Source organism: Balaenoptera ricei, chromosome 2 (assembly GCF_028023285.1).
Source record: "Balaenoptera ricei isolate mBalRic1 chromosome 2, mBalRic1.hap2, whole genome shotgun sequence".
Lineage (NCBI taxonomy): Eukaryota > Metazoa > Chordata > Mammalia > Artiodactyla > Balaenopteridae > Balaenoptera > Balaenoptera ricei.
Genome location: NC_082640.1, coordinates 30,480,963 through 30,981,672, shown reverse-complemented (window position 1 = coordinate 30,981,672; position 500,710 = coordinate 30,480,963). Strand labels below are relative to the sequence as shown.

At 45.3% G+C, this 500,710-nt stretch overlaps 5 protein-coding genes, 1 long non-coding RNA gene and 1 other non-coding gene across 20 annotated transcripts; 6 read left to right on the top strand and 1 right to left on the bottom strand.

Moving 5' to 3' along the window:
- Positions 1 to 40,885: 40,885 nt before the first annotated feature.
- LOC132359048 (uncharacterized) lies at positions 40,886 to 85,079 on the bottom strand. Its single transcript, XR_009500709.1, has 5 exons — positions 84,886 to 85,079; positions 67,486 to 67,645; positions 62,241 to 62,364; positions 44,897 to 45,016; positions 40,886 to 40,942 (listed from the first exon to the last, which is right to left on the bottom strand). It is a non-coding gene; the product is annotated as an uncharacterized LOC132359048 (long non-coding RNA).
- Positions 43,813 to 43,885, top strand: TRNAR-CCU (transfer RNA arginine (anticodon CCU)). The gene has a single exon. It is a non-coding gene; the product is annotated as a tRNA-Arg (tRNA).
- On the top strand, positions 84,808 to 135,570 carry TARS3 (threonyl-tRNA synthetase 3). 8 transcript variants are annotated; one of them, XM_059912286.1, is made up of 19 exons: positions 84,808 to 85,211; positions 86,184 to 86,246; positions 86,965 to 87,161; positions 93,725 to 93,848; positions 96,908 to 97,029; positions 98,629 to 98,746; positions 100,304 to 100,368; positions 103,052 to 103,130; positions 104,036 to 104,182; positions 104,996 to 105,094; positions 113,339 to 113,505; positions 115,171 to 115,333; positions 121,393 to 121,530; positions 123,738 to 123,815; positions 123,900 to 124,000; positions 130,591 to 130,695; positions 132,903 to 132,975; positions 133,605 to 133,719; positions 135,046 to 135,570. In XM_059912286.1, exons 1-19 carry the CDS (start codon positions 84,909 to 84,911, stop codon positions 135,192 to 135,194), a joined length of 2,406 nt encoding a protein of 801 aa, XP_059768269.1. In that variant the 5' UTR covers positions 84,808 to 84,908; the 3' UTR covers positions 135,195 to 135,570. The 8 variants fall into 8 exon arrangements, 2 of the variants coding, with proteins under 2 accessions (XP_059768269.1, XP_059768270.1); XR_009500707.1 differs by lacking the exons at positions 132,903 to 132,975; positions 133,605 to 133,719; positions 135,046 to 135,570 and adding exons at positions 128,936 to 129,070; positions 130,017 to 130,403 and having other exon boundaries at positions 130,591 to 130,645; XR_009500706.1 differs by lacking the exons at positions 132,903 to 132,975; positions 133,605 to 133,719; positions 135,046 to 135,570 and adding exons at positions 128,856 to 129,070; positions 130,051 to 130,403 and having other exon boundaries at positions 130,591 to 130,645.
- Positions 135,571 to 137,443: 1,873 nt separating this feature from the next.
- TM2D3 (TM2 domain containing 3) lies at positions 137,444 to 250,935 on the top strand. Of its 4 annotated transcripts, none has more exons than XM_059912278.1 (6): positions 137,444 to 137,550; positions 137,944 to 138,036; positions 139,541 to 139,698; positions 144,686 to 144,860; positions 146,638 to 146,713; positions 250,902 to 250,935. In XM_059912278.1, exons 1-6 carry the CDS (start codon positions 137,460 to 137,462, stop codon positions 250,918 to 250,920), a joined length of 612 nt encoding a protein of 203 aa, XP_059768261.1. In that variant the 5' UTR covers positions 137,444 to 137,459; the 3' UTR covers positions 250,921 to 250,935. The 4 variants fall into 4 exon arrangements, with proteins under 4 accessions (XP_059768261.1, XP_059768260.1, XP_059768258.1 ...); XM_059912277.1 differs by lacking the exon at positions 250,902 to 250,935 and adding an exon at positions 197,280 to 197,313; XM_059912275.1 differs by lacking the exon at positions 250,902 to 250,935 and adding an exon at positions 148,976 to 149,746.
- Positions 250,936 to 250,959: 24 nt separating this feature from the next.
- Positions 250,960 to 480,191, top strand: PCSK6 (proprotein convertase subtilisin/kexin type 6). Of its 4 annotated transcripts, none has more exons than XM_059912273.1 (22): positions 250,960 to 251,116; positions 335,677 to 335,781; positions 350,530 to 350,640; positions 351,157 to 351,300; positions 352,794 to 352,870; positions 355,124 to 355,212; positions 397,767 to 397,939; positions 402,013 to 402,225; positions 405,575 to 405,675; positions 409,685 to 409,788; positions 411,350 to 411,467; positions 422,286 to 422,474; positions 426,195 to 426,331; positions 457,176 to 457,355; positions 457,501 to 457,539; positions 463,035 to 463,137; positions 464,077 to 464,273; positions 466,083 to 466,170; positions 468,903 to 469,006; positions 473,113 to 473,242; positions 477,309 to 477,421; positions 478,804 to 480,191. In XM_059912273.1, the coding sequence occupies exons 2-22, from the start codon at positions 335,770 to 335,772 to the stop codon at positions 478,899 to 478,901; spliced, it is 2,520 nt and encodes an 839-aa protein (XP_059768256.1). In that variant the 5' UTR covers positions 250,960 to 251,116; positions 335,677 to 335,769; the 3' UTR covers positions 478,902 to 480,191. The 4 variants fall into 4 exon arrangements, with proteins under 4 accessions (XP_059768256.1, XP_059768254.1, XP_059768253.1 ...); XM_059912271.1 differs by lacking the exon at positions 250,960 to 251,116 and adding an exon at positions 288,012 to 288,302 and having other exon boundaries at positions 411,380 to 411,467; XM_059912270.1 differs by lacking the exon at positions 250,960 to 251,116 and adding an exon at positions 288,012 to 288,302.
- LOC132360797 (testis-specific Y-encoded protein 1-like) lies at positions 355,269 to 385,792 on the top strand. Its single transcript, XM_059915892.1, is given in 2 exon segments — positions 355,269 to 355,369; positions 384,964 to 385,792. Coding segments are annotated over 2 exon segments (930 nt in total).
- Positions 480,192 to 487,817: 7,626 nt separating the features above from the next.
- SNRPA1 (small nuclear ribonucleoprotein polypeptide A') lies at positions 487,818 to 500,393 on the top strand. Its single transcript, XM_059912269.1, has 9 exons — positions 487,818 to 487,963; positions 489,564 to 489,711; positions 490,704 to 490,782; positions 494,558 to 494,604; positions 495,249 to 495,351; positions 495,944 to 496,023; positions 496,433 to 496,508; positions 497,144 to 497,237; positions 500,175 to 500,393. The coding sequence occupies exons 1-9, from the start codon at positions 487,882 to 487,884 to the stop codon at positions 500,231 to 500,233; spliced, it is 768 nt and encodes a 255-aa protein (XP_059768252.1). The 5' UTR covers positions 487,818 to 487,881; the 3' UTR covers positions 500,234 to 500,393.
- The last annotated feature ends 317 nt before the right edge of the window (positions 500,394 to 500,710 follow it).

The following is a 500,710-nucleotide window of genomic DNA, read 5'->3' as shown; positions in this document are numbered from 1 at the left end:
ACTACAATGCATCCCTCCTGTACATCTACTTAAACACTTCATTTTCAAATTAATTAGCACACAGGAGAATTAGAAAAAAACAGTCTCCTTCTGGTTTAGGCTCTCAACATGATTTCACAGTCACTTTGGTAGAAAAACAGGTCTAAATCTATTTCACTTTTGTTTATTCAGAGGTTTTAGCTCTCACATAAAATGAGGAGTTGGCGGATCTTTCACACTGCAAATGTATATTCATACCTGGGAGAGGACCTTTTAAAAGGTACTGGGAGCAGTACTTTTAAAAGACATCAGGGCCTGTACTTATCTATTCACCATTTCTTAGATGTGCTCATCCTTTTGCATCACCTTGCTATACTGTTGTAAGGTATTTGATGAAAATACTGCACTGTACTCAAGGATTTAGATAACTGGAGGTTGAGGGGATCTATTCAGGATAACGAGGGATAAAAATAAATCTGGCAGAAGCACCGTCCAGAATGGCAGAAAAATCTGCTTCTCCATAAAAAGAGAGAGCTGGCTTAAATTGTCAAATCAACCTTTTCTGAACTCCAGAAATCAACCAAAGGCTTGCAACAACCCCAAGATTATTTTTCAAGAAAAATGATTGAATCTTGATAAGAACAGTGAGCCTTATGGGATTTTAACTTGCCCACTTCCCAACCCCTTCTACCCAGCTCTGTGGTAGCCTTGGAAACTAATAGCCTCATAATTACAATAGCTTTGAAACCCAGTAGACTAGCAGCCACTGGAAGGGAAGAATGGGTTTAGAGGTCCCCAAAAGCCCTATCCCCAGAGAACTGTCATTATTTGACCTGTTGGCAGCTCCGCTCACAAGGCTTGTCTTTATTTGATCTGCCTCAGAATTCACTCTGTGCAACCAGCCCTATCCTTAGGGCATTTGTCAAAAACAATCAGCAGCAGTTGTTGAACATCACAGCTGCCTTAGGTGGTGAAAGCAGTTGGGGCTAACAAGAGGTTAACCAAAAAAATGCAAGAATGGGGAATGAGAGTCCATAGGGTGCCTTGAAAGCTCTGACATATTCCTGGGAATCCAGAATGCCATGCACGGTGCAGGACTGTGCACACACTCAGGAAACACCTGAGAAGGCCCTAATCTCTCACTTCTGGTTGACTTCGAGGTTCAGTGCAAGCAGAAAGTGAAGGCTAAAGAAGAGTCATAACTTACCTACCAGAATATTGAAGGCATGCCCCAACACACACACAGCCTCTCAGCAAAGCCTAGGAGATTTACTGGTTCAAAACATTTAAGTAAACTTCTGTCCAGTAATTAGTTGACCACTAAACTACCGGATCAAGGACGTCAGTGGCCACACGTGACAACGAATACAGACTTTACAGAATTAGTCTGGAAAAGTCACTAGACAAACAACAACAATGAACCTTGGGGTAGGAGGAGGGATATTATTTCTAGAATGGCCACATTTTGTTATTCAAAATGTCCACACGTCAACAAAAAAAAATTACAGGACATGCAAAGCAACAGAAAAATACAGTCCATATATAGGGGAAAAAGTTGTTAATAGAAACTGTTCTTGAGGAAGCCCAGACATTGGACTTACTGGACAAAGACTTTAAATCAGCTATTATAAATATGTTCACTAAAGGAGACCATGTGCTAAGAATTAAGGAAAGTATGACAAGAATATCTCACCAAATAGATAATATCAATAAACAGAAATTTAAAAAAAATAGAAACCTGGAGTTTTGAAAAATACAATAACTGAAATTAAAAATTCAACAACATATTTGAACTGGCAGAGTAAGAGTCAGTGAACTCTAGTATAAATCAACTGAGTTTATCCAGTCTGGAATAGAAAGGAAAAAGAATGAAGAAAAACAAACAGATTGAGAGACCTATGAAAAACCATTAAACATACCAATATATGCATAAAGTCCCAAAGGAAAGGAGAGAGAGAAAGGACCCAAAGAATATTTGAAGAAATAATAACTAAAAACTTCCCAAATGTTGTGAAATATATTAATCTGCATTTAAGGACATTCAAGGAGTTCAAAGAACTCCAAGTAGAATATACTCAAAGCACTCCAGGGACTTCCCTGGTGGTACAATGGGTAAGACTCCACACTCCCAATGCAGGGGGCCCAGGTCCGAACCCTGGTCAGGGAACTAGATCCTGCATGCATGCCGCAACTAAGAAGCACGCATGCGGCAATTAAAAAGTCCGCATGCTGCAACTAAAAGATCCTGCGTGCCACAACCAAGACCTGGCACAGCCAAAACTAACTAAATAAATAAATAAAAATAAAATCTTTAAAAAAATACAGCAGTCCACACCTAGGCCAATAGTCAAACTGTTGAAAGCCAAAGACAATGAGAGAATCTTAAAGCAGCAAGAGAAAAGCAACTTATCACATATAAGGGATCCTCAATAAGATTAACATCTGACTTCTCATCAGAAATGGAGGTCAGAAGTCAGAATGAAGACATTTAAAGGGCTGAAAGAAAAAGACTATCATCTGAGAATTCTACATCCAGCAACAGTATACTTCAAAAATGAAGGAGAAATTAAGGCATTCCCAGATAAACTAAAACTGAGAAATCATGCCTAGCATACATGCACTTTAAGAAATACCAAAAGACTCCTTCAGGCTGAAATGAAGGATACTAAACAGTAACTTGAAGACACATGAAGAAATATAGAACATTGGTAAAAATAACTATCAAACTGAATATAAAAGAGAGTATAAAATATTTAAAATTTTTTAATTTTTAAAATATTTTAATTAAAAATATTTTTATTTGAAACTCTTTTATCTGATTTAAAAGACAAATACATAAAGCAACAATTATAAACTGTACTGATGGGCTTATAATGTGTGCATGTATATATACATATTTATGTATTTATATGTAATTTGAATGATAATAACAGCACAAAGAAGAAGGGAGAGAATGGGGCACTATTGGGGCCTAGTTTTGGTGTCCTACAGAAATTATATTAGTATTAATTTTACCTAGATTATTTTAAGTTAAGAAGTTAATTGTAATCCCCAAGACAACCATTAAAAAAACAACTTTTTAAAATATAGTAAAAGAAACAACAAGGAAATTAAAATACTACACTAGAAAATATATAGCAAAAAAGAAGGCAGTAATAGAGAAACAGAGGAACAAAAAGACATAAGATATGCAGAATACAAATAGCAAAATGGCAGCCATAAATCCTTCCCTATCAGTAATTTCATTAAATGTAAATATACTAAATATTCCAATCAAAAGACAGAGATTGACAGAATAGACATAAAAACATGATCCAACTATATGCTATCTACAAGAGACATACTTTAAAGTCACACATGGGTTGAAAGTAAAAGGATGGAAAGACATGTACCATGTAAAAAGAAAGATGAAGTGGCTATGCTAATATCAGACAAAATAGACTTTCAGAGATAAATTGTTCCTAGAAACAAAGAAAAACATTTTATACTGACAAAAGGGTCAGTCCATCAAGAAAACATAACATTTAAGAAACGCATTGCACATAACGGCTGAACCCCAAAATAGCGAAAACTGACAGAACTGAAGGGGAAAAGTAGACAATTCAACAATAATAATCAGAGATTTCAATATCCCCACTTTTCATAATGGGTAGAACAAGGCAGATGATCAACAAGGAAAAAGAAGTCTTGAACAATACCAAAGTCTTGAACAAACCCCAACTAGACCCAACACATTTGTGGATCATTTGCATCCAACACAGTAGAATACACATTATTTTCAAGTGCACATGGAACATTCTTCAGGATAAATCATATATCAGGCCACAAAACAAGCCCTCAATAAATTTAGAAGTATTGAAACAATACAAAGTATGTTCTCTAACCACAATGGAATTAAATCAGAAACCAGTTACAGAAGGAAATTTGGGGAATTCAAAAATATGTGAAAATTAAACAAAACACCCCTAAACCTAAATAACCAATGGAAAAAAGAAGAAATCATAAGAAAAATTAGAAAAAATTATGACTGGGGCAAAAAGCATAACATAGGACTTGGATGCAGTTAAAGCAGTGCTATGAAGGAAATTTATAATTGTGATCCCAATATTTTAAAAGATGAAAGAGTTAAAATATATAGCCTAACCTTCCACCTTAACAAATTAGAAAAGAAGAACACACTAAACCCAAAGCAAGCAGAAGGAAGGAAATAATAAATATTAGAGTGGAAGTAAACAAAATAGAGAATAGAAAAATAATAGAGAAAAATTAACAAAACCAAAAGTTGGTTCTTAGAAGAGATAATAAAATTGACAAACCTTTAGCTAGACACCAAGGCAAAAAGGGAGAAAACTCAAATTACTAAAATTTGGGATGAAAGAGAGGACATCACCACCAATCTTACAGGAATAAAAAGGATTTTAAGGGAATACTATGAGTAATTGTACGCCAACAAATTAAACAACCTAGATGAAATGGTAAAATTCCTAGAAAGACCAAACTGCTGAAACTGACTCAAGAACAAACAGAAAATGTGAATAGAACTATAACAAGTAAAAAGATTGAATTAAAAAACTTCCCACCATGCAAAGCCCAGGTCCAGGGGAAAGGGTTGATGTCAGTGTTGTTCACTGCTATATCTCTAGTCTCGAGAACAGGGTCTGGTATACAGTAGGCACTCAATAAATATTTGTTGAACTTGAGTGAAAGACTCCATGACTTTTCATAAAATGTATCATTTTCCTAACAAATGAGACAAACTACCTGTAGAGTTTTGCATGCAGTGTAGATAAACATTACAGCTGGAAAGCTGACATCGTTTTACAAAGTGAAAGAAATAAAAATGCGCTATTAGTTCTCAGAGGATAGCCAGTGCTTCAAAGGAAAATGAGGGGGCTGCTACAATGACACTGTGCAAGACCCACGGGAAATCTTCCAGCAAGCAAGTCGCTGGGGATTATAGCACCTATACCTGTTGCCCACATTCCTCTCAGACAGGGTCCTTCAAGTTGTTTTGACTACCACCTCCAGTAAGAAGCACATTAAAAAAAAATTTTTTTTTAATTTATTGAAGTATAGTTGATTTACAATGTTGTGTTGATTTCTGCTGTACAGCAAAGTGACTCAGTTATACATATATAAATATTGGTTTGGCCAAAAGTTTCGTTCTTCTTTTTTTCCGTAAGATGGCTCTAGTAGCACTTAGTTGTTTTTAACTTCATTCGAAACAATCTTGTTAGATTGTATGTGACAGCTGTCATATCAGCGTGTATTTAAAAAAGGACTTATCATATTTGATGAATTTTTGTGTAGCCATTTTAATATTGAAGATGGAAGGAAAAAAGCAACATTTTGGGCATATTATGCTTTATTATTTCAAGAAAGATAAAAATGCAACCAAAACACAAAAAAAGATTTGTGCAGTGTATGGAGAAGGTGTGTGACTGATCAAACGTGTCAAAAGTTAGTGTCATACAATCCATTTGATATTCTCCCCTCATCAAATGAACCTCATTTGTTTTTCCTGTAACTCCAAGTAGGTATAATACCATCTGGTGTTTTCCGCTTTTGACCCAAAACCACAGCTGGTTTCGTCTGAGTAATCAGGAGCTGGGAAGGGGCAGGCTCGGGAACGGGTTAGTGTCACAAGTCACTTGGTAATTTAAAAACCCCTTGGCTATAACACTTGCTCCCCGCAATAAAATATCCACTGTAGGATTCTGATAAAACTGTGTTATGTTAAACATCAGTAGTTGGAAGGTCAGGGTGTGAGTTTTATTGATGCCATGGCTGATATGAAGTATTACATTTCAAAAAGACAACCAGAGAGGCAGTTAAAGAAACATTTCTTGTATGCTCATTCTTTGCCTACCATTTCATACATGTTAACTTCCTCCTAAAAATAATCTGGGTGACTGTGGTACAAGTGACTAAAGATAATAATTGATCTATTTATCATCCATTTCATTCAGTCACTAATTGTTCAGTACGTACTATTTGCCAAGCATTGTGCTAGTTCCTATAGATTTAAATAAGAATTTTTAAATGTAGACATTCAGAGATAAAGATATATTGAAAGACTGTAATGGACAGCAGAAAACTGAGATGAGTAATCTGAAATCAACTTCCACAGACTAATAATCCTAGAAAGCCTACTGGAAAATTAATAGCAGAAACTGAGTTTGGACATTTTGTAATTCTCTTTTAGCCACACAAAATTAAATTAGAAATTCTCAGAAGACTCAGGCTTCTTCACTGTTAACATGAGATTTTGACACATACCAATTAGAAGTACAAGTTTCTTATATGGCATAATATAGAAATAAGGTGTCCTAGATTGTCAACTATTCTGATTGAAAGATAAAAAGTTTTAATAGGTTATAGCTGAGTGAGTGGCTCAAAATTCCATTAGAATATTCTAAGCTTTAGTGCAGAAGTTGACACAAGAGTCACAGAAAATGAAATTTAAAACCAAGACCTGGAGAGCGCTCATTAATTTAAGGGCAGGTCATTTTTTGAGAGGAAAAAATCATTGGATTGTCAAAAATTGAAATAGGTCAATTTCATCTGACTAATTGATACAGTTGGTCAAATCTTTGAAAGTCATGAATTTAGAAGCTGCTGATGCTGTGGTAGAGAAAATCTGCCTATAAGAAGGTGTTCAATCCAGAGCTGCTGGGGGTTCTATGCCCCTTGGGTTTCCAGTATGTTTCACTTGGAGCTCAGGCCACTGTCCTGAGCTTTTGACCTTGGAACATCAGTTGGTCTGACATGCTTGTTTCATCATTCATTAGTTGTATGAATAATTTATAATCTCTAAAACTCAGTGTACTCTTATGTAAGTGTGTTTAAATATAACCATTATGATGTCCTGTACATATTCTGTTAATTTTCTTAATGATGTTTGAAAGGCTTAAAAGGATTTTATCTACAAAATTTATAAGGCTGATTTAGTAGATTGACAAGAGTGGCTTAAATGCTTAGTAAGATTTTGTTTCTTACATTTGTAATCCTCTCTTGGTGTATTTGAAATGTTTGAGAGAGTCAATTGTGTTAAAATTGGACTTTGAAATAGCCAAGGGAATTTGATTAAAGTTAAATATCTAAATATGTTACATGTAGGAATTAACTGTAAAAGCACAAGTGAAAATGATTGTTCTTATTTTTGATTAAAATTATAAAATTTGTAAATGAAATAAAAGCTGTAAATGTTTAAGGAAAACAAGATTTTTACCTTCATAGCTATAATAATACAATATGAATTAAAACATGTTAATTAGAAGGATACCGTTCTGTGCACAAAAGCCCAACTAGGATAGTAAAAGCCCCAAACACAGAGTTAACCAATAACAGAAGTAGGAGTAAGCTGTGGGTGTGGGCTGTGGGTCAACCATTAGGGTACTTGAAGAAAGATCCTCATTCCTAGCAGTAGGGTCAGTGGGGCTCCACAAATAGGTTCCAAGTGAAAGGATGGAAAAAGGTATTCCATGCAAGTGGAAACTAAAACAGACAAGGGGTAGCTATACTTATATCAGACAAAATAGATTTTTAACTAAAAAGCCGTAACAAGAGACAAAGAAAGTCATTATATAATTATAAAGGATTCAGTGCATCAAGAGGATATAACAATTGTAAATATACACGTACCCAGCATTGGAGTACCTAAATATATTACGCAAATATTAGCAGATCTGAAGGGAGAAATAGACAACAATTCAATAATAATAGGTGACTTCAATACTCCACTCTGAACAATGGATAAAGCATTTAGACAGAAAATCAATAAGGAGACATTGGACTTGAACTATACTTTGATCAAATGAATCAACAGACAACTACAGAATATTCCATCCAACTACAGCAGAATATACATTCTTCTCAAGTACATAAGGAATATTCTCCAGGATAGATCACAGGAGAGGTCACAAAACAAGTCTTAGCAAATTTAAGAAGATTGAAATCATACCAAATATCTTTTCCAACTATAATAATGTGAAACTAGAAATCAATAACAAAAGGAAAATTGGAAAATTCGCAAGTATGTGGAAGTTAAACAATACACTCCTGAACAACCAGTGGGTCAAAGAAGAAATCAAAAAATATCTTGAGACAAATGAAAATGGAAACACAACATACTGAAACATGGGATCCAGCAAAAGCAGTTCTAAGAGGAAAATTTACATCAATAAAATTTACATTAAGGAAAAAGGATGATCTCAAATGAAATACCTAACTTTACACCTCAAAGAACTAGAAAAATAAGAAAAACTAAGCCTAAAGTTAACAGAAGGAAGGAAATAACAAAAATCAGAGCAGAAATAGAGACAAGAAAAATAATAGAAAAAAATCAAGGAAACCAAGAGCTGGGGTTTTTTTTGAAAAAAAAAAATTGGTAAACCTTTAGCTAGACTAAGAAAAAAGAGAATAACCCAGGTAAATAAAATCAGAAATGAAAGAGGCAACATTATAACCTGATACCACAAAAATACAAAAGATCAGAAGAGACTACACTGAACAAATATATACCAACAAATTGGATAACATAAAAGAAATGGAATAATTCACAGAAATATACAACCTACAAAGACTGAATCATGAGAAAATGGAAAACCTGAACAGACCAAAAATGAGTAAGGAGATTGAATCAGTTATTTAAAAACTCCCAACAAAGGAAAGTCCAGATGGTTTCACTGGTGAATTTTACCAAATATTTAAAGAAGAATTAACTCCAGTTCTTTTCAAACTCTTCCAAAACATTGAAGGGGAGGGAATGCTCCCAAATTTATTTTACGAGGCCTAGTAGCCTGATACCAAATATAGGTAAAGACACGACAAGAAAAAAAAATAGGCCAATATCCTTAATGAATATAGATGCAAAAATTCTCAACAAAGTACTAGCAAACTGAATTCAGCAGCACATTAAAAGGATCATACACCATGATCAAGTGGGAATTATCCCTGGAATGCAAAGATGGCTCAATATATGCAAATCAATAAATGTGATACATCACTTAATAGAATTAAAGATAAAAATCATAAGATCATCTCAATAGATGAAGAAAAAGCATTCTACAAAACTCAATATCCTTTCATGACAAAAACTCTCAATAAAATGGGTATAGAAGGAACCTACCTCAACATGATAAAGGCCATACATGACAAGCCTACAGCTAACATCATATTCAATGTTGAAAGGTTGATCAGGAACAAGAAAAAGGTGCCCACTCCCACCACTTCCATTTGAAATAATACTGTGACTCCTAGCCAGAGTAATTAGGCAAGAAAAAGAAGTAAAAGGCATCTGAGTTGGAAAGGAAGAATTTAAATTGTCTGTTTGTAGGTGACATGATTTTTTATATAGAAAATCCTAGAAACTCTACCAAAAAACCTGTTAGAACTAATCAACAAATTCAGTAAAGTTGTGGGATACAAAATTAGTGTACAAAAAGCCATAGCATTTCTATAGATTCATGCAACTCCTGTCAAGATTCCAATGGCATTTTAAAAACAGAAAAGAAAAAGTAATCCTAAAATTCATTTGGAATCACAAGACCCCAAATAGCCAAAGCAATCCTGAGAAATAAGAACGAAGTTGGAGGCATAACACTTCCTGATTTCAAACTATATTACAAAGCTATAGTAATTAAAAGAGTATAGTATTGGCATAGAAACAGACACATTAGACAAATGGAACAGAACTGAGAGCCCAGAAACAAACCTTCACATTTATAGTCAACTAATATTTGATAAGGGAGCCAAGAACACTCAGTAGAGAAAAGACAGTCTCTTCAATAAATGGTGCTGGGGAAATTGGATATGCACATGTAAGAGAATGACTGGACCCTTATATTACACCTTTCACCAAAATTAACTCAAAATCGATTAAAGACTTAATGTAAGACCTGAAACCATAAAACTCCAATGATTTTTTTGATATGTCACCTAAAGAACAAGCAACAAAAGCAAAAATAAACAAGTAGGACTACATTAAACTAAAAAGCTCTTCACAGCAAGAGAAACAAGCAACAAAATGAAAAGGCAACCTATGGAATGGGAGAAAATCTGTTCATCTATCTGATAAGGGGTTAATATCTAAAATATATGCAACTCAATAGCAAAAAAACAAATCATCCAATTAAAAAATGGGCAGAGGACTGGAGTAGACATTTTTTTTTCCAAAGAAGATATTCAAATGGACAGCAGGTATATGAAAAGGTGATCAACATCACTAATCATCAGGGGAATGCAAATCCAAACCACAATGAATTATCACCTCACGCGAAAAGAATGGTAATTATCAAGAAGACAAGAAACAACAAGTGTTGGTGAGGAGGTGGAGAAAAGGGAACACTTGTACATTGTTGGTGGGAATGTAAATTGGTGCAGCCACTACAGAAAACAGTGTGGACGTTCCTGAAGAAATTAGAAATGGAACTATAATATGATCCAGTAGTTCCACTTCTGGGTATATTCCTGAAGGAAATGAAATCATGATCTTGAAGAGAAATCTGCACTCCCATGTTCATGGCATCATTACTTATAATAGCCAAGACTTAGGAAACAACCTAAGTGTCCATTGATGGATGAATGGATAAAGATGTGTATATTTATATTTATACACACACACAAGGAAATTATTATTTCAGCCATGAGAAAGAAGGAAATTCTGCCATTTGTGACAATACAGATGGATCTGGAGGGCATTATGCTAAGTGAAATAAGTCAGACAAAGACAAATACTGTATAATTTCACTTATATGTGGAATAGAAAAAAACTAAACTCATAGAAACAGAGAGCATGGGACTTCCCTGGTGGTCCAGTGGTTAAGAATTTGCCTTCCAATGCAGGGGATGCAGGTTCGATCCCTGGTAGGGAAACTAAGATCCCACATGCCGCAGGGCAACTAGGCCTGTGCACCACAGCTACTGAGCATGAGAGCCACAACTAGAGAGCCCTCAGGCCACAATGAAAGATCCCGCATGCCACAACGAAGATCCCGAGTGCCACAACTAAAACCCGACGCAGGCAAAAATAAAATAAATAAATAAATAACTATTAAAAAAAGAAAGAGAGGGCTTCCCTGGTGGTGCGGTGGTTGGGAGTCTGCCTGCCAATGCAGGGGACACGGGTTTGAGCCCTGGTCTGGGAAGATTCCACATGCCGTGGGGCAACTGGGCCCGTGAGCCACAATTGCTGAGCCTGCACGTCTGGAGCCTGTGCTCCGCAACAAGAGAGGCCACGATGGTGAGAGGCCCACGCACCGCGATGAAGAGTGGCCCCCGCTTGCCGCAACTAGAGAAAGCCCTCGCACAGATACGAAGACCCAACACAGCCAAAAATAAAAATTAAAAAAAAAAAAAAAAAAAAAAAAAGAAAGAAAGAAACAGAACAATTTGGTGGTTACCAGAAGTGGGAGCTGGTGGGGGGAGAATGAGTGAAGGTGGTCAAAAGGTAACACTTCCAGTTATGAGATAAATTAGTTCTTGGGATATAATGTGCAGTATGGTGACTATAGTTAACAATACTGTATAGTATATTTGAAAGTTGCTAAGAGAGTAGACCTTAAAATTTCTCATCATGAGAAAAAAATTGTAACTATGTGAGGTGATGGATGTTAACTAAACTTATTGTAGTAATCATTTTGTAATATATACATATATCAAAGCATTGTGTTGTACACCTTAAACTTATACAATGTTATATGTCAATTATATCTCAATAAAACTGGGAGAAAAAGACATTTTTTCATTCACTTAATCCATATTTTCCTCTACATTCTTTAATATGCTTGTACCAGTTATTTAACATCCTTTTTTTTACCAACTCAAATAGCTAGGATATTTGTGGGTCTGTTTTATTATCCATTTTTTTCCCTTGATTTATCAGTCATGTCCTCTGCTTTTTCTTATGTCTCAAATTTTTGATTCTATGCTGGACATTGTGTATAAAATAACCATAGAGACTGAAGTTGGTATTTATTTTCTAAGGAGATGGTTCCCCATTTCCTCCATGAGACAGAGGGCTGAGAGGCTGAACACTTCAATCTGGTCAGGGATTGTGTGGTTTGGGCTACATAGGTTTGCTCTTGTGGGCTTTTGACCTCAGTCACTAGGGTTCTTTTATAGTCAATATCCAGCACACACAGTCATGGTTGCTCCTCCATACTGTATAATATTGATATTACATATTGTGCAACAACAGAGTCATTGGATAATGGATTTTACCATGTTTGTTTTGTTTTCTCTCTAAGCATATTTGCCATTAACTTTGAGACTATTTTTGTAAGTCTCTTGGAAATACAGTGACCTGTACCAGTTTTTGCAGAATGCAGTGATGATCTTTAGTTTTACTTCTCTTTTAGAGACACAATTTATCAAGTTTGTGCTGGAAAGCATTACTGGTTTTGTAAAACTTCCATTGCTTTAACAGACAGCAACTCACTGTACTCTCCTTGAAAATTACATAAAACATTGATGGATTGTGCCATTATTTGTCAAATTATATCATGGGGAATTATTGGAGGAATAGATTGCCAGTCCTCAAATCCTCAATTTTCAGAAATTCATCTTTGAACTTCCTATTCAATGGTTCATATATTTATTTATTTTGGACACTTATTTGAATTCTCTACACTGGCAGATATCTAGTCTGAATATATACTGATTTGTGTTCTAATTTACACTGGAGTCCTATTCACCATTTAACCTTACATTTTTTAAGGTATATGTATTTTCTATCTGAACACTACTTTTAAGCTTAATGAACATCCCTAAGCAATTGGTCCACTTGGAGAATCAAGGTTGTATTACAACACAATAATAATAATTAGAAAAACATTCAATGTAAAAATAGCATAGTTGAGAACCATAACTGAATGTTAATGAGACAAATTATCCAATGAAGAAATGTCAATAAAATAAACAAGGGATGCTTGTTTTGGGATACTGAACAGTCATCAGAGTAATCTTGTGATTCCTGCAACCTCATAGGAAGGAGAGAAAAATTGAAAGCCCTGCAGCAGAGTAATGGGTCCCACTCATCTTTAGGAACAGGGATAGAGCCTTGCTAATAGAGGAAACATTTTCTTCCAATCTGAGTTTAGATCCAAGTTTTCAAATTCATGGCCTAAGGGCTGTATTGGATCACAGACATCTTTGTTTGGCCTGCTTATTATTATTATTATTATTACTACTACTACTATTATTAGGCTGTGCCACATGGCTTGTGGGATCTTAGTTCCCCAACCAGGGATTGAACCCTCACCCTCAGCAGTGGAAGCACAGAGTCCTAACCACTGGACCGCCAGGGAATTCCCCACATTATTTTTTAAATTGGGAAATTTCATATAAATATCTGGCACTTCTGGAACAATCATTCCTTCAAGTCAACAGTTGGAGCTACTTAGATGTTGTTCTCAGATGGCACTTGCATCTCCAATTTGCTACAGTTGCCATCACTTCCTATTTTGAAACACTTGACTTGCTTTATGCTCTAACATTACCTGGCTGACTTCTGTAAGCATTTTTGTGACTGTTGACTACACCATTCCCAAAGGGGGGAAAAAATAGATCCTCTAGTAAAGGAGCTAAAGACCAGACTCCTGCTGATGGGAAGACTAGAAAAGAAACTCAAGGCCAGGATATCATAAAGCCTAGACTCTCTCTCGAGACTGCAGGACTCAGAAAGGCTGAAAGAGCTACACCTCTTCTTATGGAAGTGGATGGAGATTTCAATTTCTAGGGAGAGGAAAGTGGAATTTTGTATTGAAAGACTTGAAAAAAGGAGGTAATTACTTGCTCATTGGAGGCATAAATCTGACGGTGGATAAATCCCATTAGGACTAGATAGAGCCCCCAGTCAGATTACAAGTAATTTTTTTAAAAAAATTTCCAAACTTCAAAAATATGCTAATGACTATACTGTTTTTTTGTTTTTTGTTTTTCTTTCATTAAAGTAACATTTTTACAAAGGTTAAAAGGACCCTTAAGTCTAAGTCTAGGACCATAATCGCTGGGTCATGAGATGTGCACATCTCCAAAGTTTGATAGAAAGTTTCAAACTGTTCTTCATACACTCCCACTAGAGTGAACACACTGTTCTACAGCCAGCCAGTCCTTGATGGTGTCAGGCTCTGTACTTGGTGCCAACCTGATGATTATGAAATTATATCTTTTTGTGGTTTTAACTTGCATTTTCCTGATTATTAGTGGAATTGAACCTTATTTTCTCTTGTCTGAATTGTCTATTTGTCTCATAATTTTACTATTGTGTTGTCTCTTTCTTGTTTATATACATATATTCTGAATTAATCCCTTGAGGGTGATATGTGTTGCAAATGTTTTCTCCTAGTTTACACTGACTTTTCACTTTTAGTGTGCCTTTCACTGAGCAGTTTTATATTCTCATTTAGTTCAATCTATTAATCTTCCCTTTCATAGTTTTATAGTTTGTGCTTAGTTTTTGAAAAATCAAGAACTATTTTGGGGACTTCCCTGGTGGCGCAGTGGTTAAGAATCCACCTGCCAATGTAGGGGACATGGGTTCGAGCCCTGGTCCAGGAAGATTCCACAGGCAATGGAGCAACTAAGCCAGCCCATGTGCCACAACTACTGAGCCTGCGCTCTAGAGCCCACGAGCCACAACTACTGAGCCCACGTGCCAGAACTACTGAAGCCCACGTGCCTAGGGCCTGTGCTCCACAACAAGAGAAGCCACCACAATGAGAAGCCCACACACCGCAATGAAAAGTAGCCCCCACTCAACGCAACTAGAGAAAAGCCCACATGCCGCAACAAAGACCCAATGCAGCCAAAAGTAAATAAATAAATTTATATAAAAAGAAAAACCATTTTGGCAGTATTTCAACAGCTTTGCCTATAAGACACAATGTATTTTATATATACATATACAAATATGCCAAAATAACAACTCTGCCTAAATTATACAGCTCTAACTAGCTTTAAATATTGTAATTAAAAGTGTATTATTAAAATAAGCATGCCAGCCAATGGTTTAAAAAATAGTTTCACTCCAGTCTGGTATTTATTTAGCTCTTGAGCTACTGAAATCAGTGGCCGGAGTAAAGCAATTATCTGACGCTTGTGGGTGGCAACCTTGGAGAATCTTAGCCTCTTCTTCCATCCCATCCTATTTTTGTCCTTAATAGCAGATATTTACTTCAATTTTAGATTCTATTATTTTTTTATAATCATAATCTAAAAATGTTAAAATAGTACTAAATTTCATGTGGAATGAAACTTCAGATTCTCAGCAACTTATCTTTCTTAGTGATTCCTACTCTAGCCCCCAATATAATTATATAAACTCTTACATAACATAAACAGTTGTTTTTTATTTAGTATTATCTAAAAGGAAAAGGAAAGGGAAAAATAGAGCCCAAATTATCTATAACTGCCTCTGCCTTCTGAGGAAGGCAGCATAGTTTATATCAGTGAAGAGAGAAATCTCTCTATGGCTTTATTCTCCTGACATGGACCAGCGGGAGAGAGAGGAAGGTGTGAGACCCCAGTTCAGCGGAGCCTCTGGGTGTTCAGTGGAGTCCCAGAGCTGAGTTCTCCAAAGGAATGGACAGAGATTTGGGATGGAAGACAGAGAAGGAGGAAGAGGGGAAGAGGGGGCTATACATTTTGGTGGAAGGCTGGATCCTGAGCTGGCAGATATGGTCAAAGAATTATTTCAGTACACAAATTAGAGATTTGAGGTGACCCCACTCTCCCTGTTACCTTAGATTCTTCATCTAGTCTGCTCTATATATTGTGTGAACAATGCTTTTGAGGAAAGGAAGTCTATGTTTCATGTGATACAAGGTATAAAAGGAATAGCATATATGGATGGTGAGATTCTCTTCCGCTGAACTAATTCAGCTGTGGACGATGATCAGAACAAATAGGAACTGGGCTGCTTTGTGGTCCTCAAAGACATTAAGAAGGATCACCCACAGCAAGGGGCTCAGGCAGTTTTATTAGAATCTCCTGTCATCCGAGTTATACAAACTAAGGAGAAGAATGGGAAACATACAACAGTCACTCGTGCATTATAGTTCCAAAGTCCAGCCAGGCACCAGTGGCCAAAAAAAATATTCCTTAATTAGGGTCTATTTCTGCTCCCTGGAAGTGGTTCCCTGGTCATTACTTTCTGAGGCTCTCGAATTCATCCTCTGTGCTCATGGCTCTGCCTTCTTAATTGTCCTTCCTTTTCATTAGAAGCTTCTCTCTCCACCTGCTTCTTGCCTCCCCCAAATTGGGAGCCTACAGAGCTCTTTTCATTTTGAACTGTCTCTGCTCCTTTTAGTGAAAGCTGGTGCTGCTTTCACAAGTATAATTGTCTTTAAACTGTTCTAGGTTCCCTATGAATCTTATTGGGGATCACACCATGGCAAAATGAAATACATCCATAATTCTTTCTAAGATGGGCTTCTCTTTTCTTTGGGCCACATGGGAAGCAGCTGTGGGAAAATATGGCATTAATATTCTTAGAAGTCCAACTGTCTAGTTGAAAGGCTCTAGTAGGTGCTGCCTTAAGTCTTAATGGGGTTTTAACCAGGGATCTTACAGCCAAGCCCATGATTTAATCTTTACTCTGAGCCTATATCTTACTTTGAGAATGTTTTGCTGGCCAGAGAGGCTATCTTGAGCCCTCTATATTTCTTCTTTATCCTGCCTAAAAACTAAATACTTCCTTCTTTATTTAATCTCTCTCTTCTTGCATTTTATAAATGCAGCTAAAAGAAGCCAGTTGCACTTTCTTTTTTATAATATGTGCACTTATTTATTATTTTTTTTATTGAGGTATAATTGACATATAACATTAGCTTCATATGTACAACATAATTTGATATTTGTATATAGATATTTATATATATTGTAAAATGATCACCACAATAAGTCTAGTTAACACCCATTGCTATACATAGTTATATAATCTTTTTTCCTCATGATAAGAATTTTTAAGATCTTAGCAACTTTCAACTATACAATACACTATTATTAACTATGGTCACCATGCTGTACATTACACCCTCATGAAAGTTGTACCTTTTTATCCACTTCACCCATTTCTCCCACCCCCACCTCCCACCCTCTGTCAACGGTCAATCTGTTCTCTGTATCCATGAGCTTTTTTTTTTTAGATTCCGCATAAAAGTGAGATTACACAGCATTTGTCTTTCTCTGTTTGACTTATTTCACTTAGCGTAACACCCTCTAGGTCCATCCATGTTGGTGCAAAAGGCAAGATTTCCTTCTTTTTTGGTGGTTGAATAATATTCCATTGTGTATACAGACCACATTTTTTTTTAAACATCTTTATTGGAGTATAATTGCTTTACAATGTTGTGTTAGTTTCTGCTGTATAACAAAGTGAATCAGCTATATGTATACATATATCCCCATATCTCCTCCCTCTTGCATCTCCCTCCCACCCTCCCTATCCCACCCCTCCTATCCCACCCCTCTAGGTGGTCACAAAGCACTGTGCTGATCTCCCTGTGTATAGACCACATTTTGAAGTCCATTTACCCATTGATGGACACTTAGGTTGTTTTCATATCTTGGCTATTGCAAATAATGATGCAATGAACGTAGGGGTGCAGATATCTTTTCAAGTTAATGTTTTTGTTTTCTTCAGACAAATATCAAGAAATGGAATTGCTGGATCATATGGTAGTTCTAGTTTTAATATTTTCCGGCACCTCCATAACTGTTTTCCATAGTGGCTGCACCAATTTACATTCCTAACAACAGTGCACAAGTGTTCCCTTTTCTTCACATTCTCACCAACGCTTGTTATTTCTTGTCTTTTTGATGATAGCCAGTCTAACAGGTGTGTGGTGATATCTCATTGTGATTTTCATTTGCAATCCCCTGATGAGGAGTGATGTTGAGTACCTTTTCATGTACCTGTTGGCCCATCTGTATGTCTTCTTTGTAAAAAAATGTTTATTCAGATCCTCTGCCCACTTTTAAACCAGATTGTTTGTTTTTTTGCTACTGAATTGTATGAGTTCCTTATATATTTTGGATATTAATCCCTTATCAGATAGATAATTTGAAAATACTTTTTCCCACTCCTTAGGTTGCCTGCACTTTCAGTATTTTGCCTGGAAATCTCCTTATCCAGATCAGCAAGTTCATTAGCTGCAGTTTTCTATCTTCCATGATACGGTATGGCCAAAAATTCCACCAGGTGTAACACAGGTCACCCTTTTCTTGAGCCTCCAATAGCAATTTTCTCCCTGCTATTCCAGGCTTCCCTGACAGTTTTCTTGTTGCTCCTTTGGCCTCTGTTCCCCGTGTCAAAACTAATGATGTTACTGAACAAAAGTCTGTGCCCGACGCACAGTGAGGCCAAACAATACCAAAACGTGGGAATTTGGAGCAGAGAAAGGATTATTGCAGGGGCATGCAAGGAGACAGGTGGCTCATGCTTTAAAGACCCTGAACTCCCCGAAAGCTTTCAGCAAATCCCTTTTATACAATAGGTGAGAGAGGGATGTGGTTAGTTGTTACAAACTTCTTGGTGTCAGATCCTTTGTTCCTGAGGTTAGGTCATGGTCAGGTCACCATCTTCCTGTAAACCTCCACCAACACAAATGTTATTCTCTGTTCTGACAAGCAAGGGCAAGGTCCCAAGGCTCAACTTTCGCCCTCCGAGGTCCAGGCCTGGCTAAGAGGAGGGGGTCCCCGCGGGGGCCGGTTACCCTGCCCCGGAGCGCTCTTCCAACACCCAATCTGGGTCCTCCTACCAGTGCCCAGGCCTGGCTGAAGAGGCAGATCTCAGCTGACGGCGCCCTCAGGGCCAGGTCCCCAGACCCTGCCCAGCCATCATCACTGAGGGAGCCGGGCGCCCAGGACACAGCCAGCCCTCAGGCTTCTCATTTAAACTGGAGAGAATCAGTTGTATAGGATCCATAGGAATAAATGTGGTAGCAAATACCCATCGCGTTAATTCCCAGCTCACAGCAATTGCCCGTCTTAGAGAAAAGCCCCAGCCACACAGGTGGACCTGAAGTAACGATGTGCAGTGTCCTTGCAACTTAACCCTGACCTCTGGCCACCTCCTAGGGGTGGACAACCGATCTAACCTGTACCAAGTTTTGAAACTTGAACGGAGAGACGAAAGCTGGTTGAGCTGTTACCTTTTTTCTTTCTTGTCTTTATTGAATTTGTTACAATATTCCTCCTGTTTTATGTTTTTTGGCCGCGAGGCATATGGGATCTTAGCTCCCCAACCAGGGATCGAACCCACACCCCCTGCATTGGAAGGTGAAATCTTAACTACTAGTCCCTGAGCTGTTACCTTAACGGCCGTGTCCATATGCTCCAGTTGCCGAGGCCTCCACGGACTGCGGCCCATGGAGACCTTCACCTCCATTAGGTCTCGGAGGAAGGGATGGAGGAGAGGTTCGCCGCTGCTTCAAGGCCTGGGCCCAGCCATTGGGTGGCCATGGCAAGGGCTCTGGAGCTCTGCAGGACACAAGCCCCCAGCCTGTCCCCAGGCCCCCATCTCACCCACCAGCCCGAGGTCGGAGGGCCTGGAGGGCCCTGGGGAGAAGGCCATGGTCTGCCTCTCACTCTCTGCCACAAGGGCCACTGCCACGCTGACCATTGGCAGAGCAGGACCTCTATCAGCCGGGCTGCAGATCTCGCACTGAGGGTCTGGCGGTAACAGCCTTGCAGTAAAGGCTGTGCACCTGCCCTGCCCCTATTACAGATATCTTCAGTTTTTGTAATGGCAGCACCTTCCTCCCAGATACCAATTTCTGTTTCAGTTATCTGTTTCTGTGTAATAAACCAGCCCAGCATTTAGTAGCTTAAATCAATGTCAGTTTTATTGCTCACAATTCTGTCAGCTAGGAACTTGGGCAAGCGTTGGTGGGAGCAGCTGTCCTCGGCTCTGGTGGGGTCAGCTGGGGCAGATGAGGCTGGAAGAGCCCAGCTTCTGCCTGCTGGTGCTGACTGTCAGCCTGGGTTCCTTGGTTCTCCTCTGTGGGGCCTCTTATTATCCAGGCCCTCTTTCTGTCTAGGTGGCCTCTCCAAGAGGGTTGTCTAGATTTCTGTACATGGCCCTTGGCTTCCAAGAGGCAGAAACAGAATCTTCAAGGCCTCTAAAGGCCTAGGCCGAGAAGTCACACAGTGTAACTTGCACTACATCCCACTGGTCAGAGAGAAGTCACAGGCCCAGTTCAGATTCAAAGGAAGAAATTTCATTTCTTTGTTGGTAAAGTCACATGGCAGAAGGGCATACAGGATGGGACAGATTGCTGTGACCATCTTTAGAAACAACCTATCCCACAGATAGAAGGAAAAAGATCATGAACCCAAATGCTCTCTGAGGCCATTTCTATTCTGTATCCAGCAATAAACCTGATGTTCAAACTATCTCCTTAGCAAACTGGCTAATTAAGCCAAGGTAGGTCAGAAGGGAGTTAAGACAAAACTAATCGACGCAAGACTGCTTTCACGGGACTTCCCTGGTGGTCCAGTGGCTAAGACTCCGCGCTCCCAAAGCAGGGGGCCTGGGTTCAATCCCTGGTCAGGAACTAGATCCCACATGCCACAACTAAAGATCCTGCATGCCGCAACTAAAAAGAGATCTCACATGCCGCAATGAAGATCCCGTCTGCCTGCAACTAAGACCTGGCACAGCCAAATATTAATAAATAAATACATATTTTTAAAAAATGCCTTTAAAAAAAAAAGACTGCTTCTACAACATCCCTATCTGTATTTTCTTGGACATTTTGAGAGACAAGCCACCTCAGAGGGCGACCTGTCTCATTGTTGAACAACTCTAAAATCTAGAGCAGTCTTCCATTTGTGAGGCCGACACTGCCTTTCTGTGAGTCCTCCCAGGGTCAGAGATCTGCTGTCTGGAGCCAACTCCCTTCCAAATATGGCTTTCTTTCTTTTTTTTTTTTTTTTTTTGTAATTGTTCTTTTTTTTTAATTTAATTTTTATTTTACATTGGGACGGTATAGTTGATTTACAATGTTGTGTTAGTTTCCGGTGTACAGCAAAGTGATTCACTTATATATACATGTATCTATTCTTTTCCAGATTCTTTTCCCATCTAGGTTATTACAGAGTATTGAGTAGAGTTCCCTGTGCTATATAGTAGGTCCTTGTTGATTATCTATTTTATATATAGTAGTGTGTATATGTTAATCCCAAACTCCTACCAAATACGGCTTTCATTCAGATTTAGGTATTCTCAATTCAAGGCTCGACATCTCCCAACTTCTTTACTTGTCTGTCTCAAGTCATGATTTCCCAAACATGTGTTTGCCTGTATAACATATAACTCATAGTGTAAATTTTGCCCAGTTAGTGTGTTTAAGAAGAGAGGAAAGTAACAGATTATTAAAAGGTTTAAAATATCTGACAGTGCAAACAAATGGGCTGTTTACTGTAAGTGTCTGACACACCGGCCTGGCTTAAACTTCGGTTTGATCTTGTGGAAATACAGTGCTTGAAATTTATCTTGTCCCAACTTTTTCATAATTTATTCACTCTTAACCAAAATAATTATCTAACTGAACCATTTCTATAATTAGTATTCAGTGGGTGATACAAGTGGGGACCATTAATACACAAATTCTGAGAAAAGCTGAAGGTAAAGTTTACTGTTCTGTTACAACTGATGAAAAAAAAATTACCCAGATAAGACAAACTCTGCTTGATGCTTTTTGTGCCAAATGAAAAATAGGAGCCTGTATGACTGGTTGAAGAATCATTTCTCCCCATGGGTGGTGCTTATGTAAGATGCCTCAGACCCAAAATTAGGGTGAAGCTTTCTCTCGTCAGGGAAGGTGGCTGTTAAAAGATGAGAATAATGAAAAGCTATGACCAATAAAAAGACAGAGAACTTAATCACAGCCTTATCAGTCCCCAACCAGGGGTCACAAAAAGCCTTAATCACGTCCTATAGTATTAAGACAACAACCCTACATTTTCTTGACAACAATTTTTTGGTGCTAATATTTTGGTCTTTGCCTCCAAGTACTAGCCTCCTAATAAAGTCAGAAAGCTTTAAAAATGTATGTGTGTATGTGTGTTTGTTTTATAAATAGATATACATTTGAGGATATATGAAAGGAGCAAAGTATTTATCTCACCACACAGTTAAGGACTTTAAAAAATATTCACTGTTGTATGATGTCTTTTAAAACATTAAAATAAGCGGGACAGTTGCTTTGAATTTATGAAGAATAACACATATATAATTAATGACTTTCCTCTTCTGTCTGTATCATACTTGCTTAGTTTTTTTCAGGCTTAGTGAAAAGGCTTTAATATAGGAAAAATAATGTGTATATGTAATAATAAAGAAATAATGTGGACTATCAATGACATGAAAAATAGTCATTTACATACATTTTGTTTGAAGATATTTTCAGATATTTCCCTACATTCACCTTTCATATTTAGTGCATCAATGGCATGAGAAGATCTTCAAAATTAGGTAACTCAAATGTGTTCCAGTTGAACACAAAAAAGTGAGAAAAAATTAATTTTCCTAAATATATAATAGAGGGTAGAAGATTGTTGGAATTGCAGAAATCTTTTTCAAAATTGATTCTGAAACTAGTTAGTGGCGATGGTTGTACAACAATATGAATGGACTAAATACCTCTAAATCATACACTTTAAAATGACTAAAATAGTAAATTTTGCTATATGGATTTTACCATAATAAAAAAATGGTCTTTCCAAAAAAAGCCCCATAGTTCATCTAAATAGGCAAAGTAGATTTCTAGGAAGCTAAAATCTGAGATTTGAAGGAAAAAAAGAATAAACCTGGGTTTAATTTGCTGGGATTGCCCATCATTGTCTTTGTTAACAACCTGCTAAATATTTACAAACTTCTGGGCAAGTCTGAGGTCAGTCGGTATAATCAGCAAAGAAGTGAAGTGCACTTGGTCCCAGGCAGACTGGTACCCAGGGTGTCTTTGGATGTTTAATTGGTCTGAGTTCCCTGCTGAGACTGTTGCAGACAGGAGCAGGCAGGTTCAAGAGTTACTGTTGCTCAGCGTGTACAGCGGAGTCAGCTGATCGTGAACGGGGCTGGTACAAGTGGCCTTTTATGCTAGAGCCCTGCTGGCCGCCCAGAGGACAATCCCCCATTCATTTGTTTCTTTTGGATGCTCGTGGTCTTGGGGCCTTTTGGATTTTTATTGCTGCAGATGACAGAAAACAGGCGTGGGTGCATGTTATAGTAGGGTCTTCTCTACACTTGCAAAAATTCCTGGCTAGAAATAAAATAACAACAACAACAAATGGGAAAGGTGGACCACACCAGGCAGTGTAGCTCCTGAGAAAATGACTTTATCCAGAATTATCCTAAAATATAAGCTGGCTCAGCACGACTCCGGGCCTGGCCATGGACTATATTAAAGTGTCATACATACAGGTGGGCAACAGGCACATGAAAAAATGCTCAACATCGCTAATTATTAGAGACATGCAAATCAAAACTAAAATGAGGTATCACATCACACTGGTCAGAATGGCCATCCTCAAAAAGTCTACAAACAATAAATGCTGGAGAAGGTGTGGAGAAAATGGAACCCTCCTACATTATTGGTGGGAATGTAAATTGATACAGCCACTATGGAGAACAGTATGGAGGTTCCTTAAGAAACTAAAAATAGAACTACCATATGACCCAGCAATCCCACTCCTGGGCATATATCCAGAGAAAAGCATGGTTCAAAAAGACAGATGCACCTCAGTGTTCATAGGAGCATTATTTACAGTGCAAGACATGGAAGCAACCTAAATGTCTATCGACAGAGGAATCGATAAAGAAGAGGTGGTACATGTATAAAATGGAATACTACTCAGCCATAAAAAAGAATGAAATAATGCCATTTACAGCAACATGGATGGACCTAGAGATTATCATACTAAGTGAAGTAAGTCAGACTGACAGAGAAAAGAAAAAAAAAGAAAATGAAGATCTTTCCTGGAGGGCCTGGCAAACTTCTCAGCTTGCTCATTGACCTGAATAGGGTCTCATGCCCATTTCTGAACTGACTTAGGGCAATGAGTATGGGCCACCCTCTGACCAACCACCAGGTTGGAGGTGGAATCTACTTCCACTAAGGCACATGGGGTGGGGGTGGGGGGTCCCATGGTAGGGGTTGGGGGAAAAGAACTGCACAAAATCAGAGCTCTGTTAGGAAGGAGGAAGCAGTGAATGGGTGCTATGTATGCACAGAAGGTGCAGAAGGAGGAAGGTGTAGAACAGCATGTCCAGCATGTTGCCAGTTTTTATTAAAAAAAGAGGTGGGGGAAAGAGAGAGAGAAATATATTCATGTATGCAGAAAATATATTTGGAAGTGTAAATAAGAAACCGTTCAAGTGGCTGCCTCATGGGAAATAACCAGGTGTCTGGAGACAAGTTTACAAGAAGTAAAATTTTCACTCTACACTTATTTATACCTTTAAAATTTTGAACCACGTGAATATATTGCTGATTCAAAGAATAATTAATGAAATAAAATTAAAAATAAAAATGGACTTTCAGACTTCCCTGGCGGTCCAGTGGTTAAGACTCTGTGCTCCCAATGCAGGGGGCACGGGTTCGATCCCTGGTCGGGGAAGATCCCACATGCTGTGTGGCACGGCCAAAAAAAAAAAAAACCTGTTAAAAATAAAAATGGACTTTCAGAAGCAAGTGGGACTTGGGGACTCCAAATCTAGACCCTTTCAAGGACTTTGCTCCAGATTAAATGGACACTATGCTTACTTATTCACCCAAGCGCCCAATGGATAACTGGGCATGTATTGTTTGTGTCAAATAATCACACACACAGACACAGACACACACACACACACACACACTCACCAAACGTTAATTTTCAGAGGCAGTGCAGTCTGAGTTCATCCTTAGGAAGGAAGTGTTTCCCTAAGTTCTTCTCATGCGAGGATTGTTTTTGTGACTAGGCAGAGAGGCGACAGGCCTCTTCTTCCATTGCCAGCCTCTAAAGCGCTGATCCTCAACCAAGGGTGGTTTCACAGCCCTCACTAAGGGGCCTTTGACAATATCTAGGGGCCTCTTTGGTTGTCAGATCTTGGGGGTGCTACAGGTATAAAGTGGGGAGAAGACAAGGATATTGCTAAACATGCTAAAATGAACAGCACAGGCCCCCAACAAAAAATGATGGCCCCCAAAATGTCAATGGTGCCACTGTTGAGAAACCCAGCTCCAAGGCAGAAAGCACAAGAAAAGAGCCAACTCTCAATGGCCACGGTGTAAGAAAATACCTGTCTTTGTAATTGCCATTTGTCTTACTCCCAGATAAGAATTCTTACTAGAATGCTGCCACAATAAATGAAGCAATGTGGAAAGTTGTGATATCCAGGATTTAACGGAGTGGAGACACTAGTCTCCTAGTCAAAGTAGGTTGGCTCCATCCTGTGAATGGAACATGGTGCCCACTGAGCTTCTGTACCATGTTTTCCTTCAACAGCTCGCTGCTGAGAAGCAGTTGGAGGTTTTCTTTATACTAATGTTGCAATGATTGCTACCTATGTGCTAAGCATTCTTCTAGTCTGTATAAGTATACCTAACCTTCACAACAGTTCCATGAGCTGACTACATCATCTCCACCTCACAGATGAGGCTCAGGTAGGTAAGGTAACTTGTCACAGTCACACAGCTAGAAAGTTGCTGAGGTGACATCTGATCCCTGGCAGGCTGATTCCAGAGCCTGAGTGCCTAACTCACTGCTGTCCTGCTTTGGCACACTCAAACTATCCTACACCTCTGTGTACTCTTGTGAGAAGGAACATTGTCTTCCAAGAAGATTATTCTGACATATTGTCCAATGAATAATACATAGGAGTGACTGTTTCCCCTCATCCTCACCAACAGCAGGTATAATGCATTTTTAAAAACCTGTCACCCACCATTATTATTTCTATTTTTCATCTCCTACCTTAGAATGAAATTATGCATCTTTTCATGTGTTTATATTTGCACTTTGTATTTGTTTTTCTGTGAGATGCTTGCCTCTTTTTCTATTGGGATGTTTATTCTTTACTTTTCAGTAAAACTTTGTTTACTAGGAAGATGTAACCATTGATCATCGTGTATCACCAATATTTTGCCCAAATTTATCTTTTGTAGCTTTTATTGTACTTTTCTTTTTCTGTGCAAAGGAGCTTAATTTTTATGTCCTTGGATTTATCAATCTTTTCCTACTTGGCTTCTTGAGTCTGATGTCATCCTTGGAAGCTTCTTACCTATAAAGTATTATTTAAAATATTTACCCCTGTTTCCTTCTTACAGATTCTCATTGTAGAACTCTCATCTTTAATCCATCTGAAATTAGTACACTAAATTTGCATATGCATGCGTATTTTGACACAGTAAGAATCGCAAATAGATCATGTATATTCTTAACATAAAGCAGATTTCAGTTGAGGTCACTCTGTATTTTAAGATTTACAAAAAAATTGACCCAAATCCCCATTGCACACCTGGAGGGAAGCCCAAACCCCTTTCCAAGATTTCTGTGGGCCCCACAGTTTAGTCTGATTCTCTGCTCTGGCTGAATCACTGAGCTCCTTTGTTTCCCTCAATCCTCACCGTATTCTGCTCTCTGTTCCTTCAGCCAGATGAGAAACTCAACCTATCTTTTTTCTTTGGTAGAAAGCCCCTCACATGCAGATCTTTCTATAGGGTCGAGGTGGTGCCACACCAACCGTAAATTGAATAGTAAAGTTCTTTGGTCAACTCACACAGTTGGGAATTTCTAACTGGCATATTTCTCCAAGAGTCTCAGGATTCTACCCAGTTTGCTCAAACATATATACTATATTCTGCTTCCCTCCCATCTTTTTTTCTCCCTTCCCTGAACTTCTGCTTAGTTTTTGTGCCAAATAGTGTTACTATTTTCTTGCTGGGCATTCCAGGGCAAACCACTCCCTCAGGGCTTTGCCTTCCAATCAAAATATTTTTGAAAACAGAGAGACCATTCCATCATTAAACATACCTTGATACTATCTATTTAAAAATAAATTACTCTTTCTGCTACAGTATTTGAAAGTCTTTTCAAATAATGCAAATTTTTCAAATGGCTTCGTAGAATTAAGGTAATCGTAAGGCTTTCATTCTTAATTATTAATAAATGGAGTTCCTAAATCAAAGGATTTTTTCATTCTTAAATTAAGCCTTGCTTAGTAATACTGTGTGTTTCTTGTAATACATTTTCTTTAAGTATATGTTGGAGATTTGTAACTAAGTTCATAAGTAAGACTTTAAAATAGGGATGCTTTGTGAGTGTGCATATCTGTGTGAGAGCCACCTGCATCAGCTTTTAGAAGCCATAATGCAGTAACTTAGGAAATAAATTAGGAAGGCTCCCTTCCTCCTCTGTGCTTTAGAACAGTTTGAATGCCATTGGAGTCATCTTTTCCTAGAGTAGCTTTATTTATATAAAACAAAGTAGACTTCAGAAGAAAGAAAATTACCAGAGACAAAGAGGAAAAACACTTTTAACTATAGAGGAGCAACGATGAGAATTACATCTAACGTCTCAGAAACCATGTAAGCAAGAAGATACTGGAATGAAATATTTAAAGTACAGAAAGAAAAACAATACCAATCTAGAATTTCATATCCAGAAAAATTATCCTTCAAAAGTGAAGGAGGAAGAAAGACTTTCGCAGAAGAAAAAAAAATTGAGGTAATTTGTTGCCAGTAGACATGCTTTGCAAGAAATGTTAAAAAAAAGATCTTCAGAGATAAGGAAATTGATAGGTCAGAAACTTTGATCTACATAAAGAAAGAAAGGACATTATATATGTAAGCAAGCTACCAGATACACAGAAATAAAAACAGAGGGTTAGGTAAAATGAGGCCGTTAGATTGCTGACTCAGTGCTCTGGAAGTTACAATATGTCCTAGAACGCAACAGAGGAACATGTTCCAAATGAAGGAACAAGATAAAATCCCAGAAGAACTAAGTGAAATGGAGACAGGCAGTCTACCTGAGAAAGAGTTCAAGGTAATGATCATAAAGATGATCAAAGAACTCAAGAAAAAAACTCATGAACAGAGCGAGAAGTTAGAGGCTTTTAACAAAGAGTTAGAAAATATAAAGAGAGACAGTAAAAAACTCAGTAATTGCCCGGGGTTTGGGGGAAGAGGAGAGAGATTAATAGGTGGAGTACTGGACTTTTTAGGGTGGTGAAACTATTCTGTGTGATGCTGTAATGGTGCATACACAATATGAGTTTGTCAGAACATGTAGAACTGTACAAAACACAAAGAGTGAATGCTAATGTAAACTATGGACGTTACTTTTTTAAAAATGTTAAGTCCCTCCCCATTTAATAACTTTTTTTCTTCCAGTGTATTTTGTCTTGTATTAATATGCCACTCTGGCCCTCTTACAGTCGCTGTTTGCATGATATATCTTTCCCAACCTTTTACTTTCAACCTCTTTGAATCTAAAGTGGATCATAGTTGTTGTTGTTTTTTTTTAAATCCAGCCTGACAATCTCTGACTTTTGATTGGAGTGTTTAATCCATTCACATTTAATGTTTTTATTTATCTAGTTGGAACTATCTCTGCCATCTGGACATTTGTTTTCTATACAACTCTCTATGTTTTGTTCCTCTATTCCTCCTCTACTGCCTCTTTTGTAGTAAGTAGATATTTCCTTGTGTATCATTTTCATTCTTTTGCCAACTTTTGGACTGTTTTTGGTTTTAGTTATCTTCTTAGTAGTTGCTTTACATCTGAAGCAACTACTACTGAGGGGATTAGAATTGGTGTCAGGAGACCCGTCAGAGTTACCACGTGAATGCAAACTGCCGTCCACGCTCTCCTGCCTGCTGGAGCCACCAGCTTCTGGAAGCTGATCTGGATCACTCTTCCTCTCTGGGGATTGGTTTTGCCTTTCAGTCCCAATTTGGCCTGTTGCCCAAGTCCTGGACTTCAGGCTGAGCCTGATGGAACCAGACCTTTTGACCTGGCTCTTCTTGCAGTCACTGACTGTAATTCCAAGACTTTCTGATTTTTGAGCAGCTCTACTCGCCTGCCAGAAATCAGTAAGGAAGCTCCTTTATAGGTGCGGAAGCGGGGATCTGAATCAGATAATACTGAAAGGTTCTTTCTAATTCTTTTATTCCCCGATTGCCTTAAAATAGTATTGGAAACATTTCTCACCTTCTGCTGTTCCCACGCAACATCTCTTTGAATCTGGTATGAAACAAGGTATCTGTTGCGTGCTTTTAACACCTTTTTGCCTGAGTTCAGATAAACTATTACTGAAGTTGTAACCCTTTTTGTATTATGAAACTACAGAATATCTTAAATATGTTTCCTGATAGATCTAGGGCAGCAAATCCCCTCTGGATATTTTTCTCTGAAGTTACACTGAAAGAAAGAAACAGCTGTCAGGAGGATGCAGTCTAAACCATTAGATTGCTGACTCAGTGCTCTGGAAGTTACAATACATCCTAGAATGCAAGTCACTTGGCCTGACATTCAAGTACTCATTTTCTTTTTTTGAAAGTTAACGTAAATTCGTTGTGGGAGGTTGAAAAGAGGACAGGGGAATAACTGGAAAATGCAAATGCATGGGCCAGTAACAACCAGTATTCTAGCTGTACAGGCATGGTCAAACACACAGGTAATATGCAAAATATGATTCATGTCTAATTTATGATGCAGAAAGCCTTGTGTTAAAATGGTTCTCTTTACCCATTAAAGCTACTGAATTATATATTTCTTTGTTGCTTGGTCTTGTTTTCCCCTGAAAGACCCTATAAAACAGCTGTAATTAAAGCAGTATTTTACAAATACAAAACCAGTGCATTTTGTCCTTAAGCCATATTTCGTTTCAACCTCTGTCATCTCATCTTGAAGTAGAGTCAAGAGGCTTACTGCCCGGGGTAGAGAGCATGTATGTGCCCTCTTTCGCATGATGCTAGGCTTGAAATCCAGGCTTTGTGCATTTGGTCGATTCGCTGAATGGCCATTCAAATGGCCTAGACCTGACTTGGAACTTAAACCATCTCCTAAAGTGAAGAGAGAAGAGGGTCCTTTTATCTATCTCTGCTGGGCCTCAGGGCTTTCTTCAACCTGGTGCAAGGAAACTCTCACAGAAGAGATGTAAAGGGAAGCCCAGCTCCTCCCCTCTGAAAGATGGTGGTAGGAGAGAGCAAGAAGGGTCCGGCTACGTGGTCAGTCTGATGTTGGTGCCGAGTGGTCCTCACGAAGCTCCAGCAGGAAGGGGTGTAGAACGTACGGGCTCTGCAAGAGGCTACTGGGTGGGGTCCCCTGAGCTGACATGAAGGGGCCCAGCCTCCTGAAGAGCACAGAGCCCAGAGCTCAGCGAGAGAGTTTTCCAATCCCCATCAGCAAGGCCCTGAGCTGACAGCCGCCGGGCCACCCTGAGTCCTGGTGGTGGGGCGAGGCCAGGCTGCAGGGGCCCCGAAGGAGGTGCAGGGAAGATGCTGCAAGCTCTTGGAGGGGCTCAGCCAGCGAGATGGAAGAGAAGCTGGGTCCATTGGGGGCCATGACTCCCAGGTGGGAACCTGCAGGTCCCCCCAGGAATGAGCAGCCGCAGCCCTCAGCTCGGAAGCAAGCAGGGAGCCCAGTGCCCACACAGCCAGGAGTACCACCAGGACCCAGAGGAGGACCATCTCACAAGAGGACACTCGAACAGATGGAAACAGGGGAGGCTGGCCAGTGCCCAAGCAACGGATTACAGAATCAATTGCCTCTAAGCTTTAAACCTCATGGGCCACTTAGTTGGGTTCTGTTGGTTTGTTTGCTCTGTTTCCCTGCAAACAGGTACTTGAGGAAGGCAGGAAATCTGTGTAAACACAATGAGAAACAACATTTTCTCCACACATCCCAGCTGTGGCAAGTGTCGCTGAAGGTAGGTTATAGGTTGAAGGAAGCACATGTGAGTGCACACGCACTCACACTTGCTGTAACTCAGGAGCGGAGCTTAAGGGAGTGAGTGTGAGGAGCAGAGCAAAGCACACACAGCCCTCTCCGTGTGGCTCTCCTGCCCCGAGGTTCCTTCCAGGGCTCACAGCTGCCTTCCTGTAGGAGGAGTCCTGGACATCCTTGCTCACTCTCTTATACTGGGGCTTGCGGCACCTTTCCAGAAGAACGTCCACACACCATGTTTTTTCTTCTTTTTAAAACCACTTTACTGATGTATGACTGATTTACAAAAAGCTGTATATTTAATATATGCAAGTTGATGAGTTTGGAGATAGGTATGCATCTGTGAAAACATCACCACAACCAAGTCCTTAACTCCTCTTTGTTCTTTTTGTAAAATTTTTTCATTTTATACTGGACTGTAGTTGATTTACAATGTTGTGTTAACTTCAGGTGTAGAGCAAAGTGATTCACTTATACATATACATGTATCTATTCGTTTTCAAGTTCTTTTCCCATTTAGGTTATTACAGAATATTGAGCAGAGTTCCCCATACACCATTTTAAGAGAGGATTCACCAACACAGGAAGCTCCTGGTCCTTGAAGGCAAGTCAGCATCAGCGTGGCCAGTTCTCCTCCAGAGGAAGAAAGCCCTGCTGTGCTCAAGGCCCTGAACCACTGCCCGCTTCCAGCATTCCAGGAACCCTGTGTCAGGGAGCTGGTCAGCCACTCGAGAATCAGCATCTTCAAACACATGATTATGGGTGTTACACACACATGATTTTACTTCTGTAACTAATTTTTTGTTTGTTTGTTTGGATTTTTAGAAATTTCATGTAATGTCTGAAACATTTATATTAACATATTTCCATACAAATAACCCAATGAAAGTTTAGTATTAGTTGTTTTGTTTGTTTTTTTATACTGCAGGTTCTTATTAGGCATCAATTTTATACACATCAGTGTATACATGTCAATCCCAATCGCCCAATTCAGCACACCACCATCCCCACCTCACCGCAGTTTTCCCCCCTTGGTGTCCATATGTCCATTCTCTACATCTGTGTCTCAACTTCTGCCCTGCAAACTGGCTCATCTGTACCATTTTTCTAGGTTCCACACACATGCATTAATATACGATATTTGTTTTTCTCTTTCTGACTTACTTCACTCTGTATGACAGTCTCTAGATCCATCCACGTCTCAACAAATGACTCAATTTCGTTCCTTTTTATGGCTGAGTAATATTCCATTGTATATATGTACCACAACTTCTTTATCCATTCGTCTGTCGACGGGCATTTAGGTTGCTTCCATGACCTGGCTATTGTAAATAGTGCTGCAATGAACATTCGGGTGCATGTGTCTTTTTGAATTACGGTTTTCTCTGGGTATATGCCCAGTAGTGGGATTGCTGGGTCATATAGTAATTCTATTTTTAGTTTTTTGAGGAACCTCCATATTGTTCTCCATAGTGGCTGTATCAATTTACATTCCTACCAACAGTGCAAAAGGGTTCCCTTTTCTCCACACCCTCTCCAGCATTTGTTGTTTGTAGATTTTCTGATGATGCCCATTCTAACAGGAGTGAGGTGATACCTCATTGTAGTTTTGATTTGCATTTCTCTAATAATTAGTGATGTTGAGCATCTTTTCATGTGCTTCGTGGCCGTCTGTATGTCTTCTTTGGAGAAATGTCTATTTAGGTCTTCTGCCCATTTTTGGATTGGGGTGTTTGTTTCTTTGATATTGAGCTGAATGAGCTGTTTATATATTTTGGAGATTAATCCTTTGTCCGTTGATTCATTTGCAAATATTTTCTCCCATTCTGAGGGTTGTCTTTTCGTCTTGTTTATGGTTTCCTTTGCTGTGCAAAACTTTGAAGTTTCATTAGGTCCCATTTGTTTATTTTTGTTTTTATTTCCATTACTCTAGGAGGTGGATCAAAAAAGATCTTGCTGTGATTTATGTCAAAGAGTGTTCTTCCTATGTTTTCCTCTAAGAGTTTTATAGTGTGCAGTCTTATATTTAGGTCTCCAATCCATTTTGAGTTTATTTTTGTGTATGGTGTTAGGGAGTATTCTAATTTCATTCTTTTACATGTAGCTGTCCAGTTTTCCCAGCACCACTTATTGAAGAGACTGTCTTTTCTCCATTGTATATCTTTGCCTCCTTTGTCATAGATTAGTTGACCATAGGTGCGTGGGTTAATCTCTGGGCTTTCTATCTTGTTCCATTGATCTATGTTTCTGTTTTTGTGCCAGTACCATATTGTCTTGATTACTGTAGCTTTGTAGTATAGTCTGAAGTCAGGGAGTCTGATTCCTCCAGCTCCATTTTTTTGCCTCAAGACTGCTTTGGCTATTTGGGGTCTTTTGTGTCTCCATACAAATTTTAAGATGATTTGTTCTAGCTCCGTAAAAAATGCCATTGGTAATTTGATAGGGATTGCATTGAATCTGTAGATTGCTTTGGGTAGTATACTCATTTTCACAATGTTGATTCTTCCAATCCAAGAACATGGTATATCTCTCCATCTGTTGGTGTCATCTTTAATTTCTTTCATCAGTGTCTTATAGTTTTCTGCATACAGGTCTTTTGTCTCCCTAGGTAGGTTTATTCCTAGGTATTTTATTCTTTTTGTTGCAATGGTAAATGGGAGTGTTTCCTTAATTTCTCTTTCAGATTTTTCATCATTAGTGTATAGGAATGCAAGAGATTTCTGTGCATTAATTTTGTATCCTGCAACTTTACCATATTCATTAATTAGCTCTAGCAGTTTTCTGGTGGCAGTTTTAGGATTCTCTATGTATAGTATCATGTCATCTGCAAACAGTGACAGTTTTACTTCTTCTTTTCCAATTTGTATTCCTTTTATTTCTTTTTCTTCTCTGATTGCCGTGGCTAGGACTTCCAGAACTATGTTGAATAATAGTGGTGAGAGTGGACATCCTTGTCTCGTTCCTGATCTTAGAGGAAATGCTTTCAGTTTTTCACCATTGAGAATGATGTTTGCTGTGGGTTTGTCATATATGGCCTTTATTATGTTGAGGTAGGTTCCCTCTATGCCCACTTTCTGGAGAGTTTTTATCAGAAATGGGTGTTGAATTTTGTCAAAAGCTTTTTCTGCATCTACTGAGATGATCATATGGTTTTTATTCTTCAATTTGCTAATATGGTGTATCACATTGATTGATTTGCGTACATTGAAGAATCCTTGCATCCCTGGGATAAATCCCACTTGATCGTGGTGTATGATCCTTTTAATGTGTTGTTGGATTCTGTTTGCTAGTATTTTGTTGAGGATTTTTGCATCTGTATTCATCAGTGATATTGGTCTGTAATTTTCTTTTTTTGTAGTGTCTTTGTCTGGTTTTGGTATCAGGGTGATGGTGGCCTCATAGAATGAGTTTGGGAGTGTTCCTTCCTCTGCAATTTTTTGGAAGAGTTTGAGAAGGATGGGTGTTAGCTCTTCTCTAAATGTTTGATAGAATTCACCTGTGAAGCCATCTGGTCCTGGACTTTTGTTTGTTGGAAGATTTTTAATCACAGTTTCAATTTCATTACTTGTGATTGGTCTGTTCATATTTTCTGTTTCTTCCTGGTTCAGTCTTGGAAGGTTATACCTTTCTAAGAATTTGTCCATTTCTTCCAGGTTGTCCATTTTATTGGCATAAAGTTGCTTGTAGTAGTCTCTTAGGATGCTTTGTATTTCTGCAGTGTCTGTTGTAACTTCTCCTTTTTCATTTCTGATTTTATTGATTTGAGTCCTCTCCCTCTTTTTCTTGATGAGTCTGGCTAATGGCTTATCAATTTTGTTTATCTTCTCAAAGAACCAACTTTTAGTTTTATTGATCTTTGCTATTGTTTTCTTTGTTTCTATTTCATTTATTTCTGCTCTGATCTTTATGATTTCTTTCCTTCTGCTAACTTTGGGTTTTGTTTGTTCTTCTTTCTCTAGTTTCTTTAGGTGTAAGGTTAGATTGTTTACTTGAGATTTTTCTTGTTTCTTGAGGTAGGCTTGTATAGCTATAAACTTCCCTCTTAGAACCGCTTTTGCTGCATCCCATAGGTTTTGGGTCGTCGTGTTTTCATTGTCATTTGTCTCTAGGTATTTTTTTATTTCCTCTTTGATTTCTTCAGTGATCTCTTGGTTATTTAGTAACGTATTGTTTAGCCTCCATGTGTTTGTCTTTTTTACGTTTTTTTCCCTGTAATTCATTTCTAATCTCATAGCGTTGTGGTCAGAAAAGATGCTTGATATGATCTCAATTTTCTTAAATTTACTGAGGCTTGATTTGTGACCCAAGATGTGATCTATCCTGGAGAATGTTCCGTGCGCACTTGAGAAGAACGTGTAATCTGCTGTTTTTGGATGGAATGTCCTATATATAACAATTAAATCTATCTGGTCTATTGTGTCATTTAAAGCTTCTGTTTCCTTATTTATTTTCATTTTGGATGATCTGTCCATTGGTGTAAGTGAGGTGTTAAAGTCCCCCACTATTATTGTGTTACTGTCGATTTCCTCTTTTATAGCTGTTAGCAGTTGCCTTATGTATTGAGGTGCTCCTATGTTGGGTGCATATCTGTAACTAATTTTTATCAGATTAAGTGTTTACCCATCTTAGAGTTGTCAGAGCGTAGCAATGGGTGACAGAGTGTCTCCTTCAGGGCATCGCAATGCGGTGAGGGGGTCTTGGGCGGTCTCAACACAGTGAAATTGCTCCCCTGGGGAGCTGAAGATGTTTCCCATCTTCCTATCTTCCCGCAGACCACGCCAGGATGAACAAATCTTCTCCAGACTGAATCACACTGACCCTCCCAAACCCTTTCAGAAGTTTCCCAACTCTTGAACTTAATATGGAAGCTTGAAAAGCTACACATTATTTTCCCTTTATTGTATTGAATATACTTATCTCTGCATCCAGTATTTCATCTTTTTTTTTTTTTTTTTTTTTTTTTTACTAGTCTCTGAAACAACAGTTGTGAAGGCCTCTTTTCTACCACACTGTGTTGATTTGGGTTTTCCTTACCTTCAAAAATGTCTCACTGCATCATCCTTCTCTAACCCTGCCCTGTCACTCCTTTTTTCCCCTATTTTATTTCACTTATCTACATCTATTTTTATCTCAGCTCAGACACCAGAAGAATTTCTAATATGCTCATTTTAAAGTTTGACATTATCTGTTGGGATCGGAGGTCAGAATCTGTTTGACATTAGGAAAGCTTGCGATGGCCAGCAAATTGAGGACTGTGGGATTCTTCCTTTTGTGGAAGAAGAATGTGCTGGGAGGTTTTTTTGGTTTTGTTTTTGTTTTTTTGGTCGCACCATGCAACTTCTGGGATCCTAGTTTCCCAACCAGAGATCAAACCCCGGCCCCCTGCAGTGGAAGTGCAGAGTCCCAACCACTGGACCACTAGGGAATTCTCAAGAATGTGCTGGGAGTTTGATAGACCCTAAGCCCTGGAGTTGTTTGTGTTTGGAGTCGGGCACACTGGTCATAGCGCCATTTTTGGAGCAAGGTGACCCCAACAGTAGCACTGGAAAATGCCATCTCAAGGGGGACCCTGGACATTCCCTTTTCTGATTTTTCTTTCAGAATATCGATGGATCCAGACTCTGTAGGACTTCCTGAAGTCTTTTCTGTTGAGCTCATCCTCTGTTGAGCCACGACTCTATCAAATTATGGTACCACACATGGGCCTCTCTTCCCACTGGAAAATTCCAAAAGCAGCCAAAATTCTAAAAAGATAAGCTAAAACACATGGGAAAGGCCAACTGTTCCAAACTATAAATTAAAAAAGGTGTTCAAAGAACTGATTGGCTGAGGTCTCAGGCATGGGCCCAGCATCTGTCTCCACTGGGGTTTGTCAGGTATCTTCGAGGGGCTCTCTTGGCATTTTGGGTGGGACAATTCTTTGTTCAGAGCTATCGCACACATTATCAGACGGTTAGCATCCTGGGCCTTCAGGCACCAAGTAGAATTTCCATGTTATCATGGCAACCATGATGACCCCTACACATTTCCGAATGCCCCCTTGGAGGTGGTCTCTCCTCCAACTGAGATCCGTTAGCTCTGTCCTAAAGAGTATGAATGAATGATTTCAGAGCACTTTGTTTAGTTAGAATTTCATGTTTGTAATCAATTCTCTAGATCAAAAGCTACATTTTTAAACTTCCAGTGAGTTAGTAGGATGACCAGATCCAGCCAGAATCGTGCTAGTCTCCCGCTGTCAGCCCTTAGTTGTTTAGAGCTTTTCTGCGTGAAGTGTGTCCCCACAGGAGCAGCTCATTAGAGCTTGTTAGAAATGCAAAAGCTACTGGATTAAAAACTGTATTTTAGACAAGATTGCCACTGAATCCATATGCACTTTAAATTTTGAGATGCAGTGCTTTAGAGAATACCCTGGACAGTCTTGTGACAGCTCTTGTAGTTACACTTTTCCCCACTCAGTGGCACAAATGATTTCGATCCCAACCCCAAATGGTATTAAACGCTTCCCATTTGCACTTTGCCATTGTGATGGGAGCAGCAACGACTCTACCAAAGACCCACTGTGTTCCTCACTAGCTTGGGCTCCAACCACATCAACTAAGCTCTCTTATAATTGTGAGAAAGCCAGATTATCAGGTGATCTCAAATATTCCTCTTACCGTCTATCAGAGTTTTTTTCTTTCCCATTATGGTTTATCACAGGATATTGAATATAGTTCCCTGTGCTATACAGTAGGTTTTGTTGTTTATTTTACATACAGTAGTGTGTATCTGCTAATCCCCAACTCCCAATTTATCCCTCCCCTACCCCAGCAACCACAAGCCTGTTCTCTATGTCTGTGAGTCTGTTTCTGTTTTGTAAATAAGTTCATTTGTGTCATATTTTTAAATTTTTTATTTGTATTTATTTTTTTACAGATTAACTTTCAGACATTTTCTCAATTAAAAAAAATTTATTTATTTATTTACTTACTTACTTATTTTTGGCTGCATCAGGTCTTAGTTGCGGCATGCAGGATCTTTCCTTGCAGTGTGCAGGCTCTTCCTTGCAGCGCGTGAGCTTCTCTCTAGTTGTGGCATGTGGGCTCTCTAGTTGTGGCATGCGGGCTCCAGAGCGTGGGCTCTGTAGTTGTGGCATGCAGGCTTAGTTGCCCCATGGCATGTGAGATCTTAGTTCCCCGAGCAGGGATCGAACCCACGTCCCCTGCATTGGAAGGCAGATTCTCAACCACTCGACCACCAGGGAAGTCCCTGTGTCATATTTTAGATTCCACATATCAGTGATATCATATGATATTTGTCTTCTGCTGGCCATCTGTATGTCTTCCTTGGAGAAATGTCTATTTAGGTCTTCTGCCCATTTTTTTTTTTAACATCTTTATTGGAGTATAACTGCTTTACAATCGTGTGTTAGTTTCTGCTTTATAACAAAGTGAATCAGCTATACATATACATATATCCCCATATTTCCCCCCCCCCAAAAAAAAAATGGTTCTGAAGAACCTTGGGGCAGGACAGGAATAAAGACGCAGACGTAGAGAATGGACTTGAGGACACGGGGAGGAGGAAGGGTAACCTGGGACGAAGTGAGAGAGTGGCATGGACATATATACACTACCAAATGTAAAACAGATAGCTAGTGGGAAGCAGCCACATAGCACAGGGAGATCAGCTCAGTGCTTTGTGACCACCTAGAGGGGTGGGATAGGGAGGGTGGGAGGGAGACGCAAGAGGGAGGAGATATGGGGATATATGTATATGTATAGCTGCCCATTTTTTGATTGGGTTGTTTGGGTTTTTGTTTTGTTTTGTTTTGTGTTATTGAGTTGTGTGACCTGTTTGTATATTTTGCAAATTAATCCCTTGTTGGTAGCATCATTTGCAAATATTTTCTCCCATTCAGTAGGTTGTCTTTTCATTTTGTTTATGGTTTCCTTTGCTGTTCAAAAGCTTTTATGCTTAATTAGGTCCCATATGTTTATTTTTGCTTTTATTTCCATTACTCTAGGAGAGGGATTTAAAAAGATATTGCTGTGATTTACGCCGAACAGTGTTATTCTACCTATGTTTTCCAGTAGGTTAATTTCTTTTTTTTTTAACGCTATGATTTTTTTAAAATGTTAAAATCCATTTGTTTTATTTATTCTTTTATTTAATTTTTTATTTTATATTGGAGCATAGTTGATTAACAATGTTGTGTTAGTTTCAGGTGTACAGCAAAGTGATTCAGCTATGTATATATACATATATATATTTTTTTCAGATTCTTTTCCCATTTAGGTTATTACAGAACATTGAGCAGAGTTTCCTGTGCTATACAGTAGGTCCTTGTTGGTTATCTCTTTTAAATATAGTAGTGTGTACATGTCATTTCCTTTTGAGAGAGCTATGGAAGGGAATCTTCCTCACTTCCCTTGTTCATCCCTGTGTAGGGAAATGAAGATGACGTGACACTACCGGCATGGCCCTGGAGGAACTGGAGTGCTTGGATTAAGCCAATCCTGAAGGCTGTTCTACTGAAGTCCTTCCAGGTGTAGGACGGAGGGTCTAGTCGACTAGGTTAGAGTCAGGAAGCAGTGACATGGGAGCTATACGTGTAAATGTGAAGCCATTTCAAGTCCAACTCTGGTGTGGCTTGCAGGCTTTTGGTTTACAACAGTAAAATCATCTCTCTGATGTATAGTATGTTATGGTTTAAAAAGTAGTCTCACACTCAGGTCTTGCTTGAGAGTAACTGTGCAAGGCAAGGCCTATGCCCCACTGCACAAGTGAGGGAAGGAAAACACAGTGGGGGAAAGTGCTTGTCCAAGGCCACTCATCTTGTAAGAGGCAGAACTGGAATCTGACCTAAGTTTGCTTCTACATCAAGGTAGAAGCCTGACTCTCCTCCAAATCCCAGGCTGCTCAGATCAAGGCATTTGTACCCACAAACGTGTAATGAGGGCCCAGGCTGCCCTCCAGAGCGGCGGGACCAGGAATCTCTAGATGGTCAGCAAGTAGGAAAGGGCAGGAAAAGCCCCACTGGGATACAACTGCTGTCACTAAGGCTGCTGCCACCATGACAGTATGACCTCTAACATTTGACCCTGCCCAGGTCCTCAAGATTCAGTGGCCCAGGAGCCAACATGTAGCCTCCAGGCTCCACTAGGGCAGGAGAAAACGACCTGGTGCCCCTCATCTGATGGAAGATTCCCCAAGATGGACATTAGGGTGCTATGCTAGGGACCCCTAAATGGCAAAGTTTCCCCCAATCTCTAAGGCTCCTGCCATCTCCAAAACTCTGGTGGCAAATGCAATGAATAACCTTTAGTCACCTCCTTCCTCTGGAAAGTTTTCTTTCTTTCTTTTTTAATTAAGACTTCAATTAATTTAAAGAGAATTTAATCCAAAAGATGAGAGTAGAGTTGATGATGGGGTCAGGGAGCTGACCTCAATCAAAAGTTAGGAAAAAGATACATGTGAGCAATAACATCGTTGGATTCAAATTTAGTCCCAGAGCTACAACTGAGTCTGTGAGTGTGTCATTTGGACACATGCTATGTGTTGCACATACCCTTTTGTTTCTGCACGAGCCCAGGCACGCCACAGTGGTGTTGTTGCCTTTTCTTTTTAATCCTAGGTTTGTTTTTAGATCCTAAAGCACAAAACGGAATTCAAGAAGTGTGAATTTACTTGAACCAAACTGAAAAAAGGTTTTATCAGCCTCTGCAAAATGCGGCTGCAGAATTCTCAACAGTTTTAATTATAACACACTAAATAAATACAGTAAGCAACTCATTGCTCTGAGGTTGAAATCTCTATCTATTTTTATCTCCAAGCAGATAACAGACCAGAAGGGAAAGTTACGACATTGTGAGTAGATTATTGAATCTAAGCATCAACAACTTCTTTGACATTATTTTGTACTGCATGCTGAAGAAAATCATTTACCTGAAAATTTCTTCTAAAAAGTCTTGATTTTTTTTGCTTAGTCTGTTTACCATGATCAAATAGGATTTATATCAGGGAGGCAAGGATGGTTCAATATCTGCAAATCAATCAGTGTGATACACAACATTAACAAAAGGAAGGATAAAAATCACATGATTATCTCAACTGATGCACAAAAAGTATTGACAAAATTGAACATCCATTCATGAAAAAAACTCTCATCAAAGTTGGTATAAACTGTCACTATTTGCAGATGACATGATACACTATATAGAAAGTCTCCACCAAAAAAACTATTAGAACCAATCAATGAATTCAGTAAAGTTGCAGGATACAAGATTAATATACAGAAATCTGTTGCTTTTCTATACACTAATAATGAAATATCAGAAAGAGAAAGCAAGAAAACAATTCCTTTTAAAATTGCATCAGAGAATAAAATACCTAAGAATAAATTTAGCCAAGGAGGTAAAAGACCTATACTCTGAAAACTATAAGACATTGATGAAGGAAATTGAAGATGATACAAAGAAATGGAAAGATATTCTGTGTTCATGGACTGGAAGAATTAATATTGTTAAAATGTCCATACTACAAAAAACAATCTACAGATTTAAACCAATCCCTATCAAAATACCCATGACATTTTCCACAGAACTAGAACAAATAATCCTAAAATTTATATGGAACCACAAAACACCCCGAATTGCCAAAGCAATCTTGAGAAAAAAGAACAAAGCTTGGAGATGTCACGGTCCCTGACTTCAGACTATACTACAAAGCTACAGTAATCAAAACAATATAGTACTGGCACAAAAACAGACACATAGTTTAATGGAACAGAATAGAGAGCCCAGAAATAAACCTACACACTTATGATCAATTAACCTCTGATGAAGGAGGCAAGAATATACAATTAATGAAAAACATTCTCTTCAATAAGTGGTGCTGGGAAAACGAAACAGCTATATTTAAAAGAATGAAATTAGAACATTTTCTCACACCATATACAAAAATAAACTCAAAATGGATTAAAGATCTAAATGTAGCATCAGAAACCATAAAACTCCTAGAATAAAGCATAGGCAGAGCACTCCTTGACATAAATCAAAGCAATATTTTTTTTGGATCTGTCATCTAAGGCAAAGGAAACAAAAGCAAAACTAAACAATGGGACCTAAGTAAACTAAAAGCTTTTGCATAGCAAAGGAAACCAGAAACAAAATGAAAAGACAACCTACTGAATGAGAGAAAATATTTGCAAATGATATGACCAATAAGGGGTTAATATCCAAAATATACCAACAGTTTACACAACTCAATATCAAAAAAAACCAAAATTAAAGTTCTGAAAGAACTTTATTAAAAGAACCCAATTAAAAAATGGGCAGAAGACCTGACAAGACATTTTTCCAGAGAAGACATACAGATGGCCAACAGGCACAGGAAAAGATACTCAACATCACTAATCATCAGAGAAAAGCAAATCAAAACCACAATGAGATATCACCTCACATCTGTCAGAATGACTATCATCAAAAATACCACAAATAACAAATGTTGGTGAGGATGTGGAGAAACCCCTACACTGTTGGTGGGAATGTAAATTGTTGCAGCCACTATGGAAAACAGTATGGAGGTTCCTCAGAAAACTAAAAGGAGAACTACCATATGATCCAGCAATTCCACCTTGGGAATATATCAGAAGAAAATGAAAACACTAATTCAAAAAGATGCATGCATCCTAATGTTCATAGCAGCACTATTTATAATAGCCAAGATTTGGAACCAACCAACCTAAGTGTCTATCAACAGATGAATGGATAAAGAAGATGTGTCATATATATATATATATATATATATATATATATATATATATATATATATATACACACACACACACACATATATACATATATACTTACATATATATATATCAATCTACAATGGGATACTACTTGGCCATAAAAAAGAATGAAATTTGTAATTTTGCAGACTAGGATGGACCTGGAGTATATTATGCTTAGTGAAATAAGTCAGAGAAAGAGAATGCTATTACTTATATGTGGAATCTAAAAAATAAATGAATGTAACAAAACAGAAACAGACTCACAGATATAGAGAACAAACTAGTGGTTACCAGTGGGGAGAAGAAATAGGGGAGGGGCAAGGTAGAGGTAGGGGATTAAGAGTTATGAACTACTATGTATAAAATAAATAAACTACAAGGCTATATTGTATAGCACAGAGAATATAGCCAATATTTTATAATAACTTTAAATGGAGTATAATCTATAAAAATATTGAACCAGTATGTTGTACACTGAAATTAATATAGTGTTGTAAATCAATTATACTCCAGTACAAAAATGGTTAAGATGGTAAGTTTTTTCTTTTTGTCAGAGTATCTTTATTTATTATTTATTTTTAATTTATTTTATTGAAGTATAGTTGATTTACAATGTGTTAATTTCTGCTGTACAGCAAAGTGATTCAGTTATACATATATATACATTCTTTTTCATATTCTTTTCCACTATGGCTTATCACAGGATATTGAATATAGTTCACTGTGCTATACAGTAGGACCTTGTTGTTTACCCATTCTACATATAATAGTTTGCACCTGCTAATCCCAACCTCCCAATCCATCCCTCCCCACCCCCCTTGGCAAACATAAGTCTGTTTTCTATGTCTGTTGAGTTTGTTTCTGTTTTGTAAATATGTTCATTTGTATCATTTTGTTTTAGATTCCACATATAAGTGATATCATATGATATTTGTCTTTCTCTGTCTGACTTACTTCACTTAGTATGATAATCTCTAGGTCCATCCATGTTGCTGCAAATGGCATTATTTCATTATTTTTTATGGCTGAGTAGTATTCCATTGTATATACGTACCACATAAGATGGTAAATTTTATGTTATGTATATTTTTACAATAGAAAAATTGAAAACAGGGACGTCCCTGGTGGTCCAGTAGGTAAGACTCTGTGCTCCTAATGCAGGGGGCCCGGGTTTGATCCCTGGTCAGGGAACTTGATCCCACAAGCTGCAACTAAGAGCCAGCATGCTGCAACTAAAGATCCTGTCACAAACAAAAAACCCCATACTGCTCTGAAATAATTTTGAAGTGTAATTCTCCTCTTGACTTTCAGAAGAGCCCTTAGTGAGGGCAGAACTCTCCCTTTCTCACCTCTCCACAGTCGCCGGGGCCTTGGTGCTCAGGCCATGAAAATGAAGACCCCTCCAGTCACCACTGCAGCTGGGCTCTGCGGACAGTGGGGATCCAAGAACAGAGCGCCCTGGCGTGGTCAGGTGGGGCCTTGGTGAGGGCTGCAGGTTGAGGGAAGGCCCGGGGGGTTGCATACCTGCCCTTGGCCTCACTTCCCTGCTCTTCTCCTAGATGATTCTATCAGAAATGATTTGGGCCCAAGAATGGGCCTGTGATGCCAACTCTGGGCTGAATTCCTCCCCTGCATGTGGGCATCACATCGTAGACCCCGATCTTCCATAGCAGCGTAAGAAAGGGAGGGCAAAGCCGGGAGCAGAGAACAGACGTTGAGAGGTTCACTCACTTATTTTCAAAGCAGGCCATACTACCAATGAGGAAACAGGTGCACGGAGGTGAAGAGCCTTGCTGGAGACTGTGCTTCACCCCAGCTCTGTCTGACTCAAAGCTTTGAATTACATCATAATTTCCAAAAGAAAGGGTTAGGGAACCGTTGACCGTAACCACTTGCCTTGGCCAGGCATGATGATAACCGTTTGCCTGAGTTTTCTCACAATAGGACGTCCTGATAAAGAACTCAGTGCTGCCACCGGAAACAAACCGGGAGAATTCGGGAGGGGCCGAAAGGACGGAGGGAGAAGAAGATATGTCCAGAATCCTCCTCGCTGGAATCCATCTTGGCTGAGCCATGTGCGAGCCACCAGGAAGGACCCTGAGTCAGAGTGATTGGCCAGAGACAACCCGGAAACTAATCCCATCACCATAAAACCCTGAGACTGCGAGCCACGTGGGGAGCAGTACTCCTGGGCTCCCTTACCTGCTGCTCTCCGCCCAGGCGCCCCTTCCCAGTAAAGTCTCCTGCTTTATCAGCACGTGTGTCTCCTCGGACAATTCATTTCTGAGTGTTCGACAAGAGCCCACTCTTGGGTTCCCCTTCCTGCAACAAAAGGGTTGATCCTCACAATTACAATAAAATTAACAAGCGGCCTAAAGGACTTGTTTGGGAAATTCAGTCAAATGACTACATAACAAGTTTAACATCAAAGGCAGCCTCATTGCTTACATTATGTTTTACCATAAGCAGTTATTAAATCACTTAAAGATGTTTCAGGACTGAACGGGTTATTTCTCTATGATGCATTTCTAATGAAAGGAAACATGAACTATTATTATTCATTATAAAATGTAAAACAGGAGATTTCACAGCCAATCAAACCAGAGTTTAGAACTGGATCCTCTTGCACTTTCCCCCACATGTGTGTCAAAGCCGTTCCCTTCTGCAGGCTTCTGCTGGCCTCTGAGCGCCCTGGACCACCAGCTACGGGGTGCTGCCTGCCTGATCTGGCCAAGAACACACCAGGAACACGCCCCAGGGAGAGGCATCATCTTCCATGGAGCTGTTGAAAACACTGGGGCTTGTTGCCATGACTGCCTTCACCTACTCTAAGGATTTATCAAGTGAACAAAAACACATTAAAACCTCAGTGCTTGGCTTGGGGTTTTGAAGATCAGTGGCATCTGTTGTTGGGATAGATCCTTGGGGCTTTCCCAGCTCCTATTGATTGATTGATTAATTGATTGTGGTACGGATGCCCGAGGGCTCTGTGCGCAGCCCAGCTCTCTCTCTGTTGCTAATTCTCCCGCAGATCCTCGGCTGCAGCTCTGGTTCTTGCCTCTTCGTTCACACTATGTGGGACCTGAAACTTGTCTGTCCTGTGGCCCCAGAACCTTGACCGGGCAGCCTCTCCTGTCGGCTCCCAGGGAGGTTCGGCTGCCTTTTCTGATTGAGGGCTGCATGACTGAACCACACAAAGTTGCCCTTTCTGTTGGCTATTTTTGTCCTGCAAAAAGGAGAGTTTCACATCCTGCACTTTCATACTTCTGGAGGAGTAAACGACCTGCTTTTGTTGCCCAATTCAGGGAACAAATGGTTCCTTCGTCAAAGAACTTTTTTGAGCCAAACAATGCTTGTTTGATGCCTGTTTCCTCTTCAGTGACACATGTGGCACCATCACAGGAGGACCATATTCTCTCCTGCCTTCCTAGGGAGCTCCAGCCCTTTGTGCGACAAGTGCCCTTCCTCTAGGCAGCTCCACTGTGATGATCTTTTTCTGAGGGTGCAGTGACAAGAAAAACGTGAACTATTGTTCCTGTTCCCTTAAGTAATAAATTACAATTTCTTCCATTTTCTCTTTGGCTAAAAGCTTTACCCAACTTTAACCTTTCTTCTCCATTATGTAAATAGCAAAAAGAATGCGACGTGTCCACCCAAACTTAGACTGTTTGGAGCTGGAAACATCACTGACCTCTTTGTTTACTGTCTTAGAATCTTTGCAGCTGATAAATGTGTTTCTTCTTTCAAATGAACTGGAACAGATGAGTTCCCACAAAGCCTGGGTCTGAGCACGTGGTAGGAGAATGTGCAGCTTCTCCACGGCTGGTGCCGGCCCATCTCGTAGAAGCTCAGAGGCCCAGCTGGTCCCGGGAGAGGACCATGGTCAGCTCCGTATGAGAAATCTTACTGCCGGAAAGGGATTTGGGGTGCATCATATGAATATATACATACAATTATAAAATAAAAATAAAATAAGCAAAGAAATGGAGATGGAGGAAAATGAAGGTAGAAAGTTGAGGCCACGTTTTTCTTTTTGCCTATTCATATTTTGAGTTTTCTCACTTTCCTTATTGACTTGTAGGAGTTCCTTGTATATTCCAGGTCTGTGCTGTCCAGTGGGGTAGCCACTGGTCCCATGCGCCTGTTAGAATGACAATTAATTAAAATCCAGCTGCTCAGTCACACTGGCTGCATTTCAAGTGCTCATTAGCCGCCAGTGGCTCACGGCCAGCACAGACCTGGAACATTCCCATGAGTGCGACAAATCTTCTCAGACAGAGTGGTTCTATCTATGAACCCCTTGTCAATTTTATTCATTTCAAATCTTCTTCCAGATTATTGTTTTCTGCTAACTTTGACTATGACGACTTCACTGAACCACAGGTAGAGTTTTTAGATGGTCTTATCCCTCCTATTTTGCCCTGTCGTTGGTGCATTGAGGGTCTTGTTTGAATAGTCTCCTCCCTGAGGTCGCCAAGGCATTTCCTTTGACCTTTTTGCATCTGTTTTACGGTTTTACTTTTCCTATTTTTCTTTTAAATTTGTATTGGAGTGTAGTTGATTTACACTGCTGTGATAGTTTCAGGTGTACAGCAAAGTGAATCAGTTATACATATACACATATCTATTCTTTTTTAGATTCTTTTCCTATATAGGTCATTACAGAGTACTGAGTAGAGTTTCCTGTGCTGTACAGTAGATCCTTGTTGGTTACCTATTTTATATACAGTAGTGTGTATATGTCAATCCCAAACTCCCAATTTATCCCTCCCCCCCTTCCCCCCTGGTAATCATAAGTTCGTTTTCTACATGTGTGACTCTATTTCTGCTTTGTAAGTAAGTTCATTTGTACCCTTTTTTTTTTGATTCCACATATAAGCGATATCATATGATAATTTGTCTTTGACTTCACTCAGTATGACAATCTCTAGGTCCATCCATACTTTACCTATTAAAGTATTGAATCCAACAGGACTTTGCCTCCTTTACACAGTGGGAGGGAGGAATCCATTTACTGAGACAGGTTTCCCCAACGCTGCTGCAAACACATGGGTCTCTCCCCGCTGGTCTGGAGCACTGCTGCTCACCCGAGCCCGTCCCAGGCCTGCGTGTGGCTTGTGGGTCCGTGGCTCTCTCACGGGCTGCATCCACCTCTTTGCTTTTCCTCTGCTGGAGCACGCTGCCTTCTTGCTACGACTCCGTGGTGTGACTTCATGTGGGGGGTGTGCCCTGCAACCCCTAGTTCTTCTTTTGCCAAAGTGTCTTAGCCATTCATGGACCCTACCCATCTACATGCATTTTAAAATCCCTTTTGTGAGTTCCTCAAACATACATATCTATCTATCTATCTATCTAAAATCGGCAATACTAATGAAATACGCTCCTTTAATTTTAAAAGAGTGTATGTACGGGGCAAGCTCTGAAATCTCCTTTTGAACCTAAGAATGAAGCTGCAACTGTTAACAGTGATTAAAAATCCATTCCATGGAGTTTCAATGATTCTGGAGCACCTGTAAATGCTCATTTCCAAAGTGCTTTGCTTTGGGAGGCTCCTAATGAAGGCAGTGTGTTGCCATGGTAACAGTTACTTTTAGTTAGTACTTTTTATAGATTTAAGGGTTACACCTTGGAGTCTCTTCCTACAAATGAATAACTCTTAAGGCAGTGTGGTACTTCATTTAATGTAGATATTTAATGGCATAGAGTCGACTTGAAAGAACCAGAAATGGGAAATTTTCAGCCTTTGTATTTGATGTAGACACACATTGTTACCAGGGCTACAACATTTGCATCAATTTTTTTTTTTTCACAAAATAAAAGTTAATCTTTTTATCCAATGAAATGTATTAAATATGGATTTAATAAATTATGGCAGAAATATATATGTGTGTCAGGAGTTTGCCCAGATCACTGTTTTTTACCTTGGGGCAGAATCCCCAGTTACTGTTGGGAACCTGAAGACTTGAAGAACGGTGTCTCCTGACCTAATGGGGGGACGTCACAGGCGCCCAGGGAGGAGGGAGCTGGTGGGCCTGGGTTTGGATACTAGCTCTGCTCTTTACTGCCTGTGAAGGCTTGAGCTTCAGAAGATACGGTAACCCCCATCTTCTACTGCAGAGCATGTTCTGCAGAACATGATGACTGAAACAGATCCATGTCAAAAGTGCAGAGGGAAGGCAACAGAGAGTGGTCCTCGGGGGTGCCCGGCACCAGGGAACAGATTGGGCCCTCTGCTTCCATGCAGGGGCCACGGAGCACAGAGGCAAGGCCTCGGACAGGGGGCAAGGGCCTGGGCAGAGGGCCTGGGGCTGGTGGGGTGAGGATGGTCAGGACAACGGGGCGGCGATCAGAGGCCCCAGTGTAGGCGAGAGCTCTGTACTTTACACAGCAGCCAGCTCGGTGACCGGAGTGTGGCAGAGGGAAGACCTGGCAAAGCTAAGGGGCACAGAGAGGCTGGCACGAGGGCCGTGTGTGCCCTCAGCCCGAGGAGAGCAGGGGTGACCTTAGGCAGGGATCTGGGAGAGAGGTGACACTGCGAACCTCAGTCACCAAGAGGAGGCTCCTCTGGGCATGGAGAAGCAGAAGGAGTGGAAGGAGTCAGAGCTTATCCTGAAAACTTTGATCTTCTCTGATAAACAACTGTTTAAAGAACAGCGACGATCATAACAATATGTGGTGTATACACTGATATGTATAAAATTGATGACTGATTAAAAAAAAAACAATATGTGGTTTGAATATCTGACATTTGTCCTTTTAAAAAAAGTTTCAAAATGCATTTATGAGCATTATCTCATTTGGCTCCCACAAGATCTTTGTGAGCTAGAACAGGCAGACTTTACATCCTTGTCTAAAATAGGAAGAGACTGTTTCTAGAAAAGTAACAACCGCAATGAAGGCAAAACAATTTCCAGGCCTTATTCTGCCTCCAAAAAGAAAAAAAAAGAAAAAAAAGTGGCTTCTTTTGCCTCTGTGGTTCAACACCATGGCCAAGGTCAGTCTCATATCAGTTCTCTGGGAATCAGGAGGAAATTGCTGAAAAATGGACATGCCCAGGAGCGGTCCCTTAGACTTCTCTAGGACAGAGCTGATTGTCCAGATGACAGATCAGTTTATTGTGCAATGAAATGAAGTATACATGTCCTACAGGTGGTCAAAACAGGGTGCTTCCCAGTCTATGAGCTCTCCCACGACTCACATGGGTGTGGGCTGAGGTTTTGGGACACCTACTGGGAATACAACTCAGCCTATCATCTGGGTCCATGTGACCTCCATCCCAGCTGCCGTATTGTGGTCCCTGATATTTCCACTCCTCCAGTCCCCTAGGGAGTCAGGAGCTTCCCACACAGCCGCCAGTGACACCCACCTCCTGGTATTCATGACTTTGTGTGTATGGGCTGGACCAGCGACTTGATTTTAATGAACAAAATACAGCAGAGGTGATGGGGTGTCACTTATGAGAGGAGGTTATAAAAGACTGTGACTTCCCTCTTTTTCATATACTCTGTCTTTCTGACTCTCCTCACACATTTGCTCTGATAAAGTGGAGAAGGTCACATGGCAAGAAACTCTGGGCAACCTCCAACTGCCAGTAAAGAAGCCAGAGCCTCATCCTAACATCTCACAGGGAGCTGAATCCTGCCAACAACCATAGGAGTGAGCTGGAATTTGATTGTTCTCCTTTGGAAACTTCAGATGAGACCACAGCCCCAGCTGACACCTTGATTACAGCCTGTGAGAACCCCTGAGCTGTGTAACCCAGCTAAACTGTGCCCTGATTCCTGGCCCACAGAAACAATGAGATGATAACTGTGTTTTTTAAGCCACACACTTTGGGGTGATTTGGGGGTAATTTGTTTTGCAGCAACAGATAATTAATACACCTAGGTTCCAACACTTGGGGCTATCTTTGATCCTATCGATTACAATAAGGCACATAGAAGTTCTCCCGCCCTTTTCTCAAGGCCCCTAAATTTATACTTCTCTGGAATCTGAGGGAAGATATTGGGGAGGAAGATAATGCTTAGGAAGGAAAAGATCACTCCGTATCAGCCTCCAGACACTCTTTCCTCTGCTGGACAACCACTTCTCCAGCTTTTTGCCTTCCTTGCTATTCTGCCTTGGACTTTCTATGTTCCAAAACTTAGCTTGAGTCCAGACTGTCTTCTTCTTCATCCTTGACCTGGATTCCAACTCCAGAGCCTGATTGCTGGGGTTCTCAGCCTGACCTGGTCAGCAGATCTTTTATCACTGCTGCATTTGATGGTTGGTCTGTGGTGTTCTTGTCCTCGTCCGACACCCACACAGATCAAACCTCCTTAGCAGCCCTGCAGGATGGCCTGATTCCCGGCCCGGGCAGTACACCGACAGGCCCCCGACTAGCTCCCAGTGCCCAGCCCTGGTGCATGGCTCCCTGACTGCTCTGCTCAAGCTTTTCATATCACTGACCTTCGCAGCCCCGCTGCCTTACAAGGCTCACACAGTCTTTCAAAGGCCTGTGCCAAGTTCTGAGCTCCTTCCTCCTGTCTGTACAGGGGGGTGGGATGGGACTTACGGACGGGCCAGCTCTTCGGGGGAGATGTGAATGCAGCAGCTCCACGGAGAGTTTGGCACCAGGCCTGGCCACTCAGTGGCACTGCGGTGACTCACAAAGCAGTGGGGAGTGGGGTGTGGAGTCAGAACCAGCTCCCAGGCCCTCTCAGCAATGATGAAGCAGACCGTTGACTTGCAGCCATGAAAACGGAGTAAAAGTTCCTTTTTCTGGCCTCCAGGGATTGCCACAGATGGACGGATGCCAGGCCACCCGCCCAATCTGTCCTCCTCCTGAGCCCTCTGCTCCCGCCACTTTCTAGTCCAGAATTCTTTACTTTACAAAATATTTATTGGGACTTCCCTAGTGGTCCAGTGGTTAAGACTTCGCCTTCCAATGTAGGGGGTGTGGGTTTGATCCCTGGTCAGGGAACTAAGATCCCATATGCCTCACAGCCAAGAAACCAAAACATAAAACAGAAGCAATATTGTAACAAATTCAATAAAGACTTTAAAAATGGTCCACATCAAAAAAAAAAAATCTTTAAAAAAATAAAAATAAAGAATAAAAAAATAAAAAATATTTATTGAATGGGTGAACCCCACAGACATTATGTGAAGCAAAAGGATCTGAATACAAATGAGTAAATGCTGTGCACTTCCTTTAGATGGCATTTTAGAATAGGTGAAGTTCAGTAAGGTGAAAAAAAATCCTACTAGTTGCCTCTGGTTGGTGAGGGATTGCCTGACCAGAGATGTGAAGGAACTTTCTGGACAGATGGAGATGTTCTCTGTCACAGGGTTGGGGGCACCACAGGTGTATGCATTTGCCAAAATCGTACAGCCAGCTTTGTGGTTCTGTCACTAAGTCATTTTGATAGATGTAAATTTTACCTCCAAAAAACTAAAAAATAATATTATGTCAGGGCAGGGAGTGGGTGGGATTACAAAAGCAGCAGAAATGGCAGAATGTGGATAATTCCTGAAACTGGGTAACTGGTGCACAGAGGCTCATTACATTATTCTGTTTACTTTGTATATGCATAAACTTTTCCATAATAAGGCATTGAAAAATTATCTACTGAACACATATTCTGTATGAGACCCTAAGCTAAATGACACGGCACAGGCAGACAAGGCTGCAGATACAAAAAGTCAATTAAAGATGGAATTTTTACTTACAAACATTAAGTGCCTTGAAAGGGGGAAATGCGGAAAGAAATGCTGACCATTATTAATACCTTAAATTGTTATTCATTAATAACCCTTTAGTGTCGTTTATAATTTGCCACGGATATGTATGCTTAGGAGGAATACTAATGATACTCTCATCAGATCTATAGACAAAATTGCTCTGAGATATCTTGTTTCTTCCCACTTCTATACCTTTGTTTTTGCTATTTCCATGAATGCTTGCTTCCCTCTATCCCTCCAAACCTATGTAAATTCCACTCATGATTTAGCAGCACTACTCAAAACACGGGCCCAGGAAGATGCGGACCTTTTACCAGGGGTAAATCCACCTGCTGCTTCTTTCATCAAGATTGTCATGTTATGTTACCCTCATAAGAAGAAGGGCAGCAGAACTAAACGTTGTGCTGGGTGATGTAGTTGATTTACATTCTGATTCAAGCTGGATTCTTAGACCAGCAGCCAGTCCTGGGACTAACACTAGGGCAATGGTTCATTAGATTCACCTGGGGAGCATACAGGTCCACTAAAGCAGAATCTCTGTGTTGTGAGTTCTCCACGTGATTCCAATACACAGCCAGTGTGTGAACCAGTGATTCATGAACCGCATAAGTCACTTCCCCTCCAGGAGTTTCTCTGTGCCGGCTCTGGAAGAGTTTTCTTTTATCCAACACCCTCCACGTTGCTGACTTCCAATCTGCTGTCTAAGTGTCTGGGGCCTTGTACTGTTTCAAGCAATCATGCTTGGTTTCTTCAATAAGGATGTATGGATATGTGTTTTTGAGGGTAGGGACCATCTTTTACTTCTTTGTATCCCTCCCAACACTTGGCACCATGGGGCTCAGTAAACATTTGTTCAAAATGTTTTTTTAGAAAACGATCAAGTATTTCCTTATTAAAACTTGCCTGGGGATTTCCCTGGTGGTGCAATGGTTGAGAATCTGCCTGCCAATGCAGGGGACACGGGTTCGATCTCTGGTCTGGGAAGATCCCACATGCCGTGGAGCAACTAAGCCCGTGCACCACAACTACTGAGCCTGCCCTGTAGAGCCTGCAATCCACAACTACTGAGCCCGCATGCCGCAACTACTGAAGCCCACGCGCCTAGAGCCCATGCTCCGCAACAAGAGAAGCCACCGCAATGAGAAGCCCACACACTGCAACGAAGAGTAGCCCCTGCTTGCTGCAACTAGAGAAAACCCATGCATAGCAACGAAGACCCAACGCAGCCAAAAAAACCAAAAAAAAAAAACAAACAAATAAAAACTTGCCTGTATTCTTTAATTATATGTATATAAATAAATATAAATAAATATAAATATAAATATATATATATATATATATATATATATATATATATATATATATATATATATATAATTCCTATGGTCTGAATGCTTATGTCTCTCCCCGCAATTCTATGTTGAAATTCTAACCTGCAAGGTGAGGGTATTAGGAGGTAGAGCCTTAGGGAGGTGATTAGGTGCCCATATAAAAGGGACCCCAGAGAGCTTCCTCGTCCCTTCTCACATGAGGAGACAGAGAGAAAACAGCTATCTATGAATCAAGAAGCTCTCACCAGACACTGAATCTGCCGACACCTTGATCTTGGGCGTCCCAGTCTCCAGAACTGTGAGAAATAAATTTTTGTTTTTTATAAGCCACCTAGCTGAGGGTATTTTGTTATAACAAACCAAATGGATAAAGACATATAGATATCTATAAATAACTCAAGAATTCTTTCTCAAGGTATTGAACTAAATGATTAATTATTACTGGGACATGCTTTTTCATGAAGGAAATATAAAAAGAGATAAAATTTAAACATAACTTTTCAGTTATTTAATTTTGCAATATGCCAATTCAATGTATTTCCTATTTAAAAGATTCTGTCTATATTATTTTGCTATCCGTCCTCACGCAAACTATTTATATGCTGAGTTGTTTGCAGAGGAGAAATTTGTTCTAATGGAGTTACTGGGAGTTGAGGTAAACCGACTCAGGCTTTAGAGAACCATCGTTCTTACCAGTTGACCACAAATGAGAGGAACTATGTGTACCTATTACAGATCAACACCAGAATGATCTTCACACATAATGGTGCAGAATTTTTTTCCCAATGAAACATGGAAAAATGTAGCAGCCCAGAGTGAAGTTGCCTTCAAAAGCTCTCTGGAGTGAAACCACTGTGTTCTCCTGGGTGACAGAGCCCAGTTCTAGCGTCCATCAGAGAGGCTCCTAGGAACGGCTTCCATTAAACCAGAGCCTGGTTGCTTGTACCACACTGATAAAGACAAAATTCATCCTATCTACCAAAAACATTCTTGTCATACAAGACTTAGCAATGAAAATAAACAAAAGCTTTAGCTGTCAACTACAGATACCATGAAGAACGGTGAATTTCGGTTTTTGTTAATGCTCATTTGTCTTTGCTTTTAATTGCTTAGTTGGCTGCAAAAAGTGTTCACATTCCTTTACGATATTGTTTCACTTGAAGTTAATTGTGAAAGAAAAGAGAGAATTAATAGCACTTCTCAGAAGCCCACATGTTATTTAACCTAAAGAACTTTACGTCAGAGATTTCAGTATGAGTCAAAGGCCATCATTCCTTCATAATAGGGTGATTTAGCAAATTAAAATTAGGAGAGCAGTAGATAGTGCTGATGAGAATGGCAAAAACGCATTAAGAGTGATTCATTCCTTGAAGAAAAGAATCACTGTCAATGCCAATTTTAAACACTGTGAAATTTACTAACTATTGCAGAGCACCACCTAGTGGTGATGATATAGCTCCCCCCTCGTGTTAAAGGAGGACTGCACTTTACCTCAGCCTGAAATTGGCAAATCCACATCCACAGTGGATGACACACACCATGACTGTAAACTATCAAAAAGGTGAAAGGAGAAAGGCATCTTTTATCACTCAAAATTTGTTTAGGGTGATAAAGTGCATTAATATAGATAAGGTAAGCAAGTTCCAGTAGCTTATATGAAATTTTAAAATGTTCCAGGGTCTCAGACATGTCCAATATGGATTCTCAGTAAATTCTGTTTTAGGATATTGAGCAAGTACTGTGGTTACTTTTCTCACAATAATTACTGCAATCTGTCTTATCTGTCTTGAGTTATACCATAGAATATTGAGTACTGCTTTGTTTTTTTCTTACTCGAAACAAGTGTAATTTGTGCATTTCTTCAAGTGCAATCTGAAAATCAAACGCTTTTGACATGGTAGGTGTCACAATTATCTTTATTTAATGAGATTTATGGAGGGTGAAAAAATGTTTAAAGGGATATTTGCTTCTATGACAACTTGAGGGCATAGCTGAGAGTATTATGGGTAATTTGGACACTTTCTGATCAAATTCAGATATAACAAGGCACTTACACTTAGTTTACCAATATTTCTAATTATAAGCACATTTTCAGACATATAGGGCTCACTGTATTTTAAACATAGACAAGATTCAATGTGAATCTATCATTTTTCTCTTGCTTCAAGCCTTGTTCTATAAAAGAGCCATTGATTTGTTTGGCATGGGTAAACCTAATTTAATCTATTAGATGTCCTTCTCAACAATAAAGGGTCTGAAGAAAAAACTTAATGACTAGGCCTGAAATTATTTTTAAAATTCACAATGTTGTCTATTCTATTTTCCTTACTGACTTAACAAATCTTTAAACAACCTTCATGTGTATTATGGAGATATAACTTATACCATACAGTGATGTGATTTATTGAATGTGAGAGAAATTCTCACATTCAATCTTAATTTCCTTAAAAAGAAAAGACGAGAACAGGTTACAGTGTTTAAATAGTGAATGCTTTTGTAAAAGAGCGGCTAAGTGCAGTCTTTCTCACAACTACTCAACTTTGGTGACAGCATGAAAGCAGCCATAAACTTTATGCAAATGAGCAGATGTGCCCGTTTTCCAATAAAGTTTTTTTTTTAATTATTTATTTATTTATTATTTATGGCTGTGTTGGGTCTTCGTTTCTGTGCGAGGGCTTTCTCTAGTTGCAGCGAGTGGGGGCCACTCTTCATCGCGGCGTGCGGGCCTCTCACTATCGTGGCCTTGCTTGTTGCGGAGCACAGGCTCCAGACGCGCAGGCTCAGTAGTTGTGGCTCACGGGCCTAGTCGCTCCGTGGCATGTGGGATCTTCCCAGACCAGGGCTCGAACCCGTGTCCCCTGCATTGGCAGATTCTCAACCACTGCGCCACCAGGGAAGCCCTCCAATAAAGTTTTATTTACAAAAACAGGCTGCGGGTTGGATTTGGTCCACTGCCATACTTCACTAACCTTGATCTCTATCATCAGCAGGGAAATTGGTATTTTGCTGCATCTTATTAAACCTCTGTTCAATATTTTTTATTATTTATTTATTATAACAAATATTTATTGAGCACCTACTGTGCTCCAGGCACTGCTCTAGGAACTAGGGATACAGACGTGAACAAAATAAAATCTCTATCCTCACAGAGCTTGCATTCTACTGGGAGAAAACAAACGAACAAAGAAACAAAACATGCAATGCATCAGGGAGTGATAAGTGCTTGAAGAAAATAAGGCAGGATGAGGGATGGATAGTTCTAGAGGTGGGAGTGGCACAGTTCTAGAAGGAGGGCTAGGAAAGTCCTCCCCGAGAGGTACGAGAGGTACGTGAGGGTCAGAAAGAAGCCGCCCCACCCCTCTGCTGCGTAGGGTGGGTTGGCAGCTGTTCCAGGGAAGACAGGAGGGTGGAGTCCTGAGCCAGGAGGAGAACCAGCCAAAGGCTGATGAGCCTGCAGCCCTAGGGGAAGGAAGGGAGGTATCCAGGGGCCAGGGCCAGGGCCTCCAAGGCCATTTTGAGGAGCAAGGACTTTATCTTGGTGTCATGGAGGCCCCTAGGGGCCTTTAAGCCAGGCAGTGAAGTGACTGATTGACGCGTTTATAATGTGTCTCTCTTCGCTGTGGCACCATGGGCTGTGGGTCCGGGACCAAGCAGGGCAGGTTAGGAAGCCCCACAGCCTCCAGGTGCAGGTGGTTGGACTTGGCCGCGTGGTGAGGAGCAGTCAGATCCCGGGAACAGCTGGGGCTGGGACGTGGGATGAGGGGAAGGGAAGCCAGGGGGACCGTCCAAGGACTTTGGACAGAAGTGCCATTTGCTGAGCCCTAAGCAGTCGTGGGCTTGGCACTTGGCAGGGGCTGGTTCCCAGGTGCTTTGCTAGCATCGTTTGGGTCGCCTCTTAGGCTGGAGGCAGTGGATCGGACTGGGCTTCAGGGAGGAGATGCCAGTTGGGGAGTGATGGGTAGAGGCCCACAAAGTCATCAAGAGAGCCACCAGGACTGGGATCCCGCGGAGGAGCAGGAGGAGTGGGGAGGGAGGCGGGGAGCGCATCCTGGAACAGCTGAGGAGAAGGCCAGGGATGGAGGGATGCGGGGGGGGGGGGGGTCTCACCACAGCCTTTATGGGGGCGGCAGGGGGAGGGGGAGTGGGCTGCAGAGTAGGTTCAAGAGGAACCAGGGGGTGAGGAAGCCAAGCCGGGTGCGTGGAGACCCAGGCCCAGGATGGGCAAGCTTTCACCTCTGCTCACTGCAGGCCAAGCCGCGAGCTCCGTCCCAGGCTGTGCTGGGCTCTGAGAAGGAAAGGGTGGATGTAAAAGATTCCTTCTTGTGAGTGTGTGTGCCGGGGGGTCGGGAGGCAGGGGAGGTGTGAGGGGAAACAACCCATCTATTCTGATAAGCATGAAAATAGGGGCCAGAGTGTGTGGAAACAGAGCTGAGGGTCCCATCCCCGGGGAGGGTCCCATCCTGGCTGCCCAGGTGTGTTGCTGGACAGTGGAGGAAATTTTAGAGTGAGATTCCCAAGGGCCTAATCAACCAAAAAGTGTGGACCCCACACGGGTGGTTTGGCTGTTCCCAATCCACAGTGAGGCCTGGTGGGCAGAAGACCTTCCATCTGTAGGTGTAGGTGTTTCCTTCCATCGGTAGGTGTGCTAAGAAGCAGGCCGGCCAAGTCCTGGGGCTTGCATCCCGCACACACCCTGTGAAGGAGGAGTGCCAGGTCCTTGGAGGCCGTGGGGCTCTGGAAAGGGCACAGAACCAGGGGCCTGGAGCCAGTCCCTTCAGCCCTGAGCCTCAGCTCCTAAACCTGCCACTTGGGGATAATCGCACTCTGAGGTGTGGGGAGAGGAGCTAAGATAACACATGGAAAATGACTGTGCCCCGAGGGGGCTGTGGGTGTGTGACGAGAGTGTCCTCAGAACTCCGCAGGAGCATGCAGACCCACCCGAGAATTATGACCTGACACCCGAGGTGAGGCTCGTCCCAAATGAGTGAAATATTTAGGTATAGGACACGCCCAGCATTTCTTTCCTTTCATCCCTCATTGTCCCTTTTCAATGCATTTAATGACTGTAAACAGAAACACAATGTCAGCTGGGCTCCTCCCCGCCTCCGGCGGCCTCATCCAGATGCAGCCTGCCTGCTGCCTGTGTCTGGGATGCCATCTGGGCGTCCTCAGGACTGCTGCTGCCTTCTCATGGGTGGAGCCGCAGGTCCTGGATACTGTTGCCCTGGTGAATTCACAGTGCTGTGTGTGGGTAGCAGGGGAAGAATCTCTGATTTAGTCTCTGCTCTTAAACATTGAGGTTATCCCTGATGAGGCTTAAAGGGGCTTCCTCTCTCTTTCCTTGTCTTTTTCTTCAGTGTATGCGTCTGTGAGCAAGGAGTGTTCTTTTCTTGACAGGTGAATGAACAGAAAAAGGAGAAAAGCACACGCTTGCTGTGTCCAAGTCAATCCCCTCTCTCTAGCTCTTCACGGAAAGGAGAGAGAAACATCACTAAGCACACGGGGTACTTTTTCTGAAATCAGGTCCCAGTGCTGAGTGGGAGGACCCACTTCGAGGGCCTCCACTCCAGCCTGACTTCTGCGCAGTCCTGGGGTAGAGGTCCTGCTCCAGCCTCCTCTGCCGACAGTGAGCAGGAGGATGAGGGGAGAATGGTGACCCCACCGGGCACAGAGCAGGGCCTTCACCACGACCGCTGTGCAGCAGACGTACGCGTGGATGAAATGTCTTCTAACAGTTGGTGGAACCCAAGTTGATTTTGCTGCTAGTGTGGCAAAACTCAGACAGGAAAGACACTTTCCTCACCTCCTAATAAAATCACATAGTGCATCTCTAACTTATTCATTAATTCACAGAACCTGGATATAAATTTTGGGAGAGGAATTATCATATGACTGCCCTTCTCAAGAGGCATATTTAGGAGCTGGCCATACAGGTGCTTAATAATACCTACTGTCATCACTACTGTGATGAAATAACCTAATGAGGTGTATTTTTCACAGGACTCCATTCAACACGAGTATGAGATGATCAATGATTATTTTAGACCAGTGTTTCACAGATGCAGAAAAATCGACATATTATAGGTTGTTTTCTAACCCAAATAGGATTTAGGTTTATGCACTTTGCAGGTTAACCTAACAGACATAACTATTGTTCTAGAATGTAGAACATGTTTATCCAACATGTAGGGCCATTTTAACTCTTTAAATCATGGCAAGATACAGTCGGGAGTCTGCAGAAATTGTTAGCAATAAACAGTGAACACAGAGGGAGTGATGATAAAATGATAAACCAACACAGACAGAATGTCCAGTGATGGCCCAGCGGGGAAGGTTCTCGACATGCTCTCCAGCAGGGTTGGGGGTACCCAGTTTAGAATTTCAGGCTAGGAAAGGACAGTGAGGTCAGAGAGAAGACAAGCAATGCGCAAAAGGGAAGAACAGGTCAGGGGAGGCTGTTGAGAGCATAGGTCACGGCTCTGGAGAGAAGGGCCAATCTAGAGATATGGGTGGGGTCGGCCGCAACTTTTCCTCGGGAAATGGCTAAAGTCACGAGCTCAGTCTTCAGCTCAGAAGGGCCTGAGGCTGGGGGCAGGGGGAGATGCATCTAGACCACTCCAGGGCACGTCTCACCCCACGTGCACCTGTATCCACACAGACATGGCCCTGGGGAATGGAGGAAAAAGAGAAGGTGTTGACCCTCCCCAGGAATCAGGAAAATCCAAAGCCTTAGAAGCTCAAAGAAAGCAATTTTTTTGTGTGAACTTGTCTAGGCCGCGGTGCCCAGGTGTTTCGTCAAACACCAGTCTAGACGTGGCTGTAAGGATATTTCTTAGGTGTGATTAACATCTAAACCAGTGGACTTTGAGTAAAGCAGGTTACCCTTCCTAGTGTGGGTGAGCCTCACCCAATCACATGAATAAAGAATAAAGACAAAGGTTTCCTGAAATAGAAGGAATTCTCCTTAAGATTGCAACATAGAAACCTGCCAGGGTTTCCAGCCTGCTGCCCTGTGGAGTTCAGACTGAAGCCTCAACATCAAGTCTGATCTGGATTCCCACCCTGCCAGGGCTTGCCCTGTGGATTTTGGACTTGCCAGCTCCCACAAATGCACAAGCCAATTCCTTAATATAACTTTCTCTCTCTCTTTCTCCGTAGGGGTGTGTGTGTATCCTTTCTCCTTATTGAAAACAAGAAGTAGACGGGGAAAGAAACAAAAATCACCTCTTTGACAAACGCTGCAGGCACCTGTCACCCTGGGTCCTGTTCCGGGAAGGGCTGGGATGCCGGGGGGCCGGCCTTGGGCCTGCTGGACACAGCTGGGAGGACACTGCGCTCCCCACAGAGGGGGCTCACCTGCACGAGGAGCGCTCATCACAGGGAGCCCAAGCCCACCCAGGTCAGCTTCAGGGACCCCTGAGAGCTTTGCCCCAAGACTAAATGGGTTCTCCACACAGCCAGAAAAAGGATCAAAAGCAGGATGTATACTTTCCAAGTGAATAGACTATGATAATGAGGCCCCAAGTACATATTTAAGTTAATAAGCCCTATGAATGGAAAAATCGATTACATACGCTAATTAAATACATTAAAGGTTGGCCTGTGCACTTTTTCCACAATGCTTACTAATTATCACAATGTAGCTATTTATAAGCAAGCCATAAGCAAATTAAAGAAAACGGATGGTTTACATTTTTCATGCCTTTTGGAGGGGGAAGGATTTTGACTGGAGTAGAAACCGTTTTGACAGTTGCTTTCGGTTCTCGGTTTATTCAAATCCTTCCCATCAGAGTCTGTATCTGCAAGAAAGAGCCATGAAGGCTGAGCACAGTCCAAGTTTCACTGTAGCCCATAACATACATAACCTGTGAGCTGGAAAAGCAGACGAAGGCCACTCATATTAGAATACTTCCAGAACGTCCCATAAAAAGTTGAATATTCAGGGTTTTTTTGAGGGGGAAAGCATTAGAACACATTTTAGTGGATCACTGCACGATTTTTTTTTTTTTTTTTTTTGGCTGTGCTGTGTGGTTTGTGGGATCTCAGTTCCCTGACCAGGGATTGATCCCAGGCCACAGCAGTGAAAGCCCGGAATCCTAACCACTAGGCCACCAGGGAACTCCCCAATGCATCCAGGACATTCAGATGTTAGAATTTTACCACTGAAATGCAGAGTTATCCGGGAGGCTCTGAAAGTGCAGTTCGGGGCTCCAATAAGGAACAAAAGCCCGGGGGCAATTAGGAGCGTGCTTCCATGGCATCCAGGGTCTGAGATTCATGTGCTCTCCAAGAACCATTTTTCTACACCGTGGAACAACCCAAGAAGACACACAGTGGCCTGGGCACATCCTCTAAAATATGGGCATCAGCAAAACGATTTGTAAATGGTCAGGGGTCAGGGTGAAATCAGAGCTACGCAGGGAGGAAGAAAACGGAAAAGAAAAACATAGGACTTTTCAAAAGCTGGAAACACACACAGAATGTGAACATACTTGTTAAATAATTGAAGACTTTCTCGATCCTCAGTCTCAAGGACACTGCTAGGTTCGGGCTGAGTTCCAACCCTTGCTTTTTCCTCTGCGGCAGCTACATCTTGCAGGATCCTGTGGGTCTGCTCTGCATTGTAACATAAACAGGAATCACAGTTCTGGCAAGACGCTCTCCCACTTATCCCTGCCTTGCTTCCCTTTGCTAAAGTCATCTCTTGCTGGAGACGTGGCCGTTCCAATAGTGCAGAGAAGGGCAAACAGGATTCAGGCCACACTTTTCTAAACAAACACCCGTTAGTTCATTGAAATACGGATTATTGTAAGTCCTTCAATTGCTCCTTGGGGCTGGGAAGAAAGGGCCGTTTTTCAAAAGCCCATGTCGGTATTTTTCTGAGCACAGGGCTTTGGAGTAAATAAATACTCACATTCCTTGCAATATGTAAAAATGGGTTTCATGGAAACAGGGAAGAAGGAAAAGGAGGAGCCAGGATCCCTTTCAAATGTGGCTTCTCCTGAGCTGCTGACCCAGGACACCCACGGCCTGTGTGGGTTTGGGAGGCAGAGGCACGTGAGGCTCACCAGGAAAGCTCATCTTCTTCCTCTCTGGGACCTGACTGTGATTTGGGGCAGCAGCTTTACCGCACGCCCGATTCAAACGCTCTGAGACTTTGTTCCCTACAAGCCTCTTTGTCCCACCTCCCATCCGTCACAAGAAGCCATCTTCCCTACCAAAGAGCTGAGGCACCCAATTAAAACCCTCCGTGGGGCCCCTTCAGCATCCAAGGCCACCTGCCGACCCCTCTGCCCACCCCCGCCTGCACCGGCCCTCGCGCTCACGTGCTCCTCCTTTGTCATGTCCCCCTCGCCCTCCTGCTCCTGGAAGGCAGCCCGCATCCTCCCAGAGCACGCCCAGTGCTGGTCACATACCTGCCAGGTGCAGGCGTGTCGTGATCTGTGTGGCCACAAGGAATCGCATCGCGGTGGAAGAGCCCACCCAAGAACTGGGCTGAGGGAGAGGCTGACTCTGCTCACACTTACATGGTCCTTCCAGCTCTAGATCCCGCCTGCCCTCCCAGTGCATGAGGGTGGGAATAGGAGAAACGCAGTGCCCACCTTAAGGGGCCGTAGGGATGAGCCTCTCGCCCTGTGTGTGGGGTTCTCCCCCGTACTTAGGGGTGTCAGGCGCTCTTTTCATCTCTATGGGCACAAATGACCTGTTGTAACAACTAGTGCTTCCGCAAAGAACGTTAAAATGTGGACATAGGGACTTCCCTGGTGGTCCTGTGGTTAAGAATCCGCCTTCCAGTGCAGGGGACGCGGGTTCTATCCCTGGTCAGGGAACTAAGATCCCACATGCCGCGGGGCAGCTGAGCCTGCGCAACGCAACTACTGAGCCCAGGCGCCACAACTACAGAGCTCACATGTTCTGGAGCCCGTGTGCCTCAACTAGAGAGAAGCCCGCGTGCCGCAAAGAGCCCTCACGCTGCAATGAAAGATCCCACGTGCCACAGCTAAGATCTGATGCCGCCAATCAATCAATCAATCAATAAAATGCCGCCATAAAACATAGGACACTGTAGTGCTCCTGGGCCCCGAGATCTCATTAGCTGTTGATAGTGAAATACAGTAACTTCATGCCTCCACCTTTACACCAATTAGATCGTTTTACCTTTGCAGATGCTGTGAAGCATAACTGCTAACTTGGATCCTTTCCCGCGTGGTCACCCTGGGACATATTTGTTTATAGTATGTATGTCTAGTGATGGCAGCTGGCCTTGTGTGTATTCTAAGGACGGCAAGACCTCCTAGGCATTTACACAGGCTGATTCTACCCCCATACAGTGAGAGGAGATGGATTTCCTTCTGAAGGGAGGTGTCGTGATAGCCCATCATAAAGCAGCCCCTTCTGGGCACCTACAAAGGGTGAGCCCCATAGAGCACAGGGGGGTCACCCCATGCTGGAAGGAAGTGAACCTCTGCAAAGAACTTACAGAATAGCCCAGAATTATGACCTAGGGAATCACCTACAAAAGTTACTTTAAAACTCTAAATTCTGACTGTTGACATGAAATTCAGGTAGCAAAAGAAGTTGAACATTTTAGAATTTGATTTTTGAAAAATAATCTCTCCAGTTAAATTCTGATGTTATTGTTACATTTTTTTTTTTACAACTTTTAATTTTCAAAAAGTTGGGTAGAAGTTATAAATACAATACAGAGAGCTCCCATGTACCCTTCACTCTGCTTCCTCCAATGATAATGTTTTACATAATCCTAGTTATGTATTGAATAATGAATCAACCATTCAAACCAGAAAACTGATATTGGCACAGTACTAACCTATAGACGTTATTCAGATTGTACTAGTTTTTACATGCACTCATTTTTTTGTGGGTTTTTTGTGGTTCTTGTATAGTTCTATAAAATGTTGTCATCAGTACAGATTTGTGTAACCACCACCACAATCAGATTATTTTTTACAATTCAAATACCTCTATTTTTATTTTTGCTGAGGAACATGTTCAAATATGCAGAAAAGTATAGAAAATAATATAAGAAATATAAGAAATAGCCATGTTTCCAACTCTGTATTTAACAAGTGTTAACATTTTCATACATATGCTTCAGAATTTTTTTGTTACTTTTTAAATTTAAGTATAGTTGATTTACAATGTTGTGTTAGTTTCAGGTGTCCAGAAAAGTGATTCAGTTATATATATGTGTATATATATACACATATATATATTCTTTTTCAGATTATTTTCCTATATAGGTTATTACAAAGTATTGAGTATAGTTCCCTGTGCTATACCGAAGGTCCTTGTTAGTTATCTATTTTATATATAGTACTGTGTATCTGTTAATCCCAAACTCCTAAATTATCCCTCCACCCCCTTCCACCTTTGGTAACCATAAGTTTGTTTTCTATGCCTATGGGTCTATTTCTGTTTTGTAGATAAGTTCATTTGTATCTTTTTTTTCTTAGATTCCACAAATAAGTGATATAATATGATATTTTTCTTTCTCTGTCTGGCTTACTTCACTTAGTATGATAATCTCTAGGTCCATCCATGGTGCTGCAAATGGCATTATTTCATTCTTTTTAAAACTGAGTAATATTCCATTGTATATATGTACTGCATCTTCCTATTCATTCATCTGTTGATGGATACTTATGTTGCTTCCATGTCTTGGCTATGGTAAATAGTGCGGCAATGAACATTGGGGTACATGTATCTTTTCAAGTTATGGTTTTCTCTGGATATATGCCCAGGATATGCTTCAAAATTTTTTAAAGAATTAAAATGTTAAAGATACAACTAATCTCCACCTGATCCTTTTCCCTCTCCCTCTTCCTTTTCAGCCAAGGTTATTTCTTTACAAGAAAAAAATTAAGCAACAAATAAACAAAACTCACTGTGTAACTGACCCTTACCTAAAAAGTTAAATGATTACTGTAATAGATATTCAGGCTATTTTTGACTTATCAACATTTTAAATTACATTGTAAAAAATATTTACCAAAGGGGTTTTCTTTTTTTTACTGTATGATAGATATTTAATAGCAATAAAGGACTTGGCAATAAAAAATAAAGGACTGCATTGTTCTTGTTTACCACAGTACTGTATAAAGTTGTATAGAATCAATAAATGAATGGATGAACAAATACTCCTCTGATAAATTTATATTAATTACAACCTGAAATATGTATAATTATTTATATTACACGATAGCCTAAATAATGTATAAATAAGAAGCCATTTATAAATATCCACTTTCACCATCTTGACCTGGTCCATGGATGGACCATTTTACTGAACATTATAATTCACAACTATCTTAAAAACCAAGGATAATTTTTCCACTGAGACAAATCTTAACATAGATGTATCTATTGTAAAGCTGGGATTCTTATGGTTCAGGCAAATGAAGACCAACAACCAAACACTTTCTGCAATTCTCGAAGACTTGAGTGGTACACACGTACTCAGGCCACAGAATCACGATAGGGATCTCCTTCGTTTGCCTCTGTTCCCATAGTCCTACAACTGCCCCAGAACATCTGCTGTCACTGCTTTTCCCAAACCCGCCTCCTATGTCCGGCTCTGTGTTGCTTTTCTCTCTCACGCTCACCTTCCCTTCCCCCACTCTTCATTCCTTTAACGTACTGATATTGACGAACCCAAACCCTTTCTCTTTAGAAGGAAGGAGGTAGGGAAATCGGAACCAGCAATTACAGGGCTCTCTTTGGAAGGCTAGCAGATGAGAAACAGCTGAGGAGACTCCCATGCTAATTTTTGGAAATAACAGCTTTTTTTGAGATATAACATACGTACCATAAAATGCATCCTTTGAAAGAAATGCAATCCAGTGGGTTTTAGTATGTCATAGACATACTCAGTTTATCACCACTACCTAATTTCAGAACGTTTTCATCACCCCACAAAGAAACACTGTACCCAATAGAAGTCTCTCCCAATCCCCTTACCTCTAGCCCTGGGCAACCACGAATCTACTTTCTGTCTCAATGGATTTACCTATTCTGGACATTTCATATGAATGGAATCACACAATATGTGGCATTTCGTAACTGGCTTATTTCTTTTAGCATAAGGTTTTCAAGGTTCATCCATGTTGTAGCATGTTTCAGGCTTTCACTACTTTTTATGGCACAGTAATATTCCATTGCATGGATATACCACATTTTGTTTATCCATTCATCACTTGATGGACATTCGGGTCATTATTTCTTGGCTATTATGAATAATGCTGCTGTGAACATTCTCACACAGGTTTTTTCTGTGGACATGTTTTTATTTCTCTTGGGAGTATACCAAGCAGTGGAATCCTGGGTCATACGGTAACTCTTACATTTTGAGGAACCATGGCAATTTTTGTGCCTTTACCTATAAAATGAAAGCTCAGGCCAGCTTCTATTAACTGAAACTTAATCTATTAATAGTTTATGCCTTGCAATTAAAAGTCCTCATTAAAATCAGAAAGGCGCAAATCATTCTATGAGACAACTGAAGTCATCCCCTAGGCTGTGTTGTGTAAGGTTTTATGTGACACCATAAGCATTTACTTCTGTATCATGAGACTTTAGAGAGAAGTATTGGATCTTTTTATTAAAATAAAAATCAATGCTGCATTGGAGCGCATTCTTAAAGAGTGTGGTTGTAGTGCCAGATATTTTGATTAGACCATCATTAATCTTAACACTTCTCAGAGCAAACCATGTTCTTACCTTGAAGGTAAAGAAACAAGCAGGTGAGCAGGTAAGGGCAGAATTCCTCCAGATGAGAGCAAAAAGCACAGAAAGCCTTTGGCCCTTTGGAGCACAGCTTCAAGAAAAAAGAGTCCACTCTCTCCAAAGAGCCATCCCGGGAGAGGATCTGGTTGCACTCCTGCAAGGAGAACACACCGTCGTACACCAAGTGTGGGAGCACCCAGCTCACGTCCAAGTCCCTCAGGATCCTCTCTTTGTAACTCCTGGGGATCTCCGAGAGCTGCTCGGCCCTCCTCTCCTTTTCTCTCGGTGTCGTTGGCTCGCAGTGATAGAACCAAGACCCGGCCCCTGTCTCTGCTGTCCTGGCACGTGGAGGGCCCGGGAAAGGGCTCCCTCCCGGTCCAGGCAGCTCCACGGCCTCCGTGGGCAACATCCACACCGCACAGGCATCTGCAGGCCGACTCATCCCACCGTCTGGAGAGATTGCAGGTCTTCGGGGAGAGGGGGGGCCTCGGATTAAACCTGCAGTGCTGGCCGTCGTGGCCTAAGAGGATTGCCCTGCACCTGTGAGCCCCTTGCAGTGGTGAACTTGGGAAGATGAACAAGATGCAGCCTGGCTGAATCCCCTTCAGCTGAAATTCGTCCCCTGGTCCCCAAGTGAGCACTTCCCCAGGCGACCCCTGCATCCCCCCAAACGATTATTTTCAGCATCACAAACGTAACAGGCTCACGGTCTATACTGAAGGGTCTCCTTGTGACGCTGGAAGCTGTATCAGGACCCGACTACTCATCTCTCTGGCCTTCTCTCCCCTGTCGTTGGGGGTTGGACATGGCCTGACAGCCAGCCTGGCTGTGGACAAGCGGGGACTTTGCCAAAGCCAGCTGTTCAACAGAGCATTTTGGTTTTCCCAAACTGTCTGCTAAGTGCTGTTTCTTAGGGCATGGTTCTTTTTCTTTTAGAAATTGGCACACTTCTGTGTGATGGTTTGGTTAAATGATTCAGTCCCACAGATGACCCCCCTCCTCTGATCCAACCCCGATGTCCACTTAATGGAGTTATTGCCGGGTCAGGGGAGGCCTCTGCCACGAGCCATGCCTCACTACGCACCACACAGATGCAGGATGATTGCGCGTTCCGCCTGCTGGAGCTGCCAGGCCTGACTCACCTCAGGATGCTCCCCGGCTGCGTCTGCAGGTGACCTGTTCTTCTCTGGCCTGTCCCTCTCCCTCTGCCCATGAGACGGAAGCATAGCCTAGGGGTCTTTCTCCCACTATCATTACCATGTCTTCTCTCTAAAAGTCACCCTAGGATCATTCACCCAACAAGGACCTACTGTATAGCACTGGGAGCTCTACTGAATATTCTGTGATAACCTATATGGGAAAAAAATCTGAAAAAGAATGAATATAGGTATATGTATAACTGAATCACTTTGCTGTACACCTGAAACTCACACAACATTGTAAATCAACTACAATCCAATAAAATTAGAAAACAAAAAAAAAAAAAGCAGATCATTCGCAGGTGAAGAGAAATGATTCAAAGAAGCCCAATTTTTATAAACTGCTTTCCAGTTAGGAAATTGATGAAAAGATCTGCAATTCTCGTAATATTCTTGCCAGTTCCATTTATAGAAGCAATTATATATTTTTCTACAGTATCTGGGTGGAAGATTTGCTTTTCAGAAATCCAAACTCCCTTGGGGTGTTCTGGTGACGGTGCTTTTCCTGGCTTTGCTTCTGACCTCGTGTGTGACCTTGAGAAAATAATTCTCTGTCATCATACTTCTTTGTGTTAACCATGTATTTCTGATGTTTTGACATCTTGGCGCCTTGCTGACTCCGAAGAGATTGCCCCCGTCCCCGCCCCGCCCCCAGGACTGGCCCGTTCCTAGAGACAGCAAAGAACTCGCCTGCAAGCACAACTTTCGTAGGCAAGTCACCAATCCGGAGTTCACACCCCCAAACACCTCCTTTGTGGGGCCCTTACACTTGGGGCCACTCACTACCTGCCCTAATGACCCCAGGATCAGGTATCAGACAACTAGGGACAGCCCCTCTGTCCCACAGCCTGCTGAAAGTATTCAAACTAGCCCATCGTAAGCCTGCTTACCCTGCCTCACCTGTTCCTTCCTGCAGAAACCACGAGCCCCACACCTGCCTCCTGACGGACCCCTGGTGCTCCCCCATGTGCCCCTGCTTGGCACGGAGCCCCCCCTCCTCTTGAGAACTGTAAATGACAAACCATCTTTTCAGTGGTCGTGGTCTCCTGATCCGTTGGCCTCACCCTGCCTGAGTAACAATAAACTCGACACTTTAACACATCCATTGAAAAGTACAAATCTGGGGGCTTCCCTGGTGGCGCAGTGGTTGAGAATCTGCCTGCCAATGCAGGGGACACGGGTTCGAGCCCTGGTCTGGGAAGATCCCACATGCCGTGGAGCAACTGGGCCCGTGAGCCACAACTACTGAGCCTGCGCGTTTGGAGCCTGTGCTCCACCACAAGAGAGGCCGCGATAGTGAGAGGCCCGCGCACCGCGATGAGGAGTGGCCCCTGCTTGCCGCAACTAGAGAAAGCCCTTGCACAGAAACAAAGACCCAACACAGCCAAAAATAAATATTAAAAAATAAATAAATAAAAAGAGAAGGCAGCACTTTAAAAAAAAAAAAAAAGAAAGTACAAAGCTGGGGCTGAGCTGTGACAATGCTGTAAAGCACTTTGAGTGTTGTAAGAACTGGACTGGAGATCACAGAACCCCTAACCCTAACTACATTCTTCTGCACCAGCAGCAAAGATCATGTGCCCCACATTGAAACGTCTAAGGGAATTAGTGCCATCTTGTGGTATTTTTATAGTCTCTCAGGCCATTTCTTTTTCTTAACAGACTTTACTTTTTTAGAGCAGTTTTAGGTTCACAGCAAAGTTGAACAGGAAGTACAGAGAGTTCCCATATACCTCCTGCTCCCACACGCCCACAGCCTCCCCTATTATCAACACCTCCACCAGAGGGGTACATTTGTTACAATGACGAACCTACACTGACACATAATTATCACCCAGAGTCTACAGTTCACTGTTGGTGGTTTACATTCTGTGGGTTTGGACAAATGTGTATCCATCATTACTGCATCAGATGTAGTTCCACTGCCCTAAAATCCTCCGTGCTCCACCTAGTCATCCCTCCCTCCCCTCTAACATCTGGCACCCACTGATCATTTTCCTGCCTCCAAATTTTTGTCACAGGCCATTTCTACTCTAAGATTTTCTTTATTTTGTTGCCCACCTTGTGCTGAGCATGATACAAAATAATGGTGAGGAAGACAGACAACTTCCCTACCCAGAGAAAAGGTCCAGGTAGGGAGAGAGAAAAGCCAGGTAACAAATAAATAAAATAGTTACAATATTGTTGAAAAAGATGCTGAGGAAATGGGGATAGGGATACCTTAAATAGAGTGGAGAGGTGGCACACGAGCTAAAACTGCCAGGATGAAAAGAAGTCAGATGTTAAGAGTGGATGGAAGCTATGAGCAGGCAGAGACTCAGAATGCGTAAAATCCCAGAGCAGGAGAGCGTGGGAATCATTGGGCATCTGAGGGCTCCACGAACCAGCATGTGGGGTTGGACTGCGTGGGGTCAGGGAGCAATGTTGGAAAGGCCATCAGGAGGTCAATCTGGCCAGCCTGCTAGGTCCTGGTAAGAAATTTGAGGCTTCCCTGGTGGCACAGTGGTTAAGAATCCACCTGCCAATGCAGGGGACACGGGTTCAAGCCCTGGTCCGGGAAGATCCCACATGTCGCGGAGCAACTAAGCCCATGCACCACAGCTACTGAGCCTGCGCTCTACAGCCCGTGAGCCACAGCTACGGAGCCCACGTGCCACAATTACTGAAGCCCGTGCGCCTAGAGCCCGTGCTTCACAACAAGAGAAGCCACCACAATGAGAAGCCTGCGTGCAGCAACGAAGACCCAATGCAGCCAAAAATAAATAAATTTATTTAAAAAAAAAAAAGAAAGAAGTTGGATTTTCCTCCCCTTGCAGTAGAAAGCTCCTGAAGGCTTTACCTGGAGGAGAGATATCATCTGATGGAAGTTTTCAGAACTGGTGTTAATTTTCAGAAGCTTCACTTTTGAGGCTGATAACATTTTTTTACCCTTTGCTTTATCATTTGTTCTCTCTCCCTCTACAATACATTTTTCTGAACTATTTGGATGTAAGTTCTATACATCATGACCTTTGACCCCTAAATTCTTCAGCTTGCTTTTACTAAGAATGGAGATAATCACTTATATAACATTAGAACAATGACCAACCTCATACATTCACATTAATCCTTTTCTCTAATATTGCATTCCTATTCTACTTCTGTCTGGTTGATCTAATAATGTCCTTTATAGCTTTTTACCCCCCAGATCTGATCCAATCTGGGGTCAGATATTGCATTTACTTATCATGGCTTTTTAACCTCCTTTAATCTGGAACTACAAACTTTAATCTACAAACTTTATCTTTCACAATGTTGACATTTTTTAAGAAAACCATTCCTCCTCCCCCTCATGGCCATTTTGTTAATACTATGTTCCTCATTTTGTGTTTATCTGAGGTTTCCTTGTGATTATATCGGGGTTATGAATTAGGGGGGGTGCATGATGTCCACCTGTGCCTCATAGGTGATGTTAACTTTGATCACCCAGTCAAGGTACTGCATGATTTCTCAACCGTGTAATTAGTTTTTTTTCCCCTCTCCCTTGCAACTAATCAACAGTCTGTAGGGAGACACTTTGCAAACCTTAAAAGTATCCTGCTACTTCTCAGAAGGCTACCTAGATTGTTTTTGCCTGATCCAGTCTTTACTATGACAGTGGCAAAGGTATTTTTCAATTACACGTTTACTTCTGCATTTACCATTCAGCCCTCTTATCAGTATGAATTCCTATATTTTTCAATGGTTTATCATTCATTACTGTACTTAATTGTTTTTTGCTGTTCAAGCGGTCCCAAGTGTGGCCAGTGGGAGCCCTTCCAACCTGGTTCCTATGTCCTTGTGACATGTTTCCATCACTTTGAGGGTGGTGGTGAGCACATTACTTTCCAGCAAAACAAGGTCTCCAGGCTTGTCTTCAACCTACATGCTCCAGCCCTGGTACCAGCCGTTTCTCCCAGGAGCCCTGGTTCCTCATTTAGTGAGCAATGATATCAGCGGTCAAGACCTTGATGCTAGGTGTGCTCATTGCTGCTGAGTATATTTGCTTCTTGACACCTTCAGCATACAGCGTTAGGAAATATAGGCATGGATGTACAAAAACATATACACATGTACATATATGCATATGTTTAAGTACATGTGCACACAAACAAGCATATTCGCATACATTTTAACGAGTTCATGCTGATCCCTCAATTCCAATCTATCCTCATAGGGTTGTTTCCTGCTTTCTGGTATTCTGTATTCGTATTTTTCTTCTACATTGAGAACCCTAGTTCTCAATAACATCCAGACATTTACTCATGTGCTCCAGCCTATAATGCACCAAAAGTTGTTTCAGAATTCCTTTGCTCAGACCACTACAATAATCAAACCTTCTAAAAAGGGTTCAGTATTCATTTGAAATACTTCCCCCACCTCACTCAACCCTGGCTGAGACTGAGCATGTACAGTCATTCATTCTTTCTTCCCTCCCCCTTCTCTTTGGTTATGGCATTCATTTGAATTACAATCAAGTTCATTTGTTTCAAATTCCTTCCAATTTAAGCTTTCCCCCTTCTCATATCTATTGATTTAATTTCGGAATATGTAAAATATACACGTTCAGAAGTCAAAACTATACAAAGAGGTACACCCAGGAAAGTATGATTCCCTCTGCCACCACCCTAGTCCATCTTCCCAACCCTTGTAGACACCCAGCGCCATCCTTCTGTTCATCGTTCTTCTGCTTCTTTTTGCGATGATACACAGATATATGCATGTTTTTTTCCTATTTTGTCTTCTTTCTTACACAAAATGTAGCATACTGTATATGCACTATATATGCTCTTTTGAACTTTTTTTTTTAACTCTATAATATTTCCTGGGAATCACTCCAAATCAGTTCATAACACATGTTCATAAACATTTTACTAATTCTTTTTTAACAACTGCATAATACTTCATTGTGTTGTTGTAGCATAGTTTATTGAAACAATTATAAATAATTTTTGTTCAAACGCATTTAGTATTCTTGGTGGTGTATCCTCCAAATAAATTTATAGAAGTAAGATTTCTGAGCTGAAGGATAAACGCATATGTAATTTTATTAGATATTGTCATGATTCCTTCCATGGAGGTTCTATGATTCTGTATTCCCACCAGCAACGTATGAGAGGGCCTGTTTCTCCACAGGCTCACCTATAGTGAACTGTCAAACTTCTGAATTTTTTAAACCTGATGGGTAAGGATAGTATCTTAATAAAATTTGAATTTACATTTTTCTTATTAGTAGTAAAATTAAACATCTTTCATACGTTTAAGGGCCATTTTTCTATTTCTTTTTGTAGACTATGTCTTTTTCTCATTTTTCTGTGGGATTTTTGGTCTCTTTTGTTCTCAATTTTTAAAGTATTTATAAATTTGGGAGATTATTCCTTTACCTGCGATGTACTTGAAAATATTTTTTCCCAGCTTGTCATGTTTTTTGCCTTGCTGATAGTGACTTTTGCCATGTGAATTTTTAAATTTTTTAAGTAGTCAAATCTATCCATCCTTGTTCACTGATTTGCCTCTGGATGTTGAGCCATAGATAGAATGTCTTTGTCCACACCAAGGTTAAAGAGGAATTCACCTCTGTTTTCTTCCAGTATTTGTGTAGTTTCCATCTTTACATTTAGATCACTCATTCATCTTGAGTTCATTCTTGTGCCTGATGTAAGGAATGGGTCTAACTTCATCTTTTTCCTACTGGTGATTGAGCTGTCCTTACACCGTTTATTAGAATCCTCACACCATTTTTTTTAAAAAAGAAAAAGACTACATTTGCCCCAGTTATTTGTGATACCACCTTGATCATCTACTAGATTTTTATACTGGGTCTAATTCTGAAATTTCTGTTCTATTTGTAGATATGTCTGTTTACTCATGCTCCAGCACCATATTCTTTTTTTAAATAGAAGTATAGTTGATTTACAATGTTTCAGATGCACAGCGAAGTGATTCAGTTATATATGTATATATATCCTTTTTCAGATTCTTTTCCATTATAGGTTATTACAAGATATGGAGTGTAGTTCCCTATACTATACAGTAGGTCCTTGTTGTTTACCTATTTTATATATGGTCGTTTGTATCTGCTAATCCCAAGCTCCTAATTTATCCTTCCCCCACAACTTTCCCCTTTGGTAACCATAAGTTTGTTTTCTATGTCTGTGAGTTTATTTCTGTTTTGTAAATAAGTCGATTCCTATCATTTTTTAGATTCCACACATAAGTGATATCAGATGCTATTTGTCCATATTCTTAATTATAGAGCTTTTGTCCTATGTTTTAATATCCAGTAGGGCTGGCCTTACAGCTCTTTCTCTTCAGTGTTTTCCTAGCTATTACTATGTACTTACTTTCCCATGTGAACTTTAGGATCAACTTTTCTAGGTTCATAAAAAAGCTCTTTGGAATTTTTATTGGGATCATATTAAATTTCTAAGTACAGTAAGGAGGGCTGACCTCTAAAGGATGTTGAGGTGTCCTAACCAAGAACAAAGACATTATACCATCAGTTCAATTCTACCTCTGTGGCTTTCAGAAGTGTTTTAAGGTTTTCTTCATATAAGTTATGAATATTTCTTGTGGACTAGATTATGACATAAAGCTAGAGAGTTTATGTAGTCCTGGGGTAGGAATGTGAAGATATTGCTAGTCTTTCCAGCTGAAAGAAAACTGCTTTTGATGGCCTTTCATGAACAGGTGGAGAGAAAAAGGCATTAGCCTGACCAATAGCTGCATATAAGGTGGCAGGGATGATGTTGATACACTCCACCAATCATAGCATATCGGGAAGAGCAGCTGCAACTAAAGTCACCATCTAATTAAATGTATGATAATCCACTGTAGTTCCTCAACACATATCTGTCATGTACACAAGCAAAACAGGGGAGGTAAACGGAGGTGTGATGAGAATCTCCACACCTGCACTGTTCGATTCCTGGAGGGTGGTAGTCATCTCTGCAATTCCTCCAGGAATGCGGTGTTTGCTTTGGTTTACAATTTTTGAAGGTTGAGAAAATTCAAGTGGCTCCCACTTGGCCTTTCTTACTAGAATATCCTTAAGTCCGTGGGTCAAGGAACCACTGTGGGGATTCTGCCAGTTGCTGAATATGTCTATGCAAACTCTGCTTTCTGAAACCGGGCAAATAAGCAGAGTGTGGGTTTGGGGAACAGATGAGCTGGCTGTGAGATAGGTCCCAGACCAAACCTGGACACAATCCAAATGTCCAACAACAGATAAATGGATAAACGAATTGTGGTATAGGCGTACAATGGAATACTACTCAAGAGAAAGAAAGAAAGGGGCGGAGTCAAGATGGTGGACTAGAAGGACGAGGAGTTCCTGACTCCGCAAAACTAGGGCACCTACCAGGCACTGGGGGGGGGGGCATGGACACCTAAGGGGACAGGAGGAAACCTCAGCGACCGGGTAGGGTGTGGCAGGGGAGCGAAGGGGGAGGAGAAGTGGAGACAGGACAGGACTGGCACCCCTGAGGGGCAGCTGGGGGAGGGGAAGGGATCCCACGTCCAGAGGGGGAAAGAGGGGTACCGTTGGGAGGGCAGAGGATCAGAAGGGAGCATGGCCAGCATTTCCGCTGTCCACATGGGCCCCGGGGAGCCTGCTGAGACCCAGGCCTGATCCTCTGCCCACTGAGGCCCCCACCAGCTGCGTGGGTCCTGAGGGAGTGGGAGGGAGGGAGGGGGGAGGAAAAGTAAAGGCCAGACTGATGGGACCTGCACCCCTGAGGGGCAGCTGGGAGAGGGGAGGATTTCTCATACCCAGTGGGGCCCACCCATAGTTACGGGTTCAGCGGCGACGGCAGAGACACTTGGGAGGGCAGAGGAACAGAAAGGAGAGTGGCCAGTGCTTTTCCTGCCCACTTGGGCACTGGGGAGCCTCTTGGACTCCCAGGTCTAATCCCCAGTCCTCGGAGGCTCCATCCGGGAGCGCAGAACCCCACCCCCAACCCCCACCCAGGGCCCTACCTCTACAGGCAGCACTCAGAGACCCCCTCTGAGACCCCTCCAACTGCACTGGGCCTAAACCCTGCTCACACACCCTCACCTAAGGCCTTACCTCCAAACTCCAGAACCCCACACTCCCAGGCCCCGCCTCAGGCCGTGCTGCCTTTTCCCTGCCAGGCAGGTCCTGAGCATAGGCCCTGCCCCCACCCTAAACCCCACCCCCGCCTAAGCTCCGCCCCCCCACAGCCAAGGCCTTTAACGGCCTTTTTTTTTTTCTTCTTCTTCTTTTAGGGTGTGGTTCTGTTTTACCTTGTTGTTCATTCACTTATATTTTTATTTTTTCTAATAAATCTTTTATTTTTCTAATTTTATTTTATTCTTTGTACTTTGTTATTGTTCTCCTTTTGGCGTATTCCCTTTTTTCTTTCTTTCTTTTTTCTGTTGTGGTTCTGTTTTACCTTGTAGTTGTTTCAATTATATTTTTATTTTTCTTAATATATTTATATATATTTATTTATATTTATATGTAAATATATAAACATATATACAAATGTATATATTTATATATTTAAAATATATATTTATATATATTTTTTATATGTAATATATTTTTTATCTTTCTAATTTTATTTTATCTTTTATTCTTTGTTATTCTACTGCTCCTTTTTTTTTTCCTTTGCCATGCTGCACGCCTTGCAGAATCTTGGTTCCCAGGCCAGGAGTCAGGCTCCTGTAGTGGGAGCACTGAGTCCAAACTGCTGGACTAACAGAGAACCTCAGACCCCACGGAAAATTAATCAGAGTGAGGTCACCCAGAGGTCCTTATCTGGGCACCAAGACCCAGCTCTACCCAGCTGCCTGCAAACGCCAGTGCAGGATGCCTCAGGCCAAACAACCAGTAACACAGGAACACAACTCCACCCATCAAGAAAGTGAGACGACAAAAAAATACGTTACAGACGAAGGAGCAAGGTAAAAACCTACAAGACCAAATAAATGAAGAGGAAACAGGCAACCTATGTGAAAAAGAATTCAGAGTAATGATAGTAAAGATGATCCAAAATCTCGGAAACAGAATGGAGAAAATACAAGAAACGTTTAACAAGGACCTAGAAGAGCTAAAGAGCAAACAAACAGTGATGAACAACAAATAACTGAAATTAAAAATACTCCAGGGCTTCCCTGGTGGCGCAGTGGTTAAGAATCTGCCTGCCAATGTAGGGGACATGGGTTCGAGCTCTGGTCTGGGAAGATCCCACATGCCGCGGAGCAGCTAAGCCCGTGAGCCACAATTACTGAGCCTGCGTATCTGGAGCCTGTGCTCCGCAACGGGAGAGGCCGCGATAGTGAGAGGCCCGCGCACCGTGATGAAGAGTGGCCCCCGCTCGCCACAGCTGGAGAAAGCCCTTGCACAGAAACGAAGACCCAACACAGCCAAAAATTAATTAATTAATTTAAAAAAAATACTCCAGAAGGAATCAATAGTAGAATAACTGAGGCAGAAGAATGGATAAGTGAGCTGGAAGATAAAATGGTGGAAATAACTGCCGTGGAGCAGAATAAAGAAAAAAGAATGAAAAGAATTGAGGACAGTCTCAGAGACCTCTGGGACAATATTAAACACACCAACATTCGAATTATAGGAGTCCCAGAAGAAGAAGAGAAAGAGAAAGGGTCTGAGAAAATAATTGAAGACATTATAGTAAAAATCTTCCCTAATATGGGAAAGGAAATAGCCACCCAAGTCCAGGAAGCGCAGAGAGTCCCATACAGGATAAACCCTAGGAGAAACACACCAAGACACATATTAATCGAACTAACAAAAATTAAATTCAAAGAAAAACTATTCAAAGCAGCAAGGGAAAAACAACAAATAACATACAAGGGAATCCCCATAAGATTATCAGCTGATTTCTCAGCAGAAACTCTGCAGGCCAGGAGGGAGTGGCAGGATATATTTAAAGTGATGAAAGGGAAAAATCTACAACCAAGATTACTCTACCCAGCAAGGATCTCATTCAGATTCAATGGAGAAATCAAAAGCTTTACAGACAAGCAAACGCTATGAGAATTTAGCACCACCAAACCAGATTTACAACAAATGCTGAAGGACCTTCTCTAAGCAGGAAACACAAGAGAAGAAAAAGACCCACAAAAACAAGCCCAAACAATTAAGAAAATGGTAAGAGGAACATACATATTGATAATTACCTTGAATGTAAATGGATTAAATGCTCCAACCAAAAGACACAAACTGGCTGAATGGATACAAAAACAAGGCTCATATATATGCTGTCTACAAGAGACCCACTTCAGACCTAGGAACACATACAGACTGAAAGTGAGGGGATGGAAAAAGATATTCCATGCAAATGGAAATCACAAGAATGCTGGAGTAGCAATACTCATATCAGATAAAATAGACTTTAAAATAAAGACTGTGACAAGAGATAAGGAAGGACACTACATAATGATCAAGGTATCAAGCCAAGAAGAAAACATAACAATTATAAATATTTATGCACTCAAAATAGGAGCACCTCAATACATAAGGCAAATGCTAACAGCCATAAAAGGGGAAATCGACAGTAACACAATAATAGCGGGGGACTTTAACATCCCACTTACACCAATAGACAGATCATCCAGACAGAAATAAGGAAACACAAGCTTTAAATGACACAATAGACTAGAAAGACTTAATTGATATTTATAGGACATTCCACCCGAAAGCGGAAGAATACACTTTCTTCTCAAGTGCACATGGAAGGTTCTCCAGAATAGATCACACCTTGGGTCACAAATAAAGCTTGGAAAATTTAAGAAAATTGAAATCATATCAAGCATGTTTTCTGACCACAATGCTATGAGATTAGAAATCAATTACATGGAAAAAATTGTAAAAAACACAAACACATTGAGGTTAAACAGTGCACTGCTAAATAACCCACAGACCACTGAAGAAATCAAAGAAGAAATAAAAGAATACCTAGAAATGAATGACAATGAAAACACAACGATCCAAAACCTATGGGACGCAGCAAAAGCATTCTAAGAGGGAAGTTTATAGCAATACAAGCTCACCTCAAGAAACAAGAAAAATCTCAAACAATCTAACCTTACACCTAAAGCAACTAGAAGAAGAAGAACAAATAAAACCCAAAGTTCGTAGAAGGAAAGAAATCATAAAGATCAGAGCAGAAATAAATGAAATAGAAACGAAGAAAACAATAGCAAAGATCAATAAAACTAAAAGCTTGTTCTTTTATCTTTGAAAAGATAAACAAAACAGATAAACCTTTAGCCAGACTCATCAAGAAAAAGGGAGAGGACTCAAATCAATAAAATTAGAAATGAAAAATGAGAGATTACAACTGATACCACAGAAATACAAAGGATCATAAGAGACTACTACAAGCAACTATATGCCAATAAAATGGACAACCTGGAAGAAACGGACAAATTCTTGGAAAGGTACAACTTTCCAAGACCAAACCAGGAAGAATTAGAAAATATAAACAGACCAATCACAGGTAATGAAATTGAAACTGTAATTAAAAATCTTCCAACAAACAAAAGTGCAGGACCTGATGGCTTCACAGGCAAATTCTATCAAACATTTAGAGAAGAGTTAAAACCTACCCTTCTCAAACTCTTCCAAAAAATTTCAGAGGGAGGAACACTCCCAAACTCATTCTATGAGGCCACCATCACCCTGATACCAAAACCAGACAAAGATACCACAAAAAAAGAAAATTGCAGACCAATATCACTGATGAACATAGACGCAAAAAATCCTCCACAAAATACTAGCAAGTATAATCCAACAACACATTAAAGAGATCATACACCATGATCAAGTGGGATTTATCCTAGGGATGCAAAGATTCTTCAGTATACACAAATCAATCAATGTGATACACCATTTTAACAAATTGAAGAATAAAAACCATATGATCACCTCAATAGATGCAGAAAAGGCTTTTGACAAAATTCAACACCCATTTATGATAAAAACTCTCCAGAAAGTGGGCATAGAGGGAACCTACATCAACATAATAAAGTCCGTATATGACAAACTCACAGCAAACATCATTCTCAATGGTGAAAAACTGAAAGCATTTCCTCTAAAATCAGGAACAAGACAAGGATGTCCACTCTCACCACTCTTATTCAACATAGTATTGGAAGTCCTAGCCACGGCAATCAGAGAACAGAAAGAAATAAAAGGAATACAAATTGGAAAAGAAGAAGTAAAACTGTCACTGTTTGTGGATGACATGATACTATACATAGAAAATGCTAAACATGCCACTAGAAAACTACTAGAACTAATCAATGAATCTGGTAAGGTTGCAGGATACAAAATTAATGCACAGAAATCTCTTGCATTCCTATACACTAACAGTGAAAGATCAGAAAGAGAAATTAAGGAAACAATCCTTTTTACCATCGCAACAAAAAGAATAAAATACCTAGGAATAAACCTACCTAAGGAGGCAAAAGACCTGTACTCAGAAAACTATAAAACACTGATGAAAGAAATCAAAGATGACACAAACAGATGGAGAGATATACCATGCTCCTGGATTGGAAGAATCAATATTGTGAAAATGACTATACTACCCAAAGCAATCTATAGGTTCAGTGCAATCCCTATCACATTACCAATGGCATTTTTCACAGAACTAGAACAAAACCTTATACAATTTGTATGGAAACACAAAAGACCCTGAATATCCAAGGCAATCCTGAGAAAAAAAAAACGGAGCTGGAGGAATCAGGGTCCCTGACTTCAGACTATGCTACAAAGTTACAGTAATCAAGACAGTATGGTACTGGCATGAAAACAGAAATATAGGTCAATGGTACAGGATAGAAAGGCCAGAGATAAACCCATGCACCTATGGCCACCTAATCTATGACAAAGGAGGCAAGAATATACAATGGAGACAAGACAGTCTCTTCAATAAATGGTGCTGGGAAAACCAGACAACTACAAGTAAAAGAATGAAATTAGAATGCTACCTAACACCATTCACAAGAATAAACTCAAAATGGATTAAAGACCTAAATCTAAGATTGGACACTATAAAACTCTTAGAGGGAAACATAGGGAAAACACTCTTTGACGTAAATCACAGCAAGATCTTTTTTGACCCACCTCCTAGAGCAATGAAAACAAAATCAAAAATAAACAAATGGGACCTAATGAAACTTAAAAGTTTATGCACAGCAAAGGAAACCATAAACAAGACAAAAAGACAACCCACGGAATGGGAGAAAATATTGGTAAATGAAGCAACAGACAAAGGATTAATCTCCAAAATATATGAATAGCTCATGTAGCTCAATATCAAAAAAACAAACAACCCAATCAAAAAATGGGTGGAGGACCTAAATAGAAATTTCAGCAAAGAAGACATACAGATGGCCAAGAGGCACATGAAAAGATGCTCAACAGCACTAATTATTAGAGAAATGCAAATCAAAACTACAATGAGGTATCACCTCACACCGGTCAGAATGGCCATCATCAGAAAATCTACAAACAGTAAATACTGGAGAGGGTGCAGAGAAAAGGGAACCCTCTTGCACTGTTGGTGGGAATGTAAATTGATATAGCCACTATGGAGAACAGTATGGAGGTTCCTTGAAAAACTAAAAACTGAACTACCATGTGACCCAGCAATCCTACTACTGGGCATATACCCTGAGAAAACCATAATTCAAAAAGACACATGTACCCCAATGTTCACTGCAGCACTATTTACAATAGCCAGGACATGGAAACAACCTAAATGTCCACTGACAGATGAATGGATAAAGAAGATGTAGTACGTATATATAATGGAATATTACTCCGCCATAAAAAGAAATGAAATTGGGTCATTTGTAGAGATGTATATGGACCTAGAATCTGTCATACAGAGTGAAGTACGTCAGAAAGAGAAAAACAAATATCGTATATTAATGCATATATGTGGAATCTAGAAAAATGGTACAGATGAACCTATTTGCAGGGCAGGAATAGAGATGCAGATGTAGAGAATGGACATGTGGACACAGGGGAGGAAGGGGAGGGTGGGATGAATCGGGAGATTAGGTTTGACATAAATACACTACCATGTGTAAAATAGATAGCTAGTGGGAACCTGCTGTATAGCACAGGGATCTCAGCTCGGCGCTCTGTGATGGTCTAGTTGGGTGGGATGGGGTGGGGAGGGAGGTCCAAGAGGGAGGGGATGTGCATATGCATATGGCTGATTCACTTTGCTGTATGGCAGAAACTAACACAACATTGTAAAGCAATTATACTCCAATAAAAATAATGAAAAAAAAGAGAAAGAAAGAAGGAAAGAGGGGGGGGGGGAGGGAGAGAGGGAGGTGGAAAGAAGGAAGGAAAGAAAGAAGGAAGGAAGGAAGGAAAGAAAGAAGGAGAGAAAGAAAGAACTGATATACCCAACAACATGGGTAAATCTCAAAATTACTATGCTGAGCGTAAGAAGCCAAATAAAAGGAGTACATACCATATGATTCCTTTTATAGAAAACTCCAGAAAATGTAAACTAACCTATAGTGACAGAAAGCAGATCAGCGGTTTCCTGGGGGTTGGCGATGGATCCTAAGAGAGACAAATTACAAAGGCCACGGCATTTGACAGTGCGTAGGTCACGCCAGAACGGGAGGAGCAGAAATCAGATGGGGGGAAGTGGGGAAGAGAGTGGGAAGGCTGTGGAGCCTGTGAGTCTGTGTAACTCCGTCCAGAAGCTGGTCAGGGGAGGGAATAACAAAGACGCACTGGTATTAGTGTCATACTTATGGAACCTCCTCCTGGGAGCTGTGTGTGACTCCAATCAGCTCGCCCCCTCACCTCCTACAGAGGCATTCATCCACCTCTCCTCCTTCCTAACACCTGCCAACCTTTATTTTCCAGAGCATCTGTTCCCTTCCCAACTGCACCAGTCCAAACTAAGCTCTCCCATTTTGGAACCACGATGACAATCATGGCCTGTATCTCATCAGACTACCTGTCCAGTTAAACTTTACCGCAGTCGAAAGGCATCCTAGTGCTGAGCACATGAACATGCCTCGGATGGTCGAAGCTTAAACCTCAGCTGTGCCATGCAGTGATGGTGTGACCTTGAACACTTAGTTTCTCTGTTCTTCAGTTTTCCATCTATAAACGGCTATAACAATAGTGTCTCTCGCTGTAAGTATTAAAGGAGTTAATATCTGTGTAAAGAATTTAGAACAAGGTTTGCCACATTCTAAGCCCTAAGAATGTTAATAAAAACCAACTTGTGTTCCTACTACGGGAAGGTGTGTGTGCTCATGGTTATGAGGGATACAAAGACCTATGTGGCATTTGCCCTACCCTCGAGGAACTAGCAATTTCTTGCCATCAGATTTAAATTTTTGTAGTGATCTGCGCACCCTGGTGCAGCAACCTTTGCATTTGGGCAGCCTTGGCATGAGGCCAAAGAAGGTCAATTCTCAGTGGCCACTTTTTAGAACCCGGTGGCAAGTTAAAAGAATGGCAACTGCCAGGATTCACAAGAGGGAAAACAGGAGCCATTCTGGGAAGGGAGATGGTTTTGGACAATATGCATTTTGGCAACATACTCGTAGCTTTGAAGGCACAGTGAGCCTGTTTAGGGCCCACTCCACTCTCCAGGTCACTCTGCCTGTTTTGGCCCCCCAGCCCCGAAGCGTGTTCAACGTGGGTCCACCAGCCCCGCCTCAACCCGTCTCCTTGCCCCTCCCCGTCTCCCCCGCCCCCCGTTCCTACAGCCCTGCCCCTGCAGTGCACAGCCAGCCTCACCCCTCTCCTTTGCCCCGCCCTCTACAGTTCCAATAGCCCAGCCTCTGCAGTGCACAGCCGGCCCCACCCCTCCCCATCATCCCTCCCTACAGTTCCTATCGCTCAGTCTCTCCTCTTCACTCCGCCCCATACAATTCCTATAGCCCGCCCCTGCAGTGTAAGCCGGTCCCAGCCCTCCCCATCGCCCCGCCCCCTACAGTTCCTATAGCCCCGCCCCATATCTCCGCCCTCCTCAGCTCCTATCGTCCCGCCCCTACACTGCACAGCCAGCCCCGCCCCGCCGCGTCGCCCCTTTCCTCCCCACCCCCGCCTCCCGCCATTTATATAGCGTCGGCCCCGGCCCGACATCGCAGTGTGCCCCTTCTCAGGGGACAGTATCCAACGGGGCGCCAGTACCTGTGTGAGGCGAGGCGGACGCCATGGCGGCCGAGGCCCTGGCGGTGGATGCTGTGGCGTCGCGCCTGGCGCGGCAGGAGGAGGACATCCGCTGGCTGTGGACGGAGGTCCACCGCCTGAGGGACGAGCAGCTGAACGCGCCCGACCGCTGCCAGGCCGAGGGGCCGTGCCTCACGCGCGAGGTGGCGCAGCTGCGGGCCGAGAACCGCGAGCTGCGCCACCGCCTGTACCGCCTGCGGCTGTGCCTCGCGGAGGAGCTGAGCCACCAGGCGCGACGGGAGAGCGCCCTGCGGCAGGAGGCCGGGCGCGCGGCCGCGGGCGCGCAGGTACCGGGTGGGGGCCTGTCCACAGGGCGCGGCGGAGCTGGTGCGCCGAGAGCCCTGGGGCGGCAGGTGGGCGTGCGCGCGGCGGCAGGTGCGCTGCGGCTGCGGGGGGCGGGGCCTGCCCTCCCGGGCCCCTGCCCCGCGCTCTCACTCGGGCCGGGAATCCGCGACAGGCTGGACACGCCGGCGCCGCTGCGTTTCCAGCGATCGCCAGGCTGACCTAACGCTGTAATGTCTCAGCTCTTCCCGTAAATTGCTCGCCGCACATTTTCTTCAGTGACAGAAATAGCATTTTCCTGTCTTGGAAAAAAATGCTGCAGTGTTTAAAACTCACGCTTCTTTCCGTGGGCAGGAAGACCAACAGCTCCACGTAGAAACACTTCCCTTCCCCCTGGTGAATGGCTGGTCTGAGCTGTTTATGACAGGTGGTTTGGGGTGTTTAGTTGTTGCCTTGTTTTGGAGGTCTATCTTGAGATTTGCGTATTTAACATTGTCATTTGATAGCGTATTTTAATGTTTTGGTTCACTTACCTTCTTCTAACGTAATGCATTTCTAAGTTCTGAAGGCCTTCTCAGACTGTGGGTGTTCTCAGTCTTTGTACCAGCAGACTGTGGTGCTCCTGGGCAACACCTTCCTGTAACAGTGCATTTAAAGTCTCTGGCAGCAGCTATGCAACCAGTAATCCAGGGACATTATTTGTTTAAAATTTAGGGGGGAAAATTTTTAAAGGGCAAAATATATTAAGTGTACTTAGCAAGCATGTGTGAAAGTGCACATTCAGGAAGGACTGAACCCCAGAAAACGGCTTACCTGTTGAGGGTTGTAGGTAATGGTCGGTAGAGCCCCAGCCGTGAGCCTCTAAACATGGGACGCTTGCTGCCTGCTGGCCTGTCCCTCTCCTGCTTCGGGCTTCAGATATGTAGCTCTTTGTTGTCATTGGGATGAGTTGTTTATTATTTCCCTTTATTTCTCAGCCTCCTCCTAGTCAGAGCCAAGAAAAGGACATTAAAAAGAAGGAAAGCGGGCCTGACAGTGAGGTAAGTCATTGCTGTGGAAATAATATAAAATACTACCTATAATTTAAATATGCTTATGTAGTTAATTTCCCAGGGTTTTTAATTAAAACAGTTGCTGTAAATTACGACTTGGGCCACAGGAGTGTGTTTAAAATTTTGTTAGCCTTAGATACAAGGTGTCTTAACTTAGAGGTGAGCCAGCCCCATAGCTGTAAAGGGCTCCTTAGTCTATTTAAGTTGAGAAAGCAGAGCTCTTCTTTTGTGTTAAGGAAACCAGCTTCTTTGCTTTTTAAATATAAATCATTAAAACAACCAGAATTGATCAGGCACATCAACATTTGGTAGGAGCAGAGGAGGATTATGCTTGGCCTCAGGGAACCATCGGGTTAAGGAGTTCAGACAAACGGGAGAAACAACTAGAGAACAAAGTCAGATGGTGTATCAATAAGGGCTGAGTTGTGTGGCTCTGTGCACGAGCATGTTAAACCTGTGGAGAAGGGCGATGCCAGTGGGTGTGGTAGTTGGAAGAGGAGGGCTTTGCGCAGGACCCTGAGAGCTAGGAGGGAGTTAGACCCTGGGAGGGGAGTCTGCAGGGGGTGAGAGTGAAAGCAGAGCCATAGGGGCTGGTGGGGGCCGTGACCTGGGCCTGCTGAGAAGGGGTGGGGCTTACTTAGAGCTGAGCCTTTAGGAAAAAAGTGGACTGTGTCTGTTAACCCTACTGTATTCTAATGGTTTTCAGGTGAAGAATCCACCAAATTTTGTGAAGGAGAGATTGAAGCTTTTTGAAATACTGAAGAAAGATCATCAGCTCTTACTTGCCATTTATGAAAAAAAGGGGAATACAAGCAATGTGATCACAGTAAGAGTGGCTGATGGGACAACAGTGGAAGGGGAAGCTTGGAAAACAACACCTTACCAAGTGGCTGCTGAAATTAGGTAAACCATAGTGTGGAGCAGATAATCAGTACTGAGTGTTGGGCCAGAGCTTGGTGAAAATGTGTTCTTAGGGACTGCTAAAATATTCTTTTCTTACTCAGTTGAATAAATTAAATGTAATTAGGTAATTATTTCCCTCTTGCCTTCTAAAGGGGCCATTTAATAAGTAATTGAATATCAGAACACAATCTCTTTCTCTTTAAAGGGTCCAACTTTTAGAGTTCTAATAAAAATTTATAGTAGAGAAAAATGTATAATCCTTGACAGCCGACATTACATTGACCCGGTTCATCATCAAGTTATTTCCATGAGATTTTACAGGTCTTTTGTTGGACTTGACTCCAAGCCATTGTTCCACCAGTAAATAACTGTGGGTGGGTCTTTGGACCAATGTGGGCAGATCCCTCAAGCTTTCCAAGCCTGTTTTCTTACATCTTAAGTGGAAATAATAATACTTTTATCGTTTACCTTATGAGGTTGTAAAGATTAAATGAAATACTGTATATGAGAGATACTCTGAAAATGAAAGCAACTCTAGAAATGTACAAAAAGGCCTATTAATTATAGATTGAAGATGTATGTGTTAGAGCTATGATCAGCCCTGGAAGCTTTGACCTTCCTAGAAATTAGATACTTCAGTGAAGTTGTGTTGTTTTGACTAAAGTTAATTCCTGGCATTAAATAAAATTCTGTGGAAGCTGTAGCTCAAAACTGCCATGTAAATAAACTTCTTATTTAAAAAGAAAACTTTTCAACAATTAAAATCTTCAGATTTCCTTTAAAAAATATGGTTAAAATTGTATTTTTCATCCTATTATGTCATACACCCTAAAGGCCCCTTCCAACCTGTTCCTGTGCTTTCCAGGAGAGAGGAATAGATGTGCTGGGAATGGGCTTTGAGGCAAAAATAAGTTTATGTTTCCTTGTGGAGAGTCATTTGCATGTTGGCGGATTGAAGTCTGAGCCGTCCTGCACTGAAGAGACTGTCCAAGCTTGGGAAACAAGGTCATTTCATTATAGGACGTGTTCTCATTGTACAGTCAGTGACTTGCATTCCCACAGGTACCAGTTTAAAACCACCCTGGAGTTTAATGACAGAGGGGTTGCAGGAGTGTCTAAAAAGTAAAATTGTCCAAAACTAAAGCATGGGCAAAGCTATATCAGGCAAACCTGATAAGAAGAAAGCAGTGGTCTTAATGTTACCATCAGACAGCAGAATTTAGGGCTGGAATCATTGAATGGGAGACTGAGGCTTATTTTTAAAATAGAAAAACAGTGTAATTCCCAATTTGTCACGCACCTTTATGAGTTATATAACGTAGCATCAAACCAGAAATACAAAATTATAGGAACTCAAGAGTGGCAAACTTTAACATGCCTTTCTCAGTTTTTGATCAAATAACCCAAAATTAAGATTATATGGTCTGAATAATAACACTCTAATAAGGTAGGCTTTGTGGCTACTCCCTGATCTCTGTGCTGTGGCCCAGATGGTGCCTTCTCTCTTGGCACCTGTGGTCGTGCTTTCGGTTCCTCAGAATCTTAATAAAATACAGAAACACACAGTTAGCATTCTGTAAGCAAAGTGAAATCCGTTGTGAACTCAGTAAGCATTAAATGACAACAAGACAAAACAAAACTAGGAAATTAAAAAAACTTCAAAATACTCAGGTAAAAAGAAATAAAAACAAGTATTTTCAGAAATAAAAAGAGTAAAAAAGGAGTATTCTTAGAAAATACTTCTAATGAGGAGAATATATTTCAAAATCTATGTAATACATCTGAAGTGGTGATCAGGAACAGATTTATAGTGTTGAAGGCTTTTATTATTGAATAAGAAAAAATGAAATGACCAAGAATTCAACTCAGGAAGTTAGAAAAAGAACAGTTAAACAAGGAGGAAACTAAAAAAGTGAATTAGAGAAGAGTATTAACTGAAAAACTATTAAAATAAGTAAGGGTGCAGCAAGGTGTATGGTTATAAAAATAAAGTTAAAAATAATAGTTTTATTAAATTAAATGATACTGACTGTTCCCTTGGTTTCCTGAGACTTGATTGCATAGATGATTTTCCCTGCTCTGAGGGAGTGTCGGCCTTCCTGAGTGTAACATGTAAGGTACAAATCATTAAGGAAAAGACAGAGTCAAAAACACTTAGAAAAAATGGCTATGCGTAAAAATGACGCATAAAAAGGAGGAAAAGATAGTCTTAGAAATGCAAATTAAAGTAATTGTGTATTATCTATTGGTCTGTCAAAGATTTATGAATAATAGTTAATATTGATATGATTTTGGGGAAATGGCGCTGCTGGAGGGTGGATGCAGAGGCGCAGTCTCTTTCTTAAATGTGCAAACCCCAACCCTTGGATCCAGTCATTCTATACATAGCCATTTATCCCAAGGAAATACCCCAGCAGAAAAAATGAGCAAAGGACAGTTCATAGTAGTTCATTGAAGAGTAGTTCTCGGAATGTGGTCCCCAAACCAGCAGCATTAGCATCCCCTGGGAACTTGATGGAAGAGCAGATTCTCGGGCCCCATCCCACACTTCCTGAATCAGTTAGTCATCTGGGTTTCCAGGAGCCCCCAGGGGCTTCTGACTAAACTGCTGCAGGAAAGAGCCCCTAGAGATCATGGCTTAAATAAGGCAGACGCCACATTCTCCCCTGACAGACTCGTGGTGGCCAGGCTGGTGGGCGTCTCTGATCTAGGCAGTCCTTTATGGACCCAAGATCCCCACATCTTGTCGCTCTGCCGTCCCCTTAGGTAGGGTTTGTCCACGTCTAGGGGTGGAGGCTGGGTCACACCCATGGACCTGCTTGCAGGCAGGGGAAGAGCGGCTGGAGAGCAAGGGTGCTTTGAGGCCAAGACCCTGGAGCAGCACGTTTAATTCCCACCTACAGCCTGTTAGCTCACGCTTAGTCACACAGACACGCCGCCTGTAAGAGAATGGAAACGTAGCTCCTTCTGGCTGGCCACGTGTCCAGCCCAGGCACTCTCACCACAGGAGAGAGCAAGGATGGTCTTGGGGACAGCGTCCGCCGCAGCCTGCCGCTGGGACCTCCAGACACCTGTGAGCATCTGCCGTGCATCATCCCCCACACTCCCTCACTCTCCCGGCAAGACCACTCCAGGCCCTGTCAGCAGAAAGCCCAGGATTTTCAGGTGAAGCACACAACACCCCCACTGGCTGGCTGCTCGCGCTCTAGCAGCAGGTAAACTGATAGATGAGGCTGCCCACGCCACGTGTGTATAGTGGTGGGATAAACACAATCACGATTAAAGTGTCATTTGGAAAAAAGAGGAGTGATGCGGCAGACAGTGGTGCTCAGGAGCCCCCAGATCTTGTCTGCAGCCTGGCCGTGGGTGGGGCTCGGGTCAAACCGTCTGGCCACCCTTTGTCCTCTGGGAGCAGCTCTCTTGTCCACCGCCCTCTGTCGGCCCTGATTTTGCAATTTGGAGGGCTTGCCGTTGTCCCTCGCCCTCACTTGCCGCATCTGAAGTGCGGGCAGTTGTTCATCGTGGAGGCCGCGAGGTTTGCTGGTGCGGCTCAGGCTGGTGCACACGTGGGGCTCAGGGCTCCCGTGAGGATCGGTCGCGGGTACTTGTAAGCTGGGCTTGTAGTTTGTTTGGCAAAACAATTCCCTCAAGCAGTTAACCGTAGTAGCCTTCTAACTAGAAGCTTCTAATCAGTTTCCCATGAAAGTAACCATACTGAAGATTTCTCCTAGACAGAGACTTCTCACCCTTTTATTCCCTGGCCTTTGCCCTTTGCTTGTTCCTCTCTCCATCAGTTAAATGGGCTGAGATCAGACAAAACCCGAGGTTGGGGGCAGGCGGCTCCCTTACTCTGATCCTTGTAGTTGGACCAGCCTGTGTTGTCTGTCTCTGTGTGGCCTTTGAGAAGGGCTGTCAGTGCCTGTTCCTCCTGCTCTTTGGGACAGAAGATTGTTTCTGCATCTTGCACAGCCTCACACTTCTGAGCTCCCAGTCAGTTTGGCTTACAGGCCGTGTGTGGAGAGAGCCTCCCTCGCAAGGGGACAAATACCGTCTGAGCTTATCTTGGCCTGGTAGTATTTTGTTAAAAGCCACGAGAGTTACCCAGTGTATCCCAGCGTTTGCCTTTGTATAACCGTTTACTCATGTGCTACAGGCATCGTAAGCACATTATTTGCCTGCAAGTCTTAGGAGACACTTTGTTATGCTGTAACAGGGTTATTGGCTTTCCATGTCTGAGTATCTCTTTCTGTGTAACCCACCGCCCATCCGCTAAGCCAATGCCGGATGATTTGTTTTTGTTACTCACTTGCAGGCCCTTATTTCTGCGTTAGTTAAGACACAGGCTAAGCTGCTGCAACAGGCCACAGAAAACTTAGTGCCTTAAATACGACCAGAGCCTCTCTGACAGCAGTCTGGGGGTGCGGGGTCCAGGCTGGCAGGCAGCGCTTCTCCATACATTTATTTGGGGACCTAAATTCCTTCCATCTGGCTGTTGGGTGGTCTGGTACAGTGTTCCCTTGTCCGTATGGTCCAAAGGTCGTAGCATGTGTGCTCCATCTACAGAGGGCCGGATGGACAGTTGCCCTGCATGGTGTTAAGGCTGAGATCTGGCAGTGCTGGACACCGCTTCTGCCTCCACCTAAGCCACGTGGCTACCTCCTGCTGCAAGGACGGCCAGGCACTGACTGTAGAGGACAGAGAGAATGGGCTTGAGGAGCCCTTAGCAGCCTGGCACGGCCAGCAAAGGTGAAGATAAAATTCTACTCCACTGATAACAATCCTGAACGTGTATTAAGTTCTTATTATGAGTACACCTTACTTAATCCTTAGGATAAATATATGAGGAAGGTCCTGTAATTCCCACCTTGCTGATGAGGAAACCGAGGCTTAGAAAAGCTGAGTAAATTGTCCCGTGTTTAACCCCAGGTTGGCCTGACCCTAGAGTGTGTGCTGTTAACCACAGTGCTGTGCCCCTGCTCAAGTTACTCACAGAAATGCAAATGAAAACGTTACATTGTCAAGATGACACAATTTTGTACTCCTGAAGGTGAGAGCACAGAGAAAGGTATTTTGGGACCCTCTCCTGATAGGAAAATTTGGTAATATAGTCCAATTAAAGTCATTAAAAGTGCTTATCCCTTGACTCAGTAGTTTTACTTCTAGAATTTTTCCTGAGGAAAAATCAGGAACTGAGATGTATGTTCAAGAATGTCCATTGCAGCTTTATTTGTCATTGTCAAAATAAAACAAGAAAAACCAAAACCCACAAAGAAATAACCCAAATCCCAGCAATAGTGGGTTCATTAAGCAAATCTTAGTTCTACTGCAGCTGTCAAATAGCATGTTTTACAAGTCTATTTGCTGTTGGGGAAAATGTCATGGTTTATTGTTAAGTTTAAAAAATAGGTTATCATATAACATAAAGAGTAATACTATTAAAATTTTTACGTTGGTGTATGTATATATCCAAAAAATGGCAAGATGGACAGCAAATGTTAACAGTGATTTCTGGGTGACTGGATTGAGGGTGAATTTTTTTTTTGGCCGCGCATGTGGGATCATAGTTGCCCAACCCGGGATCGAACCTGTGCCCCCTGCGTTGGAAGCAGGAAGTCTTAACCACTAGACCGTCAGGGAAGTCCAGAGGGTGATTTTTTTTCTTTGTGCTTTTCTGTGCTTTATACGTCTCTTCTCTTAACATGTTATTTTTGTCAGTAATTTTCAAACAATAAATGTTAATGAAAAGACAGACACACACACACACACACACACACACACACACACACACAAAGGAAAAGGATCAACACCTCAGTAGAAAATAGGCGAAGGACATGGACAATTCATAAACGTAAACTGGCCAGTAAACATTTATAATCCAATAAATCAAATTAAAACAACCAACATCACATTGGCAAAGTTTGAAAAAATCAGGGTGCGTGGAAGTGGTACATTCAGACAATATTTATCAGCAGTCCTTCAGAGGCACATGCTCTTTGACCTAATAATTTTACTTCCAAAGGCCTATTCCCAGAAAAATCACCAAAGAACAAAGCCGCCTGTGCACGGATGTCTGTGCAGTGTACGCTCTGATAAGCACACAACGACCTGGTGTGCAGGAGGAGGCTTCCTTAATCAGTGTGGTCCTTCCAGAATGTTCTGGGAGTCTGTCTGATGGCATGGTTGTGAAGAAAATTATGTAGGCAACCATGTTTTTTTATGATGGGGTTGTGTACTTTGTGTGTGTGTGTGTGTGCTGTGTGAAGGAGGGGCGGGTATAGATAAAGACTGGAAAAACATGTGCCAGAATGTTATGAGTGGTGATCTCTGGGTGGTGAGATTTATATGATTTTTATTTTATTCTGTGCATTCTCTGTTTTCTGAGTTTTTACAGTGAATGTATCTTATTACTTTTGTACTTAAAATAAGTGTTACAAAATTTTTAAAAATCTATCCTATTAGTTTACATTTGTACTTTCCACTAAAGAAAGAAACCCTGGAAATCATTTTCATCTTTTGTTTTAGCCTGTGATGCGTTAACGTCCACGTGACTATTCTCTCACCAGTCAGGAGCTGGCGGAAAGCACAGTGATAGCCAAAGTGAATGGGGAGCTGTGGGACCTGGACCGTCCGCTGGAAGGGGACTCCACCCTAGAGCTGCTCATGTTTGAGGACAAGGAAGCCCAAGCTGTAAGTGTTTAAAGACCAACCCACCATACTTTGGCTATTTATGTTATCAATTATATTATGTAATTATGAAGCCACATACTGAAGTCAAGAATGATGGGTTTTGTGGCCTTCTACGGTTTAAAATGCATATGTTGGTGTTTAATAAATATAATATTAATAACACCATATTTAAAAGTGACTCAGAAAGAGCAATTTTTAAATGAAATACATAGCTTATATGTATTATTTTGTTTTTCTCACTTAAGATCTAACCCAAACAACTGTCACCTAACTATATGCCAACTGTTGCCCCAGAACTTGTGAACATGTATTGATTCCCTCAGTCAGCTGAACAGTATCTAAGCTGTTGGGTGCACGTGCCAGACCTTGTGGGGCGGCAGAGGCTCCTGCTACAGAGAGTTCACTGGTGGGAGGGGTGGTGAGCAAGGAAATAAACAACTAGACACTTTCGGGTGGTGTCAGCCTCCGGAGAAGTCAAGTAGGAGCAGCCATGGTAGCTGGCCCGGCAGTTACTTTTAACCCTCTCCTGAGGGCGGAATCCTGCCAAGACCTGAGCACTTTCCCACACTAGCTGGCTCTTGGTTGACCTGCGGACACTGCTCTTTAACAGACGCTTTAACAGTGGGCTGCTGCAGGCTTTCAGTCTGTCAGGTGTTTGGGTGGGGGGACGGGGGAGCTACCAAACTTAATGTTCCATGGAGGGGTTGGCCTCTTTGGAGTTCTTTCCCCCTGTGTTTAGTGACATCATGAAAGAGAAAACTTATTTATCATATTATCTTGGGGAATGTTTCTAGAGGGTCTCATCAGCCCACCCCTCTGCCTACCCTGATACTAACATGGCACCTGGTGTCACATTGCAGGGCTTCCAAAATACTTGTGGTTGTTTATGAAAATGAGAATGTTCCGTGCCAGGCACCAGCCCCAGCCCCTTGTGTACGTTATCTCCCTGAGTCTGCACTTACCTTTTCACACAGGTACCGTGTTAATAGTACACAGGCTCAGGATGGTTCAGTAACTTTTCCAAGCTCTTGATGCTTCTTTTAGTGTAATTTAGTAACAGAGACTTTTTTTGTTGTTCTTGGATTTTATTTTCCTGTTACTATGAACATATTAAGATTTTGAGCATAAACCCATTTATGAATATTTAATGCATATCCATGAAAAAGAAATCCTAGAAAAGCAAATCTAGAAAACTCAGATCTGCAAGATGATAAAATTAATGATTTTGTAAAGCATTTTTTACTTTACAGAAAAATTCGTCTCCTTTGTATAGCAAACTCTTAAACTTCTATTTTAAAAGATGCTTCTATTTACAAGACTTTTTAGTGCATGATGTAACATATGAAAGTAAATAGTCCCCACCCTCTAGGTAAATTCATGTCGAAAGTGACAGCAAGAATGTTCATGTAAAGTTGATAAATACGCGCACCAGAAACAAGGAGCATTTTATAAAATGGTAGAGCTTTCAAGTTTAAAATGTATCTAATAGATATTTCCTTTTGCAAGCATGCTGTCCAGCAGGAGAATGTATGTGGGTATTCATTCTGCTCTAAATCTTTGCCAAAGTCCCAGGAGCAGTCAGCGATGTGCTGCTGGGGCCTCATGCTCAGAAAGGATAGGTACTTATCTGAGGTGTAAACAAGGTACTTATCTGAGGTGTAAACAAAACCAGACGTATGTAAGAACCCAAGCTGCTAGTTCTGTGATGCACGATGTTTTAAATGTAAATTCAGTCATTTCTTTTCTGCTTAAAACCTTTTAATACATCCCACTGCATTAGAATAAAACTCAAATCCCTCTCCAAGGCCTGCATGGTCACTGGCCTGTTCTTACCTGTCAGCCTTCCTCAAGCTGCTGAGTGGTACATCCCCCCAACCCTAACCACGCTGTGAATACAGGGCCTTCGCTGTGATTCTTGATTACAGCACCCTGTTCATCTTCTTTTAAATACTCTTCTCGTCTTGCGATGATGCACTTAGAGGTTTGTTGCCTGCCCTCTCCCCCACTAGGCTGCAAACCGCACGAGGCCGGCGGCTCTCATTTCTTTCTCTCTTGTGTCTCCAGCACCTAACACAGTGTTTGGCTCAGGCAATTTCCAGGTGTGCACAATGCACCAAAGAAGGTACTTGGGCTGACGCTGGCAGCCAGCCTGCCATCCTGTACCATCCCAAGCAGAGGGCTCTGCCCCAAGGACTGACCCTCTAGGCCTGGTGCCGCGGGTCGGGATTGCACAGAGCCTGCTCAATCAGCTAACTCCCTCTACTCCGGTTTATTATCTCAGACAGCTTTCTAATTGCAATTTGCTTCCTATTTAATTAAGGAAAGTGCTGCCAGAGGACTCGATTGTCTTGTTCCTTTGGCATCTATATTTATTGATATTTGGTGACTGGTTAGTTTTAATGTATCCATAAACCATTGATTCCTTGGTAATTCAAAACCCAATCAACTTTCTGAACTTGTAGAGCTAATGACTGGCCCTTGGACTGCAGTGAATTGACTAATGTACACCCTGCCCAGGGGACCCCGGCAGCCAGCAGACAGTCCTCAGTGACCCCTCTGTCTTGAGTTATCTTTCAAACTTCCACAGCCACGTGCTATTCAGCACGTGAAGACTGCTGTGTAGACGCAGAATCTTGTTAACGTGAGCGATGTCATGAGCAGCCGCTGTGGCCTCGAATCTGACTCCGAGAGGCTGCCCGGAGGAGGAGGAGGAAGGGGGCCCATGCCCGGCACTCCCTGGCGTTCCTCTGTGCTGGGCCCGGACCTGCTCTGGGCGGCTGCTCTGCTTGGTGGTTAAGGCACAGAAGGAAGCGGTGCAGGAGCTGGGCTTCAGTGCCACACAGAGCAGCAGCTGCGTGTTAGAACCAAGCAGCCAGCTGCCGGGGGTTCCAGGGAGGGCTCAGGAAGCATCTCGCGTCAGCAGTCACCAGAGACTGATGCTGCCTTGTGTCCCAGTGTCTGTCCCCTTACACTGTATCCACGTGCTCGCTTGTCCTCTTGTCTGCCTGACGGCTTCCTGTGACCCGTGGTCGTGGCCGCGGCCTCTGTCCTGCCCGCAGGTGTACTGGCACTCCAGTGCCCACGTCCTCGGGGAAGCCCTGGAGCTCCGCTACGGGGGCCTCCTGTGCTGTGGGCCACCCACCGACTGCGGGTTCTACGACGACATGTTCCTCGAAGACAGGTAATGCCTCTGAGTGCATGTGTTTATAGTGGTTACACATTAGTGTAGTGTGAATACCTATTGCAGAATGTGATTATAGATTAGGTCACCATTTATGAACAGTATTATTTTTTATGAGTTTAGATTCAAGGGTAACTTCTCAAATTGTTTTCTTTCTTTTCTTGAGAAGGATGTGATATGCTATTTATGTAACCTGAGACTTGGCTAGGGCAAACTACTAATTCGGACCAGAGTTGTAGGGTTAATCCCTGGAGAGAACATAGTTCAGCTCTGCACCGTGACAGTCAAGGGCGCTGTCCACCCCTGCCACACAGGTCCCACAGCTGGTGCCAAAGGGGCTGGTTCGCAGAGGCCTCACGTTCCTCAAGTAGATCTGTGCTTGAAATCACGAGCAGCAGGCCCAGCCCCGGCCCACCTCCTTCTCCATATCCCTCGTCGCCCTTAAGGAAACCACCAGCTCTCAAACCAGAACCTGAGGGTCCTCCCAAGCCCACCCTGCTCCTTGCCACCCCCTACCCCGCCCCCTCAGTCACTCCATCCAGTTCTGCCAGTTTTATCCCCTAAGTAGTTCTCCCCCACCTTCTGCCTTAACATAGACCCCCATTGTCCTTGCCTGGACGACCGTGGTACATTTTCCCGCCATCTGCCACCTCCACACTGCCAAAGTGACCCGTCCCTAACCGAGCGCCCGGCACTCTGCAGCTCCTGCTCCCAGCCTGTGCAGCGTAGTCCCCTGTTTGGACACCCCCCCACCAGGAGTCATTCCGCAGGATGTGTTGACGCCTCCTGTGTGCTCCGGGCTTGGTGCTGCTGACTCCGCACTGAACAGATCAGCCTGTCCTCGTGGGCTCAGCAGTCTGGCTGGGGGAGACAGACATAGACAGACACACAGCTGTCTGCTGTCGGAGGTGACGAGGTGGTGAGGGCTGTGAAAGGAAGAGGAAGGTGGGGGCCTGAGCAGGCAGACGGTCAGCTGAGAGCTCAGTGACCTTGAAGCAAGAGTGGGGCGGAGGGAGGAAGGGAGCGAGCTCTGAGGCTGGTGGGGGAAGAACGTCCCAGGCCTCTGTGGGACAGCCCTGGGTTACGGTGTGTGCGGCTTGTTTGAGGAATGCAGGTGGCCCACAGGGCTGGAGGGGTGTGAGCACAGACAGGGGTTTCTGAGAGGAGCCGGGGCTGCCCAGCGGAGGCCGGCTGACCTGCAGTTCACGCTCTCAGAGCTTCCTCCCAGCCTGGATCTCCTGGTCTAGGGCAGGGGCATGGCGCATACTCCACACTACGCTTTTGAACAAAACCGTAAACGTGTGAAGAATGAGGAAGACTGCCCAGATGATCAGGCCCCGGAGGAGCTTGCGGTCCAGCTGGGGAGTGTCCAACGGGGCTATTCAGAGAACCGAGGGCAGTTCATCAGCTGACGCCTCCGTCTCCCTCTTTGAGAAGTAGGGTTACCTGCCGTGTGAAAGGATGACTGACCCTCTGAAGTCCTGGACAGTAAAGTACCATGTTCCTCGATGTAGAAGGCTAGTCAGCTGGTGACAAAGGCCACAGGTCTAAGGTCATGTCTGAGCAATCTGTGCTGATTCTCGCTGCTTTTCCCTGCAGGGCCGTGTCCAGCACAGAGCTGCCAGCGCTGGAGACCGCGTGCAAGGCCATCATCAAAGAGCAGCAGCCTTTCGAAAGGTTGGAAGTCAGCAAGGAGGCCCTGCTGGACCTGTTTAAGGTGATTTCGTGCCGGGAACGTGAACAATATTTAACACAGACGACTGGTTTTAACAAATAATTGGCCACTGCTCACCAAATTGTTCCCAACGGGTTGGTTGAATTTTTAATGCAGACATAGGTAGGTGAAGGGCCGGGTGAATAGTTTCATATGTGTGTTTTATGAATCTGATTAATTCTGAGTGTTGTTAGTACTCCGGCTATTGAATTCAGCAATATGTATAATACCATATAAAATTCTGGGTTTTCCTCTTTTGTTTGGGGTTTTCTGCTAATTTTTTTTTTCACATCTTTATTGGAGTAAAAATGCTTTACAATGTTGTGTTAGTTTCTACTGTACAACAAAGTGAATCAGCTATATGTATACATATATCCCCATATCCCCTCCCTCTTGAGCCTCCCTCCCACCCTCCCTATCCCACCCCTCTAGGTCATCACAAAGCACTGAGCTGATCTCCCTGTGCTATGCAGCAACTTCCCACTAGCCATCCATTTTACATTTGGTAGTGTATATATGTCCATGTCACTCTCTCACTTCATCCCAGCTTACCCCCTCCCTGTGCCCTCAAGACCATTCTCTACACCTGCGTCTTTATTCTTGCCCTACCACTAGGTTCATCAGTACCGCTTTTTAAAATTCCATATATAAGCGTTAGCATACAGTATTTGTTTTTCTCTTTCTGACTTACTTCACTCTGTATGACAGATTCTAGGTCCATCCACCTCACTACAAATAACTCAATTTCGTTCCTTTTTATGGCTGAGTAATATTCCATTGTATATATGTGCCACATCTTCTTTATCCATTCATTTGTTGATGGACATTTAGGTTGCTTCCATGTCCTGGCTATTGTAAATAGTGCTGCAGTGAACATTTTGGTACATGTATCTTTTTGAATTATGATTTTCTCTGGGTATATGCCCGGGAGTGGGATTGCTGGGCCATATGGTATTCTATTTTTAGTTTCTTAAGGAACCTCCATACTGTTCTCCATAGTGGCTTGTATCAATTTACATTCCCACCAACAGTGCAGGAGGGTTCCCTTTTTAAATTTTTACATGTCCTCAGAATTTTATTTACTTCATGTAGTTAAAATTGGAATCTTCGAGAACAGTGCTGTCCAATAATGAGATCCACAAATCTCAGCCACATATGTCATCTTAAATTTTCTGGTAGCCACCTTTTAACAGTAAAAGAAAGATGAAATTAATTTTTATAACATTTTATTTAACCCAATAAATCAAAAATATTGCTTCAACATGTAACCAACATAAAAAGTAATTAGTGAGCTATTTTATTTTCTTCTTTTCACATTATGCCTCTGAAATCCAGTGTTTTGCCCTTGTGGTGCACCTCATTTCAGATCAGTTGCATTTCAAATGCTCAGTAGGCTCCCGTCCTGGATGGCACAGCTCTGGGCTCTCAGCTCTTTGTATCCCCACAGTCTCAGCACCTAGAACATAGCAGACGCCCATTCAGTGTGTGTTGAAAAAAGTTAACATTTTTTCCCACTTAAACATTTTGTGTGATAATATGTAAATGTATTTTTCTTTGTAGTACAATAAATTTAAATGCCGCATCCTGAAGGAGAAGATTAACACGCCAACGACCACAGTTTACAGGTAAGATGTGTGTGAATTTTAAACACTGCTCAGTGGTACATCTGAAGGCATTAACAGTAGCAAGTGTGTCTTTGGTGGGTGGTCTATTTGTAAATTGGCATGGTTGGTATAGTACTACTGTAGGTGGGGACTCTGAAATGTTATCACCAAAGGGGAATTGTTATCTTCTCATTTGTATTTATCAGGATGGTACTAAAAACCCACATTCTGTGTTCTGGATGTTAGCTATAGCAGCCTCTTTCTCCCTGTGAGTAAGACTGTGTTCTCAGGGCCTCACATTTTGGGGGACTGTTAGGGAAAGGAATTCTGTTTGTCCTCCCACATTCTTATTGAGGGGCGGTGGGAGCTGTCATGGGCCATCTCCTCGGGCAGTGATTCTCTGCCTCTTACCATGCCCTCCACTGCTTGGGGTCCAAGAGCGTTACCCTCCAGGCATCAGCCGGACTCACAGTGAGACAAGAAGTGGTGGGAAGCAGAGGCCAGTGGGAGCCCCTACCCAAACCACTTAGTTTTGCTGGGCATTAGGCTCCCAACCCCTTTTACTGGCCACTTGTTCAGCTGCCTTGTGGGTACTGCTCGTCTCTGTTCCTGTGTGTCCTGCTCTCTGGCTGCCTGTAGCCTTCACGGTCCCATCGGAGAAGACCTGGTCCCTGTATAAGTACGACCACAAATATCCTCCACAGGGAACTTCCTTTCCACATTCAAGTACTATGGTTCTCTGACTTAATTGTACTGTGAGTAAAATTGTACCCCCTTTATGCACAGCTGTGCACAGTGCATTTCTTTTTTTAAAAAAATTAATTTTATTTATTTATTTATTTATTTATGGCTGCGTTGGGTCTTCATTGCTGCACGTGGGCTTTCTCTAGTTGCGGTGAGCAAGGGCTACTCTTCGTTGCCATGCGCGGGCTTCTCACTGTGGTGGCTGTTGCGGAGCACAGGCTCTAGGCACGTGGGCTTCAGTAGTTGTGGCACGCAAGCTCAGTAGGTGTGGCTCACGGGCTCTAGAGCGCAGGCTCAGTAGTTGTGGTGCACGGGCTTAGTTGCTCCATGGCGTGTGGGATCTTCCCGGACCAGGGCTCAAACCCATGTCCCCTGCATTGGCAGGTGGATTCCTAACCACTGCACCACCAGGGAGGTCCCCACACTGCGTTTCTTAAATGATAATATGAACACATGGCCGTTTTATGCTGAAGGTGGATACCATGCTTATCTTATTTTTGCTGCTCTCCAATGACCTGATAAGATTTTGTTATTTATTACCTCTAATACAAATAAGTGTCAGTATAATCATTTTAAAGTTTAAAAATAAATGAAGAAATTGAAAAGATATGCTAAGTTTTAAATTTCTGGCTTTTAATACTTGACATTTTGGGTCTTTTTTTCTAACTTAGGTTAACATTGATGCTTATTCTATCAATTGGAATGGCTTGTATTTAATTTTTTGAAAATAAACAGCTTTTTTTTCTATGGAATTATTTAAAGATTAGCTTATTAAAGTCTTTCATGCTAATCAGGCATTTTTTTCCATTTCTCTGAGCATTGACTTACAACCTCCATCTTGGACAGAGAACAATACATTAAAGCCTGGTCATTCAGAGAAATGATGTTTTCATGTTTAAAGCTTCATTGTACTTTGGTGAATAATCCAGTCCCTTTATGTATTCATTGTAATTTTTAACTTTTTAACCAGTGAACTTTAAAAATACTTAAAATTGGTTGGAATAGTTAAGGAACAACTTTCTTTCTTTACTAAATTTTCCTTAAATTGGTTGACGTTAAGTCACCTTAGACCCACATTATTGGTATCTTAACTCTGTTAATGTTTCTGTACTTGGAGAAAAGTCTGCGCTTGTTAGGGTTTGGTGGTCCCTTGTTCATTATAGGTGCAGGCGAGTCCCCAGCTGCAGCCCCGTGTGCTTTAATAGCGGTGTCGTCTCTGATCTAAACCTTTGCCTGAGATTTACGTTGTTAAGTCGGTATGCTGTTTTTCTAAACCAAGAGACAATTAGACATTTTGTCATGAAATCAGGGGGCCTAAAAACAAACAAACAAAAGCCCTTGAATTTATTTACTTTTTAAGTAGACTTTATTTTTTAGAGCCGTTTAGGTTCGCAGCAAAATTTAGAAGAAGATGCAGAGAGTTCCCATACACCCTTGCCCCCATATATGCACAACTTCCCCATGGTCAAGATTACCCACCAGAGGTGGGAAATGAGTTACAATCCATCTACACTGATGCTTATATCATGCTTCACTGTTGGTGTTGTGCGTTCTGTGGGTTTGGTGAAGTTTATTTTTAAAGTAAAATATCAACTTAACGCATTTTTTATAACTGTCATATAATTTTGGTTTTGAAAATTAGTGTAGAGCAGGGAAATGGCTATCTGATTTTAAGACAGTGAAGGTTTTCAGGAGCCTTAGGGTGTGACAATGAAAAGTGGTGTCTCTGTCTGCACAGTTTCTTTCCAATGATTCTGTGGCTTTTGAATGTGAGCCAAGGAGAGAAGGCTGGGATCTGAGACTAGGTGAATCGCCTCTTTCCTGCTCCTTAAATTAAAAATTAATTTAAATTAAGTTGTTCCTAAATTAAACATTGCCCCAAAACATAGAACATGGTTTCTAATGAATAGTCCCAAAAGCTATAACTGTGCCTGGGCATGTTTTAAATATTTCATTACAGGTGTGGTCCACTAGTTGACCTTTGTAAAGGCCCCCATGTAAGCCACACTGGAAAAATTAAAGCGATAAAAATTTTCAAGGTAAGGATTGATTTTTTTCTTAATATAGTAAACTTAAGATGAACTAGAAAAGACAGTAGTTCAATAATATCTTTTATAACCTGAACACCATGCCTCTTAGAAACACTACATTCATATTTAATTTTTATATGGGCTTCTAAAAATAATATAATTTTTTAGAATTTTGGTAATTAGAACATTATATGTAGCCTTTAATTGTTTATCATTTAACCTTACTATAAGTGTTACAGTACATTTCTTTTTCATCTATATTAAAATATTGTTCTGCATACTATTGTTTTCTTGAATTGCCCTAATGTGAACAAGAATGTTTATGTGCATGTGAGAATAACATACTGTAGGAAACGGAGAAAAAAAAGGGATAGAGTGGTATGATGCAGAAAACACGCTCTGGAATCAGGAGGCCTGAGACTGACATCACCGTCCTGCCCTTCCCAGGCCTTGGTTTTCTCACAGGTGGAGGAAGGGTGATGACAGTCAGCAAGGCTGGCCTTCATGTCCCCACACCTCTTCCTCCACTGCCTTCTCCTGGGTGATGCACTCGGTGCTTGGCCTTCCCTCATTTCCACACTTTCTTTCTTACTTTTCATCCCTAGAATCCACAGCAGACTGACTACATAATTTACTGATTAATGGTATAATTTGGGCTGGGAAGGTTTAGTTAGAAACAATTTAAGATTCCAAGTCTACAAAAACTCATCTTTAAGTAAGCTATGCTGATGTTAGGGTGAGGAATTGTGTACAGTCATCCCTTGGCATCCACGGGGCAGTGGTTCCAGGATACCCGGCTGATACCAAAGTCCACGGTAGCTCAGGCCCCTGGTATGAACCAACTGTACATGTTTCAGAGCAGTTTTATTTGTAACCAAGGGTTTGGTGTGTTTACCCAAATCTCTGATGTTTAGAATTCCTCAACATATTGGGAGGGTAACCCTGAAATGGAGACGCTGCAGAGGGTCTACGGGATATCCTTTCCTGATGACCAGATGATGACAGCCTGGGAGAAGCTGCAGGAGGAGGCCAAGACCCAGGATCACAGGAGGATTGGGAAGGTACGCCGCGCTGAGCGCTGCTGAGCTGGCCTGCGACCGTGTCTCAGAACTAGGGTGTCTTAAAACTAACATTTCTTCTTCTCCTCCTCTCCTGTCTTCTGTTTTGCTGGCGCTCATGGTTTGCTGCTGAGTTCTTTCACACTCCTACCCCAATGTCTTCTAACCTCTTTCCTTCTTGTATTTTTTATTAGATTTAAACAATTGCACCTTTCATTTTTATCATGATATAAAAATAACCTTTTTTAAAAAATTGTGTATACTTGATAATATACTTTGTATTTGGGAAGCAGAGCAGAAACAAAGAAGATCTGCAAGGAGGCAGACCTGGGTTTAACTCTCAGTCCTGCCATGTAGGAGCTGTTACATGACAGGCCAGGCACTTGCTGTGGAGCTCCATGTCCTCGGCTCTGCTGGGTAGTGTGCAAGGTGGCATGAGGACGGACACTGGGTGGTGGTGGCCGCCAGGGTGGGCTCTAAGCATGACGGCCATGCTGATGTCACGTCACTCAGAGCCCACCTCCAGCCATGTCTCCCCATGAGATCTGTACTCCAAAGTGCCGAGGAGGAAATCAGCAGTAAATACTAGGTGAAATAAAAGCCAAGTTCAAAGCTAAGTAACCATAAATATGAGTTGTAATTTTACATGTGCTGTTACATGTAGTTAGATTCAAGTACAGTACTGAGGGACTTTGGAATGTCAATATTAGAATCGGAAATAACTGAGTATATGTTTTATTCCTAGTGTATCATTTGTATACAGTAAATGTTATGCAACGACAGTGAAAATGACATGCAATTATTGTTTTCATCTAGGAACAAGAACTTTTCTTCTTCCATGATCTGAGTCCTGGAAGCTGTTTCTTTCTTCCCAGAGGAGCCTTTGTTTATAATACACTTACGGATTTCATACGAGTAAGTTAACTTTTAAAATATTCTATACTTATTCAACTCCATTTTACATTTTACTATTTTCTCTCATCGTAAAATGGCCAAGCATTTCCATTAATTTTATTTTAATAATACTAAGAATTTTGAACCTCAAAGAGAAATGCCACATTGTGCCTTCAGTTAAAAACATTAAAACAATTTGTATTTTTCCTAAATATTTACATTTATCCTTGGACTTCATTAAATGTACCTCTTGTCCATGTAAGTTTCTAGAGCACGTAGGATACTAAGATAAACTTCAGACCAAGTGTGGAACTCCCCCTGAGAGAAGGAAGGAGGAAGGGTTCTGTGTGGCACAGAATGCTAAACTGTGAAGTATCATTGCTTCTCAGGATGTGATCCCTGGACCACTGGTGCCCCCCGCCATTGTTTATTATGTGACTCCTGGGTGATTTGGCAGCTCCAGAGCAAAGAGTGAAAAAACAATTTTGTAAAATAGCTACTTGTACAATAGGACAAGTTCATAGAGTGGAAAGTCTTCATTAGGACTATGTAGATATTGTTCAGAGGTGACCCAGGCAGACTACTAGGATTACTTTTCCTTTCTGTACTTTCTGTGTCTTTCCTGTAATTAATAATTACCTAAAACTTTCATTTCCTCAGTTTTCTATGTGCCCATCACTAATTCATCCTAAACTTTCTATCAAAACTCTGAAACTCCTTGCAGTGTATTCTGATGATTCAGGTAATCTCTAAGTAAATTTTTTTTCTTCAAATTTGGTCCTCTCCCTCCAGAATTGACTTGCTAAGATTCTTGACAACTGATGTCTTAGGACTTCTTTTCGTCATTGCCCTGGCTACTCCCCTCCTGTCTTTCCTGTGCTGAGCCCCCTCTCCCCTGACCCATGTCTTCCTCTTCCTTGCTTGTCCCTCTCGTTGGGGGGACCACCTTCCGCAGTGCCTTCCTGAGAAGGTACGCGGCCTGTACTGGTTACTCTCTGACTTGCTTTCCTTCCTTCTCTTCTCGGCTGTGTGCCTGGAGGCTGACCTCTGTGGGCTGCATGCCTTCCACAGGGACTGGCCACTGCTTAGCCATGGGAGGAGATCAGAGAGCAGGGAGGTAAGACCTGAAGAGTCTTTGAAGGGTGTCAGACTTCACTTGGTGGTAATGGCCATCACAGCTGCTGTTTGGGGTGTGCTGTCTTTGCTGGAAAATCAGCACAGCCCCTGGCACCTTGAACTCCCTGGGTTGGAGGTGGAATGTGTGGAGAATAAATAGGATGCCTCTGTGGTGGCCTTAAAAGAATCTTTTATCTCTTATAGATGCAAGACAGACATGGCTGATGATCAGGCCCAAGGCCTGATCCTATGGGTTGCAGTACTGTACAGTCATTAATGTACGTAAGCCCAGTGGTCTCTTCCGCTGAGGTAAGGGCATTGGTGGGAAGGACGGGGGTCTCTGAGGCTTGGAAGGGGAATGGTTGGCAGACACAGATGAGGTGAAGAACTCTGAACCCCCAGATATCCGTGTCTGAGGAAATCGGCCTTTCCATGCAAAAAAGAAAAACCTCTCAGAGACTTTGCCTTCTCCTGGTTTTCTGGTACGCAGTCTTGCCTCTTTCCACAGCTGATTGTTTTCTATTCTATGCTGGATATTGTATGTAAACATACCTGCAGAGGCTTCGGGTGGTGTTTTCTCCCACTTGAGCAGTTACCCATCGCCTAGACGGAAGAAGAAGCCCTCAGTGCAGAGACTGAGCTCAGTCAGGGCTGGGCTTGCGTTTGTATGAGACACAGACTGCCCTTGTGTCCGGGGCCTGGCCCCCGGGGCTTCCAGCTGAGCGTCTGGTGGCTCTTTATGTCTTCAACCCCCAAAGGCTGGAGGAGAGTCAGCTGTGCCCTTTGTGTTTGAGTGCTGAGTAAAAGGTCTGCCAAGTCTCCTCTGGTTACCACATCAGCGCAGAAGCTCGTAACTCATCTCGGTGCAGAGGAGGCTTCTCAGGTGTAGAGTTCCCGTCAGTGTAAGACCTGTGGACTAAAGAGACAGGTTACCTGTGGGCCACCTCACTCCCCCCACCCCGCCACATTATAAAATGATGATGGAGGAGTAGGAGGCCGGGGACATTCCCACTCAGGAAGGAATGGGGGCAGAAGGAGGTGCTGGGGTCGGTGATCTGTCGAAACCCTGATTCCCACCCGTCTTCCCTGCTCCAAGGTCAGAAAACGCTTGTTATTCAGGACTCAGTTCTCTTCCCTCTGGGCCCTGGTTCCGAGTCAGCCTCCCTGCCTGTGTGGACCTCTGAGCAGCTTTCTCAATGTCCCCAGCCTGATTCCTTCTGTGAAGGTTGGGGTCCAGAGACCTCATTTCTTTTCGTGCTGTCTCTGTCCCTTTCAATCCCAGCTAGTACAGTTCCTTTAAGAGTGTGGGGGGCACTTTTACATACAGTGTTTATAATCAACGCTTAGATAAAAGCCATCCCTACGTCTCTTTCTGGGACAGATCCTTCCCTACCCAGGGCTGCCTGGGAGGCTGCTGGGAGATGACACTTAAAAATGTAAAAGCCTCATCTTTAACTGAGTGTACAAAGCGCAGTCCTAAGACTCTTAAAGCCCCATTGGGTACTCAGCTCATTCCGAGGTCTTTGCAAAGGGCAGACAGTCGCACCCTTAAGATTTTACCTTTGTCCTCAAGAGTCTTGTGACTCTTTTGCTGGGAGGGTCTGAGGGTGAGAAAGTTTTATTTTTGAATCCGGTAGGTCCTGCCACCTTTGTATTTCCTCTAAATTTGTCTCAGAAACGTATTAGTGCTCTCTCTAGTTTCTGTCTTCTTGTATTTTGTCACAGGCAGTTAGAAGTCGGCTGTCTCTTTCCACATTCTGCCCGGACACCCCCAGCTAAGTCTGTGAGTTCTTTGGGGACTCTTTCTATTTTCTGTGTTACCTGGGGTGACAGGGTTACCAAATCTCTGGCACCACCTAACAAGGGTCCTCTTTTCTTCAACTTCCAGTAACATTTTCCTTCCTATTAGTGTTCAGCTCCTCAGAGACAGTTTCTTTAAGGCCCCTCTAGCTCTGCCCACCACTTGGCCCTAAAGCCACAGCCCCCTGTTTTAGGGTTACTGGTGCAGCAGCACCCATGGCCAGTGCACATGCTGTCCTCGTTGTCTGTTCTATCGCAGCCTAGAAAACCGTCCTGAAACTGAGTAGCTTAAAACTGCTGATTAAAACTTATCTTTCATGGTTCCAAGTGTTAGGCTCATCGGGGTGGTTCTTGCATTAGGTCTCTTATGTTGTTGCAGGAAGGGGGACCCCTTCCAGAGCCCAAGAGCGGGCTCTTGGCTAACGCTTGGAAATGAATTGTCCGAGGAGACACACGTGCTGACAAAGCGGGAGACTTTATTGGTAAGGGGTGCCCGGGCAGAGAGCAGTAGGGTAAGGGAACCCAGGAGGACTGCTCTCCACGTGGCTCGAAGTCTCGGGTTTCATGGTGATGGGGTTAGTTTCAGGTTGTCTCTGGCCAATCATCTTGCTTGGCCCATATTTGGTGACTCAGGGTCCTTCCTGGTGGCGCGCGCATCTCTCAGCCAAGATGGATTCCAGCACGAGGGTTTCTGGGAGGTTGGCAGGACATATTATGGGCTGGCGTCTCCTCCCTTCTCCTTTCAGCCCCTCCCGAATTCTCCCCGTTAGTTTTCGGTGGCAGCACCGTGTTCTTTATCAGGACCTCCTGCTGTGAGACAACACAGGCAAGCGGTCATCATAGTGCCTGGCCAAGGTGGGCAGTTTCGGTCAGCGGTTCCCTAACAATATTACTGCATTCAGAGGGAGGCTACTGATTGAAATAAAAGTTACATTCATTAAAGTGGACAAATCTGAAGAATTTCACGTGTGCACGTCTACCAGCCACACTCAAATCAAGACCAAGAACCTTTCATCTTGTTGTGTGTCCTCTTGGGTCTCTTCCCGGTTGGTACCTGCCTCCCCTCCCCTCCCCTGAGATCATCTCTATGCTGATTTTGGTTACCATAGATAAATTACCCATGGTTTTAAACTTCATAACATGGAATCGTAGTATTCACTATTGTGTTTCTGGCTTCTTTTGTTCAACGTAATGTGTGAGATTCATCCAAGTTGTGTGTATTTTGATTTATCCCATTTTATGACTATAGTACAATCTGTTAATTTATTCTCCTGAGATGCACATGTAGGTTGTTTCCAGTTTGGGGCTATTACATATGAAGCTGCTGTGAACATTCTTGATCATGTCTTTGGTGCTCCCAAGAACCCACTTCTCTTGGGTATTTACTTGGGAGTAGAATTGCTAGGTCCTGGGGAAGTAATGACAAAGTTTTTAAGAAAATGCTGAACAGTTTTTATGTAGTTGAACCACTTACTACTCCTTCTAGGAATACATGATTATTTAATTCTTCTACACTGTTAAAAACAAAATTCAGCCAAATAAATTTGAAGAACTAATTGGCTTTATTCAGAAATTCAAGAATCAGCAGCAGTAGGAGGGGTTGTACGAAATGGAAGGTTTTTATAGGTAGAAGGAGGGGAGGGGGCGAGAAGGTGTTAGCAAATGAAAAGAAAGGATTATTTCAGGCAGGCTGTCTTCTACTGGGGGAGGAACAGCAGGGTCGGTCTTTCTCAGGCAGTTACGGTCTTTCTCAGGCAGTTACGTCACCAGTGCTGATCAGGACATTTCAGATGGGCTGTTGTAAAGGTCACATCTCTAGGGGGGATTGAAACTGTCTTGGTTTCCTGTCCTGGGGGTAAGTGACCCCGTTTGGGGCTTGTTATTTCTTTTTTAACACTTGGTATAATAGCATTATTTTGCATATCCCTGATGGATAGTGATGTTGAGAATCTTTTCATATGCTTATTGGCCACTTGGGTGTTCTCTTTTGTGAAGCTCCTGTTTAAATATTTTGCCCATTTAAAAGTTTGGGTTGTCTTTTTATTGTTGATTTGTAGGAATTTTTTTCTATATTCTGAATCTGAGTCCTTAGTTAAATATATGTAATAAGTATATTTTTTCAGTCTGTGGCTTCTTGATTTATTTTTTAATGATGTCTTTGGACCAACACTTTTTATGTTTATTAATGAAGTCCAGTTTACTTTTTTTCTTTTCTGCTTAGTGTTTTTCACGTCCTATTTAAGAAATCTTTGCCGACTTCAGAGTCATGAAACTGTTTTTCTTTGTTCTGTTTAAAAACTTGTTTGCTTTCACTCTTAAGGCTATGATTTACCTTGGATTCATTTTGCGGTTCTGTGCTTATCCAGTAACTTCAGTACCATTTATTACTGTAGCAGAATCTTTGTCCTAAACCAAATCATCACATATATATTTTTTCCGGGTATTTATTCTGTTCTTCTGGTCCCTTTGTTGTCTGGCTTTGCATCAGTACCACACCGCTTTGATTACTGTAACTGTATTTTAAGTCTTGGTGTCAGTAGTTTAAGTTCTTTAATTTTATTATTTTTCTTCAGGATTATTTTGGCTATTCTTTGCATTTCCATATAACTTTTACAAGAAGCTTGTCAATTTCCTAAAAAAGGAAAAAAACACTGCTGGGATTTTGATTAGAATTACATTCAATCTATAGATTAATTTGCAGATAATGACAACAATATTGAGTTTAACAATCCATAAATATGGAAATCTTGTCAACTCATTTAGGTCTTTATTTTCCCTCAACAGTATTTTGTTATTGCTACTTTAGAGGTCTTAACACATCTTTCATCAGATTTATCCCTAGATATTTGATTTTGTTAATGGAAACAGCAGAAAAAACACACAGAAAAATGCTAAACATCGTTAGTCATAAAAGAAATGAAATTTTCAATAGAAACCCTAAAATATAGAAGACAGGAGCAATACCTTAAAAATGTGAAGCCAAGAAATCTATATCCAGCCAGAGTAGTCTTGCCTCTGGGATTCTCCCATAAAGTTTCAGCTTTCCCAGATCTGCTGAGGCTGTTGCTCATCTGCTTTCCAGATTTGTAAGTATATAGCTGTCATCTCCTCTCCTTTTTCTCTTTGGCCTTGTAGAATTATGCTTTTATTAAAACTCTGGTATTTTAGTGTGATTTTGGAAAGGATCTGTTTAAGTGGAATCACTTTAGTGTTTATAATGAAAAATTACTTAAGATAATTTCTCTATGCACTGATATTTAGGTGCTATTTCTGGTGGCCAAATCACAGGTGCAGGTGGAGATTCAGTACCTTCTACGGTCTGAAGTTATTACTTCAGGGATGAAATATGCTTTTTAATCTTCAGAATAAGCCTTCAGGATTTCTTCAGATCAGACTGAGCTATAGACTGCTCAGTCATCATGACTTTGCTCTTTCTCAGACTTGATTTTCTTTACTCTTTAGAGAAAGAAATTGATAATATGGATTCAGATACATTGTTCCCCAACTTTTTCTTTCAAAAAGTTCAAATCTACAGAAAAGTTAAAGCGCAGTACAGTGAGCGTACATATGTCCTTCATCTAGATTCATCAATTGTTAAGTTTGCCAATTTGCTTTCTCTGTCTCTGACATGTATGTGCATGTGAGAGAGACAAAACAATATATATATATATATATATTACACACATATAATATACAGAGATAAGGTGGTATACATGCAATATATTTATACATTTTATGTATAAATATGGCAGTTGTTTTTTGCTAAACTGCATAAAAGAAGTTGCAAACATAATGACACTTGCCCTCATAGGGCATAGTTTAAAATCATTTCCAAACACCTCAACAAAACAAATTCCTAACATGATTGTGTCCAGAGTGGGTTAAAAAAAATCTATCAATTACTATCTCCTGAGCTTAGCTTTAAAAGTAACCTCTAGTAAAAAAGAAGCCAAAACACAAAAACCCCTTTAATTTCTGGGACCTTGTTTTTTGTTTTTTTTTTGTTTGTTTTTAAGTTTATTTATTTATTTATTTGATTTTGAACTGTGTTGGATTTTCATCGTTGCACGCGGGCTTTTTCTAGTTGTGGCGAGCGAGGGCTACTCTTTGTTGCGGTGCGTAGGCTTCTCATTGCGGTGGCTTCTCTTGTTGCAGAGCACGGGCTCTAGGTGCGTGGGCTTCAGTAGTTGTGGCACGCAGGCTCAGTAGTTGTGGCGCACGGGCCCAGTTGCTCCGCGGCATGTGGGATCTTCCCGGACCAGGGCTCGAACTCGTGTCCCCTGCATTGGCAGGCGGATTCTTAACCACTGTGCCACCAGGGAAGTAGCTGGGACATTGTTTAATCTGAGTATATGGAGCCATCTGACTTACCACTAAATAATTACTGCCATTCATAGTAACCTATAATTTTGTTGAAATTTTCCGATTGGTAAAAACAAAGGTTAAGTAAAGAAGCTTACTGGATAGCTGAGACCCAGGCTCTTCACGACTGGACTGAAAAGATGCTCAGCTGAAAAGCGACAAGTAATATATCCCTGTCAGTGATGTAAAACTGTTCTTTGTAGTAATTTTGAAATAGTATGTTTTATATTTTTTTAATTGTATAAAAAATATATTTTTACTTAGCTAAAATATGGTGATCTAGGTTTGTGCCAGATGCCCATTAAATGATTAACAAATGTTGAAACTCTAAGAAACACTGAACAGAGATCATCAGATTGATAACTTGAAGAAAAAAAAAGCAAAGTTAAAGTAAAAGAACTCTGCTTGAAAACAAGACTCTCTTTTCCTGACCCCAGTGATGGAATGAGGGAAGCTGTTAGTTGATAGGGAGGGAGCAAAGCCAGCTCATGACTCAGTAGATAACAACCACTTAAAATATTACAAATTCAAATTCCTAGCTTTATTTCTATTTAAAACTAAATGGGTCAAAACTGTAAATTAACATGGCCCTCAGAGGCTTACTGAGTTATAAAATTATTCTACCTCTTAAGTAATAGAAAAAAAACCCCTGCTGTTTATCTGGAAGGTACAAGGATTTGGGAGTTTGTAGTTACAGAAAGTTTATATATATAGTATTTCAATTACTAATTATCAAAGAATTAAAACATTACATACTATATACTATTATACTATAAAACAAATATACTTAATGTGAAAATTATACTGAGCATACACTAATCTTTCTTTCATGATCCATAAAGTACCACCCTTAAAGCCAAGGGCATATTAACCATGAATTAATGTAAGACATAATCCTGAATTTAAATATCTTTGTTCACGGTGTTATTTGCCTGGAGTTGTGACCTGTCCCAGCAGATTTTAACTTTGCGTGTGCGTCTCTTTTAGGAGGAGTACCACCGACGCAGCTTCATGGAGGTGCTCTCCCCCAACGTGTACAGCAGCAAGCTCTGGGAAACCTCTGGACACTGGCAGCATTACAGTGACAACATGTTCACCTTTGACATTGACAAGGACACTTTTGCCCTTAAGCCCATGAATTGTCCGGGGCACTGGTGAGTATTAAAAGTGAAGCAGATCTGTGCCTATAAGCGCATAGCAGACTTCCTCACAATTAGTCTTTAATATTATTTTGCTTTTTGGAACTAAGTGATTCCTTTAATCTGAAGAGTGGTGGTTAGAAATCATCTTTACCAAGTTATTTCATTCTAGAGAATAAATTTACTTTTTAAAATATGTTTGACAGGTGTGGGATGTTAGCTGGAAACCATTTAGTATTTTGTGCTTCTCAGAGGATAATGTTACATATCAACTTTATAAATTATTGTAATATTTCTCTTCCTAATAGTAATACACTTCAAATATACGTATTTGCAGAACATCTAGTTCTTACATACTATTTGGGTTGATTGTAACAAGAACAGTGAGGTCAAAATAGATGACTGGATTTCATTGTTTCTAAGTTGGCTTTACCCCTGAAATTGGGACGCATCTTATAATTGTTATCTTAACATTATGCCATAATTTAATTAATGGTTATTTTCTTTCTTAGTGATGTATAAAATAATGGTACATCTTACAATCAAGGTTGTCTTAGAGTCTGTGAAAGAATGTAATTATCATAAAGTTGCATTGTATGCAAATGCAACCTTGTAAGAGTAGCAGATTTTACAACTGGAAGTGAACAGATACAACTCTCCACAAAAAAATATCCTAACTATTGTAGCTTTGTATCATCAACTACATAGTTTCCGGTAAATTTACTTTAGAAGGTAACTACTTAAAACAAACCTCTGAACACTGAAGAAAGCTCTTTGCCCTTTTCAGTAAAGACTGAAAGAAGTTCAACTTTATGATGGCAGCATGTAAAAAATATATATTTATCTTTAATTTTCTAAAAACTGTTATGTAAATATTCTATAACCTCTTTTTAAAAACAGAAGGTGGAGGCTAACCTAGTACTTTGCATTCTCTAAAACACCTGTATTAACAACTTCTTAACTCAGTTTCCCATTGGGTACCAGTTGAAGCTGTGATTTCAATAGAATTAGAAGAAAGCTGAACACAAGTAGAGAATGCAATTTTGTATTTTCATGTCTTAGAACAAGGAAGAGCAGGACCACAGTGGCCTAGTGGTGATGGGATATGGGAGCCAGGGGTGCTTCCTGCAGAAGAGCGGCCTTTCATTCAACAGAGAACATTAGCCGAGTGTTTCCAGTGCTGGGAGCTGGAAATGCAGAGGTGATTCAGACGCAATCCATTTCCCCCCGGAGCTCATGAGCAGAGTGGGGAAGGAACAGATATATAGACAGTCAGTTATAAAAATAGCAAGACCAGTGTCAAAATTGTGGCAATTCCAGCTGTTCTTGGAGCCTGAGGCAAGCCTGACTAGCCCTTCTGGGGGAGTGTCCAGGGCTGCTTCACTTAAGAAGTAGCCTTTGAAATGGATTGTAAACGGTAAGTGGATATTCCCTGGGTGAATGAGAGTAGGGAACAGCATTCTGGAGAAGATAAGAGGGTTCTTTCTCAGAGTGTGCAGGGATGTAAATTCAAGGTTCACTAATTCATGGGAGAAGAATTTTTGTAAAATTGGTGATCTAAGAACCAGAATAAGGTGTTTACAAATCCTGAGGCATTTAACTGTACCTTATTAACATCTAGATCATTACATAATCTTTTCCATGCTAAGGAAAAGCTGTGTGCCATTGTGTCTTTTCTAGTCTGATGTTTGCCCATCGTCCACGATCATGGAGGGAAATGCCTATTAGATTTGCTGACTTCGGAGCTCTTCACAGGAATGAGCCGTTGGGAACTTTGAGTGGCTTGACCTGCGTCAGGCGCTTCCAGCAGGATGACGCTCACATCTTCTGCACTGTGGAGCAGGTAAACGGGGACACGGGGGAGGCGTGGTCAGCACAGGTCCCATGTGCTGCCTTGGACAGATCGCTGAGTCTTTCAGAGTCACTGTGAAATGTGTTGTTCAGTCTAGTCTCTGAGGGCCCATCAGCTCCAACATTTTGTGATTCTCTAATTTGGGTCATAGATCAGTAATCTCATGACATGAAAAAGTTTTTTTCGAACATAATTTATTTTATTATAAAGGAACCTAATTCTCTGAAAATTCGAAGTTCTGTTTGATGCTATTTAAAAATTTTTAACAATCAATCACTGACAGAAATAAAAAGTAAAGATAATTTTATTATTATACATTGGAACATAAATCACATTGTTGTTTATCTATTTTATGTAAAGTAGTGTGTGTCTGTTAATCCCAAACTCCTAATTTTTTCTCCCCCTTCCCTTTCCCCTTTGGTAACCATAAGTTATTTTCTGTGTCTGTGAGTCTGTTTCTGTTTTGTAAATAAGTTCATTTGTATCATTTTTTAGATTCCACATATAAATGATATGATTTTTGTCTTTCTCTGTCTGACTCACTTCAGGTATGATAACCTCTAGGTTCATCCATGTTGCTGCAAATAGCAATATTTCATTCTCTTTTATAGCTGGGTACTGTTCTGTTGTGTGCGTATATATATATGTATACACACCACATCTTCTTTATCCATTCATCTGTCCATGGACACTTAGGTTGCTTACATGCCTTGGCTGTTGTAAATAGTGCTGCTGTGAACATTGGGGTGCATGTATCTTTTTGAATTAGAGTTTTCATCTTTTCTGGATATTTGTCCAGGAGTGGGATTGCTGAATCATATGGCAACTCTATTTTTAGCTTTTTAAGCTAAATTTTTATGTTCTCCATAGTGACTGCACCAGTTTACATTCCTGCCAATGGTGTAGGAGGGTTCCATTTTCTCCACACCCTCTCTAGCACTTATTATTTTGTTGACTTCTTGATGATGGCCATTCTGACCAGTGTGAGGTGATACCTCATTGTAGTTTTGATTTGCACTTCTCTAATAATTAGTGATGTTGAGCATCTTTTCATGTGCCTGCTGGCCATCTGTATGTCTTCTTTGGAGAAATGTCTATTTAGGTCTTCTGCCATTTTTTGATTGGGTTGTTTGTTTTTCTTGACATGAAATTTATTATTATTTTTTTTCCAAGTATTTGGAAGGTGAATCATACACTACTAAATAACCCATGTGTCAAATAAGAAATCAAAGGGAGGGCTTTCCTGGTGGTGCAGTGGTTAAGAATCCACCTTCCAGTGCAGTGGACAAGGGTTCGAGCCCTGGTCTGGGAAGATCCCACATGCCACGGAGCAGCTAAGCCCGTGCACCACAACTACTGAGCCTGCGCTCTAGAGCCCATGAGCCACAACTACTGAGCCCGCGTGCCTAGAGCCCATGTTCCACAACAAGAGAAGCCACCACAATGAGAAGCCCGCACACCACAATGAAGAGTAGCCCCCACTCACAGCAACCAGAGAAAACCCGTGCACAGCAATGAAGACCCAATGCAGCCAAAAATAAATAAATACATAAATAAATAAATTTAAAAAAAAAAAGAAATCAAAGGGAAATTAGAAAATATTGTCCAGTTAACCCTTGAACAACACAACAATATCAATAAAAACCAAAGGCTGGTTCTCCTAGAAGATCAATAAGATTCATAAACCTTTAGTTTTGTTGGAGAAAAAAGAGAAGATACTAATTAAAAACATTAGGACTGGGGACTTCCCTGGTGGTCCAGTGGTTAGGATTCTGCACTCTCACTGCATGGGCCCAGGTTTGATCCCTGGTCGGGGAACTAAGATCCCACAAGCTGCATGGCGCAGCCAAAAAAAAAGGAAAGAAAAAGAAAAAAAAATATTAGGACTGAGAGAAGTGACATTACTACATATCCTATAGATATTAAAAGGGTAATAAGGCAGTATTATGAACAAGCTTATGCCAGTAAATTTGACAAATTAGATGAAATGGACAAATTCTTTGAAAAACACAAACTACCAAACTTTACTCAAGGAGAAATAGATAATCTGAGTAGCCCTGTGTTTATTAAAGAAATTGAATTGGTAGTTAACAACATTTCCACAAAGAAAACTCCAGGCCCAGAAGGAATCACTAGTGAATTCTACCAAACACTTAAAGAAGAAATCATACCAATTCTACTCATCCCTGCCAGGCATTAACAGGGATCTCCCCACACCCACCCCATAATGTCAGTGGAGACTAAGTGGGAGCCTGGACTTCCACCCTCACCTGGCAGTCACAAGGTGCCTCTTCCACTTCCTGCTTGAGTGGAGAGACAAAACTTCTACTACCACTCCACAGTAATGAGGCCGTGCACCCTGGGGGTTGCTAAAGGCCACGTGAGGAGCAGTACCAAGATACCCCTGCCTCTCCCAGCTGAGGTGTTATCAGAGGAAACCTACTAAGGTGCAGAACTCCTACTCACCCAGCAGTAATGAGGAGCCTCTGCCTCCCTTGCGGTCCCCAGTGGGAAACCCAGACATCTGCTCCTGCTTTGCAATAACCAGGCAGTACTGCTCCCTCCCTGTTGGAGCAGAGTCAGTGGAAGCCAGCTAAAATGAAGAGTTTAAATAAAATCCAAAGTCTTATAATATCCAAAATATCTAGATTTCAGAAATCAAAAATCAATCATCATGTCAAGAACAAGGAAAATCTCAACTTGAATGACAAAGGGCAGTGTAGGAGCACTGATGTGGACATGGCAGGGATATTAGAATTATCTAATGAGAATCTTAAAGAAGCCATCATAAAAATGCTTTAATAAGCAATTACAAGCACATTTGGAACAAATGAAAAAATAGACAGTCTCAGGAAAGAAATAGAATATATAAAGAAGAACCAAATGGAAATTTTAGAACTGAAAAATGTAATAACCGAAGTATTCAGTGGATGGATTCCTGAGCAGAATGGAGGAGGCAGAGAAAAGAATCAGTGAACTTGAAGACACCAGGAGAAATGACACCATGTGAAAAACAGACAGAAAAGAGACGGAAAGAAAAATGAACAGAACCTCAGAGACGAGTGGGACTATAACAGAATGCCTAATATTTATGTCACCAGAGTTCTGGAATAGTTCTGAAAATAGTTCTGGAAATGTAGGGTGGAGGTGAAAAAGTACTCAAAGAGGTAATGGCTGAAAACTGGCCAAATTTGGCAAGAAACATAAGCTTACAGATTCAAGTAGCTGAGAAAGTCCACACAGGATAAACCCAAAGAAATTCACACCAAGACACATCATAGCCAAACTTCTGAAAGCTAAAGAAAAAGAAAAAAATTTGAAAACAGTGAGAAAGAAATGATACCTTACCATTAAGGAAAAAAACAAAAAAACAAAAAAAAAACAACAAACAGATTTCTTATCAAAAACAAAACAAAACAGAGGCCAGAAGGAAGTGGCACAGCATTTTCCAAATGCTGAAATAACTGTTAACCCAAAATTCTATACCCAGAAAAAATGTCTTTATGGAATGAAGGTGAAATCAAGACATTAGACCTACCTTAGAAGAATGGCTATAGGAATTTCTCTGAAGAGAAAGGAAATGATAAAAGGAAGAGTCTTGGAACATTAAGAAGGAAGAAAGAACAACTGTAAAAGTAAAACATGGTTAAATACAATAAATATTCCTTTTCCTTTTCCTTTTTCTCTTGAGTTTTCTGAGTTGTGTTTGACGGTTGAAGCAAAAATTATATCACCACTGGGGAAACCTGAGTAAATGGTACCACGGTCTTATTTCTTACAAATGCATGTGAATCTCAAAAAGTTAAACTTTTAAAAATGGGCAAAAAGATTTGACCATTCAAATGGTCAAAGAATATATACAGAAGAAGATACATATCTAAGGAGATGGCAGATGGCAAAGAAGGACATGAATGATGACAGATGACAGATGGCAAAGAAGGACATGAATAAGGGGTGCAAGATGATCAGTCACTAAGGAGATGAAGACTGAAACCGTAAGGAGCTGCCTCTACACCAGCTAGAATGGTTAAAACGTAAAAGGCTTACTCTGACACGTGTTGGGAGTGTGGAGGGGATGGACTTCTCACGCACTGGTTGTGGAAATGGAAGACAGCACAGTCACTTTGGAAATCAGTTTGGCAGTTTCTTAAAAAGTGAAGCAGAGACTTCCCTGGTGGTGCAGTGGTTAAGACTCCACCCTCCCAAAGCAGGGGGCACGGGTTCTATCCCTGGTCAGGGAACTATATCCCACATGCATGCCGCAACTAAAGATCCCACACACCCCAATGAAGATCACACGTGTGGCAACAAAGATCCTGTGTGCCGCAACTAAGACCCAGCACAGCCAAATAAGTAAATAAATAATTTTTTTCTTTAAAGTAAAGCACACACCTACCATATGTCCCAGCCATCTTACTCCTTTTCCTTTTCCAAGAGAAAAAGAAAGCACATGTCCATACAAAGACTTGTCCACACGTGTTCATAGCAACTTTATTTGAAATAGCCAAAATATAGAAACAGCCCAATGACAGGTGAGCATGTAAAGGAACAGTGATATATCCATACAGTGGAAAACCACTCAGCAAGAAAAAAGAATGATCTATTGATGCACACAACAGTATGAATGAATCTTGAAATAATTCTACATAGTGTAAAAAGCCAGACAGAAAAAAGAGCAAGGGCTGCATGATTCCACTGATGAAAATTCCAAAACCTAATCCCTGGTGACACGCAGATCCTTACTTGTCCCCTCTCTCTACGTCTCTGTTTTTGCTGCCCCATCTCGTCCGCACTTAGATGTGCTTGTCTTTCTCCCTGGTAAGGATGCTGTCTCTCAGCCTCACAGCCCTGGCCCTGCTCTTCTCACCCTGCGCTCTCTGGCTTCAGTGCCTCTCCTACCTCCGCTGCGTCTCAGCTGTCCCCCCTGAGCTCCAAGCCCTCCAGGGGCTGGGGGACGTGTCTGCTTGGCCATCACAAACACCCTTGCATTGGCCAGGCCCAGGTTGGCCCCTCTTCTGCCTTTCACACCACGTCCTCCTCCTCTCAGCGATGCACCAGCACCCTCTCCATGGCCCAGGCCAGGAACCCAGGTGTCCTTTGGTTTTCACTTCTCATGTCCAGTTTATCACAAGCCCTATTGATCACCCTTCTTAAATATATTATTCTTGAATAAGTTCATTCATTCCTGAATTCCCAGCATCCAGCACAGTGCTGACAATATAGGCAATTACTATCTGTTAGCGAGCGAAAGGACAGGTATCCTGCAAACGCATCTGATTCCCTGCATTCCAGCCGCTTCTGTTTCAAGCTGAGATCCTCTTGCTCCTGAAGGTTCCCAACAGCCTCCTAATGGGCTGCTCTTCTCGTCTTGCCAGTCTTTTTCCCGTACTTCAGACAATCACATTGAACTGTGTTAGTCCACTGCTGAAACCTCCACTGGTTCTCCATTGCTCTCAGGCTAAAAAGTGCAGACATTACCCTGGCTTTGAAAGCACTGCATTTTCTCTGGCCCCGGCCTGCCTCTATCCTGACTGTCTGCCATGCTCCCTCTGTGCCGTCTGTCCCGTCACGTGCAGCTTCCCGCGGCTGTCCTGCCCTGGCCCACTCCTCCACTCCTGTGGAGTGTGTGGCCCACTCCTCCATCCATCCTCTCCTCCTGAGGAAACATCCTCAGTGTTTCCTCTGCTCCGGGAGCTCCTGCCCTGCCTCCGTGGAGAACGCTTAACCTCTCCTCTGGCTGCAGCTTGGCCATCACTTCCTCTGGACAGCCGCCCTTCCTCCTGTGTGGCATTGTGCACGGAGAGGTACCCTCGCCTGGGTCTTCGCCCAGCCCTGCGCTGGACCATGGGGGCCTCCAGCAGCCTGTGTGCATTGGCACCTGGCGGGCGTCCCGTGAATATTCGAGTAAGGAAAAGACAACAACCCGAACAGTGCCATTGACTATAGTAAAAGCACGCTTTATTTCTATCTGACAAGAAGAATGTTTTTTAATGCCATAAATAGGTTTAAATTTGGTGTTATTTAAGGTTTTTCATTTGCTCTAATTTCAGATTGAAGAAGAAATAAAAGGGTGTTTGCAGTTTTTGCAGTCCGTTTACTCAACATTTGGCTTCTCCTTTCAATTAAATTTGTCAACAAGACCTGAAAACTTTCTAGGGGAGGTTGAGATATGGGATGAAGCTGAAAAGGTACGGAGAAACAAAGTGTTACCCTTCATTTTTGTGAATATGGAAAATACCTTGCATGAGGATGCGATGCTTTGCAATGGAAATTTAAAATTGGAAGTTCTGGGATAAATGTGCCCATTGTAGAATGTTGTTAATCCAGTTTTCTTCAAAACAATGATAAGAGCAGTACCTTACATTTGCTTCACACTTTAGTTTATATCAGGTTTTCATTTATACTCTTTTCAGTGCTGGTCACTAATAACCAATTTCATAAGTTTTTAAAGAAATTCTCTGGCTCCTTCTTCAGCAGCTCTGGTTTGGCCTCTGCCACTGGAACTGACGTAGGTCCATCAGCTCCTTGGAGCTGGATTAACCTCAAACCTCTCTTGGGGGCTTCCCTGGTGGCGCAGTGGTTAAGAACCTGCCTGCCAATGCAGGGGACACGGGTTCGAGCCCTGGTCCGGGAAGATCCCACGTGGCGCGGAGCAACTAAGCCCGTGTGCCACAACTACTGAGCCTGCGCTCTAGAGCCCCCATGAGCCACAACTACTGAGCCCACGTGCCGCAACTACTGAAGCCTGTGCTCTAGAGCCCTCATGAGCCACAACTACTGAAGCCCACGCACCTAGAGCCCATGCTCCGCAACAAGAGAAGCCACCGCAATTAGAAGCCCGTGCACGCAACAAAGAGTAGCCCCCACTCGCCGCAACTAGAGAAAGCCCGCGCATAGCAACAGAGACCCAATGAAACCAAAAATAAATAATAAATTAATTAATTTAAAAAAAAAAACCTCTCTTGGGTTCCACTTTCCCAGAGTTGCAGTGAGTCATTAGATCCCTAAGAATATTCCAGCCCCTCCCACATAAGCACAAGCAAACTGATGTGTCCGAAGCCCAGCACGTCCCACAGTCTAGACGCTAGTGGTCTTGGGAGCCAGAGACCTGGCATGCTTGGGGCAGGACAGACAGCAGGGAGAAGAGGTGCCGGGCAGTGTCCCCAGGCCAGGCCTGGGAGTGGCGGTTCCAGCTCTGCCCAGACGTCCCCTCTTCCCAGACCTTGTGTCAACCCAAAGCTTTCTTGGCCTCGGCCCCTCCCATCAGGCCTTCCTATCCTGGTGTCCCCAGGGAGAGGACAGAGCAGTGGAGGCAGTGACCTCTGCTGTATGCTCTTCCCCCAAACCTGGCCTTTCTTTCACTTTTAATTCCCTGGGAGCCCCTACTATCGCTGTTACCTGCTGTAGCAGGCCCTTGTTTTGTCTGAGAACATGGGTCACAGTCTCTTCTCCCTTCAGGAACAAAGTCGGGGGAGGGCAGCTCCAGCTTGTGAAGTTCATCTGTGAAGGTGGCCTTCCCAGCCCTGAGCACAAGGGAAGCCTCTTCAGGAGGGTTGAGTCCCTGAGGGACCCCCTGGGGTCTGGCCAGGAGCAGCTCCTGACCTGCTCTGACTGAGGCCCTGGAGGAGGCTTTCTGGGTGACGCTGGCCTGGCCCAAGACACCACCACTGCTTTCCTTCCCTGTCAGGCACTTCATTCCCAAATGTCTCCCCCCTCACGGCTCCAGTGTGCTGGGGCGATGACGGGAGTCTGGCTGCTGTTGTGACAGTCTTGTGGCCAGGGCCTTAGGGATGCCTGGGTGCTTCCCAGAGAAGCTGTTTTCACAGGGAGTGGCCGGAAGACTCAAAGAGCCCTATCACTAATGCTCGTGTGCACACCCCGTCACCGTCAGTGTGGAGCGGCCTCACTGTGAGCTAACTTGGGTGACTTTACGTGGCTTAGTCTGGAGACCAGAGTGGGCCTCCCGCTTCCACAGCCTCTGTGTCCCAAGGGGCCCTGCCCACCAGCTGCAGGCACAGAGGTGGGGGAGAAGCAAGAGCGAGTGCAAGGCCTGTCCCCCAGTCTTCTGAGCACAGAGTGCACGAGGAGCAAGGCCACATCTTGCTTGCCTATTACGGCGTGGAGGCGCCTCCTGAAAGGAGCTGGAGAGAGTAGGGCAGAGGGGGCCTGCACCCTGGAAGTGCCCAAAGTAGCCCTCTATCACTTACCTGGAATTCAGTGGAACAGTTTAGTAAGTTATCTTTTTTCTCCCCCAATTAAAATGTGTATGTTTCTTGAGAGTAAGCACCATCTTAATTTTCTTTACGTAGTCCTTGCTCAGTAGTTTATTGAATGTGAAAGAGGTTCAATAAGTATATGGTGATTAAGTAATGTTCTCTTCTTATTAAAAAAATAGCAACTACAGAATAGCTTGATGGAATTTGGGAAACCATGGAAGATGAACCCGGGAGATGGAGCATTTTATGGTCCTAAAGTAAGTAGGCCATATGCTTCAAAAAAAGTAAAATTTAAAAGAAAAATAAAACCTGTCTCTAAGCAAACATCATTTAATTTACAGATTGATATAAAAATCAAGGATGCTATTGGCAGATACCATCAGTGTGCTACAATTCAGCTGGACTTCCAACTGCCTGTAAGATTTAATCTTACATATGTTAGGTGAGTGATTGAATGTGATAAATAATGTAGGACTCATATCTTAATTATTGTCATTTGAGCATTAGCAGTACGGAAACAAGCGTCAGTGAATGTCTGTCTGTGTGCAAGATACTCAGTATATATTTGTTTACCTGCTTGTAATCTAGTTGGAGGTCAGCTTTAGTTTTCTGGTTAGAGCTATGAACAAAGGACGTGGAAACATGACCCAAACAGAGAAATCTCCCTGAGGCAGAGGGAGAGACTTCAAAAATGGCTGACCCTGGGTCTGTGTCTTAAGGATGATATTTACCAGGGAAAGCAGAGGAAAAAAGGCAGTTTCATCACTGCAAACCAACAACTTCTTTAAAAAATTTTTTCGTAACTCACAGTAAAGTTGACTTTGTGTGTATATGTGTGTGTGTGTACAGTTCTGTAAGTTTTAACATCGTATAGAGTGGTGTGCCCACCACCACGATTGTGATTCCATCAGGCAAGCAAATCCCTGTGCTGTTCCTTTACAGTCACACTCTCCTCCCACCGCAGCCCTGGGCAGCCACTGACCTCCTCTCCATCACTTTCCCAGAATTCCACACAAGTGGGATCATACTGTATATCACCTTTTGAGGGTGGCTCATCCTATCAAGGGTGTGCATGGCATCAATGTGACTTGTCAGCAGTGATGTAACCTCCATCACTTGGTTAAAATAAAGTTTGCCAGATTTCCCCACTGCAGAGTTATTGTTATTCCCTTTCCATAATCTGTTTTTTGGAATTGAGATTTTCCTGGTGATGAATATGCTGAGTAGTTTTGAATTGCATCCCAGACATTGTTAATATTATATTGTGAGATGCTGGGTCTTGTTTAAATCCTAAAGGGATTGTTGACTTTTTAGCAGTCATTCTGCCTGGGCAGGTTCAGGCTGTAATTTCTAACCCGCCTTCTGTGGTTCCAACGTCAGCTCAGTTTTCTGAGCCTATACAGTCGGCCCTCTGTATCCGTATCTGTATCCATATCCGTTAAGCCCATGGATATGGAGGGCCGACTGGGCTCACTGTACCAGCCATTGTATATAAGGGATATGAGCATCTGTGGATCTTGGCCTCAGCGAGGCCTCCTGTCCTGTGTGCACCACCCAGGGGCCAAGTCCCACAGTGCAATTCTCAAGCCTTTTATGTGCTGTTAGGGTCGGATCCAAGCATGTGCAATGAGAGGTGAGGCCAGCCGAGCTCATACACCCCTTTATGGGGCAGCTCTTCTGCGCCCCCTGCTCTCTGTATTTCCCGGACACTTTTTGGTTCCCTGAAGTCCCTTTCTGTAGTCCTGTGGCCAGAACGCTGGGCTTTAGCTTCCCTGCTCTGCATGCTGTTTCCAGGGCTATCTGTGTCAGAGGCCAGGCATCAGGAGGCCAGCCAGAGAGAGAGAGATCACAGGGATTCACGTACGCTTGGGATCACAGCTGTTCTGGTCGGAGAGAAGGATCCCCTTCCTTGGAGTTTTAGGTGCCTGTTTAGTCTCTGTGCCACTGTGGGAATGCTGGGGGCTGGAGGAAGAGAGGAGAAAAAAGAAACAGAAGAAAACTCCAGGACGTCCCCCACCCCCACTTTTTCTGAAACTTAGCAGTTATTTTCTGGCTCTTGGCCAGAAAGTGAGGATTTCTCTTGAAGCTTTTCCTGTCTGCACCTGGTATGTATTCTTGCGTGTGGGCTGTCTTTGAGTCCAGGCCACACAAACTGGAAGACAAAATGACAAAAAACTAAGTGCAGTTTGGTGGCACTTCAGATTCTGGCCTTCTTCGGCAATCCCCCGGCACCAGTCACTCCTCCCAGCCCTCGGGTGGCTGTTCTACATGTTCTCTCCAGTGTCCACGTCTGCGTTCAGCAAGAGAGTCAGGTGTGGCATGCTTACTTCATTCTGCCTGGAACCAGCTTCTTTTTAAAGACCATTCCACTGACTTGAATTAGACAAAAATCACAACATCATTTCTTTAAACTCTCCTCACCATGTCCAGTTTTAGATGTGGTGTTAATTAGATAATGTGTTGAGATCTCTTTCACTCAAGATTATTAATTTAAAAAGGAAAAATTATTGGCATATTTTAAGTCTAATAATTTTTAATAGAATATTTTCCTAATAAGATTCTTATAATAAATGAACAACCACCAATTTCCCAGAGTGTAGGATTTTATGCAGTGATCTCAATGTATGTTCAACCAACAAAAATTTTATTTTGGATTCTCCAACTTGTGTTTTGATTAATGGTTATAGAGCTACACTCAGAGTTACATCCTGTGAGAAGGTAAAGAGCTGAAGAATAGTTGAAGTGTTCATACAGGGAGTTACATCAGGACATGAGAATAATAAAAATTCTCAAAGGTTAAAGGGGAAAGCACGGAACTTTCAAGAATAAATTCAGGCCTTTTGGAAAAGATGGTGTCTTAAGTTCATATTTGCAAAATCATCTTTCCCCAGTAACCTACCAAAATGAACAAAAAGAATTAGGGGTAGGGGGACTTTATGCCAAAATAACCCAACTAGTGCAACAAAATTTGAACATTACTAGCCATCCAAGGGGTATGTGGAGGAGCAGTAGATCAGGCAAGCCATCCACCCACCCATCCAACCACCCATCCATCCATCCACCCACCCAGCGACCCATCCACCCACCCACCCACCCATCCACCCATCTACCCATCCATCCATCCATCCATCCATCCATCCATCCATCCATCCATCCATCATCCTAGGTGTTGTGTGGACAGTGGGGACTGGAAAGCAGAAGTGGAAGCAGTGGTCTGTAGGCCAGCTAAGAGATGATGACAGAACATGGTGGCAGTGATACATAGAGATGAGAAAAGTGGAGGTATTTGGGGTATATTTTGGAGGTAGAACCAATGCGATCTGTTTGTGGCTTAGATATGAGGGGAGAAGAGGGAGGAGCAGCGAGGTCATCACCTTGATCAAGTAAGTTTTGTGTTTTTTTTTTTTTTTTTTTTTCAAGTAAGTTTTTTACCCAAGAAAGCAGGGGTGGTTTGGGACTTCCCTGGCGGTCCAGTGCTTAAGACTCCACACTCCCAATGCAGGGGGCCTGGGTTTGGATCCCTGGTCAGGGAACTAGATCCCGCGTGACACAACTAAGAGCCCGCATGCCGCAACTAAAGATCCCCGTGTGCCGCAACTAAAGATTCCACATGCCGCCAGGAAGATCCCGCACACAGCAACCGCAGCTAAGACCCAGGTGCAGCCAAATAAATAAATATTAAAAAAAAAAAGAAAGCAGGGGTGGTTTAACATTACGAAGCGTATTGTCACCCATTACCTTCAACAGCACTGAAAGGCATTGGATAAAGTGTAACATTCATTCCTGTGAGAGGAACAGAAATAAAGTTTCCTGTAATGGTAAGGAGTATTTATTAGAAAACAACAATAACATCTCGACTTAGTTGAGAAGATGGTGACTAGCCTGTTTGTACTCTTACTCACAATTGTTCTGGGATATGTAGACATATTGAAATAAAGAGCCAAATTTTCATTATATGTAGATGCTAAGATGTCTAGAAATCCAATAGAATCAGATGGAGAAAAATTAAAACTGATAATAAAGTAAGGTACCTAGCAATAAGGTCAAAACGCAAACATCAATTTGCTTTCATATATATTAGCGACAACCTGCTAAGAAGTGCAATGGAAAAAAAATTTCAGAAACAGTAACAACAACAATAACAACAAAAACCAACAACAGTAACAACAAAAACCAAGCGAAGGGGCTTCCCCAGTGGTGCAGTGGTTAAGAATCCACCTGCCAATGCAGGGGACACCGGCACGAGCCCTGGTCTGCGAAGATCCCACGTGCAGCGAAGCAACTAATCCTGTGCGCCACAACTACTGAGCCTGTGCTCTAGAGCCTGTGAGCCACAACTACGGGGCCCACGTGCCACAACTACTGAAGCCCACGTGCCTAGAGCCTGTGCTGCACAACAAGAGAAGCCACCACAGGGGTTCCCTGGTGGCGCACTGGTTGAGAGTCTGCCTGCCAATGCAGGGGACACGGGTTCGTGCCCTGGTCTGGGAAGATCCCACATGCCACGGAGCAGCTAGGCCCGTGAGCCGCAACTACTGAGACTGCGCGTCTGGAGCCTGTGCTCCGCAACGGGAGAGGCCGCGACAGTGAGAGGCCCGCGCACCGCGATGAAGAGTGGCCCCTGCTCGCCGCAACTGGAGAAAGCCCTCACACAGAAACGAAGACCCAACACAGCCAAAAATAAATAAATAAATAAAATTAATAAGAGGATTCCCAGCCATTGGTCACTGGGGATGCTTAAAAAAAAAAAAAGAGAAGCCACCACAATGAGAAGCCTGCGCACCTCAATGAAGAGTAGCCCCTGCTCGCCACAGCTAGAGAAAGCTTGTGCGCAGCAATGAAGACTCAACACAGCCAAAAATAAATAAATAAACTAAACTAAAAAAAAAAAAAGCAAAATATCTAGGAATAAACTTAACAAGAAATATAAATATATAATATTTATTTGAAATATATACCATAAAACTTTATCAAAGGCAAAATAAACAGTTGTTTAAATGAAGATTCACACCAGTGTTGGAATGGGAAGAATCAATATTGTGAAGATACTAATTCTCTTCAAATGTATCTCTAAATCTAATGTAATTCCAACTAAATCCATGAGGATTGTTTGGGGGAACTTGTCATTAATTCTAACGTTTACCTGAAAGTATAGATGTGTAAGCATAGTTTAGGTCACTCTTTGCCCTTCTTTAGACCTGATTTTAATTCTTTTAAAATAAATGATGGGACAGAAATTTCTGGTACCCAGGGGCCTGTGAAAGGATCATGCTGCTTCTCTTTCATTCCCTACACAGGCAACATTATGTGACATTCAGGAACATACCATGCTGTTTCCAGTTTGTAGAATGAATTATTTCTTCATATATCTGAGCAGGACTGGACTCAGGCCCCCCAGCCCCACCCCAAAGCTTCTGTAGGATCTGACAGAGGATTTGGCCTGCAGTCAGTCTGCCGTGGCTCTTAGCAGAAATGATTGGCAATGACGATGTCCAATGAAAACTCTTTTGAAGTGAGTTTAATGAATGAGTCTCTGTTTTTATTTGTCTGTTTGCCCTGTATGTATATGTGTTTTAGTAGTAACTAGCTGCTACAACGTTTAGATAAAAATTTATCCTAAGAACTTTGTAAGTATCACATATTATTACATTTGTTGCAATAATGTGAAATTTATCTTTCTGGGAAAAGTATGCACAGATCTTGGAGTGCCTTACTTTATTACAATTAACAGTTGTAATTTGCTTTTTACATCTTTTTCTGAAAGGGAGGGGAGAATTCTCAAATGTAAGGAGAATGTCATGAAGGTTTCAGGTCTGTAAACGGAATTTGACCAGTGGACTTCTGGAACAAGTATCAGGAACATTTTGAAATATATCAGTAGTATGGGGGCATAGTGTTTACAATATGGCAGTGTGTTTACAGTGGATGGTGTCAGGAATGGGTGCATTTGGACCAAACCAGACTGGCTGTGAGTTGACATTTGCTGATGCTGAGAAAGGGTTATGTGGGATTCATTATATATATATATATATTCATTATATATAGTTATATATATAATAGTATATATTCAATAGTTCATTATACTATTCTCTCTACTTTTGTATATGTTTTCAATATTCTCTAATAACTAATAACTTATATTAATTAAACAAGGTTGGTAAATTTTTTGCCAGCCACCGTGGTCATACCATTAACCCAAACTAATAGAATACCAACATATTCTATTAGAGAGTACAGAAACCCATTTTCTTTATTTTTGCAATGTCTTTGATAATTGTTCAATAAATTAGTGGTGAAGTAAGCCATAGTTCAAAATAAAGTTAATTTAAAAAACAATGATTTGTAAGATTGCCTCTCAATATGAGTAAACTGGTAGTTTCGAATAAAGCTGGTAGTTTAGAATAATCAGTAGATTTGTAATAGAGATAGTGATCTAATATTACCTTGCTTTTTCCTAGATGATATATTTTATTTCCCTTTGGTTTGTAAAAGATACCATAGGGCTTCCCTGGTGGCGCAGTGGTTAAGAATCCACCTGCCAATGCAGGGGACACGGGTTCAAGCCCTGGTCTGGGAAGATACCACATGCCGCGGAGCAGCTAAGCCCGTGCGCCACAACTACTGAAGCCTGCACGCCTAGAGCTCATGCTCTGCAACAAGAGAAGCCACCACAATGAGAAGCCCGGGCACCACAACGAAGAGTAGCCCCCGCTCGCTGCAACTAGAGAAAGCCCATGCACAGCAACGAAGACCTAATGCAGCCAAAAATAAATAAATTTTAAAAATAATAAACTATTAGAAAAATAAAAAACATAATGCAAAATCTCTTTAATAAAAGATAAAAGGTACCATAATTTGAAAGAAAAAAACCCTTTATTTCTAATTAATGGCACTTTTATGTTTAAAGATAATTTATGAGTAATCTATTGTTTTACCTAGTTTGGGAAAATACCTTTTAAATATAAGGTAAGAAGATAAAGTTATTTATGAATCTTAAGAGAATAATTAACTGTATAATTTTCATTTTTTTAGTAAGGATGGGGATGATAAGAAGAGCCCTGTGATCATTCATCGAGCCATTTTGGGGTCAGTGGAAAGAATGATAGCCATTCTCTCAGAAAACTATGGAGGAAGATGGTAAGTGATATGGAAAAGAAAAGCTATATGTCTACTGTTCTTAAAAATCATGTCTAAAAGATGAAATTAATATGAAAAAATTGGTGGCTCTTGCCTTATAATTAGCAAGTATCCAAACAGCAAATAAAAATTTTTGTGGCATCTGCCAGACCAGAAAACAAAACAAAGAAAACAAAGGCAACGTGGCATACCACTATCATTTACCTTTTTGGGATCTCAGTAAAATTAGAGTAACCTTTTCACTTGTGTCAAACAAACACCGCAAAGATCTAGCCGCTGGAACATATATGGCCCACACTCTCACGGCACCGTCTCTAGCTGTACTGCCCTCCTTCCTTCCACTGTGCTGTTGACCTCACAGCCCTGTGACCACTGACTTAGGAGGAAACATGTAAGCCTGGTTCACACATGGCCCCAAAGCGAACCGCTGCAGTTTTCCAGCGGGATGGAGGGGGAAGGTGAATGCCCTGAGTGCAGGCTTTTGAGTGGTACGTCTGCTCATCCTCCGTGCCCCGAGGGAAAAGTGGCCAGACGTGTGGGTTACATTTATGCGTGGGATCTGGTTATTGCTTTGGCCACAGGGTCAGAGACTTAAGAGATATACTTAGGTTGGAAACCAGATGACAAGTCGATTTGGTATGTGGATGGTCACTCAGAATAGGCCATGGGGATGGTATTGCCCGAGTCTGTGTCTGTCCCTTAGATTTTATTTGCAATCCTAGAGAAATATACTGAGGTGTCATGGGGGTGTCCAAGCTATTACAGGTACAGACAATCCAAAACTATAGATATGAATATGTGTGTGTGTGAATTAACATGTTTATATTTCTCTCTAGTTGATTCTGTTGTAAATAGTTAACATAGTGAGAGATGGTGGGTCTTGCAAGAGAGCAGTAGAACTAGGGGATCAGGAGATGGTGTGGGCACAACTCCCTGTGGAGACACAGTACCACTCTCCACAGTTTACACAGGAAGCCTTTGGACTTCTACCAAGTTGTGGTGGAAATCTCCCTGAGAAATAAAAATAGAAATGTTTAAAATGTGGCTCTCTTGAGTTGGTGGGGCTGAAGCAGGGGTGAGAACAGAGCTCAAAAAGATACATTTACTTTTCATTTTATAATCTGTATTTCATCATGTATATAATTACATTTGTCACATGTATTATTTTGCTTTTGTAATTTAAGAATAAGTATGTGAAAACATATATGCACAAAGTGCCATCTGGTAATAGTCCCCGTGCATTTCCTTCCACCTTCAAACTAAATATGCTAAAGAAAAAGGCAAACATTTCCCACATCAAACATTGCTTATACCCACCTTTCCATCTTTTAAAAAATTTTCATTTTGAGATAACTGTAGAATCATTTACAGAGGTCCAGCATACCTTTTACCAGTTTTCCCCAATGGTAACATCTTGCAGAACTGTATACAGCATAACTGGGGAGTGACAATCCACCAACCTTATTCAGGTCTTGAATTTGTGCACACGTGTAGATTGGTGTACCCGCCAGTCAAGGTACAGGACAGTTCCATTACTTATAAGGATCCCTCATGCTGCCGTTTATTTTATGGCCACACACCTCCTACCCCATCCCTGTCACCATCCTCCGGCAGCCACTCATCTGGTCTCCATCTTCATAATTTTATAATTTCCAGAATGTTACATAAATGGAATCACAGTGTGCAGCCGTTTGAGACTGACTTTTTTCACTCCTTGGATGAAGTCGCCTTGAGATGCATCCGAGGCATCTCAAGTACCAGTCGTTGGCTCCCTTTCACTGCTGATGGTGTTCTGTAGTGTGATGCATAGTTTGAGCATTCACTCGCTGAAGGGCATTTCGGATATTTCCAGTTTGGGGCTATTATACGTAAAGCTGCTATAAATGTTAGCGTGCAGGTTTTTGTGTGAACATGTTTCCATTTCTCTGGGATAAATACCCAGGAGAGTGGTTGCTGGGTCATATGGTCAGTGATGTTTAGCCCTTTCATCTAGCTGCCAACCTGTTTTCCCTCCCTTTCCAATCAAAATGCCCAGTTTCCCCTTTTGTCTCCTCTATTGCCTTTTAATATAGTTTGCTTTACTTCCACACCCCTCTGCTGAACCTGCTCTCTTGTGAAGTCTTACTTAAAAAGAAAAAAAGAGTCTTTGGTTATTTTTTAATCTTGTAATAAATGGTCATTTTAAAAATACGTATTATATTTTTCAGGCCTTTCTGGCTGTCTCCTCGTCAGGTAATGGTCATCCCTGTGGAGCCAACTTGTGAAAAATATGCACTTCAGGTAAAATTAGAGACATTTAAAGTACATAATCTTGGCATGTGGTCTATGAACGTCATTGACTTGGAATGTTATTCACACCTTAAAATATTGCATAACTAATACATTAATTTACCACCCCATGTTTTCAGTAAATGTTTTCAGTAACACCTGAGTCGTGTCTATGTAGCTGTATCAGAACTATTTTATTTCTTAATGTTTTTGAGAAATTGGTGTTTTAAAACATCTCATAGTTCTTCTTTTCCTCATGGCTGTATTAGGAAGAATACTTAAAATCTGTTGCTATGTAACAAATTAGCCCAAAACTTGGCAGCTTAGAACAACAAGCATTTATTATCTCAGTTTCTGCGAGTCAGAATCTGGGACAGCTTGGCTGGGGACTCTGGCTCGGGTGCCTGGTGAGGCTTCTCAGAGGCTGAGGCAGGGGGAGTGACAGCCCTTTAACCTCATCTCAGAAGTGGGGTGCCATCACTCTCCCTCCACTGTGGTCACACAGACCAACCTGGTACAAGGTGGAGGGGACACACAAGGGTGTGAATACCGGGGGGGTGGGACCCTGGGGGTCATCTTGGAGGCTGGCCACTGCATTACCATACACAATGTATTAATGAAAGTGTCTCATTCTCTTATAGGTATCCACTGAATTTTTTGAAGAAGGATTCATGGCTGATGTTGACTTAGATCATAGTTGTACACTAAATAAGAAAATACAAAATGCACAGCTGGATCAGTATAATTTTATTTTGGGTAATCTAAATTTGCATATATTTTTCCCAAATGCTTGTTTTTTCACTTTAATTCCAAAAAAACCCAAAAAACAAAATAAAGAGTATGGTATAACTGCTTGATTATGACAAATAGCTGTTGAATACTTATACACAAAGAAGAGTCTGTGGTGTTCCTGGCTAGATACTTTGTTATTTACCAGAAAAGAAGAGTTATGAAGTTTCACATGGATCCTGTGGTGTAGTATTACTAGGAAGAATTAATAACTCAAACTGACAGTGGAAAATGATCTTATCAGTAGAATTATACTCCGTATGTTTCAGTCATGTGATAGGACTGAAATAATCTCCTTTACTTTTCTGGTTTATTATAAATCTTTAGGATGAAACTAATGACTAGGAAATGTTCTAAATTTAAGATGATCAAAACAAAAGAATTAAGTGAAAAAATAAAACGTCCTTGAGGAACATGAGTAATTAGATACAGAATCTAAAATTTTGACGTAAAAATGATTCAAAATCAAGGGAAACTTATTTATATGCCTGCAGGCATGATATGGTTATCTCCTATAAGTTGAAAGTTTCTGTAGAAGGCAAAATAAGTATGCACAGGGCTGTCCTATGAGCAGTTTGTCTTCAAAAATGTTTGTAGTAGGTAGTGTGATGCTTCAGTCAGCCTTCTTGTGGTGACAGAAATTTCAAATTAGCTTAGACACGATGGAATGTATTGGAAGGGAGTTAGAGTATCTCGTGCCATGGAAAGTAGAATTAAGTAGCCAAATCATTAGAAAAGTAACTGGAAGGGGAACTCAACCCTTACCAGGACCATTTCTCCCCATTTCTGTTCCCTGTTTTGATCTGCTTCTTTAAGCTTCTCTTGATCTATTTTATCCCCCTTACTTGCTGGCCAGTATGTTCTTTCCAGACAGCAAGAAACATGGCGGCAGAATTCTGCATCATCTCACAGTATGGGCCACTAGCGAGAACAGACCTTTTACATATATACCAGAAAATTCTGTTGGCTGGTTGGGCACGTGTCTGGTGCCCGCCTCTTGATTCATCCAGTGTGCCAGGTGGAGTCAGGGGGTCTTTAGGAGCTCCCTCCTCCCACCTGTACCCCACGACCACCACAGGTGTTCTGGAAAATGGATGATAGGGAGATGGGATTAGAAGTCATTCCTTGTCTCAAGAAATTTACTCTTAGAGGATGACCAAATGGACATTAGATTGATATTTGGTGATTAGTACTAAGAAGAAAACTTAATAAGACACATGCCATATGACTGCTGACTTAATATTTAGTAAATTGTTGATTGAAAATATATTTATTTCCCTTTGTTTTCTACAGTGGTTGGAGAAAAGGAAAAGACAAATAATGCCGTAAATGTTCGAACAAGAGACAACAAAATTCATGGAGAGATTTCAGTAACTTCTGCCATTGATAAATTGAAGAATCTCAAGAAATCACGTACCCTGAATGCTGAGGAAGAATTCTGAAGTCCTTTCCTTGTGCTCACATCTGTGTAACCTTGTTCTGAACCCTGAACATGCATTTTCCTTAGTTACCATTCGTACTTCTTCTGAGAACTTGGGACCCACTGTCCAGTCCACTGATGGGCACAGTGAGAAGTGAGACGGGGAATGAGTGGCTGATATGCACAAAATCTGATTCACTAATGTGTCTGCGGACAATGAGAGGACAAGTGTGGGAAATTTTAAATTTCCCAAATATCTTGAGAGACTTAAATGGGAAAATGTCGTTCATCAAAGAGGGAAATACTAGGAAATGAGCATTATGAGATGTTACTGTTAAGAATTGTGATTTTCAAAAGATAAGTTTCAAATAAAAGTCTGCAAAGCTTTTTGAATATGGGGGGAAATCTTATTTTCTAATAACATTATGTCTCAGGTATTTTTTAACTGAAGTTTTACTAAAGTTCACACTGAAACTTTATTTTTCTTATTTTTGGCCACACCCCACAGCATGTGGAACTTCCTTGACCAGGGATCGAAACCATGCCCCCTGAAGTGGAAATGTGGAGTCTTAACCTCTGGACCACCAGGGAGGTCCTGAAACTTTATTTTCAAAATTGGAATCAATTTGTTTTAACTAACCAACAATCACAAAAGAAGAAACTAGTACTAAATATTGGATTATTAACAAAGGATTCTGAACTCAAAGAAATTCAGTGTTGTGCAATCTTCTGTAGTTTCCACTATAGGATAAGAGTTGCCATTTTAATGCTTCTAAATGACAATTGAACCTTATTTATCTTTAGAAAAAATAAACTCTCAAATAATATGTGTTACGTAGCACTTCCAGGGTTTCACCTATAGGTTTATACCATAATAATTTGCTCCCCTAGAGTTAAATTACTCGTCTGATGGGATGACATTCCATTGATTTACAGACACGAGTGGATTTCTGATTTTAACTGAGAGGAATACCTTACTGCTCAGAACTGAATTAAAATGGCTTTATGTCAGTAGTGAATTTAGCTACCAATCAAGCAGTATTTTTTGTGTTTATTTGGTTATGTGCTGTGGAATTCAAAATAAATTTAAGACCTGCTCTCTCTTCTGTACACACTTATCATTTAGCTTCCTGAAGAGTTGGAAGACAAAACAGTAGAGCTGACCGTGAACAACAGGGGATTGAACTGCACGGGTCCACTTACCCGTGGGTTTCTTTCAATAGCAAATGCTAGAGTATACACAATCCTACCCACAGTTGGTGGAATCTAAGGAGGTGTAGTCACCGATAGGGAAGAACCGAATGAGGAGGGCCCACTCTAAGTTACACTGCAGCCCTCACCCCGAAGTTGTTCAAGTGTCAGGCCTGTGTGATGCTAGAAGGTGCAGATTGTGTGATGTACCTGTTTAAGCTAACTTTAATTGAGGCCAAGCACTATTCGATACATTCCTTGAATTCACCAAACATGCTAGTGAGGCAGGGGGCGTCAGAAGACTCCCCATCCCCACCCCAGACAACCTTGTGGCGGGTGGGCGGGGAGAGGGAAGCCCGTGCGCAGCCCAGCACGAAGGTTGCTGCGGTGGGAACAGGTGCGGATCGCTGTGCCGGCCGCAGGGAGCCGCGGCCTGGGAGCAGCTCCCTCCCGGGGCGGGCCTCCTCCAGTGGGGTCTGGGGGCCTGAGACCCGCGGCCGCACTTCAGTCCGGACTCTCCCCGTCTTCGAGGAGCGTCTCTGAGGACTGGTTAGACATCCGGGCAGGGCGGGCCTGGAGAGATGCTCGCGGGACGCTGCCCGGGCCCTGGGGTCGCGGGGAGTGGGTGCTTGGAGGCCACCTGGCACACCTGGGGTCCTTACCGAGCAGTCTGGGCCAGTTTCCTCATCTGTAAAGAGCCTTTTTTAGTCTGACAAAAACGTAACGTCGTCAAACCTCCGCACGGTACCAAGCGCACAGCAGCAGTTTTTATCTCTAAACGTACAGATCCGGCCACAGGTAAACAGCGGCCAACTTTCCACATTTGCCCGCCTCTGCTCTCGATCCCTCAGGTGTGACTTTCGGGGCCCAGGTGACCTTCCCGTGTCTCCAGCCGCCGGGGGAGAGGTGAACGCCTCGTCCCAGGCGCTGGCAGTGATCTGGCACCTGGCAGCCGTCTGACACCTGGCAGCCCTAGGAGGCGGGGCGCGGGGAACTCGGGAGGAGGGGCCGCGCCTGCGCCGTGGACCCACCCGGACCCGCCTCTCCCCGCTCGGCCCGGCGTCCCCCGCGGCCCGGAAGTGCTCCCGCCGGCAAGATGGCGGCTGCAGGGGTTCTGCTGCGGGGCCTGTGCCGCCTGTGTCGCGTGCTGCTGTTCCTCTCGCAGTTCTACATCCTCTCGGGCGGCGGTGAGTTGGGGGCAGGGGTGTGCGCCGGGCCGGGCTGAGGGGTGGGGAACCCAGGACCGCGGGGACCGTCGGCCTGGGTCCGTGGGCGGAGGCTGAGTGCGGGCGGAGGGCGCGGGTCGCTACAGCCGAGTCCGGCGCGTCCTGCCGCCGCCCCTCGGCTCAGGGAGCCGGAGCCGCGAGCCTCGAACTGTGGGCCTGGGGGCTCGGCCGGGGACGCGGAGCTGGGTCTCGGCACCGCGCGTCGTCTCCAGTTGCCCGCAGACCTAAATTAGTGTCGACCCCGTTGGGTTTCATGTTCAGTTTCCCGGCGGTGAGGCCGAGATGTTTGCCCGAGCAGCTGTGGGCCTGGCGCGATACCCACACAGCCTGAGGTCTTCGTTTCTCTAATCATAGGGTCCTTCAGTGTAGAGCCTTCGCAGCCGCTGGCTCAGTCCGACAAGGATCCGGGCCCCACACGTACGTTCACAGTAGTGCCCAGGGCAGCAGGTACTAGACGTTTTCTCTTCTAGTAAACGTGTATGTTTGTATCTAGTGGTCTCTTCCTTTCCTTTTTGGATAAAATTTCTTGTAGAATATGAAATCACTTTACATGTTTTGAACATTTTATTGATTGCATTTTAGATTATGTGAATTAAAGGCAGATACAGACCTTTTCTGTAGACAATCTTGTTATTTCAGTACCTTTTGACATTCCTGTCTCATCTTCTTCCAGTCCCAGGCTCCCCATTTCCATCTCTTTATTTCAAAGGTTTTTTTTTTTTCCGCTTCATCCATCAAGATAACCTTCAACCAATGCTTCTTTCCCTTCAGAAAATTTCTTGTGCTTTTGGAACCCTGTTCCTGATGTTGGATATTATTAAAGGCTCCCCCAAGGCTGTGTGAAATGGAGGGATTGCAGAGGGAATGGTACAGACTTGGCATCTATCTCTGGTGGTGCTGCTGGGAGCTGGAGCAAATTATTCACCTTTTTGGGTTTCGGTTTTCTCATCTTTTTAAGGTGGTGGGGTTGCCCTGGCCCTGTAAAACTCTTAGCTTTGTGATTCTAAGTGCCCATCCTCCAGCCGCGGTAGTAATAGGAACAAAAGAAAAGAAAATTTTCTTTTGTTCCTGTTACAAAAGGGTATAATAGGAATTATACCCTTTTGTAAGTATACCCTTTTGTAGGAATTTTGTAGAATTGCCCACTTCATAGTGACTTTAAGTAGGACCAGTTTTAAATGAGTATTAGTGTGTTTTGCTAAATGAAACTTTGGTCTCTGTAGTTTCATCCCTTTAGAGTTCCATTACTTCAGTGAATTAAAACTGGCAGACGTATTTTACTGATTCTATAAAAGACTACTAGAAGACAGCAGCATACTTGAGTTTAAAACATAGATTATTTTAAAGAGAAAGCACAAGAATTTTTTACTCTCTTGGACGTTTTTGAAAGCTTCTCTTCCTGAGAATACTGGTTGCAATTTTGATCCTCTCTTAAGTGATGGTAATATATTATACTCCCAGCTAGGCTGGCTGGAGAAACTTACTGCAACCCACTGAATAAGTTACTAATATAAAGAACTATTTTGAACTTTGGTATTGTAAAATTGTAAATGTTACTTGCAGATGGTGGCTTGTTGAAGTACCAAGGTGGAATAATGACAAGACGTTTTTCTAGGGTTGGTACCTTGTACCGATTGATTCACTTAGAGGGTTAGGGGCTTCACTTACAAATTCGTGAATTCAAGTGAAAAGAACATTGGATTGGAAACTGAGAGATTTGGGTTCTGGTTCCAGTTTTGCCCTCCCTCTGTGATCTTGAATGAACTTTATCATCTGTAAGCCTTCGTTTTTTTCATCTTGTAACATGATAGACTTTTTGACGTCCTAATTTATTTCTAGCACTGTATATATGTTATGCTCATGATTGTGTTCCTTAAGCTTAGAAAACTGCTTTCCTCTGTTATTGTAATCAGTATTCCAAGAGAATAAGCTTCTCTCTCACCTCTCACAGAAAGCACCGATATCCCACCTTATATGATGAAGTGTCCGAGCAATGGTTTGTGTAGCAGACTTCCCGCAGACTGTATAGAGTGCAAGACCAATTTCTCCTGTGTCTATGGGAAGCCTGTCACTTTTGACTGCACAGTCAAACCTTCTGTTACCTGTGTTGTAAGTACTGCAGCTTACTTATTCTTAATAAACTCATCGTAAAGCTCGAGTTATAAGTAGAGTTTAGACTTGGCTATGGAGGAAATTCAGAAAGTGCTCTGCATTTTAAAAGTAAGATTTGAGGAATAAAGTCAACTTTATCAGAAGATGGAAACTTCCATCTCCAAGTAAAGTTTGTTTACAAGGCTTCACATAGCAATTTTTTGACATAAGGATAAATTGAAGCAATTGTCAGACTTCTTACAAAAAGTAGGAAATAGAAAAGGCTCAAGCGCACCAACTGTTGCCCATTAGAAATGACCCTGTTACAGTGGTCACACCTGCAGCCCATCTCTGATATGTTGACAGCCAGGAAGGAGCCTACAAAGGCTTCCACAGCCGGTGTTCCTTAGCGTGCTCTCAGGGTACCTGCTTCAGAGCCACGGACTCCTGGAGGCAGCCCCACACCTGTTGAGTGTGACGAGGGCAGGGAGACTCACGTATCTGCATTTTTGAACCGTTGGACCAGGGAAATTACTGCAAACTTCATTGTAGTCCCAGCATGTGGGTGAGATAGAGAGTCGAAATGAATAGTGAGGCAGTGTTTTACTCTTGGACCTGCCATGACTAGCTCTGTGATTTAGTCATCTGTCTCTTGTTAAATCAGGAGATGGGCCCAGAACAGCTTTTCCTAAAGTGTTTCCATGGCGCCCTCTTTCTGGGAGATGGTCAAGGAGGAAAACACAGATTCCATACCATATTCTCTCTCTCTGTCTTTTTTCTTTTTTTTAAGGGAAGCAGTAGGAAGTAAGATTTTTCTTTTAATTAATTTATTAATTTATCTTTGGCTGCGTTGGGTCTTCATTGCTGCACGCAGGCTTTCTCTAGTTGTGGTGAGCGGGGGCTACTCTTTGTTGCGGTGCGCAGGCTTCTCCTTGCGGTGGCTTCTCTTGTTGCGGAGCATGGGCTCTAGGTGCTCAGGCTTTGGTAGTTGTGGCGCATGGGCTTCAGTAGTTGTGGCTCGTGGGCTCTAGGGCGCAGGCTCAGTAGTTGTGGCGCACGGGCTTAGTTGCTCCGCGGCATGTGGGATCTTCCCGGACCAGGGCTCGAACCCATGTCCCCTGCATTGGCAGGCGGATTCTTAACCACTGCGCCACCAGGGAAGCCCACCATATTCTCTTTTGCAGATTCCCTTTGACCCAGCGATTCTAACTTACTTGAACAAGATACCTTTCCCCGTCGGTTCATTGGAACTTGGTCTGCAGAGGGCTAGATTAGAAAGTTCCTTCCACCCCCAGGCTCTTTCTCTATTTCTCCTGAGGTCTAGTATCAGGAGAGGGCATGAGGGAGGCTTCACTCCAAAGGGGAAATGAGATTTTATGTGTTCTCAGTGTCTGGACATAGTGTTTGTAACTGTCACTATTTGTCATTTTCTTATATCAGAGTTACGCTTTAAAGTGTGCTGGAAAATTGAACTAGTTGCTGGGTAATCTTCATGACTGCCCTTGGATTATCAGTTAGTCTCTGTTGCTGTATCTTACATAGAATTTTCTCCCTACTTACCTAATGGCGAAACCTGTTTGAAGGCTTTTGAAATTGTGTACTTCATGGGTCTGGCAGATAGTAGGTACCTTGTGAAAAATGAGAAAACTGATGGCTGAGGAGAGCTTTTCCAGAATTAGCCTCCTTTGTTTGCCTCAGTGTCTTTGACATTCATCTCTCACAGCTGGTTCCTGAAGGAAGCACAGTTCTCAATTTCTTCCTTCTTTAGGTGTTCCAAAAACAAGTAGTTTCATTTAGTGGAAAATAGCAGAGAATAGGAGAAATTACAAAGGTAGAGAAATTACAAAGCTTAGGGAAGTTTCTGAATTCCTGGGTCCTGGTCCCTGGTGCATCCTCACCCCTTGGCTGAGATGTGCCCTGGATGGGTTCCTTCCCTTCTCCTCCCCAGGTGCTTTCACCTCACCTGCTTCCTGACTAGCCAGTCATCGCGAATCCTGTAAAGTAGCAGGTGCCCAGCCCGCAAGTGTGGCATTTGAAGGCAGCCTCAGGAGCGTCTGGTGGTCTGTTTCTTCTTAAAAATGAAGAGCAGTCAAATAATTGGCTGTCAGGAGCCACGGGTCCCAGGACTGCTGCGGCCAGGTGATCTGGGGCAGGCCGTGCGTTCTTCCCTTGTTTGTTTAATGACCACCTGTAGGATCCTGTCTCGCTAAATAAGTTAGCATTTCAGGAAGAAATAAGCTGTGACCAACTGCATACGCAGGTGCACGTGCAAATGCTCATCCTTTCGCTGTGCTGCACTCAGCTCTCTCCCTCCCTCCCGCACCTTATTTTGAACTTCATATTAATGGAAAGAAAGAAACTCTTCTTGTCCTTCTAATGCATACTGCACAGGGACTCAGAGCAAGGGAACCTTACCTGGATTACACTAGTCAAAGAAATTGTTTTATGACGGCCCTGTTAAGTATATAAATAGAAATTAATGCAAAAATCCTGCAACCCCTTTCATATCAGATAGCTCCTGCTCCAGCTGTGATGGGAACTATCAAGCCAGTTACCTCAGCTGGAAATGTGCTTGATAGAAACGCTGCTTTCTGTTCATTGGAGAAGAGCTCAGTCTGCTAGTGTATTTGAAGCAAGTTTATTTCCTTCAGATATGTTCTGTATCCTTACTAATGACAGCTGTTTCACAAAGGGAAAGGTAACACATCTTTTTACTACAGATGAGCTTTTGTTGGGATCTATACTTTTTTGTGGTGTGAAAATGGATTCAGTAAATGCTGGGGTGCCTGCGTAGCTATATGGAAAAAAGTGGAATCCTGTTTTATCCAAAGTAAATTCCAGATCAAAGATTTAATGTGAAAAAGTGAAACCACAAAGTACCAGAGAAAGCATGAGATAGTTTTGCTATAATCTCAAAGTAGGGAATATTTTTCTAAGTATGAAATAAAATTTAGAAGCCATAAAAGAAGGAATTGATAGATTTGACTGCTAAAAATCAGAGATTTCTGCATGACCTACAAAAAAGCATAAAGGCCAAAGATAAATGACAAACTAGGAAAAAGTATTTCTAACACATGTGACAAATAATGCACTAATATCCATAATATATAAAGACTTCCAAAAAGCCAATGAGAAAAAGATGACAGTCGTGTAGAGAAATGGTTTTAGGACATGAACAGATGGTTCATAGGAAAGGAAATACAATTGGACTTTCAATGCATGAAAAAAAGTTTAATTTTTCTCATGATTAAGTACAAATCAATGTGTTTTTTAAACTATAAGATTGGCAAAACAATCAAAAAGTTTGATAACACTCTGAGTTCTTAAGGGTATAAGGGACAAACACTCCTGTATCTTGTTAGCAGACAGGTAGGTTAGTCAGCCTCTTGTGAGCACTTTGTCTTATCTCTGAAACTTATAGATGCACATAAGCTTTGACCCAGCAATTCCATATTTGGGAATTTATCTTACAGATATTACATATTGCACGTGTATGCAAATAAATATGCCTAAGGATATTCTTAGCTGCTTTGTTCACACAGGCAAGATTGGAAACAAGCCGAATGTACAAAAGAGAACAGTTTAATTTATGGTCCACTGTGTAGTGAAATAAATACATTGCAGCCATTGAGAAGAACTAGGCAGCTCTAGGGATATTTATCGATATCTATAGAATTAAGCAAAAAGTAAATATCAGTGGGAACATTAAATTAAAAAAAAAAAAGAAACGTATCTGACGTAAACGTGCCCACGCATAGAACAGACTCCCTGGAAGGCCAGAGTGGGTGAGCGGTGCTTGGCGCTGGGGAGGGCAGTGCTGCTGAGGGCTGGGCTGCACCAGCCTCCTCCTCACTCTCCTGTTGTCTCCGGGAGTTTGTACCACGTACACTTACTACCTAGTTTTAAAAAACAATTGATAAGAAACGTGTTATGGATGCATCACTAGAAATATGCAGACATTTAAAACAATATTGCTTAAATCACGTGGTGCCTTACTCGGTTTCAAATACTGTCCATAATAGGAGTTTTGCATTAATCAAAAAAGTTAATAAATATAATATTTCCAGAGGTGATTGTGTTACCATTTAAATATGATTTTGAAAAATATTTATTACAATATAATGTCAAGTGGATACAAAATGTTTTCAGTATAATTCCATGTATGTAAATCTGTACTATAGGAAGGAAAAATGAAAGAAGGTTAAAAGTGCTTGTCTCTGGAGAGGTTACAGGTTTTTTCTGTAATTTCCAAATGTGCAACATGTAAGAACATGGACTGCTCTTATAGGCAGAAAACAGAATAAGGACATTTAAAATTGAAATGAAAAATACCTCTGGTCTCGAAGTTCAGGGCCCACAGTGAACACTTGCTCATCAGCCTCTCTATGCAGTTCTTTCTAAGTTGGGAGTGGTTTTCTGGGGCTGCCTATGGGTCGGTCCTGCTGGGTGCTCGTGGGGGTGTGACAGCAGTGACAGCCCTGGGGCTCTGGGCCACTGCAGGGCGGCTCCTAGGGAAGAGTTGAGACCCGGTGGCCAGGCTGTTCCTCCAGTAACAGGGCTCCTGCGTTCTGCACGGGCTTGCAGCTCCGTGACCTTGAGCAGAGGGACTCATCTGCCCTTTGAACTCTCTGTGACTCCGAGGCTTTATAAAGTACATTTTCCTTTTTTCTGTGTTATAAAAGTACACATGTGCATTATTAAAAATTTAGCCAAAGTAACAGTGATGAAATACTTATCATTCTGAAATAACCTTTGTTACTTTGATGTGCATTTATCTAGATATTTTTTGTTAGGTATATATTTTTGGTTGTATATTTATGATCATAGGATCATAGCATACACATTTGTATTGTGTACGTATTGGTTTGATACCTGTTTTTCTGCCACTTCCTCCTAGGTCATAAAGTATTTTAGACACTTGGTGCCATATGACTGTGTAGTTTTATTGACCTATTAACAAACTACTGTATCATGATTGAATAGTTCTGTGTCCTTTGGTACATAGGATCAAGACTTCAAATCCCGAAAGAGCTTTGTCCTCAACATGACTTGCAGGTTCTGCTGGCAGCTTCCAGAAACCGACTACGAGTGCTCCAGCTCCACCAGCTGCATGGCGGTGTCCTGCCCGCGGCAGCGCTACACGGCCAACTGCACCGTGCGGGACCATGTCCACTGCCTCGGTAGGTCGGCAGTTAAGGAAATCTGTGAGCAAGATATTTTTCTCTAGGCTTATTTATGGACCTGTAACCAGAAACTTGAGAATTAAATTTTAATTGTTTCGTCAGAAATATTTATTAGCACTATTTTTAGTTATGCCAGTTCTATTTTAAAATGTAATATTTGATAAAACAAAAAATGTATAAGGTATAAAGCATAGTGTATAATTGAGTTTCACCCAAATTAACAACTAAAGCAGCGTGATGCCATTGAAACTACCAGAGTGTGTTTCCTGCACCCAGTTACCCTGCCTCTTCTTCAGAGGTAACCACCCTTTTGGATTTTCTTATCATCTCACTTCCTTTTCTTTAAATTTTTTGTAGTTCTATCACATGAATGTACTAGAATATAGTGTGGTAAATTATTCAGTAGTGCATGTTTTAGAATTGTATAATATAGACTGTTTATGGTCTTCTGAGACCGTCTTTCAACATCATGGCTCTAAGATTCTTCCATTTGTCTTCTCTTATTACTATTTTTTTACTTCTGTATAATAACTTGTAAGATTGTATCATAGTTTATCCTTTCTCCACTGTATTTGGATTATTTACAGTTTTTTTCCTTACAAATTGCGCTGCTGTTAAAGCTTTTGTCCCTGTCTCCTGGTTGCACATGTGCAGGAGTTTGTCTGGCATACACTCTCTTGCGTGTGTTATTTTCCAGGACGGTTGTATTCGTTTACATTCCCACCAGTGGTACACAACTGTTCGTGATGATCCACATCCTCTCCAATACTTGTTATCCCTACGTTTTGTTTTTTTTTCTTACCGGCTTCTAGGAATTCTTTTATATTTTGGGTAGTAACCTTTTGGTGTCCCTAACATCCTCTCCCAGATTTTAACTACCCCCCCAGCCCCTTTCTTTTGGTATCTTTTGAACAGAACTTTAAATTTTTAGTTAGTTGAAGTTTTTAGTCTTTCAGAGTTAGCCCTTTTTTGTTGTAAGAAATCTTTCCCTATTCCAGATTCATAATTTCCTGTGCGTTCTTTTAAAAGTTGTAAATGTGGCCTTTCACGTTTAGGTCTCTAGTCCCCTGGGGTTGGTTTGGTGAATGGTGTAAGGTGGATTCAGTCTCACTTTTTCCAGCTGGAACAGCCCAGTGTCCCAGGACTCACAGGTGGTCTGTGGGCCCGCTCCCTTCCTGGTGCCTGGTTTGTCTGTCTCAGCCCCACGTTACCCATGTTTTCACAGCAGGTGGGGTGTTTTACCTTCTTCAAGCTGTGATCCTCACAAAACTGATTTAAATGTCGAGTCTGTGCTCATAGACAGTCAGGGCTTTCTTTTTACCATTCGTTGTAGTGAACATTTACTTTTGTAAAGAAAGTTGACTTTTTAGATTGTAAATCACAAGGCCGCTAGTTATAATTTAGTCTGTGTGAGAGTATTTTTGGGGGGGTGGGGGGCTTTTATTTATTTATTTATTTTTGCTGTGTTGGATCTTCATTTCTGTGCGAGGGCTTTCTCTAGTTGCGGCAAGCGGGGGCCACTCTTCATCGCGGCGCGCGGGCCTCTCACTATCGCGGCCTCTCTTGTTGCGGAGCACAGGCTCCAGACGCGCAGGCTCAGTAATTGTGGCTCACGGGCCCAGTTGCTCCGCAGCATGTGGGATCTTCCCAGACCAGGGCTCGAACCCGTGTCCCCTGCATTGGCAGGCGGATTCTTAACCACTGCGCCACCAGGGAAGCCCTGAGAGTATTTTTATACCCGTGTTTTTATGTGGAGTGTTTTCCCTTTTTTAAGGTAACCGTACTTTTCCGAAAATGCTGTACTGCAACTGGACTGGCGGTTATAAGTGGTCTACTGCTCTGGCTCTGAGGTAAGCTCTGTTTCTAGTAAGTCGGATGCGATTTGGATTTCGTTGGGGTTGGTGGGCTCTTCCAAGCTCCTCCTCCATCCACTCAGATCCTGCCATGTGTTAGGTAGACCATAGGGACAGCACTGTGGGGGGTTATTTAGGTGGTCAGACCAGTACCCTCGTGGAATTTAATGGCCCGTTGCTGGTTTTCCTCCCAAGATGCCTGCACATTCTAGAGGTGACTGTAGTCATTACTAGAGATCATTAGAACCAGTCAGTGGTTCCCATCCTGAGTGTACTGTGAATTAGTAAAATGACATATACTTTAAACTTGATACCTTTATGATGTATATCTTTAATTTTCAGTAATTTTCTTCTTTATTACGAAAAATAATACATGCTCAGTACTGAAAACTGGAAAAAAATGAAAATGACAAAGAGAAACGTTGAAAATCACCTATAATTCCACCATTCAAACATAATTATAGACTTACAATTTTTACATAAAAATTTGCTTGTATTAGTTAAACTTTTCAACAGTTTGAAAAGAAAATTGTACCAGTTCTTCCCACCGGAGGGAAGGGCAGGTGGGGTGCTGGTTAAATGATTCCCTGATTAGGAAGGTGGGCATCCGCTGTTGGAGGTTTAGGGTAAGAGTCTGAGGTGGCCTGTGGCCTGTGGTGAGACGCGGGCAGGGCTTCTCAGCTTTGTCATTGTTGACGTTTGGGCCACGAATTCTCTGCTGTGGGGCGTCCTGTGCGGAGCAGGATGTTCAGTAGCATCTCTGGACTCCATTTACTGGGTGTTAGCAGTCTCCCCAACCCCCGCTGAAGCTGTGAGAATCAAAAATGCCTCCAGGGGTGGCTGAGTGGCCCCTTGTCGGGAACCACTGCGTCAGGGTTTGGGCTGGGGAAGAGGAGGATCCTGCTGGCAGGAAGGCACAGCTGGAAAGTGAAAGACGGGTCCATGATAGAAAATTAGATGCAACGACAGTGATATTTGGTGACACCCAGCGTCTTTGTCAGCAGTGGTTCACATTCAAACTAACAGCCGACTTTCTGCTTTTCAACAAACTTTATTTTGGAATAATTTTAGATTTACAGAAAAGTTGCAAAGCTAGAGAGTTCCTGTACAGCCTTCACCCAGCTTCCCCAACATTGTTGACATCTTAAATTACCATGGCACATTTAATAGCTGATTTTTTAAAAATAAGAATAATTTTCTTCGCTGGGCTCAACATGGTTTCTTTGAGAATATTCACGGTGAATGTGATAACACCCAGTGTTTGCTTCTTGGTACTCGGGGTGAGGGATTGGAAGGGTGTAGATGAACCAGGGATGGACACGTGTTGATAACTATTGGAGCTGGGTCATGGGTGCTGTTCTCTTCTTTTTACCTTTTTTTTTTTTTTTTAAGTACCTGATTATTACTTTTTTTTTTAATTTTTTATTTATTTATTTATTTTTGGCTGTGTTGGGTCTTCGTTTCTGTGCGAGGGCTTTCTCTGGTTGCGGCAAGCGGGGGCCACTCTTCATCGCGATGCGCGGGCCTCTCACTATCGCGGCCTCTCTTGTTGTGGAGCACAGGCTCCAGACGCGCAGGCTCAGTAGTTGTGGCTCACGGGCCCATTTGCTCCGCGGCATGTGGGATCTTCCCAGACCAGGGCTCGAACCCGTGTCCCCGGCATTGGCAGGCAGACTCTCAACCACTGCGCCACTAGGGAAGCCCCCTTTTTACTTTTATATGTTTGGAATTTTTCATAATAAAAACTTTAAAAGAAATACAATGAGAAGTTGTCCGAATATTGTTAGATCTTAGAATTTGAAGGAACCTTAAAAGTCATTTATTCTGAACATGAAATTTTTAAAGATGGGTGACTGACAGTGTTCACGACTTGATCTGAGCGGCCAGGTGGTGTTGGCTGCCTGGCGATGCCACCTTCGACCACCACGTTCCTGCACTGTTTGTAGGACTAGCCCCACTTTGCTCTCCTGGATGTGCCATTTCAAGGTTAAAAAAGCAACAAGCTTGATTTTCTTGAAAAGAGAAACATTAGATTTCATTACAGCTAAAAATTGTGTTTACTTTTGACAATTAAACGGTCTTGTTGCCCATGATTTTTTAGCGTTGTACATTTGTGAGATAGTCAGTGTGTCCTGATTAAGGGACCTTAATTTGATTTGAGGCCCTTTCCCACATGTGAGTTAGCGGTTACTGAGGCACAGTAATGCAGGCGCAGTCGGGGGGGCCGTTGATGGACTCCAGGCCTGTTTGCTGTTGCAGCATCACCCTTGGTGGGTTTGGAGCGGACCGCTTCTACCTGGGCCAGTGGCGAGAAGGCCTCGGCAAGCTCTTCAGCTTCGGGGGCCTGGGAATATGGACGCTGCTCGACGTCCTGCTCATTGGAGTCGGCTACGTGGGACCAGCGGATGGCTCTTTGTACATTTAGCTGCAGTTGCGCGCTTCAGAGAGGAGCAGTGCTTAGAAAACGGCCTCTTCCCTGTAGGAGTCCATGTGCCGTGAATGGTGTATGTGTATGTTTTTAATGTACAGCATCTGTACTCTGCCTGCCTTGATGAAGGTAAAATAAAAAACACTGAACTATGTTTATCTGGAATTCGTTTTTATTTGCCTGAAGCCTATTTTTTTTTTCTGTGAAAAAATTTAAACTTACTTAAACTAGAAGAGCAACCTGTGCAGCGACTGAAAATCTGTTCAATTCGTAGACTTGAGTTTTATATTGCTTACCTCAAACTGTGTCACATGTATCTCCAGCCTGAGTGTCATCTGCCGTAAAAAGCTTTTCAGCTATAATTGCAGGAAGTGGGAAGTGTTACTCTTTATTATTCTTTAGCTAAATAAAATTATCTACCTGAATTTCAGTCATCTCTGAGTTTTGCAGTGTAATGTCTATGTAGTCTGGTCTTCATATATGACTGTTTGAAGTAAACTGCAGAAATTTTGTGTCTGGTTCCTGTGATTGGAATTTTGTTAGTAATATAAAATGTTGCAAGAGTACTGGAAAATTAATAAAACTACAAGTTACTTTAAAAATTTTGCAGACTTCTTCCTGTTATGTTTTTTATATTAAAATATAATCTTGAATAATCCTAGCAACTTTTATTATTGAGAAGTAAAATGTTTATTTTTCAGGGCATTACTCCGTTCTAATAGATATATTCATAATTGGCTGGCTCATTAACACACAGTGGAAGTGTTAAAAAATGTGTTGGTGTGATAAATGGTTTTGAGTCTTTGTAAGATCTGTTGTAGACCTTTTCTTGGAAAGAAAAACATTTATTAATCCAAAAATATTTTTAATTAACTTTTTAAAATTCAAGTATAGTTGATTTACAGTGTTTCAGACTGATTCAGTTATGTTTATATGTGTATATATATATACACATATATGTATGTGTATTTTTTCATATTCTTTTCCATTGTAGGTTATAAGATATTGAATATAGTTTGCTGTGCTATACAGTAGGTCCTTGTTGGTTATCTCTTTTATATATAGTAGTGTGTGTATGTTCGTCCCAAATTCCCAATTTATCTCTCCCCACCTTTCTGCTTTGGTAACCATAAGTTTGTTTTCTATGTCTGTGAGTCTATTTGTTTTGTAAATAAGTTCGTTTGTATGATTTTTTTAGATTCCACATATAAGTGATATCGTATGATGTTTGTCTTTCTCTGTCTGACTTACTTCACTTAGAATGATAATCTCTAGGTCCATCCATGTTGCTGCAAATGGCATTATTTCATTTTTTTATGGCTGAGTAATATTCCATTGGATATATGTACCACATCTTCTTTATCCATTCCTCCATCAACTGACACTTAGCTATTGTAAATAGTGCTGCTATGAACTTGGCTATTGTATATAGTGCTGCTGTGAACATTGAGGTACATGTATCTTTCCAAATCAGGGTTTTCATCTTTCTGGTTATATGCCCAGGAGTGGGATTGCTGGATCATATGGTAACTCTATCTTTAGTTTTTTAAGGATGCTTCATACCATACTGTTCTCCATAGTGGCTGCACCAATTTATATTCCCACCAACAGTGCAAGAGGGTTCTCTTTTCTCCACACCCTCTCCAGCATTTATTATTTGTAGACTTTTTGATGATAGCCATTCTGACTGGTGTGAGGTGATACGTCATTGTAGTTTTCATTTGCATTTCTCTAATAATTAGTGATGTTGAGAATCTTTTTATGTGCCTGTTGGCCATCTGTATGTCTTCTTTGGAGAAATGGCTATTTAGGACTTCGGCCCATTTTTTTGATTGGGTTGTTTGATTTTTTGATATTGAACTGTATAAGCTGTTCGTATGTTCTGGAAAATATATACCTTGTTGGTTGCATCCTTTACAAATATTTTCTCCCAGTCCGTAGGTTGCCTTTTGGTTTTGTTTATGGTTTCCTTTGCTGTGCAAAAGCTTTTAAGTTTAATTAGGTCCCTTTTGTTTATTTTTGCTTTTGCTTTCATTACTTTAGGAGTAATTCCAAAAAAATATTGCTACAATTTATGTCAAAGAGTGTTCTGCCTATGTTTTCCTCTAGGAGTTTTATAGTATCTGATCTTACATTTAGGTCTTTAATCCATTTTGAGTTTATTTTTTGTGTATGGTGTTGGAGAATGTTCTGATTTCATTCTTTTACATGTAGCTGTCCAGTTTTCCCAGGACCACTTATTGAAGAGACTGTCTTTTTTTTTCATTGTATATTTTTGCCTCCTTTGTTGTAGATTAACTGACCATAAATGCAGGGGTTTATTTCTGGGCTTTCTATCCTGTTCCATTGATCTATGTGTCTGTTTTTGTGTTCAGTATCATACTGTTTTAATGACTGTAGCTTTGTAGCAAGTCAGGGAGCGTGATTCCTCCAGCTCCATTCTTCTTTCTTAAGATTGTTTTGGCTACTTGTTCTAGTTCTGTGAAAAATGCCATTGGTAATTTGACAGGGATTTCATTGAATGTATAGATTGCCTTGGGTAGTATAGTCATTTCAACAGTATTGATTCTGACAATCCAAGAACATGGTATATCTTTTCATCTGTTTGTGTGGTCTTCCATTTCTTTCATCAGCATCTTACAGTTTTCAGAGTATGGGTCTTTTGCCTCCTTAGGTAGGTTTATTCCTAGGTATTTTATTCTTTTTGATGTGATGATAAGTGGGATTGTTTCCTGAATTTCTCTTTCTGATATTTCATTGTTAGTGTATGGAAATGCAGCAGATTTCTGTGTATTAATTTTGTATCCTGCATCTTTACCAAACTTATTGATGAGCTCTAGTAGTTTTCTGGTAGCATCTTTAGAATTTTCTGTATATAGATCATGTCATCTGCAAACAGTGACAGTTTTCCTTCTTTTCCGATTTGGAATCCTTTTATTTCTTCTTCTTCTCTGATTACTGTGGCGAGAACTTCCAAAACTATGTTGAATAAAAGTAGTGAGAGTGGACATCCTTGTCTTGTTCCTGATCTTAGAGGGAATGCTTTCAGTTTTTCACCATTGAGAATGATGTTAGCTGTGTGTTTGTCATATATGGTCTTTATCATGTTGAGGTATGTTCCCTCTATGCCCACTTTCTGGTGAGTTATTACCATAAATGGATGTTGAATTTTGTCAGAAGCTTTTTTGCATCTATTGAGATGATCATATGTTTTTTATTCTTCAGTTTGTTAATAGGGTGTATCACGTTGACTGATTTGTGGGTATTGAAAAATCCTTGCATCTGAGGGATGAATCCCACTTGATATGTTGTATCATGCTTTTTAATATGTTGTTGAATTCTTTTTGCTAGTATTTCATTGAGGATTTTTGCGTCTATGTTCATCAGTGATACCGGCCTGTAATTTTTTGTGTGTGCATGTTATCTTTGGTTTTGGTATCAGGGTGATGTTGGCCTCATATAATGTGTTTGGCCGCGTTCCTTCCTCTGCAATTTTTTGGAATAGTTTCAGAAGGATAGGTGTTAACTCTTCTCTAAATGTTTGGTAGAATTCACCTGTGAAGCCATCTAGTCCTGGTCTTTTGTTTGTTGGGAGTTTTTAAATCACAGATTCAATTTCAGTACTCGTGATTGGTCTGTTCATATTTTCTATTTCTTCCTGGTTCAGTCTTGGGAGGTTGTACCTTTCTAAGAATTTGTTCATTACTTCTAGGTTGTCCATTTTATTGACATACAGTTGTTTGTAGTAGTCTCTCATGATCCTTTGTATTTCTGTGGTGTCAGTTGTAACTTTTCTCCTTTTTTGTTTTTGATTTTATTAATGTGGGCCCTCTCCCTTTTTTCTTGATGAGTCTAGCTAAAGGTTCATCAATTTTGTTTCTCTTTTCAAAGAAGCAGCTTTTAGTTTTGTTGATCTTTTCTATTTTTTTTTAATCTGTATTTCATTTATTTCTGCTCTGATCTTTATGATTTCTTTTACTAAGTTTGGGTTTTGTTTTTCTTTCTCTAGTTGCTTTAGGTGTAAGGTTAGGTTGTTTACTTGAGATTTTTCTTGTTTCCTGAGGTAAGCTGGTAACACTATAAACTTCCCTGTTAGAACTGCTTTTGCCGCATCTCATAGGTTTTGGATTATTGTGGTTTCCTTTTTGTGTGTCCCTAGGTATTTTTTGATTTCCTCTTTGATTTCTTCAGTGATCCACTGGTTGTTTAGTAGCATATTGTTTAGCTTCCACGTGTTTGTGTTTTTTGCAAGTTTTTTCTTGTGGTTGAGTTCTAGCCTCATAGCGTTGTGGTCGGAAAAGATGGCTGATACTCAATTTTCTTGAATTTACCGAGGCTTGCTTTGTGACTCAGTATATGATCTATCCTGGAGAATGTTCCATGTGCAGTTGAAAAGAATGTGTATTCTCTTGGTTTTTGGTGGAGTGCTCTATAAATATCAGTTAAGTCCATCTGGTCTAATGTGTCATTTGAGGCCTGTGTTTCCTTATTGATTTTCTGTCTGGATGATCTGTCCATTGATGAAAGTGGGGTGTTAAAGTCCCCCACTATTATAATGTTACTGTCAGTTTCTCCCTTCATGGCTGTTAGCATTTGCTTTATTGAGGTGCTCCTGTGTTGGTTGTATATATACTTACAATTGTTATATCTTCTTTTTGGATTGATCCCTTGATCATTATGTAGTGTCCTTCTTTGTCTCTTGTAACAGTCTTTATTTTAAAGTCTATTTTGTCTGATAGGAGTATTGCTACTCCAGCATTCTTGTGATTTCCATTTGCATGGAATAGCTTTTTCCATCCCCTCACTTTCAGTCTGTATGTGTCTCTAGGTCTGAAGTGGTTCTCTTGTAGACAGCATATATACGGGTCTTGTTTCTGTATCCATTCAGTCTATTTCTTTTGGTTGGAACATTTAGTCCCTTTACATTTAAGGTTATTATTGATATGTATTTTATTTTCATTAATTGTTTTGGATTTGTAGGTCTTTTTGAGTTTTAATAACAATTTCCCTAGACACATTTACAAATTTTTAACATTTTCCCCTTAAAATTGGGTATCTGAGTGTTACTTTTTAAACATCTGTGTCAGTAGCCAGCAGACTTAACCAGGCCATCAGATCTTTAGCTATAAAATATTTTTTGAGAATATGTCCATAAATCTCAGGTGACAAAAACATGTTTCTTCACCAGAATAAATTACAGTTTACCTGAAAAAGGAACTGAATTATTTGGTGCAATAACTTGCCCTTTAGGAATCAAGAATCTTGTCTGTGCAGGTGTGTGTTGGTCTGGTTGAGTAGCAGTTCCAGCTCTGGCCACTAGGTGGGGCATCCCCATTACCGTTGCTTTCCCATCATATTCCCAGAAACAGCCAGTCTTGACTTGTTTTTTCCCCCGGGAGCCTGAGCCTGGGCACAGAGCAGGGCTGCACTTCCAGGTGGGCAGCCCAGTTTGCACGGGACTTTCTTTTCTAAAGACAGCACACTTTCTTACCCGACATGGGTACATGAGACTCTTGGCTGAGCTGGTATTTCTTTAGAGGAGGACCTGTTCCTGCCAGGAAGCAGCCCCTTTGCTAATTATAATAAAGATTTCCCCAGAATCCCCTCAGTAGTCGGCTCCACGTAGAAGAGGATCTCCACTGCTGTGCTCCCACACAAGGAGGAGCGGGGGAGTGATGGGAATTGCTTGCTGGCTGTTCCTGGTGTTCATGGGAGAGGTATGTATCTTGACCGTTGACCATCTGTATGCTTTATGGCCTGAGTTAAACAACGAAACTCCAGCATTTGAAAGGCGAAAGCTGAAATGATTGTGAATCCACAAGAGGAGATGGATGAACTTGTTCCTAAATCCTAAGGAAGTTTTTATATGGTGATAGTCTTTGGAACCTAAAGGATGTAAGCAAATGGGGATTCTTCCTATCAAGGATTTGATGGAGCTGATGGCCTCAGAGAGCTAGCAGGAAGATGAAGAGATTCCCAAATTTATGAGTGAGGAACTCACATGTGTCCCTAAAAGGAGGTGTAACAGAACTACATGTTCAAAGGGCACCAGAGAGGGTGGATGTAATCTCTAGCCAATTCCATGAGCCTCTGCTGGCAGCAAACTGTCTTGTTTGGGTCTGACCTTTAGGCTCTATTCCCGTGTGCTGGGAGCTCAGATCAGAGGCTGTGAGATGGGGAAGCTTGTCACAGGCTGGGAACCGTATTAGTCACCAACCTCTGTTGACGGTTCTCTGGAAATTGAGAATTTATCACTGCCGCATGCTGTGTGTCATTACTTTGTCTTATGAATGGCTGCCTTGCTTTGTCAGCATTCTTCTTCCACTTGCCCCAGTAACTCCTGGTGGGCAGGTGCTGTGTTATTTATTTCTCCCCCGTCGTCCCCAGCACAGTGTTGTGCACACAGTGGCCCTCATATTTGCTGAGTGAGTTAATGCCATGGGTGTCTTGCAGGTACTGAAGCACCTGAGTGGGATTCTGGGCCCTGGCAGTTGAGGTGGCTGCAGGGTGGTAATATACAGAAATTGGCTCTAACTAAATATTGGCCGTAGCACCACGTGGATCCGATTCCTGCAGATTGCTGGGGAGCAACTGGTTTATGGTGCTTATAAAAAGAGATTTTTAAAAGGTTTTATGCTTCAGGATTTAAAAATGTAAAATTGTCTTCTCTGTGCCACACAACTTTGTTTCCCTATACTTTTTAAATACTTTGTGCCAGAATTGAATTTATTTTTGGCACATCATCAAGTAAGGAATTTGCAAGTGATTCTAATTCATCCCGTAAGCAATGAGTGGAAAACAGCTCTCCTTTTCAAATACATCAGGAGAGCTTAAAAATGCAGGCGGATTCCTTCACTCACGCTCTCAAGCTTCCCCTCTGTCCAGGCCATAGCGTGTGAAGTGTCACAAGGATATTAGAGGGTTTGCAACTTGGTATAAATTCTTGGATTTAAAGTATTGAAATTATCTTCTATAAACATGCTTTTATGTGAAATGAAGCCTTGATTGAGACACTTGGGCGTCATTTACTAAGAGGCTCCAGGAGAGCAGGACTCTGGTTCTCTGCTGTACCCCAGCTGTGAGAGCCCACAGTAGGTAGGCACACAGTAGGTGCACAGTGACTATTTGTTCGATGAATGAATAATGGGGAATCTCCTGGAGTAAGCTAAAGACCTAAATGTATTGCTAAGAGTTTCTGGGTAGAGTGGAGAGAGCAGCTGGGTCACAACATCTCCCTTTTCAAACACTCAGTGACATGAACACAGTAGTTAAACTGGAGCCTCCTTACCACAAAGAACAAGCAAACGAATAAGCCCAGCAGCAAACAAGGAAAAAGGCAACCAAATAAAAATCATCTAAAAATGACAAGAGAAGAAAAAAGATTATTGCTCAGGTGTGCCAGGCTACTCCTGCAAATGGTCTTGGTGAGTCAGCAAAATCCAGGAACTCTGACTCACAAGAGTGACTAGTTGGGAGAAGAGGGATATCCTTATCTTTTCCTGTTACTTCAGGGGGTGGGGTGTGTGAAAAGGGCTGTTGAGGAGAAACTGATGAGAGGACTGACTCTGATGGAAGTGGGGGTTTCATGCTGAGCCAGAGAACGGATCCAGAGCCCAGGATGGCCCCCAGGGGTCATGACATCACCTCCTACCCAGGGGACAGGAAACGTTGCTGGGGACACTTGGAAACCTTAGTGAAGAGGCCGGAGACCAGATATTCTAGCAAAAATAGTCTCAGTTGAGCTCTTCCCTGCCTTGCCTCTGGCTATCACGCTCCCGAACATTCAGTAGGATGCAAAATAACAGCTTTCAAACTGCTCAGAGAGAAAAAATAAATAGGGTAATTTGCTCACCCAATATCATGAAGTTGCCCACATAAGAGAACACAATAAAAAGAAATGACATTGCTTCACACCCACCAGAATGACTAACAGGAAAGAGAGACAATAACAAGAATTAGGATATGGAAATATTGGAACCCTCATACACTGCTGGTGGGAATGGAAAATGATGCAGCCACTTTGGAAAACAGTGGCAGTTCTTAAAAGTTTTCAAACATAGAGTTACTGTTTTTGACTCAGCAATTCTAGATATATGCCCAAGAAAAATGAAAATATATGTACACACAGAAACTTGTTCATAGCAACAATATCCATAATAGTCAAAAGTGGAAACAAGCCAAATATCCATCAACTGATGCGTTAACAAAATGTGGTCTATCAATACAATATAACAGTATTTGGTCATAAAAAGGAAGTATTGATACATGCTAAAACATGGATAAACCTCAAAAACTTGATGCTAAGTGAAAAAGTCAGGTATATTTTAGGCTGGTGAACTTTATGGTATGTAAATTATCTCAGTAAAGCTCAACAATTGGCACAGCAACTGTGTATACTATTGCAGGGGGAATGGAAGAACACAGAAGAAATAGAGGAAGGAACATAGGCTTCAAAAAAAGAGGAAGAGCCCATCTTGAAGAAAACATGACCCAGGAAATAGAAGAAAAGCCCCTGCAAATTTTTTGTGCTATAGAGCACGTAAGTGTATTCCTTTGTTCAGCAAATAGATGCTGTGGTGCTAGTATATGACATGCACCATTCTGGGCATTGGAGATAGAGCAGGGAGCAAGTTCTTCCTGTCCCAGAGCTTCCATTCTTGGATATAAATGTGTAAGTACAAGGCAATTGATTCCATTGGACCTCTTCTGTCATGGAAGGGATATTGATTCATCCTCATGGAATAGACACATACTCTGGATGTGGATTTGTCTCCCTAGCCTTGTTTACTGCTTCACACAAGATTGCTTCTGCTCAAAGAACTCATTTCACAGCAAAACACATGGGGCACCAAGTGTGAGGTCATGCTCAGAAAGGGAAAAATGGCCCCAGTAATAGCCAGGCTGTGATTTTTAACCTCTAAATATAAAAAATGCTCAGAATACAAGCCATACTCCTCCCTACCGCTTTTTCTCCCCCCAGGTTCTTAAGGTGGAAGCTTGGGTCATTGATTTGAGACACTTGTCTTTTTCTAATACAAGTATTTAATGCTATAAATTTCCCTCTAAACTTGTGTACATCTCATGAATTCCATTGTGTACAATTAAAAATATTTTATAATTCTTCTTTCAACTTCCTCTTTGACCCAAGGATTATTTTTAAATGTACTGTTTAGCTTCCAAATATTTGGGAATTTTCAAGATATATTTTTGTAATTAGTTTCTAGTTGAATTTCATTGTGGTCAGAGAATAAAATTTGTATTCTAATTTAAAAAAACTTGTTGGTTTGCTTTATGGCTCAAAATATAGTCTGTCATGCTGAATATCATGTGTACTTGAAAAAAGTGTGTACTGTTCCAGGTAATGTGTTTTATAAATGTCAATTAGATCAAGTTGGTTGGTAGTATTTTTCAGCATTTTTATATATTTACAAATATTCTATCCACTTGTTCTGTCAATTAGTGACAGAAGAGTGTTGTAGTCTCCAACTATAATGATGGGTTTGTATTTCTCATTTCAGTTCTATCAATTTTTGCTTATATATTCTAATACTTTGCTGTTACATATATGCATTTAGGATTGTGATAACTTTATAGGTGTCATAAAATATGCATAACACAAAATTTACCATTTTAACCACTTTAAGTGTACAGTTCAGTGGCATTAAGTACATTCACATTGTTGTGCAACTCTCACCACAATCCAGAACTTTTGCGTCTTCCCAAAATGAAATTCTGTGCCCATTAAACAGCTCCTTATTCTCCCCCTTCCCTGCCAAACACCATTCTATCCTCATGTAATATGGAGCATACAGTATTTGTCATTTTGTGACTTACCATTATGTCTTCAAAGTTCATCCATGTTGTAACATGTGTCAGAATTCATTCCTTTTTAAGGCTGTATAATATTCCGTTGTTTGTCCAGTCATCTGTTGATGGAAATTTGGGTTGTTTATGCCTTTTGGCTATTGTGAATAATGCTGCTGTGAACACTAGTATACAGACATCTGTTTGAATCCCTGTTTGAATTATTTTGGATATATGCCCAGAAGTGGGATTGTTGGATCATATGGTAGTTCTGTGTTTAATTTTTGAGGAATGTGTGATGTTTTCTTGATGAATTGACCCCTTTATTATCATGCAATGTTCCTCTTTATCCCTGGTAATATTCTTTGTTTTGAAGTCTACTTTTCTGATATTAATATAGCCACTATTATACTAATGTTATACTATTTATTATTAGTGTTTGCTTAGTATATCTTCTTCCATCCTTTTACTTTTATAACATATCCATGTCTTTATATTTAATTGAATTCCTTCTAGATGCATATGTTGGGTTTTGATTTTTCATCTAATCTGACAATCTCTGCCTTTTAATTGGGGATTTTAGACCATTTACATTTAATATCACTAGTGATAGAATTGGATTTAAGTCTACCAGTTTGTTTGTTGTTTACATTTGTTCCATCTGTTCCTTGTCTTCTTTTTCATATTTTCCTGCCTGCTTTTGGATTAGTTGAATTAAAAAAAATTATTTTCAGCCATTTTTCCCCAAATATTTTTTTCAGATTCATACTCTTTCTCCTCTTTCTCTGAGACTCCAGTGATACAAATGTTAGATTTTTTGGTTATTGTCCCACAGGTTCCTGAGACACTGTTCTTCTTTTTTTTTTTTTAAGTCTATTTTCTCTCTGTTGTTCAGATTGGAAATTTCTATTGATTGGTCTTTGTGTTCACTGATTCTTTCCTCTACCATCTCCAATTTACTGTTGAGCCTGTCCAGAGAGTTTTTAATTTCAATTATCATATTTTTTAGTTATATAATTTCCCTTTCGTTCTTTTTTTATATCTTATATTTATTTGTTGTAATCTTCCTATTCTTTATTTAAGAGTGTACATAATTGCTTATTGAAGCATTTTTATCATGGCTGCTTTAAATCCTTGTCAGGTTAATTCCAACCTCCAAGTAATCTCAGTGTTGGTGCCTTTTGATTATCTTTTCTCATTCAGGTTGTGATTGCCCCAGTTCTTGGTGTGGCAAGTAAATTTGTACCCTGGGCATTTCTGGTATGGTGTTGCGAGACCTGTTTGATCTTTTTCCTGTTTAAATCCTTTATCTTTCTGGGTGTAGTGTGCAGGTCCAGCTCAGGGTGCATGCAAAGCTTCCTGTGGGGCTTTTTTGTCTCCTCCCTGACAGTGGAGCGTTGGCTCATTGCCTTGTTGCAGGTGGATGTAACCTAATCCCAGGACCCCTTGTAGGACAAGCTGCTGTGATACGAACTACCTGTAGAGGGCCATGTGGCAGGGAGCAGTGGGCAGCCTGTAGGAGCTGAGGGCCTCAGTCCTATAACTGCAAGGAATTGAATTCTTCCAACAACCATGTGCGTTTGGAAGAAGGCCCCAAGATCCAGAAAGGAGCACAGCCCCACTGGCACTTGATTGCAGCCTGGTGAGGGCCTGAAACAGAGAATCCAGCTAAGCCACCCCAGACTCCTGATCCACGTGTGTTGTTTTAAACTATCCACATTTACAGCCACAGAAAACTGACACGCCCTTTCTGCTCTTTCTCATTCCTCATGTTCCAGGTTTCCTTCCATTGTCATTTCCTTTCTGTTTGAAGAACTTCCTTTAGCATTTTTTTTTCTTCAGTAGAGCAGGTCTGCTGACAAAAAATTTCTTAGGTTTCCTTCATCTGAGAATTTCACCTTCATCCCTGAAACAGTTTTGCTGAATATAGAATTCTGGGTGACAGCTTTTTTCTCTCACACTTGAAAAATGCTTCCTTCTGGCATTCATGATTTTTAATGAGAAACATGCTGTCATAGGAATAGTTTTACTGTTCACATCAGGTAGCACATCATTTTTTTCTGGTGGCTTTCAAGATTTTTCCTTTGTCTTTAGTTTTCAGAAATTTAATTATGATGTATCCAGGCATGGATTTCTTTGGGTTTATCCTGTTTAGGGTTTGCTTCTTCAAATTTGGTAAGATTTCAGTCATTATTTCTTTAAATATTTTTTCAGCATTACACTCATTCTTCTCTCCCGCTGGGTCTCTGATGACATGAATGTTAGATTATTTTGTTATTGTCCCACATGTTTCTGAGATTCTATTCATTTTCAAAATCTATTCTCCCTCTGTTGAAATCAGATAATTTCAATTTTTCTGTCTTCAGGTTCATTGATTCTTTCTGATGTTGTATCCCCCTGCTGTTCAGCCCATTCATTGAGTTTTTAAATTTCACTTATTTTTCATTTCTCAAGTTTTTATTGGTTCTTCTTAAGTCTTTTTATTTGCCTAGAGTTTCTGTTTTTTCTCTTTTCTCAGTGTTAGTGTCTGTTTGGGAACATTTTTATGAGAGCTTCTATAAAATTCTCATCAGGTGATTATAGCATCTGTATCATCTTGATGTTGACGTCTGCTGATTGTTTTTTCCCATTTGAGTTGAGATTTTCCAGGTCTCAGTATGATGAGTAATTGTGGAATGTGCCAGGACAAATTGTGAGTTTATGAGATTCTGGTTTGCATTTCAATCTGCTTTTAGCAGGCGCTCAGCCTGTTTAGGTTCCAAGTGCATGGCCTGGCACACTTCTGTGGGCCATGCTTCAGACGCCAGTGTGGTTTGCAGTGCTGTCCTGCCCAGCCATGTGCTGCCCAGAGGCCAGCCTGAAACGAGAGCAGCATTTGACCTTGAGTTCAGTTCTCCAGTCTTCTGATGTGTTCATTCTGGTTGGTCATGCATGGGCTGCTTAGGGGTCTTCCCAGGACTTCATGCACAGATTTAAGTATCCCTGTCTCCTGCTCTGTTCTCTCTGTAATCCTCACCCCCTCTGATAGGGGGGGAGCAGGTGCTGCCTCCTTGTTCCTGTTTGCTTAGTGCACGTGGGGCTGTCACAGTCTCTGCAGCTGATGTGCTACTTGGTGGGGAGGAGACTACTTGTGTGCTGGCGTTTGCTTAGTGCAGAGCCGAAATGGTAATGGGGACCCCTCCACAGTGTGTGCAGTGCGGGGGGTATGGAGTGGGAGCTGCGCCTCTGCTCATATTAGTGTGGGACAGAATGGTCGACAGGGTTCACCCCAGAGTCTGCCCACAGTCCCATTGTGCTATTGGAAAGCAGGGGTGGTCACAGGGCTCCCCCTCAGTCTCCACGGCCCTACCCCACTGGGGAGGGGGGCCTCCTGGTCAGCGTAGGGCAGGGATGGTCACAGGGCTCTGCCTGCTATCCCTGTGGCTACAGTGTTGGGTAGGGGTGGGGGATGGAGTAGCTTTTTTGAGGTTTCATCTGGAGTAGAGTGGGTTCCATCCTGCAGGGCTGCCCTTTATCGAGGCTTTGGGCCAGAGAGAAGAGGCTTTCCTTGGAGCTTGTTGGTCTGTGCTTGCTGGCATTTCTGGGTTGTGGACCCCTCCAGCTCTCGGGCGAGAATCTGTAGGAGGAATGCCCTGCCTGCTTGGTCTTCAAATCAAGGTCCCTGCCGCCCACCTTCTCTTCTGCACCCCTCAGAGTCTTCTGCCAGCTGCTCTGTGTATCTGTGGAGAGTTTTGTTTGCAAACAGTATGAGGAATAGGGTGAAATGTGTATTTTGTCTGGAATTCACAGAAGCTGTGGATTATCTTTCATTGTGACTTAAAGTAAGAAAAGTCTTCTGTAGTTAACGTCCATTTTTGCCACTTCTGGTGGCCCACATTTCTTTGTTGACTGATTTTCTCTCTGTCGTCATATCCATGTAATAAAGAGTAAGTCTCCATTTTTGATGTTGGGCTATCTCCAGCTTTCAAGCCCCACTCCTTTCTTCCCTTTTGGCTCCACATCTGGGGAAAAGCCAGTAAGATAATGATGAGAAGACCTGGTTACTCGCTCCAGAAGTGCCAGCAGGAAGTTCACAGTGTGTGAGCCCCAGCCCGAGGGCCTGAGCCCTTTCCTCAGCCCAGCGTCACTGGCCCTGCACTGCTCTTGCCATTTGGCCTGGCTGGCTGGCCCCTGCCCTCCTCTCCTCAGGAAAGCTCACGGGTAATAAATCTTCCCATATCTTCTTGGTGCCCGTGGCCTTACGAGTCTCAACATCTCAGCTCTCCCACCTCCGTGGGGTGACCGTCAGACACTCCTTCTGCCCCAAGGACTCTGTTAACATTTCTTGTAATGCATGTCTGCTGTCAGTGAATTCTATAAGATGTTGTTTGTTTGAAAATGTCATTGTTTTCCCACAATTTTTGACAGATATTTGCACTGAGTGTAGAACTCTGAGTTGACGGGTTTTCCTTTCAGCCACTGTGTTGTCTTTGCCCTGCACAGTTTCTGATCAGAAGTGTCCTGTAACTCTTATCTTTGCTCCTCTGTGTGTAATGTTCCCTCTTTCCTCCGGCTGCCTTCAAGCTTTTCTTTCTGTTTTCTTTAAAACAGTTTTTTTCCTCCAGTTTTATTGAGATATAATAGACATACAGCACTGTATAAGTTTAAGGTATATGGAATAATGATTTGACCTACACACACACCATGAAATGATGACCACTGTAAGTGTGGTGAACATCCATCATCTCATATAAATACAAAATAAAAGAAAAAGATAAAAATTTTTCTTGTGATTGACGACTCAGGATTTACTCTCCTAGCAACTTTCGTTTATAACGTAAGCAGCGTTACTTCTAGTCATCACATTGTAAAGCTTTTTTTCTTCTCATCTTTCAGCAGGTAGACCATGATGTGTATAGGTGTATGTGGGCCTTTTTCTGGTTGGTGTTGAGTTTTCTTTTTCTTTTCTTTTTTTTTGGTATTTATTCCTTTTAGAGTCCTCTGTATTCTTAGAGCTGTGGTTTAATGTTTATCCTTATTTTTGGAAAATTCTTGACTGTGACCTTCTTCAAATAGTTCTTCTCTTCAAATTCTCCCTCTTCTTCTGTCACTCCAGTTACGTGTATGTTCGACCATCTGGCGGTTCCTACAGGCCTGGAGTGCTCTGATTTGCTTTCACCACATTATTATCCTTGTGTTTCAGTTCACTTAATTTCTATTGACCCATGCTCAAGCTGGTTGATTTTTCCAAAGTGATATTCATTCTACTCGTGTGCCTGTCACAAGAATTTTCCATTTCTGACATCATATAGTTTATTTCTAGCATTTCTGTTTTACTCTTTCTTATAGTTTTTATCTCTCTGGTGAAATTTCCCTACAGTTTCAATTATCTGGGTCATCAAATCTATTTCCATTGATTGCTTTATCTCTAGATTGTTTTCTCTTACTTATTTTTTATTTTTTTGAAACTAATTTTTTTGATTGTATGCTAGACCTCATGTGTACAAGGACAGTACAGACAGAGGTAAACTGTATTCACACCTGTGCTAGCATGCCTCTTCGGTCTGGGTTTTAGTGTGTGACGTTGAGTCAATTTAGTTAGGGGTTGAGCTGGATTTAGGTTTTGTTGTTTCATTGCTACTGTCAGTGCAGCTAAGGCTTCTACTTTCTCTAAATGTGGATGCTTTTCCCTTGTGCTTACGGGGGTGCTGAGGTTCCAGGTGGTTTTTCTCAGTGATTCTGATGCTTCCTTCACCTGTAGATGTTCCTGCATTTCTGTGCGACCGAGGAGAGCTCTTGCCTCTCCTTCAGGGATAGAGGGCCACTACTTGTTTCTCAGCACGAAGTTTACGGTGAGAGGGGGATTCCTCTGATGTCTTGGTCCAGCTCATTCTTAGATCCTAAATCTCAGTGTGGTGCTTCCTGCCCCTCTTTCCCATGGCAACCCAAATCTGCCTTGTATCTGTGTTGATTCTGGACAGGAGTTTCCTGCTCCTCCTCCCTCTGCCTGGTATTGATCTAAGGTCCTGGGCCCTAAATGGTTTCTTGTCTTTCCTCAGAAGTAGGACATTTTACTCCTGCAGTAGTAATGGGTTTTTCCCTGTGTCCTTGGGGCAAGAGGTTTCTAACTTCTCTCCCAGAGGCAGATGGGTTTTGCCTCTCTGTCTTCGAAAGCAATGGATTTTTACCTGTGCCCTGTGGGTAGGAGGCTTTGGTGCCCTTCCCTCAGTTCATAGGAGGGATGGATCCGGGAAAGGGGTGGGTCCGTGCCCATCCTTCCCCGGCTCCTGCCCTGCTCCTAGTATTTCCCTTGCGAGCACTCTTGCTGGATGACTCAGCTGTTCCAAACATACACGCAAGCCCACACTTGGCCTTTAAAGATTTGCTAACGTTTTAGCTGAGATCTCCACCCCCCAAGGCAGCCCCGTGTTTCTCCTGGTCTTCGCATAAGGGAACAGGTAGCAGCCGTGTTTCCCCTGGAGGCTCTGCCCCTCCTTTGGAAATCACTGTATTTGGTTGCCACGCAACCTCACATCTCTAATAGATTCAAGAAAGATGATAATTTTTGTAGACCTCCAGATTTTTCTCATTCTCATTCTCTACTTCCTACATGGAAGCAGAAATTAGATGTTTTAAATCAAAATTACAAACTTGCCTTCATTTATCTGCATTTATCAAGAACATTGCATGAATTTTTTTCCAATTATAAAATGACTTTCAAAGAGTTTCCCAGCCATATTTAGAAGCTAAAAGCTGTGAATGATCTGCTTTTCTTCTTATTTTGTAACCTAGTAACCAACATTATTAATGAATATCAAAGTTAAGTTTTTTTCCCTTTGAAAAAATTTGAGTCAACATATAGAAGGTTAACTTTTTTCTCTTTTCTTTGGAAATTCTGGAGTTACAGGCAGACCTCATTTTATTGTGCTTTGCTTTAGTGCACTTTGCAGTTACTGCATTTTTTAATAAATTGGAGGTTTCTGGCAACCCTGCGTCATCAGATGATGGTGAGCATTTTTTTAGCAATGAAGTATTTTTAATTAAGGTATGTACATTGTTTTTTTAGACATACTGCTATTGCACACTTAAGAGACTACAGTAGAGGGTAAACATAACTTTTATATGCACTGGGAAATCAAATAATCATGTGACTCGCTTTATTGCGATATTTGCTTCATTGCGGTGGTCTGAAATTGAACCTGCAATATCTCTGAGGTCGGTTGTATGCCGACATCTTCTTTTAAATTTATATAAACTGTCTGTAACCAATTAGGACAGTATCTCCTGTGGACTGTAATACACCTTATGATCTGATTTATTTTTCCTTTGTGTTAGGTCTGTTTATCTGGGCTGGTCAGTTCTGCAATGTGGACATAATGACAGAACATTTTTGTGATTATTTAATGTGCCAGCTTCTGTGGGTGTGTAACTAATCACTTCAGAGCTTAGTGACATAAAACAACCACTTACTTTAACAGGTACTGTGGATTGGAAATTTGGGCAAGGCACAGCAGAACGGTTTGTCTGTCCTGTCTGCCAGTGGGACTCAAGAGTGGGGACCAGAGCCACCTGGGGGCTTGTTCTCACACTTGGTGGGTCCTCTCCACAAGTCCCTCCGGGTGGTCTCTGGGGGTCTTTCCTACAGCGTGGAGGTTGGCCACATGGACCTGGGTTCCCTGTCCTGACCTGGCTCTGAAGCCATCAGCATCATGTCCACCACAGTCCACTCACTGAGTCAGTGATGGGCCCCTCAACATCTGGGGAACAGACATAAATGCAGCTCTTAATAGGGGAGTGGGAAGGTTCAGGAGAAAAGCATGTAAAACTAAAATATTTTGGTGGACATTTTTAGAAAATATAATCTCCTGCAATTCATTTCCAAAGTCGTTCAAGAGATGAGGGAAAAGGGAAGGGAAAGAAGTTGTGTGGGAGCTGGCTGCGGTGACCCTGGAGCCCCTTCAGAGCACCTCAGAATTCGCTAGTTCCTGGTTCGTTGTGGCTAGGAGGGGACAATTTCTAGTTATTCCTTTGTCTGCAATATTGAGAAGCGTCTCTGTTAGTAGACTTTCCACTTTGTGTTTTTAAGCACTGGTTAGCCGTGTCCCTTTTAGGGCCATGCCGATTAGCTTTCCTCATCTACAGCTTTGCATCTCCTAGCCCTTCCACAGGTGGATGGTTGGAGGAGGCCGGAGAGCCTACATATTGACCCCCTTCACCCATTTCCCCCACCCTCCAACCCCCCCTCCCCTCTAGCAACCACCATTATGTTCTTTGTATCTATGAGTTTTATTTTGTTTGTTCATTTATTTTGTTTTTTAGATTCCACATGTAAGTGAAATCACACAGTATTTTCTTTTTCTCATTTAGTGTAATTCTCTTGAGGTCCATCAATATTGTTGCAAGTGGCAAGATTCCTTTCTTTTTTCTGGCTGGGTACTATATTCCATTGCATATATATACCACATCTTTAGTCATTCATCCATCAGTGAACCCTTAGATTTGCATATCTTGGCTATTGTAAAAAATGCTGCAATAAACGGGTAGAAGTATCTTTTTGAACTAGTATTTTCATTTTATTTAGATAAATACCTACTAGTGGAATTGCTTGATCATATGGTAGTTCTATCTTTAATATTTGAGGAACCTCCATACTGTTCTCCATAGTGGCTGCCCAATTTACATTCCCACTGACAGTGCACAAGGGTTCCCTTTTCTCTGCATCCTCACCAACACTTGTTATTTCTTGTCTTTTGTATGATGGCCTTTCTGACAGGTGGCAGGTGATATCTCATTGTGGTTTGTTGTTTGTTTGTTTTTTTTTTTTTGGTAGAGATAGAATTGAATCTGTAGATCACTTTGAATAGTATTGACATCTTTTTTTTTTAACATCTTTATTGGAGTGTAATTGCTTTTCAGTGGTGTGTTAGTTTCTGCTTTATAACAAAGTGAATCAGCTATACATATACATATATCCCCATATCTCCTCCCTCTTAACGTCTCCCTCCCACCCTCCCTATCCCACCCCTCTAGGTGGTCACGAAGCACCGAGCTGATCTCCCTGTGCTATGTGGCTGCTTCCCACTAGCTATCTATTTTGCATTTGGTAGTATATATAAGTCCATGCCATTCTCTCACTTCGTCCCAGCTTATCCTTCCCCCTCCCCATGTCCTCAAGTCCATTCTCTACGTCTATGTCTTTATTCCTGTCCTGCCCCTAGGTTCTTCAGAACCATTTTTTTTTTAGATTCCATATATATGTATTAGCATATAGTATTTGTTTTTCTCTTTCTGACTTACTTCACTCTGTATGACAGACTCTAGGTCCATCCACCTCACTACAAATAACTCAATTTCATTTCCTTTTATGGCTGAGTAATACTCCATTGTGTATATGTGCCACATCTTTATCCATTCATCTGTCTATGGACACTTAGGTTGCTTCTATGTCCTGGCTATTGTAAATAGAGCTGCAGTGAACATTGTGGTACATGACTCTTTTTGAATTATGGTTTTCTCAGGGTATATGCCCAGTAGTGGGATTGCTGGGTCGTATGGTAGTTCTACTTCTAGTTTTTTAAGGAACCTCCATACTGTTCTCCATAGTGGCTGTATCAATTTACATTCCCACCAACAGTGCAAGAGGGTTCCCTTTTCTCCACACCCTCTCCAGCATTTATTGTTTGTAGATTTTTTGATGATGGCCATTCTGACTGGTGTGAGGTGATACCTCATTGTAGTTTTGATTTACATTTCTCTAATGATTAATGATGTTGAGCATCCTTTCATGTGTTTGTTTGCACTCTGTATATCTTCTTTGGAGAAATGTCTGTTTAGGTCTTCTGCCTATTTTTGGATTGGGTTGTTTGTTTTTTTGATATTGAGCTGCATGAGCTGCTTGTAAATTTTGGAGATTAATCCTTTGTCTGTTGCTTCATTTGCCAATATTTTCTCCCATTCTGAGGGTTGTCTTTTCGTCTTGTTTATGGTTTCCTTTGCTGTGCAAAAGCTTTTAAGTTTCATTGGGTCCCATTTGTTTATTTTTGTTTTTATTTCCATTTCTCTAGGAGGTGGGTCAAAAAGGATCTTGCTGTGATTTATGTCATAGACTGTTCTGCCTATGTTTTCCTCTAAGAGTTTTATAGTGTCTGGCCTTACATTTAGGTCTTTAATCCATTTTGAGTTTATTTTTGTGTATGGTGTATGGAGTGTTCTAATTTCATTCTTTTACATGTAGCTGTCCAGTTTTCCCAGCACCACTTATTGAAGAGGCTGTCTTTTCTCCATTGTATATTCTTGCCTCCTTCATCAAAAATAAGGTGACCATATGTGCGTGTGTTTATCTCTGGGCTTTCTATCCTGTTCCATTGATCTATATTTCTGTTTTTGTGCCAGTACCATACTGTCTTGATTACTGTAGCTTTGTAGTATAGTCTGAAGTCATTGTGGTTTTAATTTGCATTTCCCTGATGATTAGTGATGTTGAGCATCTTTTCATGTGCCTGTTGGACATCTGTATGTCTTCTTTGGAAAAATATCTATTCAGATCCTCTGCCCATTTTTTAGATGGATTATTTGTTGTTTGGCTGTTGAGGTGTTTGAGTTCTTTAATTATTTTGGATAGTAACCCCATATCAGATACATGATTTACAAATATTTTTCCCATTGTGTAGGTTGCCTTTTTTATTTTGTCGATGGTTTCTTTTGCTGTACAGAAGCTTTTTAGTTCAATGTAGTTCCATTTGTTTATTTTTGCTTTTGTTGCCTTTGCTTTTAGAGTCAGATCCAAAAAAATAATTGCCAAGACAGATATCAGGAGCTTATTGCCTATGTTTTCTTCTAGGAGTTTTATAGTTTCAAGTCTTACATTCAAGTCTTTAATCCATTTTGAGTTAATTTTTGTGAATGGTGTAAGATTTTTCATTCTTTTGTATGTGGCTGTCCAGTTTTCCCAGCATCATTTATTGAAGAAACTGTCCTTTCCCCATTGTGTATTCTTGCCTGCTTTGTTGTAAATTCATTGATCATATATGTGTGGGTTTATTTCTGGGACATCTATTTGGTTGCATTGATTTATGTGTCTGTTTTTATGCCAGTACCATACTGTTGTGATTATATAGCTTTGTAATGTGGTTTGAAATCAGGGAGTGATTTCAGCTTTGTCCTTTCTCAAGATTGCTCTGGCTGTTTGGGTTCTTTTGTGGTCCATACAAATTTTAGGAATGTTCTGTTTCTGTGAAAAATGCCATTGGAATTTTGACAGGGATTGCAGTAAATCTATAGAATGCTTCAGGTAATATGGACATTCTAATCCATGATAATCCATGAGCACAGAATATCTTTTTATTTATTTGTGTCTTCCCCAGTTTCTTTCATCGATGTCTTGTAGTTTTCAGTGTACAGGTCTTTCATCTCCTTGGTTAAATTTATTCCTAGGCATTTTATTCTCTCTGATGCTTTGTAAATTGGATAGTTTTCTTAATTTGCCTTTCTGATAGTTTGTTATTAGTATATAGAAACACAACAGCTTTTTGTATATTGATTTTCTACCCTGTGACTTTACTGAATTCATTTTATTAGTTCTAACGGATTTTTGGTGGAGTCTTTCAGGTTTTCTATATATAAAATCATGTTGTCTGCTAATAGTGACAGTTTTACCTCCTCCTTTCCAGTTTGGATGCCTTTTATTTCTTTTTCTTGACTAATTACTCTGGCTAGGCTTTCCAATACTTTGTTGAATAAAGTGGTAAGAGTGGGCATCCTTATCTTATTCCTGATCTTAGTTGAAAAACTTTCAGCTTTTCACCATTGAGTATGATGTTAGGTGTCATATATGGCTAGTCATATATGACTTTTATTATGGAGATATACATTCTGTCTATACACTTTGTTGAGAGTGTTTATCATAAATGGATGTTAAATTTTGTCACATGCTTTTTCTGTATCTTTTGAGATGATCATATGATTTTTATCCATCATTTTGTCAGTGTGGTGTATCATATTGATTTGTGGATGTTGAACCATCCTTGCATCCCTGGGATAAATCCCCCTTGACTTTGATGTATGATCTTTTAAATGTATTGTTGAATTCAGTTTGCTAATATTTAATTGAGGATTTTTGTATGTATGTTCATCAGGGATATTGGCATGTAATTTTCTTTTTGCGGTATCTTTTTCTAGTTTTCATATCAGGATAATGCTGGCCTTGTAAACTGAGTTTGGATGTGTTTCCTTCTCTTCAATTTTCTGGAAAGTTTTGAGAAGAATAGGTATTAAGTCTTCTTTAAATGTTTGGTAGACTTAAGCAGTGAAGCCTCTGGTCCTGGGCTTTTTTTGGTTGTTGTTGAGAGGTTTTTGATTACTGATTCCATATCCCTATTAGTAATTGGTCTATTCAGATTTAGTTCATGATTCAGTCTTGGACGATTATATGTTTCTAGGAATTTTTCCATTTGTTCTCAGTTGTCCAACTTGTTGCTGTACAATTTTTTTTAAAGGCTTGAGAGCTGACATTTATTTTTTATTATTTAAAAAATTATTTATTTATTTGGTTGTGCCGGGTCTTAGTTGTGGCAGGTGGACTCCTTAGTTGTGGCTTGCAGTCTCCTTAGTTGCAGCTTGTCGACTCCTTAGTTGGAGCACATGGGCTCCTTAGTTGTGGCATGTGAACTCTTAGTTGCAGCATGCATGTGGGATCTAGTTCCCTGATCAGGGATTGAACCTGGGCCCCCTGCATTGGGAGCTTGGAGTCTTAACCACTGCACCACCAGGGAAGTCCAGTAGCTCTATAATTGTTCATAGTAACCTCTTATGATCCTTTGTATTTCTGTGGTATCAGTTATAACATCTCTTTCATTTCTGATTTTATTTATTGATTCCTCTTTTTTTCTTGGTGAGTTTAGCTAAAGGTTTGTCAGTTTTGTTTATCTTTTCAAAGAACCAGTTTTATTGATCTTTTCTGTGTCTTTTTAGTCTCTATTTATTTCCACTCTGATCTTTGTTATTTCCTTTCTTCTACTAACTTTGGGATTTGTTTTTTCTTTTTCTAGTTCCTTTAGGTGTAAAGCGAGATTGTTTGAGATATCTTGTTTAGTTCATTTAGTCTAATGTGTCATTTAAAGCCAGTGTTTCCTTATTGATTTTGTCTGGATGACCTGTCCATTATGTAAGTGGGGAAGTCTCTTACTATTATTGTGTGGCTGTCAATTTCTCTCTTTAGTTCTGTTAATATTTGCTCTGTATATTTAGGTGCTCCTATGTCGGGCACATAAATATTTACAAATTTTGTATCCTCTTGTTGGACTGACCACTTTACCATTATGTAATGCCCTTTGTCTTCTATTACAGTCTTTGTTTTAAAGTATTTTATCAGATATAAGTATAGGTTCCAGTCTATTTTAAATTGATAGCAGCTTAAATTTGAACACATTCTAAAACTTCCCTACCCACTACATTTTATGTTTTTGATGTCACATTTTATGTTTTTTTAATTTTGTGTATTCCTTAACTAATTATTATAGTTATGGTCATTTTTACTACTGTTGTCTTTTCACCTTCCTGCTAGCTTTATAAGTGATCAATTCACTACGTTTTCTATATATTTACCTTTACCAGTGATATTTATACTTTCATATGTTTTTGTTACTATTTAGTGCCCTTTCTTTTAAGCTTAAAGAAGTCCCTTTAACATTTATTGTAAGGCTGATTTAGTGGTGATGAACTAATTTAGCTTTTGCTTTTTTGGAAATTCTTTCTCTCTCTTAGTTCTGTTCCTTCCTTTCTTTCTTTCTTTCTTTCTATCCATCTATTTATTTATTTATGGCTGCGTTGGGTTGTCATTGCTGCGCGCAGACTTTCTCTAGTTGTGGCGAGGGGGGCTACTCTTTGATGTAGTGCGTGGGCTTCTCACTGTGGTGGCTTCTCCTGTTGCGCAGCATGGTCTCTAGGCGTGCGGGCTTCAGTAGTTGTGGCACATGGGCTCAGTATTTGTGGCTCGCAGGCTCCAGAGCGCAGGCTCAGTAGTTGTGGCACATGGGCTTAGTTGCTCCATGGCATGTGGGATCTTCCCAGACCAGGGCTCGAACCCGTGTCCCCTGCATTGGCAGGCGGATTCTTAACCACTGCACCACCAGGGAAGTCTCTCTCTCTCTTAATTCTGAGTAATAACCTTGCTAAGTAGAATATTCTTAGTTGGAAGTTTCTTCCTTTGAACACTTTAAATATATCATGCACTCCCTTCTGCCCTGTAAAGTTTCTACTGAAAAATATGCTGATAGTCTTATGCAGATTCCCTTATAGGTAACAAGTCGTTTTCCTCTTGCTGCATTTAAGTTTCTCTCTTTATCTTTAACTTTTGACATTTTAATTATAACGTGTCCTGGTGTGGATCTCTTTGGCTTCATCTTCTTTGGAGCTCTCTGGGATTCCTGGACCTGGATGTCTCTTTCCTTCCCCAAGTTAGGGAAGCTTTCAGCCATTATTTCTTTCTTTTTTTAAAAAATAAATTTATTTATTTATTTATTTTTGGCTGCATTGGGTCCTCGTTGCTGCATGTGGGCTTTCTTTAGTTGCAGTGAGTGGAGGCTACTCTTTGTTGCGGTGCGCAGGCTTCTCAGCACAGTGGCTTCTCTTGTTGTGGAGCACGGGCTCTAGGCACACGGGCTTCAGTAGTTGTGGCACGCAGGCTCAGTAGTTGGGACTCACAGGCTTTGTTGCTCTGTGACATGTGGGATCTTCCTGGACCAGGGATCGAACCTGTGTCCCCTGCATTGGCAGGTGGATTCTTAATAGTTTTTTTTGTTTGTTTGTTTGTTTACAATTATTTATTTATTTATTTTTAGCTATGTTGGGTCTTTGTTTCTGTGCGAGGGCTTTCTCTAGTTGCGGCAAGCGGGGGCCACTCTTCATTGCGGTATGCGGGCCTCTCACTATTGCAACCTCTCTTGTTGCGGAGAACAGGCTCCAGACGCGCAGGCTCAGTAATTGTGGCTCATGGGCCTAGTTGCTCCGCGGCATGTGGGATCTTCCTGGACCAGGGCTCGAACCCGTGTCCCCTGCATTGGCAGGCAGATTCTCAACCACTGCGCCACCACGGAAGCCCTGGCAGGTGGATTCTTAACCACTGCACCACCAGGGAAGTCCCGCCATTATTTCTTAAAATAAGTTTTCTGTCCCTTTCTCCTCTCCTTCTGGGACGCCTGTAATTTGAATGTCATCTGCTTGATGTTGTCCCACAGGTCCCTTAAACTATCTTCCCTTTTTTAAAATTACTTTTTCTTTTTGCTTTTCTGTTTGGGTGAGTTCCACTGCCCTGTCTTCCTGCTCACAGAGCCTTTCTTTGCTTCATCTAGTCTCTGTTGAACCCCTCTAATGTATTTTTTAGTTAAGTTATTGTGTTCTTTGGCTTTGTGACTTCTGCCTGGTACTTTCTTATAATTTCTATCTCTTTGTTGAAGTTCTCACTGTGTTCATCCATTGTTTTTTTAAGTTTGGTAAGAATATTTATGACCATGGCTTTGAATTCTTCATCAAGTAAATTATTTGTCTCTATTTCATTAAAGTTTCTCCGTGAGTTTTTATCTTGCTCTTTTGTTTTGAACATACTGCTCTGTTTCCTCATTTTGCTTGAATCTCTGTGTTTGTTCATGTATTCAGTGAAACAGCTACCTCTTCCAGTCTTGAAGGAGTGGCCTGTGTAGGGGATGAATCTTGTCCTTCAACCTTGTCCTAGAATTGTCTCTTGAATCTTTGTGGTTGTCTAAGCAGCCTGATTTATCCACGACAGGTCCTGGTCATTGAGGGTGTGCTGAGACCTGCCAGCATTCCAGAGAGAGGGATCTCAGTCAGCACCAGGTTTTAGGCTGATTAGAAGCCAGACTCTCAGGTTGCAGCTTTTAAAGTATGCAAATATGTACAGTCCTGTGGGATTGCAATTATAAACCCATAAATCTTCTGGCCTCCAGACCAGGTGATCTGGGGTTGTCCTTTGGGTGACAGTTGCAGAAACTGGGGCTCCAGATGAGTGAGTGTATAAGCTTATTCTGGGAGGTACTGGCACGCGGCACTAAGGCCTAGACAGAGCACCAGGCTTGTGTCCCCACCCTGTGCTCCTTGAGAGCACCTCTGGAACCTCTAGCATGTGGCAAACCTGAGTCCTGCCCTCAGGCTGAAGCTTCAGGACAGGTACATAGGACCTTTTCACAGGGAGACTGGGGGTGTGTTTTAGTCTGCTGTCTGTGTGGTGCTCTGGGGAGGTAGCCTGCCAGGAACTGTCTCCCAGATTTTTACAGTCCCATGGGACTCAGGGATGCAAGGCCCCCTGGCCACCAGAGCCAGATGATCAAGGAGAGTCACCTGTGTCGTCAGTGCGTGGTTGCCGGCTTTAGTGGGGCAGCTGAAGAGTGCAGGGGATGGGTATTCAGGTCTTTTTCGGAGGGAATTGTTCCATATGTGGCTGTAGATTTGGTGTGTCCTTGGGAGGAGGTGAGTTCAGGATCTTCCTATGCTGCCCTCTTGGACCTTCTTGTGGTCTTTATATTTGAAATAATTGTTACTGTTGTCTACCCCCAGGATATCTTTCCCCATCCTGGACTACAGAAGCAATGATGCAAACAAATGTTTTACATTTCATCTGCTGGAGGATTATGTTTTGAAATATTAGTTATCCTTTCATTTTTTTGATCCTGTTGTTACATAGAAATTTAGAAACTGAAAGAACACCTTAATTTACATTCTTTGACTGTGTGGGTGAGGGAAGAAGAAACTGTTCGGTTTATATTATATTTTTAGGTTGTTAAACTCCCTTTCTTTTTTTTTGGTAATGTGATGAGATTAACATTTATCAGCAGCTTAGAATTCCTGAGGCAGCAGCAGCAACAGATAAACTAAGCAGGAGATTGTCCGTCTCAGGGTGCCAGGGGTCAGCCTTGGCGCTGCTCCCTCTGAACAAGCCAGTTAGGGGGTTGTCAAGGTCAGTGGTCCTCCCTTCTTAGGAAACTAACTATTAAGGGTGCCTGTGACCAGAGCCTTACACTCTGCTTTGGGGTATTAGGACACCAGTCTCTCCCCCACTTTCCAGGGAGTCCTTGAAGTCGGGGCCCAGCCTTATTTACCTGTCTGCATCTGGAACCCCTTTGGGTCCTTGTCCTGCATCAGAGGGAGTGGACATCTGTCACAGTGGATGCCCATAGTCTTTTCAGCACCTCCTGGACATTTTCACCATCCCCTACCTTGTGAATCCTACCTTCCACACTGACTTCCTCTCCCATGAGACGCCAAACACGTGTGACTGAGGAGGGCACCCAGGAAGCCTCAGGCAAGGTGGCATCTGCATGGAGCATGCAGGGGCAGGGGCAGGGACGTTGGGGGCACCGCCCCGCCCCAGCACGGTGGAGGCAGGGTGGCATCGGATCAGCAAATCCGGCTCTCGGGTTCTGGAAGCTCAGCCCGAGTCGAATTCTTCACTCTTCCTGAAGGTGCTGTGAGACTTCTCACACCCACCAATAAACCCTATCCCACCTCAACCAAACTGAGTGGTTTTGTGCATGGTCATGGGTCAGAAACATGGGCTCAAAGATTATCTAATTGGGAGTCCCCTTTATGAAGAAGAACATAAAATTATGCAAACAAAACTAAGTACAAAGGTGAATATTTAATGAGAAAAAAATAAGAAATCACAAGAAAGTAAAAATTCAAACCTCAAACATCACAGCATTCTGAAAAATAACATAATTTAAAAAATTAATTTTATGCCCTAACATACCTCTAGGTTACTTCATTGCCATATATATATTTTTTTTTTTTTTTTTACAGTAACTTTGTAATGGCATTTTCTGTAAAGAGAATCGAAAGAGAAATGAAGCTTTCCTTTAGCACTATTGATTAAAATTTGATTTTCTTATTGATAGTTTAGAAAAGTTATTTTCATCTTTACAACTGGTCATTAATGAAATGGCATGTAAAATTCTGGATTATTTCCAATTTGAGGAAATCTTTATCAAGTACCTGTCATATGTGAGCTGTGAGATTACAAGGCATTTCAAGTTTTCTTGTGCAATGGACAATCTGAAATATTCTTTCAGTTGATAGCATTCATTATGCAGTTAGTCAATATTTTCTTGTCACTTGCCAGGTGAGTTGACACAGTGCACAGTAAGCAAATTTTTGGAAGACATTCCTATACCAGATGACTTCAGTAATTTAATTATATACCAAAGCCACTCTGAATCACATAAATATATCCCACAAAACTCAGACTTAATATATCCTCAGCTCACTTCCTCTTCAGATCTGTAACCACCCCAAAATGTCCATAGGCACCCCCAAAACCCAATAAGAGGGGACATATAATGGAGGGGAAATCAGAGTGGAGACAGAGACTGCTTGGAGCCAATTACAGTTAAAATCCCTTAGTCCTGAAAATTTTATAAAACGTGCAACCATGTGAACATGGCTAGGATCCCTTCTAGGGATCCTAGAAGGTCCCATGCTGGTGGGGGATCTGGATATGCAGGGTGACTGGCATTGCCTCAGTGTCCAATAATAATAATAATAGTAGTAATAATAATAATAATAAAATAAAGCTATTTAGTCTCAGATTTGTGTAAGGGCCAAGTCACAAAAAGCTAATTAGTATCCTGAAATCCTCAGTAAATTGTCTTAACATTTTCATGGGCTTTACACCATTGTACTGCATCCTAACTCCACAATAGAATTAGAATCGTTCTGTCTTGTACATTCGACTCAGAAGTAAAGCAGTATAATGTGCTCTTGGAGATTTGCAAAGTATTTGGAGGGTAGACTTTTTTTTTTTATTGAAGTATAGTTGATGTACAATGTGTTAAGTTTCAGGTGTACAGCACAGTGCTTCCGTTATACACATACACACGCACGCACACACACACGCACACACACACACATATATATTCTTTTTCAGATTCTTTTCCCTTATAGGTTATTACAAGATAGTTAGTATAGTCCCCTGTGCTGTATAGTAGGTCCCTGTTGGTTATCTATCTTATATATAGGAGTGTGTATCTGTCAATCCCAAACTCCTAATTTATCCCCCCTTATTTTCAAAACAGAAATAGACTTCGAGACATAGAAAACAAACTTATGGTTACCAAAGGGGAAAGGAGGGTAGGGTAGCCTCTTTGTATTGTGGTAAATCAGCTTAGGTTCCTGATCCTAGGTAAATGAAGGAAAATTTTCACCTAAAAATGCACGTTGTCCAGGAATATGGCATATACACACTTCCTCTATTTCTCTCAGTACAATTAAAACACTGGACCTTATATATTAAAGCAATATAAGAAGGCTCTGATTGGAACTTCCCTGGTGGCGCAGTGGTTAAGAATCCACCTGCCAATGCAGGGGACACAGGATCAATCCCTGGTCTGGGAAGATCCCACATGCCACGGAGCAACTAAGCCTGTGCATCACAACTACTGAAGACCACGTGCCTAGAGCCCATGCTCCACAACAAGAGAAGCCACCGCAATGAGAAGCCCATGCACTGCAATGAAGAGTAGCCCCCGCTCGCTGCAACTAGAGAAAGCCCGCGTGCAGCAACGAAGACCCAACACAGCCAAAAATAAAAGAAATAAAGAAGGCTCTGATAAACTGAGAGAAGGCGGCAGACTGGCTAGGCACCTCAGGACCCAAGGAACTACATGGGGATGAGTTCCCTGAGTATTCTTTTTGCCTCACATAGCCCAGACTTAGAGCTGAAGAGGCAGGCAAAACACTAATACACACAAACAAAAGAAGTCCCTACAGAAGCTTGCTATCTCTAGCCAAAGGGCCAGGAAGACAGAAAACGCTTAGTCAGTAACTGCTGTACTTCAGCCAGACACCCCAGAAAAACCGTGGCACTATCCCTACCCATGCAAGTAGGTGAGCCTCGCTTTCCACCCTCACCAGGCTGTGTAGCAGGGTATCCCAGCTTCCCTGATGGAACAATGTCAGAGAAGGCTGAGCAGGGGGCCGGGACTTTAATCCACGCCAGGCAGTTATGAGGCACCACACATCCCGACCTCTGGTGTCAGTAGAGGCCATGTGAGGACAGCAGGGAAGCACCCCAGAATTGCCATCCCAGCCACCAGCCACAAGGGGTCCTTCCCCTCCTTCATGTCAGTGGAGGCCAAGTGAGGAACCTGGACGTTGATCCCCTTGGCAGTAACAAAGCAGTGCCTTCTGTTCGCCTGCCAGAGTGGTATCATGGAACCAGCTCAAACAGAAGGTTTAATAGTATCCAGTCTCATAACATCATATCCAAATGTCCTAGTTCTAATCAAAAAGCACTTGTTATACCAAGGACCTGGAAAATTTCAACTTGAATGAAAAAGACAATCAATACATGTTAACACTGAGTTGACAGAGATGTTAGAATTATCTAACAATTTTAAGGCAGTCTTGATAAAAATGCTTCAATGAATTATGAACAGATTTGAAACAAATGAAAAATAGAAAGTCTCAGAAAAGAAATGGAAGATCTCAGGAAAGAAATAAAAGATATATAGATGAAAAATGCAACTTTTAGAACTGAAAAATATGGTAATGGAAATGAAAAGCTCACTGGGTGACCCCAACAGCAGAATGGAGAGGAAGGAAGAATCAGTGAACTTGAAGGTGGAGCAGTAAAAATCACCCAGTCTAAACTAGAGAGACAAAATAGACTTAAAAAAAAATGATCAGAGTATCAGGGACCCGTGGGACTATAACAAAAGAACTAAGATTTGTGTCATTGGAGCCCCAGAAAGAGAGGGGAAAAGGGCAGGATTTGAATAAATAATAGCTGAAAACACCTCAAATTTGGCAAAAGAAATAAACCTACAAATTCAAGAAGCTGAATGAATTCCAAATAGGATGAATCTAATGAAATCATGCCAAGATTTTAAATATTTATATATTTATAATTATAATATTTAACATTATATATTTATATTTAATATAAATTTATAATTTTCTATCAATATATTTATAAATATTTATAATATTTATATATATTACATCGTAATCAAATATATGAAAACCAAAGAGAAAGGAAAAATCTTGAAAGCAGCAAGAGAGAAACAAAATTTCACCTATAGGGAAAAAATCAATTCAAATGACAGCAAATTTCTCTTTAGAAACCATGGAGGTCAGAAGGAAGTGGCACAACACTTTCTGATGCTGAAAAAGAACTGTCCACCGAGAATTCTGTATCCAGAGAAAATGTTCTTCAGGAATGAAGGAGGAAATCAAGTCTTTCTCAGATGAAGAAAATCTAAGAGAATTTGTTGTCAGCAGGCCTACTCTAAAAGAATGGCTAAAGGAATATCTATAACAGGAAGAAAATTATAACAGAAGGAATCCTGAAACATCAGGAATAAAGAAAGAACAATGGAATGAGTCAAGATAAGCTTAAATATAATACATTTTGCTTCACCTCTTGAGTTTTCTAAGTTATGCTTGAGAGTTGAAATAAAAATTATAACATTGATGAAGTTCTACATGTATGTAGAAGACATAAATTTAAGACAATTACAGTACTATAAACAGTAGGAGGAAAAGGGATGTAAGGGAAGATAAGATTTCTATGCTTCATTCAAAATGGTAAAATGTTGACATCAGTAGATTGATAAGTTATATATATATGATTTACAGGCACTAAAAAAGGTATACAAAGAGATTCGCTCAAAATCACTATAAATCAAAATGGAATTCTAAAAAAACATTCAAGTAACCCACAGGAGAACAGGAAAAAGAAAACAGAGAAACCAAAAGCAGAGGTAACAGAAAACAGAATAAAATGACTGACTTAAACATATCAACAATCACATTAAATGTAAATGATACACATACACTGAGAAAAGGATAGAAATTTGCAAAGTGTATTAGAAAACATGACCCAAATATATGCTAAAATAAATTCACTTCAAATATAATTGTATAGGTAGGTTGAAAGTTAAAGGATAGGGAAGGATATTCCAGACAACATTAATAAGAAGAAAGCACAAGTAGCTATATTAATATCAAATAAAATAGACTTCAAAGAGAAAATTATTAAAGACAGGGAAATTATGGTGATAAAAGGGTCAGTCCACCAAAAAGTCATAGCAAATTAAACGTGAATGCACCAGACAGCAGAGCTGTAAAAATGTGTGAAGCAAAACCTGATAGAACTGAAAGGGGAAATAGACAAACTTACAATTATAGTTGGAGACTTCAGCATCCGTATTTCAACAATTGACAGGACAACTATAGAGGAAATTAGGAAAGATATGGAGGAACTCAGCAACACCATCAATCACTGACTGTAAGTTTCTTTTTCTTTTCTTTGGCCACACCATGCTGGCAAGTAGGATCTTAGTTCCCCAACCAGGGATCGAAGCCTTGCCCCCTGCATTGGAAGTGTGGAGTCTTAACCACCGCGCCACCAGGGAAGTCCCGAAACCATCAGTCAACAGGACCTCATCAACACTTATAGAGCTTACCACCCAGCAACAGCAGAGTACATACTCTTCCAGCGCCCACAGAACATATACCAACATAGATCATATCCTGGCGCATTACAATAAACACTCAGCAAATTTAGAAGAATTGAAATCATACCAAGTATTTTTTCCTTCCATAGTGGAATCAAACTAGAAATCAACAACATAAAGAAAACAGGAACATCTCTAGACACTTGGAAACTGAACAACATACTTCTAAATAATCCTTGGGTCACAGAAGAAGTTACCATGGAAAATTTTTTTTCAAAGGTTGAACTGAATGAAAATGAAAATACAACATATCAGAATTTGTGGGATGTAGCTAAATAAGTGCTAACAGGTAAATATATAGCACTGAATATTTATATCAGAAAACAGCAAATGTCTCAAGTATATCATCTAAGCTCCCACTTCAGAATCTAGAAAAAGAAGAGCAAAATAAAGCCAAAGCATATAAAAGGAAGGAATAATAAAGATAAGAGCAGAAATCAATGACACTGAAAACAGAAAAAGTATAGAAAAAAGTCAATTAAACAAAAAGCTGTTTCTTTGAAAAGAATAAAATGCATCTCAAAGAATCAATAAAATAGTCAATAAAATGTATCCCCCCAAATCAATAAAAGATCTATAAAATTGACAAACTTAACAAGACTGACGGAATAAAAATGAAAGGGAAGACACAAATTACCAATATCAGGATTCAAACAGTTGATATTGCTACAGATTCTATAGATAAATAGAAAATTTAAAAATATTGCAAACAACTATACACATAACTTTGACAACTAAGATGAAACAGACCAGTTACTTGAAATGTACCAACTACTACCACAATTCACCCAATATTAATTAGGTAATTTGAATAGCCCTATAACTATTAAGGAAATTGAATTTTTAAAGATTAACAATCTTCCATTTTTACAGCAGTTTTAGGTTTACAGAAAAATTGAGCAGGAAGTACAGAGAGTTTCCATTCACTCCTCTCTGCTCCCAGTTTCCCCCATTATTAGCATCTTGCATTAGTGTGATATGTATGTTACAACTGGTGAACCAATATCAATACATTATTATTGACTAAATCCCATAAGTTACATTAGGGCTCACTCTTTGTGTTATTCAGTTCTATGGGTTTTTTAAAAAGTACACTTCATTTTTAGAGAAGTTTTAGGTTCACTGCAAAATTGATCACAAAGTACAGAGAGTTCCCATTTACCCTCTGCCTGCATACACTTGGTCTCCTCCACTATGAACATCCCACACCAGATGGTACATTTGTTACACTGGCACATTATTATTGTCCAAAGACCATAATTTACATTAAGGTTCACTCTTGGCATTGTACATTACATGGGTTTGGACAAATGTATAATGACGTATCCACCATTATAGTATCACATAGAATAGTTTCACTCCCCTAAAAATCATCTGTGCTCTGCCTGTTCATCCCTCCCTCCCCACGACCCCTGGCAGCCACTGATCTTTTTACTGTCTCCATAGCTTTGCCTTTTCCAAAATGTCCTATAGTTGGAATCATAACAGTATGTAGCCTTTTCAGATTGGCTTCTTTCGCTTAGTAATGTGCATTTACGTTTCCTCCATGTCTTTTCATGACTTGATAGCTCATTTCTTTTTAGTGCTGAATAATATTTTATTATATGAATGTACCCCAATTTACGTATCCATTGACATGATGAAGGATATCTTAGTTGTTTCCAAGTCTTGGCGATTATGAATGAAGCTGCAATAGACATCCATATGCAGGTTTTCGTGTGGACATGTCTTCAATTCATTTGAGGTGTAATTGCTGGAGTGAATGATAAGACTGTTTAGCTTTCTAAGAAATGGCCAAACTGTCTTCCAAAGTGACTGCAGTATTTTGCATTCCACCAGCAATGAATGAGACTTCCCAATGCTCCACATCCTCATCAGCATTTGGTATTGTCACTGTTTCGGATTATAGGTGTGTATTGGTACCTCATTGTTGTTTTAATTTGAAATTAATGGTATGTGATGTTGAACATCTTTACATATGCTTATTTGCCTAAGTATATCTTCTTTGGTGAGGTGCCTGTTCAGGTTTTCTGCCCCCCTTTGGGCAAACAATTGGATCGTTTTCTTATTGTTGAGTTTTAAGCGTTCTTTGTATATTTTGGATACAATTCCTCTATCAGTTATATGTTTTGCAAATATCTTCTCCTAGTCTGTGGCTTATCATTTTATTCTCTTAATAATGCCATTCACAGATAAGTTCTTTTATTTTAATGAACTCCATCTCATCAATATTTTCATTCACAGTTATGTTTTTGGAGTGATATCTGAAAAGTCATTGCCAGGCTCAAGGTCACAAACATTTTCTCTCATGTTATAGCCTAGAAGTTTCATTGTTTTGTGTCTTAACATTTAGGCCTGAGATAATTTTGAGTTAATTTTTTGAAAGATAAAAAGTCTTTGTCTAGATTCATTTATTTTATTTATTTATTTTTTTGCATGTATGCAGTTTACCTAACACTATTTGTTCAAAAGACTTCCTCCTCCATTTAATTGCCTTTGCTACCCTTTGTCAAAAAGCAACTGACTATATTTGTGTGTATTTATTTCTGAGTTCTCCATTCTCTTCCATTGATCTATTTGTATATTCTTTCACCAATACCATACACTTTGACTACTGTATCTTGATAGTAAATCTTGAAATTGGATCGTGACAGTCCTCTGACTCTGTTCTTTTTCTTCAATATTGTATTGGCTATTCTGGGTCTTTAGCTTTCTGTGTAAACTTTAGAATCAGTTTGTCTGTATTCAGAAAATACCTTGCTAGGATTTAGATGGGAATTGTGTTGAGTCTACACATCAACTACAGTTGGGAAGAATTAACATCTTAACAACATTAAGTCTTCCTATACATGAACATGGAATACCTCTCCACTTATTTATTCTTCTTTTATTCCTTTCATTAAAGATATATAATTTCTCTCATATATATCTTGTACATATTTTGTTAGATTTATGTCTAAGTATTTCATTTTTTGGTGCTAATGTAAATGGTGCTGTTTTTAATTCAAATTCCAATGGTTCATTACTCGTATATAAGAAAGCAATTGATTTTTTTGTATATTAACATTGTGTCTTGAATCTTGCTCAATTGCTTATTGATTCTAGGAGTTTTTGTTTGTTTAACAATTCCCAAGAAGGGGCTTTCCTGGTGGCACAATGGTTAAGAATCTGCCTGCCAATGCAGGGGACATGGGTTTGAGCCCTGGTCCGGGAAGATCCCACATGCTGCGGAGCAACTAAGCCTGTGCGCCACAACTACTGAGCCTGTGCTCTAGAGCCACGAGCCACAACTACTGAAGCCCATGCTCCTAGAGCCCATGCTCCGCAACAAGAGAAGCCACTGCAATGAGAAGCCTGAGCACCGCAACAAAAGAGTAGTCCCCACTCGCCGCAACTAGAGAAAGCCCGCGTGCAGCAACAAAGACCCAAACAACACAGCCAAAAATAAATAAATAAAAATAAATGAATAAATTAATTAATAAAAAAATTATACAACTCTAAAAAGAAGAACTAAAAGTGTCCCTATTTGCAGGTAGTATGATTGTCTATGTAAAATATCCCAAGAAATCTACCCCCCAAATGATAGAACTAATAAGTGCATACTTCAAGGCCACAAGAAGATCAACATACAGAAATCAATTGTATTTCTCTATAATATTAATAAACATGTGGATGTCAACATTTAAAATATAATATCATTGCTAAAAAAAGAAAAAGAAAAACTTATGTGTATATTTAACAAAACATGTACAGAACTTGTATGGCCAAAAACTACAAAACACTGATAGTAGAATTCAGAGAAGCTCTAGATAAATGGTGAGATATACCTTACTCATGGATTGGAAGACACAATATAGTAAAGATACCAGTTCTCTCCAAATATATCTATTGGTTAAATGCAATTCCTATCAAAATCCCAGGAAGTTTTTGTAGATACATATATTCTAAGATTTATGGAAAGACAACGGAACTAGAAGAACTAAAACAATTTTGAGAAAGAAAAATAAATTGGGAGGAATCAGTCTATCCAATTTCAAGACTTACTATAGCTAAAGGAGTCAAGACCCTGTGGTGTGCGTGGCGGGATAGACACAAAGATCAATGGAACAGGAAAGAGAACCTAGAAATAGACCCACACAAATATGCCCAACTGATTTTTGACAAAGGTGCAAAAGAATTCAATGAAGGGAGGATAACCTTTTCAATAGAAGGTGCTGGAGAAACTACGCATCTGTAGGAAAAAATATGCACCTACCTAAACCTCATACCTTATGAAAAAAAAGTCAAAATAGCTCATATATAAATGTAAAGTATATTTTTTTAAAAATGTGAAGTGTAAAACTATAAATTTTTTAAGAAAAAAATCATAGGAGAAAATCTTTGGGATTTAGAGCTAGGGAAAGAGAGTTTGAACTTAACACCAAAAGCACAATCCATAAAGGAAAAATCAATAGATTTGACTTCATCAAAATTAAAGCCTTTTGTCCTATGAAAGACCTTGTTAAGAGATGAAAGCTTCTGCAGTGGCAGAAAACACTGCAAACCACATAAATAACAAAGAACTAGTATCTGTAATATACAAACAACTTTTGAAACTTAACAGTAAAAAATAAACAATTCAGTTATAAAATGGGCAAAAGACATGAACAGACATTCCACCAAAGGGGGTATACAGGTGGCAGATAAATGCATGAAAAGGTATTCAATATCATTAGTCACTAGGGAAATGCAAGTTGAAACCACAATGAGATATTACTGCACACCTATCAGAATGGTTAAAATGAAAAATAGTGACAACACCAAGTGTTATCAAGGATTCAGAGTAATTGGATCACTTCACTTATATATTGCTGGCAGGAATGTAAATGGAACAGCCACTCTGGAAAACACTTTGGCAGTTTCTTAAGGAGATAAACAGGCAACTACCATACAACTCAGTAATTGTGTTCCTGGGCAATTATCCTGGAGAAGTCAAGACTTAGGTTCACACAATAACTTGTACAAGAATGTTCATAGCAGCTTTATTCATAATAGCGAGAAGCTGGAAACCATCCAGATGTTCTGTGAGCCACAGGTAAACAGAACATGCATACTGTGGAATGCTACTTGGCAATAAAATGAAGGAACTGCTGATACATGTACAACTAGGATGATTCTCCAGGGAATTATGCTGAATGGAAAAAAATAATGGTTACCTACTGGTATGAGTTCATTTATGTGACATTCTTGATGGCAAAATTATATGAATGGTGAATATACAATGGATTAGCGGTTGCCAGGGGTGAAGGACTGGGGGTGGGAGGCATGAGGGAAGTGGCTGTGACTATAAAGGGGCCACTGGAGCAGTCCTTGTAGTGATGGAAAAGTTCTGAATCTTGACTGGATCGATGTCAATTTTCTGGTTGGGATATTATACTATTGGGGAAAACTGTGTAAAGGGTACATAGTGTCTCCGTATTATTATTATCACTATTTTTGAGGAAGGTGACAGGGACTACAGAAACTTAACTCAATCTTTATTTTTTTTTTAATTGAAGTGTAGTCGATTTACAATGTGTTAATTTCTGCTGTACAGCAAAGTGATTCACTTATATATTCTTTTTCATATTCTTTTTCTTTATGGTTTATTACAGGATATTGGATATAGTTCTCTGGCTCTATAGTAGGACCTTGTTGTTTATCTATTTTGTATATAATTGTTTGCATCTGCTAGTCCCAAACTCCTGATTTATCCCTCTACCACCCCATTTCCCCATTGGTAACTGTAAGTTTGTTTTCTATTTCTGTGAGTCTGTTTCTGTTTTGGAAATAAGTTCATTTGTGTCTTTTTTTTCTTTTAGATACCACATATAAGTGATATCATATGATATTTTTCTTTCTCTGTCTGACTTACTTCACTTAGCATGATAATCTCTAGGTCCATCCATGTTGCTGCAAATGGCATTATTTCATTCTTTTTTATGGCTGAGTAATATTCCACTGTATATACAGACCACCTCTTCTTTACCCATTCCTCTGTCAATGGACATTTAGATTGCTTCCATGTCTTGGCTACTGTAAATAGTGCTGCTATGAACATTGGGGTGCACGTATCTTTTCAAATTGTGGTTTTCTCCTTTCTTTCTTGTGCTATGGCAGCATTCAGGGAGGATGAATAGTTTTAAAGCTGAAGACATCTGACCGCTAGTTCCTCAATGTAAATTGCTACAGCTCTTTAATAGGCAGCTGGGAAGAGAGAATCTGCCCAGCCTGGACTTTGTTGCTTCAAGTCTGAAAGGACCCCCACCCCCACCCCCGACACCCACCTAGCTAGAACTAATGCTTTCTCTGTGTAGCTGAGGACCTGGCTTCTGGTTGTGAGCCCAGAGCCTGTGGCAGATCTGGAGAGAAGATGCTGCCTCTCAAAGAGGCATCCACTCAACCCAGATGGCAGCATTGGGGCCCCTGAATGGACCTTCTGCATCTCAAGGAGCAGCAAAGGCTTTTCCCAGAACTGTAGCAGGAAGGGGGACCCCTTCCAGGGCCCAAGAGTGGGCTCTCGTCTAACACTTGGAAATGATTGTCAGAGGAGACGCACATGCTGACAAAGCAAGAGACTTTATTGGGAAGGGGCACCTGGGCGGAGAGCAGCAGGTGAGGGAACCCAGGAGAACTGCTTCGTAAATAAGGTCATTTGTGTCATATTTTAGATTCCACGTGTAAGTGAAATTATGTGGTATTTGTCTTTGTCTGACTTACTTCACTTAGTATGATCACCTCTGGGTCCATCCATATTGCTGCAAATGGCATTATTACATGGTTTTTCATGGCTGAGTAACATTCCATTGTATATATGTACCACATCTTCTTTATCCATCTATCTGTCAATGGACATTTAGGTTGCTTCCATGTCATGGCTATTGTAAATAGGGCTGCAATGAATATTGGGGTACATGTATATCTTCGAATTATAATTTTGTTTAGATATATGCCCAGGAGTAGAATTGCTGGATCATATGGTAAATCTATTTTTAGTTTTTTAGGGAGCCTCCATACTGTTTTCCATAGTGGCTGCACCAACTTATATTCCCACCATCTCTCTGTATTATTCTTAAAGCTGCAGATGAACCTGCAATTATCTCAAATTTAAAAGTTTAATTTCTAAAAAGCAAGAAGAATGCAAATTCATAGGGCTAAACCATGTTAGACACAAGGCCACTGGCTGACAGTAGGAATTCTCCCTGACAATTCCAGATGTGACCCAGTGTGAGTGTGTATCAGTTACCTGCTGCATGCTCCAAACAGGTGTGGAAAACCTTTAAAAGTGGGATTCCAAGTTAAGTATGATGGGCACTGGCCTGGCATGTTATCCTGGTTCTGTCTCAAGCCCACTAGGTGACTGTGAATATAGTAGTTGGTTGCTTTAAGTAGCAAGTGACAGAATATGACACCATCTCATTCACACAAGTATTGTTACCTAATCCAACAGGAAGCAGGGAGGTGGGCAGCTGCAAGGCGGGTCAGCAGTGCTCACTTGGCCTTTCTGAAATTCCCTAAGTCGATCCCAGCAACTCAAGGCAACACTACCCGATACCATGTGTGCAAAGCAGAGAAAAGGGGATAGCAAACAAGGAACTTTTCCCTTGCATGTCCTTTGCTAATTGAGAAGGAAAATGATCACACAGTTTCCTAGTGGGCTTTTTTGTTTCTTTGGCCAGAACTGGTCACATGCCTGCCTCTACCACTGATGACCAGTGGACGGACTCGTGATTCATTCCCTGTTGCTGGGCCCATCGCCACCCAGGAACAACTGGAACTCAGTTAGCAAGGAAGGATGGAGAGGGATGTTGGATGGCCCAGCAGCAGGCTGCCATGGTGGAACGCTGGCCCCTGGCCTGTGGAATGTTCTGGGCTTCTGTGCTGCTCCAGGTTTGGCTCTCCAGCCTGGGAGCGCCTCTCCAAGAGGGCTGGGGGGTGCTGGGCCTGGTGGGCAGGCCCAACCACAGCCCCTTATCCATCCAGCCAATGAGAGTGTTTCCATCAAACGAAAATGGGGTATCTGGGGCTTCCTCGGCCCGACCTCTGGCCCAGATATTTGCCCACCGCCTGCATCTCTCAGCTGGAGAGACAGATGCTTCCGGCTCCTCAGAAAGATTGTGCAGCAATAAGGGGCCTGCGAGGCGGCCTGAGGACGGTGTGACGGATAAGCATCCATGAGATGAGCAGCATGAGGACGGCGCGAGCTGATTGTTGGCAAGTCCGCCTTCTCTCTTCATTCTTCATCCTTCCCCCGGGGAGCTAGAAAACGACCAGGTTCATCCCGCACGTGTGGTTTAATAGTATAAGTGCCCGTTAGATTTCTCCTGCAATTCAGAGACCACGTCTGGTTGGCTGTCTCGGCCAGCTTTAGGATATTGGTTCGAAAAAGGGTCATAAATTTTATTTTCAATTTTGTTTCTGTGGCGTTTATCCTTTAATGTGCCCCCGCAGACTTGCCGGGCCTTACGGTCAGGTTACGGAGAGGAGTCCTCTGCCCCATGGGGGGATCTGCAGCCTCGGAGACAGCCGCCCTCCCTTCGTGGTGTCAGCCAGTTTGGGGTCTAAGTTGTGTGTGGACTGGGGCTGCAGGTGCGGACGCTGTGCCTTCCGGCTCAGTGGAGGATGCTACCCCTGATCCTTCTTCCTGGTGGGGCGGGGAGGCCCACCCTGGGGCTGCAGGTCTGACACGTGACCCAGGCCCAGCCAATCAGAGGACTCAGCCCTGTGTAAGGGGCGGGGCAAGGAAGCTGGGCCAAATGCTGGCCTTGGTGGGAGCTGCTGGGCTGCGGGCTGCCAATCCCCTGGTGCAGCTGTGCCCAAAGCTAGATGCCCCGCCGAAGCCCTGCTACACAAGGCAGTAAGCTCCCCACCTGACTGACCCCTTTTAACCTTGAAAGGTATTTGGAATTGGTATTGTCTCTTGCAACTGAAAGAGTCCTTTGGATACTGATGTCCCCAGGGCATCAACATTGGCCCCCGCCCCCCTGGGGCGGTATTTGAAGGACTGGCGGCCACTTCTCAGCCCTGCTACTGCACACCTTGCCAGCACCGCACAAGGGCGATCTTTCCTGCCCCCCACCCCCCTCAGTTTTCTCTTATATAAAACGAGCTGCCTACCCTGGAGATGTGCGGGAGTGAGGTGAGAAATGAAGTGACACGAGGCTGTCTGTAGTCTGTGACCGTCAGCTCCCTTCCCTGCGTTGGGGCTTCTTGTGTCCTTGGGTTCCCCCCAAAGTACTTCCACCCTGATCCGCTCCTGTGCACTTAATGTCGTAGGGCCCCTGTGGCTTCTGCATTGCTCAGCAAAGTAACCGAGGCTCACACCTGCACAGGAAAGCGCATCTGTCCCTGTCTTCAAGGACAAGTTACTAGTTATTATGACCAGTACGACTTCTCCTTCCCGCTCTCCTTCCCTCCCCCCCACCCTGCGTGCGCGTGCACGCGCACACACACACACACGTACACACACACACATTTGGGAGGGGGAGGGCATCGTACAAAATTACTTATGGATTCAAAGAAGTGGATAGTGGTGAGGAAGGGGGGCAGCCGCTGACGACAGGGTCCCGTCCGGGGTGGGCACCGTGGGGCTGTGGCACATGTCCTTTGCCTCCATCTCTCCATCGCAGCCTCTTGGGGGTGCATTTCTCAGGCTCACTTGCTTCTGACGGTCAGTAAGGGTGTGGCAATTCAGTGCATGACACTTGGAAAGGGAGGTGAGGCTGAGGCCCGGCTGCTGCTGCTTCCGTTCTGATCTGATGGTGAGCACAGTACAAGAGGCATTTGGGTTTTCTGCATCGGTGGAAGCAACGGCCTCATGCTTGCAAGAGGTAGGCAGAGGGCATCCGCGTAGCAAGTGTGGTCGTGGCTGAGAGCCGAGAGGCACGTGGGCTTCCTCCTCCTCCCCAACTTCCTGATGGCGATGGTGCCAGAGGTGGAGCTCACCTGGCGTCCAGTTCCGCGTGGAGAACGAACCCCAAAGCCACGCCTCTAGCCCAGAGGGTTCTGTGCACTCCTAACACCCTCTGTGAACTCCCCTCTGTGTAAACCTGTGAGGGTGTTTTCTGTGATTACACCTGAGCCATGTCGTGGGGTCACACAAAGGACGATGCAGAAGCCATTAAACTTGAGGGAAAGAACTATTTCAGAGGACTCGGGGCTCTGAAGGACCACGTAGGAGCAAGAATCCGGGCGGGTTTGGCGGCGCCTTGGGTGATGCTGACGGGGAAAGGTAGATGGTGCAGCCTTTCAAAGAGCAGTTCTGGAGAGATGACCCTGAACCATGTTCTGGGTGCAGCCCCAGGATGTGGGCTGCCCCTTCCTCCTGCCCTTTAACTTGGAGGAGGCAGCAGCCCCCATCCAAGAAGACAGTGCAGTGTGGAGATCCTGGGGAGACCTTGGGCTTGTTTAGGCCCAGGAGTGGAAGGAGGCTGAGGAGAAAGGATTGAGGGCAGAGGGGAGATGATTTCCCACAGAACAGGACTTGTTCAGGCCAGGGAGGAAGGGTTCGTGGAAGGACCTGGGTGGGTGCTGGGAGCAAGGAGACGTGGGTCTGCAGCGCCCCCCCATGGTGCAGCCAGGGGCTGGACCGGGAGAATGAAGACAATGGCGTTGTCTGTGCCCGGGATGGTTCTTCTCTGCCAACTGCTGGTTAGAAGTCAGCTCTGGGGCTGGGAATAAGCCCAGCCATGCATAATTTGAATAGATAAGCCCTCAAATAAAATGAAGTGGAAATGGTTTCACTTGCTGTTCTCCTATGGTTAATTATAGATGATTAAATTCGTCCATCATTTTTCCATTTGTTGTTACTTTTTTTCTTCCTGGTGAATTTACACTGTGATTTTTTAAAAGATTTTGCAGGGCAAGATGTGGTAGGGAGAAATGGTGCTGTTGTTACTGCCCTATCCCTGTTGGGTCCACCTGCTGGTGCTCTGGGGGAGGCGTGTGTATCTGGGTGAGGGGGGTCCGGGTCAGGGTCAGGAGAGCTGGGATACAGCTGGAGGATGGGGATTCTCTGCCTCCGGAGCAGGGTGGTGAAGGATGGAGTGGGGAGGGTTGGGAAGGAAGCAGGACTGGCGACTTTTGTCCTAAGCATCCACCCCACTTGCCCCCCACCACCAGCCATGGTGGGACACCCCTGGTCCTGCCACCTGAGCCTCCTGCCAGCCTTCCTCGCTGGAAGGCTTAGAGCCATGCAGGCCTGCTTCTCGCCAGCCCTGCCGCCCGGCGCTGCGCTGGCGGAGCAGCCAGATGAGCCCTTCAGCTCCCATTTCATTTCCGAGGGTCTCTCCTTGGCTGTCCCACCCTTTCTGTTGCCCTCCAGTCCCACCGCCCATTTCGGTTTTTCCATCTGATGAGTCTCTGGAGTTTCACTTACATTTTGATGCTGAGATTCTTTTCATGCATTTATAAGCAGTTGGAGATCTTTTGTGAATTGCCTGTTTATACCCTTTCTCCATCTTGTAGTAAGCTGTTTCTTCTTTGGTGATACCCAGAGCCTCTTTATATGTTATGGCCATTAACCCTTTGTCTACGGAATATGGCAAATATTTTCTCTCAGCCTGTCTCTTATCTTTTTCTTTTTGTTAGTGACAGGGTTTTTGGGGGTAGTAAACGGATTTATATTTTGATATATAAATCTCTCCATCTTTTCTTTCTATGAATCCTGAGTTTTGGCTCTTGGTTAGGAAGTCCTTCCCCATCCCAAGATTATAAAAATATTATACTTTCCTCTGATTCTTTTGTGGTTTTGATTTCTTCATGTAGAGTTTTAACCTATCTGGAATTTACTTTGGAGTGTGGTGTGTGAGGTAGGGATCAAAGCTATTTTTTCTACAAAACATCTGGACTCTATTGATGAGTCCATTTCTTCTCACTGTTATTATTCAATATTGGAATTCTATTAATGTAATTTACTGTCATATTAAGGGGAAGATACATATTTATCTTGGTACATTTCTTTTTTTTTAAAAGCTTAATTCTTTTTTTTTTTTTTAATTTACTTATTTTTTCTTTATTTTTGGCTGCATTGGGTCTTTGTTGCTGTGCATGGGCTTCCTCCAGTTGCAGCCAGCGGGGGCCACTCTCAGCTGCGGTGCGCCGGCCTCTCATTGTGGTGGCCCCTCCCACTGTGGAACACGGGCTCTAGGCGCGTGGGCCTCAGCAGTTGTGATTCGCGAGCTCCAGAGTGCAGGCTCAGTAGCTGTGGTGCACGGGCCCAGCCGCTCCGCAGCATGTGGGATCCTCCAGGACCAGGGCTCAAACCTGTGTCCCCTGCATTGGCAGCAGACTCTCAACCACTGTGCCACCAGGGAAGCCCTTGGTACATTTCTTCAATTAAAAAACCTGACACCCAACCTGATAAAAATCCTCAGTAAGCTAATAATACAATGAAACTTCCTCAACCTAAAAAAAAAGACACAACAATTTGTCACAGATGTTCCCCACACTAATGCAAAATGTTAAAAATTACAGGAATTGGTGGAGAGCAAGGGGTTTGTGGGAACTCTCTGTACTTTCCACTCAATTTTCTTTCTGTAAAAATTAAAACAGCTTAAAAAAATTTTTTTTTAAAGATCAAATTTATAGAGAGAATGTTTTGCTTATCTCTTTTAAATTTTATTTATTTATTTATTTATGGCTGTGTTGGGTCTTAGTTCCTGTGCAAGGGCTTTCTCCAGTTGTGGCAAGTGGGGGCCACTCTTCATCGCAGTGCGCGGGCCTCTCACTATCGCGGCCTCTCTTGTTGCAGAGCACAGGCTCCAGACACGCAGGCTCAGCAATTGTGGCTCACGGGCCCAGCTGCTCTGCGGCATGTGGGATCTTCCGGGACCAGGGCTCGAACCCGTGTCCCCTGAATTGGAAGGCGGATTCTTAACCACTGCGCCACCAGGGAAGCCCAGCTTAAAAATTTTTAAACGTATAAAATAAAAAACCAAGCCACAGCAAACATATTCAGTAGAGACACTTTGTAAGCATTCTGATTAAAATCAGAACAAGATATTTAAGTGATATCAGTACCTCATCTATATCATTTCTTGTTCTAGCAAACGTAACCTGTGTTTCTGGATCCCTTACTCTGTGAAAAGAGGACGTCACACCTCTGCTTACACCCAGTTCTGCTTCCCAGCCTCTGTCAGTGCATCTCTCCACATACACTGTCAAGACTGATAAAGATTATCTGTTGCTTTGTTTGTAGATTGATTCTCAGAGGTGAAAACCAACAGACAAGCAAAAAAACCAAGTCAAGTCATGTGCCAGAATTATGTTTCCTTCTTTACCGGTCTACTGTCGGTATCCTCCGGTCTTTGAAAAAAAAAGTTTCACATGGACTGTGTTTCATGCTATGAGTTACTCGAAATCATGATAGATATTTTGGTCTGTTTCATATTTGGATCATATCTTTTATGTTCAGTTTGTCTTTCTTTTGGAAAGAAGACACATCCGCCTCATTCAGCAAATGCCTGCAGTTTCCAGCTTCCTACACTTCTATGTGGCTTAGTCCATTTCATCCTTATTCTCGGGTCCTACCTGAATCCTGTGCTAATTTGAATCAGGTGCTTCATATGTAGATTGCAACTCTCCACCCTTTGGCCATCCATGGAGCCCCTGGATGCCCCTCTGCTTCCGCCTCACACGCTGTGCCCTTGTCACAGCTCCAGTGTCTGGGCGTGCAGTGCCCTTTCTTCCCTGGTCCTCCCTCCCAGGGCCTCTGACCTGCTCCAGCCTAGAGCTCACTGCTCAAATGTGGTCCTGGGGCTTCTCCTGACTGCAGTTCTGGGTTTGGACCCATTGTTTCCTGGAGTCTCTGTTTTCCCTTTTCTTGGTTCCTTCTCTTATTCTGCTGGAGTATTCTCTTTTATTATTTCCTAAGGAAAAAATGCATGAGAGCTTAACTTTTCGTTCACAGGTATCCAAAAATGTCTTTGGTGCATTCTCCCACTGGAGGGTCACTTTGGCTGGACTTTTAGACTGAAGCCATTTTCGCTCAGTGTTGCAGGCTTCGCTCCGCGGTGTGCCAGCATCCTGCAGGGCTGCCAGTCCATGCTTGCCTGGCTCTCATTCCTTTGAGGACCATCTCTTTTTCCCCTCTGGAAGCTTTTTGGAATTTTCTCTTGATCCTGGCTCTTCTAATAATTCATCATTTGTGGTTAGATATGGATCTTTGTATCATTCAGGATGCTTTCAGCTCCCTGAATAGGGCTTCCAACATATGGCAACTTGAAAGGTAAGGAGATGTACTGGCTCATATAATAACACGTCCCAAAGTGGGGCAGTTCCAGAGTTGGCTCATCAGGGCCCCACCTTCTCTCCATCTTCTCTCTCTGCTGACCTTGACACGTCAAAAGGGCTGCAGTGACTCCAGGCATCCCCTTGCCCTGCAGTGTTCAGAGTAGGAGAGGGACACTCTTGTCCTTGTGTCTTATTTTAAGAACTAAGAAATCCATCACAGACTCCCTCCTGGGAGACTTTTCCTGTATCTCATCGGCCAGAACTGGGTCACATGCCTCTCCCTGTGCCTGTGACGAGAATTACCGGGATTGAATTAGACCAATACAGAGCCAGTCTCTGGGGCTGGGGCTGGGGCTGCACAGAGGAGCATGAAGACAGAAAAAAAAGGAGGAATCATGATTTGGTTGTAAAGAAGAAAGAGGGAGGAATGGCTGTCGAGTAACGGGCCATTTCTTCAATTTTTATTTCATACTTTCAAATATAAAAATTTAAAATTCTGATACCAATCATCTCAAAACCATGCAAAGCAACCCAAAATGTTTACAAGTATTTCTCTTGAGTTTTTCTTCTTTAAACAATGATGTGATTAACATAACATGATTTTCTTGGATGAGAGGTATATATAGACATATGTACAGACAGACAGATAATAGAGACCCAGAACCAATTCAGTGGTAAGTGCATCACTGTTAATTCATCTGTCCCATCTCTGTACCCTTAACAGGAACAGAGGATGGCATTGCTCAGTGGGAAGAGTTTTCTGTTTTCAAACTGCGGAAGATAAGGTTCTGCCTCAGGCCCACGAGGGCCTGCACTGTCTGTGGTCAGGGCACCAGGTCTCACTGCTCGCATGTGTCTGCTCTTGTTCTGAAAGCTTGACCCCGGCTCCTTTGGGGGAGGGGACATTGAGCTTGACCCCCACACAGTGCGTCCGTGCCTCGGAAGGAGAAAAGCCCTGCTGTGCACACAGCCTCAAGGGTGAAGGGACACCCTTCTTGTTACCGGTGGTTAGACTGCTTCAGTCTGAAAGTTTGGGGGGTGACTCTTCAAGAGGAACAAATGCCCTTAGGCCTTTTGATTTAATTTTCCTGAGCTGGCTTCAGAGAGCTCTGTGGTGAGAATCACCCCTGGAGAACCGGGTATTCAGCTGTTTCACCCTGAACTCTTGTCTCCTATAAATCTAGGACACTTTCTGGCATTGTTTTTTGAGAAGTACTATACCTGAACTTGATTGTAGAGTGATAGAGAGCATGAGAGAGAACCTGAGATTCTTTGAATAAAGATTATGCATTCTTTTATATGACCATGGGATAATTCTCACTTTTCTAACAAAATACTACGCATATTTTTTTAATCAAAAAGTTTACTTAGGCTAATAATGAAAAACAGCTTTTTCCTGCCTCATCTGTGAAACTTCTAATTTTCACTCCTCTGAGGCAAATGTTTTTAACTCTTTTTTTTTTTTTCCTGGCATTTGTATCCATATTTCTATACAACTTGATCACACTGCTATTTCTTGAGTATTTAGTTTTAGATATTATTTATTGATAATTAATCTTTCTCCACTCCTTGTCCACAGACACACATGTCAATATTGCGATATCAGTTTCTAGGTATGTGTATATTTATATCCACATTTTGAGCCTGCAACTGTTATTCACAACAAGTCATGTACTGTGCTATGCTTACTTGTTTTTTCTTTGCTCAGCTTTCTGTCTTTCTAGATTAAAAAAAATTTTTTTTAATAAATTTATTTATTTATTTATTTATTTATGGCTGCACTGGGTCCTCATTGCTGCGCCTGGGCTTTCTCTAGTTGCAGCGAGCGGGGGCTACTCTTTGTTGCGGTGTGCAGGCTTCTCATTGCAGTGGCTTCTCTTGTTGCAGAGCACAGGCTCTAGGCGCTCGGGCTTCAGTAGTTGTGACACATGCACGCTAGAGCGCAGGCTCAGTAGTTGTGGCTCACGGGCTTAGTTGCTCCATGGCATGTGGGATCTTCCCGGACCAGGGCTCGAACCCGTGTCCCCTGAATTGGCAGGCAGATTCTTTTTTTTTTTTTTTTTTTAACATCTTTATTGAAGTATAATTGCTTTGCAATGGTGTGTTAGTTTCTGCTTTATAACAAAGTGAATCAGTTATACATATACATATGTTACCATATCTCTTCCCTCTTGCATCTCCCTCCCTCCCACCCTCCCCATCCCACCCCTCTAGGTGGTCACAAAGCACCGTGCTGATCTCCCTGTGCTATGCGGCTGCTTCCCACTAGCTATCTATTTTGCATTTGGTAGTGTATATATGTCCATGACACTCTCTCATCCTGTCACATCTCACCCCTCTCCCTCCCCATATCCTCAAGTCCATTCTCTAGTAGGTCTGTGTCTTTATTCCCATCTTGCCACTAGGTTCTTCATGGCCTTTTTTTTTTTTCCCTTAGATTCCATATATATGTGTTAGCATACTGTATTTGTTTTTCTCTTTCTGACTTACTTCACTCTGTATGACAGACTCTAACTCCATCCACCTCACTACAAATACCTCCATTTCATTTCTTTTTATGGCTGAGTAATATTCCATTGTATACATGTGCCACATCTTCTTTATCCATTCTTCTGTCGATGGACATTTAGGTTGCTTCCATGTCCTGGCTATTGTAAATAGAGCTGCAATGAACATTTTGGTACATGACTCTTTTTGAACTATGGTTTTCTCAGGGTATATGCCCAGTAGTGGGATTGCTGGGTCGTATGGTAGTTCTATTTGTAGTTTTTTAAGGAACCTCCATACTGTTCTCCATAGTGGCTGTATCAGTTTACATTCCCACCAACAATGGCAGGCAGATTCTTAACCACTGCTGCACCAGAGAAGCTCTTAAAATTTTTTGAATGTTTCCATTTGCTTTCCCATTTGTTCTCTATATAGTAATCACTAATTTATCACCAAAATGATTATAAAATTCTTTCGAGTATGTTCAGACCATCCACGCCAGCTCCATTCTCGAACTGGCGACGTCTTTCTCAGACGCCCTGTCTGCTGCTCTAATCTGGCCTTATCACCGCCAGCCGCTGCACAGCTGTCATCCTGGGGCTTTAATATCATCCTTGGCGTTCCCTTTGACTCCCTCTTATGTTGAAGCTCCTGTTTTCTGAATCTCCAGAAATCTATGTTCTCAACTTACATATCCCTTTTTAATTGAAATATAGTTCATATACCATAAAATTCACCCTTTTGAAGTGTACAATTCAGTGTTTTATTATATTCACAGAACCGTGCTTCTGTCTAATTCCAGAATATTTTCATCACCCCCAAAATAAACCCCAAACCCGTCAGCAGTCATTCCCCTTTCCTTTCTCCCTCCAGACCCTGGAAACCACTAATCCACTTTCTGTCTCTGTGGATTTGCTCATTCTGGACATTTCAAATAAATAGAGCCATACAACATGTGGCCTTTTTTGTCTGGCTTCTTTCACTTAGCATGTTTTTTGAGGTTCATCTATATTGTAGCATGGATCAGTATCTCATTCCTTACATAGCTGAATAATACTCCATTGAATTGATATAGCACATTTAGTTCACCCATTCATCAGTGGAATGGCGTTGGGATTGTTTCCACTTTTTGACTCTTGTGAATAATGCTGCTATGAAATTCGTGTGCAAGTTTTTGTGTGGATGTATGTTTTTTTATTCTTTTGGGTAAGTATAAGTATACTAACCCAAGTATACTTGACCTTCAAGTAAGCGTTAAGTATACACTTATTCATTTTGATAAGGTACATCCTTCAGCAGCTTCCTGAGAAAGGATGAATAGCAGCACGTTTTTGGGACCTTGAATATTTGCAAATGCCTTTATTGTACCCTTACCCTTGGTTGACAGTTTGAGTATAGACTTATCAGGTGGAAACTGTTCCCTCAGAATTTTGAAGGCATTTTCTCCATTGCCTTCTACCTTCCAATGTTGCCACTGAGAAGTCCACTGTCGTTTTTATTCCAGATTCTTTTTATGTGACCATTTTTTTCATCTTTGAAAGTTTATAAAAACTTCTCTTTTCCCATAGTATTCTGATATTTCCAAGTGATGTCCCTAGTGTAGTATTTTTCCCATTTATTATAGTGAAAATTTAGTGGAAACTTTTAATCTGGAAACTCATCTTTTAAGTCTGGGAAATTTTTCTGTACTATGTCTTTGGCAATTTCTTTCTCTTTTTCTCCTTTGTTCTTCTTGATGTGTTAATTACTGAGGTTTAGACTTCCTGGATTGATGCTCTGTGTCAGTTAGCTGTGTAGTAAACTACCGCCAAATGTAGTGGCTTGAAACAACCACCACTAATTTAGCTGAAGATTCTGGAGGTCAGCAGTTTGGTGTGGGCCTCGCTGTGCAGTCTCTCTCGTCTTGGCTGGGCTCATTCATGCGTCCCTGGTCAGCTGCTGGGCTTGCTGGTGGTTGGCTGGTGTCAGATGGTCTCAGCTAAGACAGCTCCTCCCCCACATGCTCTCTAGTCTTCAAGACAGCGAGTCTGGGGCTGTTCACATGGCGGCCACGTAGGGGTCTGGGGAAACAAGCAGGAATGTACAAGGCTTGTGTGTCACTTCCGCCACATTCTACTGGCTAAAGCAAATTCCAAGGCCAGCCCGATTCAAGGGGAGGGGGAAGAGATGCCACCTTTGTAGGCTGGAGCTGCAGTCTCATTGCATAGGGGATGTGCTTTGCCCTGAATGTTTGTGTCCTCCTAAAAATTCATATGTTGAAACCCTGATCCCCAAAGTGATGGCATTTAGAAATGGGCCTTTGGAGAGGTGATTAGGTCATGAGGGTGGAGCTCTCATGATGGGGTTAGTGACCTAATAAAAAGAGACATGAGGAATCTTGATTCAGCTCTGTCTCTCCCACGTGAGGATACAAGGAGAAGACATCCATCTACGAACCAGGAAGCGGGTCCTCACCAGACACCAGATCTGCTGGGACCTTGGTCTTGGACGTCCAGCCTCTAGAACTGTGGGAAGTAAGTGTTTGTTGTTAAGCTGCCCAGCCTGTGGCATTTTGGCTGTAGCAGCCCGAGCTGACAGGGACAGCGTGGACGCAGGGAGTGTGGAGCATGGTGGCTGTCTTTGTAATAGGCCACATGTTCCCGTGTGCTGCTTCTCTACTTTTATTTTTCTTGAAATATTTCTCCACTTGACCCTTCAAGCCTTCTGTTGAGTTTTTAATTTCTACTATTGTATTTGTAATTTCCAAGAGTTTTTTTCTTGTTTCTTGATTTTTCTTTTTTTTAAACAGTAGTGTGATGATTCTGGCCTGAAACAGACCCTTTCCTGTATCCTTTAGAGGGAACCCACCTTGCTGGCACCTTGAACTTGGATGTCCAGCTTCCAGACCTGTGAGAAAAATACATTTCTTCTGCTGAAGCTGCCCCGTGTAGGGTATTTGGTTACCTGAGATATGCAGTGTAGACTGCTTCACAGTCACGGGCGAGCTTCCTCTGAGGCCCGGCCAGCGTCCTCCCCCGGCGCCTCTCTGACAGAGGGAGGGGCACTGGCTCGGGACCTTCCCTCGGCTGAGCCCCCTGCCCGCCTTCAAGTATGATCCTCACCCCGTCTGTCAGCTGGGAGGCCGAGGTGAAGAGAGGCTCAGACCTGGGGATGCTGCGCCCCCAGGAGTTGGGGGTGTGGCTCTTCCTCCCGGTTTGCCCCTGCCCGCCCCCTTCCCCCATCCTAAGCCCAGCACCCTTCCCCATCTCTTCTTCCCCTGGCTCCTCTCCATATGCTTTAAATTCATTCAATACCAGAAGGATTTGAGAAACTTGGTTTGCCTGCGAGCCTTTCCGCGCCGGGGACCTTTTCGCCCTGAGGAGCCTCAGGCCTCTCAGCCCTGCTCACGGTCCTGTTTCTCTGCCCCTTCTGCTCTGCCTTCCATTCTTCTTCATGCAGCAAACCCTGCTGCTGTTGTTACGTGTTCCTTCTGCACCTCAGGCTCACTCTGCCCTTAGGAGCAGTGTTCATGGTTGCACAGACCATGGGGCTCTCTGCTGGTGGCCTTTGTGGTGGCTCTCGGCTCTGGTGGCTCCCCGCCACGCCCCAGCTTTCCCACCCAGCACGCAGGTACCTTCTCAGCCTGCTGGCCAAGGGTGGTCCAGTCCTGGGGGAAAACGCGTCCATCCTCTGGGGGCGGAAGTACAGATGAGTCCATCCTCACATCAGGGAGAAATGGTCAGGCCATGCTGCCAGCATCCTCTTAAGAAAGGACGTCCCAGGCAAAGCTTTTAGTTTCTGCAACCCTGGGTCTTTCTGGCAAAGAGAAATGGGTGGTTACGGTTTGCATTCAGCTGTGCGATCCACTGCTTTTAAAGCGTCCAGTTCCACGGCCTCTCCAGCAGGCTGTTGAACTTGGTGTGATTCCTCACACATGACGAAGAACTTCCATCTCCCAGATGCTGATGTTGTTATTGTTCTCGAGTGTGGAGAGAAATAAGAAAAATCTTCTGTAGCTACTGCTCTTCTAAACATGGATTCAGTTCCTGTTTGGTTGACTCCATGAAAAACCGTCTCCAGAAGACACTGGGAACACAGCAGCTCTTCTCATTTTCCAGTGATTTGCCCAAGACAAAGTCATTGTTTCTTTTTTTCCTTCTACTCCGGGGAAGGCTCTTGCCTGTCTTCCGGGTGAATTTTCAATGGCATTTGCACCAGGAATGGTCACTCTTTCTGGCTGTGGCTGACCTCCTTACACTGAAGTCCCTGGAAGCACCTGGCAGGTGCCCAGAGGCAGGCTTCTCCCCGTGTCTACACCGCCTCCCAGAGGCAGCATGGCGAGGCCAGCGGTGACTTCAGTCTGCCCATCCATTTCAGCAGCCCCTTTCCTGCCATGATAAGTAGCTTGATTTATGACAGTTGCTGCAGTCTCTTCCCCTGCTTTGTTAGAGAGAGAGAGAGGGAAACCTCTATTGGAATGAGTGTCTTTGGGGAAGAAGCAAAACTTCTTTTGGCAGAAACTTCCTGAGCCCATTAGACACATTAGTCCAATCTGTGTGGAGGCTGCTTGAAGAATCGGTGAGGGCAATACAGGCGGCAGGCAAGAGGGTGGGGCGGGCCAGGAACCCACACTCTTCCCCTGTGATTTGGTAGCTCCCTGTAGAGAAGGAATCACAAACAAGGATTCAGCCAAATACATCTCTCACAGCTCTGATCTTCTGACTTTTAATTCTGCTGGCATGGTCACAAATAAAAAATATGTGAGGCCCCGTTCTCTTTTCTTCCTCTGTCGTTTCTGGCCAAGTCACAAGCTCTGAAATCTTTGCTTCCAGAGATACTGTGCTGGGGCGGAGAGACCAGACCAGTGTCAAGGGATGTGGCTTCTGGTTCCAGTCCTGTTATTCAGGTGTCTACTGAGCGGCACTCGGACCTCATGTCCTCAGAACTCAAGGAGGAATTAGAACCAATGACCCGATGGAGATGAGCATTAATATGAACTAGAATCCTGTAAATTGAGTTATTAATGGTGATCCTCAGTGTCTCCACTTAGAAAATTACTCAAAATATGTAGCAAACAAATAACATGAAAATTAAAATGGCACATTATAAGATATCGATTTAACACAAAAGAAGGCAGTAACAGAGGATCTTGGAACAACAGCAACAAAGGTGAGCATTTTAATTTAAAATCTCTTACAAGATAAAATTTCAACTGTTCAGTGTTCCCCACAAGCCATTTAACTTATAACATTCACACATTTCCCATTCCATAAAAATGAAATTTCATGTCTTGATGCCTCACCCTCGAGGGTACTGTCAGAGCTGCCTGAAAATGGAGACATCTATTATTTGGATAAAAAATGTTTTTTAATCCATTTTAAAGAGTTGTATTTTTTTAAACAGACAATTTGATTGATCAGTTGGCTATTATATTGATTAAGACAATTTTGTTTGCAAGTGACAGACACCCAAGTAAAACCATCCACAAGAGTAATTTATTGTCATGTGTATAAATTAGGATTCTTTGTTGCAGACAACAGAATCCACTCCAGTTTGTTTCAGAGAAAGGAATTTATTACAACATGTTATGTGGTTTATAGAATTTCTGGGCAGGTCAGGGACACACACTTAGATCCTACAGCCAGAGAGGCACCTGTCAGACAACAGGACTCATCTTCTGAAAACCCCACAGTGACTTCGGCCCCGGCCCACAGCTGAGGGCCGGGACAACAGACGCTCCACCTCAGCTGCTCAGGCGGGGGAGACAAGCACTGGGTCCATCCTGCCTGGAGGAGGCCCAGTTTCCCTGAGTGTAGGCTCATTTCCACCTGCCAGTGTCCTGCAGATGTGTGGCTAGTGGGATCTCGGTCACACATGAAGCCTTTGCTGCAATGGAGTCTGGGAAATGTAGGCTTTAGCTTCCCACCCTCGAATTACTGAGCAGGAGCGGTAACAGTGTGCAGGGCATTCCTGGGCAGGAAAGAGCTGGCCTCAGCAAAAGGGCTGGCACTGGACACTGGAGAAGTGAGAAAATTCTGTCTCCATGTTTCCTCTGCCTCTCTCTGCCTGGCTGCCAGAAGCTTCAGAGTTTTACCTTAGAGTCCAGGCCCCAGAGGGGTCTAAGTCCCATTTCCATCCTCCTGAGGAAAGGGATGGGTGGGCCCAGGCAGGGTCAGCTGCCCACTTCTGACAGGAACAGAGCCAGAGTGCACCAAATGGCCATTCGCTTGGAAGTAAAGAAAATAATTTTCAGAAAAGAGTAGCAGAGGGGAGAAGTGTAGTGTCTGGGCAAACCAGACGATATCAAGAAGGCAAGAATTCTTGCTGAAGCAACTTCATCCCTCAGTTTCTGTTGGCTGAGTCTAGCTCTGTCTCCCTGCTGGATGGGAGTGTGGCTTTCTCACACCATTGTATGTTCACTGTTCTTCTGTATCATAGCTGCTGGGAACAAAGCAGGTGGTGAGAGCAAGACACTCAGCCCCGTTGTCACCCAGACGAGTGGCCTTGGGCAAACCACTTCAGCCCTCTTCTCCCCTGTGTGCAAAACGAGCTGGCAATAGATGCTCCAGAGACTGTGGAATTTAGACTACAGATGCAGTGGTCCCTCCATGGCATCCTGAGAGGGGCCTATTGGAAAGACAGGAATAGAGGAATCTAGTCAAGCACCCGATTAGTAGCTTAAAGGAGGAAAGGATGATAAAGGAACACCTAGAGGTTCCAGATGACCTGAGATCTCCAGAGTCAACCCACTACTGGAAATTTTTTAAATTTTAGGTGAAATTTATGTAACATAAAATTAACCACTTGAAAGTGAACAATTCAGTGGCATTTAGTACATTCACAGTGTTATGCAACCATCACCTCTGTCTCGTTCCAAAATGTGCTCATCACCCCAAAAGGTGTGGTGTTTCAGTTCTCTTGGGTCTATACCTAACCATGGAATTGCTGGGTCACGTGGTAACTCTGTGTTTATGCAGAACTGCCAAATTGTTTTCCACAGTGGCTGCGTCATTTCACACTCCTGCCAGCGACGTACGAGGGTTCCCATTTCTCCACAGCCACACCAAAAAGTTGTGAAGGGGTGTCCCTGTGGCTTTGATTTGCTTTTCTGAGAAATTTCTGAAGTGACAGATGACACTTTTTCTTGATTCTTGAGGAGAATCCTGGCAGATAGGAGGTGGAGTGAATGCCTGCAGCAGAGCAAATGTTATCCCAGTTCTCAAAACAGAGGGGAAAGTGGGCTCCAGAAACTCAAGCCTTCCATCCCCAGCCACATCTGAGGGGCTCCAATAACCAGATGGAAAACAGGAAGAGAGGGGCCCCAGGGGAAGGCCGTTTCCCCAGTGAACCTGTGGTCACGTCATTGCAATCGTGCGTTTGTACTCTTTTGTGAACAGCATAGAGACACATTGTGGGTAGGTGGCCTCACTGTGGGATGCACAGTCACACCCCAAGACAGGAGGGCTCTGCGTCTGGGTTGCCTGGTATCAGGGCCTCTGGGGCAAAGATGGGGCAGAGTGGCAGGAAGTGATCCAGGGATGTCTTGGGAGATTGGCTGTCCAGAGATGACCAGCTGCATGAGAAGGCAAGGTCGACTGGGACCAGGTTCTGGACTGGGTTCAAAAATGGATGACACATGACCAGGCTCTCTAGGTGACTGGCAACTTGGGTGTAAGAAAATTTGCCTATTCAGTGGCGTGCTGGCCCACATGAGTGGAGAACATGGTGTGGCCTCAGGGAGCTGATCTAAGTGAAAAAGCCATTAGCAGATGTCTCCCACCAGGGTGGAGCTCTGCACCATCAGACAGCCACATCCTAAGGAAGGGAAAGCTGGCCTGTGCTTGGAGATTAGGGCAGCGAATGCCACCCTGTGACAGGCGAGGGGCAGCGACCTCCCCACCGCCGTGGCCCACACCGTGTACACCGCTCCTTTGCCCTCCAGTCCACCCACCGCCTGCCTCCTGGCTTCCACCATCATGTCTGTTTTCACATTCCAGTTTCTTTGCAGTGGAGCCTCTATGGCCTAATCATCTAATAACGATTCCTCCCTCTGCTCTCCCGTCCCCACCACACTGGGCGGCACAACCCCAGAACTTTTTGCACCTGTTCCCTGTCCTGCCCAGCAGTTTCGCAGGCATAGCCTGCACTGTGGGAGGGTCCAGACAGGGTTCCATGGGTCAGTCCCTGGGGCTCCTGGACCCCAGGACTGGAAACATTGGCTGGAGGAGTGGTTTTGCTTCTGTGGAGATGGTTGTATGAAGAGGCTGCCATCTGTCTTCCCTCCCAGGCCCCTTGGGGATGTGGGGCCTCCCCTGCCCCTCGATTAGCTCAGGTCTGATGCGTTAGCCAGCCCCTGCTTGCCCAGCTGCTCCCCCAGCCTGAAAGAACCTTGGTGACCAGACCAGCCTGTACAGCTTCTAACCAGATAGACTAACCCTCTCAGGCTGCTGAATGAGGCACAGAATTCAGCATAGGGATTTCTCCAGTTCTGCACATAAGGAGTTTGGAAGTTGCCACTCTGTCCTAACAAGTAAAAAGCTGAACATCCTGAGAAGTCAATAACTCTTCTTGGGTCCCTGAGAGAGGGGAGGGCATATGGCCAACCACTGCCCCCAAGATTGGAGAGACAGGCAGCTTCCCAGAGCAGAGATGCAGGGCTGGAAACTGCTGCAGAGCCTGGGCCAGGGCGGGAAAACCTGGAGTGTAATTGATGACTTGTTGGAGGCTTGATGCCGACAACTCTGAGAGTTAAAAACTCCAGGGGACCCAGTCACGGGAGGTTTTCCACAACTTTGTGAAATTTGCCTCCAGGAGCTCGACCCTTCAGAAAGTAGGCATAGAGGGAACTTACCTCAACATAATAAAGGCCATATATGACAAACCCACAGTCAACATCATTCTCAATGGTGAAAAACTGAAACCATTTCCTTTAAGATCAGAAAAAAGACAAGGTTGTCCACTCTCACCACTATTATTCAACATAGTTTTGGAAGTTTTAGCCACAGAAATCAGAGAAGAAAAAGAAATAAAAGGAATCCAAATTGGAAAAGAAGAAGTAAAGCTGTCACTGTTTGCAGGTGACATGATACTATACATAGAGAATCCTAAAGATGCTACCAGAAAACTACTAGAGCTAATCAATGAATTTGGTAAAGTAGCAGGATACAAAATTAATGCACAGAAATCTCTTGCATTCCTATACACTAATGATGAAAACTCTGAAAGAGAAATTAAGGAAACACTCCCATTTACCACTGCAACAAAAAGAATAAAATACCTAGCAATAAACCTACCTAAGGAGACAGAAGACCTGTATGCAGAAAACTATAAGACACTGATGAAAGAAATTAAAGATGATACAAACAGATGGAGAGATATACTTTGTTCTTGGATTGGAAGAATCAACATTGTGAAAATGACTATACTACCCAAAGCAATCTACAGATTAAATGCAATCCCCATCAAACTACCAATGGCATTTTTCACAGAACTAGAACAAAAAATTTCATGATTTGTATGGAAACACAAAAGACCCAGAATAGCCAAAGCAATCTTGAGAAAGAAAAACGGAGCTGGAGGAATCAGGCTCCCGGACTTCAGACGATACTACAAACCTACAGTAATCAGGACAGTATGGTACTGGCACAAAAACAGAAACATAGATCAATGGAACAGGATAGAAAGCCCAGCGATAAACCCACGCACATATGGTCACCTTATTTTTAATAAAGGAGGCAAGAATATACAATGGAGAGAAGACAGTCTCTTCAGTAAGTGGTACTGGGAAAACTGAACAGCTACATGTAAAAGAATGAAATTTGAACACTCCATACACCATACACAAAAATAAACTCAAAATGGGTTAAAGACCTAAATGTATGGCCAGACACTATAGAACTCTTAGAGGGAAACATAGGCAGAACGCTCTATGACATAAATCACAGCAAGATCCTTTTTGACCCAGCTCCTAGAGAAATGGAAATAAAAACAAAAATAAACAAATGGGACCCAATGAAACTTAAAAGCTTTTGCACAGCAAAGGAAACCATAAACAAGACGAAAAGACAACCCTCAGAATGGGAGAAAATATTTGCAAATGAAGCAACTGACAAAGGATTAATCTGCAAAATTTACAAGCAGCTCATGCAGCTCAATATCAAAAAAACAAACAACCCAATCCAAAAATGGGCAGAAGACCTAAATAGACATTTCTCCAAAGAAGATATACAGATTGCCAACAAACACATGAAAGGATGCTCAACATCACTAATCATTAGAGAAATGCAAATCAAAACTACAGTGAGGTATCACCTCACACCCGTCAGAATGGCCATCATCAAAAAATCTACAAACAACAAATGCTGGAGAGGGTGTGGAGAAAAGGGAACCCTCTTGCACTGTTGGTGGGAATGTAAATTGATACAGCCACTATGGAGAACAGTATGGAGGTTCCTTAAAAAACTAGAAGTAGAACTACCATACGACCCAGCAATCCCACTACTGGGCATATACCCTGAGAAAACCATAATTCAAAAAGAGTCATGTACCACAATGTTCACTGCAGCTCTATTTACAATAGCCAGGACATAGAAGCAACCTAAGTGTCCATAGACAGATGAATGGATAAAGATGTGGCACATATACACAATGGAGTATTAGGCATGAAAAGAAACAAAATTGAGTTATTTGTAGTGAGGTGGATGGACCTGGAGTCTGTCATACAGAGTGAAGTAAGTCAGAAAGAGAAAAACAAATACCATATGCTAACACATATATATGGAATCTAAAAAAAAAAAAAAAAAAAAAAGGTCTGAAGAACGTAGGGGCAGGACAGGAATAAAGGCGCAGACAGAGAGAATGGACTTGAAGACACAGGGAGAGGGAAGGGTAAGCTGGAACAGGGAGAGGGAAGGGTAAGCTGGAACAAAGTGAGAGAGTGGCATGTACTTATATATAGTACCAAATGTAAAATAGATAGCTAGTGGGAAGCAGCCGCATAGCACAGGGAGATCAGCTTGGTGCTTTGTGACCACCTAGAGGGGTGGGATAGGGAGGGTGGGAGGGAGATGCAAGAGGGAGGAGATATGCGGATATATGTATACGTATAGCTGATTCACTTTGTTATAAAGCAGAAACTAACACACCACTGTAAAGCAATTATACTCCAATAAAGCTGTTAAGAAAAAATTACAAGGCATATCAAAAAGCAAAACAAAACAACAAAACAAACAAATGAAAAACCCAAAACAAACAAAACCCACAATTTGAAGTGACAGAGCAAGCTTCAGAATGAAACGTGGCAGGGATGTTGGAATTATTAGACTGAGAATTTAAAGCAACTATGATTAATGTGCTAAGGGCTCTAAGAGATAAAGTAGGCAGCTTGCAGAAAAGATAGGCAATGTAAGCAGAGAGATGGAAATCCCAAGAAAGAACCAAAAAGAAATGCTAGAGATCAAGAATACGGTAACAGAAAAGAAGAATGTCTTTGATGGGCTTGTTAGTAGACTGGACACAGCTGGGAAAGAATCTCTGAGCTAGGGGATATATCAACAGAATTCTCAAAAACCAAAAAGCAAAGAGAACAAAGATTGAAAAAAAGGAAAACAGAATATGCAAAACAGTGGGACAAGTACAAACGATGTAACTTATGCATAATGGGAACACCAGAAAGAGAAGAAAGGGAGAAAAGAAGAAAAGAAATGTTTGAAACCATCATGATGGAGAAATTCCCCAAGTTAATGTCAGACACCAAACCACAGATCCAGGAAGCTCAGAGAACACTAAGCAGGATAAACGCAAAAAACAAAACAAAACAAAAACACGAAAAAAACAAAAAACACCCTACACCACACACAAAAACCCCTCAAAACAAAACATCAGTCCTCCCCTGCAAAACAAAACACAACAAAAACTATACCTCAGCATACTATTTTCAAACTACAGAAAATCAAAGATTAAAAATAAAAATCCTGAAAGAAGCCAGAGGGGAAAAAACATCATATCCATAGAGAAGCAAAAATTAGAATATTGTCTGACTTTTCCTCAGAAAGCATGCAAGCAAGAAGAGAGTAGAGTGAAATATTTAAAGTGTTGAGAGAAAGAATGCACCCACCTAGTATTCTTTACCCTGTGAAAGCATCCTTCAAAAGTGAAGGAGAAATAAAACTTTCTCAGATAAACAAATTGACTTGTTGCCAGTGGACCTACTTTGATAGAAATGTTAAAAGAAGTTCTTTGAAGAGAAAGAAAATAATATAGTTCAGAAACTTGGATTTACATAAAGTAAAGAAGAGCACTGAAGTGAAGATAAATAGAATAAGAAGGTAAAATAAATATTTTTCTTGTCCTTAATTGATCTAATAGATAACAGTTTGTTCAAAATAACAATAAACACAATTGTATTTGAATATGTATGCTTATATATAAGTGAAATGAATGACAGCAATGATACAAGGGAGGAATTAGGGAGATTTTATTATTATAATGTACTCACACTACCTGTGAAGAGGTATAGTGTTACTTGAAACGAATTAGGTTAGTTGTAAATGTATATGGCAAACTCTAGGGCAACCACTAAAAAAAAGCAAAAAAAGAAGTCTAACTGATATTCTAACAAAGTAGAGAAAATGGAATTATAAAATGCTCACTAAAAACAACAAAGGCAGAAAGAGAGTGGAAGACAAAAATAGACACAACGAACAAGGGCAACAAACAGAAAATAGTAACAAATGGTAGATATTAATCTAACCATACCAATAATCACTTTCAATGTCAATAGCTTAAATGCACCAATTAAAAGAATTTGTTAGAGTGGATTAAAACACAAGACCCAATTATATGTTGTCTACAAGAAACCCACTTTAAATATAAAGATACATATAGATTAGAACTAAAAGGATAGAGGGAAAAATATATTATGTTAACACTAATCAATAAAAAAGTGGGAGTAGCTGTATTAATTTCAGGCAGAGCAAGGAAAGTTATCAGGGATAAAGAAGGGCATTACATAATGATAAAGAGAATTCTCCAAGAAGACATAACAATTCTTAATATGCACGTACCTAACAACAGAGTGTCAAACTACACAAGACAAAAACTAATAGAACTGCAAGAAGAAATAGTTGACTCCACTATCATAGATGGAGCTTTTGACACCCCTCCATGATAAATGGACAGATCTGTCAGAAAATCAGTAAGAGCATAGTTGACCTCAATAACACCATCAATCAACTGGATTTAACTAACATCTCTAGACTACTTCTTCCAGCAACAGTAGAATACATATTTTTCTCAAACTCACATGGAATATTCACCAAGTCATACCACATTCTGGGGCATAAAACACCCTTTAACATATGTGAAAGAATAGGGATAAAGCAGTGTCTGGTCTCAGACCCCAGTGGAATTAAACAAGAAGTCAATAACAGAAAGTAACCTGGAAAATCCCAAAACACATGGAGATTAAACAACACATTTCTAAATAACATGCAGGTCTAGGAAGACATCTCAAGAGAAATTTTAAAGTAGTTTGAATGAAATGAAAATAAAAACACAACTCATCAAAATTTGTGGGATGCAACGAAAGCAGTGCTTAGAGGAAATTTTACAGCATTGAATGCATCTAAAATCAATAAGCTTTCACCTTAGGAAACTAGAAAATGAGCAAATTAAATTGAAAATGAGCAGAAGGAAAGAAATAATTAGAGCAGAAATCAGTGAAGTTGAAAACAGGAAATCAATAGAGAAAATCAATGAAACCAAAAGCTGGTTCTTTGAAAAGATCAATAAAATTGATAAGCCTCTAGCCAGGCTAACCAAGAAAAAAAAAGATAGGACACAAAGTACTAATATCAGAAATGAAAGAAGGAACACCACTACAGATCTTATGGACATTAAAAGAATTAAAAAAGGAGTACTATGAACAACTCTATGCCCACAAATTTGAGAACCTAGATGAAATGGACCAATTCCTTAAAGGAAACAATCTATCAAAACTCACTCAAGAAGAAATAGATAGTCCGAATAGACCTATATCTATTAAGGAAATTGAATCAATAGTTAATAACCTTCCAAACAGAAAGCACGAGGCCCAGATGGGCTCACTGGTGAATTCTACCAAACATTTAAAGAAGAAATTATACCAATTCTCTACAATCTCTTTCAGAGGATAGAAGCAGAGGAAATACTTTCTAACTTGTTTTCTGAGGCCAGTATTTCCCTAATACTAAAAACATCCAAAAACTTTACCAGAAAAGAAAACTATAGACCAATAACTTTCATGAACATAGATGCAAAAATTCTCAACAAAATATTAGCAAATTGAATCCAACAATGTTCAAAAAGAATTATATACCACAACCAAGTGGGATTTATCCCAGGTATGGAAACCTCAACATTTGAAAATTAATTAATATAATCCACCACATCAACAGACTATAAAAGAAGAGTCACATGGTCATATCAATAGATGTAGAAAAACATCTGACAAAATCCAGCACCCATTAATGATAAAACCCTCAGCAAACTAGGAATAGAGGGGAACCTCCTCAACCTGATAAAGAATATCTACCAAAAAAAACCCTACAGCTAACATCGTATTTAATGGTGAGAATCTCAAAACTTTCCTGCAAAGATCAGGAACAAGGCAAGGATATTCCTTCTCACCACCCCTTTTTAACATTGTACTGAAAGTCCAAGCTAATGCAATAATACAAGAAAAAAAATTTTTTTTAAGTAATACGGATTGAGAAGGAAGAAATAAAACAATCTTTGTTTGCAGATGACGTGATCATCTATGTAGAAAAATCCAAAGCATTAACTAAAAAACTCTGGGAACTAATAAATGATTACCACAACATTGCAGGGTACAAAGTTAATATACAAAAGTTATTCACTTTTCTACATACCATCAATGAACAAGTGGAATTTGAAATTAAAAACACAATACCATTTAAAAATGAAATCCTAAGTTTTAAATCTAACAAAATACATACAAAATCTATATGAAAAAGACTACAAAATGCTGATGAAGGATATCAAAGAGTTAAATAAATGGAGAGATGTTCCATGTTCATGGATAGGAAGACTCAATATTGTCAAGATGTCAGTTCTTTCCAGTTTGATCTATAGATTCAATATAATCCTAATCAAAATCCCTGCAAGTTATTTTTTGAATATTTACAAGCTGATTCTAAAGTTTAAATGGAGAGGCAAAAGCACAGAACAGCCAACACAATATTGAAGAAGAAGAACAAAGTTGGAGGACTGACACACCCAACTTTAAAACTTAATATAAAGCTAAAGTAATCAAGATAGCATGGTATCAGTGAAAGAACAGACATTTATGTCAGTGCTATAGAATAGAGAGCCCAGAAATATACCCACATAAATATAGTCAACTGATCTTTGACAAAAATACAAAGGCAATGCAATGGAGCAAAGGTAGTCTTTTCAACAAATGGTCTTGGAAGAACTGTACATCCACATGTGAAAAATGAATCCAGACCCAGATTTTATACTCTTCACAAAGATTAACTCAAAATGGATCATAAACCTAAAGGTAAAACATAAAACTATAAAACTCCTGGAAGATAACATAGGAGAAAACTTAGTATGATGTGATGACTTAGTATGGTGATGACTTTTTAGATACAGCACCAAAGACATGATCAATGAACAAAATAATTGATAAGCTGGACTTCACTGAAATTAAAGACTTCTGCTCTGTGAAAGACAATGTCAACAGAGTGAGGACACAAGCCATGGACTGGAAGAAAATATTTGCAAAAGAAACATCTGATAAATGAACTCTTCAAACTTAACAATAAGAAACTCAAATAACTCTTCAAACTCAGCAATAAGAAAAGAAACAACCCAATTAAAAACTGGGCCAAAGGCCTTAAAACCTCACCAAAAAAGACATACAGATGGCAAAGAAGTATATGAAAAGATGCTCCACATCATACATCATCAGGGAAATGCAAATTAAAACAACAATGAGATATCACTATGCACCTATTAGAATGGCTAAACTCCAGAACACTGACACCACCAAATGCTGGCAAGGATGTGGTGCAACAGGAACTCTCATCCATTGCTGGTGGGAATGCAAAATGGTGCAGCCGCTTCAGAAGACAGTTTGGTGGTTTCTTACAAAACTAAACATACTCTTACCATATAATCCAGCAATCATGCTCTTTGGTATTTAATTAACCAAATGAGTTGAAAATTTATGTCTATACAAAAACCCTCACACAGACATTTATAGCAGCTTTATTCATAATTGCCCAAACTTGGAAGCAACCAAGAAGTCCTTTAATAGGTGGATGGCTAAATAAACTGTGGAAAAAACCAAACAATGGAATATTACTCAGTGCTAAAAAGAAATGAGCTGTCAAGCCATGAAAAGACATGGAGGAATCTTAAAAGCATATGATTAAGTGAAAAAAAAGCCAATCTGCAAAGGCTACATACTGTGTGATTCCAACTGTGTGACATTTTGGAAAAGGCAAAACTACGGAGAAAGTAAAAAGATCAGTGGTTGCCAGGGGTTAAGGGGAGAGAGGGATGAACAGGTGGAACACAGAGGGCTTTTAGGGCAGTAAAAATACTGTGTGAATCTATAACAGCGGATACCTGTCATTATACATTTGTCCAAAATCCATAGAATGTACAACACCAAGAGTGAACCCTGTTGGACCTTGGGCGATAATGATGTGTCAGTGTAGGTCCATCAGTTGTAACGAATGTTCCAATCTGGGGGGGGATGTTGATAGTGAGGTAGGCTATGTGTGGGGGGTGGGAGGGGGCAGGGGTACTTGGAACTCTCTATACCTTTTTTTTTTAATTTGTTTATCTATTTGGTTTTTTTTTTTAATTTTTGGCTATGTTGGGTCTTTGCTGCTGCTCATGGGCTCTCTCTAGTTGAGGCAAGCGGGGGCTACTCCTTGTTGTGGCACACAGGCCTCTCATTGTCGTGGCCTCTCTTGTTGCAGAGCACAGTCTCTAGAGCGCAGGCTCAGCAGTTGTGGCACACAGGCCCAGCTGCTCCGCGGCATGTGGGATCTTCCTGGGCCAGGGATTGAACCTACGTCCCCTGCACTGGCAGGCGGATTCCTAACCACTGCACCACCAGGGAAGCCCTCTATACCTTCTTAGTTTGCTGTGAACTTGAAACCACTCAAAAAAAAAAAGTCTTATTAAAAAAAAAAAAAAGAATCTCGCTCCAACTATGGAATCAGATTTGCTGAACTTGAAACCAGCCTAATGTGGCCTCTGACAAGTTAATTAACCTCTCTGTGCCTCAGTTTCCACATCTGTAAAGCAGGGATAATAACAGTCCTGACCCATGGAGTGGTTGTGAGTGTTACAAGACAGTGCATGTAAAGCATGTAGCCCCGTGTCTACTGAAAAAGAGAGCGATTTGAGTTATTTACAACTGGTTTGTTGAACAGTCTGAACAAGTGAGGAACAAACAGGAAATGGCTTGATCTTCCTCCAACCCTGGGCTTCAAATAAGTTCTTCCACATCTTCCTTCTCTGCCCCTTGCCAACATCTCAGCAAGCCAGCTCCCCTTAGCACATGGGGCAGTTTTAACTACAAGAACAAGCCCCATTTCTATAAAGATGACTCACTTCCAGGCATTAAGGAGTCCAATCCAGTCTCAGTCGAAATTCGAATCTCACATCCAAGCCAAACTCGCAGGCAGGCCCTGTGGCTGAGCCAGTGATGGAGGAGGGGCTTCGCGCCCCTTTCCTTTTCCTTGTTCTCTCACTCTTTCCTTCCTCTCTGGGGCGAGGGCGTGGGAGATTAGAGGCAGGGAGCAGAACATCTTTTTTCTTTTTAACTTAAGTAGTCCTGTGGCTGTCGCCCTCACTTGGCAATCCTCCAAATGCTGCCCCTCTCAAGGTCCACATTTTGTGGATTCTTTGGAGACCCCCTGGGGCCATGCAGACTACAGAGTTTCTTAACCTGGGAGATACATTCTTTGCATAATCTCTCGCAACCCATCCTTTCTGGTTCATCTCCGCTGCACCCCGTCTCCCCGCCCTGATCTTTGCCCCCGCTTCTCTTTCTCTGTGCCCCCAGAGCCTGAACCCTCTGGACTGTGCCTCCGGGGCTTCCTTGCTCACTGATCTCCCGGTTCCACCCGTGGAGGCCCCGGCCGTGGAGGCCCCGGCCGGAGACAGGAGGGTGGGAGCCGGGCTGCCCCGCCTCCCAGCACCAGGCGACACTGTCTGTCCCCTTGACCTCTGTCCTTGGAACGGGAATGGCTCTCTGATGTCGTTAGTCCCCAGGAGCCTCGACATCCACCTGAAGTAGCACCTTCAGAAAAATTCTTCAGGGAATTCCCTGGCGGTGTAGTGGTTACGACTTTGTGCTTTCACTGCCGAGGGCCCAGGTTCAATCCCTAGTCAGGGAACTAAGATCCCACAAGCTGCATGGAGTGGCAAAAAAAAAAAAAAAAAAAGGGAAGATAAAAGTTAAAGAAAAAGGAAAAAAAAGAAAGAAAAATTCATCAAAAGGCAGCACATAGAGTTCCATGTCAGAAACAGTTATCGACAACGTGTAAGTCTGACAAAGGACGTGCGCAAAGAATATACACAGAATTCCTACACGCCTACAAGAGAAAGATAACATGAAAATGGACTTGAATAGGCACGTCTCAAAAGAATGAATCAAAATATCCTCTTTCATGCGTTTCATAAACAGACAGAAAGGGGTCGATCTTGTTGGTCATCAGAGATATGGCCGCACACCCACTCGTGTGGCGGAAGGGGAAGTCGTGGAAAATACCAAGTGCTGGCTAGGCTGCGGGGCAACCGGGACTCCCCCACGCGGCTGGGGGAGGGGGAAGGGGTGTGAGCATTTTGAAAAGGTCCTTGGTGCGTCCACTGACATTGAAGATACACACACCTGATGCTCCGGCAGTTCCACTCCCAGGAAAGCAACCAATGATCGTGAAAAGACAGGTACAGCCCCAAACTGGACATGGCACACATGAGTATTAACAACTGAATGAATCAGTGAATTGTGGTGCATCAGTGAGAAGCAGTGGTCTACATGGAAGTGCAACACACATACGACTCTTACAAATATAATGTTGAGTGAAAGAACAGAGAGTCAAAAGAAGACACACTATATGATTCCATTTACAGAAAGTTTAAAAGCAGGCAAAACTCCTCTCAGCTGTTAGAAGTCTAGGTAATGGTTATGGAGGGTGGGGTGGGGCAGACGGGGAGTATGAGTATCTGAATGGCAGGAAAGGGTCTGTTTCCTAATCTGGGGCTGATAACACAGAGGTGCTCAGTTTGCAAAACCTCCTTGAGCTGTACACGGACGTGCATGTTTCTGCAAGTATTTTATACTTCAGTAAAAAAAGCTCTCTTTGTTCTTTTCAACAAGCGGTGCTGTAACACTTGGATCTCCGTGTGGAATGACCCTCAGCCCTTACCTCATGCCACATTATAGCATTAACTTGAAGTGGATCATAGTCCTAAATGTAAGAGCTAACACTATGCAACTTTGAGAAGAAAAGATAGGAGAACATCTATGTGCACTTGTGTTAGGCAAAGATTTACAAGCTACAACGCAAAAAGCACCCAGTATAAAAGAAAAAAAATTGATAAATGGGACTTCATCAAAGTTTTAAAACTTTCATTCTTCAAAAGACTGTTTAAAAAATGGAAAGACAAGCCATAGTCTGGGAGAAAATACTTACAAAGTACATATCTGACAAAACACTTGTGTTATTCAGATTACATAAAGAATGTGCTCTTCTTAATAACTGATAAGAAGATTAAAAACAAAAATTGGCAAAATATTTGAATAGACACTTCACCAAAGATATACAGACAGCAAATGAGCACATGAAAAGACTCTCAATAGCACCAGTCGTTAGGGAAATGAAATTAAAACCCCCTGAGATACCTCTGCACACGTAATAGATTGGCTGAAATTCAGAAGACTTCCAATACTAAGTCCTGGCAAGAATGTGGAGGAAATGGAACTCTCGTACACTTCCAACGAGGATGCAAAACGTTACAAGCACTTTGGAAAATTTTGCCAGCTTCTTACAATGTTAAACACACACTTACCATATGACTCAGCTCTTCCACTCCTAGATACTTGCCTAAGAGAAATGAAAACATATGTCCACACAAAGATCTGTATATGAACATTTATAGCCCCATTATTCATAATCACCCCAAAATAGAAACAAAATGTCCCTCCACAGAGAATGGATAAACAAAGGTACATCCATGCAAGGGTACACTCTCCAGAAATAAAAAGGAACAAACTGCAGACAAATGCAAATTTGATGCCCAATATCCCTTCTGGGGGGCGCCCCATCTCTAAAGGGGTCTCTGGGCCCCACTTCACCTGGTTTGAGTGCTCCCCGTGGGCCAGTGACCCCACTGCTTCTACAGAACTCCCACTTGACCCCATCCCTCTCGAGTTTCTACAGCGGGTTGGCAGGTGCCACTGGGGTAAGGGCCTCAGAACCGGTTTAGACTTCTTAGCAAAGCCCAGAATGGATTTCTGGGAGCTGCTGGTGCTCTTCTGACAATGTGGCAGGTGCTTCTTTGCTGTTGTCCTCGGCTTTGGGGTCTTAGCTGAAGTTCAAATGCTCCAGGGAACATTTCCGTAGTGGCTGACAGTGGGGCCCTCATCTGCTCCCACCTATTGGTGTGCCCACGGAAACAAGTGACACATAGCCATCACTTGTTAAGTGGTTTTCAAAAATAGCTGGTTGGTTGGCTGAATCAGACCAGACAGCTTTTTCTGAAGAGTTGCAGTGAATAAATAAAAACTGCAGTGCACCTGAAGTAAACCCTAACCATTTCCTGCCTAACTCATGGGGCTCCACTAGGATGAAAGAATCTGTGTTTGCAGCATCCCTCATGTGCCCATGAGACAGCAACCCCAGATTCATGTAGAGAATACTCTCCTAACCATATTTATCCTTGATGGTCATGAGTATAACCCTGGAAAAGTTGGCTTCTTGTGCCATGGCAACATTCAGGGAGGATGAATATTTTTTTTATTGAAGTATAGTTGATTTACAATATTGCATAAGTTTCAGGTGTACAGCACAGAGATTCAGATATACATATATATGTATATATATATAACTTTAAATACATGTATTTATATGTATAATATATATTCTTTTTCAGATTCTTTTCCCTTATAGTTTATTACAAAATACTGAGTATAGTTCCCTGTGCTCTACAGTAGGACCTTGTTGGTTATCTATTTTATATAGAGTAGTGTGTATATGTTAATCCCAGCCTCCTAATTCCCCCCTGCCCCCCCACTATCCCTTGTGGTCACCATAAGTTTGTTTTCTATGACTGTGAGTCTGTTTCTGTTTTGGAAATAAGCTCATTTGTGTCTTTTTTTCTTTTAGATTCTACATATAAGCGATATCATATGATATTTGTCTTTCTCTGTCTGACTTACTGTACTTAGTATGATAATCTCTAGGTCCATCCATGTTGCTGCAAATGGCATTATTTCATTCTTTTTTATGGCTAATATTCCCTTGTGTATATATGGACCACATCTCTATCCATTCATCTGTCAGTGGGCATTTAGGTTGCTTCCACATCTTGGCTATTGTAAATAGTGCTTCTGTGAACACTGGGGTGCACATATCTTCTTGAATTACGGTTTTCTCCTTTCTTCTTTCTTGTGCCATGGCAACATTCAGGGAGGATGAATATTTTTAAAGCTGAAGACATCTGACTGCTGGTTCCTCAATGAAAGTTGCTACAGCTCTTTAATAGGCAGCTGGGAAAAGAGAATCTGCCCAGCCTGGACTTTGTTGCTTCAAGTCTGAAAGGACCCCCGCCACCTTGCTAGAACTAATGCTTTCTCTGTGTAGTTGAGGACCTGGCTTCTGGTCATGAGTCCAGAGCCTGTAGCAGAGCCAGGGAGAAGATGCTGCCTCTGAAAGAGACATCCACAGAGAACCCAGGTGGCTGCATTGGGGTGCGTGAATGGACCTTCTGCATCTCGAGGAGCAGCAAAGCCCTTTCACAGAACTGTAGCAGGAAGGGGGACCCCTTCCAGGGCCCAAGAGTGAGCTCTTGTCTAACACTTGGAAATGATTGTCCAAGGAGACACACGTGCTGACAAAGCAAGAGACTTTATTGGGAAGGGGCGCCCAGGCGGAGAGCAGAAAGGTAAGGGAACCCAGGAGAACTGCTGGCCACGTGGCTCGCAGTCGCAGGGTTTATGGTGATGGGGTTAGTTTCTGGTTGTCTCTGGCCAATCATCTTGCTTGGCCCATATTTGGTGACTCAGGGTCTTTCCTGGTGGTGCGTGCATCACTCAACCAAGACGGATTCCAGTGCAAAGGACTCTGGGAGGTTTTCAGGACATATTATGGGCTGGTGTCTCCTCCCTCCTCCTTTCGGCCCCTCCCGAATTCTCCCCGTTAGTTTTCGGTGTCAGCACTGTGTCCTTTATCAGGACCTCCTGTTGTGAGACAACTTAGGCAAGCGGTTATCATCGTGCCTGGCCAAGGCGGGCGGTTTTGGTCAACGGTTCCCTAACAGAACAACACACCGGCAGAGTCACCCATCTGCCCAGGGAACCCGAGAGGCTTCAGTGTGAGTGAGGGGAGCGCCAGTGGGCTTCAGCCACACGTCTCGCAGCCTGCTTCTGTGCACAGGACATGCTTCCCTCCACAGCCGAGCTGCGAGCGTCTGTCTTGTTCTTTCCAGGTATGAGCATTTGTCAGCCCTCCACAGCATCCTTACACTTGTGATGTTCACGGGTAACCCAGTCCAGTTAAGAACATGCTCCCATTGCAGGTATTAGTGGGGGGTCTTCATGATCCAAAATCCGATTTCCTCCTTGGCCAAGCCCCAGCTCCCCGGCCCTTCCTGGAATGGAGGCACTCTGCCCTCATTGCTCGTCCTGGAAATTCCTGCTGCTTCCTCGCAGTGAAAGCTGGGCTTGTCCAGTCAACACACTTGCTAGTTCACTAGTTCTTGACAACCTCTTGTAGGACCAGCTGTTGTGATATAAGACTGAAGTTCCTCTTTCAAGTGTAAATACTTCCTAGCAGGAGAATTGCAAATGGCATGCAAAATCAAATAATTTAAACCCATAAGCATTTTAGTCATGTCAGTTTCCACTCCTTGTGGTTTCCAAAGCTGGGGAAGTGAGGGCCTGGGAGAAAATTGACACGTTGCCTCACGGGCTGCTGGCATAAACCCCGCCATGGAGTCCTCCGCTCGCTGCCAGAGGCGTCTGGTTTGGTTTGGTTTTTGAACACTGATCTGATCACACTCCCACACTTTGGCCGGAAAGTTCAGGACAAAGTCCAAGTATCTCAGCAGGGAACTCAAGGCCTTTCACAAATGACTCAAATACGCTGATTTAACCCAATCACTTGTCCACACCTGCCCTCATCCCCATCCTCCTGTGCAGCCTGCACGCCCAGCGATGGGACTAAATGCCACTCAGGAGGTGCCCGTGATGTGAGAGCCTTCATGCCCCACTGCCTCACAACCCCCCCACCAGCTCCCCCCGCCCCCTCGACCCCCCATCTGCTCCCTCCGCCCCCCCGGACCCCCACCTGCTCCCTCTGACTCCCTGGACTCCTGTCAGCTCCTCTGACACCCTGCTTTGGAAGGAGCCCCCTCAGACTCCCTGGGCATAGAGTCATGCCTGAAGCATCTAGCGCATTCTTCTGTGAAGCCTGAGTGTCAGCTGAGGTCACCCTGTCCTTTGAGATTCCCCACATAGCCTGTGTCCCCACCCCACACTCTCCTCAGGATGCTGTGTCTGCACCTACTTTCTCATGGGGTCCCCATCTCCTGACCCTGACCTGTGATGCCTCCTGTCCCCTGCAGGCCTGTCCTTCCCTCTGCCCTGCAAGGCCCAGGACGTGAAGTCCAGCTCCTCTGTCTGACCTCCCTCACCCACGGGGGTCCCTGCTGTAGAGCGGGCTTGGCTGAAGCAGTGAAATGAAGGAAGGTTTACGCTGTGGAGATTCGGTGGCTGGAAACCAGACACCTCTATTCCCGAAGTCCCCAGGGCTCTGCCACTGGGAACCTTGCATTGATATTTATCCTTACAGAGATTATTCCCATGTATATATTATACAGGTACTTTTTTTTTTTTTAAGAAAAAAGAGCTTATTCTCAGCGTACAGTCATGTATTTTGTTTCCTTCACTCAATAGGGTGAAAATTCCATGTTAATTAAATATTCTTCTTCAATGCCTTTGCCTTTGCACAGTATTCAATTTTCTGGATTATTACAATTGATCAAGTACTCTAATGTTGGGCATTTAAATAGAAAATTCTTTTGGCATTGACACTCAATCAGTCTGTTCTTTCCTGTAATATTTCTAAAATTGATCTTCTCATAAACACTCTGATTATTTCACTGTTTTCCTGGCACCACTGCAGCCCCGACCACTGTGCTATGAAGCTTATTGTTTTTCAGGCAGACAAATATTTACGGATGCCCATGGTCCTTGGAAGACCCAAAAGACATATATGTGGCTCTGATCTCAAAGGAGGGCACAGTCCTATTAACAGTCATTTTGATCGTATTAGTTTCCTGTTGATGGTGTAACAAATTGCCACACACATAGTGGCTTAAGACAGCACAAATTTATTATCTTATAGTTCTGTAGATCAGAAGTCTGACATGGGTCTCAATGGATTAAAACCAAGGTCTCAGCAGGCTGCATTACTTTCTGGAGGTTCTAGGGGATAATCCACTACCTGGCCTCTTCCAGCTTTGAGAGTCTGTCCACAGTCCTTGGCTTATGGCCCCTTCCTCCACCTTCAGAGCCAGCAGTGCTGTGTTTCTCTGCAACCCCCACCCGTAGCCACTTCTTCCTCTGATTACAACTGGGAAAGTTTCTTTTTTTTTCTTTTCCATTATGGTTTATTCCAGGATATTGAACATAGTTCCCTGTGCTATATGATAGGTCCTTGTTGGTTATTTGTTTTATACACAGTAGTGTGTACATGCTAATCCCAACCTCCTAATATATCCCTCCCCCACACCTTTCCCCTTTGGTCACCATAAGTTTGTTTTCTGTGTCTGTGAGTCTGTTTCTGTTTTGTAAATAAGTTCATTTGTGTCATATTTTAGATTCCACATATAAGTGATATCATATGGTATTTAGTATGATCATCTCTAGGTCCATCCATGTTACTGCAAATGGCATTATTTCATTCTTTTTTATGGCTGAGTAATATTCCATTGTATATAGGTACCCCATCTTCTTTATCCATTCCTCTGTTGATGGACACTTAAGTTGCTTCCATGTCTTGGCTACTGTGAATAGTGCTGCTATGAACATTGGGGTGCATGTATCTTTTCTAATTATAGTTTTTGCTGATATATGCCCAGCAGTGGGATTGCTGGATTATATGGCAACTCTATTTTTAGTTTTTTGGGGAACCTCCATGCTGTTTTCCGTAATGGTTGCACCAATTTACATTGGGAAAGCTTCTTTGATTCTAAGGGTTTGTGTGATTACATTGGGTCCCCCTGGAAAATTCAGGATAATCTCCCCATCTCAAGGTCCTTCACCTTAATCACACCTGCAAAATCCTGTCTGCCCTGTGACATAACATACAAGTTCCAGGGATGGGGGTGTGGACATCTGGGTGGGGGGGCATTACTCTGTCCACCACATGACATAAGCTAGCATTTGTCAAGTAGTTGTTATTGTCAGTTTGAACAAAGCACTTTACAGGTCTTATCTCATTTAACCCAGCCCCGAATCCATGAGGCAGGTACTATTATCCTCACTGGACAAATGAGGAAACTGAGACTGAGAGCAGTGATTTAAGAGTCGAGGTTAATTCTCATGAGTAACACAAGTCAGTGAGAACTGTGAGCTTTCTCCATTTATTTGTTTGTTTGTTTGCTTATTTATTTATTTAATGACAACTTTAAAACCTTACCAGAGACCCAGAACTTTCTGGGGAGTTGCTGTTTATAACACTGAGCTGGCCTACTCGGTGTTTAATCCACATTGTTTGTGAAGGGTTAGGGAACCCTCCACTGAAGCTGTCGAGCTGGGTCAGGTGTGGATGCCCCGACCACGGAGGCAGGGGCTTGGGCTGCCATTTTGTCAAGCTTAGCGCATCTTCCGTGGAACCAGACGTGGCTCTATGGACTTACAGACCCCAAACTGCACTTGTGACAGCTGCTAGGTGTGCACTGAGGCCTCCATTTAAAAGGAAGTCGGGGCTGAGTGACTCCGCCGCCATCTCTTGGGGGAGATGAGTCTGATTCAGCCTCACGGGAGGTTTCCCTGGCCACAGCCTCCAGAGAGAGCTGTCATGGGCCCTCAGGTCTCGGGTCGCCATCCATCAGGCAGGGGCACACGGGAAGTACAAAAAGGTCAAGTCCGAGTGACCTCCTGGTGCCTCCAGGGCAGGTGGGCTTTTTCTTCCTCAGGGGAACTGACAAGAGGTGACGTTAGCATCCCCAAAGAACAGGGTCGCCAGATTTAGGGAAAGAAAAAAACAAAGAACAAAACAGGATACCCAGTTAAATTTGCTTTGGATTGAATTTCAGATAAATGATGAATAATTTTTTAGTGTAAGTATGGTCCAAATAATGCATGTTTCCATACTTATACAAAACAAATATTTGTTGTTTATCTCAAATTCAAATTTACCCAGGCATCCCGTATCTTATCTGACAGCCCTATGCTGGATGGAAGACACACATTTCTAGCTCAGGCACCAAATTCAGTGAATCCAAGCCTCATATTCCAAACCCTCTAATTTTTTCTGTGGCTGCTTTTCAGATATTCTCTTTGGTTTTCAGCAGTTTTACCACGTTCTGTCTGGATGTGGTTTTTTTTTCATTGATACCACTTGGGCTTTATAACTCTTCTTAAATCTGAGGCTTTCTGTCTTCCATCATTTTTGGACAATTCTCAGCCATTGTCTCTTCAAATATTACTTTTGCCCCCATTCTCTCTTTCTCCTTCTGGGACTCTAATTACATACATTTCTTTTACATTCTTTTTGTATTTTTTAAATATTTATTTATTTATTTATTTATTTTTGGCCGCGTTGGGTCTTCGTTGCTGTGCGTGGGCTTTCTCTAGTTGCGGCCAGCAGGGGCTACTCTTCATTGCAGTGCGTGGGCTTCTCATTGCAGTGGCTTCTCTCATTGCGGAGCACAGGCTCTAGGCGCTTGGACTTCAGTAGTTGTGGCATGCAGGCTCAGTAGTTGTGGCTCATGGGCTCTAGAACATAGGCTCAGTAGTTGTGGTGAACAGGCTTAGTTGCTCCGCAGCATGTGGGATCTCCCCGGACCAGGGCTCGAACCCATGTCCCCTGCATTGGCAGGCGGATTCTTAATTAACTCTTTAATTTTTTTCTCTTCTTGCTTCAGTCTGGATGTATTTTTCTAATCTGCCTTCATGATTACTTATTTTCTTCACCTTGTATAATCTGTAGTTGAACTTAATTTTAGTTAAAATCAGTGCCTTAATTTTAGTTACTGTATTTTAAAGTTCTACAATGACCATTTATTGCTTCCAGGTTGCTAGTGAAAATATTCATCTTGTCATTTAATTTCTGGAACATATGACTCTAGTATTTTAAAGTTCTTAAGAGCCTGACAACACCAATATCAGAATCTCCAGTGGCTCTGCTTCTATTGTCCAATTTTTTTCTCTTGTTCCAATCTTGTCATTTTTTCACACCTGGTCATTTTTGATTGAATGTTGGGCATTGTGAAGGAAAATATTGAGAAAATGCCTTCCAGAAAGGTGGCAATCTTTGCTCTTAGTTGTGGACAAGGGAGCCCGTTTCCCCACATCATACAACTGGGTGTCACCATCTCTACCAAAGAGAACTTATCTTTGTATCTTTGCTGTATAAACCTTTTGGATGGTGTGGAGTTTAAGTTTTCACCTTTCTTTGACCCCTAGTGAGGTAGAGCCTTATTTCTTATGCTTATTGGCCATTTATATTTACTCTAAAGAATGTTTTCAGTGTAAACCTTCACTTGGGTCATGTATATTGAACATTGCTGAACAGATCTGGTGGATGGAAAAGGAAAACACAGCTGTGGATGAGTTTGTGGACAGCAGTATCTCTGTCACAAGTTCACCCAGTGACCCGATCAATTAAAAGAGCTCCAAACTATCAGTGCTGGCTCCTTTTTAAAGACTCCAACATCAGTTTCTTGACTGGTGGGAGCCAATTCCTACTTAAGCCGTTTGGGCCGTGAGGTGGTGAAGGGCTCTGTAACAATTGCAGTCATGAAGGGAGAAGCATGGTCAGAGTTCACGGTCCCGTGGAAAAGAGAGATGCCCAAGCTCGGAGCGGACAGCCACTCCGGTGTCCACTGTTCTTCCCATTTCAGTGGCCGTTGTCACAACGGGCAAAGGAGAGTGTTGCTTTTGCAAGTCATTGTACTCCTGGCTGCATTGTGTGCCAGGCAGCCCTCCTGGGATCTACTGTCTCGAAACCCCCATCCCTCACGGTTGCTCTCATGTAAAGAGCACGTAGGTGGCATCTTCTGCAGCAGAGAAGGGTTTGTGTCTGGGCATAGGTGTTTGCTTTCTAAATACCTCCCCCAGCATGGGCCAAAGCAACTGGACTTGGGCATTTAATTAGTCATTTTTAAGATAAGGGGGTGAGGGCTTCCCTGGTGGCACAGTGGTTAAGAATCCGCCTGCCAATGCAGGGGACACGGGTTCAAGTCCTGGTCCAGAAAGATCCCACATGCCGCGGAACAACTAAGCCCGTGCGCCACAACTACTGAGCCTGCACTCTAGAGCCCGCGAGCCACAATTACTGAAGCCCGCGCACCTAGAGCCCGTGCTGTGCAACAAGAGAAGCCACCACAATGAGAAGCCCACGCACCACCACAAAGAGTAGCCCCCGCTCGCCTTGTCGCAACTAGAGAAACCCAGGCACGGCAACGAAGATCCAATGCAGCCAAAAATAAATTAAAATAACTTTATTTAAAAAAATAAAATAAGGGAGTGGGCCAAGCATGCTTAGTTTAGGAGGGGAGAAGGAAACCTTCCTTTTCTCCTCAATCCCACACCAGTTCTCTCTGGGCTCCTTTGTGGTCACACAGGCGGCAGTTCCAGGGTCAGATCTGGGCAGCCCATGGTGCTAGGTTCCAGGAGGGATTTTCACAGTTAATGACCCCCCAGGTGGCCCTCAGACGTCCATCCAGTCAGTGAGTAATTGGGAGTTCCTGCTTGGGAACTGGACTTTCTGTCAATGAGAACTTGAAGACCAGCTTCCCACTGGCTCTAAATGGGCTTTTATGGCTGAGACTCCAGATCCAGGGCTTTTTGACAAAGGCTTTATACCGCAATTAATGGCTGCAAGCAAACGCTCAACCTCAGATGCTGAGCCAGTGCCAGATTCTTTGCTGCTATGGAGGCTCCAAGAGCAGTGTTTGTTCTCTGAAGTTGCTCTAAATGGGGACTATTTTACCGCCATAAATAACTGCTTTTCTTGCGGCGGGGGTTTTGGGGGGGGGGGGGAGCAGGGGGACAGGTGAATCACAGCAAGGTATTTTTTTAAAGAAGAGAAACTGTAAACTTATTATGTCTCAAGAAATTTCCAAGGATGTCCCATATATTCCTTGTAGGAAATACCCTGTAATTTTCCTAACTTTCATGCCAGTTTTCCTCATTTTTTACTTTAATGAATGAGGCTTGCAGCCATCCCACGTTAGTTCAGCTCTTTAACATTTTTTCCATATTGTTATTTGGAGACTAGCTTTCCCCACAGACTCCCTTCCACCCACACACATAGTGCTTGAAACTGTCCGTCCAGATGGTCCTGGTGTGGTGGGCAGGGGGTCCTCTGGCCCCAGTGGCCAAGCCGTGCAAGCAGCACAGACACCCCTGGGTCCCGTGGATGGGCAGGGGGTGGGGGTGGAGGCTGCAGGGCATCAGGAAGTGGAGAAGGTTCTGTGTCACCCATCCTCACCCTGCGTGGCAATCACTTGGGAACTCAGGCCGAGCTGGGGCGGTGGCCTGGGTAGATGATGGATCGACGAGGCCTGCAGGTCTAGTGGGGGAGGGGATGTGGGCCCCTGGGCGGTGACACGTTCATATCAGCTGAGAATGTCATTGGAGCTGCTTCCGGCTTCAGACATGGCTGTGGAAACTCTCTAAAGACACTCCTTCCCTGTTCTCCAGGGACGGGGGCGTGAACGGGAGCTTTCCCCGGCCCGCAGGTTCCAGGCCCCAAGTGATGGTTATAATCCTCCGTTCTTATTGGACACTGAATCCTGGCTCTGCTGCTGGGAACTCCGGCGGGGGAAGACCCCCTGGGACTTCATGAAACTATAAAGGCTACTAGTCATGACCTCTAGACCGTTTCCTTTTTTGAGCAAAATAAGAAATACCAAACGCTAAGTTCTCGGGAGTGTAGAGCGGGATTGGTGAGTGGGCCTGAGCCCCAGCTGCCTTCTTGGCCTCAGTGCCTCTCCTGTACAAGGACGACACCGGCTCTGCCCTTGCTGCAAGGAGAAGGGCCCGGCACACAAGATGTGCTCCAGAAGCCTGAGCTGCTGCTAGTATTTTAATTCTTCAATGTGAATAACGAATGTCACACTTGATTTGCTCCAGAGGCAGGAGGAGGGGAGCCGAAGGAGGGAGTCTGGAGGCAGGACCAACACGGAGGCACCACTGAGGCGGGACCAGGGGGCTGCTCCCGGGAGCAGAGGGAGGAGCGGGCGAGGAAGGCCAGTCCCTCCAGGCCCCTGGCCCCGGGGCCCCAGCCACACCGGCCCTGCAGTCCTAACCTGCCCTGTCCTCCACCTCCAGCCCCAGGTCCTTCCAGAACCCCCTGGACCAACTGGCAGACATTTGCCCCTCGGCCTCGGCTGCAGGTCCTGGGAGGTCTACTGTTCAAGGCAAGGACCCCGGGCTCTGGCAAGGGGACCCATTCCCCCAACCGTGCGCACGTGTGTGTGAGTCTGCCTCATGGACGGGAGGAAGGGCTGGCTCACAGAGTCTCCCCAGAGGCCAGAGCCACCCCCTTGGATTGCCCACGGCTCCCAGACACACCGCAGATGTGGATGAGCCTGGCCTGCACCTGGAGGAAAGACCCCGGGCCCTGCAGGACAGAGACAGAGCCCGGCCAAGGCAGGTGCCGACCAGACCCCACCCCCATACCCTGCCATCATCGCAAACACCACATGGGGCTTTGGCCCAAGTTGGCCTCCCCAGCCCAGGGGTCCAGTTTTGGGTGCTGGGCAGGATGGAGGAAGGGTGGGGAGAGCAGTACTGGGGATGGGGTTGGGATGCTGGGCCATGTGTGGGGATAAGGACCACGGTCGGGCCCCGGGGCTGATGGCAGCAGACAGGGCACAAACCCAGGGGTCATAGGTGTGGGGTCTGTGCCCACCTGGTCCTGGACGGGGGCAGCCCTCGGAGGTCTAGGCAAGGGCCCAGGGCCTGGCAGAAGGGCGGGGGTCAGGAGGGACAGGGAGGGGGCCTGGGAGGAGAATGGGGACATAAAAGGGGCCTGGGGGTGTGCGGGGAATACAGCGATGGAAGGAAGGAGGCCCAGATAAGCCAGAACGCGGCAGCTGGCCTCAGCCTCCCCTGCGCCCGGCCCAGGTGGGCACTTTCCCCTCCCCGCCCAAAGTGCTCCTCCTTCCCACCCACGGGTGGAAACCCTCCCCTGAGGCCCAGTAATCCGGCTGGGACTCCTCAGGCCCCTCAGTGCTGCTGTCTGTTATCCAGGCCCTTTAAGGCTTTGTGACTGTGTGTTATTCATCCCCCATGCCCAGCACCCACCCCAGAGCCGGGCGCCTGGGTCACCCACTCGCTCCCCCGCCCCCTGCACAAGGGCGGCCTGAGCCCTGCCAGGCTGCAGGCACTGAGCCCGATGGGCAGGCAGCGACCCCGCCAGCAGGTCCCTGTCTTTGCCAGCCTGACATCCCAGAGCGGAGACAGACGATAGCGGACACGTGGACCAGACAGGTGGACCAGAGGATTCCAGAGCATGGGAAGGGCCACGATTATGAGAAACAGAAAACGTGACAGCGGGGTGGAGGTGACTTTGACTTGAGCGGGCAGGTTTGTCCTGGGCTAAGCCCGGCCTGGTGGACAGGCAGAGGAGGTGCTGGGTAAATGGACGCAGGGGATCCGATGGCAATGGGCAGGACTTGGAGCCTCGGCTCTTTGGCTGGGAACCGGCCTGTTCCTCCTGCACCTGCCAGATGCTCCCCAACAGGGTACAGGATGCCATGATCCCAACCAAGGGGGAGGGCAGGTGTTCTCGGGACACGGTGCTCGCATCCTGGGAGCAGGCCTCACACCGCACTGAGCCCAGTGGGCCTATCGATGGGGACTGGGTGGGGCTGGTGGTCCCTCGCAGGGGCTCCCAGTGCCCGATGCCAGGTGGAGGGGGTCCCTGAGGCCTCACTTGCCTCCCCCCAGGGCCCCAGATCTGCGCTCGACAGGGAAGAGAGACCCCTAGAATAAGGTGCCAGCTGCCCCAAGAGCATCAGTGCTCCTAGAGGGGGACTCCAAATGCCACAGGTGACCGTACACGGGCAGGGAAAACCCTGCCCAGTCCTGCCCTGGGGAGGGGCCCCAGCGCGTCTAGGCGGTCTTTTCTCGGAGACACCCAGCCCTGCGCAAGCCTGCCTCTACCTGTGCCTCTTCCTGTCCTGCTCCCTGCTCCTCGGCCTCGAGGCCCCACGAGGGTCCAGTGGTCTCTCCGTGCCAGGGAAATGCCCCCTCCAGCAGGCTCTTCGTTTCCAAAGAGCAGCCTGGATCCTGGGGTTCTCACCCAGTCTGTCCCCAGAGACCCCCGGCTGCTTCCTTAGACTGTTGGTGGGCTCTCGGGATGCCCTGGGAGCTCACCTGTCGGAGCCACTGGACTTCTGTGGGGGACAAGGGTCCTGGAATTCCAGTTCAGAGCAAGTAGCCACCGGTGGGCCGTCCCCCATCAGCTGGTCCTCCAGCTGTCCCTGAAACTCTTCTCCCCTCTCTGCCCTCCCCTGGCCCTCCTCCGGCAGGCCAACCCTGTTCTGGTCCACTCTGGTTTTCCAGTTTCCGTCCGTGGAGTAGCACGGCCACCCCAGATCCAGGCCTGCTTCGATCTGGCCCCCAGCCCCTGAGCTGGCCTCTCGTGGCTCAGCAGGGGCTGTGTTCCTGCCCCCAGGCTGGTCCTGACACTGCCCCTCCTGAGGCAAGATCTCATCCACTGCAGGCCAGCCCCTGACAGTCCCAGCTCTTGTCCTCTGTGTTGCGGAGCCGTGACCCTTGGCCTCTCCCCTCCGCCCCCACTGGTCCTTCATGAACAGCAGTCAGGGCAGCTGCCCCGCTGGGAGGTGCCCCTTTGAGCCCTCACTGCCTCCCATGAACCCCAGCGTCAGTCCCTGAAGTCCACCTTGGGAGCCTCAGTGGAACCAACAGTACGAGGACCCTCTGGGACTCCACGTTTCAAACCAGGTGTTCAGGTCAAGAACAAAGCCCACGTGGATTGGTTCAGGTTCCCTGGAGAGTCAAGCCATGGCAAATAAATAATGCAGGGTAAAAAAAGGGGGAGAAAAGAAAGGCTTAACTCTCCTTTTTCTACTGAGGTATGAACCATAAAAAAAGGAAGAACAAACTTTGAAGCAGCAGTGATTTTGGAACAAACCCTGAACGTAGAAGGATGCTTTGGGGGGAGGGGAAAGAAATGGTATGCAACATCTTCCCTAGAAAAAGGGCAAGGGCCCCCCTGCCCCCTTCCTTCTGCAGACGCTGCAGGGCAGGCCCTGGCCTCGAGTGGTTTTTCCACAGCAGAGATGCGCTGAACCCACTGTCTTTGTGTTGAAGTCTGTGTGTCTCATCACCTGGCCATTTTGCATTCCTAAAACTCAGAATGTGGGTGTGTAGATGAATCTTTTAAAACTGTTCTTAGATGCAGCATTTGAGGTGAGGCCCCTTGATGAACTAGATTTTGGGGAGGAAAAGTTTAGCCAGGAATGCATGACTGGCCCGGGAGGGGCCCCTCTCATGGCCTCCGAGCACACAATCCCGTCCGCTGCAGGCTGACCACTGCCCCACCCACCCAGAAACACAGGTGCCGAAGCCGCCCATGTGGGAGCAGCAGCTCCCCTCCACCGGAGCCCTTTCTACCCTCCCACCGACCCGCCCCGGCCCCCGGCTGACCCGGCACAGTACCCTTGAACACTCGCTGTGGTCCTGTTTCCTTCCATCTGAGGGATTCATCCATATCGGTTTTGTTTGGTTTTTTTTTTAACATCTTTATTGGAGTATAATTGCTTTACAATGGTGTGTTATAGTTTCTGCTTTATAACAAAGTGAATCAGCTGTACATATACATATATCCCCATATCTCCTCCCTATCCCACCCCTCTAGGTGGACACAAAGCACCGAGCTGATCTCCCTGTGCTATGCGGCTGCTTCCCACTAGCTATCTACTTTACATGTACTTTACATGTAGTGTATATGTGTCCATGCCACTCTCTCACTTCGTCCCAGCTTACCCTGTGTCGTTTTACGTTTTATTTTCATAGCTTGAACAATATACTAACTTACTGTACAAACATTAGAAAATATGGGAAAACAATAAATGAATGGCAGCTCCAATTCCTCTCTTCAGATGTTCAGAAATTGCCTCCAGTCACACACATACACGTGAGCCTGAATTTCTGGTTATGATGGCTTCTGCTATGGTCTGAATGTTCTTGTCCCCTCACATTCATATGTTGAAACCTAATCCCCAACGTGATGGTATCAGGAAGTGGGGCCTTTGGGGTGATGAGGTCATGAGGGTGGAGCCCTCCCTCATGACCTCCCTCAATCCCTACCGATGAGGGGATCGGTGCCCTCATCAAAGAGACCCCAGAGCTCCTCGCCCCTTCCACCATGTGAGGACCCAGCGAGAAGGTGCCGTCTGTGCCCCAGGAAGCTCTCACCACACACTGACTCTGTCAGTGCCTTGACCTTGGACTTCCCAGCCTCCAGAAATGTAGAAATAAATGTGTTTATAAGCCAGCCAGTTAATGTTATACCAGCCTGAACGGACTAAAACAGCTGTGTAACAAATTACCCCCAAAACTTAGTGGCGTAAAGCAGTCCTTTATTATTCTGTGGATCAGGGAAGGAATTTGGACCTAGTGGGGATATCTGGCCTCTGCTCCGTGATGTTGGGGCCTCAGCTGCAAGACCAGAAGGCTGGGGGCTGGAGAGTTGTCTGGGATTTCCTTCTGTCACATGGTCAAAGGGGCTGTTCTCGACTTCTCGGGGGAGCTTTATGGGACAAGCAGACAGCAGTGGTTATGAATGGAGAGGGGCGCCTCAGCCACGGGGGTACCGTCCTCAGGTTGGCTCGAATGGCTCGGAAAGAGGATTTACATCTGTTACCACGTGAACATCTATGACATGCGACAGCGTGCCCGGAGGCTGAGCGTACACACTGCCATCGTCCTCCCTGCTCCCTTTTCGTGCTCACTCTCCACGTTGCTCTGCTTTCACACAGAGGATGGCATGTGCACTTGTCTGCATCACTGTCAGAGGCTTCTGCTGAAATACGCTTCGTAGTGATGTGGAAGCATCTTGCTTTATACACTCTCCTTGTCCGCCAGCTCTGTTTTCTAGGAGGCGTTGTCTTATTTGTCCACAGTCATCCAAGAAGATAAAGGGGAGGAAAAGAGAGGGAGGAAGAGGGAGAGGGTTGTTATAATTGTTCTAATTTTCCTGGGAGGGAAGCGTGGTTTGTGGAGTCATATATCACCATGTTAGGTTTACAAATAAAGACACCAGAGGCCACTGGTGCTCAAACACAGGTTGCAGACTTTCTGTCTGCAAATCGTTTTTTTCTCAGGAAAATTAAATTCCGAAAATATTTGCACTGACAAAAAAAGTTTCTCTTCACATCTCTCATTTTTAGCTACATTCCTCATTTGTGTGTTGAGTTTGAGTCCCTTTTTTAAAAGTTTAAATAGGATAGGAAGCTATCCGTTGAAGTTGAAGCCAAGCTTAGAGGAAACGTCCTGTAAAGGGAAAGAACACCATAAATGTGACAGAGAAAGTGAAGAGAAAACCCCTTCCCCCATTTAAATGTCGTTGAAGGCAGACCCTCAGAAGCACCCTCCAGACTGTCAGGCTCCCCCTGGGGGTGGGAATGGAGGTACAGTCTAGAGGTGCTGTCTGAGGGGCACAGGTTGGGGCCAGCATGAAAGGAGGCCCGGGTGATGGAATGTTCTGGAAACAACCAGCAGCCGGCGAGAAAGCAAGTCTGCAGATTTCAAACCTGACCTCGGCCCATGCAGATATGCAAGCAGGACATCAGCAGACAGTGTCTTTAACACAGAGCCACGATCCCGTTACCTCCCAGAGCTGGCGTGGGAGCAGGAGAGAATGCCTTTGGGATCCAGGGAGTGGAGCAGCTGCCGTGCCACGTGGCCCTGGGCCCAGGCTTCGGAGCCACTATCCCGTGGGGGTGCCTGCTGTACCGTGCAGGGTCATAGCACAGGCGCCACGGGACCTGCCGCCCCTCCCACCGCCACTGCGACACCTGCATCCCTGTCCCCCGCAGGAGACACCTCCGCGCGGGCACCATCTGCCCCTTCACCCGCTGCTCAGCGCAGGGCAGGTCTGCCCAGTCACAGCTCAGACCCAGGGAGAGCCCGTCATGGGCAGCACGGCAAGGGGACAGAGCGTGGCGTGCGGGGCTGAGGGCCGGGGTGCTGGGCCAAGACCCTCACTCTGAGTCCAGGCGCGGCTCTGCCTCGGCTACCGCATCCGAGATGCGCGGCCCTGCCCTCCACCCCGCACCCACTGCGTCTCGGCTGCGCCGGGACACCGTCCAGCCCCAGCAAGGTTATCTCCCTCCTGGATCATGTCCTCCAACCAACACCAAACAAAAAAATCCTTCCGTGACCCACTTTCCCTCCGGCTACGGCGCATTTCTCTTTCCCTTTCCAGGAAACTTCTCAGCGAGCTGTCGACACTCGCTGTCTCTAATTCCTCTGCCATTCTCTCTCCAAGGCTGTCCGGCTTTCTCCCCCTGCGTGCCACCCAGGGGCTCTGGACAACTCTGCCCTCCAGCTGCTGACCCCGTCCTCCCTCTACCCCAGGCTGGCAGCCCCGTCCTGGTGCCACCCTGTGCGCCGCCCTCTGCACGCTCTGGACCCCGATGATCGTGCCTCCCGCAGCACCTTCATCACGGCCTCACCTGGGCTTCCTGCCCCGCCTCCACGGCTGGACCCCCTCACCTCCTTAGGGAAGGCCGGGGTTCCGTCCTGAGCCTCTTCCCTTTTCCATCAGCGCCTCCTCCTTGATGGCCCGTCGGTCTCCTGGCCTTAAATGTCAGGACCCCCAAGCACACGTCTCCCACCCACTTCTGCACGGCCCGGGCCGCTGGTTCTCAGCACCAAGGCTAAAAGCAGCTTGAGCCCAGCATGTCATCAGCACAGAGCATCCCAGTGCCCCATGCCTCCCCAGTCTCACCTGCCAGGAAGTGGCAGCCCCACAGCACAGGCCACACATCCGAGTCCCCTGGACTCCCCTCCTTCTGTGCCCTGTTACTCGGAAGAGCACCCACTGGGGGCCACTGTTCCCACCATGACTGCATGACCCTGGTCCCTGTCATCACCGCCTCTGGATTATTGCAAACAGCCCCCTCCTGAGTCCCTGCGTGGCCCCTGCAGTCTCGCCTCAATACATAAAAGAGTGACCCTTTCAGACAGAGGCCAACGGGGTCCCCCACGGACCCCTCCAGCCTCACGCAGAGACAGAGCCAAAGCCCCTGCAGTGCAGGAGGCCGCCTTGACCCAGCCCTGCTCCCCGGTGATGGTGACGGCACCTCTGCCCCCTCCTCCAAGCCCGATGTATCCCCCCCTTCCTGATCTCAGGGCCGAGCTGTCCCTGCCAGGGCTGCCTGCCCCTCCCCCCCATGCCTCCTGGGTGTGCTCAGATCTCACCATCTTGGAGACACCCCCACACACACACTTATTTAAATTGCAGCTTCCCTGGGGATCACTTCCTGTCCTCTTTTCCTGCTTCATTTTCCTCCTTATCACATTTCTCTCTGTGTGTATTTTATTTAACTGTCCTGTTTATGTCTGCCTTCCCCATTAGGCTGTAACAGAATGTCCACTCCATAAAAACAGAGCAGGTATTGTATCTGTTTTGTCCACCCTGCATCCCCAGGGCCCAGATCGGGGCTGGACACAAAACCTCCCTCTGCCAGGGAGTGAACAGCTCAGAACGTCAGCCCCACTGTAGTGTCGCCGGCCTCCCCCGGCCCAACCCCACAGGATGCAGCCATCGGGTCGCACATGTGGAAAAGTACCATGCAGCTCAGGGTGGGTCCCCTGAAGAGCAAAGTTCGGGGTGTGCTGACCTCCTGAGTCACACAGAACCGTCCACGGTGAGGGCTGTGAGGTGGGCCTGCTCTCACGGACGAGGAGAGAACTGACAAACGCAGTGGACAGTCCAACAACCACTTCCAAAGAGAAAGTCTCCAAAGACGCAGCGTTCAGGAGGCCCTCGGGCTTTTGCAAGACCAACCCTCCCCCTGACCAGGATGCAGATGTCACACAGGAAGTGAGGGACACGCACCGAGCCCAGTGGGGAGGGGCCGGGACTGTGGCCCTACAGCACAGGCCATGTGGCTGGCAAGTCGCTTCAACTCTCTGCACCTCTGTCTTCTCATCTGTAAAATGGGGATAGTAATGGTGTTTTTCTCATGATTGTGAACATTAAATATATTAAATACATACACACATCTATAGTTTAGAACAGTGCCTGGCACTTAGTAAATGCTATAGAAATGTTTGCTATTAATATTGTCAAGCATATGAAATTATGCCCCCAAACTAACAATAGATTCCTTCATCTCTCTAAGAGGTATTTTATAGTTGCATATCAGGTAATTTTTTAAAATTATAGGACAAAATGAGCTTCTCATGTGTGAATATTTACACATTTTCACAATTTTATTTCATTGCTTTTTAAATAAATTTATTTATTTTATTTATTTATTTTTGGCTGCGTTGGGTCTTCGTTGCTGCGCACGGGCTTTCTCTAGTTGCAGCAAGCGGGGACTACTCTTCGTTGTGATGCATAGGCTTCTCATTGCGGTGGCTTCTCTTGTTGCGGAGCACAGGCTCTAGGCACGCGGGCTTCAGTAGTTGTGGTGCTCAGGCTCTAGAGGGAAGGCTCAGTAGCTGTGGTGCACAGGCTTAGTTGCTCCGTGGCATGTGGGATCTTCCCAGACCAGGGCTCGAACCCGTGTCCCCTGCATTGGCAGGCAGATTCTTAACCACTGCACCACCAGGGATGCCCTATTAAATTTTTAAAGAAGGTTCCAGCTAAGCCCCCTTTTTCCACTATTGACTGTGACATGTGGTTTCCCTCTCAGTGGATTCAAAGTGACTTTATCCAGGTCCAGTAGGGACTGACAGGGGACGTGTGCTCTCCGGAGAGGGCAGAGCCAGGGCTGGGGGAGTGAAGAGGCCCATTACCAGACGTCCACAAAGGAGCGCTGAAGGTGGGCTCCAGGGGGGCCATCCACCGCTTCATCCATGAATTCATCCAGCCACGTTTGTGTGCATCCGCCAGGGCCTGGAATCCAGCGGGAGCTGGGGGAGGGTAGAAGGATGGATGATAGGCTTCTGGGTCCAGACAAGACAGAGAACAAGCAGGGGTTGCCCTCACCCCCACGGGCAGCGACCTTGGAGGCCCCGCAGGAGAGGGAGGGACACAGAACTGGAAAGTCCTGAGGAGACCCCAGGCTAGTGGGAACACTGGGGGTGGTGATGGGAGAGCTGGGACCGTGGGGGTGGCGGGACCGCCACCAGGGCAGGGGGCAGAGGAGAGCTGGGAAATTCTGTTGCTGTCTCTGCCTGTTCTCCCAGATAGAGACCAGCAGCCCAGCCCACAGCCTCTTATCGGGGAGGGTCTGGTTGGGGTGGCCCAGTCCTGCCAGGTGAGGAGCTGACAGAAGCGGCCCTGCCAGATCGGCTTCCCTCAAACACCCTCTCCTTGCCTCCCCCTCTGCTCCCCAGGGTTGGTGGGCTGCAGCCTGGAAAGCCAACCTCCTCCTGGGACCACTGACATCTGTGAGTTTAAGGAAAATTCTGGTGGAGCAACAGCAAAGAGGGTGCTCGGCAGTAATTCTGTGGTATTAGGGCTCATCCCTCTCTCCCGTCAGCCCCTCCAGGAGGGACACAGAAACCCAGGTGAGGCCTGGGCTTCGCCTAGTCCCCCATTACCTGTCCCCAAACAGGGTGACAACAGCCCCAGGAGGACAGGAGTCCACGAGCCAAGGGCAAACAGAAGACCCAGGAGTACAGCAGCTCATATGGAGAATATGCCCTGGACCACAGTCACCTCGGGAAGCAGAATTTTCAGGCAGATCCAGAATTTTTTTTTTTTAATAAATTTATTTATTTTATTTATTTTATTTTTGGCTGCGTTGGGTCTTCATTGCTGTGTGCGGGCTTTCTCTGGTTGTGGCGAGCGGGGGGCTACTCTTCGTTGCGGTGTTCAGTCTTCTCATTGTGGTGGCTTCTCTTGTTGAGGAGCACAAGCTCTAGAGCACAGGCTCAGTAGTTGTGGCGCACGGGCTTAGTTGCTCCGCGGCATGTGGGATCTTCCCGGACCAGGGCTCAAACCTGTGTCCCCTGCGTTGGCAGGTGGATTCTTAACCACTGTGCCACCAGGGAAGTCCCCAGATCCAGAATTTAAAATAAGTACAATAAATATTCTCAGGCAAGGGAGTGTATCAATAATAAAACAGAAACAAGGAGTCATAAAAGAACCAAAGGGTGGAAACTATAACCATGGAAAGAAGAGTAGTGGTAGATGGGACCTGCACACAGATGGTTTTGGTAGGATTGTGTGCAGTGGGGAGGGGATGGCCTGGGGCAGGGGGATGAGCCAACTGTGAGGGGTGGGCCTGGGACTCTAGGCCCCTGTTAGAAGCAAAGGCCTAGATGCACACAGAACAGGAATGAATCATGGTGATGGTGCTGAGTGGAAATAAGAAAACAAACAAGGCCAACAGAGTAATATTAATCATGTAAATTAAAAATATGAAACTGTGTCAACAGATGAGTGGATAACAAAACGTGGTCTCCTCAGCCCTAAAAAGGAAGGAAACTCTGACACCTGCTACAGTGTGGATGAACCCTCAGACACTGTGCTCAGTGAAATAAGCTGGTCACAAAAGAACAAATATTGTGTGACTGCACTCATGTGAGGTCCCCAGAGGAGTCAAATTCCTAAAGACAGAAAGCAGATGGTGGGTGCCAGGAGCTGGAGGACGGGTGAGTAGGGTATTAGTGTTAATGGGCTCAGGGTGTCATTTGGGGAGGATGAAAAGAGCTCTGTGGACGTATGGTGGTGATGATTGCACAACCATGTGAATGTACTTAATGCCACTGAACTGTCCACTTTAAAATAGTTAAAATGGTAAATTTTATGTTAGGTATATTTTACCACAATAAAAAAAAATCTAATGAAGGTAATGAAAACAACACTGTGTGTTATATACACGGACAGGACAGATACCAATAAAAGGACACACAGTCTACCAGGATAAACAGACAAATGAGCCAAAGGGCTGCAGTGTGGGGCAGACGGTGACCTCTGCACGATCCACAGAATGGCACCCACATCCTCGCCAAGGAAGGAGTGGCTGGCAGGTCAAGAGACGGGATTATCTCAGGAACCGCTTTTCCGAGGGCAGGGGCTTCCCCGCGCCGGCAGAGCCACCAGCCCTTCCAAACTCCAGTTCCCAAAGCACTGTCCGGGGTCCCCTTATCCTCTGCTCGGCTGCATCTGGAACCCGTCCCCGCCTTGCTGGTCACCCGGCCACCCCTCCCCCCACACCCACGGCCATGGCCAGCTTATGCCCCTGCTGGGTGCGGGGGCCCACAGCCAGGCTCGTGCGTGCAGTAGGTGCTCAGCGCGTTTCTGTTGGGTGACAGTGAATGATGGGGAGGGAAAAGGGGGCGAGCTCTCTTGGCCTGGAAAAGTGACAGGATGCTTCCATTCAAGGAGCCTGGTGGGATAAACCTCACTCCCAAACTCAGGAGCGTGAGAATGGCCACTCTGCTCCCCAAGGCCCAACGGGGGCAGAGTTGCCCTGGGTAACGTGACCATGCTTAGTCACTCAGCTAAGCCTGAGGACCACTGCTTCCCAGCCGGGCAGCCTGACCTCTGACCCTGACTCGGCCTTCGGAGCCGTGTGTATACAGTGGCGAAAACAGGACTTTGCTGGAGCCCTTCCAGGCTTGTAATCCCGTTTCCAACCAGTGAAACAGACAGATAGGGGATGCCACCCAGCCCTCACCAGCATGCTGCCAAATTTTGGTTCATGTGTGCAGTTTTAGGAAAGACTGAGTCCATCAGAACGCCCAGGTGGTGGGGGGAGGGGCAGCGCAGGGGTGAGGAGGGGGAGGGGCAGCGCAGGGTTGAGGAGGGGGTGGGGGCAGCGCAGGGGCGGGAGGGGGTGGTGGGAAGGGCAGCGCAGGCTGTGCCTGGCACAGGCAGAGGTGAGAAGCTGAGGGTTCCGTTGAGCAGGTTGTTGGCGGCTTTGACCTAGAGCTGCCAGGACAGAAGGGGGCGTCCTCCGCAGCAGCATAGGGCTGAAGGTGAGGGCGCCCATCAGGGCTCCTGGCTGCAGAACAGCCCTGGGTGATCGTAAGGAGAGGCATTTATTAAAAGGAGACCAAGTGGCTGGAGAATCACTTGGGGAAAATGATCAGGAACCCAGAGGTGCTGGGTGACCACAGCCTCAGCCCAGATCCCACCCGATGTGTAACTGGGCCGCTGCTGTCTGTGCCCAGGGCCCTGCTGGGACCCCTGCCCAGCCCTGCGCCCCCTTGCAGGGCTCAAGGAGAGCACATTCTGGCCTTTTAGGTTTTCGTAGAGGGAGGCAGGGTCTTACCTCCCACTAGAATGGCTGATTCCCCAGAGGTGAGTAGGCCATTCTGATGATGGACAACCATAAAACAAAAATGACCAGCAATGGCTCAGTGGTCCTGGGTATTTCTAGACCCCGTGGGCCCCTCTTTTGCTGAAGTGGAATGATTGCTAACTGTTGTTTTGATTCTTCTTACCCCTGCCAGTGTTCTTTCAGATTTCCAGTTGTCAGAACCGTGCTGTGCACACAGAAAAGTTTCTTCCAATACCTTAGACAGTCTCGTGCCTTTTTCTCAGAGTATAAAAATGTATTAATTCCCTGAAACCCAGGAGTAAATATCCATGCAAACGTTGGCTCTAACAAACGAAAAGTTATTTTAACAAAGATTGATGTGCGGGCCCCAGTCCATGTACAGATTTGTCACAATGGGACACTGCTCAGCGCTTCAGCCTTTACAATAAATGGCCAGCTGTGTAAACAGCCGTCAGAGAGCTGTCCGGGGGTCAAGGTCAGCTGTGGTTTGGGCGGGGTGGGCAGTGGCTTGCTGGGAGGTACCCAGGATTGTGGGTCTACAGTTGGGCAACTCCACAATCGATGCCCTGGATGATGAAATGGAGCTTATGGCAGCAGCCCTTGGTTCTGAACTGGAATTTCACATCCAGGTGACCCCAAGAGCGACCCATGTGTATGGGCTCCAGGAGGCCCCTGTGGGAGGGCGTTAGGGGTGATGGAAAATAGGCCCAGGGGGAGTAAGGCTTGAGGTGAGTGCATGATCCTTCACTCCTGGCCTGATTTATCCAGACTCGGTAAAGATAACCAGGCTCATGGAGGCCTGGCACACGGAAGTGGGAACGATCCTGAGAACACTCCTGAAAATAGGCTAGCTTGTCATTTCCGGGAAGCAGTCTGGTCTGGTGTCCCTAAAGGCCCAAGTGTGAGCTGGAGGATTTTCAAGCAAGCTTGTGATTCTTTCCACAAATTAGAGCCTCTCCACTTGCGAGCACCTGTCCCCGGCTGTGCGCAGGGAGTTCTGCGAGGAATCCCCCGCGGGACAGCGCATGAGGCCAGAAGGAGGGCCCAGCCAGGGCTGCAGGGCGCAACTGCCCACACGAGGGGCCGGCCGGCCAGCCAGGAGCCACCTCCCAGGCCCAGCTGCAGGGCTGGGTTTCCTGCAAACCACGATTCTGGAGCAGGGCCGCCAAGCCGATGATGCATGTTTATGGTTTTCACTGTACTCCTGGGACAGCTGTGGGCCTCCTGGATCTAGAGCTGCTGGATCTGGAATCCCTGGCAGCTGCTAGTCCCCTAAAGCCTCCCACTGGCTTTGAGCAATTGGGGCTGTTTGTTCATCTCTCCTGTAAACAGTTGTTTTCCCAGTGACTGCCCAGATCATGTTAAATATTAACAAAGAGCTGCCTCCACAGCTGCTCGCAGGGCGTCTGCTTTAAATATTTAAGTAATTGCCTTTCAGTCCCTGAGTGACTTTGGCTCCAACTGCTCTGTCACTGCACTTGCCTCCCTGGTTATGGAGCAGCTGGATGTGTCAAAGCTCCTGTTCTCTCTCCTCTTCTTCACTCCCTGCCCCTGCTCGCGTGCGCTCTCTCTCTCTCTCGCTGGACATCCATCACTCAGGCGCTGGGTCAGATGTGTGTGGCCAGGGCGCACCCCTCCTCCCTCTCACTTCTGGGGTGCGCGCTCCCACTCTTGGGGTCCGTGGCCGGGGCATCGCCGTCCTATCGCATCGGGACTTCTAAGCCATCCTCTGGTTTGCTCTTCATCCACATCAGGGTTCGTGTGAGCCGTGTGGGTTTTCTTTTGGAGGCTCGTTGTGAAGCTCAGGAAAGAGGATTAAGAGCTCAGATAGCGACCTCGGCCCCGGAAGCTGGGCGGCCTCCCCGCAGGGAGAAGGGGTGCAGAGGGGCTGTCCTTGGGGGGCATGGAGCCCGGGGCTCCTGGGAGCTGAGGTTGTGCTGGGTGTCTCTGTGTCCGCGTGGCATCGGGTCATAACCACACACCTTGGAACAGTATCCCTGAAACCACAGCTTTATGTGGACTCAGCTGTGGACACTTCAGTGGATCTGGCCCCAAGCGGGCACTATGGAGGAACCACAAGGCAATGATTTTCTCTAGCTCTCTCATTCCTTGGCTGGAGTTTGGGGATGAAACCACTGAAGGTCTCCATAGAAAAGTCAGGAAATTCAGAGGAAAGGGCAGGTGCTGCCTGGCCCCTAGCTGGGATCTCCTCTCCCTGGCCAGGAGCCCACGGAAGCCTCGGTGGAAGACAAGCCATTATCTTTCTCCAGCTTGGGCTGGAGATTTCTCACCTAAATTTGTGAGACCCCATGACAGTCATACATATCCTAAAAGCTATTGAGATCTTCTCAAAGCTAAACTAATTGAAATCCATTTTATCTCAAGAGCTACTGTGAAGCTCTCAGAGTAAAATGAACTTCAATTCACTTTAATTTAGAAATGGGCTTTTTAAAATAGATACATTTTTTTAAAAATACCTTTTTTTTTTAAACAGGGAGAAGGGGGTCACAGTTAGATTGCAATTCTGGCTTGGCCCAGGTGGGGCATCACTGCGTCCTGGGGCCATTTCCCGTTGGCAGAGCCTGTTGTAAGTTGCAGCCAGTAGCCCATGAGCCTGCGTGGGAGTCACAGGTCCCCAGCTGTGCGGCCTCTCTGCTTCTCACTCACCTCATTTCTTTTTTGTTGTTTTAATAAATTTATTTATTTTTGGCTGCATTGGATCTTCGTTGCTGCACCTGGGTTTCTCTAGTTGCGGCGAGGCGAGCAGGGGCTACTCTTTGTGCTGGTGCACGGGCTTCTCATTGCTATGGCTTCTCTTGTTGCGGAGCACAGGCTCTAGGCGTGCGGGCTTCAGTAGTTGTGCCACGTGGGCTCAGTAGTTGTGGCTCACGGGCTCTAGAGCGCAGGCTTAGTAGTTGTGGCGCACGGGCTTAGTTGCTCCGCGGCATGTGGGACCTTCCCGGACCAGGGCTCGCACCCATGTCCCCTGCACTGGCAGGCGGATTCTAAACCACTGCGCCACCAGGGAAGTCCTCATGCCCATCATTTCTAAATGGAGAAAATAATAGTATCTACCTCACAGTGTTCAGAGATTACTGTAGACTCTGTCCGTGAAATGTGGTGCCTGAACACGGTAAGCCAACAACAAACATGCTGGAGATACAGCCGTGACCACCAGCTGGAAAGAAGTGTTGTCTGAGCCGAGCTGGAAGCATCCAGGGCCGCACACAGGAGTCGGCGGCAGAGGATGAACTGGCTGCCGTGGTCCAGGCCAGCCTGGAGGCAGGGGCGTTAGCAGTCAAAAGATTTGGGAGAAAAACCAACAAAAAATGATTCTGTAAGCTGGAAAGCAAATGGATGGGTATGAACGAAGGAGAAAGAAAGGCAGAGTCCACCTCTCAGAACATTGTCAGAGGGAGGCTGCAGCGGCAGGCCAGTCCCTACCCGAACCCAGAGGGGCACAGGCTGCGAGCTGGCAGGTGTGGGGCGGGGGAGGGGGGGATAGGAGCGCTGAAAAGCGCAGGACTGATAGGAAATCTGTTTATGAAGTGGCTCAGTCTAAGGCCCCCCCCACCAAGGCACAGAACAATGACAACCTCAAGCCAAAAAAGGGGCTCTTTTTTAGAGAAATTGAACAAACGTCCCAAGACGAACTAGACTTCCAATGTGGAAGAATCTACTCTAAAGCTGTGCTTCTCAAAATATGTTCCTCACCATCAGCATCACCTGGGAACTTGTTAGAAATGCAAATTCCCAGGCCCACCCCAGACCTGCTTAATCAGCAGCTCTTGGCCTTGGGGCCCATCCGTCCATGTTTTAACCATCCCTCCAGGAGATGGAGGCTACACTGAAGGCTGAGAGTCCCTGATCTAGAACAGAACTTCTCAACCTCGGCTGCATACTGAAATCACTTTAGAAAATGCTGAGGCCTGGGGCCCCAACCCCCAGAGATTCTGACCTCATGGGTTCTGCATGTGGCCCGGGCATCAGGATTTTAAGACATTCACCAGGTCCAGCCAGGATGGAGAACCACTGATCTAGAATAAGGCCTTCCTATTTAGCATGTACCAGCCATCAGCCCAATTGCTCATCCCACAGTGAAGCTTCTAGGCCACAAGCCCTGTGCACTTCATCAGATCTCACTGTCACCCTCCCCAGTTAAGGGAGAGGCCTCATGGGGTACAGACTGACTACAACCGCAGGGGAACAACATACCAGGCACCCAGGACCATTGGCCTGGAGCTTCACTCTCAAATATGGAAGGAGGACCAAGGGTCCCCAGGCACATAAGGGAGACCAGCCATGTGAATGAGAAATATGAAGATTAGCAAGCAAAACAACCAACCCTATAGGAAAAAGAAACAATGCAGGGATCACAAGATAATTCCTAAAAATTCTCATATCCTCAGAAGGATATGAGAAGTTATTAAATCTGTAAAACAAAAACTGATGCTATGAAAAGGAAATAATTGCATAATCAAGAAGAAATCTTAGAAATTAAAAATATGATTTTTTAAATAAAACTTTCAATAAAAGAAAATTAGGAAGCTTCCCAGATGGTAGGACAAAAATGAGAAAGAAACCAAAAACATGAGAGAGAGGGAAAAAAAGAAATAGCAGTTCAAACCAGGATGTCCAACATTTGACTGTTACAGCTGCAGAACAAGCAGAGGATACTGAGGGAAAGAAAATAATCTCAGATATACTAGAGGATATTTTCTCAAAGGCAAGAGATATAAGTCGTCAGACTGAGGAGGCCTACGAGTGCCACTCTGGATCTATAATCAAACATCCACAACCAGACACAGTCTCATGAATTTCAGAACATGAAGAATGAAAGGCAGGTGCTGAAAGCATCCAGGGAGAAAATAAATTAATACAATCAGACTGCCTGTAAAGAAATAAAACCCAGACCTCCTCAGGGAGATCGGGTTCTAGAAGACAAAGGCCTTCCAAGGTTTGGGAGGAAATATTTTGAACATAGAATTCTATACCCTGGGCTTCCCTGGTGGTGCAGTGGTTAAGAATCCACCTGCCAATGCAGGGGACACGGTTTCAAGCCCTGGTCCGGGAAGATCCCACATGCCGTGAAGCAGCTAAGCCCGGGCACCACACTTCTGAGCCTGTGCTCTAGAGCCTTTGAGCCACAGCTACTGAGCCCTTGCCCCACAACTACTGAAGCCCTCTCTCCTAGAGCCCATGCTCCACAACAAGAGAAGCCACTGCAATGAGAAGCCCACGCAGTGCAACCAAGAGTAGCCCCCACTCGCTGCAACTAGAGAAAGCCCGCACACAGCAACAAAGACCCAACACAGCCAAAAATAAAAAAATAAATAAAACAAATTTATAAAAAAAACAAATTCTATACCCAGTGAAACAATTCTCAAAAGGATTCGGACTAACAAATGCAGTTTCCAGACATCTGGAAACTTAGAAATTCTGCCACCTTTTCTTATAGAGTCTCCTGAGGAACTACTCCAGCAAAACAAGGAGGAAAACCAAGAAGGAAGGATCCAAGAAACAGGCGCTCTACTCTGGAGGCTCGGTGGAGGGAAGTCCCCAGATGACACGGATGCCCCGGCCTGGGGCCCCTGGGTCAGGATGTGAGCTTTCAGGAGGCCCTGGGATGGGTGTCCCCAGGCAGGGAAGACTCAGTGCAGCAGGATAGTGTATCGGCCAGTGTCCAGTCAGGAAAGCAGAAACTCCTCTAGATATTTCCAACAGAGGGGGTTGAAATCAGGAGCTTGCTTTAAGACATATTGAAAGGGACTCACAGTTTCTGGTCTGACATGTAAGGAGCTTGGAAGTTATCACTCCCATCTTCACAACAAGAAAAAAGCTGAACCAACTGAAAATCAACAACTCCTCTTAGATCTACAGGAGAACTGGGGTCACAGGTAAACCACTGCCCCAAATATTGGAGAGACAGACAGGTAGGTATGGAGAATCACAGCTTACTGGAGGCGAAGCCCAGGAACAAAAGCCTCTGTGGACCAGCGCCAGGGAAGAAAGACCCAAACTGTCCCTCGAGGGCTGGAGCCCCGGTGTGGACCATCTGAGCGGGCTCCAGCCTTAGGAGGGGGGCCCACACTTTCACGAGTTTTACCTACAGGGACGATCAGAGCACAGTCTTCCCTTGTGCTTCCAACAGGGGGATTAGAAAAGTAGCCATTCTGGGGACTTCCCTGGTGGTCCAGTGGTTAGGACTCTGCACGTCCACTGCAGGGGACACGGGTTCCATCCCTGGTTGGCGAACTGAGATCCTGCATGCTGTGCAGTGCAGCCAAAAAAAAAAAGAGAAAAGTTGCCATTCTGAAATATTTCCAGAGCATTCTGTTCTTAACTGAACACGTGGCCGGATTTTGAGCAAGATGAATGTGTGGAAGAATCCTTCAGCCTTGAGGCTAAAATCGTTCTCCTTTGTGTGACTTGGGAAAGCCATCAGCCTATAGAGAAGGAAACCACGTAACTGCTGTGGACAGAGAATGTCGCCTGCCATTTCAGTAAACAAAGGATGTTGCTGTGGCCACCAAGCCTAAAGCCACCAGCACTGCAGCTGCCCCACCCCATGCGCCCTGTGGGGATTCGGGATGGAGAAAAACAGGATACTGGCCCTAAGTAGTTAAGGTGTATATCAAAGGAATAAATTCAATGCTCCCAGACTCTTGCATCTTCCCAAACATAAAAAAAGCATTAAATCATTAACTTGAGATGTCTGTTTTTGTGATTAGCAGTAATAGAACAGTCCCTCAGAGGGATCTGAGAGGCTGTCATCCCAGGCTACAGTCCTCAGTAATGCCCCAAGTAAAACATAATTCTCAGCTTTTAGGTTGTGCTTTTTTTTTCTCAGTCAACACTATTGTGAATAGTTTACAGAGTTGTAAAAATGCCAATGTTGTTTACTTGTTTTCAATACCTAGATAAAACTTAACAAAGAACAGAAAACTTAATTATGGCTGTCAAACAAAATGTTATAAATTTCTGATGCCGTAAAAGGAAAACCCAGCTGATGAGGGAGCAACAGGGAAGGGAGGTGGAGGAAAGAGCAGGGTTGCCGTGGCCTCTGTTATGTGGTGAAAACTCAACACTGCCTACAGTGGACAGAAAAGCAATGCGTTTCAAGGCTATATATATATATAGCTGCAAATGTAACAAGTATGAAAAATAAAAAATTATGATTTGGAGAAGGTGGGGTTAAAGGTAAATAAGTGAAATTCTCATTTTTAAGAGTGTAGAATCAGTAGAGATTGTCTAAAAATGACAAATGAAGAAGTAAAGATATCAGCATACTGCCAAGAGTTGTGATGGTGAACGAATGGATCCTTTTTAAGGATGGAAACAAGGCCAAAACTGCAGAACTATGTCACAGACGTCATTTAACCCAGAGTCCCCGAGGTTGGGGTGTGGGGTTGGCTGCCCTATCACCTCTGGACAGTTTTGTGCTGTTTTGTTTTTTTCCTTTGCCATTTGCTTCCGGAGGCATTTGCACAAGTTTTTATGTTTCCTTGAACTATTAGAGGTTGCTAGAAATTTTTCTGGGCCTGTTTGTCTTACTGTAACCATCACAAAGCTGTGTGTATCTTAACAAATTAGATGTGGTTTAGCTTCTCAAATTAGCACTTTTGCCCAAGGGCATGTTTGCCTTCTCTTTCTTGCTTGCTCAGGGAGGGGAAAGTAAGCCTGGGTATAGCTTTAGTTGCCCTCCGAGGGCCAAGCTGGCTGTCCTCAGGCCCCAGCACCTTCCTGCAAGGCTGTGGCCTGGCGAGCACCTGTGAGGTGCTGGACCAGATCTTGCCGAGCACGGAGGCAGAAGAGCTGGTCACCCGGGAGCCGGTCACGGGCACTGCGTGGCACTCACATCCCTGTGGCCCACGGCCCTGTGAACCCAGGCAAGCTCCTCTTCCTTTCCAGTGTCCCCTTCCCAGTTTGTGGGACAAATGGTGCCACATCTTGCACAGGCACCTTGTAGGCAGTGGTCCCCTCACCACCCCTGCTTGTCAGGGGTCTCCTTGTGCACCCATCTCCACCCAGGGCTGCCTTGGGTCTCCAGCACCTCCTTTCTCATCCTCCACCCAGGAGCTCCCCCTCCTTCCACTTCCAGGGCCCGCGTGCCAGGACTTGCAGCCACCTGTTTTGTCTCCCCGCATCTGAGTGCCAGCCGTCCGCTGGCATTTCCGGCATATTGCTCTTCCTTGTCCTCACTCTGCACACGACTCCTGACTTTGCCATAACTCCAGGTACTGGCCTGCTCCTTCTGGCCCTGAGTCCCCCCAATTTCACTTCAATACAGGCCATTAGGTGACCCCTTGTAGCCATGCTGTAAACAAGGGGACAGACAAGACGTGGGAGGAGAGGACAACTATCCTTCTCAGCAAACACTTACTGTGTGCCCGATATCGCTCGAGGCATTTTATGTCTGTGAACTCATTTACTCCTCAGAACAACCCAATCTTATCTCCTTTCTACAGATGAGGCTACTGCTGCACAGAGAGGTTAAGTGACTTTCCTGAGGTCACACAGCCAGGAAGGGACAGAGAAGGGGTTTGAATTCAGGCTCCAGAGTCCAGGCACTTAATGTCTACACTCTACTGCCCCTCCCTGAGGGTTGCTGGTGATCTTGGCCTGGGGTAAAGACGAATTCCACCTGATTGCCCTCCTACCTGATGCCCGGAGCCCAGAGGAGGGTACAGACAACCCCTTGATGTCCCTGCGAGGGCCTAGATATTTAAATATTATCTCTGTTAGGTTCCCGGGGCTGCTATAACCAAGTCCCACAAACTAGTGGCTTAGAATGACAGAAATTTGTTGTCTCAGAGTCCTGGAGGCCAGAAGTCCAAAATCAAGGCGTCAGCAGGGCCACGCTCCCTCTGAAGCCTCCGGGAAGAATCCTTCCTGTCTCCTCAGCTTCTGGTGGCTCCAGGTGTGCCCTGCCTGGCAGCTGCAGCCCTCCAGCCTCTGCCTCCATCATCACTTGCATTCCCTGCGAGTGACTCTTTCTCCTCTTCTCACACGGACGACAGTCATGTTGGATTATGTCCACCCTCATTCAGTAGGACCTCACTTTAACTTGATCACGTCTGCAAAGACCCTGTTTCCAAATAGGGTCACATTCACAGGGACTGGGGGTTAGGACTTGAATACATCCTTTGCAGGGACACAATTCAACCCATGCTGCAATTATCTTTGTCCCGGGTTGTTCTTTGTGTGTGATGGATAACTAGCATAATTTCCAGAATGTCCAGCAATGCCCCCTCCAGCACATAAGCTACCTCCTTAGAAAAAAAAAAAAACACTTTTTTTCTAAGGGGACATAAGGGGAGGTTTGCTTTTCCCTCCCTGATGGTGTGGCAGGAAAAGTGGGGCCAGAGGACAGCCACGTCCTGGGTCTCGGGTGAGTCCCTGGGAATGGGCCACCAAGTGAGGGTCCTTGGCTTCACGTGGGAAAGTATTCAAGAGCGAGAGGTAGTAAAGGGAAAGCAGGTTTATTAAGAGAGATACACGCTCCATAGGCAGAGTGTGGGTGTCTCAGAAAGTGAGAGGCCCTGAAATATGGGATGGTTAGTTTTTAACAGGCCGGGTAATCTCACAGGGTAAGGAATGGGAGAAGGGGCGGGGATTTCCAGGACTTAGACCACCGCCCCCTTTTTGGCCTTTTATGGTCAGCCCTGAACTGCCATGGCGCCTGTGGGTGTGGCTTAGATGCCAGCGTATTACAATGAGGTATAACGAGGCCCAAGGTCCACCGGAAGTTGAACCTTCCGCCATCTTGGGCCTAGTGAGTTCTGACGGTTTATGTCCTGTCCTCCAGGGCTCTGTCCTTCTTTTAATGGTCGTGCCCTGCCTTCCCTCCTGTCTCAGTGGAAGTTAAGGAGCAGTTTGGAGACAGGACGTGCAGAACCGGCGGCCACCTGGGTCCATGTGAAGGGAGGTGGCAAATGGAGGGGATGACGGAGAGACGCCCTCAAGACCCTGCTGAGCACGAGCACGGACTGCCCGCCACCCAAGCTCCCGTGTCCTTGAGAGGTAAGAAAACATCCTCACTGCCGGCGCCGCTGCTTACTGGGCGCTCGGGCAGCACAGCTCCCATCGGTCCAGCAGCCTTCTTTTGACCAGCGCGCCTCTGAGCCGGGTCTGCAGCTCAGCTCGCCCACAGGGGGCTCCTCGGGCTTCCGGGCTCCCCGGGGGCAGGGGAGCTGGTAGGCCACAGCGCCTCCGAGCCCCGCTCATGGAGAGAGGGCGCGTCGTCTGAGCAGGCCACCCGCATGGCCGCCAGCTGCGTGGTTGATGGTGACACGTGGCTCTGAGGCTGCCGCTTCCGCCTCGCGACCCGCCCCTGCCCGGCCCCAGACCAGGGTCTACTTTCTTTCCGTGCCTGCAGGTCCTCTGGGGCTCCACCCTCTCCCTTTCTTTCCACGGATTACCTCCCCCCACTCCCTATCCTGGGCGAAGTTGATCTTTGTCACGTGCCGGCCTTGTGTCTTCAACTTGGAAACATTGGCACAAGGTTGCCTTTGTTTTACTCCATCTAGTTTATGGAGTTGCGGCTCTTGTTTGGGAATACATGTAAGAAAGGATGCGCTGAGAGTGGTCCCCTGGAGGGGGCGCGGGGTCAGGCGGTGACCGTAACGGGACACGGGGAAGACCCGACTCTCCCCGAAGGCGTCTGGCCTTCTGGGTATCTGTCAGGATGTGCAGATTCCTCAGCCTGTGCACGTGTGACGAGGGCTCTTTTCCGGACCCGTGTAGCACGGCAGTAAACAGGGTTTTGTTTGCGGTTTAAACAAAGGGAACAACCAGAGGAGGATTTCGCTTTGGTGAACAAAGAGGACACAGATGCGGGTTTTCCTTGGAACCCAAATCCACTCCAAGCCAGGTTTCGTGGTGGCAGCTGGAGGGAGCTGTGGGGACCCAGATGTCTTTGCCACTGTCCGTGCCTTTCTTCCCCGTGGTGCCCTCAGGGACTGCCCCTGGATCTGAGTTCTGACTGTTTACTGCTCTGGAATTTCCGTTTTGCTGGTTTGTGGGGTGGCTGCTGCGGCCCTGGGGCTGTTGGGTGTGGGTTTCCTCAAGCACGGCGATGTTTATATCCATCCATGGCTCTGCAGCATTTTTTGGAAGAGAATTAAAACCAAAGTAACTGCCATGATAAACGTCCATAGCCTTGACTCCTATCAGACCTTCTGGTAGAACTTGGAACTGGTCAGTTCCAAGGAGGATAAACTTAATGATAATAATACTTTGCACTTGGTCTAGCAAAAATATTTTGAATACGGTGGAGGCAAGGATATGAATGTTTGCTTGGCGCTATTTATCAGGAAGTGCTTCTGCTTGTCATGTTAGGGCTTTGTATACAGAAATCAATTTTTCCTCTCTCACCAATGGGGGGGGCACATTTCTTGCCAGCTGCTACATCCAAAGTTTAACAGGAAGTTGCCGTTCATATTTAAATGGTATATTTTAAAAACATATCTGTAAATAGCTGAAGACAGGACGGCTGAAGGTGTGGAGTTGTTTAATATTCTCCCTGACAGATATTTTTGCTCGTGAAATTACATCTCAGTAGTTGTGAAACAGGAAATTTAAAAGCACCAAGTCCAGGAGATGGTGACATTTTAATGCTTACCCATCTTTGAATCTGTGGAGGTTCAGAGATACTCAGGGGATAAGGATTTTTTTTGGTGGGGGGAGGGTGGCTCTGAAGAATTATTCTTAGCTGTATCCAAACGTATAATAGGAGAGCAGGAGATAACCTGGGAAAAGCAAAGTGCATATCAATATTCTCCCCTAGTTGACAGGGGGGGAGAAAAAGACCCTTTATATGCAGCATGGTAGCTGTCTTTTCTCCAATAATTATTAAGAGTTTTCTTGCAGATCTTTCACTTCCTCCAGGGGCCATCTCCCCGCTGTGTAATACATCACCTATGGGGACTCTTTGGCATCAATAAAACAGCACCAGAATGATGGGTTGGAGCTGTACACATCCCAGCAACAGGTCCCTTGGATGGGTATTAGGGCAATCCGTCTCCAGCACAGGGCTTGGGTAATGTATTATTCACAGGATAGAATCACCCAAGGACCAATACACTCTGGCTGTAACTCAGATCAACCCAAGATGCAGCTCCAGGTTGCTTATTGGGTGTACACGGCAGTAATTCAGTATTTTGTAATCCTTTGGAGTCAGAGATCTTGCTACAGCAAATCTGGCTTCAGATCCAGGGGACTCTGTTACCCCCACAAACCAGCAGACATCCAGTCTGTGCACCACAGACCCATGGCACCGGCTGGCTCAAGAACTTGGAACGTTCTTTGACTGCTACTTAGACGTTTGTCTAAGTTAAGGAAAAACCAATTATGTGTTTATTCTGCAGAAGCTTAAGGGCTCATAAAACTGGGGAAAAACAGACTTCTGGTTTAAGAAGGTGGATTTTTCGCATGGATTTTTCTTTTTCCTTCCAAATCCCAATAAAAAGGTACAAAATGAAAAAATATCCCCAAACAGGAAGGGGGTTGGAGAAAGGGTTATAGGCAAATAAGACATTAAAATGGATGTAGGGAGATAGAGAGCAGAAGGCACAGGTAACAGATGAGAAAAAGCCAAGGATGGGTGTGCAGTGCAGAGAACATGGCAGTGGGGCTCACAGCAGTGGCCAGTCCTCCCAACAGAGCACAGAGAGACTGGAAAGTGAAGGAGGGCATCAAACAGAATGTTTAATTAAAGGTTTGTCAACAGTTGTGTCAATCAGTCCCTTCTCTAAATCCCCACTCACTTCACAGGGAGAGACCAACATTAGATATTTACTCCTAAGCAAACTAAAAAACCAGAAGGCTCTTCCTAAAGACGTTTGACCAAGGAGATCCAAGGTTCCTAGTGTCAGTATTGGTGACTTCCCATTCTAATATCAAAGAATGGTCCCAAGAGCACCAGCATCCTACTTGTGAACCCTAAAGCAAAGTCTGCTGGTGCACAAGGCCAACCCCACACGTGATACTCCCGTCCAGGCCTTTTATTAGCTCAAGGGTGTGACTTGTTGACAAGACACAACATGCCAGCTACTGTAAATATGGTCCTTCAACCTCAAATATGAACAGAGGACTAAACATAACCAGACACATGGGGAAAGCTGGCCATCTGGAAAAAAAAAGACCAAGAATATTGAACAGAATAGCTGACTGCATAAGATTAAAAACACAACCCAGGGAAGAGAGAGAACCTGACAAATCTAGTTAGTATCCTCAGAGAAATCTGGGGGAGATTTTGCATCCACAAAATCAGAAGTGGATGCTATGAAAAGAGAATGAGAAGTAGCGGTTTTTGTTTGTTTGTTTGATTTCTGGCTTAAAACAACAGAAATTCTTTCCCTCACAGTTCTAGAGGTTAGAAGTTTGAAATCAGGTGTTGGCAGGTCTGTGCTCCCTCTGAAGGCTCTAGGGAAGAATCAAGAAGGCATTTTTTGAAGCTAAACATTCAGACGAAGAGCTGAGAGATAAAGTTGAGGAAACCTTTTGGATGTGAAACACAAGAACAAAGATATAAAAAATATGAGAGAAAACTTAAGGGACCTAAAGCATTACTCCAAGAGGGCAGCACCCAACTACTATCCATTTTCAGACAGAAAATGGAGAGAAGAATATTAGCAAAGAAAAATAGAGATTTTTTTTTGTTCTTTCTTTTTAAAAAATTTTTTATTGAAATATGGTTGATTTACAGTGTTGTTTCAGGTGTACAGTAAAGTAATTCAGATATATATATATATATTTCTTACATTCTCTTCCATTATAGGTTATTAAAGATACTGAGTATAGTTCCCTGTGCTGTATAGTCTGTCCTTTTCGGTTATCTATTTTATATATAGTAGTGTGTATATTTTAATCCCAAACTCCTAATTTATCCTTCCCCCCCACTTTCGTAACCATAAGTTTGTTTCCTATTTCCGTGCATCTATTTCTGTTTTGTAAATAAGATCGTTTGTATCCTTTTTTTTAGATTCCACATACAAGTGATATCATACGGTATTTATCTTTCTCTGTCAGACTTTACTTCACTTAGTATGATAATCTCTAGGTCCACCCATGTTGCTGCAAATGGTATTATTTCATTCTTTTTTATGGCTGAGTAATGTTCCATTGTATATACGTACCACATCTTTATCCATTCATCTGTTGATGGACATTTAGGTTGTTTCCATGTCTTGGCTATTGTAAATAGTGCTGCAGTGAACATTGGGGTGCATGTATCTTTTGGAATTACGGTTTTCTCTGGATATATGCCAAGCAGTGAGATTGCAGGATCATATGGTAGCTCTATTTTTAGTTTTTTGAGGAACCTCCATACTGTTCTCCATAATGGCTGCACCAGTTTACATTACCACCAACAGTACAGGAGGGTTCTCTTTTCTCCACACCTTCTCCAGCATTTATTGTTTATAGACTTTTTGATGATGTCCATTCTGACTAGTGTGAGGTGATACCTCATTATAGTTTTGACTTCCATTTCTTTAATACTTAGCGAAGTTGAGCATCTTTTCATGTGTCTATTGGCCACCTGTATGTCATCTTTGTAGAAATGTCTTTTTAGATCCTCTGCCCATTTATTTACTGGGTTGTTTGTTTTTTGATATTGAGCTGTATGAGCTATATGTATATTTTGGAGATTAATCCCTTGTAAGTTGCATCGTTTCCAAATATTTTCACCCATTCTGTAGGTTGTCTTTTTGTTTTGTTTATGGTTTCCTTTGCTGTGCAAAAGCTTTTAAGTTTAATTAGGTCCCATTTGTTTACTCTTGTTTTTATTTCAGTTACGCTAGAAGATGTAATCCAAAAAGATATTGCTTCGATTTATGTCAAAGACTGTTCTGCCTGTGTTTTCCTCTAGGAGTTTTATAGTATCTGGTCTTGCATTTAGGTCTTTAATACATTTTGAGTTTATTTTTGTGTAGGTGTTAGAGAATCTTCTAATTTCATTCTTTTACATGTAGCTGTCCAGTTTTCCCAGCACCACTTATTGAAGAGACTGTCTTTCTCCATTGTATATTCTTGCCTCCTTTTCATAGATTAATTGACCATAAGTGCATGGGTTTATTTCTGGGCTTTCTATCCTGTTCCATTGGTCTATATTTTTGTTTTTGTGCCAGTACCATACTGTTTTGGTTACTGTAGCTTTGTAGTATAGCCTGAAGTCAGGGAGCCTGATTCCTCCAACTTTTGTTTTTCTTTCTCAAGATTGCTTTGGCTATTTGGGGTCTTTTGTGTTTTCATACACATTTGAAATTTTTTTGTTCTAGTTCTAAGAAAAATGCAGTTTGTAATTTGATAGGAATTGCATTGAATCTGTAGATTGCCTTGGTAGTATAGTCATTTGGACAATATTGATTCTTCCAATCCAAGAAAATGGTATATCTTTCCATTTGTTTGTGTCATTTTTGATATCTTTCATCAGGGTCTTTTAGTTTTCAGAGTACAGGGCTTTTGCTTCCTTAGGTAGGTTTATTCCTAGGTATTTTATTCTTTTTGATGCAGTCGTAAATGGGATTGTTTCCTTAATTTCTCTTTCTGATATTTCATTGTTAGTGTATAGAAATGCAACAGATTTCTGTTTATTAATTTTGTATGCTGCAACTTTACCAGATTCACTGATGAGCTCTAGTAGTTTTCTGGTAGTGTCTTTAGGATTTTCTATGTATAGTATCATGCCATCTGCAAACACTGACAGTTTTACTTCTTTTCCAATTTGGATTCCTTTTTCTTCTCTGATTGCTGTGGCTAGCACTTCCAAAAGTATGTTGAACAAAAGTGGCAAAATGGGACATCCTTGTTGTGTTCCTGATCTTAGAGGAAATACTTTCAGCTTTTCTCCATTGAGTATGATGTTAGCTGGGGTTTTGTCGTATATGACCTGTATTATGTTGAAGTCAGTTCCCTCTATGCCCACTTTCATGATAGTTTTTATCATAAATGGATGTTCAATTTTATCAAAAGCTTTTATGCGTCTATTGAGATGATCATACGGTTTTTATTCTTCAATTTGTTAATGTGGTTTATCACACTGATTGATTTGCAGATATTGAAAAATCCTTGCATCCCTGGGATAAATCACACTTGATCATGGTGTATGATCCTTTTCATGTATTGTTGGATTCAGTTTGCTAGTATTTTGTTGAGGACTTTTGCATCTATGTTCGTCAGCAAAATTGGCCTGTAATTCTCTTTTTTTGTGTGTGTGGTATCTTTGTCTGGTTTTGGTATCAGGGTGATGCTGTCCTCATAGAATGAGTTTGGAAGAGTTCCTTCCTCTGCAATTTTTTGGAATAGTTTCAGAAGTTTAGGTGTTAATTCTTCTGTAAATGTTTGCTAGAATTTGCCTGTGAAGCCATCTGGTCATGGACTTTTGTTTGTTGGAAGCTTTTAAATCACAGATTCAATTTCAGTACTTGGAATTGGTCTGTTCATATTTTCTATTTCTTCCTGGTTCAGTCTTGGGAGATTGTACCTTTCTGAGATTTTGTCCATTTCTTCTAGGTTGTCCATTTTATTAACATATAGTTGCTTCTAGTAGTCTTTTATAGTTCTTTGTATTTCTATGGTGTCAATTGTAACTTCTCCTTTTTCATTTCTAATTTTATAGATTTGAACCCTCTCCCTTTTTTTCTTCATCAGTTTGGCTAAAGGTTTATCAATTTTGTTTATCTTTTCAAGGAACCAGCTTTTAGTTTCCTTGATCTCTTTATTTTTTTTTAGTCTCTGTTTCATTTATTTCTTCTCTGATCTTTATGATTTCTTTCTTTCTGCTAACTTTGGTTTTTGTTTGTTCTTCTTTCTCTTGCTGCTTTAGGTGTAAGGTTAAGTTGTTTATTTGAGATTTTTTCTTGTTTCCTGAGGTGAGCTTGTATTGCTATAAACTTCCCTCGTAGAACTGCCTTTGCTGCATCCCATAGGATTTGTATTATGGGTTTTGGGTTGTCATGTTTTTGTTTTCCTTTGTCTCTAGGTATTTTTTGACATCTTCTTTGTCTTCTTCAGTGATCCATTGGTTGTTAAGTAGCATATTGTTTGGCTTCACGTTTTTGTGTTTTTGCTTTTTTGCAGTATTTTTTTTCTCATACTTGATTTCTAATCTTATAGCATTGTGGTTGGAAAAGTTGCTTGATACAATTTCAATTTTCTTAAATTTACTGAGGCTTACTTTACGGCCCAGCATGTGATCTGTCCTGAAGAATGTTCCATGTGCACTTGAAAAGAATGTTTATTCTGCTGCTTTCAGATGGAATGGTCTATAAGTATCAACTAAGTCCATCTGGTCTAATGTGTCATTTAAGGCCTGTATTTCCTTATTGATTTTCTGTCTGGATGATCTATCCATCAATGAAAGTGAGGTGTTAAAGTCCCCCACTATTATTGTGTTACTGTCAATTTCTGCTTTTATGTCTGTTAACGTTTGCCTTACATATTGATATGCTATTATGTTGGGTGTATATATATTTACAATTGTTATATCTTCTTTGTGGATTAACCCATTTATCATTATGTAGTGTCTTTCTTTGTCTCTTGTAACAGCTTTCATTTTAAAGTCTATTGAAAGTCTATGCTGCCTTGGAACTTCCCTGGTGGTGCAGTGGTAGAGAATCTACCTTCCAATGCACCGGACAAGGGTTCAATCCCTGGTCAGGGAACTAAGATCCCACATGCTGCGGGGCAACTAGGCCCGTGCAGTGCAACTACTGGGCCTGCGTGTCCTCAACTAGAGAGCCCACATGCAACAAACTACAGAGCCCACATCCTCTGGAGCACGTGCGCCACATTACAGAACCCATGCGCTCTGGAGCCTGCACGCCACAACTAGAGAGAGAAAACCTGCACACCACTACTAGAGAGAAGCCCGTGCACCACAACAGAAGATCCCGTGTGCCACAACTAAGACCTGACAGCCAAAAATAAAAATAAATAAATAAATACTAAAAAAACAATAAAGTCTATGCTGTGTTGTAGACAGCATATATATGTGTCTTGCTTTTGTATCCATTCAGCCAGTCATGTCTTTTGGTTGGAGCATTTTATCTGTTTATATTTAAGGTAATTATCGGTATGTATGTTCTTATTTCCATTTTGTTAATAGTTTTGGATTTTTTTTTGTAGGTCTTTTTTCTTCCTTTCCTCTTTTGTTCTCTTGTGTTTTGATAACTATTTTTAGTTTAGATTCCTTTTTCTTTTTTGAGTGTGTATATCTATTATAGATTTTTGGTTTGCGGTTACCATGAGGTTTTGCTATAGCAGTCTATATAAATATATGATTGTTTTAAGTTGCTGATCTCTTAATTTCAAATGCATTTCAAATATCCTGGATTTGTACTTTCCTCTTCTTATGATTAGTGGTTTTGATACCCTATTTGTGTGTATCCAACCTTTCCTACCTTTACTGTATGTTTGCCTTTACCAGTGAGCTTTCCCATTTTGTACTTTCCTTGTTTCTCATTGTGGCCTTTTCTTTTCTGCCTGGAGAAGTTCCTTTAGCATTTGTTGTAAAGCTGGTTTGGTGGTGCTGAACTCTTTTAGCTTTTGCTTTTCTGTAAAGCTTTTGATTTCTCTGTCAAATCTGAACGAGAGCCTTGCTGGGTAGAGTACACTTGGTTGTAGGTTTTTCCCTTTCATCACTTTTTAAAAAAAATTTATTTCTTTTACTTATTTGTCTTTGGCTGCATTGGGTCCTCATTGCTGTGTGCAGGCTTTCTCTAGTTGTGGCGAGTGGGTCTACTCTCCGTTGCAGTGCATGGGCTTCTCATTGCGGTGGCTTCTCTTGTTGCAGAGCACGGGCTCTAGGTGCACAGGCTTCAGTAGTTCTGGCACACGGGCTCAGTAGTTGGGGCTCATGGGCTCAGTAGTTGTGGCTTGTGGGCTCTAGAGCACAGGCTCAGTAGTTGTGGTGCACGGGCTTAGTTGCTCTGCGGCATGTGGGATCTTCCCGGATCAGGTCTTGAACCCGTGTCCCCTGCATTGGCAGGCAGATTCTTAACCACTGTGCCACCAGGGAAGCCCCCCTTTCATCACTTTAAATACATCATTCCACTCCCTTTTGGTCTGCAGAGTTTCTGCTGAAAAATCAGCTGATAAACTTATGGGGATTCCCTTTTATGTCATTTGTTGCTTTTCCCTTGCTGCTTTTAATATTTTCTATTTAGCCTTAATTTTTGTCAGTTTGATTACTATGTGTCTCAGTGTGGTCCTCCTTGGGTTAATCCTGTATAGGACTCTCTGCACTTCCTGGATTGGGTGACTGCTTCCTTTCCCATGTTAGGGAAGTTTTCAGCTATTATCTCTTCAGATATCTTCTCAGGCCTCTTCTCTCTCTCTTTTCCTTCTGGGACCCCTGTAATGCAAACGTTGGTGCATTTGACATTGTCCCAGAGGTCTCTTAAACTGTCCTCATTTTTCATTTTTTCTTTATTCTGTTCCAAGGCAGTGATTTCCACCACTCTGTATTCCTGGTCACTTATCCATTTTTCTGTTTCATTTATTCTGCTATTGATTCCTTCTAGTGTATTTTTCACTTCAGTTATTTTATTCTTCAACTCTGTTTGGTTGTTCATTATTTTTTCTAATTCTTTGTCAAAAACTTTTTGTGGGGCTTCCCTGGTGGTGCAGTGGTTAAGAATCTGCCTGCCAATGCAGGGGACATAGGTTTGAGCCCTGGTCCGGGAAGATCCCACATGCTGCAGAGCAACTAAGCCCATGAGCCACAACTACTGAGCCTGTGCTCTAGAGCCCACGAGCCACAACTACTGAGCCCACATGCCACAACTACTGAAGCCTGTGCACCTAGAGCCCATGCTCTGCAACAGGAGAAGCCACCACAATGAGAAGCCTGTGCACTGCAATGAAGAGTAGCCCCCGCTCACCACAACTAGAGAAAGCCCACGCACAGCAATAAAGACCCAACACAACCAAAAATAAATAAAATAAAAAGTAAATAAATTTTTTTAAAAAAGCTTTAAAAAATAACTTTTTTTAACTTCTTACTTTGTGCGTCCATTCTTTCCCCAAGTTCTTGGATCATCTTTACTATCATTACTCAGAACTCTTTTTAAGGTAGATTGCCTGTCTCCACTTAACTTAGTTGTTCTTCTGGGGCTTTATCTTGCTCTTTTGTCTGGAACATATTCCTTTGCTGTCTCATTTTGTTTAAACTTATATTTGTATTTTTATGGATGTAGTAGCTTAGTTATGTTTCTTGACCTTGGAGAAGTGGCCTTCTGTAAGGGAAGTCCTATGTGTCCCAGCAGTATACTCTCCTCTCATCACCCAAGGGCCAGGGACCAGCTGGTCTCAGGGTAGGTTCTGACATGTGTTTACAGACTCAGTTCTGCAGGTTAAGAAACATAGTTTCCTTCCTTCTGGTGTCTGCTCCCTGGTGGGTGAGGCTGGACTAAAGGCTTGTGTAGGCTTCCTGGTGGGAGGGACTGTTGCCTGCCCACTGGTGGATGGAATTGGGTCTTGGCTCTCTGGTGGGCAGGACCGTGTCACGGGGCATGTCTAGAGGTGGCTGTGGGCTCAGGATGTCTTTAGGCAGCCTGTCTGTTGATGGGTAGGACTGTGTTCCCACCCTGTTGGCTGTTTGGCCTGAGGAGTCCCAGCACTGGAGCCTGCAGGCTGTTGGGTGGGGCCAGGTCTTGGTGCTAATGTTCCAAGCAAGATGTCAGCCCTCAGATGAGTACTCTGTATATGTTCGCCACCAGCTTTTATGTCCCAAGAGAGAGCCACAGCTGCCCCTTGCCTCCCCAGGAGACCCTCCAAGACCAGCAGGTAGGTCTGACCCAGGCTCCTTTGAAGTCACTGCTTTTGCCCTGGGTCCCAGTGTGCATGAGACGTTGTGTGTGCCCTCCAAGAGTGGAGTTTCTGTTTCCCTCAGTCCTATAGATTTCCTGTGATCAAGACCCGCTGGCCTTCAAAGCCAAATGCTCTGGGGCTCCTTCTCCTAATGCTAAACATGGGGCTCAGAACTCTTCCGTGGAAGAACTTCTGTGATATAATTATTCTCCAGTTTGTGGGTCGCCTACCCAGGCTGGTATGGGGTTTTTTTGTATCATGAATGTGCCCCTCCTACCATTTCATTGTGATTTCTTCTTTGTTTTTGGATGTACAGTATCTTTTTTGGTAGGTTCCAGTCTTTTTTATTGATGGTTGTTCAGCAGTTGTGATTTTGGTGTTCTCATAGGAGGAGGTGAGCTCAAGGTCATCTACTCTGCCATCTTGTCTTCAATATCAAGAGTATATTATTCTTATTCAGGATACCCGTGTCCCTCTGCCTCACAGTGATGCTGTTGCCTTGGTTAAAATCCATGCTGCGAATGGGCAGTCCCTCACGGAAAAACAGAGACTCTCAGATTGGCTTAAAATTCTGCCATATCCTGCTTATAAGGTACATGCCTTTGCTCTCAGTGCTGGGCAGTCTGAAAGCGCCACGTAACAGAGCAGCCTGACAGAAGTGTCAACAGGATGACCAGGTCCAGAGAAGGTAGGGAAACCGGTGGGGCAGTCAATCATCAGGGAGGCCCGAGCCCCAGCTGCTCATGGTGCAACCCCGGCTGCGCTCCAAATAGAGATATTTTAGAAATAGATCTATCTTCTGGTTTAACATGGCAGAGAAAACACCTGAATTTATGGTTGCTTTCTCACAAAGGAAGCAATTTCAATAAAATGAAAATGGGGGGCTAGATCTGTAAAGGCAAAGAGAATGGGAGGAGAGACTGAAGCAATCCGTTTGGAAGCTGGGAGGTAGATGGCTGAGCAATAACTGTTAATGGACCCATGAAAGCTGAAGCCTACACTAGGGGAAAATCTAGAAACTGAAGAATTACCAAAAGACTCTGGAGTTGAAAGCATCAGTTAACTCTGAATGAAGGGATTAGGTGAGGCTCAAATGAGGAAGAATGTTTGAAAATCTTTACATGAAGTAGGTAGACCTCCTGGGATTCCCTCCCTCATCCTGTGCATCCTGATGAGCATCACCCTCTTGTGATAAGCAGAAGAAAGCTTAAAAAATCATAATTGAAATCTTAGAAACAAATCTATCCATTAAACAGGATTATTGGACTTCTATTTTACCTGGTGATAAATGTAACAGGAATCAGATTTATCCTCTCTTCTAAAACAACTAAAAATCTGGAAAAATAAATGAAACTGAACTGTAGGGCGACTTGAAATGGCCTATTATATGTAATTGGAACTCTAGAAGGAGAAGATAGTGGGGTGAGGTTGGGGTAGGAGGCAGAAAAAACATTTGAAGAAATAATGGCTGTAATTTCCCCAATTTTGATGAAAATTATAAATTCACAGGTCTAAGGAATTCAGTAAACCCCAAGCACAAGAAATGTAAAGAAAACTACACAAAGGCACATCATAGTCAAATTGCTTAAAACCAGAGGTAAAGAGAAAATCTTAAGAGCAGCCAGAAAAAAATATACACTGCTATTAGATAAAAGTGATAGCAACTTCTTGTTGGAAACAAAGCAAGCCAGAAGACAGTGGAGCAACGTATTAATGTACTGAAAGGAAAAAAACATTGTCAGACTAGAATTTTATACATGGAGAAATTGGGAAACACTAAAGCAGAAAAAAGTTACCACTTGCAGAAACAAACTAGAAGAAGTTTTAAAAGAAGTCATGGAGACAGAAGGAAAATGATCCTAGAAGAAAAACTGGATCTGCACAAAGGAATGATAAGCACCAGAAATGATGTGTATATGAATGTAAGATTTCTTTTTTTGTTTTTAAAAAAGTGTTAATTTTAAATATAAAAATAGTAACCATAGAGGGTTAAGTTTATAACATGTAAAATCTAGACAAAATATAGCACAAAATTCAGGGGAGGAAGAATGGAAATATACTGTTGTAAAATTCTTATACTACATACAAAGTGGTATAATATTACTTTAAGTGAGACTGTAATAAGTTAAAGATGTATACCATAAACCCTAAAGTAACCAGTAAAATCAGAAAGTAAAGGCTTACAGCTAGTAAGCCAAAAGAGGAGATAAAATTAAATTATAAAAATACTCAATCCAAAAGAAGCCAGCACAGAAGGAAAACAGAAACAAATAAAAGTTGAGACAAATAGGAAACAAATATCAAAATGATGTATTTAAACCCAAACACATTAATAATCACACTTAATGTAAATGGTATAAACATCCCCAATCAAAAGGCAGAGATAGTCAGAATGAATAAAAAAAGCAGGATAACTATTTGCTTTCTAAAAGAAACCCATTAAAATATAAAGGCACAAACAGGTTAAAAGTAAAAGTTGAAAGAAGGCATACAAGGTGAAAAATAGATTTAAAAAATTTAGATCCAGTAGTCTAAAACCAATTTAAAGAAAGAAGCAGTGGCTATCAGAGAAATTAAATTTCAGAGCAAAGAATATTATTAGGGATAAAGATGATAATTTGATAATGATAAAAGAAGCAAGTTACCAAGAGTGTACAAAACAAATGTAAGCATTAATGCACATCATAACAGAACTTCAAAATACTTGAAGCGAGAGTGAATAGAATTGTAAGGAGAAATGGACAAATCCAAATTATAGTTAGAGATTTCAACATTCTACTCTCAATAATTTGAATATAGATAGAAAATCAGTAAAGATATAGAAGCCTTGAACAATACTTTAAACCAACATGTTCTAATTGATATTTATACAACTTTACACTTAACAACAGAAGAATACACATTCTTTTGCAGTACGTATGGAACACCCACTAAAATAGTGTATTCTTGGGCAATAAAAAATTCAATAACTGTATAAGAATTTAAATCAAACAGTCTGTTCTCTGATCACAATGGAATTAAAAGTTAATAATGTAAGGATTGCTGAATATCTTGAAATATTTGGAAATTAAACAACACATTTTAAAATAACCCAAAGGTCAAGGAAGAAATCAATAGGGAACTGAATCAAAATGAAAATGCAACCTATCAAAATTTGTGGGATGCAAGTTTGTGGGATGCACTATGCTTTAGTTAGGGGAAAATTTATAGTACCAAATGCATATACAGTAAGTCTCCTACATACGAATGAGTTCCATTCCAAGAGTGCATTCGTAAGTCCAATTTGTTCATAAGTCCAACAGAGTTAGCCTAGGTACCCAACTTTTACAGGTAACGCCAGACATGTGAACTAACTTACATGATTGGACATGCAAACGCATGTTTGCGTCTTTGAAAGTTCACAACTGGAAGGTTTGTATGTAGGGGACTTACTGTATTAGAAAAAAGAAAAGTCTCAAATAAATTACTTCAGCTTATACTATAAGAAATAAGAGAAAGAAGAAAAATTAAACTCAAAACAGAAGAAAAGAAACAATAAAGAGTATAAATAAATAAAATAGAGAATAGAAAACAAAAGAAAAAAATCAGTGAAACCAAAAGTTTGTTCTTTGATAAAATCAATAAAACTCATAAGCTTCTTGCCAGAAGTACCAGAAAAAAAGATCAAAGATACAAATTACCAATATCAGGAATGAGAGAGGGAACATCACTACAGACTTTATATACATTAAAAGGAAAATTATAAAGTATTATAAATAACTTCATATGAGTCAATTTAATAATTGAGATGAAAGAGACTTCCCTTGAAAGATATAAACTTTCAAAGCTCACTCAAAAAGAAACAGCCATAATAAAAAACAACATTCTGATACTTGCTACAACATGGATGAACCTTGAAAACATTAAGCTGAGTGAGTAAGCCAGACACAAAAAGACACATGTTGTATGATTCCACTTACGTGAAGTATCTATAATAGGCAAATTTCATAGAGAGGTATAGAGGTTACTGGACTGAGAGGAGGGGGGAAAAGCAGTTTACTGTTTAATGGGTACAGAGTTTCTGTTTGGAATGATGAGAGCGTTCTGGAAATAGTGGTGATGGTTATGGGACATTGTTTATGTGCTTAGTGCCCTTGAATTGTATATTTAAAATATTTGAAATGGTAAATTGTATGTTATGAATATTTTATCACACAAAAAATAAAAAGAATCTGAATTTGAAATAGATAATCTGAATCAAAAATATATAATCTGAATATGAATAAATCTATTAAAGAAGTTTAATTTGTAAGTAAAAATCTTTCCAAAAAGATGACTCCAGGCACAGATGGCTTCGCTGGTGTATTCTGCCATACATTTAAGGAAGAAATAACATCAGTTCTATACAAACTCTTCCAGAAAATTGAAAAGGAGGAAATACTTTGCAACTCATTCTTTGAGGCCAGCATTTCTCTGATACCAAAACCAGACAAAGACATTATAAGAATACAATACTACAGACAAATTCCCTTCATGAATTTAGATGCAAAAAGTTTTAACAAAATTAAGCAGAGTGAATCTAACAGTAAATAAAAATTACAATGCATATTGCCAGGTGGGATTTTTCCCAGGAATGCAATGTTAAACATTAAAAAATCAAGTAACTCATCATATTAGCAACTAAAAAAGAAGAATCACGTAACCATCTCAGTATATGCAGACAAAGCATTTAACAAAATCTAACATCCATTCCTGGTCACAATGCTCAGCAAACTACAATTAGAAGCGAACTTCCTTGACCTGATAAAAGGTGTCTATGAAAAACCTATAGCTAACATCAAACTTAATGGTGAAAAACTGAATGCTTAAAGCAACAATAAGATACTGCCACACACCTGTTAGAATCTAAATCCAAAACACTGACAACATCAAATGTTGGTGAGGATACGGAGCAACAGGAATTCTCATTCATTGCTGCTGGAATGCAAAACACTAAATCCACTTTGGAAGACAGTGGTAGTTTCTTACAAAACTAACCATATTCTTACCATACAATCCAGCAATTGCACTACTTGGTATTTATCCAGATGAGTTGAAAAATTACGTCCACACCCAAAAACTGCGCACAGATGTTTATAGCAGCTTTATTCATAATTGCCAAAATTTGGAAGCAACCAAGATTTCGTTCAGTAGAAGAATGGATAAACTGTGGTACATCCATGCAATGGAATATTATTCAGCACTAAAAAGTAATGAGCTATCAAGCCATGAAAAGGCATGGAGGAAACATAAATGCATATTTTTAAGTAAAAGAAGCCAATCTGAAAAGGCTACATACTGTATGATTCCAACTATATGACATTTTGGAAAAGGTAAAACCATGGAGACAGTGAAAAGACAGTAACAAATGTCCCAGTCTGGGGCAGGATGTTAATAGTGGATGAGGCTGTCCATGTGTGGGGGCCGGGGTGTATATGGGAATTCTCTGTACTTTCTGCTCAATTTTGCTGTGAGCCTAAAACTGCCCTGAAAAATAAAGTCTATTTAAAAAAAGAAAAGGAAAAGCACCCACAATATTATGTTTCACTATGTTGTGCTTTGTTAGAAAAATTCACCTTTCTCTCACAAGATTTCTTTTATGATTATTACGTTGTATGTCTAAGAAAGTGATCTTTTAAGTTAAAAAAAAACAAAACTGAATGTTTTCCCTCTAAGACAAGAAACAAAGCTAGGATGTCTGCTTTCAGTATTTCTATTCAACCTTGTCCTGGAAATTCTAGCCCATTCAATAAGGCAAGAAAAAAACATAAGGCATCCATATGGGAAAAAAGAAGAAAAACTGTCCTCCTTTATAGACATGATCATTCTTGTAGGAAGTCCTTACAAAATCTACAAAGAGCTACTAGAGCTAAGAAGTAGTTACAGCAAGATTATAGGATATTTGATCCATGTACAAAAAAAGTTAATGTGTTTCTATATACTAGCAACGAATAATTAGAAATTAAAGTTTCAAAAACAATGCCATTTACAGTAGCATCAAAAAATTAGATATTTAGGGATAAGCTTGATGAAAGATGTGAAACACCTTTATGCTAAGAGAAATTAAGGAGGATCTAAACAAATGGAGAGAGAACGCCTTGTTCATGGATCAGAAGTCTCAATATTATTAACAGGGCAGTTCTCTCCAAATTGATGTATAGATTTAACACAATCAGAATCCAAGCAGATTGTTTTGTAGATATTAATGCACTATTTCTAAAATTTATATGTAAATGCAAAGGACCCAGAATGGCCAAAACAACTTTGAAGAGAAGAACAAATGAGGAGGGCTTTCACTACCTGATTTTCAGACTTATGATGTAGCTACAGTAATCAAGTAGGGTGGTATTGGTGTAAAGATACACAAGGAGATCAGTGGAGGAGAGGAGAGTCCAGACATAGACTCACACATGTATGGGCAATTAATTTTTGAGAAAGACCCCAAGGTGATTCAAGGAGAAAGGGATAATGCTTTTCAATAAATAGCATTGGAACAATTTGATACACATATGCAAAAAAAAAATGAACCCTGTTTATTGGTTTACATTGGATCATAGACCAAAATGTAAATCCTAAAACTACAAATCTTCTAGATAAAGAAAACATAGGAAAAAAATCTTCATGAGCATGAATCAGGGAAAATTTTATCAAAAGCGTAATTCATCTAAGAAAAAATTATTATATTGATTGTGGTGATGGTTTCATGGGTATATACATATGTCAAAACTTATCAAATTGTATATTTTAGATGTGAACAATTACATATTAATTTTACTTCAGTAAGGCTGATCAAAGAATATTGCTGTAGAAAGGAGGATTTAGAACACAAAAATGATTTTGGAATTTAAAAAAAAAAAGCAGAAATGAAATATTTAGTAGAAGCCTGGAAAGAAAGTTGAGGAAATCTCCTAATAATTAGAACAACTCCAACAGAGAAATGGAAAATAGAAGCTAAAAACTAAGAAAATTAGACTAAGCATGAAATAGAACAGTTTAAATTACAGAACTTTCAAAAATAGAGAAGAAGGAAAATGGAGGGGCAATTTACCAAAGAAACAACTCAAGGAAATTTCCTGCACACAAAAGACATGGATTTCTAGTCTGAGGGGTTTACCACTTGTCCAGCATGATGAGTGGAAACAAAGCCACACAAGACACACCAGTGAAAAGTTTCAAAACACTGGGGACAAAAAAAAAGGCACTAAAGTTCCCAGAGAGAAAGAATAGGCCCACACAAGGCCTAGTATTAGTCCTGTATTAGACTTCTCAGCAGCAAGGCTGAAGGTAAAGGATAAGAAAGACCTTCACAATTCTTGTTGAAAATGATGTCTCAGAATTCTATATCCTCAAACTCTCACCATGCTTTTCAGATATGCAGTGTCCTGAATTTTTAAAAAATTGCTCATATTTTCTTTCCCAGGAAAGGGGAGATTTTTTCTTCTGTTGAAGAGTTTGGGGATGAATTTGTGATAGGTACCTAAAAAAACTAAACAAATGGAAAAAAAAATTGCCTCCAGTGAAAACAAAAAATTGTATAAGAAAATTTTACTGTACCACATGCTACAGCCTCAAATAATATTTACAGTCATAATAAATGCTAAATATTGATTTGTCCAAAAATTATACCATTCTATTAGAAGAATGGGAAGGGAAAGAAATGTATTTTAGGGTATGGGAGTGGAGTGCAAGAGCTGAACCCTTATTGTCCATTGTCTGAAGTAAATACGTTATATTTAAAATAAACAAAAATCAATACATTGGAATTTAAGCATGTGATTTACAAATACAGAGGCAAATATCAGAGGCTAAAAGCATCAAAAGTAGTGGCTTCTGGGGTGTGGAAAGGAAACAGCTAACTTCATGTAAGACCTATAGAACTATATGATTTTTAAACCATGTAAATGTACAACTTCTGTTAAAATTAAAAGAATCAAGACACTATAGAAGAAAGTTTCTCAGAACTGAAGAAACATAGTTATCTCCAGAATAAAAGACCCTCCAAGCTCCAGGTAGGACAGAGAATAAAAGATTCATGCCTTGATGCAGACTCAAGAGATTTCAGGGACATCACACATAAAGAGAAATTCCTAAAGCTTCCAGGAGAGAAGAAGTCATCCTTGAAAGAGCAAAAATAATGCTGGCCTCAGACATCTTACCAGGAACATTCGATACTAGAAGAAGAAAAAATTCTGAAAAATATAATTTAAAACTCAGTATTCTATATGAAGAAAATTGTTATGCATGTGAGAAAACACAGAGTTTTAGATTTATAAGTACTCTAAAAACTGATCTCCAAAGCGCTCTTTCTGTTACTGCAGGATATATTCCAGCAAAAAACTTCAAGAAATAGTAGGATTAAGAGGCTTGGTAATCTCAAAGATCCAGCAAAGAAAAAATAAGGCAAATAAAAATTCCAAGAACAAAAAGTTATGTGAGAAGCTCATGTCTATGTCTAAATGTGAAGGAAGCAAAGTGACAAGAATTTAATGATTGACCATTCGTGAATCTTGTAGTTAATGACACTGGACCCACCGAGAAGGAAATAAAATCCTACTATCCTGACTGACTTTGAAGGAACAATATTTACTAAGTCATAATAGCGTAAACAGTGTTTATTGTTTTTTTGGTTTTTAGAATCAGCCTATGGACAAAACATGAAAGAATTATGTTCATAAAATAGTATATAAAATTATCAACTCTGACAATTTAAATGTTGTCAGGGTATAGTTGAGAGAAATTAAGAGATTGTCTGAAAACAATAGAAGAAGAAGTAAGATTAGGTGTGAGACAATGTTTCAAAGGTAGCCAACAGAAAAATTTAAATAGTAACTCTTAAAATTTAGAGGAGGGAGTAGTGTGTTAGCTAAAGCCTGTGGTTCATAGCAAAGAGTCAAGCTGAATATCAAGATAGAACCGTAGTGTGCTAGAATTAAGATGGTAACCACCAGAAAAGCCAAATGCAGAAATGGTTAAAGATGGCAAAAAAAAAAGGATGGCAGCTTCTGGGACTGTGGGTGGGGAAGGGAACAGAGTGGGTGGTCTTTGCTTTTCATTATGTGTCCTCTTCTACCGTGCATATTCAGAAAAGCATTCTGAAATGCTTTAAATGAATAAAATAAGATGTTGATGTAGTGCAAGCCCAGACAGTTTTTCGTTTCTATTTGTCTTTTCTGTTTTGCAGTGCAAGTGCCTGACTTACTCTCTGATCGCCTAGGCGTCTACTTCAAAGACGGCTGTCTGTAAACACACAGCCAGCCACAGGGCTGGAGAGAGAGCCAGACTGCCTCCCTCACTGAGGCTCCCCGTTTTAGAGATCTTGGTTGATTTCAATAACTAACCATTTGGGCCACTTGGTTTTTTTTTTTTTTTTCCCTTCCTGCTCTTGTGTTTTAAATTCACCAATAGTGAGTGAGCCTGTGAAACCCTGGGCCCCGCCCTCAACCCCAGTAAAAGCAGAAGCCCAGGCCCTAGAACTCTCTGTGTGGCTGTGTAATTTCCAGGTCCTGTAGGTAATAAACCTTTATTTTCTCCAAGTTTCCTGATGGCTGTTGCTGAAGGGTATCTTGCAGTCATAATAAGAACCACAAGGGCCCGTCCATCCATAACACTGGTTATTGATAGGCGGAGACAGGCACAAAACAGTTGCATTGTGAATAAATACATCCTTGTTCTGAGAACTAGATGTGAAAAAGTTGATAGTGAAAAGCAGTGTCTTAGACCGTCAGGACACGAGGGTCTTCAGCATTTGTCATCCATTTGTCATCAGGCTCCAGGATGGTGGCCTCGCTGGGAGTAGGAGGGACAGTCCCTTCCTCATTAGGACTTCCCAAAATTAAGGATGAGCTTACTGTGGACACAGGGTATTGTTTTGATGGCCGTGTGTGTGTGCGCGTGTGTGTGCGCATGCGTGTGCCAGGTGGATGATAAGAAAAGTGTCTGAGTTATGAATCAAAATGACCGAGTGGTTTTGGTAGAATGTGATGTAGAAGACCTAAGAACAGAACAAGACTAAGTATAAAAGAAAGTCCATTATTATGACCTTTAGTGATAGAGCCAACTGCCAGCTGGACCTCTCCCCCAGCCCCCTCCACCCGCCCCCGCTCTGACAGACTTCTGTAGTGGCCTCTGCTCAGAGAGGGTCCCTTGCATGCTGGTCTTATGAGAGAATCATGTAAGAAAGCCCAGGTTAGTTCAAAAGACTTGGAGACCCTTTTTGCTTCCTGTTTACCTGCCTCCTCACCCCGACAGCCACCTCTGGGTCCCAGCAGACAGACCCCAGTGAGCTGGCAACTGACCTGCCACCTGGCAGGTGCCCACGGCCTCCTGTTCTCCCACTTCCCTTCCTGTCTCGTTGTGGGAGGTAGTTCCTACATTGCATGACCTCTTACATGCCAAGCTAAGCCTCCAGTGGACCACATCTAACAGCCCAGGTCACAGGCCCAGCGTCCGAAGGCCTCGGAGACGGCAGGCGTGTGGGCCCAGCCCCAAGGGATCTCCCTCCCCATTTCACCCCTACCACCCCAAGAGCCGAGGTGCATAAGGATGGCGTGGACAGCTTGGGCGACCCCTGAATTTCAGCATCAGCGAATGCTCTGACCTTTAGATCCAATCTGGTGTTCAGGGTGTCGGTGGAATCTGTACATCGCTTACATATTTCACATGGAAAAAATTCTCACCTGGCCAAAAATGCAGGCCATCTTGCCAGCCCCTTCAGGCTATTTTCAGTGCCACTGTCTTTTCCACTAGCACTTAGACTCTTATCTTGATTGCACTTGTTTAGTTTTAATGACCACTTGGTTATCTTTGCCTTTGGGGCTGTGGGTCGGACCCTTTTGGCCTCTGTGGGAAAAGCTTTGAGTGATGTATGTCTGCACGGAGGTAGTGTGCATCTCGGTCTCACTTCAAACGAGAAACTGCGTCACCTTCACGTGAAGCTCTGAGAAGAGCAGAATCAGGGCCGTGTTAGAGGATCTGGGGCCAAGATGGGCTATTAACGCTTGGTTGGTCTGAAAGGCTCCCAGACACCCACTGACACGGTGCATCCTGATTGCTCCTCCAACACGAGGGATGACCGCCCCCCCCATCAGGGTTTGGTCCAGGTCCCTGGTGACGGCCAGCGGGAGCACCCCCCTTGCCTGGCGAAGCACGGGGAGGGGTTGATGTCACTGCAGATGCGCTCGGCTGGAAAAGCGTTCAAATGATGGGCTGGTGACAAAAGTTTGACATTTCAATATCTCTTTGCCTTTTAACGTGTTCATTTGGGGACAGCCTGTACCTGCTTTTCTGCTTTAATCGATCATTTTTCTCTGGGCAAAAGCACAAAATAATACAGAACAGGAAGAATTTTGGGTCCAGCAATGGCAGGTACAGCCAGCTCTCCATGAACCTGACAACACGTAGATTAATCAGAACGTGGTTGGCACCCTGTTCCTGTGTGTGGCAGACGTGGATGACAATTTTCATGTAATTAGAGAACAGTTCAGTAAATTACTGTATCGTAGATTCTGTTTAACCTGTGGCCCAGACAACCCTAGGACTGCTTACAGCCTTGACACCGACAGTCCAAACATTGTCATTATTCTATAGATCCCCAGAAGGGCTGGTTAATGTAGAACTGCAGTCGCTAACCCTTAACCCTGCCCCCCCCTTTTGGACTAGAAGACAGTGCTGTTGACATTCCTCCTGGACTCCTCCTTGCAAAGAGCAGTGTGTGTCCCCATGGCCTCCTGCCTGGTGTCCGAGCTGCCCCACGTGCTGTGTCTCTCACCACGCCTGCCCCAGCAAAGCAAAGTTCACGGAAAAGTTCACGGGTGCCTAGTCCCATGGGGCAGAAAGGGCAACAGACAGAATTCATGTTGGGTTATATATAGGCACAGGTGTCTTGCTGACAATCAGAAAAACATTTTTGGGGGGAAAATAAGTAACAAGAAAATGGAGGAAAAATAATTGAAAACTCAAGAAGACAGTATAAGATGTGAAAGGAAATGACAAAATAGAAGAAATAGGAATTGTTTGGGAGGGGTGCCTCTGACTTGGACAATTGTCCATTTTGCTGGGGTGTCAGGGTGGGTAGCGGGAGCAGGGAAGGACCCTGGGGGGGTGGGGAACGAGCACAGCCTGGGCGGAGCCCGTTGGGGCCAGGATGGGAGGGGGATTGGCAGGCAAAGGGATGCTTCCCGGGTCACCCAAATCCTGCCTGATACACCAGCTTGCAAAACCTCCCTGGCATGAGCCATTTCCGAGCCACCGCTTCTCCCATGGATGCTGCTGCCGGAGGCCCCGAGGGTTATTACGATAGTCTCAGGTGTTTCGTTTAGTCTTATCTCCCTCCCTGTCTGTGTCTTTCTTTGCTTTTATTTATTTTTATGTTATTTTAATCTGTCTAGATGCCTAATGGCCTGTATCTGAGCTCAGCAAGATACTTTTAATGGTTTGAGTAGCTTGATTCCTGGCCCCATCAGAAAGTGTTCTGAATTTTTAAACCAAAACCTTTGCCTGGTACTTCTTCTTAAAGTATTATTGATACCCTGCCCTCCCCAGTTCCAGCTGAAGCATTTGGTCCCTATCTAGAGTTGCCAGGTTTAGCAAATAAAAATACAGGACAGCCAGGTAAGTTGGAATTTCAGATAAATAGCAAATCATTTTATTAGTATAAGTATATCCCAACTATTGTGTGGGATATACTTATACTTAAAAAAATTTTTTTTCCCATTCTTTATCTGAAATTCAAATTTAACTCAGCATCTAGTATTTGTCTGGCAACCCTGCCAACTAATCCTTCAGCCATTCTAGGAAAGCACTTAACCCCAGGCTCATACACAGTAGACATATGTAGTCATATTTATCGCCTAGCGATCACCCATATTGTTTGTTCATGGTGTGCACATCTCTGTCTGGATGCAGACAGCGGGCTCCAGGGGAAGGGGCTGATTGCACAGCTCGCCTTTGGACAGTGGTAAGGCCACTGGAGGGGAAGATGTGGGGCGCTCACCGGCTCTGCTTGAGGCTGTTTACACTGAGTTCTGGAATTGGGGAGCTGGCCCTGGGAGTCAGTGTGAGCTCAGCTTCCTGGAGGGTGAAGGAGGCCCCTCCTCACCATCTCCAGCAGGTGCTGCCCCAGCTCTTCTTGAACCCCTCCCGCTCAGGAGGCTCATCACCGCATGGGAGCACAGTACCTGTGGGAACAGCAGTCCCTGCCGGTCTCGCCTTCAGCCCAAGTCCTTCATTTTCCAGCCAGGGAAAGCCTGGCTCAGGAGGGAAGGGCATTTCCCTCAAAGCAGGGTGTCCAATGAGGCCTTCTGATCTCGAATCCTGCTCCTTTCCCAATGAACTCTGCATTCTGTTTCCTTCCTTCCCTTCCCCTTCCTTCCTTCCCTCCCTCCCTTCCTCTCTCTTTTTTTGTTTTGCCTATTAGAAGACCATAAACAGTTGTTATTTTTTCATGTCAAAAAGGACATGTGTCCCAAAGATGTGACTGCAGGTCGTGGGAGGTTTGTGTGGACTAGTTGGGGGAGCCCCAAGGGGTGGAGTGGGGCTGCTCCCCAGGTGACAGGCATGTAGTTCCTGCCGCTCCGCAGCCCGTGGCCGTCAGGGGGAGCGCAGTGACTTGACAGGAGGATTTATTTCCGCCAGCGAGAGAATGGCTCATAATTTACAGCCCGCTGAGCCTGCTTCCACCACATCATTAGAGCCTTCTTTTTGTAGACAGTAATAAATTGTCTTATCACCAGTGCTGACATAACATGCTCCTTTTTAAGTACACCATAATTTTTATTTTTAAGAGAATATTCATACTTGATGGCAGAGCTCATGGGCATGTGAATGCTGCCCCGGAGAGAAGACTTTTTTTTTTCTGTTTTAAAAAAGAAGGTATAATTCAATTCCCAAATACCACTGGCAGGGGTAGGTAGGCTTGCCTTCTAAACAGACATTGGGGGCAGAAAGATGTTTCTAGACCCTTGGTAGACAGAGTGCCTTGTCCTTCGGTAGGGAGGCATCAAAAAGATGAAAGCAAGACACTTTTAGTGGTTTGCATTGCCTTGATTCCTGGCCCCATCAGAAGGTGTTCTGAATTTTTAAACCAAAACCTTCGCCTGGCACTTCATTTTTAAAGTATTAGTGATACCCTGCCCTCCCCAATTCCAGCTGAAGCATTTGGTCCCCATGTAAAGTTGCCAGATTTAGCAAAGAAAATTACAGGACAGCCAGGTAAGTTGGAATTTCAGATAAATAATTAGTATAAGTATATCCCAACTATTGTGTGGGATATATTTATACTGAAAAGTTTTTTCATTGTTTATATGAAATTCAAATTTAACTGGGCATCTAGCATTTATCTGCAAGCCTAGCAGCTAGTCCTGCAACTGCCCTGTGGAAATGTGAACCCCGGGCTGGTGGACGGTGCCCTTCCTCAGATGTGGCCACGCTGCTGCCTCTGGAGGAAGGCCATGGGGTGTGGGTGCATCCTTGGGCTTTGTGTCCCAAAGGACCAGTTTTGCCCCCACCCAGGGCACTCACTTTCTTGAGTTCCTCTGACAGGGAGGTGACACAGGCAGAGAGTGGAGGCAGCTCCGGGGCTGGCGGGCCCCCCACCCAGGGGTTCCCCAGCTTGGAAACCCTGGCCTCCCTCCTGGCCTCCCTGGGCTGGCTGCTCCAGACACGGCTCCTCCCTCCTCTGTCTCCTCTAGGGGCAACAGTGTAGCCTGCTGACCCCGGGGGCAGTTCTGGAGGGACCCTGAGTGCCCAGGAGCACAGCCCTGGGGTGGGGATGGCACAGATGGTCACCATGAGCCAGTGACTTCCCCAGGCCTGTCGCCCGTTTCTGCCGACCCCCAGGTGGACCAGCGGAGGGTTCTGCTTCCCCGCCCTCCAGGCCTCGCGGGCCTTGCCTGTCATCCAAGGATCCCGCTCACTGTCTGTGGGACAGGACAGGCACCTCTGGGCGTGACTCGGCTTCCTCCTCCACCTTTGTCTTGTGCCTTCACCACCACCCTTCCACCCCGACTAGAACATTCACTTTTATCTGTAAAACGGGAGGAATGATAACCACTGTACGGGACGGCTTTAAAAACAAATGAGACACAGATGTACGTGAAAGCCTGGCAGAGGCCTCAGTAGGACATGAGTGTTTCTCTTCCTTGCCCCCACTTTGTCCTGCCTTCCTTGGCCTCCACTGCCTCCTTCCTTCCTTGCCTGGCTCCCTCCTGATGGCCCTGGGGCTGTCTGTGCGCTGCGTGCTCCTTCTGTGTCTGGGATGTGGAGCATCGGTCTCCGTGGAGCGGCGCCATGGGGCTGGCCGGCCTGGAGCACATTTGTGCTCACACAGCCGCACACAAACTTCTGCAGCATGTGTTTACAGGTAGCAATCAGATGTCTGGCCTCATAATCACACCTCTTACGTGATGCTGTCTAAGCACAGGTCACAAGTCAGAGCACTTTACATTGACTCATTTGAGGTGAACACAGATTTTGTGCCCATTTTATCCTCAGTTGGGAAAACCCAGGCCCAGAGAGGTTAACTGACTTGCCTGAGGTCACACAGCTAGGAATGGCAGAGCTGGAATGAGAACCTAGATGGTCAGTTCAAGAATCTCTGCTCTAACCACAGTGCTCCACTGCCTCTCCTTCTCCTGCCTGGGCATCTGCTTTGTCCAGACCCTCCCCTGCCTGTTCCGGGAGACAGGACCTGAGCTCACTTCCTGCTGTGCTGTCTTGTGGTACTGCTTGTGCCCCAAGCCCTCCATGAACTTTGACCTGAGAGGTGCAGCATCTTGGCCGTGAGCGAGAAGGTTCCCAAGGGTGGGGACTGAGAGAACGAGGGTGACCACCTGTGACCCATGATGACTGCGTGCTTGGGGTGAGCACACTGCTCCATGCTGCTGGTTTGTAACGAAAGATCGCCTTACAGGATCGGGGTAAAAGGGGCTCAGGAGAAAGAGAAATAATAAGGGAATTAGCCCCGATCCAGATGAAGAGAGCTAGACGCAAAATCGTATGGGTCACAGAAATATTGTTTGGTTACCAAATTTTCCACCTTTTGGAAATGACCGTATGGAACGGCAGGCCTGGTGGCGTTGTTGGTGGGACTGGACACGGTGGCCAGTGGCCCCGCACAGGGCAGAGGAGTTCCTGGGTCTCGCTCCGCGAGGAGAGAGAGTGCTGGGCTTGCTGGGGCCGCAGCTCACGCCGCTGTGTTCTCTGCTGCTGGTGCGTCTGGGTGGAGAGAAGACACAGCAGGAGTGATTTTGGCTGGCTTGGGAATTTGGGAGAGTTTAGACTATAAATAGTGAATATATAAAAAGCCTCAAGTGGATTTTTGGAAGCCTAAATTCACCACATAGATCCAAGCAAGATAAGTAACCATTTAGGTTTTAGTAACATCTAAACGTAACTCGGCACAGCGCCCTGCCACCCCACGCTTCTGCTGTCACCACAACCCCTGCCAGCATCTGCCAAACCAGAGACACACGTCTCAGGAGCTTTGCTGCCAGCCTGCTGGCTGCCCTCAAGGTCCTGGCCCTGCATGAATGACCTTGCCTACTCTCCATGGAGGGGCCGTTTTAAGTCTCATCTACGGCGGAGGAAACCGAGGCCTAGCAGGCAAGGTGACCTGTCCAAAGTGACACAGCCAGCAAGTGCTGGGCTGGATTCCACCCACTACCCAGAGCCCACCCCACTGCCCGCTGCCCCACCCTGCCTGAGACCGGACTCCGGGGCCCGCACCAGGGCAATCCTGCAGGAAGCTGTGTTCAGGTCAGCAGAAAATTGAAGCAGCATGTGGAAAGGAACGTGGGTGCCTTTGCGTCTTGCTTCGTGGGGCCTGTGGTCACCAGGCTTCTCTCGTCTCTAGGCCCCTTGTTTCACGTGATACACCGACTCGTCATAAACCCCCTCTGCACTCCTGCAGCCCCCGCTCGGCAAGCCCAACGCCTGCCCTGGTCATAGGGCTGCTTTGCGTCGACGAGACCCGGCTCTACTGCCCTTGGCCCTGGATCTGCTGCTGCTCTTGGCCATCTACAGTCAGGTCTTCTGGTCTTGATTCTTTTAGCAAAATCATTGTCACCTGATACTGAGGGATAGATAACCTGGACGGAGTGACATTTAGGATGACAGCAATCATATTTATAGGAAAAACCCAGGGCTCCAATGGGTTGTTTTTAAACCTGTAGGATTCCCTTCACAGTCCTGCCTGCCCACGTCAGACTAGCTTATCCTCCTCCAAGGTTCTGGAAGAGACTGCTGTAGGAAACCCCAGAAGGAGGTTCTAGCTTGTTTGTACAGGGGAAGGGCACCAGGTCTGAGGCTTCTTCCTACCAGGGAGGAAAGGGAGGCCCAGGGAGCCCCAAGAGATGGAAAGCAGCTTCTGAGACTCAGCCCCCAGTCGGCACCGAGCTGGGTGTGAGAGATTCCAGAACCAGAACGTAAGGCAGCACAGCCAGGTGAGCAGTTCTGCCTGGGGACAAGAGGGAGAGGGCTGGGGCATGGGAGGGGTGATTTTGGTGAAGGAAGGCTTCACGGAGGAGGTGCCTTGCAGCAGGAGGAATTTGCATGTGGGGGCGGGGAGGGGAGAAAGGCACACCCAGGGAGGAGGTGTTGAAATCCAAGCAGGGATGAGCAGGCAGGATGGGGCAGGAAGAGCAAGAAAGACAGCGCCAGCTTGCTAAGGCCATGAGGGCTCTGCCTCATGGAGTTTGGTCTCCACCTTGTTGGCTGCAAACATTCACAATGGTCTAAGTAGGCTCCCAAGAGCACATGGGAACCAAGCCTCAGGTTGGGGGTGGGGTTAGAGGGGCAGTGAGCTGGAGCAGAGAGCCAGGCTGGAAGTTATCCTGACAGCCTGTGTGTGCACGGTGAGGCCTCCACTGGGACGGGAGCCAGGCAGGAGCCAGGTGAGGGAACAACACTTCCATGAATGTCACAGAGAACGTTTGAGGCCAGGGTCTGGGCAGGGCGGAGGTGAGCAGGCTGGTGTTTAAGAGGCCAGAGACAGTGAGGGTGTTGAGTAAAGAGCTAAAGGTGTGGGACCCAAGGTATGTTCTTCTGAAGATGGGAAGGGCTGCAGATACAGGCTTGAGAGCCACGAGGCTTGGCTGGTCGCAACAGCGGGAGCGTCTCTCCTCTGCTTTCCACTCCTCTTGGCATTAAGTCCAAATTCTTGCCAGGGCTGGTGAAGCTACCCCAGCCTGGCCTCGTGTCCCCTCTCAGGCCACCCTCCTTTCACTATCAATGCCCCTGCCCCTTTGCTTCTCTTCCAGCTCTCCCACCACACCACCTTTCTCCTGCCCCAGGGCCTTTGCACATGCTGGACCAACTGCCAGGCACTTTGCCTGGAGCCGGGTCATACCGGGGGTGGGGGAGTCGGTGTTAATGTCGGGTTGCCCCTCCCTCCCCCATCTCAGCTCTTCGATCATCCATGTCACTAGTTCCATCCACTGTAAACACTTGGTGCAGTTTCTGTTTTCCTACTTAGACCTGACTGATGTCTGCTCATCTGGGTATTTCCTGTTTATTTCTTTGAGCTCAGCTTAAAAGTCACTTCCTCCGGGAAGCTCAAACCATCCATTTCAATGGTCTTCCGATATCTGACCAACGGGCTGTGCATGGTGGGGGTGGAGGCTTGGGGTGGGTTGTAAGGGACCTCTGGGGCTGCAAGGACTTTGGTTTTGCTCTGCGTGAGCCTGGAAGGACTCTAAGCTGGGGAGTGGCCTATGTGACTCTGTTTCACATGATCCCCCGTGTTGAGGGCTGATTCAAGGGGCAAGGGCAGAATAGGGAGGGCATTTAGGAGACTGCTGAGTTACACCAGGGGACATGTGAGCGTGGCCTGGCCCAGGGCGGTAGCAGTCGGAGTGGTGAGAAGTACTCAGGCTCTGGATGGATTTCCAAGGTAGAAATGACCAGATTCCCTGAGAGCCTAGACTCGGGGAGGGGTCGAGGGGGCCGCAGGCTTTGGGGCTGCCCTTTACCATGATGGGAAATCTGGGGGTGGGTTAGGGGGCTGGGAAGAGCAGGAGCTCAGTTTGTGTGATGAGCCTTAGACGCAGAGGGGAGATGTCCTCAGTGTCTGGTGATCAGGTGTGACGTCCAAGCCGGCGACACAGGTTGGGAGCCATCAGCCGGTAATGGGCACCCGCGGTGATGAAAATGACTGACGTCCCGGTGGGGCAGTGGAGGTGGGTGGGCAGGGGAGAGGGAGGAAGCCCAGAACTGGGGCTTGGGGCCCTTGATGCTAAGAACCAGCAGTGGAGACTGAGGAGCAGTCTCTGTGTTGGGGGGACCAGCGCGGTGGGGAGGGGTGTCCCGGAGGCCACGTGGGAAAGGCTTCAGGGACGAGTGGTCACATGCTGCAGGAAGGGCTCCGGGGACCAGGGCTGAGAACTGGCCCCTGGCCTCTAGCCACCCGGGGCAGTGGTGACAGCAAGCAGGGTGTGGCTTCGGGCAGTGAGGGGTGATCTGATTGGCGTGGGTTTGAGAGAGCCGGAGAGAAACCGAGACACTGGGTGGAGACAACTTTTTGAGAGTTTTGTTTTCCTATAAAGGGAGGAAGAAAAATGGGAGGGTAGCTGGAGAGTTCGTCGTTATCGCTGTTTTAAAGATGCTGGAATCACAGCAGCAAAGAGAGAACTCAGCAGCTGGTGCAGGGACACCCTTGAAGAACCACGTGGCGGGGCGGGGTGGGGCGCAGGGGGGTGCCCAGGAAGGGAGTGGGGTCCTCGGCAGGAGCGGGGCCCCCTCGGGCAGCAGGGTGGGGAGACGAGCCCACGGGTGCAGTGGGAGGGGACGGTCTCCCCTGAGAACTTGGTGAAGAAGGACGCGGGGCCTCGGGAGAGTGAGGGTGGGGACAGGGTGGGAGGTGGAGAAAGGAGCGTGGGGATTTGCACGACTGCGGAGGTGTGGATGGCGCGTGTCAGGGAGACAGGTGGCTGGTTCTCCATCTGCGGTCGGCTGCGGTCGCAGGTGCTGAGTCCACGGAGAGCCAGGAGCACAGTGACCCTTAGGTGAAGAGCCAGGTGACCTTCTCCAGGGCCTCGGTGGTAAGAGCCGGAGGGGGGAGGGGGGTGAGGGAGCCTGTATAGGGTGGGGGGCGGGGCACTGGGAAACGTGCAGATGAGGGGAAGGATCTGGGAGAGGAAAAGTTGAGTGTGCGCAATTGCCAGAGCAGGAGCCCACGGTGTGGGGGCGGCGGGGGGAGGGTTCCCTGAGGACCGGGGCAACCAGGGAGGGGCAGCTTGGAGGGGGCGGGGGGACAGAGGAGTGACGGACCGCATTGCTGCCTCTGGCCGCAGCAGCCAGTTCCTCCGCCGCACCCAGCCCAGCCCCTGAGCTGCACGTTCCCCATTATCTCTTTATACACTCGGGTTCCCGAGACAATGGTTGTCTAGAAAGGACTGGATTTCGAGCTCTTCTTCTCTCCAGCTTGTGCCTCGCTCCATTTGCAGAGAGTGTGGGGGGCGGAGCCCAAGTTCCTAATTTATTCTCACTTGGAAAGAGTGCTCAGGCAACGAAGCCAAAACTCATCCTGGCATCAAAGGAATGATGTCCTCACCCAGGAGTAAGATGCAGATCCTGTTGCCCATCTGCTGGGCTCGGGTAAAATGCAGTGCTATCCTGGGGGTCTGCTTGGCATGGGGGTGGGGGGCTCCTCCTTCCCTCCCTCCTCCCTTCTGTTCTTCCTTTCAATAAATATGCATTTGCAGTCTGAATCTATATGAAGGTGATGAAATAGAAAGGGAGGGGAGGAGATGGTAGGCCCAGCCAGCAGCCTTCCTGGACCGGCGTCTTGCTAGCAGATCTCTGATTTTGCTCAGTCTGGGGCGGTGATGTTTCCCCAGGAGGAAAACCAAGACTGATGCAAACCAACGTGGGCGACCCCGCTTACTCTGTCAATGATTACCTGGGAGGGGGAGGGTTTGTGATCCAGTTCAGGTCAGTGGGGCCTGAGGTGAAATGGACTGGACATTGGGTGTGTTCCCCTAAGGAGATGAGACAGTCACGAGAGGGAAGGTCGCTCCTGCCATTCCTTCCTTGGAGGCCATCTTGAGTTGCCCCAGTGTGGGGCAGTTATCTCTGTCCGTGAGGAGAAGGCCAGGCAAAGGATAGGAAGGCTATCTTGAGCCCTGCTATCACTGAGCTGCTGAATTAACAACCCTGGATCCAGCTCTCACCAAATTCCTGTTCATGGGATAGTGAGCCATCTTTATTGTCCACGTGCCTTTTACTTGGATATTCTAGTACTTGTAACCAGAGGCATCCTAACTGCTGCGGCAAGGAGAAAGTAAACCATTGTGGTTTTCTATCACATGGGGCGCGGAGCCTCCTGGGAGCCAAGGCAAGAAGGGAAAACAGAGAAACGGCAAAGCTTTCATTCTTAGTCGGGAAGAGCTTCTGAGGGAGTTTCAGCTGTTTTGCTCCTAAATTCCTTGTTTGACACTAAATTTCCGCCTGGGAGTTTATGAAAGGAACACTGAGATACATAATTGCTAGATTCAGGATAATTGTTTTGCAGGAGAAGCAGTTTTCACAAGACTCTTTGTTAACAGGAGGAGGAGCTAGGTAAAAGGGAGAGTCTAACCAGAGAGGCAAAGAGTGGGTGGGAGTGGGGTGGGCAGAGAGCTGCTCCACGCACCCCCTCAGATTGTCAGCCCCCCGCCCCCAAAAGGAGTAAAGCCCAATATGAATCAGCCCACACTGAGGAGACGATGAGATAAACTGGCAGTAACACAGACCGAAAGGGAAGACCCCTGACCTGCCACAGCGAGAAGGATTTTGGGTGAAAAGACTTGGAGTCAGTTGGGGGACCCCTGGTTTGTAGAAGCCCTGGGCCTGGGTGCTTTCTCGGGACTGGGGGTGGGGGGTGAGGAGACGGGGTGTGTGTGGAAGGGGTGGAAGGAGGCAGTGGTCTACTCTTTCGCGGGCCCACTCTCATCACAGGCCCACTCACTATGTGGCGTCTGTGTCAGCATCTCCTGTCCCCCCAGGCTAGGGACCATGTGTGTTATCCAGGCTTGGTGGCAGGGCTGTCAGTTCTACAGAATGCATCCCATCGGGCATCACACCTCTGAATGCTGTGTAGTCTAAAGCATCCAGGTGTTCTCCTGAGAGAAGGGTAGAATTTGAAAATTCACACTAACCAGGCAATGGAAGACCTTTGCTTTGCCAAAGGAGTCAAAACAGATTTTCATTAAAAACACGGCACTCTCTGTACCTCTGCTGTAGGATGTTAATAGATGCTACACGAAGAAACATCAAATACATTTGAGAGAGTTAAATAGGCATCTTTACTGCAATGTGTCTTAGAGGCATTAATGCCATATTCATCAAATCCAAGAGACACCCTTGAGTGGAAGATGCATCAGGATTTGACATATTACTGAGAAAGGAAAAGTGTCCAAGTTGGGAAGTGTCATGGGGACTCTTCCATGAAGCTGTGCCAGTGAAAGGCTACACCGTTGGTGCAGGAGAAGATGAGAAATAAACCCACCACCAGAGAGGGACAGCAGGGAGCCCTCTGGCCTCTCCCCTGGCCATGGTGGAGGCAGGGAGAAACGCTTGCACTGATCATTTGAACCATAAGCTGGTTCTCAGCTGGGGGTCACACCACCCACGTGGTCCCCAAGGGGTCTCAGGAGCTGTGTCCCAGATCACTGGCAGAAGCAAACACAAATCCTCTCAAGAAGAAGTCAGTTTCGGTCCAGGCCAGTGGTGACCACAAGACACTGACTGTGAGATTTTCCCCGATTTCAGGGATGTTAAGATGTGAGGAAATGTGCAACTAGGCCTGGTGGAAGGACAGGACATTTATGTGCCCGTGAACCCCACAGAGGGACAGAGTGTGCAGCCTTGCCCATCTTACCCCACTGGAGGCTCCTGGTGCCCGGCGGCAGCAGTGGTCACCGGTGTCACCATTTGTTCAGCGTGTACTTGGTGCCAGGCTGGGCAAGGGGCTTGGCCCCTGTCAGCTTTGACTGGCTCCGCAGCTCCCCTGCATGGGCGCAGCATCATTACTGCCATTTTGGCAGAGGATACTGGAATAACTTCGCCCGGGGTTGCACACAAGTAGCAGGGAAGCTCTGCTGAGTGCATGCTCTTCTCTCACATCCTGAAGGTGGTGCCCATCAGACATTCTTTGAGGGATGCCACCCCAACCTACCGAACTTAGCACACTTCCGAAGTTTTAGAAAACTTCCCTTCAGAAGTTTTAGAAAATGCTAATACAAAGATGTGATATTTATGCTAGTATCTTCCCAAATCAGACAAGAGGAGGTGGCATCACTGGGAAGATGTTACTGAATTACGTGTTCTCATGCCCACCATTGATCCCTTCACAGCAAGTACAGGATTACACAGCTGGGGCCAAGGGGTGCCCAGTACTGCCCGGACCACTTGATAGCAGAAGATTTCACATAGCCACTTGGGGTGTGTTGAAACAGAATTTGATCCAGAAATTGCCTCCTTTTGAAGTGGTTAAGATTCCACGCTTCCAATGCAGGGTGTGTGGGTTGGATCCCTGGTCGGGGAACTAAGATCCCACACGCCGTGTAGTGTGACCAAAATATAATTTTTAAAAATAATAATAAAATTAAAAAAAAAAACTTCTGAAAAATTTCCTGGCTCCAGTCACCTTTGTGGTCCATGTCCTGTCCATCCGCAGGCCTGCTGACCTCAGTCTAGGGAAGCAGTAGGCCCCACCTCCCCGTCCCTACAGAGCTGTGTGGCCCTCAAGGGCCATCTGGAGAGCTGGAGCTGGAGTGCGTGGTAAACCCCTTCCCTACAGGAAGACGAGGCAGGTCTTATTCCAGATCCGGTCACAGTGCAAAGGGCTGGTCCTTCTGGGATCGAGCTGTCCTGTCACCTTGTAAATCAATGGGCAACCCACAGCAGGTGCTTTAAGATGTTCATTTTGGGAAGCTGGGCTCCCAACAACATTGAAGCCAAGATATTGTCTGGGCACGTCCACAGTAAATGGAAAGTTTAGCCCCAAACGAGCAGATCTATTAATAAAATAAATTCGGATCCCTCCAAATAAAAATTCAGATGCATTTTAGTCTCCTCTCAGTTCAGTGGGCTGAATCCCTTAATCTACTAAATTATTATGGAAAAACCCTTATCTCTGTCTGTCAAAATCACTGCTGCTGTGGCAGTATCCTCTTGGGAGACATGAGCCGCTTCATAATAACTTAGATTATGTGCAGTGTAGCCTTAGCTTGAAGAGGGTCACATACTTGAAGGAGTACAACACGGGGTCCAGGACAGGGCCAAGGGACAGTCTGGCCAACAGGGGCCAGAAAGGTGACAGGTGTATTGCTGGCAAGTGACAGAGGGAGGCCTTTAATCCAGTGTCCCTCCTCTGTGGGCAGCCAGGGTGGCATTGGGAAGAGACAGGCTATGGGTTCTGGGCACTGTTTCTGCCCTCTCGGGGCAGTGCGGTCTCCCGCAGGGCAGCCCAGCCTGTGTTAGGGCCTCTGTCTCTCACGTGGGCAGGGCGAGGCCATCTGCAGGAGGGAAACTCAGGGCCTGCATTCTGCATCGTGGGCTGAGCCCACTTGGCCAGGGGAGGAAAGGGAGGACAAACTGCATTTAGTGCAGAAAAGGGAAGAAAGTGTGGGAAATCAATCCCCAGGTTCCAGAGGGGCCCCTGGCAGGAGCACTTGTGAACAAGAATTTGGCTGGTCCCTGTCGGGCCTCCTGTTCTCCCACCTCCACTGGGGTGACTCACGCCAGCAGAAAGGATGAATCATGTGGGTTATGAAACCGAAGGGCTCCTGAGAGGGAGGCTGGAAAGGACCCGGGGAAGCCATCGGCATGGGTCCTGCTCTGTCCCCACCTGCTCCTGCCCCTCGTCACCGACCTTCCACCTGCCAAGCCACAGACTTGCACAGTGAGCTCTCTACAGCTGCCCGAAGGCAAGGGGCTGCTCCTGGAGACAGACCATCAGGGCATGATTCCCTTCCCACCTCAAGGCCTTCGTGGCCTTGTTTTTGTTTCTTTGCCAGCCGCTAGTAATCAAGGTAATAAAGGCTTGCTTTCCACATGTGGCCAGTTGGGACCAACACCCCTTGGGAGGAATAGGAGAAGAGACCCTGCCATTCACCTGTTGCAGGTGTGAACATTTCTACAGCTCTCCAGGTGCACCAAATAAGTCTCTGTTGGATTCTAGGCTGCTCCAGGCAGCAGGGGCCAAGATGATTCCACTTACTTTCCCACTGACTGGTCCCAGGTCAGCGGGAGCTTTTAAGAGTCTACACAGCTAGTGATCACCTACCATGCGGCAGGCCCTGCGTTCATATAAACACTTATCAACAGCCGATTGCAAGGCCAGCGCTCATGTCATGCCCTAAACAGCCCCACGGGGTAGATAACTACTGTCACCCGCAATCACAGGTGGAGCCCTGTGCTCAGAAAGGACAGCAGCTTGCCCAGGATCACACAGCTAGGAACTGGACAGCTCGGGATCCAGAGCACCGTCTACCCCCCAGTGGGCTGCAACCTGGGGGCTGTCCCCCGAGGTTCCTCCCGAAGCCAGCTAATCTGCCAAACGTTTTTGCCCCCCTCACCAAGTCCCTTCCATCAGGCCTAGTTCTGAACGGGCCCTGACCTGTCTTTCCTTGTGGCTTCTTCCCCCAGAACCCAGGACCTAGGGCGAGCCGCTTGTCTCACGCAGGGACGAGCAAGAGCAAGGCCTCGCACGCAGGTCAAAACACCATCAGGCAAATGAGGCCCCCAGGCTGCCCGACCGGAGGGGGGCGCCGGTCCCCAGCCCGCCAGGCTGGGAACGGGACTCACCTGAGACGATCCGGGCCCTCCCGGACGCCAGTGGAACGCGTGTCCCGAGGGCCCCCGAAGTCTGCGGGAAGTTCCAGGGGGGCGCTTCGCCCCGGGCGCGCGAAGGTCGGGTGCGGGCCACCCAGCGCGGGCCAGGGCGCCGCCGGGCCGCGCGGGCGGGAACGCGCGGCGGCCGTCCCCTCCTCCTTCGCTCCCGCCCGCAGCGGCGGCGGCGGCGCTTCCCCGGCGCGGAGCGGCTTTAAAAGGCGGCACCCCACCCCCCGGCGCACTCGCCGCTCGGGCGCCGAGCGAGCCTGCCGTTGCCATGCCTCCGCGCGCGCCGCCCGCGCCAGGGCCCCGGCCGCCGCCCCGGGCCCCCGCCGCCGCCGGGGACGCGGACACCGACACGGACACGGGGGGCGCCGGCGGGCCCGGGCTCCGGCCGCTCGCGCCGCGCCCCTGGCGCTGGCTGCTGCTGCTCGCGCTGCCCGCCGCCTGCTCCGCGCCGCCGCCGCCGCGCCCCGTCTACACCAACCACTGGGCGGTGCAAGTGCTGGGCGGCCCGGCCGCGGCGGACCGCGTAGCCGCGGCGCACGGCTACCTCAACTTGGGCCAGGTGAGTGCGGCCGGCCCCGCGCGCCCGAAACTTTCCCGGCCTCCGGCGGGCGCGGCGCGAGGGGCCGCCCTGCAGGGAGTCGCCTGGGAGCGCGGCGCGCGGGGCCCTCGGCGGGGACGCAGGGGCAGGCCCGGCGCGACGGGGGCAGCGACCCGGGCGCGGGCACCTGCCCAGCCGCACGGGAGGGGAGCCTGTGGCGGGAGCCGTCTTCCGTGTCCCCCGAGCTCGTCCCGCCGCCGACCCCGGCCCCTCCGCGCCGGGCCCTCTGACCTCGTCGGGCCGCGCGGGGCTCAGGATTCTGTGCGCGCGCCGGAGGGGCAGGCGGCTCCGGGGGTGACGTGCGCTCCCTAAGTGTCCGCGACTCCCGGAGGGAGAGCGGCTGGTGCCTGTGCCCGGGAGCCGTCGTCGGGGAGGCGTTCCGGGTGGCGCGGGACCGGGCAGTCGCGCCGAGGGTCGGAGGCGGCTGTCCCGCGTTTGAAACCCCTCCAGGCTTCTGGCGGCGACGGCGGGGGTGGAGGGAGTTGGCTTTGTTTCTGGGCCTCCGCGCGGGGTTCTGATGGTAGTTCTCTGCGGACCAGATGTGTGAACTTAGGCAAGTCACTTCCCGTCTTCTCCATCTGTCCGGGCAGTGACAGTGCGTACGTGTGCAGTGGTTGAGACAATCCCGTGTTTTCTGGCTGCAGAGCACCTGCCGGGCCTGACCCTGGCCGGGGAGCCAGGCGTTCTCCCGCGGCCTCGCTCTCAGGACTGCTGTCAGTTAGCAAGAGGGGACAAGCTCCGGGCACAGAGGCTGCATAACTCCAAAGGACCTCCGTGGCAGGTCCCTTTTTCCTGCTCCAACCCTGCGGGGTGGCAGTGGGGCGGGTTGATCCTGATTTATGGCGGGTGGAGGGGCCGCAGCAGGCTCAAATGTGCAGTCCCACCAGTGGACCTCTCCGTACGGTGAACAAATCTCCTACAAACTACACACTTAGAGGATCAAATGGAGTGACAGAGACTCGCGCGCTCATAACTCAAGCCCTACTGCCAAGCAGCGTTAAATTTAGTTTCATCGTTATCCGTGACAGAAGCTAGCAAAGTGTGGTGCGGCCCTGAGGTAAATGACATCTCTTTGCATCCTGAGTCTAGTCCGGATGCTGCTAATGTGAGATGTGCCACCTTCGGGAAAAGTGGGTTCTACCCGTTTCAACTGTACTTCACATCGCAGGTTAGAGTGTGTCTGAAACAACCCATCACATCCTTGTATATCTTTTTTTGTTGTTGTATTTTGACCACTCAAGTCTCTCCAAACATCCTGTGATTTAAGATTTGCCTTTGGGTAGCACTGGCTTCAATTCTCCCTGTGGTTCCTAAATCTCCCTGGTTCATGGTCCAGACTGAAGAAGGGGCTCCTCAGGGTCCATCCGGTGCCTTGCTTACACTGTTGGCTTAGGGCCCCAGCTCCTGCTACACTTGGCTGCTCTGCCCAGATGGCCCAGCAATTTGTCTCCCGCTAAAAGTGACTTTTAAATGGCGTGGTAAATTACAAAGTGCCTGGGTTCCTGGCTCTTATAATTAAATGAGCAGAGGGGAACTGAAGTTGAGTGGAGAGCTCCTGGACGTTGCCCGAGAGAGGCACGGTGACTCCCCCTCATGACTTCTGTCCTCGGGGATCAGAAATGCCAGTCCCCTGGCCGCTCCCGATCTTTGAAACGACTTCTTTCTGACTCACTGAGTTGCTTGTGCATGAAGTCTGCTGTCCTCACTTTGCCTGTGGGAGAGAAGTTTGCTCAGGGTGTGCACCCCTCCACCCGGGACCTTCTGGGGGAGCGTCTCAGGGTCTCCCCACTTGGTCCAGGGCAGCCAGGGTGGACTGCACACAGCGTGGTCGCTCAGCCTGGTGGGCGTGCTTCGGGGGCTGCCGCTGGAGGCGCTCTCAAACTGAGGGGCTGGTTGGTTTGGGATACGAGCTGTGTCAGGCGACTGTGTGTGTGTGTGTGTGTGTGCGTGCGTGCGTGCGTGCGTGCGCGCGCGCACGTGCAGTTACTCAAGGAAGGCCTGTTATTCTTTATTCCCAAACCCGCTTTCCTGCCCACCTCCCCCAAGTGCATTGCTAATGTGGAAAAGGCCTGGAGCACTCCACCTTGTACCTATTCAGTAAGAACTCTTTAAAAACCTTATTTGCCTTTTTCAGCCAGGAGAATTTGTGACTCATAAATAAGATGTAGATATTATTAGCTTTGATTTATGGGTGAATGAACTGCGGTGAAGCGCGGGCTGGAAGCTGTTTGTGTTCACACAACAAGAGTGTGTCCCCTCCAACAGTTGTGATTCGTCCACTTCATCTCCTGCTACGTTCTCTGGTCCCAGGTCTCCTTTGGGTGACTCTTTCCCCAAACCCTTCATGGGCAGTTAGTGTTACGCCCGGCACCTGCCCTGACTGTTTTTCTCCTGGGTCTTTGCTGCGCTCAAGTTCTGGCTTGATTGCTTTACTTTCTTTCTCTCATACAACTGATAACCTGATTCTGTTTATTCATGGTTTTTCATCTTTCTTGAATCGTGGGTCCACTTCAGAGTCTGATAAAGGCTCTGGATCCGCTCCATTTAAAAATATGCGTCATCAGGAACAAGACAAATGAGCCTCTTTTGGCCCTGGGGGCCCCAGATAATGCAACACAATTTACAAAAAAAGGAATAAAGATTGGGAAGAGTCAAATGTCACTCTTGACAGATGACAAAATTAGCCACAAGGATAATCCGAGAGAACCTGGAGACCAGCTAATGAGTTGAGTGGGTGCTTGATCAACAGGAGCTGCCCGACAGTGGCCACAGCTGCAAAGATGAGAGGAATTATAATTCCCTGCAGCATAGGCACTGTTAGAGACTTAGGAATAAATCTTAGAGAAGCGTGAGACTTCCGTGGAGAAGATTACAAAACATTTAAAGAAGCATTGGGAGAAAGAAGGCCTGAATGATGGAGAGACAGATTATGTTCATGATGGGAGGGCTGACTGTCACAGGTCCCCTGAATTAACGTGTAAATTCAATGTCGTCTAGTTGTGGTACTGATAGGTTTTGTGTTTTTTTTTTAAGCCAGGTATGAGCGATTTATTTATTTTTGATTTTGACAGTTTGGGAATTTTTATCTTTTAATAGTGGAATTTGACATACTGGCATTTACTGTTCAAACCATGTGATATTCTTTTTTTTTTAACAAAGTATATTTTTTTAATTAAAAAATTTTTTTTAAAATTTTGACAATTTGGGAATTTTTATCTTTTAGTAGTGGAATTTGACATATTGGCATTTACTGTTCAAACCATGTGGTATTACTTTTTTTTTTTTAACAAAGTATTTTTTTTAATTAAAAAAACTTTTTTTAACATCTTTATTGGAGTATAGTTGCTTTACAATGGTGTGTTAGTTTCTGCTTTGTAACAAAGTGAATCAGCTATACATATACATATATCCCCATATCTCCTCCCTCTTGCATCTCCCTCCCACCCTCCCTATCCCACCCCTCTAGGTGGTCACAAAGCACCGAGCTGATCTCCCGGTGCTATGCGGCTGCTTCCCACTAGCTATCTGTTTTACATTTGGTAGTGTATATATGTCCATGCCACTCTCTCACTTCATCCCAGCTTACCCTTCCCCCTCCCCGTGTCCTCCAGTCCATTTTCTATGTCTGCATCTTTGTTCCTGTCCTGTCTCTAGGTTCATCAGAACCATCTTCTTTTCTGGATTCCGTATATATGTGTTAGCATATGGTATTTGTTTTTCTCTTTCTGACTTACTTCACTCTGTATGACAGATTCTAGGTCCATCCACCTCACTACAAATAACTCAATTTCGTTTCTTTTTATGGCTGAGTAATATTCCATTGTATATATGTGCCACATCTTCTTTATCCATTCATCTGAAGATATACAGATTGCCAACAAACACATGAAAAGATGCTCAACATCCCTAATCATTAGAGAAATGCAAATCAAAACTACAATGAGGTATCACCTCACACCAGTCAGAATGGCCATCATCAAAAAATCTGCAAACAATAAATGCTGGAGAGGGTGTGGAGAAAAGGGAACCCTCTTGCACTGTTGGTGGGAATGTAAATTGATACAGCCACTATGGAGAACAGTATGGAGGTTCCTTAAAAAACTAAAAATAGAACTACGTTATGACCCAGCAATCCCACTACTGGGCATATACCCTGAGAAAACCATAATTCAAAAAGAGTCACATACCACAATGTTCACTGCAGCTCTGTTTACAATAGCCAGGACATGGAAGCAACCTAAGTGCCGATAGGTTTGATATGGAGTATGAAATCACACAAAGGAAGAGTAGGGTCTTGGAATACCAGAGACGACTCTGAGAAGGAAGATGGGCAGCGTCTCTGCCACCATAAGCCTTGGTGATCACGGCAGCTCCGCCTTGGCCCAGTGATGGTCTGGTCCATCGGTGGAGTTGACTCCAACCCAGGCATATGTGGGAGCTTGTATGTGAGCAGAAGAGGCTCATGTGGATGGGAAGTCTGGACAGTTCAGTAAACGGTGCTGAGAGGGCTGACTCTCCACAGGGAAGGGCAGCCAGACCCTCACCTCACACTCCGTAACAACAAACGCCAGATGGAATGAGAGCCTGAATGTGTAACTGCCATGGAAGGCCTTTATGACATAGGGAAAGGAAAGGATTCCTTTTTTTTTAAACTTATTTTACTGAATTATAGTTGATTTACAGTGTTGTGTTAATTTCTGCTCTACAGCAGAGTGATTCACTTATACATATACATACATTCTTTTTCATATTCTTTTCCATTATGGTTTGTCCCAGGAGATTGGTTATAGTTCCCTGTGCTATACAGCAGGACCTTGTTGTTTATCCATCCTATATATAATAGTTTGCCTCTGCTAACCCCAAACTCCCAATCCATCCCTCCCCCACCTCCCGCCCCCTTGGCAACCACCAGTCTGTTTTCTATGTCTGTGAGTCTGTTTCTGTTTCATAGATAAGTTCATTTGTGTGATATTTTAGATTCCACATATAAGTGATATCGTATGGTATTTGTCTTTCTCTTTCTGACTTACTTCACTTAGTATGATAATCTCTAGGTCCATCCCTGTTGCTGCAAACAGCATTACTTCATTCTTGTTTTATGGCTGAGTAATATTCCATTGTATGTATGTACCACATCTTCTTTATCCATTCTTTTGTTGATGGACATTTAGGTTGTTTCTATGTCTTGGCTATTGTGAATAGTGCTGCTACGAATATAGGAGTGCATGTATCTTTTTGAATTAGAATTTTGTCCAGATGAATGCCCAGGAATGGGATTGCTTCATCATATGGTAGTTCTATTTTTAGTTTTTTGAGGAACCTCCATACTGTTCTCCATACTGGCTGTACCAATTTACATTCCCACCAACAGCGTAGGAGGGTTGAGAAAGGAAAAGATTTCTTAAACAAGACGCAAAAAGATCAAATAAAAAAGGGAAGAGATTGATCCATTAAAAGTTCTGTATAATAAAGGCATCATAACAGTTGAAAAGCAAATAAGAGAGTAGGAAAAGTATTTATAACATATAACAGATTAATGCGTAGATTATTTAAAAAGTTATAAATCAATAAGAAAAAGGATAAATGCCAGGTAGAAAAATGGGGAGGCATATGAATAGCGAATTGAATGAAAAGGAAACCCCGATGAGAAAAGATGCCCAGCCTCCCCGGGAGCTGCTGGGGCAATGCACCTTCAGGCAATAATCCCATTTCACACCTATCGGATTGGCAGACTGGGAACGTGTTAGTATCAAGTGTTGCCAAGGCTGTAGAGGAGCTGGGACTTTCAGATGCTGCTGACAGAGTGGAAATGGGGACAACTACTTGGAGAGCAATCTGGGGTCAGGTCACATCAGCAAGTCCACATCTTAGCTTTGTCATGAGAAACTCTTGCACAGGTGCACTGGGAGACTTGTACCGGAATGAACACAGGGGCATTTTTAAACGAAGGGAAACACAACCTAAATATCCATCAGCAGAATAATGGAGAGACATATCGAAATAGCCACACCATGGGGTACTCAACAATACTTAGATACATGCCTAGCTCACTCATTTCTACATAGATAAGCGTCAGAAATAATGTTGAGTGAAAGAGGCAAGTTGCCGATGCACAATGTAATAGTATTTATGTAAATTTGAAAAAACACTGAGCCATTCTGTAATATTTATGAATGTTTACACATGTAGTAAAAGTATAGACGCTTGGGCTGGAAGGATCCGCAGCAAATTCTAGTTAGTAGTAGAATTTCAAATTTCATCTGCAGTGTTCTAATTCCTAATGCACTTTGTAGACATATATGTAATATATATGTTATATATAAAATCATGTTTAAGTGTATTGCACTTTTCTTTGTGTCAAAATATATCATATATAGTAATATATACACTTATAGGGGCTTCCCTGGTGGCACAGTGGTTAAAAATCTGTCTGCCAATGTGAGGGACAAGGGTTTGAGCCCTGGTCCGGGGGGATCCCACATGCCGCGGAGCAACTAGGCCTGAGGGTCACGGCTGCTGAGCCTGCGCTCTGGAGCCCGTAAGCCACAACTGCTGGGGCCTGCGTGCCTGGAGCCCGCGCTCCGTAACAGGAGAGGCCGCTGTGGTGAGAGGCCCGCACACTGCAGCGAGGAGTGGCCCCCGCTCGCTGCAACTGGGGAGGGCCCGCACATAGCAAAGAAGACCCAGCACAGCCATAATAAATAAATAAATAAAATAAAATAAAATAAATATATATATACACTTGTATACAGACATCCATCTGTACATGCATATACACACGTGCATATTTATATGGGTATACACGTACACCTACACATGTGCACATACACAGATACACATGAAATGTTAAAGGGGGGGAAAAGAAAAGAAAAATGCACATCATACACACATACCACTGTGTTTCTGGGCCACCTGTGGGCATACAGGTAGCTGTGGACCCAGCATGAGAAGCCCCTGCTTTACACTCCCCAGGCTGGGGTGATCCACTTGTCAAGGAAATGGTGACCTAGGGAAACAATGCCTGGCTGCAGCTCACGAGGCTGTTGGGAAAGAGCTGGACCCAGAGCCCAGGAACCCTGCTGCTGGCCACTGCCTTCTCCCTCTGCCAGGCTTCTTTCTCCCTCAGGTCAGTTTGTGGCAGAGGTGGCCTCCAACCTACATCGTTACCTTTGACATTGCTGACTCCGAGAAAAGACAAGTTGTGTATTCACGTGAAAAGAAAGGAAGCAAGCCATTTGCACAAACCAAATCACAGCAGCTCAACGTCTGCAGCTCTTAGAAGTGATGTTTACCTTAAAGGTGGCACTGAGGCACCACGCTTGCCCTTACGTTTCTGCTTTGCCTGGGGAATTGAGCTAATTTGTTGGTTCTGAGTCTGAACATAAAACGGTAGGCTGGCTGCCAGGGCCCTAAAAGATCTAAGAGCCTTCAATGATTTTGAACTTGCCTTAAATAGTTTTACTTAAAATAGCTGCTGAGTGGAGCATACCTGGCTCAGAATTTCAGGTGGGCCTTTGTCATTCACTTGTCAACAGGAAAATTGTCATGCTGCGGACGGCTTGTTCTTACAACTGAAAACAAGCTGAAGCTTTAGCCGGGTGTTAAAATAATGGGCCAGAACTTGTTCCAGGGAGTGTTGGGGGCTTGGGAGGGGCAAGGGGAAGCCCTGCAGCTTCCCCAGTCACCTGCAGCATAGTTCTCTGGTATTGATTTTCGGCTGGAGGCTGTCTTTTATGCTGTGAACCAGGAGCCATGCTTGTGGCTGGCCTGCGAATGGCAAGGGAGAGGTTCTGGTGTGAGCTGGGGCCGGGGGTACAAACAAAATTGGGATTGTGAAGCTTGTGTAGTATCACACCTTCCCACTTGCTATCTTTATTCGGATGGTAATGGATCAAAGTGGGCGGGGCTTTATTTGATGGGGCGGCAGTGGAGAGAGGTGTGCCAGGCTGAGTTGCAGCACGTGGAGCCGGGAAAGCTCCCAAGGGCAGCGTCCGAGGGGGACTTGGAACCAGGCTGGGGTGGCTGGCTTGGCTGTCTGGTCCCTTGGGAGGGTTTGAGCTTCTCTAGGCAGAAACCAAGGGTGCAAATGAGAAACACAGCTGTTGATGGGGTGAGAGAGCCTGAGGACTGTCTGGGGCCCCCTCCCTGGTCTTGGGCTTTGCAGGACTGTCCACATCCTGGGGAATACTACGGGATCCTCGGGGTCTCTGAGTCTCTGCACAGATCTTGCCTCTAAAAAGTAGTTCCTCTGGTCTAACCCAGCCCAGCCAGGCGCTGACACCCTCCCCCTGCTCCTCCCGGCACCCTGCCTGGGGAGGCCTTCTGAGCTGCGCTTGTGAGCGCCGTCTCCTTTCCAGCTTGGACTGTGGCGTGGCCTCGCACTGACCGGAGGCCCTGGCGTGTGCTTGCGCCTGGTGGGCAATTCCCTGGGGGTGCTGTCGCCCACGGAGCCTCATACCAACCTGCAGGCAGGTGTCACAGGGCCTGTTTCACTGTGAAGAGACCTCAGGTCCGGTTAAGTGTGACTTGCTGCAGGTTACAAACTGGTGACTGACAGGCCAGGGCCCAGAGCCCTCCCATTCGGCTCGCCTGCCCCGTCCTCCCCTCTGGCAGAGGAACCTCACCTCTGTGTCCCAAACAAGGGTGAGCAGCGGACAAACCTGCCAGCCGCCGTCCCTCCTTCCTGCCACCTGCTTATGTGCACACAGGGTGCTGGAGGTGGCGGGTTCCATCCTGAGTAGCCTGCGCTGGCTCCTTCTCATCAGCATTGAGACTCACAGTTCTCCACGTGGAGGGAAAAAAACCAACCCCTCCCTAGGATGCCACATGCAGTCCCTCAAGGTCTGCACGTTCTCCACGGGACGAGCCTCCTTTGCTGCGAACCTCCTTCTCTCTGTGTGTCCCCGTCCACGGGAGGGACCACCGTCCACCTGAAGCTCAAGGCCTGGAAGTCACCACTGCTCCCCTGCTCCCGCGCCTCCTGTCCTGTCCATAACCAAGCTTGTCTCTTTGGCCTCCTGGATGGTTCTTAGGTCCCCCCGGCTTGTCCCCACCACCGCCCGGCACAGGCCTAGACCTCTCACCCGTCCACGCCGTGCAGGCCCAGTCCGCTGCCTTCAGCTCCGGCCCCGCTGATCCCCTCACTTCGTGCACTTGCTTCCCTTTCAGCTTCCTTGTGCTGTTCTTTCTGCCTAGGATGGCTTTCCCCCGCCCATCTGGTCAGCGCCTCATCCTTCCTGGCCGTCTGTGGCCGGACCTGACTTCCCCAGCTCTGCAGATGTGCCCTCTGGGCTCCCAAACCTCCATCATCCTGACCCTGTCTGCTGGCTTGTGTGTTTCTGCCCCTGGGCTCTGGACTTTGTGGTGCCTCAGTCCACATCGGCCGTCTGGCTGCCCTCTGAGATCAGGTCCGATTCTGCCGTTTCTCTGATGGCAGAGCCGTCTTCCCAGGGCAGCCTGGGCCCAGCAGACACACCCTCATTTATTCAGCCAGTGTTTGTTATGTGCTCATGCTCGGGTGCTGGGCCCTCAGAGATAAGGAAAAGGTGGCCCCTGCCCTGTGAGAGCCTTTCAGTGGAGGGCAGGATGTGAGCATTGTGACTGAGCAAGGTCAGGCTCCTCTCAGTGTCTGGACCCAACCATCTCCAGCCACACCTTTTATTTTAATCCCTTGCTTCTCAGAGTCATGCTCAGCCGGCCCCTCCGGGCTCTGCGCGGATGCATGGGGAGAAGCCAGCCCGTGATGCTCTAGTTTGCTCCTAGGTCTGGTCGGCTACACATTGCGGCCCAGCCGTGCCCTGGAGCCCACCGTAGATGCTTCAGATCCCAAGGGTCGCATCATCCTGCTGAGTCCTGGGTCTTCCTGAGGTCCGGTGCCTCTGCTCTTGGAGGATTTTGAAGACCCGGCAGCAGGCACAAGGCCCTTGGTCCAGTGCTGCGCAGAATGGGGTGAATAGCCGTCAGCTGTCTGGAGGGAGCCTCACGCTCCACAGGATGGGATGGGATCAGCAGCTCGAGTTCCCATGGTAACCAGCCCATCAATGCCCTCAGTGTCAAGTCGGTGGCACCGTGGAGAGGAAGAAACAGTCTCATTGTCTCCCCCTTGGCCGCTTGGGCACAAACCAGCTGCGCTCCACAGGGCTGGACAGCCATGAGCCACCGTGGGGCACGATCCAGCCAGAAAGGGGCCGTGGGCTTCAGCTTCCTAACCCCTCCTGGGGCCTCATAAATTCCTACCGCTGGCCAGCATCTGTCACTTACAGAGTCCTTGTTGGGTGACTGTCTTCTCAGTGGGAAGAAACGGACCATCCACCATGGGGGTGGATAAACTGTGTCCAGCGTCTCGGTCGGGTGCTCGAAAGGGACCTCGATGTCCAGACCTCCCCTTTTTGTTTGTGCAGCGGTTCTCAGAGATGACCTCCTGTGTTTACTCGACCAGAACCTCGTTGCCCCCGAAAGGCCCCAGCCCAACCCGGGGTCTTTGTCAGACTCCCCCGGGTGGACAGTCTGGGCAGGAGGGGGCGAGGGGGAGGGCAGGCTGGCCCGCTCATCAGATAAGGGCCTGGGGTCCCCTGGCCTGGAGGAGGCGAGGCTGTTCCCCTGCTCACCCGTCCTCACCCTGTCCTCCAAGCCAGAAACCAGGGCATCGCTGAGTTTCCCTCCTCCGCTGGTGCCCGTCTGCTGGCTGCAGCTCCTTCTCTCTGCCTCCTGGTCTCGCCTGCAGCCCTTTCCCTGCCTCTGACAGCGCCTGGGTTACTGCCTCACTGCTCTCTAGGCTGTTCCCCACCTCGTGCTGTCGTTTCCCTGCTTTGAAACCCACAGAGGCTCCTCCACAGCAAAGCCTGACAGGCTCAGCCCTTGGGGAGCGAGCTGTCCCCCTGTCCCTGCCTCTCCATCCTCCACCCAGAACCCCTCATAGTTGCCAGATGCTCCAGCCAGTCCGGACCTCTGCTATGCTGGAAATGATCCATATGCCTTTTCTTTCTTGTGCACCTGCTATTTTGGGGCAGCTTTTCAACCTGGGTGCCCGTTCCCATGTGGTCCACCTGGAGAACCTGCTCCTCTTCAGGATGAGCTGAAGTGCTGTTTCCTGACCTGTCTGCTGCCCAGCAGGGCTGAGCTCTGGCTCCCAGGCTCCAGGGCCACGGCCTGCGAGGGTGTCTGTCTCCCCACCAGACCGCAGCCTCTTGTGGTCAGCGTCTTTGTTCTTTTTGTTTGCTCAGGCCCCGGCCCCGCCCTCTGCTCCCACACCACCTCCCAGAAGCACCTGGTGACTGTGTTTCGTTAGAAGGGGGTCACTTGGCCACTGGGTTCCAGGACCCCCATCACCACTGCCACCGGCCAGCCCCTGCGCTGCTCTTCCTGTTCACCAAGCACTGCTCTGATCATCACCCCAGAGCCCTATTAACCCCGTTACACAGAGGAGCAGACTGAGGCACCGAGCAGCTGAGGAACTCACTAAGGCTCAGTCCAGGTCAGAGCAAGGCTTTCCACACGGGCGCCTTCGATTCCAGTGTCCACGTCGGGAAAGGCTGCGGAGAGCAGGTGGCAGCGGGGCTGGCTGGGGAGCTGGAGTCGGGGTCTTCTAACTGGTGAGGCAGAGGGTGCAGTCCAGGCAGAGGGAAAGCTGAGACACAGGGGTGCCCTGGGAAGGTACCTGCACCCTCCCAGTGAGGCGGAGGGCTCGGCTGTACCTTCGGACCCTCCCTTATTATCAGGCCTCTGGGCCGGGGCTTCACTTCAAAGGCTTATCCATGCAGGAATGAAGGCAGCCCGAAGCTTTGGAGTCTAAGAGCCTCAGGAGCGGGGAGCTTTCCTTGGATGCCTCACACAGCCTACTGGAGCCGGGAGGAGAGTAGAAAACTGTCAAGCGGACACCCAGCAAAAAAACCAGAACCGGAGAGAAGGGGCTTCATGACCCAGGGTTGCACAGAGAGTGGCACAGCCTGGATGTGAAATTGTCATTACTTGATTTTTCTTTGTATAATACAGAAAGAATACACTGTATAGGAAGTTTGGAAAATATGGAAAAGAACAAAGAAAACTTAAAAAATCATTTATAATTCTTCCACCCAAAGATAATCACTGTTAACATTTTGGACCATTTCTTTTTTTTTTTTTTAACTGTGTGAGAGTGTGTGTTTGTGTGCACGTATATATCTGTATATATGGATGCACACACACAAATGTCTTAGGCAAATAGGGTTGTACAGTTTTGCACCTGTACCTCCCAGGTCTATAACTGTTCTGTGGTGCAGTTTTTTTAAAATATTTATTTATTTATTTATGTGCCAGGTCTTGGTTGCGGCGCGCGGGATCTTTAGTTGTGGCATGTGAACTCTTAGTCACAGCATGCATGCAGGATCTAGTTCCCTGACCAGGGATCGAACCTGGGCCCCCTGCATTGGGAGTGCAGAGTCTTACCCACTGGACCACCATGGAAGTCCCTGTGGTGCAATTTTTAATGACTGCTCAGTGCATCATTTAGTGGCTGGCCCATAACTTACCTAATCTTTCCCCTGACATTTAGGTCAGTGGATTCTTTGTGAGTCCTCGGGAAGGTGGATATTGCTGCTGGTCTGGAATGCCAGCACCGGCTAAGGAGGTGGACGGGTTTCGTCCCTGCCCGGCTGCCTGCTACCAGGCCTCACAGCCCTGGTTCCCACGCCCGTCACTTTCCCCGTCTCCCCACCCTGATAACCTGTGCTTAGTTCAACTCATAAGGATTGTATGCAGTATTTTTTCCTTATTTTATAAAGTTACAGATGTATTATAAATATTCTCCCGTCATAAAGATTCAAACAGTGCAGATGTATAAAGAGGGAAAACCCCAAATCTCCTTCCTCCCCTCATCCCATCCTCAACTTAACCTTCCCCCCAGACGCCACCACTGTCCACACGTTAGTATCTGTGTGTCCTGTTTCACAAACACATCAGCACACTTACATGGAGAGTGTAGGGGGTTATTTTTTACATAAATGGGTTTGTGCCAAACATGTTTTTCTGCATCTAGCTTTTCTTAGCCTAACAATACATCTGGGAAAGCTTTCTATGCAAGTACACAGAGATCTACCTCATTCTTTTGGAACAGTTTAAAACTATTGTATTGAAGCGACATATTTGGTTTACAGCATTGACTTAATGTTATTTGATTTGCCTCCAGGTTTTTGGGGTTTTTCTGGGGGATATTATAAACAACATTGCAGTGATCATCCTTATTCGTCCCCTCTGTACACATGTATGAGAATTTCTGTAGGATACATAATAGCAAAAACAAGTAGTAGTTGTAGTAGTGAATAACAATTACAGACACCTACTGGCCCTTATGTGCTTTCCTGGAATTGACTCGTTTAATCTTAGAAACCCTGTGAAGTAAGTACTGTCATTACCCCCATTTTACAGATGAGGAAACCAAGGCACAGAAAGGTTAAGTAACTTGTCCATGTTTGCAGAGCTTGTAAGTGCCAGAGCCAAGATTTGAACTGAGATGGTCTGGCTCCAGAGACTGGGGAACTGCTGAGGCAAAGCTGTGTTTGGCATGGGGGCGGCGGGGGGGGGGGGGGTCGGTCCAGGCAGGCGGCTCCGAGTGGCACTGACCCCAGAACTGTGTGGAGGCCAGGCCCTCAGTGGTCCTGTGGGGAGGTCATCAATGCTCGAATTTGCTAGTTCTTACAGGTGAAAATGAGCTCTCGTGGTTGTTTTGCCTTTTTCTGATTACTGTTAAATACCTCTTCATAAAGTTATTAATCACTTTAATTCTTCTCTGAGCGACTTATCTTCTTTGCCCATTTTTCAGTTGGGTTATTTCTCTTTTCTCCTGATGATCCGTAGATGCCGTCGCTATATTGTGGATGTGAATCTCCTGTTTGTAAATAGACTCTCCCGTCTGTCACTTTACTTTGAACGTTGTTCAGAGGGTGTGTTTGCTGCTTGTTCTCGGAAGTAAAATCCGGACTTCCCTTTTTTTGCAGGGCTTTGGGCTGGTCACTTCATGTAACTCAGAGTGAACAAGGCAGGGTCCCTACCCACAGCAGAAAAGAACTTAAGTAACTGTTGCAAGAGGAATACTGGAAATAATACAGGGGTGAAGTCCACATGCTTTAGGATGATAGGAGAGCGGGGCTGATTTTCACCTGGGAGGTTCAAGGGAGGCTTGGTGACCAGTGGCCTTTGAACCAGACCTGGAAGGGTCCACGGGTTGTCATAGGCAAAGGGAGGAGAAGCGGGGAGCAGGTGGGCCATGCGTGGGAGCAATAATCTGCATCCCATCGGGAAGCAACCCAGCTCAACGGCTCAGGCAGAGGCACATTTACAGCGGGGCTGCTTCTAGACGTGTGAGCTGGGTGACAGAAACCAACCAAGGCTGTTGGCCAGCACGGGGGGGAGCTGCTACCCACCTTGGGCTGAGGGGACAAAGGGAGGAAACAGGGTCAGCAGAGCCTGTGAGAGCTGGGGTGGTGAGGATGCAGCCTCCTCACCTGGCTTGTACCTCCCACTGGCTGAGCCCTCAGGAGGTGTGTCGTCAGGAGGGGTGCAGGGCAGGGCAGGGCAGAGAGGAGAATACCAAGAGAGGAAGAAAAGTCCTGGGTACGATGTCATTAGAGGGCAGAGGAATTCACTTGCTGCTGCTTTTATTCAGCAGGCATTTATCGGGTGCTGGCATGAAGCCTGGCACCATGCAAAGGACTGAGTGGGTAAAGGTGTGTCCGGCTGGCGTTGCCCCTGGAGACGGGGCCTCGGCGCCACCGTTAACTCTCCGAGTGTCCTCTTGGAGGGGACGGCAGAGGTGCGTGGTTGCAGCCCTGCTAGACCCCACGTACCTGGATCTGTGCCTCCTTGTCCCAGTTGGGGTTTATTTAGGTATGTCCGGCTGAAGACAGATTTTAACACGGAAAAATAAGTCCATTTCTGGCCACTAGGCACTTGGTCTAACACATGTCTTGATCTTCTGCTGTTTTCCTAAACATAAACAAACAAGCAAAAATATCCCTATTTGGGTTCCTCTTGATAAAGCCTAATTTCTGTAAAAAGAAAAGAAACCTTATTTCTGTTTTGCTATTAAAGTAGCCGTTCATGGACTTCCCTGGTGGCACAGTGGTTAAGAATCCGCCTGCCAATGCAGGGGACATGGGTTCGAGCCCTGGTCCGGGAAGATCCCATATGCCGCGGAGCAACTAAGCCCCTGCGCACAACTACTGAGCCTGCGCTCTAGAGCGCGAGAGCCACAACTACTGAGCCCACGTGCCACAACGACTGAAGCCTGGGCGCTTAGAGCCTGTGCTCTGCGACAAGAGAAGCCACTGCAGTGAGAAGCCTGTGTGCCGCAATGAAGAGTGGCCCCCGCTCTCCACAACTAGAGAAAGCCTGCTCGCAGCAACGAAGACCCAACGCAGCCATAAATAAATAAATAGATAGATAGTAGTCGTTCATGCCTGAGATCTTAGGCACGTCTCAATTTCTCTTTTGCAGGAATATGAAATTATTAGCCACAAACAAGCAGCGGGATTTGTTTCAGTAGCTTAAACAAGTTTATATACCACAACTTTGTCGATTCCACACCCTCACACCCCTCCATTTAAGTTCAAGATGCAAAAGCCCATTTATGGGAAAGGAAGCTTTCTGTTCCCAGAGTTTTGTGTCCTTGTACAAAATGAACTCTCTGGTACTTTCTAGGTCTTTTTTTTTTTTTTGGTTTGCTTTCTCAAGGAACATGGTTTTCTACCTTCCTGTGATATATGGCCACACCAGGAACACCCTAAAACCAAATTGTTACTTCTCACACCAAGTAGCCTTGAAATCCAAACAAACCCCAGAGGTAGAGGTGGGTTCGCTAAGTCAGGAAGACCATCTCTGAGGCTCGTGGCCAGGGGCCAGGACTGACCACCCCACATAAGGACAAGCTGTGTCATTCTTACTCCACCTGAGGAAGTGCATTTCCACAACCTAACCAGGAGCATCTTTCCACTTTCCAACTTGACTTTTACTTGCAAAGAGCCCTGGATGTGTTTCTGTTTTCTTCTTGTGTCAGAAGTTCGATTGCTACATAGAACCATTAGAAAAGCCTCTCTTCAAGCCAGTTGGTTTGTCTCACTAAAAGTTGGTTTTACTTTCCAGCAGTTGGTTCCTTTCCTGAAGTTTGTCACTTGCGGTGCATTGAGCTGTGCCGACGGCTGTGCCAGCAGCCTGGGCTTGTCTTGGGTCCAGTCAACCGCTCAGCCTCATCCCCGGGGTCTCCCCAGCACACTCACCTCCTCGGGGGAGTCTTGAAATGACTCGGCGCCTCCACTGAGACCACTTTTCTCCCGGCAAAGCCAAGGAAACTTGTTGGCGTGCTCGCCGCTGCTTTTCTCCCTTCGGTGTTTGTGTTTCATTTGAATCATGTGGTCAGGCTGTATGGATTAGGCTCCAAGTCTCCAGGCAGGGCTGTGTTTCTGCATGCACCCTGGGCACGGAAGAGATGCTCAAAGATTGTTATAGACAATGGATGCAGCCGGGAGGGAATAGCCATCTCGCCGGAACTGCCCAGTTTGTTCTAAATGACCGCCTTTGTCCTGAGGTCTTTTGGGGGAGTTTTGTTAGCATTGAGCCCAGTTTGATTTCTGCATCAGCCTTTCATAGCAGAAGATGACATGTTGGCCGCTGTGACTAGCCTTCCTGTGGCCAGCAGGAGCGGGTGCCATGGTTTCCCCAGCAGGTCGTGGTGCTCTGCTGAGAGAATCAGACGGACACGTGTTTCCATCCGTCAGAGCAAGACACCAGCCTGCCTGTCCCCCTGCTGGTTTCTCAGCTATCTGGGGGCAAACTCTTTTTGACTTTTTTCCCCCCAGAGGCTTATGGAGTTTCCTGGGTTGTTGAGCTTGTTTATCACAATTCCTTAAGTTTCTGAGGTCCACCAACAGGAGAATGGATAAACCAATGTGATGTATTCCTTCGATGGGCATCTTTATTCAGCAATAAAGAGGAATAGGCAACTGCTATGTAACAGTGTGGATGAATCTCAGGCTTTGTACAGAGTGAAAGAAGCCTCACACAAGAGAGCCATCTGATTCCATTTCTAGAACAGGCAAAACCAATCTGTGGTGGAATAAAAACTAATCTATGGGGTGGGGATTGACTGGGAAGGTGCATAGGGAGACTTTCTGGGGGTGATGGCTATGTTCTCCCTCTTGATAGGGGCTTGGGCTACACAGGTACACACGGTTATGAAAACTTAACAAGTGTATAACTAACAGTTACTCATTTCCCTATGTGTAAATTTTACTTCAAAAGAGAAAATCTGTAAGCAAGTATTGAACTCCCCATTATGATGTATATATTGAAGTATTTAGGGGATGTGTACTGATACTGCAGTCTACTTTGGAATGCACTGGAAATAAGATGGATTGACAGATGGATAGAGGCATGGATAGATGGAGAGGAATGTGATAGAGTCACTGTAGCGATTGTCAGTGGTGGAGTCAGGGCGGTGGGTATTTGGGTGTTTGCTGTACAGTTCTTTCAACTTTGCTGTATGTTTGAAAATTTTCACAATAAAATGTTGGGAGAAAAGGATCTTTAGGGTTGTGGTGGGGATAGGACAGATTTGGAAGACATCCCCTGCTGTCCTTGGAGACATACTCATAAATCTGTGTGTAGAGATAAGGATGAGAAGCCTGGGGATTTCATGGGGCCAGTGAGGTCATCAGAAAAAGCCCCATGGAATCTGGGTTTGGGGGACGTTTGCTTTGGTAAGGTGTGTTCTGGGGTCACGCCTGCATCTGGAAGGATTACTGTGGCTCCCTGAGCCCTTAACTTGCTCGTTTCCCAGGGACAGAGCTTCAGCCTGGGGAGAAGCACCCAGTCCACGTAAAGGAGCAGAGTCCTGCTGTTGAAGGACCTTCCTACAGGTAGATAAGCCTGCAACATACACCCCTGGCACAGCAGTGCTGGTCTGGGTTGCTGGCCTGCTACTTACCTCCTTGGGCCTGTTCTGCAGTGCTTTTCTAGTTCCAGGATTTGAAGTATTGACTTTGTACAGAATTTTCAGCCTCTCTTGAGTCATCGGATTGGAGAGCTGGACTAGCAGCCGTCCTGCACGGAGTCCTGACGGAGGGCTGTCCTAAGCTGGGATCCTGCCCCTGCCTTGCTCGGGGCTGCCCCAGACCAGATGCACCAGAGGTACTGCCCTCAGGCTCCTCGCCGGAGAATCTCTGCCCGAGAGAGGAAGCTCCCCGTCTGCTGGTAAATTTAGGGCATGTGTGAGAAGGGGGGGTAGGGAGAGTGGAGAAGAATGAAAGCATTATTCTAGGAAGCTTCTTTTATTTATAGATTCTCCTAATTCTATTAAAATGAATGCTGGAGGGTTATAAAACTTGGAACATGTAACATAATAGCCATGAAAGGACGTTAAGTGAAAATAGGGAACAATGATAAAGTAAGAAGAGAGTGTTAGTACTGAGAGGAAGATGTGACATTTTTCAGAAATAAAATCGTCTTAGAGCACACTGTACAGGGAAAGTGAATTAAAATAAGGACTTGGGGGCTTCCCTGGTGGCGCAGTGGTTAAGAATCCACCTGCCAATGCAGGGGACACGGGTTCGAGCCCTGGTCTGGGAAGATCCCACATGCTGCGGAGCAGCTAAGCCCGTGCACCACAACTACTGAGCCTGCGCTCTAGAGCCCGTGAGCCACAACTACTGAAGCCCGCGCACCTAGAGCCCATGCTCCAAAACAAAGAGAAGCCACCGCAATGAGAAGCCCGTGCACCAAAACTAGAGAAAGCCTGCGCACAGCAACAAAGACCCAATGCAGCCAAAAATAAACTAAGTTAATTTATTAAAAAAAAAAATAAGGACTTGGTTAGGAGAGAACTTGGAAGGAAACAGAAAATATTTCATAATGAAAAAGAGAAAGTGTTAGCTGACTCAAGGGGAAAACAAAGACATTACACTAATTACATTATAGCGACAAATAAAATGTCATAGTTCTAAAAGGAAATAAAACTAATTAAATACTTAATGTGCTTTAAGAGGAGTTGGCAAAATAAAATGTATTAAATATGATAAATATGTAAATAGCCATAATTTGCCTGCTTTGTTCTAGCAGCCAGGACAGTGCCTTATCTCCCACATATAAAACAAGGGATTTTTGATTCCTGACATAACATATTAATGGGACAAAAAACTAAGTAGCCCCTTATATTAGAAAAGCTGGAATCAAACAAATGCTTTTAAATGGATGAATTGATGAATGAATAAGGAGTTTAAAAATACACACTCAAAAGGGAAAACGACAGAACTACCTTCTAAGATAAAAATCGAATGAATGAAGGCATGAAAGAAGGTGCTTCTCTTTACTGCCAGTAACTTAACCTCTTTGTGCTTTTTCTACTGGAGAACAGAAGTTACCCTGACAGGTGCTTGGAAAAAGCCAGGCCTGAAATGGACACTCATGCATGTTAATACTAATAATATTATCATCACGGTGATTACTGTTAATACCAAAAGAGGGGAGTGACATGTCCTTTCAATGTCAGGCATTGGAGTCAGACTAGGAAGGCACCGTCTGTTTTTAAAGTAGGACTTCAAAGCTAGCAAAAGGTGTCATGGAGAAGATTTCAGACATACTGCTTCTTATACCTTTCATTTTTTCTTTGGGAAAAGATGAGCTGATGTGGAAAGTTTAGGGTGGGAAAGGTAGAAGTTAAGCCAGACCAAGAAAGAGCCAGTGAGCCATGGTTTGGGAAGCCAGGACACCCCAGCCACAGAGCCTGCCCACCGGCTCCCAGGGAGGCACCTGGCCAGTGGCCGCTCCAGCCAGCCCCACATGGGATGCGCCCTCCTCAGCCGTCCCCCTGCCTGGTACGCTCAGCCAGACTCATGTCCATCACCACGGCTGCAAAAGAGGACAACTCCTGCTTGGAATTAATTGGTTAATGATCCTCTCTGGAGGATGAAAGAAAATTTTAGATTAAGTAAAACTTATTATCAGTGAGCCTGTGTGGGCACCTGAGAGCCAACGCAGAAGCTCAGGAAGGAATAGTTGGTTACCTGGACCCGGCAACCTGGGGCCTGGAGCAGCTCTGTGCAACGTGCGTTTGCCTGTTGATTACAACTGACAGGTCCACTTTCACTCCTGACGGAGAAGAGTGTGCCTGGGGATGCTGGATTTTATCCTTTTCCCAAACTGTTTTTAGTCTTGACATCACTCAGGAGGGATTGCACAGAGCACTGACTCTCCTAATTCAATGAGCAAGAGTCATAATCAGACTTCAGGAACAGGAGGGCAAGAGGTGGGTTTTCTCTTCTGCTGCTCTTCTTGTAAGAGCCAAATCTCCCCACAATGGGTGTTTTTCATTTTATCAGGCTGTTTTGATCTGGTGGCTCTTGCAGTCAGAGCCAGTGGCCAAAACACAGACTGTAGGATCAGAAGAGCCGGGTTCTAATCCCAGCACTTTGTCTGCAAATTGGTCAGCAACTGACGAGCCAGTTCACATCTCTGGGTGTCAAGTCATGCATTGATCTATAACGTATGATTGTAATAATCACTTTCTAAATAGAGTTCTCATCTGGCTGTTGTGAGTATCACGGTGTGGACCTCAACATCTACATGACTGAAAGGGGGTGGTGGTTATCAGTGCAGCTGTGAGTGAGCCCACTGGACCAACAGACGCTCTGCGCAGGCCTCCCGCGTGGACACTGTGACCACCAGCCCAGGGCCCACTCCCATGTACCAGTGCCTGCCGTAGCTCCTCCCCCACATCTTGCCTGGGTTGGTTCCGTATTGATTTTGGAGGAGCTGTGCAATGCTGGGTGTTCGTGGCATCCTGGGGTCACAGTCCATCTTGGGGTGTGAGCGCTGAAATATGAAATGATCAGATTGCTGCAATTTAATTTAAGTGGTAATCTAAAAGCTCCCCTGCTGAGAGTGGAGATGTTCATTCTGCTGGGGGATAGGACAATGTGCCACCAATTTCAGAGCATCGTGGGACAGTAGCTCGGGATGCATTCAGCTGCTAAACAAGAAGATGGTGCCTGAAACAAAGGTGCACACAGCAGGTCCGGAGATGGGCCCTCCAGGGTTGGCGCGGGGCCTGTCGGTGTCTCCCTCCCCTTCAGGCCTCACGTCCACGTTCCAGGCAGGAGACAGGGCTGGGGGCAAAAGGTGGAAGGGTGAAGTCTTTCCCTTTTTATTCAGGAAAGGTCACCTTCCCCAGGGACTTGTGCTGACAGCTCATGGGATAGAACTATGTCCCTGGCTATGCTGGCTACAAGGGAGCCTGAGAAATCAGGATTTTAGATTCTACAACCTCTACAGAAGAGGCGGGTAGAAGAGGTGTTGGAAGTTGAGGTAGTGTCTGCCAGCCATGCATCACAATGGCTGTAGTACGCTTCTAGTGTCTTACGGATGATCAGGAAGGAGGGGGTCTTGTGTTATAACAAGAGAGAAACCACCTCTTAAAGTTGCTCAGAGTAAGCAGCAGTTCAGGGAAGGGCAGGCTCTGACTTAGCTGCTATGGGAACACAGAGAGCACCAAGGAGGCAAGCTGGTCTCAGGACTTGCTCTCCAGCCAGGGAGACACCTGCACCAATAACCAACCAGTAGAATGTGGTAAGTTGGCTGGGAGGTGTGGAAGTGATACTGGAGGACTGGGCAGTGGGAGATCACTTGTACGTTCCAAAGGAAAATACTGAGGAAGACAATGATGATGATGATAAGGATAATGATAGGATGAGGAGGAGGAGGAGGAGGATTATGAGGAAGAGGATGACGATGGTGATAAGGGTGATGACAGTGACAATGACAAGGATGGTAAAACGCTTATTGGGCCAGAAACTGCTCTACATGCTTGATCTCATTTACTCCTTACAGCCACCTCCTTACCACGGTTAAAAGATAAACCAAGGCATATTGAAAATTTTAAGAATTTATTTGAGCAAAAATCGATTTGAATCAGGCAGTGCCAAACAGGAAGTGGTTATTAACGCTGTACGGACAGGAGCAAGACTTTTATAGGGGAGACACAGAAGCAAAGCAAGGAAGTGATTTGATAGGCTGTAGCTGCAGCAGTTGCCTTATTTGGGAAAGCCTAGTTAGCTGTTCATGATTGGCTGTCCTTAGGTTTTGATTTCTTAACCTTGAGGCATTTACAAGCTTGGGTTTGGCTGCTTGTAAATGCAGGCTGCTAAGGCCTTAGAGCCACCTCAGCCTAATGGCCTCCTCGTATAATTAATTTAACCCCATCCTGCCCCCATCTCTCCAGCCCCACAGGGTAACCGCTGTCCAAACAGTGCATGTACCACAGGTGAAGAAGACATGCTTAGACAATACCTTGCTTAGTTTTGCTTTTGAGCTCTATAAAAATGATATACTGTGTGGTGTTCTGGGACCTCCCCTCAACCCTTACATGTTTCTAAGGCTCAGCCACATTGTAGCCACAGCCCCAGCTTAGCTGTGGTTCATTTATTTTCACTGCTATACAATATTCATTGGCCAACAAATCATGATGTATCTGTCCTTCTCCTGGCAATGCATGTTTGTGATTTTTACTAAGAACATTGTTGCTAAGAACAGCCTTGTGCGTGACCTGTGGTGACCTGTGGTGCGCATATGCCAGAGTTTTTCTTGGGTACATGCCTAGAATTGGAATGACTGGGTTTATGTATACTGGATACCAGTGCTTTATCAGTTGCGAGGGAAATAGTATTTCCCAGTTTGTGAATTTTTTAAAAACTTGTGTACGTGTCTTCTGATTAAATAGAATTAACTTTTACATAATTGTATGTATCAATCTTTCCTCTTTTTTTATAGCCGTTTTATTAAGATATAATTCATGTGCCATATGATTTACCCATTTAAAATGTACAATTCAGTGTTTTTTAGTGTATTCACAGGGTGTGCTGCCGTCAATGCAATCAGGTCTAGAGCATTTCGTCACCCCAGAAAGAAACCCCACACCCACTGGCTGCTACTCCCCATCCTGCCCCCACTCCCCCAGCCCTAAGCAACAACTAATCTGCTTTCTGTCTCTATATATTTGCCTACTCTGGACATTTCATATAATGGAATCATACACTATGTGGTTTTTTTTGTGACTGGCTTCTTTCCCTTAGTGTGTTTTCAAGATTATTTTGTAATATGTACCAGTACTTTGTTCTTTTTATTTCCAAATATTCCACTGTATGGATATACCAATATATGGATATTTTATTTGTCTATCAATTGATGGACATTGAGGTTGTTTCTACTTTTTTGGCTCTTATGAGTAATGCTGCTGTGAGCATTTGCACGGAAGTTTTTGTGTGGGTGTGTGCTTTCACTCCTTTAGGATTATATTGAGGAGTGGAGTTGCTGGGTCACATGGTAACCCTATGTTTGACCTATTGAGAAACTATCAGATTGCTTTCTAAAGTGGCTCCACCATTTTACAATCTCTCCAGCAGTGTATGAGTATTCCAGTTGCTCCACACTGTAATCTACACTTGTTATTATCTGTCTTTTGTACCCATCCTAGTGCTGTTCTGGTTTTGGTTTGCGTTTCCCTGATGGCTGATGATGTTGAGCATCTTTCATGTGTTTCTTGGCCTTTTGCATGTCTTCTGTAGAGATGTCTGTTCCAATCCTTTGCCCATTTATTGTTTTGTCTTTTATTATTACATATTTTAGATGCAAGTCCATACCAGATAGGTGATTTGCAAATACTTTCTCCCATTTTGTGGGTTGTCTTTGCACTTTCTTGGTGTTGCCCTTTGCAGCACAAAAGTTTTTTTTTTTCATCCATTGTTTCTCTGTCTTTTAGTTGGTATATTTAGGCCAGTCACATTTAAAGTGATTGCTGATATCATTGGCTTAATATCTACCATGTTTCTAATTGTTTTCTGTTATATTTGTTCTCCTTCCTGCTTTTTCTACATTCTCTGATTATAATGGAGCCTCTTAGATAATTCTATTTTACCTCCTCACTTAGCATATCAATTATACTTCTTTAAAATTTTTTAAAGAGATTTCCTTGGAGTTCACAATATACACCGTTAACTAATTTAAGTCCGCCTTCAGATAGCTCTGTGCCACTTCATGGGTAGCGCAGGTGCCTTGTAACAGAGTATTCCCAATTTTCCCACCCCCCACCCCCTGCCCCTGGTGATGCCAGTCTCTTCCTCTGTGGATAGCGCTTCCTCTGCTCTTGTTGAAGAAACCCTTCCTTACCTGAGGTCAGAAGGCTCGCCCACGGTATCACTCAGCATTGCAGAAGGAGCAGACGGCACCATGGCCCTTTCTTTATAATAGCCCCAGGCCCCCCACTCCAGAGCCAAAGTGGGGCCATGGCCATTCCCTGGCGTGCCTGCCAGGCTCTGTGTTCTGGACCTGGGAAATGACCCAGCAGGGGCCCTCGGGGGCACTGGACACAGCCTCAGGTGGACCTGGTCCATGAACAAAATAAAACAATACAAGGAGCGTTTACATCAGTCAGAGGCAGGACCCGTGGGCCACGGTGGCATTTCAGGGATGTGGGATCAGTGCAAGTTCAGAGCTCAAGGCTCATAGCTGCCGGGAGGTCTGGATGCCCCTCCCCCAGTGCACCGCCTCTGGGAGGGGGCTGCAGGAGCCTGGGGAGGTGTGAGGAAGGGCTCTCCCCTAAAGGCACCCAGCCTTTCTGTGCTTGTTGCAGAGCTCTGGGTCTGGGCACTGAGATACTGGGAATCCCCACTGCAGGGCTGCGCAGCAGCTGAGTAGGCTTCGGCTTCTCTGTGTCAAGAGGCTGCCCCTCTTTTCCTGGGTCTCACTCCATCTCTTTGCTCAGGGTCATCATCGCACCTACCTCCTGGCCTCCATCGGCTGTGCCCACCACTGGCGTCTGCCTCTCAGAATCCCGTGGTTCCCACTGAGAGGTGCTGGAGCAACCCTTGGTCACCTGCCTGACAGAGAGGATGGCCACCTGGAGCCCTTGAAGGATGCTGCCCTGCCTCCCCCAGGCACCTTCTTAACTCCTTGGTGAGGGATGGCTGAGCAGGTTTCAGAGAACAGATCCCTCCAACATTCCTGTTTCCTGGGGTCCCCACTGACCACCCACAGCAGCATGTTGGACCCTGCAAGAGATACAGTTGCTTGGACCCCACTACGGCCCTGCTCGATGAGAACCTCTGTGGGTGGGCCCAGCCGTCGGGTGTGACGAGCCCCTGGGGACCCAGCGCCCTCAAGTCTGGAGAGCCACTGCCTCACGGGTGTCGGTAGTTCCAGCATCCTGACCTCACCAGCCATCGGATTTGGTTCACTCTCTATGTTGATCGGCCAATCTTACCAACTGTAAACATGCCCTGCGTATCTGAGTTACACATTACACACCCCATTTGTGGGGAAAGCACTCGTATCTGCGAGTCTGGCTCTGTCTGGACCATTTACATCCCATCCGCCTGCTCTCGCGTGGTCCAGGCTCCTGCTGGTACACACTGGCTCTCTCCTCCCAGGGTAGCTCCTGGATCCCTGGGACGCACCTCATTTTGTGGGTGTAGGCGACGAGGGGAGTGGACTGGGTCCTGAGGAGAGAGGCCCCCCCCTCCGACCACTGTGAAGCAGTAGTTTTTCTTGCAGAGGTGAGCCTTTCCCCTCACAGCTGGTGGGAGGGTTGTTTCTGCAGGTGGGGCAGGTCAGTCCTCTGTTGCAGCCAGTGTCTGCCTGGGTCTGACGGGCCCTCTTCTTCCCACCTTTCCCAACTGTTACTTACCTAGGAGTGTTGTGCATTTCAATTTTTTTTTTTTTTTTTTTTACTCTGGAACCTTAAAATCACACTCTGGGGCTGCCATGGGGGTCTTCTGGTTCTCCACATGTGTTCTTAGTTACTGATTCTTAGCTTTTAATTTCTCTTTTCCCCGATGTGTGCTCTCTAGGGTCATAAGCAGAATCGACCCAACTTTACAAGCTTTGCAATCATGTTTGCTACGGCCCCTGTTCTCCCAAGGCCCCACCTCCTCCTGCACTTCATCCCACGTATCATTATGTGTAATCACGGATGCTCTGGATTTGCGTGTAATCCAGTGCTGTGGATTACCCGTAGTCACACATGCACACACACCCCGTCCCCAGCAAGGTGATTATCTCAGTGCTCCGGAAATGTATGCACAACCCAATCCCAGTGTCCCATTTTGAGGGTCTATTTTAGGATCACTTCCAGTAACGATTACTTTATCAGTCAGGATCTCAGCAGGAAAGATTAGGGTACTGTGAGGAGGGTAAATAGATAGACTCACCTTTTCCAAAGATGTGGGTGGACTGTTAACAGCAGAGTTGCCTTTGTCCCATGGCCCTGAAGGAATAGGGAGGGAAAAGTGGTGGAGCCTGGGAGGAGAGATGTCTTCCACCAGGTGCCTTGAGAAGAGCAGTGACTTTCAGGGAGACGTGGCAGCCTGAAGAGACCCCACAGGGAGGGTCAGGGGCGTAAATAGGACAACTTCACTCTCTCCGTCCTCCCTCTGCTACCTTCCCAAGGTTTTCCAGGACCAAACCCATCCTCAGCCAGAGGGCAGAGAGCTCGCTGATGCAGTCCTTGTTACTGGGGCTGAGAGCCGGGTGGAGGAAAGTATTCAATAGATTTAGGGAGTTAATTAGAAGCTATCTGGCCCATTCCCATAAGTTCTAAGAACTTTAGTTAGACTTCTCACACTTAAGTACTTAATCTGGCTCCAGTTTGTTTTTGTATTTGATGTGAAGAAGGGATTTAACTCCCCCCTACCCCATGAATTTCCTAACATCATAATTTGATAAGTCCCTCATTTTAATTGATGTTTCCTGATAAATCAAGTTCTGTATTTGCATGAGTTTGTCTCTTTTCTGTTCTGTGAGTTTATTTGTCTGTCCCTGACCCACTGCATCACAAACTTTCGTACTGTAGCCTTATAATAAGGCTTGATGTTTTGTAGGACAAGTCTTATTCTTTTTCAGGAATATCTAGGCTATTCTTGGCCCTTTGTTCTAACATGTTAACTTTGAATCAATTTGACAAGTTTCACAAAACAAACAAACAAAAACCCCATTTGAAATTTGACTGAAATTTTATTTAATATATAAATCTGTTTGATGTATTTGTTATATCTTTATGATATGGGGTCTTCCTGTCCATGAACATGGTATGTCTATTTATTTACATCTCCCTTAATGTCTATTAGCAAAGTTTTATAACTTTCTATATATAAGACTTAACACATCTTTTGTTAAATGTATAGGTACCTTAAGTTTTCTAACATTTGTTGTTAGTATGTAGAAATGCAATTTATTTTTAAAAAATACTGTTCTTACATCCAGCCACCTTACTATAAACTCCTTATTCTTTCTAATAATTTGTCTATAAATTTGTTATGGTTTCCTAAGTAGATAGTCATATCACCAGTGAATAATGGTAGTTTTGTTTCTTCCTGATCAATATTTAAGCTGTTTACTTACTTATTGTTGGTGATGCTGGACCTTCAGTATAATGATAAATAAAACATTGGTTATTTGGACATTCTTACCTTGCTCTTGATTTTAAAGGGAATACTTTCAATATTTCCCTGTTAAGATTGATATTTGCTATTTGTTTTTATAGATAACTTTTTAACAGTTTAAGAAAGTTCCCTTTTCTTTCTAACTTACTAAGAGCTTTTTATCATGGGTTTTGCATTTTAGCAAAAGTTTTCCTGCATCTCCTTTCATCTATTCATGTAATGAATTACATTTATTGATTTTCTAATGTTAAAATACCCTTGCATTTCTGGGATAAACCAAACTTGGTCCTGGTGGACTACCTTTTTTTACTCATTGCAGAATTTGGTTTTCTAATATTCTAGTTAGGAGTTTGCTCCTATACTTATGAGTAAAATGAACCCATAATATTCCTTTCTTATACTGTCCTTGTTTGGTTTTAATATTAAAGATATTCTGGCCTTATAAAATTTTACTCTTTTTCTACTCTCTGGAAGAGTTAGTGCAAGAGTGGGATGATCCACACTTTTATTTTGGTAGAGCTTACCCGTAAAACGTATAGGCCTGTTTGTGTGATAGAAAAGATGTTTAACTACTGCTTCAGTTTCTTTAATGGAAAGTCTGATGTCTTGTATTTCTTTCTTTGTTAGTTTTTATAATTTTCCAGGGACTTGTTCCTGTTGTCTAAGTTTTCAAATTTGTTAGCTTACCATCGTTGATAGTGTTTCCTTATTATTTTTAAATTCTCTGCTTTATCTGTGGTTATATCTCTCCTTTCATTCCCTTCTTCCTAGGTTTTGGCCTTGTTTATTCTCTTTATTATAAATTTATTTTCTATTTTTGCAGAATTCTCCTAAATTTATCTCCTTTCTTCTCTGGTTTATTTATTTTTAAAAATTTTTAGTAAGACACTTAATCTCGTGAATTTTCAGTGTGTTCACTTCTAATTGGAGCACCTAAGGTTATACATTTCCCTTCCACTGTCATGTTCACTGATGCTCATAAGTTGTTGTATGTAGTATTTTCATTCATTCCATTCTGTGTATTTTAAAATTCCCATTATGGTGTTTTCTTTGACCTATGAGTCCTATAAACATGTTTGTTAATTTCCAAGTGTGTGGGATTTTTGAATCCCTCTTTACGTTACTGATGTCCAGCTTAATTACACCACCATCAGAGACTGTGTTGTCTGGGAGATCAGTTCTTTGATGCTGTAGCAGACTTGCTTTTAGCCCTGGTCCTGGGTCAGTTTTTGAAAATGTCTTGTGTGTCTGGAAGAGTGCTGTCCTCTGTGGTTGGGTGCAGAGTTCTGAGCCCTCTTGAACACGCCTCTGGATAGAGCTGCTCAGACCCTCTGCATCTCCGTTGACTTTTTGTCCACGCGCCTCTCTGCTCTCCGGGGATATCTCTGTGCCTTACGGCTTCTGGAGTTGGGGCTCATTAAGGAGAAACAGGTTTGGGCTGACCGTGGAGGACGAGGAGGATTCTGTCCGATGAGGGGGGAGGTGGCTGGATGAGAGCAGCATGAATACTGGTGGGAGGAGGGCCAGAGAGAAGGGGCAGTTTGGGGCAAGGACCAGAGGCCCTGGGAAAGGCCTGTTTTAAGAAGAGAGGCAGGAGAGAGTTGTCGGAGGGCTAAAAGAAGGGGACCCACAGGAGGGAGAAAGCCGAGGGGCTTTGAGCTGGGTGGGCCTGTGCTGTGGTGGAGGGTGTCCTCTGGTCACTGAGAAGCCCGGCAGTGCTGAGGGTCTAATGTCATGACAGCTTGACCGGGTGGGAAGGATGCCCTTAGCCGTGCCGGGGACTGGAAAAGCAGGATGGCTGAAGGTGGGAGGGACAGGCAATGTAGGGTTCTAAGGACAACGTGGTTGAAACAGTGGCCCCAAAGGACCAGGCTAGGTTCGACGGACGGGGCAGGATGGACCAGTGATCGGGAGCATCCAGGTCATGATGGACGGGAGGGGAGAGTCGTGGCGAGGGAGGGGTTTGGGTGTGGGGACCTGGCTGGGAACGTGCTCACGGTTGCTGGAATGGGGGAGGTGGTCTGGAAGAGAATGAGGGGAGTGTTGAGGCCAGGGTGTCAGGAGGGTTGTTTACCAGGGTGTCAAAGTCATGTGTCAGTGGCAAAATGGTGATGAGAGGAGGGTGAGCCCCTTGACGGTGGCATGAGGGGTGTAGCCGGGAATACATGGTGGTGGGCGGTATGGACTCAGGGAGAGGAAACTCGGGTCGGCCTGGAGGCGTTCTTTCCTGGGAGGGGCCCACGGTCACGTTTCTGAGAGTGAGGAAAGCTGTGAATAATCAGGTCAGACACTAGGACTGAGAAAACCAGGACACACACGGTATACTGGGGGGTCCCAGGCAACTTGGGGCTTTCAGCTAAGACGAGGCTGTGTACGGAAATACCAGACCGGTAGAGGAATGTTTTGTTTGTTTCAGGCTTTTTTTTTTATAAGTTTATTTTGTTTTATAAATTTATTTATTTATTTTTTTTGGCGGTGTTGGGTCTTCATTGCTGCGCGCCGGCTTTCTCTAGTTGCGGCGAGCAGGGGCTACTCTTGGTTGCGGTGTGCCGGCTTCCCATTGTGGTGGCCTCTCTTGTTGCGGAGCACGGGCTCTAGGCGTGCGGGCTTCAGTAGTTGTGGCTCACGGGCTTAGTTGCTCCGCAGCATGTGGGATCTTCCCTGACCAGGGCTCGAACCCCTGTCCCCTGCATTGGCAGGCGGATTCTTAACCACTGCGCCACCAGGGAAGTACCTGAGGCTTTTTTAAAAAGTGGTCAACTGTGGTAAAATATGTGTAACGTAAAATGTACCATTTTCACCATTTTTCAGTGGACATTTCAGTGGCATTGGGTACATTGACATTGCGGTGCAACCGTCACTACTGTCCGTCTCCAGAGCTCCTTGTCTTGCAAAACTGAAAATTTCTATCTAGTAAACACTAACTTACCACTCCCCTCCCCCTTCACCCCTAGCAACCATCATTTTACTTTCTGTCTCTATGAATTTGCCGACTCCAAGTGCTTCATAGGAGTGGAATCTTACGATATTTATCCTTTTGTGACTGGCTTATTTCACGCAGCATAATGTCCCCAAGATTCATCTGTACTGTAGCAGGTCTCAGGATTTCCTTCCTTTTCAAGGTTGAATAATATTCTGTTGTGTGGATAGAGCACATTTTGGTTATCCATTCATCTTTCAGTGAGCACCTTTGGCTACTGTGACTAGTGCTCCTATGAACACTGGCTTACAAAGATCTCTTTGAGATCCTGTTTCTAATTCTTTTGGGGCATATACTCAGAAGTGGAGTCGCCAGATCATATGGTAATTTTATGTTTACCTTTTAGAGGAACCACAATGCTGTACCATTTTACATTCTCACCAGCAGTGTACAAGGGTTCAAATTCCTGCACATCCTTGACAACACTTGTTATTTTCTGCTTTTTTAGGTTTTTTTTTTATAGTAGCCATCCTAACTGGTGTGAAATAGTATTCCATTGTGCTTTTGGTTTGCATTTCTCTAATGATTAGTGATGTTGAGCATCTTTTTATGTGCTTATTGGCCATTTGAATATCTTCTTTAGGGAAATGTCTATTCAAGTCCTTTGCTCATTTTTAATTTGGGTTTTGTTATTGTTGAGTTGTAGGAGTTCTTTATATATTCCGGATATTAGCCCCTTTTCAGATATATGACTTGCAAATATTTTTTCCTATTCCATTTTTAAAAAATTTTTTTGATTTATTTTTTTTGACCACACCACGAGGCTTGTGGGATCTTAGTTCCCCGACCAGGGATTGAACCTGGGCCCTCGGCAATGAGAGCACAGAGTGCTAACCACTGGACTGCCAGAGAATTCCCCCATTTTAAAAAAATAATAGGGATTCCCAAGGGTTCAGTGAGAGGAGCTAGGAGCAGGGCTGGGTGAGGACATTCAGGGGGTAGGGGGTGGGGAGAGGGGACCTGGAGGGGGCTTGGGGGTGTGGAGTGAGTGAGCAGTTGGTGTCTGAAGCTGGGGCGATTCACCCATGTGGGTGTCCAGGATGAGGGAAGTTGGGCTGTCACATTACATGGCAGTGGATACGGCTGGCGGTGGAGCAGGGGGTCCACACGCGCGCGCGCGGCTTCCCCTGGCACGCAGGTGTGATTCACAAGCCCAGTTTCCCCCGCACAGCACGCAGGTGTGATTCACAAGCCCTTCCAAACTCTGGGATCTCCAGGTGCCCGGAGCAAGGTGGTGATGGCTTCTTTGGCTTGGGGGCAGGATAGCTTGTCAAAACAAGTTGCGTTTTAGTTTCTTTTTCTGATCTTTTCTTCTATCCCAAAGCCTCTCTCCCTTGGCTGAGAAAAGCCACACGTACAGCCATTCTAGTTGAATATGAGGCCTGCAGAACCACAGCAGAACTGCTGGCAGTAAATAGCCAGGCGCAGAAAAGAATTCTTGAGGAAAGTTCCATGGCAGGTAGGGGTCATCAAATGAAATGGAAGGCAATTTGTTTTTCTCCAGGTGAGGCTGATGTGGAGGAGTTATATAGAAGCTGACAGAGATCTACCAAAAGCTGCTAAACGTAGCTTGGATTTGGGGAAGAAAGAGGTTTGAGAGGTGATGTGTTGAGTAATTAGACCCATCGCTGAGAATCTGAGAATCTGAGTCACCATTTGACAGTGTTCACGTCTGTCGTCGTCACTGGGGAGAAACATAACAGAGCGGAGGTCTTTGAAAGGAGCTGATCTGCAGAGAACTCCCTCCAGGCTGCTGGGTCTGTTCCTCTCGGGGAGACGCCCTGAGAGGGGTATGTGCTGTGAGATGCAGAGCAGGGCGGGGGGCCCTAGAGGTGGGAGATGGTCCCCAGAGGGGGGAGCGAACTCAGAGGGCGTGGCAGGGGAGCCAGGTCCCACGGTGGCCCAGGGGTGTGTGCAGCCCCCCAGGTGTATTTTATTCTAATTAGAATGTTTTTAGAAAATTGGAATAGTTACTAACATTTAAACATTGGGAGGAACTCTGCTCAATATTCTGTAATAACCTAAATGGGAAAAGAATTTTTAAGAGAATGAATATGTGTATGTGTATAACTGAATCACTTTGCTGTACACCTGAAACTAACAAACATTGTAAATCAACTATAGTCCAATATAAAATAAAAATTACCAAAAAATAAACGTTAGGAGATTTCAGATAGGAATTTAAGTTTCCAGCTTCTCTCTTTCATTTTTTTAAAATGGTATCATTTTATTCAGGAACAAGAAATTCAGTGCTACCTACTTTTTAAAAATAATTTTTATTTTTTTAATTGAAGTATAGTTAATTTACAATGTTGTGTTAGTTTCAGGTGTACAGCAAAGTGATTCAAGTTATATATATATATTTTGTTTTTCAGATTCTTTTCCATTATAGGGTATTACAAGATATTGAATATAGTTCCCTGTGTGACAGAGTAGGTCCTTGTTGTCTACCTATTTTATATATAGTAGTTTGCATCTGCTAATCCCACGCCCCTAATTTATCCCTCCCCCGCTTCAGCTTCTCTTGAAAAACGGAAGAGCTGGTCCCTTCCTCACAGGGAGACAAAAGAGGGAAATTGACCCCAGAGCACCTGTGTCCTGTTGGGTCTCGGGACAGATGCTCCCTTTGCCACAACTTGGCTCTCCATTCCCCTTTGCCCATCATCCTCTGGGAGGGGGGCAGGTCCTCACTGCTGACCCAGCTCTGGAAGAGAAGCCACTGGGCCCTGGGAGCGCAGGTGTGCGGCCGCGACCTTGTGGGTCACCCGGAAAGCCCTGGACCCCGTTCCCCTCGGAGGAGATGTGTCATCTGTGTCTGCTGATGCGGGTGTGGAAGTGCCAGTTCTAGGCTCCAGTGAGTGGTGATCATAAATCAGACAGAACCTCACAGAACCCAGTGAGCGAGTCACTCGGAGAGAGTTTGTCTTTACAGACTTGTGAACATGAATGATGACAGAAGCATGAATTCATTTTACAGAACTGAAAAAAATGGCTCAGCCTGGAAGTGATCATATATTGCAACCTCATTTTATATGAGTGGATGAAAATAAGAGGGACAAGAAGTTAAGTCCATCTCAGGGACATGAAACATCCTGAGCGAGGATGCGCGGACAGGGCAGGCAGCGCGGCGCATGCGTGGAGGCCCCCAGCCCTGCGGGTTCCCACGTGCCCCCAGCACAGGCCTGGCCAGTGGCGGGTGGGGAGTGTTCACACTGGCCTCTTTGGCTCTGTCTAGGTGGGATTATTTTCCCCACAGGGACCACTAATAAAGAAGTGTATGTATATGTTTTTTTAAAAATATTTATTTATTTATTTATTTGGCTGCACTGGGTCTTAGTTGCAGCCCACGGGATCTTTTAGTTGCAGCATGCATGTGGGATCTAGTTCCCTGACCCGGGATCGAACCAGGCCCCCTGCATTGGGAGCGCGGAGTCTTAACCACTGGACCACCAGGGAATGTATATATATGTTTTTAATTGAAATCAAAGGGCAAATGGGATTTGTTACCTAACTAACTTTGCAACTGGCTTTGTTGCAAACCATTTTTTCCCTCCCAAAGTGGGATGTGTATTATTTCTTACAGAAATAATATGAAAAAAGCTACTTGAACGACAGCCTGCCATGTGTCAGGCCCCGTGCAGGCATTCACACGTGTCGTGCCTCATTTATCCTCCCAGCAGCCATGGGGGGGTGGGGTGGAGGTGTACTGTTACCCCATTGCCTGGAAAGGGAAATGGAGGCAAAGAAAAATTAAGGAACTTGACTGGAGTCTCTTTTCAGTTAAATGGAGGAGCTGGAATTTAGATCCCGGCGGCCTGGCTCCAAGGCCACAGTCGCAACTTGGAGTCCCCCCACTCCCCCCGTCCCAAGTCCATGTAAGGTGGTGACCGGGGTCCCTTTGTTGTCACCTCCCTGCCCTGGCCCCATCTTTCCTTGAAAGCCCAGTAGAGAAAGAGGTTCTCTCCACTGGTAGGACGCCAGCCTCTCCAAATGTGGGTCCCCGTTTCTGTCTTAGGGAGCATTTGGGTAGCTTGTTGCTCAGAGTTGAGATCTGAGTGCCAGCCGGGCAGGAGGGCTTCGTCTGGGGCCCTCCTCGCCCTGCTCTGTGGCGCTCACTTCTGGGGGCCCTCCCCGGAGAGCAGGTCCTGGGCCGCGTGAGCCCTGCAGGACCCCAGAGCCTGGAATAGTGCCCAACTCGAGAGCTGCTCAGAGACTTGTGGGGAGAGTGGAGGCGTGAGCGGGCAGTCGTGTGGGTGTGTCCGGGGCAGTAAACACAGGAGGGTAGCCGAAGGGCAGTGCCCCGTGGGGGAGGCCTTCATCCGGCCGTCAGTCAGTCGTGTGCATCGTCTTAGTGAATCGTGGGCAGAGGTGAGAGGGCAGACAGAGAACAGGATAATCTGTTTTGTCCCACTTTCCTTTCAAACAGTGACTTCTCACCTACAAATTAGTGCTTTTGAAGTTTTACTTTGAATACTAAAGTTCTGTTGAAATTTTTTATGGCCAGATATTCCATAAACCATAATGTTAACATGAAAGGGACAGAGAGAGAAGCTGATCCAGCTCCTCCCGAAAGAGAGTAGAAACAGAGGCTGGCAGCCACCGCGGTCCCCTGACCCCTTAATGCAGCAGCTGCGTGAAAAGTCCCAAAAGCCACAGTAAAAGGGCCCAGATGGAAACAGTTGCACGAAGCTGTTTTAGTTTATAAACCAAGATGTGCTTTGCAACCAGGTAAGGGTGTCCCTCGGGTTGGGTGTTGGTGAAATCATGACAGCTGACTCCCCAGCAGCTTCTTCACTTTGAACTACTGGCGGGGGGTTGAGTCACAGAAGCCAAAGGACAGTGCGTGCTTCTCTTTCCGTCTGTTCTTAATGGGCATTATTGAGTTTGGGCACTGATGTGCTTAGACTGAAGGTTTCCGTGAAATCTAAGCCTCCTGTCTCAGCAGGGCCAGCCCCTGAGAGGCCAGCTTCCAGGGTGGGTCATGGGACCCCTGGTCAGCAGACCTTCAAGGCTGTCACTTGGGATGGGCGTCAGGATATAAGGAAGGAAGCTGGGGTGATGGGCTCAGGTCCCTCCCTGGTGTCTCTTTTCCCTTTAGGGGAAACCACATAATTGAGAGGGACATAGGATGGGGATGAGCTGCCTGGAGCCCAGAGTAGTTAGTAATCACAGCCGAGCAGCGTCACTGGCCTCTGTTTCTGTTCTGGGCTCTTTGGGGCTGATGGCACCTCCCCCTCTCAGACCTCCACATGCCACTGTCATGGGAGCTGAGGTCCCCAACACCCAGAGTGACACCGGAGAGGAGTCAGTTTTAGGAAAGGGGGGGCAAGAATGTAGAGGAGATGAGATATATTTTTTTAATTGTGGTAAAATATACGTAATAAAATTTACCATCTTCACCATTTTTAAGTGTCCAGTTCAGTGACATTAAGCAAATTCGCATTGCTGTGCAGCCGTCACCACCATCTCCAGAACGTCTTCATCTTCCAAAAATGAAACTCTGTCCCTGTCAGACACTAACCCACCCCCAGCCCCCACCATCTACTTTCTGTCTCTGTGAATGTGACTCGTCTGGTGCCTCAGATAAATGGAATCAAGCAGGATTTGTCCTTCTGTGTCTGGCTTATTTCACTGAGCATAATGTCCTCAAGGTTCATCCGTGTCGTAGCAGGTGTCAGACTGTCCTTCCTTTTTTAAGGCTGAATGATAGTCCCTTGTATGCATAGAACACACTTTGTTTATCCATTCATCCATCGATGGGCACTTGGGTTGCATCCAGCTATTGTGAATCATGCTGCTGTGAACATGGGTGTACAGATATCTGTCCGAGTCTCTGCTTTCACTTCTTTTGGGTATAAGAGCTATTTATTTTTAAAGTGAAAAATTTTGAAGATTAATTTCTCTAAAACTCTTTTTAATTTCCCTTAGCATAACTCCTCTCACATTGAGAGTTTTTGATATTAAAGTTTGAATTTTTTTTTTAAATTTATTTATTTATTTGTATTTTATTATTTTTGGCTGTGTTGGGTCTTCGTTTCTGCGCGAGGGCTCTCTCCAGTTGCGGCAAGCGGGGGCCACTCTTCATGGTGGTGCGCGGGCCTCTCACTATCGCGGCCCCTCTTGTTGCAGAGCACAGGCTCCAGACGCGCAGGCTCAGTAGTTGTGTCTCACGGGCCCAGCTGCTCCGCGGCATATGGGATCTTCCCAGACCAGGGCTCGAACCCGTGTCCCCTGCATTGGCAGGCAGATTCTCAACCACTGCGCCACCAGGGAAGCCCCTAAAGTTTGAATTTTAAACATTTTTTTCATAAGGACAAAAATCTTTTTTTTTGGCTGTGCCACGCAGCATGCGAGATCTTAGTTCCCCAACCAGGAATTGAACCTGGTTGTGCCCCCTACAGTGAAAGCGTGGAGCCCTAACCACTGGACCACCAGGGGAGTCCCTACAAATCTTTTTTTTTCTTTTTTTCATACCTTATAACCTCCTGACCTGCCTTAGTCAAGTTGCCCCAAATTGCAGCCCAGCACTGGCCCTTCTTTCTGGGGAGCCTGGGAGGGGGCTGGTAGGACCCAGATGGGCCCCCCCAGTTTCCTTGGGTGCTCAGGGGATCCCCGGCATTGCTGGCCCCCCAAGGTGTGCTGTGCATGGCCATTGTGCTGAAGGTCATGGACATCTTTTACTCCACTCACAAGCCGAGATGCTCTTTGCTAAGAGCAAATCTGGGCATGTCTGTCCCAGACTGTCTCTTCCCTGGCTAATTTTCCAGATGAGAGTTTCTGAAGATAAGCCTCTCCCCCTATGTCTTCCGTACTCAGCAAGAAAAATGTCAGCAGCAGGCCTCCTAGAGTGGGGAAAGTCCAGACCAAATATCTAGATCCCCCGTCGCAAGGACCACGGGCTGCTTGCAGCCCACAGGTTTGTTTTAGGCGGGCCGCACAGGGGTGTTAACATTTTAGAATTAGTTGCCAGTGTAATAATAAAAACTTGCAAGAGCTCATGTAGGATCTGAACGTTGGCTTCTCTGGAAGATTTCCAGAGATCCAGCAGTACTGAGTTCCCGACTCTTTACCCACCCATCACCTCCCGGTCGTGGGGTCCCTGCCTGGGCCCTGTGGGCGTCGGGGGTACCTCTCCCCACTGGAGACCAAACACATTGCAGAGCGGTTAGCAGGCAGCGGGGACACACGGGGTGAACCCACCTTCACCATCAAATCAGCCACATGGGTGATGGCTTAGAAATCTGGCAAAACGACTAATTCCGGACAGCCATAAAGAAACCTTTAACCAGTAAATGGTTTGAAATGAAGAGCTTCAAAAAGGTTGTAGAGTTTTTCAGATGTCTCTTTGTGAATATTAAAGGTATAGGTTGAGGCCAGATGTATACATTAACTGTCCTCACCTGAAGCTAGACAATTTGGCTTGGTGACTTCAGGGAAGAGAAAATGCAGTCTGCTAAGTAAAAATTAATGATTTTTCAGGAATTTGTAGGAAGTTGAGCAGCTTAATTGCGCGCTTTGGGTGGATACATGTTGAAGAAAGCAATCTGAGGAGACTAGGAAATTGTGTAATAACCTTAACTTGGGTCAGAATTGTAATCACCGTAGTAACAGAATGTTGCTGTGTGTATCTGTGACCGAAATGGGAAGCAGGATTTTTTAAAAATGCTTTTGAAAGTAACAACAAAATGTCCATTCTCTCTCTCTGGACTTCCTTAATTATAAATACCAAGTAACTCCGTGCTGGCTAAATATAGGTTCAGTGGCCATCTATGTTTATAACTTTCTAAAGGTGGAAGTCACCAGCGCAAGGCCGAATTAATTTGGTGTGTAGGTTTTTTTTTTTTTTTTTTTTTTTTTTTTTTTTTTTAGAACTTTCATGTAATGTCTGAAACATTTATATTAACATATTTCCATACATATTTCCATACAAGTACAAATATAAGATTTTTAGTAATTTCATGTAATGTCTGAAACATTTATATTAACATATTTCCATACATATTTCCATACAAATACAAATATAAGATTTTTAGAAATTTCATGTAATGTCTGAAACATTTATATTAACATATTTCCATGGTGTGTAGGTTTTTATAGGGTCTAATTAGTTATGTTTTTCTTAAGCAGACCCACTGGGATGAATAACATATAACTGAACTCTGACGCCCGTCACTTTCAAACATAGACTCTCCTCCAAGAGCCGGGGCCCTTGGAAGACACAGGCCCTGCAGACCAGGAGCTCCAGGAGCTGGCCCACTGCAGCTGTGAGCAGCCGGGCTCAGGACATCTGTTTCCATCCAAGGGCAGGCTATGGGAGTGATAAAGTGAATACTTTTTCACAAAGTCAGAAGCCTCATCTGCAGCCCACTGGCATCTGAGACCTTGAATTGTGACACTTTGTGACTTATCAGCTGTTCCTCTGAGGCAGATGCCACTGTGCTGGCCTGGGGAGGTGGGTGGCATCCCAGTGGACTGACCAAAGTATGTGCTTGGCCATCCCCCCCACAAAAGCCAGCTTGCTGACTCGAGGGCTTACGGCATTGCACCTGCATCTGAGGTCACGTCCGTCGGAGGCCTGAGTGGGCGGGTGGACCTTTGGAACCATCAGATGTCATTTGGGGTGGATCCGGCATGCTCATCAGTGACTTTGCTGCAAAGCAAACGTGATAAATTAGATGAGGTTCTCCTCCTCTGTTCCCGAGGCTCTGCAAAAAACACCAAGTCATCTTCTTTTCCTCCAGGAAGGCAGGGTGCGCCCCAGCTGGCAGCACCCACGGATCCCTCCTACCTCACACCTGCCCTGTATAAGCAGGGAGGTGATTTGAAGCTGGCTGTACTCACATTGACAGGAAAAAACAGGACAAGAGAGGCTCTTCCTATAAACACCCCCAGCCCGGGCCTTTCCCCCATCACACTTGGCTTTTGCCCCTTCCTTGCTGGGCTCTGCAAGCTGTTTACGCTCTTCCCCACCTGTGGTCACTGAGATGCTTCCTCTCCACAGCCGGCCACTTGGAGGGAGTGCAGAGCCCTGCACTGCCGGCCTCGCTCAGCCCCGTGTCCCTGTGACTGGACGTCAGAGGGGCCGGCTCGGGCCCCGCCCAGGCCACACAGCTGGTGGGTGGTCGGCCTGCCTCCACAGCCTCAGGACTGTCCTGGGAGGGGGCTAGAGAGAGCCCAAAGGCAAAACAGCTGGGAGGCCTGGGGTCTTGGTCACGGCTGAACTGGACAACCCTATGTAGGTGGACAGGGGAAGACATGTGTCCTTCCAGTGTCACTCAAGGTCTGTTCATTTCACCAAACATTTCTTGAGCTCCTGCTGTGCACCAGACGCTGCCAGGGCCTGAGGATTATACAGATGACAGTTTCTGCCTTTGAGGAGCTTAGCATGGAGGGAGGAAGGGAGGGAGGATAGGCTGTGATGGGTACATGTAGTCAGACCTGGGCCTGGGAGGTCCAGGAGGGCTTCCTGGAGGCAGTGACAGCTGAGGTGATGGTTCAAATCAGAGTGGGAGGTGGACTTGTTGGTGTGAGGTGTCCAGCATGAGCAGGCTCGGGGGTGTGAAAGAGCACGCGGGGGTCCCTCAAACACAGCAGTGTCACTGGAGAACAGAAGGTGAGGCAGGTGAGGCCAGGCCTATGCCGGAGAGCTGGCCTGGCCTGGTTGTGGAGACATTCGTGTGCCCCGTGAAGGACTCGGGCTTCATGCCCCTAGAGGGGGCAGAGCTGGCATGGCAATGGCAGTGTGATGGAGACTAGGAGGCCAGCAGTGCCCTGCCCTGGTGCAGGCAGGCAGGGCGGTGGGGCTGCCTGCACTGGAGCGGGGTCATTGGGGAGCAGCCAGGCTCGAGAACCATTCAAGAGGTCGCTTTCAGAGGGTTTGATGACTGGATGCACGCGGAGGATGGTGGTGCCTTCACCAAGATGAGGGATTCCTCGGGAGGAGGAACGGATCTGTGTGGAGGTGAGGGCAGCAAGATGGTGTTGATCTAAGGATGCATGCTCTGGTTGTGGCTGGGGTCGTCTCACCCCAGGTGGTCTGCCGAGAACAGGGAGGACTCAGCCTTTCCAGCACAGCGTGCTCAGGGCCCCAGGCAGGACCAGTGGGGAAGTGCCAGGCAGGAAGGGGAGGAGGGTAGGGGCCTTCTCCTGGAAAGGGCTGTCCTCGGGATTTGACACGATCCTCGGCTGCAGCTCAGCGTCTCCTGGGGATGGGTTTCGGAATCCACATGCTCAGTGGTGTTCCAGACCTCTAGAACCAGAACCTCCATCTGGGGGCAGGTCTGGCCCACAGCGGGTTTGCGCCAAGCCTCAGATGCAGAGGTTCTGAATTAGGGTGACCTGCAGTGGCCCTGGATGTCCACTCGGATGTGAGGGCTGTGGGAAAACCAAAGACTTGCCTGGTTGCATCTCAGGGCCATTTATGTGTGAATCTTGCATAAACACACACAACTATATACACACAAACATAAATATACACACAAATCTGAATACACAACATATGTGTGTATACACACACACATCTGTGTGCACACACATGCAGTCATACATCTATATACATACATACATACATAAATACACAGACACACGCATTTCCATGCCCATCCATCCACACACACACTCACACACAGACACAGTGCAACAGATGTGTGTGTGGGCCGTAATAGTGTCTCTCCTGATTCCTGCACTGGAAGGAAAGAACGTGAGCCCCGTGAGGCACTGGGCTGTGTGTGAACGAACTGCTGCCGGGGACCAGACTGAGATGAGTGGGATCCCCATGGCAGTGATGCTGCAGGTGTGTCGAGAGGCAGAGGGGTGATGGTTAAGGGTGTGAACTCTGATTCACCTCCTGACTGTGCTGCGTGGGGTGGGGTGGGGGGCTTGAGCCAGTCACTTAACCACTCTGTTAAGTGGTGCCTCTGTTTCCCCATCTGCAAGATGAGGGTGCTCCTGGCACCTCCCTCGTAAGGTTGTTGGAAGAATCAAGTTAATGCATCTGAACTCTCAGCTTGCGGCCTGGGTACTGTTCTTGTTATGAACCAGGAGCCCCCAGCAAAAGTCGGGGACCTTAGTGGCTGCGAGAAGGAAGAGGGGGACTTGCTGTTCCCTATAACTCTATACCCTGTTTACCGTCCAGATTTTGTACCGAGTGCATATATGACTAGGTTTTTTTTTAAAGTGTCTAAAAGAGCAGAGGTCCCCAACCTTTCTGGCATCAGGGACCGGTTTCATGGAAGACAGCTTTTCCACGGACGGGGGCCGGGGGGGATGGTTCAGGTGGTATTGCGAGCGATGGGGAGCGATGGGGAGCGGCAGAGGAAGCTTCGCTCGCTGGCCTGCTGCTCACCTCCTGCTGTGTGGCCCAGCTCCTAACAGGCCTGGGGGTCGGGGACCCCTGTAACAGAGGAATCGTTTAGAGAGAAACCACATCCAGTTCTCCTCACTATGGGTTCTTTGATCTCATTTCTTCCAATGTTCTGGCTGAGAACTCTTAGCAAGGTTTTTAATGATGTTACCAATTTTATCACCTTTACATATCAGTGTCGAGTGAAGAGATGGGAGCATCACAGGCTCAGCGGATTGTTCATTTTCTATGGTGGCAGGCTGAGAGAATGACTCTAATTAACGCATTGTGAAAATATGAAGGATACGAAAGAGAAAAAGCATTTATGGAAATTTTATGTCGTGACCAACACTCCCCTCCCACGCCCCGAAAAACAACAAAAAACACCTCGCAGACCGGAGATCAGATTCATTGAGGAAGAACAGACTGAGGGTCTGGGGGTTCAGCGCCGAGCAGGACTGGTGGGCAGCCTGGGAGGATGGGGAAGAGCATCTATTCCGTGCTCCGGAGGAGGAAGAGGAGGCTGCCAGGGCCCTCGGGCAGCAGGGTTCTGCTGCAACCGCCACCCCCGTGTTGACGGAGCAGGTTGCTTAGGCGCTGGCTGGGGAAGCGGTGCCCAGAGCGTGGGCGTGGTGGCCAGGGGAGCACGGCAAGGCCAGGCCAAGGGACGGCATCCAGGATGGCCAGGGCTGCCAAGCCAGGATGAGCACCTACTTTAATGTCAATGCAGATGCCAAGTAAAAATAAGAACGTTTTCTTTCTTAGGGGATTACCCTGAATTTAAGATGTCTTTGTGCCAACCCCACCTTTTTTGTCTATTCTTCCGCTTCCAAGTCTTGTCAGTTTGACCCTGAAGCTGCACCAAAAGTGTAGCAATAGTCCTAAGCCCTAACTTGTATCTTGTGTATCTGTTTGTCATTCGGTGTAAGATGTCATCACCTGTTTGTCTGTGGGCACAATGGGGAGAGTTGGCTAAGGAATTGGGAGCCCCTGAGGGTAACGTTGGGCTTAACCCCCCTGGGCCTCAGTCTTCCCATCTGTAAAATGGGGTCATCTCCGTGTTTCCCCCCCCCCCCCGTCTGTGAGGCCAGAGGACAGTCAGCTGTCCCTCGTGTTTAACCAGGCCAGTGGCCACGTCCCCACAGTGACCTGCCCTCCTATCCTCTTATCTCACGAAGGCACCCAAAGAGCTCAAGGGGCAGCTCCCAGGTGGGGAGGGCATAACTGGGGTTGACATGGCTGTGGTGGGGGAGGTGACAGCGTGGGCAAGGGGGACGGGGCAAGATATGGCTATGTCGTAAATGCCACGTCATCCAAGCTGGCCTGTGTCCCACTTGCGGTCAGGGCACCTGCCTCCTGCTCTGCCATCCCTTGATCCTTTCCAACCTTCTGCCCATCTCGGAAACCTCATATTCCTGACCCAGGCCTAATGCCAGGGGGAGAGCTGGGCAGAGGGCAGCGCAGCGTGAGTCAGACAGACAGGAGTGACCCGGGGGGCATCAGACAAGGATAGTGCTTGGAGAAAGGGCAGCTCAATGACTAGGTAAGATGCTGAAGGCGCTGGCATGGCAGCTGCACTTGTGTTTTTAAGCAGAGCCCCTCGGTGTGTGGACTGGTGGTCCCCAGCCCTTAGAGAGAAACCATGTCCAGCCTCAGAGACTTTGGTGGACTCCCTAGACACACTCAGCAACAAATGCTAGAAATCGCAGGTTGGCAGACATTTTCTGTAAAGTCCACATGTGACATGTTTTAGGCATGGGGGCCAGAGGGTCTCTGTAGCCACCACTCAACTCTGGCATCACAGCATGAGAGCAATTGTGGGCAGGAGGTAAGTGAACACTGGTGGCCGTGCCCCAGTAAAGCTTTATTTATAAAAACAGGAGTTGTGTGTATGTCCAAAAGAATGGAACGCAGGGTCATAGACTGATGCTTGCCTACCCGTGCTCAGAGCAGCATGATTCACAACAGTCAAAAGTAGAGGCAACCCAAGTGCCCATCAGTGGATGAACAGATAAACGACCTGTGACTTGTACACACAATGGAATATGATTCAGCCTGAAAAAGGAAGGAAATTCTGACACCTGCTGCAGCATGGGTGAACCTCGAGGACATCATGTTAAGGGAAACAAGCCAGTCACAAAAGGGCAAATGATCCCGCTGAGACAGCTAGAGTTGTCAAATTCACAGAAACAAAAAGCAGATGGTGGGTGCCTGGGGCTGGGAGAAGGGGAGGGGGAGCTCGTGTTTAACGGGGACAGAGTTTCAGTTTGGGAAGATGAAAAGATTCCGGAGGTGAAGGTGGTGACGGTTACATGACAGAGCGAATGTGCCCAGTGCCCCTGAACTATACGCTTAAACATTGTTACAATCATAAATGTTATGTCTATTTTAACCACAATTTTAAAAATTAATGTAAAAAAGCAACATAGACCAGATTTGGCCCATGGGCCATCGTCTGCCCACCACTGCTCTGAATGAGTTAGTACTTGATAACCACACAGTGTAGCCACAGGCCTCGGGATATCATGTTCATCCAAGCTGCAGAGGATGCCCAGGCCTCTCACAGTAGCTGGATTCCCTCCTGAGCATCTGGGCCCTGTCTTCCTCCTTCCTTCCTTTTCCTACCCTTGCAGTCATTCCAGCGTCAGGCAGCCCTTTCTGTCCCTTGCCCTGTCAGGCCTGTGTTTGCCTGACATTCAAATCTTTGGTTTCAAGGAAGGAAGGTGTCTCTCCCCATGCTCTCACCCCGGCTTCTGGAGGGGCAGAGGGTGGATGGAGGTGCACAGAATCTCACGGGGATCTGGAGGGCCGCTTCCAGATTTCCGAATAGCCAGTGACCCAACTCCCTCCCCTTTTTTCCTGAGTCAGATTCCAGCTTTTCCTGCAGCTGGGGTTGTCAAGGCAGGAGGGGGGCCTTGGCTGGCGTCCCCTTCTCCCCTGCACCTAACCCTAACCCAGACCCTCACCCTCCCAGATCCTAACCCTAACCTAACCCTAACCCAGACCCTAACCCTCCCCAGATCCTAACCCTAACCCAGACCCTCAGCCTCCATGCTGGGCTGAATATAAGTTTCCAAACAGATGTGGCATTGGCCATTGCTGCCCTCAGGGGCAGTTGGCCGGGTCAGGACTGTGAGAACCATATGTTCTTCCCTTGAATTACTCAAAGAGAATGACTCCTGTCAGCGCAGACCGTCTGAGCTATTGCTCAGGATGTGGCTGGATAGGGGCAGAGGCAGGGGCCTGGATGGCCTTGGGACTGGCCTTTGAAGAGAGGCTTGGCTGCTCTGAAGGCAGGTGCTGCCCTGAATGGCTTCCAGGGTTACCCTGACATGGGTCTGCTTAGGGTCAGCAGCTCTTCAATTAATCCATCCCCTTGCCAGCAAATTTGATTCAACTCTTAGTTTCTCCATGTCCCTGAGTGGAAATTGACTTGAATGCCTGGAGTTAAAAGACCAAAAGTTGTGAAACATCTCCCAGGGAAGGTAGCAGCTTATAAGCAAACATGCTGATTAAACATTGCTGTAAGTTAAGACTCCATTATTGCTAAATAACAGCTCTGGCTTGTTCTAGGAGGAGCCCTTTGACATAACAATTAACTTTGTTGAAGACGTGAGCAGTTAACTGTAGGAGGAGGGAAAAAAGTGCTTTTGTGCAAAATACGGCAGAAATAATGAGGTTTATGATGGTAGAACAGTGTCTTGAGGTAGAAAATGAACTGAGAATCATAATTGCAGAGAACTATGTATAGAGTACTTACTACCTGCTGGGCACTCAGCTAGCTCTTTATATATAAAGAGCTGTACCTGACTCTGTACATATATATAGAGAGAGAGTCTTGGAGCAACCCTTAAAAGTAGTAGTTTTCTCACAAGGAAAGTAAGACTCATGGAGGGTCTGAAGCCCCGGTCACCCAGCAGGAATGGTTGAGTTGAGGTCCATCCTAGACCCAGTGAAGGATTGAAGGAGCCTTGGAGAAGAGCTAGAGAGAGAATCCCAGCTCAATACTGCCAGGATTTCTCGAACACCCACTAGGTTCAAGGCACTAAACTAGGCACTATACAGATGATACCTGCTTACCCTCATGACGATTACGGTATTCACTGTTCTGTGCTTGTAAGCGACAGAAACACCGTGGAGCAAGCTTAAGTGAACAAGGGCGTTCTTTATTTCAAGGACAAGTGGGTGTCTCTAGAAACTCAAGAACAGGATGCATCCAGACTGCCAGGCTTTCTGGCAATGAGGGCTGAAGGGTATAGTAAAGTGGGCTCTCTCTGTAGATCCTTGCTTGATCTTCTTGTGGAAAGATGTGGAAATGGCCACTCAGAATCTCCACGTCCCTCCAGGTCTCTGCCTGGGCCAGTCCTCTCTGCTGGGGACATCTTGTAGCAGATGCAATGTCTGTGAGTAGAAGGTCTTGGTGAATTGGGTGGACGTTAGTCCTACTTAAACAACTGCATGGGGTAAGTAGTTTTATCCCCATTTTACACATGAGGAGTTGAGATTTGCAGGAGGTGAATCTTGCCTGAGATCACACGATCATTGGCGGTGAAGGGAGTGGGCAGGGCTTGGATTAGGTCTATCTGACTGGAAACCTAGGTGCATCATCACGACATCTAACTGCTCTAGAGGACAATTCACCCTAAATTCACTCTTTAATCAGACGCTGGAAAAGAAACTAGGATGGTTTAGCCTGAGAAGGGCAGCATGAGAGTCTATATAGTATTCGGTCAGAAAGCTCTGCTCTTCAGTTAGAAAGCTGAAGGATGGTGACCTCCAGCCGTCAAGGATGGTGACCAACCAGCTGTTTTCAACAACCAGTGGAAGTTAGAACGAGAAGCATGTCTTCTGAGAACGGTGACCTGATGCTCCAGGGTCGTGAGACACGAGAGCAAGTCGGTGCTGCGGGGAGTGGCCAGCGGGGGCAGCCCATCGGAGGGCCACATTGACTGCTCCTCTACGTCGCCTCCAGGCCTCAGGCTGAAATCTGTCCCGACAAACCACTGCTGGCAGAAAACTGGGACACCCTGGGGGCTTGGATGTTCTCAGCTGACCTTTCTGCAATCCCCAAGCAGATGCGGCCGAGTGTTTGCCTTGGCTCCCTTGTTGCACTTGAGAGTGAATGTTCATTCTTAGATATTTCAGTTTACCCGTGGGGTGGAGAGGATGGAGTTTGTTTATAAATGAATATTTTGGTGTAGACCTGACTTGACACTAACTTAGCTACTTCAGGGATGCTTGACCCTAAATGAACATTAATTCATGTCTAAAAAACTTGGCCAAGATAATACAAACTTTAAATGATATGGCCTCATCGCAAGATTTGGGGAGTGTGTGCTTCATTGGAAAATACTACTAGTGTTGTTTATCCAAAAGGAGTCTCTGAATTGACCGTCACGTTCACAGACGCTGAGTCTGCCAGAGACTTGAGTGGGGAAGTGTAACGAAGGGTATGTTTCCTTTGGGAGCAGGACGAGCCTCTCAGAGGAAGGGGGAGATGTTTGTGGGATGCAGGATTTTGTAAGACTATTGACTGGTGATATCCTGCTTCTTGTTTTGCAGATCGGAAACCTGGAAGATTACTACCACTTTTATCATAGCAAAACCTTTAAAAGATCAACCTTGAGTAGCAGAGGCCCTCACACCTTCCTCAGGATGGACCCCCAGGTACAAATCTCTGCTCCCTGTGCAGGATGCTTTTTTAGGGCCTAGGGTATTGTTTGCTTATTGTTTGGGGCTGTGGTTCTGAAAATGCCTGAGTCTGGATTTTAATGGGATTCTAGATAGCCTTTAGTTTTCCATATCCACTTTGAATAAAACAAGACAGATGTGCAGCTACATATCAGACCATCTAAAGGCTCCAAATATTTGGGTTCCTTGGGAGACTTGGGAATTTAAATTCCTGACTTCCAATCAAATGACTATAGATCTAATATTTTAAATCTTTAAAAATCAACAAAATACACAGTAGTCAGAGGAGATAAATATGTGAATCTTACTCATAAAGGCTATGCAATTCAAGCTAGCATTTTAATAATGAAATTAGGATTTGGACAAGTGGATGTTTTTGTGATTGTCATAACACATATCTTAATGGTTACCATGAACTTAAAAACCTGGGCAGTAAATATAACTCTTTTTTTCCTTAAAAATTCCTGTGATCTCTGAGATGAAAACAAATGTAATTTGAAAAGAGGCTGACATTTTTAGTATAGTTCATATTTATTGGGTGGTTAATTATACTTTCTGCATAAATTTTAGTTTAATATTTGACAAATATCAATCAACAGATACTTGGTAAGATTAAAAATGTCAGATGGTCAAGTGAGCCTTTGATGACTTCATTCATTCACCAGGTGATTTTGGAATACCTGCTACGTGTCACGCTGTGTCCACAGCAGGGCTGTCAGAGTGGATGGTGGGGCTGACAGTCTATAGAAGAATATGTGATATGTCACAGGGCATTGAGTGCTATGAGGGACAGTGAAGTTCAAGTGAGAAGCAGTAGCAGCCCCAACAAAGAAATGAGGCCATTGGTAAATCGTAGTTTTAGAACATGGAAATCACCTTCTCTTAAAAGCAATGTGTGAAATGTTCACTTGGGCTCCCAAGCTGGCACGTGGTACTCCTTCAGTGATCCGCAGAGAACGTGGATAATAAAGTTTCCCTGGGGAAATTGGCCTTGGTGTTGTCCCAAGCCACCTCACTGATAATCGTGGATACTTTTGTGTTGGCGGAGCTGGGGGTGGTGGGAGAGATGGTGTATCCCTGAGAACTGCACCTAAAACATTTCTCCAGGACATGACCTTGTGGTGGTCTGGTTTCAAGAACATGAGGAAGTGGTCCCTGTGAAACTAATTCGTGCAGTTCGGCTCTGACAAGGTAGACGTGTAGTGTATGGTTCTGAGTTCATTTTATAGGTGGGTAGAAGGATGGATGGATGGAAGTGTGGGTGGGTGGACAGACGGAAGGAGATAGATAGCAAATATTGTGCTAATCCCATTCTTCCTTCATAGCAGGGAAAGGAATTTAATGTTTTTGTTTTGTTTGTTTGTTTTTTAAATTATTTATTTATGCATGCATGCATGGATGCATGCTGCATCAGGTCTTAGTTGCGGCATGCTGGATCTTTTAGTTGCAGCATATGGACTTCTTATTTGCAGCATGCGACTCTTACTTGCGGCATGCAAACTCTTAGTTTAGGCATGCATGTAAGATCTAGTTCCCTGACCAGGGATCGAACCCGGGCCCCCTGCATTGGGAGCACAGAGTCTTACCCACTGGACCACCAGAGAAGTCCCAGGAATTTAATGTTTATGAAGGGATTAGTATGTGCTCAGGCACCTTACATGCATCCTCCCACCTGACCGTTTGGGGCTGTGTTTATACTCCTGTGTGTTCATGCCATGGAGCTTGAAGGAACGCTTTTCAAAGGGGCTGGGGTATTGTTTTTTCTTCTCAGAAGCAAAGCCAGGTGGTAGTAGCTCATTCCCACAGGATAGGGCTACTGGAGAAGGGTGAGCAGACCCGAATCACCGTAGAGCTGAGTGCAGGGTGCTCGGCCCATCACCAAAGACATGTGGGTTCTATGCGGCTGCGGGGTTGGGGGAAGCGGGTTGGGGGGCTGAGGTTCACAGTGGCCAGTCACCTGTCAGAGTGCGGAGACGTTTCTAAGCTAGGAAGGGAGTTGCTGCAGTGCCCTCCACAATTTCTCTTAAGCAAGCAGTGATCTGTCTTGTGAGGACGGCGTACTTGTTCTCTGTCCAAAGTCTTCAGAGTTATTGTTCCCACAGAGGGAGTCACAGCGAGGGGCACTCTGTTTGCATGGGGGAGCCCCTGCCCCCCCTCCAGCCCCGTATAGATGTGCAATGAGAAGAGGATGGGACAGTGGGTTTCTTGGTCCCCTTTCTGTCACTGACCAGTGTTCTTGGCCTCCTTAATCAAAAGAAATTGATGAAAGGCCAGACAAGAAATTCAGGCAAGGCTTTACTGGGGCCCTGCTGCAGCAGAGGGGAGCGAGAACAAACAACAGGTGCCCTTGCTAGCTCCCTGATGGGGGGTGAGCTGGTTCCTTATATGGGGGGAGGGTAGGGGGTGTGGCCAGAGGGGTGGCTTAGGTGGTGGTGAGTGCAGGGGGCGTGTGCAGTGCCCTGCTTTTGCTCCTGATCCCCTACTTTTGCTCCCGGCTCTTCAGAAGTGGCAGTTGGGTTTTTGGTCTTTTTGTATCTTGCTGTCCATAAATTGCCCCAACTGTGCATGCATGCAGTTATTTTTTAGTCCCTTATAGTTTCTTTGTATTTTGTTGCTTGAGGAGACGTTTGTCCAGGTGCAAGCACTGCAGCAAAGGGTCCCAGGTCCCAGCCTGTCTCATTTCCTGAGGGATTTTGGAGAATTAAGCTGTTTCTCAATTGTTAGAACTATTTCTATTAGTTAGAGGCAATCTGTGTTTTAAGGGGCACCCACTATTTTTTAGTGACTAAATTTTAAAACTCTTAAAGGTATTCAACTCAACTCCTCCATCCTTCCTTCCAAAAATATTAATTACGCACCTGCTGGGTGTGAGGCCCTGTGCCCCAGGGGATGCAGAGATGCCCACCCAGCGGGTCTCTGCTCTGTCAACACCAGCGGAGCAGGACACTGCAGCCCGAGCGTCAGACGGCAGGAGGCGGCTGAGGAGAATTCCGGGTGGGCCCCAGCCAGCCTCCTCCAAGGCATCTGAGATGATGGGCTTGTGCATTGTAGGTGGGTTCAAAGTACTGCATTCAGTCTGGGTCTGAGGGCAAGGTATTCCGGTCATCAGCTGTGTCCTTGAAGGAAAGAGAAGGAAGGAGAGACTTCCAAAGGCTATGGCAGTTAAGTTTTTCAAAAAAAAAATCCCTTTTGTACAGAGCTTCTTAATAAGCTCCTGGCAGGGCTGCTATCAGACCATCCTGCCAATAAAGCGGAAAGAGAGAAAAGGTAAACAGCCCTCACATTCCAGCACTGCCTGGGACTCCCACGTGATTGGCTGATTGTTTCCTACAGTTCTAATTAAATGCTTAGCCCCAGGGAACGCGCATAGACATCCGAACCCAATTCCGAATACAAATTCAGAATTGTAACTGAAATGCCTGTGTTTAAATCAGTCTAGTTTTAATGCAAACCATATCAATTAGCTGTCACTCTAATATTTACTCTACCTAGTCGTTCCAGTGAAATATTGGGTAAAATTAGCTATTTTACAAAAGTGTTTAGTGTTACCTTGTCCTGCAGCACCAGGACATTTTCCCACATGAGCAAAGCGTTTTTGTGTCACCTTCTCGATTGGAGAGTTGTGTAATTAATATTATTGAGAAAGGGAAAAGATGATTTAATATTATTCTAAGTCACTGGAATGCAGTTGCCATCGTGTTTGAATGACCAAACTGGAGATGAATGTTATAGGGCTTAGGATAAAGCTCAATCGAATGCAGATGGTATTTTATTTTAATTAGCTCCAGTCCCTATTGTATAAAATTGCTTTGATAAGTGATGGAATTTACAACCCACCCCTACTTCGAATGAAAACTGATAGAGTGTACATTTGTTGAACAAAACGGAAACAACACACGAGAGGGAGGGAAGATTTAAGACTTCAGCCACACGTGCACACACATTTATTAAGCATCTCTTTGCTCCGATCTTGTACAAGCATCGTGCGGTTGTTTTCCTTCCATTCTTAATCACCTTTACTTGATGTTTTTAACCACCTTTGGAAAGGGCCATTTTGCTCAAAGGGGTTTGTGGACCAGCCCTCTCCTTGGGAGAACAGCCCAACTGTTCTCAGGGTGCAGTATCAATCACTGGGTTTTTCCAAGGACTGTCATTTAAGCCAACTGAGGGCATTTGTTTTTAACTTGTTCTTTTGCCAAAAGTCGGGAGAAGGGTGGATGTTACTGAAGCACCAGCCAATAGCTGTAAGGGCTCCCAAATTTTTAAAAAATTACTTGTTCTGATTACATTCCAAGCTGGCTTATAGTTCGACATTGCTGCTGCATCTTCCAACCCTTACATTTTAGAATGATGACTCTGGTTCAGCCCTTCCCTTGCATGCTCAGCCAGATGGATGACGGAAATGGGAGGATAAAGATGTTATTAGGGGGGCCCTCGGTGGCTCCTTCCGGGGCGGTGGGAGGCTTCGGGTTGATGCTTTGTTTCAGTCCTTCAACGCTCAGGAGCTGGAAAATGATTTCCAGGGCCGGAGTGGGCATTCTGTTTTGTAGGATGGGACTTTGCCCCAGAGTCTAATCAGAGCTCAGTTTTTTTTTTTCCAGCAGTGATGCAACGTTTAAGCAGATCTTTCCATTAACCACAGAGGGAATTTTATCTGACAGTTTTGTGTGCTAGAGCCATTTGGAGTGCAAACAAACAAAAAGTTCCTGGCAAATACCAGCACATAGACAGGAAGTGACCACATTGATCTGGATGAACTGAGAGATGGGCTGGGGGGAGGGTGGGCTGCCACCCGGGGCCCGACAGGTTCACCCGCGTGGGGACAGCAGGGCTTCAGCTGTCTCTTCACGTTTCAGCACAACCCCGCTGGATCTAGTGAACTGGATGCTACCAGTTGGTAAGCAGTTAGAATTTTCAAATAGGCTTTAAAAGATGGTGCTTTATGATTTCACCGGCAGACTTGACGCTTCCACTTAGATGCCTCCAAGATGTCTCAAAGTCACCGCATCCCAAAGCCGAGTCAGCACCTCTGACCGCACCTCTGTCTCACAGAGGAGCAGCCCCTCCCCCATGCCCGTTCCCCCACCCTCCGTCCACCACCCATGCAGCCCGTGCCCCAGGCCTGTCCTCTGGCATGTGGACGCTGCATGGCCCCTCTCACTGGCCAGCTGTGGGCATCCTTGCCCAACACCAGTCTGCTCTCCACTGTCCCGAGGGAGCCTATGAAACACCCCTGTCATGGTGCCACCACCCCTGGGAATGTCCTGCCCAGGTCCCCCTTGGTCTGGCCTCCCTGTGGCCCCTGGACCCCCGCCACGCTGGCCTTCAAGATCCTCATCGGATGACATTTGCCCTTTCCCCCTGCGCAGGCTTTGCACACACTGGCTACCCCTGTGTCTCTCTCTGGTCTCGGCCTGTGCATCCCTGCCACCGGGAGCTGGCTCAGCGGCTGCTCCTAGCGGTTGGATGTCAGCGCTCTGGGTCTGCGAGGTCCCCTCAGCATCTGCCTTCCCCAGGGACTCCAGGAGCGGAGGGCTCGTGGCTGTTCAGATCTTGTCCCAGCACGGAAGTGACAGGGCCAGAGTGCGTCTGGCCGTGTTCGCAGGTGCCCGCTGCTGCAGGGGACGCACCGTCTTAAAGGGTTTAGTGGTCACGTGGGCGTCCCCCTCCCTGAGGTTCCCAGCGCCGTGAGGGCGGTAAGGAGCCCATCCATCGGCTCTCGGGCCCCCACTTTGTTCCTGTAATGTCTGTTTCCTGGCCGCCTTGGAGACAGTGCCAGGACCGCAGGCCCAGGTGGGAGCGAGGAGGGGTTTCATTTGCTGGGGATCCAGTAATGACAGGGACCAGGGACACGGCTGGTGGGAGCTGCAGGTGGTTCCAGGAGGCCTGGAGCGCGAGGCCGGGCAGCAGCCGTGAAAGGTAGGGGGATGGGGGACGGGGGGAGCTCGGGGTAAGATGCACACAGCCTGCCTTGTGCCGGGGGGTGTCACGTTCTCCAGGGCCAGGGCTGCCCTCACTTGCTTTCACTCCAGGTCCGGCAGGCTACCCAGTAAATAGCAGGCGGACCCTTAGTCAATGTTTATTGAAACAGATCTCAGTTTTCAGGGAGTAAGTTCAGGTAGCAAGTTGTATCTGTTACCATTTGCTCATCAACTTCTTTTTACCTAAACGACTTTAGAAGTATCTTGTGGCCTTGGTTAAATTGTGACAAAAACCCTAAAGAGGGCTTGAATTCATCAGGCTGCAGAATGACCGACATGGAGCCAGCCGGGCAGTGTGCTGACCAGCGTCTGGCTGGTGACCGTGGGGAGCAGGGGTCCTTCAGCCACCTGTCGGTCATGTGAGTAGAGGCAGGTGATCCTCAGGGGGACGGGGTGCTTCCCATCAGAGCCCTGATTTCCCGAAGTCCGTTCATGTTTCCCAGTATTAGCAGGAGGAGTGGTGCCGGCTCTCACCAGCAATAAGCGGTCACCTTTTGGCCCGTGTAGTTCAGCTTGGATGGAACGAATTCGAGAAGTGGCCTGTTGAGGAAGGGGGGACAGGCCTGGGTCCCCGCTTGCCTCTGTGATGTGGGAGGAGGAGGGGGAGGTCTTCTAGTCTGAGTTAGAACAGCTTTTAGATTTTTGGTTCGTCTTCCTTCTCCTCTGCCTCTTCTACTGCCCTGGCTCATGGATTTCCATAGCAACCCGGCATCTCCTCCCCACCCCAGGTGGTACCCTCAGGAGGGCTCAAGCGTCTCCCTGAGACATGACCTAACAAGGCTGTTTAACCATCACTCGCTTGTGGGGCTGGTGCCCTCTGCCCCAGGAAGATAAGCGTGGGAGTATCAATCCTCGTATGGAGTCGGACCCCAGTCCACTTGCCACCTCCACGAGCCCGGCTGAGTCCCATGCTTCTTAACCATGTCGGAATCACAGGCCCCTCTGCAAAGCTGATGGAAGTCGTGGACATTCTCTCTATCCAGAGGAGAAAAGAAGTCATGTGCTCATGTCCACGCTGCTCTGCATACAGCTTCTGGGGGTTCCTGGGACGTAAGCCTGCCCTTCCATCCTCCAGGATCTCTGGGCCCCAGGCGGGAAGTCCCCAGCTTGGCTACCACTCAACTCCTACGTGCCTGAACCATTGCCTGTCCTGAGAGAAGGACCACCTTGCAAACTGTAAGGTGATGTGCACTTGTCAGGGAGGATTATTTTCCTTTCTTTGAATCCTCACTTGGCGAGTTAACTTGTCACTGCTCTTCAGCTGGTGGAAAGTTGACCCAACACGTGTCGGGACAGGTGTTGAGAGCAGTCGGTGTTGACGGGACTTGAGATGTAAGGGTCCAGGCTGCTGAGTGCAGGGGTCACAGAAATGGGCTGGTTCGGCCCCTCCCTCAGCTGGAGGCTGAGGCACAGAGGATGGGGTCAAAGGTTGACCTTCCCCCATGCTCCCGCTGCACTGTTCTCTCCTGGAAGAGGCCTGAGGATCGGGGGGCCCCTGGACACTTGGGGATCTGGCCTCTGACATCTTCCACGGATTTGCCCTGATCTGCAGGCAGGGCTGGCTCTGTCACAGCAAACGGTGGAGGGAATCCCCGTCCTTCCACAGTGACAGAATGAAATGTCCCTCCCTTTGATGAAGATAAGGGAAAAAGAAAAGGGGAAGCTGGCCAGAGCTGTCTCCCTTGCCCTGGACACAGCTGTGCACAAACACGAACCCTAAATAGAACGCACTGCTCTTCCTCTCGCACCGGTGGAGATCTGGAGGGTATGGGGACGAGGATCTCGGAGAACAGCCTTTGTTGCCTTAGCTCCCTCTCAGAGCAAAGCCCCTGGAGCCCCTTCTAGGACCTACCAGCTCCTAAAGATGCCCTGGGGCTTCCCGAGCCTGGCGGGGCCCATTAGAGGTCGACGGCTTTAAGGCAGAGCGTAGGCGTGTGGTGGCTTTGGGTGGAACGCAGGGGTCATTCATGCTCTCTCTGGTGACATTGGCTCATGAAACTTCAAAATAACGTGACAGCAACCCCCTTTTGTACTTGTTGAACCCAGGACTGATGTGCCAGGCTGCCTTCTGTTCTGACAGTGTGCCCGTGGCCCCAGGAAGAGGATGCGGCTGGGGCTGCCCAAGGCACGCCTGCCTAGACGACGCTCGGGCAGTTGTACAACCGGCAGCACTGATTGGGATCCTGCTCGTTTGCATGACTTCTTTCTAAGCATCTTTTTTTTTTTAAACATAAACTTTTTTAAGGGAATAGTTTTCTAACATTCTTTTTTTAAAGAAATATTTATTTATTTATTTGGTTGCACCAGGTCTTAGTTGCGGCAAGTGAGCTCCTTAGTTGCAGCTCCAGGGCTCCTTAGTTGTGGCATGCAAACTCTTAGTTACGGCATGCAAATGGGATCCAGTTCCCTGGTCAGGGATTGAACCTGGGCCCCCTGCATTGGGAGCGTGGAATCTTATCCACTGCACCACCAGGGAAGTCCCTCTAGCATGTTTTAAGTTTACCTCCTCTTATCTACAGAGTGACATTCAACAGATACCAAATTTTAATTTGACTTCTCGAGAAGAAAGCTGGAGGAAGCGTTGCCTCCAAAAGAAAGCGTTGCTCTTCACCTCATCATGAGAAGAAGATAAAGTCTTCGCGACAAAAATGTTTCACGGGAAACATACAGAAAATGGATAAAAGGAAGAGGGTCAGAGTGAAGTCCCACCTTCAAAATATGACTTTGAAGAAGTCAAGACACTTTATACAGGTTTATAGAGGTTTGCCCAGGAGAGATACTCTGTGTTGAGCTGGGGTTGCAGGTGGCAAACCTTGCTCTTGTCCAAAATCACTGATCTTCCACAAAAAGTCCACGCAGATCACCTGGGGGTCATGAAGACCCAGTCGCACTGTCTACTCCAAAGTGTTTTTGAAAGTCTGACTGTGGTTATAACATATTTGATATCTGAAGGGTATTCATTTAACTTCATTCCTTTGTTCAGGGAGCATTTAGTGAACTCCTACTGTATACCATGCATCGCCTGGCACACAGAAGTATAGTGGTGAGTGAAACACAGCCCACGTGGTCCGCACAGGCCAGTGGGGAGCAGAGGGTGGTCACACCGACCCCGGACACATCCGACCACAGCTGCGGTTCGTGCCGGACAAGTCAGGTCAGGGAAGCCCCTCGCCCCTGGCAGAGACACACCTAACTTTGCAGCGTCAGCTTTCAATTTGCCTTTTCAGGAAGAAAGAGGACAGGACTTTAGTCCAGCAGATCTTTGCTGAGCAGGTCCCTGTTACAGGCAGGTGTTGGCTGAGAGGTGGAGAAACAAGCGTGCCTGAGACGCATGCCTCCCTCTGGGGGAAAGTGGGCTTCTGAACAGTTGATGTCCATGTCCTGGGGTGGAGGCAACGTCACCATGCACACACCTGTAGGGGCACAGGAGCCCGGAGGGCCCCCCTGGCCCCCCTGGGTGTCAGGGAAGGATTCCAGGGTGGGGAGGGTTAAAGTGGAACACAAGTAAGTTGGCCCAGTGAAGGGGCACCGTGAGAGTCAGGCCTGCGGGCGATGGGGTGCCGGGGGGGCGAGAGGTGGGGCTGGAGGGGGCCCTGTTTGGGGGTCAGACCGCATTGTGCATCGGTCATGGGGCAGGGACACCCCGAGAGTCATGTGACCGTCCAGATGCCAGGGGATCGTTGCCATGGTGAACCTTGGGGATGGGATCCTGACCCCTTGAGGAGATGGAATGTGTGACACTTGTGTTGGAGAGGATCCCAGCTTTGTTCTGACTTGGGAGACAGGTGGGCTTTAGTGCTGATGAGTTAGGAGAATCAGGAGGGTGAGAGGGACCTGGGTAGAGGGGGCAGGACCCACTTTGGGGCAGCTTTAGTTTGAGAGAACGGCGGGGAGAGGTGTCCAGGGCCCTGAGATGTGCAGGGGAGAGCCGTTAAGGTGGGGGCTGCAGGCTTGTGTGGGTGAGGCTGCCAGCCAGAGCTGGCACCGCTGGGTACACCAGGACGGCCATTCTGTTCTGGTTTTTCAGATACTGGGGGGACTTCCCTGGTGGTCCAGTGGCTAAGATTACACGTTCCCAATGCAGGGGGCCCAGGTTCAATCCCTGGCCAGGGAACTAGATCCCACGTGCCACAACTAAGAGTTCTCATGCCTCAACTAAAAAGATCCCACATGTCACAACGAAGATCCTGCACGAAATAGTAAAAAAAATAAAATTTTGGGTAAGAGCTTCTGCCTTGAGTCCCACCCCCACCCCAGTGCTTTTCCTGCAGCCTCAGCCCATCCTCTGGGGGCCTCCGGATCCTCCGTTAGCAGGACAGCCTCATGGATTCTCAAACATTTAAAATTTCAACCCTGATCAAGGCTGTGATTTAAACCTGTATCAGTCTCCCAGGGCGGCTGTAACAAATGACCAACAATTGGGTGGCTTAAAACAACAGAAATGTGTTGTCTCACAGTCTGGAGTCCACAAGTCTGAAGCTAAGGTGTCGGCAGGGCAGCGGTCCCTCCGAGGGCTCTCAGGGAGCATCCTTCCTTGCCTCTTCCAGCTCCTGGTGGTTCCAGGTGCTCCTCAGCTTGTGGAATCTGTCTTCACAAGGCCTCCTCCTCCTGTGTCTCAATCTCCCTTTGCCTGTCCTTTGTAAGGACACTTGTCATTGGATTTAGGGCACAGCATGACCACATCGCCAGAGCCTTAACTTAATTACATGTGCAAAGACCCTTTTCCCAAGTGAGGCCACATTCACTGGTTCCGGGTGAATGTACCTTTTGGGAGGCCACCAGTCAACTCTCTACAAAACCTAAAGAGAGTGATGTGGAATGAGCAGGGCCTTTCTTCTCAGCAATATTTCCCCTTCCTTCACTCCAGTGATCTGAAGGCTTTGCAGAGTGATTGGTGCTCTTCCTAAGAAGGCTGGGGACCCACCGTAAGAGCTCAGCTCTTACCACGCACGCTTAGTCACAATGTGTATTTTAATGTGCCCCAGGCCCACTCATTTGCAGGCTTACCTGGGTTTAGGACTTACCTTCCAAGTATATTCCTATGGCCTTGAAAGGCAGACAGTGTGTACCGCTGTCTGTCCCCTGCCTTTTTCACCAAGAGAAGGTCTGCACACCTCCTCTAGGAGTTCTGAGGGATCTGATGATCAGAGCATGAGCGTAGCTACAGTGTAAAGTGACAGCCGGGCACACTGCCAGCAAAATATGATGACTTCCCTTTTGCACTAGCCCTCTTAGGGGAGGAAGAGTACTGCCAATTCTTCTGAGCATCTCAGGTTGCTTTTCCTCACAGAGATAATCACAGGAAGAACACCACAGTCAGGCCCCCTCCCAGCCTGACTCTCCCCATCACCACCAGCTGACCGCTTGTATTCCTTCCTCTGCAATTTTTTGGAATAGCTTCAGAAGGATAGGTGTTAACTCTTCTCTAAATGATAGAATTCGCCTGTGAAGCCATCTGGTCCTGGACTTTTGTTTGTTGGAAGTTTTTAAATCACAGTTTCAACTTCAGTACTTGTGATTGGTCAGTTCCAGCTCACCGTTTGTTTGCGAGCTCTGCGGAAGAATCAATTCCACGCGTGACACATCCTTAGGGATCCTGAACTGTGTGTTCCTTTGTCATAAAGAACATCGCTGTTCATGATGAGGGTACCCTTGGGAAAGCTAAAGTTTCAGGCACTTGGATTTGGGTCATCGGCACCCCTGACCTTCCCGGAGAGGCCAGCTGGCTCTGGGTTCCAACCTGAGGGGCCCCTGAAGTAGAGCTCTGGGTCTGAGCTGGAGGGTGGGAGGGGGGCCTTGGTCCTGGATGGGAACCGGTGGTATTTACACTCATACTCATGTTCCCAGAACCTAGCGCCGGACACACAGTGAGACTCAGTGCAGCTTTGGTGAGCGAATAAGGGACCACGGGGGCCGTGCTCTCCAGAGAAATCAGGGCAAATCTGGAAAATGCCAGGATGATGGGATCCAGGAGCCCCCACCCTTTCCTGGAGTTGGGTGAGAAGAAAGGCAGTGGCTGGAGCCTGGAGAAAGGAGATGGGTAGCAGGCTCTGACCAAGTGACCGCTGGCTGAGTCAGCCTCTGTGACTGGGAGGTCACCTGTGAATCCATCTCCACAGACCTGGAGAGTAATTTGTTATATCCAGTTCCATTGGCCTACAGTGCCTGGCTGGCTGTCAGAGTCTTACAATGACCTGTCTCAGGGGAGAGGTCTGCCCTGGGAGCACGCCACAAGGAGAGCCTCCAGCTCTGCCGCGGGCCCTGGGCCATCACAGCCCACCCTCAGAACTGTGTGTTAAGTTGGGTTCTTACCCAGAGCCCAGGAACGATTGAAGGCCAGGTGCCCTCACTCTTTTGTCCCACTAGGGGATTGTTTTGTGACTTCTGGCAACAGGCTTTCCCATGTCACCTGCCTGATTCGGGGGAGTCACCCACTCAGGCTTGGAAGAGGAGGGTTCACCTCCTCTGTGACAGGAAGTAAAGCCTGGTGGGCACCACAGTTGGAAGGCGCTGGTGCTGGTAAGATGGGTAGTGAGTCAGCCAGGCAAGGTGGACGGGAGCATCCCGGGAGCTTGGAGCTGTCAGTGGCTTGCCTACCACTGTACTTTACAACAGGTTGCCTAGCAGGTTAGGAAATACAGTCTTAGGTTTTTTATACTGAGTAAAAGCTTTCTGGTTCAGGCAGTAATATATGAGGAAGTTGCAAAATGCCATCAGAGGGTGTTATGAGCAAAATATCTCACTGTACAGTTTTATTTTCCATGGAAGTATCTATCAGTGGCAACTATAAATGATCCAGGACTTGGGCCTGGGCTTGTTTTAGTGCCTAATCCAAATTGTTTTTGAGCTCTTTGCGGCATTTCTCAGGAAGCTGATCTACTGGTGTTTTGTAGACAAGTCACATTGTTGGGGGGACAGGCTGTGATATTTCTTTCTAAGCATTTTGTCCTGGTGACCAACAATGCCTTGAGATCAGTTGTCACCCTTAGATGTGAATGAGGCTGTCCTCTCCTCCCTCAGGACCATGTGGGGAGGTCAAGGCTGAGCGGTCTGAGGGGAGCAGCTTGACCCTCAGACTTTGTGCCTTCATTCCCCTGGGGTCACCAGCCTTGGCCTGGCCTCCAGGTCAGCCAGGGTCCCCCATCAGCACCCTCCCAGAGGCTCCATCCTCCTCCTCCTCCTCCTCCCCTTCACCTTCTCTGCCCTGGGCCACCTGTTGCCTTCTTGGAGCCTGCATCACACCCTGCGCTGTGTGGTGGGGAGCCCCCGACTGGAGCACAAACTTCTGAGAGCAGGGCCTGGTGCCCCCATCCTGCCCATCTCAGCGCACTGCGCAGAGCTGAGCCCCAGCGGGTGATGTACTGAATCAGGGGGCCCATAGCAGCAGGACCAAGAAAATGTTTCAGTTCAGGGCACAGGGATTCAGGTCCCACATCTTTTAAAAGTGAAAAAACTCAGACTTCCCTGGTGGCGCAGTGGTTAAGAATCCGCCTGCCAACGCAGGGAACACAGGTTCGAGCCCTGGTCTGGGAAGATCCCACATGCCATGGGGCAACTAACTAAGCCCGTGCACCACAGCTACTGAGCCTGCGCTCTAGAGCCTGCGAGCCACAACTACTGAGTCTATGCGCCACAACTACTGAAGCCCGCGTGCCTAGATCCCGTGCTCCGCAACAAGAGACGCCACCGCAACGAGAAGCCTGCGCACCGAAACGAAGAGTAGCCCCTGCTCGCCGCAGCTAGAGAAAGCCCGAGCGCAGCAACGAAGACCCAACACAGCCAATAAATAAATAAATAAATTTTAAAATAAATAAATAGGTAAATAAATAAAAGTGAAAAAACTCTTCCACCTTGAAAAACTCTTACACACACACATACACACATGTGAGGATAATACAGCCTTGTGCCAAGCAGTGATGTGCATGCTTTGTATGCCAGTTTATATGCCAGTGCTCCCTCATGACAAGCCACAGTGATGCCCATCGTACGGATGAGGCCAGGGAGGCTAACTGACCGCTGTAAGTCACGCAGCTGGTGAGTGTGGGGCTGGCTTTTGAATCCAGGCAGCCAGGCTCCTGCATTCCTGCTCTCGAATAACATTTATCCTGCCTCTCAAGCTTTTATCCTTGGTTGTGAAGGCAGATCATGCCGATTGAAAGAAGTTTATAAAACCCTGAAAATAATTTTAAAATTTTTAAATGAATAATAGTGTCACCATCAAGGAATTGCTGCTATTAATAGTTTGCTGTATCCCTTTCTAGGTTTTCTTCTATACATGTTTTGGTACCATGTTTGCAGAAGCTGCTAAAAATGCCAATATATGGATTATCACAATTAACCGTATCCTCCCTGTAAAACATTTTACTTCCAACTCCTGATCACCATTTGACCGGTTTCTCCCCTCTCTTCACTCTTTTCATACCCTTGCATGTATTTCCTTTTAATTAGGGACAAGGATCACCAGAGAATCTGTTGAGAACTTCACAAGGTCTTTTTTTTTTTAGTAGAATCATTTCAAACTCTATGAGAGTGGTCCTATTTCCTCTCCTACAGACCCAGACTAGTTCTTATCTTTCAAATATGGTCACTTGGAGTGAAAACATCTCCTTGGAATTTACCATCCAAGGCATCTAATAGACACAGATATTCATGGAAAAGGATAGCTGGAGCACCTACGAGGCGGCCACGTGAAACCAGGAGATCGTTTTTAAAACAAAAAGTAACTGCATTTCTCCCCTGGTAGGTGAAATGGCTCCAACAACAAGAAGTTAAACGCAGGGTGAAGAGACAGGTGCGAAGCGACCCTCAGGCCCTTTATTTCAACGACCCCATTTGGTCCAACATGTGGTACATGGTGAGTAGGGCGTGGGCCTCTCTGTCCGTGGAACGTTTGCAGTGCCGTGTTTCTGAGACGGGTCAATTTCCCCCAACAAAGCTAAATTCTCATGACAGCTCCAAACAGACACACTTCATCTGAGTGTAAAACTCCTGTTTTAATGCTGTGAGGTGCAAGCTTTCTTGTGAAGTTTTTTTAATTAGGTGAAAGTCCAAGGGGAGGGGCTCTTTGAGCAGGGGAGCGATTGGCTGCACGGTGTATGAGTCACTACATGGTGAGTAGTGAACAGAGCCCCTGAAGGGCAGTGGGTGTCCTGGGAAAGTGATGGACAGATTGCGAGGGCAGAAAAAGCAGTAGAGCCTCCACGTGGACCCTTCCCAGAAATGGGTGGTAGAAAGAGGGTCCTGCTTTATCAGGCACGGGAAAGCATTTTCTCCGTATTCCCTTATGAGCATAGGAGCACCTCTGCTGGGTTTGCGGGTCTGTGTCAGGTGTGTCTGTGCTGGGGGGGCTTTGTGTCTTCTGTGCCTGCAGCATTGTGGCGACAAGAACAGTCGCTGCCGATCAGAAATGAATGTCCAGGCGGCGTGGAAGCGGGGCTACACGGGAAAAAACGTGGTGGTCACCATCCTGGATGATGGCATAGAGCGGAATCACCCTGACCTGGCCCCAAACTATGTAAGTCAAGCCTTAAAACTGGCGACTGGCATGCAGAGACATTCAACTGTGCGGGTCATTAAATAAGGACACATTTGTAAAATGATAAGGTGCCTACCCCTCCCTATATCAGACAATACAGAAAACCGAGCTGGGTGGGCTGGTGAGCCCAGATCCTCTGCTACCCGGAGCCAGGGGTTTGCAGAGGGATTCGTTCACATGTTAGAGGATTCACATGTACTTCTGGGAACGGGTCCTAAGAAACTCAGAAATGTGTGCACGGAGGTGGCCATCAGATCAACATCAGCAACGTGAGAAATGGCAGGGTTAAGACATGGGCTCTGGACCCAAACTGCTGGGGCTTCTGTCCTGGCTCTGTGGCTTATTAACTCTGAGACCCTGGGCAAGTTACTTGACTTCTCTGTGCCTCAGTGTCACCATCTGTAAAACGGGGTTAGTAACAGGATTACTACCTCCTCGGGTAATTGTGAGGATTAAATGGCTTCATAAATGTAAAGAAGGGAGCCCAGCATGTAGTAAATATAAGAAAGGTATTTAGTATCCTGAGGCACCTGGGGTACAGTGTTGTCTTAATTTCTGCTGTACAGCAAAGTGATTCAGTTATGCATATGTATATATATATATATATATATATATATATATATATATATATATATATATATATTCTTTTTCATGTTCTTTTCCATTCTGGTTTATCACAGGATATTGAATATAGTTCCCTGTGCTATACAGTAGGACCTTGTTGCTTATCCATCCTATATATACTAGTTTGCAAAGGATGACAGTTTTGAAGTCAACAATCTGGAGAGCTTTTATAATGTGTTTTAAAAGGAGGTTAGGAAATTACACGAATACTATGATTATAAGTATGTACACAAAAACATACATATTCAAAATATGAGATGAAGGAAATTCTGACACTTGCTACCAGATGGGTGAACCTTTATCTGATGCATGCTGCCACATGGACCAGCCACATCGGTGAAGACATTATCTAGGTCACAAAAGGACAAACACTGTATGCTTTCACTTACGTGAGGTCCCTAGAGGAGTCGAATTCATAGAGACAGAAAGTAGATGCTGGGTGCCAGGGGATGGGGAGGGGGATGGGGAGTTAGTGTTTCATGGGGACAGAGTTGAAGTTTTGCAAGACGAAAAGCGTTCTGTGGATGGATGGTGGTGATGGCCGCCCAGCAGTGTGAATGTACTTAAAGCCATTGAACTGTGCACTTAAAAATGGTTAGGGTGGTAAATTTTGTTATGTGTACTTCCCACCATAATATATATACATACATATATATACATACATACATATATATATATATATATATATATATATATATATATATATATATATATATAATTACAGTTATAGTAAGAGAGTACCAAGCGTGCGTTTTTCTCTGTTTCCAATTGAGGCGTAAAAACAATTTAAAGCAGGGCTGTGATGTGCTGGGCCTTTTCTCTTCGGTCACGAGGGTTTCATTTCTTAGGATTCCTATGCGAGCTATGACGTCAACGGAAACGATTACGACCCGTCTCCGCGATATGATGCCAGCAATGAGAATAAGTATGTCACTTGGTCACTTGGCCAGCCCCTCCTTGCTTCCCTTTCCGTCTCCCTGCAGTCACTGTTGAGCTGGCCCACAGTCAGGATGCTGGAACTGTGACGGGCCAGAGGCAGCTCTCCGGCTGCCTGGCCGGGTCTGGGGCTGAGCCAGGAGCCAGCCCCGCGCAGCCCTTCAGGCACAAGGCAGCCTCGGTGGATTCAGCCCCTTCCTAAGGGGCGTCACCCCTGCTGCTCAGCTAGCAATGGATGTTGGACCAGCATCGTTCCTGTTCGAAACACTGTTGGAATATTTGAAGAGAGTAACCCTTAAATCTTGCGGTCTCCACGGCCGGCTGTGTTCAGACCACAGTGCATGGGTCAATATCCAAGCCCTTTTGAGTCTGTCTGTGACCTCACGAGGGAGGTGGCAGGAGAGTGAATGATGCTGGCTAAATTGGGGCTCAGATCCTGGGCCTGGCTGTGTGCCTCTGTGCAGGCTGGGTGATGTCTCGTAGCCTGAGGCGCCCCATGCCCCAGGGCCGTGGGTGGGAGTCAGGTGATGGGTGAGGGACACACACCGAGGGTGTTCAGTCAGTGACGCTTGTGATCGTCACTTTGCAAATGAAGGCGGGAGGAGGTCTGGAGAGATCAGGTGACTCGGCTCCGTCATCGGTGGCAGCCCTGGGGGTGAGGTCCACTTTCCCCAGCCCAGCCCTGGAGCTCGTTTGCTGTGTCCTGCCTGTCGTTTCTCCGTCAGCATGCCCCATGCCCCGAGCTCTTCCCATTCTTCCAAAAATATTTAGAGAAGAACAGAAGCCCTTTCTTTCTTCTCCACTGTTTTTTTTGGTTTTGTTTTGTTTTGTTTTTAATTTTATTTTATTTGTTTTAGTTGTGCCGGGTCTTAGCTGCGGTCTTACCGACTCCTTTAGTTGCGGCATGTGTGCTCCTTAGTTGTGGCTGCCGGGCTCCTCAGTTGGGGCATGTGAACTCTTAGTTGCAGCATGCATGTGGGATCTTAGTTCCCTGACCAGGAATGGAACCCCTGTCCCCTGCATTGGAAGGCAGATTCTTAACCACTGTGCCACCAGGGAAGTCCCTTTCTTCTCCACTGTTGACATGATGCTTGCCAAGGTGTGTCTTTGTCCATAATATTTTAGGTTGTGGTTGATTTGATTCTGAGGTTCAAATCCTGGTGCCCACAGGGTGCTGTGCAGGGAGGCTTGGCCGGCGAACGTGGTCAACACGACGGACCACGGCGCTCTGGGGAGCCCGCAAAGGCCCCAGCCTCACGTCCCCTGGTGCCCTTCCCACTCAGCGGCCAGCACGCCAGGGGTGCAGGGCACCTGGTCTCCCAGCCCCGAGTGCAGGGAGCCAGGAGGGATAATCCAGACACTGCACAGTGATCCATGAAGGGCAGGATTGAATGCTGAGTGCGACGGTGGGCTGCGTGACTTGGGAGCAGCCCTGGCTGTGGGCGCACGAGGTCCAGAGGACAGAGGGCTGCCTCCCCGGGGCTAATGCATGAGCCCTGGACTAGTTTCAAAGGTGGTTTTAAAGTTGAATCAGTGATTCTGATCCCCTGTGGACTCTTCTCAAAGATGTGCTCCTTAAACTTGCCGGTATTTTTTGGCTTCTGCTGAAGGAACTGACCCGATGCAGCATGTTGCAGAACGGGGTCATTACTGAGGGGAGCGATCTGTTTTTCATGTGGCCTCTTCCTAGTCCGTCCACCGCTGCTGAGTGTTCCATTTTGAGCTTTCTTCCTCGGCTCCTGCTGCAATGGCCGTGGAAAGGGTGGGGGGGCTGCCCGAGGTGAGCATGGGGTGGGAGGAGGGGGACACAAGGGGACACAGGATCTAGGTTCTCATTTGTTCTTACTTCAGCTCGGCAGCCAGGCAGGCGTCTACACTGTGTTGTCAGTCGCGGGGACGCAGAGCTTGGGAGGAGGCATGCTTGGGCCCCTGGCGCCGGAGCAGGATACTCAGCCTGATGCGGGAGCATTGTGTCTGCAGGGCGGCGGGAAGGCCTTGCCAGCCTATGGGGCGCAGGGCGGGGGTGGGGAACGGGACGACCCAGGGCTGTGCAAAAGCCCACTTGATGCCCCTCCTGGAGCAGCCGTCAGAGCAGGCGATGGGAAGGGATGTGGGGAAAAGGCTTCAGCATCCTCCCCGGGCTTAGGGATAAATGACTCTTCTTGCAGGAGAGCTGAGCAGGGCACTGAACCCACTGCAAGGTGCTGGCGGAGTCCTAACTTCGTTTTTTCCTTTGTCTCAGACACGGTACGCGCTGTGCAGGAGAGGTCGCCGCTTCAGCCAACAACTCTTACTGCATCGTGGGCATCGCGTACAATGCAAGAATCGGAGGTAAGGCCCAGGAGTGTGCTGCCCGGGGGCTCGGGCCTGGGGCAGGGGTACCGGACATGTCCCTCCTGCGAGTCTCAGCAGTTGCACTTCCGTTGGCCTCGGTGGCCGAGTCGGACCCTGGGCCTGACCTCACGCTGCCAGGGGCCTGGAGGCGGAGGTATTGCTCACTGGTTTGCCTGAAAAGCCTCTGCGGGCCCTGTGGGTCTGGCTGCTGACTCACCGCTGTCAAGCCGACCAGTCCTAAGGGGCCTCGTGGGTCCCCTCCTGCTGCCCATCCTGCCCTCCCTCTGACTTTCCCAGCAGGGTTCACAGTTTTCACCTGGGACAGAGGCCTTTCCTTGGCCCCAACTCCCGCTCGAGCATCCTGGCCCACTGCTCCTGCCCCGTCCCTCGGCTTTAGCCAGAGGACATTTGTCATAGTGCCCCCCAGAGATGCCTGGTCTCCCCTGTTTATGACGGGCTGGTAACATTTGCCTCACCCCAAAAACCTCTCCCCGCAGCTCCGTTCTGCTCAGTCCACCCATGACTTATGGCCTCTCACGCCCTCTCTGCTTCATGGAGTGCTCCCCAAATCCAGGTGTCCCCCCTCGTCTTGTTTACTGGGGGAGGTCAGCCTTCCAGGTCCCTTTAAGGAGCACGCCTGACCCTGGGTGTCTCTGGTTCTGTTGTTTGGTTTCTCCATTTGTGAGTCAAGCTTCTTTTGTTAGGATGGGGCTTTAGAGCAAAGAGTCACACGTCTTCCTCGCCCTCCGCCCCTGCCCCTGCCCCTGCCCCCGCCCCCTGAGCCTGGCAGACTGACAACTCAAACCGGCAGACAGTCAGTTAGTAAGTCCTCTGCAGTGCCTGGTAGGTGCACATCACTGAGCTGGCACTGAGCAGGTGTGGCCGGGGCATGAATTGTCCTCGACCCTCCACATGGCCTTGGGGCACTGGCTCTCGGTTTGGAGGTGCTCACACGTACGCTGATGGCCATGCTGGGATGCCTTCCTGGGGTGTGGCCTTCTCTGCTGCTTTGCCTTTGTGGAGGTGGTTGTAGCTCCCTCAGCTCTACTACGAGCAGCACAAGGTGGAGAACTCTGGGTCATGCAGTCTTTGGGGAATTTCTTGAGTTTTGAAAATAGGGTCCCCAGCTTTCACTTATTTAGGACCCTCTGCCTGCCCTTTCCCTTGGAAACCTTTGAAGTGTCTGGGATTTAACCAGCCATCATTAACCACCAAGGGCGTGTCCTGCAGAACAGATCAGGAGACTGTCACCTGGCCTCACTCCTTCGTGGATAGTTCTTTTATGTTGAGATGTGTAAGTTCTCCTTGGAGCTCTTGATGAGTGAAGACCCATGAGAAGTCTCCCTGGCTGACCTGGGTACCAGTTCCATTCCCACCACCCACTGGCTCTGTGTCCTTGGACAACGGGTATAAACTGTGTGTGACACGGTGTTGGGTTTGCAATGGAGACATAGTGTGGGGTTGAGGTTGACATTGACCCAGGGAACCTGTAACAGCCACGTCTCCAAGGCTGCTGCACACAGCTGTAGCCTCTCCACACAGGCAGCCGCACCTCTTCCTGCCCCTCCCTCCAAGCCCACCCCTGGACAGGGCAGCCTTCAGGCACCCCTAACATAGCCTCTCTCTCCACGTGTTGACACAGAGCAGGGAATTTCTCTGAGATGCCCCTGGTGTGACCATGAGCTCTACCTTTTTATATCTTTTTTATTTTTAAAGTTGTTGTTCAAGAGATTAAAATGGATATCCTAATTTATTCCAATCTATGTGGAATTAATATTATACCACTTCATGTATAGTATATAAACCTAAAACATTATTTGAGTTCACACTCACTGTCGTTCTTTATGCTGTTGTTTTTGTGTTTTACTTCATATATTATAAACCCAGTGTTTATTCTTATTTAAACAGTTGGCTTTAAAATACTTATGGAAAGAAATATACTTACCTACATATTTATCAGTCCCAGTGCTCTTCCTTATTTTCTAGCTTCATATTTCTTCTAACTCGTTTCAATTTTTCTTCAGCCTGAGAATTTCTTTAATATTTTAGTATTTCTTTACATGTAGCTATGCTGGCGAGAAGTCATCTCAGCTTTTAGGTGAAATTTATCTAAATTTCATCTTCATTTTTGAAAAAAATTTTGCTGAACATAGAATTTCTAGGCTGACATGTTTTTCTTTCAGCCCTTTAAAGATGCTATTCCATTGTCTCTGGCATCCATTGTTTCTGATGATGAGTCAGTTGTCATACTTATTGTTGTTCCCCTTTATGTAATGTGATTTGTTCCTCTGGCTACTTTTATATATTTTTTCTATCTGTGCTTTGTCTGTGACTATAATGCCCCTTGGTGTAATTTCTTTCATATTTATCCAGCTTGGGGTTAGCTGTGCTTCCTCCTGGATTATTATTATTATTACTTTTTTTCTAAATCGGATTTGGAAAAATGTCAGTATTTTTTGCAATCCTGTTTCCTCTCTTTTCTCTTTGGGCACCAATTATACTTGTTAGATTGCTTGATACACCTCACAGGTTGAGGCTGTGTTCATTTTTTAAAATCTTTTTTTCTCTGTGTGCTTCAAATTTGATAATTTCTTTTGCACTGTCTTCTTCAGGTTCACTAATCCTTTCTTTTGTTGTTTCCAATCTGTTGTTGATTCCACCCAATGAATTTTTTTTTCTTTTTTCTTTTCTACTCAGATATTGTGCTTTTCTGTTCTATGATGTCCATTTGGCTTTTTTTTTTTTAATATTTCCAAATCTTTCCTTACATTTCCCTTCTCTTCACCCATTATACCTATATTTTATTTTGGACTCTTTAACATACTTATGAGTTATTTTACAGTCTTTTATACTAATTCCAATACCTAAGTCATTTGTGGGTATGTTTCTTTTTTTTTTTTGTTCCCTGTGGAATACCTTCTTCACTTTTTTCTTTTTTAACATCTTTGTTGGAGTATAATCGCTTTACAGTGTTGTGTTAATTTCTGCTGTATAACAAAGTGAATCAGCTACATGCATATGTATATCCCCATATCCCCTCCCTCTTGTGTCTCCCTCCCACCCTCCTTATCCCACCCCTCTAGGTGGTTGCAAAGCACCAAGCTGATCTCCCTGTGCAGGGCAGCTGCTTCCCACTAGCTATCTATTTTATATTTGGTAGTGTATATATGTCAGTGCTACTCTCTCACTTCGTCCCAACTTACCCTTCCCCCTCCCTGTGTCCTAAAGTCCATTTTTACGTCTGTGTCTTTATTCCTGTCCTGCCCCTAGGTTCATCAGAACCATTTTTTTTTTTAAGATTCCATATATATCTGTTAGCATACAGTATTTGTTTTTCTCTTTCTGACTTACTTCATTCTGTATGACAGACTCTAGGTCCATCCACCTCACTACAAATAACTTAATTTCGTTTCTTTTTATGGCTGAGTAATATTCCATTGTATATATGTGCCACATCTTTATCCATTCATCTGTTTATGGACACTTAGGTTGCTTCCATGTCCTGGCTATTGTAAATAGTGCTGCAATGAACATTGTGGTACATGACTCTTTTTGAATTATGGTTTTCTCAGGGTATATGCCCAGTGGTGGGATTGCTGGGTCGTATGGTAGTTCTATTTTTAGTTTTTTAAGGAACCTCCATACTGTTCTCCATAGTGGCTTTATCAATTTACATTCCCACCAACCGTGCAAGAAGGTTCCCTTTTCTCTGCACTCTCACCAGCGTTTATTGTTTGTAGATTTTTTGATGATGGCCATTCTGACCATTGTGAGATGATACCTCATTGTAGTTTTGATTTGCATTTCTCTAATGATTAGTGATATTGAGCATCTTTTCATGTGTTTGTTGGCAGTCTGTATATCTTCTTTGGAGAAATGTATATTTAGGCCTTCTGCCCATTTTTGGATTGGGTTGTTTGTTTTTTGATATTGAGCTGCATGAGCTACTTGTATGTTTTGGAGATTAATCCTTTGTCAGTTGCTTCGTTTGCAAATACTTTCTCCCATTCTGAGGGTTGTCTTTTCATCTTGTTTATGTTTTCCTTTGATGTGCAAAAGCTTTTAAGTTTCACTAGGTCCCATTTGTTTATTTTTGTTTTTATTTCATTTCTGTAGGAGCTGGGTCAAAAAGGATCTTGCTGTGATTTATGTCATAGAGTGTTCTGCCTATGTTTTCCTCTAAGAGTTTTATACGGTCTGGCCTTACATTTAGGTGTCTAATCCATTTTGAGTTTATTTTTGTGTATGGTGTTAGGGAGTGTTCTAATTTCATACTTTTACATATACCTGTCCTGTTTTCCCAGCACCACTTATTGAAGAGGCTGTCTTTTCTCCATTGTATACTCTTGCCCCCTTTATCAAAGATAAGGTGACCATATGTGCATGGGATTATCTCTTGGCTTTCTATCCTGTTCCATTGAACTATATTTCTGTTTTTGTGCCAGTACCATACTGTCTTGATTATTGTAGCTTTGTAGTATAGTCTGAAGTCTGGGAGCCTGATTGCTCCAGCTCTGTTTTTCTTTCTCAAGATTGTTTTGGCTATTCGGGGTCTTTTGTGTTTCCATACAAATGGTGAAATTTTTTGTTCTAGTTCTGTGAAAAATGCCATTGGTAGTTTGATAGGGATTGCATTGAATCTGTAGATTCCTTTGGGTAGTATAGTCATTTTCACAATGTTGATTCTTGTAATTCAAGAACATGGTATATCTGTCCATCTGTTTGTGTCATCTTTAACTTCTTTCATCAGTGTCTTATAGTTTTCTGCATACAGATTTTTTGTCTCCTTAGGTAGGTTTATTGCTAGGTATTTTTTTCTTTTTGTTGCAGTGGTAAATGGGAGTGTTTCCTTAATTTCTCTTTCAGATTTTTCATCATTAGTGTATAGGAATGCAATAGATTTCTGTGCATTAATTTTGTATCCTGCTACTTTACCAAATTCATTGATTAGCTCTAGTAGTTTTCTGGTAGCATCTTTAGGATTCTCTATGTATAGTATCATGTCATGTGCAGACAGGGACAGTTTTACTTCTTCTTTTCTGATTTGGATTCCTTTTATTTCTTTTTCTTCTCTGATTGCTGTGGCTAAAACTTCCAAAACTGTGTTGAATAATAGTGGTGAGAGCAGGCAACCTTGTCGTATTCCTGATCATAGAGGAAATGGTTTCAGTTTTTCACTGTTGGGAACGATGTTGGCTGTGGGTTTGTTATATATGGCCTTTATTATATTGAGGTAGGTTCCCTCTATGCCTACTTTCTGGAGAGTTTTTATCATAAATGGGTGTTGAATTTTATCAAAAGCTTTTTCTGCATCTGTTGAGATGATCATATGGTTTTTCTCCTTCAGTTTGTTAATATGGTGTATCACATTGATTGATTTGCGTATATTGAAGAATCCTTGCATTCCTGAGATAAACTCCACTTGATCATGGTGTATGATCCTTTTAATGTGCTGTTGGATTCTGTTTACTAGTATTTTGTTGAGGATTTTTGCGTCTATGTTCCTCAGTGATACTGGCCTGTAGTTTTCTTTCTATGTGACATCTTTGTCTGATTTTGGTATCAGGGTGAGGGTGGCCTCGTAGAATGAGTTTCGGAGTGTTCCTCCCTCTGCTATATTTTGGAAGAATTTGAGAAGGATAGGTGTTTGCTCTTCTCTAAATGTTTGATAGAATTTGCCTGTGAAGCTATCTGGTCCTGGGCTTTTGTTTGTTGGAAGATTTTTAATCACAATTTCAATTTCAGAGCTTGTGATTGGTCTGTTTATATTTTCTATTTCTTCCTGGTTCACTCTGGAAGGTTGTGCTTTTCTAAGAATTTGTCCATTTCTTCCAGGTTGTTCATTTTATTGGCATATAGTTGCTTGTAGTAATCTCTCATGATCCTTTGTATTTCTGCAGTGTCATTTGTTACTTCTCCTTTTTCATTTCTAATTGTTTTGATTTGAGTCTTCTCCCGTTTTTTCTTGATGAGTCTGGCTAATGGTTTATCAATTTTATTTATCTTCTCAAAGAACCAGCTTTTAGTTTTATTGATCTTTGCTATTGTTTCCTTCATTTCTTTTTCTTTTATTTCTGATCTGATCTTTATGATTTCTTTCCTTCTGCTAACTTTGGGGTTTTTTTTGTTCCTCTTTCTCTAATTGCTTTAGGTGTAAGGTTAGGTTGTTTATTTGAGATTTTTCTTGTTTCTTGAGGTAGGAATGTATTGCTATAAACTTCCCTCTTAGAACTGCTTTTACTGCATCCCATACGTTTTGGGTCGTCGTGTTTTTATTGTCATTTGTTTCTAGGTATTTTTTGATTTCCTCTTTGATTTCTTCAGTGATCTCTTGGTTATTTAGTCGTGTATTGTTTAGCCTCCATGTGTTTGTATTTTTTAGTTTTTTTCCTGTAATTGATATCTAGTGTCATAGCACTGTGGTTGGAAAAGATACTTGATAAGATTTCAATTTTCTTAAATTTACCAAGGCTTTATTTGTGACCCAAAATATGATCTATCCTGGAGAATGTTCCATGAGCACTTGAGAAGAAAGTTCATTCTGTTGTTTTTGGATGGAATGTCCTATAAATATCATTTAAGTCCATCTTGTTTAATGTATCATTTAAAGCTTGTGTTTCCTTATTTATTTTCATTTTGGTTGATCTGTCCATGGGTAAAAGTGTGGTGTTAAAGTCCCCTACTATGATTGTGTTACTGTTGACTTCCCCGTTTATGGCTGTTAGCATTTGCCTTATGTATTGAGGTGCTCCTATGTTGGGTGCATACATATTTACAATTGTTATATCTTCTTCTTGCATTGATCCCTTGATCATTTTGTACTGTCCTTCTGTGTCTCTTGTAATAGTCTTTATTTTAAAGTCTGTCTTGTCTGATATGAGAATTGCTACTCCAGCTTTCTTTTGTTTTCCATTTGCATGGAATATCTTTTTCCATCCCCTCACTTTCAGTCTGTATGTGTCCCTAGGTCTGAAGTGGGTCTCTTGTAGACAACATATGTATTGGTCTTGTTTTTGTGTTCATTCAGCCAGTGTATGTCTTTTGGTTGGAGCATTTAATCTCTTTACATTTAAGGTAATTATTGATATGTGTGTTCCTATTACCATTTTCTTAATTGTTTTGGGTTTGTTTTTGTAGGTCTTTTCCTTCTCTTGTGTTTCCTTCCTAGAGAAGTTCCTTTAGCATTTGTTGTAAAGCTGGTTTGGTGGTGCTGAGTTCTCTTTAACTTTTGCATGTATGTAAAGGTTTTAATTTCTCCATCGAATGTGAATCAGATCCTTGCTGGGTAGAGAAATCTTGGTTGTTGGTTTTTCCCTTTCATCACTTTAAACATGTCCTGCCTCTCCCTTCTGGCTTGCATAATTTCTGCTGAAAGATCAGCTGTTAACCTTATGGAGATTCCCTTGTATGTTATTTGTTGTTTTTCCCTTGCTGCTTTTAATATTTTTTCTTTGTATTTAATTTTTGATAGTTTGAGTAATATGTGTCTTGGCGTGTTTCTCTTTGGGTTTACCCCGTATGGTACTCTGTGTGCTTCCTGGAGTTGATTGACTATTTCCTTTCCCATGTTAGGGAAGTTTTCGACTATAATCTCTTCAAATATTTTCTCAGCCCCTTTCTTTTTCTCTTCTTCTTCTGGTACCCCTATAATTCAAATGTTGGTGCATTTAATATTGTTCCAGAGGTCTCTGAGACTGTCCTCAATTCTTTTCATTCTTTTTTCTTTATTCTGCTCCCTGGCAGTTATTTCCAGCATTTTATCTTCCAGCTCACTTTTCCGTTCTTCTGTCTCAGTTATTCTGTTACTGTTTCTTTCTAGAGTATTTTTAATTTCAGTAATTGTGTTGTTCATCACTGTTTGTTTGCTCTTTAGTTCTTCTAGATCCTTGTTAAATGTTTCTTGTATTTTCTCCATTCTGTTTCCGAGATTTTGGATCATCTTTACTATCGTTACTCTGAATTCTTTTTCAGGTAGGTTGCCTATTTCATCTTCATTTATTTGGTCTTGTAGGTTTTTACCTTGCTCCTTCATCTGTAGCATATTTTTCTGTTGCTTCTTTTTTTTTTTTTTTTTTGGTGGGTGGTGCTGTATTCCTGTCTTACTGGTTGTTTGGCCTGAGACATCCAGCACTGGAGTTTGCAGGCAATTAGATAGAGCTGGGTCTTGGTGCTGAGATGAGGACCTTCAGGAGGGCTCACTCCAATTGATATTCCCTGAGGTCTGAGGTTCTCTGTTAGTCCAGTGGTTTTGACTCAGATCTCCCACCACAGGAGTTTGGGCCTGACTTCCAGCCTGGGAACCAAGATCTGGCAAGCTTCATGGCACGTTATAAAAAAAAAAAAAAATGGAAGAAAGAAAGAAAGGAGCAGTACAATATCAAAAATAAAAAACAAAATAAAATTAGAAGGATAAAAAACATATTAGGAAAAATAAAACTATAATTGAAACAGCTGCAACAAAGTAAAATAAAACCACAGCAGAAAAAAGAAAAAAAAAGGGTGGGTGGGGGCAAAAAGCCAAAAGGAGAGATCACTAACAAAGTATAAAGAGTAAAATAAGGGGCTTCCCTGGTGGCGCAGTGGCTGAGAATCTGCCTGCTAATGCAGGGGACACGGGTTCGAGCCCTGGTCTGGGAAGATCCCACATGCCACGGAGCAACTAGGCCCGTGAGCCACAACTACTGAGCCTGCGGGTCTGGAGCCTGTGCTCCGCAACAGGATAGGCCACGACAGTGAGAGGCCCGCGCACCACAATGAAGAGTGGCTCCCGCTTGCCGCAACTAGAGGAAGCCCTCACACAGAAACGAAGACCCAACACAGCCAAAAAAATAAATAAATAAATAAATAATAATTAAAGGTGCTAATAATTCTTTTTAAAAAAATGTTAATGTTATAAAAATAAAAGAGTAAAATAAAATTAGAAAAATAAAAGATTTATTAGGAAAAATTAAAATATAAAAGAATCAACAACAGTGAATCAACAAGGTAAAACAGAATCCCAATGTAAAAGAGGAAAAAAGAAAAGAAAAAAAAAAGCCTTGGCTATGGGGGTGTTTAGGCAGGGCGGGGTGGAACTTAGGCAGGGGTGGGGTTTACGGTGGGGCAGGACCTAGGTGGGTGGGAGGGGTGATGATTGAGCATGGGGCGGGGCCTCTACTTAGGACCTGAGTGAAAGGGGAGAGGCAGCACATCGAAAGGAGGGCCTCTGGAGTGTGGGCTTCCAGAGTTTGGAGGTAGGGCCCTGAGTGAGGGTGTGTGGGTGGAGTTTAGGCCCAGCATGTTGGAGGGGGCCTCAGAGGGGGTCTCCAAGTGTAGATGTAGGGCCCTGGGTGGGGGTGTAGGGACGGGGCTTGGGCTCTGCATGGCAGGAGGGAGGCTCTGAGCGCAGAGGATTAGGCCCGGGAGCCTAGCAGGCTTCCCGGTGCCTAAGTGGACAGGGAAAGCGTTGGCCGTGTTCCCTTCCGTTCCTTCACGCCCCTCCCCCAGCATCTCCCCCAGGGTCTGCCCCCTCGCCGCTGGACCCCTAACCATGGGTGGGTCCCGCTGGGTGTAGGAACTCCTCCCCTCCCCCAGCCGCCACTCAGGGGTGCCGGTCCCAGAGGTCCAGCCTTTACTTTTGCTCCCCCTTCCCTCCCTCCCACTCCCTCAGGACCCACGTGGCTGGAGGGGGCCTCGGTGGGCAGAGGATCAGGCCCAGGATCTCAACAGGCTCCCGGGAGCCCAAGTGGGCAGGGGAAACCTGGCCACGCTCTCTTTTGTTTCTCTGTCCTCCCAGTGGTTCCCCAATTTCCCCCTTCGGGTGTGGGATCTCTTCTCCTCCCCCAGCCACCCCTCAGGGGCGCCAGTCCCATCCCGCCTCCACTTCTCCTCCCCCTTCCCTCCCCTCACGTCCCATGTCCTACCCGGTCGCTGGGGGTTCCTCCCATCCCGTTAGGTGTCCGTGGTCCCCCATGGGTGCCTGGTAGGTGCCCTAGTTTTGCGGAGCCACGAATTCCATGTCCTTCTAGTACGCCATCTTGACTCCGCCCTGTTTCTTTTTTTAAAAATTGAAGTATTGTTGATTTACAGTTTTCAGGTGTACAGCAAAGTGATTCATATGTGTGTGTATTTATACACACACATATACATATACATCTTTTTCAGATTTTTTTCCATTATAGGTTATTACAAAATATTAAATATAGTTCCCTGTCCTATACAGTAGGTCTTTGTTGTTTATCTATTTTATATATAGTGTGTTTCTGTTAATCCCAAATTCCCAATTTGAAGTCAAAGACAAATATCATATGATATCACTTATATGTGGAATTTTTTAAAAAAATGATACAAATGAACTTATTTGCAAAACGGAAATATACTCACAGACATAGAAAACAAACTTATGGATACCAAAGGTGTGGGGAGGGATAAATTGGGAATGTGGGTATGTTTTCAATCACTGATATTTCTTTTTACAATGTGCACATTTGTGCATGTCTAGTAATTTTTTTATTGTACACCGGACATTGTTATGCTACATTGTAGGGACTCTTGATCCTGTTATCCTTGAATACTGTTGAGTTTAGTTCTTGCAGTCAGTTCAGTTTGAACTTATGGAGGCTTGATTTTTCATTTTTTTAGGATTGATCCCTTTCTGATTTGTCCTTAGCCTTAGAGAAAATCCTTTAGCCCAAGCACATAATCTTTACTCTTAGGTAGTGTGACCCTTTTGGTATTTCAGCGGAAAGACTGAAGTGTTTAGCCAACACCTCTAACTTGGCAAGACTCAAACTCCAAATTGACTCCCCTGCAATGGGCAGCGGCTGGAACATCTGCTCACTCACTCATTCAGCCTCCAGCTATTCCTTTCCTCCTGGACTTCTTAGAGAGTTGCCCAAACATGTTTAGTCCAGCAGTTAGCCGAGTGTTTGAGGGAAGTTTATGTATGTCCTCTTACATAGCTCTCTCCTTTCTAGGATTTCTCTCAATTTCCAGCCGCTCTAACAATCCCAGACTCCATCCCATGACTCCCCAGGAGAATAAGATTGCATTTTCCTGATGGAGTTCTAGCTTCTCTGCATCAAGAGAAATGGGGAGTTCCCTCAGAGGAAAAGTATAAACTTGCATCATACCCAGTATTGTTGCTCTTTTAAGAACTGAATTGCCTGCCTCTGCCTTCTTATGGTTGCTTTCCAATGCCCTTAAAAAGGTGGTGTTTTCTTAAATAAATAAGTATTTAGTCCAGGGTTTATAATTATTACTTTTAGAAGAGTTAGTGTGATAGAAGCTACTCTGCCATTATTGACACTAAAACACGGTTTCTATTTCTTTACCAAATAGATGATGTATTAGTTATCTATTGCTGCATGACAGTTACTCGAACAAACATTTGTTATCTAGCACAGATGGTGGCTTAAATGAGTGATTCTGGCTGAGCGTCACTCATGAGGTTGGCTGTGACTGTAGTCTGAAGGCTTGGCTGTGACTGGAGTATCCACTTCCAAGATGGGTCACTTCTTTGTTGTTGGCTAAAGTCCTCAGTTCCTTGTTGGCTGTTGGCAGGAGGCCTTGTTTCCTCAACATGTGTATCTCTCCATGGGGTTCTTAGAGTGTCCCCATGGCTTGTAGCCAGCTTCCCTTATTGCAGGTGATTCAAAGAGAGAACCAGGAGGAAGCAGCAATGTTTTTTTTATGACTTAGTCTTAGAAGTAACATACTGTCACTTAGGTCATACTCTATTCTGTAGAAATGAATTCTGCATACACTCAAGGGGAGAGAAATTAAGCTGCACCTTTTGAATGGAAAAGTGTCAAAGACTTGTGGTTATGGTTTAAAATCAGCACGGATGGGCTCCTAAAAGTTTGACTATATATTTATACAAATGGAGTAATTTTTTCTACCAGATTTCTTTGTAGAATTGCATGTTTCTTACATGTTTTATCACATAAAAATAAATCGAATGCAAGTAGTAGAACTGTCCAAATTATATCTTTAAAATAATATGCTTGCTAGAACATTACTAATAAGTCAAGATAACTCCAAAATATATGTAATGATGTATCAAAATGCAGAAGAGCACAAGGAAGGTAAAATATCATCTGGATCCTGGTGAAAACAGGAATAATCAGTACTTACTGAGCTCTTGCTAGATCACAAGCACTGATCTAAGGTCTCTATATGTATTGTCTTATGTAATCTTTACAAAACGCTATGTCATTGATGCTACTTTTATCCCCATTTCACAGATAAGGGCCAGAAAGTTTATGTAACTTGCCAAAGATCAAACCAACCTGACTTCAGGCCCCAGCTCTTAGTTTCTACTCTTTAACAAAAATCTTTAAACCGTATATATGAAGTGTGGATGGATGGGTGGATGGATAGATGGATGGACAATATTATTTCTTTAACATTTGATCATACTATACAGATGGTTCCTGATATATGATGGTTTGACTTATGATTTTTCAACTTTACTATGGTGTGCACGTGATACACATTCAGTGGAAACCCTACTTTGAATTTTGAATTTTGCTGCTTTCTTGAGCTAGCGATATGCAGTACAATACTCTCTCATGATGCTTGGCAGTGGCAGCCCCAGCTCCCTGTCAGCCACACAATCACAAGGGCAAACAACTGATACAACATTCTGTTTTCACTTTCAGTACAGTATTCAGTAAATTACATGAGATATTCAACATATTATTATAAAATAGGCTTTGTTTTAGATGATTTTTGCCCAACTGTAGGCTAATGTAAGTGTTCTGAGCGTGTTTAAGGTAGGCTGGGCTAATATTTTCAACTTATGATTCATTTACCAGGATGTAACCCTATCATAAGTCGAGGAAGATCTGTATTTGTTTTCAGTAAAATATACTAAGTTTAATTTTATGCAAACTTAACACAAGAGAAAGTAAGTCAAACTGAATATTGCTGAACTTCAGATTTAATTCTATGTTTAATTTTGTTTGTTTACTGTTTAACTTTATGCTTAATTTATTTGGTTTATGTGAATTTAACAGAAGAAAAAGAAACAAGTTTAAAGGGAAGGAATTGCTGAACTTCACATAAATACTTCCTTATAATGAGATATTTTCTCAAATATCCCTCTTTTATTGAAAAAAAACAAAGCCTCAAGATTGTGACAGTCTTAAGAGGCCAGGGTTACATTTTTTTGTTGTTTTTACATATTTCCCATATCGAGTAATTAGCCTTTACTTCAGTTTGTTCTCACTTCTTCACCCCACACCTCAATATTAGGTTGTTGTTTTTTTTAATTTATTTTCTTTTATTATTTTTGGCTGTGTCGGGTCTTAGTTGCGGCATGCAGTCTCTTCATTGTGGTGCTCAGCCTTCTCTCTGGTTCCGGCGCTCAGGCTTCTCTCTAGTTGTGGTGTGTAAGTTTTCTGTTCTCTAGTTGTAGCGTGCAGGCTCCAGAGCGTGTGGGCTCTGTAGTTTGCAGCATGTGGGCTCTCACGTTGAGGCATGGGAGCTCAGTACTTGCGGCTCGCGGGCTTAGTTGCCCCGCGGCGTATGGGATCTTAGTTCACTGACCAGGGATCAAACCCGCATCCCCTGCATTTTTTTTTCTTTCCTCTTTTTTTTTTATTGGGGTATAGTTGTTTTACAATGTTGTGTTAGTTACTACTGTACAGCGAAGTGGAGTTCCCTGTGCTATACAGCAGGTTCTCATTAGTTACCTATTTTATACATATTAGTTTATATATGTCAATCCCAATCCCCTGCATTGGAAGGCAGATTCTTTACCACTGGACCACCAGGGAAGCCCCTAGGGTTTTTGTTTATTTTCTTTGATGTTGTTTTTACATTGTCGGGGTTCAGTATTAACTGTCTGTCACTATGATTCTCACAGTTTTTTAGTCTTGGTCACCACCATCATTTTCAGCACAGCTTTTCCATTCCTGAGTAATTTATTTTGATTCATTTCTTAATTCACTGGACTTTGCCACCAAGTAACTTTTTCAAGAAAGGCCAACAGGTGCTGTTTTCTTTCATGTTTGAGAAGTTCTGAAGGTTGCCTTTACACCTGAATTATATCTTTTATATATTACAGCCTTACAGAACTTGGTAAACATCACCTGTTTGTCTTCTGCATTCATTGTTGCTTGGAAGAGTTTGAAGCCAGCCCAACTTCTTCCCCTTGTAGGTGACGACTTTTTGGCTTGGATAGGATTCTTCCTTTATCCTTGAAGTCTAGTAGCTTTGCTGGGCCACCTCTGGCTGAGGGTTATTCTATAGCAGCTGTTCTTGGGATTCAGTATCCTTAAAAAGATCTGGGTATTTAAAAATTTTAGGCAAATTTTCTTGTCACGATTTTTGAATATTTTTAGCTACATATGTTCAGTTCTATGCTTCCTATGTACCACTTATACATAAATTGGATCTCGATTTCCTGAATTCTATATCTCTTTCTAAACATATTTAACATTTCTTTTCTATTTTATTTTTCCTCAGCTTTTCTCAGGCTTGTCCTCCGTATCTCTGACAGTTTCCCCAGTGCCTTTTTCTCCCTAGAGAAAAGTCTAATATGGCTTTCATTTCTAAAAGTCTTTAATTTTTTCCATCTGTTTCTTTCCTGAGGATGAACACACTTGGGGCCTCTTGCTTTTGTCTTGTTATTTCTTCATGGAATCCTTGTATCTCTTTGAGCTCTTGCTTCATAGAGAAATCATTTTTTCTTTAAATTTTGGATATTATGAAGAAATGTTTGTTTTTAGTTTTCATCATTTTCTTGCACTTGTTATGCCCCCTTTTTCCTTATTTTTTGCAGCATTGTTGCAGAGGTGTCATGCTAGTCACTTTCTGGTTATGATTAGTGACTGGCTGGAGAGGATTGAGGTCTTTCTTTCTAAGCCAGTAAGATGCTAAAATATGGGAAGGAAGAGAAGGGGGAGTGAGCTAGGCTGTAGGCACTGTGAACCCAGATCCTTCTCTTCTGCCGGTCCAGTATCTCTGAGAGATCCCCTCCCCTCACCAGTGAATTAGCATTAATTCATTATATGTGGACACAGCAGGGACAGGGGCATATCTGACTGTCACTTACTTTTTCTCCTCCAACAAATCATGCCACAGAAACTGCCTGTTCTTGGAAAGATGATGTGTTTGTGTGATTCCTGGTCAGACATCACTGTTTCTAAAATAATGGGCATTTAGGTGGCTTTTCATTTTTGCTATAAATGCAATACAGTGTGGCAAAGAAACAAACTCCCCTAGCCACCCATGCCCCGGTCATATGGACCTGAGGTGCGTCACTACTTTGTGGAGAAATTATATACCCTTGGGAATCACAGAGGCATGTGTCATCTTATTGTTTTCAGAGAGGAGAGTGGATCACTCCTACATGTTTAACTGGAAGTCCCAAACTTTCATTTCAGAGAAATTTTAATTTTTAAAAAGTTGTAGAGCTGTACATTGATGATTTTTGACCTTTTTTCTATAAGTAATATTTCAATAAAAGTCTGTTTAAAATTTTTATGTTGTCACATTTGTTAATCTTCCTTTATGACTCTTGGGTTTTGGATCTTGCTTAGAAAAGCCCAAGATAATAAATCTGTTTTATATTTCATCTAAAAACTTAGCTTTAGAAGAATAGTTCATCTTGAAGCCTTCATGGTTTTGCCTTTTCTGTTAATCTTTTTAATCCATGTAGAATTTATTTCTATGAATGTTGTGAAGGGGAAATCTAACTGTATTTTTCTCCAGAATTAATATTTAGTGATCTCTGCATGCCACCCTTATCATATACTAAATTCCCCTATGTGTACTGGATCCTCCATTATGTTTCGTTAGTCTTTTAATCCCTAAATAATACTTCATTTTAAATTATCATGATTTAAGAAGATTTTTTTGATAACTGATAGGATAAATTTTCTCTTAAGGTTCTTTTCAAAAATTTCTTGGCTATTCTTGCACATTTTCTCTTTCAGGTGAACTTGAGAATCTACTTATCAAGTTCCATAAAAAATCCTGTTGGGATTTTGATTGGGATTACATGGAAATTATAGATTAATTGGGGGAGAATTGACATCTTTACAGTATTGAGTCTTCCCACCCAGGAACATGGTATGTTTTTATTTATTCAGGTCTTCTTTGACGTCATTTAAAATAGTTTTATCACTGTCTTCATATTGATCTTATGCATTTCTTGTTAGGTTCATATCTAGGTTGATTTTTTTAAAATTATATTGCTAATTATTATTGAAATGGATATAGAGAAACTATTGATTTTTGTGTGTCGGTTTTTTTGTACCTAGCCACCTTAATAAACTCTATTGGTGCTATTATTTTTTATTCTCTTGGCTTTTCTAGACAGGTGTAAATAAAAGCTGTCTGTAAATGGTGGCTTTTATCCCTTTAATATTAATTACTGTCATTTCTTTTTCATGTCTTATTTCAGTGTATAGGAACTCCTGATGAATAATTAATAGTGGTTGTCTATAGGTGTTGTTGTTTTGTTTCTGATGTATACAGGAATGATCCTGTGTTATACCATTTGTAGGTGTCTTCTGTAGGTTTCCTGCAGTTACTCTTTATTAAATTAAGGAAATTTTTATATTCCTAGATTTCTAAGAGTTTTGATCAGGAGTGGATGTTGAATTTTATTACATGCTTTTAAAAAAAGCATTTATTGAGGTGATTTTATTGTTTTTCAACTTTACTATTTAATCTGTTTAATGTAGTAAATTGCAGTAATAGATTTCCTAACATTGGAAATTTCACCCTTCCATTCTTGGAATGAGTTGTATTTGATTATGAGTATTGTTCTTTTAATACAGTACTGCATTCAATTGTTAATATTTTATGCATGGATTTTCCATCTTTATTTATAAGATAGATTGAGCTACAGTTGCTCTTTTTTTGCGATGTCCCTCATGAGTCTGGGTATCAGAATCAAGCTGGTTTTGTAGAATGAGTTAGGAAGCTTTCTAGCATTTATTGTGTTCTGAAACAGTTTATATACTGTGGACATTGCCTGTTTTTTGAAATGTTGGTAGAACTTATTAATCAGTCTGACCAGACATGGTGACTCTTTAAAGAGCTAGGTCTGTTCAGGCTTTACATTTCTCCTTGAGGGAATTTTAGTAGTTAAACTTTCCTAGAAAATCATCAATTTCTCCAGATTTTCAAATATATGACATACGAATTTTATATCATATTTTCATAATTAAAAAATATATTCTCCATGTTTATAGCTATAATTGTTCCTAATCTTATTCATGGCATCTCTCCTTTTTCCCTTGATCAGACTAGTGAAAAATTTGCTATTTCCTATAAAATAGGTTTTTCAGAGAACTAGATTTCTTAAATTTAAATACAATTGACATACAACATTATACTGTTTCAGGTGTACAACATAATGATTCAATATTTGTATACATTATGAAATGATCACAATAAGTCTAGTTACCATCTGTCACCCCACAGCGTTATGAAATATTTTTTCTTGTCATGAGAACTTTTAAGATTCATTTCCGTAGCAGTTTCAAATTTGCAGTACAGTATTATTGACTATATTCACCATGCGGTACGTTATATCCCCGTGACTTACTTACTTTATAACCGGGAGTTTGTACCTCTTGATCCCCTTCACCCATTTCCCCCCCACACCCCAAACCCCCTTCCCTCTGGCAACCACCAGTCTGTTCTCTGTACAGTAGTGCCCCCTTAACCATGGTTTCGCTTTCTGTGGTTTCAGTTACCCTCAGTCAACTGTGGCCTGAAATACTAAGTGGAAAATTCCAGAAATAAAGAATTCATAAGTTTTAAATTGCACGCCCATCAGAGTAGTGTGATGAAATCTCGCGCCAACCCGCTCAGCCCTGCCTGGGACATGAATCATTTCTTTGTCTAGATATATCCCTCCATTAGGCACTTAGTAGTCATCTCAGTTATCAGATGGATGTCACAGTAACACAGTGCTTGTGTTCAAGTAACCCTTATTTTACTAATGGCCCCAAAGCCCAAGGAATAGTGATGCTGGCAATTCGGATATGCCAAAGAGAAGCTGTAAAGTGCTTCCTTTAAGTGAAAAGGTGAAAGTTCTCGATTTAATAAGGAAACAAAAAAATCATATGCTGAGGTTACTAAGAACTACAGTAAGAACAAATCTTCTATCCATGAAATTGTGAAGAAGGAAAAGAAATTTGTGCTAGTTTTGCTGTTGAACCTCAAACTGCAAAAGTTATGGCCACAGTGCATGATGAGTGCTTCGTTAAGATGGAAAAGGCATTAAATTTGTACAATAAGATATTTTGAGAGAGAGCGAGAAAGAGACAGACTGCATTCACATAACTTTTATTACAGTATATTGTTATAATTGTTCTATTTTATTCTTATTGTTGTTAATCTCTTACTGTGCCTAATTTATAAGTTAAATTTTGTCATAGGTATAGGTATGCATGTATAGGAAAATACATAGTATATATAGGGTTCAGTACTATCCATGGTATCAGGCATTCACTTCAAGTCTTGGAATGTATTCAGCATGGGTAAGGGGGGACTGTAGTATCTGAGAGTTTTGTTTTGGTTTTTAGATTCAACATATAAGTGAAATCATACAGTATTTTTCTTTCTCTATCTGGCTCATTTCACTTACATTCAAGGTCCCCTGTTGTTGCAAATGGCAAGATTTCATTCTTTTTAATGGCTGATTATATGCCATTGTATATGTGTCTCAGATCTTCTTTATCCATTCATCCATCAATGGACTCTTAAGTTGTTTCTGTATCTTGCCTACTGTAAATAATGCTGCAATGAACATGAGGGTGCATGTATCTTTTTGAATTAGGGTTTTCATTTTCTTCGGATAAATATCCAGAAGTGGGATTGCTGGATCATATGGTAGTTCTATTCTTAATTTTTTGACGAGTCTCTGTACTGTTTTCCATAGTGGCTGCACCAATTTACATTCCCACCAACAGTACACAAGGGATCCCTTTTCTCCACATCCTCACTAACATTTGTTATTTCTTGCCCTTTGCATAATAGCCATTCTGACAGGTGTGAGGTGATAATAGCTCCCTGTGGTTTTGATTTGCATTTCCCTGATGATTAGTGATGTAGAGCATCTTTTCATGTGCCTGTTGGCCATCTGTATGTCTTTTTTGGAAAAACGTCTATTCAGATCCTCTTCCCATTTTTTAATCAGATTGTGGATTTTTTGTTATTGAGCTGAATGAGTTCTTTAGGATATTAACCCCTTATCAGACAGATGATTTGCAAATATCTAATCCAATTCAGGAGGTTACCTTTTTATTTTGTTGATGGTTTCCTTCACTGAGCAGAAGCTTTTTAGTTTGATGTGGTCCCATTTGTTTATTTTTACTTTGGTTGCCATTGCCTTTGGAGTCACATCCAAAAAAATATTGCCAAAGAGTGATGGTAAGGAGCTTACCACCTATGTTTTCTTCTTGGAGTTTTATGCTTTCAGGTCTTTACATTCATGTTTTTAATCCATTTTGAGTTAATTTTGTGTATGGTAAGATATTTGTCCAGTTTTGTTCTTTTGCATATGGCTGTCCAGTTTTCCCAATACCATTTATTGAAGAGATTGCCCTTTCCCCATTGTATATTCTTGCCTCCTTTGTTGTAAATTAATTAACCATATATGATTGGATTTATTTCTGGGCTCTCTATTCTGCTCCACTGATGTATGTTTCTGTTTTTATGGCAATACCGTACTATATTGATTATTATAGCTTTGTAATATAGTTTCAAGTCAGGGAGCATGATGCCTCCAGCTTTATTCTTCTTTGTTACGATTGCTTTGGCTTTTATGGTTTCATACAGATTTTAGGATTATTTGTTCTAGTTCTGTGAAAAATGTCATTGGAATTTTGATAGGGATTGCATTGGAACTGTAGATTGCTTTGAGTAATATGGACATTTTTACAATATTAATTATTCCAATCCATGAACATGAAATATCTTTCTGTTTATTTGTGTCATCTTCAATTTCTTTCTTCAGTGTCTTATAGTTTTCAGTGTACAGGTCTTTCACCTCCTTGGTTAAATTTATTCCTAGATGTGTTATTCTTTTTGATGCAATTGTAAATGGTATTAATTCTTACTTAATTTCTCTTCTGATAGTTTGTTGTTAGTGTATAAAATGCAACAGATTTTTGTATATTAATTTTGTATCCTGAAACTTTACTGAATTTATTAGTTCTAACAATTTTTGTGTGTGTGTGGAGTGTTTAGGGTTTTCTATATATAAAATCATATCACCCACAAATAGTGATAGTTTTACTTCTTCCTTTCAAATTTATATGCCTTTTATTTCTGTTTCCTGCCAATCACTCTGGCTAGGACTTCCAATACTATGTTGAATAAAAGTGGCCAGAGTGGGCATCCTTGTCTTGTTCCTGATCTTAAGGGAAAAGCTTTCAGCTTTTCACTGTTGAGTGTGGTTAGCTGTGGGCCTGTCATATATGGCCTTTATTATGTGTTGAGGCATGTTCCCTCTGTACCCACTTGGCTGAGAGTTTTTATCATAAATGGATGTTGAATTTTGTCAAATGTTTTTTCTGCATCCATTGACATGGTCATACGATTTTTATCTTCATGTTGTGTATCATGTTGATTGAGTTGCAGATGTTGAGCCATCCTTGTATCCCTGGAATAAATCCCACTTGATCATGAGGTATGATCCTTTTAATGTATTACTGAATCTGATTTGCTAATATTTTGTTGAGGAGTTTTACATCTATGTTTATCAGGGTTGTTGGCCTGTGTAATGTTCTTTTTTTTGATGTCCTTGTCTGGTTTTGGTATTAGGGTGGTGCTGGCCTCATAACATGAGTTTGGAAGCATTCCCTCCTTTTTAATTTTTTTGGAAGAGTTTGAGAAGAGTAGGTATTAAATCTTCAGATGTTTGGTAGAATTAACCAGTGAAGCCATCTGGTTCTGGGCTTTCGTTTGTTGGGAGTTTTTTGATTACTGATTCAATCTCCCTACTAGTAATTGGTCTATTCGAGTTTTCTATTGCTTCATGATTCAGTCTTAGAAGAGTGTATGTTTCTAGGAATTTATCCATTTCTTCTCGGTTGGCCAATTTGTTCATGTATAATTGTTCATAGTAGTCTCATGATCTTTTGTATTTCTTTGATATCAGTTGTAATGCCTCCTCTTTCATTTATGATTTTATTTAAGCCCTCTCTTTTTTTCTTAGTGAGTCTAGCTAAAGGTCTGTCAATTTTGTTTATGTTTTCAAGGAACCAGTTTTATTGATCTTTTCTATTGTCTTTTTAGGCTCTATTTATTTCCACTCTGGTCCTTATTATTTCTCCCCTTCTACTAACTTTGGGCTTCATTTCTTATTTTTTTAGTTTCTTTAGTTATAAAGTTAGATTGCTTATTAGAAATTTTTCTTGTTACTTGAGGTAGGCCTGAATTGCTATAAACTTCTTTCTTAGAACTGTCTATGCTGCATCCCATAGATTTTGGTATGTTCTATTTTCATTTTCATTTGTTTCAAGGTATTTTTTAAATTTCTCTTTTTATTTCTTCATTGATCCATTGGTTGTTCAGTAGCATATTGTTTAATTTCTACATACTTGTGATTTTTCCAGTTTTCTTCTTGTAATTGAGTTCTAGTTTCATACCATTACTTGATATGATTTCAGTCTTCTTAAATTTATTTAGATTTGTTTTGTGGCCTAACATATGATCTATCCTGGGGAATGCTCCATGTGCACTTGAGAAGATTATATATTCTGCTGTTTTGGGATGGAATGTTCTGTATTTATTAGGTCCATCTTTTAAACATCATTTAAGTCTGATGTTTCCTTATTAATTTTCTGTCTGGATGATCTATCCATTGATGTAAGTGGGGTATTAAAGCACCCTACTGTTATTGTATTGCTGTCAATTTCTCCCTTTAGGTCTGTTAATATTTGCTTTATATATTTAGGTGTTCCTATGTTGGATACATAAATATTTACAAATGTTATATCTTATTATTGGGTTGACTCCTTTATCATTATTTAATGCCCATCTTTGTCTTTTATTACAGACTTTGTTTTAAAGTCTATTTTGTCTGATATCAGTATAGCTACCCCAGCTTTCTTTTGGTTTCCCTTTGTATGAAACACCTTTTTCCATCTGTTCACTTTCAGTCTGTGTATTTGTCCTTACATCTGAAGTGAATCTCTTATAGGCAGCATATAGTTGAGTCTTGTTGTTGTTGTTGTTTATCCATTCAAGTGTGGATAAACATTGGAGAATTTAGTCCATTTACATTTAAAGTAATTATTGATAGGAATGTATCAATACTTACTGCCATTTTGATAATTGTTTTCTGACTGTTTTGTAGTTTTTCTGTTTCTTTCTTGTTATCTTGCTTTCTTCCCTGTGTTTTGATGACTTTCTGTATTGTTACGCTTAGATTCCTTTCTTATTATCTTTTGTGCATCTACTGTAGGTTTTTGCTTTGTGGGTACCATGGGACTCACATACAACAGCCTATATATACAACAATCTATTTTATGTTGATAGTAAGTTAAATTTGTGTGCATTCTAAAACCGCATTTTCACTACCCCCCACCACATTCTATGTTTTTGATGTCACTTTTTACATCTTGTTATTTTGTCTATCCCTTAACTAATTATTACAGTTATTTTTACTACTTTTGTCGTGTCATCTTTATACTAGCTTTATAAGTGATTAACCCACTTCCTTTCCTGTATATTTACCTTATTTACCTTACCAGTGAGACTTTCCCTTTCAGTTATTTTCTTGTTACCAATTAGTTCCATTTCTTTTCAGCTTAAAGAAGTCCCTTTAACATTTCTTGTAGGACCAGTTTAGTGGTGATTAACTCCTTTAGCTTTTGCTTGTCTGGAGAACTCTTTACCTCTCCTTCAATTTTGATTGATAACCTTGCCCAGTAGAGTATTCTTGGTTGGAAGTTTTTTTTTTCTAGCACTTTGAATATGTCATGTCACTCCCTTCTGGCCTGCAAAGGTTCTGCTGAGAAATCTGCTGATAGTCTCATGGGGGTTCCCTTGTATATAACAAATTGTTTTTCTCTTGCTGTTTTTAAGATTCTGTCTTTAGCTTTTGACATTTTAATTATAATGTGTCTTGGTATGGGTGTCTTTGGGTTCATCTTGTTTGGAACTCTCTGAGATTCCTGGATCTGGATGTCTGCTTCCTCCCCAGGGTAAGGGAGTTTACAGACATTATTTCTTCAAATAAATTTTCTTCCCCTTTCTCTCTCTTTTCTCTTTCTGCATTCTCTATAATTCGAATGTTATTGTGTTTGATGTTGTCCCATAGGTCCCTTAAGCTATCTTCGCTTTTTTTAAAAAATTATTTTTTCTTTTTGCTTCTCTGTTTGGGTAAGTTCCACTGCCCTGTCTTCTGCTCACGGATCCTTTCTTTGCCTCATCTAGTCTGCTGTTGAACTCCTCCAGTGTATTTTTCAGTTAAGTTATTGTGTTCTTCAGCTTTGTGACTTCTGCCTGTTACCTTCTTATATTTTCTGTTTGTCGAAATTCTCACTGTGTTCCTCCATTCTTCTCCCAAGTTTGTTGAGCATTTTTATGACCATTATTTTGAACTTTTAATTGGGTAAATTACTTATCTCTGTTTCATTAAGGGTTTTTTCTGGGATTTTTATCTTGTTCTTTCATTTGGAGCTAATTCCTCTGTTTCCTCATTTTGCTTGACTCTCTGTGTTTTCGTCTCTGTGTTAGGAGAAACAGCTCTCCCAGTCTTGATAGGGTGTACCTGTGTAGGTGATGAACTTTATTGTTTAAAGTTGCCCTCATTCTTGGTTGTCTCTTGAACTACCTCTTTGATTGTTTCAGACCTGTTAGCCCCAGAAACACAATCCTCTCTGGCCACCAGAGCCTGGCACACAAGGGCATCCCATGTGTGGACTGCATGCACCCACTGACTTTGGGGAACTGTGGGGGGCTGTGGCACTTGCCTGCTGCCTCTGATGGGGCTACAGCAGCAGTGCAGGGGGGGCAGGGAGGACAGATGCTAACAGGTTAGAGTCAGAGGGCAGAGGGCAGAAATGGCACCTGCCAGCCTCATTCCCTGAAGAGAATCCCAACAGGCTTTTGCTTCTTTGGCAGATATTTTAGGATTTTCAAATGAATGTTTTTCACATAAGATCAAGGCTCTTTTCAAGCTTCTGCTTTTGTGCTGGGTACTGGGGCAAGTGAGTCTGCGTGGGAGCCCTTTAAGGGCAGAATCTCCATTCCCTCTAGCCCTATGGTCTCCTGGACATAAGCCCCATTGGTTTTCTTTCTTTTTTTTAAAATAAAGATATTTAGTCTTCAGTTTTATTGAAAATGTATTTTCAGGTGCAAAAGTGAATCACCTCACCCCCTGACTCCTTAATGGCTAAAACTAACCCCCTTAATTATTATTTTTTTCACTTTCCCCTAAATGAAACATTTTTATTGACTGCAAGTTGTGTGTGGGTGGATGGGAATTGTTTATCAATTTTCAAGATACTGTTAATTACCCACTTGTTTTTATTCCCTTTAAGTGGAGTCTTTATGGTAGGGAACGCTTCTTGCTCCCCTTCCCATTTCCTTCTTTTTTTTTAATTATTATTTTTTATTTTAAAATTTTTATTGGGGTATAGTTGCTTTACAGTGTTGTGTTAGTTTCTGCTGTACAGTGAAGTGAATCAGTTATATGTATACATATACATATATATATATATATATATATATATATATATCTCCTCTTTTTTAGATTTCCTTCCCATTCAGGTCACCACAGAGCATTGAGTAGAGTTCCCTGTGTTATACAGTAGGTTCTCATTAGTTATCTATTTTATACATAATAGTGTATATATGTCACTCCCAATCTCCCAATTCATCCCATCCCTCCCTTCCCCCTTGGTATCCATAAGTTTGTTCTCTATATCTCTGTCTCTATTTCTGCTTTGCAAATAGGACTTTGCACTTCCACTGCAGGGGGCACGGGTTCAATCCCTGGTCAAGGAACTAAGATCCTGCATGCTGCGGCACAGCCAAAAAAATAAAAACCCTGTTGGTTTTCAAAGCCAGACGTTTGGGGGGCTTGTCTCTCTAGGGCAGATCCCCAAGGTTGGGGTACCTGACATGGGACAACAACCCTCTGGCTCCTCAGGGAGAAGTTATGTATTTGTGAGATCCCTCCAGACTTTGGGTCTCCATGCTGGCAGTGGGGGGTGGGGTGGGCTTGGCGAGACCATGTCCCTGCCTCTCCTACCCACCTTGATGTGGCCCTTTTATCCTTTGTTGTGGAGTAGCTGTAGCTACTTCTCAGGTTCTGTTCAGAGGGAATATTTCCATATGTTGCTGTAGATTTTTGTGTGTCCATGAGAGGAGGTGAGTTCAGGATCTTCCTATGCCAGCATCTTGAACCAACTCCTTCCTTCTCCTTCTGCCAGTCTCCATACCTCACTGAGCATCCCCTGCCGCCCCCTCTGGCTTCCAGGTGTTTAATTGGTCCCCCTGATTCCTCCCTGAAGAACTCCACTTTTTGCCCTGTCCCTCTGGAGAGCAGCCGGAGGCAGTGGAATGCACAGCCATTTTGGAGCCGTCACAACTCCTGGCAGTCCAGAGCAATCTGCCTCTTCCTTTGCGCTCTCCTTTCCCTCCCTGAATGGGGCCAGTTTCAGATTTCAGCCCGGGAACTACGGGGTCGCCAGCCAACACAGCTTCAGCCTGAGTCCCAGCTCCACCCTCTCAACCCCTGGAAACCACCTCATCTCCCTCCCACAGCTCAGACCAATTTTTATTTTTTGATTTAGTTCTTTTATTTTCTAACTCATGAATTTCTATTTTTGTTTGTTTATTAATTCCTCCAGCTTTTAAATTTTTATTATTTTTTTCCTAACTCCTTTGAATAGAATGTTTTGTTCTTTATTTTCAGGCTTTGATGTGCTTTAATAAGTAATAAACATTTTATTTTTTTTCCTCTCATTACCTATCTCTGGCTTGATTATACAGTGCTCTTATTGGTATTCATTTCTGAATAATTTTTTATTTCGGCTTTGATTTTTTTCTCTGTAACTCAAAAGTTATTTATAAGGGATTTAAGTTTTTTTCCAACTGCATAGACTTTTTTGGTGCTCCTTTTGTTGCTGATTTTTAACTTTATTGGGATCAGAGACTGCGCTCTGTATAATTTCTGCCTTTCTGAATTTGTTAAAAAATTCTTTATGTGGTTTAGTACATGTTCAGTTTTTGTCAACACTCCAATGAGTATTTGAGGAGTAGTTTTATTCTGTGCTTATTGAGTACAAAAGTCTATATAAGTTAGATCAGAGTTTGCCACCAGGAGCCCACAGGCTGCCTTGGCCTGCAGATATGTTTTGTACAACCTACACAAGTTTTTTTTTTTTTTAAGAGAAAGGTAATTTTAAATTTATTTATTTATTTATTTATTTTTGGCTGTGTTGGATCTTCGTTTCTGTGCGAGGGCTTTCTCTAGTTGCGGCGAGCGGGAGCCACTCTTCATCGCGGTGCGCGGGCCTCTCACTATCGCGGCCTCTCTTGTTGCGGAGCACAGGCTCCAGGCGCGCAGGCTCAGCAGTTGTGGCTCACGGGCCCAGTTGCTCCGTGGCATGTGGGATCTTCCCAGACCAGGGCTCGAACCCGTGTCCCCTGCATTGGCAGGCGGATTCTCAACCACTGCGCCACCAGGGAAGCCCTACACAAGTTTTTTGTTTTTTTTTTTTAACTTGAGGAAACATTTACGAATTAAGAGATTTTATGTAGAAAATAGGGATTTGGGGTTTCTCTTGAAAAAAAAATCAGAAGCTCTGGCTCTGCTGGACCCTCATTCCTTCATGGCGACACTTAGCTGGGCTGCACAGTGGCTGCACCTTCAAAGGATGGTTTACCCATCCCCCTCACCTGTCCACGTCAGCCGTTCATCCTGCCTGCCTGGTGCCTGTAGGGGCCGCATTTGTCACCTGTGGCTGCATGAAGCTCATTCAGGTGTTTGGGCGTCTTGTGTTTTGTCTACCTGGTCTGTTTCTGAGAAGGGATGTTAGTCTCCACATCGATTGTGGATTTGTCGATTTCTCTCAATTTTTGGTGTATGCATTTCATAGTTATAAGATGTACAAAAGTTATCATCGCATATTGATGTAATGAGTCTTTCTTTAATCAATATAAAAATCCCCTCTTTGTCTTATTGTCTTTTTGCCTTTAATTATTCTTTGGATGATATTTATATCACCACACCTGTTAAATTATTTTTATCATCACTTTCCTCATATGTTTTTCATCTCTCTATTTTTAACCTTAGTTTTGCAATCAGCATGTATCTGGCTTCATTTTTTTTTTTTTAATTTTGATACCATCTAAGAGTTTTTTGGGTTTTTTTAATTTGTTTATTTTTGACTGCATTGGGTCTTTGTTGCTGTGTGCGGGCTTTCTCTAGCTCCGGCGAGCAGGGGCTGCTCTTCGTTGCAGTGCGCGGGCTTCTTGTTGCGGTGGCTTCTCTTGTCGCGGAGCATGGGCTCTAGGCGTGTGGGCTTCAGTAGTTGTGGCATGTGGGCTCAGTAGTTGTGGTGCACAGGCTTAGTTGCTCCACGGCATGTGGGATCTTCCTGGACCAGGGCTGGAACCTGTGTCCCCTGCATTAGCAGGCAGATTCTTAGCCACTGTGCCACCAGGGAAGTCCCTCTTTGGTCACCTTTTTTTCTTTAATCTTCTTTCTTTTATGCTAAGTTTTTTAGTTTACAAGATCTTTTTCTCTACTAAGTCATTCATTCTTTCGAAAGATATTTTTGAGTGCTTGCTGTATATATGGATGGCTATCTAGGTAGTAAACTTTCTGAGTTCTTGAAGTCTTTATTTTCTTCCAACAAATTAGGCTGAGTTTAGATTTTAAGTTCAAAATAACTTCCACTGAGAATTTCAAAAACCTTGTCCCCTGGTTTTTTGGCCTGCAGCGTTGCTGACGAGGCATCTGGTGCCAATATTAATTGTTGTTCCTTTTCAGATAACTTTCTTCTTCTTCCAGAACCTTTCAGGATTCTTTTCTCTTTCCTTGTTCTGGGATTTGACCTGTGTGTGTTGATGTGAGTTTGTTTTCCTTTTCCTGCCTAGCCCTCAGTGAGTTATTAACCGTTTTTCATTATACTCCAACAATTATCTGAGCTGAACTGTAAAGGTGGGCCAGTTTCTTTGGTCACCGTTGTTTAGATTTGAGATTGAAATTCAAAGACTTCTGTGCTTGGTCTCAGGAAATTCTTCTGTTATTTATTTGACTCTTTTGCTTTATTTTTCCTCATTTCATCCTCCTAGAACTCTTATTAGACAGATACTAGAGGTTGGCCTCTTCAGACTTTCTATCCCTTTGACCCTTTGTCTTGGGTCTTGGGAGAATCCCTAAGCTCAGTTGTCCAGCTCTCTGACACACCCTATCTTTGCAGTTTTTACGTTTTGAAAAGAATTTACCTTCTAGGGTTTCTAGTTGATGTTTTCAATGAAATGTATATTTGAAATAATTATAGATTCACATGCAATTGTAAGAAACAGTACACGGAGATCCAGTGTATCCTTTATCCAGTTTTCCATCATGGTGATCTCCTGTTGAAACTACAGCAACAGCATCACAACCAGGATACTGATGCCGATACAGTCAAGATACAGAACAGGGTCACAAAAGGGTCCTTCATGGCGCCTCTTTATTACCACAACCACTCTTGCCCCAATCCCTTCCTTAACCCCTGGCAACCACTCTTCTGTCCTCCATTTCCGTAATTTTCTCATTTCAAAAATGATGTAAAACGGAACCATAATTTGGGAACAGGAATGTTTGGGAATGTCTTCCTCTCGGAAAAGTGAATTAACTCTAAGGACCAGTTAGTAACCAGGATTAAGAAATCACTCTGTTTTCTATTACAGAGTATCCAACCACATTGGCCAACAGAGTTTGTTAAATACTCTGTGGTAGGATTAAATCATGGTATTGATAAATAGAAATATGCCAATTACAATGTATACATAAAGATGCTCCATTAATATCAGCATTATAGATGCCAGAGAGTTAAATGTAAACTTTCCCCCATCATACTTCCTGAGAAGGAATTAGAGTTGAGAGATTAAAATTTAAACAAAAATCCAAAATTTTTGAATCCAAAAGAATTGACTGAAAAATCTCTTTTTCTTTTATTTTTAAACATGTGAAGAAATGAAGTTCAAGATTCTTCCTCCCCAGCTGTCTAACTCACTTTTAGCTAGAGGTTGTAATCAATGTCTGGCTAGCATATATTGATTTTTAAATCAATAGAAATATTATTAACTTTTTTATGTTCAAATATTTTTTTCTCCAGTTTGTTAATAATTGTTATTTAATATTGGTGTTAAAAATTTTATTTTTATGTGGTCAGAATAATTTTTTATCTTTAATTTCTGACTTTAGTTTTGTGATTATTATTGTCTAATTGATTTGTAATGAAGCTCAATAAAACTTGAAAAAAAATGGAGATGCGTTCCCAACCCCCGCCCCAGTTGGCCCCCTACCCCCCCAAGTCCGCATTGCAGGGTGACTCTAGTCGTTGGGCCTGCTCTGTGGGCCACATGCTGTGCTTCCACCTCCGGCTCCTTCATAGCTCTCCCAGCTCAGGGCCAGGGCCACATGGCGAGTGAGGCCGGCCTGGGGAAGGCGGTGCTGCCCAGGGACCCTGGGTCATCCTAGGTGTGGGAGGGGGTCCTCAGAAGCAGGGGCCCGCAGTCCCCCAGGTGCGGTGGGGACCGCGGGCACTAGCTGGTGGGTCGGGCAAGGAGGGCCACCATCTTCAGGGTAGAGGTCGTGCAGCAAGGCACGGCTCTGGAGGAGCGAGAGGTGGTGGGGATCGGGGAGGAGTTGGGGCTGCTGGTGGAGGACATCATACAAGTGGTGGAGGTGGTGGCGGAGGAGCGGGAGCAGGTGCTGGCAGAGGAGCGGGAGGAGAAGCCCCAGGAGCAGGGGCTGGAAATGCCAGGGCCACGACCCATGACTGCCTGGCCCCCGCTGGAGGCGCTGGAGGCCCTGCAGTTAGAGCTGAGCACTCTGAATGCCCAAGCCAGCAGGGCCTACACTTGGCTCAAGCACAAGATCGGTCAGAGGCAGAAGCCTCACTTGGATTGCAGGAGGGCCATCCTCCAGGGCATCCCTGGCTTCTGGGCCAGAGCCGTTATGAACCACCCCCAGATGTTGGCCATAATCAATGACCAAGATGAAGACATGCTTAGCTACATGATCCATTTGGAGGTGCAGGAACTGGGCCATCCCAGGCACCGCTGCAAGTTGATGTTTTTTTTTTGGAACAACCCCTACTTCTGGAACAACGCGATCATTAAGGAGTAACACCTTAGCATCGCTGGATATAGGGCGTCTCGTTACACTCCAGTCCAGTGGTTCTGGGATTATGAACTGGGAGCCCCCAGTCGCAGGCAGGACACCACCAGCCTTAACTTCCTCAACTGGTTGTCTGACCACAACTGCCCAGGGTCTAACAGGATTGCTGAGATCATCAGCGAAGACCTGTGGCCCAATCCCCTGCACTACTACCCCAGGGAGGAAGGCTCCACTGGAACAGACCCGGAGATGAAGGCACTGAGGGAGCATTAGAGTTTGGCCAAATAGCACAAGAGGCAGGAGGCGTCTACAGATGCGGAAGATGGGTGGATGTATGTACCTATGCGGTTCTCGTGCCCAGGGGAGAAACGAGGAAAGGATGGCCAGTGAAGGTTCCAAAGAGCGGGACCCCACGTGCCAGGAATGACGCCCAGAGAGACATAAGCTAACAAGTGAAAAAAAAAAAAAAAAAAAGGAACCATATACCATGTAACCTTCGGGACTGGTGCTTCTCACTCAGCATGGTTCTTCGAAGATTCATCCAGGTTGTTGTGTATATCTGTAGTTTATTGATAAGTAGTATTCCATGGTATGGATGTGACACAGTTTGTCTAACCATTCACCCATTAGAGGACATCTGGGTTGTTTCTAGTTTTTGGATATTACAGGTAAAGCACCTAAAAACATTGTTGTATAGGTTTTTGTGTGAGCATTGTCTTCATTTTGGGGGGATAAACATCCAGGAATGCAGTTGCCGGGTTGTATAATAGTACATGTTTATTTTTTTAAGAAACTGGGAAATTATTTTTCAGAGAAGCTCTACCATTTGACATCTAACAATGTATGAATGATCCAGTTTCTCTACATACTTGCCAATGTTTGGTATTGTCACTGTTTTTTTGTATTAGACATTGTGATAGGTATATCGTAACATCTCATTAATTTGCATTTCTCTAAGGCTAGTGATGTGGGGTATCTTTTTATGTGCTCATTTGCCATCCATCTATCCTCTCCAGTGAAATGTCTCTTCATGTCTTTTTCTCATTTTCTAATTTTTAACTATTGAGTGTTGAGAGATCTTTATATATTCTAGCTACTTGTGCTTTGATGATTATGTTGTTTGTGAATATTTTCTCCCATTTTGTAACATGTCTTTTCATCCTCTTTAACCGGGTCTTTTCCAGAGTAAAATTTTAAAATTTTGATAAAATCCAATTTATTAACTTTTCCTTTTAGGGTCATGTTTTTTGGTATCAATCTTAGAACTCTTTGCCTTATCTTAGATTCTAAAGATACTCTCTGGTTTTTTTTTCCCTAAAAGCTTTATAGTTTTATAAAAGTTATATATTCTGAGTTTCATTTTAAGAGATCCAATTTGAGTTAATGTTGTATAAGGTATCAGACTTAGGTCAAGGGGTTTTTTTGTTTGTTTTTTGTTTTGTTTGCCTATGGTCATCCAGTTACTCCAGCACCATGTGTTGAAATGCCTGTCGTTCTTCCACTGAGTTGCTTTGCACTTTTGTCAAGAGTCATTTGGGCATATTTGTGTGGGTTTATTTCCGAGCTCTCTGTCTGTTCCATTGATCTATGTGTCTGTCCCTCTCCCAGTGCAGCAGAGTCTTGATTATTATAGCTACAAAAAGTTGTGAAATGGGGTAGACTGATTGCTCCCACTTTAGTGGGAGCAATAAGTTCTTTTTCAAACTTATATGAACTTTTCTAGTTCTTTTGCCTTTCCATACAAGTTTTATCATTATCTTGTCAATATCTACAAAAAATATCTTGCTGGGGTTTTGGTAGGGATTGTGTTAGACCTGTACATCAGTTGGGAGAACTGACATCTTTACTATGTTCAGTCTTCACAAACACAATACCTCTTTTCATTTTTTTAGATCTTCTTTGATTTCTTTCATCAGCACTATGAAGCTTTCACTATGCAAGTCCTATACATGTTTGGTTAGATTTATACCTAAATATTTCATTTTATTTAAGCAATGATAAAAGGCATTGTATTTCTTTCTTTTTTTCTTCGTTGCTGTGCGCAGGCTTTCTCTAGTTGCCGCGAAGCGGGGGCTACTCTTCATTGCGGAACACGGGCTCTAGGCACGCGGGCTTCAGTAGTTGTGACACGCGGACTCAGTAGTTGTGGCTCTCGGACTCTAGAATGCAGGCTCGGTAGTTGTGGCGCACGGGCTTAGTTGCTCCACAGCATGTGGTATATTTCCAGACCAGGGGTCGAACCCGTGTCCCCTGCATTGGCAGGCAGATTCTTAACCAGTGCGCCACCAGGAAAGTCCCAGGCATTATATTTTTAATTTTGATGTTCATGTGTTCATTGTTAACATACAGAAATATAACTGCTTTTGCATGTTAATCTTATATCCTGCAACCTTTCTGAACTTGCTTATTAGTTCTAGGAGTAGATTCTTTAAGATTTTATACTTGATAATGTCATCTACAAATAAGGGCAGTTTTATTTCTTCTTTTTGATCCTTATGCCTTTTATTTCCTTTTCTTGTTTTGTTGCCATGGCTAGAACTTCCAACCTAGGGCAGACATCTTTACCTTGTTCCTGACTTTAGGGGAAAGCATTCAGACTTTCACCATTAAGTATAATGTTACTTGTAGGCTTTTTTTGTAAATACTCTTCAGCAAGTTGGTGATGTTCCCTTCTAGTCATAGTTTGAGAGGTTTTTTTCTTTTTTAAATGAATGGGTATTGAATTTTGTCACTGCCTTTTCCTTGTTGAGTGACACGATTATGTGATTTTTCTTCTTTAAATTGTTAATATGGTAGGTTATATTGGTTGATTTCTGAATATTGATCCAGTACTGAATCTGACCAATCCCCACTTGGTCATGGTGTTTCCTTTTTTATATATATATTACTGAAACCTGTTTGCTAATATTTTGTTAAGGGTTTTTGTGTCTGTGTTCATGAGGATTCTTGGTCTGTAATTTTCTTTTTCTTTCTCTCTCTTGCTCTTTTTTTTTTTGGACTGTCTTTGTACTGTCAGGGTAATCCTAGCTTCAGTAAGTGAATTGGGAAGTGTTCCCTCCTCTTTTATGTTCTGGAAGTGATTGTGTTGAATTGGTGTTAATTCTTTAAACTATTAGTAAAATCTTCCAGTGAAACCATATCTCTTTGGCAGGGAGATTTTTTAAAAATTACAAACTAAGTTTCTTGGAAAGTTATAGGGTTGTTCAAATTATCCTTTTCATATTGGGGTGAGTTGTAGTAGTTTGTGTGTTCTGAGGAAGTGGTCCATTTCATCTAATTTATCAAGTATATTTGTGGAGTTGTTTGTAATATTCCCTTATTACACTTTTGCTGTTGGTAGCATCTGGGGGTATATTCTTTGTTTCTTTCCTGATATTGGTAATTTGTGTCTTCTTTTTTTTTTGCTTAGTCATTCTTAACTGGAAGGTTGTCAGTTTTATTGATCTTTTCACAAAATTAGCTCTTTGTTACACTTATTTTCTCTAGTGTTTTTCTGTTTTCAATTTCACTGTTTTCTGCTCTTTATTATTTCCTTCCTTCCTTTTGCTTTGGGCTTATTTAGCTCTTCTTTTTCTAGGATCTTGAAGTGGGTGCTTCGGTTATTGATTTGAGACTTTTCTTCTTTTCTGATGTAAACAATGGTGCCATAAATCTCCCTCTTAGCAATAGTGTAGCCATGTCTCACAGATTTTGGTATGTTGTATTTTCCTTTTCATTCAGTTCAATGTTTTGTTTTGTTTTTCCCTTGAGACTTCCTCTTGGACTTGTGGAGTTTTTAAAAGTGTGTTGTTTTGTTTCCAGCTGCTTGGAGATTTTTCTATTTTCCGTCCGTCGTCAGTTACTAGTTGGATTCCATTGTGGTTGCAGAACACATTCTGTAGGAGTTCAGTTCTCTTAAATTCATTGAGGTCAGGGTCTAATCTATCTTGGAATATGTTCTGTGGGCCCTTGAGAATAACGTGTATTCTGTTGTTGAGTAGAATGTTCTAAAAATGTTTATGAGAACCTGTTGGTTGATGGTGTTGAGTTCTTCCTCATCCTTTCTAATTTTCTGTCTGGCTGTTCTATCGAGTGTTGAGAGAAGATGTTGAAGTCTGGTAGGGCGGTGGCAGCCTCCCCATCCCCGGGCTCTGTCCTGCCTCTCAGCCTCTGAATGAAGCGTGCCGCTGCCCACGCCCAGCCTGGGCGCCCCTGCCCTGCTCCTCTGGCACTGCTCTCCCCTCGGCAGCAGCCTCCCCACCCAGGCCCTGCTTCCTCCTGCAACCTCATCCCATCTGCTCGCTGCCTTCCCGCAGTTCCTTGGACATCTCATCTGCCAGTCTTGTTTCCAGGGCTGTTACAGTTTTATTCGTTTTCTTCTCTTTTTCCTGTTATTTCTAGGGATTTGGGCCCTGAGTAGAGGTGGACCGAGGGCTCGGTTTTCCTTCGTGGTCCAAGCTCCTTAGTATTTTTATTGTGATGGTGCTAAGTGCTGTCACTGGTTGCTGTTAGTTACCAGATGCTGTACCAGACATGTATACTCGTCTGTGCATCTCATCCTCAGAATGGTTCTGCAAGTTGGATATTATCATGGCCACTTTTCACCAGGGGTAAGTGACAACCAGAGAAGTTCCCTGCCATGTCCAGGTCCACACAGCTGCTGAGGCAGAGCCAGGATGTGAACTCAGGCCTGCTGACCTGAAGCCCGGGTTGTCCCTTTGTGGCTGTGGTTCTCTGATGCTGGACACGGTGGTGGCCGGATGAGGACAGCTGCCACCAAGCCCTGTGAGCAGGAACAGAAGCAGGAAGGAAGGGTCCATGGTGTGCACGCGTATTCTTTTCCTTGTTTGCATTCACATTCCTTCCAAAGATATTTCAGCCTTGCTCTCTCTCTCAGCCTCAAATGTACTAAGCTGTGTACTCCGTCCTTCCTCCGATAATGGGGCAACGTGGGAGGTGGAGGGAAAGGATGGCGGGCCTCACCCCTGTCCTCTCTCCTCACTTAACCTCTCTTTACTCTCTCACTCTGTTAACCTTTTTTTTTTTTTTTTTCAGCCCTATGTTTGATCTTCCGCTTCTCACTCCCTGTAATGCTCCTTCCCTCTTTCCCCATCTGCTTCTGGTCAGCACTGGTGGTGGGTGGGCTCAGACTTGCCTGCACCTACCAGCCTTCAGCTCCATCATCATCATCATCATCATCATCATCATCATCATCATCTCCTTCATCTCACCCGCCAGGTGAGCTCCATAGACGGGGCCCTCCCTGCCGGTGCCTTGAGGGGCCCCTGGGTGTGAGCCCGGCCGCTGCATCACGTCCTCCTGGCTTCATGGCCCCTCCCAGCACCTGTGAGACAGGCTTTCTGGGCAGCCAGCTGTCCACCCCACCCCGGCCTGAGCAGAACTTGCTCTGTCAGGGAACCTGCAAGGCAGGCAGTGATGCCCTCACCCCTTTAACTCTAAAGGGCATCAGTCTTTTGGGGTGTTGCTCCCCTGAACTGATGCTTAGCAAGATTCAGACACTTGCCTGGGTCAGGACGGTGTCACCTGGAGCACAACCTGCCCTGCGTCCAGCTCGGAGAAGCACCCCTGGCCCAAGGGACAGATCCCAAGGCTGCTAGGGAGCAGGGCCATGGGCGGCTGCCAGGAACCCCGCCCGGGCCTGGCAGATGCCCTGAAACTGAAAAACTCTCTGCTCAGGCTGCATGAAGGACGTGCATCTTTTCAGTCTGTTGACTCTGTTTCTGGGAAGGAAAAGCGAAACAGCAGCAGGCAAATTCCTGTTGGTGTTTTTGTTCTCTGTTTTGACTGGGGAACTGAATCATGCCTTTTCTTTTCGCAAACATGAGACTGTTAAGTACCTAACAGCTAAATTAATCCTTGCCCATAAATTACTTAATTATGTTAATTCAGACTCACAGAATTCAGTCTCATTAGTGTTTCCATTAAGCAGTTTAGGCTTATGAGTGTTTTAAGAGGACAGTTTAAGCTACAGTTTAATCTTCAAAGGCTCCAAGTGCATTTTCCACTGCAGGAGGATTCTAAATGCCTTGGGAGGTTTGGGGGGATTTAGTGACTGTGGGCAGCTGTAGCCCCACATTCTCATCAAAGACCCCCCGCCTGCTGGGTCTGGGACCCCGAGGCTAAGAGGAGCCTTGGGAAGGAGGGGATGGACAAGCGTGGCCACAGCTCCTGCACCCTGTGTCCCCCTGGTGGCCACGCCCCCGCCACGCTGCCCTGCAGCCCCCCGCCCCAAGGACAGGTGAGCCGGTTCTAGGCTGCGTGTTGGGGTTCCTGAGGTTGTCCTCACAGACACTGAGTGGGAAGCAGCTCCGCTTCTGGGGGTGTGTGAGAAAGGCCGGGGAGAGCACAGGGAACAAGTCCAAGCCTACGTGACAAGCCGGTGGCCTCTGTTCTGGGTGGTGTGACTGTCTTATCACCACCGTGTTCTGGTCTCTGTCAAAGGCCAGCTCAGGGCATGTGCTCACGTCCTTGTCACAGGTACACATCCGCTAGGGCTCCTCGTGTTCCCACTTGCAGGATGGATACTCGGGTCCCCATCATGCTCTTCTGTCCCCTGTCCCAAGCTGCCAGCTCTCACTGGATCGCCTTGTTCTCTGGCCCCTGCTCCCTGGTGGAGAGACCACGAAAGTCAGTCCGGGTTTCAAATCTCTAGAGCATTGCTGAGGTTCTTCCACTTTTTTATAGTTCTCTGAAAAATCAGCAGAACCTGATTATAAAAGAGTGACCTGTTTTAAAATAGAGTTTTCATTACTATTTAGGTATGACAAGGCCCACAGATCAGGAGACAATGGCCATTGAACAGAGTTTGTTACTCACAGTTCCCAAGAGGATGGGTTATGCCTGGCATGGAGGACACACGGAAAAGCACCAGGGTCGGTCAGGAGGCAGAGGGAGCGAGGGGACCTGTGGGCTTCAGCCTTTATTGTGGTTTCTGCAGGAAAGAATGGGCGAGGTGGGGTGAGCAGGCTTAGGATGGGTTAGTTTGAATCATTTCAGGGCTCAGGGCTTAGGGGCTGCCCCTGCTTGTATGGTACCTGGCCCTGGCCCTGGGGTGATTAGGGCAGGTGGAGAGTAACCCCAACTGTAAAAGCCCCATAAAGGGGGGGTGCTTGGGGGGTGTGAGCTCTGGATTGGTTGGTTTGCATAGGAAAGATGTGCTCCTGGGGGAGTTCTGGACCATCTCCAGGAACTGGCCAGCCCTGGAGCATGGAGGTGTCAGTCCCTGCAGGGTCAGCAAGGCCCCAAGATGTCAAAGCATCAGAATACAGAAAATAAGAGACCCGGTTCAAGACCTACCTAGGAGGGGCCCAGGGCTCCGTGGCAGGACAGGCCAGTGAGTTCACTGGGGCACCGCTGGCTCTAGCTGTGTTTCCACTACAGAGGGAGATTGGGAACCTAGCAGGAGGCCAGGGGAAACTTGGCTTGGCCGTCAGCCGCGGGTCTCCAGGCATTTCGTGTGACAATGGCAAGTGCAGATGTGGCTCACAACCCGGCCGACCATGGCCCCCCCCCCGGGTCCTAGGAGGAGGCTGTCACATGTGGGTGTATTTAGAGATCTGAGAGCCCTGTTTGTCTTAGGCCATAATGAGAGTTAACAGAAACCTTTTAGGTTTTTAGCATTTCTAAACAACTGTTGCAACCTCACTTGGCCCAGAATGGCTGTTGGTAGAACAGAATGTACTGTAGTTTTAGTGGGGGGAGAAAAAAAAACCAAAAACCAATTCTCTGTGGATTTATGAAAATAAACTCAGAATTAATGAGCAAAATTTGTTGGGGAGGCCTATTTGTCACACTCAGGAAGCTACAATCTCATTTTACTTGCCTCTATTGCTCTAGCATTGCCATTCGTTTGCTGAAGGCAAAATACATTACTTCTAAATAAACAAAAGTGGGCCCCGTGCCCCGCTCCCCTGCCTTCCTGCAAACATTAATAACCGGCTGATAGCTGACTTCTTGTGTGTGTGTGTGTGTGTGTGTGTGTGTGTGTGTGTATGTGTGTGTGTCTGTTCTTCCTGTTACCTTTTTTGGGGCTTACCAACAGAAATGTATGTTCTCTTGGTTATGGAGGCTGTGAGTCCAAGATCAAGGTGTCGGAAGATCTGGTTTCTTCCGAGGCCTCTCTCTAGACCAGCACACACGGCTGCTTTTCGCTGTGTCTTCTCGTGGTCATCCCTTAGTCTGTGTTGTCTGTGTCAGAATTTCCTCTTCTTAAAAGGACACCAGTCATGTTGGATGGGTGCCCACCCATGTGACCTCATTTCAGCTTAATTACCCCTTTAAGGACCCCGTCTCCAAATCCAGCACTCTGATCTTACTGTTTACTGTTTTAAAATTGTTTATTTATTTTATATCGAAGTACAGTTGATTTACATTGTTGTGTTAGTTTCATCTGCACAGCACAGTGATTCAGTTTTATATATATTTTATATATAAATATTGTTTTTCAGATTCTTTTCCCATATAGGTTATTACAGAGTATTGAGTAGAGTTCCCTGTGCTATACAGTAGGTCCTTGTTGGTTATCTCTTTTATATTTAGTAGTGTGTGTATGTTAATCCCAAACTCCTAATTTATCCCCCACCCTTTTCCCCTTTGGGAAAAGACAAATATCATATGATGTCGCCTATATGCAGAATCTAAAAAAAAAATATAAATAAACTTATTTACAAAACAGAAAGAGACTCACAGACATAGAAGACAAATCCATTGCCTTTGAACATGGAACTTCTTCAGGACGTTTTCAGGGGAAATGCTGTGTCTCGGTCTGCTTCACATGGTCGTCTGCATGTCCACGGGTTTGCCTTGCCTTATACAAGCCTGTGGTTTGCAAAGTCCCACCATAAATTGGAGCAGGAAAAGAGAGGAAGGACAGGTCACTATGGAAAAAAAAGTGTTTTGGGTTTTTTTTTAATAAATTTATTTATTTATATTTATTTTTGGCTGCGTTGGGTCTTCGTTGCTGCACGCAGGCTTTCTCTAGTTACAGCAAGCAGGGGCTACTCTTTGTTGTGGTGCGCGGGCTTCTCATTGCGGTGGCTTCTCTTGTTGTGGAAAACAGGCTCGAGGCGCGTGGGCTTCAGTAGTTGTGGCACACGGGCTCAGTAGTTGTGGCTCACGGGCTGTAGAGCACAGGTTCAGTAGTTGTGGCGCACGGGCTTAGTTGCTCCGTGGCATGTGGGATCTTCCCGGACCAGGGCTCGAACCTGTGTGCCCTGCATTGGCAGGCGGATTCTTAACCACTGCGCCACCAGGGAAGTCCCGGTTAGTTTTTTTAACTTCATCAAGAGACTTGTAAAATCATTGCTTTCATCAGGTTCTCCTGGGGCCTTGAAGCTATCGTTGGGTGCAGGCCAGTTTATGGACAGTTCATTGTTTCCTGTGAGGCAAGCTATGTGATTCTTCCCTGGGGGGCTGAGCCCTGGCAGCACTAGGAGTTGTCCACCCAAATGCAAACCTGTCAGACCCTGCAAAGCCCCGTCCTCCTCCTCCTCACACTCCTCCCACCTGGTGCCACAGACTGGCCCTTGGAGTGGACGGCTCAGGCCTGCTTATCCTACCCTGGGAGCCCTGAACCCAGCCCACTGCTGAGTCGTGAGCACGCTAACAACCATGAGTGGATCTGCCATCCAAATGATTTGTCCACATTATTTTTGTACCTGACAGTTTATGGGAAATGAGTCTTTATTTTTTCATTGGAGAAATGACTGTTTTCTTCAGTTTGGCGTTTCCAGAGAGCCATTCACATTTAAAGCTAATATTGGAACAGCAGGTTTCCACTGAAAATATTTACCTTTTCCTTGTTGGCAACTTGTCAGTGTTGGGGGAAATAGATGCTTCATTAAAATCTAAATACATTATGCTTTCTTTCTCACACGTCAGTTACTCTTCCTCCAAGATGAGGAGCATTGTGAGAAGTGTTGGGAAAGCATTCTGGTCTTATGTTTTTACTTATTTTAGATGTCGTTTGGCATCTTGTTCTTGTTCAAAAAGAGGCATCCCAACACCTATCACTGGCATGGAGAAGCCCTAGGATAGCAGGTTAAATGTCACCCCTAGGACATCAGAATTGATTGTGGCTACAGTGTGACCGGCGGGGTCTCTTGCCCTGGAAAATCCATTGCCATATAGAAGGGCATAAAGAAAGCAGCTGCCATTTCTCAAAAAGCACAGGGCCCCAGGGCCTTAACAAATATTTAATCCTCCCCACTACCCTGGCAGGTAAGTTTTGTGGAAAACAAGGGCTCGGACAGTTTGAGACCCTGGGCCAAGGTCACACGCAGCCGAGATGAGATTCCACCCCAGGACTGTCTGACCCCTGCTCTCTTCCCCCAGCTGTGAGCTGCTCTTTATTTTGCCTGGGGCCCCGCCTTTGCCACACCACGTGGCCAACGTCCTGTACTGGTTATGGCCCCTCCTTGGGGTTCGTGGCTCCAAGAGCCTCTGGGCCCAGTGTCTCTGACGCAGCCAAAGAGACGAAGGCCCTGGGCACACAGACTAGCAACTGGGAAGGATGGTACTTGGGGCTACTCTGACTTTCCTCGTCCACCCAGAAATCTGAGAAAGGAGAAAGTGCGATGAGCTGATGCAGCAGAAGTGGCACCACCCCACGACAGATGCCCACAAACCCAGAAAAGATTTGGCCCTCGTAATAACCCCCTTGATCTTCAAAGGGAAATTGGCTCCCACTCTCTTGAAATTAAGAACCTCTGTTTATCAGAAGACACCATAACAAGTGAGAAGACAAGGCATCAACTGGGAGAAGATGTTTACAACATACATAACCAAGAAAGGATGAATTCCCAGTACAAGCAAAGCTAAGCAGTGTATTATGCGTACAGTTGTATTAAAGCACCCGTTTTTAAAGGCAATGGAAAGACTAGTCCAAAATTCTGAGCAGTTTCCTCCGTGAGGGGCAGGGCCTGGGTTGAGGCCACAGTGGCTCAAGTTCATATTTTCCCTAGATGGATGTTCACGTGTGTCTGTTATTTTATTAGGCTTTATAACTAACACGTTTGTGCCAGGCAATCCTTCATACATGTCAAATAGTAAATGTTTTAAAAGTAAAGGTAAAAAGTAGTTATTAACAACCCCCGGAGGTAGGTTTCACTATCCCCGTTTTTACAGATGGGGTCAGACTAGCTGCTGACACACACTGGGTACTTACCGCACTCCAGGCACTTTATATGAACCGTCTTTTTTAGTGTTTATGGCACCTCTATAGATACAATAATTTTCATCATCACAGTTTATAGAAAACAGAAGCTTAGTGAGACAAGGTAGCTCTTGTAGTCACTAGCTGGTCACGACTGGTGGTCAAAGCAGGGCTTCCCCCGTGGCCTGCCCCATGTCCCTCCCGTGGGTGAGGGGGTGACAAGGCATCTACCCCCACTTGTCCTGTGCTGCTGTCTCCGTGTCTGAACGATGGTGGCATCCCCACGCTGTCCTACTGCCAGGCACCTGAGGTTCTGAATCACTCGGGGGGTCATAGACCGGGAGGCCCAAATCACAGACAGTTACGTCCCACAGTTCTGGAGGCTAGAAGTCCAAGATCAAGGTGCTGGCCCACTGGTTCCCTGTGAGGCCCACGTGGTGGCTGGCAGACGACCACCATCCGTGTCCTCACGCGGTGGAGGGGACAGGAAGCCAGCGAAGGGTGCTAATCTTGCCCTGGGGCCACCCTCCTGACCTCACCTAAACCTAGTTACCTCCTAAAGTCCCACCTCCAGATGCCCTCACATCGGGGGTTAGGGCTCCAGCATGTGAATCTGGAGGGACATAAGCGTTCAGTCCATGATAGGCAGGGACGAGGGGAAGGGAAATAGATGGAGAGCCGGCAGGTAAAGCAGACGGTGTTGAAGTCTATCTCTGCTGCTCCCCTTTAAGGCTGTCCAGCTATAAGGAGCTGGTTCTCTGATGACCTCAGCCCCTTCCTCGGTCAGCACCCATGTGGCTGTGAGTACTCTTGTTGAGTTTTTGATGTCACCCGGGCCTAATCTCACTCTTGTTTTGCCGTGAATGTCCCTGACATTGTGTTTGAGTACAGTTTCGAGGTTCTAAGAGCAGGAGTTTCCAGTAGCTTGGTGTCCCAGCTAAGCACGGGGCCCGGATGCTGTAGCCAGCACCCCGGACAGCTGTGCGGGGGCCACGGTCCACACGGGGACCAGTGGCCACGCGGGGACCAACGTCCGCACGGAACCTCACCCACCCACCCACCTTCCATGCGACTGTCACGGGCCTGTGCTTCCAGGCATCCGCATGCTGGACGGAGACGTGACCGACGTGGTGGAGGCCAAGTCCCTGGGCATCAGACCCAACTACATCGACATTTACAGCGCGAGCTGGGGGCCGGACGACGACGGGAAGACGGTGGACGGGCCCGGCCGACTGGCCAGACAGGCCTTCGAGTACGGCATTAAAAAGGTGTGAGTAACCCAGAGCTGCGAGGGAGCCTCAGGGATGGGGGGAATAGTGAAAATATTTAACAGTGAGACATCAGAAGGAATAAAGCCAAAAAGATAATATTAAAAACACTCTCAATCCGACAAACCCAAAGATGATCTTCCAAATGCTCTTTATTTAACACTTCTATGCATATAGAAGGAACTGGGTTCACTCACCTTTTTAAGAAACAAATATGGGACCATCTTCATGCTGTTTCAAAGTATGTCTTATTAAACAACCAACATGTCATATAGGTAAGAAGAAATCTTGTCACGTAGGTAACAGTAAATAAACTTGAGGGACGTCCTTGGCGGTCCAGTGGTTAAGACTCCGTGCTTCCACTGCAGGGGGCGTGGGTTCCATCCCTGGTCGGGGAACTAGATCCCACATGCCGTGCAGTGTGGCCCCCCCCAAAAAAAATTAAAAAAATAAATAAATTTGAGCAGCATACACACAGAATTAGAGTGACAGGGGAGAGCCCCAAAGCAGGACAGCGATGGTGCCAGGACCAGAGCGAGGGAGAAGTCATTTGGGGGCTCAGGGAAGCGGCCGTCCACCAACGAGAGCAGAAGGACGTCACCTCATTACAGAGCAGCTGTTCTGGAAAGTACCAGCTGGTCACTCACCAGCCCTCTGGCTCTGAGCCTTGGAGCCTGACTGCCCCCAGCTGAGGGGTGTATGCAGGTAGGTGGTGGGGATCCCAGACTAACCACCTGGCCTGTTACCTGGGACAGTGCAGGTGGAAGGAGTGTCTGGGCCTCGGCCCACCTGCTCACAGGAACCCCGAGCCGAGGAGCGGTCTGCGTCCATCATGGGGAGTGTGCTCAGCCAGCACCCCCGCAGCAGCAGGTCTTGGCCGTGTTCTCTCCCTGCCAGCTCGCAGCCCAGTGTGTTTAGGATGTGTGGGGTGGACCCCATTGGGGGCTACACCGAGCAAACATCTGAGCATGGGCCCTCCACCCACCGGCTGAGGGGGAGCAGAGGAGGCTGGCAGGCTCCTCTCGGGAGGTCCAGCCCAGTCTCTCTGTGGTCATCAGTTGTGGGTCCTTGTGAGTCAGGAAAGCCTGGGTGGGGGGGTGTCCTGGAGATGACCCAGCTCTTACAAGCAGGGTGGCAAGGCAGATTTCTGGGCGAGGACAGCTTCTTGGAGCAGACACAGAGCTGTGGTCAGCGTCCGGGTGGCCCTGGGAGGCCCGGCGATGCTGGCAGGGTTGGGTCAGGAGGTCCAGGCATCCCCAAGGCAGGGTTTATACCTCTGGCTTCTACAGGAAACAGGACGGGGGCCAGGTCAAGCCCATTTTATTATCTATATTTTTTTAAACGTATTTTAAAAGTTCTTACCTTATTGTAAACCATGCATGATTAAAATGTGGTTAATAAATAGTTAACAAATCAGCTAGTACCAGAGGATTATAGTGAAAGCAGCCCTTATCACCCTCTGCCCATCCCCCCGTGGTGCCCCACAGAGGAGCAATCCTGAATTCTGAGCAACACCGGCTTCATCCAGCTCTCAGGGGAGTGTGGAAGGTGCAGAGAGGACCATGTGGTTCCCCGCCATTCTTGTCACAGTTTCTTGAAATACTGGTCATTTCATTTTTTTTTTTTAGTCATTCTGAATAAAATATGCCACATAGGGAGCCTTAAATCACAGCTGTCTGAAGTTGTCACTGAAAATCCTCCTAGAGATTTGATGATCTCAGACCGAACCACATTCTCCCATCTGTTTTTCCTCCGTGACGCCCTGTTGTTTGTCACCTATATCCTTTTTCTGTAAAATCTGACTTCATCTTTGGTAGATCGTGTGGGTTGGTGGTAGGAGACATCAGACTCTGTACTTTGGCATAAAGATGTGTTTGATGTTGGTCCTCATGTGGCTTGTCACCCAGAAGGGGAGAGTCAGTGTCACTGTGGCTGAAAGCACTGGCTTTGTCCAGATGCCGGGCATGTGCTAGCCCTCTGAGTCTGTGGATGAGGTCTCCGCTTCCCAGGCAAGATGCTCAAATACGTTCCGATGGGGTTGAGGTGGTGGCTTCCTGAACAGAAGTGCAAGTTCATAGCCGGGGTTGAAACGTCCCCTAGAGCCTCTGTCCTGTGGCTTCCATAGGAACGGAAGACCCGGAAAGTGAAAATGCAGTCCTCAGAGATGGCTCAGACCTGGGTGTTTCCTCTGCCTCGTTCCCACGTTCCCTTTCCAGGAAACTGTTTTCAGAAGGGAAAGAGGCTTTGGACGCCTTGATGCCTGTGAGAACTCATGGGTCTAGTGGTACCTGCAAAGTGCAAGGTGAAGAGATGCAAGTCTTTGGCATTCAGGCCTCTGTTATTCAAAGTGGGGTCCCAAGCAGCAGGGCTGGCATCACCTGGGAGCCCGTCAGAAGTGCAGAATCTTGGGCTCACCTGGACCAGCTGAGCCCAAGTCTGCGATGTAACGAGACCCCCGGGGATTCTCCTCACGAGTGTGAGAAGTGCTTTTTGAGGCCATTCTCCATGCTGCTGGAGCAGTAAGGTCGCTTGCCCTGCTTTGCAAAATGACAGCCTTTGATAAATAATTTGGAGTGAGGTGAGGAGTTGGAGGTGAAATAAAGATAGGCTCTGATGGGTTCAACAGCCTTTCATTCCAATTTTCGTTGCTTTGAACGAGCTTCTGATTAATCTTTTCCTACAGGTAGTTATGGGCACAGACACACGCATGTCCTTAGTCCTTTGTGCCTTTTTTCCAGAAGGTTGCCCTTTTTGCTAACTGTAAGTAACTTTTCTGTCGAGCTTTTGGCCGTTTGGGCAGGTCTACCTTCGAGATGTGGAAAACGGAGTGGATGAGGCAGTTTTGAGCCCTGGGACTGGGCTGTCCCTCGAGCCTCAGGTTGGAACTGGTGGGGATGTGGGAGTGAAGACAAACAGGCACAAAAGGGTGGGGACCTGTGGTCTACTTGGTCCAAAAGTGGGGTGTCCGGGTGCTTCTGGAGCAGGTGGGTGCCCTCAGTCCGGGTGGACTTGAGCTCCAAGGGTGTGTCAGGCATCCTGTCAGAAGCAGCGCTTCGGTCGGGCTACGGGGAATTGTATGATTTTGTTGAAAATTTTCTTTAAATTGGCCAGTTGTTGGACCTAAGTGTCAGTTTCCTCCTGTGTGTTTGGACAGGAGTATCCTTGGCAAGGATGCCGGAGCCGCCAGCCCACGTGGAGACGGGTATTGGCACTGCTCTCTGGGCCTGGCTGTGCCCACCAACCGTCCAGCCTTTCGGACTGAACGGGTCGGTTCCATCTTGGAACTGGTGTTCTTCTTTAGCTGGTGTTTGTGGCTGGGATGAGTGTTGGTTGGATCCCATGGGTGTGGGTTGGAGAGGCTGCAGGAGCTCCCCTGACCTGCTACTGTCTTCCAGAGACTTGCTGTCACATGTGTGTCCTTAAATGTGAAAACCTACACACAGGTGAAGCCGCTGGCCTTGGTTGCACTGGCAGTGTGGCCGCTTCAACGCTGACCCGTGGGGAAGCCCCGGGGCGCTCTCCTAGGATGGCCCCGGGGTGTTCTGGCCCTTGGCCCTTGTTCCTGCAAATCCTGGGCCCACCCGCTTTTCAAGGAGCTCGCTCTCCAGGAAGGATGCTTCTGCAGCTGGGTTTTCTGGAACTTTTGCCCTCTTCCTCCCCCAGAAAAATTAACGTCATAAATTCAGCCGTCAGCTTTCATCTCAGTGTACTTGAGGGCGCTGCTTGGTCTTTTTGATCATGGGTCATTGCGGTGGAAATTACTGGTGTTGCTCTGGGACAGAACAGCTTGTGTGAGGGCCTTGATTTTCCCGTGAAGAACAGGGAGGACTTTCTGGGCCAGCTTCTCAGTATGACGTTGTGATTCTGCGGTGTCATAGCTGTTGCCGCCAACACTCTATGAAAATTGGAACGACGGAGCCCACCAGCCCACAAACCACGCACTGGGCGGCCTCTGTCTGGTCTGAGTGCATCCTCCTCAGCCCCCTCCCTCTTCAGGGGCGGAGGGGGGCGCCGGACAGGGGTGAGACCAGCTGGGGGTCCGTGTGGGCTGACACCTGTCCTCTCCCCTCCAGGGCCGGCAGGGCCTGGGCTCCATTTTCGTCTGGGCGTCGGGGAACGGCGGCCGAGAGGGGGACCACTGCTCCTGCGATGGCTACACCAACAGCATCTACACCATCTCCGTGAGCAGCACCACCGAGAACGGCTACAAGCCCTGGTACCTAGAGGAGTGTGCGTCCACCCTGGCCACCACCTACAGCAGCGGGGCCTTCTACGAGCGCAAAATCGTGAGTCCTCGGCGGAACCCCGGGGGATGAGCTCCTCGTCCCATTCCCGGGAGGACGGGCCAGTCAGGGCAGTGTGTACCTGGCCCCGGGCCCAGCCTTGCCGTCAGGGCACTAGTTGTGCCTCAAGGAAAACCCCAGGCCCTTGGCAACCTTCCTCAGACCCTGCCTTTCTAATTTTGGCACAAAATACCAATTAAAACCCTCTCTGTCTCTAGGGATCTAAAAATACCCTTTAAGAACGGGGTGTATTCTCAGCACAGTGTCTTTTTTTAGCTTTCTACTTTCTGTGGTCACATCGCTTGGGATCCAACTGGCCAGTTCAGTTTCAACGTGCAAAACAGAGTGAGAGAAAGTCTTGCTTCTTGTACTGAAACAGTTTAGAAATCCGAGTGTCCTAGGTGTTCCCTTCCTCACAAAAGGACTTTTCCAGACACTTCAGGTTGAGAGTGGTTTCTGTCGGTTATGCTCACTTCAATGAACATAAGTGCGGTTTATCTTTTAGAGAGTAACTTTTAGTTTAGTGATGGGTGAAGTTTGTGCTTGTTCCTTCCCTACGTGCTTTCCTACTTTAAAAAAATGTAAGAGGGGAGGGTTTCAAGTTGAAATGAATGCAGAATTCAAATGCACAGTCATTAAGATGGTTTTTAGACGTTTAAAAAAGGAGACCGTGGAGCTGGCCAACTGGTTTAACCTGAAAGCTCACTGGCGTCTTTTCATTTCTCCTGTTGCCTGGCCACATCTTTAGACATTATTTGCAGGCATATTTTTACATTTTTCTGCGGGAGCGTGCAGGCTTCCCGTTCCCTGATTTGCTCTGCACCAGCGGGAAGGTCAGCCGCGATCCTCCCACCGCCAGCCTGGCAGCGGCCCGGGCTGGTTCACGAAGGTATTAATTTATTTTCCTTTTCTACTGGACCGTGCACCCCTGGGATGGGGCTGAGATTCTGAATGGTGTCCTGTTCATTTAGGAATCTAGCTCGTTTGAACACGGACTTGCTGGAGTCTCATTAAGCAGAACCTGACAGAGGCCTCGGCTGGAGGGGGCAGAGAGGTGCTGTGTGCCGGGGGCTCTGTGCTGGGTGGATGCCATTCCCCATCCCTGGGAGCAGGGCTTGCAGCTTTATTTGCTTAATTAATCACACGGCATCTGCATGTGTGTACGTGTGCATGCGTGGGCACACGCCTTAGCTACAAAATGCCTTAATTTCTTTTTCTTTTTTAAAACAATTCTCTGAGCCCTAATGTATGGTAAGAAGGGTGTCGCTGGGCAGAGGGTGAAAGAGAAAATCACACTCCATTGCAGCTGCTGTCCTGGTGCTCGTCCCTGGTAGTATGGGTGGCAGGTTGTTTTTTGTTTTGGTTTTTGTTTTTTCCCCCAACTCAACAAGGCCAGGTGTTTGCTCTGAGTCCCTTAGTCCCTCAGAGACCCTGCCAGGGGGTGAGCCCCTGCCCTGGATGGTGGGCAGCTCGCGTCTGCACGTTCAGGCAGGTGTCCATGGAAATTGGAGCTCGGACCCCTCGTCCTCTTCTCTTGCTACCATCCAGCGAGTGCCGACCTGCGAGGGGTTGCCCGGTGCTGAGACAGGGCTTGTGATCAAATAAGTTGCACCTGAAGCGGCATCTCTCCCTCATTCATTCACTCACTGAACACGGCCAAGTACCAAGCAGGATGTAGGGTTTCAGGAAGGGGCTGCCCACCTTGGTTCAGCCACCCCCTCCCTGTGGGGAGGCCCCTCTACTCATGCCCCTTTCTCTGAGGCTGGAGAGCCAGCCACGAGCCTTACCTGCTCTTGGGAGCTTGGTCTGCTGCCCACACAATCTCAGTTTCCCTCACTGGCCACCTTTGACTGAGTACAAGTATGTGCCAGGTGCCAGCTGTGCTTTCACAGGAGCCCCGTGAAGGACTTGGCATTAAGCCCCTTTGCAGATGAAGATCCTGGGGTCAGAGAGGTTGCATCCTCATCCCTGCTCCCTTGCCCTCCCCAGTGTCAAGGTCCTGCTGAACTAGGAGGGGGGAGGAGGCTGGTCTCCACCAGCATCCCTGTCGAATCTTCCTCTGTGTTTGTGACACGGGCTGGATCCCTCTCACTGGTGATGGTCAGCCCAGCTGAATCATGAGGAAGGAAAATGCTGTGTTTGGAAGAGGATCTGGACTGTTACCACGGGGGAAATTCGTTCTCAAGGGTTTTGCAGATGGGTTGCTGGAGCCTTGCAGTTGGTGGGTATATTAGTCTCCTATTGCTGTCATAACAAATTGTCCCAAACTTCGCAGCTGGAAACAGCACAGCTGTGTCATCTCACAGCTCTGTGGGCCAGAAGTGCTGCAGCCTCCACTGGGTCTCACGAGGCTGATGTCCAGGTGTTGGCCGGGCTGCGTTCCTTTCCAGAGGCTGGAGGGAGAATCCATTCATTGTTCATCCAGGGTGTTCACAGAACTTAGTTCCTGGTGGTTATAGGACTGAGCTCCTGTTTCCGTGTGGGCTGGCTGCCGAGGGCTGTTCCCAGCTTCTGCGGGCCACCCATGTTCCTGGCTTTTGTCCCCCCAGCGCCCTCTTCAAAGCCAGCAGGGAGGGTCAGGTCCCTCGTAAGCCTCTGTGACAGACTTTTAAGAGCCCTCCCTGTAGTTACATCGGGCCTGCTAGATAATCCAGGATAAATCCGCGATTTAAGGTCAGCTGGTTAGCAGCCTTAGTTCCACCTGCAAAATGCATGGGAGTCACACTAGGGCCAGTGTCCCATCCAGCACAACAGGCATCTCCCAGCTGTACCCACGCGTGCTTCTCCGTTTCAGTTCAAAGGGAAGGTGCAGTCAGGCTGGACTGTGGTGAGGCCCAGAATCAGTGCTCACCCCCGTCACCAAGGGGCACAGTTGTAGCTCCTGCTGCAGACAGAACTGGGTGCTCTGGGACACTGTCAGCTACCTGGGAGGACGTCCTGGTGGAGAGTGCTCTGTGACCTTCTCTGACCGATGGCCGACCTCTGGCTCACGGCAGAGATGCTCTCTGGGCCAGACGGCACCTGCACGTGTTTCCCTGCTCTGAAGTCTGGAGTGACTTGGGGGTTGTTGATGGGGGCCCTGGCAGGGGGTCTTGCCGCGGAGGCCCCTCTGTTTCATTCTGTCTCTCTGTTGAGTCTCGGGCTGCATCTGCAGTGGTGGGGGGCTGTGGCCTTGACCCCGTTCCCACCCCGCCATCACCCTGTTGCTGCAGGGGGTGCCAGACACGCAGAAACCTCCGTTGCCAAGGTGTGTCTGCATAGCACCTCTTCCGTCCCTGGGGCCAAGGTCACGCCTGCCCAGGGGCAGTGTCCTGAGCAGCCTCTGACCTGGCTGCTTGCTGCCCCCGCCCAGGTGACCACGGATCTGCGCCAGCGCTGCACCGATGGCCACACCGGGACCTCAGTTTCGGCCCCCATGGTGGCCGGCATCATCGCCTTGGCGCTGGAAGCAAAGTAAGTTCCCACCTACCTTCCCTCCTTTTCCTTTTTTTAAAAAAGTTTTTATTGTGGTAAAATACACATAACGTACAATTTACATTTTACACACCATTTTAAGGGTGGTGCTCGTTAAGCACATTCACTGTTGAGTGACCGTCGCCGCCAGCCATCTGCAGAACATTTTCGTCTGCCCAGACTGAAGCCCTGTACCCATCAGACAGCTTCCTGTGTGGTCTGCTGGGGCTGCCATAATGAAACACCACAGGCGGGGCTTAAACAACAGAAACGTACGATCTCACAGTTCTGGAGGCTAGAGGTCTAAGATCGCGGTGTTGGCAAGGCTGTTTTCCTCTGAGGCCTCTCTCCTTGGCGTGTCAGTGGCCACCTTCTCCCCATGTCCTCACGTGGCCTCTGTGTGTGTGTGTTTAGATCCTTCTATAAGGACACCAGTCATGTTGGATCAGGGCCCACCCTAATGACCCCATTTCACCTTAATCACCTCTTTACAGACCCCATCTCCAAGTGCAGTCACGTCTGAGGTCCTGGGGGTCAGGGCCTCAACGTGTGATTTTGGGGAAGGGACGCAATTCAGCCCATAATGCTCCCCATTTCCCCCTCCCCCAGCTCCTGCCAACCACCGTTCTAGTTTCTGTCTTTATGAACCTGACTCCTCTCAGACTTCAAATTTGTGGGATCACACAGTGTTTGTCCTTCTGTGTCTGGCTCACTTCACTCAGCCTAGTGTCCTCCAGGTTCACGTCAGGATTTCTCCTTCACGGGCGTGAGTGGCTTCTTCCCTTCTCTCCCGTTTTCAAGCTCACAGTCTCCTGCCCTTCGTAGGAGCACAGGGAACCGAGGGGGTGCCCCAAGCCTGCACCGCACCCCAAGACCACACTTCAGGCTGATACAGCTGCCCTTTGTCAACTTTAGTTCATAAGTTGACAATACAGTGGTGATGATTTATCTGCTTTAAGATGAATAAAACCCCTAGAGTTGTCAATGGGTGGATGGTTCAGAAAAAGAGACTCTACTACACATACAGTCATGGGGTCAAAAACAGATTTTAGTTTAACTATCAAAACTGGCTCAGAACATCCCAGCCCTTTGAAGGAGTCATTTGCTGCAGATGAGATTTTAAATGATTCAGAAGTTATATTTGGGTGGCTGCAATCCTTCTAATTATGTATGTTTGCTTGTTGATTTGCATCAGGCGAAAGAGTGTAAAACTCAAATGCTACCCGTTTCACAAAGAAAGAGTGAAATATGTTTGATTTTCAGGCCAAAATGATGGCTTCTGTGTCCTAAGGCTCATTTAAAAAATGCTAAATAGTTGCTTGTGTGGAAAGTTGCTTTCACATACTTGGTGATTCGTTGTTTTATATTTTCTTTCCTTCCTTATTGGAAACATGCAAGGAGTTTTGTTAGTTGAAACTAAATAGAAAACAAACCCCGCTTTGTGCCGGATTGTCCCATTAAACTTGGCCTGTGGACTCATGAATTCCCCGATCACTGCCTCATCATTTTAGCTCTTCCTCAGAATTTTACAGGTGGTAGGTCAAGCACACGTCATTGGAAACAGTGTCCACTTAGAGCATTTAAACGCATAGGGTTGGTCCAGGAAGGAACTTGGTGTAACCAGGGACACTGCCGGCCTCAGCTGAGGGGCTTTGGAGGCGGGGGTAGTGTCTGGACAGCTGCTCATGTGTGCAACAATTTTGCTGTGGAAGGAGGCCAGGCAAAGCCAGGTCACCTAGGGGGAGAAGCAGTGTGTGACAAGGATGAAGGAAGAGCCTTATGTGTAAGAACCACCCCCAAAGCCCAGCAATCCCTTCTTCATTTAAAAAAACATTTTAAACACCATTTCTTAGACATGTTTTCATACAACTATATATGTGATTTCATTACTATCATCAAAAATGAAATGGAGTTTCTCCTAGTAAGATGGTTTCTCACATCCTCCCTTTCTGGACCCTTTCTGTGTCAGCTCTGAAGCCCAGGCTTCCTGGCATCTGTGCTGAGCTCCCGGGGGGCTGGCTTTCTCCATCCTTGGTGGACCTTGCGGATGTGAGGGGTGACGAGCCCGGCCAAGCAGGGAAAAGGGCGGCAGGCACATCTGCTGTCTGGACTCCAAAGCCTGTGCATGCGCCTCTCCGCCAGAGGGCAAGGCTGTGGGCCACTCGGGGCCTCAGATCCTCCTCTAACAGTGAGGCTGGCTGTGGTCCTCAGGAGGGCAGTGGATACGGGGAGGATAGCAGGTCAGCTTGTGCCAAGAAAAAGTCTGGAAACTGTACTGATGGGAACAGTTGGGATAGGCAGCCAGGAGGCCACTGACTGGCCGGGGACCAGCACAGTGTCAAGAGCGTGGTGGAGAAATCAGGGGAAGCCAGGGCTAGACCCCAGAGAGCGGGAGCCCCCAGGGAGGAGGAGTACACAGGCCCCCCAGGACTCAAGCCACAGGTGAGCTTCCAGTACTAAAGCAGGCAAAGAGGGGGCATTTGTTGGGAAAGTAAAATAGTGCAGCTGTTGTGAAAAACAGTGTGATGGCTCCTCAAAAAATGAAACAAAGAATTACCATATAATTTAACAATTCCACTTGTGAGTGTGCACCCAAAAGGACTGAGAGCAGAGACTCGAAGAGATATTTATACAGCCATGTTCACAGCAGCATTACTCACAATAGCAGAAGGTGGAAGCAACCCAGATGTCCATCGATAGATGAATGTGGTCTATGGAATGTCATTCGGCCTTGAGAAGGAAGGAGGTTCTGACCCCTGCAGCAACGTGGACGAACCTGGAGGACATTATGCTGAGTGAACTAAGCCAGTCACAGAAGGACAGATATCTTGGGACTCCACTTGTGTGAGGCACCTGGAGTCATCAAATCCATAGAGACAAAGTAGGATGGCCTGGCCAGGGACCTGGGGGAGGGATGGGGAGTGAGTGAGTGATGGGGGCAGAGGTTCAGTGGGTTAAGATGATCACGTTCTGGAGACGCACGGTGGTGACAGCTGCATAGCAAGGTGAATGTATTTAATGGCACTGAACTGTACGCTTAAAAACGGTTGAGATGGTACATTTTATGTCATGTATATTTGCAGACACACACACAAAGAGTGGGCAGTTGGAAAGATGCCTGTGAGGACTGGCCAGGGCAGGTGCTATTTAAGAAGAGGTGGCGATGGCCACGTCCAGGGAGCTCCCGCTCTTTTTTTTTTTTTTTTTTTTTTTGGTCATGCTGCGTGGCTTGCAGGATCTTAGTTCCCCAACCAAGGATCGAACCCATAACCCCCTGCAGTGGAAGCACAGAGTCCTAACCACTGGACCGCCAGGGAAGTCCCCAGGGAGTTCCCATTCTTGTCTGTGACGCGGTCCTAGCGCTGTGGACAGAGCAGGGTTCTGAGAGCATCATTGTCAGGTGGATCCTGTTTTGAGGAGTGTTGAAAAGGCAAGCAAATGTGTCTTAGTGTCCAAGATATCTCATCTCTGCATTTTTAATCGTGAGCAAGTGTTCTTTTAATGAAATGTTTCTACTCTGCACCAAAATGAATATATTGTTAATGTAGAATTACTAAAATCTCAAATTCTAGTGTGTGGGCAGTGGTCCTGGGCATGGGGTCTGAGTAGGTGATGGCTGGGCATGCCCCGGCCCACGGAACGCTCACTCACATAGTGAAGACCAGTCCAGATTCTCCCAACACGTGCTGATACGTAAGGCTGTCCTCTCCCCGGGGCCAGAGTTTGCCATAGAGCCTCATACAGACTCAGGTGGATCGTGGTAGCAAGGCTGGGCTTTAACACTGTGGGTTTTTGGTCACCCATTGTACTATCTTATCTCAGGGTTTGATGACTAGAAACCGTTCTTTACAAAGAGGCTGTGACGTTGACCCTTGACAAGGAGGGGAGCCCGCGGAGCCTTCCTCAAGTCCAGGCACGAGGCCAGCTCCCAGCGCCCCACCTCTGATGGGCCTTGCGGCCGCCTTACAAAACCACGTGAGTACAGCCGTCTGTCCTTGTGTCATTGCAGCAGCCAGCTGACCTGGAGGGACGTCCAGCACCTGCTGGTGAAGACGTCCAGGCCGGCCCACCTCAAAGCAAACGACTGGAAGGTGAACGGTGCTGGTCATAAAGGTGCGGCCAAGACTCCGGGGCTGAGTGGGTCCTGACCTCCTGGAGCCTGTATAGGCGGGGACATGAATTTCTCAAAAAGAACCCCCAAATAACATTAATTATGTGTCACGAGAATGAAAAGTACAAATCCAGTAGTTTAAGGAAAGTACCCTAAGGTCACTCAAGTTCTGGGCTCGCTAAGCCTCACGACTTTTGCCATGTCAGGGGCCACCTGTACCAGTATTGACTTCATAGTTCTCTTTAAATGGGCTTGCCCATTTTTATTTTTATTTTTTTTACACAAAGAAATATATTTTAAAAGGAAGCTCTATTACATCTAGTTACTCATGGGTTTGATATGTAGTTATGTTTTTTCTAATGCACATTAAAACAAATCCATAATTATTAAGATAAATGATGTTTGCTTATGTGCCACCTAAGGACAACTTGCATTCTTAGCCCTGGGTAGCTCTACGATTTTGAAACTATCCCTCAGTTTCCTCACCTGTACAAGGAGGACATTGAGATAGTTATATAAGTTACTTTCTAACTATAAAACTTCTCTCATCAAGCCCTTGTGTTTTAAAAGGGCTCTGTCCCCATCATAGCCTGGGACAGACACAGGTACCATGAAATCAACCCACAGTCCAGGCTTGTAACCCAGATATTTGGAGCCTCTTGAGCAGGTTATTATAGGACTGTGCCACTGGCTTTGTTTGTCTCGCTTCTTACCAGAGATACTTGAAAAAGATTTACATTCAGCCATGGTATGGTAGGGAGGACTTTTTTTCCTTTTCTTTAGCTCAGGTCCAACTATTTTGACACCAAGCCTGATACTACCCTTTGAAAAATATAGGTCAAGCATTGTTACCCTAAGTTCCTAGGGACATTCCTTTTAATAAGGAGGCCATTGATTAGGCCTGATGCATCTTTGTCTTGCAGGAATGTTTGTGGTAGTGGTGTGCTGTAACAAGAGCTGACCTACATTTCAATTTTGGCCTAATTAAATAGGAAAAGAGATTGTATCTAGTTCTTGACCTTGCCTCTTAAATTCAACTCTGAAACTCTCCTGCGTTGGCCAAATTAAACACCAGCTTGGGCCAGCCTGTGTGCTGGGTGATGCTGCTCTCCCTGAATGCCCTAGAAATTCAGCAGGGAAAGCAAATGGCAAAAGAGACGAGCAGCGCCTTGTTTTATTGTGCTTATTGCACGTCGTGGTTGCGTGAACTAAGGCGTCTCATGTTTTGCTTTTCTTGTCCGGTTCAAAATTCGGGGAGCGCAGATGCCAGGAAGTCCCTTTAATATAAAGAAACTCGCCCTCATCTCACAAAAAGAAAGTACTAGCCCCCCCCCAACACTTCCTTTATTTTGCACCAAAATGGGACGTATTTTCTGGCCCTCACTCCTGGCCTGAAAGAGTTGAGAGAGTAAAGCAGCTGGGAGTGTCCTCAGAAGGACGGGTGCTGTGGCCCGGGGCTCTCAGGCGCTGGCAGGGGCCCTGCAGCCCTGGAGGGACACAGGTGGCCTGTCCCCGGACGGTGGTGGCAGTGGGGAGCGGGGTCTGAAGGCCCTGTCTTTTCAGTTAGCCACCTCTATGGATTTGGCTTGGTAGACGCGGACGCCCTCGTCGTGGAGGCCAAGAAGTGGACCGCGGTGCCCCTGCAGCACAGCTGTGTCGCCGTCACAGACAAGAGGCCCAGGTGAGCTCGGCTCTTCCCGTGTGTCCTTTGGACTCTGCTGGAAGGTATTTCGGGGAGGGGGGAGATAGGTGTTCACACACGCATTCCTGTGCACATTGGTGGGGACATGCGTACGTGGGTGCGTGCAGTGCGTCTCTATATATGTGTGCATTTTTTTTCTTGTGGATTGTGAAACAGGAAAAGGAATCGATTCTTAATCCAGTACTGTTCTGAGGCCTTTTGCTGTCATTGTAGTTTCCCCTTTTGTCAATTGCTCCATTCTGAGGCGTCCGTCCCTCAGCCTGAACCCCAGCCTAGGATCGGAAATTCTTAGCCGTAATATTTAGCAGAGCCACCCAGACCTGGGAGGTGCCCTGCTGGCTGGGGGCGATGGGCAGCAGCACCGAGCGGCCTCCTAGAGGCTGGAGCCGTAGCTCTGGCACCTCCACCGGCCCCGAGAGTCCGCAGTGAGACCCCGTTGGTCCTGGACCAGGGTGGCAGCCCCGCTTCTTCTCTGTGGCAGGAGAGGGTTTAGTATCCAGAGTGCACAGCAGCACGGTGTCTCAGATAAGCTCAGATGAGTGCACAGCATGGACTCAGATAAGCTTCAAGTGTAAACACTGGGATTTTTTTTTTTTAACATCTTTATTGTAGTATAATTGCTTTACAATGTGGTGTTAGTTTCTGCTGTATAGCAAAGTGAATCAGCTATATGTATACATATATCCCCCTATCCCCTCCCTCTTGCGTCTCCCTCCCACCCTCCCTATCCCACCCCTCTAGGTGGTCACAAAGCACCAAGTTGATCTCCCTGTGCTATGTGGCTGCTTCCCACTAGCTATCTATTTTACATTTGGTAGTTTATATATGTCCATGCCACTCTCTCACTTTGTCCCAGCTTACCCTTCCCCCTCCCGGTATCCTCAAGTCCATTCTCTACGTCTGTGTCTTTATTCCTGTCCTGCCCCTAGGTTCATGAGAACCTTTTTTTTTTTTTTTTTGGATCCATATGTATGTGTTAGCATATAGTATTTGTTTTTCTCTTTCTAACTTACTTCACTTTGTATGACAGACTTTAGGTCCATCTACCTCACTACAAATAATTCAATTTCTTTTCTTTTTATGGCTGAGTAAAGTTCCATTGTATATATATGCCACGTCTTCTTTATCCATTCATCTGTCAGTGGACACTTAGGCTGCTTCCATGTCCTGGCTACTGTAAATAGTGCTACAGTGAACATTGTGGTACATGACTCTTTTTGAATTATGGTTTTCTCAGGGTATATGCCCAGTGGTGGGATTGCTGGGTCATATGGTAGTTCTTAAAAAAATCAGCTGTACGGAATTCCCTGGCAGTCCAGTGGTTAAGACTGCGCTTCCACTGCAGGGGGCACAGGTTCAGTCCCTGGTTGGGAAATTAACATCCCGCAGGCTGTGTCACATGGCCAAAAAAATCAGCTATAAAGTAAATAAAATAGCAAGAACCCTATTCCATTAGGAGAGGAAATCAGATTATTCTCCTGAATTCTGCTGTTGCCGCTGTCCATTTTATCCTTTTCAGAATGGTGTTTCTCTAGGCTTTAAAATCTGATGAAGAATGGAATGCATTTCTTTCTATCTATAACTGTTTATTACCTTTGGAAAATGTATGTTTGAAAAAAAAAGAAATGATGGGTGATTAAAAGGGATTCTTGCTTTATCAACAAATATAGATCACTCTCTTTGAGATCGCCCCTTCCTTAAAGACATCTACCTCTTATAATATGCCCTTCTGCTATAAAATGTTGAGCAAAGTGTTTCTTGCTGATGCCTTGCGTACAGTAGGAATTCAGAAGGTATTTGTTGGATGAATAGCCACAGAAGGATCTTTTGAAAAATTGCATTTCCCTCCTGATGCTAATTGTGAAGACTGACTGCCGGGTTATCCCTCCAAGGCCTGAGGAGCTGGTCTGCCAGCAGGCGAGTCTCAGCCTTGACATTTGAAAGCATCGTTTTCTCTGGGGATCCTTAGACTGTCAAACTCAGGAGAAAGTGGAAGGTTTTCTGAGATTAAGAGGCCTTTTGCATTCTTTTGCTTGGTTATTTGGAAGACCCCTGGCACACAGACACTCAAGCTCCAGGTTAGACGGTGCTGGACTCGGGGGCTGGGTCCCACCCGCGAGGCTGCCCTCTGCCCGGCCGTGCCCAGGCTGCAGCCCTTCCTTTCCGCTGGCCTCCCCGTTGGGGCAGCTCCTGAATGAAGCATTCTTCTCCTGCCAGAAATAGTTTTAAGATGGGAGAGTGGTGCCTAGGTGGCGAAGGGTTGTTTTTATTTTTATTTTATTTTGTTTTTTAAGTGCTGGTACATGGAGTCTAGACAGCATGGGTTGAGGGGCGCAGCCATACCACACAGTGTGACATTGTTCCTGTCCTTTGAGGAAAGGTCCCCGCAAATTCCAGCAGACGGGAAGAATCGCACTTCTGTTTCTAAGGGAAAATCATCTTTACGTTTAGCAGTTTCAGACTCTCTGGAATATTCAGCCAATCTGCTGTCCCAAACCTCAACTGCACATTCAGTTGTTCCCAAGGACATAAGAGCCAAGAGAGAGACAGACAGCCAAGTGCTCCCGCCTGGAAGGCAGATACGTGTTTAGCCCTGATGGCTTCATCTCCCGGCAGAGCTGCAGCCTGCCTGCCAGGGTCGCTTGAGCCAGGGCCGCTGAGCACCCCCAGTGCTTATGGCTGGTTTCCTTCATCAGGGTTCTTGTGTAGCTTTGCCTAAGCTGCTGGGACCATTTAGCTTAAAGATGAAAAGGAAGTCTTCCCACATGCCTGCTTCTCCCTCTGCCTCTCCCTGCTCCCTCTCTGCAGATGTTTCTTGGTCCAGGGGTCCCCGGAGACAGCTGTCCACTGTCTTGGCCTCTTTCTGGTTTTTCCTTCTCATGGTGGAATCTTAGGATGCCGTGAATGTCCCAGACCTGGCTTCAGTGCTTCCAGTGGAGAAGAACACCGAGAGAGAGAGAGGGAGGAAGGGGGGAGGGGGCCTCTTTGGCCGCCCTGTGCGGACCCATGTACCCATGGGACACGTTTCCCTGTCTTCCCACCTTAGTATAAGGACCAGGCCACCTTACTGTGACCTTCAGAGAACAGTGTTCCTTGCTATTAAGTGCAGGCATCCCGGCAAGGACTGTGGCCACACCTGCCAGTTCTGCGGTGACGTCTGAGCCAGGGGGCCTGGGTGTCCGTGGTCACGGGCAGGGCAGGAATGAAGAGCACTGACATCCAGCCGCGGCTGCTCCTTAACTCCTTTGAGCCCCAGTTTCTTCATCTATGACGTGGGGATTTAAAACAGCTCCCAAACCTCACACCCTGGTTGGGGGTTTTGAATGAGTGAATACACACGGAGTGCTTAGAACAGTGCCCGGCTCACAGTAAGGGCCTGATAATTGTCATCCATCACATTCACCTACGTATTTACAAGCAGAGTTGTTACAAAATGACATCACACGCAGTCTGGTTTAATGAAATACCAGAAAAGTAAACAGCATGTGGTTAGTGCACAGTTAATTCTTGAACATCTAGAAATAGATGGTCTGCTCTATAGATAAACCTAAATATTCAAAGCTTTTAGTTTTGAAGTATCTTTTGTGTGGTGGGTGAGTTCTTTAATAAAAGACAAGCCGTACTAAACCAAAAGCTGTCTAGATGGTAATCTTCCAAACCTGCTGAAGCTGAAGACAAGTACATAAGTCCTCTTTGCTTTAGAAGACTCTGGTTGTCTTTCCAGCACGAAGTTAGGAGACATGGATGTCATAAACTGTTTCGCCGTAGCCTGGGTTTTTAAAGACGCAAGGGAAGTGCCGGCTAGAAAATCCTGCGAGCCAAATAAGATACTTAAAAGCTGGGCCTCTTTTTCATTCACGGGAATTATACTAAGCTTGATTTTCTTTTTCACTTTTTTAGAAAGGCTATAAAAGTGTTCATTTTATCCTTCTCTATCTGACACCCACAGACTTTCAAATAATTTTGCACAGGCAGATGGCACTGTTCATGATCCTATTTACCTTCCTGTAATTGACAAAAGTTCTAAGGAGATTTAAAACCATCTGTGCCCAAGATCAGGCAAGAATGTCTTCCATGTGTGTTTGAATGTCACAACAGAGACTCGGGCTCAGCTCATATTTTCACCGGTGTCATCTGTAAGGCCCGTAACAAGCCATTCTCTATCGCGAAAGTGCCCAGCGAGTTCAAGGGATTTCCCCTCCTGCTGCACCGACACTCAGCACTCCCTGAAAGCTGCGTAGGCTGTGCTTTCCCCGTGGGTGCCTGAGAGGTAGGTCAGACACCACAGCCTGTTCTGTGGGGCGGGGGGCTGTTCCGGGGTGGGGGTGGGTGACAGGCTGTAAAGAGACGGCCCAGGGAGATCTGGCAGCGCCTCGGAGTGAGGGGCCTGGCCCCTCTCGTTCCTCGCCGCGCCCATGCCTGCAGGCCCTTCTCTCCTGGCGGCTCCCTGACCTTCTCCATGACCCCAGGGACTTCTTACTGTCTCTCGGGCGGGGGATCCCGACAGAGACAGGCTAAATCCCCCACCCCCCGTCCCTAGATGTACAGCATCCAGACTAGGGGTGTCCGCATGGCCTTCGTTCAGAAGGGAACAAGCACAGCTTCCCCCGACGGGTCTGTGATGGCAGCCCCCAGCCCCTGCCCATCACAGCCTCTCTCCTGCTGTGCTGCTGGCCTTTCTGCTCCTCTTGGCCTGAGCCTGACTCAAGGGTGGGGGTGGTTCTGGACGGAGGAGGCCAGCAGAGGGGCACCAGCAGGGCCTGAGTGGTCCCCCAGGGCACAGTGGGTGCCATGCTCATGTCTGAGCACAGGCTGGGTCCCAGGCAGGATCTGCAGAGAGGGTGGCCCTGTGACTCCTCGGGTCATGGCCCTGGGGACCGTCTCCCTGAACAGGATGTACCCCAGGGGAGGATAGCCCGGTTAGGGCTGAGGGGCGGGCGAGGGTAGAGGGGTGTCAGTGCTCTTCGTTGTGACCACGGACACCCAGGCCCCTGGCTCAGAACCCACACGACCTCACGCAGAACTGGCAGGTGTGGCCACAGCCCTCACCAGGACGCCTGCACTTAATGCCAATGAACACCGTTCTCTGAAGGTCACACTAGGGTGGCCTGGTCCTTCTACTCAGGAGGGAAGACCGGGAAACGTGTCCCTCTGGGCAGGAGCGCATCCCAGGAGCTCAGGCAGGATGGAACCACGTCCCCCAGGACACCTTCCCTCCATCCCTCTGCATCCCGGCTGCGGGGCACACTGGCTCTGAGACGGAAAGGCACCTTGGCCTTGGCTACCTGCAGGCTCCTGCAGTCTCCGTCAGCCGCCACCACCCAAGGGGCCGGGCCCTGGTGTTTGTCGTGCAGCAGGTCAGCTGGGCTGGCCCGGAGCACCTGTGTGGCTGGACCCATGCCCGCCCGACTCCAGGGCTCTGCAGGGAGGCTGTGGCACACAACTGGGGCTCATGGCTCTTCAGGCAGCTAGAAGCCCCTCTTTCCTGCTCTGTACTGTGCAGGTTCCCTGCCCTCCCAGCCCCTCTCCAGGGCATCTGATCCGTGCCCGCCTGCTACTGTATGAGGCCGCTGCTCCTGGCTTCCTCCATCATGGCATCCTACATGGGCCTGGGTGCCTTAAGGAAACTCAAGGGGTGCTCTGCAGTCCTGCGCTGGGGGTGACCATACCCAGGCCCTCGACCTTTGTTCTGTCTCCTCATATCCCTTTAGTTAACTGTTTGTTTTCCTGCAGCCCTTGTCCTCCTTAGCTTTTTTTCTTTTTTAAGACTTTTGGATGTGGACCATTTTTTAAAAATCTTTATTGAGTTTGTTGCAATATTGCTTCTGTCCTATGTTTTGGTTTTTTGGCCGCAAGGCATCTTAGCTCCCTGACCAGGGATCAAACCTGCACCCCTTGCATTGGAAGGTGAAGTCTTAATCAGTGGACCACCAGGGAAGTCCCCTTAGCTTATTTTTTGATGCAAACCTGTTTCCCCAGGCTTCCCTGGTGACGCAGTGATTAAGAATCCACCTGCCAATGCAGGGGACACGGGTTCGAGCCCTGGTCCACGAAGATCCCACATGCCGTGGAGCAACTAAGCCCATGCGCCACAACTACTGAGCCTGCGTGCCACAACTACTGAAGCCCACATGCCTAGAGCCTGTGCCCTGCAACAAGATTAGCCACCTCAATGATAAGTCCATGCACCGCAACAAAATGTAGCCCCTGATCGCCACAATTAGAGAAAGCCCACACACAACAACGAAGACCCAACGCAGCCAAAAATAAATAAATAATTAACTAAAAAAAGGAAAAAACCTGTTTCCCCCACATTGTGAGCGCTCCCTACTTCTAAGACAAGCAGTTGAAGTTGAATAATACCGTGATTCTCATTGTTCACAGTAGTTCTATGACGTCACTACAAATGCTGACTTCATGAATGCAGCACCATCGTTCCTGGGAGCCTCTGGTCACGACACTTTTGTCAACCGGTCAATACAGAAACTTGTTTTATATGTGTTTCTGTCTAGAGACACTTTAAAGTGTATAGTTGACTCATCGACAGTGAGCCATGGTCGGCGGCACTGTAACTCAGGCCTGGACGATGCCTGAACCAACACATGGATTTTCTCCACAAGCCACATCAGTGCCTTCCTGTGCTTAGGACATTAGCCAGCACTGCAGCACTGTGCTTGGGGCCATTTTAAACAGTGAAACCACCAACAGAAAGCACAAAAATGTGAAAAACGTGGCACTCGGTAGACCAGAAGAAGGACATTTGTTTATAGTATGAGCTTGTTCGACCTCAGCTGGGAACACACACACTGGGCAGTTCACATATTTTGCCTCTCTCTCTGCAAATGACCACAAAAGCACCACAAGTATTGATTTGAAGTTATAAATAAATTTTAGTGGGTAGGTGAATTTGCAAATATGGACTCATGATAATGAGGATTGACTGTAATTTCATTGTCTCCCCCCACCCCCGTCAGACTGAACCTTAGAATTGGAAGGAATGTTTAAAAGTCAGCTAATTTAGCCCCTTCATTTCACATAGAAGAAAAATATGTGCCATAAATTTAAACACTGTGCGTTTAAAACACCTTATAGCCCAATTAATCATGGACAGCCCTGTCTAAATTAATATACTGGATTAGCCTCTTTTTTTTTTTAAGCTAAATTTTATTTGCAGCCTAAATGATCATCTGTGGTTTGATAATCAAAAGTAATTTCATCTAAGGAAAATCCTAAATGTGAACTAACCTGAGTAAGAAAGTCACAGAATCTCTGCCTCAGACTCTCATGACCCTCCTTCCAAAAACAGTCATCCTGGAACATAGACCCAGGAAGTGACTCAGAACCTCCTTGCTGTCCCCAAACAGATGGCCCCAGGCCCTCCCACAGGCCATGTTGCCTTCCTAAGTCTAATAAGTCTGTCGCAATTAACCCCTCTCCATCCAATCATGACCCTTTAGAAGGTCGATGCAGGGGTTTCCTGGTTGACCTTCTGGTTGACCTTCCTGGATGACCCTCCGTTGTCATGGTCCTCGGCTCTGCAGCAGCCTCCTCTCCCCCAGACAGATGCCAAATACCACAGGGGGAAGGACGCTGCTGCTTTCTGGTTCCACTGGGTCTCCTGCTCCACGTGACCTCAGGACTGTCGGGGGAGGAACTGAGCACGGCCCGCTTGGCCCCAGCCCTGCGCGTGGAAAGGTGGCGTCACCCTGGGTATGCTCGGGGCCAAGGCACAGGTCTGGCCTTGCAGCTGAGCTGGGGAGAGGTCTTCAAGGTAGGAGTGAGGAATGCAGGCAGACCTTGGAGATATTATTGGTTCAGTTCCAGACCACTGCAATAAAACGAGTCACATGAATTTTTTGGTTTCCCAGCGCATATAAAAGTTGCGTTTCCAACGTGCCGTAGTCTGTTAAGTGTGCAACAGCATTATGTTTAAAAAGACAATGTACATACCTTAATAGAAGATACTTTATCGCCAAAAAAGACTCCCCATGATCTGAGCCTTCAGTGAGTCATAATCTTTTTGCAATAGTAATATCAAAGATCACTCATCACAGACCACCAGAACTTTTAATAATAATACTGAAGTGTTTGAAGTATTGTGAGAATAACCAAAATGTGACACTAAGTGAGCGAATGCTTTTGGAAAAGTGTCGCCGACAGACTTGCTTGTCGCAGGGTTGCTGTAGACCTTCAATTTGTACAGAACGCAATTAAGCGAAGTGCAGTGAAAGGAGGTCTGCATGTGCTGACCTGTAGTGGCTTCCCAGCTTTAGCAGAAAGACGCGGGGAGGGAGAGAGCTTCTGCCCCTTGCCCACCTTCTCCTGCTTTTCCCAGCCACTTGGTTTACTAGAAAACATTTCTACCTCTGGCTCTGAATGTCACTGATTCCATAAGATTTTAAGCGTTGTGATTTGGCAAGCACCTTGAATTTAGTAAACTGCGAACTTGTTTCTACGCATTTACACACAATTAGATGGTATTATGTACTAGAGAATACTGGATGGAGGTACCGGGAAGTTACTATGAAGCCTGTGGGCTGGTAGCCCTCCCCCCTCAGGAGAAGGGAGCTGCTGAGGGGCCTTAGGATGAAGGAACATCTGGAAGGTCCATAATTAAGTCTGACGTGTGGCTTAGCAGGAAGTGACACGTCTCTGTCCCCAGAGCCCTCTTCTAAGGAGGGCAGCCCCCAGAGCTTGAATATCACTGGGTCTGGAGGGAGGTCTTATAGGACCTTTTACTCCTCGGTTCCCCTAGGTCCTGGGAAGATGGCTTTGTGCACAGACAACAATTTCGGAGTTTAGTAGCAGAGGAACATTTTCGGTTATCTTGGGAGCTGTAAGATCTCTCTAAATCAGTTTTGGTGATTAAAGTACAACTTACCTGTGTTTGTGTTTCTGTGCATTGTTTAACCTAAACCCTGCAGCTTCTGTGCGTCAGACTGGCCAACCTTTGTGACCTCAGGGGGCCTGGCAGCTGGGGTCCCTGAGCAGGAATAAAAACAGCAGATTGCAAGAGGCTTTGACAGTCTTGTTGAGGACGTCACACGCCCTGAGCTGCGCTTTCCTCTAGATGTCCACACCAGGGCTGGGCCCAGGGAGGCGGCCGTGAGGGGGGTCGGGCTGCCTTTTTTTTTTTCTCCTGCTCCTATTCTCTGAATGCCTGCACCTCATCCCTAGGATTAAGGTTTCCTGGCTGGGATCCCAGGTCTGTTTCTCGAGCAGGGTGATTGCTCCGCATCCTAATTGGCAAATGGTCGGGAGTGGGGGCAGGTACAGAGTTTAAAACTTCATTATGACTTTTGTTTCTGTTTCACCCCCATCTTGCTCTTCAGCCCAGGAGAGCATGGGGTTGTTTAGTGAGTCTTCACATGGAGGAGTCCCCTCCCCCCAGCACCCACGCTGCCTTCTTAGTGCAAGAGGGCCGGGAATAATTTACCTGGAGATACATGTGTGCCCGGCGGGGCTGGAACTCTCCAGAGCTTTCTGTTCTGCGCTGCGTCTCCCGCAGCGGGGGGCCCACTGACCTGTAAACACAGACAGTGAAGCTTGGGAGAAGGCAATGGAAGAAGTCAGCATCTCTAAATCAATTTAGGATGTATGCAAATCATGTTTTCAAATATTTAGAGAGTCTCTGAGGGAATTACATCACTGTTTATAAGTGTTTTGATTGTTTTTTATGACTCGGGCCCAGTCGAGCCAAGCGACGTAATTCCTGAGATGCTGAACCCACGCTGCGAGCCCCGCGCCTCCCTAGAGGGAAGTCGGGCATAATGGGAAAAGCACTCCCCATAATAAACAGAGCGCTGGCCAAGCGGTGGGGAATTATTCCTGTGCTGCTGGGCAGAGGGTGGCCTTTGTTCAGTTTACAGACCATTAGGGTGACCTGCGGTGGTGCAGACTCAGAGGGTGGCCCGGCCGGGGCTCTGCAGCAGCGTCGTGTGCAGGCTTGTCTGCTCCATCTGGGGAGCATGTGAGAAAATCCTGGTGGGACTGAGTCTTGAATGACTGGGGCTTGGTGCCTGTCCTCAGATTCCACCCCAGATGATAAAGCTCCCCTGAGTTTGTACAGAGAACTGTCATCCACTCCCTTCACGGGGCGGGGGAGGAAGGGGCCCCCAGCCTTCAAGCAGACGGTCCGGAGCAGACCATCTCCTGTCCAGTCACTGTGGCCTCGACCAGTGCATTCAGCACCAGAGGCCAGGTCTGGCCCTGGGTCCCTTGTCCGTCTCCTCTTTCCTGGTTTCTTGAACACGAGTGTGGGTCCACACAAGCTGGGCACCTCTGGGGACTCAGAGTCTTAAACCCCAGCTCTGCCTCTCAGTAGCTCTGTGACCTTGGGCATGGTCCTCGATCTCTCTCTGGATCAAACGGGTCGGTCCTCGTGAATTCTCACAACAGGGGCTGGTGTCCGGCACACAGCCAACTCAGGAAATGTTTGCTGTTGTTATCATTCAGCATCACGACTTATATCTTCAAGGCCAGTCTTTGAGACAGAAGTGCTGGGGTTTTAAAGCCTTGCAGACCCCAGGCGTTGAGGAGATGAGCTGGCCAAAGGGTTAGGGCACCGAGGGGGCGGATCCATGGGTACGTTAGCGGAGTCTGCACAAGAAGACATTCTTTAAATGTCTCTAAGCAAATTCCAGAACGATAAACCTCTTCTGGGCAGGTGATGTAACCCCGACAGGCACTTCTGAGTGTGAGACCAAGGGGCTGCGGCCGGGAGGCCTGGCTCCGTCCCCTTCGTGCGCGACTTAGGGCTTCAGGTGCCAAGTACTAAGCCCCTCCCTCCTCCACCAGGAGCATCCCCGTGGTGCAGACGCTGAGGACCAGCGCCCTGACCACCGCCTGCGCCGACCACTCCGACCAGCGTGTGGGCTACCTGGAGCACGTGGTGGCCCGAATCACCATCTCCCACCCACGCCGAGGGGACCTGCAGATCCACTTGATTTCTCCCTCAGGGACCAAGTCTCAGCTTTTGGCAAAGAGGTAAATCCAGGCTGGCCTGGGGGGCCGGGGCGGGAGCTGGGCTCACCTCAAGGTCACATGGCCCTGCAAGGCACCCGGCACGTTGGGGGTCTAGCTGTTTCTGTCTCTTGAAGACACTCACACGTAGACCCAACAAACCTGAAAAATAGCCTCCTGCAAACTGCCCTTCAAAGCCGCCCTGGGAAACTCTCCATTTCAGGCAGTAAGTAGTGACAAAGGTTTGTGGTGGTTTCGTTGCTTAGTGGAGAAATGCATGGAATTCTGGCTATGACTTCATTGCTGAGGTCCTTGGAGATCATTTTTATCGTATTCATTCTGCATTTTAAGGGAGAACGCGTGTCAGAGGAGCACTGTTTTGTGTCCTGGGGTAGAGCCTGCACGGGCAGGAGGCTCTGAGGGAGACGCACAGGTGTTAGGAGGCTTCTCTCTGCGGAGGTCTTGCCGATGCACTAGGACGGTCCCTGTGGAGCAGATGCTCTGAGAGGGGGGCTCTGAACTCTTGGAGCCCGGTGTACAGTTTGTGGTGCCCGGTTTGTGCAAGGCTGTGGAGTCATTTCTTCGACAGATTTCGAGACAAGAAGAAGTGCTTTGCTGCATTTATGTGACTTGCGGGTCATCAGAGTGAAGTGGTATCGGGAGCTCGCGGGAGGTTAGAGGGGCCTGGGCCTCCTTTTCCAGCTCCTTCCAGCTACGAGGCAGAGGGAGAAAAAAGGTTTCACGGACAAATCAGCATTTCTCGCTTCTCTTGAAAAACAACTGGCCGTCGTGCCCAGTACCCCTCGGGACACACCCTGAGACTGCCCTGCCCGCTGGACCGCAGCCCCCGCTGCCTGCGTGCTCCGCCTGGGCCCCCTGGCCTCGTTTGGGTCCCCTGCCCAGGGCTGCAGCCCTTCTTGCGGCTGCAAGATTCAGAAATGGGGGTGAGTGACAGCCTCCAGACAGGACCAGGCAGGAGGGGCCCTTTCTCTTGATGCCCCTCTGTCCCCGGCTGCTCTGCATGACACAGAGAGAGGCAGTCGGCCTCCATCAGAGAGAGGGGAGTGTGCTGTGTCCTCCTCGGCCCCCCCGCCTCCCCAGCAGCCCGGTCCCTCTGTGGCAGGAGACTGTGGGCCCAGCCCTGGGCTTGTCCTCAGTGCGCTGGACACACCCGGAGACCAGACCCTGGCTTCATCAGCTCCCACGGCTTGGGCACCAAGCTTGGCCCCTGCTGGGCTCCCCCCTCATAGCACAAGAGTGACAGGTGGCATCTCCCCTCTGAAGGTAGGCCCGGGCCACCCTCTGCACGTGGGAGACCACCATGCGCACGAGTATTTTGAGGGTGCCGGCTGGCAAGCTGCAGCTTTGTGCTATTTTGCAACCAGAGTTGCTGTTATTACTAATCAGAACTTTTAGAGATTTCCTTTAAAAGTCCAAATTTCTAGTGCTTCTTGAAAAATTGGAAGCTGTCCAATACTGGGCTCACGTTCCAGGGCAAATACTCACTAGAGCACCCCAGGGCCCTATCCTTGCACCAGCACTGAGGCCGGGCGTGGGCCGCTCGTGCCCAGGCTCTCGTGAGGTCACCTCGCTGGACCCCCGTTTGCTCCAGGCCAGATGCCTAGAGGCATCCAAGTTGGCAACCCTTGAATCTGAGGCAGGAGCTGGGCGCAGACCCCAAATGGTGGTCTGCGTTGACCTTGAGCACGGGGAGGCTTGGGGTGGGGGCAGCAGTGACCAGGGAGGGCCGGCGTGGGCTCTGGAGCCCAGAGGCCTGAGCTCACAACCTGCTCCTTCACCTCCCAGTGGGGCACCTGGGAGCTGGCCACTGCTCCTCAACTCTGGAAACGTCCTGTGACCCCTCCGTCACAGTTAAGAGTATTACAAGAACTGGATGTGATGATACAGGTGGAAATACTGGCATGGTCCCTGGCTCAGGGGCTAGCTGTGCTCCCATCCTGCTTACACCTGCCTACCCGTCAGCAGAAACCTTCCAGCACCCGGCTCTGTGTTCATCCCTTCCTAACTTCCATCCCTCTGCTCAGGCCCAGGGTTGGAGCCCCTGGGATGAGAGAGCGGGCACTGCTGAGCTCACCTGGTTCACAGCTGCCCGCTCCCTGGGTCACGCTGAGCCAGCGCCATCAAGCATGTTCAACCCATCCGGAGCCACTGGGGTCGTCATCTGAGTCTTGGGAATTTGGTTTTTTCCAAGGCAGATTGTGTGACTATACCAAGAATTTGTGTTTTAGGATCCAATCGCTTCTCGGCCTTTTGGCTAAGATCAAGTGCAGGATTGATTACCTTCTACTTTATTTCACATCTTGCTTAATTCAGAAGCTTTTTTCGGGTTTCCAGGTGTTTTTCGCTCCGAGTAAGCTGACGTCTTAAGTACCTCAGCCCTTGAAAGAGCTTGTCTTTGTTCTGTCCCCAGTGCCTTAGATTCAGTCTGGCATCGTGTGTGAAGATCAGCCTTGACCTTTGTGGTTTCTTAGAAGAAAGTAGAGGATTTCCCCTCCCCGCACTGTTGTCCACGCAAAGCACATTTCCTTGATAAACATTTTTGTACAATGGATGTTTGGAGAACCCCCAAGTGGGAATTGAATCTGACATCACACAAAACATATATCTGAATTTCTGATGAACAGTAAAGAGCCTCTACATTAAAAAATTGTTATTCCAAAATAGAGATAGAAAATTAGGCCGTGAAGGAACAGTCCAGAATTGTTCCTTCTACAGAGACTGAGGGGCCCTGGGTGCTGGAGAAGGAGGGTATCCATGAGTTGCTCCCTGTTTCTGCCTGAACCAAGCGTGAGAAAATGGACCGGGGCCGAAGGTCCAACAGGAAGGACCTTCTTCCAGTCTGGAAGGACCGAGGGGGCTCTTGCACCTGCAGGGGACACGGGCCATGGGAGGAGCGCCCAGGGGTGCCTCCTGCCCACAGTGGAAAACCACCAGGCCTGTTGCGTTCCCTCCCCCAAATGCAGCTGTGGAAACCTGCTAAGCCCTGGAGATTAAGGGACAACATCTTTCCCACAAGTTTGAGTAGTTGTTCATTTTTTCTTACTTGTATCTTCTGGAGAAGAACCACAAGAGCTGGCTCTCAGACAAATGTGAAAGATTCCTTCGTTCCATAAACCAGCATTTTAGAAAGGCCTCCTTTGTGATGACCTTGTGGCTCTGGCGGAAGGATGGTGTGGCCTAGCCTCCATCCAGGAACTGGGGGTCACGGGCTCTGTAGGATCCCTCCTGGGGTGGAACATGGGGGCGTTTGTTGGTGATGGAGAGAACCCAGGACAGGAGTCAAAATGCCCTTGAGGGCATTCCAGCTCAGCCAGTCACTGGAGGGGGGACCTGCAGAAGATCCCTACTCCCGGGGCCTCTCGTCTGCGAATTAGGGTGGGGGGAGGAGCCCACCGCTGACCCAGCCCCTGCCTTATGCTGGCAGCACCTGTGCAGCCTGACTGCCTTCCTTTTAGAGTGTTTGGAGACCCAGTGAGGTCACGGCGGTGAAGGTGCCGTGCAGGGCTGTGCTGCACAGCCAGGGCCTGAAGGCATCAGCGTCTCCTGCACCTTCAGGCCAGCCACGGGCCAGCCCCCTTCTGCCCTGGGGGGGGGGGGGCACTTCAGCCAGCTCTGCAGTCACCTGGGCATAATTCCCAGGCAGGAGAGCCCTCGGTGGACTGGTCACCCCGGCCACCATCCCTTCGGGGACCCTGTGTTCTGACCCCACGTTTCCGATTGCAGGTTGCTGGATCATTCCAACGAAGGCTTTACAAACTGGGAGTTCATGACCGTGCACTGTTGGGGAGAGAAGGCCGAGGGGGAATGGACCCTGGAAATCCAGGACATGCCGTCCCAGGTCCGCAACCCAGAGAAACAAGGTCAGTGGGTCTTGGGAAAGTCCCAGCAACTTTTGTATTTCAATCCTTTTGTTAACTCTAGACTTTTATTCAACTACAGTACGTGGATCATTCTTTGTTGTTGTTTTTTCTTGGAGGTAAAATTTACATGATATAAATGTCACTGCTCAAATTGTTTTTAAGTGTACAATTCCATGGCTTTCAGTGCATTCACAATGTTGTGCAGCCGTCACCACGATCTAATTCCAGAACTTTGTCATCACGCCAGAGGGAAATCCCAATACCCATTAAACGGTCGCCCTCATCCCCCACCCCTCCCAGCCCTTAGCAACTCCTCAGCTATTTTCTATTTCTGGATTTGCCTCTTCTGGGCGTTTCATATGAATGGAATCATACAACACGTGACCTTTTGTGACTGGCTTCTTTCATTTAGCTTGATGTTTTCAAGGTTCGTCCGTACTGCAGCAGGTGTCAGTGCTTGTTTCCTTTATATGACTAAATACTCTCCCACATTTTGTTTATTCATTCATCAGTTGATGGACAGGTGGGTTGTTTCTACTTAATAGCTGTTATGAACGTCCATGTACAAGTTTCTGTGTGGACATGTGTTTTCAGTTCTTTTGGCTGTATACCTAGGAGTGTAATTGCTAGGTCATATGGTAACTGTGTTTAACTTTTTGAGGGACTGCCGAACTGTTTCACAGTGGCCAGACCATTTTACATTTCTGTCAGCAAGATATGAGGATTTTAATTTCTCTGCCAGCACTTTTTTTTAATTATAACCATCCTAGTGGATGAGAAGTGGTATCGCATTGTGGTTTTGATTTTCATTTCCCTTATGATTAGTGATGTTGACCATCTTTTCATGTGCTTCTTGGCATTTTATATCTTCTTTGGAGACATGTCTATTCAAGTCTTTGGCCCACTTTTAAATTAGATTTTTTGTTTTTTTATTATTGAGTTATAATCATACAACAAGAGTTGAGTAAGAGTTCTTTAAATATTCTGGATACTAGACCCTTATCAGATAACATGATCTGCAAATTTTTTCTCCCATTATGTGGGTTTTTCTTTCACTTTATCGATAGTGCCCTTTGGTGCACAAAAGTTTTGGTTTTTTAAAATAATTTCATTTATTTATTTTTGGCTGCATTGGATCTTCATTGGCGCGCACCGACTTTCTCTAGTTGTGGCGAGTGGGAGCTACTCTTCATTGCAGTGCGCAGGCTTCTCATTGCGGTGGCTTCTCTTGTTGCAGAGCACCGGCTCTAGGCGTGCGGGCTTCAGTAGCTGTGGCTCGCAGGCTCTAGAGAGCAGACTCAGTAGTTGTGGCGCACAGGCTTAGTTGCTCCGTGGCATGTGGGATCTTCCTTGACCAGGGCTCAAACCCGTGTCCCCTTCATTGGCAGGAGGATTCTTAACCACTGCGCCACCAGGGAAGCCCAGGTTTTTTATTTTGATGAAATTCAGTTTATTTTTTCTAGTTTTGCTTTGCTTTTAACATCATATTTAAGAAACCATTGCCTAATCTGAGGCCACGAAGATTGAAACCTATGTTGTTTTTTTTTTAATTTACTTTATTTTATTTATTTATGTTTGGCTGCGTTGGGTCTTCATTGCTGCACGCGGGCTTTCTTTAGTTGCGGAGAGTGGGGGCTACTCTTTGTTGCGGTGTGTGGGCTTCTCATTGCGGTGGCTTCTTTTGTTGCAGAGCATAGGCTCTAGGCACTCCAGCTTCCGTAGTTGTGGCACACGGGCCTAGTTGCTCCGCGGCATGTGGGATCTTCGTGGACCAGGGCTCAAACCCGTGTCCCCTGCATTGGCAGGCGGATTCTTAACCTCTGCACCACCAGGGAAGTCCCGAAACCTATGTTTTCTTCAAAGAGTTTTATAGTTTTAGCTCTATACGTTTAGGACTCGGATCCATTTTTAATTACTTTTTGTATGTAGCATGAGGTAAGAGTCCAAATTCATTCATTTGCATGTGGCTATCCTGTTGTCCCAGCACCATTTGTTGAAAAGACTATTCTTTCCCCAGTGAATGGTTTTGACACCTTGTCTAAAATCAATTGGCCATAAATGTATAAGCTTGTTTCTGGGCTCCCAGCTCTATTCCACTGGTCCATAGGTCTCTCCCTATGTCAGTAACACACTGTTTTGATTACTGTAGGTTTGTAGTAAGTTTTGAAATCAGGGATATGTGGGTCCTCTGACTTTTTCTTTTTCAAAATTGGTTTGGCTATTCACGGTCCCTTGCAATTCCATATGAATTATAGGATCAGCTTGTTAATTTCTGGAAAAAGCGTAGTTGGAATTTTGGTAGAGATTTTGATGAATCTGTGGGTCAACTTGGAGAGTATCGCTATCTTAACATCATGAAGTTTTCCCATCCATGGACACAGATGTCTTTCCATTTATTTAGGGCTTCTTTCAGCAGTATTTTGTAGTTTTCAGTCTACTTCCTTGGTTATATTTGTTCCTAGGTAGTTTATTCTTTTTGATGCTATTGTAAATGGAATGGTTTTTAAAATATTTTCAGATTGTTTACTTCTCTGGTAATTTTTGCTCCCTTTCATAACTCTTAGCTAATAATCGTCTGTTTAACCGATCTTTATTAAATGCCTGCTACTGGCCAGGCATTGATCTAGGTGACAGGGTACATACACCAGGAAGGAAAAGCAGGCAACTGTGATGTCTTGTCCTGTAGTCACCACCGAGGTGCTGAGCTCTACCAAAGTCCCTCTGTCGGGTTCCTGGTGGAGTGCGGGGACTGTTCTCCAGTCTGGCTTGTCTGTGGAACAGTTTTACCCAAGCTTTGTTTTCTCTGATCAGCTGTTCCCTGCGGCCTTCTCTGCAGACATGCTCTTCTTTTTGATGACCCTAAACCCTTCCTCTGCCCTGGTTCTTTTCTGATTCTCTGTAAAACAGTTTCACGGATTTTTTTTTTTTAATAGGGGAGGAGAGAGGAGCGTTGACTTGCTTTATGCAAAAAAATTGACTTTAAGTGATCAAGTCGTCTCCGAGGTCCTCCATGCGCCCCCCAAATCACTTTCTTTCTGCCTTTAAAATAATCACTATTATGCAATACATTAGTGGAACAAATTCTGAAAATACAAAAACTTAAAATTTTAAATCACTTGAAATTGACGTCTTTTAAAACTAGACGCTCCTCAAGTAGTCCTTTAAAAGCCCCAGAGTGCATTGGCCCTATTAAAGGTCAAGGGTCAGGCCGATGCGTCCCCTGCACCACGGGCAGAGGCAGAGTCCCCGCGCCAGCCGGCACCAGCCCAGCCACTCACGCAGGGGAGCAGCGAAGGCTGTGATCCACACGCCACAGCCAGCCTGCCTGTTGGAAGCGCGGGATGAGCCTCGTGGGTGTTCATGTTTCTCAGCACTTAGTAAGTCCAGGCTCCTCTCTGGACCTCAGCATCCTCGGCTGGGACGTGGAGCCGAGCTGGATCTCTCCTGGCCGTGGCCTGTGTGGTACGTCCACATCCTGGGAGGGGCCTCGCTGGCCTGGTTGCTCCTCCGCGCTCTCTGGCCTGTCCGGACCCCGCTCCTCTTCCAGACCCAGCTCCAGACAGCCTACTGTGGGGCTGGGTGGGAGCGGAGCAGGCAGACGCCTAGGAGACCCCGGGCCTCCTCGTCTAGCGCTCCCCCTGGGGTTTTGTCGACACGCAGGTGGTGATGCAGTGTGCCCGGTGGTGCCCGAGACGCGGCAAGGCCGGACTGCGCCGAGCTTTGTGGGCTGTCGTCAGGATTGATGTTGGTGGGACGCCCTGGAGAGATTGTGAGCAGAGGAGAGAGATGGTCTGAACCACCATGTGGACAGGGTCACTCTGACAGCTGGATCAGAGTGACTGAGTGGGGAGAGGGCAGAGGCGGTAGGGGGCAGTTAGGAGGCCATCACAGTGTGAGGTGAAGGTGACCCTGACTGGGGCTGGGGGGCAGCAGTGGAGGTATTGAAAGCAGCTGGTTCCTAAAGTAGAGTCAAGAGGACATGCTGACAGATCTGATGTGGGTTCCGAGAGGAGAGGGGGCCCTGAGGACTCCGGAGGTTTGTCCTGTGCGTCGGGAGAAGGCAGAGCAATTTCCTAGATCTGGGACATCGCGGGGGAGTGGGTGCTGGGGGAAGGATCAGGAGCTCAGTTTGAAGGTGTCTGTGACATATCCAGGTAGAGAAGTGGACCTGGAGGTCGGGTGCACACATTTCAGTGCTGTGAGCAAATGGCGTGTCTTGAAAGCCACGCATGTGGACGGGCTCCCCCAGGGGTGAGTGAGGTGACCCTGTGCCTGCAGGATGTGGGCGCCGGAAGGGAATCTGTTTCCGTAACGATTCCACACGGGTGCACGTGCCGAGCTGGGGGCTGCTTCGGTGCAGCGCGCAGAATTGCGTGCCGTGCACCTCCCCGCCACCCCATCCTGTCCATCCGCTCCCCGCCTCTGGCCTGCACCGCACGCGCTGGCTCTGCCCTTGTCCTGCTAACATTTGCTCTCTGGAGTCTGGTCCTCCGGCGGCTGCTGTGTCCCCAGTGCCTCCTGCTGCATGGCTGGTAATGGACACAGAAGATGTTTGGTGAACGGACGAGGACAGGGGTGATCACCCCGTGACCGACGCTCTGCCTGCTGCAGAGGACACAGGCTTAGCGGAGCGGGGGACAACCCCGAATTAAGTCCTGAAACAGGCCGTCTCCCTCCCTGAGTGTGGGTGGCGTCTGGGCCTGGGCCGGTTGAGACCGGCGCAGAATACACACCCCCTGGTACCTTCTAGCTCTGACCTTCTGTGACCTGCTGGACTCTGGGGGGCGGGGACCCTTCCTTCAGTGCTGTCGTAGAGGGTCTCCTTGCTCCTACAGCGGCCCCTGGGGTGGGTTCATTTGTCTGAGCTCCACCCTGTAGAAACACCATTCCTGAGGCAGCCTTGTGGAAACTGGTAGCCAGTGGCTGTTGACAAACCACACGCCCTGCTTCCCGGGCAGGACGAGGTTGGGCTCCCCGTCTCGGCCGCCCGTCCAGCCACCCGCTCAGCCGTTCAGGCACTACCTAGCACCTCCCCCCAGAGTGCAGCCGAAGTCTGCGTTGGCTCCATCGGCGTCTCTGCACGTAGATGGGGGCAGGAGGGAGAGGGTAAGGACTGTGGCAACCAGACCCTGAACCGTGCAGCTCAGTCTGGTGGGACCTCAGCCTGCGAAGGTGACACAGAAGACTAGGGTTTCCCCCTGACGCAGACCCCGAAGCCCAGTAGAAATGCAGGCCTTCGAGATGCTGTTGGTGCCGAGGCTGTGATGGGTCCCAGTGGGCATGTCGTTCCCTCCCTGGTTGTCAGCTCAAGGTGGCCTGTAGGTACCGGGTCTCCGTTGGCCTCGGTGCCAGGAATAAAGCAACAACACACGGTCACTGCCCTCAGAAAGCACGGCCCCTGTCCTTCCTCTGCAGTGATTCCAAGAATGGGTCCTGGGGTGCGGGGCTGCGTCTCTGTTCATTTCAGTCCCCCTCAAATCTCTGCATCGTAATTGCTTAAAAAAAAGAAAGCCAATTCAGTTCCAGTGGTATGCTGGGTGAGAGTGCTCTAAAAATCTGAGATAAGACCCGGGGCTTACTGAGTAACTAAGTTGTCTGAATGACACGCTCCTTCAAGCAGTACTCACCTCCTGTCACACTGAGCCTGGTTTATGTTGTTAGTTTTAAAACTCTTTTTTTTACGACTGAGGAGCAGATTACTCATTCGTTTTTCTCTTCAGTTCCTGGGCCAAGGAGAGGGTGTGTCTTCTCCTGGGATTACGCTCCTCCGGAGGCAAGTTAGGGATGGGACTGAGTACAAATCCTGCTTCACAGCCAGGTTGCCTTTGCAAGTGGTGTTTCAATCATTCCCATCCATGTTCAGTGCACCTTTATTGAAATCTAATCAGTCCCAACTTGGGGCTACTAGGACCTTGCCTTGCCGCTCGCTGGGGGAGCAGGGCTGGGCTCAGGTGTGGTGGGGAGGGCACCCCAGAGGCAGGTAGGCTGGCCGAACCCCCTCCCCCAACACCTCCCCCACAGGCCACACCACCACCACATAGAGAGAGGCCAGGCCCAGCACCGCAAGCCGCCGACAGCACCGTCAGAGCAGAGCAGGGGTCCCATCCTGCAGAACATCTCTCAGGGAAGAGTGGCTGCATTTTACAAAGTTTCCATCTCGAATGCTCTAGCTTTTCAGTTTGGGCACTGAATGCAGAAAGTTCCAATTCTTTGGGAAACGTGTGCTTCATTCTTCTGCATCTGCCTGGGGCAGGCCTGGGGTCGGCTCCTGGTGCCCCTGCTTTCCTGAATCGCTGTTGTCGTTGTTCGGGCTGCTATAGCAGAGTGTCGTAGACTGGGGTGTTTATCAACAACAGGCATGTCTCTCTCACAGTCTGGAGGCTGGAAGCCCAAGATCAGGGGCCAGCGTGGTCGGGTTCTGGTGGGGGCCTCTTCCAGGTTGCAGACGGCCACCTTCTCCTTGTGTCCTCACAGGGCAGAGGGAGAGTTCGCTAGCGCTCTGGGATCTCTTTCGTGAGGGCACTAATCTCATTCCTGAGGAGCCCCCCTCATGACCTAATCACCTCCCAAAGGCTGGGGGTCGGATTTCAGCATATGAATTTGGGAGGGATGCAAACTCATACATAACGACATCTGGCCCCAGTGCTGGGCCCCTTCCCCTTTAAGATGAGGATGGACAAACTTTCCTCAGGGGGTCACTCGGACGTGATGACCCGGGCCCAGTAATTGAGGGGCGGGACCTCCCCATCCGCCCTCCTCACCTCGAGCTCATGTTGGTGATCACACCTGGGGCACAAGGCAAAGCCTGTACGCCTGCCGGCGTCAGGCCAGCCTCCCGGCCCAGGTGTGCACACTGCTCCGCATCTGGGTGCGGGGAGGCCCCCAGCACCGCTGTGACCTGGGGCTCCTGCAGGCACCCCTGCACATGCGTGAGGCTGTGGGTCCTCCCTGCTTGGCTGGGATCGGCCCAGCTTTGAGCAGCACCGGGATGTCCTCCCTTGGTCTTCTCACTCATTCACACACTTACCTGCTACGCGCTGAGTCCACTGGGCAGGCACAGGGCTGAAACATGCTTCTTCCTCCCTCCCCTATGCACCCCCGAGCACCCTGCTCGGCGCCCCACATGGAGACTTTGCTGGGGCTGTGGTTTCTCTCTGTGCAGGGCCTGCACTTCCCCTGCGAGGGGGAGTCAGGAGCCATCGATGTTTAAATGGGAAGCATAATCAAGCATCCTTCCAATCCTCTTTCTGTGATCAGCACCAGATATCTTATTTAATGGCCCCAGCAGGGGCCATTAAACAGGAGTTAGTCTTACGTACTTGGCATTCACATCGTAATAAATAGACTTTCTGAGACAATTGATGGCATTTTAAAAAATCCTGTTGTTCTCCTGAACTCAGGGAATTCACTTTTTCTCCTCAATTAAAATTTCTCTTTTTTTCTCTTATCTTCCCTCTGTTTCCAAAAGAGCAGCAACCCACATGTGCCAGGTTTCTCTTGGTTTCCATAGCATTTCCAGACTCTCATTGAAGGAACGTGAGGAATATGATGATAATGAGTGCTTATGTATTTTCCATTAGGCACTGGGTGTTATCTCATTGCTAGAAGTCCGTATAGAATCAGGGCATCTTAAACAGAGTCCTAGCCGACAAGGAATTAAGGTTTATGAAAATAAAAACGTCTTATTGCTAGCGATACACACCATAGTATTTACAAGTGAAATGTTAGTGATGTCTAGGATTAGCTTTAGAACACTCCAGGGGTGTAGGATGGGAAAGTGGAGGATGGGGAGGGCATGAACAGACGAAGTAGGATGGGCCAAATTTCCATGATTGTTGGGACGTTGGGAATTCATTGTACTGTTTTCTCTGTTTTGTGTTTATTTGAAAATTCACATCATGAAAAGTTTTTTAAAATACATGTATGGGGAACATCTCTTCCAAAGTGGTCAGAAGGAAAAACTATTATGCAGATTGGGTTTGCACAATTAAATAAAATAAAGATGTAGGTGCTTTAGAGCAAATACACCTCAATTCTCCACAAGTGTGAAAAAAAAAAAATGTTCAGTGCGCCACTGAAGAACTAGTTTCTTTGGACTTTCTTACTCTCAGACAGTCAGTCTAAAATCTATGAAGGAATAAGGCAGGGTCCCAAACTCTGTGTGTGCAAGTGCGTAAGTGTGTATGTGCCTGCACGTATGGGAGTGGGTATCGTATGTGTGTATATGTGTGCCCATAGGTAAGTTATCTGTATACATGTGGGTATGTACGTGCGTGTGTGTGCATTCACCTATGTGTGTGCGCGTGCATGTGTGGGTGTGGTGGGTATGCACGTGTGCGTGTGTGTTTGCTTGTGTCTAAAGAACCAGCACAGCCTAGCAGTTGAGCCCTGGAGCTGGCCTGCTCAGCGGACCCCTGTCCTGCATCTCACCAGCAGTGGCCCTGGACGGGTCACTCCTCCCACTGAGCCTCGAGGCCTCCTCTGCATAGGGTTGTTGGGAGGATTAAATGAAGCGGCACATGTGAGGTGCTCAGTGTTATGAAGCTTACTCCTCATAGCAATTACTGTGTGTTTTTATCCTCCTTCTGTGGGAGAGGAAGCTGGTTCAAGCCCCACACAGAGCCTGACGGAGCTCACCTAGCGTAAGGGCGCAGCCTGGAGTCAGGTGTGCTTCTGCACAGACAGGCCCGGCCCACTCCATCCCCCCCCACCCCCCGCCGTGGGTGAGTCCCCACGCACCCACCCAAGGTGCACCCGGCAGGCACCCTCCGTGGATGTTTTCCTCTTTAGCCCTGTGGCCAGTGCTTTTCACGTGTCTGGCTTTAGGATATTTGTAGTTGGGTTTTTTACTTTAAAGTGTTGCAATTAGAAGATAAAAATCAAATGAAATAACAAAGGCTGACAGTTGCCTGGTACCAGGAGCATCTGCTGTGCATGAGGGTCAGGGCTCCTAGGAAGCCCTTCTCCTGAGAGGCTGCCTCACCTGGCCTGAGGCTCCAGGGAGCACTTGACTTCTGAGACCTCACTATGATTGACAGGTGTGGGCATGGTCCTTTATTTTTTTAACCCACCAGAGCTCTTGAAACACAATAGGCACTTAGGATAGATAGTTATCAATCTTTAAGGATTTTTCCTATACACTCTGTGCCTGGCTTCAGTATCATTGATTAATCCATTCTTAGCAAATCTACCATTTTATAACACTCCCAGCAAATATCACCGTGAAATTAAGGGATGTGGGGAGCTCGACTGAATGATTATAAAGTTCTCTGGAAGAGTGAGACTAGGGAGAGAAATTCTGAAAGAATTAAATGCAGATATTTAACATATTTTTAAACTATAATAACTATTGGTGCCAGGATAGACAGATGAGTCAAGGGGACCAGAATAGATAGTCCACAAATAGAGCCGTGTAGACACACTAAGTGTAACATTTCAATCTGGCGGAGAAAGAATAAAGCGTTGAATAAAAGATATTGACAACTGGCTCACCATTTGGAAAGGAAATCATTATCTTGGTAGATTTATACCCATAAAATTAGAAACTTCTGTTTGGCAAAAAATACCATAATATTAAAATTAGAAAAATATTTATAAAATATTTTGTACAAACTTGAGTCATTCACAGATGGTCTTTTTCACTTATCTGTAGCCCAAGGACTGCAAACTTTCTCTGTGAAGGGCTTTCTGGTCTCTGTGACAACAACAACTCTGCCATTTTAGTGCAAAAACAACCACAGAAGCTATGTAAATGAAGAGCCTACTGTATTCTAACAGAGCTTTACAAAAACAGGCTGTGGCTGTAGCCTGTTTACATGTTGCAGTTGAATTGAGTACGTGCTCTTGTTACTTGGTGATGAAGAGGCCTGTTTATTTGGGTACTTTTTGAGGCATCCCATCCAGGCCCCATTTTCCCACACATGGAACCATATTGTCCCATGTGACGGTAAGTGTTTAACAACTTACCAGTGCTCTGGGGGGAAATTATGTATGTCTATATATCACATACGTTTATTATAAACTACTGACACAAAGTACGTGTAGAACAAAATTTACAAATAAAAATAAAATATACACTCTTCATACTGTAAATTCCATGTAGCCCATCGATACTCAGAGAATGCTTTCATTAATTTTCACCAGGGACTTCCCTGGAAGTACAGTGGTTACGACTCTGTGCTTCCACTGCAGGGGGCACAGGTTCAAGAACTAAGGGAACTAAGATCCCACATGCCGTGAGATGTGGCATGCATGCATCAATCAATCAATCAATCAATAAAATTTTCACCAAACTCTCTTATCCATGGCCAACCTATGGATGTAGTTGATGAGCAGCTGTCTTTCCGACATAAATATAGGTCTGAACTTCATTCATTTGTCAACAACACAAGCAACTTCTTTGCTGAATTGGATAATACTTTTCAAAAACTGGAAGAATATTTTCATAATTTTTTATGCCACTCCCAGTGTAATGACTATAAACACAACACACTTTTAAGTTTAATCTGTTATTAACATTATCTCTGTCACTTTCAGTCTAGAAAATCAACAATAAATGAAGTCCTTATTTGTTGCATTTGTCCATTTCCACATATAAATTCTCCCACCATGACCGATTTCAAGCTACCAAGGTGTTGACTCTGAAGATAGAGTTGGAAGGAGATGCACAGGCCACCAGTAGAGAGTATTTCCATCATGTAGACAGAATAGATGTAAGTAACGCCCAGAGTATAGGAAATGACAAGATAAAGTAATTACGAAGTGGTGATTTCTGAATATTTGTTACCTTTGTTCTCAATATAATTTAATCATAATTTTATGTAGTTTAATTTTTAATAATGGTTATGTTAAGAACCCGCTCACAACATTCTTGAAAGTGTTAACAGTCAGCTGTATTAAGTCAATGTGAGCTGGCCCAGCACACCCCTGCGTATTGGGAATTGTATAGGTAGAGGACTTTCTTTCTTTTTTTTTTTTTAATTTATTTTATTAAAATATAGTTCATTTACAATGTTGTGTTAATTTCTGCTGTACAGCAAAGTGATTCAGACACCCACTCCATCCCTCCGTGACCCACTTCCCCCCTTGGCAACCACAAGTCTGTTCTCTGTGTCTGTGAGTCTGTTTCTGTTTCGTAGATAAGTTCATTTGTGTCATATTTTAGATTCCACATATAAGTGAGATCATATGGTATTTGTCTCTCTTTCTGACTTACTCGATTTAGTGAGATAATCTCTAGGTCCATCCATGTTGCTGCAAATGGCATTATTTCATTCTTTTTAATAGCTGAGTAATATTCCATCATATATATGTACCACATCTTCTTTATCCATTCAAGCATCAAGGGACATTTAGGTTGTTTCCATGTCTTGGCTGTTGTGAATAGTGCTGCTATGAACATAGGGGTGCATGTACCTTTTCGAATTACAGTTTTGTCTGGGTATATGCCCAGGAGTGGGATTGCTGGGTAATATGGTAGTTCTATTTTTAGTTTTTGAGGAACCTCCATACTGTTTTCCATAGTGGCTGTACCAATTTACATTCCCACTAACAGTGTAGGAGGGTTACTTTTTCTCCACACCCTCTCCAGCATTTGTAGACTTTTTAATAATGACCATTCCAACTGGTGTGAGGTAGTACCTCCCTGTAGTTTTGATTTGCATTTCTCTAATAATTAGTGATGTTGAGCATCTTTTCATGTGCCTGTTGGCCATCTGTATGTCTTCTTTGGAGAAATGTCTGTTTAGGTCTTCTCCCCTTTTTTGATTGGGTTATTTGTTTTTTTGTTATTGAGTTGTATGAGCTGCTTGTATATTTTGGAAATTAAGCCCTTGTCGGTTGCGTCATTTTCAAATATTTTCTCCCAGTCTGTAGGTTGTCTTTTTGTTTTGTTTATGGTTTCCTTTGCTGTGCAAAAGCCCTTGTAAGTTTGATTAGGTCCCATTTGTTTGTTTTTACTTTCATTTCTATTGCCTTGGGAGACTGACCTAAGAAAACATTGGTCCGATTTATGTCAGAGAATGTTTTGCCTATGTTCTCTTCTAGAAGTTTTATGGTGTCATGTCTAATATTTAAGACTTTAAGCCATTTTGAGTTTATTTTTGTGTATGGTGGGAGGGTGTGTTCTAACTTCATTGATTTGCATGCATCCAGCTTTCCCAACACCACTTGCTGTGGAGACTTTCTTTTCCCCATTGTATAATCTTGCCTCCTTTGTCAAAGATTAATTGACCATAGGTGTGTGGGTTTATTTCTTGGCACTCTATTCTCTTCTGTTGATCCATATGTCTGTTTTTGTGCCAGTACCGTGCAGTTTTGATTACTGTAGCTTTGTAGTATTGTCTGGGAGGTCTGGGAGAGTTGTTCCTCCTGCTTTGTTCTTCTTTCTCAGGATTGCTTTGGCAATTCTGGGTCTTTTATGGTTCCATATAAATTTTAGGATTATTTGTTCTAGTTCTGTGAAAAATGTCACGGATAATTTGATAGGGATCGCATTAACTCTGTAGATTGCTTTGGATAGTATGGCCGTTTTAACATTGTTAATTCTTCCAATCCAAGAACATGGGATATATTTCCATTTCTTTGAATCATCTTAAATTTCTTTTATTAATGTTTTATAGTTCTCAACATATAATTCTTTCACCTCCTTGGTCAGGTTTATTCCCAAGTATTTTATTTTTTTGATGCAATTTTAAAAGGGATTTTTTTTTTTTTAACGTTCCCTCTCTATTTCATTGTTAGTGTAAAGAAACGCAACCGATTTCTGTATGTTAATCTTGTATCCTGCTACCTTGCTGAATTCGTTTATCAGTTTTAGTAGTTTTGTGTGTAGTCTTTAGGATTTTCTATGTATAATATCATGTCATCTGCATATAATGACAATTTTACCTCTTTAGGTAAAGGCCTTTTTTTGGGATGAGTATACTTTAAGGTGGATACATTCAATTGTGACTGAGACTCAGACCTTACAAAGTGCTCTGCCCCCAACCCCAAAACTCCTTTTTATCCCAGTAGCCAGCCCCCCTGAGCAGAGCCTTGGTCCCTCCCCAAGGACCAGACAGCACAATCAGGGGCTCTTATTTCATTGGTTTATTTCTTTCCAAGACCCACTTGGAGGAGTAAGGTCTAATCGCCATTGGTTTAACTGCTTATTTACGAAATCAAACTACTTTTTTTTTTCTTTACTAAATCTTGCTAATCAGTAAACAGTCATCATTTGAATTCTCAATATGCTAAAAAGTCACTTTTCCAAGGGGGATAATTAAAACAGTATTTGGTATAAAAAATTCCATACACAGGCAGACACCTTCTTCATCTCAAATCCCATGGTTAGATGATTGCAAACAGAGGTTTATACCATTATAGCCTTAACGTGTAAGGAATCACTAAGAAGTCTCACAGATCGCTAAGAAATGTGTGAAGCATCCCAGTAGAAAAATAGGCAAAGAGCTTGAAAGAGCAATTCATGAAGAAAAATGACAACCAGTAAACAAAAGCTATTTAATCTTTGCAGTAATGGAAGAAAGTACAAATTAAAACAGAGACAGGAAGGTAAATATCAGGATAACAAGCAAACAAGCGGAAGTTCCGGGGATTACAAAACAAAGCCGAGAATGTGCCTGGCATTCTGCAGGTAGGGCCACAGCATGACCTGGTATAGAGAGCCTGAATATAGGCGTAAAAAGGCCTGGGTCCCAGTTCCAGCTCCACCAACTACTGCCTAGGAGACCTTGTGAGTGATAATAACTCCCTCGTGGGCATGTTTGGGCACCTAATGGGAATGAATATTTCCAGCATGACCTGGCACGGGATGGGTTGTCATGGAAGCTCAGTCCCTTTTCCCCCTCTTCTCACATATATAGGTTCTAACCACAGCCTTTGGGAACTGGTCCATTTTCCCTCCGGGAAAGCTCCAGCCCAGAGGGAACAGGTGGAGACCTGCCTCCACACCTTTGAAGAAGATTAAACTGGCTGTGATTCTGGAGAGCCCAGGAATTTGGAAACAACAGAATCCAGGGGTGCTGTGCTGAGGACATGCTGGGTTGCCATCCAGCCAATTCTTTCAAGTTTGGAGCTCAGCAGGTCCATTTCTATCCTTTCTTCTTCTTAAGCAACATTTTTTTCCAAACAAAAGAAGCAAAAATTTGCTCACAGCTTGGTTTTGAAACTGCTGTGAGCAGATAATACGCGGCGAACTGCCCTGGCCCTGAGTGGCTCTGTGTGCATGCAGTGAGTCCCGGGGCAGAGCCATGTAAGATGTTCCCACACGCCTTGGCTTTCTTTGGAGCTGGCCCAGAGCACCTGACTCCACCGGCTCCCTTCCGTGGAATCCCATCTTTGGGTTTCTCCTTCCCCCAAACCTGAAAGGTGAAGCCGGGGCAAGATCAAAGAGGTCCAGGCAGCATTTGGTGTGTTTGCCAAAACGTGCGGAGTAAAGCTGCAGGGGCCCAGGCGAGTTACGAAGCTGGAGCCTGCGCCCCATTCACGCTGACCTGACTGAGAGGAGGCAGAGTCTGTGAGAAGCGGGTGGCCAGAGGGAGACCAGGCTCCGCAGAGCCCGGAGTCAGGCGCAGCATTCAGGCCTGGGGACCCTGCGTGGGGTGAGCCCAGAGCAGAGCCTGGCAGGTGTGATCTGAGTTCCTGCCAGGCCACTTTCTGGCCTGGTTCTGGAACCTGGTTCTGGAACCTGGTTCTGGAACCTCCCTTCCTGCACACATGTGACGCGAATAATAGTATCTGCATCACAGGCCTGGATGAGATTCAAATGTAGATTTTATATGAACAGATACTTGGTGAGGAATTTTGAGGTTTTAGGGTTATGAGCTGAAACATCTAAAGCAGTGACTGATAACTCTCAGTGTTACGCTCTCTCTTCTGTGTCACGTTCTGCATTTCTGCCTTAGCAAGCTACGACGCTCCCTTGAATGGAAGGGAAGGGACCAAAGAAAGCTCAGGGAAGTCATTCTTTTCGAACTTTACTCGTGGTAGTTCATGCCTTCTGCATTGAATCCTGTGTGTTGATTACACTTTACTCCCTACATCTCAAACCGCACCCGCCGTGTGCTCCCCAGGTTGCCTCAGTCCCGCTGCCTTGGGGCCTCACCTCTTGCCCAGTGGAGAGGTCTGGCCTCACGTCAGCTCCCCCAGCCTCCACCGAGGTGAAGGCTCAGCTAGGGCACAGCTGCCTTGTTCCCACACAGGTAGGAGCTGTGTTGGCCATAGGGGGCCAATCAAACCCAAGAGGACGTGAGGAGGCTGTAACTTTTCCTCTCCACTTCCAAGTGACATGTGAAATCCAGGCTTCCCAGTGTCGACTGAAAAAAAAATGCACAACCTAAAAGTTGAGAGTTATGTTTTATTTGGCTGGCAAAGCTGAGGACTTAAGCCTGGGACATAGCCTCGCAGATAGTTCTGAGGGACTGCTCAGAAGAGGCAAGGGGGAAGCCAGGATGTAGAGGAGTTTTTGCAACGAAGTAGTCAAAACATCAGAAGACTATTGTTAATTAAAGAAAACCAGGGACTTCCCTGGCAGTCCAGTGGCTAAGACTTCGCCTTCCAATGCAGGGGGTGCAGGTTCGATCCCTGGCCAGGGAGCTAAGATCCCACATGCCTCGAGCCAAAAAAACAAAACATAAAACAGAAGCAATATTGTAAAAAATTCAATAAAGACTTTAAAAATAGTCCACATCCCAAAAAAAAAATCTTTAAAAGAAAACCAGACATCTCAAGTTAAGGAATTTAGTGCTATTCTGTGTATAGAAAGATGCAAGATCCTGGGCTCCCTGAAGTCATTCCTTTGATATGCACCTCAGCTATCTGGGGCCAGTATCCTGCTTTTCTCCATCCTGAGTCCCCTTAGGGTGCACCGTTGTGGGGGGCCGCAGTGGCTGAGGGTGGCAGTGGGCAGCCCGTTTGTCTCCATCTGAGTTTCCTCAGGGCTCACGTCAGGGTGGCTGTAATGTCATGGCTTGATGGCTGCAACATCCTTTGTTCACTGATAGGGCAGGTGATATTTTAGTTCACACCAGCATCTAGCCACGTGGAGGGGCAGGTAACACACCTGGGAGTGCACGGGAGGTTTGCCCAGAGAGAGCTGAGAGAAAGGCCTACATCCTTCCCACATGCCCCACAAGGCCCATTTGGAAGACCTCCCCTGGCCTAGCAACCTGCTGCTTTGGTGTGAAGTTGCAGCCAGCTTGGTACTAGTTTCCCCCTTCCCGGCCGCCCCTCCTCTGCACTCCTGTTGCCCCAGGACTGCACCTCCCGGTGAAGCCTCAGCCCCTGGGCTTTGCCACAGTGCTTGCTCTCTAGAGAATGTTGCCTAAAGCATGTGGTCAGTGGCAGACTAAGTGTGCACTTCAGTAATCCCCGTGAACTACTGCGAGGGGTGGGTCATCACGGGCATCCCATTAGAACTGGTTGGGTGTGATTCTGCACTACAGGAAGTGCAGGATGTGGTCTCTCCTCTCTCCCCGGCGCTCAGCCCTTGGAACGTAGCTATAATGAGCAGGTGTTGGATGATGGAGGGAATGAAGGTACCCGCAGCCCTGAACCTTGTTTAAATCAAGAGCTCATATAATTTGAATCAACTGTTTTCAGCTATGCACACTCAGTAACCCGTTTAATAATCAGTTAAAAGAGGTAGAAATTAGTCTTTCCGGTGTGACTGTTCTTTCCCTTTTTTCATCATAAAACGTTCCATGGTTTCTTGTGTTGACTTTAAAAAATGCACAACGTGAGACCTGCGAGTTAAGTTGTATTTGGGGCAAAATGAGGACTGCAGCCCAGGAGACAGTGTTTCCGATAACTCTGAGAAACTGCTCCGACGGGGCGAGGGGGGAGCCAAGATACATAGGAATTTTGCAATAAAGAGCAGGTAATTGGGAAAGTCAAAAAATTATTGTTAAATAAAGAAAGCCAGATATCTCAAGTTAAGGAATTTAGCGCTTGTCTATGTATGGGAAGATGCAAGAGTCTGGGCTCACTGAAATCGTTCCTTTGATGTGCACCTCAGCTATCTGGGGCCAATATCCTGTATTTTCACATCCTGAGTTTCCTTAGGGCTCACCGCAGGGAGTGGCTGCAGTCTGATGGCTGCTAGATGGCAAGTATCCTTTTCAGCCCTGAGCTTCCTCAGGGCTCACTGACTCACGTTGGAGGGCTGCAGTCGTTGATGACTCTGACATCCTGTGTTTATTGATATGGCAGGAAATATTCCATTTATAAATATACCATTTATCACTTGATTTCTGTTCAGTAGCTCTTTCATACACTTCCTCCTCCTGAGAGCATAGCTGTTCTCATTTTCTTGCTGGTGTTATTGACCACGGTTGAATTGACATCTGCTTTGAGCTAGACTTCACTTCCAAAAGAAGAATGGAGATTTTGCAATCTGTGTTTGATGGCTCAATTTATCTCATACTGGCAGCTTAGATTTCAAGCATGTGCCTTCTGTGCTGGCTTCCAAGTTTGTCACTAAACTCTCATTTCTGGAAAGTGTGATTATGGAGAATCGCTCCCGCTTCCTGGAAAGAACTGAGGACTCCAGGAGGTTTCCAGGCACCATACACACGGTTGTCCAAAAGTTCCATTTGCTTCGAAAGGACTCAGTGTTTCAGTTGGTCTCGTTGCCTCCCTTCTGCTCTTTCAGGGGACTGTTATAGTGGTGCTGTTGCCCAAAGTCTCCTAGTTCAGGAGAAAAGGAAGCGTGACACCCTGCTTGTTCAGGTGCACGTACGTGAGTTGTGGCTTTGTTCATCACCCTATGTCTCGCCTGATCGTGGATGTAACAAAGAGATGAGTTTCTTCTTTAATATTTCATTTTTGCAAATAAAATACAAAATGTTGATGAAGATGAAAAATAAAATGTATGGAAAGAGGAAGAGCTCTCCTGAAACCCCTTCCTCAGGTTCTCCACTGTTGCATCAGGTACAAAGGTACACCTGCACTGGTCAGCATTCTGGCAGCCAGATACCCCCCCACCCCCTGCGCCAAGAATATGTAAGTGCATTTAATGTTTGAACATTTGACTTTGTTATTTTCAGAAGCACATCATGTTCAATATGTCTATATTTCCACTTGGTGTTTTTTCGTCTTGACGTTTTACTGCGTTCCAACCGTGCTGCGTACATAACTTTGTATTTCTTTCTGTTACTTGCATATCAAGCGCTTTTTCATGTCATTTTATATCCTTTGTGAGCAGCATTTTATGTATTTTTATAATACTTCGCCAAGTAGAAATACCATCATTTATTTAGGCATTCCTCTATCGTTGGGACGCGTAGATTGTTTTCTGGAGTTTTTGCTATTATAAACAACAGCTTAGTGCAGAAAGCTTTCTCCTAAATTTAAAATTATTTCCTTGGGATCGTTCACCAGAAGTAAAATTACTAGGATAAATAAGCGGTGGAAACCACAAATATACCTGCGCTGGATACATTTTACTAATTTGCTTTTCAAAATGGTTGAACCAACATACAACTTCATCAGGCACAAGTAGGCACTCACTTGCCAGCTCTCGAGGAGATAAATGATATCTTTCCTTAATTTGCGTTGTGATAATTACTAAGGAGGGTGAACACTTTTCCAAATGTTTGTGTACAAAGTGTGTGTGTGTGTTTTTAATTGCCCTTTCTCTTTTTGTCCAGAGAATAGTCAGTATTGTTATTAAGCTAATAGGTACTCCATGTAAAATACAAATGTAATAACCCTTTCCGGGTCATAGCTCCTATAAATATTTTTTCTGGTCTGTTATTTGACTTATATATATTTTTAAGATAATCTTAAATTTCTTTTCCAGAATTTCGATAATTCTTTTTTTATTCCCAGTTTGTGATTTGATCTTTTTCAGAATCTGTTTGATTTGGGGTTTTTTTTTTAGTATAAGGTAAATATTTTTCATAAATTGCTAACGAATTACCCCAAAACAAAGACAAAATTGAAATGTTAAGAGATGTTGTGGGCTTCTGCATCTGGCAACAGAAAGACCAAGAACAGGACAACTAGCAAAACAACTAAAATATACAAAACAAGTTGTGAAAATAAGTCCAGGCGTATTGATAGTTTCAATAAAGGTAAATAGATTGCTTCATTTAGAAGACAAAGATTGTCAGATTAGATTTTTTACATGTGTCTGCTGTTGTGCCGGGTGTATTTGATTTACCAACCAGACCCCTGTGCACTCCTGTCTTCCCCACTCTGTCTGAGGCTGGTCTATCCACAGACTCTCTGCCTGTGGCTGGTGGTGGAATTCAGCCAGGGGGAAACTCCAGCAGGAGAATGGAAGGAGGAAGGAGATGTTTCTTTCAAAGTTATTTATCCCTCCAGCACCCCTTGGGGTCACAGACCCACCCTCCCCTTGCTGGTAGACTATTGTACACTTATGGGCTAAACACCCCTTCTGTTTCTAGCCCCGGGGAACTCCATCGTCCCTTGTGGCTGTGTTTTGCTCTGCTGACACCTCTGTAAACAGTCTCTTTATTAAATAAAGCCTTATTGGATTATCCTAGTTTAATTATGCTGCCTTCTTCCTGCTAAGACAGACTGATGGAACTATATGTAAGAACAATATCTAAAGTATAAGAAAACTGCAAAGTTAAAAATAAAGTGGATGGGAAAAGATAGGCCAAGCAAATGCTAACAAAGAAAGCTGATGTAGTTACGTTAACATCAGACAAACAGAAATGTTATGGCGAAAAGCAATCCCAAAGCTGAAGAGGGTCACTGCACGTTGATAAAAGATTTGGTTCAATTCTAACGTGGCCTCGAAATACATAATGCAAAAATTTGTTAAAACTCCAAAGAGAAAAAGACAGACTCACACACAAGGTGGGAGATTTAGCATACCTCAAATATATTTGATAGACAAAATAACAAAAATCAGTAGAAAGAGAAGATTTGAACTTCACAGTTGACAATTTAGGTCTAACCAATGGACCTACACCCAACAACCAAAGAATACACTCGCCTTTCAATCACAGGTGGATTATTCATGAAAATTGGCCACGTAGTAGGCCATTTGGCAAACTTCAGAGTATTTCCAAGGATTGGTAGTATATAAGCCCTGTCCTCTGAGATTACAGGTAAGAAATCAAAACTTAAAAGATAACTAGAAAAAGCCCATACATTTGATAGTTAAAAAATACTTCTAAACAACTCATGTGTCAAAGGAAAATAATCATAATTTAATAGGGAGGGACTTCCCTGGTGGCACAGTGGCTAAGAATCCACCTGCCAATGCAGGGGACACAGGTTCGAGCCCTGGTCTGGGAAGATCCCACATGCCACGGAGCAACTAAGCCCATGTGCCACAACTACTGAGCCTGCGCTCTAGAGCCCACGAGCCACAACTACTGAGCCCATGTGCCACAACTACTGAAGCCCATGCGCCTAGAGCCTGTGCTCCACAACAAGAGAAGCGACCACAATGAGAAGCCCGTGCACCACAATGAAGAGTATCCCCCGCCTGCTGAAACTACAGAAGGCCCGTGTGCAACAACAAACACCCAACACAGCCAAAAATAAATAAATTAAATAAATAAATTTATTTTAAAAAAAGGATAATAATTTAATAGGGTATCTTTGGAACTGGATGATAATAAAAATACTGCATATCCAAACAGGTAATGCAGGTGAAGTAGAGATGAGAGAGGAATGTATGTTCCCAACTGCATGTGTTAGAAAAGAAGAAGGGCTAAAGATTGATGGTAGGTGCTTTGTGTCCACCTAGAGGGGTGGGATAGGGAGGGTGGGAGGGAGATGCAATAGGGAGGAGATATGGAGATGTATGTATATGTATAGCTGATTCACTTTGTTATACAGCAGAAACTAACACAATATTGTAAAGCAATTATACTACAATAAAGATGTTAAAAAAAAAAAAATTGATGGTAGAAAATGACCAGCAACATAAACTCAAAGACAGCAGGAAAAAGGAATTTTTAAACTAGCAGAAATCAATGAAATAGAAAACAAACGTACATAGAGAGAATTGACAAAAGCCCTGAGTTGGCCCTTTGAAGACACTAATAAAATTGATAAACCTCTGGGAAGACTGGTCAAGGAAAAACCTGAGAATGTAGTTGACCCTTGGACAGCACAGGTTTGAACTGTGAAGGCCCACTTAGATGCAGATTTTTTTTTTTTTTTTTCAGTAAATAAGAACTACAGTCCAACGCAGTCTGTGGTTGGTTGAATCTGCAGATGCAGGGCTGGCTGTAAAGTTATACATGGGGGTTGGCACCCCAGACCCCTGTGTTGTTCAAGGGTCATCTGTATATAATTTCATGAATGAAAAAGAAGAATGTTACTATAGATCCTGTATACATCAAAGTTATTATAAGAAGATATTATAAACAACTTTGTGACCAAAAAAATGAAATGTTAAGTGAAATGACCAAAAATAATGTAACAGCAAAATTGACACAAGAAGAAACAAAAAATTGTGTGATTAAAGAAATTGATTCTATAATTTAAAAGAAAACTCAGGGCTGGACAGATGCACTGGCAGATTCTCCTAAACATTTAAATGGAAGAAATGTAATGTCAATATTCCTCAGACTCTTCCAGAAGGTAGAAAAAGAGGGAAAAAGAGTCCCCAGTTAATTTGATGAAGCCTGAGTATCCTTGATACCAACTCCCAACAGCCCACTATGAGAATGGAGACTTTTCAGCCAGTGTCACTTGGGAACGTAAATAGGAAAATCCCAAGTTCAATATTAACAAACTAAATCCAACAGTATTTTTAAAAAGTTCCTCTTTTCCTGTCTTTTTTTGGATTAAATATGTTTGAATATTCCATCTTATTTCCTTTAGGATTTTTAGCCTATTTTGTGATTGTCGCAGTAGACTTGGAGTTAATACTCCTCCCCACTTTCTGCTGTAGTTGTGTGCTATATGTTACTTCTATACACATTACAAACTCCATCTTGCAGGGATATTTTTGCTTTAAAGACAGTCGTTGTCTTTTAAAGAAATTAAGAGAAAAAATAAAGCTACTCTTATATTTACCTACATGGTCACCATTTCTGGTACTCTGTACTTTCCTGTAGATCCAGATTTTCATCTGTGACCATTTTCCTTCTGCCTGAAGAACTTCCTTCACCATTTCTTATCATGCTGGTCTGCTAGCCATGAATTTGCTCTGCTTGGATTTATTCCAAAATATCTTTATTTCAACCCATTTTCAGTTTGTTTTTAAAAATAGGTTTATTTATTGACACACTGATTTTGACTCTGCTTAGAGGAAGTCATTGCGATGGTGCTGTGACTCCACCCATTTTTTAAAATTAATTTATTTTTGGCTGCGTTGGGTCTTTGTTGCTGCGTGTGGGCTTTCTCAAGTTGTGGTGAGCGAGGGCTACTCTTTGTTGTGGTACGTGGGCTTCTCATTGCGGTGGCTTCTCCTGTTGCAGAGCACAGGCTCTAGGCGCACGGGCTTCAGTAGTTGGGGCACGTGGGCTCAATATTTGTGGCTCGCGGGCTCTAGAGCGCAGGCTCAGTAGTTGTGGTGCACGGGCTTAGTTGCTCCATGGCATGTGGGATCTTCCCAGACCAGGGCTCGAACCCGTGTCCCCTGCATTGGTGGGTGGATTCTTAACCACTGCACCACCAGGGAAGTCCTCCACCCATTTTTGAATGGCTATTTTCTCTAGATATAGAATTCTAGGTTGGCAGTATTTTTTATTTGTTTATTTATTTTCGGCTGCATTGGGTCTTCGTTGCTGCACGCAGGCTTTCTCTAGTTGTGGCAGGCAGGGGCTACTCTTTGTTGTGGTGCATAGGTTTCTCATTGTGGTGGCTTCTTTTGTTGCAGAGCACGGGCTCTAGACGCACAGGCTTCAGTAGTTGTGGCTCGTGGGCTCTAGAGTGCAGGCTCAGTAGTTGTGGCGCACGGGCTTAGTTGCTCCACGGCATGTGGGATCTTCCTGGACCAGGGCTCGAACCCGTGTCCCCTGCATTGGCAGGCAGATTCTTGACCACTGCGCCACCAGAGAAGCCCTATTTTTTTTTTTTCATTTCAGCACTTTAAAGATATTACATTTTCTTCTTATCTCCATTGTTTCTGATAGGAAGTGCTTGCATTTACTATGAAAACAAGCGTTTACATCTAAGCTATCTGGCGTGCAAGGATAACATTTCCTTTCTCATTTTGTTCAGGCTAGCAAGTTTGCCGAATACAAAATCAATAAACAAAAAGTGCATTTTCACATTTCAGCATGCAGAACTTCTAATCATTCTAAGTGCCTCACTGCTAAATATAGAAGGACCTCCACACATTCGAGAAGATTATGCAACATTAAAACAGACGCAAACCCTGAAGAGAATAAACTTAGAGGTAAGAGCGAATTCAGGCAGGAAAAGCAAACAAAAGCACAACAACAACAACAACAAAACTTCAAAAAAACTGTAGTTGGTGTTACAAGATAGAAAACCAAGTAGGGAAAAGGCCAGTTCTTCTTCCCTCCTGTGTTTCTCTCCTGTGTGTCTCCTTTATTGTTAACACAGAACTCTTCACTTCCAGTACTTCTAGTCACCAAATGTGTGGGGTTTTCCCCCCACAGCAAACAATTCTCTGCAGCACCATCTGGGTGTCCTCCGATGCAACTCAGTTCTGGCACCGCCTACCTGAGGACAGAGTCAGGCCCCACAGGCTAAGGGCTCAGTCCCGCAAGACTGTCCGCCGCACACATACACACACACACTTTGGACACCCGTTGTAAGCCTGGGTTATCACCTGTGCTTTTGACCGACTGCCCTGTAGATCTAAAGACCCCCTCCTTGGGTTCAGTTAATTTGCTAGAGCTGCTCACAAAACTCAGGGAAACAGTTGCTTACATTTACCAGTTTATTAAAGGCTATGATAAAAGGGTACAGATGAACAGCCAGAGGAAGAGATACACAGGGTCTGTGAGGGTCCCTAGTGCAGGAGCCTCTGTCCTTGTGGAGTTGGGATGCATCACCCTGCTGGGTTGATGTCTTCACCCACCTAGCAGCTCCCTGAACCCCATGCTATTGGGATTTTATGGAGGCCTCCTCATGTAGGCGCGATCAATTACAAACTCCGTTTTTAGCCCTTTTCCCCTCTCTAGAGAAATGGGGGGTGGGGCTGAAAAGTCCAAGCTCCGAATCCTGGCTTGGTCTTTCTGGTGACCAGCCCCCATCCAGGAACCACCCAGGAGCCCACCAGAGTCACCTCATTAGAACAAAAGTTGCTCCTAGTATTTTTTTCACTTGGGAATTGACAAGGGTTTTAGGAGCCCTGTGCCAGGAACCGGGGGTAGAGACCAATATATAGTTTCTGTTATTTCATAGGTATCCTCAGGGAAGATAAAGCATTTCAGTGCTGAAATAAGAACAGGATGCTGCATTTTAAAAAGGAACATTGGGAGAACCAGATAAATGACTTGAAATTTTAAAATATGAGGCAAAAATTAGAAAGGCAAGAGATAGGTTGGAAGAGGAAACCTCCCAGAAAATGAAGAGCAAGTGGGGTGGGCATGTGGTGGATAGTGTAGGAGAAAGGATTCTCGATGTCCTGGGTAAGGAGGCATTGGACAATGGCTAGAATTCAGGAGCTTGGACAGAGCACGTGAGCATTTACCCTAGAAGGGCCCCCTCGGAGCCTTACGAGAGACTGAGTCTGGGGCAGGACGCAGAAAGGTGGAGAGGGTGGTGGGAAGGACCGCTGTCCTGTTATAACCCGTGTAGCAGACTTTGTCTTTTCAAACTGTTAATTTATTACTTTGAACTAACTGAAAAATGTTGAAAGATGGTATTTTAGTGTTCTCTATCTCACCCTGTAGGTGCCATTAAGAAAAGTGCAGTTTTGTGTGTTGCCGAACTGTACAAGTGATTGTTCTTTACCTGATATGTGTGTTTCCACACTTCACCCAAAGAAACACTGGCGCTTGGGATTCTGAGATCCTCCTTCTGGCACTGAAAATACCATCTTGAAGGGTTTTTATGGCTACGAGATCATAGGGAAGATTCTCCCATCTGCCTGGCTTTACTTCCGGCTCTGGAGGTGTGCACGCATGTGTGTATGTGTGCATGTCCATAGGGGACACATACATGTGCGCACTCTTCCTTCTTCTTTTCTAGGCCATTTCCTAAATTCTCTCTATCTTCCTACCTCTTGTTTGCCATAATGTGGACTTAAAGCACATTTATAACTATGTTAAATTCATTGAGTAAAGGTTGATATTTCTGTGAGTGTATAATAGTTCATATAACGGTTTTATTGAAATATAATTCACACAGCATAAAATTCACCCTTTAAAGCATCCTTGTATATTTTTATAAACAGAAGGAGGAGAGCCTTTTTTATCCCTCTACCCAAACCTCTGCGTTAAACTTTGTAAACAGGTTCCCTGGACCTCAGAAGGAAAAGGCTTCCCCTGGAGTGTTATTTAGACTGAAACATATTTCTTGATTATAGGCTTCTCTTTCTTTACTGTGTTTCAACTAAAGAATTTCTCCCTGAATGTTGTAAATGTGGCGGGGGCGGGGGGGGGAGAATTAGTAAATTCTTTATTGTTAATAGCTTCTCTTATGGCCAAAGAAAACCCAGGAATTCAAAAGTATTATCTCGGAGTCCTTAATCTAACAAAACCTTTCCCCCGCTCCTAGCTGGTTTGTCTCCAATTGTAAATTCCCCTCTCAAGGATTTTTAATGCTTAATTCAGAATGCTGGAAGAGAAAAGCTTCATTACTGCTGGTACTTCCCTATTGGCAAATTCAACCTCAGTCTTCCCTTAATTCTCGTTCTTTCTTTGAATAGGAATAATCCTGTTTGTTCATTACAAATTCAGTTCATTGAGGGGGAAATGCATTGAAGATGGTGAATGATGATAAAGCCATTTATCGGCAGCCTCCGGGGTACTAGCTAGGATTATCCTCTGCCTCTCACAAGCAGTGCTGGCCCTGAGTGTTTAAGCAGGTGGATTTGCCCTTCTTTCTTCTAGGGGCTCAGGAATCTGATGGAGAGAAAGCCAGGGAATTTGGATTTGGGCATCTTTTCAGACCTCTTCCAGGAAATTAAGGAATGAATGGTACTAGTTGGGTTTTGTAAGGGTAAGCTTGAACAGGCATGCCGACGTCCTGACTAGTAATCAATACACTCTTGTTAAACGCTTTGTCCAAAGCAGACCAACATTCCGAAGTCCTCCCACCTCTGGAAGGCAGTTCTGTGGAGTGTGGACTGGGTCTCTGGTCTGGTGTAGCCCTGGATCGTTCTTCTTCTGCTTCTTCCTTGGTTCTTCCCTCCAGGTGTCTCATCTCCTCAAAGCGAGGGCGGGCTCTGGGCTTGGTGAGCGTGGTGGGACCTGGTCCTCGCGTGGGCTGGACCCTTGGGGTCGTGGATAAGTGTTGACTCAGCGAGAGGAGAGGACCACCCTAAAGCCTAGAGCCCAGAGCTGCATGTTCCTGTGCGTCTCTGCCTTACCCTGTGATGTCAAGTCACTGGTGTCTGATCCTTCTGACTCGCCCCAGGTGGGACTGCGGGTTGGAGGCGGGCTGTATACCAGGTGGGCTTCTTCCCAGGTGCGCTGTGGTCTCTCACCTGGCAGTTTCTGAATCAAGCCTCATGAGATGCCAAACTCCATGAAAGGGTTATTGGGCCCCGTAACATTATGTGTCAAGAGCCTTCACAATGTTGTATTCTCTTCGGGGAATCGACCTGGGGAGAGTAGTTCAGATGCAGCAAGTGATATTTCCTGCAAATTCATGTATAAAACCAAAAATGAAAAGGAAACTGAAACACATGTCCTGTTATAACCTATTATGAGAGATTGGTTAAGAAAATGCTTATATTCATACAGTGAAATAGTTTGCTGATATTTTAAGATATCAGTGTATTAATTTAGCAAACATTTGTTGAGCACACATAGCAGAAACTTGCCACACGCTGAGGCCAGTATGCCACATAAGAAAGACACATTCCTGCCCACATGACACCTCTGGTCTGATGAAGGGGAGAAGACATTAAACGGGTGAAGAAATGATTTCTGGATGTGATTAACATGATGCTGAGTTAGAGAAGAAAGAGAAATTGCTGTCCTGCGTGATTTCAACTATGTGAAAAACAAACACGCATAGAAAATAGCCAAGAGGAGACTATGCCAGACAAGTTAGAGGTGATTTTTATTTTCTTCTTTATTTGTTTCAGTATTTAATAATCATCCCTCTTTTATAACTAGGAAAAAATAACTTAAAAAGAGAATTGCACTTCAAATTATGCCATATACTGGAATACTTGTTTGCATGTCTTATGAAGGCAAAAAAACCAGAGACTCTCTTGGTAGAAGTAAAAAGAGCATGTTCACCTTTAAGTACAAAAAAAAAAGGAGGAAAATGTCTCTAGAATCACCACTGTCTAAACCTTACCCTCAGGTCAAGTTGTCCGCACAGAACCTTCTAGGACAGGGGAGGTCTCCTTCCCTCCTTCTGCCGTCTCCCTGCCGCTCTTTCTTCTGTGCTCCTAACTCACCAGCATGGCACCTGGGCCCTCAGAGGCTCTAGTGAATATCTCTTGCGGACGGAGAGAAGGAACAGAAATTTAAACCAAGTGTGAGCAGCCATCTTCTTGGTCCACTTGTAAATCTTTGGTACAAACGTGGCAAAAGTGCACTTTTAATGCATCTTCGAAGTTTCATCACTTGTCCCTGGCAAATATTTTTGGCAAATTTCTGAATTTATAAATTGCTTCCAATTTTATCAAATCAGAAAGGTGTCAAGCTCTTAATCATCTGAAAAGATGCTCAGCTTCTTGTGTCAATAAGAGAAATGTAAAGTGAACTTCTCTGAATTGTCAGATTGTCCGTCCAAGGCTGTGAGGAAGCAGGTGTGTTGGTATATTCCTGGCAGGGGTGTGATGTGACCAGACTCCGTGGAGGGCAGTTTGGCAATGTCTGTCAAAATGACAAATTCACATCCTTTTTGATCCCTGCCCCTCCCCCCACACCATTCTACTTTTAACAATGTAGACTACAGATACACTTACACACATGTGAAATGATATGCTCCTTAGATTTTATTTAACAAACTCTGTGCAACAGCTCCCATATGACAGTCACTGTTCTAAATCTCTTACCATCATTAAAGTCATTTAATCCCCCAAGCTACTCTATGAGGTAGATATTATGATTATTATCCCCACTTTACAGATGAGGAAACTGAAGAACAGAGAGATTAAGTACTTTGCCCAAGGCCACACAGCTAGTAGGTGGCAGAGCCAGGATTCAAACCCAGACTGTGCAGCTCCAGGCTCCTTGCTCTGCCAACCTCAACAGGTACCTCCTCGTGTGACCACAGTTATGGCACTGTTTGTAATTGCAAACATTTGGAAACAAGTTAAATGCCTGTCAAGAGGGGATTGTTAAGTAAGTGACGCGATACCTCTCTGATGCAGCGATGGAAAGATGACCAAGATGCATTTTAATGGAAAAAGCAAAGTGCAGAAGGTGCTCCCAGGTGTGTTGATAAAGGGGACGGGGCAGAATATGTGCTCGTATTTGCTTGGATAAGAATAAAACACCACCGGAAGGGTGCTCAAGAAACCGGGAACCGGTTGCCATGGAGAGAGATGGTGGAGAGAGATGGGGAAGCAGCTGGAAGGGGGACTTCCACTGTGTTCCCTTTTATACTTGTAGATTTTGAGCCATTCACATTTGTTGATTATTTGGAAATGTAACTCAAAAGCCCTGAGTACCACAGCTTTTTCGTGTTTTTTTTTTTCCTTGACCATATAACCAATTTGTTTCTAGATTTTTAAATTAAACTTAATTTTTAAAATTGATGTATGTGAAAGGTAATATAATATATGCCACGGTTTTTTTTTTTTTAATCAAACAATCTGGAAGAGAAAACAATAAAAATGAAGTCTCTCTTCCATTCCTGAACCCCAGTCTCCCCTCCTGGGCCCCTCCCGCAAGACAGCTCCTACTGCTGGTTTCTTGGATTTTTTTTTTTTCTTTTCAGCTTTATTGAGATATAATTGACATGTAGCACTGATAAGTGTAAGGCATACAGCATAATGACTTACACGCATTGGGAAATGATTGCCCCAATAAGTTTCATTAATATCCATCATCTCTTATAGACACACACAAGGAAAGAGGAAAAAAACTGGGTTTTTTCCTCGTGATGAGAACTCGTAGGATCTGCTCCCTGGTTTCTTGGAATTCATTCTGTTCTCCCCCCTCACACAGGGTGTGTGCCGATCCCAAGCTTGGATCAGCCCCTCTTCTCTTGTTTGTCCTACCAAAACTCTATCCGAAAATAAGAATCTAATTTTAGTGATGAGGCCTTTGGTGGGTGTTTTTGGAGACATCATATAGGATTGAAATAAATCTCGATTCAAATTATAGCTCACGGAGCCCTTGTTCCCTGCCCTGTAGTTATTATTCTCCCCCTTAATGACAGTTCATCACTCAGCAGTTCAAATGTCCAGAGCCTTTGTGGTTTTGAAATGTAGCTTTAATTTGATCCCCGGGAGTTGAGAACGGATGATCGTTCATAGACAGGCCCTGTGTTTGCTGCACCTGCACCCATGTGAAGTATCAATACTTCTCGTGTAAGCGTCGCTCACTGCATTAGGGAAATGGCCACGGAAAGAGCCCGGCCCTTTGGAGACCATGTCCCGGGAGACAGTCAGCTCAGGACGGTTCTTTTAAACAGAAGGACCCACATCCTTCAATCCTGGCCAGGCCAGGAGAGGCCCGAGCAGTGCAGGGCCTGACTTGGGGGCTTCGGAGGCTGCAGGCTTTCAGGACCTGGGGCCTTAGTTGGCCAGGATGATGGTTAAAAGGAAACAGTGCTGCTCTGTGCCCCGCCGTGGGACAGAATCGATTCGTGTTGGGTTGATCCTCTTCTCAATAAACCCTGAGGGGCTGGGGTGCCCATTAGCACGAGCCGCGTGTCCTCTGGCAGGTCACACTGGCCTTCGGCCCCTCGCCTGAGTGACAGTGACAGCAGTGACCTCCCCGACATGGTCACACAGTCCCAAATGCTGGGCACACCGTGGTGAGAAGGGAAGCCGGCCCATGGCCCATGGTCACGTCCAACCTGGCCCTTGTGTGCTTTATTACATCAGGGATCCCGCCTGGACGTTGCAGGCCGGGTTTCCCCTTCTGTTCTCACCTGAGGACACTGAGCGGCATGGGCCTCGCTCCCTGGTGGAGGCGGTGGTTGGGGGGGCGCCTGCTGCCCCCTGCTGCCCCTGCCCCATCCCCGGGCGCAGCCGGCTGCTCTCCCGTGAGCCTCTGTCCTCCCCCCACACCCAGACCAGCGTGGGTGCCAGGCATCCTCCTGTTTCTGAGGAGGTCCTCCCCATGCCCGGCCTCGGCGGACGTTTGGGTGTGTGCCACCCGCCAAACTTGCCCACCTGCCCTGGACTAACTGGGATGGAGGGAGCCCGAGACCCAGGGTGGAGCATCCAAAAAGCAGGACTCCTCAGTGTAACCCAGTTACCACATCTGGGGACAATGGGACACGGCTGAGTGCCAGGCCCCGCCCCAGATCCACCCACTGGATGTTCCAAGATGGAGAGGGGGCTGCTGCCCATCATGGGGTTGGGGGCCAAGGGAGGGAGGCTGTGCCGAGACCCAGAGACGGAGACTGTGGCCTGGGCAGGAGGTGGGTTCCTGGTTCCCAGGTGACGAGGAGGGGAAGATGCTGGGCTCAGAGCCCTGCTGTCAGGGGAGGGCTCTGGGACCTGAGCCGGGCAGGGCCAGGCACTTCTGTGGGTGACAGAGGCCCCCGGCCAGACCAAGGGGCCAGAGCGCATCAAGGGCTTCCCGAAGGAGGCTCTTGACCCTCGGGTGAGTCTGGGTCCGGTGCCTTCCAGGGAAATTGAAAGAGTGGAGCCTCATCCTGTACGGCACGGCCCAGCACCCCTATACCACCTTCAGCGCCCATCAGTCTCGCTCCCGGATGCTGGAGCTCTCGGCCCCAGAGCCAGAGCCACCCAAGGCTGCCCTGTCGCCATCCCAGGCCGAGGTTCCCGAGGACGAAGAGGACTACACAGGTAATGAACCTGAGGCCAGAGAAGATGCTCGGTTTTCCAGTGCAGCTCTTAAAACGCGGGCTGTTCCCGGCGGAAGGCGGGGCTAGGGCTGTAGGCCTTCCTCTTTCCTGGGAGTCGTAATAATGATGGTAATTTGCACTCACAGCTCCTCCCTCCCATGGCTCTCCTAATATTTTACAGACCAGTAAGTATGCTTCAAACCAGTAAGTACTCGCCAACCTTCCCAGGCCGGGAATAGAGGTTCCCTATGCCCAACCAGAACGGGGACTTGCCCCCTGGCTAGTGACACTCCTCTGGGGTGCCCCCTTTTCCTCAGGGGCCCCCGTCTTCCGTCTCAGCCTCCTGACCCTCTCCCAAGTCCATCCACTTTCAGTCCTTGTGACCGAATGTGGGAAGGACCAGGGTGCTACCGGGAGCCCAGGATGGTTGGGCTGAGTGAGCACAGCCAGGAGTTGCTGGCAGTGGAGATCTTGACCAGCCCAGGGGCTGAGAGAAAGACCCAGCACAGGGTCTCAGACCTGATGTCAGAGGACACTGATGCTGCAAGAAGCAGCTCAAGCCTCTCACAGGAAGTAAAGATGCCTCGTTGCAAATCCTCTTCCTCCTGCTGCACCACTGCAGGGTGGCCCTCGGCTCTGGGCCTGCAGCGCTCCACGCTGAGAGCTGGGGCAGCATGCAGAAGGACGTTCCCAGTCGCCGGGCTGGGCGCAGTTTTGGTCAGCGTGCTAGGTGGCAAGCTCTTCCTTTCCCTCTGAACCATCCCAGTGATTTCTGAGAAACAGAGCCTTTCTGGTTGGGCATATTTTCCTTAGCTAAATGTTACAGCTACTTGATAAATGATGGGTGAGATCTAAGAATATTGATGCTTTGAGTTATCTAATAGCTTCTGAAAAAAAAAAAGTAACAAAATGGAGAATTCCACCAATACAGATCAAGCATAAATTATGGCCGATTCAATTTTAAATTTCTTCTACCGTGCCTTTAAAATGGAGCATTGAATTATGTATGGACTAATCTGCTCTGTTTCCCCCTGTGATTTATAAACTGTGGCAAGATTCAGTAATTATTAATAAAGGACTGATTTTTTTTTTTTTTCCCTTAAAATCTGCTATGACTCTAACCTCACACTGTCCTGGAATCTCACTCTAACTGTTCTGCAGCCCAGGCCGCTCAGTCCTTCCCAAGCCTGGCCCAGGTGGTTAGAGGGGTCTCTGGGACTAAGGTGTGTTTCCGACACTTGGGGAAGTTCCGTGCAATCTCAGGGGCAAGTGGGGCGGGTGCACCAGTCACAGCAGGAAAGAGCAAGAGAGGGGAGGGGGCAGGAGGGGTGGAGGGAGAGGAGGAGAGGGCTTCAGTGGGAGGGGGAGCAGTGTGGAGGAGCATCTCGTTGGTGCCCTGGGGGAAGCCCTCTGAGTCACAGACAAACAAGCCCAGGTGCAGAAGCCCAGGGAGAAAGAGAGGGTGCTGGGCAGGGGAGATTTTGAGGTAGGACAATGATTTTCAATGACTTTCTAAATATTTATTTACTTATTTATTTATTTGGTTGTGTCTAGTCTTCGTTGCAGCATGTGGGCTCCTTAGTTGTGGCACACGAACTCTTAGTTGCGGCACGTATGTGGGATCTAGTTCCCTGACCAGGAATCGAACCCAGGCCCCCTGCATTGGGAGCGCGGATTCTTAACCACTGCACCACCGGGGAAGTCCCTGTTGATGCTTTCTGTGGAGCTTCACGCACAGCTGAGGGGTGAGCTGGCAGGGGTGGCTGCGTGCCGGGGACACCTCTCGGAGGCATTGAGCTGGTCATGCAGACAGTGCGTGGGGGCCTCTGGGCCCCGCCCTCCGTCAGGCAGCGGGGGGCACCAAGCAGCGCTGTGATGGGGGCACACAGGTGGAGGGCCAGCTCTCCCCGGAACAAGGAGTAAAGGGGAGGAGGTGAGTGAGGGGCAGAGAGGGGAGTCCAGCCGCCCATGGACAGTAAGGATCCCAGGACAGAAGGGGAGCGGGGCTCCTGGGGGGGCTCATGGGGGTGTCAGGTGCCTCGCCAGAGCCATCAGGACAGCTGCCCTGTGAAGGGGTCAGCTGTGAGGTAGACACGGGTAGGGGACACTCTCAACCACTGTCGCCCCCTGGCGATGGGGGCAGGGGAGGCAGCCAGAGGCTGAGTGGGTGGAGGGTCAGGGTCGTGGTGGGGCCTGGGGTTCCCAAAGTTAATGAGGGTGTGGAAATGCAACCTAGGGGGCTGCTAAGAGATCAGGAGGCTTGGGGGTTCAGCCCGGAGGAAGGGCGGGGTCAGGTGCCTGGGAGACGTCAGTGGCCGAGGTCCTGAAGGTAGAGGGCTTTGCGGGGATGGCCAGCCTGCTGGGGCCCAGCCATCTGCAGAGCAGCAGGGTGGAGGTGGGGTAGTACTGGAGAGCACAGACCGAGGTCCCCGGTAACTCTCCCAGGATGCTTGGTTGCAGGGCAGGCCACCCCAGGACTGATCCAGCAGGTCTGGGGTGCTCAGGTGCTGTGGGCTAGGGAGCCGGGGTGATGGCAGGAAGGGGGAGGGGCTGGGGCTGCTACAGGAGAGCAGCCACAAGGGGGGGGACAGGACCTCGAGAGAACAGAGGGGAGCCTGGGCTTCAGGAGAGGAGGACACACGGGCTGAGGACAGGGTGCCTGGCCACGCAGGGCCGTGCGGGGAGCCGAGAGTCCAGGCAGCCTTTGCCTGGAGACGTTGCCCCAACGGCCTGACGGCTCAGGGTAGCTGATTCACAGGCCGCAGGGCTGCGTGGGTCACAGACTCACGGCACGTCAGCACTCACCCAACAGGCGGGCTAAAGCATTAGGTAACATGCCCCGGTCACAGGCCCTCAAGGAAGAGACCAGCCCTGCCATAAGGGGGTCTCTGTGCAGACAGCTCTACCCTGGCACCCACCTCGGGCCTCTTAGTGACACAGGAGGCCCAGCGCACTTCTCTTGGGTGGCGTGAATGGTGAGAACGACTGTGATACTTACTGAATCCGCCTGGTCCTCCAGGAATTGGTCTAAGCCCATGACAAAACCCATCGAGAGTTCCCCAGTTGCTTTCTAATGTTTGTTTATGCATGTTTTTTATCCTGGCTTTGCTCCACTAAGGATTCAAGGTAGAGTTTTCAAATAAGCCTGTGTCAGTCTGACACCCTGCAGAAGGGAGTAGCTGTGATCCAGCCGGCTCAGCACGAGGGTCATGCTGCCCTGTAGCTGGAGCCCTGGGAGGTGAGACGGGAAGGTAGTGGGTCTCTGAGGAACGTTCGGGCTCATTGAGAAAAGAAGAAAAGGAGACACAAATACAATTGCAGTGAATAGCATGTGCTCACCCAGAGAATGAGTTAACAGCGGTACCAGAGAAAACCCAGGTGCATTCTTAGAAGTGATGGTGGCGTTGGGACAAGATGGCCAAGCAGGTGGGTGTAATTCAAGAAAGTTTCAGGACTTCCCTGACCGTCCAGTGGTTAGAACTCCGAGCTCCCCTGCAGGGGGGCACAGGTTCAATCCCCGGTCGGGGAACTAAGATCCCACGTGCCGCAAGGCGAGACCAAAACAATAAATAAGTAAATAAAAGAATGTTTCATGGCAGAAATGAGTCTCGATATTGGGCTTGTCGAGGTAATCTGGTAGAGAGCCGTACTGGGGAGGGCGCTTACAGATATGGACCCAAGCACCCTGAATGGGGGCGGTGGTTCTTACCGAGCTCTCCAAAGCAGGGCTGGACATGGCCGTCACCTAGATGCCCTGGCGGGGTCCTGCTGCCCTTGTTGGGTCGTCCCTGCCTTGCATGGGGCTCCCGCTGGCTTCCTGACTAATCTCTGCCCCACAGAGAGGCCCCGGAGGGAGGGGGCTCCGTGAAGTCCACACACCGCGAACCAGGCTTTCCCCGAGGCCCTCCCATCCTGTGTGTGGACAGGAGGGCACTGCGCCTCCCCAGTTTCTGCCCCTCTCCTTTCATCCGTTCTCTCATCCTCAGCCACTCAGCAGATATTTATTGAGCGCCTGCCCTGTGCTGAACGCCTTTCCAGGTGCTGAGAAGTTGGCAGTGGACACGCTAGACCAGATCCTGCCCGCGGGGAGCTTCGTCTCCTCCCTGTCCCCCCACTTCTCCTTAGGACTAGGAAGTGGTTCACTTTCTCACGTGAGACAGGCCTGCCTCGGGGAGAGGTGACCGCAGGGGAAGGCGGGGTGTCAGGCCAGCTCAGCGGGGAGGGCTGGACCCCACAAGTGGATTGGGATGAGGCGAACAAGGATCAAGTCAAATGAGAATCGATCCCCAAATCGAGTGAGTCTGGGGCCTGGGAAGGGGTGGGGGCACCTTGTGCTCCAGCACGACCCCAGCGCCCTCCCCCACCCAGACCACAAGGAGCGTCTAGTGCATCCCCAGGGATGGACGCGGCTCTGAAAGGGGTTCACGGGGGGACCCACAATGAGAACCTTGGAAATGTCAACAACGGTAAACCTTCAGGGAGGGAAGCCAAATACAGCTGAGTCTAACACTGGGAAGGTCTGGAGGCCCTTTAAAGAGGAATGAAGAGGGCTTTGTGCCCCTCAGCAAAGACCCATTGTGGGTGGCAGAGAATGGGGACTTTTGTCTTTCCCTCACGTCCCCAGGAAACTCTGGTAGCTGGCAAGACACCTCTTCTTTGCTTCTGAACTCACTCCCCACCCCCTCCAACAACTAAAACCTTGTAGAAGGTTGTTTTTTCTTCCAAGGACTCAAAAACTTTCATAACGCCCCGCCGGGCCCTTCCCTCCCCACACGGGGAGGCTTTCCAGAACCATCTCCCAGAGGAGGAAGAGCGTCGGGGGGCAAGGGAGGTGGGGGTCCCAGCACAGCACCGGCCCTGACCCCCAGGTGAGGAGGACACCTGTGGAGGGGCCGCCCGGCCTGAGGGCAAGAGCCAGTCAAACTGGGCTCTTCCCCGTGGCGCAGGTGGAGGGGAGACCTAGGACAGGGGGCCCGATGGGGTCCCCCAGCTCCCGCATTTTTCTCCGTCGCTTTGACAACACCACACAGGCTCCCAGAGTTAGAATTTGGGGATCGAGGGAAGACAGGATGCCCCCCTCTGAGGGTGAGAGAGAGGGGAGCTGAAAAGGGCTCAGCTCCCGCCCACCCCAGACCCACCAGGGACATGGAAACCCACCTGCCTCCTTCACCGCGTGTGAGGGACATGGCGCATTCTATTCCAGCCTCTCCCGCTTCATTTCTGTCGGATCTTCACTGCTTGGCCACAGTTTCTTTAGCGCCTTCAAGCCCTCAACGCCCCGTATCGCGTTGCTCTGTCCTTCACAATGGAAATCAGAGTTGGTGGCTGGTCCAGCATCGTATCTCTGCTGCAGGGGAGGACACTGCATGAGGCTGTCCCCTGCCCCTCCCGCCCCGCCATGGCTGCTCCTCTAGAACCTCACAATGCCTGTCTTCACCCACCCGGGTCCTCACCCACCACCGGCTGTCCTGCTTGTCCTCGGGCCGTCCCTGTCTCGAGTCATCAGACCCTCTGACACTGGAGCCCAGAGCCAGGCTTGGCTCCCAGCTGAGGCGGGTCCCGCAGGGGTGGGTGCTCTGGCCCAGCAGGGGCCTGTGAGGCCCGGACATGGGGTCCTAGGAGACTGGACGTGATTGAGAAAGCATCTCTATGGGTGAAAGGAAATGCTTGTTTCTTTAAGGTGTGTGCCATCCGGAGTGTGGTGACAAAGGCTGTGATGGCCCCAATGCAGACCAGTGCTTGAACTGTGTCCACTTCAGCCTGGGGAGCGTCAAGACCAGCAGGTAAAGGGCTGGGCTGCCCTGGCGTGTCCTGGAGACACCCAGCGTCCCGCCAAGGTGGCCAAGCTGTGTTCTCCACCCCCGCAGCCTGGCACCATACTTAGGAATTAACCAAACACCCCGGAAAGGAGATCATCCTGAGGGTCACTGCTTGGGAATTTTATGTTTTTGTAACCTTTTATTCTCATCTCATAAATAACGCGTGACCATGACAGAGAACTCAGAGGCCGTGGCATTGTTTTGTCTGTGCTTATAAACTTTTTTCTCTCCATTTTGCTAAACAAAAATGGGTCGTATTGAGCATGACAGCCACTTGGGAACTGCAGACAGATGTCATCTTAAGGGCCAGTACTGTTCTAAAAGTCAGCACAATCGGCCGTGAATGAGGAGCCCCATCCCTGAGCGCCCGGGCAGGGGTGCAGCCCTCCAGGGGAGCACATACCCACCAGGGCTCTGGCAGGGGTGCGGCTGGGACTCTCACGGTGTCCTCGGGGCCCAGACACAGCCGCACCCTCCCTGCGCTGTGCGAAGACGTTTGTTCTGCTGGCTGGACACAGCCTGGAGACCGCTCACTGCCCGTGGGCACTGTCAGTGGGGTTTTGCCGGAGCTGAACATTCCAAAAGTCAGATACCGTTATGGTGTTGCCCAAGGAAGCCAAGCACAACCTGCGAGTGCCCCCGCCCCCCTCGGGGAAACTTTGAAAGGGCAGGAGTCCCAGGTTCCCATGCAAGCCCTCAACCCTCTCCTGCATCAGGAACTTCTCAGGGGCATTAGTGGTTTACCTCCGCCCTGGGGCCTTTGTTTCCTCAGAGTCTGCTGACGGGGAGGCAGCTAAGATTTCCCTCCTGGCCAGCTGCCCTGCCTCGGCCTGACCCCCGTGCTGCCAGGTAGGCGTGGGGCTGGGGCCAGTAGGAAAGTCCTCTCCTGATCTGCTCCCACAGGAAGTGCGTGAACGTGTGCCCCTTGGGCTACTTTGGGGACATGGCAGCCCGCCGCTGCCGCCGCTGCCACAAGGGATGTGAGACCTGCTCGGGCCGGGGCCCCACCCAGTGCCTGTCTTGCCGCCGCGGGTTCTACCACCACCAGGAGGTGAACACCTGTGTGACCTTCTGTCCCGCCGGATTTTATGCTGATGAAAGTAAGTGTGTGTCCCCGGGCCTAGAAATGAGGAGTCAGCCCCTCTCTGGACTGGGGTCCCCTCTCCTGGGAGAATTTTCCCCGCCCTCTGCTTCCTGTGTACTCTGTCCTCCTGAGAAAGGACCCTTAACGGGAGGGAGGGAGAGAGGATGAAATCAAAGCCCTCGGACCCTGGTAGTGGATAGCAGTTCACACCCAAACCTGGCCAGGATGGTTCAAAGTGACTCAGAAATGGAGCCCCCGTAGTCTGGGGTTGTCACACTTCTGTAGGTCAATGTCTCTTCTTCAGGATGGACAGGGAGGTAGCTTGAGCCAGTGGCTCTCAGGCTCAGACCGATTGCAGACACCCAAATAGAAAGGCTTCCGGTATGCCCTGCAGTCTCTCCTGGAGCAGTGGATGTGGCCGCTGGGCGGGGTGCGGGACCCGGCACCGGCTTGTGGCCTTGGTGATTGAAACTGGATGAAAGCCCCTCCCAGCAAGAGCCGCTCAGCTGAAACCGGGGTTTAAGGCCGGGGAGGTTTGCGGCTCTCCATGAATGAAGAGGAGCCTGCTGCCGGGCATAACTGGGCTCAGGGGGACAGGTTGGTCTTGCTTGTGCACTTTACATAGTGACCACACTCCCAAGAGGGGGGCGACGCTTTCCTCACCTTGCAGATGGGGAAGTGAAGCCGAGCGAGGCCAGAGGGCCCACAGCTAGCAATGACCCAGTGAACTCAGAGCAGCACAGGGGTCCTGCCATCCTGCCTGTCCTGGGAAGTGGGGTGGATGGGCTCTGGGGCCGGGACCTCATGCCAAGGTTTGAACACTCACCTCGGCCTGGAAGAGGCCAAAGAGAGGGCTTGGGTTAAATTGATGGAGGACAGTTTTCAGACGACATGTTGGCCGTTGTGCAGGGAGGGGGCAGCGCTTCCCAGAGCTCGCCTCTGGCCCGCATCCTGCAGGAGGGGTCCCGTCACAGCGTTGCTCTCACTCCTATGGGGAAGGAGCCAGGGAATCCTTAAGGACATATAAAGCCATGGAATAACCACACTCTTTAGAGGGGATGCAAAGAGTCACGCAAGACACGTTTCACAGGCTTTGCAAACACCTGCCCTGGGCTGCAACCAGACCTGTTTTCGGGGCAGAGGCTCCTCCATCCCTAACCCCCACCCTACCCCTGGGCAAGAACCAGCCACCTCGGTCACCCCGACAGTCACCCCCAGACGCCCTTGCTGAGCCCCTGCAGCGTGTGTGTGATGCCACCTGTGGGGCCCCAAGGAGGAGGCCCCAAGCACAGGGTGATGCTGACCAGGTGCCAGGATGAGTGACCTGGGTAATCACCGAGACCCAGGGCTTCCCGCAAGGTGTGGTGGGTGTCGGAGATTCATGTCTGTGCAGGTGACCGCCAACGTGTCAGTAAAGACCCCTGTGAGGGCCCTGGGTGGGTGGGGTCGCTCAGGGGCACCCTCAGGCCCCACCGGTCACACTTAGGAGGACTGGCACCTCGGTAAACTCTGCTCCGCTGGCTCCAGTCCCGGGGGAAGATGCAGGACTAGAGCACGTCTCCTCTGGAAAGGGCCCACCTCCAAGCCTCAAGGTCGTGTGAGGACTTCACTCCAGAAAAGAGGTGCGAGGCCTGTGATCTGACACCTGGGCACGCGGTCTCCACATGCCTCTGGCGGTCGGTCACCATGTCACCCGTCTGGAGACAACGCCGGTGATGGCTGTTCCATCAACCCTGCTTTGAAACACCCGAGTCTCGTTTACCCAGGTTTGATCCACATCCACTCTTCCCACCTCTTCTCTTTTCCTCCTCTTATTTTTCTCCAGATCAGAAAAACTGCCTTAAATGCCACCCAAGCTGTAAAAAGTGCATGGATGAACCAGAGAAATGTACTGTCTGTAAAGAAGGATTCAGGTAAGACCCTCCCTTCAGACCTGAGGCGCGGCCATGGGTATATGCTGGTACAAGTGTCTGTCATTGATGTACCAAGTGTGTGCCACCTTTTCCTAAAAGCTAAAATTTCAGAGGCCCAAAGCCTTTCAGGATACAGATTCCGAGTCAAAATCAGATTTCCACTTAGAGATTGCTGTTTATGATAGAAAGTCAGAGGATGGGGAACAACATTTGGAGAATTGGTAAGAGCGAGAGTGGATCCTCTCATAGAAAGTAGGGCTGGCGGCTGGAAGGGTGGGGAGTTTTAACGAAGCACGGAGCTCCCTTTCTTAGGCACCGAGCCCCACTCACTCCAGTTTCCTTCCCAGTCTGGATGACTGAGGGAAGGGAGGAGGGGGCTTGCTCCCTGGAGATACTCTGTAGATTCCTGGTTTGCCCGGCTCCACCAAGCTCAGCCCACGTCTCCTTTAAAAGCATCTTACCGAGCTAATGATTTTTTACTGGAGTATTTTGGGATGTTGGTGTAGCCTGTTTACTGCCACCAAGTATACATTACTTGTTCCTTGAAGTTACCATCTAGGAGCTTAGAAATCATTCTGTTCGAAATTGTGCTGTGGACCCTCCCGCGATCCAGCCTTGAACCGGGGTTTGCACTTTAAGGAAGAAAGGGACGGGTCAGCGAGGGCAGTGAGCAGGGGTGGGGCCGGGGGGCATCACCGGGCTCTTGTTAAAATGCAGGTGCCGACCCAGCGGCTCTGTGACTCTGCATTTCTACCTGGCCCCCAGGGGACAAGGATGCTGCCGGTCCTGCAGCCTCCCCTTCCCTCCCCTCACATTCAACCCCACAGGGTTGAATTCTTTTGCAGTAAGGAGTGAAGGAAGAAAACAAGCATTTTACTCCAGCTGCTCTCACCAATACTGCCTCATTTAATCTTCACAGCAACCTATGACGTATGTGACATATATGGCATTCTTCTTCACATTTTACTAACGGGGAGAGGAACAGTTTCCTGGAGCAGCATGACTAAGGTTCCCCAAGCCCACCCCACCCCCTCCAGATCAGGGGATCGGAGAGAAGAGGGTCCACTGCCCTGTGCTCCTGGGAGTCGGGGGAGGGAAGGGGAACAGGACTCCAGAGTCACACGTCATGCCCGTTCTCTGAACCGGGGAGCTGCATGAGGCAGGATGAGGAGCGGAGGGGCGACATGTGGAGGAAGGGGAGCCCCAGAAGGGAAAGGCGGAGAGGTTCAGCTGGCCGCCACTGGGGCCTGGGAGCTTGGCTGCGGGACCCTCCCGCAGGGCCCCCCACTCAGGCCGGAGACTCAGGGTGTCAGGGGGAGGCACTGTGTTTCCAGCTCCCTGGAGCCTGTTTCCCAGTGGGGATGTGCTGGGGGGGGAGCTCGTCCCTGCTCCTGTGGGTCAGGTCAGGGAGAGGAGGTCAGATGCTCAGGCCAGGAGCTGTGTCCTGGGGAGAAAATGCCTCTCAGGCAGCAGCCCCCCAGGTGGAGGCAGCGGTGCAGCCGTGACGAGCAGTCAGAGAGGACTGCGGACACTGAAACATCATCAGCCGTAATCCACAGAAAGCTTCCTTTTATTGCCCAATATCCCCTTTAGCTGTGGCTTCAAATCATCGGTCACACTGAAGCAGTGAGGGCGGCCAAGCCGTGCGTCCATCTCTTTAGGCTGGGAACATCCGTTAGTAAAGACTTGACTGAACAGCTGGTGCAGTGGCCTGGGGGCCGGGACGAGAGGGAGCCCTGGGGTCGGCCTCCGCCTTGATACAGAGATGCTTTCAGCCCCCCCGACGTCCCCCCACCAAGCGCAGGAGCCTCTGGATCTCACAGACCCTGGGGCACGTGTTTGATGTGTCAGGCAGCAGGTCCATCTACAGCATGTGCAGCAGTGAGCTTGGGAACTGAAGCGGCCATGGCCGCCAATACCCACTCACACTGCTGGGTGCCCGACACCTGCCAAGGTTCTGTCCTCAAAGCAACCTGACCACGCAGGAGCCTTGACGGACAGCTGAGGGGACGGAGGGGCAGGAAGGTTGGCTGGCTTGCCCGGGGCCGGGGCTGCACAGCTGGGAAGGGGCAGAGGGTCTGCTCCAGAAGCCATGCGCTCGCTGCCTGGCCGAGCGAGGTGAGGGAGGAAGGCCGGAGCCACAGCAGGCGGGGCTGCTAGGTCCCAGGAGCGGATTTTATCTCAGGTTCATTGTGAAGCACAGAACGTTTCCAGCAAGGGCGAGGCAGGAGCCCACTGGGACTCAGGGTCAGTCTTGCCGCCAACCCCCCTCACGCATCACAGATGCCAAGGCTTCACCCAGGGCTGCGCCCAGTGAGACCAAGCCAGTGGGGTGACCCTCCCGTGCTTGAGTTCTCCTTGTGGGCCTTGGGTTCTAGTGTGATTGGTGTCAGTGAAGAGAAGGTGTCACAGAGCAGGAGAGCACAGAAGGCGTGGAGGGCATGGCCTCCCGCACAGGGGCCGAGGCCACGGGGCTTTGGGAAGGAGCTTCGGGACCACCGGCCACCAGAAGGCGGAGACTCTGCTTCCAGGCCCGGGTGTCCCTTCCAGCCGAACTCGAGATGCTGCCGGACAGCTTTGCCGCTTTCATTAGTTCAGAACCTTAAGTGACGCCAAGAGCTGTGCTTTAGCAACTTTCAGTTCCTCTCATGAAAGGCATTTGAGGGCAAATCATAATTGAATTAGAGCTTCGGAAAGGATATAAAAGACTGCCTTTTTTTTCTTTTCAACAGCCTTGCACGGGGCAGCTGCATTCCAGACTGTGAGCCAGGCACCTACTTTGACTCTGAGCTGATCAGGTGCGGGGAATGCCATCTCACCTGCCAGACCTGCGTGGGTGAGTTCACGGCCTGCGGGGGCCACACTTGGAGCCCGAGTTCCCCAGGCCGGTGGGCTGACTACCTGGAAACCCAGAAAGCCCTAGGACTTACGGGCTTCCGTGGGTGTTGCAGCATTAAATACCAGAGGCCCTACCAGGGGCTGGGAGAGGGGAAAGGGGGATAGTGATTAATGGGTACAGAGGTTCAGCTTGGGAAGATAAAAAAGTTCTGGGGATGGATGGATGGTGGTGATGCTTGCATAACAATATGAATGTACTTAATGCCACTGAACTGTATGCTTAAATGGTTAGTATGGTCAATTGTATGTTACGTACATTTTACCACAATTTTTATAATTGAAAAAAAAAAGAAAAAGAAAGAAAGAAAAACCACAAGGGCCCACTTGGAGCAGCCTGGGCTTCCCGGTGTCAGGAGCCCAGCCAGGTAGGGGATGCTTTCAGGCCGGGCAGGGATACTAACTGCTCGTGAGCTCTTGCGTGGAACCCAGCCCTTGCCTCAGGGTAGCAGTGCCGGGGGTTCATGATGCATCGGGGAGAGGCTGGGCAAGTTCCCGTGGTGAAGGAAGAAGGCTTTTTAAAACATAGCCTTAGTTCCTTGTACCTATCTTCCCTATTTTTGAACATTTTACTCAAAAGAGGAAAAGATCTCTGTAAACAATATTATGTGTATTGTAATTTCCCACAGAGATGATAGCACAGCTGCCTTCCAGGCACAGTTTTTATGCAGAATCGCAGAGAATGATTGTCTTGTTGGGTTTCGTGCTGCAGAGTTGTTGGCACCAGGATACTGTAGCACATTCTGAGCTTGTGGGCTCATATATATTTCTGATTGAATCTTCTCCTCTTGACCCTCCTTCCTGACCCAGCGCTTTGGTCCTTGTTCTAAGAAACCCACATCAGGTTGAGTTTTTGCTGCAGTGACAATGTAAGAATTAGGTCTCTGCTAGGTCACTGATGCCGTAACATGGGTCCCAGGATGCGTGGCAGGACGGGGCAGCCGTCCCAGTGTGGCCGTGTGAGCCCATGTCAAGGGGCCCTTGACCCTTGACCAGAAGTGGACATGCCATGGCCAAGACCAGCACTCTCAAGGCCTTTGGAAGATGTGCCTTGCTGGGGCCCCCTCCTGGGACAACCCCCCAAAAGGCAGGGGCCCAGCAGCCTTTCCTAGCGTTTGCCTTGTTGCCTGTCATTTTCATTCTGTTTCTTTGACTCATTGTTTAGCCCAGGTTGATTAAGAGCATCGCCGATGTCACTTATTTAAATTTCGTACTCACTTGAATCCATAAAATTCAGGCGTGTGGCTTTATAATGCTTTTGATTTCAATTATTCAATGTGGTTTCATTTCTCTGCATCCCCACACTGCCTGCTGGCAAACAGCTTTATAGTCGCTGTGGGTTCTCTCACCCAGTCCAGTGACCTCTTTGTCACTTGAGGGGTCAGGCTGTCCAGGGGTCTCCCCTGCTCCCCACACCCACCTGCCCGGGTTCCCTCTATGCTCTGGGACGTGTGCATCCACCCCAGCCGCTGCTGGGACAGGGACCCCACCCACTTCCGGCGCTGAAGGCTTCTCACTGCCTGTCACGGTCCCTGTCGGGAGCCCCTGGAGGCCTAGGCCACCTGGTCCTCCCCTCCCAGCTCCCACTCCATGACCACTGCTGCTCCCCGCCTGTGAGGGGCCTGGGTGCAGTGTGGGGAGGGTCGTGGTTAGGCATGAGTACAGCATGGAGCATGGTGGCATCTGTCCCCACCTCAGGCCAGCAGTACCTTGGGACACTCAGTGTTGACTCAATAGGAATAAGCCTCTTCCCATCCTGGTTCAGGTACCCAGAGCCTCTGGCACAGAGGATGTGATCCCTTGGGGAACCCATCTGCCTTGGGTGGGTGCAGGGGACCCGGTAGGCAGGGCGTGGTGCGTGAGTCAGTGGCTAGCGGCCAGTGGGGCACATGTGTGTGGAGTTGAGGGGCATGAGGGCCGGTCCTCACCCAGGGGAGCACAACATGAAATAGCAGATAAAAACCATGACAGGTCAAGAGAGAGATGGCAGAAGAAAGGAACGCGTTTTGTATCTTAGCACCCTTCATAGCACGTTTTTCCTGCCTTTTGAATAAGGGCCCTGCGTTTTCACTTTGTCCTGGGACCCACAAATGATGCAGTGGATCCTGCCTAAGCATCACCCGTTTTGCTACGATTTTTATGATCTGTGTCCGCTTTTCAAGTGTCTGATGCCTGGAAAGCCCTGTGACTAAACGGAATCCCTGAGAGACTTTGAGTTACAAAGTTCACAATTTTTAGTAGTAGTGAAAATAGTTGCTCTAGGAGATTTGTGTTGACTCAGCTTTTGTCATCGTGCTAAAAGATCTGGAACATAAAACCTACCATTTTGAAGTGCACGCCTCAGCAGCACTGAGCACCTTCATGTTGTCATGGGGCCGTCGCCTCCACCCATCCCAGGGCTTTCTCTTCTTCTAACCCCAGCTGAACGAGTTTCATCCGCTTTTAAGTTTAGCAAATTGAGCATTGAACTAGGAACAAACAGGAATGAGTGTTCTTTCCCATTGCAGAAGCTCCTTAGGCACTGGGGCCCTGGCGGCCCAGGCAGTAGGACTTGGGTGATGGGGTTTGCGGGGGGGGGCCCAATGCCAGATGCTCCCTGCAGATAAGTGATGGGGGTTGGGGCACAAGAGCAGCCGTCCATCCAGAAGGACATAAACCGGACGCATTTGTGGGGCGGCTCTCCCACTGCGTTGCAGCAACAGAGGGAGGACCCCCGTGGAGACCCCAGGCGGGTGGGCAGCTACTCCTCATGAAGGCCCTGGAACCCCAAGGGCTCCCACTTCTGCCTCACGCTCAGTCCTGGGTGAGCTCAGAATCCCCTTCCAAGCTGGAAGCTATGGTTCTGAAAGGAGAAACCAGCTGCCAGAGCACCAAGTCTCGGGGCTGGCAGAGCCGCCCTGCAGACCCCTGTCTACATGACGCAGCCCAGAGGCCCCCAGTAGGTCCAGAAGTCACTCCAGGAAGATGGCCGGACACCTCTGCCTCAGCTTGTCAGGCCTCAAGCCGAGACAAGACCACAGTGGGGGGAGGTCTAAGGAGGGGCTGTGGTCTCCGTGAGCATCTGAGATGGTTTCTCCCCGAGTTCAGTCCTCTAAGCCGTCAGCCAGTGGCCACCTCGCTGCCTCTCTGATGCTCCTTGGGGACTCTGACACGGAGTGCACACCCAGCACTGACTTGCTGTTGGCCTGAATGAATGAACAGATGGGCAGACAGACAGATGGACAGCACGGTTTCTTCACTCTGGGCCACTGCCTGCCCAGGCTGATGAGTCCTCTTGACTGAGCTGCAGATTTTCCTTCACGACTCTTGATCCTTCATTCAGAGCTTTTGCCTTTTCTGGTCCCCACGCCTCACCCTATAAGGCCTTAGTTGTTTTTTCTCTGTTGAAAGAGTCCTGATCCTTCACACCAAATACCTGTCAACCCCAGGCCCCCAAACCTCTTCTTTCCCTTTTCCCACATATTCTTACACCAAGTTCTGTCCACTAGAAATACGATGTGAGCTACTGATGCAGCTTTAAGTTCCCTCAAGAAACAGGTGAAAATAATTATAACATCTTATTTAACCGTGTGTATCTAAATACTATCATTTCTACATGTAATCAATATTTTAAAAATCAACGAGCTATTTCACATTTTTTTTTAACTTTGTCTCTGAAATCCAGTGTGTAAGTATGTTTGGCCAGGCCACATTTTGAGCACTCAGAGCTACCTGTGGCTGCCCTAGCCGAAATCGGGCCCAGGCCTGTTGGGAAAGGAGGCACCTGGAATCAGGGCCGATGAACGCGGCCCAGGCAGTGGGAGGTGTGCTGAGCTTGATGCAGCCTCCATGTCCCCATCCGTGAGATGTGGGCGTGAGGCCCACCTCCCAGGAGTGGCAAGGAGGGCCCAGTGCAGACGCACAGTGGCACCTGGGTGAATCTAGCTGTGTGGTGGCCTTGGGGCGTCTGAATAGGACCTGGATCTCACAGGTGCTGCAGCAGGTCTGGGGCACGTGATGGGCAGGTGGGCGGTCCCTGACCTCTGCTGCTTTTCCCGCACCCCTCAGGGCCCAGCAGAGAAGAGTGTATTCACTGTGCCCCAAACTTCCACTTCCAAGACTGGAAATGTGTGCCAGCCTGTGGCGAGGGCTTCTACCCAGAGGAGATGCCGGGCTTGCCCCACAAAGTGTGCCGAAGGTATGTGCGCCTTCCAGGCAGTCCTCCTGACTTAGCCCGAGATGGCCGGCGAAGGGCGGTCAGCGGTGCCCGTGGAGGAGTGGCAGGAGGGCTGTGTCTGATGGCCCCTGTCCCAGGGGCTGGGGGCAGGGTGGGCCATGTTCCACGACAGCAGTGGGTGCAGTGGGCAGACAGGAACCCATTTACAGAGGAGGGGGCCCTGCAGGTGGTGATGGCCAAGGTCACAGTCAGGCGGCGGCCCTCATGCCTTTGTTCACGTCCTGAGTACCTGTGGAGACCTACTGTGTACCAGGCGCCGCGTGGCTGGGAGGGCAGGACGCGGAGGACGGGGGCCTGACTGGCAGAGCCGCCACCCCGGGGCAGACTCCAGCGAGCCCCACCTGCACCATGGACCACAGTGCGTTCACAGCACGTCATTAAGGAAACCACGTGTAGGATTTGTTTAAAATTTAAATTGGATAATTTAGAGAAGATACAAGATCCCGACAACTTCCTCATTCTAAAGCCGCTTCCAGCCAATGCAGAGATGTTATAACCCTGCTCGTTCTCCTTTTCCGCTCCCTCCCGTGTGTCTGCAAGGCGCATGGTCCTTTTCTGGGGGCTCTGAGCAGCGTTCTCTCTTGTCACGGGATGTGGGCAGTGAACGCAGAAGCCATCTGCTCGGTGTCCTCTTGTCCTGCTGAACATTGCCTCATGTCAGGCCTCATCACCTGGAACCCAGGAACAGGGCAGGGCAGTCTGTCTCGTCTAGGGTGAGAGTGACGATGAGGAGTCTGCAGGTGACCTTGAAGATCGTGGTGGTGGGAGTGGGGAAGGGACCGTCCCTCTGACGTAGACTCAAAGAGGGAGCCTCAGGCGCCCACTTCAGAGCAGTGCAGGGAGACCATGCCCGTCTGGCAGCTCACAGCTGGGGACCCACAGTGGGGGGGTCTTTGAGATCCCCTCAGGCTGTGTTTGAGAACTCTTCTGGATTGTAACCTATTCTTTAAAACAAACAAACAAACACCAGTAACCTACGTGAGCAAATGAGAGACCACCTGGTCCTTGCGCTTGTGGGACCCACTCAAAGAGGGTTAGGGTTTCAGCCCCACTACCCAGCCACCTTCACCCAGCCTTGCTGAGTCCCATGAAGGACCCTCGGCACCGGTGTCTGAAGTAAAGTTTCATTTTAACCAGCCAGCTGGTTCCAGGGTGATTACCCTAAGTATGGCAGCCAGGGACAAAGTGGAATTACACAGTGATAATTGGTTTCGTTTGTCAGACACCCTGGCTCTCAGAGGATGCTGGGAATTCCCACGAGTACGGCAAACAGCCCCCGCAGGGCACCCAGAAGCTATGGGGTCCCCAGCGCCAGGAGGCAGGGGGCAGGCAGCCCCCGTGAGCCCCTCCTTGGCTGAGGAGGGCAGGAGCTCCCTGGGTGCTCACCTCCACGCATGGCAAAGCTTTAAGTCCTGGAGGAGCGTCCAGTGCTGGGGCTGACACAGCAGGTCTCAGAGATACACCCCCAGGAAGCGCCCTGCACGGGACGCCGAGGTGGTGAATTGCTAGCACTTCAGAGAATTCCCGTCTCCCGAGTCCCAGGGCTCTGAAGACCCCTCAGTGTGGATTCCCCTGGAAGGACAAATGGCCTTGGTTCCGCAGGGCCTCTCCCCACCGAGGCAGCAGCAGCGTTCAGAGAGCCTGGCTTCCCGAAGGCCCCAGAATGCTGAGTGCCGGCCAGGGCAGCCTCGAGGGAGCGAGCAGCCAGCCAGGGCTCATGGGGAAAAGCCAGGCCGGGACGCAGGCCTGCTAGGTTGGCGGCCTGGATGCCAAGTCAAGACCCGTTATGCTGAGGCCCACGGCTGAGAACAGTCCATGATAAGTATCTCAAAAGAGGCGCCGGACACCCCAAGACTTAGGAAGAGGACCTAGAAGAGGGAGCAAGGACCTCTTTGAAGACAGAGCAACTCAGTGGGGTGTCTGCCCCCCACCCTCCTACCACCCTCCCTCCCCCGGCCCCTCCTGGGTATGTTTAAGCAGGGCAAGACTCAGGCAGGCCTTCTGCTCTGTCCTGTGCCCAGTGTGACGAGATTTCTGCCATCTGACTGTCACCTGGAACAGCCTAAAGATGGGAGGCGGGGAAGTGGCCCCGGCAGCAGGGCAGGGAGAGGACTGCAGTGGGCGCCGCCCTGCAGAGTTTGGCAGGACAGTCGCTGCGGTGTTTGGGGGTGAGGGCGGTACCACAGAAGGAGCAGAACCAGAGGCGTCTTGAAAGCCCCCTGCCCAAGAGGACCACCTGCCAGGCACGGTAACCTTGATGGAGGAGCCAAGAGGGTCTCTCAGAGAAACAGGGGCCCCGAGGCAGTTGGGGGAGCAGCCTGATGCCGGATTCTTGCCCAAGCCGGGGCCTCCAGATCCGAGCCCAGGCTGGCCGACAGCTGACCGGGGCCTTGTGAGCCCGAGAGGGAGCCCGTCCGAGGCTGCCCAGGCTTCTGCTTGCGGAACTGGGAGATGCTGAACAGTGGTGGATTAAGCTGCTGCATTGTGGTCATGGGTTACATGGCTGAAGAAAACCGACACAGCTCCCGGGGGCTGCCGTGAAGATCCTGGGGCTCTGTGAGGCTGAATTTGGAGAAGAAAGGGAGCTGTGTCAGCCGGGTCTCCACTGTAGCCGCCCTCTTACTGTTCATAGCAAAGCAACCCTCAGCCACGGCCTTCGAGACAGCTGACCCCCAATTACATGGCTTGGCTTGGCCCTAGCTCCCGTGTCACTAGCGGACATCATCTGTAAGAGAAGCGGGAGTTGGGGGGAGTGGTCTCCTGTGCAGTGGCATGAGGGGCCTGTGGCCCGGCCAGAGCAGTGCAGCAGGACAGGGGCCAGGCCCTGGGGTCTTCCCCAAAGTGCGCAGTAAGAGTCTACACGACGGGCCCCGTCCTCCCGCTCCAGGGTCTGTGAGGGGGTAGGGCAGGCTCTTGCTGCAGGAGGAGGAAGTCGGAAGGGCTCCTGGATGCGGTTTGCCTGTGGGTTTACACGTTTATAAACTATGGGCCCGAACTCCAGTTTGGAGGCGCCCTCAGCGACCCCAGGAGAACAAAAGCCACCTCTCATCCAGGCTGAGGGCCCGCTGTCCCGGAGGCCCTGTGCAGGCAGAATCCATGGTGGCATCTGACGCCGGCACAGGCCCGCTCAGGAAGGAGGCCTACAGTGAGCCTTGCTGTTGGCGTCTGGTCGCTGCCTGGGAGGTGGCATCTGTCCCAAGCACTGCCTACCCGATGCCCCGCCCACCCTGTCCGAGCCCCGCTCCCGGGTCTGCTGGGCCTGCAGCTGACAGGGAGCTGCGAGGTGGGTCTGGGGAGACCCAGTCCCTGGAGCTGGACGCAGAGAAGGCAGCAGGTACAGCCCAGGTCCCTACATGGCCCAGAGCAGGAAGGGGCGTCGGCAGGCTCTTCTGTGAAGGGCCCGATGGTGAGTCGTTTAGGCTTTGCTGGCCGTACGGTCTCCAGAGCAGCTGCTCAGCTCCAGTGCCACAGACGCAGCCACAGACAGACGCAGATAAACGCACGGGACAGTGGAGTGCGCTGACCCTCCCACCCCCAAGGTCATGGCACTCTGTTAGCAATAGTCCTGGGTCCTGTCTTCGGGACAGGTCGAAAGGGCATCCCCACCCCCTGTCCCCAGCGGGGAGGCTGACGTCACCACAAAGGAGGCTCAGCCCCGGCCAGCCCCAGGGTCATGTCTGTCACATTCGGGGGAGCCTGGCCCCGAGCCCCAAGAGTCAATGCTGACATCCTCAGGGAGCCACCTGTGGCCACAGTGCCCAGGAGGGCGTCCAGGTGAGCCACGGGGAGGCTCAGAGACCTGGGCCCATCCTCAGCTCCAGGCATCCTCCTGCCAACTGGCCATGACCGTCTCCGCCCTCCCAGGGCAATAGAGGAGAGACGTGCAGATGCTTGGCCAGAGTCTCGGGCTGTCGTGGGGGGCACGGTTACAGCCAGGGGGCGCAGTGCAGGAGGGTGGGAGGGCCCTGGGAAGGGGCCTGGAGTGGATGTGCCTCTTTCTCATCTGGGAACCCGTGTTCCCCCGCAGGTGTGATGAGAGCTGCTTGAGCTGTGAAGGCTCCAGCAGGAACTGCAGCCGGTGTAAGACAGGCTTCACACAGCTGGGAACCTCGTGCGTCACCAACCACACGTGCAGCAACGGTGAGCATGGGTGGGTGACGGCCCCTGAGCCACCCGGGGGCTGCCCCGGGCAGAAGAGAAAGGAAAAGAAGATGCAGGGACCGCAGTCCCTTGGACAGCCCTGTGGCCCCTCCTCTCGATGACCACTTGGCTCTCCCTTGGGCCTCCTCCCTTCCCTTTAGGCCTCTCACATTGACCAGAGAGGCATCTCCACCACCAGCCCAGCTAGTGTGGGTCGGTCCGTTGAGTAACTCTTACAAATGATTCTGTTCTCGTACCGTTCCCACTCTCCTGCCATAAGCCCAAGGTGGCCTGGGTGTGGTGACATGCGTTAGGAGAGGCCAGACCTTGGAGGTCAAAGTCAGGAGGCCTGAAGGCTCTCAGCCTCCCTGAACATGTGTCAAGGCCCGTGTGTCCATGGGAAGGACCTGCCTCTGTGCTGTGGGAGAGCCCTGGTGCTCTAAGCCGATGAGGAGAGGCAAGGATGGGCTGTGAAAACAGGAGCTCAGAGGAGACCAATTTGGGGATTCCGGGCAAGAGAAAGTTTGGCAGAGGACTCTGGCCCGGAGACCCAATGCAGGGGCCGTGGGCAGACGTGCCGTGGCGAGAAGGAGCCTCCATGGCTCAGCAGGCCTAGGGAGGAGCAGCCTAGAGCTGGCTCTGGGCGCTGTGAGCTGGCTGGCGTGCAGGAGAGGGGAACCGCCAGTGCCATGCTGTCCGTGGGCACGGAGCTGGCACCGGCCCCAGCCTGGCAGAGCGCGAAGCCCGCAGAGAGCACCCTGGGCACGCCCTGTGGACCACAAGGTGGTTTTCTTGGCTTGCAGAATTATGTCCCTTCAAAGGCCAGGAAGCTCCTGCTTTAGGAAGCCACCTCCTCGGGTTATGTATCCAGCCTGAGAAAGTGAGGCTGTCCCCGGGGTGTCTCCCGGTTCCCATGAATGGCAACATCCTCAAAAGCCAGCTGCCGAGGGGAGGGGCCGGCCTCCGTGGCTCTTCCCTTCCCCCTCAGCCTTTCCCTCTTGGTGACCCCCTTCCTCCCCGATTTGGGGTGTCCCCGGGATCATGGCGTAGCCTCCATCCTGCCCCTGCCAGGCCTGACCCCATCTTCCTCCCAAGTCCCCCAGCACAGCTGTCCAGGAAGAGGAACAGGGAGCCCGAGGGCTCCCTGGCACAGCCCAGGTGTCCCCAGGCCCTGCCCACTCCCCTGCCACCCCGAGTCCGCTTTTGTCTCCCAGACTCAGCTCTGGCCTCTGCCGCGCCAGGCCCGCCACACATCACGGGGGTGACTGGGAGGCCTGCCGCCCCTGCTCCCCCTGTGTCCCCAGCAGAGTGGGGTGATGGGAACAATCCTAACTGGCCCCCAAATCTGACGTGTCCCTCCTTTCTCCTTCCCGGGGGCCCAGCCGATGAGACCTTCTGCGAGATGGTCAAGTCCAACCGGCTCTGCGAACGCAAGCTCTTCATCCAGTTCTGCTGCCGCACCTGCCTCCTGGCCGGGTAGGGGCGCCCGGCCGCCCGCACAGGGCAGGGCCCCTCCTGTCTGTCCGTCCACCTTCCTCCAGGCTGTCGGCCAGAGTCCGTTTCAGGAGTGGTGCCCTGCACCTGACAGCTTTATCTCCCCAGGAGCGAGGTCCGTCCGCGGCATCTCTGGGCGCCCAGGCCAGGTGGGTGAGGGCTTCGAGGAGGTGTCAGCGATGCCCTCTCACACCCTGCTTGCTGGCTCCGTTCTTCTGGCTAACTCACAACGGGAGTGGAACGAATTCCAGGAATCCACAGCTCCGGCTTCAGAGCAGCTTCTGGGACCGTAAGTTTACTGAATCTTCGAGACCAAAGCAGAAAGGCGGGATGCTTGGTGCGTTGCTCTTCTCCCCGTGCTTTTGGGCAGCCCGCAGACCCCTGGGCTGTGCCCCTGCGTGATGGAGGGCTGAGGGGCATACCTGCTCATCTGCCTGCCACAGTCTGGGGGACGGTTTGGTCAGACTGTAAATAAAACAGATTTCGGGGCTTAAAACGTGCGACCGCTGGGGATGGAGCATCTATTTCTACATAATCAGCGACTTCTGAAACTGCTGCCATGGCTTAGAAAGTCAAATCCCAAACGGATGGGTTGGAGGGACCCTCCTTCCTCTGCCGCCCTTTCCTCTGAGGGAGCTGAAGGCCCCTGGTCTCTGCATCCTGTCTGTGTCTCTGGGAGTCTCATGGCCCAGATGAACGGTCACCTCTGCCTAACACAGAGGGTCCCCAGGAGGCGTCCCAGGTGCTGGCCAAAAGGTGCCCCAACGACCAAGCAATTCTTCCTACCAAAATGTAAACCCAGCCTGTGAATTGTTCATTGTCTGTCGTGTCCCATTTTGTGGAATTGCTTTGAAAATACATTGGCCCTGCTTTTCAGGAGACTTGTTCTTAAGGTGGGCGCCCCTGTGTCTGTGTGTGCTATGAGCCTAACGACACGGTTGGATTTATTTTTGCCAAACCTGTGTGGGTATTTTATAAGCTACGTGTTCTAATTTTTACCGATGTTAATTATTTTGACAAATATTTCATATATTTTCATTGATATGCACAGATCTGCTTGATCAAGTCCCTTTAATATGGGAGTAACATTTGCCTTAAATTTTTTCGAGCTCGTTCTCCATTTCGTCCTGCTCCCCTCTGTGACTGTAACACGTTTGACGAGTCCCCTGTCGGCTGGGGGGGAGCCCAGCTGTTGTTTGTTGAATCCACAACAACGAAAATGAAATCCACAAAGCAAATACAGTGTTAACCCTAAATTAATAAAAGAGTTAACATTTCATGGCAAAGGAGACTGTGTTTCTTTCCAAGGCACAACGTTGAAACGTGGGTACTGGCCAGTGTGTAAAATGGCTTTATGTGTGCTTTTATTTCAAGGTCTTTGAGCTTTAGCGAATAATGCTGCAGCAGTCGTGGGAGAATCCCAAAGTTCCAGCTCCAGGGTGTCCTTTGGCAAACAGACCCTCTTCAGGCCACAAAAGCTTGGTTGGGTAGAGGGGCTGGAGGTAGGGACGCCTCCTTTCTGTCCCGGAGGAGCCCAGACTGCAAGCCTCTTCACCTAGAGCTGCGAGTGTGATTTCATTAGGTTACAGCTTGTCTTCCGCACCATGGCTGAAATCCCCGCACCCGTGGGCTCCGCGCTGCATGGGATTTTTACCCTGGCCTCTCTGTGAGGTCGGAGTTGTACTTACTAGGAGTCCTTTGTCTGCAAATACAGGAAATGCACCAACTAGAACTGACTTGGGAAAAGACAAAAGTGGGGGAGGGCCATTGTTTTGGGATTCCAGGGTTGTCTGGGAATTTCAGGAAAGGTGCAGCTGGGGCTTGGGAGCCCTGGGACCAGCATTAAGTGTCACCTGGACCCTCTTCTCATTGCAGCAGTGCCTCCTCTCTGTGCACTTGATGGGACCAATGACAAGACCACTCACAGCTCCCAAGAAAAATTGGTGCCCATCCAACCCTCTAAACAAGATTTCTGAATCTGCTTCAGGCCCGGGTTCGTCTGCCTTGCATCCGTGTTTGCCCGGTTCCACCAGCTCTGGCCACAGGGACACGTGGCCCCAGAGCCCTTCCAGTGACCACGTGGCCGGAGGTGGGGAGCAGCGTGCTGCTCTCGGAAAGCGGGGTAGGCCATGTGACCAGCCAGCTAGCTGCCGCCACGAGCAGGACTTGGCCCGAGTTGTCAACGTGACGTAATGAAGGACTGAGTAAGTGTGTTTGGGAGACAGTAGCCAGGACTGGTCAGAATATCAGTAAGAATTCAACCTCCGCCAGGAGCCTGATTGAATTAAAACCAGCAGCTTGCTAAGCACCTCTGGTGCGGGGCACCATTTTAGCCGCTAGAGCTTTTTGTCCACTGAGAACTCATGGTTTAACAATGTTTGCAGCCGAACCAGAAATCAAGTCCTGTTATTCCCAAAGGACACCACCTACAAGAAGCCCAGCGGGCAGCACGTACCCGCCCGGCAGTGGCTGGGCCAGCCTGTCCTGGGGCTGGCGAGTGCAGTGCGGAGTTGAGAAGGTGTTCACAAAGGCCTAAGGACCAATCACCCCCTTGTTAAAAGGGACCGACCACAAAAAATGCCTGTTTGCAAATGGTCCGACCTTAAGATTATCTGGACTCCGTTGGTGCAGGACACGTCTATGGATTTTGTTTTGCGTGATGGACTCGTGGGGCACGTCCTCTAAACCTGTCATTTCACAGACCGAGGCTCGTAGAGCTGAAGTGACTTGTCTGGGGCCGCACACTGGCGAGGGTGCTCCATCATGTGCCCCGGGAGGGAGGCCGGCTCTCGGCAGGAGGGATGGTCACTTCTGCAGCTGGCCAAACGCGGCCACGATGCATTCATTTTAAACTGTCTTCATTGCCAGGGGATGACATTTTTCTGACCTTGTCCCCAAAGTCTTTGGCACCTCACAGTGGTCTCCAGATGCATGTCCCCATCCCTTCCAGGCCACTGCTGGTTTTATACCTTGTACCTCTTCAAAGGGCTGGGGAGAATTGCACTTTTTACAGGAGATGCACTTATAGTGGGAAGGAGAGGGGTGAACGGAGCTTTAAGTACAAAACGGCGGGGGGCGGGGGGCAACATAGTCTAAATGTGGCCAGTAGTGAAGTTCCCTTGAACTTGGGGGACTGCCATTTGCATTTAAATCATTGATAATGTGGCTGGAGGGGCCTTAAGCCTGCAAGCTTGGGGCACACTGGGGCCCCTGGGAGCAGGTGAGGGGTGGAGGTTTAGATCACAGGATGCAAAGGGGAAGGAGGTGGAGAAGTGAAGTAAAAGGAAGGTTATTTTAATAAGAACAAGCAAGGGTGATGGAAAGTAATACACCAAAGCCATTCTCTGGCATCGTAAGGTTCTGCCCAGCCGGCTGAGAGGCAGCTAGGGGCCGACTGTCATGGGAAAGGAGGAGTTTGCATCCTGTCCCAGACTTCTCGGCTGCGTTCCTTGGTGAGCCCAGGCTTTATCCGTCCTGCTGGTTGTCTCAGGCCTGTCCCGACGCCCCAGGCTCTGCGGCTTGTCCGAGCACGGAACAGCACTGCTACGTGGCACAGCAGCTCCTACCACCCAAAGCTGCCCCCCCAGGCACCCCCCACTCTGTATCAGCTACACTAAGGGTGGTCCTGTTGAGCAGATGGGCACCAGCGTGCCCAGAGCAGAGAACATCTCATTGCAAAGACAGTGGTTCTCACCCAGGGGGTGATTTTTGTCTCCCTGGAGACATCTGTACTGACATCTAGTGGGTAGAGGCCAGGGATGCTGCTAAACATCGTGGAATGCACAAGACAGTCCCCACAGCAAAGAGTTATCCAGCCCCCAAAGGTCAACGGTGCTGAGGAGGCTGAGAAACCCTAGCTAAGAGAAGTGCAATCAAAAAAGAAAACCTGTTCTCAACTTCCTAGAGATACCCTAAAATGAATAAAACCAGCTATAGCTTATGTCCCTGTTCGTGTGCTGAAGCAAGGGAAACCCATACTACTTTCCTTTTTTAAAGTAAAGAAATAAGCTCTTTTGTTTTTTGTTTTGTTTTGTTTTTTGTTTTTTGACATCTTTATTGGCGGATAATTGCTTACCCTTTTGTTTTTAATTGAATAAGAGAAGGGCTTGTCAAATCAGCTCTCTGGTCTAAGGACTCCACCTGGTGGTTCTCTCGGGAATGAAGTGAAGTTTGGATTGTTTTGTTCTTTATTTTGAAACAATCACAAGGCAAAAATTACAGAAAAGTTGCAAGTATAGTACAAAGAAATGTTTTCCTGAACAATTTGAAAGTAAATTACCGATGTAATATCCTACCACCTCCTAAATACTTCAAATTATTTCCCATAACAAGGATCTTCTCCTACATAACCATGGGAATCAGGAAATTGGTATATTCCTACCATCAATCCTCTGACTGGATTCAAGTCTTGCCAGCTGTCCTGATAATGCCCTTAGCAAAGGGGTCCAATTTAGATCACACTCTGCATGTACTCTTCAGGGCTCTAGCCTTCAATCTAGAACAGTTCCCTGGTTCTTTGACGTTCATGACCTTGAACCTTTTAAAGACGACCAGCCAGTTATTTGTAGGCTGTCCCTCAGTGTGTGCTTGTCTGAGGTTTCCTCGTATTTCCATTCAGGTCAAGTGTCTTTGACATGAATCTCTCCGAAGCAATGCTGTGTTCTTGTCATTGCATCCTAGTAGGTGATACAAGACTTTTGACTTGTTCCGTTATTGGTGGTGTTAACTTTGATCAGGTGATGAGGGTTCCCTCCCCTACGCCCCCCCGCCCCCGGGCTATGAAGTGATGCCTGCTAAAGGATGTCCACTATCCAACATTGTGCTGATGATCCCAGCCAAAGCAATAGGGCAAAAAATAAAGAACTGGTATAAGAATTGGAAAGGCAGAAATAAAACGCTCATTATTCTCAAAGAGCAGGGTTAGGCATGTAGAAAATCCAAAAGAACAGTTATACATTAATGATTAGAATTAGTAAATAACTTCAGCAAGACTGCTGGATACAATGCCAGTATCAATTGTATTTCCACTGTAAATCAACTGTATTTCAATATACCAGCACTCAATGATTAGAAAATGGAATTTTTTTAATAGAAGATACTGTTTACAATAGCATCAGAAACTATTAAATAACTAGAATAAATCTAGTAAAAGAGGTATAGGACCGCTACACAAAAGCTATAAAACACTAAGAGAAACCAAAGAATATCTAAATAAATGTTTATGGATTGGAATACTCAATATTGTAAAGATAAGAATTCCCTTCAGGGACTTCCCTGCTTGCACAGTGGTTGAGAATCCACCTGCCAATGCAGGGGACACGGGTTCAATCTCTGGTCCGGGAAGATCCCACATGCCACGGAGCAACTAAGCCCATGCGCCACAACTACTGGAGCCTGCGCTCTAGAGCCCATGAGCCACAACTACTGAGCCCACGTGCTGCAACTCCCAAAGCCCGCGTGCCTAGAGCTCATGCTCCACAACAGAAGCCACCGCAAAGAGAAGCCCATGCACCGCAACGAAGAGTAGCCCGTGCTCACCACAACTAGAGAAAGCCCGCACACAGCAATGAAGACCCAACGCAGCAAAAAAAAAAAAAAAAAGAATTCCCTTCATCCACAGATCCAATACAATATAAATCAAAGTATGGGTTCTTTTTTAGATACAAGATTTATCTAAAATTTCTATTAAAATGCAAAGGGCCATAATAACCAAGACAATCTTGAAAAAAAAAAGTGGCTCTTTTTTGAGGCGAATATCAAGTTTTAAAATAGAGCTTATTATTATAAAGACAGTAAGATGGTATGCAAAAATAGGTGACTAAATCCATGGAACAGAATAGCTAGTCCAGAATTAAATCCTCACATATTTAGACATTTGATTTATGAAAAAGGTAGCACTGCAGCACAATGGTGAAAGGATGGGCTTTTCAATAAATGGTGCTGGATCAACTGAATACCCAGATGAGGAAAAAATATATCTTGATCCCTACCTCAGAGTATGTATGAAAATCTATTCCAGACAGATTGCAAATCCAAATGTGAAAGGGGAAACAATAAAGCTTTTAGAAGAAAAGATTTATAGTTTTGGCATAGGCAAAGATTTCTTAAAGAGGACTCAAAAAACATTAACCATATAGGGAAAAGTTCGTATATTAGACTATGTTAAAATGAAGAACTTCTGTTCACCAAAAGACAGCATTAACAGAGTGAAAAGGCCACAGACAGAGGGAAGATAGTCACTGTACTTTTATCTCACAAGGACTTCTATCCAAAAAAAAGCACCTACAAATCAGTAAAAAAGGACAACCCAATAGAAAACCAGACAAAACACCTAAACAAACACTTCACAAAAGCTAATTAAATGGACCATAAATATATTGTTTTTAAAGTTCTCAACTGTGTTAGTAATCAGAGAAATAGAATGAAAACCACAATGGGATACCACTACCAACCCACCAGAATGGCTAAACTTAAAAAGACAGGCGATACCAAACGTCAGTAAGGAGTATAAACTGGTACAACCACTTTGGAAAATTAGTAGTATCTACTTAAGCTGAAAGTAAGTAAACCCTATGGCGCAACAATTCTATTTCCAAGTATATATCAGTATATGTGTTCACTTAAAGATATATATTATGTTAGTAGGTGCACTATTTATAATAGCTCCAAATTGAAAATTACCCAAATGCTCATCAACAGCAGAATAGACAAACTGTGGAATATTCACACAATGAGAAACTATATAACAACGAGAATAAATGAACTACATCTACACACAAACAGGTTAAGCAAGAGTTGCATAATGTACAATTTCATTTTGCATAAATACAAAACTAGGCAAAGCCAATCTACGCAAGATGTTAGATTAGTGGTTACCCTTGGGGCAAGGGTGTGGCTGGAAGAGGGCAAGAGGGGTGCTTCTGGAATGTGCAATCTCCTGTTCTTGATCTGGATGTCAGTTGCTTGGGTGTGTGTAGTTTGCAGTCTGCTGCATGTATATCATGCTTCAATAGAAAGTTCAAAAGGAATCAATTCCAGGGGAATTGGAGAGCTAAATGTGAAGGATAAAACAACTGAGCCTCTAGTAGATAACACAGAAAAACATTTTGGAGATGAGGGAAGATTTCTCAAACAAGACACACATGTGCATACACATACACATAAACTGAACTATGTGAAAATTAGAAACTTCTGGTCATTAAACAACACCTTTTCATTAACAGTGAAAAGGTCAGTAAGCAGAAAACCCTTTCTGGGTCCCAGACCTACATGACCATAGTAAAAGTGTCCCCCCCCAAGATAGGACAAAAGACACTGTCAATGGGCAGGGCTTCCTGAGCTAAAAAGTTCTGATGTCTGTTCTTGAATTGGACCCTTTGAAAGCTTGTTTCTTTTTCAAAATGGGAGAGGCAGTCACATTTCTTATCCTTTTGATTCAATTTACAGCCCAGATTATGATTTGGTGATTTGGGGAATAAGATGTTTTCCTAGACCAAAATGGATTATAATGAGGATGTATATGAGGACAGTATTTCCACTCCCTGTGAGGTCTTTGGTATTTAAGCAGTTTTAACCAAAAAAAAAAAAAAAAAGTGAAAGGTAAACCACAGAGTATACTCATATCCAGAATATATAAAGAAATCCCATAATGAATAATAATAAAAATAAAAGGCAGACAACCCAATAGAAAAAGATGGGCAAAGACTTGAATGGGCACTTTGCAAAAGATATCAAGAGTGGACAACATATACAGAAGATCCTCAACTTTATTAGTTATTAGAGAAAAGCAAATCAAAGCATTAGTGCAATACCACTACACACCCACCAGAATCGCTAAAATTATAAAGACTTACAGTGCCAATGAGGCTGACGTTGGAAGTGATGGAAACCCTAACACACCACTAGAGACTGGAAATTATTTCAGCCTCTTGGCAGTGATCGTCAGGCATTATCTACTGATGATACCACATCCTATGTCCCATTAGTTCCACTCCTGGAGAAATTCAGATGCACGTGCATCAGATCCATGCACATGAAAATTTATAGCAGCATTATGCAGAACAGCCCCAAACTGGAAACAACCCTAATGTCCATGAACAGCAAAATGGATAAGTTATGGTGTGAGAGACACAATGGAATTCTATACAACAGCAAGTAAACAAACCTCTGCTGCCTGCAACCTGGATGGATTCCAGGCACGACACAGAGCCGAAGGAAGCAGGCACAAAAGCAGATCGCATGAGTCTATATCAAAAGCAAGCAAAACTAATCTATGGTGTTGGATTCGCAGTTGCCTTTGGGGAGGGGTGAGGGGGGCAGGTTTTCCGAATAGTGTTCGTTTAGGAGGCCGGCGGCGGCCACGCGGGTGTGCTCACTCTGCTGCAGATTTCTGATCTGCGCGCTTTCCCGTGTACCAGGCTTCAACATGAATATCTAATTGTCTATAGAGCACAGACCTAACCACAAATTCGACCGGGGCGGTCGACCCAGCCCCTGTCCTCACCTGGTAGGCTGGGGGCCAAAATCCGGGACCCATCACTGGATCCACGGGTGGAGTGAGGACAGTCACAGCCTCCCTTTCACCTCACGGTGCACTGATGCACGAGAAAGTTCCCTTCGGGGGCTTTCACATTTTGTTAACTTGCGGACACAGCTGTCTGGACTCGCGGGCCCTGCCGACCGCGGCGGCGCCAGAGGAACGGAGCCAGAACCAGAGGCGCGGCGACGCGCACCGGACCGCCGCGGAGCCCTAGCCCGGGAGGCGGAGCCCGAGCCCGGGAGGCGGAGCCCGAGCCCGGGAGGCGGAGCCCGAGCCCGGGGGCGTGGCTCCTCGATTGCTTCGGCCTGGACGCCGCTCAGGCCGCGCACGCCGGCGGCGATTGGTGCTGCCTGGCGCGGGCGCGGGGCACGCCGGGACGTCGGTGCGGCGAGAGGAGCGGGCGGCGCGGCGGGTGGGAGGCAGCAGGATGGTGAAGCTGACGGCGGAGCTAATAGAGCAGGCGGCGCAGTACACCAACGCTGTGCGGGACCGCGAGCTGGACCTGCGGGGTGAGTTGGACGGGGGCGGGCGGTCCGGCCTACCCGCCCGCCAGGCGGCCCGGCCCAGCCGCGTGCTCCAGGGCCGGAGCGTGGCCGGCGGTCTGCGTCCCGAGACCCGAGCCGGGCTGGGTCCCGCTGTCGTCGGCGAAAGGCCGTCCCTGGGCCCTTCCGAGGCGCCCCTCACCCCAGCTCCTCCCCGCACACACGGGGCCGCCGCGATGCTCCGGTAGGACCGCGGGCCTGTGCCGGGCCAGCCGGGCGGGCTTCGCGGCCTGAGCTCCTGCGGGGCCGGGAAATACACAATCTAGCTAGCGGTTGCGACCCTCGTGCGGAGCGAGACGCGTTAACGTGCTGTCGGGAGAGTGTAGACAGGGTAAGGGAGCGAGGAGACGAAGTACGGGACAAAAGCGATTGTCTCCCCGACATTTGCTCCTCATTGGCTTCAGTCGTCTTTTCCCCTTTTACCAGAACATTGCAAAGAGCGGACTGTCGGAGCGAGGCTGGCGCTGCCGGGTGCCTGCGGAAGGGTTGCGGAAGCCCCCGAACTGTTAGGTTCCTGTAGTGATTTCCGCCTCGGCGTGCAGCTCATCAGCATTTTAGGGGGCGGCTTCTCCGGGGATAAGATAATCAGTCTTGGCCTGAGAATCGCTCCCACGGAGAAAGCGCGGTCGCCGGAGCACCACGGCTGCGGGCTCTGCTTTCTGCTTGCTTTTTTGTTTGCTGGCAAAGCCCAGTACTTTCGTTTTGTTGAAACTAACTTTCTTAGAGAAAGGTTCAACTCAAGCGTAACCGACCGCTTTTACAGTCTTGGCACAGGTGATCCCTGCCTTCTCTCTGAGTCTGAAGTGCACCCAGTGTTGAGGAGTCTTGTTTTGGTGCAGCACTTACTTTGATGTAGCCCTTACAGCTCTGCACTGTGTACTTTCACCTTGGCTCGTTTAACTTCTTTTTTTCTCCGAGCACCTAGCACAATAAATATGCCCGTGTTAGACAAATCAGGGAGTATTTGAGTTGTCCACAGGGTGATTTACCATTCTTTGTGACCTATTGACTTTCAACTCTGGGTTTGAGCTGGGGGAGGTGAAGTAAGGGGGAACGGTCATCATATCATGAAGACATCCCAGTGAGTTCTAAGAATCGGGCCTGTGGGATGCAAAAGAGGTTGAGGGCTGTTGTCCACCATGTGTGAACAACGTTTGGACGCTGACAGTTAAGCAGCTCACAGCGTAAAGTCCTCTTAGGCCACTTCACTAGCTCTGGGGCCTTGCTTAGAGCAGCATGAGGCACCTTGTAAATATACTTGAAAACTGTTAGGTACTAGTTACTGCTAGTAAGTATTCTCATCATTACTGCCCTTGTCACCGTCGCCATCTTCATGTCCACTGCTAGACTATAAGCTTCATGGCAGCTGGGACTTGTGACTGTCTTGTTCCTCGTACTATGTGCCAGTACCTTGGCAGTGTCTGGCAACGGCATAGGTGCTAGGTAAACACTTTTGGAAGGAACATTAGCTGTGAGTCCAATTACATGAAATGCTGCTAATGTTTTAGGTGCCTTTTAATTATATTAATACTTGTGTGGGTGTTTTTTTTTTTCCTCCTTTTTGCAGGGTATAAAATTCCTGTCATTGAAAATCTAGGCGCTACCTTAGACCAGTTTGATGCCATTGATTTTTCTGACAATGAAATCAGGAAACTGGATGGTTTTCCTTTGTTGAGAAGACTGAAAACATTATTAGTGAACAACAACAGAATATGGTAATTGTCTACTAGTGGAAAGTAGCTTTTTCCCCCTAAATGTTGCAGAGTTCCCTGAAGAAGTTGCAGTATATACTGCCAGTTAAACCTACATATTTCTTTTTTTTCTTTTTAACCTACATATTTCTTAAATGGAAAATGAGCTGCACTTGTCCCATACAGATCCAGAGATTAATTTGTCATTGGTCTAGTCTTATTTGCATTTATTCAGAAATCTTGTGTGTATATATATATATGTTCATGGTAAGTTTCTAATTTAAGTTAAAAACATGCTGCTTTGTACATATTTTGGCTCGTTTCTAAAATAATAATTAAAGTTATCAGAGGGGTCATATTAAAGAGATAACATAAAATTCAACAATTATATTTTTGACTTAACATCTCATTCTACCTCAAATCCTCTGCTATTTGTTTTTCTTTAACTGCAGCTGATTTTTAGAATATTGCTTATTGAAATTAAGATCTTTTTTTTGACCCACGTTCATCATCTTTGTAAATTTTGTTGGAGAAAAGTTATTAAAGGTCTATAGACAATGTCTTTAAGAAGTTCTGGGTGTTGAGTTGCGTTTTTTTAATTGGTGTATTTCTCATGAGTTAACTATTCCGTTGTGGTTTGGTTGGTGTATCTTGTGCTTGAGCTGTGAATGCAGAACCACTTGTATTTCTGTGCTACCTGCACACAGGTCCTGAGATGAGCAAAGTAAGTCTGTTTACACAGGACTTTCTCTTTGTCTTAGGTCTCATTAGATAGTGTAGCAGTGGAAAGAGCCCTCGCAGCTTTCAGGAGGCATTTCAGGAGGCATTTCAGGAGGCATGGGTTTTAAAATCATCCCACTTCTGTGACCTCAGACAAGGTCCTTCCTTCTGTTAGAGTGTTGGAAGAAAGATCTCTAAGGTTCTTACCACTTTGAAGTCCTCTGGGCAAAGGCTTAGATGAAGTTGTTAGTTTACTTAATTTTTACTTTCATTAAGATTTTTTCTTTTTATTTTAGCCGTATAGGTGAGGGACTTGATCAGGCTCTGCCCTGTCTGACAGAACTCATTCTCACCAACAACAGTCTTGTGGAATTGGTAAGTTGAACAGGGGAAAAACGTATTTGCAGGGAGGAGTTAAAGGTACTACATGCCTTTTATAGAAAACTTGGAAAATCCAGAAAATTATCTCATCATCCTTTTTCTTTTCTTAATTAATTCAGGAAATGGGCCTTTTTTGGTTATGTGTTGCAAATATCTTCCCACTCTCTAGCTCACCTTTTGACTCTCTTAGGGTCTTGATAGAGAAGTTCCTAATTCAAGCATAATCCATTTCATCAGTCTGTTGTTATTAGTACTTTTGAGTTCTGTTAAGCTTCCCCTACGCCAGGGTCATAAAGAAACTCACATATTCTGTTTTCTAGAATCGAAGTGTCCAGTATGGTAGCTACTAGCCAGAAGTGGCTACTTTGAATTAAGATATACTAGAATATAAAATACACTACAGATTCTACAGAGTTAGTACAAAAAAAAAAGAATATAAACTATCAATAATTTTTTTATACTGACATTGAAATGGTAATATTTTGGAAAATAGGTAAAACAATGTATTATTAAAATTAGTTTCTCCTGTTTTAATGTCATTACTAGAAAATTACATATGTGACATACATTAAATTTTGTTGGAGGGTTTTATTCAAGAAATTATTGTTTTACTCCACATTTAGATCAACGATCCATTTGAAATCTGTTTTTTCTTTTTTAAAAAAACATTACACTTTGTTTCTTTATTTTTTTATAAGTTTATTTATTTATTTTATTATTTTTGGCTGCGTTGGGTCTTCGTTGCTGCGTGTGGGCTTTCTCTAGTTGTGGCAAGTGGGCTTCTCATTGCGGTGGCTTCTCTTGTTGTGGAGCATGGGCTCCAGGTGCACGGGCTTCAGTAGTTGCGGCGAGCGGCCTTAGTTGCCCCTCAGCATGTGGGATCTTCCCGGACCAGGGCTCGAACCCGTGTCCCCTGCATTGGCAGATGGATTCTTAACCACTGTGCCACCAAGGAAACCCCTGAAATCCAGTTTCTTATAGGGGGCAAGTTTCATTTTCTCTATTTGGATATGATTATTTTTATGCTTTTTAAATTTCTGCTCTGTGTATAATTTTTAACAAAATTGAGCTTATACTATACATTGTTTTGCAACCTAAATTTCTCACTTAAATACTGGATGTTTAAGTTCATGTGATATAACTTGATTTTAGGTTATTATGCCCTTAACCCCTCCCTTCCCTATTTCCCTGATTGTTCCTTTCCTGGTGGACGAGGTTTATAAGCGTCTTTCAGATTCCCAAAGGAGTACTTGACTCCAAAAGTAAGAAAGCACTGATCTGAGGGCATGTCCTTTCTAAACTATATGAGGTATGTGTGTTCATAGGGAATGTGTGGCATGATGGGGGCAGTATATTCTGTGTGTTGTAATTGTGTTTAAAGCTGTTTGCAAAGATGAAGGCTGTTTGTCCGATCAGTCACTGAAAGAGGTGTATTAAAATCCTACATGATAGTGGATTTGACTGTTTCCATGGAGTTCTGTCAATTTTAGTTTTATATATTTTTAGGTTATTTGATATATCCAAATTTTATGTATCTTACTGATGAAATAAACCTTTTATCATGTGTGGTGACCCTCTTTACATCTTATTAGTGCTGTTTTACCCTGGTTGTCCATTTTATCTGCTGCAGTATATCAAAACAAGCATTTTTTCAGTTAGTATTTGCATAATCATTTTTTTCATCCAAAATTTACATTGTTTTTCTGTACTTATATTTTAGATTTGTCTCTTGAAAAACAGCATATGATAGGATTTTTTTTTTAAATCCAGTCTGAAATCTGACTTTTAAATGAAATAGTCTGTTTATGTTTAATGTAATTACTGGTATATTTGAGTTTATCTTCTTTCTTTTCTAGAATTTTTTATTTGTTCCATCTGTCTGCAATTTTTTTTCTCTCCTGTATTGCTCTCTTTTTTTGGCATTCCACTTTTCCTTCTGATAGTTTAGAGATTAACTAATTATTAAATAGACTCTGTTTCTATTCTTAGCATCCTAGGAATTAGCACACACATATTTATCCAAGCGTAAAGCAGTTAACCAGCACCTCTACCTCCTGAATAATACGGCACCTTAACCATCTCACCCCCCGCCGCCCCCCCCACCCCGTGAAGACATCACTGTGTTTTACACAGTCTGTATGTGTGTCTGTGTGTGTGACTAAAGTTACTGTTCTTCCTTTCTTTTGGTTTTTGCAGGTTTATTGAAGTATGATGGACAAATGAAAATTATATATGTTTAAGGTGTACAATGTGAAATTTGATATATGTATACATTGTGAAATGATTACCACAGACTAACATATTCACCACTTCACCTAGTTACCTTTTTGTGTGTGCAGTGAGAATACTTGAGATCTACTTTTTTATCATATTGAGTACACCATATGTTATTTTTAACTGTAGTCGTTAAATGTTGTACCAGAAATCTCTAGAACTTATTTATCTTATAACTGAAAGTTTGTGCTCTTTAATCAATAGCTCATCTCCCCTTTCCTCCACCCCCCAGCCTCTGGTAACCACCATTCAACTCTGTTGCTGTGAGTTGGACTTTTCTTGAGATTCCACATAAAAGTGAGGTCATGCAATATTTGTCTTCCTTTGTTCCTTTTTGGATTGTTCTTTAGATTTCCTTTAGTGATGGTGTGCCAGTAGCAAGCTTTAGAGCTCCCTCCCATGCTGTTGTGAAGTATTTAAAAGCGGCAGCTTTCTGAGCACCTGGCTGTGTTGCCCTCCCCTGCTTTTACTTGTACTTTTTTCCTCATTGTCCCTCTTGGCCCTGTCCCACTCAGTTCAGATCTGTTCTAGCAGTTTCTCCTCCGTGTGGGGCTTTGTTCTGGAAAGGGCACAGTTTCTGGTGGAGTGAAGTCCCAGATTGCTCGAGCCCTTCGGGCGTCATCACACACTTTAATGTGTTCATTATTGGGACATGCCTATCCTTTGCCTATCCTTTCTCAAACTGGGTACCTGTCAGTCGCTTTGGAGTTCTCGGGTCTGTTGGACGCCTCTCTGCCTTTCCTCTCTTTTTCTTGTGTGGATGTTGTCACCAGGCAAGTCATGTAGCTCTCACAGTAGTTTGTCCTCACTGGCTCCTGTGTTAGGTTCTTGCCAGAGTACCTTTTCATCTAGTTTGCTTGTAGTTGACCATAGGTTTTGGTTTTTCTATCCTTGTTGCACTGTGTTTTATGGCATAATTTGGGAAGATTCAAAAGCTAACCTGCCTTCTTCCCATATACGTTTTTTTTTAACTATACTCCTTGTCCTTGAAAATGTTATTTGAAGAGATTTGGGGGCGCCTAGAATAAAGGTGCCTTCCTTCAAAGATGACATACCTGTGTTGCCCCCAGGCACCAATAGGAAAAACCACCTTACACCAGGATCATGGTTTGAGGTTCCCTGTGTGAAGAACTTGCTCAAAAGTTACAGCAGTTTTCACATTGCTTTCTTTTCTCAATCACTGCTTTAAGCTCAGTAGTCCTTTTGAATTTGCTACAGGAAATGATTTTATTTTTTTGGTCTCTTCTGCTGTTGAGACAGAAACTGTTGTGGCCAAGATATTAAGTTTAAGAAGCTCAAATTTATGAACGAGTGTTTTCAGTAGAAATGTACCAAGCATCTGTGATGTGCTAGTGTTGTGCTGGGTTCTGGGGCAGGAAAAACAAATAAGTGCATAAAAGACAAGATCAGTCCTTGCTCCAAAGGCATCCACCATTTCACAGTATCAAAATGGGGTGTGGTATTTGTGTTCTTACCTGTGGCTGTTATTTTACAGGGTGATCTGGACCCTTTGGCATCTCTCAAATCATTGACTTATCTAAGGTATGGAAATTATTTGTGGTGGTGACAATAAAGTCTTTTAAAATAACACCATTACCAGCCTTGATCTCAAAGTCATCAGTTAGTAAAAAGTACCTTTTTTTTTTTTTTTTTAATTTTATAGCTACTTTATTTATTTATTTATTTATTTATTTTTGGCTGTGTTGGGTCTTCGGTTCGTGCGAGGGCTTTCTCTAGTTACGGCAAGTGGGGGCCACTCTTCATCGCGGTGCGGGGACCGCTCTTCATCGCGGTGCGTGGGCCTTTCACTATCGCGGCCCCTCCCGTTGCGGGGCACAGGCTCCAGACGCGCAGGCTCAGTAGTTGTGGCTCACGGGCCCAGCTGCTCCGTGGCATGTGGGATCTTCCCAGACCAGGGATCGAACCCGTGTCCCCTGCGTTAGCAGGCAGATTCTCAACCACTGCGCCACCAGGGAAGCCCAAAAAGTACCTTTAAAAAACAAATATTGAAAGTATTTCCTTTGGGCTCTGTTAAAATTTCCCTAGTGTTAAGTTCTTATGACATTGAAATGTGAAGAATAGTGAACTTTTCCTTACTTCATGGACTCATTAGATTTTATTAAAATGGACCTCTTGAATGCTGTGCTGTGAACAACATTGGCATTGTATTGTTCCTTTTCTTGTAGTATTCTAAGAAATCCTGTAACAAATAAGAAGCATTACAGACTATATGTGATTTATAAAGTTCCACAAGTCAGAGTACTGGATTTCCAGAAGGTGAAACTAAAAGTAAGTATTACTCTGTTGTAAGTCATTATAGATTGGTGTGTTTTCCTTTATACTTTTGTGACTGACTTTTTAAACGGCCCAGTGATTTTTATCATTGGTTTGTAATGAGAATGGGGAGGGGGTGCTAAGTCAATTTTCCCATACGGTGTTTATGGTAGGACTTTGAGTTCCGGTTGTCTTGTGTGGGGCTGGTCTTTCTAGAGGTGGCACAGCCTCAGAGCCACCGTGGGCACTGTCACAGCAGATGGCCTGCTTAGATGCACTCCCTGTGGGGAGTGTAATGTAATCCACGTTTCAGTACCTTTAATTGTTAGAATGATTTTCCCTTTATTGGGGGATTTTTTTTTTTTTTTTTTTTTAACCTTCTTAGTTCCTTGAGAGCCCCTCCTTGAAACTCAGAGAGGGAACTTTCTTCAGGGACCTTCACCAGAAAGGCGACCACTGTGTCTCCTTTTAATTTGAAATTGGCTTCGTGGTATTTTCACCAGCCCAGAGTATTCCAGGAGAGTTTTCTTCCATGTTTTCTGAGGAATGCATCTAAATGCATGTGGTATTCCTATTTCCATTAACTGTGTGTGTGGTGTCGCTGTAGGAGCGTCAGGAAGCAGAGAAAATGTTCAAGGGCAAACGGGGTGCACAACTTGCAAAGGATATTGCCAGGAGAAGCAAAACGTAAGATCCGGATATCCAACTTCACTCCACTTCACCTTCAGAAACATTATCTGTCTGGCATTTTGCCTCCTGCAAAATGAAATGAAACACCTGTGACTAATACAGTACTAAATTTGCGTGATGATGATCCATGACCATCAGTGGTCCGTGTATCACGTGAGATTTCTACCAGATTAGCAGAGCAGATATTTCAGTATTCAGTCTTAGTGCGATATTATATACATCCTCCTTTCTCTGTAGGAAGATGAACTGGGTGGTGTTTCTGAAGGAGAGGGTTTCTTGTATCAGTTTGTTAACAAAGATAAGATACTACACTGGTTGAATTACTTTCAAAAGCTTTTGAAAGTAAAAGAGAAGCAATTTCTGTTGGTCTGGATTTGACAGTTTTGTACTTCCCTCCCCTCCCAAGTTTCAATCCAGGTGCTGGTTTGCCAACTGACAAAAAGAAAGGTGGGCCATCTCCAGGGGATGTGGAAGCAATCAAGGTAATCATGTGTTAGGATTCTTGGACTGGAGTGAGCTGTTATGGGTTTAGGACTCAAAATTATGTAATAACCCAAGTAATAAATCAAACACTGCAGATTTTCCCCACAATTGTTAGAATCCAGCTGTATTTTTGTGTAAGGAAAAACTAGCTTAAAGATATCATTTGACCAGACTTTGACTTGAATTAATTATGTGAGCCAGTCAAAGTGGAGGCAACTCTAGTCTTTCTCATTTTCCCAGGATGTGTTTATTTGAACAGTTAGTTACCTTTGCATGCTGTCTTAATTTTTACTTTGAAAGATCCTGCTTGATGAGAAATCCTAATTTTATAATACTGCCTCCTAAATTATCCAGTAGCATAATTCCAAATAGGTCCTTCAATTAGCTAAGATTTTAGGACACAAGCAGCGATTATTTGCTCTCTTATAATAGGGTCTGCAGCTGTTTACCAATTTTGGAAATTTATGATTTGGTTTTGGGGTTGATTTCACTGTGCCAGTAAAATTCTTCCCCCAACAAAGAACTATTTAATATTCCAACTCAAAAAGATGGTGTGAATTCCTGTGAGTGTTTTCTGGGTGATGGAGGCTTAGATGAAAGTAACTGTCCGTCTCCATTGTCTCCTGGCATCCAGAATGCTATAGCAAACGCGTCAACTTTGGCTGAAGTGGAGCGGCTGAAGGGCTTGCTTCAGTCCGGTCAGATACCTGGCAGAGAACGCAGATCAGGTAACAGTGTTCTGTCTTTATTTCCAAATTAATGGTACACTTGAAGTGATTGCAAAACAGTTTACATGCTACGACCCAAGAATGCTAGAATAGTGCCTCATTACCATCTAATCTAATCCACTCAAAATGCCTTTAAATGCTCTTTGAAGATAAATCATTTGTTAAAGAATGTTATGTCGTAGGACTCTGGGGTTTCTGTAAAAGTTGAGACAAACATTATTTCATAGCCATGGAATGAGAGCGAACAGTGGAGGTGACCGTGTTGCCTTTGACCCCTGTCCATGTAGGCTAGCTTAGCAGATGAGGACACAGGCTCCAGAGCCAGACAGGCTGAGGGTCAGAGCTTAGCTTCACCAGTTCTGGCCTTGGGTAAATTTCTTAATCTCCACTTAATCTTAAATCTGTGTCCTTATCTTTAAATCTGAGATCGTGATAATGGTAACCTCAAAAGGTTGTTGGGAGGACTAAGTAAGATACTTGTAGGTAGCACTGAGCAGAGGGTGTGAGCCGTTCTGATAGTAAATGCCAGCTTTGTGTCAGGCAAACTGGTGGACACTGGGGTATAAAGTGAAAACTACCCCAGACCGTGCATATTGCAAGTTTGATATGAATGTAACTGGGACCTCTGTCTAGACTGGCAGCTCAGGGAAAGTTTCCTTGGGGAAATAATGTTGGAACTGAAGCTAAAAACAAGTAAGACATTAATTAGACCAGTGGTTCTCACCTGTGTGGTCCTTGGGCCCCTGGGGCGCACATTTTTGGTTTCCTGGGTGACGATGGAATGGGGGTGCATAGAGCACCTCTGTGCCTACGTGGGTGGTTGGCTCCCTGCGCTTGTGCTGGCTCAGGTGAGAGGCAGGCAGCTTCACCAACGTGAAGTGAGCTTTCCACTTCAAGGAGAGCAGCTAGTATTTGTTACCAATGATAATACTCAAAATTTCAAGCAGAAGTTAAAAGCTGGGAAACTTTTTTTCCACAATTGTAACTTTGACAGTTTCCCAGTACTTCCAGACTTCTCTGCGGAAATTGTTGCTATTAATGAATGTGGTTTTTTTTTTATAACATATAAAGAAATGGGTCAACATTTGGAAGACCTGCATAACTCAGTGAGCAACGTTTTCCAAATGATGTTACAGAGTCATGCATGCATAAATGATCCATTCAGAGTACAGAATAAACCGGTGGATTTTCAAGTCAGAGAGTACGAAAAGTTCATTGATAAGGTTTCAGACTCCACACTGCAATCTAACCTTTAAGAAACTACCACTTTTGGGACTTCCCTGGCAGTCCAGTGGTTAAGACTTGGCTTTTACTGCTGTGGGCCTGGGTTCGGTCCCTGGTCGGGGAACTAAAATCCCACAAGCCAAGTGGCGTGACCAAAAAAAAAAAAAAAAAAAAAATACCACTTCTGTCAAGTTTTGGCATAGTATCAGAAAAGAATAGCCACAACTGCCTGCAAAGACTATTAAAATACTCCTCCCTTGTCTAACTACATGTCTGTGTGAGGCTGATTTTCTTCATACCCTTCAATCAAAACAACATACTGTAGCAAGTGGAATGATGAAGTCAGTACAAGGGTCCAGCTGCTATTTGGCAGACATTACAGAGATGGGCAAAAATAGAAAATAATGCCAACTTTCTCACTAAATATTTTTGTTTTAGAAAATATTGGTATTGTTATATTTTATAAAAATATAAACATTGTTAATATATAATAGATTCATTGTTTTAATGAATTACTGTTTTTTAAAATACTTTTAATTTCTAACATACTATCAATAAACGTAATCTACTTAAACAAAAGCTCTTTGGGTCCTAAAACTAAAGTATTTGAGAACCCTTGAACTAGGCAAAGGCAGAATGGCATTCTTGGGGGATGGAACTGCACTGGCAGAAAACCTGTGATAAGAGAGCCTTGCACACTTGGACTGAAGGAGGACAGTGTGAGCCAAGGTCAAGGGATGGGGGGGAATGTGGTGAGACGGGCAGCAGAGTGAGCTCTCAAGTCCAGCCCCTCGGGTGACTGCAGGCCTTGTGCTGGAGGAGGTCTGCGGTCCTGAGAACAATACAGGTCTGTTGAAGGCTTTCAAGGCTCCCTGGTAATAGCTTGGAGGAGGAAGCTGTGTCGAATTGCTTACTGGGACTGCAGTATGACAAAATTACTGACTTAATTTGCTCCCCCTAAAGTGTTTTATTTGGGCCTTAGGCTAGTTTTGGATTTTTCAGTGTCATCTAAACACGTTGGCACATTGAGAAGAGGAAGACGGAGATTGTTCATGGTTCTGTCAATTTCAGTGGGCCCAGGCTTCTGAGTAGCACTTCCTGTATCTAGAAATGTAATGTTTGGGTCTAACTAGAAACAAAGGCTTAAACATGAGAAATTTTCCCTAACATTGACAGGGTTAAAACATTTCCTTTATCAGAATACATTTACTAAAATATCTGCAATGAATTGTTGACAAATAACAACCATTTCATTGTTGTTGCCATATTTTTCTTAATTTAGAGACATAGTCACTAACTGACTATCCCCAGCATGTGGTAGGTATTCCCCCCTGCCCCTTTTTTAATTTTTTTGAGTGTTCCCAGTTTCTTTGCCCATAGTAGTGGCAAGAACAAAACACAAAGTTTAAGCTTTTTATCTTTATAAAAAGTGAGTTATCAGCTTGACCAGAATGGGTTAGAATGGCAGGCAAAGAGTTTGACTTTCATAAAACACCTTTGTGACCCTTCCCCTTAGGAACTGACAGTCCTTTCCAATACCTGCCAAAGACAGATGGTCTCCAGACCCTAAACTCCTCAAGGCAGAGGCCGCTGTTGGGCTTTTGTACCTTGCCCAGGGCCTGGCACACAGCAGCCTCACGGATGGGCGCTCACACACTGAGCGAGCACGTTCTCTAAAATTGATATGACTTCCGGCTTTGTGTTTTTCTCTAGGCCCCACTGATGATGGTGAAGAGGAGATGGAAGAAGACACAGTCACAAATGGGTCCTGAGCAGGGTGGCCTCTAAGGATCTCAGGACATACAATAGTCCACTTCAGACAGGTCCTGGTTTTTGAATAGCCTTGTTTGTGTCAGCAGAGTAGAGTTCATAAGCATTGTTGAAATGCTTAAGACTGCTGGTAATTTTGTAATAAAAATTTTGAAATCTAAATGCCAGTTTTCTATCAATAGTGCAAATAAAGGACACTCGCTGTGCTGCGGATTGCACATCATTGGGGCGTGTGTGCGGTGAGGCCTGGATGTGTGGGAACTGGAAATGCAGGAGGGCAGATCTTGTGGGTAGGCTTCCCAGTCCTCATGAAATGTTTAGGTTTTTAAATTCATAATAAAACTTACGGTTATCTGTGTGCTGCCACTGGTTGTCAGAATTTGAGATCTTGGGTGCATTTTTTTCTGCATGAAGAATAACAAGAGCTTTGTTAAAGGCAGCCAGGCTCTAGGGCTTTACAGAAGTCAGCATCCTTTAAA

Bases quoted from the DNA above. Each gene is read 5' to 3' on its own strand.
- TARS3 (XM_059912286.1), top strand. From the start codon at position 84,909: ATGGCGGCCGAGGCCCTGGCGGTGGATGCTGTGGCGTCGCGCCTGGCG. The intron at 98,747-100,303 runs GTGATTTCGTGC...TTTTCTTTGTAG, and splicing joins CCCTGCTGGACCTGTTTAAG to TACAATAAATTTAAATGCCG. The intron at 121,531-123,737 runs GTACGGAGAAAC...TTAAAAAAATAG, and splicing joins TATGGGATGAAGCTGAAAAG to CAACTACAGAATAGCTTGAT.
- SNRPA1 (XM_059912269.1), top strand. From the start codon at position 487,882: ATGGTGAAGCTGACGGCGGAGCTAATAGAGCAGGCGGCGCAGTACACC. The intron at 487,964-489,563 runs GTGAGTTGGACG...TCCTTTTTGCAG, and splicing joins CCGCGAGCTGGACCTGCGGG to GGTATAAAATTCCTGTCATT. The intron at 497,238-500,174 runs GTAACAGTGTTC...GTTTTTCTCTAG, and splicing joins TGGCAGAGAACGCAGATCAG to GCCCCACTGATGATGGTGAA.
- PCSK6 (XM_059912270.1), top strand. From the start codon at position 288,012: ATGCCTCCGCGCGCGCCGCCCGCGCCAGGGCCCCGGCCGCCGCCCCGG. The intron at 352,871-355,123 runs GTATGTCACTTG...CCTTTGTCTCAG, and splicing joins GATGCCAGCAATGAGAATAA to ACACGGTACGCGCTGTGCAG. The intron at 405,676-409,684 runs GTAAGTTCCCAC...GTGTCATTGCAG, and splicing joins GCCTTGGCGCTGGAAGCAAA to CAGCCAGCTGACCTGGAGGG.
- TM2D3 (XM_059912275.1), top strand. From the start codon at position 137,460: ATGGCGGCTGCAGGGGTTCTGCTGCGGGGCCTGTGCCGCCTGTGTCGC. The intron at 144,861-146,637 runs GTAGGTCGGCAG...CCCTTTTTTAAG, and splicing joins GGACCATGTCCACTGCCTCG to GTAACCGTACTTTTCCGAAA. The intron at 146,714-148,975 runs GTAAGCTCTGTT...TTGCTGTTGCAG, and splicing joins TCTACTGCTCTGGCTCTGAG to CATCACCCTTGGTGGGTTTG.